General features: G+C 40.9%; 9 protein-coding genes across 15 annotated transcripts; 4 read left to right on the top strand and 5 right to left on the bottom strand.

Annotated features, from left to right (window-relative positions):
* Positions 1-3,286: 3,286 nt before the first annotated feature.
* On the bottom strand, positions 3,287-58,086 carry LOC139462562 (uncharacterized). Of its 2 annotated transcripts, XM_071244384.1 has the most exons (13): positions 32,368-32,391; positions 31,864-31,972; positions 22,705-22,805; positions 22,249-22,368; positions 19,364-19,524; positions 18,657-19,153; positions 16,848-17,023; positions 15,185-15,320; positions 10,373-10,479; positions 10,046-10,198; positions 6,242-6,343; positions 5,637-5,787; positions 3,287-5,479 (listed from the first exon to the last, which is right to left on the bottom strand). In XM_071244384.1, the coding sequence occupies exons 2-13, from the start codon at positions 31,922-31,924 to the stop codon at positions 5,208-5,210; spliced, it is 2,037 nt and encodes a 678-aa protein (XP_071100485.1). In that variant the 5' UTR covers positions 31,925-31,972; positions 32,368-32,391; the 3' UTR covers positions 3,287-5,207. The 2 variants fall into 2 exon arrangements, with proteins under 2 accessions (XP_071100485.1, XP_071100486.1); XM_071244385.1 differs by lacking the exons at positions 31,864-31,972; positions 32,368-32,391 and adding an exon at positions 58,034-58,086.
* A 1,548-nt stretch (positions 58,087-59,634) lies between these two features.
* On the bottom strand, positions 59,635-71,056 carry LOC139462561 (ER degradation-enhancing alpha-mannosidase-like protein 2). Of its 2 annotated transcripts, XM_071244383.1 has the most exons (11): positions 70,968-71,056; positions 70,709-70,768; positions 69,750-69,860; positions 68,913-69,064; positions 68,634-68,759; positions 67,599-67,810; positions 66,618-66,759; positions 65,293-65,417; positions 63,728-63,872; positions 62,612-62,733; positions 59,635-61,861 (listed from the first exon to the last, which is right to left on the bottom strand). In XM_071244383.1, exons 3-11 carry the CDS (start codon positions 69,842-69,844, stop codon positions 60,962-60,964), a joined length of 2,019 nt encoding a protein of 672 aa, XP_071100484.1. In that variant the 5' UTR covers positions 69,845-69,860; positions 70,709-70,768; positions 70,968-71,056; the 3' UTR covers positions 59,635-60,961. The 2 variants fall into 2 exon arrangements, with proteins under 2 accessions (XP_071100484.1, XP_071100483.1); XM_071244382.1 differs by lacking the exon at positions 70,968-71,056 and having other exon boundaries at positions 70,709-70,862.
* A 41-nt stretch (positions 71,057-71,097) lies between these two features.
* On the top strand, positions 71,098-76,129 carry LOC139462564 (small ribosomal subunit protein eS10-like). Its single transcript, XM_071244388.1, has 4 exons — positions 71,098-71,163; positions 72,380-72,521; positions 75,011-75,185; positions 75,927-76,129. The coding sequence occupies exons 2-4, from the start codon at positions 72,381-72,383 to the stop codon at positions 76,094-76,096; spliced, it is 486 nt and encodes a 161-aa protein (XP_071100489.1). The 5' UTR covers positions 71,098-71,163; position 72,380; the 3' UTR covers positions 76,097-76,129.
* Positions 76,130-76,610: 481 nt separating this feature from the next.
* On the bottom strand, positions 76,611-134,351 carry LOC139462563 (uncharacterized). 2 transcript variants are annotated; one of them, XM_071244386.1, is made up of 15 exons: positions 134,265-134,351; positions 117,492-117,767; positions 116,160-116,329; positions 107,805-107,910; positions 100,842-100,942; positions 97,539-97,700; positions 97,043-97,136; positions 95,507-95,570; positions 94,497-94,684; positions 90,691-90,923; positions 87,222-87,279; positions 86,257-86,471; positions 85,655-85,745; positions 85,333-85,450; positions 76,611-83,014 (listed from the first exon to the last, which is right to left on the bottom strand). In XM_071244386.1, the coding sequence occupies exons 2-15, from the start codon at positions 117,673-117,675 to the stop codon at positions 82,810-82,812; spliced, it is 1,989 nt and encodes a 662-aa protein (XP_071100487.1). In that variant the 5' UTR covers positions 117,676-117,767; positions 134,265-134,351; the 3' UTR covers positions 76,611-82,809. The 2 variants fall into 2 exon arrangements, with proteins under 2 accessions (XP_071100487.1, XP_071100488.1); XM_071244387.1 differs by lacking the exon at positions 134,265-134,351 and adding an exon at positions 134,172-134,259.
* Positions 134,352-148,025: 13,674 nt separating this feature from the next.
* LOC139462130 (uncharacterized) lies at positions 148,026-150,463 on the top strand. The gene is made up of 2 exons (XM_071243634.1): positions 148,026-148,056; positions 149,925-150,463. Exons 1-2 carry the CDS (start codon positions 148,026-148,028, stop codon positions 150,461-150,463), a joined length of 570 nt encoding a protein of 189 aa, XP_071099735.1.
* Positions 150,464-159,594: 9,131 nt separating this feature from the next.
* On the top strand, positions 159,595-170,434 carry LOC139462105 (uncharacterized). The gene is made up of 2 exons (XM_071243608.1): positions 159,595-159,728; positions 169,701-170,434. The coding sequence occupies exon 2, from the start codon at positions 169,703-169,705 to the stop codon at positions 170,276-170,278; it is 576 nt and encodes a 191-aa protein (XP_071099709.1). The 5' UTR covers positions 159,595-159,728; positions 169,701-169,702; the 3' UTR covers positions 170,279-170,434.
* Positions 170,435-176,237: 5,803 nt separating this feature from the next.
* On the bottom strand, positions 176,238-200,463 carry LOC139462559 (ubiquitin carboxyl-terminal hydrolase 44-like). Its single transcript, XM_071244380.1, has 16 exons — positions 200,419-200,463; positions 197,424-197,565; positions 195,152-195,229; positions 194,806-194,846; positions 194,185-194,343; positions 193,360-193,410; positions 192,191-192,257; positions 190,558-190,745; positions 189,526-189,697; positions 188,864-189,003; positions 186,976-187,125; positions 186,379-186,614; positions 185,573-185,641; positions 184,838-184,940; positions 184,336-184,523; positions 176,238-183,758 (listed from the first exon to the last, which is right to left on the bottom strand). The coding sequence occupies exons 2-16, from the start codon at positions 197,529-197,531 to the stop codon at positions 183,466-183,468; spliced, it is 2,043 nt and encodes a 680-aa protein (XP_071100481.1). The 5' UTR covers positions 197,532-197,565; positions 200,419-200,463; the 3' UTR covers positions 176,238-183,465.
* Positions 200,464-200,720: 257 nt separating this feature from the next.
* Positions 200,721-421,449, top strand: LOC139462558 (inactive phospholipase C-like protein 2). Of its 4 annotated transcripts, none has more exons than XM_071244378.1 (27): positions 200,721-200,984; positions 284,057-284,206; positions 312,737-312,955; positions 315,541-315,582; positions 317,906-318,033; positions 328,160-328,272; positions 334,884-334,950; positions 347,856-347,949; positions 366,115-366,232; positions 378,903-378,988; positions 384,168-384,288; positions 393,832-394,000; positions 399,763-399,858; positions 400,864-400,966; positions 402,632-402,811; positions 403,701-403,879; positions 404,109-404,247; positions 405,131-405,277; positions 405,679-405,776; positions 406,047-406,145; positions 407,706-407,888; positions 408,358-408,426; positions 408,608-408,661; positions 409,477-409,569; positions 410,292-410,387; positions 412,482-412,588; positions 414,607-421,449. In XM_071244378.1, the coding sequence occupies exons 1-26, from the start codon at positions 200,726-200,728 to the stop codon at positions 412,581-412,583; spliced, it is 3,204 nt and encodes a 1,067-aa protein (XP_071100479.1). In that variant the 5' UTR covers positions 200,721-200,725; the 3' UTR covers positions 412,584-412,588; positions 414,607-421,449. The 4 variants fall into 4 exon arrangements, with proteins under 4 accessions (XP_071100479.1, XP_071100477.1, XP_071100476.1 ...); XM_071244376.1 differs by having other exon boundaries at positions 406,044-406,145; positions 414,610-421,449; XM_071244375.1 differs by having other exon boundaries at positions 406,044-406,145.
* Positions 421,450-421,762: 313 nt separating this feature from the next.
* LOC139461670 (uncharacterized) lies at positions 421,763-470,298 on the bottom strand. The gene is made up of 8 exons (XM_071243128.1): positions 470,233-470,298; positions 459,807-459,924; positions 429,218-429,400; positions 428,292-428,466; positions 426,773-427,055; positions 425,873-425,986; positions 424,916-425,158; positions 421,763-423,614 (listed from the first exon to the last, which is right to left on the bottom strand). The coding sequence occupies exons 1-8, from the start codon at positions 470,296-470,298 to the stop codon at positions 423,312-423,314; spliced, it is 1,485 nt and encodes a 494-aa protein (XP_071099229.1). The 3' UTR covers positions 421,763-423,311.
* Positions 470,299-490,360: the final 20,062 nt, after the last annotated feature.

Genomic DNA, 490,360 nt, shown 5'->3' with positions numbered 1-490,360 from the left:
CAGAGCGTCGCTTACCAGATCATGAAAGTGACAGTCGGAATGTGATTTCTAATCATGCATCCTCGTAAACTTTAACACGGGGTATTCTGAACGATAGTTGCGGGCTTAACGACTGAATCCATACAATCTAGACCATCTATTAGCCATTCCAGAATGTTCTTTTGTTTAGGTTTCACATTTTTTATCGAGAATTTGTCAGAGCGTTTCGAAGCGTACTCGCCAATTTGAAATTAGTGCCGTAAAGCACGAGAAAACTGCCTTCTGATTGGTTAATGTCGACTTCTTGTCAGTCATTCCATTGGTCGGTCAAAGTTCGCGAAAGGTTGTTCTGACGTGACCCGTAATGGGATGTCCTCAGATCTTTGCGTAGCGGTTAGCGAGAACTAAGATCTGATTTTAATGAGATTGGGAAACACCTTAACTCACACTTTCTCTAAGATGATCGAGTTGATGCAATGTGGTCTCCCAAAACCTTCCATGGTGTACGCAGCGTGATGTCGTGTGGTCTAATGATGTATCGCTGTCCAGTCATTCACGTTTTATTACTCAAGTTATATATGTGTGATATAACCCAAATAGATACCAGGAGTGTAACACGAATACATCTCTCAGACACGGTCTCGTTTTTAGGATTTTATGGACGTTTCTTTATAGACGATAGTACGTGTTATTACATTAAGTTCATTTGATATATTCTAATTTATCGATTTGCATACCTCTATGTCGCACTTAAATCACCATATCTCTCAACGTTTACCAAAAAAGTCTAAATGACAGTTCAAGCCCACCACCTCCCATGTTAATCCAATAAGAAAATATGATCAACCGGTGGTAGCCACCACGAGCGAGAATGGGTGAATATATATATTATCCCTTATCACACGTGAATATATATAAATAAGGTTTTGCATTCACCACTGTATTTGTGTATTTAATACTGATCACTGACATCATTTTCATATTGTCACTTAATATTCTCCTACCACTCTAATGTTTAATGCCACTGTAATTGTTTGCAGTAATTTGTATTGATTTGTAAACTAAGTGAAAATTTGTAATACATTTGTTGATTGTGGACCACTTGCTGGTTGTTTTTTGGTGTCACACTAAGTTCTTTTACGTACATATTTCTGGGTTAACATATTGTTTCAATATGGGAATCGACACGTAACAACAAGCTTTAAAAATATTTACCCGTATTTATATATTGATGACTCCCTGAACACAACCGACCTCGGCAATGTCGGACATGTCCAATTTATTTAACAGTGGGGAGTTTTCCGGATCCCGCATATTCTCACAATTCGCACGTCGATTTTCTGTACCTTTTCTCCTAATACCGATTGTCATATCTCTCCCACTTTTGAAACAACTCACTAGACACTGCCCTCCTACTACGTCATCAAGCGCATATTCGAATATCCAGAAATGATGTCATGATATGACAATGTTTTATCATGAAAAAAAGCACGCTTTGTTTTCGATTGTTCTTTGTGATTTATCGCGTAGCTATCTTATATTATCTTATTTCAAGCATCACCACCTCGTTTTCGTCTATCTCGGAGTCAGAATCCTAGACATATTTCACATCGATAATATACATAGTTCATTGAGTGTCTATGTGATGATCACTGGAGAGTTCTTAATTTCGCTCCAAGTCTTCAGCCTCTACGATGTCCAGTTGAGAGGATGTGTCTTTCACAACATGTTTCATCCAGTGTATGAAATGGACAAGAGTGTTTAAAAAATGTTGAAAACTCTTGTCATTTTGTACTACCCCTACTTATTTTGTGCATATCCAAATTCTTGTTTTGAGACTATCACGCTACTTAGTACTATACGTTTGTCTGACGTTCATGGTGGTTCCGAGACTTTTACACGCATCTATAATAACGCATGTATATGTACATATTTCTCATAACCATAATCAGCACACAGTAAAAACCCAGCTTAATGCATCACGTTGGTTTCCGATAAACTATAAAATTAAAACAAAACCACAACAGACTTTGACATTATATGACGCCATAACTGACTTGATGATTCGTGGAAATAAATGTGTATTGACCATAATTCTCAACGAGACCGCCAGCTATACGGAAATCTAACTAGGCCAAGTCACTGACCGGTGGGCGGGCAGCCAGTTTGAACACGGGTTTCATCCACAACTTAATCTTAGCAGATATGACATTTGGATCTGTTTCTGGGTCCATTGCGCTCACTGTTTCTAGAATAGGGTTAAACTGTGACCGGAAACTAGAATAGCTCACATACTCCCTAGCTTGTATTCATCGATCTTGGAATGTCTCCTTCTAACATTTTCGTAAGTTTCTTTCAATGCATCTCTCTCTCTGCGACCTTGATCTTCGTATTCTTCCTTCTTATCCAGTATACCTGTATGACAACTCTCCAGTGTTTTCTTCTAAAGAGATACGAGTCCCTTTAGTTCCCATTCTTTATCGTTATTACTCGCCACTCCAGGAAACACATCGCCTTTGCTTGATTCAGTAGCAGACAAGTCAAGATTAGTTTTCTTCAGGAACCATCATCATTTTCAAGACATCAAGTTTTAATGTGTCTCTGCAAATCGTGCGTGTCCAAAAACATAAATTCACAATCATCACAGGCAGACATGTCTAAAGTCATTTTGTCACACGTCTGTTCACCCTCATGGTCAATGAGATGTCTAAAAGGTTTTGCATACGTTTTCTTCATACGTTTGCATGATTTTTTTGTGTTTGTCCCAGATAAATTTGTCAAGCGAAGGTCAACACTTGTTGTTGATCTATTAGGCTGTTGAACAGGACCAGTGAGTGGCAGTTTCTGAGTGGGGTATCTACTATAATTCAAGTTGTGGTTGCTGGCAATCAGGTTACTATGATGACTGCCTTCTCTGATCAAATTATTAATACGCTAATCCTGGTTGTAGACATCAAATGATCTCAGGCAGTAAGGTTTCCCACTTTAGCATTGAGAAAATGATCACTTTCCAGCTCGGAAGGAATCCTTGTACGAAATATAAAGGAGGGAGAACGGTCCTCCTGATGATATCGTACAGATACTGCCATTGTATAAACAAACACTGCTGTGGGTAATGTTGTACTCTGTAAGTTTATGTTTCACAAAATTAAATCCTTTACCTCGGTAAATTCCTGGAGGGAGACACCATGGGTTTCATATTTAAATTTGACGAACCTTCAGGCTAACTGTGTTGTAAATCTTTCAACATATCCTGATAGATATCTTCTGTTTGGATAACAAAACAGAGAATTTGTACCTGTGAAAACGTTTAATATATTGAAAGCCATACTAGTATATGAGAATATTTTGAAGATGTCTGGAATGCTGAAGCTGACGTAGATAGGTCTGTTTAGATATAGTAATTGTTGACTGCTTGAAAAGATGGTTTGGCGATCAATTTTGTGGCTCTCTTCATACCTTGAACAAATAAGATTTCCACTCTTTTCCCTAAGTTCCCCATCATCTTCCCAAACACTGCATTATTCATCCATTTGTAAAACATCTTTCTCAATTCATTTCTCACCTGTTTCCTCTTACTAGTGTTGAAATTGATGTAGACGTTGAGCTATGGACATTGTTCAAATTTAAAAACTCTGTGGACTTTGGTTAGTCTCATGAGACAGATAGAATTTCAAATTGCGGTTGTGGAGTACATATTTCTCTGTGGAGGTTTTAGATTAGGAATTAGTTTGTCAGTCGAGGTTCCCTGCAGATTCAAATCTTTCAACAACAGCTGGACATTGGTTGAGAGGTTGCCTGTCACTTACAGCTTTTCAGGAGACAAGGGATATTCATTGTGGAGATCTTGAGGTTCTAAGGGGTAATCATTTTGGGTGCGGCTTGCGAAGCTAGGCCTGGACTGGTATGGAAATGTGCTGGGTCTAAGGTTCTAAGCGCATGTTACGGAAGTTTTCAGGAAACGTCAGCCAGGGCCAACTCATCAGTAAGGACATAAAGGTCAGGATATTGACCTTGGTCCTGAATTCTGAATGTGTTCCAGATAGTCTGCGCATTACCATAGTCGCCTTCTGATAGCTCATTTTCAGTGCTATGGAAAGCCTCTCTTGGTGGGAGGCTAGCCTCAAGAAATCTTGCCTCTAAATATGCATACGGACAGATTTGCATCCTTGATTGATTTTCTTGTCTTGGACTATCCCTATGGCCTGCATAATTAGATGACTATTGTAGCATCTCAAATTATGGAAGTCACTGGAATCCTACCTGTAAATATGAAATTTATATTGTATTCCTAAACTGTCCGGTCAGGTGACAGTGGTTTATCTGTTCCTAACTTTTGATGGCAAATATGGTAATGAGTCGCCATTTGGGGCAAATTTTGCAATCTCTACACTTTCTTCGCAGTTTTTTAAGTTTTTCTCTAAATCCTCCTGCTCCGCCACCATAGCCTTGACATCTGCAGCATTACGTTATCTGTACACTACGGATTGTCCGTAGATGTCCGTAGATGACAATGTGGGGTTCCTCAGACAGACAGAGATAGGGACCTGGATTGACTCGAAATCTTCATAAAGCATATAGAGACCTTGCGCTGTTTCTTGATGTCCCTACAGAAGAACCATTTATCTTCTTCTTAGCGGAGATATATTTGATCGGAATGAGTTTTCTTCAGAACTGAGATTAACAAAAGGTCTACATCCTTCTCAAGCTTATTTTTGTGATTTGAATGGGGAAGACTTCACCTTTTCATATCCAAAGATGTTAAAAGAAATCTTCTTTTGGAATTCAAACTTGGGGACATCCACCATCTTGACAGGATGTCTTTGAAATCCATGTCATCTACATATTGTTTGCATTTAGCATTACGTTAAGCATGCTTGTTCACTGGGTGCAACGCAGACAGGACTGTGCACTGTGCAGGAGGCGAACTCTTTAACACTTCAAGCAACAACAACAAGGACAACCGTTTTGATCAGAACTATAAATCTGCAATTCTTAACATAATCAATATTGTCTGTCAAGTTGAAGGCGGCAAGAATAAACATTGAGGATACATTAGCATGCCTTCTTCCTATTTTCTTTAGACAACAGCATTTTTCTACGAACCCATTTCTAAATTCATAAAAGGAAATTAACTAATTGGTGCTACCACTAGTAAATAACGCACATAAAGAAATAAACATTTTGGGGAAATAATAAAATAAGTTTTAGATGTTCATAATATACAGTCAGAGGTAGTTGTGAATCATGGCGCTAATACTCCTGCATGCAACCATTGCTACAGAGATGGCCGCTAGGAAACCGGCAGAGTGTTCAGTAGCTTCACTTGAGACACACGGGCGCTCCTCCTCCTTCCTCTTGGCGTTAGAGTAGCCCCACCCCCCACACTTGGGGAAGGTGGAGGGGACGGGAGGGAAGTCTTTGTATTCTCCTATCTGCACCAGCAGGGCCTTCCCCTGGGCCAGATGACTGTCAGTGTGACAATGGAAGAACCAGAAGCCTGAAAGAAGAACACGTAGTTATTGCCATACGTCAACGCCATGGTGAATAAATAGGAATAGTACCTTGAAAAGTCCCGACGAAATAGTTCTCAGTAGAACGATGTTTATAATGAAGTACAGCGTGTCAATAAAGTCACGTCATAACACGACATGTACCTGGGTTATCGGCCTGAAATCTGAGGATGACATAACCGGCGTCGCGTACGTTGACGGTGTCCCTGTAAGGGGGGTTGATATAGTTGCGGGGGATCTGCCCCTCCTGGTCAAGACGCATCACTTCAGCCCGGCTTGTTGACGTCTTGTTAAACTAGAACATGTTAATTGAAATATAACAAGATTAAGACTGGTAGCACGATGCAATAGCTCTTCTGGTACACATTGAAGAATGTGGGGTTTTTCCACGTTGAACACGTCAGTGTGCGCCGTTGTGTATGATGTGGCCGGCAGGACACAAGCAGAACCTCTTGAATAGATCTGAGAATTTCCATCGGTGTAAACACCAAAGTCTAGCTCGGTTTCATCCATCCAGCAAGGGTGGTATGTAAAGTCAGTTTGGAGAAGATTTGGTGTCATCCTTCAGTTGTGAAAAGACTTTGCTTGCCACCAGATACAACCAAGATAAAATGGTGTCACAAAGACATGTACACAGATCATCTAATATTGGCCAAACATGGTCATTTTCCCAATATAGATTCCATATATTAAAATATCAACATGCCATCATTCTTGGTAAAACAAAAGACCTGTTCTGCCTCTCTCACCTTCCCTTCTCCCATGATGTAGAAGCTATGGCCGTGAAGGTGCATGGGGTGGCCTAATTCTTGGAATGCCTTTGCTTCGTTTATGATAACCAGCTCTACGATCTGATGTCGAAAAAGAAAATAATTTATAAGTGAAAAGTTCAATGACGTGATCTCTTCACAAATCAAAAACGGCAGGCACTGTGAAATATAGATGTCCAATTCGATGTTACAAAATACAATGTTGCAGTTATCAGTACAAGTTGGGTAGAACAAACGATTGAAATCCAAGAAGATGATTTATTTAAAGATCCTGGGACAAACGATATCTTGAAATTCGACTCTTTCCTCTTTTCAATTTTGGTATAATGTATATCGCTATAGTTATAATAGTGGCGTGCTGTGTAAGTTAGTGTCTATTCATGTTCTTAAGTTATAGTGAAAAAAATAGGCAAATTGTCCAGTGTGAAAGTAAGAATGAAATATGTAATATATGTAATTGTATTTTTGCAATAAATCATCTGCCAGTGGATATTAGTTAAGTTTTCTGCTTTGAACTACAGGTAACACCCCTATTGTGTAACCCTTAATCGTGACTACTAACAATAGGTGAGGACAAAGACCCACGTCCACAGTAGCGAGCTCATCTCCCGCGCTGTTGTAAACATCACTTATACCCGTTCGTAGCGTCCTACACTCTCTCACACGCAAGACTTTCTTCAAAGAAATCCCTAAAGGCCACCGTGCAAGAACTCAAGTTAGAGTCAACTGAACGGGGTAGTCGCTGTACCTGCTGGCCAACGTTATTCACACAAAGTCCAAGAGTACTACTACTTCTACTACTACTTACTCTACATCGACTACGACAACATACTACTACTACAACAACATCTACTACCCACCAAACTAAAAATCAACAACCATGATGACCATGACAACCATGACAACTACAACTACCACTAAAACTTCACTCCCACTACCACTACCACTACCACTCAATTTTATCGGATGCCTATAGTCCCCCTAACAGTACTACCTGAACACCGCGAGCATACATGAACGACACATGTATTGACATTTAAATTCAATCGGAAAAAACCTTTCACATGACGGACTACCTAAAACAATCCAAGGATGTATGCATAAAAAGTAATTGACAAATTTATGGCCCTATTTGATAATTTTATGGGACGACCACGCCGCGTGGCGATAGAGCGAGAAAGCGATAGAGCAAGAAAGCGAGAGAGCGATAGAACGACAGAGAGAGAAAGCAAGAAAGCGAGAAGCGATATTTCCCATAATGCCGTAAACATCGTTTAGTTTGTAGACACGAATGTGTTTATTTTCCTGTGGTGTAGTAAATTAACAAGATTTATTTACACTACAACAGAAAAGTCTTTTACTTTTACTTTATTTCGCCAAACTCCACAGGAAGTTCGCGGATTGTTTGCGATTTTTGCTTAACTTAATTGCCCTTATTGAGAGTTTTTAGCCTGTCCCCATCCCCGTCGTCGACTTAAGCGTTGTGTAGGAGGAAATGAGCTATATCTCTCCATGTTTAAACACGGTCTGGGAAGGTTTTCCGCTATTCCTTATTTTCATTTTATTCCCCATTCTTTCTTCAATCTTAAAACTGAAACTTTGAAGGTACATTGAACTGGAACAAATACTTAATTACATATAGATTATTTATTAAAAATACAGATAGATTAGAGAAAAACAATTTGTTTCTTATAATTCCTTTAAAAAAACTGTCTTCGGGAATTTAATTCAATGCTAATGCGCTTGTAAAATAAAGTTTAACTTTTCCGCCAGGTGAGTCTAGACATCCGATTGTAGTAACGGCTCTTAGTTCAGGAATATTCCCAGTTATGTAACAATTCTCTACTCAGTTGGTTGATATCAATTTTGCGTTCTGATTTGAGTAATTATCTACCCGATATATACATATAAAAGTGAGTCACACACACACACACACACACACACACACACACACACACACACACACACACACACACACACACACACACACACTCACAACACACATACACACACACAACACACACACACACACACACACACGCACGCACGCGCACACACACACACTCACAACACACACACATACACACACACACACATTCACAACACACACACACGCACACTCACAACAAACACACACATACACACACACACACGCACACACATTCACAACACACACGCACGCGCGCGCGCACACACACACGCACACACACGTACATAAAGCTTGACAAAGGGAGACAGACAGACAACACAACCCACCCACCCACATACATAATTTTGACAAAACTCTACTTAAAATAAACATATAATATTAGAATGGCAGCTTATTTAACATATGTCACAGATTATCATTGTAATGTGCTTCGTATTGTAATCAACGTTAACTGTGTGGCCACACTAATTAGGATGTCTCTCCATATGTGTAGTTTACCCTTGTACACATATCAACTGTGGTAACACCATTGTCACAGCGATGGGAGCGGTGAGGTGACCTAGAGGTTAAAGCGTTCGCTCGTCACGCCGAAGGCCCAGGTTCGGTTACCCACATGGGTGCAATGGGTGCAATGGATCGTTATGTTGCAAATGCGACGCAGGAGCACGTTGCCAGGATCATGGGCTGCTTCAAGCGCACCATCGCCAGACTTGTCACACGTCACAGGCAAACTGGCAGTACTGCAGACAGGCCGAGGAGAGGAAGACCCAAGGTCACGACCCCACAGGAAGACCGCCACCCCTCACACAGCTCGAGTCACTAGCCACTTTCTGAACGCCAACAACGTGACCGTATTAAACTGGCCAGCCAGATCACCGGACCTGTCGCCCATGGAGCACCTCTGGGATCAAGTTGGACGCAGGATTCAGAAACGTCAACGGTCGCCATTGACGAGGGATGCCTTGGCAATTGCCCTTCAGGAAGAATGGCGTAGGATCCCTAATCAGGATGTCAGGAGACTCTTGTACTCAGTTCGACGTCGTGTTGGGGCCTTTCGCATCGTTAGTGGAGGGGATCAAAAAGAATATTTACGGACAACAGTATTGTGGCATTCACACTGTTAAATCATATACTACTCAAAACAAGTTAAAGAACACCCACAATTATACGATTGTGTTTTGCAATATAATGGTGCTGACAAACCTAGAAACATAATCGGGATGAACCGGGATTCAAACCCACAATCATAGGTTTCTGGCGTGGCCAAGGGAAGCAACTCTGCTCAGCGAATTGCAGCACCTTAGACGACTTGGCCACCCGTGCCCTCAAACTTCTTTTGAAATGTATATATTTAGACTTTAACCTGATTTATTTAGAGCGTATTGCCATGGCCCGCCACCAGCTTTCGGCGTGACGTTCACATAAAATTCCCAAATATGGCCATATTTAGGATTCTATTAAAATCACCTACGTCTGTACAGTTAAATTATGTTTAAGTAAACAGTGAGTAAATATCAACATTCCCTCCCAATTGAAAAAGATAACACATGCGACCCCAGTAGTGGTCAAGAGGGGATTTTGAGTTACGACAAGAAAGCGATAGAGCGAGAAAGCGAGAAAGTGAGAAAGCGTCAAAACGATAGAGCGAGAAATCGAGAGAGTGAGAAAGCGAGAAAGCGAGAAAGTGATGTCCCCTCTCGGCCACCATACTATGTAATAAAAACATCTGAATTATTTACAATTTGCATGGGAGACGACCCCTCTTAATTCGAACAAGTTACATGCATGAATGATTTCGAGAAAAAATCGCACGATGTCCCAGTATGGGATTAGTGAAATATCAACCAACTGACCTCGTTTTGCTTAAACCTGAGCGTGTGTGTACACAGACACAGATCCGTCAGACACTTGTCGGAGTCCGTCACAGTTGATCTGTTACAGAACCACGACTCATCAACGTCCTCCGGCTGAGACAGCAGTGGGATGGGCGGCAAGAAGAAGGTTATCTGCGTATGCGTTAAGATGATTTGCTGACTTTGTTTAATATTTCTTCAATGCTCGGTGTTATAATGAATACTTACATTCAATTTACCGCGGGCATCAACTGAAAAGAATTTGATTTTATTACCAGCTGGATAACTCATGCATAAGTGTGTTATTGTAATTTCTTGGAAGGATACATTATCCATCACGGGTGTAGAATGTCCTTTTCTGGGAGGAATATCTAATGTTGAATATAGCTTCTTATTGTTATATTTCTGGTTGTCGTTGTTGTTGAACTCCATTCCTGTAACAGAATAAACAGGTAGTATAGAGTCAGGGAAAGCATTGGTCGTGTCAGTGAAAGAGTGAGTAGAGTCAGTGGTCGTGTCAGTGAAAAAGTGAGTAGAGTCAGTGGTCGTGTCAGTGAAAGAGTGGGTAGAGTCAGTGGTCGTGTCAGTGAAAAAGTGAGTAGAGTCAGTGGTCGTGTCAGTGAAAGAGTGGGTGGTGTCAGTGGTTGTGTCAGTGAAAGAGTAGGTAGTATAGAGTCAGTGAAAACATTGCTCGTGTCAGTGAAAGAGTGGGTAGTATATAGTCAGTGAAAGCATTGCTCGTGTCAGTGAAAAAGTGAGTAGAGTCAGTGGTCGTGTCAGTGAAAGAGTGGGTAGAGTCAGTGGTCGTGTCAGTGAAAGAGTGGGTAGAGTCAGTGGTCGTGTCAGTGAAAGAGTGGGTAGAGTCAGTGGTCGTGTCAGTGAAAGAGTGTGTAGTATAGAGTCAGTGAAAGCATTGCTCGTGTCAGTGAAAAAGTGGGTAGAGTCAGTGGTCGTGTCAGTGAAAGAGTGTGTAGTATAGAGTCAGTGAAAGCATTGGTCGTGTCAGTGAAAGAGTGGGAACTATAGAGTCAGTGAAAGCATTGCTCGTGTCAGTGAAAGAGTGGGTAGTATATAGTCAGTGAAAGCATTGCTCGTGTCAGTGAAAAAGTGAGTAGAGTCAGTGGTCGTGTCAGTGAAAGAGTGGGTGGTGTCAGTGGTCGAGTCAGTGAAAGAGTGGGTAGAGTCAGTGGTCGTGTCAGTGAAAGAGTGGGTAGTATAGAGTCAGTGAAAGCATTGGTCGTGTCAGTGAAAGAGTGGGTGGTGTCAGTGGCCGAGTCAGTGAAAGAGTGGGTAGAGTCAGTGGTCGTGTCAGTGAAAGAGTGTGTAGTATAGAGTCAGTGAAAGCATTGGTCGTGTCAGTGAAAGAGTGGGTGGTGTCAGTGGCCGAGTCAGTGAAAGAGTGGGTGGTGTCAGTGGTCGAGTCAGTGAAAGAGTGGGTGGTGTCAGTGGTCGAGTCAGTGAAAGAGTGGGTGGTATAGAGTCAGTGAAAGCATTGGTCGTGTCAGTGAAAGAGTGGGAACTATAGAGTCAGTGAAAGCATTGGTCGTGTCAGTGAAAGAGTGGGAACTATAGAGTCAGTGAAAGCATTGGTCGTGTCAGTGAAAGAGTGGGAACTATAGAGTCAGTGAAAGCATTGGTCGTGTCAGTGAAAGAGTGGGAAGTATAGAGTCAGTGAAAGCATTGGTCGTGTCAGTGAAAGAGTGGGTAGTATAGAGTCAGTGAAAGCATTGGTCGTGTCAGTGAAAGAGTGGGTAGTATAGAGTCAGTGAAAGCATTGGTTGTGTCAGTGAAAGAGTGGGTGGTGTCAGTGGTCGAGTCAGTGAAAGAATGGGAAGTATAGAGTCAGTGAAAGAGTGGGTGGTGTCAGTGCTCGTGTAAGTGAAAGAGTAGGTAGTATAGAGTCAGTGAAAGCATTGGTTGTGTCAGTGAAAGAGTGGGTAGTATAGAGTCAGTGGTCGTGTCAGTGAAAGAGTGGGTAGTATAGAGTCAGTGAAAGCATTGGTCATGTCAGTGAAAGAGTGGGTAGTATAGAGTCAGTGAAAGCATTGGTCGTGTCAGTGAAAGAGTAGGTAGTATAGAGCCAGTGGTCGAGTCAGTGAAAGAGTAGGTAGTATAGAGTCAGTGGTCGAGTCAGTGAAAGAGTGGGTAGTATAGAGTCAGTGAAAGCATTGGTCGAGTCAGTGAAAGAGTAGGTAGTATAGAGTCAGTGGTCGAGTCAGTGAAAGAGTAGGTAGTATAGAGTCAGTGGTCGAGTCAGTGAAAGAGTAGGTAGTATAGAGTCAGTGGTCGAGTCAGTGAAAGAGTGGGTAGTATAGAGTCAGTGAAAGCATTGGTCGTGTCAGTGAAAGAGTAGGTAGTATAGAGTCAGTGGTCGAGTCAGTGAAAGAGTAGGTAGTACAGAGTCAGTGGTCGAGTCAGTGAAAGAGTGGGTAGTATAGAGTCAGTGGTCGAGTCAGTGAAAGAGTGGGTAGTATAGAGTCAGTGGTCGAGTCAGTGAAAGAGTAGGTAGTATAGAGTCAGTGGTCGAGTCAGTGAAAGAGTAGGTAGTATAGAGTCAGTGAAAGCATTGGTCGTGTCAGTGAAAGAGTAGGTAGTATAGAGTCAGTGGTCGAGTCAGTGAAAGAGTAGGTAGTATAGAGTCAGTGAAAGCATTGCTCGTGTCAGTGAAAGAGTGGGTAGTATATAGTCAGTGAAAGCATTGCTCGTGTCAGTGAAAAAGTGAGTAGAGTCAGTGGTCGTGTCAGTGAAAGAGTGGGTGGTGTCAGTGGTCGAGTCAGTGAAAGAGTGGGTAGAGTCAGTGGTCGTGTCAGTGAAAGAGTGGGTAGTATAGAGTCAGTGAAAGCATTGGTCGTGTCAGTGAAAGAGTGGGTGGTGTCAGTGGCCGAGTCAGTGAAAGAGTGGGTAGAGTCAGTGGTCGTGTCAGTGAAAGAGTGTGTAGTATAGAGTCAGTGAAAGCATTGGTCGTGTCAGTGAAAGAGTGGGTGGTGTCAGTGGCCGAGTCAGTGAAAGAGTGGGTGGTGTCAGTGGTCGAGTCAGTGAAAGAGTGGGTGGTGTCAGTGGTCGAGTCAGTGAAAGAGTGGGTGGTATAGAGTCAGTGAAAGCATTGGTCGTGTCAGTGAAAGAGTGGGAACTATAGAGTCAGTGAAAGCATTGGTCGTGTCAGTGAAAGAGTGGGAACTATAGAGTCAGTGAAAGCATTGGTCGTGTCAGTGAAAGAGTGGGAACTATAGAGTCAGTGAAAGCATTGGTCGTGTCAGTGAAAGAGTGGGAAGTATAGAGTCAGTGAAAGCATTGGTCGTGTCAGTGAAAGAGTGGGTAGTATAGAGTCAGTGAAAGCATTGGTCGTGTCAGTGAAAGAGTGGGTAGTATAGAGTCAGTGAAAGCATTGGTTGTGTCAGTGAAAGAGTGGGTGGTGTCAGTGGTCGAGTCAGTGAAAGAATGGGAAGTATAGAGTCAGTGAAAGAGTGGGTGGTGTCAGTGCTCGTGTAAGTGAAAGAGTAGGTAGTATAGAGTCAGTGAAAGCATTGGTTGTGTCAGTGAAAGAGTGGGTAGTATAGAGTCAGTGGTCGTGTCAGTGAAAGAGTGGGTAGTATAGAGTCAGTGAAAGCATTGGTCATGTCAGTGAAAGAGTGGGTAGTATAGAGTCAGTGAAAGCATTGGTCGTGTCAGTGAAAGAGTAGGTAGTATAGAGCCAGTGGTCGAGTCAGTGAAAGAGTAGGTAGTATAGAGTCAGTGGTCGAGTCAGTGAAAGAGTGGGTAGTATAGAGTCAGTGAAAGCATTGGTCGAGTCAGTGAAAGAGTAGGTAGTATAGAGTCAGTGGTCGAGTCAGTGAAAGAGTAGGTAGTATAGAGTCAGTGGTCGAGTCAATGAAAGAGTAGGTAGTATAGAGTCAGTGGTCGAGTCAGTGAAAGAGTGGGTAGTATAGAGTCAGTGAAAGCATTGGTCGTGTCAGTGAAAGAGTAGGTAGTATAGAGTCAGTGGTCGAGTCAGTGAAAGAGTAGGTAGTACAGAGTCAGTGGTCGAGTCAGTGAAAGAGTGGGTAGTATAGAGTCAGTGGTCGAGTCAGTGAAAGAGTGGGTAGTATAGAGTCAGTGGTCGAGTCAGTGAAAGAGTAGGTAGTATAGAGTCAGTGGTCGAGTCAGTGAAAGAGTAGGTAGTATAGAGTCAGTGAAAGCATTGGTCGTGTCAGTGAAAGAGTAGGTAGTATAGAGTCAGTGGTCGAGTCAGTGAAAGAGTAGGTAGTATAGAGTCAGTGGTCGAGTCAGTGAAAGAGCGGGTAGAGTAGTGGAAGGGGTGTTCGAGTACGTGAAAGAGCGGGTACAGTAGTGGAAGGGGTGTTCGAGTACGTGAAAGAGCGGGTAGAGTAGTAGAAGGGGTGTTCGAGTACGTGAAAGAGCGGGTAGAGTAGTGGAAGGGGTGTTCGAGTACGTGAAAGAGCGGGTAGAGTAGTGGAAGGGGTGTTCGAGTACGTGAAAGAGCGGGTAGAGTAGTGGAACGGGTGTTCGAGTACTTGAAAGAGCGGGTAGAGTAGTGGAAGGGGTGTTCGAGTACGTGAAAGAGCGGGTAGAGTAGTGGAAGGGGTGTTCGAGTACGTGAAAGAGCGGGTAGAGTAGTGGAACGGGTGTTCGAGTACTTGAAAGAGCGGGTAGAGTAGTGGAAGGGGTGTTCGAGTACGTGAAAGAGCGGGTAGAGTAGTGGAAGGGGTGTTCGAGTACGTGAATGAGCGGGTAGAGTAGTGGAAGGGGTGTTCGCGTCCGTGAAAGAGCAGGTAGAGTCAGCGGAAGCGGTGTTCGAGTCCGTGAAACAGTGGGTAGAGTAGTTGAAGCGGTGTTCGAGTCCGTGAAAGAGCAGGTAGAGTCAGCGGAAGCGGTGGTCGAGTCTTATATAGAGTCTTATATAGAGAGTCATAAGAGTAATTCTACCTATATACAGAGCCAGAAGAGTAATTCCTACCAATATACAGAGTCAGAAGAGTTATTTCTACCAATATACAGAGTCAGAAGAGTAATTTCTGCCTATATACAGAGTCAGAAGAGTATTTCTACCTATATACAGAGTCAGAATGGTAGTTCCTACCTATACACAGAGTCAGAAGAGTAATTTCTACCCATATACAGAGTCAGAAGGGTAATTTATACCTATATACAGCCTTGTATCCACTGTTTGTTTTGTCAGGTTGACGTCTCTGGCAGAGCGCAGATCGACAGGGCGGATCCATATGTGATTCCTCCCGTAAATATCGTTTGCTACCCTAGGGACTGGATTTAACATCACCTGCAATAGCCAGTTTTAGTCAGCGCCGCGTAATCTCAGTAACATCCGGAGGCGTTTCATCTCAGTAACAGACAGGGACAGATCACCTCAGTAACAGTCAGAGGCGTGTTATCTCAGAAACAGTCAGAGGCGTGTCACCTCAGTAACAGTCAGAGGCGTGTCATCTCAGTAACAGTCAGAGGCAGATCACCTCAGTAACAGACTGAGACTGAGCCAGAGACAGATCACCTCAGTAACAGTCAGAGGCGTGTCACCTCAATAACACTCAGAAGCGTGTCACTTCAGTAACAGCCAGAGGCAGATCACCCCAGTAACAGCCAGAGGCAGATCACCTCAGTAACAGCCAGAGGCGTGTCATCTCAGTAACAGTCAGAGGCGTGTAATCTCAGTAACAGACTGAGACGTGTCATCTCAGTAACAGACTGAGACGTGTCATCTCAGTAACAGACAGAGGCGTGTCATCTCAGTAACAGGCAGAGGCGTGTCATCTCAGTAACAGACAGAATAGTGCCATCTCAGTAACAGTCAGAGGCGACTCATTTCAGTAACAGGCAGAGGCGTGTCATCTCAGTAACAGTCAGAGTCGTGTCATCTCAGTAACAGCCAGAGGCGTGTCATCTCAGTTACAGTCAGAGGCGTGTTATCTCAGTTACAGTCAGAGGCGTGTCATCTAAGTAACAGCCAGAGGCGTGTCATCTCAGTAACAGTCAGAGTCGTATCATCTCAGTTACAGTCAGAGGCGTGTCATCTCAGTAACAGTCAGAGGCGTGTCATCTCAGTTACAGTCAGAGGCGTGTCATCTAAGTAACAGCCAGAGGCGTGTCATCTCAGTAACAGTCAGAGTCGTGTCATCTCAGTTACAGTCAGAGGCGTGTCATCTAAGTAACAGCCAGAGGCAGATCTCCTCAGTAACAGGCAGAGGCGTGTCATCTCAGTAACAGGCAGAGGCGTGTTATCTCAGGAACAGTCAGAGGCGTGTTATCTCAGGAACAATCAGAGGCGTGTCATCCCAGTAGCAGTCAGAGGCGTGTCATCTCAGTAACAGTCAAGGTCGTGTCATCTCAGTAACAGCCAGAGGCAGATCATCTCAGTAACAGTCAGAGGCGTGTCATCTCAGTAAAAGCCAGAGGCAGATCACCTCAGTAACAGTCAGAGGCGTGTTATCTCAGTAACAGTCAGAGGTGTGTCATCTCAGTAACAGCCAGAGGCAGATCACCTCAATAACAGTCAGAAGCGTGTCACTTCAGTAATTCTGGATACTAGTATACAAATTGGATGGGGGCAAGTGTAACATTTTGTATTTGATAATCACAACGCAAATCACAGATAGACGGGCGGCTCGTGGCCATTTCCCATTTGGAAACGTATCCCGGTGTATATCAGCTGTATCTTTGCTACAAATACAAAGAAATGTGACAGATAGCTCTCTAACTATTCCCCTTCTATTTTACAATTATATCACTTGATCAGGCAGAACCCTAAGGAAACTCTTTATAGTTACACTATTACCAACAACTGTCGACTCACCCCGCCTGCAGTCGAGAACATGAGTGCAGTGCTGGGGTCTTCATCTGGTGCACCCGCATATCTCAAGATGGCTGCCGCTGACACATCAGCCACTCGGCACTCGCTCAAACCGACGACCTTGACCCAATAGTTGCCCACGTCCTGGTTCGCAAACAACAGGAAGTCGTATCGCTCACCTGCAATAGAAACATCAAATAGACAAACGGAATTGAATGTGATAGTTCTAAGGTTATATCATGCTTACACGCAAGTATGACATATACCACTGATGTTCGGGAGAGAGGAGACGTTAAGCTGACGGTGAACTTTTGACTTCAGAATTTAGAGATGGTTCGTGTTCAGAGGGTATATGATGTTTCCCAGCCGTTTGTGAACAAGAGGGATGCCTTCACTCTGTGATATTGAACGTGGAAAAAGTTTGGGACGATAATTATGATGCGTAAGCAACAGGATAGTGTGTAATGACTGAAGGTGGTGCATATAATTAATGTCATAGTGTGTCGTTTAAACAGGTAAAGCTGAATCATGACAGTGAAAACCGATCAGATCACGTTAGTCCCCAGTACACATCTCATATACTCTTCGATGTCATGACGCGATTTGTATAAGCATCACAAGTCTCAATACCCATATTACAGGGGTGTGAAACCAGAGCTCTATCTCATCCCTCAGCCGTATCTGCCGGTCTTTTAGAGTGATCTCCCTTGGTAGTTCTCAATAATTGTTCAGTAATGTTAAGCATTAATTTGCTCATTGAGTAATGCTATTTGATACTGTTTGTGGAGAAGATCCGAGGTAGGCGATTGGAGTGTGTGGGAGTCCAAAATCAATGGATGTGGGATATGAATTTTATTAATTATATGTTGGAAAGGTTACTACATTACATAACTTTTTACATCATACTCCATAGTAACCCCGACCCATATCTCAGCTCTAAACGGAATTTAGTGTCAACGGCTTCTATCACATTAAGAACTGACATCCATGTAACTAATCATGATATCTAATTATGATATTGTTATAAAGTTAAAATGTATCTCATAACCATCAGAAAATTGTAACCAATTAAACCTTTGTAATGATGATTACCGCCGCGATAGCTCATGATGTGATTGCACACAGATATGGTGACAGAAAGTCTCGGTTCAAAAATGGAACAGACAGAGAAATGATTGTGAATCATCGTGATTGTTTCGATAGCTATCTGTGCTATTAAAATTGATTAACTTTCATCATGGAAAACTAAACAGGTTGTTTCAGAAAATCATTAAAGAGATGTTCAACTGTTCACGGTGAGATTTAAGTTTTAACGACTCAGATTGATGAATTAGAACATGTGACAAAGAAAGGTCAGGGTCGATCACCTTACAAACATACCCGTAACACTAACAGAGTAGTGCGGGTTTTTCAGCTGACGGAAGTCAAACGACATCAGTCGGTTTTCCGTCTCTGTGGCGAGCATATCGTGTCTTGTTTAGAAGTTGTATTTTGAGGATGGACTGTGGCGTTAGTAAAGTATGTGAGTATAAATCTTGCGTTGCGTTTATCATTGTGAGTAAGGGCCGGCACTTGAATGCTGATGGGAACAGTTCCGAGTCTGGGGCGATAGAGCAATTGCTGACTTAAATGAGCCTTGGCTGACCAGACGAGTTGTAATGTCAAGGCTTACATTCACCTTGACGGGTAACTGTCGTAGGGGCCTATACGCGTTAAGCCTAAACGCACGACAATAAAGAATCCGTTGCACTTAGTTAAAATATAACGTGTTCAGAAATAAACAACGACACTTGAGCCGAGCCTTGGTCTAACCTGGAAAGACAAGGAAGACATCGACTGGTCTTGGCTGGACGGGCATTCCATCATTAGCGATCACCTGCAGCTGATGCTTCTCCACGGCCACGTGTAGTGGGCAGTTGCCGGACGCTCCAATCACACGAAGCCTGTACCTCTGACCCCTTGTCACCTCAAACACCTCCATTGGCGTCTTGGCTGTGGTCAGGTTCGTTTTGACGATGTTGAACTTGTTGGGAACATCAACGTTGCGAGCTCTGCCATTGATGTGCAGTCCCTGTGGTAGAGACATGTCGTAGAGGTCGTGCATCAGATCTACGTATCTCGTCATTGAAGTGACTGGTATCCAGTCTCCCACCACCATGATGTGGTCATCGACGTCGTACAGAGCACCGTTGGGGTCTACGTCCTGATGCTGGCGGACAATAAAGGCGCCGAATAAGCCATCAGCAAGCTGCATGCCTGTATGACCATGGTACCAGTGGGTGCCTGCTGGCGAGGCTGTGAACTCATATCTGAAACGTATTCATACGGGTTGTACGTAAAACATAATTCTTCTGAATATAACTCTGTTACATCATTGCCATGATCCTATATTTTGTAATCACAACATAACTAGATCTTCAACTACACATGATTACTGACTTAAATGCCCCTATACATGATTAGTTTTACCCGTATCGTGGTTAATGAGATAAACAGGTTGACATGAAATGCACACTCACTTGAAAGTTTCTTTGACGCCGATGTTGCACTGTGTGATGTGGCCAACGCCGTCAGAGTATGGCGTTCCCATCTGGTGTTGTCCGTGCCAGTGTATGCTGGTCGCCTGGCCATCCTCCATATCATTGGTCACCCACACCACCACGCGGTCCCCCTCACACACCTACAACAGAGGAGTATGTGACGTCACAACACACCACCACGCGGTCCCCCTCACACACCTACAACAGAGGAGCACGTGACGTCACAACAAACCATCACGTTGTCTTCCTCCCACAAGTACAACAGAGGGGTATGTGACGTCACAACACACCACCACGTAGTCCCCCTCACACACCTACAATAGAGGAGTATGTGACGTCACAACACACCACCACGTTGTCTCCCTCACACAACTACAACAGAGGAGTATGTGACGTCACAACACACCACCACGTAGTCCCCCTCACACACCTACAACAGAGGAGTATGTGACGTCACAACACACCACCACGTAGTCCCCCTCACACACCTACAACAGAGGAGTATGTGACGTCACAACACACCACCACGTTGTCTCCCTCACACAACTACAACAGAGGAGTATGTGACGTCACAACACACCACCACGTTGTCTCCCTCACACAACTACAACAGAGGAGTATGTGACGTCATAACACACCACCACTTGGTCTCCCTCACACAACTACAACAGAGGAGTATGTGACGTCACAACACACCACCACGTAGTCCCCCTCACACACCTACAACAGAGGAGTATGTGACGTCACAACACACCACCACGTTGTCTCCCTCACACAACTACAACAGAGGAGTATGTGACGTCACAACACACCACCACGCGGTCCCCCTCACACACCTACAACAGAGGAGTATGTGACGTCACAACACACCACCACGCGGTCCCCCTCACACAACTACAACAGAGGAGCACGTGACGTCACAACACACCACCACGTAGTCCCCCTCACACACCTACAACAGAGGAGTATGTGACGTCACAACACACCACCACGTTGTCTCCCTCACACAACTACAACAGAGGAGTATGTGACGTCATAACACACCACCACTTGGTCCCCCTCACACACCTACAACAGAGGAGTATGTGACGTCACAACACACCACCACGTAGTCCCCCTCACACACCTACAACAGAGGAGTATGTGACGTCACAACACACCACCACTGGGTCCCCCTCACACACCACCCCTCGCTTTTGACAGTATTATGTCAGCTTGATGTGGAAGGAAATCCTGAAGTTGATATGCAGGTCTTATACGTTTCCACGTTTTCAATACCCACGAGCACGGGTATAGTGTCTATATACATGGAAACATTATAGGAGCGAATCTGGGATTCGAACCCACGATCATATGGTTCTGACACGCATAAGGGACGCAACTCCGCTCAGCTAATTTCGTCAACTATGACAACAGTGACACTGGGACTCCATTATTAAGGAGTTTCATCATGCGTGGCCCAGAGTCGTTTCCTTTCAAGGATATCGTTTTGACCTCAAGAGTATATAAATAATTACTCTTGTCGAGGTCAATATGCGAAAACAAGGACCCGAGGATGCGACTAATGCGGTGGCCTGACCTGACCGACGAAGGTGTCGGGTACTATACTCCATGTTTTCGTATTTTTACCTCGACAAGATTAATCATTTCTTTTGCTATACCGTAATTAATTTTAAACAGAGACCATATTTCGATATGTCGGTATATGGTATGTGCTTTTATGTTTAGGAAGTCTTTAAATCGTTTTCGTTTTTACTACAGTAACTTACCGGAAACGTTCGTACCGGACGCCATCTTGTTTTATTCTAGCAGAAGAATTAATATTCATCACGTAACAGGTAAATTCTGATCATGAGATGTGTCAATATTCAAGGTCAGTGTCAGTCACATGACTTGGGGGTCTACATTGGAATGTATTGGTTCGTCAAGTGGTGCGTATTAACAAATGGAATTGCGAGATACTTAATGGAGGTATAACAACTATTGTTGTTCTTCCTGGCATGTTCCTGGCATGTTCCCCTCGGTCACCGTAAGCTCCCTGTCATTAAATGTGTCATCAAGACACGTATATCGGCGACCTGTGTTTTACTGAGACATATACTCGACGCCATATCTGTAGATATCTGGCTTGGCTCATCACTGCATATGTAGCTCTATATCATATCGCTTCCAAGGTTTATATTATAATGTATTCATAGCTCTTCGTCATAAAATACATGACTGGTTCATAATGGTTCAAAATGATATATTGACACGATAACATATCAAGCCATTCTTTAATTATTTTCAGATATACTAATTCTGTCTTCTTCCAACCTCGCTTGATTGCGTCAGTGTCCTTTACAATTTTGTCCACACATGACATGACACTGAGTTGAGTCAATTATCGTATTTGATAATTGGTCGCAATCTCTTCCGGTCAACTTTCCGGCCAACTCAGAAAAACTAGCTTCGGAGAGAAGCTGTCTATTGTTTGGTACGCGAGGGGTCATCTCAACACGGCGACTCGCAAAAATATCTCGTCGCAGTATTGTCTTTGGCGTGGTATTCGCAATATTTTAACTGCGCAGAAATAAAGCTGTTTACAGTATTTCTTTAATGGCTCTGCTTGATATTGCATACTCAGCATACGAATATTCGTACCATTGAATGTGTGGTTCTTCATCAGAATGCATACACGGTTCTTTTTCAATATTGGAGACATATAGTGCTCTTCATCAGAAGGCATGTACGGCTCTTCAATATACTGTTCGAACCAGATTGTAAGCAACTGATACGTCGCTTGACTGTATTACACAGCAAATATCCGTCAATGCATTCGTTCATCAATCAGATCGGAGTTAAGGTTAGAAGTTCACACTGACCTCAATAGATGGGCCGGGCACCTGTCTGTTGACGGCGATCAAGGGTTTAATCCTCCCATCTCCGGACACACAGTCCGGCCGAAAACAGTCCGATTGGTTGAATGGACAATCATAGCATGCCTGAAACATTCACACTGAATGATACATAAATGTGAGGGGGACTCCAGGAAGAGGCTGCACATCTCTGTTGGACATTTGAACGACATCCATAACCTGTATGCCCAAACCCCTAGAACATTATTAGAACGTATTCTTTTGGAGAAATCATTTAAGCTACAAAAATATCAGATGATAATCTTGTCTGTAGGAGGTGTTAGAACAATTTTTCAAAATAAGTCAAAGACCATCCGATTATTTCATATATCTGTAGTTAAAATGTAATGACATGACAAATTGACTGTGGTTATATGAAAGAAGCGGGTGGTCCTTAATTTCTTTAGGATCTTGTTTTCTCACCTTAGAGAGTGTTCTGTACCACTCCACGGTGAAGTTATACACACACACCCGGGGGCGTTCGTTCTTCTGACATGTCCGCTTGCACTCGTGGGTAGACGCCACTGTAGAATACATATCGTTGCATGTTAGCATTGAGTACCTCACTGTGTAAAATAGATCATTGCATGCAGCATTAGGACATCTCAAATAACATGGACGCCAGTATGTAACACAAATTATTATTGCAGCTCTAAATAGATAGTGTGGTACTTGTAGATGGAAAGAAGTAGGGAATCATTTTGTATATCTTGGAATAACAGGAATATTCCTTTCACAAGCTGAGTAGTATTCAGACAACATATCCAGAAATTTAATAACAATCTCCCTCTTATAATATAATATATACATATGAATCGAAAGTATTGTATTGTTTGTTTACGACTGACAGGTAGACGTTTTGCGGCAGAGACAAAGCTCAATCCTCTTAACTTTGCAATATATATCAATAAATGCAGATCCAGGTATCAGAACATGTTAACCCGTGAGATTGGAAGTGACATATAGAGGTTATCACGCGAGTGTGTTTGGGGATGGTAAATATCCTGTATTAGGAATAAACATTGTATCTAGCGAGCCTTGAATGTCATTCTTTAATCCTGTGCTCGAAAATCGCTTTCCATCTCTCACAAACATTACCTAAACATTGTAATTTTTTCTGGAATGTGCGCATTAATATATATTACGTCAGAGGGTAAGTGATGTGTCAGTCGGACAGTGACAGTAGCCAATATAGTTCAAACAGAAACCTGTTTCTTATACAGTGGCGTAACTACATATATGCAAAACAATAATTGCCTACACAAATTGTTTTACTTGCCTTTCGCGGCAATCCATCGGTCTGTCCGATAGAGTAACTGCCCTTTATCAAAGAGAAGCTACTCTAACCCTAGTCTATGAAACGTCACGGCCACAGTCAGGAGGTTTGGGCAGTCAGCCTGTCCTGTCATAACGTTCCGAAGTGCAGTCAGACGTACACACAGCGATAAAACGAAACAACGTAACAATTCGAACATATTTCGGCCAAATCTAGCTGTTTTAATTTGTGGAAAAGGTTCCAAGCCGCAGAGGTCTACAAGCACATATATGGAAAGTGATCCCGCTTGGCTAGTGCCCTCGCTAAATTGTTTAGCAATTTATATCTCTAAAGTTGCCAAAACATGTAAAATGCCTTAGCTACGTCACGGTTAGACACTTCATAATGATAGCAAATATCCCAGTAGTTTCTCCAGATTCACGATTGTTAATTCTGACTCGATCGCCGAATGACAAGGGCTACCGTGGAAGCTACATATATCCAGGTATTAGAACTTGTATTCCCGTGACCTTGGAAGTGACATATACCCAGGTGTTAGAACTTGTATTCCCGTTACCTTGGCAGTGACATATATCCAGGTATTAGAACTTGTATTCCCGTTACCTTGGAAGTGAATTATATCAATGTATTAGAACTTGTATTCCCGTGACCTTGGATGTGACATATATCCAGGTATTGGAACTTGTATTCCCGTGACCTTGGAAGCTACATATATCCAGGTATTGGAACTTGTATTCCCGTGACCCTGGAAGTGACATATATCCAGGTATTGGAACTTGTATTCCCGTGACCTTGGAAGTGACATATATCCAGGTATTAAAACTTGTATTCCCGTGACCTTGGAAATGACATATATCCAGGTATTGGAACTTGTATTCCCGTGACCTTGGAAATGACATATATCCAGGTGTTAGAACTTGTATTCCCGTGACCTTGAAAGTGACATATATCCAGGTATTGGAACTTGTATTCCCATGACCTTGGATGTGACATATATCCAGGTATTAGAACTTGTATTCCCGTGACCTTGGAAGTGACATATATCCAAGTATTAGAACTTGTATTCCCATGACCTTGGATGTGACATATATCCAAGTATTAGAACTTGCATTCCCGTAACCTTGGAAGTGATATATATCAAGGTATTAGAACTTGTATTCCCGTGACCTTGGAAGTGACACATATCCAGGTATTGGAACTTGTATTCCCATGACCTTGGAAGTGACATATATCCAGGTATTGGAACTTGTATTCCCGTGACCTTGGAAGTGATATATATCAAGGTATTAGAACTTGTATTCCCGTTACCTTGGAAATGACATATATCCAGGTGTTAGAACTTGTATTCCTGTTACCTTGGATGTGACGTATATCCAGGTATTAGAACTTGTATTCCCGTGACCTTGGAAGTGACATATATCCAGGTATTAGAACTTGTATTCCCGTTATCTTGTAAGTGACATATATCCAGGTATTAGAACTTGTATTCCCGTGACCTTGGAAGTGACATATATCCAGGTATTGGAACTTGTATTCCCGTGACCTTGGAAGTGAATTATATCAATATATTAGAATATATATTCCCGTGACCTTGGAAGTGACATATATCCAGGTGTTAGAACTTGTATTCCCGTGACCTTGGAAGTGACATATATCCAGGTATTGGACCTTGCATTCCCATGACCTTGTAAGTGACATATATCCAGGTATTAGAACTTGTATTCCCGTGACCTTGGAAGTGACATATATCCAGGTATTGGAACTTGTATTCCCATGACCTTGGGAGTGACATATATCCAGGTTTTGGAACTTGTATTCCCAGGACTTTGAAGTTGAGTGTCACCTCCAATGTCATGGAAATTCATATTCTAATACCGCCATGTTATGTCCCCACCATGTCATGTTTTTTAGTGGGGCACGTTCTAATAAAACGCTGTCGTTAATGAGAAGTTTTACCAAACATTACCTTCTGTTAATTGTAATTGGTGACACAGATTGACACTTTAGCAACACTTTAGGTAAGTTTTAGGGTATGGTTTTCACAACAACACCGACGTTCTACTCTGATGTTCGGTTTAACAATTATCACCTTTATACATACTAATGCGTACACTGTAGGCTTTATCAGCAGACACAGTTGCTGTATCTTTCTTCTTTGCAATATGTGTGAAAACGAGATACAGTTGCGTTCATAAACGCACGCAGCTATCGTTGGTACCATGTGTACCACGTACCATGTGTACCACGTACCATGTGTACCACGCCTTGTTCTGTCCTTTGGCAACCGGTGGGGAACGTCTGGTTCATAGGGTAGAGCGAAGTGGTTCTAGCTAGGGTGTTTTGGGTAACATATAAGGGTACACACAGCATAAGCAAGTTAAACGCTATTTGGAGCGCGATAAATAGATGACATTTGCATGACACAGAGGGCTATACGTTATGGGTACACAGAAAGGATATACATAATAGACGTGCTAGTGTATTAAACGTGACAGCCACGAGGTGGTTGTGATGTATCACGCCAATGTTGATAGCACATGTCTCGATGTACTCGTAGATGAAATGGACGTTGCAGATATAAACCTAATTGACCGAAGTTAGATAAAATAAAAATATTATACGATAACTTCCATTCAATAAATGACCGTAATATCAAGGTATGTTGACGTTATGGTTAAAAACAATATTAAGGTGTTTCAAGTGAGTGAATGTTGTTTTCTCCACTATGTAAGAGCTGTATCGCGGAGGCATGTTCATGGGCGGTGCTAGACCAGATAGAACCATCTGAGATGCGGGGTAAAATTACATGCTTTCCGCAAGGTCATACATATGTCCAATAGCACCGGTTGGATCTCGGTTGGTAGCTCAATCGGATGATGAAAAACACAACTCAGCGGACAAGATAAAGAAGACAGCAATCACGTTTATTGTTGATGGGAGAATAACTGTCGAAAAGGTGTTTGATTATTATCACGTGGGAGCGTAAAGGTTAATCATTAAACCCAAAACAAGTTATGTTCATGATAGCGTTATAGTGCACTATTTGCTCTGGTTCCGTTAAAAAAAATTTCATATTTGATGAAAAGACTGATTCAGTTATCCTTAACATGTGTCTTTGTTTGTTTATTTGTTTTTCTGAAATGTTACACATCTGTACCCAGTTAACAATCAGTGTCTGCGTCCTCCAACTTAGGTGGTTATTACGTTACAGTCCTAATCCTTTCAGCAAACGAGCGCCTTCATAGCATGGCCGACAGTTAAAAACCCTTACACCCCATTCTTTGAACTTAATTCCCTTTCCAACAGTAATTTATTGGGTAAAGTTTATTAGCAATGTTAAATCTTGAATTATATGTCAATGTAGCCATAACTTTAAAACAATAAAGTTACAGACCAATCAGAGCAAACTGTGCGTTTCTACCTCATTAACATGTTCGCAAAACATGAGCAAGGCAATCTAAATCGTGCTGCTTCGCTAATATACGTCATCTCCATTACTCTTACTCTTATTTTATCATTCACTTATGGCTCGATTATAGTGTTGTTGATGCGGACATCAGGGAATGTTATGGGTATTAATTTAAAGAGTTAATGTCTTTGTTACCCATTCTTGTTTCAGAAACCAGTTTCGGTTACAACAAAATTGATAGGGAACGTTGGGTCTTTAATGACTATCAGTTTCGTAAGTCTTCTTTACCCGCTTTGATTTCAGAAACCAGTTTCGGTTATAATAGAATTGATAGAGACACATTGGGTCTTTACTCAGTATTAAATGCATAACTCTTCCTTGCCTATTCTGGTTGAGGAAAGCAGGAGACTGTTTAGTGGATTCCGGATTGGGAATTTATCTGTATCAGATGCCTTACAATCGGATTGGTTAATAAGTCTTGTGTCATTGTCCTAACGCGCAGATAACGATGATCAGTAGATACCATGCTTCCAACCCTCGTGCTGGATGTTGTGTTTGTTCATGAGAATAAAGGCTGCATTAAAGACTGGCGTATGAAGTGTGCGGTATATGTTTGTGCGATAATATAGTATGTTCTCCGTTTATCGGCCATGGGTATGTGTACCATTCGTGAGCATGTTTATGTCAAATCCTGGTTCGACCAAATAAAGATACGTCTAAAGGCACCATTCTGACATATAACACCATCATATTATGATACATGACGATTGTGTGACTATAATACGTCAACGAAAATTAATCGATTATCTGCCGAAAGAGATTCCATTGGGCGTAGAAGACACAGCAGTACTCCTGCCCTGCGACGGGGTAGTTATTGTTAAACAAATAATGATTGTAACTGAATTATATTGTTTCCGCTGAGATTCAGTAAAAGTGTATTGTTTTGTATTTGGACAATGATTAGTTGTCAGGAATGTAGTATTAATGTAAGCAGTGGTGAGGACGAATTATCTGTAAATTGGCGAAAAGGGTCAGCATGTCCTGCCCTACCGGTAGCACCCGCATTCAAACGGCGATCTTCGGCAGGCAGGATAACATTATTTGTTTATTAGGATGTTTCTATAATCATAAGTGAGTGAGTTAATGCTTTACGTCACATCGGCAATATTTCAGCCATATCGTGACGATATAATCATAAGACAATTCTGCTGTAAGAAGAGTCCAGTGTACGCGAAAAAGTATGAAAACACAAACACATACAAAGGCAAGTCAATTGTCCTCTTGAACACGGAACCATATGGTACAAGTCAAATTAGAGAATTTCATCGAACATCATGGCTAGTTTCTTTTATTTCTAGGTCAGGTGGGTAAATCAGTGGAAGGGAATTGGGTTGTTGACCATTAATGGGTAATATCAGATCATTGATGTACCTAAAACTTAATTTAAAGTTCCTGGTCAAATTCATTTTTTTTCGATTTTGGCAATCCGAGTAGAAATGTCCTCATATCGAAACAGTAAAGCAAGATTTAAAAAAAATATGAAATGGTAAGGTTAAGAAAAAACAAGGGAACGGTTAACGCAAGTTGTACATGTTAGAAAGAGTAACAATGTTAGCAATTGATGGTCATCAAAAGTAGAATATAATATACAACATATATGACCCAGACTTATAGTATAGGCATGTGTTTACATCCATCATAAATGTCGTTGCTTCTTTATTTACAGTTGGGAGGGGACACGATATATCTTGGCTGAGGGATGAGGTGCTCGCTCATCATACAGCCGAGACATAACAGCCCCCTACCTCCGCCCAAGTGAAAAATTGGTATGGTGCTTTTGCAAGGATAATAAATTTAAGAGTCTGTGCAGGTGCTTCTACGTCAGAGTTTAATGCTAAGATTATCGAAAATCTAAAAATGGCGCTAAACGTCATGCGAACTAAGGCACTGTGCCAAACAACAGCGCGTCATGGAGTGGAGTCTCATCTTGAACTCAAAACATCAACTGAAATATCTGGTGCAAACGCGGTTAGCGTTGTTCTGTCACGCATGCAGCTGGAATTACACGCCTCGTGTACATATGGCCTCTTTCACTCGACGAGTAGGTCTTAGGTAATCAAGAGAAGAAACCTGTATTCAATGCATGAACATATATGTAGGTCATAATCCATTGTAGACGCGCGAATCGGGTTGTTCCGCTGGCTGGTCGTGTCATCATTCCCCGGGGACTTGTGTACTTCACCAAGGTACTTCACCAAGGTGTCTACGTTTGTGTTTGCCCTTTATATTAACGATTTGGAATGCTTTCTGGGAGAATAGGAGGTCATGGATTTGGATTTTGTGAATAATTATATCGAGGGTCATCTTGGTGTTTTTATGAAGTTATTACTGCTTCTTTACGCAGATGACACCGTTTTGCTGTCGGATACTGCTGCAGACTTACAAAAAGCTTTAGATACTTTAGGAAATTATTGTGAAGCATGGAAGCTAAAAGTCAATATAAATAAAACAAAGGTTGTGATATTTTCAAAAAGATACGTGAGGAAAAGACTTAAGTTTACTCTGCAAGGTTTTGAGATTGTTAAACAGTATCTTTACTTGGATGTATTATTTTCAGGCAATGGAAGGTTTTGTAGCGCTATTAAGTCCCTTAGTGACCAGGCAAGTAGAGCCATGTTTGCAGTTTTTAAACTCATTCGACAACCAGAAATCCCAGTTGATTGTCAGCTGAAGTTGTTCGATAATTTAATCCTACCAATATTGTTGTATGGCTCTGAAGTTTGAGGCTTTGAAAGATTACATATCCTAGAGAGACTACATTTAAGATATTGTAAATCTATCCTTAACGTTCAGCAAACAACTCCAGATTATATGGTCTATGGCGAACTTGGTAGACATCCAGTTAGTATAACAGTTAAAATAAGAATAATATCGTACTGGTGTAAATTAATTACTACAAGGAAACCTCTCCCAACACTTTATATTCTATTATGCTGTCGATGACGAATAACAGTGAAACCGTCTCCTTTCCGCTAATAAATATGGCAAAGGAAATCCCTCAAGAAACCGGTTTGTATTATAGATGGTTATCACAAACTGTACCAAATATATTCTGGGTAAAAGTTAAGCTCGTTTTACTGGACCAGTTTAAACAAAATTGGGGTATGTCTTTTAGAATTTCTTCGAAAGCGGATACTTATTTACTATTTAAACATGATCTCATTTTAGAACCATATTTATTATCACTCCCCTACAATCTCCGCACTTGGGTAACGCGGTTAAGAACAACAAATCACAGGCTAGCAATTGAAACTGGAAGATAGAAAAAATGTCCATAGAAATGACAGACTGCTCACTTTGTAATACTGCAATTAGGGATGAATTTCACTTTGAATTATGTTGTAATGAATTACAGGATCTCCCGAAATCTTTATTACCCAACTGTTTTTGTCAGTATGCAACTATAGACAAATTTACCTATCTCATGAATTGTCAATATCAGCCATTACTTATAAAGTTTTGTAAATATATCAAAAGTGGATTGTCCATACAGAAATAAATGCAAGATATGTTTTAGTATGATGAATGTGTGTATATCTATTAATGATGTTGATTGTTATCTCAATGTGTTCCAGTTAAATATGTACATATTCGCTTCCTCGTGTATGTAAGTATACCGCGCACCGATGTATATATTCAGTACCATCATTATTCCACCGTGTATATATTATTGTAGTTAATTAACTGTAAAATGTATGTTCTCTGCATCACTGAGTAATTTATGAGAAATAAACATTGTTCTGTTCTGTTCTGTTCTAGTAGATTATTGGTGACCTCCGCGTATAACAACATGATCTCATTCACTGATTACGTCGCCGATGAGATAGTCAGGTCCTACTTGCCTAAGACATGTAGGGATGAGAGTGAACCCGCCACATGCTGTTTATGCCGTCATTCCAGGCCATCACTAGACAAACGATGCTTGTTTTAATATGTTTCATAAATTATTTAATCCCATATTTAGGTTGTGCATCTTCTTAAGGTGGGAGAGAGAGGACGAGTAGGATTCTATGATAAAAAAATAGGCACTTTGAGAAAGAGATGGCGAATACTAGAATTTATCATTTCAAAACTAGATCCGCGAGAATTATCGCTTGAGTGAGATCAGGCGATATCTCCTCGGATCTCAATGATTTGTAGTTCTTTGTCACATTATCAGGTTTAAACTTGTAGGTTACACACAACCAAATGTTTTCCCATAGACTTCGATAGTAACGTTATAGCTTTTTAAAAAATAACTAGGCATTCAGCAGCCATTACATTTACATATGTGCACAGTCTGGCCTTAAAGCTGCAATAAAAACACAAATTTTGGCTAGGTTGGCCAGCTCTTTTTCCGAGTACAGGAAGCTGAACAAACCAACCCCAGTTCCGCACCAAATGTCACCGACTTGAATATATCTGTGCTCACATAAAGCACAAGTCATCTTGTTCAAAAAGTCAGCACCAAACATTGAAAAATATGGGCAGTTTTAATTACTGGATGGATGTGCATTTAAAAGACATAAAAATCTTACACAATATCATCCAATCACAGCCTGAATATGTCTCTTGATCTGCTACGAAAACTGCACTGTCACAACCAGTTCTGATTTGGTTCAGTAGAACCTGTAGCTACTCACGTTGATAGATTTGAAAACACTCGGGTGAGACACGGATGAGGCTATTTAAGTAAACTTTGCGCATAGGCATTGGTAGTACAGCAATCTCATCACAGAATGATCCCAGGAGGAACAAACTACCCTACCTGTTCAACAACAACATCAAGAAAATCAATTCTGTTAATCCATGACCCTGAAAACTGGGTGTGGCTGAGTGAAGCGAAAGCATCCCTTACCTGAGGTCAGAGAAAGACGGACAGTCAGCAGTATTATCCCACACAGAAGTATCTGTTTCATGTTGCGTTACACCAGAGACAAATACCGCGACTCACACAGCTGGCCTACCTCGGACACAGAGGGGAATGAATATGGATGAACACCCTCGAATATTTACACATACACAGTACAGAATATTGACAGGGGAATGGGTAGGTACGCGCATCACGAGGCTGGTCAGGTGACTCATTAGACATGGGCATAAGAATTGCCTATATATGTACTGTACCTGGGGCTTTTAGAGATCAGCTTAAAGTTCAAATTGCATGCATACAGACAAATTGTACTTGAATACTGGTAAAAGGATAATGAGAGAGGTATACAGCAATGGTTGCCTTTGTATGTCAAGACTTCACTGTACCACACCTAGAGTTGTCAACAATCGTTTACTCTGACTAAGATTTCACAAGCCTTGTATAATGCATTACTAATATAACAGTGTATGATTCGCATACGATACATACGTCATGTGTAGAATGTTGCTTCAGTTGTACAGGTAGAGACAGTCGGACTGGCCAAGTGTGTCGGATGGCTGTGTGGGTGGTGGAGGTGGGTTGTTGTCACCGGTGGTACAAGTAGAGACAGTCAGACTGGCCAAGTGTGTCTGATGGCTGTGTGGGTGGTGGAGGTGGGTTGTTGTCACCGGTGGTACAGGTAGAGACAGTCAGACTGGCCAAGTGTGTCGGGTGGCTGTGTGGGTGGTGGAGATGGGTTGTTGTCAATGGTGGTACAAGTAGAGACAGTCGGACTGGCCAAGTGTGTTGGAAGGCTGTGTGGGTAGTGGATGTGGGTTGTTGTCACCGGTGGTACAGGTAGAGACAGTCGGACTGGCCAAGTGTGTCTGATGGCTGTGTGGGTGGTGGAGGTGGGTTGTTGTCACCGGTGGTACAGGTAGAGACAGTCAGACTGGCCAAGTGTGTCTGATGGCTGTGTGGGTGGTGGAGGTGGGTTGTTGTCACCGGTGGTACAAGTAGAGACAGTCGGACTGGCCAAGTGTGTCGGATGGCTGTGTGGGTGGTGGATGGGGGTTGTTGTCACCGGTGGTACAAGTAGAGACAGTCAGACTGGCCAAGTATGTCGGATGGCTGTGTGGGTCGTGGAGGTGTGTTGTTGTCACCGGTGGTACAAGTAGACACATGGATGATTAAATATGAATAAATATATATTCATAAGTACGCAATACAGTACAAATACAAGGGAACAGGTACGCCCATGTTGGTTCCAGGTGACACATTGGACATAGGCATAAGAATAGCCTATAAAACTACTGTACGTGGAGTTGTTTAGGGAACAACTTCCACGTTAAACTTACATGCATACAAACGAATTGTACTTGAATACAAGTTATTTGATAGTGCACGAGGTATACATTAATGACCGCATTTTACTACCACTAGAGTTATCAAAAATCGTTCATAGTACGGCAGCAAAGCCTGGTAAAATATATTTTGTTCAACACCTACTACATAAAAGGTCTGACTATGCAGCTTCATCCAGGAAAGCCTTCTGAACATTTCTAGGTACTGTGTAATCCCAATTATAGGGTAGGTTAAAATACTAGAGGCAGTCTAATGTCATGTATCTTTTGTAAAACCGGGATTCGAACCCACAATAATAGGTTTCTGGCGTGTCTAGGGGACGCAACTCTGCAAAGGGAATTGCGGCGCCTTAGACGACTGGGCCACCCGTGCCCCCAGTTGTAGAATGTACTTAAAATAAGCCAAATTCAGTCATAGCAGTCATGACTGCCATTTTTTCAAAATGACAGACATTTGGAAAAAGGACCATTCTGAAAACAATACGGTACATACCATATAATATGGCCAAGGATTGCTTTAATGTTTCGTTCACACATAAAACTGAGCATACTTAGTGTGTTAGTGTCTTGTAATAATTCCTTGAAGTAAATCCGGTCAAGCACCAATATATGTCGGCCATGATAGACATTTTGCAAAATGTACGACATCCCCAACCTGTTTTTTATGAGTCAAAACGTCGTCATCTTACAATAGGTTTTAGGTAATGCATAATAATGCACATATCAATGGCCATTTAGTAATTAAGACTTTCAGGGTAAGTAGTGAATTAGGGGTCACGTGATATCAACATATTTGGAATGACGTAACGTTTGGTAAGATATTTGCACTTGTGCTACAGCAGTATATATAAAGGAATTCTATCACATGTTGGCAAGCGTGAGTGATATTTTACTGGGTATCATGTGTAAAGCTTCTGGAGATAGACTTCAATAACATTCACCAGAATCACCAATCGCTTGTATTTAACATGGATTCCAAAATTCATCTCCATCCATGCAGAAAAAAGCAGCAGTGCATGGTACTTCATTGGGACTGCATGCGATGTTGTTGTACGGCAACGTGTCAATTCTAACAGCACTTTGGTGCCGGTCGCTTGTCCTCCAACGTTGACCATAGTTTTCAATTGCTCTTCATTGGTCTTATATTCATCTCTCATACGTTCATTGTAAATTTCTAAAAAGTATTTAAAAAATCCATTCCTGATTATCTGAGAATGACATAAGATATATTGTTAGTCTCTTCTACTAATTTATTTTTTTAATAGGACAGTTACAAAATCTCTTCTCCAACATTGAAGGTGAGGGTGTTCATTTAAGTTAAAATATGTTTAATTTTCAGAGTTTCGAATAATCATATACTCTGTGCTCCTTTCTGTGTTGTGGTACATCACGAAACTATTCTCCATCGCTAAAACATTCTTCAATTTCCTCAATAAAATTAGCATTATTTGTATTTCTACTTTTGCTATCTGGAAGATATGCATTTCCACTTGACATGGATGCATCAGAGTCTGAATCTCAACTGGACGCATCACTTTCATGTATCGGAGTGATGCATTCAGGACATTTTCCTCCATTATTGTGAGAATTCGGGCATCAGATTTACAGGCACTATACTTAGTACATGGTTTCCATCTCTTGCAGCCACGACCAGTCAGTCCACATTTGTATTCCTTTCATTTGCATGGATATTTGGAGATTGGTAAAGGACGTCTTTTAGTTGATAGTTTTCTTTTGTAGTCTATGTTTTCATTCCATTTGATATCAAAATCATTGTTATTCTGTGTCCATCCACACTGTGAACATACTTGTGTGGGGATCGCTTAACTCAACAGTGCTCTGGGTCTGTACAGCTAATGTGTCGCCCTGTGTAGGGTAAGTGATTAGTCTGATGGCTGTATTATTTGATAAAATCATGCGATCCACGATTGCTGAAACTTCTAACCAGTCATTTTCAGTGGTGAAGAAAAAGCTGAAGTTGATGCTTTGTTCTTAACTTCATATCAGAGCCATTCCAGGAGAGAAAGAATATATGGGGTCATTTTTTCCGTGCAATTTTGAAAGCTCTTAGAAGAGAAGATAAGCGTGGCAGAATCTTTTTATAAATTATCGGATATTTATATAAAACTGCACAATATGATACAGATACAACACTGGTCTCTGAGACAGTTACAAGTGGGTCACTGTGTGGACTGATGACACTGGAGTATTGAACAAAGATAGTGAATGAGTGAGTGAGTTGGGTTTAACGCCGCTTTTAACAGTATTAAACTTATATCACGGCTTGTCAGCTTAATGTCCGAGAAAAAACCTAAGTGACGCAGATCTCAGACGTTTACCACTTCGGCGAAACCCACGAGCACAGGTAAGGTGCTGACAAACCTCGAAACATAATCGGGGCGAACCGGGATTCGAGCCCACAATCATAGGTTTCTGGCGTGCCCAAAAGAGAACAAAGAGAGATGTGAAGCGATCAAACGTCATATCATAAAACTACTAATGTAATCTGATCCATTCAAAAGTAAATATTAAGAAAGTATATAACAAGCAAGTGGTTCATTCAAATTAGCAAAGTATTTCTTTATTTCTGAAAGCACATCGTTTGTCAAAGGAGATTTCTACTGCAACCAATTTATTGCATGTGTTAGGTAATCTATATTGTCCAAGTTCCAATAAGGCCAGTCCATTCATCCATATGTGTGTATCGTTCTCAACAATGACTATTTGTTCACATTCTGACTTGGAGTATGGAGCCTAACTGTACAATCCGCTTCACCTTTGTTGTTACAGCGGGTGGGTGAGGGTGTTCAACTCAGGTGGGTGAGGGTGTTCAACTCAGGTGGGTGAGGGTGTTCAACTCAGGGGGGTGAGGGTGTTCAACTCAGGTGGGTGAGGGTGTTCAACTCAGGTGGGTGAGGGTGTTCAACTCAGGTGGGTGAGGGTGTTCAACTCAGGTGGGTGAGGGTGTTCAACTCAGGTGGGTGAGGGTGTTCAACTCAGGTGGGTGAGGGTGTTCAACTCAGGTGGGTGAGGGTGTTCAACTCAGGTGGGTGAGGGTGTTCAACTCAGGTGGGTGAGGGTGTTCAACTCAGGTGGGTGAGGGTGTTCAACTCAGGTGGGTGAGGGTGTTCAACTCAGGTGGGTGAGGGTGTTCAACTCAGGTGGGTGAGGGTGTTCAACTCAGGTGGGTGAGGGTGTTCAACTCAGGTGGTCGAGGGTGTTCAACTCAGGTGGGTGAGGGTTTTAAACTCAGGTGGGTGTGGAACCTAAGGGTGGGGAGTCTAGGATGAATTAAACTTCACCTTGTAGATCTTTGGCTCAGAAAGTCAATAAGATTTTTTTCTAAAACTTTGGTCCCGTAGAGCATTTACATATTTCCGATCCATGTAAAATATCCGAGTCATTTTCAATTTCATGTTTTGCTAAGATGACACTACATCCTTTCACTTTCCATGCGCAGTTTAGATCTAATTGTGGGCAGGATCAACTGTCCTGACTAACAGCTGTTGTATCCAAGTGTTCACACAACTTGAGGCCATTAATAATTTCCAAAAGCTTTCTGTGAGGGGGTGTTGGTTCGTGCATATATTTTAAGAAATCTATGATAGTTTCAGTTTTATTTGTCAGCTATAAAGAATAAGATGTTCGATACAAACAGAATGTTATTTTCTGATAGAGCATCTTTATGCTTGCTTTCATGTCTATCTTTCATGTCACCAAATTCGTTACAAAAGCACAGAGGATACTCCATTGCTATTTATTGTAGTGTAGTGTAGTATACTGTAGTTTACTGTATTATAGTGTAGTGTAGTGTAGTGTGGTGTAGTGTGGTGTACTGTACTGTAGTGTAATGTAGTGCAGTTTAGTTTACTGTACTGTACTGTAGTGTAGTGTCGTGTAGTTTACTGTAGTATAGTGTAGTGTAGTATAGTGTAGTGTACTGTAGTGTAATGTAGTGCAGTTTAGTTTACTGTACTGTACTGTAGTGTAGTGTCGTGTAGTTTACTGTAGTTTAGTGTAGTGTACTGTAGTGTAATGTAGTGCAGTTTAGTTTACTGTACTGTACTGTAGTGTAGTGTAGTGTCGTGTAGTTCACTGTAGTATAGTGTAGTGTACTGTAGTGTAATGTAGTGCAGTTTAGTTTACTGTACTGTACTGTAGTGTAGTGTCGTGTAGTTTACTGTAGTTTAGTGTAGTGTACTGTAGTGTAATGTAGTGCAGTTTAGTTTACTGTACTGTACTGTAGTGTAGTGTAGTGTCGTGTAGTTCACTGTAGTATAGTGTAGTGTACTGTAGTGTAATGTAGTGCAGTTTAGTTTACTGTACTGTACTGTAGTGTAGTGTCGTGTAGTTTACTGTAGTATAGTGTAGTGTAGTATAGTGTAGTGTACTGTAGAGTAATGTAGTGTAGTGTCGTGTAGTTTACTGTAGTTTAGTGTAGTGTACTGTAGAGTAATGTAGTGCAGTTTAGTTTACTGTACTGTAGTGTAGTGTAGTGTCGTGTAGTTTACTGTAGTATAGTGTAGTGTAGTGTAGTATAGTGTAGTGTACTGTAGAGTAATGTAGTGCAGTTTAGTTTACTGTAGTGTAGTGTAGTGTAGTGTCGTGTAGTGTAGTGTACTGTAGTGTAATGTAGTGCAGTTTAGTTTACTGTAGTGTAGTGTAGTGTAGTGTCGTGTAGTGTAGTGTAGTGTAGTGTAGTGTAGTGTAGTGTAGTGTAGTGTAGTGTAGTGTAGTGTAGTGTAGTTTACTGTAGAGTAATGTAGTGTAGTGTAGTTTACTGTACTGTAGTGTAATGTAGTGCAGTTTAGTTTACTGTAGTGTAGTGTAGTATAGTGTAGTGTAGTATAGTGTAGTGTACTGTAGAGTAATGTAGTGTAGTGTAGTTTACTGTACTGTAGTGTACTGTAGAGTAATGCAGTGTAGTGTAGTGTAGTGTACTGTAGTGTAATGTAGTGCAGTTTAGTTTACTGTAGTGTAGTGTAGTGTAGTGTCGTGTAGTGTAGTGTAGTGTGGTGTAGTGTAGTGTAGTGTTGTTTACTGTAGAGTAATGTAGTGTAGTGTAGTTTACTGTACTGTAGTGTAATGTAGTGCAGTTTAGTTTACTGTAGTGTAGTGTAGTATAGTGTAGTGTAGTATAGTGTAGTGTACTGTAGAGTAATGTAGTGTAGTGTAGTTTACTGTAGTATAGTGTAGTGTACTGTAGAGTAATGTAGTGTAGTGTAGTTCACTGTAGTATAGTGTAGTGTACTGTAGAGTAATGTAGTGTAGTGTAGTTCACTGTAGTATAGTGTAGTGTACTGTAGAGTAATGTAGTGTAGTGTAGTTTACTGTACTGTAGTGTAGTGTAGTGTAGTGTCGTGTAGTGTAGTGTAGTTTAGTGTAATGTAGTGTAGTGTAGTGTAGTGTAGTGTAGTGTAGTGTAGTGTAGTGTAGTGTAGTGTAGTGTAGTGTAGTTTACTGTAGTGTAGTGTCGTGTAGTTTACTGTACTGTAGTGTAATGTAGTGCAGTTTAGTTTACTGTAGTGTAGTGTAGTGTAGTGTAGTGTCGTGTAGTTCACTGTAGTATAGTGTAGTGTACTGTAGTGTAATGTAGTGCAGTTTAGTTTACTGTACTGTAGTGTAGTGTAGTGTCGTGTAGTTCACTGTAGTGTGGTGTAGTGTACTGTAGTGTAATGTAGTGCAGTTTAGTTTACTGTAGTGTAGTGTAGTGTAGTGTAGTGTAGTGTAGTGTAGTGTAGTGTCGTGTAGTGTAGTGTAGTGTAGTTTACTGTACTGTAGTGTAATGTAGTGCAGTTTAGTTTACTGTACTGTAGTGTAGTGTAGTGTCGTGTAGTTTACTGTAGTGTAGTGTAGTATAGTGTAGTGTAATGTAGTGTAGTGTAGTTTACTGTACTGTAGAGTAATGTAGTGTAGTGTAGTTTACTGTACTGTAGTGTAATGTAGTGCAGTTTAGTTTACTGTAGTGTAGAGTAATGTAGTGTAGTGTAGTGTAGTGTAGTGTAGTGTAGTGTAGTGTAGTATAGTGTAGTGTACTGTAGAGTAATGTAGTGTAGTGTCGTGTAGTTTACTGTAGTTTAGTGTAGTGTACTGTAGAGTAATGTAGTGTAGTGTAGTTTACTGTACTGTAGTGTAGTGTAGTGTACTGTAGAGTAATGTAGTGTCGTGTAGTTCACTGTAGTGTAGTGTAGTGTACTGTAGATTACTGTAGTATAGTGTAGTGTAGTGTAGTGTAGTGTGGTGTGGTGTGGTGTGGTGTAGTGTACTGTAGTGTAATGTAGTATAGTGTAGTGTAGTGTAGTGTAATGTAGTGTGGTGTGGTGTACTGTACTGTACTGTAGAGTAATGTAGTGTAGTGTAGTGTACTGTAGTGTAATGTAGTGTAGTGTAGTGTACTGTACTGTAGAGTAATGTAGTGTAGTGTCGTGTAGTTTACTGCAGTGTGGTGTAGTGTACTGTAGAGTAATGTAGTGTAGTGTCGTGTAGTTTACTGTAGTTTAGTGTAGTGTACTGTAGAGTAATGTAGTGTAGTGTAGTTTACTGTACTGTAGTGTAGTGTAGTGTCGTGTAGTTCACTGTAGTGTAGTGTAGTGTACTGTAGATTACTGTAGTATAGTGTAGTGTAGTGTAGTGTAGTGTGGTGTGGTGTGGTGTGGTGTAGTGTACTGTAGTGTAATGTAGTATAGTGTAGTGTAGTGTAGTGTAATGTAGTGTGGTGTGGTGTGGTGTACTGTACTGTACTGTAGAGTAATGTAGTGTAGTGTAGTGTACTGTAGTGTAATGTAGTGTAGTGTAGTGTACTGTACTGTAGAGTAATGTAGTGTAGTGTCGTGTAGTTTACTGCAGTGTGGTGTAGTGTACTGTAGAGTAATGTAGTGTAGTGTCGTGTAGTTTACTGTAGTATAGTGTAGTGTAGTATAGTGTAGTGTACTGTAGAGTAATGTAGTGTAGTGTAGTTTACTGTATTATAGTGTAGTGTAGTGTAGTGTAGTGTAGTGTAGTGTAGTGTAGTGTAGTGTGGTGTAGTGTACTGTAGTGTAATGTAGTGTAGTGTAGTGTACTGTAGTGTAATGTAGTATGGTGTGGTGTACTGTACTGTACTGTAGAGTAATGTATAGTAGTGTGGGGTACTGTAGTGTAATGTAGTGTACTGTAGTGTAATGTAGTGTAGTGTGGTGTACTGTAGTGTAATGTAGTGTAGTGTGGTGTACTGTACTGTACTGTAGAGTAATGTAGTGGAGTGGAGTGGAGTGGAGTGGAGTGGAGTGGAGTTTGGTGTCGTGTATTGCGGTGCGGTGCGGTGCGGTGCGGTGCGGTGCGGTGCGGTGCGGTGCAGTGCAGTGTAATGTAGTTTCAAAGTGAGTTGTTCACAAAATGATTGATAGTCTTCATCTGAGTAACACTTTGTGAGCAAAATGAATCACGGGGCTAAGTTCCCAAGTGTCACTGAACAAATAAATTAATATTAAAAAATTGATTCCTGTTGATAATTTGAGTAAATTATAATTTAACGTCGCATCAGTATTATTTCAGCAAAAAATAAATATCTAACACTGGACATCCCATGCCTGAAAGTCCAATAGGTCTTTTAAGTGGCCAACGTTGTGTTGGGGGAGACTGGTCCCAAGAACAGTTGTTTGGTTAGAAGTTGGCCAATGTCACGATAAGGAGGAAAGCATCACCCAAATGCAACAATGCACAGGATGTCTGTGGATATGCTGCACACAAAGGTATGAAGGTTGACACTGCTAAATCCTGGCTATGTTCTGGTTTAACCACCATGGCACCAAGACGACCATTGAACCAAGTGGACAAATTTCACACAAGAGGGGGCGGTCGGGTAGCTTAGTGGTTAAAGCGTTCGCTCGTCACGCCGAAGACCCGGGGTTCGATTCCCGACATGGGTACAATGTGTGAGGCCCATTTTTTGGTGTCCCCCGCCGTGATAATACTGGAATATTGCTAAAGGCGGCGTAAAACCACACTCACCCACTCACAAGACAGAATCCTCACAAAGTGTTACTCGTAATGATTAAAGCCTGCCACATTTTCACTGAAACCACAACCAGAAAATAACGCAGACCGCAACAAACCGATCACCAGAATGCAATGGCCTGCCTTTTGCCTAGATTGGGCACCGATCGAACACCTGTGGGACGCACAGGGACGACGTATGAGTGCAAATCACTCTTCCTGTCAACCTGCAGCAAGCTGAGTGGCAGACAACTTTAAGGACTCTTGCCAGGTCCATGAGACGGGGGTGCAGTGACCATTCCAGTGTCCATTCCAGGGTTGGTGGTCATACACGTTATTGACACCATGTCATTCCTGTGACTTGAAATGACACTACTGGTTTTGAAGGCTATATCTGGATTACCTTCTTCACAGATGTGATCATCCGACGTCCATACATGATCGCTACTGGATCAATTCTAATGTAATCATCATTTTCTGTCGATTGTATTTTGTCTTTTTGTCCATACCAAAGCCTGGGTGTTCCCACACTTGTTTGAATGAGTATATACAACCAGCTACATTATATGATAGTGTATAGTCCATATGTGATATAGAGACAGAAAATGAAATTCATTGTGTCTGTTACTTTTACAATGATCTTCGAAAGAAATACATATAAAATTATTTGATACTTATATTAATAGCAATGTCACCAATCAACTCTTTTGTAGTTACTCTTACGACAAAGAACAAATCTAGTATATTAAATCTTTCTCTATATATTAAGTATGTATTAGCCAAAAGTACTAATCAAACAACGTGTATATCCTAATTTCAATTCTTTATTTCAGTATATAGGCCATAGGCCCACGTACAAATACTCATTGAAAAATACAGTATGAGGCAGATGACAGAGGGTATTAAGTGACAGTATTTCGGAATGCAAGTGCTTCCAGTATATACTTAACACAATTAGTTACAATACTAGTGCGGTTAAAAGATAATAGTGTATTATATTTAAATACAGTAGGATTGGAAGAGTAATAAATAGGTATATACATATTTCATAAATATCTGTAACATGGGCAGACAAGCATAAAATGAAACTCATCTTCAATTTCCTGTAAATTACAAAATCTGCACTGCCTATTACAGTACTCCATACCGCATCTTCTACCTACATTTACCATCAATGGCAACTCGCCAACTCTTAACAAACAAAACATACGTCTATAATGACAGCTTGTGATTTCACAAAGATACTTCTTTAACTGTTAACAATGACTTATATCCCTTTTACATTGATAATTCACGTATTTCACAAACTTTACAATACCAGTCCTGTTGGTTAGAGTCTTTTAACCTTTGAATAAATGCATTAATAAAGAGGGTCTCATTACCAACTTCCTGCGAAATCCACACGTGGCCAAATCCATAACTGAATAATAATCTTTTGACACAAGTTACCCATGTATTGCGATTAACTTCATCTAAAGATTTCAGCATTAAATAACATTGCTTAGGGTATCTATAACTGGGTAAAGATAACAATTTCAACCAATATTTAATACATCCCTTGTGATAATCAATAAATAAGCCATATCTACCACATTCGCCAAGGGCAGCAACATTTGTAACATGACTTCAATTCCAATAGTAAATTTAATAGGTTTAATTTGACTGTCAAATATTTTAAAAAGAATATGTACGGGTATGTTCTTCAAACAATGCTGTAATTTCTTAACAACGAACAGAGCCTTATTTGCCTTCTGAACAAGAGAGTTGATACCAGTCGTCCAACACAGCCGATTTGAAAATAACAAACCAAGATAATTATAATAGGTAGATACATTAACATTAACATCTCCAACCTCCATTTCTCAGTACTCCTAATTTTTCCACCATTTCTGAAAACTAAAATTTCAGTCTTACTAAGGTTAACTTCTAAACCCCATTTAGTACAGAAAGATTTAAGGATATTAAGTTTTCGTTGAAGACCAACTACAGTATCATCAATTATGCACAAATCATAGGCATATAATAACAAGAAAATGTCTAGAGATTCTTGACTCACAAATATTCCCCTCTCGCCGGAGGACTGCAACATTGATTCTAATTCAACAATAAGCAAAGAGAACAATATTGGGCTAAGGGTGCAGCCTTGGCGTACACCACTTAGCGTTTCAAAGTAGCAAGCTGCTGTGCTATTTGATAACTTTACAGCCGATTATACTTTTAAAGACATATCTTTAATGACATAAAATAACTTTCCATGTATACCCTTATCTAACATGACATACCACAACAATTTTCTATTTACACAATCAATATCAATTTTCTAATATCAACAAATAAACAGTAAAATCTGCCATTAGCTTTAGATAAGTATTCTGTATATCCTAATGTGTAACATTTATGGGTGTATTCACACGCGTTACTCTCTCTTGTATATAGGCTGGAGGTTTTGGGCCCATGACACTACCTGACTGTGTATAACCCGGGACACTATAAGATCGTGTTTCACCTGTGACACTACATGATAGTGTATAACCCGGGACACTACATGATAGTGTATACCTGTGACACTACATATTAGTGTATAACGCGTTACTCTCTCTTGTATATAGGCTGGAGGTTTTTGGCCCATGACACTACCTGACTGTGTATGACCCGTGACATGGCGTAAAAGTGTATAACCCGGGACACTAAATGATCGTGTTTCACCTTTGACACTACATGATAGTGTATAACCTGTGACACTACATGATGGTGTATAACCTGTGACACTACATGATAGTGTATAACCCGGGATATTACATGATAGTGTATAACCTGTGACACTACATGATGGTGTATAACCCGTGACACTACGTGATAGTGTATAACCCGTGACACTACATGATAGTGTATAACCTGTGACACTACATGATGGTGTATAACCCGTGACACTACGTGATAGTGTATAAGCCGGGACACTACATGATAGTGTATAACCTGTGACACTACATGATAGTGTATAACCCGAGACACTACATGAAAGTGTATAACCCGGGACACTACATGATAGTGTATAACCCAGGACACTTCATGAAAGTGTATAACCCGGGACACTACATGATAGTGTATAACCTGTGACACTACATGATAGTGTATAACCCAAAACACTACATGAAAGTGTATAACCCGGGACACTACATGATAGGGTAAAACCTGTGACAATACATAATAGTGTATAACCCAAGAAATATATGATAGTGTATAACCTGTGACACTACATAATGGTGTATAACCTGTGACACTACATAATGGTGTATAACCCGGGACACTACATGATAGTGTATAACCCGGGACACTACATGAAAGTGTATAACCCGGGACACTACATGATAGTGTATAACCTGTGACACTACATGATAGTGTATAACCCGGGACACTACATGAAAGTGTATAACCCGGGACACTACATGATAGTGTATAACCTGTGACAATACATAATAGTGTATAACCCAAGAAATATATGATAGTGTATAACCTGTGACACTACATAATGGTGTATAACCCGGGACACTACATGATAGTGTATAACCTGTTACACTACATATTAGTGTATAACCTGTGAAGCCCCTTTACACTACATGATAGTGTATAACCCGGGACACTACATGATAGGGTGTGTGAGTGAGTGAGTGAGTTGGGTTTAACGCCGCTTTTAACAGTATTCCAGTAATATCGCGGCGTGTCAGCTTAATGTGGGAGGAAAGCCCGAAGTGATGCAGGTCTCAGACGTTTACCACTTCGGTGAAACCCACGAGCACGGGTATGGTGCTGACAAACCTTGAAACATAATCGGGATGAACCGGGATGCGAACCCACAATCATAGGTTTCAGGCGTGTCCATGGGACGCAACTCTGCATAGCGAATCGCGGCGCCTTAGACGACTGGGCCACCCGTGACCCCACATGATAGGCTATAACCTGTGACACTACATGATAGTGTATAACCCGGGACAGTACATAATAGTATATAACCAATGACACTAGATGATGGTGTATAACCCGGGACACTACATGATAGTGTATAACCAATGACACTACATGATAGTGTATACCTGTGACACTACATAATAGTGTATAACCCGTGACACTCCATGATAGTGTATAACCTGTGACACTACATGATAGTGTCTAACCCAGAACAATACATGATAGTGTATAACCCGGGACATTACATGATAGTGTATACCTGTGACACTACATGATGGTGTATGACCAATGTCACTACATGATAGTGTATAACCAATGTCACTACATGATGGTGTATAACCTGTGACACTACATGATAGTGTATGACCAATGTCACTACATGATAGTGTATAACCAATGTCACTACATGATGGCGTATAACCTGTGACACTACATGATAGTGTATGACCAATGTCACTACATGATAGTGTATAACCAATGTCACTACATGATAGTGCATAACCCAGGACACTACATGATAGTGCATAACCCAGGACACTACATGATAGTGCATAACCCAGGGGACTGCATGATAGTGTATAACCCGGGACACTACATGATAGTGCATAACCCAGGACACTACATGATAGTGCATAACCCAGGACACTACATGATAGTGCATAACCCAGGGGACTGCATGATAGTGTATAACCCAGGACACTACATGATAGTGCATAACCCAGGACACTACATGATAGTGCATAACCCAGGGGACTGCATGATAGTGTATAACCCAGGACACTACATGATAGTGCATAACCCAGAACACTACATGATAGTGCATAACCAATGACACAACAGAATAGTGTATAACCTGCGACACTACAAGATAGTGTATAACCTGTAACACTACATAATAATGTATAACTTGTGACACTAAATGATAGTGTATAACCCAGGACACTACATTATAGTGTTTATCCCGGGACACTACATGATAGTGTATAACCCGGTACACCCAGGATCGGGTATAACCCGGTCAAGTACATATTAGTGTATAACCTGGGACACAACATGATAAGGTATAACCTGTGACACTACATGATAGTGTATAACCTGTGACACTGCATAAAAGTGTATAACCTGTGACACTGCATGATAGTGTATGACCTGTGCCACTACATGATAGTGTATAACCTGTGACACTGCATAATAGTGTATAACCCGGGATACTACATGATAGTGTATAACCCGTGACACTCCATGATAGGGTATAACCCCGGACACTGCATGATAGTGTATAACCCCGGACACTGCATGATAGTGTATAACCCGTGACACTCCATGATAGTGTATAACCCGGGATACTACATGATAGTGTATAACCTGTGACACAACATGATAACTGTACATAATAGCCATGGTCTGTTACCTCTGGGCCATGCACGTGACCACCTGTCGCACAATAATGATGACTTAGAACCTCATATTCGACCTGATTTTGACCTTTGTTTTGTCGGCACCATACTTGTGCTCGTGGATTCACGACCCGCATCACGTAGGACGTAGCCCACCCCAACTTCTTGTGCTGGTTAGGATTTATATGATGCTAACTTTTCTCTTATGGATGTTGACCAGTTATCTGCATTATTTAATTAAGTCGAACATTATTGTCATTCAGTTTTTGCGCTAGGTGTTTACACTCTGAATGATGTAGACTGGCGGATGCACACGTGTTTTTTGAAGAGAGAGGAAATGTTATTTTCCTGCACGATATCTGATAAGCCACTTAACGCCAGGTTTAGGCATGCCTTAAGTGTATGTGTGTTGATGATGGAAAGGTGGTCACACATAATTATTCTGGCAAGAACCTTTGTAGTATTTCCAAACACTGATGTAGATTATTGGTCGTGTTGCTGTTATATCACGCACATGATAAGTTGTTATCTTTCATAAATAACGTACAAAGTGGGGCACTGAAAGAAATTCGGCTTACTATCGGGTTAGATCGAAAGGTGTTCAAAATGTGTCGCTGACCGAATTTATATCAGATCGAACTTCATTAACAGTAAACTAACATTTTATATTATCCACAGACATGTGCGCGATATTATCTAGTTACAAATAACTCTCGTCACCTGACATGGTACATCTCGAAACGTGACAGCTGCAATACCATATTGTTAGATCAATTAATTGACAGGGCATACGTGGACATAGACACACTAGATTTGCCGACACCCGATAGATCACACGCTATAAATTCTAAACCTCCATCAAGACCTTACGTCCCCCACAGACACTTGGTGTAGGGTGGGGGAGGAATTGGGGGTAGGGGATGGAATAGATGGATTTCGTTAGGCCTAGTTGTGAGATCGTAAGGATGTTACTTGAATGAGTGAGTATGGTTTTAAGCCGCCTTTAGCAATATTCCAGCAATAACACGGTAGGGACACAAGAAATGCTCTTCGAAAATTGTTCCCATGTTGAGATTCGAACCCAGGAACGCATTAACCACTAGGATACCCTACGTGAACGTCAGGATCGAACTACTTTGAAGGTGAATGTTGTTTCTAAAATATTCCCTTCTGTTTCATGGAAGTCAGCGATTGTGAATCGTGTATGTGTACGATCAGGACATTGAATGATCATCATCATCATGCATTCCTGTCGCTGGAATAACATCCGAAGTCTTGATTGTATTCTTAACCTCCTTCCCACAGTACGAGTCACAGTAAGTGACTCCTACGCCCCCTAACATAATAGTAAAATATGTGTGCAGGTTTTAATGTATTATAGGGGCCAACGATCTTGTTATATCACTGCCTGTTAGCTTAATGTGAGAGGGTAGACCAAAGTGAGATCCTAGACGGTTGCCACTTAGGTGAAACCCACCAGTTCGATTGTGGTGCAGACAAACCTAGAAACAAACTCAGGGCGAAACGGGAATTCGAACCCGAGATACTGGGTTTCTGGCATGCCTACGGGGCGAAACTCTGTACATCAAATTACGACGCCGTATATGACTTGGCCACCCGTTGTTATTCTGGTGATGTAAGATGAATTTTTATATATAAGAAGGTTGTATGTACGTTCATTTATGTAATGAAGTTGTGTGCCTACGTGTCATGAAGATACGTTAAGGTAGTAACGTACCATGAGGGTACGTCTAATGAAGTTACGTACCATTATGGTACGTCTAAGGTAGTTACGTACCATAAAGGCACGTCTAATGTAGTTACGTACCATGAGGGTACGTCTAATGAAGTTATGTACCATAGGGGTACGTCTAATGAAGTTACGTACCATGATGGTACGTCTAAGGTAGTTACGTACCATAAAGGCACGTCTAAGGTAGTTACGTACCATGAGGGTACGTCTAATGAAGTTATGTACCAAAGGGGTACGTCTTATGAAGTTACGTACCATGATGGTACGTCTAAGGTAGTTACGTACCATGAAGGCACGTCTAAGGTAGTTACGTACCATGAGGGTACGTCTAATGAAGTTATGTACCATGAGGGTACGTCTAATGAAGTTACGTACCATAAGGGTACGTCTAATGAAGTTACGTACCATGATGGTACGTCTAAGGTAGTTACGTACCATGAAGGCACGTCTAAGGTAGTTACGTACCATGAGGGTACGTCTAATGAAGTTATGTACCATAAGGGGGGTGGGGGGTGGGGGGTGGGGGGGGGGGGGTGTTACCTTAGTGGTTAAAGCGTTTGCCCATCACGCCGAAAGCCCGGGTTCGATTCCCAACATGGGTACAATGTGTGAGGCCCATATCTGGTGTCCCCCGCCATGATATTGCTGGAATATTGCTAAAATCGGCGTAGGAACACACTTACTCACTCACTCCGCGTAGAGAGAATGTGGTCTGGGTAGGAAATACAATACGGAATCGTACAATATACCCTTAGAGGGCTTTGTCGCTTTTAATCCAGTGTAGAGGCAGGATACCTGTAGACCTAATCGCGCCCAATGGAACTTGAATCTAACACGCCTCGTGGTGTACTAACACATTCAACTCACTAACAGTAACACAGTACCTCGACGAACAGATCCTTATGATTGAAGAGTGTCCATTGCACCTTACAACCTGGCCCTGTTGGGTGGAGATGTGATTGTGATAAATATGCCAAGACTGGGTTATGCGAACAAGTTGTAATTCATATCGTCCCTCTGTAGACAAGAAAAATATGCTTCTGTATAAATGAATTATTCTTGTGGGATTTTAGATGTCAATTGTCATAAATCAGTAATGTAACACACACACACACACACGCACGCACACACGCACGCACGCACACACGCACGCACGCACGCACGCGCGTTTTGCTACTTGATGATGTTGTTATTAATATATCTACCGTTTTTTTCTCCGATTGAAGTCACAGCTTGCATATATGTCTACTCAGGTGCTGTTCGCTTATAGATCAGTTAGTGAGTGAGTTTTTACGCTGCTTTCAGCAATATCACAACGCGGCACTCCAAAAATGAACTTTGCACATTGCACCCATGTTGGGAATTGAATCCAGGCCTTCGTCGTGACTAGCGAACGCTTTAACCACTAGGCTACCTATTGATGAGTAAAGTGTCGTGTTACTGCTGATTACCTGACATCCGTTGAAGCATGTTGTTTGTCAGAAACAGCCAAACCTACATAGATTCTCAAGTCTCCAATTTTCGCAGTATAGGAATTTGTGATTTTAGCGACTGAGCCGTGACTTTTGAGTAGCAAATAGAGAACAACCTTTGAGCAGCTGCCAGCCCTGCCCCATAGACCCAGTCTGAACCCCAGCCGGATCTGTTTGTACAGCCCTGCCCCATAGACCCAGTCTGAACCCCAGCTGGATCTGTTTGTACAGCCCTGCCTCATAGACCCAGTCTGGACCCCAGCCTTATCTGTTTGTACAGCCCTGCCTCATAGACCCAGTCTGAACCCCAGCCGTATCTGTTTGTACAGCCCTGCCTCATAGACCCAGTCTGAACCCCAGCCGTATCTGTTTGTACAGCCCTGCCTCATAGACCCAGTCTGAATCCCAGCCGTATCTGTTTGTACAGCCCTGCTTCATAGACCCAGTCTGAACCCAAGCTGGATCTGTTTGTACAGCCCTGCCTCATAGACCCAGTCTGAACCCCAGCTGGATCTGTTTGTACAGCCCTGCCTCATAGACCCAGTCTGGGCCCCAGCTGGATCTGTTTGTACAGCCCTGCCTCATAGACCCAGTCTGGACCCCAGCCGTATCTGTTTGTACAGCCCTGCCCCATAGACCCAGTCTGGACCCCAGCTGGATCTGTTTGTACAGCCCTGCCCCATAGACCCAGTCTGAACCCCAGCTGGATCTGTTTGTACAGCCCTGCCCCATAGACCCAGTCTGAACCCCAGCTGGATCTGTTTGTACAGCCCTGTCCCATAGATCCAGTCTGAACCCCAGCTGGATCTGTTTGTACAGCCCTGCCTCATAGACCCAGTCTGAACCCGAGCTGGATCTGTTTGTACAGCCCTGCCCCATAGACCCAGTCTGAACCCAAGCCGGATCTGTTTGTACAGCCCTGCCCCATAGACCCAGTCTGAACCCAAGCTGGATCTGTTTGTACAGCCCCGCCCCATAGACCCAGTCTGGACCTCAGCCGGATCTGTTTGTACAGCCCTGCCTCATAGACCCAGTCTGGACCACAGCCGGATCTGTTTGTACAGCCCTGCCCCATAGACCCAGTCTGAACCCAAGCTGGATCTGTTTGTACAGCCCCGCCCCATAGACCCAGTCTGGACCTCAGCCGGATCTGTTTGTACAGCCCTGCCTCATAGACCCAGTCTGGACCACAGCCGGATCTGTTTGTACAGCCCTACCCCATAGAGGGTTCACAATCCCAGCCTCCCACACACTGTCTTGTTTTACGTATAGTTTGAGTTCCTCTGTCGCACAGAGCGCTACACTCACTAGCAGTCTCAGTCCATGTAGTCCAGCTTCCATACACGGCTACAATGAAGGTCAAGGTGTCATCATATAGACACAGTATAATCATAGAGTGATAGAGACACATATCACCATAGAGTGATAAAGACGCATATCATCATATAGACACGGTATCATCATAGAGTGATAGAGACACATGTCATCATAGAGTGATATAGACATATATCATCATAGAGTGATATAGACATATATCATCATATAGACACGGTATCATCATAGAGTGATAGAGACACATGTCATCATATAGACACGGTATCATCATAGAGTGATAGAGACACATATCACCATAGAGTTATATAGACATATATCATCATATAGACACGGCATCATAATAGAGTGATAGAGACACATGCCATCATATAGACACGGTATCATCATAGAGTGATAGGGACACATATCACCATAGAGTGATAAAGACGCATATCATCATATAGACACGGTATCATCATAGAGTGATATAGACATATATCATCATAAAGACACGGTATCATCATACAGTGATAGAGACACATGTCATCATAGAGTGATATAGACATGTATCATCATATAGACACGGTATCATCATAGGGTGATAGAGACACATATCATTATAGAGTGATATAGACATATATCATCATATAGACACGGTATCACCATAGAGTGATAGAGACACATGTCATCATAGAGTGATATAGACATATATCATCATATAGTGATATAGACATATATATCATCATATAGACACGGTATCATCATAGAGTGATAGAGACACATGTCATCATATAGACACAGTACCATCATAGAGTGATATAGACATATATCATCATATAGACACGGTATCATCATAGAGTGATAGAGACGCATGTCATCATAGAGTGATATAGACATATATCATCATAGAGTGATATAGACATATATATCATCATATAGACAAGGTATCATCATAGAGTGATAGAGACACATGTCATCATATAGACACAGTACCATCATAGAGTGATAGAGACACATATCACCATAGAGTGTTAAAGACGCATATCATCATATAGACACGGTATCATCATAGAGTGATAGAGACACATATCACCATAGAGTGATAAAGTCGCATATCATCATATAGACACAGTATCATCATAGAGTGACATAGACGCATATCATCATATAGACATATATCATCATAGAGTGATATAGACATATATCATCATATAGACACGGTATCATCATAGAGTGATAGAGACACATGTCATCATATAGACACAGTATCACCATAGAGTGTTAAAGACGCATATCATCATATAGACACGGTATCATCATAGAGTGATAGAGACACATATCATCATAGAGTGATATAGACATATATCATCATATAGACACGGCATCATCATAGAGTGATAGAGACACATGTCATCATATAGACACAGTACCACCATAGAGTGATAGAGACACATATCACCATAGAGTGTTAAAGACGCATATCATCATATAGACACGGTATCATCATAGAGTGATAGAGACACATATCACCATAGAGTGATAAAGTCGCATATCATCATATAGACACAGTATCATCATAGAGTGACATAGACGCATATCATCATATAGACATATATCATCATAGAGTGATATAGACATATATCATCATATAGACATATATCATCATAGAGTGATAGAGACACATGTCATCATATAGACACAGTATCATCATAGAGTGATATAGACGCATATCATCATATAGACACAGTATCATCATAGAGTGATATAGACATATATCATCATATAGACACGGTATCATCATAGAGTGATAGAGGTACCACGGGGATTCCGGGTTAGAATAGGTCCACTACAATCTCTGCTGGTCGTACCACGGGGATTCTGGGTTAGAATAGGTCCACTACAATCTATGCTGGTCGTACCACGGGGGTTCCGGGTTAGAATAGGGCCACTACAATCTATGCTGGTCGTACCGTGGGGATTCCGACTGACCACATTGGGGAAACTCACGGGAAGGGGTACTAGCAGATTATTTTGTCTAGTTTGTAAATACGTAACCAGAAAGTAATGTGACTCACTACTTTGAGATGTCAGGTTCACAGGAATCGTGATACTCGCCTTCGCCAATAAGAGAACAGGCCTTTACCTGCACAACTAGTCAGTTGCCCTAACCGTTAGATATTGGGAATTCTTCACTGTTTACGCTGAGGACAGTGAGTGAGTTTACCGCCGCTTTGAACATTATTTCAGTTATATGACGGGCGTGTCAGCTTGATGTGGGAGGAAAGTAATGCAGGTCTTAGACGTTTACCAGTTTGGTGAAATTTACGATAAATGGTGCTAACAAACCTAGAAACATGATCACGGTTATGTTTTCTTTTTAAACAAGTTCTTGTTTTGTATATGTATAAATGTTTTCTTTCATGTACATTTCCAGTCGCCCTTAACCATGTGAAGGGGTTGAGAAATGACTGCAAGACCGGGACAACAAGCTGAACCTTCATCAACTGATCGACATACGTCACCATGACAACTTATCCGCATAATATCACATCTTTAGCGTACTGCTTAATGCCCTCATACTCTTCCTATATAGTAATATGACCCTTAAACCAACATTTAAGAAATATTCAGCTCTGGTTAAAGGAAGGCCATTCTAAGGAGAAGAAAATCAAAATGCGTCGGACTGGCCTGATTGACTGTAAGTGTGTGGTTCTGAAATCGTGTAAGCTGTTGTTTCTATCATGATTCTGTTCATCAGAATCACACAACAAACACTGCAAGCAGTCTATAAAGCATACAGCTAACATATCATTATCATCAGAGGGGGTGAGCGAGTCCGGCTTTTATGCCGAATTTAGCAATATTCCAGCTATATCACAGCGCGGGACACCAGAAATGGGCTTTATACATTGTACCCATTGTGGGAGTCTTTCGTGCGAGGAGTGAAGGCTTTAACCACTCGGCGACTTCAGCGCCCCATTCTCATCAGAACACAATATTTAGTAAAATATAATCCTGCACCAAGCTTTGGCTCTTAACCACATGTAAAAAAAATATACATAACCGATCGCCCAAACGCATCACGGCAACGGCCATGGTAAACCGATGCATGTGAGTTCCGTGCAAATTGAAATGCACATGCTTTCACCCATTTCTTGCCCTAAAAAAATCCAGACTCGTGGGGTGGTCCGAGCATCATGGTGCTGGATGGAATTGGTCTGGCACAGAGGGTCGGCCCTGTGGTCTTCCAGAACATCGGTCCAGAGAGAGGCAATGGTGTCACAGTAGCTTGGTACATTGATCAAGTCTTGAGACCAAACGCCATACCATATTTGACACGTCGCCGCAACCACGAGTAGCAACATGATAACGCCCGTGCCTAAAGTACTGCGACAGAAACAAGAGACTTCCTCCAGCAGAATTGCATCAGAACCATGCAGTGGCCTGCCCTCAGTCCCGATTTAAATCCCATTGAGCACCTGTTGGGCGAGATACAAAGACGGCTGAATGACGTCCGACCAAGGCCGAAAAATGCAGCTGAACTGCGTCAGGCGTTCCACAGAGTGTGGGCTCAAGTGCCTATGACCTTCATCAACCGCCTCATCCATTCCATGTATCGACGTTGCACGGCAGTCACCAATGCACATGGCGGACACACGAGATACTGACTTGTGATGCCATTTTCTCATAGACTAGTGTTGTGTTTCACTCTAAGAATATTTGACACTTTAATTTCAACCTTGATGATCAGTTTTGCTAAGTTTCATCTTTTCAATATGTCTCAAAGTATGTTTACAGTGTTTGGAAAAATAATGGGGTAGGTAGTTCAAACCGGACACGCCTAACGTCCAACGCGTGTAGCTCACGTACGCGTGCCGCAGTAGCGAGAGCCTGAAGGTAGACTGTCTTCTTAGTGAGGCTATAGTACAACGCCGAATGGAATGGTTCAAAAGGCGCACCATCCCAAGCTTGGGGTCTAAACTTAGCCTTCTGATCCTCCAGCCGGAAGGAGTTAGGTAAGGCTTGGAGTTCCGGGATCTTCGTCATTTTTCGATCTTCCGGAACCGCCAAAACAGAGTTGAGGGCCACAAGGTATGTCACGGTAGTGCTTCCTTTCAGACAACGCTTGTGGTGCAAGAATAGAAGAAACTCGGACAAGAATTGGGGTGACCAAGAGGTGGGGTCCTGTTCTTTTCCTTGCACAGACCTTCGAAGGAGCGCCACTTATCGTCGTACAGACTTCTGGTAGACGGCCAATACGCCAATGTAATAGCTCTCCCTGCCCTAGCCGAGTAACCCTTGGAACTTTGGAACCCTTGGCTCTTTGAAGATGGACCAGACGTGCAGATATAATCTGTCTGGTGCCGGGTGTAGTCGTTTGCTGTGTGGGTGGATCAGAAGATTGGGCCAGTCTGGGGGTTGGAGAAGGTCGGCGGCGGCTATCTCTCATAGATCGACTAATCAGCCTCTCGCCGGCCACCAAGTCAGATCGAAGCTCTGCGTCGACCTTATCTTCTGAAGGACCCTGGGAAGGAGTGCATACGCTTTTAGTCCTTCCCTGGGAACGCTGAAGGTGTCAACTGCCCAAGCCTGAGGATCCGGAAATAGTGATATGAAGGTTCGGATCTGGTGGCGAATAGGTCTATGCTGGGATGGCTGAGGTGCAGACAAACAAGAACGAAGGCGTCCACTCTGTGGGTGCGACTTTTGTCTGGTCTGTGTCCTGTCCTGTTTGTCCAGGAGGCTGTCGTGTATGTACGCCTCAAACTGGACATTCCTCAGGTGGAAGAAGGTGGCTACTGGATGGATCGGTACATGTAAGTATGCCTCCTGGATGAGAGAGTCGTGAGCCAATATCCTGGACCAGAGGAGCCTGAGCTTGGTCGTCCGGAAATACGGTGGACGAGCCAGGTAGTGCTTGTTGTAGGTGGCTAGATTATGTATAATTCGGAATTGGTCGGAGTCTTTTGGGGGACAAGGAATACTGGCGGATAGAAGCCCGGTGTTATGGCTGGGGAGTGTACAATCTCTATGGCCTCCTTGGCCTGCAACATGTCGATGTCTGAGCGCTGTTGCTGCTGTTGAGTAGGGGGGTAGGCGTGTGAAGTTGGTACGACATTAGAGGCTGGTCGTTCATACCTTCGACGGAGGATGTCTACGATGTCCCCGAGGATTTCCTAATTCCGCCTGAATCATCCTAGTCTGCCACCTACTGGAGTCTCGACAACTGAAACGACTAGGGGTGGAAGGTCCCAGTCGTTTGTGTGTGTCGATTGACTCCCTTCCTGAGAGCGATCCTTGCGAGGCTGGTAGGTGCACCCTGGTTCCGGCCACAAAAGGAGGAGTCCTATCGGCATTGGTAGTTGCCCGACCTGGATGGTTTGAAGGAGGCTGAGTTTGAGACATGAGCCAGGGCCTTGAGGGCGGGCTTGTCTCTGGCGAAACTTGAGATCCGAGCATATGTGTCCGAGACTTGTTCGTTAAAGAGGTTGGTAGACGGTGCGTGGTCGTGATTTATTTTAGGTGGCACGAATATGAGTTTGTTGTTGGATGTAGGGTCTGACGAGATAGTGTCCCTCCTTTCGACGCCCAACCCCAGGGAATGTGCCACTGCCTCCAACCGGTTGGTGCTCCAGTCTGCCACCTGGTTTAGCCCCAGATGGGAGTCCGCCTCTGATACCAATCCCTAGTATGCTGGGATAAAGGAGCCTTCTGATGAGAGCCGGAGAGCGGCTCCAAGAATGGCGCCTAGACTGAGAGGACTTGCACTCACTGTGTCGTGATGTGGCGCCAGGCGAGGTGGAATCACGGGATAAGGTGGACCGTTCTGTAGAGGTGCTGCATAAGTCCCAGCCAGGCATGTGTGAGGGCATTTGTAGAGACACTGGTAGAGACGCTTGGGAAGACGCCCGGACAGACGCTGAAGGAGCCAGGGGCGCCAATATCCTTGCCCCAGCTGAAGGCACCGGATACCGTGGCAGGGACTGTTGCAGCATCTGCATGTAGTGGAACCACACTGGGTCCAAATAGATGTGTGGAATGTCATGGGAAGCGTCTGTTGATTGGCGGGAATCCTGAAGCCCGAAGTAGAACATCAGCGCCTGGGAGGAGACAATGACGGAGGTGGTAGGTGACGTGGCTGACAATGACAGAGGGGTAGCTGCAGACGTCACAACCGGGATGACAAGTGACGTGGTGGTGGGGGAAAGCGGGAGACAGTCTTTACATTTCGAAGTCCGGATGCAGATGGGCATGCAATTTAGCCACAAAAGGATGGGGGTCCCACCCAGACTTATTACGGGGACACTTGCTACAAGATGGCATGTATATCTGCAATGAAGCAGTGTAATCACAATGCGTCCCGCCCGATTATGTATACTATAATTGTTTGTCCGAGCCAGTGGGTTTATGAAAAACAAGTTTATGCAGACAACGCAAAACACCATCACTTTACTAAACAATATTATTGCAAGATGATGTCAATGATGAAGTCCCAGGCAATACAAGGAATACAGAACGCATGCCATGAAAAAGCATGACCATGGACAATATTCAAGATGGCTCCTAGAAACAACAAAACGCCCATTACTAGGGGTGACTATTGAAGAATTTTTTACTATTGCGATACTATTGCGATAGTTAAAACAACTACTGCGATACTATTGCAATAGTGGCCCTACTATTGCGATAGTTTTCACTTGCAATTATAGCAGGCTTTAGCAGCATATATTTCAGCATTTTGACTGACACCATCAAAATGATTATAACTTTTTGATACTATTTGTAAAGAAAACAAGAAATGAAAAGAAAACAAGTTCAAATTGACCTCTCAAAGCATTTTATACAAATATCTGGGTGCCGTCTTGTCAAGTGGTCGGTCAGATTAGTAGTATTTCCTGAATACTTTAGAATTATCCGACAGATTCTACAACTTACTTTTTGCTTGTCTGTCTCGTTTTGCGTTTTGACAAAGCCAAAATGGTCCCATACCCAAGATTTGCCTGCCTTATTGGCGACAATTTCAAACTGACATGTGGCGTCCGGCATCATGTCAATGTTGCCTAGCGACGAGTAACTAAGGGACGTAACTCTAAATCAAGCAAAGTAGTGCAATCCAAACGAAACCACGACAGAGGTTAGATGATCATAGGAGTTGTTTCTATGTTTTTTAAGAAAGTAAATGTACCAAACACATTGTTGCGCAGGCTCTGCTACCAATGTTTGTTGGGCAGTGGAAGGCGACGACGTTCATGTGTATACCTTCCGTCTTTTCTACTCCACTGGAATGGTACGATTAATGGGGAACTAAACGTGATTCTCTTCTTAATGAAAAAAAGGGAAACTATACAAGGTCCATGACCTAGAATGCAGGAATGAATGATTTACTATAGGAGCAAGTACACACTTTACGTTTCTAAGGGCCACGAATATTGTCCCATCTAGTTTATACCAAGACCACGAATATTGGTCCAACGATAACTAGTTCCTATAAAGACCACCAATATTGGTCAACGACCGTAAAGTGTGTCTTGCTCCAACGAACGAAAAGCCTGATCTGACGATTGCAATGCATCACGTGTCAGCATTCATTTTCTGCACGTGAAACGAATGCCACGATCTGATTTCGCCGAAGCATGTGGCGTTTGTGCTAATGTTCATGTAACATGAACCGAAACAATGTTTGTTTTGTTTTATTTATATTCTGTCCACAACACACATTAACTATCGAAACTATCGATAGGTAGACAAACTATCGCCAATAGTATCGATTGTTTCAAGTTGCAATCGATAGTGTACTATCATGAGACAAGCAATCGCAATCAATCGATAGTTTGATGTATCGTTACACCACTACCCATTACCAGGGTGAAAACCACAACAAGGAGATAATTAATCAAGCTGTGGTGTTAATCATATGAAAGATATGAAAACACAAACCGTATGCACAATATCGTTCACAAGAAAAATCACTAGAGTTATCAACACATAAAAAGAATTCAATGAAAAATGTGATAGTTCAACACATAGGTAATATGCTGATCCATGACGTAAACCCCTTTTGGGTCTCATGGGAGCTGAGTGATACGGTTTGCCATTCAGCTAGTTGAAACAACTTCTTCTTCAGCAAGACTTCACACAGCTCTTTCTCTCTGTCAAGGACAAGCAGTAGATGCATTAAGGGGTAATGCAGGATAACTTAAAAAATTAGATATATGTGATTTTCTGCAATTTCTGAGTTAACCTTTGTGTTTCTATTTGGAAATCACCTCATAACACTTACAACCATCATTAGACGGGAACCTAAGAAACGGACAACTTTATGGATAACAACCTCTGGTTTATTGAAACGTCGCTATATGCAATAAACCAGAAGTTGTTATCCATAACGTTGTATGTTTCCTTACTTACTCACTAATTTCTAGAATGCCATTCAAACAGTAAGATACGGGGACCCTATTTGGCCCCTGAATCCAAATGGGATGTCTGTACTTCCACAAATAGAAACACTGACAACAAACATAAATTCAACTGAGGCTAGTCAGCCTGTTCATTTACAAAAACATGGAGTGATCAACAAGACAAACTCACATTGCCTAAAAGGCGATACACCCAAGTACAGAAATATCTCCCCTCCCACCTCCATATTGTAAATACGAATCAAAATGGTTTAATCATACAAAGATATCAAAGTGTTGTTACGTTTTGGGTAAGTTACACATGATAACAGTAATAGAACAAATTGATTATTAAGTCTTTGAAAGGCATTTAGAATTGATACACATAAGAGAGAGAATTTATTGATGTCAACTCTATTAAGAGGAACACTATGTTATCGCTGATTAATAATTATCAATGGACAAAAAGGATAATTAACCCCTGCCTTCCATTCATCTATTACTAATCACCAATCAGCAGTAATTAACTGTAGGCTTCCCTTGTTAAGTTTCCGCCTTTGTTGTCCAACTAATTTTGTTGTTCTTACATGTAATATATATGCTCTCTGCTTCCTAGCATTCATTCACCTGGTGAAGGAGTAAGAAGACACTCTGAAACATTTGTGTTCCTCATAATACAGAAGTTGAGATGCATAAATTAAACCTCTAACAGCTGCTGCTAAGAATGACCACAATCTGTACTTCAACAAATGATGAAGTGTTCAAAATTAATCAAAGTGAGTGAGCTAAAATTTAAACATCACATCGTCAATATTTCGGCCATATCGTGACGACAAAATTAAGCATAAAAGTCTGGGCGTCCATATTCAGCATTTGAAATAAAATATATTGCCAGGCTGCCATCATGACCCACAGACTCTAGAAGCTGCAGGCCCTGACTAAACTCTTAAGGCCCTCATTTAAGAAACTGCAGCTTATTGTGACAAATACATCAACAGGTAAATTTACTGCAGGACATAAGAACCCATACAAGTCTGAAAATACAAGTTTGACACAAGATCTACCCGCCACGGGCCTGCGGGAAGGTGCTTATTTCACAGCCAGGATTCAAGCAGCATCAATGATCTAAGCAAACAACTTAACAAGTAACACTGTTTAATACACATCTATGCATTTCTCTTTTTCTTGTTAAAAAACATATCACTGCCATACAAACATTTTATCACAGTGATTCATAAGCATGATTAACCTCATCAATAACATTCATTCACTTCAAAAAAATTAGAATTCAGGTCCCATTCCGCAAATCGATCATTGCACTACAATGATTAAGTGCTGTTTACAATCAATGACCAATGCATAAACTTCTGTTGCAGGCACACCTCTCAAAATTCCCATAAATATTCGTCCCCTGTAAAAACAGTTTTTAAATTACACAAGTTTTTGTAAACATCAACAATAAATAGATCTAATTGTCATCAAACATTTCCCCCATAACTGACAAACGCATGTGGAATGGCAAAGCTTGACACTTCATCATACTAGGAACGGATGTGTAGTTCAAGTCATAGTCCTTCAACTCTCTGTACAGATGGTTAATGTTAGGATGTTCAGATATATTTTTATCATTAACTCCCGTCAAACCAGTAAATATCTCCAACAGCCTCGCAGCAAGCTGTAGAGAATGTTTCTTCCGTTCAATAGTCGTAGTCTTCTCTTCAAGTTTTAACATATTTTCCCGTTTAGGATTTTCCGACTTGGATTTGCTACTTACTTCAGGTACCCTTGGAGCATACTCTAAGCTCTCGTTGTGATTATTCTCCACTGACTTATCTGGGTGTTCCTGAGTGTCCGTAGTCTTATAAGTCACCTTAACTTTAACACGACCATCATCAGCTACTTCTGACGAAACAGTTGAAACTACCTCCTTGGTATCATCAACTTCCTCCTCTTTTGAATTATCTTCCACCACAATTTCCATGGACTCCACTTTTTCTTTAGGTGTAACTTTCACCTTTTTCTTCAACTTCTTCCCTTCAATGAGACTTTCCTTAACCTCAGTGATGTCCAGCAGTTCAAGGAGGTTGAGACTGTCGTGAAACTCCTGCAGTTCCGCATCCTCGGCCGCCTTCTGGGCGCTGCAGCAGTGGATGGCAGCAATGTCCATGGGGTGAGCCTCTGTGTTAAAGATGTACCCACCAGTGTCTATCACACACTCGCCGCTGGGTGTCTTGATGACTTTACCATGGTTGCCTTGGTTGTGGATGAAGTTGTCTGGGTCGAACAGGAGATACAGGTACTTGGTGGTCTCCGCTAGGAAGAAAGATTCCATTCTGTCTTCAAGACGATGGTTGCGGACATCTTTAACCTGGTGGTGATAGATGGTCAGTGTTATGCTTCCATGTGTGACAGCATGTAGGAAAGTGTGAAGATATATCAAATGTTTCTAAGTTTGTAGATTCATAATGTAGGATTTTGATACTGAATACCTACTGGCCAAGAAATGAATACTTGTGAAAATGATGGATCTTGTCACAGAACTACAGTTCTAGGGGGGCATACCCATAGAGATACAAGGAATGACGGATCATCTGTCCCGAGTGACAGAATGTTGACAAGCAACGGATAATCCATAATTCTGAGTTGCTTATTCTGTAATAACTCACTGTCATTTCAAGAAAGAAAATAAAGACAAATGTATGAAATGGCAACCCAACAGGGTCAAACCTGGGTCCCCTGGCTATTTTAAACACTGAATGTGCATAAAAGATATCTTACTAGGCAGAAAATACATGCAAAATTTTGCAGATATAACAGTATATTTGAGCCTTGGTAATTCTTTTGTGTAATGATTCACATACTAAACATAATAAAAGCATTTTCAAATTGAGAGGAATGTATGCTGAGGAATGTTTGCTGCCCCTTTTCTCATGCATTTTAGATTCAAGTTCAACCAAAAATAAGAATCTTTCATCAATTTCCAAATTACATTTGTTCACAATAATGTGTCTTAATAGAAAAGAAATTCTTGTGCAGTATCTGAGGATGGTGAGATCAAGCAATTTATAAGTCTAAACTTTCATGGTATAAAGAGCAACATAAATTGAGGTGAACTGACCGTAGCATATCCACATGGTGTCCTGGCACTGTGCTCTATGGCCTCCAAGATGTCGACGCCGATCTCCAGGATGTAGGGGTCCCTCGTGGCCTGATACAGGTACATCGCGCTCTCTACCAACTCTGAAACATGGCAAGTGTTTGACAGGCATTTAGAAGCTGGAAGAATATGAAGACATGTGAAAATATCACCTGATAAAGTGGCAAGAAGTAGCCCCCAAACATTGTTACAAATTAAAAGTTGTTATCCATTAAAAAGTGTCAAATATTCCTGAAATATATCATAGCTAGAATCAGCGAATGAATGTTGTTCAAAGACACTGTTCAAGAACATAGTCAAGACAACTTCTAAAGATCCAACAATTACCCAAGTCTCAGGATTGTACAAGTAAATATTTAACATTAACTTGCAATCAATATTACAATCATATTTCACATGACCTTGATCGGTTATGAACATCACACCAACATTAGATGTTTCCTGCTTGTTGGGAGGTAACCCTAGAGATAGTCATCAAGTCACACTGTAAGACTGTAAGACTGTCAGACGGTGGCACTACAGCAGTATATCTTACAGAACATATCTCACAAAACAAACAATTAATTAGGTAAACACTGGAATGCCATGCGTTATGTTCCACAGGCCACCACTCAAGCTGTTGGTGAAACAACTGCTCACTGGTTACCATGACGTCAACTCTCACTGGTGACCTATTCTATCCTGGAATCCACACAGGATAACTAAATAACACTCAGTAACACACGTCTCCCTGTCTGACACATACCTGGCCTGGGGGGGTATGCCTCCCTGCCCTGGTGGATAACTAAATAACACTCACTAACACACGTCTCCCCGTCTGACACGTACCTGGCCTGGGGGGGTATCCCTCCCTGCCCTGGTGGATAACTAAATAACACTCAGTAACACACGTCTCCCTGTCTGACACGTACCTGGCCTGGGGGGGTATCCCTCCCTGCCCTGGTGGATAACTAAATAACACTCACTAACACACGTCTCCCCGTCTGACACGTACCTGGCCTGGGGGGGTATCCCTCCCTGCCCTGGTGGATAACTAAATAACACTCAGTAAGTCGCGTCTCCCTGTCTGACACGTACCTGGCCTGAGGGGGTATCCCTCCCTGCCCTGGTGCACCTCCGACTTGGGGATGTTGTAATACTCTGGGGTGAAGCCGAACTGCTTCCAGACCTGGTGGTAGTTGTGTAGTGTCTTCATGCCCTTCTCTACACTCCCCATCATGCCCTGCAACAGTCACGTCAGCTGTATTGTTTTGTTGGTTTGTTGTTTAATGTTTCACACCATTCCAGCTATGTGGCAGGCTGGCTGTAAATAATCAAGTCTGGACCAGACAATCTAGTGATTGTTATAGTGCATAACGGTCCATGCTATCAGTACAATGACATGCAATCAACCAAGTCACCGAGCATGACCTTGAATCCCCATCCAGTCACATCCTATGACCTGCATCTGTTGCTGGGGACCTGTTCTAACCTGGAATCCCCATCTGGTCACGTCATACGACCTGCATTGGTTGCTGGGGACCTGTTCTAACCTGGAATCCCCATTCGGTCACGTCATACGACCTGCATCGGTTGTTGGGGATCTGTTCTAACCTGGAATCCCCATTCGCTCACGTCATACGACCTGCATTGGTTGCTGGGGATCTGTTTTCTAACCTGGAATCCCCACCTGGTCACGTCATACGACCTGCATCGGTTGCTGGGGCTCTGTTCTAACCTGGAATTCCCACCTGGTCACGTCATACGACCTGCATATGTTGCTGGGGACCTGTTCTAACCTGGAATCCCCATTTGCTCACGTCATACGACCTGCATTGGTTGCTGGGGACCTGTTCTAACTTGGAATCCCAACCCGGTCACGTCATATGACCTGCATCGGTTGCTGGGGATCTGTTCTAACCTGGAATCCCCATCTGGTCACGTCATACGACCTGCATCTGTTGCTGGGGACCTGTTCTAACCTGGAATCCTCATTCGGTCACGTCATACAACCTGCATCGGTTGCTGGGGACCTGTTCTAACCTGGAATCCCCATTGGGTCACGTCATACGACCTGCATCGGTTGCTGGGGACCTGTTCTAACCTGGAATTCCCACCCGGTCACGTCATACGACCTGCATCGGTTGCTGGGGACCTTTTTCTAACTTGGAATCCCAACCCGGTCACATCATACGACCTGCATCGGTTGTTGGGGATCTGTTCTAACCTGGAATCCCCATCTGGTCACGTCATACGACCTGCATTGGTTGCTGGGGACCTGTTCTAACCTGGAATCCCCACCCGGTCACGTCATATGACCTGCATCGGTTGTTGGGGACCTGTTCTAACCTGGAATCCCCATCTGGTTACGTCATACGACCTGCATGGGTTGCTTTATAGCGACATGATGAAAGGCTTATATTAAGTATTCTCAGACATACTGAAATTCTTTCGTAGGCAGACGAGATGTAATACCCTTGATCTCTGTTGATCTCAAAGGTTATCACAACATATCATATATACACCTCTCATCACTTGTAGTTGTCAGTCCTGCTTGATAACGGTGTGAGAGACTACACTGAAACACAATTCACATAGCTGGAATATTGCTGGGTGCAGTGTAAACACAAACAAATATCAAGGAGGATAATGGAACGGACTACCTGTACACCCGGCCAGTAGCAGTCCAGTGATGTGAAGACTGGTAGAGTTATTCCCCCTTTCTTCATGTTAGCCCACATGTACCAATCATCTCTTTTCACATACTTCTCCACAGTTGCTTCATACTCTGTCAGAACCAAATATCAAGAGCACATTAACACATACCAAACTAAATCAAAGAAAAAACAAAACATTTCTTGAATTCAACAACATTGCCCACAAGAAAAATCTCAACAATAGGCTAAAAAAATAATAGTCTTTCATTCTCAGGCAATGCTTGATTCATTTTGATTTTATTTTCTTTTTCAAAAAAATTAAATGTAATCAAATATAGCACACAGTCCTTTCATAGTCATAGCTACAAGACAACATTGTGTAAAGGCCCTGTCCAATCGTAGTGCTAAAGCCATCATAATTCCCCCACTCTAAAATAGTCATAGCTCCACGACCCCACTGAGAACAGGGCATTGTCCAATCATAGTGCTACAGCCATCATAACTCCCCTACTGTACAAGTCATAGCTCCAAGACTCCAATGTGTAAATGGCCCTGTCCAATTGTAGTGCAACAGTGTTCATAATTTCTACACTTTAAAACAGTCATATCTCCAAGACCCATTGTGTACAGGGCTGTTCCCAATCATAATGTTACGACCATCATAACTCCCTTATATTAACTTGACAGTCATAGCTGCAAGAACCATTATTGTTCCCTAAAAAGAGAATGACACTCTACCAGGGTTTGATTCACTGTGTTTAGAAGCCTGTGTTTCAGAGCTAGACACTGTATGCACCTGTTTGACCACAGGACCTTTAACAACCAACATTTATCATGGACATTTAGAGTTGTGATGGCAAGGACCTCTTGACTTTCATATTAAATTTCTACTACACTACTCACATAATGCTGAGAAAAACACAGCTGATACAAGTAAATAATTAGATTACAGTTACAGTTACTGATATCTCAGCAAATCTAAGGCACTGCAATCGCTGTGCAGAGTTGATTCCCTTGGTTCCCCCTGATTTTGGTTCTCGGTTTGTCAGCACCATACCAATGCTCATGGGTTTCACCAAAGCAGTATAAATCTGAGAACTGCATCACTTTCCTCCTTCATCAAGTTGACATTCCATGAAATAACTGGAATACTGTTTAACACGCGGTTCGCGATTTTTGGCTATGGTATTTGAAGCCCTTGATTTCTGCCACTGGTTATCATGACTATGATCAAAGTAATTAACAATACTGCTGATGAACTGGTCAGACAAATAAATGGCAGGTGACAAAAACTCTCCTACTAATACAAATACAAGCCCTAATAAACCAACCTTTGAACATTTCGAGAAGCTCTGGAATCTGGAACATCACAGCTCCCTTGGCCAGGTACTCGAAGTATGAGTCTATCCCTCCACCAATACCAGAGTCAATAGCTGTCCATTTACCCTCAGCAACATCAACATGGTTACCCACCTATGGCAGACAAAAATATTCATCTCTCATTGATCATATCTAATTTATAACTTACACTTAAAATGTTAATAAGTGCAATAATCTTGAATGTAACGTAAAAACCCTGTGTCACCTCAACAGAGATTGAGTGTGAGTGAGTGAGCGAGTTTGGTTTCACGCTGCTTTTAGCAATATTCCAGCAATATCACAACGGGGGACACCAGAAAGAGGCTTCACACATTAGACCCATGTGGAAATCGAATCAAGGCCTTTGGCAAGTTGAGCAACGCTTTAACCACTAGGCTACGCTACCGCCCCTCTGTAGATTGAAAACAAGTTGACCCAGCTTGTCGTAAGAGGCGAGGATCAGGTGGGCTTTAACACTGCATTGAAGATTTTGGCACGTGTGTGTGGATGCTTGTACTAATCCGGACTGATGCCCATTTCATAGAGCTAGCCCACTGAGATACCTAATACTGACTCCATGCCAGCCTTGTTTTATTCGCCTAACACCCAATGCCACACAGGGTGACAACAAGGACCATCATATAATGTCTTCTTGTCATGAGATGGCAAGGGGATTGAACCACATTCCTTCCACTCTCAGGGCAGACGCTTTATCCACTTGACCGCGCAGGCAATGCCTCATAAGACCGAGGATCAAACCACCGACCTTCCGCTCTCTGGGCAGACACTCTATCCACTACATTGCAGAGCACCAGGCATGGTAACAACAAGTACAATCTTTGGTAAGGTGTGACCAGGGGATCAAACCACATACCCTCTGCTCTCCTGGTAGATAGACTACAGAGGCAGTTAGTTACCTATGAAAGCTGCAAAATAAGTCAAATGTGGCTTACCATCCCAATTTGAGATCTGATATCCCATAATGTCCGGAGTGCACGCATAGCTACTTTCTCAAAAATAGGATCCCCTGTCAGCCGGCTAAGTGCACCAAACTCTATAAGGAATGTGCCCACACCTGCAGTACAGGTGACAGTTGTCTCCCCTTTTGGAACACCATGACGAAGGTTGACTGTGCCATATGGCATCCCAGTTGGTGTGTCAAAGGCTGAAAAATTCATGATACAGAAATGAAAGCAGAATAAACGAATTCCATACTCATAATGTAATAAGTCTCATCATGGACTATATTGCCATTTGAGGATCTTAAAATATCCCCACTTGAGGTATTTAATGATTCAAAAACAATCTTCAATTTGTTCAATACAGAATCTATAGTAGGAAAAAGGAACTGAGGAGAGCTCCAGATTATATTTTCAGCCAGTGAAATTCAGTTTCAGTTAACTACTAGTTTTCAGCTGTTCATGTGTTGCCTCAATGTGTTACATAAGGTCACAAACAGCGATACATGTTCCTGTTACTATTAGCAGTTATTTATATATCTTACCTTAACTTATAAATGTACAAAATGACATAAATATACCTCTTCCAGAAATAAATACATAAGATAAGCAGATATGGTTTTAGGACAAATGACAATGGACATTCTGACATTCAAAGTAATTCAAACTTAATATTAGATTTCACTCAATACAAGACATATCTACTGAAATACCAATCTCATTAAAACTAGACCTTGATATAACACTTCTCTGCGAGTAAAGCCCTAAACACGAAAAGGTTCCTAAATTCCTAAAGGGAGTACCCTAAAAGGTATATTTGTGTTCGTTGTAGGTTTCTTTTAGAAGAGGCAACATAATTTAGAAAGCTACCCCTTCATTTAGACTGGGTGGCTAAAGTTCCCGTAAGGTTCACCTGACACAACCTTCTATGCAGGGCTTGTCAGATCTACACAGAGAAGTATTGTTTCAGAGTAAAAGATCAGATCTTAATGTGAGTCTGTATCATGAGAACGCAGTGATGCCGCGTACCTGGCAGGAGCTTCCTGGCGATGACTTCAGCCATCCTCAGCAGCGGCCCCGAGCAGGGCCAGCCTGGCTCCAGGACCATGTCAGCTCTATGGGTCAGCAGGTGGGCTGAGATCAAGCCTCCAACAACTGTAATCATACATTGACCATGTAGTTTTACAACCGATATCATTAATATACAGCTTGGTAAAGATATGATTGGAATAATGCTGAAAGTGACTTAAAGCCCAACTCACTTTTTGCAAAGCCAAAACAGTATAACTATATTGTACCGTACTATACCTCTGATATTGGTTTCAAAGACTGAAGCATTGATGTCCATATCAAAGAAATCTTCTGATTTGTCTATAAGCATCTGTGCTATGCGCCGGAACTCAGTGTGGTTACCCATGATGATGAGGGTGTCAAGGGCGTCCACTAGGGTCAGGGAGTAGCTGTTTAAACACAAGGCACAAGTAGTTTTCAAAGTGTCATTCATGCAGGATTTACCTGAAACCTAAATGTTAAATTACTGTAAATTCCACCAACAGTTGAAACTAAAGAGAGAGAAAGGGTCCTTGATATATATTGTATTTGAATTTGGCAACCCATTATATTTTTATTTATCTTCTTAATAGTTTTACAAATTATTTTAGGCTAACAACATTTATTTTATTCTTAATCTGCTGAAAAAAAGTGACATTTGGCCATGTTGACAAGTATGAAGATGATATTTTTTCAAAATTATATATTTTCAACATTTCTCTGAAAAAGTAACGAAACACTCTAAAGCCTTGTGAAATTTCCAGTGCTATGGCAGCCACTGCAATTCACAGCAGTCCACTCGCCAAAGACTACAAAACTGTGTTGAGGAAAAATACAAATCCAATGATGATAGTCCTCATTGTGTAGAAGCATAATTCTGAACCAATTCTCAAGCTTCAGTTTTGCAACAAATTTTAGCTAAATAAAACTGACAGAAAATATTAATACAGTAAAGATTTTTGTTTGTTGAATCAGGATCAGGCACAAATTCTGAGTACTAGTGAATTTAATATACACTTGTCCTCTGGACAAAGTCTTAAAAAATCAAATTTCTAAGGCTGTTGGGTTAAAACATTTATTAGAGTAATGATCTACCTTCCCCATGTATCCTGTCCATCACAAGAAAGTGGGCGGAGCTCATCATATGGATAAGCATACTTCAAGTAGCTGTCATAGGCATGCTGGAACATCTGTATGACCCTCTCTCTGAAACACACATGCAAACTCAATAACCACCATCAACTCTCAACAGGCACTCTCTTTGTGTTCTGTTTTATCATCTCTTGTCTCTTTTTTAACAAACACAGCAAACTCAGAAGCTTTCTAGCCAAGAAGCCCAATGCTGTTAGAGTCATTGTCAGCCCAGGAACTATACACATGTACCCTATCTTGGCAGAAAATATACAGCACTGTCAGTTTTCACAATGCACGAAACTATTTTCAGTTTGTTAGTTAAAAAGATTCAGTAGCATGTGCAATATGCTGCAAGTGTTCCTTAATACAGATAATAAGAGGTACATCTACGTATTGTGGCGTATCTTCACTAAATTCAATTGCCTGTGCTTCATTCTTTGTTATTTAACGCCACAATCAGCACTATATACCAGGTATATGACGGCGGTCTGTAAGTTTATATCGAGTCTGGACCAACATTCCAGTGACTGACATCATGAGCATCGATCCCAAAAATTGGAATATGATGACATGTATCAACCAAGTCAGCAAGTCTGACCACCCGATCCCGTTAGTTGCCTCCTACGACAGGCATAGTCGCCTTTTACGGCAAGAATGGGTTGCAGAAGACCTATTCTACCCCAGATTTTCACGGGTCAGTTACCTGTGAGATGACATGAAAGTGTGATTGACAGGCACATACATGTTCAATAAACAGTAAACAATAAGGGGAGAAATCATTTAGCATGAGTATCATCAAACAAAGGTAATAAATATTTTTTTGTTTTCTCAAGGTCTACACTATACACATCAAGCTCATATCACGAAAACTGAGGACACTGTTTTGACTATCTGACGTGTCCCAAGCAAAGGAAATTCACCTATATTTTCCAATATCAATATTCCGTGGCTTTGTGCCTTCATCTGCTCGTAGATGTGAGCTAAAAAATATAAGAATCAGATATAACGACCGCCCAAATATAATCTTCTTATAAGAAAATAAACTTTTCATTATTTCTCCGCTTCCGTCGTCTGCCAACGAGCACCAGTTTTCGTGCTCCGGAGTGATATTTACCGGGTCACTTGTATTTGTTTCATCGGTGCTAAGTTATTAGATCTATCGGGTGAAAATACAGTTACTTTTGTGCAATGCTTGCTCGCTTATAAGTGACATTCAACGATCACTTTGAATGAACGCTAGGTAAATTTGTTATGGTTTTATGTCCTACTCTCGTCTTTTATTGTGTTTTTGTCCGGATTTTAAACGTCTCGCAAACTCTCGCTCACCTAACGCGAAAAGTTCCTCTTCCGGTTTGAGGCCATCACTACCCGTCAAGTATGTTTTACTTGGAAAATAAATCTGGCAAAATCTGCTTTTTAAGAGTACCATCATGTTCCATAATCCTTCTATGTGTTAATGAAACATTAAACTCTTAGTAAAAATAGTCTTACCTTTAAAAGTATTCAAATTATTGGTCAACTGGCTGTATGAAAACACATGTCTATATAGATTTATCAGTGAAAGACACACGAAGACATGTTTACACGATGAAATTAACGTTGTATTGGACAAGACAGCGTATTATTATTAGGTGTTTGTATAATGTACGCTCTTTCCTTGCAGGTTGTTTCTTTTGGGAATTGTAGGGAATAGATTTGACTAATCGTGGTGAAATCAGTAGACCACAATTTTCAAAGATAAATTCTCCATTGAATATCACAACCACATTTTCCAGCTTTTATGAACTTTGATCATCACGATCATGCTCTGAAACTTAGACAAGCGACTTTGTGTATGCAGGCAAACTATAAATACGCTAAAGAAATGTATCAACAAGATCGTCCGTAGTTCACATGGGCTTGTAAAATTTCTGACATTATACATTTGTCTTGGTCTGCATTATTGGTGTGTTGCAAACAAAGTACTTACCCAAAGGAAAAGATAGTGAACTAGGTTACTAAGACATACACTTGTGATTTCAGTTTTTGAAACACTAGCATACTGATCAGTGCAGATGTTTATGATCATTTTTTTTCTGTTCATTGATCATTAATGTAGTCTTTAAAATTGTAGCTGTCTAGAGCTCCGCTATCTGACATTAACTGGTTGAAACTTGTACAAGAACTCGTTCTGACAGTAACAGTCTTATAGAGCCTGATGCTGACTTTGCTGAGCTTCTGTTTGTCAAAGTGGACATTGAAAAATACTGTAGTAACACATATATATTCCTCATGTTACCATGCATGGTTACCAAGAAGTGTTCCTCAAAGTTCACTTAGATATTTCATCCATAATCTTATCTTCACTTAAATATTTCAGTTGAAAATGTATTTTGTCATGAACTGGAAATTATTATAGCTATTTTATTCCATTCCTGTATCAGTGCTTGTGTTTTACTACTTTAAGCAATATTAATCAAAATATTAAAAATGTTTGATGAATCTTGGCTTTTCCTGAGACATATGAAATGATAATTGCAGAAAAAGGTGTTACGTTGTACATAAACCTAATGATTAACAATCCATTAATAATATACTTTCTTGTCTTTCAGAATGTTGATGCCCAAAAAGAACCGTGTGGCTATCTATGAATACCTTTTCAAGGAGGGGGTTATGGTTGCAAAGAAAGATTTCTTTGCTCCTAAACACCCTGATGTTGATGTGCCCAACCTCCATGTCATCAAAGCTTGCACAGTAAGTTTGGTTACATCTTCAGTGTTTGTTATGTTTGTGTGTGTCATTGTGCCCCACATGATTATGTAGCAGGAGTTGAGTCATCTACCGGTGTCGATATGTTTTAACTGTTGATAATAATACTTTTATCATCCAAAACTGGCTCCCAAAGGAGATATTGTTTGGGTGAGATCAAGCGATATCTATATTGTAGATATCGCTGCAATGAAATGTGCAGATCATTGTGATATCATTGGTTAATGGTTATCATGACGTCACAATCAAATGACATCACTAATGGCTCTCCTACTGAAGCTGTTAGCAGTACTTTTTCACGCTATGATATGAGTGTATTCCCTTTGTTTTAGTAAACCTAGACATGTAAACACTCACTTTTGACATATACACTGTGCAAGATAACAGTGATTAATCAATCACTGTATTTTCTGTTAATCCTTTAATGACTAGGAACGATCTGTTGATATACAAAAATGTAAATCAACTGATTATTCATCTCTTGCTGGGCTGTCACGTGCATATTACATAACACACATTTCACCTCACTTCAAACCTTGATTTAGATTGAATAATTACCCCAGACACAATAAATGCCAAATGGGAACCTTTGTCATGTATTCTGAGTGGTGCTACCGCTAATTGTACCTGTAATAAATTCATTAACTGAGCATCAAGTGAATGACGACAAATACACAAGTGGAGAGTTATACCAGAAAACGTGGATGACAACAAGGGAGTAGTAATTGTATTATCGATGCAATCCAAAATCCGAAAATGCTTTCACTGCATGGTATTAAACTTTAACAATCAGGGGTATTTCCAAATGACGACATCCAATAAGCTCTGCCGTTCTTTTTGTCTGTTTGTTTAGGCTGAAGAAATTAATAAACATCCACCCTTTGTTGAAATCTTTCTAGATCATGGTTAACCAATCCAGGTTCAAAAATTAGTAAAACAAATATTGTCCCAAGTTTATTTTGCTGTCCTTGCAGACGGTAGCCCAGTCTCTTGTCACGCTCAGTTGCGTTGCGTATCATCCGGGTACTCACTGGGAAAAAACAATAACAAAGGCAACAATCAGTCCCGGGGAATTACTTTAGATCAGTGCCCCTTTAAGACACTGCTTATTACTGTCTACAAACTGAAAAAGATACGATAAATCAAATTTCACCCTTGTCTCCTGATATCAAATATATCATCACTCGTATATATATTTGATATCAAAAGACACTCGGGTGAGATTCTCTATGTATTGATACTAGATTTATAATTCACCCTCACAGAAACATCAACATTTATTAATATTACCATGCTAAAGATGGACAGTGAGAAGGCCAGTGTTCAGAAGGCAGAGAATCACTTTATATTTTTTGATGGTTAATCTTAGTTCATAAGATAGCATTAAATTGGTTAAATGCAGGTGTACAAAGTTAATTTTTATCAGTACACATACAGAATATGAATTGTATGTTGTACTTTTTGAGTCGATACCGATGCTAAAGTTGCCTAGCAATGACACCCCTAGGCCATGTAGACATGCAAGACTCATCCCATGGATGACATCCTTATCTTGTCAGCCTTTATGGTCATGTGGAGAAGGCATTCAACCTCAGATGAGAAGGTCCAGGGTTCGAATCCCAACACTGGACTCAAACATCTCATCACTTATTACCACTACCAGCCTTCAAAATTCCTGCTAGTCTGCCTGTCAGAGCCTACGAAATTGTGCTGTGCACAAGTAAAAATTCAGTTACATCGTAAACATTTCTGTCTTGTTCAAGCACAACTAGCTACGAACTCTAGAGGACCAGTGAAATAAGGTTTACAGCATGTACACTAGTCTCAAAATTCAACATCAAAGGCTAAAATACAACAACTTGTTAGCCTGGTGCAGTCTTGATCATGTACAGACCACTGATCATCCTGATATTCCAAGAATATTGCTGACTGTGGCAGTAAATACTCACTCTCTCACTCTGCCATAACACAGAAAGTAAAACAGCCATGATGAATTGTAGTGGAGACATTACATTGCTAGTATTAGTAACATCTATTTTTAGTAGTGTCAAATTGTTTCAGCTAGAGACAAATGGAGTTGGGCCATTTCCCGTTAATTTAGCAAATGTTTATGGGACATTCTTCTATATCATTACCAAATTTGGCCAAAAATGTTCGAGGACTTGAGTGATATTTGAATGAGAACCAATGTCCTTGAAAAAGAAATCTGTGAAGCGCTGCAGAATCATGTTCCGTAAACCTTTCCTTACCAGCCTGATTGTGCTTCTTCTTTTTTTATCTTTGAACAAGCTTCACACCATTGTGATACAAATATATTATGCAGCTAATGTATCATTAAATTAATATGATATTTGATACGCCAATGCACTGGTGAGTCTTTCAAAAGTATAGTTTGCAAGAAACATTACCTACCAATGTCTCAAGTACAGTAATTATTTCATTGTGTTTTACCGTAATTCATGTTACCTTTCCAGAGTTTGAAATCAAAGGGCTTTGTGCGAGAACAGTTTGCATGGCGTCACTTCTACTGGTACTTGACTAATGAAGGTATCCAGTATCTGAGGGATTTCCTCCACCTGCCAGCTGAGATCGTCCCTGCCACACTGAAACGCCAGACCCGACCAGAGACGGCAAGACCTAGGCCAAAGGGTATGTTATTTAGTTACAAATGCTTGTTCATGCTTAGTATGCTCAGTAGACATGGTAGACTGCCTCTGTGATCTAGTGGTTAGAGCGTCTGCCTGGAGAGCGTAAGGTCGGTGGTTTGTTCACTGGCTGTCATACCAAGACAGTAAAAGATGGTACTTGTTGTTACCCTGCCTGGTGCTCGGCATTTAGGGAATAATACAAGAACAGATTGACGCAGTCAGTATATTTTCTATCCAACACAAAATGTTGTAACAAAGATATAGCTAGTTGAAGGTGTATGATTATGAATTCTTAGACCCAGAAGGATCCTGTGTTGTGAATCCACTCAGCCTCCATCTTCCAGTGTATCAGGTCTCCCTTTCTATTTTGATGAATACCACGGACCCCTTTGCTACCATAGTTTTGTTTTGAGTCTATTTTTATGCTATATTTACCGTCAGCACATTTATCACTTGTGGACAAAGTTATTGATGATATAGATGGAAGTTGTGACATCACTTCCCAAAGAAAGGTATATGAGCAATTATGATTTATTGCACTTGATCACCAAGGATTTTTTTTGTCAGCTTTTATATCTGGTTAGTAATTTTGCTTGAACATGTTGAACAGAAAATTAAGGTTTATTGCCTAAACAGGTTTTTGGTAAGATTTGCCTCAGTGTTAGTAATAGTAGCAGTAGTTATATCTTGGTGTCAGCTCTGTTTCTTCCTGGTATCATCATTGAATGAATTTGTGTTTCAGCTGCTGAGCCAGGCGGCCGACCCGGGATGGACCGCGACAGGCAGGAGTACAGAAAGGCAGGCCCACCCGGCGCCGGAGACAAGAAGTCAGATGTTGGCGCCGGTGCAACGCAGGAGTTCCAGTTCAGAGGTGGCTTCGGTCGCGGTCGGGGTGGTCCACCAAGGGAATAGACACTTGTACATGTAATAAACTTCTGGTGGGAATTTTCTTGTCAGTTGTGATTTGACCTACAGCAGGGAAGCTGACAATGTTGTTTGGAGAAAACCGTCTTCTTCTGGTGTTGCACATTGGTCATGATTTCCAGATTTATCATCTGTTCCCTGCAGTGATTTCAAATTTCTGGAATATTTTGTAGTCCGTCAGTTTAACTTTAATTATCCTCAAATTCATGTAATCACATTTACACACATCAAAATGTTTGCCTGTGCCTTAACAGAAACCAATTTTTAGGACATTCTTGGACTATACAACATCTGATTTGAGAGGGACTTTGCATGCCAGGATCTGCCCAGTTTATGATCCTTGGTCCGTCAGCTCCACAACCATGGGTTTCACCATAGTGATAAAGGTGTATGACCCATTAACTTCGGGTTCCCCCTCACATTATGCTGACGTGCACGGCTATAACTGAACTGTAGCTGTAGCTGAACAAAATATCTAATCTTGAATACAAACAATGAGTGGTTGTAAAACTTTCCTTTTATTAAATAAAAGCTGCTCTTCAGCACATGACCAAGGCTAGATCTTGGCGACTCGTACATTAATTCACAACATTACTGATAGAATTCAAGAGTTAATGAACTTAAAACAATTCTAACATTAACTCGGCTACGCAACCTTGAAGTAAAGCACCATGGCCCCAATCCACCAACCAATCTTAGCACAAAGGTGATCGGAACTCAAGTTCTTTAACATAGGCTTATCATCATCAGCGCTAAGATTGCTTGTGGAACAGACCCATGTGATTAGGGATTAATAAGTAGTTTAGTTCATGCATTTTTGAAAGCAGGGGCTTGATTTGGTTATTTGAATTTTCTAGAGCTTTATATAATGCCCAGTACAAAATTAGTGAGTTGCCTTTATATTTATGTCATAAATAGTTTACATGGAAGTTTAACATGAAACAAACAGAAAATGCCTTAAATCAGTTGGTCAAAATCAATGTATTCTGACCGATGTTCATTAACATGGCTTAACAAATTCATTATTTCCTCTGACTTCATAATCACTGTCTTTAAGTTTGATAATTATCTTCTGTGTGTAGTATGTTCCAATTCCATGCCATACATTGTCTACATTATACATAAATAACATATGAACATACTATTTTCTTCACAACATCCATACAAGAATAAATATAATTGTTTTTACCCACAGGATTTAAACATCTGGAAATCTCCTTCATTGCATATATAAAGAGAATACAATTATAACACTTATCCACACATTGGTGTAAAATAATTTAAAAAGTTCAATGAAACCAATGGCGTGCCATAATAACCCTTTTCATATTAACAGAAAAATATTTTACAATCTTTTTCATGTAAACAAGATAAAAAAGTTCCGATGATATAATGGAAACATCCTCCAAGGCCTATTTGTATCGCTGTATTGAGATCAGATCTACATGCAACAACATTCTCGTGCACATGAATTAGAGTATATATCAGATCTGTGGTTGCACCACATACGACTAATGTCAACAAACAGTTTGATCATAGTCTTTTCCTATGCAGATGTACACGTAAGTAACAGTTAAGCACCATCAAAGCTTCACAGGCCCCTGTCAACCATGACCAGGGTTGTTCAGAAATTCATACAGCCACACACTGACAGCCACACAATTGCCAGCATGTACGTTGACATCCCAGTAACAGAGGACAAGTATCAGTACTTTGTCGGGTTGTAAAGGTGGGTACTGAGAACGAAGGGCCAGGCAAAGGCAAGCCCTATACTCTCACCTGTTCCCTTATGAGGGCAGACTTCCTTTTTTAGGTTTACAGATGTGGGGCCCACAAATTAAGGTAGGTAGGTTGAAGAAATATAAAACTCAATTCCATTTCTTTTTGGTGTTTTCCTAAATTGTAAAGTAGGTAGGGGCAAAACAGTGGGGGAGGGAGGAAAAGGACAAAAACAACATGTCCTGGCTGGATGCTGTTGTCAGTACATGGTTTTTATCACATAGCTGTTTTTGGGTCAACGAATTCGTAGACCAAGGTTTTAAAAAAGTCTGGTCTCAGATATCATTGTACTTTTGTCAAACACCCATAGGACCAGAGCTTTTAGCTGCACAAAGAGTCCATAGAATAGTTGTATCATTCAGTTCACAATCCTGTAATGCCAAACACCATTCTATACCTAATGCCGGACAGTCCCATTCCTTGTGTAATAAATACTCCTCATAGCACCAAATATCAACATAAAATTGGTGGTTCCTGACACTGTTTATATTTTATTTTTTAAGATCACACATTTGTCTGAAAATAAAATAGGTAGAATTGGACCATGGCCATCCACATGAATAGACCAGATGCATGAGCAGAGAAATATGAACACCCAGAGTCTCCATGTAATCTCACACCACTACGACCATGCATAAGACATGTGCTGCCATAAGTACACATTCCTTGTGTAACAGTTGCTTTGAATCACAGATAGAGTAATAAACTTAAAGAAATGAAAATAAAGATCACTCTGAGCAATTTGAACACACGACATCGGGTTCATGCAGGCATGGAACATGTTTCATTAATGTAGTACAAAACAAATCTGTAATTAGAAGTCTTGCATTGTGATGAACAAATAATATTTTCATAAACAATTAGAAACTAAATATTTGCTTTGAAAATTTGTTTCTTCCTTTTCATACACTGACACTCTGAAAAAGGAAGAGCTTCTTACAACAGTGTCACGTCCATCCTTTTGGACGATGGGATTTCCCTTGAGACTAGTTTCAGAACAATGATGTATTTGAATTAAATTCAGTTGTTAAGATTAAAATTTTGTCATAGTAAAAGCATCAATTCTGATAGCCAACCATATGTGTCTATTATGATCAAATGTAAAGAGAGGCTGCAATTTCTTTTAACGGTATAACTTTCACAAATACTGATGGACTTATACTGATTCAGTGCATTTCATTAAACATTATTTCCACAGTAATGATATCCAAGAAACATTACATCCAGCACTTAACAATATATAAATAAATTTCATTTACACCAATGAATATCACTCAAACATTAATAAATGCATTCAGAATGGTTATCTGAACCACGGTCAAGCTGTTCTAAATGTAGACCTTTTTCTTTGAAAATTCTACTTGTTTTCATGGATGCCTGCATGGACCATGTGACAGTATGCCTGGAATGAAAGAAGTGATAAAGACGGGAAGGTATAAAAATCTGCAAAGCCATCCCCTGCCTGCAACAATTTCTTCAAATACACTGTTGGAACATTATTAGAAATAAAATCAGCCAACAATGAAATACATCAACATAAACTAAAACATATACAAAATGCTTCTCTCAATGTCTAGTTTAAACTGTGCTTATGTGATATTTACATAGCATAACAGGAACAGTGAAATACATTTTTCCATCGCTCAAAATATATAGAAATATACATTTAAGATCAGTTATTGAAATATACATATGCATGTACTTGAGATTACCCCAGAGTATCAATCAGGGTCACCAATGTGCTCCTGTAAACGTTCAGCTCGGAGAGTGTATACAGCATAGCACCTATATATGGACATTGAACAGAAGCACCCGAGTTTAATATACCTATGTAGTAGGTAGCTGTATACAGACAAGTAGCTGTCAGTGCTTAGGCAAGCAGGTATATACTTTTGAAAATACTGTACAATTTGTTTCGGTAGATATATACTGCAAAACAAAATCATTAAAAATACAAGTATCTTAAACTTTGACTCGTGATTTATAACGTGGAGACTTTAAACATAAGGCTGAAAGGCACAGAAAGCCACACATAGAATATTATAGAATCTCAGATTAGATCTTGGCTGCAAACAGATCTTGTGGTGAACATTTTGAGATTATATTTTCATATACACCAGTAAGTGAACATGAGTTGTGGAGGGAAGTTGATATGTCAAGATAATACACTACATTCCTCAATCACCTGTCAATACATACAGGCACTTTGCAGTGTAGTCACTAATTTTAGTCTTCAGCAACCCATGCTTGCCGCAAGAGGCGACGACTAGGCTTATCATAAGAGGCAACTAACAGGATCAGGTGGTCAGGCCCGCTGACCTGATGGATGCATGTCATCGTATACCGAGTCTGGCGTTAAACAACAAACAAACAATATTTTTAACCAACCAATCAAGCCTCAGCCTGGTTCAAGCAAGAAAGTATACGAGTGCTCTGACCAGTGAGTGCTCAGATTACATCTGCGATATCTCCTGTACCATGGTCTTGTTGCCTCCACAATTGGCTTCAATATCAGGCAACAGTAGGTTCCCACAATATTCACGCACAAAGTTGGGCTCATTTCACTTCCATGAGTGAAAGACCGCCTCCGTGGTCGAGGGATAGAGCCTCCGCCCAGAGAGCGGAAGGTCCTAGGTTCGACCCCCAGCCGCATCATACCAAAAGAGGTTAAAAGAAGGTACTTATTGTTACCCTGCCTGGCACTCGGCATTAAGGGACTAAAACAAGGACTGGTCAGAGTGGGGTATTCATGTTAAACTGCGGCATGGTATCTCAGTGGTCTAGCACCATAAAATCAGCATTATTCCGGACTGGTACACAAGACATGCACACGCACACATCACTGTGTAAGTGCTATAATCTTGGGCACGACTTTTCACCTAACCTCACTTCCATGAGTTATACACTGCCCCCTCTTGCAGCTGAATGAACATAACGTGGTGGCCGTATGTATTCAGGGGTGATGGAGGAATAGGGGTGAAGTATTGAATAGGACAAAAATTGTGATATCAGTATTAAGTCAGTAAGAAGTATACGATATAGACACAAAGTGAGTGGTTTTGACACCAAGCTCAGAAACAACACAGGTTCCAACAAAACAATATTTGTAAAGAATCAATAAAAAATAAAACAAGATTTTAAAAGTTTAAAATAAGAAACTCAATTTAAGACAAAATGGGTGATTTCGCAACAAAGTAAATCCTTTATGGAAAGCAGTATATAACCTGGCAGCATCAATATGAAATAATAAACACATGAACACAAGGAAATTGTTTTAACAAATATGAGAACATAAAATACACAACCAATGACTATGGAATCAACACTGGGAACAGGACAAAATAATTATAAACCTACAAAACCGACGTTCACATAATGAGTGTGTATCAAACACTCAACTTTTACTTTTCAGGATTTCATAGCAATTCCTGAGTACCGGTATGCCGTTAAGACAAAGTAACAATTAATCATCAAATTTACATCATAATGACTTCGAAATATTGAAAAAGAGCAATCCAGCAATCACTGAGTTGAACATCTGACTACATGAAAGACAAAGTGTTTCCTTAAGTCTTCACTAATACAATCTTGTACATATATTTCAGGAAGAAAATGGATCATAAAGATATAAATATTTTCACAAGTCATAATTTGACTTAGAGTATTCAAAATTTAAAAGCTACCATTATTTTGGTATGAGAAGATCGGAAGGCTATTCCTGATTATTTTTCATAACGTACAGTTTAGGGTACAAGTTATTCAAGTAGGAAATGCCAATGTCATTGCGTGCAGGCACACCCCATAGCCCTAGGCTCAGTGCCATCAAACCTTGAGGCACTGGGGAGTGGCCATGAAGGGTCTTGTGGTTATCCTAAGGCCTTATATTATTTTAGTTGGTTTACGAGATTGACCAAAGAAACAAACCTGAAATTAGTATAAAAGGACACTTTTGACCATTTGAAACTTTTGTTTTACAATTAGGTGGAAAGAAAATACACACAAGATTTTTTCACCGTTGTTCATAAGAAAGGTCGCGTAATACGTATTTAAAAATTAAAACTTTATAATGGTGTCTTGCCATGTTAAAATTTGTTTGTTGATCAGTTGGTTGCAGTATTGATACAGAAGTTGAAATGAAACAAAACCACACATTTCGCCCCATACAATGAACTTTAGGCCAATTGTTTTGTTACCCAACTAAACCACCTAACCCTCTGTATTACACTGTTCATATTCTGACAACTGTACCATGTAGCAGCTTATTGCAATAATCATAATGCCCCTGCACTTCTCACCATTCACTCTCCCTGATATCATTGTTAGAATATATTGCCACCAGGTAACTCACTCACTCACTCCCCTATAAACTTCCCTCTGATGAACACAGTGTATTAAAGATAGTTTTGTTCATCTATGCATTGCTCAGATCTTCTACCTCTTCATAACATGACAGATCTATGGTTACAATAACTTCATTAAAAAAACGATGCATAACAGTACAAAAGATAAAAGAAGCTATATGTAGATGACAAAAAATCTGTTTGCGATTGTGATGAAGGTTACTGCTGCAATTATTACCTACCTTGGGGTGCTTCGTAAGAAGCTTGTTCTATATACAGTCTTTCGATACAATAACTTGTCTTGGCAGCCTGATGAACAGAAAGACTAAGAGACCCACACAGTATGAAGGCAACAGCTATTGTTTTCAATAAGGAAGGGAGACTACTCTTGCGGGCAAGATAGCAATGTTAATACTCAACATGCACACATATTTAGCAATGTTTTCACTGAGAAAACATAGGGCAACAATTGATTTACAAGTTATGTTAGTGAAGCATGGTGCACACAATCCTGTCAGAGTATGGGTAAGTAAATCTCAGTGTAGAGCTTCCACTCCAAGCAGTCTCCTGTGAGTTGCTGGTTCAGACAGAGCTGGGTTTGTGGACGAATCTTAGGACGAGGTAACCCAGCAGCCGGAACAAGCAGATGAAGAAAATGATCGGAAAGACATAGGCCCAGTAGGACGGCTGCACATCATAGAAGGACAAGACTTGGTAGTTGGTGATGGACGTTTCGTTAGTAGTCAGGCATGTTCTGAACTGGGAGGCCTCGCTGCTGGCTGCACATCTGGAACAGAACAGTCCCCGCTGTATTCTGTGATTCCATGGTCTTGGAATATTTTGCAGAAATGCCCACTCTGTCCAGAAATTTACCTATCTTGCAGAAAATCTTATTTTATGCAGAACTCATGCAGAATTTTGCATTTACCCGCTGCAGAATTCGTCAAATGCAGACGTTTTATTCCCAGAGAACTCCAGCACCAGGACACTTACTCTACAGTTCTATCCCCAGAGAACTCCAGCACCACGACACTTACTCTACAGCTTTATCCCTGGGGAACTCCAGCACCATGACACTTACTCTACAGTTCTATCCCCAGAGATCTCCAGCACCATGACACTTACTCTACAGCTTTATCCCCAGAGAACTCCAGCACCACGACACTTACTCTACAGTTTTATCCCTGGGGAACTCCAGCACCATGACACTTACTCTACAGTTTTATCCCCAGAGAACTCCAGCACAACGACACTTACTCTACAGTTTTATCCCCGGAGATCTCCAGCACCATGACACTTACTCTACAGCTTTATCCCCAGAGAACTCCAGCACCATGACACTTACTCTACAGTTTTATCCCTGGGGAACTCCAGCACCACGACACTTACTCTACAGTTTTATCCCCAGAGAACTCCAGCACCATGACACTTACTGTACAGTTTTATCCCCGGAGAACTCCAGCACCACGACACTTACTCTACAGTTCTATCCCCAGAGAACTCCAGCACAACGACACTTACTCTACAGTTTTATCCCCGGAGATCTCCAGCACCATGACACTTACTCTACAGTTTTATCCCTGGGGAACTCCAGCACAACAACACTTACTCTACAGTTTTATCCCCGGAGAACTCCAGCACCACAACACTTACTGTACAGTTTTATCCCCAGAGAACTCAAGCACCACAACACTTACTCTACAGTTTTATCCCCGGAGAACTCCAGCACCATGACACTTACTGTACAGTTTTATCCCCTGAGAACTCCAGCACCATGACACTTACTGTACAGTTTTATCCCCGGAGAACTCCAGCACCATGACACTTACTGTACAGTTTTATCCCCGGAGAACTCCAGCACCATGACACTTACTGTACAGTTTTATCCCCGGAGAACTCCAGCACCATGACACTTACTCTACAGTTTTATCCCCGGAGAACTCCAGTACCATGACACTTACTGTACAGTTTTATCCCCGGAGAACTCCAGCACCATGACACTTACTCTACAGTTTTATCCCCAGAGAACTCCAGCACAACGACACTTACTCTACAGTTTTATCCCCGGAGATCTCCAGCACCATGACACTTACTCTACAGCTTTATCCCCAGAGAACTCCAGCACCATGACACTTACTCTACAGTTTTATCCCTGGGGAACTCCAGCACCACGACACTTACTCTACAGTTTTATCCCCAGAGAACTCCAGCACCATGACACTTACTGTACAGTTTTATCCCCGGAGAACTCCAGCACCACGACACTTACTCTACAGTTCTATCCCCAGAGAACTCCAGCACAACGACACTTACTCTACAGTTTTATCCCCGGAGATCTCCAGCACCATGACACTTACTCTACAGTTTTATCCCTGGGGAACTCCAGCACAACAACACTTACTCTACAGTTTTATCCCCGGAGAACTCCAGCACCACAACACTTACTGTACAGTTTTATCCCCAGAGAACTCAAGCACCACAACACTTACTCTACAGTTTTATCCCCGGAGAACTCCAGCACCATGACACTTACTGTACAGTTTTATCCCCTGAGAACTCCAGCACCATGACACTTACTGTACAGTTTTATCCCCGGAGAACTCCAGCACCATGACACTTACTGTACAGTTTTATCCCCGGAGAACTCCAGCACCATGACACTTACTGTACAGTTTTATCCCCGGAGAACTCCAGCACCATGACACTTACTCTACAGTTTTATCCCCGGAGAACTCCAGTACCATGACACTTACTGTACAGTTTTATCCCCGGAGAACTCCAGCACCATGACACTTACTCTACAGTTTTATCCCCGGAGAACCTCAGCACCACGACACTTACTCTACAGTTTTATCCCCAGAGAACTCCAGCACCATGACACTTACTCTACAGTTTTATCCCCAGAGAACTCCAGCACCATGACACTTACTCTACAGTTTTATCCCCGGAGAACTCCAGCACCATGACACTTACTCTACAGTTTTATCCCCGGAGAACTCCAGCACCATGACACTTACTCTACAGTTTTATCCCCGGAGAACTCCAGCACCATGACACTTACTGTACAGTTTTATCCCCGGAGAACTCCAGCACCATGACACTTACTGTACAGTTTTATCCCCGGAGAACTCCAGCACCATGAGGCAGTGGAAGGTGTAGTGCAGGAAGGAGAAGTACTTGATCCAGTCCAACCAGAAGGGAAGATGGCGGGTATAGAAGCCACCTGGGGAGATTCAAGAAAAGACAAGGTATTATTGTGTCCATTTGAAATAGAAAAATTGTTTAGTCATGGAAAACTTATAACTATTGTTAGGAAAGTCATATTCAGCTAACTGACACGTTGTAAGATCTTAATCGAGATTGTATCAGGGTAAAAGATCTGATTGGCCTTCAAAGCCAGGTAAGAAGAGGAAGAGTCTACACCTACCAAGCAGCATAATGGCCATCATCACAAGGGTCGCGATGGACATAGCCTTCTGAAAGTCCATGAACACAATCCCCAGGAACAAACCAATACTCTGCAAAACAAACAATTAAAGCATCATATAATTCAAGTCATATAAAACACAGTGACAAAACGTGTGCATATTTTACACCAGAATTCTGCGTTTGCTTGGGTATTTTATAAAAGATAATACAAATTGAGGGAAGATTAGTTACCATGGTGACAGTGTGTCACTTGTCTGATTGCGTGTCATCATGCCATACAGATAATACAGGTTTTCCTTCAATCTGCCCTATGATTACAGCCCTCAATGAATGGTCAAACCATTTCTCATCCTATTCTGCTACATCCACTGGACACACTCAAACATGTCACCTTAAAGTGGGATAAAGCTGTAAGTGATGCAGGTCTTAATTTATTACCACTTTGGACTTACCCATGACCATGTGTAAGGTGCTGACAAAAGAACAAACATAATCAGGGGAAACAAGATTCATACCCATGATCACAGGATTCTGATATACCAAAGGGGCTTAACTCTGTGCTCTTATGACAGCACCATTCTTGCCATATGGTAGACCTACCTGGCCACAGATGGCACCCAGCATGACGGTGAAGATCGTCCCAAAGAAAGGCCCAGCACCATTGAGTCCAATGCACCAGTACGATATGATGATGAAGGCTGTGGGCAGGAGAAGGATGAGAGGCAGCTCGCTGGTCATCTTGGCAAAATAGTACGCTGACAGCCGGTACCAGCCTGCAGAACGCTCCTTCTGGATTACAACCCTCTCAGTTGGGACTGTAAGACAAACAACACGAGATATATCTTCACACCCTTTCAGTGGGGACTGTCGGACAAACATCATGAGATATACCTTCACACACTCTCAGTGGGGGCTGTCAGACAAACAACATGAGATATACCTTCACACCCTCTCAGTGGGGACTGTCAGACAAACAACACGAGATATACCTTCACACCCTCTCAGTCGGGACTGTCAGACAAACAACACGAGATATACCTTCACACCCTCTCAGTGGGGACTGTCAGACAAACAACACGAGATATACCTTCACACCCTCTCAGTGGGGACTGTCAGACAAACAACACGAGATATACCTTCACACCCTCTCAGTGGGGACTGTCAGACAAACAACACGAGATATACCTTCACACCCTCTCAGTGGGGACTGTCAGACAAACAACACGAGATATACCTTCACACCCTCTCAGTGGGGACTGTCAGACAAACAACACGAGATATACCTTCACTCTCTCAGTGGGGGCTGTCAGACAAAGAACACGAGATAAACCTTAACACCCTCTCAGTGGGGACTGTCAGACAAACAACACGAGATAAACCTTCACACCCTCTCACTGGGGACTGTCAGACAAACAACACGAGATATACTCACACAATCATCAACATGATCAGACACAACATACATCAAATATGCTCACAAATCTCCTTGTGGAGGGACAAAGAACACGAGAAATATCTTTACCACTGTCCAACTGGTCAGGCAAACAACATAAAAAACAACTCACATGAAGATACAGCATCAAACAGCGGTGTGAAGCTCCAGTGAATTGCGATGAAAAATATCTGTAAAAAATATTTTTTTCTCATTATGAAGTATATGAAACATATATGTTGCAACTGATCATAGTCTTCCTGCAAAATGGAATAAGAGGACATGGATTTCCAATCATGCTGCTCATATCTTGATCAGACATCCTTCTGCTCCTAACACTCACTGCTGACACCCTTCTACCACTTACAGCTGCATCCTCCTAACACTCACTGCTGACACCCTTCTACCACTTACAGCTGCATCCTCCTAACACTCACTGCTGACACCCTTCTACCACTTACAGCTGCATCCTCCTAACACTCACTGCTGACATCCTCCTAACACACTCTGCTGACACCCTTCTACCACTTACAGCTGCATCCTCCTAACACTCACTGCTGACACCCTTCTACCACTTACAGCTGCATCCTCCTAACACTCACTGCTGACATCCTCCTAACACTCACTGCTGACACCCTTCTACCACTTACAGCTGCATCCTCCTAACACTCACTGCTGACATCCTCCTAACACTCACTGCTGACACCCTTCTACCACTTACAGCTGCATCCTCCTAACACTCACTGCTGACACCCTTCTACCACTTACAGCTGCATCCTCCTAACACTCACTGCTGACATCCTTCTAACACTCACTGCTGACACCCTTCTACCACTTACAGCTGCATCCTCCTAACACTCACTGCTGACATCCTCCTAACACTCACTGCTGACACCCTTCTACCACTTACAGCTGCATCCTCCTAACACTCACTGCTGACACCCTTCTACCACTTACAGCTGCATCCTCCTAACACTCACTGCTGACATCCTCCTAACACTCACTGCTGACACCCTTCTACCACTTACAGCTGCATCCTCCTAACACTCACTGCTGACACCCTTCTACCACTTACAGCTGCATCCTCCTAACACTCACTGCTGACACCCTTCTACCACTTACAGCTGCATCCTCCTAACACTCACTGCTGACATCCTCCTAACACACTCTGCTGACACCCTTCTACCACTTACAGCTGCATCCTCCTAACACTCAATGCTGACACCCTTCTACCACTTACAGCTGCATCCTCCTAACACTCACTGCTGACATCCTCCTAACACTCACTGCTGACACCCTTCTACCACTTACAGCTGCATCCTCCTAACACTCACTGCTGACATCCTCCTAACACTCACTGCTGACACCCTTCTACCACTTACAGCTGCATCCTCCTAACACTCACTGCTGACACCCTTCTACCACTTACAGCTGCATCCTCCTAACACTCACTGCTGACATCCTTCTAACACTCACTGCTGACATCCTTCTAACACTCACTGCTGACACCCTTCTACCACTTACAGCTGCATCCTCCTAACACTCACTGCTGACACCCTTCTACCACTTACAGCTGCATCCTCCTAACACTCACTGCTGACATCCTCCTTACACTCACTGCTGACATCCTTCTAACACTCACTGCTGACACCCTTCTACCACTTACAGCTGCATCCTCCTAACACTCACTGCTGACACCCTTCTACCACTTACAGCTGCATCCTTCTAACACTCACTGCTGACACCTTTCTAACACTCACTGCTGACACCCTTCTAACACTCACTGCTGACACCCTTCTAACACTCACTGCTGACATCCTCCTAACACTCACTGCTGACACCCTTCTACCACTTACAGCTGCATCCTCCTAACACTCACTGCTGACATCCTTCTACCACTTACAGCTGCATCCTCTTAACACTCACTGCTGACACCCTTCTACCACTTACAGCTGCATCCTTCTAACACTCACTGCTGACACCCTTCTACCACTTACAGCTGCATCCTCCTAACACTCACTGCTGACACCCTTCTACCACTTACAGCTGCATCCTCCTAACACTCACTGCTGACATCCTTCTACCACTTACAGCTGCATCCTCCTAACACTCACTGCTGCCACCCTTCTACCACTTACAGCTGCATCCTTCTAACACTCACTGCTGACACCCTTCTAACACTCACTGCTGACACCCTTCTACCACTTACAGCTGCATCCTCCTAACACTCACTGCTGACACCCTTCTACCACTTACAGCTGCATCCTCCTAACACTCACTGCTGACATCCTCCTAACACTCACTGCTGACATCCTCCTAACACTCACTGCTGACACCCTTCTACCACTTACAGCTGCATCCTCCTAACACTCACTGCTGACATCCTCCTTACACTCACTGCTGACATCCTTCTAACACTCACTGCTGACACCCTTCTACCACTTACAGCTGCATCCTCCTAACACTCACTGCTGACACCCTTCTACCACTTACAGCTGCATCCTTCTAACACTCACTGCTGACACCTTTCTAACACTCACTGCTGACACCCTTCTAACACTCACTGCTGACACCCTTCTAACACTCACTGCTGACATCCTCCTAACACTCACTGCTGACACCCTTCTACCACTTACAGCTGCATCCTCCTAACACTCACTGCTGACATCCTTCTACCACTTACAGCTGCATCCTCTTAACACTCACTGCTGACACCCTTCTACCACTTACAGCTGCATCCTTCTAACACTCACTGCTGACACCCTTCTACCACTTACAGCTGCATCCTCCTAACACTCACTGCTGACACCCTTCTACCACTTACAGCTGCATCCTCCTAACACTCACTGCTGACATCCTTCTAACACTCACTGCTGACATCCTTCTAACACTCACTGCTGACACCCTTCCACCACTTACAGCTGCATCCTCCTAACACTCACTGCTGACATCCTTCTAACACTCACTGCTGACACCCTTCTACCACTTACAGCTGCATCCTCCTAACACTCACTGCTGACACCCTTCTACCACTTACAGCTGCATCCTCCTAACACTCACTGCTGACACCCTTCTACCACTTACAGCTGCATCCTCTTAACACTCACTGCTGACACCCTTCTACCACTTACAGCTGCATCCTCCTAACACTCACTGCTGACACCCTTCTACCACTTACAGCTGCATCCTCCTAACACTCACTGCTGACACCCTTCTACCACTTACAGCTGCTTCCTCCTAACACTCACTGCTGACATCCTCCTAACACTCACTGCTGACACCCTTCTACCACTTACAGCTGCATCCTCCTAACACTCACTGCTGACACCCTTCTACCACTTACAGCTGCATCCTCTTAACACTCACTGCTGACACCCTTCTACCACTTACAGCTGCATCCTCCTAACACTCACTGCTGACACCCTTCTACCACTTACAGCTGCATCCTCCTAACACTCACTGCTGACACCCTTCTACCACTTACAGCTGCTTCCTCCTAACACTCACTGCTGACATCCTCCTAACACTCACTGCTGACACCCTTCTACCACTTACAGCTGCATCCTCCTAACACTCACTGCTTACATCTTTCTAAGACTCACCGCTCCCATTCGATCTCTCAGCGTCTCTTCATTGCGAGGCAGCTGGAACCACAAGAGACTGACTAACACACACAGAAGCAATGCCTCCAGCAGACGCAGTTTGTTGAGGATCCGTGACTTGGAGTTCTTGAACGTGCGCACAGTGAGCTGTTTGAACTGCGTGAAGAACCCTGTTGGCCACTTGTCCTTATCCTCCTTGAGGTTGAGCATGTCCACACTGCCAGTCTCAGTAGCTGCACAACAGAGTGAGTGAGTGAGTTGGGTTTAATGATGCTTGAGACAGTATTTCAGTTATATCACAGCATGTCAGCTTTGCAGGATATCTTTAAAAGTCTCGGTGTCAATTAGAAAGAAAACATTTTCTGTATTCATGACTATTCTTAAAATCAAATAGTTTTTCATAATTTAAGATTGAACGAGTGAGCATGCCGACGGCAGTACTGTATTTTTGTATTTTGAGTATAGTGCCCACTTTTTAAAAAAAACAACACAGCTGTGTAGAAGGGGTTGCGCATTATACACACAATAATGAGTTTTGATGGTTTTTTCCCCCCAACAGAAAAACATTACAGTGAGCACGTAACACCGGAAATACCATGTCAACAAATCCATACTGAAGTTCACAAATTAATCATGTAATTACACTGTCTGGCTATAAAAATGAGTTCTATGTATATCTGGACTTATGTTTGTAACTTATTTCATCAATTTTATTCAAAATTCCTTTTAATATTGTTGTAATTAATTTTGGTGAAATCGTGTGTGAAGCGATCAGAAGATCGCACACCGTTATTAACAGCAACCACGGTCAGATTACCGCTATTGACGATCTTGAAACGAACTTTAGTTGACAGAGAATGGATACATATATCATAAATGCCATACTTTGACTCCTTAAAAGTCATATATGTTATAGTTTGACGATTCTATGTCAACACATAGTTCTTGCAATCACGGGCACAGGAAAAATAATAACCGGCAATAGCGATCAGTTGCTTCGCTTAGGGTCATAATTATTTTAAATATATTTAGTAAAAGCTGCAAATAGAATAATAAGATATTGGAATATATTATTCCTGATAAAAAAATAGTTTCAGATACAATTTTTGCCGATCCTTGCATTAAAATCCTGTTAAGTTATATCATTGGTCGTGTCTTGACCGAATCACAGGTAGATTCCAAGAAAATGTGTGTACAGCTGATTGCTGTGTCCGGCTTACCATATTTTCTTGAGTATAATGCGCACCCATGAATAATGCGCACCCCCCTCTAGCGGATTCAGTATTTTGGAAAAAATATAACTGAATATCAAACGCAGAAAAAAATTACACCATACCCCTTCAACGAAGTACGGTAAACGAATGGGTGATGAGAAACTTGGTCAGTACAAATTCAAAATTTGAGATAAAAAATCACCAGACATGTTGATTTAAATTGTATTTTGTGTTCTGCTAGGCATTGCTTTACATCCATGGATTAAGATTACCTTGTGTATTTTCTGATTAACTAAGCTGGAAACAGCAATCAGCTGTACACACGTTTTCTTGGAATCTACCGGTGATTCGGTCAAAACACACAATGAGATACAGGAAACTTTACAGGATTTTAATGCAAGGATCGGCAAAAATGGTATCTGAAACTATTTTTTTATCAGAAATAATATATTCCAATATCTTGTTAATTTAGATGCAGTTTTATCTAAACATATTTAAAATAATAATAACCCTAAGTGAAGCAGCTGATCGCTATTGCCGGTTATTATTTTTCACATGGAACCAGTCTGACCAGTCACCGTCAAGGCTCCCTCGCACGTGCTCGTGTGATTGCGAGAACTACGTGTTGATATAGAATCATCAAACTTCAACAAATATGACTTTTAAAGGGCAAGTTCACACGGAAATGAACCATTTTTTCTTGTACCTTTTCCACATTAAAAGTGTTAACATAGAAGTATCATAGACAAAAATATAAAAACATCATATTTAATTAACATATTTATTGCACTAAAACGATTTATATTTTTCACATTTACCAAGTGTTCTATTTCCATAACAAAAACACCATGGCTTATGCCCCTTGCAATATGACGTCATTGGTGCCAATTGATAAACATTATGACGTCATCATGCTTTGTTAGAGCTGCTTCACGTGGTGTAGGTACAGTTTTGTGATTCTAGCACTCTCAGATGCCAGCCAGAATTGTGTTATGCTGAGTCATCACTGCGCCGGAGTGTGTCGTAGACCATGTTGTTTTACCGCAAACTGGTCCTTGATGTCTTTTGCGTTGAGAATAGACAGGGACCCAGTTGAATTGGCACCAATTACGTCATAATCTAAGGGGGATAACTCAGGCCTATTTCGCTCGTAAAACGAAGGCCTCATAACGGCATATCACTTTCACACTATTGTGAGCTTCCTACTTTCACAGTGAAAAAAAATGAGTGTATATTTTCAAACACAGATACTAACTAATTCTAAAATTGCGTTTTGTTTAGAAAAAGAAAGAAAGTGATTTTTGCGTGTACACTTCCCCTTTAAGGAGTCTAAGTATGGCATTTATGATATATGTATCCATTCTCTGTCAACTAAAGTTCGTTTCAAGGCATCAATAGCGGTAATCTGACCGTGGTTGCTGTTAATAACGGAGAGTTGTGCGATCTTCCGATCGCTTAACACACGATTTCGCCGAAATTAATTAAAACATTATTAAAAGGAATTTTGAATAAAATTGATGAAATAAGTTACAAACATAAGTCCAGATATACAAAGAACACTTTTTATAGCCAGACAGTGTAATTACATGATTAATTTGCATACTTTAGTATGGATTTGTTGACATGGTATTTCCGGTGTTACGTGCTCACGGTAATGTCTTTCCATGGGGAAAAAAACATCAAAACTCATTATTTTGTGTTTAATGCGCAACCCCTTCTGCACAGATGTGTTTTTTGGAAAAAAAGTGGGCACTATACTCAAGAAAATACGGTAGTTTAGGAGAAAATACACAAGGTAATCTTCATACCTGGATGTAAAACAATGCCTAGCACAACAACAAAAAACAATTTAAACGGTAAATCAACATGTCTGGTGATTTTTTATCTCAAATTTCAAATTTGTACTGACCAAGTTTCTCATCATCCGTTCGTTTACCGGAGTTTGCTGAAGAGGTACGGTGTAATTGATTCTGTGCAAAATATTCGATTTATTTTTTTCCAAAATACTGAATCCACTAGAGGGGGGTGCACATTATACTTGGGTGCGCACTATACTCAAGAAAATACGGTAATATTCCATTCATATCGCTGTAGCCCGCACACCAAGGATAGGATGAGAGATCCACATCATCAAGGTACGTTTACACATCATCAATCATCTAACCTGATCCTCATTTATGTCAGCTCTACTAGCTAGCAATACGTGGGATTTATTGTGCCCTAGAAACCAAACAGGGTTTGTTCATTTGTTGTTTAAGCAATATGGCAGCCATGTGATGGCTGACAATCCAGTGATTGTTGCACTGAGCAACACTCCACACAGTCAGGCTACAATGACATCGAGCCTGACAACCTGATACACTAGGTGCCACTGACAACTAGCATATGTACCTGTGGACCAATTCTAATTCTAATCCAGAATCCAACAGAGGACCCTAAAAGGCTGATGATAAGAGAGAGTGATAACACAAGAGCCAGTTGTTATACATAAACACCCATCCAAGATCTCCAACTGGTCCCAGTAGAGCAACTCTGCTCATCATCTAGCATGAACACTATCAATTTCACCTCTCAGGCAATTAGATCCTTTACCTTCAATATCAGGCTGAAATTTGGCATCAGTTTTTCGCAATCGCTTGCTGACCCTCTTGTAGATGGGGCTGTGTGTGAGATACTTGAGGCTAGGTTTGAATGATCGCCGGATGGTCAGAGGGGTGCGATCGTCAGCCATACCAGGATCAGTGTTCCCTCTCAGAACTAACGGCCAGTTGTCTGTTCCTCTGAAAACGTAATATTATCAAAGTAACATTTAAAATTACTCTAGGCACAGTCTTGGGTGTGAAGGAGGAATCAGCAGTGAGCAGTAATACTGACAGGTTGTAAATAATACAATGAACCATGCAAACCAATCATGGACTAAGTAAGTAGTGGTCAACCATGTCTCCTATCACTGCAAGCAGTCAGGAGGTGGCTGGAGCTGACCAGTCCTTGTTTTAGAAACTTAATGCTGAGCCCCAGACAGGGTAACAACAAGTACCATCCATCTTTTAACGTCTTTAGATATGATGCGGCAGGGGATAGAACCCCAAACCTTTCCGCTCTCCTGGCAGACACTCTATCCACTTGACCTAGTCCTATTCAAGTACTGGTCAACCTAGGTTCCTATCAATGCATGCAGGCAGGACATGGCTGGAACTGCCTCTAGTATATCATGGAATATTCAAGTAGTGGTCAACCTAGTCTATCACTGCATGCAGGCAGGGATTGGCTGGAACTGCCTCTACAGGTATATCATGGAATATTCAAGTAGTGGTCAACCCAGACACATATTATGAAGATCCCGGTTAGAATAGGTCTTCGGAAATCCATGCTTGCCACAAAAGGCGACAATGCTTGTCGTAAGAGGCGACTAACGGGATCGGGTGGTCAAGCTCGCTGACTTGGTTGAGGCATGTCATCGTATCCCAATTGATTATTTACAGACCGCTGTCATATAGCTGGAATATTGCTGAGTGCGGCTTTAAACAAGAAATAAAAAAACATCCTATCACTGCATGCAGGCAGGAGGTGGCTGGAACAGCTTCTACACATAAAACATGTACCTGATGGCATCAGCTGCATCTACTATCTTCCTCCGAGTCTTCTCATCTTCTCGCAGCTTCTCCACTGCAAGTCAGATAAGCTCCATGTTAATTATGATGGGACACAATACATGTTTAATGATTACCTCAACAAAATGTACTTGGGGTGTCACAATTCATATATAAATTTATTACCCATACGGTTAGAAATATCCGTGTTCATAAAAATGGTATGTGCACTAGGGCAAATATCGATTCATTTTCACCAACATATTATTTACATCATCAGCATGGTATTGTTGATCTTATTTCTGCATGTGGCGTGGCTAATAAGAGGTTGCTACATCAATACATCAGTGAATCGTGACATCCCTGTTGTATCCACATCATCATCTATCCCTTCATCACTTGGGAGAGTACAACAGAGTACAACAGAGTACAACAGTGTTACTACCCTGGAACACTCACTGCAGGACAAGTTACATTCATCAGTAGCAGGATGTACAGGACTACACAAGATGAGTGGACGTGCCCATCACGACACACAGTTAAAGTTGGTGTACACTAACAATCAGCTTGTAAAATCTTGCACATCCATGCACTGGCATATGTATTGTTTATAACCTATATCAACAACCTATACCTAGACATATTTTCAGGGAACTACTTGTGTGATAACATTCTATACAGTTTGTGAATGCCAGTGATGTTAACTGAAAATCCAAGGGTCAGCTGTGATAGCAGAAACAAGCAACATCACATCAAACTCTTGACCTCATCACGACCTCTTGATTCCTGTACAATCTGGCCACAAGACTTGCGTTGGTTTATATGAGATAGTGACTAACCAATAAGAATGTATTTGTTTGTTTGTTGCTTAATGCCTCATTCAGCAATAATCCAGCTATATGACGGCGGTCTGTAAATAATCGGGTTTGGACCAGACAATCCAGTGATTGGTGTCATGAGCATCAATCAATGTATTTGGGATTGATGACATGCATCAACCAAGTCAGCGAGCCTGACCACCCTGATCCCGTTAGTCGCCTCTTACGACAATTATAGTCGCCTCTTACTGCAAGAATGGGTTGCTGTAGACCTATTCTCACCCAGATCTTCACATGTCAATAAGACTGTAATGATAATCATCCATCTATATTCATCCTCCTCATGGATCAACTATTTCAAACACTCTCACAGCCATTAAGATTGTATTGATTATCCAACTGTACTACCCCTCCACATGGACCTACAAACAGTTTCACATAAGTATGAGACCCGTGAAGATCCGGGGTAGAATAGGTCTTCAGCAACCCATGCTAGTCGTAAGAGGCGACTAACGGGATCGGGTGGTCAGGCTCGCTGACTTGATGAATATTATCGATCCCAATTGCGTGGATCGAAGCTCATGATGTCAATCCCTAGATTGTCTAGTCCAGACTTCATTATTTACAGACCGCCATCATATCACTGGATTACTTTTGAGTGCGACGTTAAACAACAAACCAACCAACATAAGTAAGACATGGAAGTGTTACTTCTTCTGCCCCATCTCACCTATAAAGTCTGCTGGGTTGTAGTGCTCTGCCATGGGCATACTGATGTCCTTGAAGAAGGTCAGCACATTTTCAGAGTCTCCAAAGTAGGCCAGCTACAAAACATAAGACAATTGATTGTGACACCCACATAACAAAAACAAAAATTTTAAATTTACATTAATCAAAAGTTAATCTATAATCACACGTTTTGGCATTTACATTTTAATGACCAGAGGAGAAATACAAAACAGAAATTACAATGATCTTGACAAACTATGGTTTCACATATTACTGGAAGAGGTGATGGTGATGTCAGTCTGGCAATCAATGGGTCCAGGGATCTGTTCCACAAAGTCATCTTAGTGCTAAGACAAACATAACTCCCATACTTTAACACAGACTTACGACAGTAGTAGCGCTAAGATCACTTTGTGGGACAGGGCCCTGGGTATTGGTCATAGCATGGAGAGAGGACAATACACTGGGTAATCGAGGAAGCAGTAACATGAAATCACCTCTCCCTCCGACATGAGCAGCAGCTTGTCAAACTGGTAGAACATCTGGCTGGAGGGCTGGTGCAGAGTGGTGATGACCATCTTGTTGCGCTCTGTTGTGTACTGCTTCAAGGTCTTCACCAGGCTCAGGGCGATGCTGTAGTCCAACCCCGAGGTGGGCTCCTGCCACAAACAAGTGGAGGTTCACAAAGGTACTGAGACTGGATTAAACATGTGTTCTCTTGCCTAACTATTACAACAGCATTACAGGTGGATATTTATTGCACTACACTCAAAGGACTCATCCTGAAGACAATTCACTAGCCATGCTAACCCTGAAAAATGATTTAATGATTTCAATGTCAAAGATTTTCAATGCGTGGTCAGGTGGGATACAGCCACAAAAAAAAATTCAAAAAAATTCTATTGCTAATTGCAATCCGCGCATATGATACAAATCTTGAGAACATGGGCCAACACTAAACATCTAGCAGCAACAGTCAACGTAACAACACCTTATGGTCTACATGGTTTACATGGTCAACATTCCGAACATGGGCCAACACTAAACATCTAGCAGCAACAGTCAACGTAACAACACCTTATGGTCTACATGGTGTACATTCCGAACATGGGCCAACACTAAACATCTAGCAGCAACAGTCAACGTAACAACACCTTATGGTCTACATGGTGTACATTCTGAACATGGACCAACACTAAACATCTAGCAGCAACAGTCAACGTAACAACACCTTATGGTCTACATGGTGTACATTCCGAACATGGACCAACACTAAACATCTAGCAGCAACAGTCACCTAACAACACCTTATGGTCTACATGGTCTACATGGTGTACATTCCGAACATGGACCAACACTAAACATCTAGCAGCAACAGTCAACGTAACAACACCTTATGGTCTACATGGTGTACATTCCGAACATGGGCCAACACTAAACATCTAGCAGCAACAGTCACCTAACAACACCTTATGGTCTACATGGTGTACATTCCGAACATGGACCAACACTAAACATCTAGCAGCAACAGTCACCTAACAACACCTTATGGTCTACATGGTGTACATTCCGAACATGGACCAACACTAAACATCTAGCAGCAACAGTCAACGTAACAACACCTTATGGTCTACATGGTGTACATTCCGAACATGGGCCAACACTAAACATCTAGCAGCAACAGTCAATGTAACAACACCTTATGGTCTACATGGTGTACATTCCGAACATGGACCAACACTAAACATCTAGCAGCAACAGTCACCTAACAACACCTTATGGTCTACATGGTGTACATTCCGAACATGGACCAACACTAAACATCTAGCAGCAACAGTCAACGTAACAACACCTTATGGTCTACATGGTGTACATTCCGAACATGGGCCAACACTAAACATCTAGCAGCAACAGTCAACGTAACAACACCCTATGGTCTACATGGTGTACATTCCGAACATGGACCAACACTAAACATCTAGCAGCAACAGTCAACGTAACAACACCTTATGGTCTACATGGTGTACATTCTGAACATGGACCAACACTAAACATCTAGCAGCAACAGTCAACGTAACAACACCTTATGGTCTACATGGTGTACATTCCGAACATGGGCCAACACTAAACATCTAGCAGCAACAGTCAACGTAACAACACCCTATGGTCTACATGGTGTACATTCCGAACATGGACCAACACTAAACATCTAGCAGCAACAGTCAACGTAACAACACCTTATGGTCTACATGGTGTACATTCTGAACATGGACCAACACTAAACATCTAGCAGCAACAGTCAACGTAACAACACCTTATGGTCTACATGGTGTACATTCCGAACATGGACCAACACTAAACATCTAGCAGCAACAGTCAACGTAACAACACCTTATGGTCTACATGGTGTACATGGTGTACATTCCGAACATGGACCAACACTAAACATCTAGCAGCAACAGACAATGTAACAACACCTTATGGTCTACATGGTGTACATTCCGAACATGGACCAACACTAAACATCTAGCAGCAACAGTCAATGTAACAACACCTTATGGTCTACATGGTGTACATTCCGAACATGGGCCAACACTAAACATCTAGCAGCAACAGTCAACGTAACAACACCTTATGGTCTACATGGTGTACATTCCGAACATGGACCAACACTAAACATCTAGCAGCAACAGTCAATGTAACAACACCTTATGGTCTACATGGTGTACATTCCGAACATGGGCCAACACTAAACATCTAGCAGCAACAGTCACCTAACAACACCTTATGGTCTACATGGTGTACATTCCGAACATGGGCCAACACTAAACATCTAGCAGCAACAGTCAATGTAACAACACCTTATGGTCTACATGGTGTACATTCCGAACATGGGCCAACACTAAACATCTAGCAGCAACAGTCAACGTAACAACACCTTATGGTCTACATGGTGTACATTCCGAACATGGGGCAACACTAAACATCTAGCAGCAACAGTCAACGTAACAACACCTTATGGTCTACATGGTCTACATGGTGTACATTCCGAACATGGACCAACACTAAACATCTAGCAGCAACAGTCAACGTAACAACACCTTATGGTCTACATGGTGTACATTCCGAACATGGGCCAACACTAAACATCTAGCAGCAACAGTCAACGTAACAACACCTTATGGTCTACATGGTGTACATTCCGAACATGGGCCAACACTAAACATCTAGCAGCAACAGTCAATGTAACAATACTGTATGGCATAAGACTAAAATGATGCCATCTTATGGTTCTGATTGCAGACAAAACTAGAGTCACAAGGCTCAGTAGCTCACCTGCCTTGAGGGGAAAACTTGTTGCCATGTTTAATTTCAGTTTGGAAATCTGTGAGCAGTGTTTACAGACACCTAAGTTGGGATTATTAAACACAGTTGAAGCTTCAACAGTATTATAAGAAAAACAGGGGTATACGAAGGTGACATGGTCACAGCTTCATCAAAATATGCCAAAAGTTGTATTATGTTATTCCACATACCATACAGTTGCTATGTATCAAATTGGCAATGGGAAGAAATGACATTTAATATTGGATCCGAATTCTCCATACACTTTTTATAGACATCATGGCTAGGATTATAAAAATAAAGTTTCAGATCCAGAATAAATTTCGAAAACATACAAGTTAACGATGGATAGGCAACCAGACCGACAAGTGGATGGACAACTAGACGACGAAAATGTGCAACGACATAAGTTTGCTTGACTTCCAGTCAGGTGACTGAAGGGTCCATATACTCACATCTAGAAGGATTATAGCTGGATCTGTAATAAGTTCACAGGCAATGTTCGCTCTTTTCTTCTCTCCCCCTGACAAGCCACGCACCAGAGCATCACCAATAACTGCAATGAATGAAGTTTTTCCCATGTAATGTCATTATTTAGTCACGTTTATTGTTGTCTGTTTGTTGTTTCATGCCACAGTGTTGTTTCATACCATTGTAACTTTGTATTCAGGCTTTCCAGATGAATACAGATGACAGATGAAAGCGGGCGGTAAATGTATAATTATTCTAATGTTCAGACTTCCCCAAGGATTGACAACTATATAGATATGTCTTTTTTAGTAATGAAATGGGGGCGGCGGGGTAGCCTTTGCCCATCACGCCGATGGGCCTTGTTCGATGGGTACAATGTATCAAACCCATGTCTGGTGTCCCTGCCATGATATTGCTGGACTACTGCTAAAGGCGTCATAAAACCATATTCACTCACTCACTCACTCACTCAATCACTCACTCACTCACTCACTCACTCATGAAATGGTCTGAATCTAAGCAAAGTCCTTGCATTGATTGTGAAGTTAACAGCTCTAGACTACAGTTAGTATCTAAAAGCAAAACATCTGATTCTTCTGAATTTGAATTGATTTTGAAAAAATTGTCCATTCAGCTAGTGAATAGTTTAGCAATTTATAGTTTAATGTTTACAAGCTGTCAGGAATGGCCAGACTTAAATCCACCTTTGTCATATCTAAGGATGGATAGCCAGCAATGAACCGGAAGACTGAAGTCATCCATGTTGTGTTTTTTTAGCTTCAAATGTTTTCATGTTTGTTTATTCTTTAACGCTGCGGTCACCAATATTCCAGCAGTCTGTAAATAATCGAGTCTGGACTAGACAATCCTGTGAGTGATATCATGAGCACCGACCCACGCAAGGGGTATACCATGACATGCATCAACCAAGTCAGCAAGCCTGACCACCCAATCCTGTTAGTTGCTTCTTATTACTAGCATTGGTTGCTGAAGACCAATTCTAACCTGGATCTTCACGGGTCTCTTCCATGTTTGTGTATGTATGTGAGTGAAAGGTGTCCCAGAATGTATTCTGACATTTTACATGAAAGAACTGGTTATAATTCTTTATGCAAGCCACCTATCTCCAAATACGTACTCTGTGCTCAATGGATGACATCACTATATGTACTGTCAAGAGTAGAGGCCTAAATGATTACAATAAAAGAAAAGATGTCTTCAATTTTCTGAGGTCTGAGATATATTACATTTACTTCTTGTAAGATACATTTTTTTAAAAACCCGAACAGAATGACTACTTTATCTGAAGTGAATGGGGATCTGAAGTACTATTCCACAGAACAATAGCCAGTCAAAAAGTACACAACATTCTTTTTTCTGACAAGAAAACAGCATTATCACTATCCCCTGCTGTGGGGAACATTAGAATTTTGTAGTGAACATAAACTATAAAAAAGTGTCTTATAAAGACTTATGAATAGATAGGCACAAGGGTAGCTTTATGTTATAAGAAAAAAATATAAAGTGTGAAATAAATACACACAAAAGGCCCCTTCCCTGGAAAAATAACTGAGTCTTGATAAGTATCTCTTAGATAAGCTAACTTAAGTAGTTTCTGCCACAACGCACTTTGTTAAATAGCATGGATCAAACATCAGAACTGTATATGCTCAAAATCTTAAAACATGTAGCAAGGAAAGTAATCTTGTGGAAAAATATAATGTACAGCACCAATTTTCGAACTGTCTTGACAAGTATCTCTTTGATAAGCATGCAAATTTCATTAATGTACCTTCAGTTGTTTCCATTTCACACAGTATGCACTAAGTTGAAAAGCACAGAGAAAGGGACAGAACTCTACAAAAAATGAACTTAAGACACCAGTTTCGAACCAAATTAAGATCATAACCAGTAATATCATTGTGTAAAATTTCACTTCTCTAATTTAAATAGTTTATGAGAACATGTGTCCCCTGTGAGAAGCAGACAGACTGACGACACCATTCCTATGTCCCCAGATCCACTTCGTGGCAGGAGATAATAATATTGACTATAAGACACATAATAGTTTCACAGATGATAATGTCAATCTCAGATCTTGGGCATAACAGCTTCTGAAAAAAAAATCTCTCTTGTTAATTTGTATGGCCCAAAACAAATATGAACAAGAATTTTATGCAATGATCATCAATAAAATAAAAATGTTTGGTAAAATACACATGTTTTAGCAGGGGATTTTAATCTTTCTTTACACCAATCTAGGGATACTTTTAATTATCAGCATGTTAACAATCCCAAGGCCAGAAAGCAAATGACTGATATGAAAGGGGAACTTGATCATTAAAAGAACTTATCTTCCACCATGTTTACAACAAAGACGTCAACATTGGTACCGGTAATGAGAATATCTTTTTGAGGTTTAGCCACGTAGAGGCATCGGCCAAGTACGGGACTTTATTAACCCTGAAGGAAACTATCTAAGGCTGGAGCAATTCCTATACACTTTTGAACTTGATGTCAACTTCCTTCCTTTATCACAATCTAATCAACGCTATAAACAAATACCATGATAATAATCAAGAAGAATGATAGGGTCCCCATGCACCTGAATGATTCAATTTTTAACTTACATTTTTGTCATTTTTGTCTGTCTACTAAATGAATTTTGATGTTCCCTAGGTGAAGTATTGTATCATGGTACACATATTGAATTTCTAATAAATTCTATAATCAACATCACTTTCAAACTTTTGAACAATGCATACAAACATATGATATCATTTTTGGGTGTAATTTGAGCACAAGAAAGCAGTTCAAAGCGTCAAAATATTATTTAAACAAGATGGGTATTAAAACCCAACAAACTTGAAAAAGTCAGTATTCATTGTATTTTACTTGCAAATTACTACATACATACAAAACAAATGTGTATGATTTCCATGGAGATTAATAGCTATTCACACAAATAGCAAACTCTGAGTTTCAATAAGTCACAAAATAACACTAAATTGCTTGTGTGAAAGGACGAGCTACACAAGTTGTATCCAGTTTTGCACTCATAAGAGTTTATGTGATGGGTTCATTCTCAGTCAGAACTTTAAATTTGTTTCCACAGATAGTCATGACATTTTTCAGTGACTGCCCACTTCAATCAAAAGAACTCTAGCTTGTGTGTAGCATATCATTGCACTGATTCTGTAAGCCTGTGACTTGCATAACTAACTGATCACACACTTCTCTCCACCTTGTTTAGTCAAACGTGCTCTTCAACCCTTCCAGGTAACTTGTACATGTAATTCAAAAGGAAGAGAAGAATCACAGAAACCAAGAACAGGTGGTGAAAGTAGTCTAGTACTTAACTCACAAAAAGACTGTTCCCGCTCTGGGCCCCATTCCCATTCCGAGTCTTACTTGTCCGTTTTCTCTTTCATTGGGGATTAAGTAGAAGTTTATTCCAAGACATTTTGTGTTCAACTAGCAACAAAATGTCAATAGCAACCAGCAAGCCTAAACATTGCCTTACTGTTTTTTATTTTGACTTTTCTGAAACTATATGCCCTACATAGCAGACTTCCCTTTGGAAGACATTACACTTATGCAGTGTTAACTTGAGATTATAGTCCCTAAGATGTTGGAAAAAATCTATGTGCTACCCAGGCTGTTGAATTTCACTGATCCATGTTCCATCATGACCTAGATGGGACTGTCCTCTTTCTTGTAATAACATTGTTCTATTCATAATCAATGTTTGTGCAATTGTACATGCTTACTGAATCTTTGCAGCATTTACCTTTCAATATACAGACTATACTTATGTTGTCCATGGAAATTTCAGAGTCCACGAGCCCAAACTGTTCATTTAGCTTCATTTTAAGTATATATTTTCCTTCATATCTTGATAATGACCACAGTGTACCTAGATGTCAGGTGTTCGTGTGACCCTACCCCCTGCTCCTGTCAGGTGTTCGTGTGACCCTACCCCCTGCTCCTGTCAGGTGTTCATGTGACCCTACCCCCTGCTCCTGTCAGGTGTTCGTGTGACCCTACCCTGATTCTCTGGCCCACTCTATGACAAACAACTATTTGTTCAAGCATGTCACCTCATTCTAAAACGAAAGTACAAAATCTGTCAGTGTCAGGTTCCTTTCACATACCATCACCGACTGATTGCATTTTCCTGGAAAAATTCAGATGACATGAAACATGCTCTTCCAAGAAACTATGAGTCAGCATTGTGTGTGCAGAACTTACCCTAATAATGACCTGTAATAAACTGACGCATAATAACACAGCAGGTTGGAGGAGTATTTCTCACGACTTTTACTGAAGTACGTGATAGACCAACAACTACATTCTGACCTCTCTCATCCCATCATACGATTGTAATTAACACTGAGACACATGTGTACAATAAACAGAAAAGGGACAAATGTGTGTTTGAAAGGTGACTACATTTAATGTGTCTGACAGATTTTGTACTTGATACAGTCAATCAATATGCCAGAAAAGAATTTCTTGAACCACCATTGTGTCATCTTTTACATTTGCGTCATATGCAAAATATTTTCCAACACAGAAAACAACTGACTGCTGAACAAGCTGAAACCAAAACTTTCTAAAAAAAAAAACCTGGTACATTATCAATTGTTTGATAGGCATTACTTAGAGGTTGACGGATGACAGAGTAGACACAATTTATGGATAACAACTTCTTTTATACTGTAAAGGCAACGTATCGGTATAGATCCTTATACCATTGTCAAGCAAGGTACATTTGTACATTGTGGTACAGAATCATACACTCCCAGTCCCAGTTATCAAGCTCAAACTTGCAGCGCTGATGTAATTTTTCGTTATTGTCAACTTCCTCTTCCCACAAGACCTCTGATATCCGGGATCACATCATATTTGCAACAGCCAATCAAAAGATGCCACATTTCATACCTCTGCAATGTGGTACATTTCTATTGGCTGCCCTTCCCACCGTGTGCAAAAAGGGTGATATATAGGTCAGCTGCACTCTGGAACATTCTCTCAACACGTCCAGCAACAATAAGCCTTACTGGGGAAAGTTTTGACGTAAACATTATTGTTTGTGGCAATGACGAAGGCAGGTGCAACTGAAAACTACTTAGAAGTCCTTAGAGCAAGGTATGGCAGGTGTCTGGGAACACCACTTATATGTACATACATTGACAAAAGAAAACTTGACGCAACTCAAACTCAATATGAAGTGTTTGAAGTGAATAAGGATGGAGGGACTGCAGAAACATACCAATTTCTTTTGGACATTCAAGCCTCAATTGATGTGTCCAACGAGATCAAAGTTTGGAAGGGAATAACATATGATGCACATCCAGGTAAAGAAGGCGATCTACGACTTAGGGTGTGGTTAAGAACAGTCACACCGAGCACGCCAGATGTAAATAATCCTCTGTCGCCAAATGATATCTGTACAGTAACTTTAAAAAATGTTACTATTCACAAAATGGATCGTCTTCAAACAGGGTACACTCATAGAAGTGTAATTGACGGTGAATACATGGGCTAAATGGATGTGATATCTCTGTGAAATACAGTAAATGTTCAGACTGTCCATGTCTGATTTCCTTCACTCACAAATTAACTTTACAGCTTTACAACTTCACAGCTTCACTGGACATTGACAGCCAACACCAAGGTACAACTGTTGGACGGAAGCCATAGATGCTCAAGATACTGTGATAGAGTTACTTCCCCTAGACCATACTGGGACTGTTGCAGCCACTTCCAGATTTCAGTAGTTTACTCCCGTCATAGTTCAGAAATTACCAAGGGAGAACATTATCATATCAAGTTGTGGGAACACTATCAAGTTGGGAGAACACTATTATACTAAGTTGTAAGAACATTATTAATCTCAAATACCAGTCACAACAGGTGCATGACAGTACTTCCCAACTCTGGGATTTTTTGTCTGGCTGGTGAAGGGAGTATAAATTTATGTACTTTTCCATTGACTACATACATATACATATAGCCTATAAGACAGTGATGTACCCTATGTAATGGTGTATTGCCTATTCCAGTGTCTTCACACAAATGTACAGGAAGTGTGACACTTGTACAATATGTGATTGATGACATTGATTAATGTGACATAATTATTTACTCTTATCATGAGATCATAGCTCTTCAGGACTGAGTACTTTACTTTCCCTACATCCCACCTTGATTGTTAGTTCCGTTATGAACAAGTAGATATGTCTTTTTAGTCATGAAATGGTCAAAATCTATGTACAGTACTTGCACTGATTCGGCATGCCTGACACATCTGGGAAGTTAACAGCTCGCAACAAGACTTAGGTAGTTAGTATCTAAAGTCAAACATCTCAATTTTCTGAATTTTAATGATTTAATTCTCTTTTTTTTTGCCAATATTATTGTGTTTTGGTTTAATTTTGATAAACTGTCAGAAATGGCCAGACTTAAATCCAGCTTTGTTATTTTTAAGGATGGATAGCCCTGAGCCAGATGACAAAATTAATCTATGCTTTTCGATAGGATTTTGTTTGTGAGCAATATGTCAGTGTGGTTGCAGGTTTGTGTGTAAATTCTTATTGTGCATGTATATGTGTGGAATGTGTGCCAGAATGTATGCTCTGTCGTTTGACATGAATGTACTAGTTATATTCTTTATGCAAGCCACCTATCTCCAAATACATACTCTGTGCTCAATGGATGACGTCACTATATGTACTGTCAAGTGTAGAGGCCTAAATTATTACACAAAAAGAGAATAGATGTTTTTAATTTTCTAAGGTCTAAAAAATATCCCATTTACTTCTTGATGCATGATCCCCACATTGAGAAACACAGGAGGACTCTTTCATGCACAGCGAATGGGATCTGAAGTACCATCAGTGTCATTTCACATGACATGAGTTTCATAGAGCTGAGATACTCACTTGTGTCCAGACAACCGCGTAGATCCAGCACATCGATGATGTCATCCATCCTCTCCATCTTGTCCTCATGTGGCATGTAGTCTGGCAGTCGCATCAGGGTTGTAAACTGAAACATTATTACCGTGAATGGTGTTTAAATCCAGTCTGAATATTCCAGTGATACCACAGTAGCCTGTAAATAATCAAACTAGGCCAGGCTGCCTGTGGTTAATAGTGATGATCCATGCTGTTGTGTTACGACACACAATCAGTCAGATCGCATATTGTTGCCACACAATCCACAGTAGTGTCCTCAAACAAAAATGGGGCATTGGGGGCCTATTCTGCAAAGGAATCAGACGATGCCTCGGGTGACAAGAACATATCGGCCATTATGCCACGAGGGTGTGTCATGTCCATTGTTTCAGCAGGTAGTTATTTTTTGTAACCAGTAACCCTGTATGTGCAGAGGAGAGGGTGGTAAGCCTGATTGTGTAGGTGTATCATGTTGGTAGCCCACATGGAATACATAGGTTAGCACTAAAATTATCTATAACTCCATTGTTACCCTACAAGTCACTAATGTTCGCATTTTTTTCTGACATTCACACATTCCTTCATCTTCCCAAGGCAAGAGAGTTAACTGACTATAAAAGTCCAGTTTCCACCCTTGCCGAACTAGGCTGGTATTATGGAGTTACATTTTGCCTGGACTAATGAGTCTATGCATACTCCAATCAAAATTGCGCACTGAAATCAAAATCCTGTTCGTAAACTGTCGTGCAGATTTCGGTCGATTGCAGGATTTGCAAAACATGAGCACTGCCAACTCGTTGTCAGCAGATATTTTCTAAATCTTTTCATGTTTTTAATCAAGGATATCACTTGATCTGATGCATTTCACGATGTAAGACCCGTTTTATCACAATATAGATCTTGATTATTGATCAGATCGGCGCCACCATTTTGTGTGAAGCAAACGCAAGCGATACGAGAGGTGGAATCTGACTGGTCCATAGGCGAGGCGTAGAATTGACATAACTGGTAATAGACACTGGTGGCGCTACGCTCGAGCCAAGTAATACCAGCCTAGTTTGGCAAGGGTGGAAACTGGACTTTTAAAGTCCGTTAACTCTCTTGCCTCGGGAAGATGACATTCCTTCTGACTTTTTAATGTTTGAATAGAGATAAAACTTACGTCAACTTCAGTGTATACATGACCAGATATTTTAATTTATATCTGTATAATTTATATTTTTCCAGGGCTATGGTCAAACTAATCCCAATCTGACATTCCAACTCTAGAGACCTACGTTGGGTACCCGGGTAGGGTCGGGTAATAGGGGGTCGGGTGCCCGGGTAGTAAATTTTGACTCTCCCAGCCCTAGCTGCCAACATATACTACCGCTACATTGCTTCATAGAATATAATCAGTGCACTATTGCAAGTATGCTAGAAGGGTTTTGTGAAATGATTATTTATTTATTTATTTCATTGGAAGAGAAGCTTTTAATTCACATTTGTTAAAAGAAGACTCACATGATTTTGTTTCATGTGATCTATTGATCTTTTGTTGATCTATTTTAGTGTTTTTTCTTATAATTTCTATATTTAACTTTCACTTTAATCTAAAAAGTAGGAAAAAAAGGTGAAAACACATTTGTATCTTGTTCCGTGTCTATGATTTTTATTCTGGAGAATATTAAACAATATATTAATTTGTATAAAAAAAGAAACTTCACATTTCATAAACACATATGTAGGGAATCGAAACCAAGGCCTTCAGTGTAAAAATACCCCAGGATAATGTTGGCAGATGATTTACAGAATAAACTTTTCAATTGTTTACAACAAACAATTACATTTCTCTCATATTTTACAGTATACATACTGGCAATATCATGACTATATGTTTCTTTTTTATTCTAATTTGTCATTTAACATGTATATTTGTTTTGTTATATGAAAAACAAACTAAAGAGGAACATTCATTGCAAGGCCCATTTAAGTAATCACACCTGACTGTTTATTACAACCAGCAACAAAAAATGTTTTTCTGATACAAATGTTGATTTTAATCATAAGGCCTCATATCCTTTTTAGCTGGTTTACAAGACTGGTCGACAAAAAAACACTGACACTAGAAAAAAAAAAGACTTTTGAAAAGTTTGTTTGACCAGCTTTGTTTTACAATTAGGTAAAATGAAAAATACATAAGATCTTATCGCCACTGAATAATATGTATAGTGGAAAAATATGTATAACAATTTCTAAAATATATTTTTGTTCAACCGCCTACATTGAATTTTTGGCTAAAAATTTGATAAAGCAGCTTGTACACAAAAAAAAGTCCAAATAAGCCAAAAACTATTAAATGAATGTTGTTTTCACACCACATGTTGTTTTGTCTTTTTTGTTCAATTGCCTACAGATGCCAGATTGAGTGAGTTTGGTTTTAACACAACTTTGAACAGCGACAACTCATATTATGGTATCTCAGCTTGATGTGGGAGAAAAGCCTGAGGTGATGCAGGTCTCAGACATTTACCACACTGGTGAAATCCATTAGCACAGGTATAGTGCTGACAAACCGAGAAACAATCAGGGCGAACCATGATTCTTGCATGTCAAAGGGACGTAGCCCTGTACAGTGAATTGGAGCACCTCAGCTCAAATAAATTTTAATCAGACAAACAGTTTGGTAGGTTGACACACATCCTGATCAGAACTGAGTCTTGAAGATACATCCTAACCTAATTGCATCTTTCAACGAGCGCTGGATTATGAGGACCTGATCAGAAATCACCATCGTAACAGCAGTGGGGTATTCCAGAGGGTGGTTCTGGGGTTGGCCACCTCTACTTTTTTTAAATATAAAAAACAAAATATTGGACTGAATGGCGCATACCTTTTGACATTCCCAAAATAAGTGTGAAATAGTTTCTTTATCCTTTGAGCAAGAGCTACACAAGTCACCATGGTCACTGTCCACATATCCCATTTTATAAAGTAGTGAAGTTGTAGGTACAATATGATGTAATATTTGATATTGAAATCACTGGAAGGTACATGACTTTGTAACCTAAATGAAAACAGATTGTTATGTTTACGATCTGCTTCGGAGATTTCCCATTTTTGAAAGTGTTGATTCTTGGTCATTTGTTTATCCAAAAGTGTTTTATAGAAATATTGAGGACCTTTCCTGGTTTTTAACAAGTGAAATAAAGCAAATGGTAAAATTGGGTAACTAAGTTTCTTCAGCTTCTGAATGCCGACAGTATTGCTTAATAGATTAGATCAATCTCAGATAGTTAATACAAGATAATTAATTGTAATGTTGCATTTCTCCATGAATTGTACAATTGGGAGAAAAGGTGCCTTTCATCAATTAACTAATTAATATACATGATGTTGGCAGACAATTGTTCCCTTCCCCACGTGTATATTATCATTTAACCAGACATTTTGTGACAGAATGTCAGCGGCAGGAATATCATTATTTTCTAGACGGTCCACATAAGCTCACCAAGACAAGAGTAATCTTCATAGAACTTACGACCGCCTCAGTGGTCTAGAGGTAGAGCATGCTCTCGGAGAGCAGAAGGTGGGGGTTCAATCCCTGGCCGCGTCATACCAAAAGATGGTATTTGTTGTTACCATGCCTGACGCTCGGCATTAAGGGGATAAAACAAGGACTGGTCGGCTCAGATTCCGTATACTGTGTCTGAGTGGGGTATTCATGTTAAACTGTGGCATGGTATCTCAGTGGGCTGGCACTATAAGACCAGCATTAGTCCGGACAAGTACAAGCAGACAGACACAAGAGCATGCACGTCGATTTAAAAGCGCAATAATCTTGGACGCGACATTAAACTCCATTTCATCTCATCTCAGAGAACTTATTGTTTACTCTTGATAATATTTATGGCCTATGCTTCCAGCTATTGGTCTCGTACACATTTTGACAGTTTATTATAGGGGTATTTAAAAAAAATATAAAACACAATTTAGAATGGGTCGTAAAGGCTCATGTTATCATCGAAATGTTTTGAGGTTGTATGGCTTCTTTAATCTTAGGGCATTTAATCCCACCATCTTTAGTTACACATATTATTTGTGATCTCTCTATTTTGTCCGGTTTATTTCCCCACAAGAATTTGAAATGTTTTGTTTGAATTTTATCAATTTTTGTTTGTGGTGGATATGGATAAGATAAGATTAGGTGGTAAAGTTCTGTCAGAACTAGTAATTTAAGTAAAGTATTCCTACCAAACGGTGTTCGGTGTCTTATTGATCATATTGACATTAGCGTTTCACGTTACTTGAACCTGTTTTCGAAGTTAGAGCCACCGTGTCATCCAGACCCAGACAGAATGTTATGCCCAATAATTCGAAACGTTCCTCTGTCCAGCCTAAATTCCATTTCAGGCAGAGTTTCATTTTTTATCTTTTCTTTGACTCTATTCACATTAATTTTGTCTTATCTGTGTTTACTTTAAACATGAAAAGCTTAAAAAGAATGTCAATTCATGCAAAACAGCATAGAGGCATCATTCAGAACCATCAAGTGAGCAGGTTGTTAGTGCCAGGAGATGTCACCAGTTTGTATCCCCTTTATATCCTGGTTATTTCTTTAGTATTACTAGTATTTTTACGCATAGGATGAATATATAAAGTAATAAGGGATCTCCTTGACGACATCCTCTTCGTTTGTCAAAGAATGAGGAACCAAAACCATTGACAAGAACTTGTGATTGTATTCCATTGTAGAAAGTATGTATCCATTGTTTGATTGATTCTCCAAAACCAAAGTAAGTCAAAGTTACGTTTATGAAATTCAAATCGACAGTATGGAATGCTTTTTGAAATCCGATCAACAGTAGTAGGCCTAGTTTTAGTTAAAGCTCAATTAGCGAAGTACATTCTTGATGTTAAGGTTGGGGATAATGCAGTAACCGTGTTGTTTGACAAGGACATATAAGTTGTGACTTAAATGTCTTATGTGTTTTTAGTTATTTTCAGCCAGAAGGCTCATCATGACAAAGACATGACAAAGTCAGTCACACTTACTTTTGAACTTATTACTTAGTATATTGGAAAAGTATCCAGATGTTTCCATTTTATTGTTCGGGGATTTAAACAGCAGAACTGGCACAGAACAAGACTAGGTTGGAGATGATATCATTCACTATGTGGAGGGGGATGAACATTATACCAACCTGTTAACCAAGTTCGACATGCCACGAATATCTAGCGACCAGAAGGAGAATACGTTCAGTAGATCTCTCCTGGAAATGTGCTCACTTCTGGACATCCATATTATCAATGGAAGGGTTGGGGCAGACTCCAGAGACTTCACTTTCATTTGGGATGCAGCGTCATAGACTATGCGTTGGCATCAACGAATATATTTCAACATATCGCAGACTTTGACATTATGTCCCGCTCAGAAAGTGACCATTTACCAATCCGTGTGAGCATTCGTCATAAGGGAGATGCATTCGAACCTGAGGATAGTCAGGTATACTATAAGTACATATGGACTAATAAACTTCGTGAGACATTCATGATAAATATATCATCACCATGTATCACTGGTATGCTCTCAGATGCATCTACTGCAGTGACTCTACTGACAGATGCTATTCTGTCTGCTGCTTGTGTGTTCAAAAGGGAGCATAGACGTAAAAGGCATAGTGATTCCCCATGGTATGACAATGAATGTCGTATTAAAAAACACGAACGCTGTCATGCACTAAACACTTTTCGGGTTACTCAGAGCACTGGACATCTAGCCAAGTACAACAAGGTACGCAATGAGTACAGGGCCTTGTGTAGGACAAAGGGGGACCAGTATCGACAGTGTAATAGAGTAGAACTGATAAACTCAACTGGTGACTCCAAACATTTTTGGGACATTGTCAAACGTGTGTCCGGGCGTCTACGTCATCACAATCCTATCTCTGAGGGAGAGCGGGCTGAATATTTCTCAAGATTATACACAAATATTGATCCTCTTGACAGTGACGATAAAAGTCTGTACCTTTGTGAATCTCATGACTTGACAGAAGACATTTTTGACTGCCCTATAACCATTAGAAATCACAGACAGTATTCGAGCCTTAAAGAACAATAAATTAGCTGGAGTTGACCATATCACAAGCGAATATCTAAAACACTCATCAGATGTTATTTCTTCTTACTTGGAGATTATATTTAATAGTATGTACGAATATGGTGTTTTTCCTGAGAATTGGTCATTAGGAATTATCATTCCATTACATAAAAAAGATGATGCAATCGTTCCAGATAACTATCGAGCCATAAGCCTTCCGAGTGTCCTTAGCAAAGTATTCACTTCATCATGTGTGTTTATTGCATACTTTATTCATTTTATGCAAGAAATTAGTTTTCTGGGCAGACACACTTTGTGTTATTTCTGAATGTCAGTCAGGCTTTCGGAAGGTCTATTCCACTGTAGATAACTGTCCTTAATGCTCTTGTACAACAATTCCTTTCACGTAAAGGGGGTAAGTTTTACGTGGCTTTTTTTGACTTCTCTAAGGCGTTCGATTCCATACACCGTCACCTTCTTTGGAGTTTGCTTCATAAACGGGGATTAAGTACAAAAATGGGTAGAATATTGCGGTCAATCTACAAGGACATTAAGGCAAGTGTAAGGTCTAACAATCATATGTCCGAGGCATTTCGACTGCCCTTTGGGTGTCAGGCAAGGCTGTGTACTTAGCCCGTTCTTGTTCCATTTTTTTATAAATGAAATAGTTCTTGACATGGAAGAGGAGTGTCCGTTTGGTGTACAGATCCATCCAGACATTATCCACATCCTGTTACTTCTAATTGCAGATGATCTGATACTTGTTGGTGATAGTGTTTCTAACCTCCAGAAGAAATTAAGCGTCTTGGAGAATATTTGTAACACTCGAAAAATGTCAGTTAATATGTCCAAAGCCAAAGTTGTTGCATTTAAAAATGGTGGTTGTTTGTCACATTTCGAAAAGTGGTTTTTCAAAGGGAAAAGGGTTGAAAACAATGCTGTATTGGGCGAGTATGGCAGATACCCTGTTCGTGTATATGCTTTGACCAGATGTGTGAAATATTGGCTGAACATACTTAAGATGCCAGACTTCCGTTTACCAAGAAAGTGCTACAATATGTTGTACCTGTATGATGAACATGGTCTTGTCAACTGAGTAACTAAATTAAGGAATTGTCTTTGTAAACTTGGGTTCGGAGATGTATGGAGGTTCCAAATGCATGGAAACCGAAGGGTTTTTCATAATATGCTTCAACAACGTTTGAAAGACAATTTTCAGCAGATCTGGCATAGCGAAAACAACCCTCACAAGATTCAGACTAAGTTGTCATACTTTGGAAATTGAGAATGGACGTCATAATCAAATCCCAAGAAATTTAAGAAAATGCAAACTTTGTAAATTAGACCGTGTTGAAACCGAGTACCACTTCCTGCTTATTTGTCCATCGTATGTCAAGTTATGGCAATTGTATCTGAAAGCAAAGTTCTATTGTCATACCAATGTTCATAAATTTGATATGCTTCTGCCATCACCAGATACATATATTATTACAAATCTAGCAAAATATCTGTATTATGCAAATCAAGTAAGAAATGCGAAACTGAATGTTTGAAACTTGTCTGTACTCAACTTTTGTACACAAAGGGTTGTGGCCTATATGTATTAAAAATAAAATGATTGGTTGAGTAGGCCTGGAACTTGATAATATTCAGTATACTGCATTAGATCATATATCTGTCTTGTTATTTCCCCAATGTATTGCCCAGACATGAAACCCTTCTGATCTTCGTTAAACATTACCGGTAATTGTTTTCATTCCTATCTTTGGGCACGTAATTAGTCCCCAGACTCCCGTAGAGTTTTCCTCTCTATTGGGCAAAACCTGCTCACATCCCTGTTACATACAGAAGTTGATTGAGCAGCACACTACATCAGGCTGCATAATGCTTGAGATGAACCAGCACATAGACACTGTCTCCTCCTCATTATTGTGGTAAGATTTCCAATAATGTCATGCATTTGAAGGTTTAAATAAAACTAAAACTGAACAACTAAAATGAAATAACAAGTGAAATAGACCACAGCAGCATGGACGCCATAGAATGAGTCATGAATACTCATAAATGTGAAAAACTATGTGGAACTCTGTAAGAGTTTAGGTATTTGGGGTGAAAATCATTCACTATAGCCGGTTATATATACGTCAAACAGAATTTGTTACTTGCGTCACTTTAGTGATGCAGCCGGCACTTTTCATATAAACTATTAGTACAAGATGCCTGCTTTGTTTAAATCATGAACTGCAGCATCCCATCCTCACCATCAAGGTTTCTCTGAGAGTGAGTCCAGCAAAGAAGATGTCCTCCTGGAGAACATAGCACACCTTCCTCTTCAGCTGCTTATCCAGGGGATGCTTGTTGAGAGTTATATCCCCTGAGTGAAGGCTATTTCGTCCAGCAAGGGCATTCAACAATGATGTCTTTCCACTGCCTTAAACAAACAGTTGTAACAAAATAGACAAACTTAACAAAATATTTATCAACAATGAAACTCAGGTAAATCTTTGATAGAAAGAAAAATGATAGTGATAGGGTCCAGAAATTTATCCAAGGATTTATCTAGGAATCCAAACAAAGTGGCAGGTAAATGGGGATGCATCATTTTGTTCACAGTTTGGTGCTTTTTCCCCAAATTCAGTGGTATTTTAAACTTGAATTTTAATATTGCATTCAAAACAATAATGTTAAACTAAGTATCAAAGGCTTTCCCTCTATGTTGATCCAGTTATCAGAGAAGTTATTGTCACCTCTACAAAACCGTAACATTAATTGTATCTATAACAGCATAAATTAGGTAATGTTTGGTAATGTTTACAGCCATTTGCTTCAGACTTGGGGCCGAATATCGGTCTAGAAAAATCCCTGTTTTCATACAAGAAAGGAGGCATAATGCACTGGGCCATCAAGGAAGGGCAAGATGAGGATGAATGACTGACTTCTACATGTTCTACACTCTACATGTGAAAGTCAGCCTGCCACCTTCCTCAGGCAAGGGAGTTAACTCACTACAAAAGTCTAGTTTCCACCCTTGCCTGAAAAGGCTGGAATTATGGAGTTATATTTTGGCTGGACTGAAGAGTCTATGCATTTTCCAATCAAAATCTCATAATGAGATCAACATCCGGTTGGAAACTGCAGTACAGATTTCGGTCAATTGCAGGATTTGCAACATGTGACAAAAGCTGTATACAGTCAACTTAGCGTCAACAGACTTTTTTCAAATCTCTTCATGTTTTTAATTTGGGTGTTTACATGATCTGATGCACTTCACAAAGTAAGACCCATTTTATTACACTATAGATCCTGATTATCAAACATAACTTGGGTGGCACTACGACCAAGTCTAAAATCCAGCCTAGTTCAGCAAGGGTTGAAATTGAGCTTTTAACATGTTTAAGTCAGTTAACTCCCATGCCTCAGGAAGATGTCAGCCTGCTTGCCACTAAAAACAATACCAGCATGACCGTCCACATGTGTAGAATGAACAACACTTACCATGTTTACATGACATAACCATACATTCATACTGATGGTATTCTTATGTGATTAGTACACAGGTATAGAAACACATGCATTCATGGAGTCTATCTTACCACTGGGCCCCATCACAGCCAATAGCTGTCCAGCCTGAGCGATGCCACTGACATCTTGGAGGATGTGCTTGTCTCCAACTTGATAGTTGATGTTTTTGAACACCAGCTCTAACCTCCTATCCTTGGTCTCCTCATCATCTGAATTGGCAAGGCCATTCTCCAACATGGGAGCCAGGTCAGCCATCTTGGATTGCAGTAAGATTATTTGTGTTCACAAATTTGCAGTGTGATGTTGATTGATCAGTGGTAGAATACTTGCATTCCTGGCTGATGAAACTGAAACAATGGATGGAATATGCACGATATAGAAGAAGTGTGTCATTCTCACATCGAAGAAAAAAGTATTGCAATGAATATTGATCAGTGGAGGTATCAAAATATGAAGAACACTGTAAGAGTCTGGTTTGTTCACAGGCTCTTACAAACATTGAGTATTGAGGACCTGTTCTACCAAACTATTTGAAGATAAGCTGAAAATATATGGGTTCAATGGCAAAATCAAACACTTGGTGTTTGAGTTATTGTTCATAATATACTTCACTGGTTTGTCTGGCCTGATTTGATTATTTACAGACCTGGAATATTGCTGACTGTGGCTGTTTACAACAAATTAACAGATAGGAGACTAGAACTGCACGATGGTCGTAAGAAACTCGTAAAATGAGGATCTAGTAGTTAACTATGTACAACATGTGACCGGGCTGGATCATGGGTTGTGCTGTCAACCACGGCCATAACTGGTTTGCCCGACCTTGACTCTTGACAGCCTGCTGAGACTGCTGATTCTCAGTGACAGCAACGTGACTTAACATGCACTGTTTTCACTCAGGCTCCATGTAATGTGCCATCTCCCAAACCGAACCCAACATGTGCAAGTTCATAACATGTCACTAAACAGCTACAAACTAATTTTTATTTTCACTGGTCCTGATCTGCTGTGGAGTTGTCATCTACCTAACATGCCCAAGGGTGAGGCAGTCCACAAGGAAATGTCACTGGTCCTTCCTGTCAGAATTTAACTAGTCTCAGACTAGCAGACATTATAATTTTGGACCATGCATTAAGTTTACAATCCATATAAGTTGGTAATACTAATAAAGCTTTCAGGCAACATCATACACAATCTATGAAATGATATTTTACATATTCAATTCAATGGCATAATCTATTACTAGTCTAGACTAGGGCTGCAATGAATACACTATGAGGCGAATACGATTTGTATCACGAATATAGTGTAACGATTTTATGAATATTTATTCACAAATACAATAACAAGTCAGCAGTTGATGGATTATTTGTTATATTCAATGAAACAAAAGCAACACAAATTATTTGACATGGTTTGTTAATTATTAACATATTATACATTTATATACTTCCCTTATCCAGGTACTAGTATCTGCTCAAATGACAATGACCAGTGACCACATAACCATGATTACTGTCAAATTAAATATGATAAAAGTATTGTCTTTGAAGAAATCTAGGCATATTATATGTTTTTAGGGATATTTTTAGATACAGGGTATGTAGATAAACATGACTGCATATTCATAAATATTCGATTCTATCGGTCACGAATTGGTCAGAATGGATATGGTTCGATTCACCCAATACAAAAGTGACTTGTAACAGCTCTAGTCTAGACATGCATTTATTTTAAATTAAAAAAACAATATTTTGCAAATTGAAATACCATGTTGATATCAATTAATATATTCAGTATACGCTACAGTACATACGCTACACATGATATATACCCAGACAAAACAATAACAATAACATTCAAAATGATAATCACATATCAGAAGGTTATTAAAATGGTATTGGTGTTATCAACCAGTTCATAGTATCCATTGTTCTCATGTCTATATTGTCCAATCTACAGAAAACAAATGTCAAATTTATTTCAAACGATAAATCACCCCGTACCATAGCCTTTAATGTCAAAATCTAAATGATGCTTCATATAGTTACTTGCCACTAAACCCTGTCAGAACTCCGGGTTAGAATTGGTCTGCATACATCTATGCTGGTTGCAACAAGCAACCATATGGATCTGGTGGTCAGACTCACTGACTTGGATGACATAGTGCATCATACCCCAACCCTGCAGATCTTTGCTCACATCAATCTCGGGATTGTCTGGTCCAGGCTCAATTACTTACAGGCCATAGTCTTATAGCTAGAATATTGCTGAGTGGGCGTTACACAACAAACAAACAAACAAACAAACAAACAAACAAACTTTGATAAAAAGAAAAATATTTACATAGATCATTAATATGTAACTATAAGCATGGTCAGATGCCACATTGAGGTCAAGTATCCGGATCTGTTTGTTGTACAGTGTAGCAGTTGATGTCAATAATAGATAACTGGTCAGCCTTCGATCCCGATGGCTTCATTGATCCTATATCATGTATGCATGACAACTGCTGCAATTTATTGATGTATCCCGGAACAACTGACAACTCGTGTTGTTCTAAATAAACAATGATCAATCGGTTTCACTTTCCAACTACGGAATCCATCCTAAATTCTAGAGGTTACATGATACGTATGTATTGATAAATATCACGAAAGCAAGTCACAATACGACATGTATCATGATACTTAATTAGGCATTTTTTAAAGTGAAATTCTCCATGTTCCATGTGGTCTGGCTAAAAAGAGGATGTTGCCATGAACCAATTAGTGTCTAACTAGCATGACTGGTTAAAATACACTTTTCTGATTGTCTCATGAAACTAGGATTAATGTTGTTTTGTGACAGATTATCAGACCAAGCTACTGCATCATATATCAAATAATCATACCGTCTGAAACCCAACACAGAATGAACCTGATGAAACTAAATCAAAACATGGGCAGGCACGTCAATCTGCAATACATTGGTGAAATCATGACGCTCCTCTTGAGTTCGGTAATCAATTATTTTCAAGTAGTATCTGTTGATATTTGAGTCTTGTGGCAATAATGAGCATAACTTGCATAAGGGGTAAACACAGAAGTCTGATACTGAGTCCTGTTGATACATGATATGGTAATAACAAGTGTTTGTTGTATAGTTGGACTTCATGTCTATTACATTAATTTGGATGAAATCATTCGTGAACTGAACGGCAGATTGCACTGTTGTTAACAGCTGCCATGATCTGATCACCGCTATTGATCATGATGACACTTGAAACAAAACTTAGTTGTCACTAAAGTCAGAGATCTGATACATATATCATACATGTCATACTTTGTCTCACTAAATGTCAAATAAGTTATAGTTTGACTATGATATATATGTCAACATATTGTTTTCACGATCTAAATATGAAAACCATGGGAAGCTCAACAATGATTCGTCAAACTGTTCCAAATGTAATAAGTATCAAGCAATATACCAAAGTGCAACACTTATGACTAATCTTACCGTATTCGACGTAATAAGCGCCCAGGGCGCTCTTAAAATTAGAAATAGGGGGCTCTTATTAGAATATTATTTTGGTGAAAAAAAAAACAGAGTTGAAAGATAAATTTCATGGTTTATGCTGACAGCCTGAAATGTTTATATACGACAGATATATTTGTCCAGAAGTTAATTGCCCATAATTGAGGGTGCTTATTGCACACGAGTGCGTATTATACACGAATAAATAGGTCGTGTGTTCATTGATCAATCGGAAGGGGTGCTAACTGGGATTGTTCACTAGCCAATATATTAGCAAATATCGCCGTGGCCGCTTATTACAGCGAGGCAAATGCAAGATATACCCAGTTCAAAATCATATGTAATCATTACATTTCAGGAAGAATGAAAAACCCAACTAGTTCATATGATTTGGTTGGTAGGTTGTTTTACACCTCACTCAGCAATATTCCAGCTATATGACCGCGGTCTGTAAATTATCGAATCTGAACCAGACAATCCAGTGATTGACCTTATGAGCATCATTCTATGCAATTGGGATACAATGTATACAAGTCTGCGAGCCTGACCACCCGATCCCATTAGTCGCCCCTTATGACAAGCATAGTTGCCTTTTACAGCAAGCATGGGTTGCTGAAGACCTATTCTAACCTGGTTCTTCACGGGTCTGATTTCATATGAACATGATGAATGAGTTCTGTAGTGTAAACGAAGAACGCAGCGAATCGGTCGTGATATTGAAATTAAATTGTGATAAGTCAGTCAACATAAACTTGGTGGCACAGGTAAGATAACTAATGCGCATGCAGGCTCCTTCTGCATGGCGCATGACTTTTGCATGGCGCATGACTTTCCCAATCACTGTTTATTGTTATCTACATGAAGCATACAGATACATGTACAAAGCTGCCCTAAAGTTAGGATTTGGTTGTTATCACTCATGAGTCATGACTGACTATTAATCTATCATCAGGGGGCACGGGTGGCCCAGTCGTGTAGGGCGCCGCGATTCGCTGTGCAGAGTTGCGTCCCCTGGATACGCAAGAAACCTATGATTGTGGGTTCGAATCCCGGTTCGGCCCGATTATGTTTCTAGGTTTGTCAGCACCATACCCGTGCTCGTGGGTTTCACCGAAGTGGTAAACGTCTGAGACCTGCATCACTTCGGGCTTTCCTCCCACATTAAGCTGACACGCTGTGATATAACTGGAATAATGTTAAAAGCGGCGTTAAACACAACTCACTCACTCACTAATCTATCATCATGGCCGCCACAGTCATATATCAGTTTCGTTTCAGTGACACAATTATTCTTTCCATTTTAACTGAATTACCAGACTGTACGATAACAGAAAATAAGGTATATATACAGGCATTAGTAATCCAGACTGTGAATTTTAACGATCACACTGACTGCAGGTGCAGAATCACCCATTTTGCCTATAAATGCAATAGGACACTTTCAAAGTGATTATTACTTAATCATGTTAATCATCAATTATTACCTTTTAAACCAATTATCAATATTGTAATTGTAAAAAAACACTACTGATCACACTACAAAAAACATTTAAATTGTGAAAACATGTAGTGACAAGAAATGAGTTTCCAATCTTATCAAAATGGAAAGTTAATTATGAAACATGGCCGACTAGATTTGCAGATGAGACTTGCAGAGGTTAAAGAATATGTATGTCAGAAGACACACAGTGACTCACCGCCAGAAAACCATCATGAGTCGCCTGGACTTGCTCAAATATGTCCAGCCTGACACCCTGTCTCAAACATGGACCTGTCTCGGAGCATGACACCAGATTATGCAGATATGGCTCATTTATAAGGTACCAGAGTTATTGCTGTATTCAAATGAAATACAGTTACTATTTGTTAATATCCAAATAAATGTGAGCTTTGTGTGAAAAATAAAAATTTCAAAGTTGAACATGCTGAAGCGTGAGATTATATTTCAAGTACTGATGACGATGAACAACACAATTTGCAGTCCAAAAGGCAATCATCTGTTGCCCATCTACATCATAGGTCTCAGTGTTGTTAGTGCTGCAGTGTGTGACACTGAATCATTCCCTCTGTGCTATATGCCTGGGATTTAGCTAGGCCTGCTCAGACCACAGTATTCAATATTCAGACCAGTGTCTGCAGCAAACATCATGAAACATTCTAAAACTTGGAATGAGAAACTTCTGAATTCATGTTAATCATGCTAATATATGCAACTCATAGCAAATTGTATGGCTTTGAAGATAGAGCCCCTATTTCATTGATAACTGGACCAATAGATAGAAAGGTGAGGTGAAATGGGGTTTAACATCGCGTCCAAGATTATTATACTTATACAGCATTGTGCATGCATGTGTGTCTGTGTGTGGCTGCTTATACTAGTCCGGACTGTTGCCAATTATATAGTGCTAGCCCATTGAGATATCAAGCCGCAGTTTAACATGAATACCCCACACAGACACAGTAGACTGACTCCTAGGCGAGAGCCATACAGGGTAACAAGGGCATCTTTTGGTATGATATGGCTAGGGATCAAACGCTTCAAACACTATATCATGTTGGGGGCACAAGGAAACATGCTTCAGACCTGCCACCCATGTGGAAGCTGAAACTAGGTCTACTGGTAAACATACTCTCCACTTGGCCACCTTGTCATCCCTTCAAACTTTTCTCGAACATTTGAACACAAAGTGAGTGTGAGTGAGTTTGGTTTAACGCCGCTTTTAACAGTATTCCAGTCATATCAGGGCGTGTCAGCTTAATGTGGGAGGAAAGCCCGAAGTGATGCAGGTCTCAGATTGAACACAAAGATACTCTTCAGCCTTCAAAATTTTATTTTAAATACCAGTCGTGAGGATCAGGCCCGTTTTCTACTACTTCTCAACACGTGTACCTAGTCAACCCAGACTGATCTAGTTAACAACGCGTGTCGGTCTGACGTTGATTAATGAATAATTTGCATACTCGTCTATGCAAGGGGCCGACGTATGGTTCTCAGTTGGAAGTGACAACTTGGAGACGATGTCTTGCGGTATATACAGTTTTACTTTATACATGTAGATATATACATACCAAAGACACTAAGTGCCAGGTCAGCACATAGTGGTTGTGGTTGTTGTCTAGGTGCCCCAGAGCACCCAGCCTAACCCTAGCTAGGCTAAGTGTAAGACCTTTCTTTTTTTTTCAATCTCTCTGGACCAAGGCTTATATAGCCAAGGTCACCTGACATTTTGTAAGTAATAAATATAAATGTAAACAGTAATTCATCAGCAGGATGGCAGACGGTCGATGTACACAAAAATGGGGATTAACAATTAGGATTAGCATCTTATAAATAACAGCAATTATGTGTTTCAAGGCATATAGATGTCATGGCTCCAGGGTAATGAGCCTTTGAAATTAAATGTTCTTCAGACAATGGGTGTCGTAAATCAGTCGCTATGACATAGTAATCAACAAAATGAATGACAATGAGAGAAAGATAACTGTCAGTAAATTAATTCAGCTCAACTGACACAGTAACCATGGTAACATCATGAAAACTGTAACACGGTCATGACTATACACTTACAGTCACCACATTTAACGACATCTTAAGGTTTTGTAACATGTTTAGAGGCTCTATTATAGTTTTATAGTGACTGGGGCTAGAACAGTCCAAGTATGCTTTTCCAAGTCCCTCTCCTTCGCAGTTGTATCGAAGACAGAGACACAATAGGGGTCAAGAAAACTGTTTTAGCCACTGAGCATGTACACACGTTATCATACACATTGGGTTTTCTCTGGGTATTCAATATATTTTTTTCTCCTTTGGGTCCAGTCTATTGGGTATTTTTAAACTAATGAGTAGACATTTTTTTCAAATAATTATGCTTGAAATGCTGTTTCAGTTGACTTCTAATTTTTGTCTGTTCATGTGTTGCCCTAAGTGTGTGACATGTCGCCTAAACTCACAAGAGCAGCACACCTCAAACTGATAATAAGCGAGACATGGCGCCCTTTTACTGCTTTATTAACAGCAGGAGTGTTCATGAATGTGTGAGGCCTGCACTCAACATGAGAAATACAAATACAAAAGTATAAAAGGATGCATTGGGTAATTGCACCAAGTGTTGTTATATTAATTGTTTTTAAAATTTTTCACGCATATTTGTACAGAAGAAACTCAAATTTAGTTGGGTAATAGTGATATATTTGGTGTATTTTGTGCAAATAAGCCACTTGGGGAGTTCTGACAGAATCATTGTTCTCATTTTAACTGCAGTACTAGACCGCATGGCAACAGGAAGTGAGAACGACACAGGCATTCCACATCGTCGTTCCCGCAAACCGCACTGGATGTGCAACTTTAGTGCTGATTCACCCATTTTGCTAAGTAACAGTTTTTTTCTCATCATAAACATGTTGTAACCAGCATGCCATATTTTTATCGTATTTTACCTCCCTCACCAATTCCTATTTCTCCCCCACTGCGTGTAGGAGATTGTTTTCCCCATTTCCCATCTCACATGCATTTGACATCTGCTGCCTGTTGCATGGTAACGTAGTGTGTTGCCATCCACACTACACCATTAATGTCTGTAAGTGCTGGAAGAGTAAGGGGGGGTAACTCACATACTTCTGACTACTGTTTACTGACCATGTTGACCATGATAAACACTGCTTACTTTGTTGCTGAAAGAAAGATGGTTTTCACCACATGTTTATTTTTTCAAACTATGCACACATCAAATTATTCCATGCCTACCTTCACATAATCAATTTGGAAAATTGCAGGCCTTTTCAAACCATATCAGCATTTCAAGCCTTTTCAAGGCAAACGCTTGTCCAGGCCTTTTCAAGGCAAACGCTTGTCCAGGCCTTTTCAAGGCAAACGCTTGTCCAGGCCTTTTCAAGGCAAACGCTTGTCCAGGCCTTTTCAAGGTGTGTGCAAACGTTGTGTAAACAACAAATCTTTACATATGGTTTGGAGAATTAATCTAGCCCAACTATGCAGCAGCTTCTGCTGTTTGTTCTAAGGGTCTTGGTCCCAATATGCAAGGCAAATGTAGTGCCATGATTACCGTAAGTCCACCTTAAGCTATACAGTTATGAAAGCCATAGCACAATGATCTCTTATAGGTTTAAAACTAATCTGCATGGAGATCTCAAGCTCTGAATATTAACTAGAATAATTATCACCTTTTGATGTTGTACAAAAATAGGGATTTTTTAAAATTATTTTTTACATAATTTCAGAGGTATTTTAATATTGTACTTTCCAAATTGAGTGCCCCTGGCCATGCTGGCAGGCAACTGGGGATTTATTTTCTTTGGTTCAAAATTGGGGTTTTCTTATGAAGTTCTTATTACATATATCCTAAATTCCTAGCTATTTTAACATTGTACTTTTTCTTTTTTCTAAATATCTCTGAATTTATGAGAGAAAAAAAGAAATCCCAAATTGCACGCAAGGGGCACATTGTTTAAAAAAGTACAATGTTAAAATACCTCTGAATTTAAGAAAATAAGAACTTAAAGAAAATCCCAAATTGAACCAAAAGAAATTAAAATCCCAAATTGCCAGCCAGGGGCACTAACTTTGGAAAGCACAATATTAATACCTCTGAATTTATGGAGAAAAAACAGAACTTTAAAAAATCCCAATTTTGAAGATGTGGAACAAAAAAAATCAGAAATCCAACCATATCTGCCTGGGGCACTTAGTTTAGAATCCTGAATCAATGTGAACATGGCACACTGTCCTCAACAGAAACTCTAACAATCCCTTGTTATTGTGGTGGGAAGGTGCCAAATGATAAAATCTCGTAGAGCTAGCAGTAACAGTAGTCACATGGAAGTAGTTAGTCACTTTCAAGGATGTTGTAGATCGGAACAACACACACACCCTGACGGAGCATGCTAAGCAAATATATGCAGTTGTACGCCCCCAAGAAAAACATTGTAATTATTTCACTAAAACAAGGAGACACCTGCAAACCTGTCACCCACATTTATAAACTGTCAAGATTCCAATGTGATAGTATTGCTCCATATACACATGATATAAGTGGCACATCTGTGTAAAATATACAAAACAATTCACCACAACCAATTAGTTTTGAGTTGCTTGTGCAAAAACATGAATACAAACATTCAAAAACCCAATAGTGTAACAACAAGAGTGTGCATTGAATTTTTTTCTAAGATATTTAATGTTTTTTCTCTCACTGATCTCTATTTTACTGATCAAATGATCATAACAAGGAGATGACAATTAGAAAAGAATTTATCTGGGAATTAATATGGTCATCTGAAAGGAGATTGGACAACAACAACTAGAGAATAAACTTTATCATCCTCAACCCACTGTCAGGTCATAGCAGTTGGGCCACACTTCTTATTTTCTCTTTGTTTACCGATTTGGATTAAAAAAAACTTTAAATGTATTGTGCAGGATTCTTTTTGATTATCTTACAGCTTGAGTTGAATTTGCACACCTGTTGTAGGTGATAAAGAAAGAAGATCTTGGCCTGGTTTGGATCCTCATAAATACTGTAGTATAAATCTGAAATCTCACTTGTAATGACAACTCATTGTTTGGAACATTTCTGTTTTAGTCATATATAACTCCCCTGGATTATTTTTATAGTCAACATGATCTTTGCTCATGTTGCTATCAGTGATAAAAAGAAATCTTGTCTTTCTGATTTTTTCACTTCTGAATTTTTTATTGTTAAGGTTGGCAAATCTGCAAACCAAGCAAAAAATGATGTCACTATTGTAAGGCCTACTCAGCCTATATGAAAAGTTGAGTTTGCACGAGTAATCAGTTTACAATTATTCCTTCTCTAACACAATATTTATGATGAAGTTGATTAAAAAAAAGAGAGAGAATAATAGAATGGTAATAGTAGTGGGGTTATCACAAACCTCACTGTCAGATATATGTATCTCAATCATCATCAATAGGAAGAATTTGACACATGTACCTCAAAAGCACTGATGCGATATGCACATCAAGTAAGGATGTGATACAATGCATATAACTCAACAACAAGGATGTTATATGATGATACAAATTTCAAAAGTAAGGATGTGATATAACACATATCCCAGTATTTAGGATGTGACACGATACATACCCCGGTATTTCAATCATCAGGAAATGATAAAACAAGTATCTCAATAGCAAGCAAGTTATAAGAGACACACCCCAATAGTAAGGATTTGACATGGTCCATAGCTCTTAAACATTCTGCCAGAAAAGGCTTTTCTACAATTCTGATTCCTATAATTGTACATGTATGGTATTAGATAGCTAGAGAACTTCACAATGCCATTATCCTTTTCCAAAGACTGTGATGCACCTGTGAATCCAACACTCCTAATCTCTGGTCAATATTCCCATCAATTGCAAGTACCATATTAAAAACTGATTGTATGCATTGTATATAGCACATGGCGACTATTGACTTATTCCTACACACGACACAGTGGCAGCTTGTAAAGTCATCAGCTGTCCGTGAGATCCCCGCTTCTCAGTATTCTGAAACACTGAAGTTTCATTGTCTCAACCCCTACAGACTCGCCAATAGACTAACATCTAGTCTCTGAAGAGAATGTTTTTTACAGAAAAAACAGTTGTTGAATTATCTTAATAAAATACAATAAAAAGGAGCCCAAAACTTACTTCATTTTCACAGACCCTGAAACAGCAGTAAGCTAGACTTGCTAATTACTATAAAAAAGAATGGGCTGTATTGACAATATTTGTTTAAGAGTCAGTCTGACAGGTTAACCCGCCAACAAAAGTCATTAAAGTTTGCTATCTGGTGTCAATACAACCAGTTCCCCAGTGCTGTTAAGTGAAGATCAGTATCATCACCATTATCACCAGGATCACCCCAGTACAAATTAGGGTGTTTCCCCTACACCAGACACAAGGCTGGAGGACTTCGCACCCAGTACAAATACAACACAAAACGTGACAAGTGGGTAGTAAATCTCAAGTATCAAATAAAAATACAGGTAACACAAATTGTAGTCTCTGTGAATCAGGTACGAGATAAATGTACACGACACTTTGAATACAATACTTACAAGCCTACCGTGAAAAGTAGCGTTTAAAGCACAATACCTGGGACAAGAATCTGTCAACTGCCCTCACACATTCCCGGCATTGTTACTGCCTAGGTTGTGATGTTTCAGTTTACAAGCCTTTGACCGGGCCCTGAACTTGATGACATGACGAGATCCCACCCCCTGTTCCCTGCCCCACATGAAATACATTGTAAGTTTCAGGTTTCAGCTTAAACAAATTCCAAATTGAAAACTTGCTGACTATGACTGTCATTATACAGATTGTTGCATTACATATCTGGTAGAAAGGTCCCAGTAAGATAAATAAGCTGAAAAGCTGTTATCCATCATCGGAGGAAATAAACAGTTATAAGTCCCAACTAAAACATACTCCAGGGACAGAAACATATTTCTTCAAGTGGGACATGGAGCACTTTTAAACATGTTAAAGATGGTTAGGTGTGCCTTTTGGAACTGAAGTGTGCCATCTAGAAGATCCATCATCGACCTCGTGGCTGTTCTCTCACCAAGGCAAGATGAAAAGCAGTGGTAATTGTAAAAGTTAGACCCTTTTTCACTGAAGTTGGTAATACAGTTTATAATTTCTGAATATCTTCTTTTATTTTGTGAATCACACCGTGCATTAAGCATGTTAAATGTGCTGACATCATTTTCCATTTGCTTGTCCCATACATTTTTGTATTTTCATAATTAACATTTTCACAAGGGATTTGTTAGAAAATAAGATTTCTGAGTGAGTCCAAAAGCACCAGGAACTTATTTTAAAAGTACCATTATAAGTCTAACCAAGCCATCGAAATTAAAATACAAGTATTTTTTAACCCTGTATTTAGATTTGAGTCTATTCAGAAACCTGTGACTTGACTCTTCTGTACATGCAAGTATCTTTCATTATACCATGTACACATTTACCATTTACAAGGCACCCAGAGATATATCATGTGTGTATCATTACCTATTGATACAAGACTTGTATCCTGGCACAACAGAGTATGGCGTATATATACACAATGCAACAAATGTTTGTTGAATCAGGGCACCAGATACTCCCCACTAATGGCCACCACGTGGTCCGTCCTTTCAAAGTCTTCTCTAAGAGCAGAACAGAAAGATACTCTTCAGCCTTCAAAATTAAACTTTTAATACCAGTCGTGAGGATAAAGGAAAACTGATTTTAATAACTTTTCAGAATGTGTAGTTGGTCAACCCCGATTGAGCTTGTTATCAACAGCAAGAATGACAATGAGATTAAGATAACTGTCACTGAATTAATTCAGCCTTGCTGATGGAGTAACCATGGTAACACCATGAATACACACTCTCAGTCACCACCTCTAAGGATATATCAGGGCGTATTAACATGTTTAGAGGCTCTATTATAGTTTTTAAGGGGCCCATGAACCCAAGTGAAATGTTGCCACTGACAGGGGCTAGAACAGTCGAAGTATGTTTTTCCAAGTCCCTCTCCATCGCAGTAGTGTCAAAGACAGAGACACAAAAAGATACTCTTCAGCCTTCAAAGTCTGATTTTAAACACCAGTCGTGAGGATAAGACACAATGATTTCTACTACTTCTCATAATGTGTACCCAGTCAACCCAGACTGATCTAGTAATCAACAAAATGAATGACAATGAGAGAAAGATAACTGTCACTGAATTAATTCAGCTTAACTGACACAGTAACCATGGTAACATCATGAAAACTGTAACACGGTCATGACTATACACTTACAGTCACCACATTTAACGCAATCTTAAGGTTTTGTAACATGTTTAGAGGCTCTATTATAGTTTTATAGTGAAATGTTGCCACTGACTGGGGCTAGAACAGTCCAAGTATGCTTTTCCAAGTCCCTCTCCATCGCAGTTGTATCGAAGACAGAGACACAAAAGGGATCCAGATAACTCTTTTAGCCACTGAGCATGTACACACGTTATCATTCACATTGGGTATTGATAGTTTTCTCTCGGTATTCAATATATTTTTTCTCCTTTGTCAATTGATTAACTTTAAACTAATGAGTAGACATTTTTTTCAAATAATTCTGCTTGATGCTGTTTCGGGTGATTTCTATTTTGCATCTGTTCATGTGCTGCACCAAGTGTCTCACAAGTCATCTAATCTCACAAAAGCAACACATGTCTAACTGACAATAAGCGAGACATGGCGCCCTTTTACTGCTTTATTCACAGTAGAAGTGTTCATGAATGTGTGATGCCTGCATCAATCTGTAAATATAAATCTGTAAATTGGGTAACTATACAGTGTTGTTATTATTGGGTTTTTGAAACTTTTATCAGTATTTGTATGCAAGCAACTCAAAATTATTTGGGTTATTGTGACTTATTGTGACTTATTTTGCACATTTTAATCAAATGCACAGCTTATCTGGACCTTTGGTGAATTGTTACACCCATATCAGAGACCCAACCTAATATTAGCTGGCCCTACATCCACCAACAACATATTTGTTGTAGTGGGAGTGAGCCTACTGGTGCCGATGTGGCTGGGGGCTGGCACTCCACAACACTTCATTAACTGGTCAGTCAGGACACAGATGACCCATCTCTCACTCAGTGATGGAGAGCTGTGTAGTTGTGTTTCATCTGGAATACCTACCAGGCAAAAATCACCTTCTGCCGACTAAAACATGTTAAAGAAATACATTATCAATGATATTCTGGTTTTGTATTACTGATTTTGAACACACAAAGAAAACTCATACAGTACTACAGACAAACATATCTTATCACAAACCGTATTAGAGGAATTTGTCAGTTTAATTGAACATGGTGCATATGTGGATATTTCTGTTTTTATAAAAACAAAAAGGTGCTAGAGTTAGTGTCTTGATGTTTCCCATTGTTAAAATATCAACATGTTCACATATAAGATGATCTTTTAGAATATTTTATGACAATTTAAATATTCTCTTTTGCCATCGAACAATTTGGGTACATGTATATACAAATGTGTATAGATATATAATTATATTGTAGTAACTTGATTATTAACAAGACTAGCAACAATTAGCATGATTAGCAACAATTAGCAAGACTAGCAACAATTAGCATGATTAGCAAAAATGATAGTCATAACTCTAGGGCTGGGATGGTTAAATTGGGTACTCGGGTCCGGTGGGTACTCGGGTCCGGTGGGTACTCGGGTCCCGTGGGTACTCGAGTCCGGTGGGTACTCGGGTCCGGTGGGTACTCGGGTCCGGTGGGTACTCGGGTCCCGTGGGTACTCGGGTGCCGTGGGTACTCGGGTCCGGTGGGTACTCGGGTCCGGTGGGTACTCGGGTCCGGTGGGTACTCGAGTCCGGTGGGTACTCGAGTCCGGTGGGTACTCGGGTCCCGTGGGTACTCGGGTCCCGTAGGTAATCGAGTCCGGTGGGTACTCGGGTCCCGTGGGTACTCGGGTCCGGTGGGTACTCGGGTCCGGTGGGTACTCGGGTCCCGTGGGTACTCGGGTCCGGTGGGTACTCGAGTCCGGTGGGTACTCAGGTCCCGTGGGTACTCGGGTCCGGTGGGTACTCGGGTCCGGTGGGTACTCGGGTCCGGTGGGTACTCGGGTCCCGTGGGTACTGAGAAGGATCTGGGTATTGGCAGGACTATTCAGACCCGTGGTTAGTCATGTGATATCTTGTTTAATGATAAAAATCATCTTATAACTCCACAGTGACACCAGAAGTCACTGATGTTCGCATTTCTTTGCACACATTCCTCCTGACTTTTATAGGTTTGAATAAGTTTGATGTTTCAATCAACGTCTGTGTAAGCATGACCAGATCATTTTATAAACATATCTAAACACTTTCTGCCAGGGCTCCGGTAAAATAATTCCCTATCAGACATTTTGTACCCATTTCTTGAGACCTACTGTCTATACCTGGGTAGGGTCGGGTAATAGGGTGTTGGGTACCCAGGTAGTATATTTGGACTCGTCCCAGCCCTACCCAATGTAAAGGTCATATTGAAGATGTTGATTAGTTACACAAAGTTTTTTTACAAACTGACAATAAAACATATTATGAGCTTGAAATATGAGTTGTATCCACTACAACATGTATAAAGGTGGAAATCTGACAAAAATATAATTATCCAATCCAGTTACAATTATACATTTTTCTCTTACATAACAGAGCCTTAATCATTGTTAATTACTGTTACATAACAAGACATAATAAGCATGTTTAATTTCCATCATAATGTTGAACATTTTCAAAGTTTTGTAAGAAGCACAAATTTTTAACACAAGTTAATAACATTGTATAATCTTATTCTGAATTCTCACTTATGAATTAACACCTGGAAATCAATTAATCATATCATCAACTGTTTAATTAGATGTTTTCTGTGAAAATAAGATTTTTTTACTTTGCTAGTTTCGTCAACATTTGTTAACTACTGCTCGATGTCTGAACACAAACTGAACTTGTGCATGGTTTTAATAAATACTCCCTTCAATTTTCTATGTTCCAGGGTGTATATTACAGCAAATACGGTAGGAATGATTGGAAAATGAATTCATGAGCATGATGAGTGAATAGTGTTTCCACCTGCATCCGTCCTGTTCAACTTTTCATGGACAGACTGCGCTCAATACCGATGAGGACAGTATTAGGTCTACTGTAATATGATTACATGGAGTCTGGCCTAAAAGTACAATGCAAATATTGTACACTGCAATAGTCTAGCAGAATATTTCTAGTCATGAGGACAGATGTGAACATATTCTTTATTTTCCTTCTTACTGAATAACAGTGAATGTGGGCCCGGAGCCCTGATCATCAATATTACCTATAATTGATCATACCACAATCACTGATGCATTATTTTACCTCGATGCACTTAACCTGATCGTTAAGTCCTACATAGTAGCAGAGATCACTCTGACCTCGTCTCATTCTGTGGGACCACCTGAACTCTATACTGCTAAACCACAATACAACAAGCACCTGTTGCATTATCAAAAACATGCAGTTGTAATCTTAAAATAACATCTTGAAAAAATTATCTTTGAGAATCAACCATAAGCGGAAGCATATCATATTACAACGATCGGCAGTCGGTCCGAGATTGACTAAACCCTGCAACACATTCTCTGAGAGACACTTTCTAACTGGGCCCCAGTAAGTGGCAATCTCACCTGCCACTTCCAGTTTCAGCTCTGCTCGTATGTGGCCGATTTTGGTGCTTACATCCACTGGACAGCACTATGAAAGTGTAATAGGGACATTACCTGCAGAAATGCACTCCTCCTGAAGTTCTGTTATCAGCGTTTCACGATTTTACGCTCAGGTGCATTAGGTTCGATTGGCAAGTCTTGATGACAAGGGCGGATAACTCTGTCAACTCTATTGGACAGTGTCACCATGACATGAGCGCGGTCGCGATTGTGACATAGTGGTTCGAATCGGAACTTGGCAATGAAAACATTTTTTTCCTGCACTCACATTTTCCTGTGTAATAAACTGTTCCGGATAGATATTACAGTTAGATAAAACGAACGGAAGACATCAACTATTGTTAGATCATTATTTAATGTGCACCAGCTCCATGCCAACAAACTATTGATGTTTTCAGGTTTATTTTGTTCTTAATATATTAGGGAGTGATTTATATACTTACAAATATACTTAGAACATTTGGGGAACAACTCCAGACATAAGTACCGACTGAATGTGGTTACAATTTATGACACGGACGACTGAGTTAGGTTTGTTAAACTAGAGAACGGGAAACGATAAGAGCCTTTTATTACAGAGAACAATGAAATATTGGTATGAAAATATATCAGACACGATCAAAATTCTGACACCTACTTCTTTTAATTTCTTACACTTGTATAAGAATGTCTAAAATACGTGAAAATAGCATGTTTTTGTTTGTGTTTCAGATCAAAGTGTAAAAGTGTTTAGCTGGTTATCGTTGCGGGACCGTTGCTCACGCTGTCAACCACTTGTCAAACTTGAATATCTCCCCAGGCTATCATTTACAGATAGGCGCCATATTGCTGGAATGTTTCTCAATGTGAATTAAAACAATATTCACCCACTCAGCTAGGTCTAACACATCCACCAACCCCGCTTTTAACAATATTCCAGTTATATCACGGCGTGTCAGCTTAATGTGGGAGGAAAGACCGAAGTGACGCAAGTCTCTGACGTTTACCACTTCGGTGAAACCTACGAGCACGGGTATGGTGCTGACAAACCTAGAAACATAATCGGGCCGGCGAACCGGTATTCGAACCCACAATCATAGGTTTCTGGCGTGCCCAAGGGACGCAACTCTGCCCAGCAAATCGCGGCGCCTGAGACGACTGGGCCACCCGTGACCCCAATAATACAAGATGACTGGAACATTAATGTGGTTACACTGTTTCATCTGTCTGTCTGTCTGTCTGTCTATCTTAATCTCGGTACTCTCGGCACTCAGCACTGATATTCCAGCTATATGACGGTGGTCTGTAAATAATCGTGTTTGGACCAGACAATCCAGTGATTGACATCATGAGCATCGGTCCACACAATTGGGATCGATGACATGCATCAACCAAGTCAGCGAGCCTGACCAAACGATCCCGTTAGTCGCCTCTAACGACACCCATGGGTTGCTGAAGACCTATTCTACCCCGGATCTAACCCGGTTAGTTCATATTGACCTGGATCAGTCGAGACATGCAGATATTATTTACTTGAAACCCACAACGTTTGAGTGCGTAGTTGTTATACAACCATAAATCATACGTCTCTATGAGAGTTACCTCCCTAATGTTTAGCATACAGTATGTTTACATCTGTAGTCTGACACGTCAATATTCATGCTGTACACAAGAGTTCATATACCTCGCTACACGGAAACTGTGTTTCCCACCTGTCCGCATGAAATAGCTTACCTCCCTTTGATCATTGAGCCCGATTATCACAAGCGTGTTTAATTTAATAATTTACGTTTGGGAATGTTTACAAAAAAGAATTTCATAATGATTTATACATTTCGTATGTACACATATCAAATATATATATGTGTGAGACACAGATAAGGTTTATTTTTTTAAAATACTTGTTTAGTGTAATAATTTACTGCTAGGAATGTTTTGAAAGATATTTTCATTATGACTCATGTATTTCGCATGTACGGATATCATATACATGTGAGAGATAATGTTTCTAAATAATAAAGCACGCGGTGCATGTCGCCGTGCAATAATGGAATTCAGGTGCAATAGAAAAAGATGTACATAAATTACAACGTCTTTTATCTCAAGGTGAATTGAACCAACGACCATTTTCAATAGGGAGATTATGGTTCGATGTTCGAAACTTAAGAACTGGTAAATGAATATATTTTGGTAGATAAAGATAACTTTCAAATTATAAAATATCAAAAAGTGATCCCTTCGGACTTATTAGTGCGTCATAATTATAGCTGGAATATAGCTGAGTGCGGCGTTAAACAACAAACAAACCAAAGTATTTGTGCGTCTTCTCTCGACTGTTGTAAATATTGATCTCTGAGAATTTCTTTCATTACTTCCGGTTACAGTTTAAAATCAACAAAGACCAAGGGATATCAATTTTTTAAGAGTTCATCTCAATCCCCTTATTCATTGTGCTTGTGCGAAACCATTCCCGCTGTAACCAGCCAGAACATTATTGCCATTTCTAGTGTTAAAATGTTATGCCATCTTTTACGTTTGTACTTGGACGTCGAATACAACCAGCGGGTGTTTATGTTAAGAAATCCAGCGTCAAGTACCAGCACGTGAGGCTACCCACTGTGTCGGATGGAGCGGGAGGGTAGCTAAGTGGTAGAGCTGGGTCAGTCATATATAGTTTGTATAGCCACGTGGTACAATACAATTTGTATCGTAGAAATCCGGGGCTACCTTGTTAAATATATTCTAGCATGTGTTATCGTTAGCTTAATCAATTTTATTTTTTTAACTACGATGTACCTGTTTTAAAAGTATCTCCTAAGCCAACTTGGCTGAGTGCTCACATTTCATGAAAATGTAAAATTACTTTTGATTTACATGTATGTAGCACGTGACACTATAATAAACTTTTGTTCTTGTTCTTGTTCGTGCTGTGATGTTTGTGTTTGAAATCGGCGTTAAATCACTCACTCACTCACATCAATTTCAGTGTTGTCCCCACACCACACCGCACCACACCACACCACACCACTCCATACCACTCCATACCACACCACACCGCACCACACCACACCACACCACACCACACCACACCACACCACCACCCCCACCGCACCGCACCGCACCGCACCGCACCGCACCACACCACCACACCACACACGCGCCACACACATCACATCACGTCACGTCACGTCACGTTCCGTTCTGTTCCGTCCCGTCACACCACACCACACCACACCACACCACACCACACTACACCACACCACGCCACACTACACCACACACGCCCACACGCCACACCACGCCACACACACGCCGCACACACGCCACACACATCACATCACGTCACGTCACGTCACACCACACTACACCACACAACACCACAACACACCACACCACCTCACATCACACCACACCACCTCACATCACACCACACCACATCACACCACACCACATCACACCACACCACCTCACCTCACCTCACATCACACCACACCACTTCACAACACACCACACCAAACCACACCACCTCACAACACACCACACCACCTCACATCACACCACACCACCTCACATCACACCACACCACACCACAACACAACACACCACACCACCTCACATCACACCACACCACCTCACAACACACCACACCACCTCACATCACATCACACCACACCACACCACAACACACCACACCACATCACCTCACACCACACCACACCACACCTCACCACACCACACCACCTCACACCACACCACCTCACATCACAACACACCACACCACACCACCTCACACCACACCACACCACAACACACCACACCACCTCACACCACACCACCTCACATCACACCACACCACCTCACATCACACCACACCACATCACATCACATCACACCACACCACACCACACCACACCACACCACCTCACATCACACCACACCACACCACATCACATCACATCACACCACACCACACCACACCACACCACCTCACATCACACCACACCACACCACACCACACCACACTACACCACACCACGCCACACACGCCCACACGCCACACCACGCCACACACACGCCGCACACACGCCACACACATCACATCACGTCACGTCACGTCACGTCACGTCACGTCACGTCACACCACACTACACCACACAACACCACAACACACCACACCACCTCACATCACACCACACCACCTCACATCACACCACACCACATCACACCACACCACATCACACCACACCACCTCACCTCACCTCACATCACACCACACCACCTCACAACACACCACACCACACCACACCACCTCACAACACACCACACCACCTCACATCACACCACACCACCTCACATCACACCACACCACACCACAACACAACACACCACACCACCTCACATCACACCACACCACCTCACAACACACCACACCACCTCACATCACATCACACCACACCACACCACACCACAACACACCACACCACACCACACCACCTCACACCACACCACACCACACCACACCTCACCACACCACACCACCTCACACCACACCACCTCACCTCACACCACACCACACCACACCACCTCACATCACACCACACCACCTCACAACACACCACACCACCTCACATCACATCACACCACCTCACATCACACCACACCACCTCACACCACACCACCTCACCTCACAACACAACACACCACACCACCTCACATCACACCACACCACCTCACAACACACCACACCACCTCACATCACATCACACCACACCACACCACAACACACCACACCACACCACCTCACACCACACCACCTCACCTCACACCACACCACACCACCTCACACCACACCACACCACACCACACCACCTCACACCACACCACACCACACCTCACCACACCACACCACCTCACATCACAACACACCACACCACACCACCTCACACCACACCACACCACAACACACCACACCACCTCACACCACACCACACCACCTCACATCACATCACACCACACCACAACACACCACACCACACCACCTCACACCACACCACCTCACCTCACACCACACCACACCACCTCACACCACACCACACCACACCACACCACCTCACACCACACCACACCACACCTCACCACACCACACCACCTCACATCACAACACACCACACCACACCACCTCACACCACACCACACCACAACACACCACACCACCTCACACCACACCACCTCACATCACACCACACCACCTCACATCACACCACACCACATCACACCACACCACACCACACCACACCACACCACACCACACCACACCACACCACACCACCTCACATCACACCACACCACACCACATCACATCACATCACATCACATCACATCACACCACACCACACCACACCACCTCACATCACACCACACCACAACACACCACACCACCTCACACCACACCACAACACACCACACCACCTCACATCACACCACACCACCTCACAACACACCACACCACAACACACCACACCACCTCACATCACACCACACCACCTCACAACACACCACACCACAACACACCACACCACCTCACATCACACCACACCACACCACCTCACAACACACCACACCACAACACACCACACCACCTCACATCACACCACACCACCTCACAACACACCACACCACACCACCTCACCTCACATCACACCACACCACACCACACCACATCACACCACACCACCTCACATCACACCACCTCACATCACACCACAACACACCACACCACCTCACATCACACCACATCACACCACACCACACCACACCACACCACACCACACCACACCACACCACACCACACCACACCACCACACCACACCAAACCACACCACACCACAACACACCACACCACCTCACATCACACCACCTCACATCACACCACAACACACCACACCACCTCACATCACATCACACCACAACACACCACACCACCTCACACCACACCACACCACACCACACCACACCACACCACATCACATCACATCACACCACACCACACCACACCACACCACACCACACCACACCACACCACACCACACCACACCACACCACATCACACCACACCACACCACAACACACCACACCACACCACCTCACATCACATCACATCACACCACACCACACCACACCACACCACACCACACCACACGTACCAGGAAATCACATGACAGTAAGATAAGCAAAGACAAATATTTGGAGCAGAAAAATACCGATTTAAAAGAACCCTGTATTATTAGCAGAGATCCCCCCAGGAAGGCCGTTGTTATATTATCACGCCAGCCTGTAAATGTTCGAATCAGAACCATACTATCGAGTAATTGATATCATGAACATCGATCTACGCAACTGGGGTACGATGACATGCATATAGATGCTATATTATCACGCCACCCTGTAAATGTTCGAATCAGAACCATACTATCGAGTGATTGATATCATGAACATCTATCTACGCAACTGGGGTACGATGACATGCATATAGATGCTATATTATCACGCCACCCTGTAAATGTTCGAATCAGAACCATACTATCGAGTGATTGATATCATGAACATCGATCTACGCAACTGGGGTACGATGACATGCATATAGATGCTATATTATCACGCCACCCTGTAAATGTCGAGTCTCAGCCTGTCAATCCAGTGGTTGATATCATGTTCATGATGTCCACTGACATTAGCAGCATACAGACGGTTTGTAATATTCTGGTCAGTACCTTGAACTCCACTGGCCTGGCGCAGGTGAACAGTGATCTGATTGGCTGTTTGGGCACGATTTCTTAAAGCCTGGTTTCGGATTAATCGATCCTGGACTTATGTTATTAACCGAATGCACCTGACGCGGGACCGATCATTGGCATTTTGTGTCTGCAGAAACCTGTTCCAAAGTCTGCACATCACAGACATATTGGCTACCTCTCGCTGAATGTTACCAGTTTGAAGCATGCCAATAGCCTTTTGGCGTTCATCACGAAGTAGACGACGCAATTCCCAATCTGATCCCAAATACTGCATTAAAGCCAGAGTAGAGAGTTTAATGAAAATGAACAATACTAATGCCTCAGGGCTATCTGACGACCTCACACTGAAGTGCCAAATCAAAAGTCAGTCTTACTGCACATAACATATTTCCTACCCTTTAGATATAACATTTAAAAACTATTTTATTGTTCAGGTTATCATTGGCGTGACTAACCTGGTTGGACTTCCGATAACTGTCTCGGATATAACTAATTATCCATGGCGAATATCCAGCCACTTGGCTATCCTCATCAGATGCCTGTGTTGGCAAGGTAGATACACGTACGCTGCCCTTGGTTCGCAGATTTATGCGTTACTTGTATTCTCCGAGCACATATTATATAAGTTTACAATAATGAATAAAAGGTTATTGATAAAATCATTGTCTATAACATTAGTATATACCTGGGGTTAATTATACGGCGATTTTAATGTCGCAGGAAAAATATAGGTTTTCTTTGAAACTTTAATTAAACAACACTTAACTATATTTCCAAAGTGCACTGACATTCCACCCAGTTTGTCGGTTTATGTGTATATGGGTTTTCAGCTGCTCTAACCTGATACTCCTTGAAAATGTGACCGCCTCCGTGGTTTAGTAGTAGAGCGTCCGCCCGTAGAGCATCTTACCGAGGCAAGGGCGTTAACTGACTATAAAAGTCCTGTTTCCACCCTTGCCGAATTCAGATGTTACCTTTTGGCTGGACAAACGAGTCTATGCATGGACCAATCAAAATCGCGCAATGAACTAGACATCCGGTTCGTAAACAGCATGAAATTCAATGTGGTGATTTCGGCTATTTGCATCGCATGTGTACCGCCAACTGTGCGTCGACAAATATTTTGCAAATCTTTTCATGTTTTAATCAAGGCGCACAAGTGATTTCATGCACTTCGCGCGATAAGACTCGTTTTATTACAATATATAGATCTTGATTATCGATTAGATCATTTCCGTAAAAGGTGACTATGCTTGTCGTAAAAGGCGACTGACGGGATCGGGTGGTCGGGCTCGCTGACTTGGTTGATGCATGTCATCGATCCCAATTGCGTGGATCGATGCTCATGTTGTCAATCACTGGATTGTCTGGTCCAGACTCGATTATTTACAGACCGCCGCCATATAGCTGGAATACTGCTGAATGTGGTGTTAAACAACAAACCAACCAACCAAACAAAGATCATCTGGACTTGGCGCCGCCATTTCGTTTGAAGATAATGCAAGTGAGATGTAATCTGATAGGTCAATAGGAGGTCAATAGGAGGGACATAGAAGGGACATAACTCGTAATAGACACTGGTGGCGCTACGACCGCGTCTGGAATTCCCTGCCTTGTTCGGCAAGGGTGTAACTGGACTTTCATAGTCAGTTAACTCCCTTGCCTCGAAAACATGCCCGTAGAGCCAAAGGTCCGAGGTTCGATTTCCTGTCATACTAAAATATGTTAAAAAATGGCACTTGTTGTTACCCTGCCTGGCGCTCGGCATTAAGGGGCTAAAACAAGGACTGGTCGGCTCTGAGTCAGTATACTGAGTGGGGTATTCATGTTAAACTGCAGCATGGTATCTCAGTGGGATAGCAATCTAAAATCGGCATTTGTCAGGGCTAGTACAAGCAGCCATCTTTGACGCGACGTTGAACCCCATTTCACCTTACCTACTTGAAAATGTACAAGCTAGATTCCTCAGAAATTTTATCTTGCCAAAATAGTCACCCGTTAGTAATGTTACTTGGTGAAACTGGTATCTTGTCATTCTGGTTAGCAGTGCATACAAATATGCTTGCTTCTGGTCTACAAAAAAAACCAAAAGATATCTTCAATATATTATTTTATGAATATGAAAGTTATATCTATAAAACGAATGGATTAACTTTGTTAAGAATACCATTAATAACATGGGGTATAATCATATATGGTTTTGATACTAATTGTCAAATCTGATCTAAAAAACAAGCCACCATTTGGGTATTTACAATGTCTGTGTGACGCCACACCCCCTGTTATAGCGCGAATAATCGCGATAAAACGTATTGTGTCCGAACACCAATGATCCGACGTTATATCAAATGATCGTCTCCCTAGAGAAGGGTAGTTTACATATTATGCCCGCTATGTCCGCCAATCTTCATTACATTTTCAAGAGCCTTTTCTTTTGTCAGCCATTGCGCTTCAGAAATCACACACTTGTCCATTCATTCTCTTCTTTGTCTTCATCTTCAGAATGTCATCAAGAAGATGACTAAATCAACTGTGTATAATAATAATAATAATAATAGAAGAATTTAGATTGCATTTTAAGGTCTTGATTTTAAAAAATAGAAACTTATCTTTCTTTGATAAAATTGGTAAAATGTTATTTTTACTGTTATATTAGTTCGTAATATATGCCTACATAATAAATGCCTGCCCTCTGACCGCCACCTTGTACATATAGATTTTATTTCAATGATAAAAAATTACGTTCTTGTTAAGCCATGGGACAAGGCCTGAAGTGCTGTTCTGTCAGACACGGAGACCTAGCCAGAGTACCAACAGGAACGCAAGGCCTGCACGACACGGCGTGGCATCGATTACGGCAGCCACACCAGCAACGACCACGCTGTGAGTGAGTGAGTGAGTGAGTGAGTGAGCGAGCGAGTAAGTGGACACATTTGATAACCACAATTTAGTCACATATATCTTCCACACATAAGGCAAAAGTAATACAAAGTAGCCAAACATGAAGTCACATTAGAAGCGATGAAAAGTGTTGTGACGGAACTCATCTGGGTTCGTCGTATCAAGTGAATGAGTGAGTAGTATTACACAGCGTTTAGCAATATTCCAGCACAACTAGGCCGGTGACACCAGAAATGGGTTTCACAAATTTTACCCATGTGGGGAATCGAACCCGGGGTTTTGGCGTGACGAGCGAATGCGTTAACCACGAGGCTACCCGCCGTCCCACTACCCCTAGGGTATACTAGGCATGATTATAAGAACGTTTTCGTTCTTGGTTTTCTGATTACGTTAATTCTAACAGAATCAAAGAAAAACATAAGTTTCTAAAAGCAAATTTTGAATTACGCTTAAAAACGAAACGTCATATGAGAGTGAACAGATTACATAAGGTATATGCATTCATATTCAGCATCTGTTGAATGAGTATCTGTTAAGTGATCACATCCATATGAGGTTATGTCGCACAATATATACTAATAAAAGATAATGTTGTACAGGGTTTTATCAGCGTGCAATCATGAGGTAATAGATATGCTATAACAAAAATATCAATGTTAGGAAGTCAAAAGTGTAAATTTAATTCCCTTTAGTTCAAACCTATTTTGTTTTGTCAATAAAATATGTTTAAACTTTAAAAAAACAAACATAGGTCGCATAAACAAATAGAAACGCTCCCATACGTATTCCATTTTCAGATTAACAAATACCATGCCCCTTGAATATTAACAATCTCCGATTTAAATTATTTCTTATATGTGGAAAAGGTTAAAAAACGAAAATAAAAAATCCTTTTGAAATTAAACAAGGTTCGGATTTATTATAACAGAATTGTGCAATAGTATACCATAGTCTTTCATAATTCATAACTACACAGAACGTCCGGATGTGACACCGGTAGTACATCGCACCTTGACCTCCAGACGTCTATTGTGAGGTTTACAATACCCAACACTTTGAGTCATAATTCAGTTGAACGGAAGAAATAAAACTTCAAAATGTGTTTTCAGCAAAACTAAATGATTCAAGTTTAGACATGTGCATCATATCCCAGTCTCACTGACCCATGACATCAGCAATAACTAGTCAACCGATATGGGCACTGGTAGCCCTGCCGTGATCAACACAAAACATGGACATAAGATCTAACATAGACCATCTGCACCTAGACATGAACGCAAGACCCAATACAGACCATCTACACCTACAAAAGAGCGCGAGACCCAAATACAGACCATCTACACCTACATATTAACTCAAGACCTAACATAGACCATCTACACCTAGACATGAACATAAGATCTAACACAGACCATCTACACCTACACATGAGCGCAAGACCCAATACAGACCATCTACACCTACATATTAATGCAAGACCTAACATAGACCAGCTTCACAGAGATATGAACATAAGACCTAACATAGACCATCTTCACCAAGATATGAACATAAGACCTAACATCAGACCATCTGCACCTAGAAATGAACGCAAGACCTAACATAGACCATCTTCACCAAGATATGAACATAAGACCTAACACAGACCATCTGCACCTAGAAATGAACGCAAGACCTAACATAGACCATCTTCACCAAGATATGAACATAAGACCTAACACGGACCATCTGCACCTAGAAATGAACGCAAGACCTAACATAGACCATCTTCACCAAGATATGAACACAACCTCACCCACACCACCGTCCAACCCCACCAGACACACCCGGCCCGACCCACGTCACACCCTCACCCACACCACCACCCAACCCCACCACCCAACCCCACCACCCAACCCCACCAGACACACCCCGTCACACCCTCACCCACACCACCACCAAACCCCAGCAGACACACCCCGCCCCCTCCACCCACGTCACACCCTCTCCCACACCACCGCCAAACCCCACCAGACACACCCCGCCCCCTCCATCCACGTCACACCCTCTCCCACACCACCGCCAAACCCCATCAGACACACCCCGCCACCTCCATCCTCTCCCACACCACCACCCAACCCCATCAGACACACCCCGCCCCCTCCACCCTCTCCCACACAACCATCCTTCCCCACCAGACACACCCCGCCACACCCTCTCCCACACAACCATCCTTCCTCACTAGACACACCCCGCCACACCCTTACCCACACCACCATCCCCCCCCCACCAGACACACCGCACCACCACCACGCGATACCCTTTCCCGCCCCGCCCCATCCCACCCACACCCCGTCCTCACCCACCCCACCATCCTCCCTCACCAGACACACTCCGCCACACCCTAACCCACACCACCACCCAACCCCAGCAGACACACCCCGCCCCCTCCACCCATGACACACCAGACACACGTCACACCCTCACATCCACCCCTGCGCCGATTTAAACAGAACCAACACCACAGTGACCTTTTTTAACACAACAAGGTAGGACGTGCAGTAGTGATTGGGTGACTTTTGTTTTACACCGCTTTTAACAATATTCCGCCAATATAACGGCGGGGGACACTAGAAATGAGCTTCTCACATTTTACCCATGTGGGAAATCGAAACCTGGTCTTCGGCGTGACGAGCGAACGCTATAACCGCTAGGCCACCCAATCGACACCTGATTAGGTTTCTAGGTTTAGCAGCACCATGCCCGTGCTCGTGGGTTTCACCAAGCTGATAAACGTCTTAGACCTGCATCACTTCGGGCTTTCCCCCCACATCGGGTTACACATCGTGATGTAACTGGAGTATTACGTATCCCAAATGGGCAGATCGATGCTCATGGTGTAAATCACTGGATTGATTGTCTGACCCAGACTCGATTATTTCCAGACCGACCTGACCGAGTCAGGTGTTACACAACAAACAAATAAATCAGTGTATTTTGATTATTGCCAAAGTCGTGCAATATGTCAGCCTTATCATGGCGGCCTGTGGCCAATCTGATAAAACCAGCTTCGAAAGTCACTGGACAATGATCAACGACCCACTTAATAAACACCCGTGAAGATCCGGGGTAGAATAGGTCTTCAGCAACACATGCTTGTCGTAACAGGCGACTATGCTTCTCGTTAGAGGCGACTAACGGGATCGGCTGGTCAGGCTCTCTGACTTAGTTGATGCATGCCATCGTATCCCAATTTCGTAGACCGATGCCCATGATATCAATCACTGGATCGTCTGGTCCAGGCTCGATTATTTACAGACCGCCGTCATAGAGCTGGTATATTTCTGAGTGCGGCGTAGTCCGTCACAAACATAAGAACATAACCAATACAACATTCTGGAAGCAAAGGAGTTTTGTTTGTTTGTCGTGAACGCTGCACACAGCAATATTCCAGCAATATGACAGCGGTCTGTTTATAATCGTACCAGACAATCCAGTGACTGACATCAGAATCAGACATCAGTTACTCGCCACGGCATAGTCTCCTCTTACGGCAAGCATGGGTTGCTGAAGACCTATTATATCACGCATTTATAGGGTAAAAGTTGCATTGTATGATTTCATTGTAAACCACATATAGTTCCTTTCCCTCTACATATAGTTTGTAGAACACGAGGGCCGATAATGAGAACATACTTAATATATAATATCTAATACAACGTAGGAAAACAATTTGATGCAGAGAGACATTTTTTAAAGGGTCACAGGTACTATCAGATTGCGTCGTGTAATGAGTTAGTCACGTGAACAAGCGGAACTAGGAAATCCAGCTGCAATAAAACCTGCAAACGCTGTCCTGTTGGACTCGTGTGCCTTCATGTAAGCAATGACAATACCTTTTACAATTTACTCTGAAAACCCCAAAGAGTTTCCCTGGAACTAATTCAGGGAGTTGAACCATCTCCTGTACAAAATACATTGTCAATCAGAACTGATAAGTACCACTAAAATATCCACAACCACACCATAATAACACTGTTCCTACCTTCGCCCCCTCACTTGGGTACGAAGCTAAAATATAGCCATGGGGAAAACCCGGAAGTGCTATGAACTCTAGGCATGCTATTAGATATATAAGCCAAATATTCGTGCGAATGAGCTTATGTCAAACACCAGCCTTGAAAGAAATACAGGTATGTCTTGCGCTTGTAATATGTGAAAATACGTGTATTTTATTTATTTAGTATGTTCATATTGTTAGACACATGATACATCACTGATTAGAAGGAACCCGTGAAGATCCGGGTTAGAATTGGTCTTCAACAACCCATGCGTGTCGTAAGAGGCGAATCACGGGATCGGGTGGTCAGGCTCGCTGACTTGGTTGATGCAGGCCATCGTATCCGAATTGCATAGATGTCAATTGTCTGGTCGACATACAGCTGGAATACTGCTGAGTGCGGCGTTAAACAACAAACAAACTGATTAGGCGAGATTCCTCGGAGTTTGTTATAAGAGTCTTGAAATGATAAGTGTTAGCAACATAAATTCAGCGTCTGTTGACTGACAGTGAGGACAATAATGGGTATTTGCTGAGTGTTTCTCCTTTCGGATTTTGAGACAATTATTGATATAATTCCGTGATGTTCACATACGCATCATCTTCGATTATCTAAGGTATTCAACTGAGGGCAAAAGAAACCATACCTTTCAGTTGATTTTATCAGGTTTGATTTTCATTTGAAAATATCTTAAGTTAACTATATTAATTATTAATTATACTCGTGCTTTGTCAGCACTCAAAGAATACATCCACATGGTTTTATTTTGTAAAATATAATTTGATTTAAACTTTTCAAAAATAATTCTTTCGCCTAATACACAACTGTCAGTGGGAATCTTATACATCTTATCAGTAGATTTGCTTTTTACGGCACATATTTAAAACATATAAAACATGGTAGGAGTCGTGTGGTTGCATTTTTATTTCTTACCCCCTTTTCATTGAACCAGTTTGTTTTTACACAAATTACCCAGCCACAGATTGATTTTACAAACTGTTGAGACCCGTGAAGATTCCGGGATAGAATAGGTCTTCAGCAACCCATGCTTGCCGTAAAAGGCGACTAACGGGATCGGGTGGTCAGGCTCGCTGACTTGGTTGATACATGTCATCGATCCCATTTGCGTGGATCGATGCTCATGATATCAATCACTGGATTGTCTGGTACAGATTCGATTATTTACAGACCGCCGTCATATAGCTGGAATATTGCTGAGTGCGGCGTGAAACAACAAACCAACCAACAAACAAACAAACTGTTGCAGGAATGAGTGACCGATCAACTGATAACCAAACTGATCATCAGCTCTTTTAATCTTCAGTTACATAACAAACTCGGTACACTTTCTTTTGCCCCTTAGTTTATGTCTCCATACATCCGTTAAGATAAATGCCCTGGACCCATTCTGGACCACCTGGACCCCCATATATTCGTTTCTGAAGTGACGTCACTGCCTCTATTGCATCTATGTCTAACTCAGCAATGAATATTTCTCGCTCATGAGATTAATTTGATTGGACGCCAACTTTTAGCGTCGTGCTATTCCAATCGGGTTCAAAATGAAGCAATTGCAACTAATGGGTTCCGGGTATTTAAAGTCAGATGACTCCCTTGCCTCGGGAAGATGCGATGTTGTCGATGTCTAGCTGAAACTGTTTCATATACTAATAAAAGAAAAGTGTTAAGGGACACCGTATTCTTTCATTTAGTACTATGAAAGAATCGCGTGGTCCTCAACTTTGTTTTAGTGCGGGTCACCCACTAGCCTCAGACAACATAATTCACTTCAAGAGTTGCGCCCCTTACCCGTGCCAGGTTCAGCTGATCGTAGGTGACTCCAAGAATCGAATTAGTTATGATCCTTTGTCTTCATTATTCTTGAGCTCGTGGGTTTCACCAAAATGGTGACTGCCTGGGGCTCTACGGCTTCCCTCCCACGAAGTTTTGTTCAAAGCGGCGTTAAACTCAACTCACTCACTCACTCTCTCACCCGACAGGCATGGACTCGCTGGCTCTGCTTGTGAGCTTGCTCCTCATGAACTACATAGGATGTGACAGCAAAGACACCAGGCCGAAAACGGGTGACTCTGAGGACGAGATGCTGGCAGCCATGTCAAGTCAGCACTGGAGTATCTATAATCGACCTGCTTTCCGATCCGCATTCGCCAAGTATATAGAAATATACAATGGAACAGGGGGAAACATGATGGATGTAGACACGAGACCAACTTGCAAAGATGCAAGACGCAACTTCACCCGAGAAGCAGGAAACCTCTGCCCTGCTTTCTACAAGCTCCAGGTGGATGAAACTCGATGGCCCAAGAGCATGTACCAAGCCGAATGTGTCTGCAGGAAATGCATGTACGGTGGTCGTCTAAATGGAAAGAAACGCCGCTCCAAAAGAAAGTTCCGATGCGAGAAGGTGTATTCCCACGCCATTGTTATTCGACGAAAATGCAAGGAGAATGATTGCGCTTACCGACTCTTCCTCGAGGCCGTAGCAGTTGCTTGCAGCTGCAATATGATAACACCGTAACAACGCCCCCTACTTCCATGTGATGTCGGGGCAGTAGAATGAACACTGCTAGGAAATCAAAGAGATAATTCAACCTTGTTAGAGTTTTAAGACCTTTTTCTTTTTCTTATGTTTCACGAAATGTTTTGGTTTCGACAGGGTATATGATTATGTTTCATTTCATGGGACAATAAATGTAGGATAACAATATGGAGGAAATGTACCTCATAAACGGTCGCCAATGTGTAGTTTCTTTGTGGGTGGAATTGACTGGAGTTGACAAACTATAACGGCAGCAGCCAGATGATTTTACATAAAGGTCTCTTAATGCAACATACGCAGTACTACAGGCCTCAATTGTTATTTTCTTGAGGGTTCCATTAAACAAAGCGATCTCAGTGTTAGGATAATCGTAACATAGATCTACGAAACTACAGTTAGTCATAACTGGATGTATTCCTGGATGTATTCCTGGCAGGTTGATCTTTTGTCCGTCGCTGACGCATATCACATGCACCCAGACGACTCCAGACTGTCCGCGGCCCCGTGAGACCGACCAACTTGCGATCACACGGCTCGGGTGAATACCCAAGTTAGAGAACAGACCTTCTTTTCCTGTGTGTTCTTTCCATGTACTTTTATAATTATCTGTTTGCAGTATATCGTTTGCTGTTTCAACAAAATCAGTAAACGTGTTATCGTGTCACTGGATTGTTTGGTTCATCACTTGAATGTCTGGTCAAAAGTCGAAAAGTATTTTTAACATGATCTCAATCATAGTTTGGAAATTGTGGGTCGAAGAATCCAAATAAGTGACAAAATGTCTTACACCAAAGCACTGAAGTCAACGAGGGACAGTATATGTTCACAGACTAGTAATTTATCTGATTCTCGTTGTGGTATATGCTTACCTTGTTACCTGCAGAATGCTACCGGTCTCGTGTGTAGCCAGGGCCTCGCCCGTATGCACGGCCTTCCACTCCCTGCTTGTAATCGTTGTGTTTAACACCTAGCGTATTTGTGAATATTCACATTTTGATAATAAATTGAGCGTTTTCGTGAATGACAATGACATGCTGGTTTGCAGAATGTGCAGATTGTTTTTATCCGGTTATCTTTCTTTACACATAACTGTTAAACGTAAAATATAATAACAAATTCTCGCTGAATTTCTTATGACTACTTTGAAATCAAATGGTACAGAGAAAATTTAGTCAAAATAATTCTGGAAAAACACGACACGGAATTTCTACTCTATAACAGGTATATCATTGTCATTCATATGAATAGATTGTATACGTTGTTCGTTTCGTCACAATCCTGTTTACCTATGAGGCTAAAAGTAAACTTTGTCTAAAAATGGATTTAAGAAATTCCGAAACTTTCATCACAGTATTCTATAATGGGCATCCCATCACGGTAGATATATGTTTCCCCATTGTGCTATTTGTTACACTGTACTGTATTCTTACATATGTAATATGTCCCTGTTTGTGCAATGTTTGTGTGTCTTCTCCAATAAACAAAATGCTTGAACGAACGTCCGTGATCATGTTCATATATGACTGCAGGCAGTTGGAACGAGAGGCGCATACACTCGCCCATTACGGACATTGGATAACTGATTGGCTGAAACATTGCTGACTGTGGCTGAAACATTGCTGACTGTGGCTGAAACATTGCTGACTGTGGCTGAAACATTGCTGACTGTGGCTGAAGGATTGCTGACTGTGGCTGAAACATTGCTGACTGTGGCTGAAGCATTGCTGACTGTGGCTGAAACATTGCTGACTTTGGCTGAAACATTGCTGACTGTGGCTGAAGCATTGCTGACTGTGGATGAAGTATTGCTGACTGTGGCTGAAATATTGCTGACTGTGGCTGAAACATTGCTGACTGTGACTGAAACATAGCTGACTGTGACTGAAGCATTGCTGACTGTGACTGAAGGATTGCTGACTATGGCTGAAGCATTGCCGACTGTGACTGAAACATTGCTGACTGTGGCTGAAACATTGCTGACGTTGACTGAAACATTGCTGACTGTGGCGGAAGCATTGCTGACTGTGGCTGAAATATTGCTGACTGTGGCTGAAACATTGCTGACTGTGGCTGAAACATTGCTGACTGTGGCTGAAGCATTGCTGACTGTGACTGAAGGATTGCTGACTGTGGCTGAAACATTGCTGACTGTGGCTGAAGCATTGCTGACTGTGACTGAAGGATTGCTGACTGTGGCTGAAACATTGCTGACTGTGGCTGAAGCATTGCTGACTGTGACTGAAGGGTTGCTGACTGTGGCTGAAGCATTGCTGACTGTGGCTGAAGCATTGCTGACTGTGGCTGAAACATTGCTGACAGAGACTGAAGGATTGCTGACTGTGGCGGAAGCATTGCAGACTGTCGCTGAAGCATTGCTGACTGTGACTGAAGGATTGCTGACTGTGGCTGAAGGATTGCTGACTGTGACTGAAACATTGCTGACAGTGGCTGAAATATTGCTGACTGTGACTGAAACATTGCTGTCTGTGGCTGAAGCATTGCTGATTGTGACTGAAACATTGCTGACTGTGGCTGAAACATTGCTGATTGTGGCTGAAATATTGCTGACTGTGACTGAAACATTGCTGACTGTGGCTAAAACATTGCTGACAGTGGCTGAAGCATTGCTGACTGTGACTGAAGGATTGCTGACTGTGGCTGAAGCATTGCTGACTGTGGCTGAAACATTGCTGACTGTGGCTTAAACATTGCTGACAGAGACTGAAGGATTGCTGACTGTGGCGGAAGGATTGCTGACTGTGACTGAAACATTGCTGACAGTGGCTGAAATATTGCTGACTGTGACTGAAACATTGCTGTCTGTGGCTGAAGCATTGCTGATTGTGACTGAAACATTGCTGACTGTGGCTGAAACATTGCTGATTGTGGCTGAAATATTGCTGACTGTGACTGAAACATTGCTGACTTGCTGAAACATTGCTGACTGTGGCTGTAGCATTGCTGACTGTGACTGAAGGATTGCTGACTGTGGCTGAAGGATTGCTGTCAGTGGCTGAAACATTGCTGTCAGTGGCTGAAATATTGCTGACTGTGACTGAAACATTGCTGACTGTGGCTGAAGCATTGCCCACTGTGACTGAAACATTGCTGACTGTGGCTGAAACATTGCTGACTGTGGCTGAAATATTGCTGACTGTGGCTGAAACATTGCTGACTGTGGCTGAAGCATTGCTGACTGTGACTGAAGGATTGCTGACTGTGGCTGAAGGATTGCTGACTGTGGCTGAAACATTGCTGACAGTGGCTGAAATATTACTGACAGAGACTGAAACATTGCTGACTGTGGCTGAAGGATTGCTGACTGTGGCTGAAACATTGCTGACTGTTGCTGAAGGATTGCTGACTGTGATTGAAGCATTGCTGACCGTGACTAAAGGATTGCTGACTGTGACTGAAATATTTCTGACTGTGACTAAAGGATTGCTGAAAGTGATTGAAGCATTGCTGACTGTGACTAAAGGATTGCTGACTGTGACTGAAATATTTCTGACTGTGACTAAAGGATTGCTGACTGTGATTGAAGCATTGCTGACTGTGACTAAAGGATTGCTGACTGTGACTGAAATATTTCTGACTGTGACTAAAGGATTGCTGACTGTGATTGAAGCATTGCTGACTGTGACTAAAGGATTGCTGACTGGGGCTGACATATTTCTGACTGTGACTTAAGGATTGCTGGTTGTGATTGAAGCATTGTTGTCTGTGACTGAAGCATGCTGCCTTAAGCACCTTCTTCCTGTGAGTGGGTATAATCTACCTCATGTAATGCAATATTCAAACAATGTCGTGGTATGTAACACCAAGACTGGACTTGACTCAACCATGTGAGTAATCGGGTAGCGGGGAAAAGAACCACATTGACCACGAGGATATCCCACGCCTCCTCCAGGTTGAGTGAAATGTGGATGCTGATCAAAGAAAGTTGCGAGTTGAGTGTTGCAATGGGGTTGGTTGGTTGATTTGTTTCTTGTTGAACGCCGCACTCAACAATAGTCCCGCTATATGACGGCGGTCTGTAAATAATCGAGTCTGGACCAGACAATCCAGTGATCGATATCATGAGCATCGATGACATGCATCAACCAAGTCAGCCTGCCTGACCACCCGATCCCGTAAGTCACCTTTTACGACAAGAATAGTCGCCTTTTACGGCAAGCATGGGTTGCTGAATAGCTATTCTACCCCTGCTCTTCACGGAGGGCTTGCAATGGGGGTTTCTTTAGGTGTAATCGTGGTGAAAAACATTTTTTGGGGTGTCCTTGTGCTTTTATTAAGAATGACATTTATTTGTATTTTCTAAGAATGGTTATATTTCCGTCATCCCCCCGAAGATGCTGGTTAGGATAGGTCTTCAACAACCCATGTTTGTCATAAGAGGCGACTAACGGGGTCGCCTACTTGGTTGGTTGATGAATGTCATCGTAGATCGATGCTTATGATGTCAGTCACTGGACTGTCTGGTTCAGACTCGATTATTTGCAGATCGCTGCCGTCATATATCTTGAATGTTGCTGAGTGCAGCGTTAAACAACAAACAAACAACACAAGTTTATTTCCGTCCTAATAAAATGGCCACGTCATTGTTCATCACCATCCTCCAGTACAAACACCCTTGAACCAAATACAACTACACACAAACATACACCAAATACGACTTTTTCCGGAGAAACTCATCTTGTTTTAGGGCGTCTAATAAGCCCTGATTAACATGGGTTGAACGTACACCACTGCGTCACGTTTACACATAGTGCTATATCTGAACTCCTGATCTAGGCAGCGTCAAATCCAACTCACTCATTCACTATCAAGTAACACGTTGCACGTCTCCCATTATCTGCCTCAAGAAGGCACGTACTTAGCCACAATTAAAACTTTATATAAAAAAACGCCGTTTGCCCTTGTGTGGATTTTAATGTGGATGCTATATTTGTTTTGTTTTGAATGATATATCTATATTCATCCTCCTCACGTGAATGATATATCTATATTCATCCTCCTCACGTGAATGATATATCTGTATTCCTCCTACTCACGTGAATGATATATCTGTATTCATCCTCCTCACGTGAATGATATATCCATATTCATCCTCCTCACGTGAATGATATATCCATATTCATCCTACTCACGTGAATGATATATCTCTATTCATCCTACTCACGTGAATGCATATCCATACTGATCCAATTCACGTGAATGATAAATCAGTATTCATCCTACTCACGTAAATGATATATCCATATTCACCCTAACCACGTGAAAGATATATCTGTATTCATCCTACTCATGTAAATGATATATATATATATATATATATATATATATATATATATATATATATATATATATATATATATATATATATATTCACCCTATCCACGTGAATGATATATATATTTCACCCTATCCACGTGAATGATATATCTATATTCATCCTATCCACGCGAATGCATATCAATATTTTCCCTACTCACGTGAGTGCATATCCATATTCTCCCTACTCACGTGAATGCATATTCATCCTACTCACGTGAATGCATATCCATATTCACCCTATCCACGCGAATGCACCACCCACTCAATGCGACTGCACCGTTTTAGTTCGTTTCGTGAACATACAATAAGCCCTAATGGTGGTTTACACATATATTTTGTGAGTTGCTTTTTCTTTTCAGGTAAACAACTGACTTGCTTTTGCACGTGTTTGTGATGGGTGACACCAGTGGGCAACTAATACTTCTTTTGTCAAGGATGAAGAATAAAGGGTTTTTTATCATATTTTTATTTATATCACAACACAATTCTGTTTAAAGATATACAATACCAGTAAATATTCTTTCCTCTTTCCCTTTGCATGTTGTCCTCTACTACCTGCTGAATGAATATGGTGTATCATGGCAATATGTGAAAGAAAAGTTTGTATTCCATTAAAGGGTGGTACCTTTATTAAATGTTTTGAATTTTGAATTCTGATCAGTCAATTTAACAACAGACGTTTCATCTACAGCCCAAAATGATGTAGTCAGACCAACCATTTTTTGAGAATTACCCTTTTACTGAAATGTGAAAAAAAAAATATAAAAGAAATAAATCATGAGAACTTAAAATTGCAATACTAAATCACCATCCGTTTTTCAAATTTAACGGTTTCAACGGTAAATGATTTCTACCAAGCATTATTTTATGATTTTGTTCTTTAGAGACAGCAACTGTCGTTCATCAGATGATGTAAATACTCGTTGTCGTCTCCCTCGAAATGCATTGGTTGAGCCTTCGTGTTACAAAGGAGTCACACTTCATCTAAATATTTGTATCTGTGTGAGATTTGTGATATTTTATTGAAGAAATAATTTAAACAAATTTACAAATGCATGCAATATATACATGCAGTACGCTGCAGATCATGGTTTTCATTTGTCACTTTTGACAGGTTTCAACAAATTGAATGTTTCTAAAAATACCTGAAAGAAACGACGTCTAATCTCCAATGTAACTAAAGCTGTACGACTCACGTAACGACAGTATACTCTGTGCGACAGCTGTACGACTCACGTAACGACAGTATACTCTGTGCGACAGCTGTACGACTCACGTAACGACATTATACTCTGTGCGACAGCTGTACGACTCACGTAACGACAGTATACTCTGTACGACAGCTCTACGTCTCACGTAACGACAGTATACTCTGTGCGACAGCTGTACGACTCACGTAACGACAGTATACTCTGTGCGACAGCTGTACGACTCACGTAACGACATTATACTCTGTGCGACAGCTGTACGACTCACGTAACGACAGTATACTCTGTGCGACAGCTGTACGACTCACGTAACGACAGTATACTCTGTGCGACAGCTGTACGACTCACGTAACGACAGTATACTCTGTGCGACTCACGTAACGACAGTATACTCTGTGCGACTCACGTAACGACAGTATACTCTGTGCGACAGCTGTACGACTCACGTGACGACAGTATACTCTGTGCGACAGCTGTACGACTTATGTGACGACAGTATACTCTGTGCGACAGCTGTACGACTCACGTGACGACAGTATACTCTGTGCGACAGCTGTACGACTCACGTGACGACAGTATACTCTGTGCGACAGCTGTGGACACACGGACGACCAACATTTACCGGATATACGGATCTGGCTGTTCGTGGGTTTCCCGTTGCTTTCTGTCTTGTTGCAGTGTGACAAAAATAACGTCTAGTTCCTGGTGTAAAGTAACGTCTAGTTCCTGGTGTAAAGTAACGTCTAGTTCCTGGTGTAAAATAACGTCTAGTTCCTGGTGTAAAGTAACGTCTAGTTCCTGGTGTAAAATAACGTCTAGTTCCTGGTGTAAAGTAACGTCTAGTTCCTGGTGTAAAGTAACGTATAGTTCCTGGTGTAAAATAACGTCTAGTTCCTGGTGTAAAGTAACGTCTAGTTCCTGGTGTAAAATAACGTCTAGTTCCTGGTGTAAAATAACGTCTAGTTCCTGGTGTAAAATAACGTTTAGTTCCTGGTGTAAAATAACGTCTAGTTCCTGGTGTAAAATAACGTTTAGTTCCTGGTGTAAAATAACGTTTAGTTCCTGGTGTAAAATAACGTCTAGTTCCTGATGTAAAATAACGTCTAGTTCCTGATGTAAAATAACGTCTAGTTCCTGGTGTAAAGTAACGTCTAGTTCCTGGTGTAAAATAACATCAGGGCAGCAACAAACACATGCTAAATGAGCGAGTGAATGTTGCGTAACGCCGCAATCTTCAGTATTCCTTCTATGTTTTGTTCGTTTGTTGTTTAACGCCGCACTTAGCAATACTTCAGCTATATGACGGCAGTCCGTAAATAATCGAGTCGGGACCAGGCAATCCAGTGATTGACATCAAGTGCTTCTATCCACGCATTTGGGATACGATGACATGCATCAACCAAGTCAGCGAGCCAGACCACCCGATATCCCGTTAGTCGCCTCTTACGACAAGCATAGTCGATTTTTACGGCAAGCATGGGTTGCTGAAGACCTATTTTACCCCGGATCTTCATGGGTCTCCTTCTATGTCAGAGTCGCCGTTATATAACTAAACATGGATCAGGGAAACTGGTGATTTAAGACTTGATCAACGATCCACACCATCAGAGAACGCTCACAAAGTAGTGACTGATAAGACTGGAACGTGTATGTCAGCGTCTCGAAGACAATCTGGTCCTTCGGTTGGCAGCTCTGCAAGAGGACTGGCTCCGGGTCCAATCGGCTGCAAGTAGGACGCTCAGTAAGACGACGTCAGACTGTTGTCGGGATCCATCGGGGCACCATCGTTGTCAACATTCACTGGTCATCCCTGACGCTCCATGGCTGTTTGCCATAAAAGTCATGACCAATGGTTTGCATTCAATTCATGCGATTTTGTTCACAAGCAAATTTTATGTTTGGATTATGTGTGTGTGTGCGTGCTAGCGTGCTAGCGTGCGTGCGTATGTGCGTGCGTATATGTGTGTGACGGTGATTTGATATTCACGATGAGTTACGTCCCTTAGTCTTATCAGGATCTGGAGGAGGATCCGAGCTATTTTCACCGCAGTTATTTTCCACAATCTGTCAGCACTGTGCCCATTCTCGAGGGTTACACCTTTCTGTCGTACATCTTCCACTGCCCGCCCGGAAAGAAAACGTCGGGTTTTACGCTGTTTTAGCAACACTCCAGCTATCTCACAGCGGAGGTCTCCAGAAATCGGCTTCAACCATATCAGGAATCGAACCCAGGTCTACGGCGTGTTGAGTGGGCGCGGTGTCAGAGCGCCAGGCAGTCCTAATCACCACAGACTGTCTTTCACCACACACTGAGAGATTGAAGTGAAAAACTGGACCAACCAGCGTTAAACCCAACTCACTCACTCACTCACTGTTGTTTGCTTCTACACCTATCAAACACAAAGGGGTTTCTATAACGATCGCATTTTGAGGGTACAATTACCAGACACGGCAAAGATACGCCCACCTGCTCATCACATGACTATGATCAATGTAGGGGGTACCAAAGAAACTGCGTTGTCACCTAAGAAAATGCATCACTGTTTATAGTCTGGTTATGAAAAGACATGTTAAAGTATTGTCAGTTCAATGCACTTTGTGAAGCATTGATAGGCACACGTTGAGTTGGCCTTCGAAGGTATTTTTAGACCAGGAAGTTGTGACTGTTGCCCAATTATTTCGGTGGGAAACGAATACAGGTACGTGGAATATTTTTCAATTTCAGTAGCTCATGTAGTTGAAAGGAGACGTGTGTTTTCCATCTTGTTTGACAGAATGACACCTCTGATAACACTGTGTACAAACTTGGACAGGCCATCAAGGCGACAAATAGCTGGCCCATAACACAATGCCGCGTCTTTGAAACAGAAAAAAGTAGATTATAGCCGTATCATCCGGGGCATTTGTGGTTTTATGGGGCCCGCGTAAGGTTTAATATCACCACATATCCTGTTGTCGATTGAACTGAGGTTAACTTGTGGTGTGGTAGAACGCCCAGAGTTGTCCTAGCTTGGTCTCTTGGATACAGGAAAGGATGGGCAAACACAGTGATTACTCTGCTTCAAAGACTGAACTTGAATATTCAGGATATACACAACATGAACGAATTGGAATTCAACTGTGTCAAATCAGAGCTGTTACAACTTGACAAAGAAAAGTGGCTTACAAGTCTCCATGGTGATAGTGGACAGAGTAATGGAAACAAGTTACGGACGTATAGGATTTTCAAGACATACCTGACAACCGAAACCTATGTAAACAAGATAATGCCAAGATCACACAGAAGGATACATCCTGGCTAAGTTTCGCTGTGGAACTCTCCCTCTAGAAATAGAGACCGGTAGAATATGTAGGCCATCTGTACCGCTGCAAAATGGAGTCTGTAAACTCTGTCACCATTCATGTGTCGAAGACGAAATGCACTTCCTTTTAAAATGCCCCTTTTATTCTGATTTTAGAATCTTACTGCTCGAAAAAGCAAATCTGGCCAACGCGACCGTACATGATGTAGATAAACTTAAGTTCTTGATATGAATAACCCGCATATACAAAGTGTTTTAGCTACAACAATTGTAAAAATGTTTCGCAGGAGGACGCAGACTAAAGCAAGCTTGTCTGAGATGTAAAGTCACTTTCCCTGAAAAGTAACGGTCTTCATATTATTAGATCAATAATTTCATTGGAAAATAGTATAAAGATGTAAAGGTTGGAGTTATCACTTGTTATATTTGCTCACACTATTTTCTAAATTGAGAATTTAAAGACTAATAAGGTTACACAATGGCAACAGTCTAAACAATGTCTGCTGAAAGTATGATTTGTTATGCTTAATAGAAGATACTCTCTAATATTAACAGCTTGCAAGTATGTGCTAATCAAAGGGTTAAACAATGTCGGTGTTAACTTGCAGGTAAAGAAGTATTTGTCGGTTACACTACTTGTTATATTGTATCACAAAATCTGGTCAACTGTGATCCCACAGGAAATAGTTTGAAGAGGTATTTGGAGGAGTTATCACTTTTATTCTTGCTTACAGTATTTTCTCAGATGAGAAATTAAAGACTAATGAGGTTACACATCGACAACAGTCTGATACTATGTCTTTTGAAATTATCATTTGGTATTCTTACAAGAAGATCTTCCCTAACATTTAAAACTTGCATGTATGTACTAATCAAGTGGTTTAATCATACTGGTGTTAACATACACATAAATAGGTGTTTTGATGGTTATTTTTCTTATTATTTTGTACTAATAATAGTCAGCCATTTGGTAACTTGCGATCTCAATAAGGCAGATTTGTAAATTCGCTCAAGTCCTGCTATGATGTTGACGTCGCCCCGATGCTCCCTGACTCGATGGTTGACGTGGTTGAGAACATTTGGTGGTCCAGGTTATGTACTGGATATTTATACAGTGTAGTTGTTATATTGGCGATCGGGTTTATAGATAAACGTGTAACAACCCAATAACTAATTCATTAAGTGACAAACTTGTCACAATGCACCCCATTAACCTAAAATCTGCACTTGTGCCACAGCAATCGAATATCAAAGATTAATAAACATGCTTTCATCACTACAGTGATCTACAGTACTAAATTGACCTTACAATCACAGTCCAGGGTCCGTTCGTCAAAGCTGCCGTAGCGCTAAGACGATCGTAACTCCCATTCTTTAACATTGACGACAGTCTCAGCGCTTCGACCGCTTGAGGAATGTCCAGGTTTTTTTCGGCCTCTGTGGGCCACGTAGTTGTCATGTCGTACAACTATACAGTACAAAACAATGCATCGTAGCTGTGGTCGATGCTGTGGACAATTATGTTTTGACTTTATCCGCAAATTTCGTATTTTCTCGAAAAAAGTCTACATAATACATGAACGATGTTGAAATGTGCAGTGAACTATCTTTTAACTAGTCTGGGATATATTTGATTGTATTGCAAGTAGCCGAGTTGCGAAAGGATAAGAATGAGGTCATGTTAAGTTTTTCATTGCAAACAAACAACAAGAATCTAGATATCCTGGTGAGGCTCTCAGATAACTGTGTATAGAGTTCTTTTATTCGGTACGCGCGTTTCTGTAACCAACAGCTTGCAACACAAAAGGTAGGACAGCAGTCAAGGCCGACTTGAACGCGACTCCACGACCATATGAACCGACACCATTATCAACGTATACAATAGAATATCCTGCCTAACAATTCGTCCTTATGTATGAAAAAAATCGTTTTATTTATGACAACTCAAATTCCACCGCCTAGATAATATAAACACCCATTTGGGGAGTTCAAAACGACACAGTCAACTCGTAACCTGGAACTATGCATGAAAACACAACGTTTTTATCTAACGTCAGCTGTACTGCACGATAGAGGGCGGACTGTTTTGAATTCTTATGGGCAAAGTGGAGAGGGGTGGAGTGGAGAGGGGTGAAGTATAGAGGAGTGAAGTGGAGAGGGGTGGAGTGGAGAGGGGTGAAGTATAGACGGGTGAAGTGGAGCGGATTGGAGTAGAGCGGAGAGGAGTGGGAACCACATCACATTTGTAATGAGCACATGCAGGAGGATCGGTGAGGGAGTTTAGAGTGTGCAAGACTGAGGACAAATTGTGTTTACAGCATTTTCGGGGACATTTTCTATTAAAATATCACCCTCGCACCGAATTTCTATGATGCCCATATCCTAGGACACGCGGTGTTTAGTCAGTAATAACTAAGATAACGACATCTTCTGGTGCTTCTTAAACTTAGAAATGGAATAAAATTTTGACATGATAGAAAATACCACTATTCAACAGTGTATTTTAACGTCCAAGGTCAGATCTATGTATCTTTTTAAATGAAAAGCATTCTAGAGCGTTATGCAACAGAGCTAAAACATGATTCATTGGGCGTTCTTAAAGAATACTCGCATCATAAACGTGACCCAGTGCATATACAGCATGGAACCAGTCTGTGTATAAGGTTTTATTTCAGTATTAGCTATGCCCTCGGTAGGTCCGTAACATCGATGTGCGGAGTATGGGAAGTGTTTAGTAGTTGCGGTACGTTCGGTGGCGTGCCTGAGAACCGAACTGAGGAGCAAACCACTCTACCCATCACTTGATTTAATCATATGTTTGATTTTCAAATGAAATATCTTACGTAAGAGATATTATATCAACAAAATGAACCGTGCCGGCCCTTAGTCAGCACACAAAGCATACTTTCACGTGGTTTTATTTTCTAAAATACAATTTGGTTTAAAACTTTCAAAGAAACGTTTAAATAATTCGCATAATACACAACTGCTAATAGGTGGCTTAGACATGTTATCCTTGAAAATAAATAAATTGGCAATTTTCGGCATAAATTTACATTTCAAACCTGGTAGGGATCCATCTTCCCGAGGCAAGAGAGTTAACTGACTATAAAAGTCCAGTTTCTACCCTTGCCGAACTAGGCTGGAATTACTGGGCTCGATCGTAGCGTCACTAGTCGCTATTACCAGTTTTGTCCCTTCTAAGCCTCTCCTATGGACCAATCAGATTCCACCTCTTGTATTACTTGCGTTTGCATCACACAAAATGGTGGCGCCCAGTCAAAACGATCTGATAGATAATCAAGATCTATATTGTGATAAAACGGATCTTACATCGCGAAATGCATCAAATCACGTGAGCACCTTGATTAAAAACATGATAAGATTTGGGAAAATATCTGCTGACAACGAGTTGGCGGTGCACATGCTTTGCAAATCCTGCAATCGACCGACATTTGCACGAGAGTTTACGAACCGGATTTTGATTTCGGTGCGCGAATTTGATTGGACTATGCATAGACTCGTTAGTCCAGCCAAAATGTAACTCCATAATTCCAGCCTAGTTCAGCAAGGGTGGAAACTGGACTTTTATAGTCAGTTAACCTCTTTGCCTTGGGAAGATGGGTAGGGATCATTCGGTTGCAAATTCATTTCTATGAGAAACAGACTCCACTAAATCAGACAAACACCGCATGTTCTTGAAACTGAAATTTTCTAAGAAGAAGTGTACATAAGCCATTCCTTTCTCGAGCTTTACGGCGCTTGTTTCAAACTGGCGACTTCCATTCCGGGAAACCTTTTGAAAATTATAATTTGAAAACTGAACAAAACAAATTGTTGAATGTCTCGTATATTGTATGTCGATATTGTATGGCAGTACTTCCAACGGGCTGTAGAAAGTCTCTTCCGTTTCAAATATGTACCCTATTGAAGCGAGAGATAGACATATAGCCCATAACTGTCGTTCGGAACACCCCGTGTGAATTTTTTCGAGGTTGCATGATAAGAAAACACATTCTAATTATTACATTCCCTATGTAACGCTCACTTTTTCGCGAACACCAGATCTCATCCCTTTTTGAGAGTGGTTCATAAACACGTGCTCATGATATAGTTGAATTCGCAGAGATTTCTTATGAATATGGAAACGGTTTTGTCACTTTTATCTACCCCAGTTTTCAGAATATTCTTTAACACAAAATGACCCAGCCACGGATTAATCAAATTTATCAACAGTTATTCAATTTTCAATTACATAAAAAACAAAGTCGGTGTTCTTTCTTTTACGCTCAGTTTGAGTCTAAATAATTTTATATTAAGTTGTTACCATATGAACATACTCGTTTGAACAAACCAACTTCTTGTTAACATGAGTGCACCCTTCTCAGCTGTAATCTCCCTCAGATTGCTCATCTGCATCTAATCCCTACTCCTGGACCAGTCAACTGCACCGTTGGGCAATTTGCTTTTGTTGTTTTAACTAAGTGTAGTGATTTTGGCATGTTTGTTTGTTGTTTAACGCCGCACTCAGCAATATTCCATCTATATGACTATTTTTGGGCATGTAGTGGTAATGGCGTGTAGTGGTTGAGGAGACAACCTGCTTGGTAAGTATACACCCTGCGTGACACCGGCACTGGCTGCAAAATATGGAGTTTTGCCAGATACTGTTTCTACACACGCCTTAACATCGGTGCATATACGCAATTTACCATGACGGCCTTTCCTTAGAAGAAGAAAGAATATATTTTTCTTATCAACATAATCAGAGACTTTTTTAAAGTCAATGAATGCGCAGAAGAAACGACCTCCCGGTTTGCATAAATATTTAGTGCATAGAGATTGCGAGCAAAGAATTTATAAAGGGCTGGGACGGGTAACTTGGGGTCGGATAGATCACGAGAAGGACCCGGATATCCACAGGACTAATGTTTAAGTATAATAACAATAACCATCGCTTATGTTTGCAGTTAGTTTTGATTATGCATGCATTGTTTCATTGGAGTAAATTTGGACCCGTCCCTGCCCTTGTAAACATGGTATCAATTGTGGAGCAATTTGGCCGAAAACGAGCCTGTGTTTCAGAGATAAGTAAAGTAGACTCATATGCGTAATCATTTCTTATTATATACACTACACACACAAATTATGGGAACACCCCTAAATTTCATAGAAATGTATAAAACTTAACGTGGCTTGGTCATTTATGAACTTAAGTAAATGCAACTTTTTGTGTGCACAGAGGGCACTTTAAATGACGTGTTGAGTCGTGCATTTTTGCAAGTGCCTCATTTTTTGGTCAAATTGATTAAATGCTAAAACAGGAAAAAACTTGGGTGCAGAAAGACTCCCTCGCCAGGTCAGATTCAAACGCCAAAACACAACAAAATAGTGCACGTCATAATTCCCATGCAGTTGGTGGCAACCTTTCTTTATAAAGAAGCTTCAGACACTGTGAAGTTATACATTTCCTTAAACATGCCCCAGCGAAGACCGTTAAGCATTCACGACAGGAGTAGGGCCATAGCGTGGCTACAAGATGGTGCATCCATAAGGAATGTTGCCTGTCGTCTTCAAGTGTCACCGCCTGTCATTCACAGACTGAGGGAACGGTTCCAGACAACAGGGAGAGTGCAGGACAGACCGCGTTCTGGTAGACCCAGTGTAACATCTAGGGCAGATGACCGATACGTTGTGCTGCAAGCCCTTCGGAACCGGTTCCCAACAGCCAGTGCTTTGAGACTGCAACTCCGACAAGCAACACACACCAACGTAAGCGTATCGACCATCAGGAACCGCCTCAGAGCTGCTCATTTAAGGTCACGTCGTCCAGCTGTACGTCCTCATCACCGAGCTGCAAGACTTGCCTGGCCAGGGCACATTTGAGATGGGATAATCAACAATGGTCCAGAGTTCTCTTCACTGACGAGTCCCGTTTCTGCCTTGAGCATAATGATGGAAGGGTAAGGGTTATGAGACGTCCTGGAGAACGTTATGATGATGCCACAGTACGAGAAAAAAACAGGTTTGGTGGTGGCTGTGTGGTGGTATGGGGAGGCTTCAGTTTGCATCACCGAACACCTCTCTATCTTGTTCAAGGCAATTTGAATGGAGTGAGGTATTGTGATGAGATTTTGCGCCCTCTTGTCCTACCACAGTTGCACAACATTGGTCCAGGAGCAATCCTGCAAGATGACAATCCCAGACCACATCGGGCTAGAGTCGTTAGAGACTTCCTGCAACAGAACAATGTGACTGTGATGCAGTGGCCAGTATATTCACCGGATTTGGCTCCAATTGAGCATCTTTGGGATGTTCTGGGACGACGTGTCGGGGACAATCATGGAGTTGCACCAGCTCTTCAGGTTCTGGTTCAGTGGCCCCAAATGGAATGGCAGGCGATTCCGCAGGCTACCCTTCGCACCCTTGCAAGATCCATGAGGCGAAGATGCACCGAATGCATCAATCAACGTGGAGGACACACTCGCTATTGACGATCACATGTCATTAACTGTTCCTTTTTATAACAGAATATTTTGGTGTTCCCATAATTTTTGTGTGTAGTATACTTCAGTGTGAAAGACTGAAGTTTTCTAACACTTTGACGGAACTATTGTCACACAAGAGTTACCTACCTCCCCCTAAATTGTCTCCCTTTATCGTAAGTGTCTAGCCCGTACACAAGCTGTTGACGTCATTTTTACGTCAGTTCCACATTGACAAGGCAAAATAATGAGTAGTGTGACAAATTCATGAAGGCTAAAGTATTTTGTCAACGATAAAACCTGTTGTAAATATTCAAATTTTCATTAACTGATGAGTTTATACTTTTGTACATGTACAAGAGGCACGTGATGGTTCGACTTGCTTACAAGTACACACGTCACTGATCGAACACATACGTGGCATATCATACGATCCTGCCCGAGAGAGTACTGCCATATCAACAAGGATAAAGGAGAATTCACACGATACAATAAAACAGTCGACGATGCTGCAACCATATGGCGAGATAAACGTAAAGTTCCTCGGAATGTCAGATGTAAATTTCTCATTGACTATGTGAATTTCAAATATCTTGCAGATGTCAATTGTATATATTCCATAAGTATTATCGCGTGGATCACATCAATCGCGAGGACGGTCAAAAACAGGTGATGCAAAGTCAGGGTCGACAGGCAGATAGTCCGAGCTATCATCTAAAATGTATATAGGTATACTCAAAGTTCTTGCGTTTAAGTCGCCGGGGAGAATACATTTACAGTTTAGTCCCTAACCTTGTAAAAATTGCATCCGTTTTTATTTTGTTCAAAAAAGATCGATTATTCCATGATAGCCTAGTGGTTAAAGCGTTCGCTCGTCACCCGGGTTCGATTCCCCACATGGGTAAAATGTGTGAAGCCCAATTCTCGAGTCCCTCGCCGTGATATTGCCCAAATCGGCTTAAACCCGTACTCACTCACTGTGCCGTGTATTCATTGGGGGTGTCAAACGCCTATGGTGGCTTGGAAACCCATAATCGCCCTCATTATTAGTTTAAGTTTCTCAGCGCAACACCGTCGTTATATTGCTGGAGGCAGCGTATAACCTTACTCACTCACGCCGTCTTCATCTAGAACCCTTACATTCAGAAACCAAAAACAATACCACGTGAAGACACCCGGGCTTTGAAACTGTAAAAGGAGAGTCGAGTTTAGTATCTACAATATATACAATAGTTTGTTATGACGTGAACGTCCTGCGTTAGCGAGGGTGTTTTAACTGGACAACATTTGGTATCATTTTGGCTTTTTCCTGAAATGTGGGACTTTGGCTGTTTTTCTTTGAAGCCCTGTCAGCAACAGAGCCATGACTCGCAAATTAAGTTTCGCCGCAGTCACCTAACGTGTGCACTGGAGCCTTGGCCAGGAAAAACAGGCAGATGACGCCGTCGGGCTACGATGGCACGCAGTCAGCCAGGTAACACGCTGTCATCACTGAAATAGCGCCAATTTCGTCTCCTAAGACCTGCTTTTGCGGCAGACAGAGAGTCGTGTCCCAGCGTCACTACTGGGGGTGAGAGTCGTGCCCCAGCGTCACTACTGGGGGTGAGAGTCGTGTCCAAGCGTCACTACTGGGGGTGAGAGTCGTGCCCCAGCGTCACTACTGGGGGTGAGAGTCGTGCCCCAGCGTCACTACTGGGGTTGAGAGTCGTGTCCCAGCGTCAATACTGGGGGTGAGAGTCGTGTCCCAGCGTCACTACTGAGGGTGAGAGTCGTGTCCCAGCGTCACTACTGGGGGTGAGAGTCGTGTCCCAGCGTCACTACTGGGGTTGAGAGTCGTGTCCCAGCGTCACTACTGGGGGTGAGATACGTATCCCAGCGTCACTACTGGGGGTGACAGTCGTGTCCCAGCGTCACTACTGGGGGTGAGTCGTGTCCCAGCGTCACTACTGGGGGTGAGAGTCGTGTCCCAGCGTCACTACTGGGGATAAGAGTCGTGTCCCAGCGTCACTACTGGGGGTGAGAGTCGTGTCCCAGCGTCACTACTGGGGGTGAGAGTCGTGTCCCAGCGTCACTACTGGGGATGAGATACGTGTCCTAGCGTCACTACTGGGGGTGAGAGTCGTGTCCCAGCGTCACTACTGGGGGTGAGATACGTATCCCAGCGTCACTACTGGGGGTGAGAGTCGTGTCCCAGCGTCACTACTGGGGGTGAGAGTCGTGTCCCAGCGTCACTACTGGGGGTGAGAGTCGTGTCCCAGCGTCACTACTGGGGATAAGAGTCGTGTCCCAGCATCTCTACTGGGGGTGAGAGTCGTGCCCCAGCGTCACTACTGGGGGTGAGAGTCGTGTCCCAGCGTCACTACTGGGGATGAGATACGTGTCCTAGCGTCACTACTGGGGGTGAGAGTCGTGTCCCAGCGTCACTACTGGGGGTGAGATACGTGTCCCAGCGTCACTACTGGGGGTGAGAGTCGTGTCCCAGCGTCACTACTGGGGGTGAGAGTCGTGTCCCAGCGTCACTACTGGGGGTGAGATACGTGTCCCAGCGTCACTACTGGGGGTGAGAGTCGTGCCCCAGCGTCATTACTGGGGGTGAGAGTCGTGTCCCAGCGTCACTACTGGGGGTGAGAGTCGTGTCCCAGTGTCACTACTGGGGGTGAGAGTAGTGTCCCAGGGTCACTACTGGGGGTGAGAGTCGTGTCCCAGCGTCACTAATGGGGGTGAGAGTCGTGTCCCACCGTCACTACTGAGGGTGAGAGTCGTTACAGCTGACGCAAACGGTTCTGTTTCAACTTTAAGGCTATTAAAGATTACTTTAAATCTAAAGACTGCCATTCTTACATTAGTACCAAGTATTAGCAACCAGACCTTTGTTTTTCAACAGGTATGTACATCCTAGTAGTGACCCTCATCATCAGCTCCTGTTTCGTCACCTGCGACGTCCTGAACGGCCATTCCGGCACCGGGTACTGCACCGAACCAGACATCGAGAAGCTCCGCCAGGACATACCGAACCTGTACGCTGAGTACCTCCATCCCACTTTCCTCAACCTCCCACGAATGCAAACCATCATGAAAAGAAAGAACGGCTACATCTACCCATTCAGCAAAAAGTTCATATCCTTCTTCGGCGGTTACCGGAAGTGCTCCGACGCCCGGAAGGCGATTCGAAAACATGGCGGCAATCTGTGCCCATCGTACTATATTCTGGAATATGACCCGGATCGTATTCCACGAGAACTTGTTCAGGCAGATTGCGCGTGCGACAGGTGCTTTCTACGACGTCGTCCACGTGCGCGTGAAGAGGTCGTGGCTCACCTCGGGTGTCGCAGATTGTTCACGCACACCCAAGTACTGAGACGAGCCGGGTGTATCCAGGGTGTGTGGACATATCGGCTCTACTGGGAGAGGGTGTCCGTGGCGTGCAGCTGCAACCTATTGTTCAGTCGACCGCTGCCATGACAACACCAGGACACAAATAAACATCATAGATCTGTTTGAAGGGTTAATGTAGCGATTTTTATAGTAGTACCATCAACTATAGAATATAAAAGGAAATCTTGGTTAACTTGTAGCACTTACCACTGTCACTTGTAACAAATAAACGACGGACGCCAATATGACCCTTTCAAGCATTTGTTGCAAAGGGACCAATCATTTGATATTGGGGTTGGTTGGGGTGTGTGGGTGTTGGGGTGGGGTGTGGGTGTTGGGGTGTGGGGGTGGGGGTGGGGGTGGGGGTGGGGGTGGGGTGTGATTTTGACACTTCAGTGAAAGGTTGTCAATCGCTCTCAGCCATTGGTATTGTTTGTTTTCTTTGTACTCAGTAACACGAAGCCCATCTACTCTTGATTTAATGCAGTATTTTTTATCAGATTAGGAATACGTCGTTTACAACGTGATCACGTCTGAGCGCTATGTGTCTCAGTCTGTGATTTGCAGACTTTGAAACAGGTTTCTGCAGACACAAACTGTTAATGTTCGGCCCCGTTAATAACAGTCCATCTTCGATTAATCCGAAACCAGGTTTTATTAAGTCGATCCCAACCTGCTATTCAAATCGTTGCGCACTTGAGCCAACCCACTAGGTTTAAGCTATTGGCAAGCTAATAGGCATGGTCGGTGACCACGTGTTGTATCACCGTTACCAAGTCGACAAATACCAGCCTGACGCCAAGGTGTTTAGAGCTAGATGGTATGTGTAATGTTTTCAGATGAGTCCAGGTTTCTGGACAGGCGTGAAGTTTTTTGGAGGCGTTGTCACGAACGTCATGCAAACGCCGACGTATGACAACATGACAGATTGGGTATGGGTTTGTAATGATGATAAGGGGCGGGATCACCATGACTGACAGAACGCCACTGCATAGTGCGTCATGCGTCTTTCAAGACGATAACGCTTGTGTCCACCGTGCACGTTTCACAACTGACTACCCCCAGCAGCAAAACCTCATCAGAATGCGATGGCCAGCCACGAGGTCTGATCGTTCCCCCATAGAGCCCGTCTGGGACGTGATCGGAAGACGTGCACGCCGACGACAACACTACCCACTACATCCGTGAAGATTCGGGTTAGAATTGGTCTTCAGCAACCGATGCGTGTCTTAAGAGGCGACTGACGGGATCAGGTCAATCTCATTAAAATCAGATCCAAGGCACAGTTAAATGTGTTCAATTATAATGTATATTTCCGCATGTCCAGATATGCTTTAAATTGCATCTGAAATATATATGGCGATATATATGTGAACCATTACGCAACGAGTTGACAATTGTTTTAGGTATGCCCCTTAGCGCTAAGACGGAACCCGGTCGCAAAAATGGCCATGGGTGGGGCACGAGTCGCTATTCGGCTTGTCCCTGAATAACACGAGTTGGTCACGAATGAGACGATTATTTTGACGGAATCAGTCGTAAGAGACGTAACTATCGTTCGGAATACCCCGTGTTAACGTTTTCGAGGTTGCATGATTAGAAAACACATTCCGACTGTCACTTTCATGATCTGGTAAGCGACGCCTTGATTGGTCAGATGAAAGGTCGTTCTGACGTGACCCGTAATGGGATGTCCTCAGATCAATGTTTAGCGACAGCGAGAACTAAGATCTGATTTTTATGAGATTGGGATCGAGTGGTCATACTAGCTGACTTGGTTGATACATGTCATCGTGTCCCAATTGCTTGGATCGATGCACTTGATATCAATCACTGGATTGTCTGGCCCAGACTCGATTATTGACAGACCGCCGTTATAACTTGAATATTGCTGAGTGCGGCGGTAACCAACAAAGGAAGAAAGAAATTACATTAGCCGAACTCGACCAGAAGACTTCCTCAAAATGTCATTGGGGGTTTGATTCGGACCATGTCGCGACGTATATTCGAATGGGGGTATGATCTAATATTGATGGTTTCCTTTGCGACAACTGGCGATCGTTGAGACCGGGGCAACTACTTCTGCACATATTTGGAATTAGCGTATGATCGCCAATCAATCAGCGATAGGTATTGCAACTTGTCAGTGATTGATCTGCAACTGTTCACCGCAGATACAGCGAAATGTTTGCAACCGGTTGAGACCGATCGGAGGCCAGTTGTCGATTTATCACCGATCAAAATAGAATGCGTATAAAAAGGGTGTTTTTTTCTGAATCAAATAATTTCTTTGCAAGTTGTCCAGATGTTAACAGCAGAACAGTTGCAGTTGCTCCGTCTGCAAAGAATACATAAAAATGCTGCAGTTGCTGATCATGATGTACAGAAGAATGAGAAGGAAAAGGCGAAATCAGTATTGGCTGAGACTATGAGAATCTGATGGCAGAGTTGGACAGAGAAAGTCGTGGTGATTTCGTGGGCTACCTCAGAATGTCCTGTCAACATCGGGCATATCTGGCTCAATCTCCTCATCAGATATCTGCCTCTTCTTTTGTTGAGATGCTGTTGGCTCTGGCTCCATTGTGGCAGACCTGTGCACCACAGCAGTTGTCTCTATTGTATCTTCTACAATTTCTGGTTCTTTTATTTTCCTGCCTTTTCGGATCATAGTGAGGAAATAACTGATGTGAACTCTCTGAGTACTTATGACAAAACGGTGACATGTTGCAAACCCAACGGTCGACGCATGCTTGGAAACCACTTTGCAACCGATCGACAACCAGTCACCGATGAAGCGCCGGTGGATCACCGGTGGATCACAGCCTCATCACTGATCAATCACCGATAGGTTGCCACTAGGTTGCAAAGAGTCAACACCCTTGTGTAGACGAAACCGATCGCCGCACAGTAGAAACCAATCTGCGATTAGAATAACACCACTTGGGGAACTCTAGGGAGACCAATGAAACCTCCGAGCGACCAAATCGGTCGCAGCTAGTCTTTTATGCATGTTCAAAAGCCTGGTTGCGACCGATGGGTTTTGCAACCGCTCTGAAACCTTGTGGCGACCTCAGTGAAACCTTTCAGAGACCCTTGAAACCTCATTGCGATTGTCAAATAGTTTGGTCGCCAGGAGGTTGCATCGCAGTCGCATTGTCTGTGTGACTGAGGCTTAAGGATGATCGAAAGATGTTTTGTTGTCGAGCTAGACTGGGAACATTCACACCTCACATAACGAGCTCTGTCATCTTTCGAGCATCAGCAAAGATGTCCACAAGGAAAGCTGACAGTGGGGAGGTATGGTCTTGACAAACCAAGAAGCATTGTCAGTTCAAATTTGGGTTTCGAATACATGATTATGGGATCTTATAACCGATCCTGTTAGTCGACTCTCACAATGAGCATGGGTTTCTTCTAACCCAGAATCTGACAAACATCTTATTCGACCATCATGTCACCAGCAAAGTCACACAGTAAACATTTGAACAAATATTTACCTGCTTTCCTGCAAGCATCACACAAGTCATATCTAGTATGACTGAATCAATTAAGTCAGACTCTGACCACCTGTTTCCATCATTGCCAGCACTTTCAAGAAACATGTACTGGTGACCTAACTTCTTAAACAAGGATATTTGGTTTGTTTGTTGTTTAACACTGCCCTCAGCAATATTCCAGCGGTATGATGGGGGTCTGTAGATAATCGAGTCTGGACCAGACAATCCAGTGCTTGACATCATTGCATGATCTACACAATTGGGATATGATGACATTCATCAACCAAGTTAATGAGCCTGACCACCCGATCCCGTTAGTGGCCTCTTACAACAAGCATAATGGAACACAGTTCTAACAAACATTTTTTTTTGAAATCTTACAAACTAGTTGGGTAAAATATAAATGGAAATAGGAATCAGGATCAAGCAGGGATTTGAACCTATCATAAGCAGATCCTGCTCACACCACTGGGTACCCTTCGGTAGATGTTGACATCTCCAGTAAATGACTCCGTCTCATTTACAAAGTTTTATTTACATGGGTAGATGGTACAGCAACATACACATTTCAGGTAGATTTGGCTTTTAGCAATAAGAATTTTCTAGTATTCATCTGTTTAAAAATGTACATATGTAACAAAACTAAAACATGTAAGTAGATTGGCCCGAGAGACATGTTCCACACTAAGTAACATCCCAGAGGATATACACGGATATACACACACATACACACTACAACAAAGACACTACCTAAGCCACACCTTATTTATTTCAGTTTATGGACGACTGACAAGGATGAACATTTTGAAAAATCCCCCAAATCTATCTTTATTCCCAAACTGCTCTAGTCCTAAACCCAAACCTGATATACCATGACTGTTAACTTAAATAGTTTGTTATCAAATACATAGAATAGTACAAGGCTTCTTGCGAAAGCATTGCAAAAAAACAGTCTCCACTGACTGTAGGAAATACATGTATTGTCCGATTATATGTTTCAGGATGGCCATGTTTATTTTGATGATCACAAAATTATGATTGTTTCTTAAGCATCGGAAAACCCATAACAGGTGGATACTTGTAAAATTATTTAACATCCTACAATAAAATACAATGTAGGTGGTCGGGGAAAAACACAAATAAAATTCAACTTCTATATTTGATTAGTACTGCTATGAATGAATCAAAAACAAACAGGTTTTAACATCAAGATACTGACAAACATTTGATAGGGTTTTTGTTGTTGTATAAAGTTTTTCACATAAATTCTTCACCGTTTCTTGTGAACAGTGGTAATAAAATCTTGTGTTTTTTGTTTGTTTTACCTCATTGTTAAACAGAGTTTGCCCAATTATTTTGGGGAAACAGTCATTTTCAGCTTTTGTCTAATTTCAGGTGTTAATTATAGGTTGCTTCCATAAACCAATGAAAATATAAATATAATTCCTTGAGCACTTATTGTCCCTCATTCACCTGTCCAACAACAAAAGCATCCCCCTACTCCAAAATAAAATAAAAACAAATCTCTCCCCCCCCCCCCCCCCCCCCCCCCCTAAAAACCCATCAAAAGACCAGGCTGTAACATGTTAGGTCTCAGAATCTAATTTGAAGCAGTTTTTAAATATTTTGCTAATCCATTTATTTTTTTCAACAAATGAAGCAAAAATATTTTTCAACTGTTAGACCAGTTCCATTTTCTGAAACAATATATACATATTATATCTCTGGTTCACATTTCAGGTTTTTTCTCTCTAAATTTCAAATGAAATAGATAATGGGTGATTGCAGTTTCTTGAAGTGGCAATAACAAGATCTTTAATGAAATGTTACCCTGAAGGAATAATAAACAGTTGAAATCCAGAAGGCAAACATTTTTTGATGGAGTTCAGTTTACCAACAAAGCACTAGTCCTCTCGGAGATGCATACTGTAGTTGTCTCCCTTGGTGGCGACTTCTTTATTCCAACTCGTTCATCATTCAGTTCAGGGCACCGTTTCAGGTGAAGACCTCATCACAACAGATCCAGATTCATAGATAAAATACATTCATATTTGTCAAATTTTTTAAATATTGTGGATTACACAACATGCAAAAATAAACCTTGGCTCTCAATAGATGTAACAGCTCCTTCTATTTACACATCAGAATACTGCAGGGCGGCTTTGTGGTGGGACACAGTACAACACAGACACAATACAGGACATAGGACACTGATGGGATTTCTAGTACAAAGTAATAATCAGTTAATTTCACCTGGGTAAGACACCAGTTTGAGAAAAATCAAACGGGAAGAGACGTCTCCCCCCCTAACCCATTGTAACATGTTATGATAGATAGATTATCCAATTAATGATAATCTTTGTGGGGAGGGGGGAAAGAAAGAGATACCTGTCATGGATGGTCACCGCAATAATGTGAGCATGTGATAAAAATCAGTACTATGTTTTTTATTTGAAAATTGAAAAATGTTATTCCAGAAATGAAAATTCCAACACAAACTACATCTAAGACTTCATGTGAATTCTTCATACGATATACGATATATGTAATAAAACTTTCAGACACATTGCATAATGGGAACATTGTGTTGTAAGTACAAGATAAGAGGTTCATCAAGGCAACACTTAGTGCATCCTTCAATTTGCATGTTACTGTTTTCATATTCTGGATTTTATCCCCGTCTAACTGCATCTAAACGACATCCTCCAGTAGAATGGTGTCTAACACTCCAGCAGAATGAACCCGCATTCCTGAAATTGCACATTTACTAAAGATTCCGGATACTGAAATGGGTGTGGAATGACAATGCTGCACTCAAACACCTAGGATACGTCACCTACGTCACACATGTGGCTTCACACATTAAAATGACAATAATGGTGATGACTCCTGGTTTGTTGACAGTCAACAGACTTGAAAAATATGTGAATTGGTTGAAGATGCACACATGAAAAGTTTAAGTACATGTGTCGAGATCAGTAATGTGGTCTTTCCTTAATACACCCTACAAGGCAAATAACATGTTTACTCTATACAAAATATGCTTACAACCATATTACCGTAGGAAACCTGTATTCTATGAATGCAAGAGGGTCAACAAGTTTTACCATGATATTGAACGAGTAATGCTGCAGAACACAACAACCAATCAGTTTCCTATCTTGGTGGAACCATCGTTTCCTGGACCTGACTACAACTATATGCATATGGACAGGGCATGAGAACAGAGTGGCACTCAATCTGTCAAACAACTGTAAGAAAAGTACTCACCACTCCTAGAACATGTGACCAGCTAGGTGTGACCATGGAAGTCACAGTGACCTGACTTACTTAAATTGTGTGGGCTTGTTGTTCAACGCCCCACTCAGTAACTCTCCTATTAAATAAATAATCAAGTCTGGACCAGACAATCCAGACAATCATTAGCATTGATACATACTTAAAACTGGAGTACTGCAAGAGCACTGTAAGTGTCCTATAATCTCGGCTGCTGCTCTGTAATTACACCTGGAACTACAGGTTGATTTCGAGTAACCATGGAAAAATAGGAGTCAGCAATAGAAACTAAGGCCAGAATTTTTGTATTTTTAGGATTACGGATTATTCAGCCTAAAGTCCAGGGTTGGAGGAGGAAAAAAAAAGAAAAACCATATGCATTTTTTTAAAATGCAGAATGCCTCTGGCATACTTTATGAACATATTCTGTGCTCCAAAGACCGCCATTTGTGATGATAACACGGACAATTGACAAGGGAGGCTATTCATGTTCGGCTTTGAGATCAACAAAGATCAATTATGTACCCTATTCAACGTAATAAGCGCCCCGCTCTAATAAGCGCCCACGGTGATATTTGCTAATATATTGGCTAGTGAACAATCCCAATCATCACCCCTTCCGATTGATCAATGTACACAAGACTTATTTATTCGTGTATAATACTCACTTGTGTTATATGCACCTTAATTATGGGCAATTAAATTCTGCAAAAATATATGTCGTATGTCAACATTTCAGGCTGTCAGCATAAACCACAAAATTTCAATCTTTCAGCTCAATTTTTCACCAAAATAATATTCTAATATGAAATCCCTATTTCTTATTTTGAGAGCGCCCTGGGCGCTTATTACGTCAAATAGGGTATCTCTTTACTAGTGTACAACGGTAAGTTCATGTTTGTTATGAAAAGGTGATGATAACAAATAAAATTACTGACTACATGGCTATCGTTGTAGTGAAAAAAATATATGGAAATCTCATTTTTTTTTCTTCTTCACATTTTCTCAAAAATTAGAGTCGGCTGGTCCGTTATCCGAAAAATATAACACGCCTGGCCTAACTCTTTCTGTAAACTAGTCCCCATAATGATAACATATAGCAAAACCATTGTTAATGGCAAATTTCTACTAGTCCTTATAATACATTAACTATTGGGCAGTTTGGCAAGGACCATGGGACTACTGTCAATTTCTAAAGCTGGGAGTGAGTGAGATGAGGAGGAACAGAACCCATGTTTCTGATGGAACAGCTAAGCACTTTAACCACTGGGCTACCCAAGGTATATATTTGGACAGCATGGAAAAACAAGACAGAGAGAGCTCAGCAATACAGGAATAATTAAAGTATCACAGAAAGATCAACATGATTGAGTGACACAAAATGTTTTCCTAAGGGAATAGAACCCATGTCTTTGTTGGAACAAATGTGCACTTCACCACTTGCCTATCCCAGATATAAATTTGAACACAGCACAGAAATAGGGAGAATGATTTTTTTTTAGGATCTGAGCATGAAAGATAAAAGTTAAGTAACAGAATGGACAAGAAGATTAAGTGGTTTTTTTTTCATAAATTGTTCTCCCAAAGGAATAAAACTGAGGTCGTCGGCAGAACAAATGAACACATTACCACTTGGCTACCCCAGGTATATTGAAATGAGAATCAGAGTGAAAGTGTGTGAGCGATATTTCACAGGTATCATGGTGCAGTCTCATTAAAATCAGATCACTCTGATCCCTCTCTGCATGAAGATCTGATGGCACATCGATAAGTCACATCTAGCACACCCTGAACAAACTTTAACTGCCTGGTCAAACTGAAGGTTCTTGAACCAATCAGATGTCAGCTTTCTTAAACTGATCCAGAAATTTTGATCTCAGGAAAAGAAAACTGCCACACACGTTTCCTCCTTAACAATGGGTACACTCTTTAGGGTGCAGATGCCATGGTGATAATAAATGACATGATTATCAAATACCCACAACCACATAATATCGCAGCAGCAGCAGCTTCTTGTTGCATTCGGATCTCCCCAAAAATATTTGCTTTGGAGATACAGAAATCAGATATGCTTCTCTGAATGCTTCATTCAATCATACCGAGAATTTAGAAGCCTCAACACTGGCTGATTAGAAAGTTCACCTGATGTGACCTCAGATCTCAATGCTGGTATCGAAATGGAGTAAAATATCTGATTTTAATGAGACTGATCAAGGTGGGGAAAACCTAGAATGGGCTTCGCATTGTCCCATCCTTTGGCATGATGAGCTAACACCAGAACCGCTGTCCTACCCAAGAGCCCCACTTGTGAAAAGTTCCTCTGTTAAGAAATGAAATCATGCTAATCAAGGAATCTATATAAAAGCAATGATGATGATTGATCAGGGGACATTATATGGATTCATGGGGACCACCCAGCCTGCTACTAATTCCACACATGCAACCTGCGAAATTCACGCTAGTACACTTGCAGAGGACAAATAAAAATCCAATTATGGGAGTCCTCATTGAGCGCTGTAATTCTGAGCCAGTTCTCAATGCTGCAATTTGCTACAAACTGGAACTGAATAAAACTGACAAAATGTAAACATAGTAAACATTTGATCTTATTCAAGATTAGATTAGCTGCAAAATCAGAGGGCTAGTGAAATAATATTTCCACGAGTCCTTTCGACCAGTCTTAAAAAAACCCTGAATTTCGAAGGCTACAGATGTCTGCACAACACTAACATCCCAGGCATCATCCCATATGAGTGAGTGAGTGAGTGAGTGAGTTTAACACTATGCAGCATTTAAGTGAATGAGTGAGTGAATGAGTTTGATTTAACGTTGCTGTGAACAGTATTTAAGCTATACCTCGGTGTCAGCTTGATGGAGGAAAGCTCGAAGTGATGCATTTGTTTACCACTTTGGTGAAACCAATGAGCATGGGTATGGTGCTGACAAATCTAGTAACATAATTGTGGCTAACCGTTATGATGAAAGGTTTCTGGTGAGCCTATGGGACTTGGCACAGTGAGTTGTGCCTTCATCTGAAATGAAATAAGGCATGTCGAGGTGGGCTGATCAAAAAGGGAGCGGATTTTGTTCTGAACACTGAACAAAACTGACACAAAAATATGTGGGTGTGAAAATATAGAAAATCCTGAGAAAACACCATTCATTTGTTACATAAACCTTCTAAAAAATGTGAAACTGACACTATAATGGTCATCGGATAAAGCCCATGGGTAGCACTGATGATCATCAACAAAACAATGGGACAATATACCTTGGTGACTTGTGACAAGTCTACACTGCCACTTTACAATCATCTTCCCGAGTCAAGAGAGTTAACTGACCATAAAAGTCCATTTTTCACCCTTGCTGAACTAGGCTGGAATTGTGGAGTTATGTTTTGGCTGGACAAACAAGTCTATGCATAGTCCAATCAAAATCGGGTAACAAGATGGACATCTGGTTCGTGACATGTAGAATGCAGGATTTGCAAAGCATGTGTACTTTCCAAATCTTTTCATGTTTTAAGTCTAGGTGTTTATGTGATTTGATGCACTTCTCGAAGTAACTTTTATCACAATATAGATCTTGATTATCCATCAGATCATCTTCACTGGATGCCACCATTTTATTTGAAGCATGTGCAAGTGATATGAGAGATGCAATCTGATTGGTCAATAGGAGGGACATAACTCGCAATAGCAACAGGTGGCACTACGATCGAGCCAAGAGATTATAGCCTAGTTTGACCAGGGTGGAATCTGGATTTTTACAGTCGGTTAACTCCCTTGCCTCAAGAAGATGGTTTACAATCTATGAAAATCAATAGTCACGACACGAGAACACAACATCTGAAGTACAAAACAAGCTGCCTATTGGAATACAAAATATTCATGCCATGCCCATTTTACAGTTCCAGCCAGTTTCCCAACATATGCTGCCATACTGTGACATCATCTCATTCACAACCTTATCATTCACGATGGAAGCACATCAAGTTCACATAACCGGTATCATATGATACAATTTATCATTTTAGCCAGATCTGGTCAGCCCACAAGCTTTTAACATGCTAGATGTTCACATCACATCACATCATCTGATTACATTTGTCACAAATTATATTGGTTCACAATCTTAGCCATATATACTGATAGAAACAAATTAGGGAACACACAGAAGAGAAACTATGTTTGATTCGACACTGAACTTGAAGAGAGCTTCAGTTGACACTGACTCTTGTTGATATGAACCATATATAATCACATGTTGACAAAGTTGAAGTCTTTGATAGGCATTTGGAAGTTGGAAAAACATGGACATGTGAACTTTTTATGGATAGCAACTTCGTTATTTCCCAACTGTATAATAACAAAGCTGTATACCGTTTCATTTGGATATCCCCAATTATATTTGTTTTCGAGATACAGAAATCAGATACTCTTCATTGCATTCCTCCCTCACGCATACCGAGAATTTAGAAGCCTCAACACTGATTGGCAGATTAGAAAGTTCACCTGACACAACCACAAATGAAGGTGTCCTTAGGATGATTCACCTGACACAACCACAAATGAAGGTGTCCTTAGGATGATTCACCTGACACAACCACAAATGAAGGTGTCCTTAGGATGATTCACCTGACACAACCACAAATGAAGGTGTCCTTAGGATGATTCACCTGACACAACCACAAATGAAGGTGTCCTTAGAATGATTCACCTGACACAACCACAAATGAAGGTGTCCTTAGGATGATTCACCTGACACAACCACAAATGAAGGTGTCCTTAGAATGATTCACCTGACACAACCACAAATGAAGGTGTCCTTAGGATGATTCACCTGACACAACCACAAATGAAGGTGTCCTTAGGATAATTCACCTGACACAACCACAAATGAAAGTGTCCTTAGAATGATTCACCTGATGATGGGGCAAGACGTCTTAAAACCTTGTTACAAAGAATGATAAGTTGTTATCCATCAAGAGTGTCACATCTTGCATCTCCATATGACTGTGCTTCCTGCCTATTTCACCAGTGTGATGGTAATACAACCAGGATTCAGAACAACATTTTCTGACTGGTTTGTACGCTATGTCCTAATTACGATTTAGTTGCTTCAGAGAGAGTCAGAGTGTCATCTTGGAATCAAAACTACATGCTCTTGGTAGGCAAATTGGAAAAAAATTGTTATTTTGTTCAAAACGAAGATTATCTTAAAAGTTCTTAATTTCCTAAATTCAGAGGTATTTTAATATTGAATATTAACATTGCATTCAAAGCAAAAATGTTATACTAAACATTAAAGCCTTCTTCTCTACATTCACATGATATTGGTCCTGTTGTAAGTGAAATACAAGACACTTCTACAAATGAATTGCGAAATTCATAATACCACTTTTGGATTTTTTGCTGCAGACTGTCCCGCCCAAATCAGCCCCTAATCAGGACCAGATAAATCCCTGGCAGTGCTCTCAGCACAATACTTATCTTATCTCTTAAGAACATAAGGAGTCTCATACTCACTGTTTTCAAAAGCCTAAAACAATATATATATATAAAATACTGGCTCTTGAAAGAATCATGTTTGAACTGTGAACATGGAGAAAGTATATGTAAAGTGTCCTGAATCTGTCCTGAATCTAACATACATTCATCTATATCACTTCTGCTCAATTAAGGGACCAGTCATTTATCACAGGGGCATTCAGGAGGGTCATAAAGAATTATGACAGACTCGAAGGGAGGGGCACAAAAAAACCAAAAAACAATTTTGCATCTTTCCTCTTGAAAAAAAGTGTAAAAGGACATGGAAAGTTTCATCCACAAGCATTAAGAGGAAGAGGAAGAGGAAGAGTGAGTGGAAAGTTTCATCCTCAAGCATTAGGAGGAAGAGTGAGTGAGTGAGTGAGTGAGTGAGTGAGTGCCTGCGTGCGAGAGATTATTTTCAGTACAGAAGTGCATCAAAATCCTCTGCCTGAGCACCCCCCACCCTAAGTGACCGGTCCCCAATTTATGATGATCAGATCTAAATTCATTGTCATTTTCTGGCGTTCCCTAATTAATCAAATAAAGAAATTCAATGCTTATATTTCTTGCTTATGTCTAAGCTTAAAACACTATTTAAGTTAACAAGATCTTCACTATTCATACAACATAGAAATATTTACATCAGAACTGTCACATTACAAATCAGATATTTTAAAAATAACACTGATGAGTATCTTGACAAATTTGTTTTTGAGCATGTTTTGCTAAAGATAAAATATTGAAAAAGAAACGTCATTTCCAACATCAGTCTGTGACCTGAGCCACTATTCCAAAGCACGAGTCTAGTCACATTTCCTTCGGTCTGGTACAGACTGCTACACTTGTTTTTATTCCACTTTGACATTACAGCTGCTGGGAGACATATTGGCACCAAATCCCATCATGTATAATCATGCTGTCTGTATCATACAAGGCTGCTTGAAGTTCCAACACAACTTCAAACACAATTTCACCACAAAGTTGAGCGCCTGCGCTTCAACCCACAACTGGAGGAATCTCTCCATTTTGAATTTGTCAGTGAACTTGACAGCGAAGGCTGTTTGAAGTTAAATGTGATTTCCTCATCCACCACTTGAGAGCAGGAGAGTGACATGTCAGCACAACTGGAGTCTAAAGGCACAGCAAGGTCCTCAAATGGCACATCGTAGTCCTGAGTATAGAACAAGATATAGGCCTGGGAGGCCAGCACTTCTTTCAAGGGACATAACTCCACCTTAGAGTCGTTGCAATGAATCCAGGATTCTGAAATGGTAATAAAGCTGGATGATCACATTGATACAGATGCTGGCTGGTACAGGTAGGTGGGAAGGTGGGTGGGTGGGTGGGCTGGTGAACTTATCTGTTTGTTGTTTAACGCCGCACTCAAATATGACGGCGGTCTGCAAATAATCGAGTCTGGACAAGACAATCCAGTAATTGACATCATGAGCACAGATCCACTCAATTGGGATATGATGATATGCCTGAACCAAGTCAGCGAGCCGATCACGTAAGTAGTCGCCTCTTACTACAAGCATAGTTGCCTTTTATGGCAAGCATAAGTTTAACACAGCTTTGAATATCATTTCATGATGATATTGTAGCACAATGTCTTGAAGATGATTGTTACCCTGTCTGGTGCTCGGCACTAAGTGGCTAGGACTAGTTGGCTCTGAGTCTGTATACTGTGTCGCAGTTGAACACACACACACACACACACACACACACACACACACACACACACACACACACACACACACACACACACACACACACACACACACACACACACACACACACAGTCATATATCCTTGCCAAAACACTAGTGTACTGACTTACCTGCTTCACTGTTATAGCAATAGGAAGTGTAGTGACCTGACCCAAAACCCCTGCCATGATGGATGACGACTGAGGTGAGTCTGTACTGGCATATATCGGGGATGTTGGTACAGTAGGGGGTCATATTCAGCTCTTCTTCAAAGGCCACATGAGTGCTGATCTTTTCGCGATGATTCCGACCTGACCATCTGAAAAAGGAGCAAGATGTGAAGTTTTCATGTGGAAAACTTTCATCCACAGCCAAGCAGGCAAACAAGCAGGGTAGTCCACCTTACTGAGAGCCCAAAGTGATGCAGGTCTCGGGCGTTTACTACTTCAGTGAAACCAACGAGCATGGGTATGGTGCTGACAAACCTAGAAACATAATCGGGTTGAACCAGGATTTGATCCCACAATCATAGGTTTCTGGCGTCCACCCCCCCCCCACCCCCCCTCAGAGATGAAAGCTCCATGTATTCGATTCTGAAGCACTGGGTGAGATAGTTTTCATGTTGGCACTCACCTGAATCTCTTCAGATGAAGTCGTAGCACAGGGGGAAGTTTGTTCACCACAAACCGCTTCTGGGCATCAGTGTAGATCTTTGACTTTGGCAATCGCCGTCTACCTGCATCACAAACATTGCTGTCATTGCTTGTTGAAGTATTATACATCCAGATGTGAAGGGTGCAAAAAGGACAAAAATATATATTTATGACACATACTGAGAATACATCTCTGACAACATGGACAAAGAAAATATCTTCACATTACATCTTTTTATAAGCATTTACCTGTAGACTACACTAAAAATCCAATTTTGGACATGTTTAATCTAATATATTTCCCTCAATAATATCAAGAGACTCAAATAAGTAATTATTTCCTCAACATACAATGATCTCATGAAAGGAGAGAGCTGACTTTCTTCAATGACGTAATACAGCAACTGTGTGGGAACAGCATTTGAGCTATATCACAGCATGTCAGTATAATGAGGGGGGAAAGCCTGAAGTGATGCACGTTTATCACAGTGAAGGTCACAAGCAGGAGTTCTGGTGCTTCAGCGTGATGAGCGAACGCTTTAACCACTAGGCTACCCAATCACCCTAGCCCACTGAGAAACCATGTCACAGTTCACATGGATACCCCTATCACACACAGTATATGAACACCAAGCCCACCAGTTATGGTTTCAACCTGTTAATGCCGAGTACCAGGCAGGGCAACAAGGAGTACCATGTCTTTTGGTAAACTTACTATTACACCTGTCACAGCTGTACGTCTGACTTTCCAGGGTTTCAGTTTCCGTGAACTTGTCCAACATTTCTGAAACAAACATATTTATAACATCACTGAATAAAAAAATAAACCCAAACCCCCTTCAGTTACAAAAGCCAGACAAAGCGCTGCAAAACAAATCTGTACATGTTATCTGATGGTCCTATTTTGTTTTTACAAGCCACTTACATAATATTCTGGTCTGATCAGGTGCATTAGCCAATGTAGAGGCCAATTCAGTCTCATTTATCTGAACAAAGTACAACCTGAATTTTTACATATTGAAGTCACATGGATACTTTTTTCTTGTGACATTCTTCAATCTAGAGACATATTTCAAATTTCAGGAAGTTTTCATAGTATCTCCAAGTTACATGAAGAATCACAGATCATCGGCTATGGAAATGAAAAAGTGTTAAGCGTGGAACGTCATTCTTTTCCATTTATTGTAAGAGCAAGCAAAATTTGCGAAACTTATTTCTCTTGTTTTCTTTTCCATGCATCATCAGCATAACAATAGGATTATCATTCCTACACATGGTTCCCAAAAGCTGGACCCTGTGGGGAGTCATAGTTAGAACAGGTCCCCAGAGACCTATGCTGGTCATACAAGGAGACTTGATGGACTGGTGACATTGGTTGATAGAGTGTCACTGTACCACAGTGCCGTGATCACTGCTTCTATCAATAACTGATTTGTGTGGTTGAAACTCAATTATTTACAGGCTGTCATTATTATAGCTGGAGTACTCTTGAAAACAGAGAAAAACAACAAGCAAACAAACCGGTAAGCTGGCAGACATCATTGGCAACCTTCTTGTTGGTTGAGGTGAACTGATACCTCTCAGGAAACTCGAGTGACAGATCCATGAAGGGTTCATGGCGGGAGGAGACATTCCTGCAGGCTAGACACTTGACCTGACTGGTCAGCTCCCCCTGGAACAGTTCCGCCATCATGTTGGGCTTCTCCTCGCACTGAGGCACCGTGGATGCCTCACTCTCCACCTTCTCCACAAGCTCACTGCGGCAGCGAATCAACATGACATAATTATATCACATGCTCCATACTCATATCAAGCTATTGGTACAGTTTGATATGCAAGTGTTAGAAATTCAGTGGAGTGTCGGGGTCCTTGAGATTTTCTGCTACGGTATTTGAATCCCGAGATCACCTAAATCTTGAATTTGATAGGGATACGACAAGGATGCATTGACTTTCATGCTTAAGTGCAAACAATGCATGCAAATCAAGTGGTTATTCCATTATAAATTTATTCTGATGGCAAATATTTGAGAGTATTCTAAACTTGATCACTAAACTTAAAACATGTCTCCCAAAGAAGTATCATAACTAAATAAAGAAGCATAGGGTGACATCTTACCAGAGAAACTCCTGTGCATCATGCTGTGAGTGTCCCTTGAAGGCGGGGATCTTGCTCCACACAGCCTGCAGGAAGGCATGGGGACTGACCTGGGCCCATTTCCCTGACCACAGCACCCTTAGCAGGCCATGCAACTCCTGGCTGAGGGATCTGGAAACAGGGAACAGACAGTGAGACACTGGGGAACAGACAGTGAGACACAGGGGAACAGACAGTTAGACACAGGGAAACAGACAGTGAGACACATGGAACAGACAGTGAGACACATGGAACAGACAGTGAGACACAGGGGGAACAGACAGTGAGACACAGGGAACAGACAGTGAGACACAGAGGAACAGACAGCGAGACACATGGAACAGACAGCGAGACATAGGGGAACAGACAGCGAGACACAGGGGAACAGACAGTGAGACACAGGGGAACAGACAGTGAGACACAGGGGAACAGACAGTGAGACAGGGAAACAGACAGTGAGACACAGGGGGAACAGACAGTGAGACACAGGGGGAACAGACAGTGAAACACAGGGGAACAGACAGTGAGAGTCAGGGGAACAGACAGCAAGACACAGGGGGACAGACAGTGAGACAGTGGAACTGACAGCGAGACACAGGGGGACAGACAGAGAGACAGGGGAACAGACGGTGAGACACAGGGGAACAGACAGTGAGACACGGGGGAACAGACAGTGAGACATAGGGGAACAGACAGTGAGACACGGGGGAACAGACAGTGAGACACAGGGAAACAGACAGTGAAACACAGGGGAACAGACAGTGAGACACAGGGGAACAGACAGTGAGAGTCAGGGGAACAGACAGCAAGACACAGGGGGACAGACAGTGAGACAGGGGAACAGACAGCGAGACACAGGGGGACAGACAGTGAGACACATGGGGAACAGACAGACACATGGGGAACAGACAGACACATGGGGAACAGATAGTGAAACACAAGGGGAACAGACAGTGAGACAGGGGAACAGAGAGACACATGGGGAACAGACAGTGAGACAGGGGAACAGACAGTGAGACACAGGGGAACAGACAGTGAGACACAGGGGAACAGACAGTGAGACAGAGGAACAGAGAGACACATGGGGAACAGACAGTGAGACACATGGGAACAGACAGTGAGACACAGGGGAACAGACAGTGAGACACAGGGAAACAGACAGTGTGACACAGGGAAACAGACAGCGTGACACAGGGAAACAGACAGTGAGACACAGGGGAACAGACAGTGAGACACAGGGGAACAGACAGTGTTCGTTGTTTAATGCCACACTCAGCAAAATTCCAGCTGTCTGTAATTAATCAAGTCTGGACCAGACAATCCAGTGATTGACATCATGAACATCGATCCACATTTGGGATACTATGATATGCATCAACTATGTCAGCAAGCTTGACCACCTGATCTCGTTAGTCGCCTCTTACAACAAGCATAGTCGCCTTTTACGGCAAGCATGGTTTACTAAAGACCTATTCTACCTGGATCTTCACAGGTAGAACAGACAGTGAGACACTTTGGGAGAGACAGTGAGATGTGGTGAAATTGAGCTTAATTTATGGGTTCATGATTATTCCACTTCTACAGAAACATGTTGCAGTTTAGAGCGCTAGCCCACTGAGATACCATGCAGCAGATTAACAAGTATACCTTACTCAGGCACAGCATACCAACTCCGACCCAACTAGTCATTGTTTTATCCCCTAAATGCTGAGCACCAGGAAGGGAAACAACAACTTCCATCTTACAATGTCTTTTTCTATGACACAGCCAGGGATGGAACCCTTAACCCTCACTATGCAGAAGTTGCTGAGGACTAATTCTAATCCCAAAGGAAACTACGACATTGAACCAGAGAATGCAAAGTCCTCACATGTGTTCCTCATCCTCCTCCAGGGGCAGGGCGCCAGCAGGCTGAACCTCCACGGACGAGACGTGTGTCCCCCCTCCACTCAGACCCCCCTCTTTGTGACGAAACTTGGGGGTTGACACGGCCGAGGGGGTGTTCAGGTGCTGCAAGGATACATAAAGATAACTTGCTTATAATGACTTAACTAAAATATCAAAATACATAGAATGGAAGTCATACAACATACATTTACCAAACAAAATTCTGATAGAGAAAAAGAGCCATTGGGTTTGGGATTTTCATACTTAAAGGTTAATTCTCCAATAATCCCACGGTAACGCACATGAGACATCAGTAATTTTGGAGACATATTTCTACGTGTACAGACAGCTGTGAAAAGATCTGACATCACCACACTATGAATAACATAGTCTGCTCCCACAACAACCAAACTGGATGTCTTGGAAGACTGTATGGGACAATAAATGAAGGTGTAATTTGATATCATATTCATGTTGCGCAGAAAGCTACAACAATATTTGATTGTGCGATTAAAATAGAATTTTCCTTAAAAAAATAAATATAATCACCTGTCTCACGAATTATGCTAATATCAGTGTCCCCCATCCCCCTTTGACCCCAGGTGGTCGGTCATTGACCTTGAATCCAGATGGTTGATCCCTTACCTTGAAACATTCCAGGGTGTCCAGCCTCTTCAGTACCCTGTTTGATGAGCGGACAGGGGTGGTGGACGGTATCATTCTGACAGGGGACATGTCTCGCTGGGGGGTGACAGGGGGGCTGAAGCCATTGTGGAAGCTGAGGTGCAGGAAGAACCGACGCAGGTCTTCTATATGCCTGTAACATCATGGTGCTTTATACTGACTGGGGTATGTGTAGTATTGGAGCAAGTGAGTGACTATTTAGGTCTAAAACTGCTTTGAACAGTATTACAGTTATGTCATGGCGTGTCAGCTTGGTGTGTGAGGAAACCCTAAAGTGATGCCTCTTTGGTGAAAACCAAAAATATGGGTATGATGCTGACAAACCTGGAAACATACTTGGGGTAAACCATCGGTTTATGGTGTGCAACTCTGCAGAGTGAAATGCGGCATCTGAGACAACTTGGCCATCCGTGCTTCCATGTGGTATGTAGTTTGCTTCAGATGGTTTATAGAGTGGCGTAAAGAGTTGTAGGTGGTTAATCATACCAACTGTAGCAGGGTAGCAGAAATGTGGGTCCAGTACACACAAATGTATGGAACGGCCACAGAAGAAATATATGTGCATCCCAAGGGATGCATAATAACATTCATTTTACTAAATTCTTGACAAGACACAAAGATCCCATAATTGATGTAATTATCAAATCTTACAGAACAGTATACTACACCATTTCATTACAGGACCCTCATATTTCCTGTGGGACCCTCAAAACTTATTATTGGGGGTCCCTGTACCCCTGGTTTTTGAGGTCACGATAACACCAAGCTGTAGTCTATGTAGTATGGAGTTGTAGGAAGTTTGTACTCCTGTAGTATGGTGGATTGTACTGACCCCAGAGCCTGTAGCATGGAGTTACAGTAGATGGTTTATATTGACTATAGTATGTGTAGTGTGGTGTTGTTGAGGGTGGTTTGAACTGACTTCAGTATGGAGTTCTTGTAGATGGTTTATACTGACCGAGTACGGTGGTGTTGAAGGTGGATTGTACTGACCCAAGAGCCTGTAGTATGGAGTTCATGTAGCAGGTGTTGCCAAGGTTTCGGAGTCCGGTCACCCCTGGGATGAGGGTCCGCTTCCTGAGGCTGGGTGAGGTGGGTGAGACGGGGGAGGCGGTGGTACTTGTGGAGGAGGAGGGGGAGGTGCCATCAGTTCTCGCCTTCTTGGCAGGAGTCTCTACACCCTGGAAGAAACAGGTCACATGCATGGACTTGGCTGGACTCACATAAGGAAAGATATTCAGGGATTGTATTTCAGTAATATATTTATGAAGTTAATATAGCAGCAGTGTCTGAAGTAAGTGCCTGTCTGCCCGCCTGCCCGACTGGCAGATAATGTTAAGACTGCTTACATATTCAGTTTTATCATAACTTCTTGTATATTCTGAAGTAATTGTTTGCATTATTTCAACTTAATCACGATGCGATTTGTCTCTTATTTTTCGTGACTTCCCATATTCATATTGCACTGAATGCAAGGCAGGCAACATTGATGGGTCACTTGCCTGACAGTCTTGTTGGGTTTCAAAATTCAAACACTGTACAGCAGGAAAGAACAAGATATGGCTCATTAGATTCTTGTTTGTTCATATAGTAGAGAATATAAACTATAAAAAAAGTCCTATAAAGCCTTAAAAAGAGATAGGCTCTTGGGCCGCTTTATGTCATCAGATAAAAAATGATTAAACGGGAAATGAATAAACACAAAAGCTGCCTTCTCTGGAGAAAATATGTCAGTCTTGATAAGTGTCTCTAATATAAGCTAACTTCAGTAGTTTCTGAGAAAACGTGTCCCCACTGCAGACACTGTGCACCAAGTAAAATTAACATGGATCAAGGGCTGTAACTCTGTAAAAGAAATAATTGACAGGACCAATTTTCGAACTCAGTCTTGACAAGTATCTTTCAGATAAACATGCAAAGTTTAATTCATGTAACTTCAAAAGTTTCTGAGAATATTTGTCCCCATTTCACGCAGTATGCACTAAGTTGAAAAGCACGGAGCAAGGGCCATAACTCTGTAAAAATGAATTTGCAACACCAATTTTCGAATTCATTTGAGGTCATGACCAATAAAATCAGTGTGTAAAATTTGATTTCTCTGACTTAAATAGTTTTTGAGAAAATGTATCCCCTTTGAGAAGCCGATGGATGGAGGAATGATCTCCATTCCTATATCCCCGTCCACTTTGTGGCGGGGAATAATAAAGTGACAAAGATAGTTTAGGACCCAGGAGCATGGGTATGCAAGCTGTTGAAGGACCAAGAATCCTAAACAGGGCGTTACTCAGCCACTTTGTTTCAAAAGGTCATCAGTGTTCATTTCAGACACTGGAATAGTGGAGCCCAATGACCCCTGCCTTTCTACGAATTGGGTACATCTGATGAAACCCAGGGGACACACAAATATTCAAAACAATTAAAAAAACTTGGCCCCCTTGTCTAAAAGCTTATAGACAATTGGGGTGAGGGGGTGAGTGAGTGAGTGAGTGAGTTTCACGGCGAGGGACACCAGAAAAGAGCTTCACACATTGTACCCAAACAGGGATCTTTGGTGTGACGAGCGAATGCTTTAACCTCTAGGCTACCCCACAAGGCTACTCATGCACATATTGAAGTCAATACTTACTGCTGCCATGTGTTTCTGCCATATCAACATGTGCCATTTCACAAATACTGTTCTCATCAACGTTTTCCTGTAAATAGAACATAGACAACATTTATAGTAGGTTAGCCAAACCCCTTACAGTTCAAGGCATAGCGATGCACAAATGTGCATCCAGTACGCACATATAGAGAATGGACACAGACAAAGTACAGCATCCTGAGGGATGCACCATAATATTCAATGTAGCTACAGTGCATCAACAGCAGTTATGGGTGTCTGTTATTTCATCCATCAATAATGACCACTGTCCACATCATCACCGATCTATTCCAATCTCTTAAGTAATTATTTACATGTACAGTACACTACACCATTTCATTACTTCATAGGATCCTCATATTGCCTGCAAGGACCCTTAATATTAATTATTGGGAGTCTCTTGGAGCCAACTGTTGAAACAATACATTGGTGCATGGTGCATCATGAATTTTCATGAGATGATACAATACACGATACATATTTTTTCAGTATCAATATAGGGCAATGCTAAAATAAGTTACTTACTACTCGTTTTAATGACCCCGAACCCCACCCTTGCCTTTTTGTCTGTCAAATATTGCAAAATCTGTTGCATCTAGCTTTTCAAGTACACTTCTAACCTGCTCTGAACTATTTATAGTCAAGACGTTTCTACGTGATTTGACGTAAATATATGTATCGCGATACATATCATATTATGACCTATGTATCATATTGTAACCTTGCAGTATCATTTCACTCCTAGCAGTTTACCCAAGCAGTATACAATGATTACGTGATTTGATGTAAATATGTGTATCGCAATATGTACTGTATTATGACCTATGTATCGTGATACATATCGCATTGTGATCGTGCTGTATCGTTTCTCCCCTAGCAGTTTACCCTAGCAGTATACAAAGATTAATTTTACATAGCGAGTGGGCAAATGAGGTTTAACAGCTATTTTGAATTTTTCAAAAATGAAAACCTTTCTTCAGATATCAAGACAACATGTTATGTGAAAATGACGTTCTTATGTTCAGTAGATCTTTTCAAGAGATTTTACGTTCAGTGGCCACCAAGATTTGGGACGGACAACAAAGACTTATGTTCACATGGATGATAATTTTGATGTGAGCCAATCACTGTAATTACCATGAAAGGCTTACCTGTAATGGCAATCTGCTGTCGCTAGTTTATCATTTTCATCCGCATGTGTTCTGCAAAAGAATGACATGAATATCAGCGTCTCAAAGATTCCACAATTGAAAAGTAAATGGCAGAAATCTGTGTGAAACTGCAAAACATTTCATAAGGAAAATAGTATTTAACAATTATGGCAGTACTGATTTGCAGCTGCAGAACTGTAGGTATTCAGGAAAACTGAGGTTGTTTGGGTGAAAGTTTCTAAGTTGACGGTAGCAGTCCGTGCTGATTAATGCCCTGACCCATGTTTCTGGCAATCAAGCATGACTGTCTTTCATGAAGGAACAATGCACACCTGTGAATTTGATGCAGTCTGTGTTGAAAGTAAGCAACTAAATTTCCAAACCTTGGCCAGTGATGATGCATGTAATTTAGTCTGTCATAAATAATTTACACAAATTGTCAGGAAATAATTTTATCACCAAACAAAAAAAGAAACAAATCCTTTTAAAAGTGAATATGATAGGTTTCTGGGGACATATTTCTTGCCTAGAATCCACAAAGGGATAAGTTATGTGTAAATTAATCCGATCTCTGTCAAAACAATGGGCTTAGTTCTGGTTGTGAGAACACCCACTTAGTAATGGTGGGTTACCATAGTTTCCCCAGGACATATATATATATATACATTTTTTTTTATTATACTTCAATGATCCAACCAAATTGATGACACAGTTTGGGGGGGTATTGGATTTAATACAATTTCTGCGAAACAACAAACCTGACTCCAAACATGCTAACATCTGAAAGAGATTTTCATCCCTGTGGCAAAAATGTCCTTAACTCACCTTGATTCAATTCCGGAGTAAGAATAAGATCGCAGCAGTCTCTGCCCTTGTGTTTCGATGTTGTCAAATGACTGTGTTTCAATGGCACTGAGCGCTGACCGGAGCAGAGTGATGATCCCGCCTGAGTTGTCATTCATTACATACTCGTCACAGGCATAGCTGAAATGTTTGTGACAGGTGAGAAACTTTTCTAAACTAAATCAAAAAAGGCTGTATGCTTCTCAAGAGAAGTTTAAGAACACCCGATTCTTTAATATTACTACAGTAAATCTGTCGTGGCATGACAAATAATTCATCCCTAGTTTAACATGACAGATTAACTGGAGAAACATAATATAACCAAGAATTATTTATCTTCTTCTGTTTAGTATATATGGTGCTAGGGTCAAACTCCAATAGCTTATAATGCATGTAAAGGCTAATATTACTTCTATTTTCTTTTCATATCTTCTTAAAACCTGTCTTCAGTGAGACGAGCCAATGCTGACTTTAAAATCAGCTCTACGGGAAGTGCTTGTAAAAACACCAACATAATCATCTACAAAGCCAGTGTTTGAAACACTAGGCAACACTGAGAAAGGCTGCCTTACTTAACCAATGCTTCAAGGTACAAGTACTCACCAGTAGACATATCTGTCATTCACTTCCATAGCAATGGGGTGCTGAAACGTTCATAATTTAAGTTTCAATATTTTCAAGTTTTTACAATCACATCTTAGAAACAGTAGACTGACTATATAGAAATTTGTTTTAAGAAACTTATCCTGTAACATGATTAAATGGAGTAATGCACTGTTCTGTTAGATTTAATAATTACAGGAACTTTATATTTGTTGAAAAAGTTGGTACAATGATGCAATAAAAAAAAATCTTCTTCCATTCTATATACATGTGTGCGCACTGAAAGCCCACATATCTGTGTCATGTAAAACCCTGACATGAAGTCCATGTTTCACACTTGACTCACATTTGTGTCCTTGAAGTGGGTGAGGGCATGTTCCTCGTTGAAGCGTCCGCAGGCCACATTGGAGCAACTCAGGCATGCCTGGAGGAGAGATGTTATCATATAAAACATATTGCTAAAGTACTCACGGAAATGAAAAAAAAACTGTTTTCTCAATCTCAGATTTTAAATAAATGCAGTTAATATACAAAATATATAAATATTCAAACAACTCAATTAGTACTAATTGGGCCTTGGCACAAATACAGCGTATCAAAGGTTTTTATGTCTTTTTACATGTAAAAGTGTGTAAAAATATGAACAAAACAAGATTATTTTGAAACTGAGCATAACCAGGTGTCAGTAGATCAAGGTGAATGTCCATGACCTATGACACCTTGACGACAGGTGAAAACAGGTGCTTGAAACCCACGTGCTTGTGATTTGTCAGTGGTTAGAGATTTGTGAGTGGCATTGTGGGATAGTGAATCATCGTCAAAATATACTACTCAAAAGAAGTTAAGGATCACCCGATTCTTTCATATTGGTAATGTTAATCTGTCATTTTATTAACTATTGTAATATGAAAGAATCAGGTGATCCTTAACTTCTTTTGAGTAGTACATCAGAACGTAAAAGTAACATATTCCACCCTCAAACAACAACTTACATGTCATTATTATTATGTACATAAACATAGCTGTTATTTTTATTGTTGTTTTGATAACTTTTTCCAGGCTAATTTGCATAATGGCTATAGCCTGTTTCTGCCATGTCAATTTGGACTTAGTTTTATTTTTGAATGTTGAAAGTGCCTACAAATTACCTCCTGTAAAGTACATTTTGTATTGAGCACTGAGATAAAACTAGCAAAACTAGCACTTTTCCAGTTGTTTTGTTATTTCATATTTACATCTACGTAATGCTTTGTGTCGATTATTAAATCCAGCAAAACAGGTTTTTTTCATTCCATGAGTTCTTTAAGACCCAGGTATCCTTTATACAGTCAGACCCTGGTCCCCAATACACAGACCCAGGTACCTATAAATACCGTCAGTCCCAGGTACCCAATATCACACAGTCAGACCCAGGAACCGTATTTCATACAGTCACACCCAGGTACCCAATATCATACAGTCAGACCCAGGTACCCAATATCATACAGTCACACCGAGGTACTCTCTATTATGACCCAGGTACCCTATATCATACAGTCACACCGAGGTACTCTCTATTATGACCCAGGTACCCTACAATCACAGTCAGACACAGGTACCTTATATCATACAGTCAGTCCCAGGTACCCTAAATCACACAGTCAGACCCAGGTACCCTATATCATACAGTCAGACCCAGGTACCTTATATCACACAGTCAGACACAGGTACCCTATATCACACAGTCACACCCAGGTACACTATATCATACAGTCAGACCTGGGTACCCTATATCATACAGCCAGACCCAGGTACCATATATCATACTGTCAGACCCAGGTACACTATATAATACAGTCAGACCCAGGTTCCCTGTATCATACAGTCAGACCCAGGTACTCTCTATTATGACCCAGGTACACACACTACATCATACAGTCAGACCCAGGTACACTATATCATACACTCAGACCCAGGTACACTATATCATACAGTCAGACCCAGGTACACTATATCATACAGTCAGACCCAGGTACCCTATATCATACAGTCAGACCCAGGTACACTATATCATACAGTCAGACACAGGTACCCTATATCATACAGTCAGACCGAGGTACCATATTTCATACAGTCACACCCAGGTACACTATATCATACAGTCAGACCCAGTTCCACTATATCATACAGTCACACCCAGGTACACTATATCATACAGTCAGACCCAGGTACACTATATCATACAGTCAGACCCAGGTACCCTATATCATACAGTCAGACCCAGGTACACTATATCAAACAGTCAGACCCAGGTACCCTATATCATACAGTCAGACCCAGGTACCCTATATCATACAGTCAGACCCAGGTACACTTTATCACACAGTCACACCAAGGTACACTTTATCATACAGTCACACCCAGGTACGTTTTTCATACAGTCACAACCCAGGTACCCTATATCCTAAAGTCAGACAAAGGTACCCTATATCCTACAGTCAGACCCAGGTACCCTATATCTTACAGTCACGACCAGGTAAGCTATATCACACAGTCAGACAAAGGTACCCTATATCATACAGTCAGACCCAGGTATGATATGTCATACACTTACACCCAGGTATACACTATAAACTTACCCAGACTGACTCTGTGGTTCCACACATGGCACAGAGCCACTTCTCGGGGTTGAGAATGGAGTGGTTGAGTGCCAAGCGGACGGAATTCAGATGTCTGCAAACATCCATACTTGCAGAGTTTCACTCAGCAGTTGGCTCATGTCTACAAGAAAGACAACAGCATACATATCAGTCCCTACTGAATTCCATGGCCAAAACTCCAACATTCCGCAGTCATTTCTGATAGCTTCTGCAACCAATGTTCATGAATTCTGCACAAAGTTATGCTATCTCTTGAGCTATTTTAATGAATTAAACTTGAAGCTAGGAGAACTTTATCCATGATTCTTAAACTGACAGTCACAGAATGAAAGTTGAAAGTTGAAAGTTCTTTAATTATTCTAAAATAACACAAATACTTCAAATAATTATTTTTGGTCCTTCTAACATGGGATTACAAAAACAATTAAATCATATATTTAACTGTAACTTGTATATATCAAGGACTAGCTTCTGATTCGCATCGTAAATTCTGCCACAGGTGACAGATTCCGCGGCAGAAAATTGCAAAATTCTGCATCAGTGGGGGTGGTGAGGGAGATGGGTGTCTTGGATGTTTGAGGTTCCTCCTATATCCTATGAGAAATGGTAGTATCTAAATAATCTAGGTATTATATCTCAATTAGGAAAGATGGAAATGAACCCACTATGTAATACTAAACAGAGCTCCAGATAACTTTCTGAGCAATTGAGCTTTTACACTAGGGTTTCTATCTTAATTGGGTTATTATATTTTTCATTGGGTAACCAATATTTTTTCACTCATCTATTCATCACTATTGTTTGTTTTGTGCAAAATTAGTAAACATTTTAAGATTTAGAAAAAAAAGAAATAATGTTTTAGATGTATATAACTTTCCTAAATAAATAGCCTTGACTCGGAAAGTAAATTAGCTCATAATTGTGTTTAGGAAATGAGTTCCTTTGTACGCATGCTGAAAATTTTTCATTGGGTATTTACGCATGCTGTTTTCAAACATTTGAGTTTTTCATTTAATGCATGCGTTTCTGTATGCAAATTCATTGAAAGTACTTGGGTTTTGAATATTTTGGGGGGTATTTTACGCAAATATGCTTCTTATCTGTAGCTCTGTCTAAACATAGAAGACAGTGAATAATAAAGCAAGAAAGTCAAGGGGTCCTTGTCCCAACCCTGAGGTAAAGCTTGAGAGGGTCCCTGATTGAAATACCATAGGCAAAGACTTCAAGGACCTCAAGTGCCCCATTAACTTAAAAAAATGCAAGATAATCACAAAATACCACTGACCATACTGATTTTCAAATATCACATGCAACAAAATTCTAAATTCTATCAGTGAATAGTGAGTAAATAGTATTTATATGTCGAGTTAAAAATCTAGTACTGAAAATGATACGGAAAGTTTAGCTCAGGCCGGCTGGCTAAATATTATTTGGTAAGGTATCATGATCATTCTTCAGCTGTGATGGCCACCTACCTCTGACATGCTGGAAAACAGGGTATTTCCTATACAACACATTAAATTGAATACTAAACTACAATTCTGTATGAATCAGACCAGGCTTTTTGTAGTGGTTAAAGCATTTGCTCGTTATGACAAAGACCCGGGTTCGATTCCCCACATGGATACAATGTGTGAAGCTCACTTCTGGTGTCCCTGTTGTGATATTGCGGGTACATTGCTGAAAGCAGTGTAAAACCATACTTACTCACTATAAATAATATGAAACCTAGTGCCCTTGATTGGCAAACTTCGGCTAAAATTAAAAATACTTTGGAAGGTCCTTCTTTTACCAAATTTAACGGTATTTTAACATTGCATGCACTTTAAATCAATCATGTAAATGTAAAACTAGGCCTACATGGTTTGATATATCTCTGCAAAAGTGGGGAAATACCATGTCTGTTCCAGGATGTTCAACTGCTAGACAAAGGAACATCTGCATTAATTTGCCCATGGACTTGCAATGCAGTCACTACAAATTTGTAATAACAATTTGAAAGTCACATTATTTTTTATACATCTGTATCTTATCAGGTCATAATTTCCAGAATTGGAGAACACAATCACCTACTGGTCATGAACATTCATGGATATGGCGAGCAAAATGTAAATGATATTTCACAAAAGTGCAAATTCCTGATGAGATATACCAGTGTTTATCTATTTCAAGTCAAATTACAACCCATGTTTCAACTAGGCCTGCCTATCATGTCACAGAACCCACCATGTAAAACATTGTTTAAAGTCCCATAAAGTGAAGATGGCTTGTCAAAACTTGCATCATCATATGATAAGCATAAAGTTATGACATTATTGAGCAATCATATAATTGTAGTTTTCGATTTATAATTTCATACATGGATGGTAGAACTAGGCCAAAGTGATAGAAAGTTTTTGATATTGCAATATTATCGGTGAACCTGACCATGAAAAACTACGTATTTCTGCATTGCTGTGGGTGCTTGATCTATTCATAGATGCAAGAAAATGTCTTTAAAAATTACGCATCATTTCAGAGTATTAATTGAACTGTCATTGTTTGATTTTCCATCATCGACATTTCATGGAAGGCCACGAACTGTGTTTGTCTTTGTTTTAAAATCTTACACTTTCGTCATGTGTTCCGATTCTTTTCTGCTAGACGATATTTTCAACAAAGCGAAATTAATTTCCCCTTCAATGAAAATTACCGCCCACACGCGAACATACATGTGACTGATTATTTGTCGAATTCATCGATACAAAGGCAGAAGTCAGTGCGGTGAAAGTGACATGACAGCTTGTCAACTTCTCGTGCTCGTCTTTTAACTCAAGAAAACACGAGCGACATGTCAATGATTTGACGTCTGCCTCGTGCACATCACGTGACATAAACACAGGCCATAATTCAACTCTGTACTTAATTCATAATCATACAAACATATAAAATGAACATTGCAGCACGACTGTTGTCTTTGGTCTATAATACTAACACAAGTTGCCTCCCCGGAGCCATCATCGTGAGACGTAAGGCGGCCATATTCAAAACAGCTAGCTATCCCATAATGCGGCCCTGTCGGCGAGGTCCATTATTCAAATAGGGGTGCCGATTTGGCTGGAGCTGTCACCACCGATTCCACACCTCGCAGCACGGCGTAAACGCCAAGGTTAGAATCAGGGTGTGTTACACTAATAATAATCACATCAACTGATTGGAATCAACCAGATTTTAAAGTCATGTGTATTTTGACATTTCTACCCTAATTAATACAATTGGAATGGTCCAAGAAAGCACGAAAGATGGCGGACGATGTGCAAGAGTCTACGGAACCGGTGGAAATACCAACTGAGAAACCAGAAGATGTGTTTTTGAATGGCGATTCAAACGACAAATTGGAAGAATGTGAGGATCAAAATACCGACTGTGACTCTGAATTACCGGAGAACGTGTTGCCGAGGAGAAGCAGCCTCATGAACAAGGATGCAGGCAACAGGCGACCTCAGCGAAAGAAAACAGTATCATTCAGTAGTATGCCTACGGAACGGAAAATTGCAACTGGTAAGTTATATGCATGCAATATCTTAATTTCAGAAATGTCTGGCATCCATGTGCAACCTGCATCGTACCTCTCCTCAATTTCGAGGCGCGTCATGAATGTTACAATCGAATCGAAGCTGGCGATCAAATTGGCAAAGAGTCAATCACGCTGAGAGGAATGTATCTCATGCTGTGCACTTTTACATAACATGAAATTGACAAGCTATCCAACTGTTTATTCCCTCTAATATGAAATGTTTTGATGGACGATATTGACAATACAAAAGTGTGTTGGCATGAAATCGACACGTTAACGACTGTGTTAAAAGCTGACACATGGGTAAACAAACGTGTATGTAAATAACCGAGCAGTATGTATCACTTCCAAGGGGGAAATGACCAGTGTAAAGTGGGCTGGTCGCCACATCCTTGATGTATATTCCTACCTTGCATTGTATATTCATTATCCTATATAGTATATATCATAAATATCATATAAGTGATGCGCTTAAGACCATAGTGGAAACAGAAATGTTTGCACATAAAAGCAATTTTGTGGTGTTTGTTTAGCAATCTATTACAGGCAATTAATCAATGTTTGCTTTGAAGATAGCATCTTTCAAGCCTATTTGCTTCTTAATATTTAATTGGGCTGTTAGTTTCAATGACCTCACTGACTTTATGCTACAGAAATACACCAGCATCCTTCCATAATATCCTGTCCCATGCATGCTGTGTGTACTTCAAGCTCGAGTACACAGTGGCTTGATTGAAGTAGAAACTGTTATATACAAGATATATTGCAATATATTTGACGTAACACAAAACTGGTTAAGTTTTCTTATAAGTTTCTTTTCAGAATTTGGTCATAAAATATAACTTATTGGTTGTTCTACTTATGGTTATATTCAAAAGAAATAAATTTTGAAAACATAAATCTAGTTAATCTATTGGCTTTGTTAAAATATATATGCAGTTTGTCTGAAAAATGTTTGAGTCTACTAGTGAAGACTTTTCAGCAGTCCTGACTGTGGAATATATGTATTTTATGAAAACAAAACCAATCCAGATTTATATAAAAGCAACTCTAGCCAGCTCTATTTCATCAGTATCAGAATTATTGTTCAGGACTACAGTGGCTTAAGTATGTTAAGACGCAGACTGATAGGAAACAGAATAACTTTTCTGAGCACACATTTGAATAGAAAGTTGTAAACTATTGAAGATTAGAATTTCTGCTTGACAGAATTGTAACTTTTGTGTAGGCAGATTGCTTTGAGCATGTTGAGTGAGAGGTAGACTTCTCCGGAGAGTAAACTTGGGCATTCATGGATGTTGAAACCTTTGAATTAGCTCTACTATTTTACAAAAGAATATAATTCATCATTTCCGATTTGACATGCATTGAAAGCAGAATTAACAGATGTTTTTTTCTTGTGAAAGACTAACAATCTTGCTTTGACCCAGACTTGGTTTGTAAAATTACGTGCATATCAGTCCTTCAGCACCGTCAGCAGAAATATGATAAAGATGACATTTCTGTACTCATGCATCTGATAATGTACCATGGTAAACACATTTCTTAATGGTGTTAATATTTAAAATAAAATTCAAGCAGTCTTATCTGAAAGGCATACCGTATCTAAAATATTCTAAGCATGCTAAGCAATTGTAAACATTTCTGTTCAGGAATCTTATAATAGACCATTAGAAGCATGATATTCTATCTCAGTTCTGTAGGCTATAAGAATCATTATTCTCTGGATGTGATGAACATTCTTCATCACTGTTCAACAAATGTTAACAAGTGATCACCCTGTTGGCTGCAGAATTGCCTGGTGTATCTCTGTATGATTGTCTTGCTTTAAATTACAAACATTTTTTTTTATATATTTACAATATAAGGTTACATGTCTTGTTGATGGGTGAGGTTTAATATTTATTAATCTATATTATCAAACACCTTTTACAAAGACAAATTCATGGTTCAGGTAGAATATAGTACCTGGCCACAACGGTGTTCAGGCTAAACATGGACTTTTGACTATAAAATATCATGATTATTAATGTTTCATTTTGTTTTATCACATGTCTCAGGAAGAAATATGGACTGATATGAGCCTGAGGATGAGGAATCTCTGTGGGTTTTTAATTGTTATTTATTAATCAGATTAAAAAGAGCCAGCACATGGTATCTTGTGTTTAAAAAGACAATAATTTTGTTATGAAGTGCACATTCAGTTGTTCAGGCTTAGGGAATGCATGTCATTGTATCCCAAAATTGTGTTGATCGATGCTCATGATGTCAATCACTGAATTTTCTGATCCAGGCATGATTGTTTACAGACAGATGTCATGTAGCTGGAATATTGATGAGAGTGGCATTGAACAACAAACAAATAACAAGTCGTCCTGCATATGATTACAGTGATTGAGTGAATAATTATGAAAGTTGATATCCAATCTTGAATATCCATGATGACTTTCAAGGAAGTGTGAATGTGTGACCGGCTGGTTTGTGTGTGGGATGGATTGTTAATAAAGATACCAAGCACAGGTTTGCTTCTATGTCATACAGTCCACCATGATATAGTTGTCGTGGTTCTGGCTGGCGTCATTGAACTTCATTATGAATATCACTCACTCCAAACTTAATGCATCGGTCCAGTAGCCTATATCTGTGGATGAAATGTACATGGACACATATTGCAGGAAATCAACATCCAAGAAATGTAACCTATATTAACGAGTCTCGTCCTCTCTGGGGGCATGACAATAGAGGACTTGGATGAAAGGAGGGTGTTGCTATCAAAGAGCTATTGACATAAGGCAGGCCCATTATCAAAAAGACTCGTTAGGTTTACATGTTTCTATGTATAATTAAATATTCTTTTGGGTGATGGCAAAGATTGTTCATTAAAAGAAACATTGATATTGATCAGGTTAAAAATTCTTTGCTGTGTACATGTGTGATGAATGTTCTTGCTTTATCATAGTGAAGAAATACCATGTGTAGTTTGTGTACCGTGTTTGCCTAGGAGTTCCATCATACAGATTATTGGGTCTGTGTAATTGTATTAGACTACACTAAAATATTTGACAGGAAAGTATGAGGAGAGTGTGGGAGTTGTTTGGAGAAGTAGGTGGTTTATCATGTGTATTGTGTGAAATGAAACAGGTTGAAATTAAGCATGAAAGCCAAGGGGTCCATGTCATAAGCATGATAAGGTAATGTTCCAAGGTAAAACTAAGGGGGCCCTTTTCAAAAACAATTTAAAACTCTGAAACTGGTCGGGGCGGGACCAATATTTCACATGATGGATTTTTATTCAAAACCTATTTTTCACTCCGTATGCTTTTAACAAGTGCATTTGAGTACTTCTTATTTTGGTGTGGGGGTGGGGGGTTGTGGGATGGTCAACAAACATGAAAAAAGATATTATCAGAATAATTTCCTTTGCATAACTTTTTTTTTCATAATAATCCCACTGCAGAAGATATTTATAGTGAGGTTTGTTTTGTGTAACTTGCATGATTTTACATGAAGGTTATGATTTATTTGAATATAAATGTACTTGTGTATTCATTGACTTCTTTAGAATGGGATTGATGTAAATGACTCAGTGTTTAATTGACTCAGCGTTTTCCATGCAGAATGTCACACATCACATGACGTTGATCATGTTGAAATATCATGATACCTATTGACATACATGTATCACACTCACCGCCAGGGATCCGGAAACCGTCATATGCGCCGGACATGTCCGAATGGGAATCTCAAATGTCCGGTCTAAAATATTGCTTACCGGACATTTAAATTTTTCTGTCCGGACATTCTTAAATTTTGACCGGACATGATCAACAGTTAGGACTGAGCAATTTCTGTCTGCAGTTGTAACACAATGAAGATTATCTACACTGACAAGCTTTGTTTATTTTGATTGCTGTAAATACATCGTACCTAGAATGATAGTCCAATCGGTCAATCACTGTAATAGGCAATAAACTGAGTTGACACTGATTAATCGAGGATTTATTACTGAGAACTTCTTGTTGATTTGAGTAAAATGTGTTTACAACTGTACATAAATACCTTGCATCATCGATGTACCTCATTATCCTCACAATGCTACGATACGTAACCTCAGTCAAGAAGCGGTGAGTCACCGCTGATAAAAGAATATGACACCAAACCTCTCATTTAATCATTAATGCAGATATTCCATAAAATCTGCTATTTACAATATCAGCAATCAATTATACATTTTGATGTTTGTTGCTCATGTACCACGAAAAATGTCGGTAAATAAACTGAATCCAATATGTCCTATGCAGATGTCACTCCAACCAGTGCCCAGCTTGTGCTTTTCTGGTGACATACATCCCTTGTATCAGTCACAGATGCTTTCTGGATACAGTAGCCCTGATGAATGTCAATTTCAGATGAGTTTTTTATTTCGTAAATCATGTAATAGTGAAAGGTCATGACACTGCCAGTCAGCTGTCAGAGACGTGATGTTTGCACCAACCGCAACCACAGACTGTTAGGTTCATATGCCTCTGTGGCGTGTGATGCATGTTTTACCATCAGGAGGCCAATGAATAGGGATTTCTCCAGATCTGATCAGAGGCTGATATTCATCCCAGGTATGCAGCAAATAACAGGTCAAATTCCCAATTTAAGTTAAAAAAACCCCAGTTTTTCAGAATTGACAAAGATAAGTACATAATGATAATCTGATTTTGAACAATATCATGATATTTTCCCAATTTGCCTGCCAAGTGGACTTTTTTTGGAATCCCTGACATGTCCCTGATTTGTGAAATTAGAGCTTTCTAATCAGAGTCCCTGGAACATGATAAAAGGCACATCATGTCGATGACCAGTATAATGAATATATCTTCCAAACATTGTGAAATCATCTAGTTTGTTGTTAGGGGAATAGGTATGGCTTCATGGTTGTTTTTGTTGATGTTTAATACCTCGCTCAGCAATATTCCAACTACATGCCGATGGACCGAGATTGATTGAAATTAGGAGTGACAATCAGGGCTAACATGACACACTATCAACCTAGTCACTGAGCTGTCATTGTCCATTAAGTTGCCTCTTAGGGCCAGCATAGGTTGCTGGTTACCTGTCTATACTCCCTTGGACTCCTCGCAGGACTTTTATTAGTGTGGAGTACAGATGATATTTCAGTGTGTTAGAAATGAGGGGTACTTGGTGAAATATATGTCAAGGAACTCAATTAAGTATATCTGATGTACATTAAGGAAGTAATATTTGTCCTATGGAACAGTAATGTTTGTGTAGTCATTTGAATGGCTTATGAATCCTTGCTATGCCTGTACAATTAATATTCTTGACAGTTCAGGAATGCCAAACATGTCTGTGTCAAGTTATGTCTGGGAAGCACCTATAATTCTTGCAAATATGCTACCTCTATTACATCATTGCCAAATTCCTGTATTTTGGCCTCAATCACACCAAAACTAATCTTCAGATTTTTCAGCAGAAGTTCTCTTCACAGTCACCTATACACAAATAGTTGTCACCATAATAGTACCAGCAATCAGCATCCAGCTCTTTAACTGATACTTGGACACAACAGCACCCATATCTATCAGCCTCCCTAGCACGAGTAGGTACTGATGTGATTGTGATATATCTGAATTAGTATGAGGCCTCTCAGTCTCAAACCTTGCTCTTGTACATAAAAGACCCTCTGAACGTCAATTATTTATAAACCAACAAGCTGTTCATAATTGTTTTTAGATGTATCTAATAATTGTGGGAAACTTTCAAAATTGGTTTTATCTAATCCTTTGCGCATTATTCTGCCTCCACACTGATACACCGTGAACACAACTCTCTTGATTTACTACCCCTACCTGAAAGCACTGTTCTCACATCAAACTGATACACAACTTGTTGACTATCCCCACCCCACAATGTTAATCTCACCCCACACTGATACACAACTATTTTCAACACCCCCACCCTACAGCGAGAGAAAATAATCCAGTGCTCACTGTGCCATGTTGTAATCTATTTCATAAGTCATGGGAACTTGCTGTCAGAGAAAGTTTTTTTTGTTGCATGCTGCATGGAGAATCTGTGAAAGAGGCGTGCTAAGTGTGTTAAAGACAGCCAGTACTTTCTCAAGCAACAATCAATTAATAATGCCATTGTCTGGCTTGCCACAGTAGGAAGCTTAAGAATGCCCGAGCACCCTCGTCCTATGCAACCTGTATTGACATTTGACGTCCCATAAGACATTATGACCCAGCGCTGCAATAGACGCCCATTTTAGGTGATACATTTCACAATTTGAGTTAATCAAGAGCAGGGTGTATACATGTGTCACTATCAACAATTCTTTAATGTGATGTCAGTGATGAAGCTGGCTAAATGTTAGAATCGTGTACTTTTTTCAAGGGAATTTTTCTGCAACTGTTATGCAAATGTTAAGTGCCTTAATGATGCAAGTATTACCCTTTGTTAAGTGCGGTGTGGAGATGAAGTTCAACCATCACTTTTTGCTTGAGTCAGCATGGGAGTAATAGTAGTTTTGTAATAAACAACATTGAACAAGGTCACTGAGCATGCTGAGACACTTTGTAACCCTTAGTTTAACAGAGGACAGAGTCATTTTTCGTTCTTTTTGCAGTAATTTGGGAGATCTAGCTGATCTTTGGTTTGTGGGAAATGTGGCATATCAATGTCCTCATTTAATTTTTCTTTAACAGAGAAAAAAGAGAGGAATTTGCAAAATATCTCCTCTTTAAAGGTGTGAAAAATAAGTGAAATGTGTGTTTGAAAGTGTTCGAGCAAATCCTTTGTTGGACCAGTGATTTTTCTATGAACCAGTCCGTATTATTGCTTTCTTTATAGGTTTGAACACTGTTGAAGTATGTTGAAATTAGCTCCCTCTTCTTGCATTTCATATCTCATCCCAAACCAGATGAAACAGTACTGCTTAGCAATCTAATGTATATTGTGATAATACTTTATGTGGAAGCGCAATCTCAGGAGAAATGTAAGCTAATTTCAGTGTTTGAAGTTAAGCATGAAAGTCCACTGGGGGTCCTTGTTATAACCAAATGTTACAAGTCAAACGATTATTGGGGTCTATAGATTTTAATACTATTTGACAAGCCCACAAGGGTAACCCTTAGTCATGTTAATTAACCTTTAATTTTGAATACTGAATTTGTTTTCAATTATTCAACTTCATTGTGTCAAAGTGATCCAACTAGCATCAGCTAAAGTAGGGTGCAGTTAAACCAAGGATAAAACTTGGATGAATCTTGGATTTTAACAGACTATCTGCAAATTGTTGCAGTCAAGTTTGTTTGTTACTTGTTTAACACCTCACTCAGCAGTATGCCAGCTATATGACGTCAGTCAGTGAATGATCAAGTCTGGACCAGACAATCCGATGATTAACATCATGAGCATCGATCTATGTAATTGGGTTACAATGACATGCATCAACCAAGTCAGTGAGTCTGACCAACCAATCCCATTAGTTGCCTCTTAGGATAAGCACAGTCGCCTCTTACGGCAAAATGGGTTGCTAAAGGACTATTCTAATCTATCCTGGGTCTTCACGGGTCGTGCAGTCAAGTGATGAAAGGCAACAGAGATTGAAATAATATCATGTCATGTTTACTTCAGATTCAGCTCCCAACACTGCAGTATTGGGTTGCCTGCACTGCCGTCCATTCTCGTAGTCTTTCACATTATCAGTCAGTCGTCAGCTGCAAGTCCAGACCCAGTGTCTAGCAAAATTCTGTTTGGTCAAGTAAGCTCAGCATATAATCGTCAACATGATAACAGAGTACATTAAGCATGTTAAGGTCGACACAAACCACATTCATTCACTGATAAGGGGCGGTGGGGTAGCCTAGTGGGTACAATTTGGGTACAATTTGTGAAGCCTATTCTGGTGTTCCCCCGTGATATTGCTGGAATCTTGTTAAAAGCTGTGTAAAACCATACTCACTCACTCACACACTCATTCACTGATCATGCATGTCTCTAACTGTGAGAGACCATGCTTGTCGTGATGCATGTCATCATATCCCAATTGCGTGGATCGATGCTCCTGACATCAATCACTGGATTGTCTGGTCCAGACTTGATTATTCACAGACCATTGTCATATACATGTAGCTGGAATATTGCAGAGTGCGACGTAGAACAACAAACAAACATATCTAACTGTGATGTGACTGCATGCCTGCCAGATTTGACTTTGGTGTTCGGGTTTATCAATTATCTTGTAGCTTCAGTTGTCTCCCTGCATGATAATTAGCCTGCTTACCAGACTGGTTCACAACATGGTCATGCAGTTCAGTTAACAAGGTCTTGAAGCTCATATAATAGGTTATATAAGGATGGGCTTATGTAATGTAACTGGTTGAACTCTAATGAAGGGACTCCAAGAAGCAAAGTTAATGATGATATCCTACAGTCTGCAACTTCAGCCAGTTGTCAGAAGCACGGATCTAGGATAATTTTGTTTGTTCAAGTGAACATAGCTCATAATAGTCCATATGATAACATTACAATGTACTCAACACAGACTGATCCTATAGCTGAGTTGTATATCAGCCACTAGTCTGAAGTCAGAGTAAACTTCAGTTTAAGCTCAACCAATAATATTCCATGTGATCAGACTAAAATGTTCTAAAAATGGTGCTTAGAGCCAAGATCAGACTGGTAGAGTCAAAAGTTTTTGTCAGAAATTGATATGTTCTTGAGATCCCTGTCATGATCTGATGTCCCCGGTTTCAGAATAGTGACCCGAAATGTGAGGTGCTGCAGTTCACTAGCAGATGCCCAAAACTTTTGATCATGGTATCGTATCCTGGTTTATCCTGATTAATTTGCTAGGTTTGTCAACACTGGTACCCAACAACTGATTTAAGATCACATTATTGAGTACTAAGTTAATTGAAATTCGTGAAGTAGATTGATGCTCTCTCTCTCTCTCTCTTTCTCTCTCTCTCTCTTTCTCTCTCTCTCTCTCTCTCTCTCTCTCTGTGTTATATGTGTTATCGTCCTTCTGCCTCAAGATCTCTTCATTAAGCAAGAGTTTGCTGTCATGCAATGGAAGGGCGGTCAGGTCAAGCTCTAAATAGCTGTACAATCCCACTGTTAATGAGCTCACACCTAGCCAGTTTTGACACATGTGGAGAGAGTATTAACAAGCAAGTTATCACAGGTGTACATAAGTTTGTGCTATGCACTCACAGCACAGCAGGTCTCTGGTCTCCCAGCAGACAATACAGGAGCTTTGTGCTGGCATTTTTTGTTACCATTCATAAGTCACCAGACACGATTTCCTGAATGGATTATTCCTGTTTGAATGAATTCTTTTTCCTGCACCTTGTCTTAGCTACGATAATGTAGCTAGGTTTGTCAGCACTTAATGCCTGTGCTTGTGTGTTTCTGCAGAGTGGTAAATGCCTGAATCCTGCATTACTTCTGGCTAAAATAATCCTCCCACGCCATGATATAACTGGAATACTGTTCAAAGCAGATTTCAACCCAAGTCACTCACTCACTGACTGCATCTTACCTCTTGAATGGTTCAGATTTGCTTTCAACCTATGTGTGAAGAAAAGTGATGATACATTTTAGGAAATTAGTACTCAATTATTACTCAGTGGGTCAGTCAGAAATTCATAAAAAACAAAGCAATTACTTTAATCCATAGATCCAGATTCCATGTATAAGTCCTTTTCAGATTTTCTTTGGGGATAAATAATTATTGTTTTTGTTTGCTTATGCATTAAAGTTGTGCCTGTGTACAAATAATTTTTTTGTTTACCTTTAATTGTAAATGACAGCTTGATAAGAAATAAGGAGGAACAGACACAAAGGGAGGTAACTCTAAATTATATTTCTTTGTCTTGCTTGGCATTATATATCTGAGCATGGACGGGTAGTAATTCAAGATGCGAGAACAAAAATGTTTTTATTATCCATGACATGACTTTTTAAGTAAATGCCCAGATAGCAATTATCATTATCTCACTTGTCTGAAAATTAAACACGCTGCAGTGGCACATACATGCTAGGAAACTGTACATGAATCAGGTAACAGGCTGGCTTGAGTGACGGTGCTACAGCTTGGTAGATACATGCAGTGGCACATACATGCTAGGAAACTGTACATGAGTCAGGTTACAGGCTGGCTTGAGTGACGGTGCTACAGCTTGGTAGATACATGCAGTGGCACATACATGCTAGGAAACTGTACCTGAATCAGGTAACAGGCTGGCTTGAGTGACGGTGCTACAGCTTGGTAGATACATGCAGTGGCACATACATGCTAGGAAACTGTACATGAGTCAGGTTACAGGCTGGCTTGAGTGACGGTGCTACAGCTTGGTAGATACATGCAGTGGCACATACATGCTAGGAAACTGTACATGAATCAGGTAACAGGCTGGCTTGAGTGACGGTGCTACAGCTTGGTAGATACATGCAGTGGCACATACATGCTAGGAAACTGTACATGAGTCAGGTTACAGGCTGGCTTGAGTGACGGTGCTACAGCTTGGTAGATACATGCAGTGGCACATACATGCTAGGAAACTGTACATGAATCAGGTAACAGGCTGGCTTGAGTGACGGTGCTACAGCTTGGTAGATACATGCAGTGGCACATACATGCTAGGAAACTGTACATGAATCAGGTAACAGGCTGGCTTGAGTGACGGTGCTACAGCTTGGTAGATACATGCAGTGGCACATACATGCTAGGAAACAGTACATGAGTCAGGTAACAGGCTGGCTTGAGTGACGGTGCTACAGCTTGGTAGATACCTGAGGCACAGGTGGCCCAGTCGTCTAAAGTGCTGCAATTTATAGTTGCATCCCTTGGAAACCTATGATGGTTCGAATCCTGGTTCGCCTCAGTTATGTTTCTAGGTTTGTCAGCTGTGCTCGTTGGTTTCATCAAAGTGGTAACTGTGTGAGACGTACATCACTTCTGGCTTTCCTCCCTCATCAAGCTGACACGCCACGATATTAAAGGAATACTGTTCAAAGCAGAGTTCAACCATGCTCACTCACGAACTTGTAGATACCTATTTTGATATTGCTGCAACATTGATTGCTTCTGTTGATATGAAAAAGATAATTGAGTCGGGTGATAATTAAATATGACCGAAGTAGTGAAAATCAATGAAAAGTCAATTCTTCTCAGGGGTTGAAAATTTATTGAATTGATGTGGTATGGTGAGACTACTCTCTGTGCACTATGAGCTTAACTGTGGTACTTGTTATGATGTTTCTTATAATATTACATGTTTTCTGAACTTCCTCATATTTCTTATATATTTCTTATATATTTCTTATGTGTCCTTGACTGTACTCTCTCTCTATACTGTCTGTTCCAAAGACCTTTCAGTCTACTAGCCCTAACTTGTATTTTGACATTATTTTCAACAATTCAATGATCTTACTAGACCATAAGAAAATTTACTTGAAATACATGCATAATGAGTTGGCAGGCTACTATCATTCCTTGGCCTTAGTTCAGGGTTGGTTTGGTTAGGGCTATCTGATACTGTTGACTTGGTGTGGCCCATCATGTTGCTGGTGTATGCTGCGTGAAGAAGTTTATCTCACATGGCAACAGGTTGGACATTTTTGAGAGGTGCTGCAGTGTTAATGGAGACTGTGTAAAATAGGTTGATGGAGATAAGGCTGTGAAGGTGGTGGAGCACCTGACTATCCCGGAAACATGCTTTATGAGAATTTGTACATTTACTGACTTGTAAAGGGAAATAACATTTCAATTATGTAACCAGTTTAGCTTTGATGATATGGTAAGATTATGAATTGATGGTAAGGAAATTGATTGATGATAAGAAAGCTGACTGATGTATCTGAAATAAGTAAAGTCATATCTCTCTGTGATCAGGATAACTTGCATCCTATTGGAATGCAAATTGGGAGGGGCATGGGTGGTCCAGTCGTCTAAGGTGCCAAATTCGCTGTGGATAGTTGCCTCCCTTATGCACACCTAATAACTATGGCCGTTGGTTATAATCCTGGTTTGTTCTGATTATATTTCCATTTTTGTCAGTGCTCATGGGTTTTACCAAAGTGGTAAACGTCTGAAACCTGCATCACTTCGGACTTCCCACACACATTAAGCTCACTCACTCACTCACTCACTCACTCACTCACTCACTCACTCACTCACTGCACCGTGACTCTTGCTTGAGAGTTGACTTGTGGTCTTGAACTTCTTGATTCCCTCGGGGCGCGGGTGGCCCAGTCATCTAAGGTGCCGCGATTCGCTGTGCAGAGTTGCGTCCCTTGGGCACGCCAGAAACCTATGATTGTGGGTTCGAATCCCGGTTCGTCCTGATTATGTTTCTAGGTTTGTCAGCACCATACCCATGCTCATGGGTTTCACCGAAGTGGTAAACGTCTGAGACCTGCATCACTTCAGGCTTTCCTCCCACATTAAGCTGACATGCCGTTATATAACTGGAATACTGTTAAAAGCGGCGTTAAACCCCAACTCACTCACTCACTCACTCTTGATTCCCTCACTACACAGGCCTGTGTACTGACATACCATGGAACCCTGTCTAGGATACCAGAATCTGACAGGAATGAATGTCCCACCAATAATAAGGAAGTCAGTCCAGACCTTCCTTGGTCAGATTAAGCCTTGAGACACCTCCCTTCAGAGAGCTTGGAGAAATCACCATTTCATGGTAGTTGCCAAGGTTTCACCCGAACATTGTCATAATGTTTTACTCCTTTGTTGTTCAATGCCGCACTCAACAATGTTCCAGCAAGATGATGGTGATCAAATCTGAGTTTAAATTCAGGGTTTATCCACTGTTGGGCAGAAAATTGATATACATAGAGATGCTGGGATTTCATATCTTGGTACCACTTAGAATTAATTTCCATACATAATCATTTTATAATATATAAGTACAATACACAGGGACTCTTATTTTGTAGCTTGGAACCCCCATTTTTTGCCTGGCACACCAACATTTTAAGGTTCTCTCTGCCACCCTCCAAACAAAATGAAATAATAAAAATTAAATTAAATAAAAACAAAATGGAAAAAACCCAAAACAACCGAGGTGAATCCAGTGATATGACTGAGATAAATGGTCAATTCAATATGTTGGAAAGGTTTTTCATATGGTCAGGATAACAGATTTCTGGATAGTTGAGGTGTCACTGGGTATGTCACAAATTCTGACCCAGTCTTCCACTCTTGCACACGGATTCTTAACATAACACTAAAACAAAAAAACGTTTTCATTCCTAATCCTACATGCCCAATGCAGAGAATTTTTACATCCTTTCAAATGTCTGCATGTTAAAGCTAAGAAAAAAACTTTAATGTAAGGAAGAAAAACTTGGAAAAAATATAATCCCAACAAATCTGCGTTTATTCCTAAGGATTTAGACAACAAGAATGTTGTTTCATCAAGCAAATGTCCAAGACGGCTGATAAAAATGAAACTTTAAAACCAACAGGGTGTTTGAGTTTAAACCACTTTATGTTAGCTGTCACATTTCCAGTTTACAGATTTCGATGTAGATAGTCGGGTTGTCAAAGTGATGGGAGATTATCCCCTGATCCACCTGATAGCTTGATAAGTCAGTGCACACTCAGAAGGAAACAGGCAACTCGGGTCACAGCAACCTGGCTTCTATTTTCTCACATTCTTTATGGGTAGAGTTATTGAGTGATATTGATTAAGTTGAAACAAGACCGAAAATTCCACTTTTAGTGAACAAGAACTTGAAAAGATGTGAAATTAGAATGGAAAATAATGGTGTTTCTTTTTTATCTTTGTTATAAATTTTGATGCTTGTAAGCTTAGATTTTGGCTGTAAAGGTATTGATTTATCCTTTTTCATTGTGTATATCAACAGTGATGGAATATTGAGGGAATATTTTCAGAACATCAGTTCTGTAACGATTTGGGTTGGTGTAGGATTGTGAGATGATATTGCTGTTTGTTTGAAAGGATGGCCAGGAACCAGTGTTGGTGTCAGAAAAACAAATGTCTTGATACAAATGGAAAGTACACGTACCAAGTATTTTATAGCAACATGTTCAACACATTCCAGTGGATGCTTGTCTTTGTTCATCACTTCTTCCGATCAATGTATCAAAATCTTCAAAATTATATTATTGGGTACTTTTAAACCAAATCACTGTAGATTCCAAGAAACGTGTGCACAGCTGATTGCTGCTTCCGGCTTAGTTTACGAGACAATACACATGGTAATCTTAATCTCTGCCTGTGAAACAATGCCTAGCAGAACAGGAAATACAGTTTAATCAGTAAATCATCATGTCTAGTGATGTTTTGTCTCAAATCTCATATTTGGATACACCAAGTTTAATTGTTATGATCTGTTTGTTTCCCTAAATTTGGTGAAGGGATCTGATGTAATTTTTTTTTTCTGCAGAAGACAAACATGTTTTTATTGCCAATGTAGGGATTGTCTATGCACTGGTGACTTGCTTCATTCCGATTCATCTTATAGACGGAACATATAAATTAACATCATTTTTGAAGGCTTGTACAGGGGGTCCATATACGATATACTCCTTTTTTACTTGGTTTACGAAACTGCTGACCTTTAAAGAATATCGAAAAATCAGAAAAAATATTAAATCAGAATGTCAAGGTTTTTTTTAAACCACCGACGGTAAAGATCATTTCGACAATAAGAATTACAGTAAAAGGCCTTGGAGTTTAAATTTAAAAGATCTATAAAGACCCAAGCAAGGCCATGTTGTTGTTTTATCACCCACCCATCCAAATCAAACAGCCTGTACAGTGCATCTAAGTAATTTATTTTGGCCCATCGACCAAATTCATCACTTTCAAAATCTGAAAATTGAAAGAAAGAAAGTCTGGCTTTAATCTCCTATTAAGGTCTTCATTCCACAGTGACAGTCTGTACTGGTCTGTATACAGTATTACACTGAACCCTTGTTAGTCCAGACACCCCAGGTCTGGTGTTGCTGTGTTAAACCCCATTTCGCATGTATAGATAGTACAATGAGATAGTAAAGCCTCCTTTGCACGTTTGGCTATACTATTTGAGTCCTCAAAGTCTCTTCTTTTTAACATCAGGACCATGATAAGGTTCCCTGGACATATGCCTTCAAATTGAACACTGAAATATTGTTACTAGTTGGCCTGAAAAACAGTAAAGCATACAACGGAAGGTGCAGGCTGCTACTTGGCTTCTAGTCTGAAGTCTTAGTTCAGTAAAATTTCTTCTGGTACAGTAAGATCACATTATTCTAGTCAATAAGCTTAGAGTAACATATACTGACAATTATTCCAAAATACCTAATGTTTTAGCACAGATTGAAGTTGTGTGTTTAAAATTGTGTTCATTAATTTACTGATGAGACAACTTCTGTTGTGTCTGAAAAGATCTGGAATGTTTATATCAGTAGGTAATACTGGGTATTAATAAACATGATATTTGATATTTCATCATGTTCATAGGGGAGATGATGAGAATGCTTGGTGTCAGTATAGTCATGGTGCATGAATGTGGGAGTGGCCATTTTACTGTCTTTCCGTTTTATTAATTGTTTAAAAATGACAAAAATTTACAAATGGAAAAAAGATCTGATGTTTATTAGGCTTTTGAAACTTAAGCTTAATTCAAAAGTATAATTTTCAAAATGTCACTGTTTAGCTCAATGTGTGTTTGTGTACTCACACCATAAAGTAATGTCAGCACCCCACTATTATCACTAACTGTGACGTCATAGGCTTTATGATGTTAAAAACATAACGTTGGATTGTGTCCAGGACTACGTTTTACTCCTCCCTCTATTGTCACTGTTACATCATAGGCATTATGAAGCCACAAATACTACTGTTATGCGTCGCTTAAAACTACAATGTAAGTTAAAGTTTTCATTACCCCTAAAGAGCCGTTGAACGGCGAAAGATCTTGTGTGGATAAAGGAGTATTGACAAGCACGAATATCTGGACTCTGTATTTTGCTAGTCTTGGACTAGTGGACTTGCGTTAATTTCAAACCCTTGCGTGGTATGGAAATGTTCATCTGTAACGACAAAACACTGTCATATTTAGCCCTGTCCTTCAAAAGGTGAAGAGCAGTGGAACGTATTGGTGAGATTTTATCACACAAACAATACCTAGGGGCCTGATCCTATCGTCAGAAGAAACACAGTCAGCTTTCTCTGCCTGAGAGATGCCCATCAACTCCATTGATTAATCACATTCACCCCTCAGAAAAACTTTCAAGTTAAACATCTTGATCTGCTTCTAATGGTTTGTGTCAGATTTTGAGGAAACGAGTGGAGTATTTTTTGATGACGTTAGATAGCTGATGAAATGCCTGAGGATAAGTGGATCAGAATTTGATATGAAGGGACAATATTTGCCATTGCCATGTAAATAATATCAAGGTGCTGTCTGTCATTAGAAGGTGGAGCTCACAGATTAATTAACATGTTCGATTAGACTCGGGCGAGGGATAGCCTTGTAGTGAAATCTTTGGAGTGTCACGCTGAAGGCCTGGGTTCGATTCCCCATTTGGGTATGTTATGTGAATTTCAATTCTGGGGTTTGCTGTCATGTGGCTGGGTTATTGCTGAAAGTGGCATAAAACACAACTCACTCACTGATGGTTCCTCGTTTATAAGAAGACATGGCTCAATGGATAGTTTGTCATTTGCTTAAAGTCTGGGTTTCTGTCTCAGATAGATGCCATTCTTTGCTGTTCTAGGTGAATTTTGGTTAGCAGTGACCGAAATTTTTACGTTCGCACTAAATCATTGCTTGTGTATGCTATGGAAATTATTTAAAGATTGAAGTTGTATTTATTCATCAGCTGATGAAGACAGTGCCTCCCTCATTGAGCAGTGAGTAAATTTAAAAGTTACATCCAGTAAAGCTGGAAATGGAGAGAAATCCAGACCCGGTTGATTGTGAACATGGATTAATATGAACGTTCTGGGAACTTTGGGTGTGTGTTCGAGTTATACTCAGGCTAGATGAGCTGTTGATGACGGGAATTGCCCCTGGAAGCGGCACGGTTTGAATTCCTGATGCATATTGGCCTACTCGACATTGTGGAGCTTAGTGATTTCTTTTGGTAAAAAGAGCATTCTCTGTTGTAACTTCAAATGGTTGCTTAATTTCGGTGACCTGTGATATAATGGTCTGTCTGGCTTCAAATCTTGCATCATTCATAGCCTGAGTTGCGTGATGATACGTCCCTATTTGATGTTATGTTTAGACATTGAGGACTTCCCCTAAAGTAGTTCTGTATGTCTCTGCTCGATTGACAATGTAATCACACAACATGCTTACGTTCATCGGGAAATGAATGCCACTTTCCTTGGTAGTGTTCATCTAGGCGAGGTCACTTGCCACCGTCAATAGTAAGCTATATTGTCAATGCATAAATATTACATTCTTATTTTCAATATTATATTTTGCCTTTTGCATAGGAAACAATTTTGCCCTCAACACCAGTGTGAAATAGGTTCAAATGAACAACTTTGTAAATTAACAAAAAATAAGAAATTTTTCTTGCCCAAACAATACCTTTAACATTGTGCTTGTTTATGGTGAGCAGAAGTTTGATTGATAATTTCCTTGCTCTTGAATGTTTGTTTGTTGTTTACAAACACTCAGCAATAGTCCTACTATATGATGGCGGTCTGTAAATAATCGAGTCAGGACCAGACAGTCCAGTGATTGAGTTCATGAGCATCAATCTATACAGTTGGGAGACATTGACATGCTTAAAACAAGCCTGCATGACTGACATCCGGATCCTATCAGTTGCCTCATACAAGAAGCAAGGGTTGCTGAAGACCAATTCTAACCTAGATTTTCATGGAGTGTTCTTGAATGGATAAGTTATTGTACAAATATGATCATATATACGCATGATACACTTGTTGTCTTTATTTAAAACAACATTTATCATATAAACCCTTTCAAATAATTAATATTGTTCAAAATATATTTTTGACAATTAAATTTTCACAGTAAATATGCTTGAAATAGTCCATTTCAAATTGACCATACTTTCCAGGTAAAGATAAGACCTCTGCCATGTTTATTTCCTTCGTGTGAGTGTCTACTTGAGTGTGTTGCACCAGCTCACTGTACTGGGCAGGTAAAAACAGGGGCTGACACTGACAATGGTGCGGTGTTTAGACAACCAAATCCCGGTAAGACGTGCACTCATCACCAGGCTGTGGATGCTAGGCTTAAATTGCGTTGGCGATATTAAATATTTGTGAGTTCAGTTTGTCTAAGCCAGTTCCCGGTTTGAAGGGTTAATTTTATCTTGAAATTTCCCTTGAAATTTCGCATCATTGATGCCGAGTTAAGACTGTTTGTTCTAATCCAGTGAATGTCATGTTTTGCAGTTTGAGGATTTGTAGAATGAACAAACTTTAGTATATTCCAAACACTGTTCATCAAGAATATTAATGAAGTTGTTTTGTGAAAAAGTAAAATAAATATCCACCCTCCAGGTGTCATGGCTTCATTCACAAAGCTGAGAGTGAAAATATAGCAAGTTCTTTTAATAATTTTGGAAACATATATTTTTTCAAAGCACAGCTCTTCTTAAGCAATGTTAAGATGTCTGAACTAATAGGAATGCCATGTTCATAGATTTGATAAATCCATGAAAGGATAGAATTAATCTGACAAGTTAACAATGTTAGCAATGGCTGCAGCATGCCTTGACTAGAATAGGTCAGTGATGTGTGTATGTACATATGACTTGAGGGAGGGTTATATTGGAACAGGTGACCGGGAAATTGCCTTGTCTTTAACAGTGCTCTGTCTGATTTATAGAGCTCTTCGTTCCTGAAGATGTTTACCTTGTAGATCAAATATAATAAAACAGCCATGATGGTATCCTGGCCGAGATGGTAGAGGGTGGTCTGAGAATGGCACGGATGGTCTCGGTGTGTGCAGTGTCACTAATAAAGAATGATAGTCTCAGGGGACTTGTCCTGACCCTCATGTTAAGAGTTGAGTTTTGTTATGTTAACAAAAACCTTAACTCCCCAGAACCTCCCTTCAGTTAGGACACTGTCTGTGTATTGACTGAATTAACTTTTTTGCCAGTTATTATTTTTGTCCACTGAAAAGGGTACTGTTTTTGTCTTAATTTCAGTTTATTTTTAAGTCTTAGAGAATGAGGCAGACTTTTAACATTTCTTTTGACCCAGTTTTATTTGGTTTTGATGAGGAATACTCACTAAATGCTGATGCAAATATAGGTATAGTAGGTATACTGTATTTTCTTGAGTGCAGTGCGCATACCTCTCAAGAAGATGCAGTGTTTTGGAAAAAAAGATTTTTTGAGAATTATGTGCTGTCAGAAACTAGAATGTTTTGCTTCAGGAGAATGAACAAACTTGGTCAATGAAAATATAAAATTAGCAAATAAGTAACACTAAATATGCTGATTTACTCTTTCAATTTTGATTAATAGGCTGTTGGCACCTTTAAGGCATGCCGACCTTCTGAAATATAATATATTGAAATTTTACGAGTTTAAATCCAATACGTTTGTGACATATGCCTGGCATCATTCAGAAAGCATCCACATAATGTTCAAGTTTTATATAAATGATGTTCTATAGCTGCCAGACAAGCTGAGCTATAAAGTGTCTGTTGAAATCTAATGTATCACTAAATGAAAGTTATCAGGACATATCTTCCTTCATGTCATGCACTGGGAAGGTTTTCAAAAATAGCTCAACTTCTATTATTACACATTCTCCCCATATGCAATGCATGGATTTCTGTGATAGCTGGATATTGGACACATGCCAGATATTAATGTCAAATGGTTGTGCTTATCATGTAATGAGGAAGAAACAGCGAGGTGGCGGTGGGAGTCATTGCTTGGGGAGTAGGGGGTATGGAGGATAGAGACACCCACTGATTTACCTGACCACTTACAAACGATAAATGATGCCTGGCTTGTATTCAGTCATTAGAAGATATTGCTCTACCTGGGAATGTTCTAGAAATGACATCTGCCGCTTGCATTGTTCCTTGATTAATACCCCGCTGTAGTTGTGGTCACCTGGATACTTATGTTAGGGGGTTAGTTTTGTTCATCTTCTCGAGGAAAGGGAGTTAACTGACTCCAGTTTCCACCCTTGCCGAACGAGATTGGAATTTCCAGGCTTGATCGTAGCAGTGGCTATTACGAGTTAAGTCCCTTCTATATCCCTGCTATTGACCAATCAGATTCCACCTTTCATGTCACTCAAACAAAATGGTGCCACCCAGTGAAGATGATCTGATCGATAATCAAGATCTGTATTGAAATAAAACAGGTCTTATTTCGTGAAGTGCATCTAGTCACTCGAGCACCTTGATTAAACCCCCTCAGTGTTAGCTTATGTTCCCTGTGACCAAAGACTGACGGACTGATTATCAACAAAATGTATCTTATTATACATCTAAATATATTGTAGGTATGTCTAATGAATGCATGCTTTCATCCAAATCAATAAGCATGGTTAGAATACCACAGTTAGGCATATATAAATTTTGATCATTTTTCACATTCATGAAAAAAAGGCAGATGACAGAAGTAAAACTATTGAAGAGTTATTCAGCCGAGCTCTATTTCATTAATAGCTTCCATAAGAGCAACCTGGTTTAGTATGGTACAAGGTTGGGACATCAACATGCATCATGTACTATATCTAGTTCCTTCAAGTGTGCCCTGGCTTGGTATGTTGCAAATGTAATGCCAACTGTTTGGGGACTATGCTTGCCGTCATAGGCAACTAACAGGATCAGGTGGTCAGGCTCGCTGACTTGGTTGGTGCATGATGCTCATGATGTCATTCACTGGATTGTCTGGTCCAGACTTGATTATTTAGAGACCGCTGTCATATAGCTGGAATATTGCTGACTGCAGCATTAAACAACAAACAAAACAAAGTTGTGTCTGAGAAAGAAACTGAAAAGAAATCCCCACAGATATGCCAATGTTCAAAGCCAGAGTGATTTATACAACGAACATGGGTGTTTTCCTTGCATATTTAATGTATCAATTTGCCATAATTATTGCATGTAAAATATACCACTCAAAAGAAGTTTAAGAAAACCTCGAAGTTTTTCATATGTCAGGACAAATGAAGTATTCATGAAAAAAATCGGATGGTCCTTAACTTCTTTTGAGTAATATAGAACAAGTGAATTTGAATCCAGAAGTGTGGTTTTCTATGGTAATTGCAAGTGTCCATCCCAGACACAGCTAATGGATGTAACAGCTCAGCCCGGCCATACAGAACAGCTGTGTGACGTGTATTGATTATAGTATGCTGAGTTGCTGAAGCTTCATAGAATTCTATGTGCATGTAATTATTTAGATAAATATTTACCAGTGACATTTCAAAGTGATATGGCCACATTTTCTCTCACTAGAAATGAGAGTGTAGTAAAACTTATGGGAATATCTAAAAAAAATTAATCTTAGAAGATCTCTGCAGACAAAAAGCCCATCAGTCATGCTGAAAAGTGCTCAAATTAATTCATTCTGAAAGAGTTCTTTAATTGAGATTCTAAGAATTGCCTCAATAAAAGATCAAAGGCGCTGACTGTACTTATAATGTACACTTTTGACATCATGATGCTGTTCAAGGGTCGTTGCACTTAAAACAGTAACAATTCAGAGCCAAAACTATACTTAGTAAACAACTTATTTCTTAAATAGTGAATTGATGATTCTTGAATTGCCTACCTGTCTTAAGACATTATTTTGCAAAGATTTTGATAAACATGTTATTTGACTGGTTTTTGTCTTGTTAGAAACTAGCTGTTTCATATCTGTGATGCTACAGAGGATGAGCTAAATGGTACAGTATCTCATATTTTACTTGGAGGATGCCAAAATTGAGGAAAAAATGCTGATTGTGTGTCTTATAGTCATCGAAATCAGGTACTCATGTCTGTGTCAGGTGTTTTGAAAAGGGTACTTGAGTAATATAATTCCTGCATGTCAGAGCCCTAAAATACTGGTTTAGCCCTTTCAACACCACCGGCCAGCTCACTGGCCAAAAGTTCGCCAGACACCACTGCCAGCACACCAGCCAAGCTGGAGCCACTTCAAAATAGTAGATAAGCTTATGAACCTACATGTCATATCATTCATTCATTAAATCTATCACTTTTCACAATGTCTGAAATACATAGTTCATTTCAAATTATCATATTTTAACGATAGATTAAAAATTTATTCACTTTTCCTGCAATGTAATAGAAAACAAAAATTCTCAGACACATGCTTTTACCAGTCCCTGTTGGACACGCCAAAGAGCAAAATAATGACATTGCAAGCAAATGTTTATATCAATTATATGAAGTACCGTATTCAACGGAATAAGCGCCCAGGGCGCTCTCAAAATTAGAATATTATTTTGGTGAAAAAAAAGTTCAGTTGATAGATTAATTTCATGGTTTATGCTGACAGTCTGAAATGTTTATGTACGACAGATATTTTTTTACCGAATTTAATTGCCCATAATTATGTGTGCATATAACAAGTGCGTATTATACGCGAATAAATAAATCTTGTGTACATTAATCAATCTGAAGGGGTGCTAATTGGGATTGTTCACTAGCCAATATATTAGCAAATAACGCCGTGGGTGTTTATTAGAACGGGGCGCTTATTACATCGAATACGGTAATAAATACAATCAACAAAAATTCAATTAGTAATTATTTCCATATTTTCATGTGATCTCATGTAATGTAAGTCAAATGACGTCTCAGCTTTTATTGCCTCGATTTCTAGGCTTGGACACGATATTTAATGCCAAACTATGTGCATGACAAATCTTTTTGACAGATCTTACCTTGCATGATAGGTCCATGAAGTTCCATATTTTTTATATAGGTCATGATTTCCTGCTTGATATGTTTAGAATAACATTATTGAACCAAAAGCTTTTTTCGTCTAAATCTGAAATTTATCATGCACGAGGACAATATTCTGGGCTGCTTTAGGTCACATGCTTGAATTTGACCGATCATGATCCTTGTAGCAGATTTCGGCAAGAAAACGTCAGTAGAAACCTATTCCTATCCAATAAAATGTCACAGCTATGCAAATACTACAGGGGAGGTTACTGTCACATTAATGAAGGCATAAGTTTCCTAATGATGCCAAACATTAAGAGACGGAATCTGACATGTAAAGGGCCCATCACACCTAGCCGATTTTGGTTGCCAGAGCTATGACCAGAGCACAAATTTGGCAATTTTCAGGGATCGGAAGTTGTATGGCAGTGCAAAGGTATCACATCACTATGAACAGTAGTACATCGTCAGGACATCGGCAAAAAGTTTAGCAGCAGTAGGCGGCAGTAGAAATTTTTAAACATGCTAAGAAATTTCCACCACTGCGTTGCCGGAGTGAGCAACAGGGCTACAACGAATTGGTACATCAGTGTGACATCGGCAGCAAAAAGTGGTATTTGGTAGCACATCGGCTCTTACGTGGGTAGGAAATCCAGAACTACATTGGTATTGCTTCGGTCAGTTTTTATTTTTCAAGTGCTTTCTCGTCTGAGCTGTGCAGATTTTCTCGCCGCTGTTAATTTTTTACTCCGGTTTAGTCCCGGTGAGGTACATCAGTATTTTTTGACAGGCCCTTTAATCATACAAAGCATTGAAAACAGATGTATTTCCCTGTATTTTCTCTTGTTACTGAGCTGAAAGCCACTGTTATCAGGAAATGGGTAAGATTATATTTGCAGTTCTTTTAATATAATTTTCTATTACGTATGAACAATGAAAATAAAAAGGAAAAAGTGGGTATTATGAAATCTTTTTTTTGCCAAAATTTGTCAAACCTTCACTTCCTTGGTTATTAATGTGGATGTTATGAATGTTTTAGCTTACATTTTATATTTAAAACAAACTTGATTAAGTTGTAAATGCATTATTTAAATAATGTGATAAACCTAAACATATTCATAAGCAGTAGGAGTGAACCTTCCAAATGGTGTATAAAGATGGTTTTCAAGCAGATATGTTCCTTGATAACAATGTTGGCTTTATCTTTCACTCCAGAGTTTCTGGGAACTCGGTGTCACAGCAGTACAAGCTTCTGGTTGACTGGTGTTGAAAGGGTTAATATGGGGAAACAGCCTCCAAAATTATTACTAGTCAGCTGGCCCGAGACTATCAAATTTTGCTGAGGACAAGTGATAAACCAATTATGGTAGCCCTCATTGACTAGTAGCATCAGAGGGCTATAATTCAATGCTTCCATTTTGTTACAAATTGGAACTGAATAAAACTGATAAAAAATGTCGACATTTCTTTCTCGTTCAAGTAGGACTAGTCCTGGACAATTTTTGAAAAAACAACAACTAATTTCTAAGGCTGGGAATCCAATTCGATTAATGTGCACAATAGCTGGGCTTGTTAATTGGATATCAGGGAACTGTGACTTGTCTGCGGTTTTGTTTCTTTATTGACCAGAATATGTTTATTGTTAGAATATATACTGGTATATGAATGCTGCAGTTGTCATGGATATTGATTTATTTCAAGTAAACTTTCAAATGAGCACAAACCATTACAGCTGGTGTTGTAGAGTTGGGATGTGAGAAACTTTAGTAACAGACTCTTCTTGTTATGGCACTGGCACGTCTGTGTTTGGGTTCCGGGCCAGAATAGGTCCGCAGTTTCCAATGCTTGTAAGAGTCGACTAATGTCTCAGGATTGGGTGGTTACAGCGTGTAGCCTAACAGACTGTGGTTCATCGTACCCAAACGGAATGCATTATGCTCGTACTGTCAACCACTGGATTGCCTGGCTCAGACTGCATTATTTACAATTACTATAAACAAAATGGCAGTATCTTATAAAGCGGCCTTTGTGGTGTATGATATCCTCCATTGCTGCTTGAGGTATTATGGAGGAAGTGGAATAGGCCGAGTGGACCTGAGCGATATCGCATCACATCATGCCCTCACTGTCACGTTATCCTACGGGGATTCTGGGCTAGAATGGCCCCTAGCAAATACGAGTGAAACGATATAGCAAACTACCAAAATTGTTTGCCGTACGATACTATATCGATAGTAATTTAAAGATGCCAATAATATTGTCAATAGTATGCATAACAATTGATAATTTCAATAGTTGCAATTAGGTATACATGAAACATAAATTATGAGAGTTTCAAAACTGCCTGTGAGCTGGTTAGCAAGGATTTATCTCAGGTTAGAGTTACTTCCCTTTGGGTTGAGTAGCGACATGGAGGAAAATGGCCATCTTTGATATTGTCAGCAATACTTTATTCATTTCTATTACCATGATTAATATAATGATCAAGCCTTTCAATCGGTTTACTGCTATCGCAATACTATTGCAGTAGTGTGGATTACTATTGCAGTAGTGTGGGCTACTATTGCAGTAGTGTGGCTACTATTGCAGGAGTGTGGCTACTATTGCAGTAGTGTGGGCTACTATTGCAGGAGTGTGGGCTACTGTTACAGTAGTGTGGCTACTATTGCAGGAGTGTGGCTACTATTGCAGTAGTGTGGGCTACTATTGCAGGAGTGTGGCTACTATTGCAGTAGTGTGGGCACATACTACCATGATTAGTATTGTACAGCAACAAAGTGTGTCATGTTAAGTGTCGTACTGGAACAAAGTGTGTCATGTTAAGTGTCGTATTGAAACAAAGTGTGTCATGTTAAGTGTCGTATTGCAACAAAGTGTGTCATGTTAAGTGTTGTATTGCAACAAAGTGTATCATGTAAAGTGTCGTATTGTAGTGTATCATGGTAGTATATCATTGGTTAATTGGATGGTAGGAGATGGCACCTGAGTAGATGGAACTCAATAATGTTGGCCTATTGTCTTGCTGTGAGGAAATAGATATATCCTTCCTAGGGAGTGAATACAACACATTTATTGGGAGATGTAATACGAGTTGGTGCTGTATGGTGGTGTACGTGATGAAAGAACTAACATTTAGTACCTGATTAAGAACTATTGTAATGAATGTAGACACGCATATGGTCCCCAAAATAAAAATAAGGTCAGACACAAATAATTCTTGAAAGGAACCCGTGAGTGTTAGGAACCCCCAATTCAGGAGCTGAAAGGGGGGTGGGTATGGGCAGCTGAGGTATGAGTGGAGATGGAGGAATGTTTATCATATATGTTCGGGGATCTGTAAGAGAGACTAATAAATGTTAATTGGGCAGTGGTTGAGTTATTTCTGCAGCTGTCTTTTTCATGTGCATATTTAGATTTTCACTGGTAATGCAGTGGTTAGTTCATGATGATCAGGGATCAGGGATTGTGTAATATGTTCATCTGGAATATAGTTCATGATCCTCTGTGATAGTTCATGATCCAGGGTTAGTACATGATTCTCTGTGATAGTTCATGATCCCAGGGCTAGTTCATGATCGTCTATGATAGTTCATGATCCTCTGGTGAAAGTTCATGATCATCTCTGATCATTCATGATCCTCTAGTGAAAGTTCATGATCATCTGTGATAGTTAATGATCATCAGGGCTAGTTCATGATCAGTCATCATAGTTCATGATCAGTCGTCATAGTTCATGATCCTCTGATATTTTATGATCATCAGGGCTAGTTCATGATCCCGGGCTAGTTCATGATCAGTCGTGATTGTTCATGATGATCCTCTGTGATACTTCATGATTTTCAAGGTTAGTTCATGATCTTGACAGAGCTAGTTCATTATCCTTAGGGCTGGTTTATGATCATTGGGGCTAGATTTGGGCTGGTTTAGTGAATAATCATCAGGGCTAGATCAGGGCTTTGTTGATGATCATCAGGGTTACTTCGTGGTCATCTGGACTAGTAGACAGTGGCTTATGAAGCTTTCCATTTCAAATGCTGGCTATATATATATGTGTCATTGTGACTGGCTGTATGACAATGCAGCAGTACTGAAATACACCTTCCCAGATTAAACCTACTCTCGACATCTACATGAAAAACAGTTTTATTAACCCCAAAAGTAATACTATACATACAAAACATATTATTTTCTGCGACCAAACAGGCAAGTGATATGTTTCCTTCAGACAAGGTGATATCACATGTGCTGTAGGCCTTTGTAGGCGAACAGGAAGTTATTTGATGTCCAATCGTTAGTAGACTTCAGAGTCTACTGTGAAAATCCACGAATCCGAAGACTTTCACACCAGGTAGCTGTATCAGCCATTTAATACAGATCTGATTGACATTCTTATCTTGCTGTCATAAAACTGTCGCAGTGTTTTTTTGGCAGTAGACTTAGCAATGCTTAGTGCAGGTTGAATGAGGACATTCAAGCCTCTGAGTCAGTGTGTGCTTGAATAATGAAATGTTGAAAGGTATCACAAATCAGATTTCTTTTTCTTTTATCACAAGATTTCTTGTCCGAAATGACTAAGGCGGCAGTTAGAGATGTTTTAAAAACTTTTAAGCATCTCCTGAAAAAATTCAAATAATTTTTTCAAATGCCGGTCATTTTTTATGGTGTGCTTGTCAAAAAACATTATTTCTAGACTTTATCTGCTGTCTTGATGCATTTTCTAACATTTAACAATCCTGTAGAATGTGGAGATTTATGCAAGGGAATGGTAGATGACGGTGTGAACTAGTACTGCAGATAGTCACTGGCCTGAGCAAGTTACAGGTGAGCAGGTTGGATGAATAACAAATTCACCTGTCAGTTTGTAGTACCTGTGAATATGTGTGGCACAGGTGAAAGTACATGGAAATACAGTCAAGTCCCGTTAATCTGACATTGTTGGTTGTACTTGATTATGTTGGATTAATGAGTATGTCTGATAAATGAAATTAAGTAATATCAACGTTCATGATCGAAAATCGGACATCTACACGATATGTAACGATACAAACATTCATATTATATTATATTGTAAGCAGAATATGTTTTCTAATCATGCAACCTCTAAAGCTCAACACAAAACATCTGTTACGGAATGTATGACTGATTCAAAATACTTTTGAAAAGATAGTCTGGAATAGAAGTCGCCAGTTTGAAACTGGTACCGCAAAGCTTAAGAAAGCTGCTTTCAAAGTGGTTAACATTGACTTCCTGTTAGTCATTTAATTGGTCGGTCATAGTTCGCGAAAGGTTGTTCTGACGTGACCTGTAATGGGATGTCCTCAGTGGTAGCGAGAACTTGTATCTGATTTTAATGAGATTGAGGTAATCTAAGCATGTGATAAATCCTGTTTTCTTTATTTAAAGCATTAATTGTTTATTGTAAAGCAAGTTTATCTCTGCAGCCGTTGTAATATGCAGCTACCAGCCGATTCGTCTCGCATCAAAACACGGGCTGTGTACTCGTGGGCAAATGACCACGGAGTACGCTGATCACTGTCGGATTAATGAGACTTGACTGTAAGTGGTAAACATTCACCTGATATGGGTAAATCAGTGGTTGTTGTTCACCTTCAATAAACAAGCTTAGGTACAGCATGGTACAGTACAGGTACAGCATAGGCACAGAATAGGCACAGCATGGTAACTGTACAGGTACATTACAGGTACAATATGGGAACAGCTTAGGTACAGCACAGGTACAGCATAGGCACAGCATGGTAACAGTACAGGTACAGCATGGTAACAGTACAGGTACAGTACAGGTACAGCATGGTACAGTACAGGTACAGCATGGTACAGTACAGATACAGCATAGGCACAGCATGGTAACAGTTCAGGTACATTACAGGTACAGCATAGGAACAGCTTAGGTACAGTACAGGTACAGCATAGGAACAGCATGGTAACAGTACAGGTACAGCATGGGAACAGCATGGTAACAGTACAGGTACAGCATAGGAACAGCATGGTAACAGTACAGGTACAGCATAGGAACAGCATGGTAACAGTACAGGTACAGCATGGGAACAGCATGGTAACAGTACAGGTACAGCATAGGCACAGCATGGTAACAGTACAGGTACAGCATAGCCACAGCATGGTAACAGTACAGTTACAGCATGGGAACAGCTTAGGTACAGTACAGATCATCATAGGCACAGCATGGTACAGTACAGCTAAAGCATAGGCACAGCATGGTAACAGTTCAGGTACATTACAGGTACAGCATAGGAACAGCTTAGGTACAGTACAGGTACAGCATAGGAACAGCATGGTAACAGTACAGGTACATTACAGGTACAGCATAGGAACAGCTTAGGTACAGTACAGGTACAGCATGGGAACAGCATGGTAACAGTTCAGGTACATTACAGGTACAGCATAGGAACAGCATGGTAACAGTACAGGTACAGCATAGGCACAGCATGGTAACAGTACAGGTACATTACAGGTACAGCATGGGAACAGCATGGTAACAGTACAGGTACAGCATGGGAACAGCATGGTAACAGTGGAGGTACATTTCAGGTACAGCATGGGAACAGCATGGTAACAGTACAGGTACAGCATAGGCACAGCATGGTAACAGTACAGGTACAGCATAGCCACAGCATGGTAACAGTACAGTTACAGCATGGGAACAGCTTAGGTACAGTACAGATCATCATAGGCACAGCATGGTACAGTACAGCTAAAGCATAGGCACAGCATGGTAACAGTTCAGGTACATTACAGGTACAGCATAGGAACAGCTTAGGTACAGTACAGGTACAGCATGGGAACAGCATGGTAACAGTTCAGGTACATTACAGGTACAGCATAGGAACAGCATGGTAACAGTACAGGTACATTACAGGTACAGCATAGGAACAGCTTAGGTACAGTACAGGTACAGCATGGGAACAGCATGGTAACAGTTCAGGTACATTACAGGTACAGCATAGGAACAGCATGGTAACAGTACAGGTACAGCATAGGCACAGCATGGTAACAGTACAGGTACATTACAGGTACAGCATGGGAACAGCATGGTAACAGTACAGGTACAGCATAGGCACAGCATGGCAACAGTACAGGTACATTACAGGTACAGCATGGGAACAGCATGGTAACAGTACAGGTACATTACAGGTACAGCATAGGCACAGCATGGTAACAGTACAGGTACAGCATGGGAACAGCATGGTAACAGTACAGGTACAGCATAGGCACAGCATGGTAACAGTACAGGTACAGCATAGGCACAGCATGGTAACAGTACAGGTACAGTACAGGTACAGCATGGGAACAGCTTGGTAACAGTACAGTTACAGCATGGGAACAGCATGGTAACAGTGGAGGTACATTACAGGTACAGCATGGGAACAGCTTAGGTACAACTTTGGTAGAGCATAGGCATAACATAGGCACAACATGGGCACAACATGGGCACATGCAATCTTGGTCACAAGATCCTTCAATTCTGGCTCTGAGTGAGCATCTTAGGTCAGGTGAAAGTGTCCTCTGGCAATTTTGGAGAAATCTTAAATTTAACCCTTTAATTCTTTTTGAAACAGCTTCTTGTGTTGTGGCTTGAGAGACATGGTTTCTCAACTGAAGATAAGTTCACTCACAAACCTGTGTCTACAGAAAAAAACCTCCCTGCATTGGTGACCAATTTATTTGATAAGCTTCGAAACTAATCTACATTATGGGAACAGGCTTACCTGCCCATGAACCTTACTTTGTAAGTGTGCAATGTTAACCACTAGTCATTTGCATGGGTTAGGTATGAACAACTTATGCTAGTCAACATACTATTACTATAATATAGTGAAAAATAATGCAGAATATAATTACTGGCAAGTCGACTCAGAAGCCTTTGGCACAGATAGCATGTTTGGCATTATGTGGAAGGAGAAGCATATTGAATGAGTGAGTTGGGCTTAGACTGCTTTCAGCAGTATGTCAGTTATATCCCAGTATGTGAGCTGAGTGAGAGAAAAGCGCTAAGTCACACAGGCTGACACACCTTGCTGAATGTCCAGCCGATGAAGTGGCATTTGTGAGCAGACACAACCATTGATTCTGTCAACTGTTCTTCATTACCTCCCCCCCTCCCCCTTGTATGGCTCTATTGTCCCCCTCCCCCATCTTTGATCGCCAATCTCTGACAAAACTTTCACAAACAAGTGTAAAAAAACTCTCTTTTGTTGCATTGTTGTCTATGAGACAAAAATCAAGTAGCCCTCAGCTATGCAAATATTTGTCATGCATGAAGATCCTCGTCCGAAGCTGATGCAAAGCCCTTCTGCAGCCCTTTTATCCGACACAATTATTCTGTGGAGAGTTAAGGCACTGCAATCACTCCACGTACGCGGAATGAATGAAGAATCTTACCGTTTTTAGCCTTTGCTATCGACTTTTTTGTCATATTTTACATCTAATGTTTGCAAAAAACATGCAGTCATGTTTGAAAGGAAAGATGCATGAATAGATTTGAACTTAATTTAGGAGAAAATGGGTGTGTGTTTTTTTTGTGTGTGACTATTTAGTGTTCACTAAAGCAATTGAGAAGTGTCCGGACAAGAAGAGGAAGGCTAATTTCAAGGTATGAAAAACTATTGAGTCATATAATGGTAGTCTGTCACTTGAGCCACTGGTCCAAAGCCAAAGTCAAGTAAAATTCTGTTCAGTCCAGTAAACGCAGCTAGTTGGAGTCTGCTAGTAACATCAAGATGTACAGAAAATGATGGTTATTGTCAGGTTGGGGCTAGTTAGACACAACGCATTGGCAGAGACTGCTTATCCTTATCATGCTCATTGGAGGTCCTGCAAACATCTTGTTGATAAATACTACTATCGAGAAGATGAATTTCAATTTCAGAAGAATGAGCCCCAATGACTGATTGATGGCAGAGAGTGAGTGTGTGTTTGTGAGAGAGCTCACGTTCACATAACTTGTGTTTTGGGTTTACCCATCTCCGCTAGGTATGTCATGTGTATCATGTCTGTCACTTGCGTATCAAAAGAAAGAGTAGGGAAGAATAATTTATCAAAATAGTTTATGAAAAGTAGTTTGAAGCAGGTGATACTGTAAGTACTGTGACCTCAAAGTTTGGTGGCATTGAAGCTTTGGAGATTTGAAGACATTGAAGCTTGGTTGCAAAAGCGTTTGTGGCTTTATGGATTGGTGGCACTGAAATTTGGTAAAATTGAAGTTTGTGGCATTGAAGCTTTGAAGATTTGAAGTCCATGACATTGAAGCTTGGTTGCAAAAGAGTTTGTGGCTTTATGGATTGGTGGCACTGAAATTTGGTAAAATTGAAGTTTGTGGCATTGAAGCTTTGGAGATTTGAAGTCCATGACATTGAAGCTTGGTGAAATTGAAGTAATGGCATTGAAGCTTGTTGGATTGAAGTTGGTTTAAAAAGAAAATATGTCACACCTTTAGCACTTCCTAAGAATTACATTATTCCTTTCCTGAATGTGATTTGTGAGGATTGTAGACAGTCTGCATTGGGATATGGTCAGTGTTTGCTGGTGTGGTCTGTTGGCAGAATGACACCTGGATACCTGTATGCATGTGTCCCTCTACTCAGGGCCTGCAGTCAATGAGGACATTATATGGGGGACAGGAAAACAGACAACTGTGAATTTATCTTGTAACCTTGAATTATGAAACTTGTAGCAAATGCTTGTAATGTCCTTGAACCTATTTTTAGAGGGTTACAAATTTGAATTGTTTTACTTCCTGTAAAAGAGGGAAAAGGCTTGAGCAAATAGACAGCTCCAGCAAATTTCAGTTCAGTTATAAATTTTCGAGTTCACTGGACAGTCAACACTTAGAAATACCAGTACATTCAATATTTTGGACCGATAAAGCAGATCATATCTGAAATATTTTTGAATTGGTTGACGGGCAAAATAAAACACAATAATGATTCACACATGTATTATTCCAAAACGATAGCCATGAATATGTTTCAAATGAAAATGAAAGTGTTGAAACTTTAAACATGGAATGTGTATGAAATTAAGTGCACTGGATGTGTTCCAAAACTAAAGCCCTGAATGTTTCCCAAACAAAACCCCTGAATATGTCCCAAAGGGAAAGCCCTGAATTTGTTCCCAAACCAAAGTCCAAAATACATCCCTAAAGGAAATCCCTGAATGTGCTGATAACAGTGTATTAAAGTGAGATAGTTACACAAATATTGTCTGCTATTTTTGCTGCAACTATATACCCAGATGCAGCAGCAGTGTATGTAGTACACCAGCCCTCGGTTACTTCAGTTGGTTTATATATCTGTTTGTCAGGTTTCTAGAGCAGGATTGATTTTCGAACATACACCCACAACTCCAGTTTCGTGATGACAGAGTTTTGACCTTTCAGTTCTTCGTCAATCCTCACTGCTCAATCCCATCACTGTGTCTTCTGAGTTGTACACGCCAATGAAAGCAGATCCGCTCATCACAGTCCATTGGGAGACGTCACGCTGTTACTAACGTGCAACCACAACTCGCTTGTCGTCTGTCGTTGCTGGAGAATTGAGAATAATGTTGAATCAATGCAATGGTGCTTGAAGAATCTTTCATAACAATTTGTTCATATTTGTTCACTATTGAAATTTATGCAGATTTCAGATTTCAAAGTCTGACCACCAGTTATGGTAATGTTGGGTCTTCCTGAAATGAACTTGTTAAATTTGTTTTTGTTTCAGTTAGCGTACATTTTGTTTGTGAGATTTGATAAAATCAGGATATTCATTATTCAAGTCATGTAGTTAGGGCAGGCACTTCAGAATTTTTAAATATATTTTCTGAAATTCAGTAGAACTTGAAATTAAGTTGCAAGTCAAAGAATCCTTGTCATAAATTTATTTAAAAAAGGAATACTTAGAATGGAACAAACTCCTCAATGTATATTTGTCCTATTGTTTCGTATTGTAATACACAGAAGTGAAGAATGTACCGTGTGTCCTGTATCACAATATACTCATGTGTTGTTGGCCGGTCCACGATGCACACACTAGTCATTACTGTCTAGTCTAGATGTAGGACTGTCATGAATAGCCTCCAAATTGCTGATGCAGGTAACATGGTGGTGTAACCTCATTCAGTAATCCCTCTTATGGTGTGTAAGGGCGGGCGGGTTGCCTAGTGGTTAAAGCGTTCGCTCGTCACGCCGAAGACCCGGGTTCAATTCCCCACATGTGTACAATGTGTGAAGCCCATTTCTGGTGTCCCCCGCCCTGATATTGCTGGAATATTGCTAAAAGCAGCATAAAACCATGCTCGCTCACTCACTCACTCACTCACTCACTCACTCACTCACTCACTCACTCACTCACTCACTCACTCACTCACTCTAATGGTGTGGTTATGTGATTCCTGTGCCATCATTGTCATCTTCAAGCAGATATATCTTCAACAGTTTCCGGGCAATTGCTGGAGTGATAGGGAATGGTCACTTGATTTACAAAGTCAATCAAAATGATCGCTTATACTGGTTATTTTCCTAACAAATAAGATTTATCAAATGGTCTGTGTCTATATTTAACAAAACACCTGTGAGCTTTGTTCCACTGCATTGCATGATGGATTGTGGTTGGTGCCTGCAAGTAGATATTGATAATTGCGCTGGCTAAAGTAGGTCACAGCAGCTTTGTGACCCGAATAATATCTTTTATTGAATACTTAGCATGCAGATAAGCATTGCGAAATGGAATGGATGGGCAGGCTTGCATGTTAGCCTGTGATGCTCTGAGGATGGTGGATGGTCAAGGATGCTGCAGTTCATCAGAAAATCATTAAAATATGGTTGTCTCCATGACCTGCATCCCTTCAGACTTTCATCCATGACCTTCATCCCTTCAGACTTCCATCCATGACCTTCATCCCTTGAGACTTCCATCCATGACCTGCATCCCTTCAGACTTCCATCCATGACCTGCATCCCTTGAGACTTCCATCCATGCCCTGCATCCCTTCAGGCTTCCATCCATGACCTGCGTCCCTTCAGGCTTCCTTCCATGACCTGCATCCCTTCAGACTTCCATCCATGACCTGCGTCCCTTCAGGCTTCCTTCCATGACCTGCGCCCCTTCAGGCTTCCATCCATGACCTGCATCCCTTCAGGCTTCCATCCATGACCTGCGTCCCTTCAGGCTTCCTTCCATGACCTGCGTCCCTTCAGGCTTCCATCCATGACCTGCATCCCTTCAGGCTTCCATCCATGACCTGCGTCCCTTCAGGCTTCCTTCCATGACCTGCGCCCCTTCAGGCTTCCATCCATGACCTGCATCCCTTCAGGCTTCCATCCATGACCTGCGTCCCTTCAGGCTTCCTTCCATGACCTGCGTCCCTTCAGACTTCCATCCATGACCTGCATCCCTTCAGGCTTCCATCCATGACCTGCGTCCCTTCAGGCTTCCTTCCATGACCTGCGTCCCTTCAGACTTCCATCCATGACCTGCGTCCCTTCAGGCTTCCTTCCATGACCTGCGCCCCTTCAGGCTTCCATCCATGACCTGCATCCCTTCAGGCTTCCTTCCATGACCTGCGTCCCTTCAGGCCTCCTTCCATGACCTGCATCCCTTCAGGCTTCCTTCTATGACCTGCATCCCTTCAGACTTCAATCCATGACCTGCATCCCTTCAGGCTTCCTTCTATGACCTGCGTCCCTTCAGACTTCCATCCATGACCTGCATCCCTTCAGGCTTCCTTCCATGACCTGCATCCCTTCAGACTTCAATCCATGACCTGCATCCCTTCAGGCTTCCTTCTATGACCTGCGTCCCTTCAGACTTCCATCCATGACCTGCATCCCTTCAGGCTTCCTTCCATGACCTGCATCCCTTCAGGCTTCAATCCATGACCTGCATCCCTTGAGACTTCCATCCATGACCTGCATCCCTTCAGACTTCCTTCTATGACCTGCGTCCCTTCAGACTTCCTTCTATGACCTGCGTCCCTTCAGACTTCCGTCCATGACCTGCATCCCTTGAGACTTCCATCCATGACCTGCGTCCCTTCAGACTTCCTTCTATGACCTGCGTCCCTTCAGACTTCCATCCATGACCTGCATCCCTTCAGGCTTCCATCCATGACCTGCGTCCCTTCAGACTTCCATCCATGACCTGCGTCCCTTCAGGCTTCCATCCATGACCTGCATCCCTTCAGACTTCCATCCATGACCTGCGTCCCTTCAGGCTTCCATCCATGACCTGCATCCCTTCAGGCTTCCATCCATGACCTGCATCCCTTCAGACTTCCATCCATGACCTGCGTCCCTTCAGACTTCCATCCATGACCTGCGTCCCTTCACACTTCCATCCATGACCTGCGTCCCTTCAGGCTTCCATCCATGACCTGCATCCCTTCAGACTTCCATCCATGACCTGCATCCCTTCAGACTTCCATCCATGACCTGCATCCCTTCAGGCTTAAATATGATTGAGTCACTCACTCACTGCTGAATCTCTGGAAACTTTTCTTCACGATCAAGTGCCACGACTAAGTTTTGCCTGTACAATGGGGGTGCATGAATCTATACTGTTTATAAAGGTATCTGAGAGCACCAGATCGTCTTGGTGATGGCAGTGCACTCAGTGCTCCTATCACTCAACCATAGTTGACCAGTCATGCAGCTCACCTTTACTGTGTTGATGGGTTCAGTCAGCCTTCTGTAATACATGGAGTAGATGTAGTAGCAGTAGTTGTTGTTGTTGTTGTTGAGGGTGAGGAGGAATTGATTCAGGAAATATTGAAGAAACGTTCTTGATGCTTGCACTGCTGGTGCTGCTGATGTAGCTGTTGATGATGAAGAGGGAGGTGGAATAAATAGTCAATATATTTTCCAGAATTATATTGATGAAAACTTATGATTACATATGTATTTTTGCTGATTAGGATCAGATGAATCTGTTATTTTGTTCATAAAGATTATTTTTGATTCTGTGTTAGGCTGTTCGATTATTCTTCATAAAATATACCCTTTCATTTACACTCTATATTATGGCGTAATTCTCCGTGGAAGAATAGGCGATATTTTATTATAGGAAGAGATGAGATCAGCATGACAATGTCTAGGGAAGTCACTGAAAGCATGGCTGAGGAAAGAGCAGAGTATTTGAGACTGGAATTCTGAAGGATATCGAAAAGGCAATATGGAAGAGCTTGCATGAGTAGGCATGTTTCAGAGATGATAATGTCAGCAATTTTGAAAATGGGCATTAATCAGTTTGGTGGGAAATATGAGTATCAAAAATGAATTTTCCTGCCATGAATACAGTGATGAAGTGTTTTGAACTGCTGGTTAGATACACTTGGGCTATCGTGAAATAAAATCAGATTGACAATTGATTGCGGCCTACAAAGAAGCTTCGATCGTGCATTCGTGATCAATATTGTTGATTATTTTGAAGGATTTCTCTTGTCTGAAATTTGTTTTATTGTTGACATGCTGTCGTCATAAATTGAATTTTGCTGTTTTCAGTATTCAGTATATTGATTAGTTACAATTGATTTTAATGTCTGTTCAAAGAAGGTTAAGCTCAATGTTGTTATTTCACTTGATGAGAAATTGATGTCTTCTACAGAATCTGGTTATACATCTTAACATCATTTTCTCTTTTCATGTCAAGACATTCATGGACAACCCAAGGACTTGGTTATTTATGAACTTAGTGCACTTCAATTATTGAAGTATCTTTTCATGGACATTGTAATGCATCTTAAGCGGTTTCAAGTATCTGTTGCCATTGTCATTTCTGTTAAGGGGTTTTACCAGATAATCTTTATCACAGCCTAATAATATTATTCCCATAGTGTACAAATGTTGGTTGAGCTGAGACAAGGTGAATGTTTGCTGAAATGACTTTCAGTTTATTTTACTGAGTCCGAAGTGTTAGCCATCATTATGGGCTATTGGATCACTTAGTGTATTCACCATAGTGAACTAGATTGCCAAAATGGAATAAGCCGGGCAGACAACTGTGGGGTTAACAGAAATATTCCTGTTATATGATAGCAGTCTGTAAATCAAGGAGTCTGGACCAGACAATCCACTGATTGACATTGTGAGCGTCAATCCATGAAATTGGGGTACAATGACGTGCAATCAACCAGGTCACTGAGTCTGACCACTCTATCCATTAAGTTGCCTCTTACATCAGCGCTGTGGACCTATATCCAAAGGACAACCCAGGGTTACAAACAATAGTTTGGGAATTGGGGTCGTATTGGAAGTACCCAGATGAATCCCTTAGAGTAGGTCAAATTACTAGTATCTAGTATGCAGGCACAGAGGTAATTGGGACCCAAAGGATCTCAAAATACATTTAAAACTTAAGGAAACGTTCTGCGTACACTTTGGCCGGCTTAAATGTATGCTCCTAATGTTTAATGGTCGGAAATTACACTTGAACCGGGTCCAGATGTGCAGAGGATATTCTTACCTGGAGTTCCCTTTAGTCCAGATACAATAGGAGAAAACCTCACATTCCTTGCACCCCCTTAATTTCAAACAACAGTATTTTATGCACGTGATGAAATATTGTGTTTTCATTAGTTGTACATGAAACATTTGGAACATGAACAATGAGGTTTGTTCATGATAATGATATTTAGTTTAAAAAACAAAGCCGAATGCAAACAAGATATCTGAAAAAATGAAGTAATTCAAATATAATTCAAACTGGTCTGACATTAAAATTTTGGTTTTTCTATAATTCACCTCTCTGACTCACATGAAGCAGCTTGGTATTAATATATTTCAGTTATTCTGTTTCCACGTATTGATACATTATGAGGACCAATGTATTATGATATTAATGTACCTAGGGCGCAGGGAATACTAAAACTTGGCCCAGTGTTTCCGATGTTACAGGAAATTAACAGGAAGTTTTGAATAGCATGAAATATTTGACCTCATTTAGATGTTCTGTATGGGTTGTTCCAAGTTATCGGTTTGTGTGGGTCATGGGTTCAGTCTTAATGATCTGTTGTTTTACGTAAAGACAATATGATCTTTGATTCCATTTTGATGTCATGTGTTTTCAAGTTATCTGGAGTTCTCATGCTGTTCCATTACATGGATTACATTGGACTGGAATATTAAACATGTGATCAATTCTCTTTCTCTTTCACTGACATGCCTGGTTTCTGAAAACGATTAAACTGTTATGTTAGGAATCATTAATGTCCTCAACAAATAACCCACTATTCCAGTCATCCGGAAGTCAGATCATAAGACAGGTGTTCCTTGAGCTCCTCTGTCAAGGGAACTGACGCCATCACTGCTTTCAATAAACTCAATTTTTCATTGGCATTTCTTGTTGACAATTGAGCTAAACAAGGGGATTGACGAGCCAAAGGAAGCGAAGAGATTGACTTGGTAATTATACAACCGTCAGTGTATATACTCAGCAAGGAGGGAACATGATCCGTACAGAGAAGTCTATGTTTAGGCCAATTCCTGAAGGAAATGGTTCAGGATTTTTGCCTATTAGGACCCAATTGTGTTGGTCTCTCTTGGGGTCCTCAGAAACGTTGTTGACCTTTGGCCTACTGAATAATAGGACCTGATTAATTCTGATAATGGATTGTGAATAGGATGATGGTATTGGGTGTTTGTGAATCTTGCTTTGAAATGCTGTAATCTGTGTGTTTATTTAGTTATATTGGTTTAGGTTATCACAATCTGAGTGAGATTTTGTTGAAGTTAAAACACATTAGCCTAGTTGGGGCAGACAAAAATTATTTATTAATTGCTTCAAAACTTGGATTCAGGATGTATGTCATTATACTTTTTGTATTTGATAGGGCTTGCTAGAAAGGTGATAACTGGAATTATCGTCGATGGGAAGAAATATTACCGATGATCCATATGACATTGTTGTCATCAATAATAACTTACATAAACTATTCTGATGAAGTAAAGTTTAGATTTCCTTAAACAGACTTGCTATTTTCAATTATGTCAATTGTCGAAGATGGAAAGCAACTTTCTTGCTTACTTTGCTTAAAATAACTTATATTTATTGATAATTGATTTGATATTTAGTTAGTGATTATTGATCTCTATGATCTATATCGATAGCCAGCCCTAGTTTTTGACCATGCTGATCCAAATGAGCTGGAGGTTTTAAGTTCTTAAAGTTGCAGTTTAGTGATATGTATTGTAATCTGATTACAGCAAACAAAGTCAAGTCTCGTTAATCCGACACTCGTTAATCCAACAATAGGCTTTGTCCGACACTAATGATGGGAACCGATTAAATCAGTGCTATTTAGACCTGTTAATCCAACAGTCTCACATTACCGAAATCACTCATTAATCAGTCTCGTTAATCCGACACATTGATCAGCGTACTCCTTTGTCAACTACCTGCGAGTACACAGCCCGTGTTTTGATGCGAGACGAATCGGCTGGTAGCTGCATATTACGGCTGCAGAGATAAACTTGCTTTACAATAAACAATTAATGCTTTAAATAAAGAAAACAGGATTAATCACATGCTTAGACTACCTCAGTCTTATTAAAATCAGATACAAGTTCTTGCTATCGCCGAGGACATCCCATTACAGGTCACGTCGGAACAACCTTTCGCGAACTATGACCGACCAATTAAATGACTAACAGGAAGTCAACGTTAATCACTTAGACAGCAGCTTTCTAAAGCTTTGCTGTACACGTTTCACACTTGTGACTTCAATTCCAGACTATGCATTTTAAAGTATTTTGAATAAGCCATGCAGTTCGTAACAGATTTTTTGTGTTGAGCTTTAGAGATTGCATGATTAGAAAACATATTCCGCAAACAATGTAACATAACAATATGAATATTTCATATTTATTTTTTTATTACATGTGTGTATCGTTATCTATCGTGTAGTTGTCCGATTTTTGGTAACAAACGTTGATACTACTTAATTTCGTTTATCTGACATACTCATTACTCAGACATAATCATGTGCAACCAACGGATCGGGTTTAAGGGACTTAACTATACGTTTATTACAAACACGAACTGACAGTTATAACAAACTTATGTTTGTGTTCCGGGGATTTGCTGTATATATGCTGTATGGTTATAATGAACTAATATTTGTGGTCCCTTTGAGTTTGTTATACTGTAAATTTCACATCATCAATTTTAATGTGGATTCAGCGACTTGTAGCTTTTGTGCTATCTCTTGAATTTGATGAATAATTTCAGCAATTTATTTTGTGTGTGTGTCATTTTCCTACTTTTTGTCAGCAGTTTAAGTTAACTAAATGTTAACTTTCAGAATCAGGTCTTAAGAACTGTTGAAATATGTTGCTCTTTGTTGATATACAAGAAGGTTTGATGAACTGAAGCTTTGTAACAACTCGCTCGCTCGCTCATTCACTCACTCACTCACACACACACACACACACACACACACACACACACACACACACACACACACACACACACACACACACACACACACACACACACACACACACACACACACACACACTCAGGCCGCCAGCATGATGTGCAATACCCAACACAAGACTGCCTTCAGTCTCACCAAGAAGCACCAGGCCACCATGGAAGAATGAAGCATGTCTGTAACAACACTCCCTCCATCAAGAGACAATGATGAGGTGAAGTTCGACAACACTACAATGTAATTACATGCTGTTATCCTAGCTGCTAGTCAAAGAAACACAGGCCACTGTGTGTCAACACACAACGAGGGAAGGATGTGCATGTACAGGAGCAGGTTTACAGCTGAATATCCCATCACCTCTCCCCATGCTGTGCCCGAGGCTGAAGAGCTCAGCCAGCTTTTGACGTATTTCTCTCCCTGTCATGCAATATGAACAAAGTACATGAGCGACAATCCAATTTGTGGTAAGGGTGGATGTACTAAGTTAGTTCCAGCCCGACTTTCGTGTTTGTTAAATTATTCCGCCGGCTGACTCTTTCTCAGCAAGGGGAATCCACTTACGGGGATCTGTTCATCAGTCTGTGAAACTGACGGGAGTCTGTGTGAGTCCAGCTGAAGATGTGCTTACAGGTATTCATGCTCATATCGGCTGGACATGGATTTTGGAATTTGACTAGAAGGATAACAAGACATTTGCTGTTGGTGGATGGTTAGCCATGGCGCTGGGGGCAGTCGAGGGAGGTATTCTCATTGCAGCAAGGGAAGATCAACATTTAGCCTCTAAAATGAAAATATTTTGAAGATTGGTTCAGTGTTAAGGTCTTTTTAATGTATTATTGAAAGGCGCCCAGAGGATTTCTTGATTTTCTGAAACTGAAGAAACATAGACTTTAAGAAATTCTTGTTCAGGGACAGATACGACCACAAGTCCCTAAGTCCAAGACTAGTGAAAAGCCACAAGGATTATTTGTTTTCCACCCAAATCCAGCTGTTTTACATTAACCACTTGTCCAAAATGAGCTTTGGACAAATGCGATTTGACCAACAGTGTCTACCAATTGTTTAAGGTTCTGTGTGAGAATATGACTGCAGGGGGGTGAATCTGCTGTTTTCAAAATATGTTGTTTGATTTTAAAAGTGGTAATATGAGGCACAAGAAGGTTGTCAGCCACAATGCCATCTCGTTTTTAACTTTGAATGTTTATATGCATATGTGGAACAATTTCTCACTGAGAGTGTTCTTTTGTCTTGTTTCAGTTCTTGTCTCCAGGACTTTTGAATATAATCTTTTGGACTTGTTAATGGTGTAAAATTATGTAATTGTATGGTACTGATGATGTAATCCCTCACAGCCCCAGCTGGCATTCCATGTTTTTGGAGAGAAAAACATTCTCATCTCTAAATTTAACTCAGAAGTGTTTAGTTTGAAAGAATGGTAGTATTAATTTGTTGCACAATATTACAGACACTTTTTGTATTGAAGCAAAAATGCATTCCATCTTAAATCACTCACTACATACACCTTGAATTTGTTTGTTTGTTGTTTGACGTCACACTCAGCAATATTCCAGCTATATAGCGGTGGTCTGTAAATGATCGAGTCTGGACCAGACAATCCAGTGATTGACATCATCAGAATCGATCCACACAATTGGGATACGATGACATGTATCAACCAAGTCAGCGAGTCTGACCACCCGACGTACACCTTGAAAATCCAGGTGAGACCCATGCATTTCATAAGAGGCAACTAAGTGGATCGGGAGGTCAGGCTCGCTGCCTTGGTTGATGCATGTCGTTATATCCCAATAGCGTAGATCGATGCTTATGATGTCAATCACTTGATTGTCAGGTCCAGACTTTATTATTTACAGACCCATCATATAGCTGGAATATTGCTGAGTGGCGTCAAACAAAAATGAAAAAACTACAACTAATTTCACATCTTTGGGATAAGGATGATTTTGGTATCTTGACCTTGACCTTGACCTCTGTTGATATGTATCGCCTTCCTGGGTTGAGAATATATGTTGTGTCTGCTTGAGGAGGCAGCTTATGTCACTGCTCCCACAGCTCCACTGCTGGCTCTAAATGCCTTACGTGTTTCCCCCTAACAGAATTACACTGGAAAGGTTGGAGGTAGTTTCAAGGGAAGCAGTGTTGCTGGGTGATATAATAAGGAAGAAGTCAGTAATTGTATTTTATAGTCTCTGGTAAGGGGAACACCGACACGTCTGTCTGGTGTTGATGATGCAGGCAGTTACATATGAGATGAAGCCTGATTGAATTTAGAAGTGTTAGTAAGTGATGGAGGTAATATCACATGGAAGTGCATGTCAAAACAACATTAGTTATACATGGGTTTGGGGTTGGTGCCAGGTCATACTTATTAAACGAACCATTGTGAATATGGAATAAGAATCGGTGGTTTCATTCCTTTCAGTAAGAGGTGATGGAGGGATTGAACTGGTATTCCAAAGTATTGGAATAAGGATTGGGAAGCATATATGAGGAAACAATTGTTATTTTGTTCCAAATTAGGATAAGGTTCTTAAATTTCTTAATTTCATAAGATTTTTAACGTTGTATATTAACATTACTTTCAATGCAGCCATGTTAAACTAAGCATTATAGATACTTCTTTATTCACCTTTTATCAGCGAAATACATATGACCTTCACATTAGTTATACATTGCGTGTAGATATATATGACAAGAGGTGGGTAGCCTTGTGGTTAATGCGTTTGCGCATCACGTCGAAAATCCAGGTTTGATTCCCCACATGGGTACAGTATGTGAAGCCCATTTCTGATGTCCCCCACCGTATTATTGCTTGAACTGTTATGATATTTACACCAACAAAACTGGTCAAGGTGAAAACAAAAAAGTGTTTCAACGTTGTGCAATGATGCTCAAAGCAACACCATTATTACCTTGGTCAATTCTGATCTCCCTGGGGAGTATACAACCCTGGTTGCTGCCTGTGAGGCACTAGAAGGCTAACAGCCACATTGCCATCTCATCCTACCGGGTACCCATTCACTGATGGGTGCACAGAGGCATATTTTGAATAGTGTCACTTCCTCGTGGAAACACCACAGACGCTACTTGTGGGGCAAGTACTAGCAACTCTCTGGTGTCAAGCTGCTGAATACACTATCCAACTTAGTGACACTTCGCAACTAATGTTGGGTAGCTTTGCCTGATTTGTGACCTGCATGCTGCGCACAGGACCAACCATATGTCAATATCATCCAGGCCAAACATAATGATTCACTAATCAGCAGTGGCCTGTTGCCACAATAATGGCATACTCTGCCCCAGAATTTCGACAGAGATGCACAATTGTGATTCAGAATCTTTATAAGAGGGGCTACTATTCTTGAATGAGTGAGTGGTTGAGTGTTTAATGCTGCTTTTATCAATATTTAAGCCAAGTCGCAATGAGAATGAGAGACTGTCAAATTTTGCTCTACTCATTTTCCAATACCATATATCAAACGTGACCTTTCAGGATCTGACAAACTTTAGGACGTGATTTGTCGCGTGGTGGGTAGTGGAACCTGAGGACTTAAACATTCGTGTCGATAATACTCATGTTTGCATGGAGAAATCAGAAAATTGCTGATTCAGGGAGTTTCAATAATTCCCAATTACTGCATAAAGTACATCGGGAACATGCCTTCAAGCCTTGTATTTATTGCACTGCTTCCTCTAACAAGATAAGTCGACGACCATTGATTGACCAGTTGCCCACGGTAGCCCCACCCTGATTGGCTATATGATCCAGGCCATGTACATAGTCCTATACAACCGATCTTTTCATCTGTAATCATAATAAACTGACTTATTAACATGATCCCAAGCCTGACCCTGGGCATACGCCCAGAGGAAAGTCCTGTGTTAAGATCCATGTGTTAGGAGGTTTGTCGTCTTCGGTGCAGAGTTGTTGAAGATGGCCTGAAGGAAGTGATGAGTGTTTGGTAGTTGCTGAAGATGGTGTGTGGTTGCCAAGATGTTGAGAGTTGCTCTAGGAAGTTGTGCATAGGTATTTCTGTGTTATGCTACTTCGGGAAGATGTTTCATGTACTTGCTGTTTCTGTGGTAGTATTATAGGCAGGAGTGGAAATTAACCCAGAAAGTCTACTTCCTTGAATAGTGATAACATAGCACTACTCCCATTCTGTTTGAAATTCTACTTGATCCCTTAGGATATCTTTGACATTAACAAAACTGGTTTAGGCTAGCGGGCTAGTGCTAATTTTTCCATCCTTGTTGGTAAGTATGGAGCAAGTATTTGATTGGGTTCACATATTCGGATTAAAACATTTACTGACAATTTTGGCAGATCAGGGGATGAGTGAATGAATGTTGTTTTACACACTAGCAAATCAGTATTTTACGTTTATCATGCTGGCTGTAAATAGTCAAAATAGGCCATGAAAACCAGTGGTTGATAGCATGAGGCAGTTCACACTGATTGTCGTTATATATATTGGAATATTGTTGAGTGTGGATTTATGCAACGAGAATACAAACAAACATCAGAATCTGTGAGAAGACATAACTGACCCCTGAGATGACAGCTTAAACATTTTTTCACACCACTGGTGAGTGGTGACACATTTCTGCAGGGATGACTGTGGACTTTTGAGATATAACAAAACCAGTTACTTTCCATCTTTGACAATCGACATTATTGATAATAAGACGTCTGTTTTGGTAATCTGAACTTTATTTCATCGAAATAGTTTATGGAAGTTATTATTGATGGCACAATTTTCATATCGATAATCGTTAATATTTCTTCCCATCCATGATAATTCAAATTCTCAGTGGACTTTGTTGGTTCTTCTTCCAGAATGGAATTCTTTCTCATATATTTGTTTTGATGTGTAAAAAACGTTTGTTTGACATATTCAGTTATAGCTGGCCTCTGGTATTGTTTTTTTAGGCATTTTGAGATCAAGATGTGGTTTGCCCATACGTTATAAAAGCAAGGCAAATTACAATTTCAATATATTGTTAAATAGTGGTATAAAACTCCACTCTCATATTTCTTGTTTTGACAGATATTAAACATTGATGATAGAATCGAATTGTCACGCAACTGTAGGAACAGAAGCTCCAGATGGATAGTTGAACCTGCTCAATGCAGACCCTGTGTCTATCATTTCAAGCCTGCTGCAGAACGTTACAGCATCTGCCGTGAAATTTGAAGACATTTACTCTGGAATCCTTCAGGGACGCATAATAGTGTGAACCACCATTCACACTCACTCTTCAGTTCAACAACACAGTTAGATTTAACCAGTCTTGAGTAACACGGGGCATGCATTTTGTGGCAACAAGAAAACACATGTTGCAGCTGTGGGGAAACACCTGATGGACAAGACTGAGGAAATGCTGCTGGAGCGTCGCTGTTTCTGCTGGCGGCTGCACCCACCTCATCTGTTTGTATGTCGGACACTCTAACCCAAATACATTTGTACACATTATATATACACAAACTTCATCATCATCATCATCCTCATCATCATCATCATCATCATCATCATCATCATGGATAGCCAAGTGGTTAGGGCTTTTGCTTATTTGTCATCATGAAGGCACGGGTTTGAATCCCCAACTGGGTACAGTCGTGTAGCCCTTTCAGGTGTCCCCCATGGTATTGTGGCTGGAATATTGCTAAAGGCATCGTTAAGCTGTACTCACTCATCACTGTTGTCATGGCAAACAGCTGCCATTATATGGTGTTCTCATGCTTTCAATTACTGGTTTTGTCTGACTCATAAAGTTAGGGATCACATGATTCTTTTATGTGACTAGAGTTCATGATGGCATGACAGGCTGACTGTAGTAACATGAAAGAATCAGGTGATCCTTAACGTTTGAGGAGTAGTATATGAAATATGTTAGATTGTGGCACCCATCGCCACTGTTTGTTATCATCAGTTCAATAATCAGCTCGATTCCTGAATAGTCATTATTGCTATTAACTACATAATTGATGATGTGTCACTAACGAGCATTGCTGTTGTCGTCACCATGTCATTTTCTTGATGGTCATAGATCCAAGCCATGTAATGAGATCATATGTTCCATTTATCGCTCATATTCAGGTATCAACTATCACCCTGCATCATCCAATCCATTGCAGATTTATTGCGTGCGACTCTTAAAATGTTGACATGATTGTCAGATGCACTCCGATATTGCGTGTACAAGTAGAATAAATGGATCTATGATGCCTCTGATATTTATCTATTTCTGAGAGATGATTAACAATACTATGATTCGCGAAAATATATAAATCTTAATAGCGTGTTGACACACAGGGTTTGAGTCAAGAAACATGAGATTATCCACAAACATCTCTCAAGACAGCAAGTGTGTGCAGAACTCAAGTAGTGTTCTTGTAGAGTTAGAATCACAATGTAACTTCTGCTGGTTCTGGGATGCTTTGGTGTCTCACTTAACAATATTCTAGCCATAATGACATCGACCTGTTTATAATCAAGTCTGGACCAGACAAACCAGTGATTGATATTGTGAGCAATGATTCCTGTCTGTGGTTTAAATTGACATGTAATCAACAAAGTGCCCCCCCCCTTGTCTGACTATCCGATCCATTTGGTTGCCTTACAAACAGCATAGGTTGCTGGGGACCTATTCTAACCGGACTGTGAAGACATGGCAGTGTTTGTTCATCACAGTGAGGACCAGGTATGATTCAAACATCACTATGAGGCCCATGCCAGGTGTAAAAGTGTTACTATTTGTGTAAAACCACACTCACTTTTCTACAGACTAGGTATCGGTATAACTGTCAACAGGAATGGATTATCATGATAAGATATTAAATAATGTGACATATAGGATCAAGGGGTCTATGGGTTGATTGCATGTCATTGTACCCCAAAGGCATGAATGTTCACAATATCAGTCACTGGATTGTCTGGTCCATACTCAATTGTATACAGGCTGCTGTCATATAGCTGGGCTATTGCTGTGTGCAGCATGCAGTATTGCACTGGAGTGCAATCGTCATGCCTACTTCAGCCACAAAAAGCTAACATGTGTGTTTTCTATTATGGCCAATCACAGACCTGGGTAGATAGGTCAGGTTTCTTTAAATTACTCATTTATCTAAAGTGTAGCACACAAAAATTACAAGCGGCATAAAATACAGAGAATATAGGATGCTGAAAATAACCAGTGAGCAGCTCAGGAAATGTTTAGGGTCGGGATAAGAATCCATTTAAGGGTTGGTCGGGAAAACAGAAACGTGTTTGGGGTCCTTAACTAGCTGCGATCCTATAAGTATGTTCTCCAGACTGCAACCCACAGGAGCATAGCCACTTACAGTGCATTGAATTCCACATCAGTTCCCTGTGTCTAGAAAGCAGCTGCTATATTCTCAAGGACGCCAGTCTTGAAATCTCTGCTGCAATATTAACGTTGATGACAGCACAAATGAGATGTGGTCCAGATCTGTAGGCCTCTGGGTAAAGTGTCATATATTGAAGAACTACATTGAAATCTTGGCTGTATTGCTTGAAGGCAAAGTGGTCAGTACATTTCCTAGGTTCTATTCTTTAAATGGTTACAATAGGTATTTGAATGTTTGGTGTCACATGTCATACTGCTACATTGTTTCTATGACCTGTGAAGATCCTGGGTAGAATTGGTCTTCTGATTTGGTTGATGCATGTCATTTCATCCCAACTGCGTAGATTGCTGCTCATGATGTCAATCACTGGATTGACTGGTCCAGATTTGATGATTTACAGACCTCAGCCATATAGCTGTAATATTGCTGAGTGTGGCGTTAAAGACCAAACAAACAAAACAAAATATTGTTTCGGTAAAAGGGGCCCAGGTGGCCCAGTCATGTAAGACGTGGCAGAAACCTATGGTCATGGTTTCGAATCCCCATTCCCCTGGAATGTTTCTCGGTTTGTCAGCACCATACCATTTGTTCTTGTGGGTTTCCTGAAAACGGTAAACGTCTTAGACCTGCATCATTTGGGGCTTTCCTCCAAAATCAAGCTGACATGCTGTGATATGATTGGAATACTGTTCAAAGCTTTGTTGCACCAAATTGACTAGTAGTCTAGCTGTCATGATAGTCAAGCGTCAACACAAAACCTGGTATATCTAATGTAACATGTGAACTTGATGTGTCACAGTGGAATCCCTTTCTGCACACATCACCAGTACAACATCTTGATTGAACATCTTGTTAAACAGAATCTGTTCTTCTGTTACTCTCAACCTACACCCAAGCTATTTGTGAAATGACCACTCAATGGCCACTTTTAAGTAGCTTAAATTAAAATGAAAAATGATTCCACTCACTGTCAACAAGCATTGATCCATATAATTGGGATACGATGACATGCATCAACCAAGTAACCGAGCCTGACTACCCGATCCTGTTAGTCGACGCTTACAACAAGCATTGTTGCCTTTTATGGCAAGCATGGGTTGCTGAAGACCAATCTTCAAGGGTATGATGTAATTACAGGTTGCTTTAACTACCTTGCTCTGCTATTCTTTGATCCCCTGGTCCTTTTTTCACTGCCTCTATTGTGCAGGAGAGAGGAAGGTCAGGGTTCGAACCCCAGGCCACGTCATACCAAAAGACGTTAAGAGATGGAACGTGTTACCCTGCTTGGCGCTCGACATTTAGGGGCTAAGACAAAGACTTATCGCTCTGAGTAGGGTAGTGGTGGAAGGATACACCGATGCATCGGTGGATCACAATCTTTTACTTCTCGATATATTAGTATAAGTAAAAAATATCAATTCTGACCTTAGATGTTTGCTTTAATTACTGTTCCACTAATAACTAATCTGTTGTGCAAGTTAATAGTGAGAACATACACATTTTCACTTGTCCCATACTTGACACTGCCAACTGTAAATCAGTTTGCCAGGTATTTGGCCATCCTCTCTAAGAAAAAAAATGGCTTACACACCACAGATAAGAGCACATGCGAGTATCGTGATACATATCAGATCGTGAGTAAGGTATCGTGATACATATCGGATAGCACAGTTGGTGTATTGTCCCAGCCCTAGAGTAGGGTATCCATGTTAAACTTTGGCATTGTATCTCAGTGAGCTAGGGCTATAAAGTCAGCATCAGTCAGGACCAGTACAAGCTTCCACACACCCACGTGCATGCACATAACTATGTAACTTCAATAGTCTTAGATAATTTCAAACATACCAGTTATCAAGTTGAGATAGAAACACAGAAGAGGCCTGCATTTTCAGGCTGGGCTGTCTTGACATGCATGTATATAATATCTTTAGACTTGTTGCTGCAATGCCAGGAATAGTAGAAGAATCTATATTGATTTTCTGTGTGTGACAATTCAGATGGGGAAACAAACCATCAGGGAGGACTGCAAATAGACAAGACATTATCGCTTGCATGGGATGTTCTATCATGTCTATACAGAAGACTGATGCAGGCTATTTTTAAGCACTTGAGATTAATGTTTCATATACTTTCCCAACAGTCTGGTGACAGGGTTATTGGGATAAGTTTTGCTACAGCTGGGAAAATAGTATGTTGTTATATTTAGATGTGTTCCAGTTTAAATCTTTTTCGGTCAATTGTAAATGATGAGTTGAATACAGTTTGTTTCTATTAATTTTGTATGATGGGTTTAGAAAGTTTGTTTGATATTTGAATTCTGTTTTTAAGTGTGTATGGTAGGAAATTGTTCTTTAGTTTTAAAATGGTTGTGATTTTATTAAGGAAGAACTGAACTGAACTGAGATGGAGTGGTATTATGTTTTTATTTACCTCAATTGGTTCTTTTATATTTGCAATATTTGATTGGTTTGGGATGATCTATGATTTACATAATTACAAAATGTCATTTTTTTGCACTTCAAAGTTATATATTCTTGGGAGTTTGTTTATGTATGCCATGAAACACATGTAGTGTCTCATTTGGCAAGTGACTTTGTTTGAAATATGCCTCTTTCACCCAGCAGTGAATGGGTACCCGGTAGGATTTTGTGACTTAATCTGCTAGTGCCTTACAGGAGTTGTAAACTCTCCAGGGGGCTGAGAAAGAAATTTGCGTGCCCACTGACCAGGGTAATAATGTCACACTTTCAGCATGATTTAAGGTGTGGAATTGGACCATTATTATCTCAGCAATTTTGGAAGGTTTTCCAAGATACAGTTCCAATAACTAAGGAACACTATGTCATGATGTTTTGGCTTGAGAAGTAAAACATTGTTCAACCAAAAATGAATTTATACAACTGTAATCTTGTTTGTATTCACTTCTTGCATTATTTTTGAAACGAGAAATACATTTTATGTGCAAACATATGAGAACATGAATAATTCTATTCTCTACTAGAACTAACTCGTTGTAACTGTATGGATGAAAACATCCTACGAGGCAGTGTCTTAAACAAAACGAGTGTGGAACTATTTCCTGTTGAAGTTGATGCCCAGAAAGATGTCAAGCAATGTAGAAAAATTAAGAATCAGTTACATATTTATCCTTTCTGATTTTCAACCTCTCAAGCTACTCTTTTGGTCAAAGATATAAAATGAAAATGTGAGGCCTTGAAGAGTTTCTGTCATCTGTGTTTTCCTTTGTCATGCTTGCATTGAACAGATTGCACGTGTGTTGAAACATATAGCCGGTCCATGTTGCTATGGGTTGCTGGAGTTACCCAGTCAGTTAAGTCACTGAAATTGCTGTGCAGAGTTGCCTCCCTTGGCTGTGCCAGAAGCCTTGGTTTGAAATCCCAGTTTCAACCATCTTCCCGAGGCAAGAGAGATAACTAACTTTAAAAGTCCAGTTTCCACCCTTACCGAACTTGGCTGGAATTCCTGGGCTCAATCGTAGCGCCACCAGTGGCTATTAAGAGCTCTATGCCTCTCCTATTGACCAATCAGATTCAACTTCTCGTATCACTTGCATTTGCTTCAAACAAAACGGTGGCGCCCAGTCAAGACGATCTGATCAATAATCAAGATCTATATTGTGATAAAACGAGTCTTACATCGCGAAGTGCATCAAATCACGTGAGCACCTTGATTAAAAACATGAAAAGATTTAGAAAATATCTGTTGACAACGAGTTAGCGGTGCACATGCTTTGCAAATCCTGCAGTCGACTGAAATCTGCATGGCACTTTACGAACCGGATTTTGATTTCGGTGCGCGATTTTGATTGGACTATGTAGAGACTTGTTAGTCCAGCCAAAATGTAACTCCATAATACCAGCCTAGTTCGGCAAGGGTGGAAACTGGACTTTTATAGTCAGTTAACTCACTTGCCTTGGGAAGATGAGTTTCAACCTGTTTGTCATGTTTGGTTTGTAAGCTTCAAGCAGTACTCGTTATGATCATTGGTAATTTGGAGGCAAAGATGGCTCTTTGCTGCCAGGATCCTCTGAATATGGGTTCAAATCCCAACTATGGTGCCAGGTGTCCCCCACCATTACTATGCTAATGGTTTCATGTACGTGGTATGAAGCATTATAACACCTACCATCTGCCTCACATGAAGCTGAAGTGCTGTGATATGACTTAGTTACTGTAGAGAATTTATGGATGTCAACTTCTGTATAATGAGGACCACAACGTTTCCTTATGTGTAACATTTCTAAATGCCTTTCAAAGACTTGACTTAGTAACTGTTCAAGTTCAGGGGGCCCAGTCACCTGAAGTGCTGCAATTCACTGTGAAGAGTTGCATCCTTTTGGCACTCCAGAAATCATGATTGTGGGCTCGAATCCCGGTTCGTCCCAATTTTGTTTCTAGGTTTGTCAGCACCATACCCGTGCCATACCTGTCCTCGAGGGTTTCACTAGAAGGGTAAACGTCTGGGCTTTCTTCCGACATTAAGCTGACGTGCTGTGATATAAGCTGACACACTGTGATATAACCAAATACTGTTTAAAGCAGTTTTATACCCAACTCACTCACTCACAGATTCCTTTGTGCAGAACGAATCACCACAGGATTACCAGTCCACACTTTGTGAATTAATTTAGTTGCATTTGAAAAAGTCTCATTTCCTGTGAGAGAACATCTCTCTATTCTGCATCTTATAATACCTTGAATTGATGCCAGGAACTTCAGAATGTTCAATATTTTCTGTCAGTATTTCAACATTAAGAGGGAGTTACTGTGTCAGTGCAATTTGCAGCCATGTTATCAAATCACTTACGCATTAATATTGTGACTGTTAAAAATCTCCCTGTCCCCCGTTCTGCCCTGTTCCATAAAATCTATCCATCAATCAATAGTCATAATTTTTCTACAAACAGCCTCCTGGATAAAGCACTTGTATGAATGGAACCAGGGTTTGATTTGTTGGCGAAACGTCATATCACTCAGAACGGACCACATCCATTAATGGAGTCTTGCAGCTTGTTAGACTTGTTTTTCAGTCAATCAGCAAGTTGAGAAAACACTTGCAATGCTCCAATATCTTGCTGATTTCCTTGTGAGCCAGCATGCGTGACCTTCTGTCAGTAACACCAGCGTGTTTGACTTGCCATTGACTTGCCCCAAGAGACGCAAATCCTCCAGTAAATGGCATATGTGTTACAAGCTAAACATATTGCTATAGTAATTAGCCCTATTAACATCGCTTCAGTTTAATGAAATCTCTCTCAACATGTTTTATGGCCTCTTTGTCATAAATAACGGGCAGATGCTGGTGGAGATATTGACGTGTTATGTACGACATGACAACTTGTCTGGTGGTATAATGGTCATTGTTCATTGGCTCGTTTATGCCATCAAGTTCATGGAGAAATGTTCCTATGAAGTGATGAAGATCACATAATGGTCACCATTTAGAAAATCATGGCTTGGAATTCATTGTTTCAAAGGTCAGCTGCTTGAAGAGGTTTGGCATCAAAGAATTTAATAGCGATGTTTAAATATGATGGTCACTCAAGATAAAAAGAATATCTTTCATTTTGTTGTTTTGATATTGTTGGTAATTCTATTCTAATAAACACCTTCGTGTCAACCCCCTTAGTATAACAAGATAATAGTATGGTTATTTTCCTGTTAGCATGGAGTATATTTTCCCATATGCATGGAATATTTTTCATGAATGTGCAATTGTGCAGATAGACGTCCTGTATAAATCACAGTTGTAATTAGTTTGGCCTTCAACAGCTTATCAATACTACTGTATCTGCCATGGAGGGAAGAACTGTCCTTTAGTGGCAGGCATGGAGAGGCAGCACCTTGGCTGATGAGGAAATTATTCTTGTAGCAGTCTAGTGAGTTGCTAGACACACTCTTCTACTAAAAACTGTCATTAAATATCTGAGGTTCCTGTCTAAGAACAACTTCCTAATGGGTGTGGTACAGAATAAGCCATTTGTGCTGCAGGCTAGACTAACATTTAGTCTATGAAATCTTATATTAAACAGTATCCTTCTTGGCTCTAAAAATGATAAGAGAGAAATTCCCTATGCTGATTTCATATGTGGAATAGAGCTAGCTAGAGCTGGCTAGACTTTTTATTGTATGTGTTTCTAGATTATTATTTTTTCATAAAATAAATATATTCCACAGTCATGGTGCAGGACTAGCTGCAGGCCTGACAGAAGAGTTGTGCAATGGGAAGCCATGGTCACTGTGGCTGCTCAGTATGGATATAGTACTAGAGTAGTTGATCACTATGGCAACAGTGTCAGATAGTACTAGGGTAGGTGATCACTATGGCAACAGTGGCTGCTCAGTGTGGATAGTATTAGGGTGGGTGATCACAACGGGAACATTGCCTGCTCAGTGTGGATAGTATTAGGTGGTTGATCACTATGGCAACAGTGGCTGCTCAGTATGGATAGTATTAGGTGGTTGATCACTATAGCATTGTGAGCTTCAAATGTCAACACTGCTTTCCTTTTCATTGCTACTTTTGACCACAGAGGATCCAAAACCATTCAGTTTCAGCCAATATTAAAGGTTCTCATCAAGCACAACCAAAAGGTTTCAGACTTCATGTATCATGTAACATGTGGGAAGTGTTGCAATATTATTTTCTTCTTGCACACAACAAAAGTGTTAAAACTACAAAATGTTTGAAATAGCAGGTTGAAAAACTGAACAGGTCAGTGAAACAGGCCGGGGTCCGTGACCTTTGGAAAACGGACAAACTTGGGGAACATGCAGTGATGAAGTATATAATTTGTTTAGAAATATCCATTGTTTTACACATCTTTGCATAGTCACTTAGTGAGTGGTACAGTCAGGTGTATGGTGGTCAGTCTATTTTCTTGACCAGTGACTCTTGATCAGTATGACAAATTGTGGGTCAATGCAAAAATCTTAAAACAAAGGATTAAGGCCTCTTCTTGTCCGGTTCAAAAGCCTCAACTTCACTTATAACTCTGATAAAATGAATAAGGATTTTTTTAATTCCAATTTTGGAATTTGTACTGACATTTTTGCAGACTTAAGTCGCAAAATTGGCTTCCGAAGGGGTCCACCTAATCCCTGTTGCATCTGGTAAATCTGGTGGTATGAGGCATACTGCCCTGTCATATAGACCCTGAAACAAATATCCAATAAAGACCATGCAAGTCGATTAAAGTGGGCAAGTCTCGATTACTGCAGTCTGAAAATGAACAGAGTCTCCGGGCTCCTTTTTATTATTTTGTTCTTAAGATAATTTAACAACTGCTTTTTTCTGTAAGACATGTTCATTTCCGAGACTAGATGTTCGTCTAGACGCTTACCTGTAGAGCCCTCATCAGGAATAGACTTATCATCTGTGACTTTATGGAGTGCCTGTCACTTTGAATTTGTACAATAAGACTGCTGATAGCCACACTCAAGGCAAACAAGGGCCCTTAATTAGGATATGTACCATGAGCTATGTTGGAATTTAGTGTCTGTCACTACAAGGCTTGAGCCAACTGGTGAAGTGTTCCATCTTGTCTTGAAGACATGGCAGCAGCCTGTCTTCCATGAATGTTATGTTTACGATGTAAGCAACATTAGCAGTTGATAATGACTGCAGCAGGACTTTCCAGCATCACCATCTTTAACATTAGTATCCACAACCTTTTTGTTTTCATAGCTAGGTTATTTGAACCTCATTTTGTATGGGAACATCGTGTTCGACAGGAATACTCATTTGGGACATGAATACTTTGAATGAGTAGCCCTGCAAAAAGGATTTGCTCTGGAACGTGAAGTCCCATGGTGCTATTTACCTTTTTATGAGGGTTATTTGTGTCCCCCTGTACATCCTACGCCTCCAAAACATTGTCATTCAGGTCACCTTAACCTTTGACTTCATTGTCTGTTCAATACATGAAAATAATGTGTAGGCTATACACCTGCTAGTTTTGGTCAGATGAATGACAACTGTTGGCTGCTTTCTGTGCCCTGTCAAACGAAATTCTGGAAATGTTTGACAGATGTGTGCATTGTTTTATTGTCAATGATTTCTTTGTTTGGATTTCTCCTCTTTACAGCAATAAGCAGTAATAACTTTAAGGTTATAGATTTTCTTTGAAACTGCAGAAATAGAGACATCATCGACATTTTAACATTTATCAAGATTGATTTGTGTCATTCTGACTATTCATGTCAAATATGGATGAGAAATAGAGGTTTTGTAAATTGTAGACACTGCCTCGTCACTGTCTCCTCCAGGAGATATTCAAGATGTTCTGGACAGTTCTGTGACAAGACAGAACAGCAAAGTACACATTTGTATTCATCAGATTCCAAATCATTATAAGCTAGACATGATGGCAATCAGCTCGTGGTTTTTTTGAGGAGGTTACATAGGCGCTACATTAGAAGCGTAGTGATACAAACACAATTACAAATATATCATTTGCTAAATGTTATATCTGTTAATTGGTAATTATGGAATGTATTCTATGGGAAAGATTTTGTTAGTATTTGCATTTCAAGTTTCATTCATATCTTGTAAAAGACACGGCATCTTGGGGGATACCTACAGTTAGAATATTCATTGCCACATGATAACAAGCATTACTCCTGTTTTTCACAATAGTTCAGCAGACTTCTGACCCAATCAGTTTGCACAGCTCAAAGCCTGTGAGTAATAAAATTTTGTTTGCAAAAGTTAATATATGTATGATTCAAAGTTATTACAGGGGCGGTCGGGTAGCCTAGTGGTTAAAGCGTCCGCTCGTACCGCCGAAGACCCAGGTTCAATTCCTGACATGGGTACAATGTGTGAAGCCCATTTCTGGTGTCCCCCACCGTGATATTGCTGGAATATTGCTAAAAGCGGCGTAAAACCATACTCACTCACGCAAAGTTATTACAAATCAGTTGAAAAGTTGGGATTGTTATCCCACAGTAACAGTGATATTCAATCTTTCAATGTTTGTTTGTCAGCACCATACCCGTGCTTGTGGGTTTCACCAAAGTGGTAAACGTCCGAGACCTGCATCACCTCAGGCTTTCCTTCCATATTAAGCTGACATGCAGTGATATGACTATAATTGTAATACTGTTCAAAGCGGCGTTAAACCAAACTCACTCACTCATTCTTTCAATGTTTCTTCTGCAAACACTGGTGTCATGTCCTATACTTTATCGAAAATTGCTTTGTGGGTCTGAACTGAATAAAGAGTATTCTTTAACATTGTGGGGGGATTCCTAATGGCCAAGTCATGCTTCTGTCTGCCTGTTGTACAGCTCAAGCCTGTGCCTGACTTACAGCTCATGGCCAGCTGTCTCCTCCTGCTCGTCCAGTCTTTGCATGGGGGTTATACTTACTGTCACCTATCTGTGCCCACACATGTACAGACCTTCTTAACCAGCGGGTTTCACGAGCAGTTTGAAACCATTCCCCAATACCAGACTGCCATTGATCGGGGCAATGCAGAAGCTTAATAGGAGACTAAAGACTGCTCCCTATCCCCCAGTGTTTAGTGATCAACGGGAGTCCTGCAGGAGCACCAACACCAGGACTGGAATAGAAGTTTTTATGAAACCCAAACCAGTCTAGCTTATATAAATCAGGCCTTGCCAGCTCTGTTCCACAAATCAGCATCAGGAAAATAAAATTGGAGGAGAGATTTGTTTTGTGTAATAAAACATTTCACAGACTATTTGTTAGTCGGGGATGATGATGCCCTGGTTTCTTTCTGCTGTGCTAGTCTTAAAGGTAGGTTTTACACTGACTGCTTCCAGCAATACATGAATAACTGGTTTGTGGGACAGGTGCCACCCAGAGACTTACTGTAGATTGGTGCCATTTGTTGTGATTTATGTAAAGGATTACTTTAAGAGAGGAGTCCAAGCAAACACAGCTTCAGTCTTCATAATTTACATAGAACCTAATGAAGTTGGGCTTGGCAAAGACAAGCTATGGGTTGTGGATTTGGGATAATTGGCCAGTTAAAGTTCAGCCTCAGCATAGACAGTGGCTCCTGTCCAATGTGAGTGCACTTTATTTGAACACATTGTGTACATTTGTATCCTGACAGCTGTCTTGCAGATATTATTTTAAATAGACTTCTGTGTGTGCAATTCCTGCATTTTTGTGTTTTTTGCCTGCAATTTGAGAAAGATTGTAGCAGTACACAGGATCCAGGATTTTGAGTGAATGAGTTGGGGTTTACACAGCTTTTACAAGTTATCAGCATGTCAGCTTTATGTGGGAGGGAACCCCGAAGTGAAGCAGATCAGGCGTTTACCACTTTGGTTAAACCCTTGGGCACAGGTATGGCTGACAAACCTAGGAACACAGGATTTTGTAATGGAGTGGTGAACATGATCCATGTGTGAACAAAAACATGACAGAAAAACTGAAATAAGGCTGACGTGTTCGAAAACTTAGCTGTGTGCGCACCACCTGCAGCCCTCAGCCATGGAGGACATGATCAGGAGATACTGGTACTGCTGTGCAAAGTGTATTACTCCGCTTCACTTAGTAATATGTTTGAAAGCAATACATTTGTATCCCTATCATGTGCTGTCACCCTTCCTCTGTCTGTTATAAGAGGTGGTTGGGTAGCCAAGTGGTTAAAGCGTTCGCTTGTCACACCCAAGACCTAGGTTTGATTCCTGACAAGGGTACAATGTGTGATGCCCATTTCTGGTGTCCCCTGCCATGATATTGCTGGAATATTGCTATATATTCATTTACTCACTCACTCTATCTTGTATAAAGAGTTACGTGTTTGCTACTTTGTCCCATTACAAGACCAGCAATGAAACTTGAGCTCATTTGAGGTGAGGTGAAATGGAGTTTAACAGTGTGTCCAATATTATTGCACTTATATTGCGATGTGAATGCACATGTGTGTGTGGCTGCTTTTACTAGTCCGGACTAAAACTGATTTATAGTGCCAGCCCACTGAGACACCATTTAACATGAATACCTCTCTCAGACACAGTATACTGACTCTGAGCCGACCAGTCCTTGTTTTGGCCCCTTTAACACCGAGCGCCAGGTAGGCTAACAACAAGTTCCTTCTTTTAACTTCTTTTGGTATGACGAGGCCGGGGATCGAACCCCGGACCTCCACTCTCTGGGTGGACGCTCTCCTACTAGATCACGGAGGAGGTCACTGGCTCATTTGAACAGACAATGTCCAAAGTGTTGGAATTTCTAGAGTAGCCCTTGCTTGTTGTCAGTGGTTGCCCCCCTATAGGGATTCCCAGAGAGTTTGTCCATCATACATCATGTCATATCACGAGTGAGTCAGTGAGTGAGCTGGGTCTTATACCTCTTTTAAGAGTATTCCAGTTATACCAAGGCGTGTATTTAATGTTGGAGGAAATTCTGAAGTGATGCAGTTCTTCAGTGAAACCCTCGAGCACGGGTATGAAACCTAGAAACACAATAGGGGCGAACCAGGATTCGAACCCACAACTCTGCATAGCGAATTACGTCGCCTTAGACGACTGGGCCTCTAGTGCCCCCCATATCACCAGTGCTTACAATGTGTGACCTGGCTGATTATCTTCTTCCCTGAACAATGAATTGTCATGCTATCAACCTCAGTCAGTCAGTCTTTGACTATTTAAAGGTTGCTGTGGTATGACTTGAAAATTGATGACTGACCACATTCTCTGATGTGCCATTGCAGTCGAATGTGTAAGATCTGATAAATCTGTTTATATCCATCACAGCTTATATAAACAGCATTTCAAACACCATGCTGATTCCTAAATTGGTTTTATATCCGTTTTCATTTCTTACTGGACAGAATGCTGTAGTATGTTAAATGTCTGACAACATAAATCTCTATTGGAGTGACCTGGCTGGCTGTGCTGAGGTATGACCCTTTCTTTGCCCAGTGTTACTATGCTGTCTTGTGTACAATCAATGTCTGTCTGATGGACTCTGCTTCCATCTTGGCATGAAGATTTACACCTCCCACCAGAGACTCAGTTTTGATGGCTTAATGTGGTGCTTGGATTGGGCGAGGGTCACCACGGAAGCTGACACTGGTCACCCAGATATCATCGCATTTGTATTCATGACTTGCGGCTACGTTAGTGACTGATGTGCACTGGGAGTTTACAGTTGTTATAAGCCAATTTCGGCATTTTCACAGGCATTACGTTTTGTGGATGGTTAAGGCATGGTTGAGTGGATGTTCTTCAGAATATTAACCTCATAAACTTTGATTACTGAGAAGTTAGTTTAGATGTGATGCTATCAATGTAACCAAACTGATGCCTGGGATGATGGCCGTTGTCACTGAGGTCAGATACATCAAAGTAACCAGAGGTGCTTGCTCGGCAAGCCATCAATCTAAAGGGTAATCATCCTCAATTGTTTAGTGCGGTTTATTTTCAAGTGTTCCGGCTCACATCTAATATCCAGTGAACATGATATGTTATCCTCTACATACTTTCTTGTCTGTTGCTAGTGAAGGTATGGTTGGCAAGTAATGGTGTGAGGAGAGAGTTAATTGGCTTGAGAGAGTGATTTAAGAGTGTTATGTTCAGAATATTTGTCAGTAGGAATTGTGATGATGAACTTTTTTTACTTCATTTTTATGATCATGAAAAGGGTCAACAAATTTGTGATTCGTCTACTTTGAGAGAGATTAAGCTGGACCGAAGGACCAGATAGGACTAGAAGTATGGCCGATAATGCATTGTAGCCATAAATGTCCTTACACATTCAAACATTTAGACTTTGTTCATCTTCATGATTAGACAACATCTATTTATTTATCCAGCTATGTACATATATATGTCTGAAAACTGAAAAAAATTCTTTAATTCCTACTCTAAATTGCTCTCGTTTGCACCTTCTGCAGTCCAGATGTTTAATTTTTGCAGGAAGCCAAATCTCTACGGTGGTCAACCTTCCAAAATTCTGGGTTACCAGAATATATATCTTGATAGCCCAATGGGCTAATGGTGATATTCTTGGTGTCATACACTGCATACCAGCGGTTGATAGCGTTAGAACCTCACTCACTCACTCACTCACTCACTCACTCACTCACTCACTCATTGAAGATAGAGGAAATCTGTGTCATCCAAACATCAGTCACCACAAACATGACACACCGTCTTTGACAGTACAAGTAATCTTTCTGTGATTGCATGAAAGGTCAACAGTCTTGCACTATCCGAGAGTTCTGCTTGCCACAGGTGCAGTATGAAGTCACTAACATCTGGTGTTTCCAGGGCTGTGGGGCCTACATGCAAACACATATTGACTTCAGCTTCTGCACCTGGACATGTAACCTGTTGGAACAGACTCCAAAAGGGTGTGAGTGAGTGAGTGAGTGAGTGAGTGAGTGAGCTCTATGTTTATGCCACTTTGGGCAGCAATGTTAAGCAATGAACACCAGAGATTGGCTTCACACATTGTATCCATGTGAAGCATCGAACCCAGACCTTTGGTGTTACAAGTGAACTATTCTATAGATACAATACAGGAACTTGGTATTTCTTTCACTCAAGGCATAGAATGTGTCCTCAGTTCATCATTGACAGCGGCGTAGGAGTACCCTACTGGTTAAAGTGTTCGCTTGTCATGCCGAAGACCATACTCACTCATCAACAGCATGACATTTGAGGTTGGGATATGGAAGTGCTTTAAATGGGCTGGTGTGACAGCCTGGCTCTTGTGTCCAGCAGGGTTGAGACTTGATGATTACAGACTACTCCACTGGCAAGACCTGTCACTGCTGAATTGACAGAAGCTAATGATATAGGCTGACAGTCAGGCAGGCCTGGTTTAATACACTCAGGAGAAACATCTTGGGAAGTTTGCTCTGCAGAATTGGCATGTAGGAGTAAGGGCCTAACAGAGCATGGTATCACATCATCTTTGAAAAAAATCATGAACAGGAATATTTGGAATCTCATTGGTGCTTAACATGTCAAAACTCAGTTTGTTGAGGTTGACACGAAGCCTGGTGTCAACTGGTGACATATGTGGAATCAGAATTTGACTGGAGTTGATGAACAATATTGCGGAATGGTACCACATTATTATCATTTATAACACTTCCTGTTATGTAATAACTCATTGTAGGGAGAGATTACAGGAAACGCCATTTATTATTCTTGATAACTAAGGGGGCTGGGTTTTTGTTAGAGACAATGTTTTTCTCTGATAGCATTTTTTTTCCACAACACATCCAGTGATTATTTCTGATTGTCTTGTTTTATGTTTTTTAGGGCCTTGTAGCTTAGGCTTTAATATGTTTTTCAGAAAAATCCCAGCTTGCAGAATATAAAATAGTCAGTCCCTGAGCAGATATATTGATGTTTCATTGTAAAACCAGGCATCAGTTTCATAAAGAGAATCTCTTTCACAGGATTCAGTAGATTGGATAATGGTAAAGTTATGGCAGCATCGGTGATTATTGAAGGTTTTCTATGACATTTGGGAACAGTGTTAATTAGCTTCATTATGATGAGCACAGCTTAGTTCATGGTGAAATAAGTCCTTCTTCAGGATTCCTTCTTCAAGAAATACATATCCTCACATTCATGTTGGCATTTAGTGTCCAGACATTCATCCAAGTTCATGGCAGGTTCTTGGAATCTGTTGCCATTGTTGAATTCCTCACTTTCTCTTCGAATCATGTGGAACGATGAAATGGCTGGTTTTGCTTGAATGGCTGAATTAAGGCTTTTAATCCCAGTGTGTTTGTGTATTAAAGTGAGCATTCTGCATGTCTTCCTTCTTGAAGAAGGTGGATCTGGTTTGTGCAGTGGAAGATCTGGGAGGCTTAGATGTTGACTTCGTTCTCAAAGATTGACAGTTTTTGTTGAAGTGTTCATCTTTGAACCGGCTGTACATTGAAGGCTTTGATGTGTCAGTATGTGTCAGCTGTTGTTGTACTTTGGATGTGGGTATCTTATACCATCGATTCTTTCTCAGAAAGGTATTGGTTTCTGGAGACACCGCAATTCATGGCCATGAGCTTATACATGTACTTGGTAAAATATCTAAGATTGTATCTTTGATGCCGATGGTTTCTTAGTGCTTGATCATGGATTGTTCTGGTGATACCATTGGTAGCAGCCATCGTCTGACAGTTAATCCATGGGTGTGGTGGAAGGGTTGAGGAGGTCATGTTGGGGTATTGCTGATTTCATCTGAGCAGCCAATAATGTGTACATCCACATCCAGATTTTGTTTCTCTGAACTTGACCTTTCTCTACCATCTGAGTAGCCAGTTCATCCTCACTCAAATTAAGTTTTTCCATACTTGATCTTGCTTTAATGAAAGGTCAAGGTCACCTGTATTTGACCTTGATAATGGGAAGGAAGTCTCAAGGTCAACGGGTTGGTAGGACAGTTAGGAAAAGAAGTTGTTCATCAGTGGTCATTAAATAATGTCGAACATCTGTAATATAAGAAGTCTCTGTGGTTGGTAGGAAATGATACTGTGTCAGTAAATTCAACCTGTTTATTAACTATTAGAAGAGAAGTTTGTTTGGTCTTGCAAATGTTTTCTTTATTTTGAGTCAAAAACAGAAACACTTTGTTTGTTGTTTAATGCCACACTCAGCAATATCATGGCAGTCTGTCAATATCTGGACCATATAATGCAGTGATTGACATTGTGATCATCGATCCATGCATTTGGGACAGCATGATGTTCAAACAACCAAGTCTCTGGGTCTGACCACCCGATCCGCTTAAACACCTCTAACAACGAGTACAGCCATTTTTTAGCATGGTTAGAACTTAATACCAGCTTACTATCCCGGGTCTAGTACAAATTCCTGCAGATATTACAATTTTACCAATGTTGCCATTGTTTTACATTACAAAGGCATTTTATCTTGGGTTACTTAAGCTTTTGTGTTCAGTTACAACCCTGAATAATTATATTTCTGTGGACCTATGGATTTGGGAAGATGGATATGTCAATACTAATCCGTGTGGACATCATCCGACCCATCCTTCCCAGTCTGCATCTCCATCCACCAGTCCACAACCTGAGTCTACAAATGTTTTGTTTTGTCTAATACACGTTGCTAATAATAGTCCATACATCAACACTACACTCACTGGAAATGATGCCAAGAGACAAGCTTGTGCCTATATACTCAAACGTTTTTGATGAAGACTGATATACTGCAGATCTATTGGGTTTCCATGCAAGCAGTGATGTTTATTTGCATACCCATGCCGGGTTAGAATTGCTCCCTGTCGACCTATGCTGGTCATAAGAGGAAGGACTAATTGATCGGATGGTCAGGTTCGGTGACCAAGTTGACTGGGTGTCACCTTGCCCCGACTGGGGATTGTTATTCAACTCATTATTAGTCTGCCATCATATAGCGTCAGCGCAGCATTAAACAAACAAGCCAATATCTGCATGCCTGTGACTACAGCATGAGATCCTGGCATGTTTCTTGCACATGTCAGTTAGATTTAATAGCAAGTGATTTTGCACCAGTGCGTGCAGGGTTTTCAGGGTTAATTACGACTTCTTCGAAGTTCCATGAAACAGATGCACTTTGCTGTCTTGTAGGTAATAGAAGTGTTGTAAGCATCACTTGCGATTCAGAAGGACAAGTCCTGTTTTTGTGGTCTATGGCCAATCCCAATGACTTTGGTGAAATTGTTGTTGCAAATTCAATGTATCCATCGGCCAGCTTACAGTCAGTGAGTGAATGTTTTAGCCCACTTTATTGTAGCTGTTATATCATAGTGACCAGTAAATAATTAAATTTTGTTTTACGCTTATCTTATTCACAATAGTGTAACTGATTGGGTACAAGTTGAGCAACTCCTAAAGTTCCGACCAGAAAACAACAGTGGCAGTGATACCATCAGCAGACATTATGATCATCCAGGTCTAACCTTTATGACAAACATGGGGCACTGAAGACCAGTTCATCCGAAGTGATCAGATAGTTTCCAAACCGATTTTGTATGTTTTTACTGTATATGATCCTCTAACCATTTGATGATATTCCAGGTTGAGGATTGTTTACACTGAGAATATATATTTGTGTTGTTGTAAATAATAAGACTTTATAATCATTCACCCGATAGAGGCGCCTCATTCACCTGACAAAGGGGCCTCATTCATCGGATTAAGGCGCATCATTCATCCAATTAAGGGACCTCATTCATCTGATAAAGTGGCCTCATTCACCTGATAAAGGGGCCTCATTCATCGCATTATGGGGCCTCATTCATCAGATTAAGGGACCTCATTCATCTGATAAAGGGGCCTCATTCATTGGATTAAGGGACCACATTCAAATAATAAAAAAGGGGCCTCATTCATCGGATTAAGGGACCTCATTGATCTGACAAAGGGGGCTCAGTTACCTATTAAAGGGACCTCATTCATCGGATTAAGGGACCTCATTCATCTGATAAAGGGGCCTCATTCACCTGATAAAAGGGGCCTCATTCATCGGAGTAAGGGACCTCATTCATCTAATAATGGCGCCTCATTCACCTGATAAAAGGGGCCTCATTCATCGGATTAAGGGACCTCATTCATCTGATAAAGGCACCTCATTCACCTGATAAAAGGGGCCTCATTCATCGGAGTAAAGGACCTCATTCATCTGATAAAGGCGCCTCATTCATCGGATTAAGGGACCTCATTCATCGGATTAAGGGACCTCATTCATCTAATAAAGGCGCATCATTCATCGGATTAAGGGACCTCATTCATCGGATTAAGGGACCTCATTCATCGGATTAAGGGACCTTAGACATTCATCTGATAAAGGCGCCTCATTCATCTGATTAAGGTGCCTCATACATCGGATTAAGGGCTTCATTCATTGGATTATGGGACCTCATTCATCTGATCAAGGGGCCTCATTCACCGGATTAAGGAACATCATTCACCTGATGAAGGGGCACAATTTTGTGCCAAAAAATGTCATGACAGATTACAGAAATTGAAATCAATATATCTTGTGTCTCTCTGAACTACCAACTTCTTAATGCCTATATAAGATTAAAAAATATTGATTCTGACAAATCTGGAAGAAGATAATCTTAATAAGCTGGAGGCATGTGGAATGAAATAGAAAACAGGAATATAGATTATCACCAGCCTACTTGCCTGACATTAATATCCAAGTACTTCCCAGAAGGCCAGGCAATGTGAGTTGCTTTCTGTTAGTTTCACCAATGTTATCATTTCAAGGTTCTGGGTATCAGTAAATTCTCAACAGGACCAAATAGGAAGTAATTTGCACTACTTTCTAAAACTGTTTCAAAACTATCTTCATGAATTCATCGCCAGGCATTGTGAAAACAAGTTTTAAACCTAACATACAGCTTGAAATGAGCTAAATGATGTCACTGGTTGACTTGAGTGTGGTGTTGTCATTAAGGTATTAGTGTTAGATGACAATGTTAGGGTATAGAACAGACCATGAGCTTAATGATGTCACAGTGCTTGGTTGACTTGAGTGTGGTGTTGTCATTAAGGTATTAGTGTTAGATGACGATGTTAGGGTATAGAACAGACCATGAGCTTAATGATGTCACTGTGTTTGGTAGACTTGGTTTCTGTCTAGTGATTACTGTATTAGTTGAAGATATTGTTGTATGGCAATGTCTAAGATAACCATGGTCTTCCATGTTAAAATCTTCAATGATCATGGGAAGCCGTGGTGTGCATTTCAGCAGGGGAGGAATAGAAAATCTAACCTGTTGCAAGTATTTTCGCTGTTTTGGTATACAAGAAGTTCCAACCTGACCTTTCAATGTTCACAAATAAACACAAAATAAACATAAGCCAACCTTTCCTGACAGAGGAACTACACTTCTGTCAAGGATAAATAAGCAAACTGATCAGACTTGAGAAGAAATGAAAGCATTGGTGTCATTAACACAAATTGTTACTGTTTTCCTGGATCTGGGGGAAGTGGAATATGAATGTGATTGTCTGCCAAAGATAGCAAGCTTGTTGATAACAAATGTTCTTCTTGTTGATTTTTATGCGTGTGTGTTTGCTAGACTCACAGAGCCAGTCGATAGGATGACTTCAACATATAATTTTATGCCCAGAATAAAACTTCTTAACATTATTTGATGTTTCCAAGCATTTGAATGTTTATTGTTACAACAGCTGGGAAAATCTGATTAAGAGAACATACCAAAGATATAAAATTCAATGGATTTGTCAAATTCCTGAAAAAATGGAATCCTCTTGTTAAATATTTCATTCTCTTGGCCGTAGCTTGTAAATGCATGCTTTTAGGTGTTGCTAGGTCAGTGTGTCTTCACATTGAATATCATCTCAGAAATGTTTAACTTTGTCATCTTGCAGCTGTCTGCTGATGAAATAGCCGTCTATACACAAATACAGGCTAACAATCCTGTTGAATATTCACAAAGGCTTTGTAATTCTTAAGGATAGTTCCATGTTTATTAGGACGAGATTTTTTCCTTATCTATGCATTTAGTGTTGTCGTAAATCTTAAACATGCATGTGCTGAGATGAACAAAGCCTTGTTCTCAATCATAGCAACACGTGCTAATTTTCATAGCAAATTCTAGAAATTTGCTTATTTCTTAAAGAATGCCCATCCTGTGAACAAAAAAAGACCACTGTCCTGCCTTGTCGTTTTCCATCAAGATGAACAGCCACATCACAGAAACATGTGGCGAGCCACCGACATTTACCCAATAAGGGTACCAGAATTAGAAATGGCACTAGTCCTTTAGTCCTTGCCAAGCAGTCCAATAGTTCAGGTGTCAATAGGACTAGTGGACTGAAAATGTTAGATTCTACTGCTGCAGTACCCAACCAATATCTATATAACTCATCATTTTATGTCATCATCCTATTACATGGCAGTGGAATACATACCTGGTGTATGATGAAGCATCAATGTACATTTGTAATTGTATTGCTTCCTGATGGGATTCTGGGTAGAATTGGTCCTGAGCAACCGATGCTGGTAGTGAGAGGTGACTTGTTGGATCAGTCGGTCAGGCTCTGACTTGGTTGATTGCAGGATACTCCGATGAATGGTGTGGAGTGCTGTTCCTGTATCAATCACATGATCGTCCGGTCCAGATTTGCTTATTTATAGGTTTCCATCTCATAACAGGAATACAGGTGTGTGGGGTTAAACAACAAAGGAGAAACACATTTTAATGAATTGTTCCACTGTGATACTTTACCGGGCCTTTGATTCAATATGGAACAGATGGACCAGATAGAATTTGGTTAAATTCAGGCAGTAAAATATAGCATCATCAGACCACTATCCTACAGTATTTGTGTCAGGTATAACTGATGCGATGATTGCCACACAGCAAGGCCGGCACAGTGATGAAAAACAAGTTAATTGCAGACATCGTTTACATGAGGAATCTTGTCTTGTGTGTCATCATTTTTTCCCCAAGAAAAATCCAACCACAGCCTGGAAAAAGACCGATAGTCTGCCTACTTGAAGCTCAACTTGCTTTCTCAATAACAGATACATATCTATGTGTGTCTGCAGTTTCATGGCAAACTTGATCCGAAAATAAGCTCCTGTATGCTTATGAGTAGTTCACAGTACAAAGTCTAGTTCTTCCCTAGAACCTAAACCTGATTTGATTATTTTATGTTAAGTGGTGTAGCCAAGAGGTTAAAGTGTTCACTTGTCATGCCGAAGACCTGGGTTCAATTCCCCACATGGGTCCAATTTGAAGCCCATTTTTCTGGTGTCCCCCACCGTGATATTGCTGGAATATTGTTAATATCAGCGATGAGCCAACACTGTAACCACTCAACTACCCCACCATGCGAGGTGTCTTGGAGATGTAGTTGTCAGAAGTGTTTTTGAGTGAAACTAAAGTATAGCTTGGACAAATACAGAATGTAAAGTTCTTTCTAGAGTTGACAATAATTAGCATTTATAAGGCTGTTAAATATTGATAGTGTCCATCTGCAACTAATGATGTTGTAACATGCCATCCATGTATTGCTGTCAAGACATTCCAGGGGAGGCAACTCATATGCCGTGGCACCAGCTCCCAAAGGATATCTTCACAGTGTTGCTTCAGGCAGTACCTAATGTGTTCCTAGGAGCATAGACAATTGCATGACAAAGGCCAATGATCGCAGTCATATATATCACCTGATGACCAGGTTAAGAGGTACAAAATGGGTTAGGTGGTCAAGCTCAGTCATCATATCCAAATTGGGTGCATTGTTGCTCATGATGTCAATCACAACATTGTCTGATCCAGACTTGATTGTTTACAGACCGCAGTCATATAGGTGAAATGTTCCAGAGTGCAGCCTCAGACAACAATGAATCCCCGAGATCGCCCTTCCCCATGGTACTAGAACTGCCATACTCCCATTCTTGTGAATATGATCGATGAGTATAAAGTCTTATAGGGGAATATACAGAGCAGGAAAACGATTTAACAGCTCCACATGTTACTATGACAATAAATGCTGGTATTTGATGTGAGGATGCTAGTATCTGTTTCGTATCCAACTTCTATAAAACAGGATAACATTTATGTGCAGATATTCCTCTCAACTCGCTACACTGTGATTGTTACCGAGCGAGGTAGCCAGAACAACTGTCGACCAGATCACTGGTATATTGGAGGATGATTTCATTGTATTATGTCCATAATGTTCATTGTGGAAGTAATTGGATAGAATGGTGTGTATATGGTACCTGGCTTCAGGAGCACTTGCAAGTGTTGTAGAAGGGAGTTTGTATGCACCCTGGTGGAGGTCAAGTCACTAAACTAAATGACATTCGGTGTTCTAGGTTGTTTAACAGCTACAAATCTTGATGGAAATCTGTTCGTTTTTGCTGGGATGATCAGGATGGGTATTTGGCTTGGTAGTAAATCAGATTGGTTTCATTTTGTGCTCAATTTGTGAGATGATTGTGACTGTAGGATTTGTGAGGGATGTTTTTTTCATTGGCCCTTAAAATGATGTTTTCAACTGATAAATGGCTTGTCGGCAATTGGACCTGCATCTCTAATGTGTTTTTCTCTAGTTTAGTTTTACCTTGGATGGAGGTATCTCAGTGAGATTTTTCGATATCTCTCCTAATTTAAATGAAGTTCATTTAAATATTTCGTATTTTCTTAATGCTTGAAAAATAAAACTTCATTTAAAATAACACATCTTTTCAATTTGAATTCAGTTACAGATTTTATTTTGTATTTTATGAGAATAACGACTCACAGTTCCTTAAGATCTTAAAGAAAAGAAGAAAAAAAATGTTTCATGAATTTCAATTTAATGAAAAAAGTTGTTGTGAAATGTTATGATGAGAATATGAAGCTGTAGTCATGTTTCAGTATAAGTGAAACACATGGGATTGAAACATGCAAGTCAACATCACAGGAACTTTGAACAATAGAGATTTATTCAAGGGATTTCCTTATTCTCCTCATGATGCTGTTATTTGAGATCGACACAATGCATAAATATTTGATGTCTTCAGAGTTGATCACTTCAGCGAGATGACAAATTTGCTGCATAGTGTCATACGAAAAGCTTATTCACAAGAAAATATTAAGGTGTTTATTATTTCCTACCTTCAAAGGAGCCAATATTACGTCGTGTTTACCCTGGACATATTGGACATGTGTGCAAATATTTTCTGTAAATACAGGTCTCGACACATCATCACAAATTTTGTATTGAGCAGAAGCCATGATCTGCTCTTGGTTCCATTACAGCCAATATATTATGGATGACAGCATCAGGAGTTTTAGGGGGAACAGGAGCCCCATAGTTGCGTCCCTTGGGCACTCCAGGAACCTATGATTGTGGGTTTGAATCCCGGTTTTGTCTCAATCATGTTTGTAAGTTTGTTAGCACCATACCTGTGCTGCCTGTTTCACCAAAGTGTTAAACGCTGTGAGACCTGCATCACTTCAGGCTTTCCTCCCATATTAGATATCTGGAATACTGTTCAAAGCGGCTTCAGTCCCAACTCACTCACTCAGATTTATTGGTTCATTGTTCCAGAATTCTGAAGGTTTTGGCACAGTGATGTTTGTGTTGACAGTGTTGGTTCTTGTTTTGGCACCTCAGTGTCAGGCAGTGTATCACTCATTCCCTCATCATTCAAAATGATTTGACCAGGGCTATAAAGTATAGCCTATTGCTAGTGACCCTGCTATTGTATAGATGAAATATTGCTAATTTTGACGTAAAACCTAACACACTCATTCACTCACTCGTTCATCAGTGGTTGTACAAGTTGACTAAAATAGTGTAAAAGAAAGTCAAGGTCTCAAGTGATATTCTATCCATGTGACCCTGTAGAGTCACCGAGGACCACTGATGCTTGCTAGGAGAGCTGCCCATTCCTTGAATGGCTGGTCACGCCAGGAGACGGACAGTGTGTCATTGTAACCAGCTTGGTGTTGAGCATTGCTCTTCTTGTCATTCGCTTGTTTCCCTTGATCAGAAATGATTATTTATAGACCACAGTTAGTATTGCTTGACAACAGTATAAGGATCTATACCGAAAAGTCGCCTTTACTGTAAATAAAGATGTTGTTATCCATAAATTATCTCTACTTTGTCACTGTAAGTAGTTGGATCTGCCTACTTTTTTTCAGATTTTGTTAACTAAAAACCTTTTAAAAATTGATTATATGCCCTACCTCATTACAGGCCTAATGCATTTTCTTGCAATGAGTTCTTTTGTTTTGTTATGCAGTCCTTCATGACCGTGTTGCTTTCTGAGAACTGATATTGAATTTGAAAACGCCATCCTTCTTTTGCCTTGTCTGTATGGAACCTGTTCAGGTAGTCTGAACTTTTTAAGTAACCAAAGCTAAATAAAGATGGCATCAAAACGGAAGGCAGACACAGATGGTTTCTCATCAGTAAATTAAAAGTTATCAATGTTGCCTACTAGTCTGCCTCCATGACCCAAGAGAATAAATTATAAAATCAATTCAACTCAAGTCTAGATTGCTTCCGATCTGACATTAATCATTGTTCTGGACTCCATGTTGATTTTATTTTTTATTTGGTAGATAGATATATATTTTTTAGATAAGATCACATTATTTCTGGCATGCCTACAACCAAAAAAACTATGAAAAGTGACCATTGTATGCATAATTTTTTTTAAATATGCAAATAAAGTAAAGCTATGACACATTGATGCAATTGTGGGTAGGCAGCTCCGAATAGTGAGTGAGTATGGTTTTATGCCGCTTTTAGCAATGTTCCAGCAATATCATGGCAGGGGACACCGGAAATGGGCCTCACACATTGTACCCACGTTGGGAATCAAACCTGGGGCTACTCTGAATAGTTGTGATTGTGACCAACTGATATCCTTGCTTGATTGTCTGGGTGTGGTGCCATCTAACGGCACCAGGAGTTATCGTCATCCACATGCTTGTCTAATTACTCCACACAGCATTACGGGCTCGGCTTCTTAGGGTGGGGTGTTGGTCAAGTATCAGTGTATGTACAAAAATCATTAAGTCTCTCACAGCATTGTAAGCAGAACGACATGGTAAAGACAGTCCTACATACAGAAGCCGCTGGCCAAAATGTCTTTGAAACATCAGAGTGTTTATTTTGAATTACCATTGTTGAAAGGCTGGCTAGGTAAGTGGTATGAGCTTATCCTTTGGAGGCTTTTTATGGAGATGGGGGGCCTGCTATGAACTGTACTCTTAAAGATCAATGGTTATGTTGTTGTGAAGATGGTCCATCTTGCAGGGTTGCATCCCTTATCTGTGCAAGAATCCTATGATCTGTTTGAATCCCGATTTTGATCCTTGATTTATCGGCACCATGACCATACTTGTGGGTTTCACCAAAGTAGTCATCATCTGGGACCTGCATCACAGTGGACTTTCGTCAAACATCCAGCTGACACGCCATGATGCAACTGAAATACTGAATCAAACCAAATGCACTTACTTTTATGAGTGGAAATGTGAGTGGTTTTATGCAGCTTTTAGTAATATTCCAACAATATCATGAAAGAAGACACCAGGAATTGACACGTTGTACCGTTGTGTGGAATCGAACCTGATCCTTAGTCGTGACAAGTGAACGCTTTAACCACTGGGCTACCTGACCACCTCTCACTTTTTAAGTTGTGTTTAATATAATCCTTAAGTACTGCTTCTACTACCTACTTCGAAAAACCTTTTGTGAGCGAAATCCTGGAAAGTTTTATTCCTGATGTTAAGTATGTTGGACGTCCAGCAGGACACCTGTCTGATAATCAGCAGAGATATTGTGTTGTCCAGGCTGTGGTCAGCTGTTGGATCAGGTACAGGCCTTCAGGGTGTACTCTGGTGGCTGCTGCCAGACACAGAGCAAGATTCATGTTCTGTGCAACAGAAGAGGTTGTAAAAATGTCTGACATTGTGACGGGAGGTGGTTTTGATTTCAGAAATCCTCGTTCCTACCATGGATACTGGTGATGACTTGGATTCTTGTGTTTGCTTGGTTGTTAGTTTGGTTGTTTAAGAGTGTTAGGACTGCAGGGCATACTGATATGTGGGGAAAAGAACTGTTAACATGCCATTACTGTCTGTCATGATAGCTAATAACATGTACGCCGTTGATTTGACGAGTTCTGCAGGAGTACCTGATCTGGGGATTTGTATTTGTTAAATGATGTGTTAATTAAAGAAGCTGAATAATAAATATTGGTAGCAAGATGTACAATGCTTGACAATATGAGTTTTGATGAACTTGTGCAATCTTATGTCACACATATCATTAGGTCATTTTTTAAATGAATAAGCCCATATATTTGTATCATGTTTGGAGTCTTGGTAGGAGCACCCCTCGTATCTGAGGCTGGTTAAGAGTCATCTGACCTCAGACTCATCGGCCTAGTGGATAAAGCGTCTGCCTGGAGAGCAGAAGGTTGGAGGTTTGAGCCCCTGGCCATGTCAAACCATGAGATGTTAAAAGATGATCTCTGCTCCTTTATCCTTGAAGTCTTCAGGACAAACTTGACCTGGCTGATTGGGTGTCATTGTACTCCAAGTGTCATTACAGGAAGTCATCATTTAAGAATTGACTTTCAATTCATGTGAGTTCATTGGAGCATGACTCTTCATAGAGCTTGCGACAGCATTCATACTATGTTTTGGCTTTAGCTATTAGATAAGAGTTGTCCGTCTCTCGCAAATAGATGATAAATATCTGGATAGAAGTACCTCAGTAAGTCCATGAAGTCAGTCACAGTAAGTCAGTGATTGTACTGACAGAACTTTAAAACGGCTGACACAATGAACATGACAAGGGAGATTTCCAAGGCTGTCAATGAACCTGCGAGGTTATGTATTAGTCATCATTAATCAATTGGCTGATTATTCAAAGGTGATTATGATGATATGTCAAATAGATACTGAAGAGAATTCATAGATTTATGTAGAATGTTGTTGACAGTCGCTGTCATCCTCGGCACAGATTGGGTCAATAGTTTGGGTGTGCATTTCTTTTTCTGTCACTAGGATGGTGATGTTCAGCCAAGGACATGCAGTCAAACAGGCTCACTTGTAAATCACAAGTTCAAGACCATATATTCTAAATGATCCGGAACAGCACTTCTCAATTCAATCATGCATGGACATTCCTGGGTGTCCTCCAGGAATGTGGAAGTACTCCGTCAGGGTTAGCATGATTTCTAGTGAAGTGTGTCATTTATACGCTTGTCATTTAATTGCAGTCATATATGGCTTGCCTCTCATCCGAAGGAAAAACATGTATTGTGTAAACTACTCATTAAAAAATTCAAAAGCAATATTGTTGCTGTTCTAGTGCTGGAATATCTGTCAGTCCTGGCGTTTCCGCAGCTAAAAAATAATCAACATTCTGCAGCCAATTTTGATGATTCTGCACACGAAACTTTTAAGTTTAATTTTTGTGAATTTTGTACTTTTGCACTGTTTAACATGTGGCAGGCATTTTTTTTAAAAACTTATCCACGGCTAGAATACCTTATTGAAGTGAATCTGGAGATCACTTGCACTTTAGGGAAGCAATTGTACAAAAGTGATCATCACTTCAAAACAGCATGAATATCTGTTTATGTGTTTAAAACCAGCTTTTGACTCAAGTGAATTCTGCGGCAGATAAAAGCAAATTCTGCACAAAAGGGGATTTTCTGCTGTATAGGTACAGTTCTGCACCGAGTAGGCATTTCTGCAAAATATTCCGTGACCGCTGAGTCTTTGTTGACAGCAGGGACTGATCTGTTGTGTAAACACATGACAAACTGATTCCATTCAAACTTTACTTTCATAATGGAGACTTTCAGGAAACTGGTTGCTTTTGTTTTATTGTTGGATTGATGATGTACTTCTATTTATCTATACAGGAAAATCTTGCCTGTCAGATTTCACAAATGCCATTCAAACAGTCTGCACCAGGAAGCTATTATTTTGGGAAAAAATATCTCGCAATGAAATCACGCTTTAATATTGTGTTTATTGGACTGATAACACTAGGCATATTTACTTCCCTACAATGCAGAATGTTGTGGATATCCAGGCAGGTTGAGTTATATTGTTTGCTTCTATACAACCTGGCCAGGTAGGCACACTGACGAGGCCCAGTGTTTATCTGTGTTGTAGAAACTAGAATGTTGACACTGACCCTTCTCCGTCTGGGATTAATGTAGGTGGGCACTTCTGTCTGGTGGGAGCTGGGACATTGCAATGTGGAAATGGGACAGAGGTATGACAGCAACTTCACTTTGTCTTCGGTCATGGTCATTGATTCTGAGGGGAGTTTTTTGTTTGTTTGTTTGTGTAATGCTGCAATATTCCTGCTCTGTAACGACCATGGTCATTTAACACTTGTTGACTTTGTTTGTTTGACTGCATTCTTGGGAGTTGTACACAGGCATATAAGTCAATGTGTGAGAAAAGAGCTTAAACTGTATTTGTTTGGCCTTATACTACTCTATGATTTCTGAAAAAGGCTGCAAACATCATCCATTCAAACTTTCATTCATGTCTCCGTTCATGTCTCTCCATTCATGTCTCTAGTCGTGGATCCGTTCATTTCTCCGTTCATATCTCTGTTCATTTCTCCGTTCATATCTCCATTCATGTCTCTACATTCAAGTCTCTGTGCGTAGATCCGCTCACGTCTCCATTCATTTCTCCTTTCATGTCTCTATTCGTGGATCCATTCATTTCTCCGTTTGTGGATCCGCTCATTTCTTTGCTTATTTTTCTGTTCATATCTCCATTCATGGATCCGCTCATTTCTCCGTTCATATCTATGTTCATGTCGCTCATTTAAGTCTCTGTGCATGGATCCGTTCATTTCTCTGTTCATGTCTCCATTCATGACTCTGTTAGCGGATCCGTTCATGTCTCCATTCGCAGATCCATTTATGTCTCTGTTCATTTCTCCATTCATTTCTCCATTCATTTCTCATTTAATGTCTCCGTTCATGTCTCCATTCATGTCTCCGTTCGTGGATCCGTTTATGTTTCTATTCATTTCTCCATTCATTTCTCCATTCATTTCTCATCTAATGTCTCCATTCATGTGTCTCCATTCATGTTTCCGTTCATGTCTCTCCATTCATGTTTCCGTTCATGTCTATCCATTCATGTTTCCGTTCATGTCTCTCCATTCATGTTTCCGTTCATGTCTCTCCGTTCATGTCTCTCCATTCATGTGTCTCCATTCATGTTTCCGTTCATGTCTCTCCATTCATGTTTCCGTTCATGTCTCTCCGTTCATGTCTCTCCATTCATGTTTCCGTTCATGTGTCTCCATTCATGTTTCCGTTCATGTCTCTCCGTTCATGTCTCTCCATTCATGTGTCTCCATTCATGTTTCCGTTCATGTCTCTCCATTTATGTTTCCGTTCATGTCTCTCCATTCATGTTTCCGTTCATGTGTCTCCATTCATGTTTCCGTTCATGTGTCTCCATTCATGTTTCCGTTCATGTCTCTCCATTCATGTTTCCGTTCAGGTCTCTCCGTTCATGTTTCCGTTCAGGTCTCTCCATTCATGTTTCCGTTCATGTCTCTCCGTTCATGTTTCCATTCATGTCTCTCCATTCATGTTTCCGTTCATGTCTCTCCATTCATGTTTCCGTTCAGGTCTCTCCGTTCATGTTTCCGTTCATGTCTCTCCATTCATGTTTCCGTTCATGTCTCTCCGTTCATGTTTCCGTTCATGTCTCTCCGTTCATGTTTCCGTTCATGTCTCTCCATTCATGTTTCCGTTCATGTCTCTCCATTCATGTTTCCGTTCATGTGTCTCCGTTCATGTCTCTCCGTTCATGTCTCTCCGTTCATGTTTCCGTTCATGTCTCTCCATTCATGTTTCCGTTCATGTCTCTCCATTCATGTTTCCGTTCATGTCTCTCCATTCATGTTTCCGTTCATGTCTCTCCATTCATGTTTCCGTTCATGTCTCTCCATTCATGTTTCCATTCAGGTCTCTCCATTCATGTTTCCGTTCAGGTCTCTCCGTTCATGTCTCTCCATTCATGTTTCCGTTCATGTCTCTCCATTCATGTTTCCGTTCATGTCTCTCCATTCATGTTTCCGTTCATGTCTCTCCGTTCATGTTTCCGTTCAGGTCTCTCCGTTCATGTCTCTCCATTCATGTTTCTGTTCAGGTCTCTCCGTTCATGTTTCCGTTCAGGTCTCTCCATTCATGTTTCCGTTCATGTCTCTCCGTTCATGTCTCTCCATTCATGTCTCTCCGTTCATATCTCCGTTCATGTCTCTCCATTCATTTGTTTCTCTTAAGATTTTATGCTCTGAAACTTCTGAAAGTGATGCCAGTTTTTAATCAATTTGGTAAATGTGTTCCTTGCATTTCCTTGACCTACATATAGTGAAATGTACAATGTTTGTATGACTTTTGTGCATATCTTGGTCACAAATAGTGTGTTCAATGTGTTTCTGTGTTCAAAGTAACAGATTTAGATGTATGAGTGATAGCTTGTCAAATAATGTCTGAGAGATTTGTCAAAAGAAATATTGAAAAGGAATTGGTTCCTTCAATTATCACAAATCAATTTATCTTTTTGACTGAGTGATGTCGGTTGTCTAAGATCTGATGTGAGGATTTCAAACGTTGATGAATTCAGTTGCTGTTACTTATGCGTCAGCTGTGATTTTTAATACATTAGTTAGGTCCCCCCTACTCCTTATCCCCCCCAAACGCTCGGATCTGTTATATTGCAAGACAGAAAATGAAAACTGTGCTTTTTATCATTCTCAGCTGGCTTCCACAGCAGATATTGCTTGCTTGATTTGAGGGATATCTTTGAGTGAGTTGAGGGATATCTTTGAGTGAGTTGAGGGATATCTTTGCGTGAGTTGAGGGATATCTTTGAGTTAGTTGAGGGATGAGTTGAGGGATATCTTTGAGTGAGTTGAGGGACATCTTTGTGTGAGTTGAGGGATATCTTTGAGTTAGTTGAGGGATATCTTTGTGTGAGTTGAGGGATATCTTTGAGTTAGTTGAGGGATGAGTTGAGGGATATCTTTGAGTGAGTTGAGGGATATCTTTGCGTGAGTTGAGGGATATCTTTGAGTGAGTTGAGGGATGAGTTGAGGGATATCTTTGAGTGAGTTGAGGGATATCTTTGAGTAAGTTGAGGGATATCTTTGAGTGAGTTGAGGGATATCTTTGAGTGAGTTGAGGGATATCTTTGAGTTAGTTGAGGGATGAGTTGAGGGATATCTTTGAGTGAGTTGAGGGATATCTTTGAGTTAGTTGAGGGATGAGTTGAGGGATATCTTTGTGTAAGTTGAGGGATATCTTTGAGTGAGTTGAGGGATATCTTTGAGTGAGTTGAGGGATATCTTTGAGTGAGTTGAGGGATATCTTTGCGTGAGTTGAGGGATATCTTTGAGTGAGTTGAGGGATATCTGTACGTGCTGCTGAGGCTGGAGTCAGTCATACAGACCCTGAAACAGATATGGCCAATACTGCCCATGCAAGCCTATAATAGTGGGCAAGTCAAATAATTTAGTAATTGTTACTTTCTGTGAACAATGGTAATTTCAGAATGGATGTTAGTCTACTGCAGCTGGAGCTGTACTTTTTACACTCAAGAGACTGGTTATTACTGTTTACAAATTTAAAACGTAGACTGATTTTGGATGATAATTAGAATCCCACAAATTTCTCAAATAGAGTGCCTCTGGACATCAAATATATCCAAACTTTAATGATTGGCAAGCCTTAAAGTTGTTTTCAACTTGTGTTGATATGAAATGAAAATCAGATGAGATTCTCTATGCCATGCTTATTTTCTTATGTTGGGGCCACTGGTTGCTGTGAATGACCTTCCTTGGGTAGTGAGGGGTGGAGTTGTATTCCCCTGGAACTAAAATAGCCAGAGCACACTGAGAATGCCTCTGAACATTATATAGATACTAGCCTTGCTCTAAGGCTTTACTGAAAGATAAGTCCATGGATATGTAGTAATTCTATCCTCCTAATAAGCAAGTCTAGATATGTGAACAATCTCTCTTGGGACTAGTTGTTCTTACTTACATAATCTAGAAATTATGATTGAAACTAATAATTACTGCTTCAGAGACTTGTGCAAGTCTAAGTAGATACTGTCACAGACCATTCCAAACAATGTGATGTGTAGTGGCTCCGAATAAAAAATCATTAACTCAAATTCTCTAAATCATGAAATTAATGTGAATGAACTTTATGTGAAAAATGCAAGTGTCGCTTATTCGCATTAATAAAGTGACATGTTTTTATCTGGACATAATGGAGTTTATTGTCATGTCAGGTTCACTGCACATGGGCGGAAACAGTGACACATATAACAAGGCTAGCAATAAACAATGTGATTGAGGGCTAAGATTGGACAGTACTCCTTACCAGGCCCATGTCAAGTGTGGCCAGTTTGCTTACACAAGGTGAGGTGAGGTGAAATGGGATTTAACATCGCGTCCAAGATTTTTGCACTTATACAGTGACGTGCATGTTTTTGTGGCTACTTGTACTAGTCCGAACTGATGCCGATTCATACTGCTAGCTAGCGAGATACCATGCTGCAGTTTAACATGAATATCCCACACAGACACAGTATACTGACTCTGAGCCGACCAATCCTTGTTTTAGCCCCTTAATGCCGAGCGCCAGACAGGGTTACAACAAGTACCATCTTTTAACATCTTTTGGTATGATGCGGCCGGGGATCGAACCCTGGACCTTCCGCTCTCCAGGCGGATGCTGACTACCACCAGACCACGGAGGCGGTCTTGCTTACACAAGTTGATCCAATTGTTATGACAGTCGTCCAGCCATGTATGAAGGTGTCTTTGTTCTTGATAAACTAGTAATGACTTACAATTACAAGCAAAGCACTGCTCACCAACACAGTGGACGTGTCCGCTAAAGAAGAAGCAGTTGTGGTGAATACATAACACCCTCCTTTACGTTAAAGGGATTGTGCTAACTGTGGTGTAGTGACACTTGGCACCTGTACAATCTTCATCAGTGACCACACTTGTGATGAATAGGTCTTCAGCAATCCATGCTTGCCGTAAAAGGCGACTATGCTTGTCGTAAGAGGTGACAAATGGGATGGGGTGGTCAGGCTTGCTGACTTGGTTGATGCATGTCATCGTATCCCAACTGGGTGCATTGTTGCTCATGATGTCAATCACTTGATTGTCTGGTACAGAGTTGATTATTTACATACAGCTGTCATATAGCTGGAGTGCGGCGTTAAACAACAAACAAATCATCAGTGACCTGACCTGTCTCATTTGAAAATGTGCAGCTGGAATCTCCTACTTTTGATTTCATGTCAAACAATTGAAGTTTAGTTTGTGAAGAGGAAGGGCTTCTCGCATTTGACTATCAAAGTGTCAACACTCGCATTATTTTAGTGATGCAATTGATTTCTTGCCTATTTATAAACAATGTAACCGAGTTTTTCACACCAAAACTTTGGTCACCATTTGCACTGTTTAGTTCGAGGGTATCAATGAAACGTCACCATTTGCACTGTTCCGTTCGAGGGTAACGATGAAACGTCACTATTTGCACTGTTTAGTTTGAGGGTAACGATGAAACGTCACTATTTGCACTGTTTAGTTAGAGGGTTATGATGAAACGTCACTATTTGCACTGTTTAGTTAGAGGGTTATGATGAAACGTCACTATTTGCACTGTTTAGTTAGAGAGTTATGATGAAACGTCACTATTTGCACTGTTTAGTTTGAGGGTTACGATGAAACGTCACTATTTGCACTGTTTAGTTAGAGGGTTATGATGAAATGTCACTATTGTTTAGTAAGAAGGTAGTGATGGTTGCTTCCTGTTGAACACCGCAGTCAGCAGTAATATGGGAGTTAGCTGAACGTGACATAGCCTGGACCACACATACCAGTGATTAATGTTTTGTTCTACATCCTGTCAGGAATAGATGACAGTGACCAGTGACCACGCAAGCTATGTGGTTGGCCTCTCATGACCAGCCTCTAGCCTGGAATGCCCACTCACCAATTGAATCATACTTGATATGGTAAATCTTGTCACCCGTTGAGTGCTGTAAGGACATGCAATTAACAAAGTCACCAGGCTTGACCTCTGAATCCATTAAGTTGCCTCCAGGGATAATTCTAGGAAGGGCCCTTGGGCTTTTGGCCCATAAATCTGAAAAAAAGCCCACATTTTCAAAAGCAGTGGGGCTTTATTACAGAGTATTATATAGGCATCACATGAATTGTTCCAAATGTCACTTATCAGTGCTAAATGGGCCGGCCCACATCAGAAAATTCACAGAATGATCCTTGTTCATTGTATGACAAGAATAGAGGTAAAGGTGTCATGCTTTGGATAGCAATTGTTTTGCAACAGGCAGTACACACTCTGCTCGCTTCAACATACAAGCTAGATATAGAAACTTTACGCCCTTGTGACACACATTGCTGATATTTTCAGTGTCATAACTGAAATATCTCATTCATATCCGAATTATAATTGGTCCCCTGCCACCTGAGAATGTCATAAAGAGGTGACTAAATGGATTGTCTGGTCAGGCTCACTGCCTTGATTGATGTATGTCATTGTATCCCAGTTGTTTAGATCGATGCTCATGATATCAATCACTGGTTTGTCTGGTTAGACTGGACTATTTACAGACTAACATCATGTAGCTGGAATATTGATTAGGGTGGCGTTAAACAACAAACAAACAAACTAACAATTGCTATGCTCTGGAGTGAACGCTGGATAATTATTTATCTAATGCATGTTTTGTGTTTTCAGCCCAGGACTGCCTGGCGTACATGCAGAATGGCAGTGAGTTGATAAAGGTGCGATCCAACAGTCGGCAGTACCACCGCTTCTTCTCGCTCAGCAATGACATGACAGAGATACGATGGCAGCCCACGTCAAAGAAAGCGCACAAAGCAAGAAGTAAGTTACACTTGTCTTGTCGATTCCCATTCTTATCCTCATCATTTGTCGTGCTTATCTACATCCATGACTTACCGATTTCATTCACTCACCCTCTTTCACTCATCTTTGATTGGGTGGTTATGTTTCCTGCTTCTGAGCAAAACAAGAAACGGGCATGCTGAAGAACATCTGATTCACTGTGGCAGACTTCCACTTGCCGACCATGGACCTGTGTGCTTATCTTTCATCATGTCTGTTTCCCGTGGCACTGGCCAGTCTCTCAGTGCTGATAGACTGGTTACTTTGCAGTAATATTGTTTGATAGTCAACAATAATGTTGGTTGATTTTCAAGGAAGCACGCAGGAAGTGTTTGGTTTACTCTGTTATTTATTTATGGACCTTGCTATGAAGTGTTGACAATGTCACAAATATTCTGTCTGAAGATGGACAGTACCCACAGGGCTTTTGTTCACTGAGATCAGAATATGTAACACTGTGTAGAAAAAAATTAAGGTTCGGGGGTCCTTGAGGTCTTCTTTGTTATTTGTATCAAGCAACACTATTTTTGTAACTGTTAACATTAGGGTTCTGACAAGGGCTTGACGCTGTCTCATCATTCAGCATTTTATCCTTGTTGAAAGATGTGACTTACTAAATCAGATGACAGTGATAGAAACTAACATATTTAGTCCTCTAGTACTTGTGATGATTACATGTAGCAAAACCTTCAAAATGTCAAATATGTACTTGTCCTCATGATACTTTAACTGTTGGGCAGTTTGGCAAGGACTACAGGATGAGGGCCAATTTCTTTCACTGGATGGCCGGATTCAGTGATTTGGTTGAATCTGACATACTCTGATGACATGGGTCATTCCTCATAAAATCAGTCATTGGTTTGCCTGTGTCAGAATCAGTTGTTTACCGTCAGCTGTCATATAGCTAGAATGCAGTGTTCAACAGTAAACAAGCAAATACAGGGGCTTTTCTAAGTGTTGTGTGTGTCAGAACTAAAAAGTATCGGGAACAATTACTTGCCCTTTAAGTGAAAAGATTGGACTACCCATAAAAACCTGAAAGACTGCGGTCATAAAGCTGGAATATTGCTGGGTGCTGCGTTCAACAACAAACAAACAAACAAAACAAACAAACTAACGTCAAATGAACTCAGGCTCGGTGTGTTATTGCTGTAAAGTCAAAATCAGAAAATCTGTTTGTCCAGTTTTTACCTAAATATGTTAATTAGGTCATATTTTCACTGGAAATGATTGTCAAATGTAGTTACAATTTTCAAACGGATATAGTGTTGTGTTATATCTGAAAATGCATTCTTCCTATCTCATCAGTCACTACAACTTCAAATGAGATGATCGTTTAACTTGGCAACATGCTCAGGATTAGCATTACTAAGCCTTGGAGATGACCAGTAATTAATATAACACAGCCAGGCACATGGTCCAGGCATCTCTAAATCCCTGGCAAGAGGATTACCTTCATTATGGGGATAAAGACCAGTCTGTGTTTGATAATACATGCTTGCAAGGAAATGGGAAACTTTATCCGGTCAGTTTAGCCGTGTTATTGATGTTGACAGTAAGCCAAAGGTTTACTGCTGGAATGGCGCCATACCGAGAGTGTGTGCAGCCATGTATTATTGTCATCCTGTATGTTCCTGGAATTGATGACCATGTTATAAGAGGATATGTTCGAATTTCACAGGCCTGTATCATGATAAAAGTTCAATGAATATGTAACTGTTAGATGATTTGGTATTATGGTTGCTGAGTTGGACAAATGAAGAAGAGTGAATACTTCTTGGATGAATGATGCTGATGGACGCTGAATCTAGGAGACATTGTGGAAAGATGATGTTATTCCAACCAATGATTTGGTTTGTAGGATGTCGATGAGTGAATAAAAGCCATGGTTGCTGCGACCATGAAATCCTTAGAACATTCAAGTCAGCAGACATGGGAATAGCTGGTCAATGCAATTTGATGCGATGTTAACCACTGACCTCATTTGTACCATTAAGTAAGGGCACCAGCAATGTCAGGATGATCATGTGAGTCATTGATCCTTTAAGGTGGCAGATGTCTGACCGCACTGATATAGTGGCCACTTCCTGTAGAGTGAAGACTCCACACTGACATAGTGGCCACTTCCTGTAGAGTGAAGACTCCACACTGACATAGTGGCCACTTCCTGTAGAGTGAAGACTCCACACTGACATAGTGGCCACTTCCTTTAGTGTGAAGACTCCACACTGACAAAGTGGCCACTTCCTGTACAGTGGAGACTCCACACTGGCATAGTGGCCACTTCCTGTACAGCGGAGACTCCACACTGGCATAGTGGCCACTTCCTGTAGTGTGAAGACTCCACACTAACATAGTGGCTACTTCCTGTAGAGTGAAGACTCCACACTGATATAGTGGCCACTTCCTTTAGTGTGAAGACCCCACACAAACATAATGGTCACTTCCTGTAGAGTGAAGACTCCACACTGATATAGTGGCCACTTCCTGTAGAGTGAAGACTCCACACACTGACATAGTGGCCACTTCCTGTAGAGTGAAGACTCCACACTGACATAGTGGCCACTTCCTGTAGAGTGAAGACTCCACACTGACAGAGTGGCCACTTCCTGTAGAGTGAAGACTCCACACTGACAAAGTGAACACTTCCTGTAGTGTGAAGACTCCACACTGATATTGTGGCCACTTCCTGTAGAGTGAGGACTCCACACTGACAGAGTGGCCACTTCCTGTAGAGTGAAGACTCCACACTGACAGAGTGGCCACTTCCTGTAGAGTGAAGACTCCACACTGACAAAGTGGCCACTTCCTGTACAGTGGAGACTCCACACTGGCATAGTGGCCACTTCCTGTAGTGTGAAGACTCCACACTAACATAGTGGCTACTTCCTGTAGAGTGAAGACTCCACACTGATATAGTGGCCACTTCCTTTAGTGTGAAGACCCCACACAAACATAATGGTCACTTCCTGTAGAGTGAAGACTCCACACTGATATAGTGGCCACTTCCTGTAGAGTGAAGACTCCACACACTGACATAGTGGCCACTTCCTGTAGAGTGAAGACTCCACACTGACATAGTGGCCACTTCCTGTAGAGTGAAGACTCCACACTGACAGAGTGTCCACTTCCTGTAGAGTGAAGACTCCACACTGACAAAGTGAACACTTCCTGTAGTGTGAAGACTCCACACTGATATTGTGGCCACTTCCTGTAGAGTGAAGACTCCACACTGACAGAGTGGCCACTTCCTGTAGTGTGAAGACCCCACACTGACATAGTGGCCACTTCCTGTAGTGTGAAGACCCCACACTGACATAGTGGCCACTTCCTTTAGTGTGAAGACTCCACACTGACAAAGTGGCCACTTCCTGTAGTAAGAAGACTCTACACTGACATAGTGGCCACTTCCTTTAGTGTGAAGACTCCACACTGACATAGTGGCCACTTCCTGTAGTAAGAAGACTCCACACTGACATAGTGGCCACTTCCTTTAGTGTGAAGACTCCACACTGACATAGTGGCCACTTCCTGTAGTAAGAAGACTCTACACTGACATAGTGGCCACTTCCTTTAGTGTGAAGACTCCACACTGACATAGTGAACACTTCCTGTAGTAAGAAGACTCTACACTGACATAGTGGCCACTTCCTACAGTACTAGAATCAAGAATCAAGATTTTTTATAGTATAAAAATGCCCACAAGTTTTAAAGTGTAAATCTGGGAGATGACTTATCCAATTGGGCTCTTATGTTGGTCTTAGTTCCTGCAGTACAAGATGACCACACTGTCAGTGGACCACTTCCTTCAGTACAAGATGACCGCACTGACAGTGGACCACTTTCTGCAGTACAAGATGACCACACTGACAGTGGACCACTTCCTGCAGTACAAGATGACCACACTGACAGTGGACCACTTCCTGCAGTACAAGATGGCCACACTTACAGTGGACCACTTCCTGGAGTACAAGATGAAGCCACTGACAGTGGACCACTTCCTTGAGTACAAGATGACCATACTGACAGTGGACCACTTCCTTGAGTACAAGATGACCACACTGACAGTGGACCACTTCCTTCAGTACAAGATGACCACACTGTCAGTGGACCACTTCCTGCAGTACAAGATGACCACACCGTCAGTGGACCACTTCTTGCAGTACAAGATGGCCACACTGTCAGTGGACCACTTCCTTCAGTACAAGATGACCACACTGTCAGTGGACCACTTCCTTCAGTACAAGATGACCACACTGACAGTGGACCACTTCCTTCAGTACAAGATGACCACACTGACAGTGGACCACTTCCTGCAGTACAAGATGGCCACACTGACAGTGGACCACTTCCTGCAGTTTAGATAATCATTAAGAGCTTAAATATTGTAGCATTAACATCTTAGACCAATGGAACAGACAGTCCATCCTATGGCCGTCAGCCTCCTCTCCGAGATCTTCAGTCAGATGACCAATGGGACAGACTGTCCTTCCTATGGAAAGACAGCCTCCTCTCTGAGATCTTCAATCAGATGACCAATGGAACAGACTGTCCTTCCTATGGAAAGACAGCCCGAGATCTTCAATCAGATGACCAATGGGACAGACTGTCCTTCCTATGGCCAGACAGCCTCCTCTCCGAGATCTTCAATCAGATGACCAATGGGACAGACTGTCCTTCCTATGGCCAGACAGCCTCCTCTCCGAGATCTTCAATCAGATGACCAATGGGACAGACTGTCCTTCCTATGGCCAGACAGCCTCCTCTCCGAGATCTTCAATCAGATGACCAATGGGACAGACTGTCCTTCCTATGGAAAGACAGCCTCCTCTCCGAGATCTTCAATCAGATGACCAATGGGACAGACTGTCCTTCCTATGGCCAGACAGCTTCCTCTCCGAGATCTTCAATCAGATGACCAATGGGACAGACTGTCCTTCCTATGGAAAGACAGCCTCCTTTCCGAGATCTTCAGTCAGATGACCAATGGGACAGACTGTCCTTCCTATGGCCAGACAGCCAGCCTCCTCTCCGAGATCTTCTTCAATCAGCTCTGTTTACATACCTGTCATCAGACAACAGCCCAGGGAATTGTCTTCATACTCTGACACTTATCCTCATCAGCCCAAAGGTCAGGCCTAGCTTGGAGACAGGTCAGGAGCTTTTAATAAGATAAAACCCAAACGGAAACTATCTGAAAGGGTGTTAAGTGGCAAAATCACATTACTGCTATTGGTAGAGCTTCTCCTGTTAGCTGACTGGGACGGTAATTGGATTACTCATGGTCAGTGTGTGTCTAATCAGGGACAAGATATGCAGTGTAACAGTCTGGCTTTACCTTATATGAATCAACAACTTTCGTAGCTAGAGTCATGTATTCTAGAAGGCTTATTAGGTCATTGGCAGAAATATAACTGGTCTTTCCTGTCCCGTGGGTACTCTAGAACAGAAAAGACCCAAGCAACTGATGGTCATGAAACCTTGACATGTTAGTACACATAAGTTGGCATGGGTGGCTCATTCATAGAAGATGCTTCAATTCGCTGTGCAGAGTTTCATCCCTTGGAGACCCAGGAAACTTTGATCATGGATTTGAATAACAGTTTCTCGCTGTTTCCAGGTCTGTCATTAGCATGCCTGTGCTCATAGTTCCACTAAAGTGATAAACATGACAAGTCCTGCATCACTGTGGTCTTTCCTCCCACACCAAGCTGACATACAGTGGTGTAACTGAAGTACTAACATAGTTCTTTAACCAAACTCAGGGTTGGTGGGGTAGCCTGGTGGTTAATGCATTTCCCGGTCATGCTTTAGACCTGGGTTTGATTCCCTACATGGGTACATGTGAAGCCCATTTCTGGTGTCCCCTGCCGTGATATTGCTGGAATATTGCTAAAAGCGGTGTAAAACCATACTGACTCACTCATTTTACCAAAATAATTATAAGGGTGATAATGCAGACATGAAGAAGTTCTGTCAAATTGATATTGCCCTGATGTGAAGTGTTAGTTTTCTCTGTATTGCAGTGAAGCATCCACTTGTCTCAGATATCCTCATCCCTTGTGCTAAGTATGTATACATGTATAATAAATCACACACTTTCAGTATTACACTGAAGGTTGAATTTGTTATTTGTTGAAGCTTCCAAGAGGTTTTTTACTTTATATCTGTGGACCAGTGGAGCCTATAACAAAACCAGTAGATTCTGAAGGATACCTGGAGTAGAGCTGTCACTTTTATCTTTTCTTGAGGCATGTTCTGGACAATATGTAATGGTTTGCTGGAAGCTTTGTTATGTATCAGCCCTGCTGCAGACTCCCTATCAAAGGTCTTGTGGAGACTGTAGGAGATAAGGAGTCAGTTCTTGCATATGGAAATGCCACGTGAACACACTTGGCGAAATGCTGATGCAGAGTTTTTACATTGCTAATTGGTTTTTATTCTACGTTAATTGTTTGAGGATGAGAAACTTGGTAAAGGAGGATCGAGATGCCCAATGTGATTCAATCACTTCTCTCTTTCATCGTCATATACACTACTAGTGTTCCACACCAACACTGGCCCGCTGGCACACCTCTAGTATATTTCCTAAAGGAGCAGTAAAATTAAATAGATGCTGGTCCGCTTGTTACATTTGCTACGAAACAAGGTAATCTTAAATAAGTTTAAACAACTTTTGAAATTGGCAATAGATTGACTCTAAACACTGAGCAAGACCTGCAACCGAGACAACTGCGTGTGCAGTGGCTTCCTTCTAATTATGCATGCTCACTTGTTGTATGAACATGATAAAGTATCTGCAATTTAAGACCTGTTTTGGTCAGCACCTTTGTGTCCAGTAGAGATCCAACAGGACCAGTAGATTTTTCTGTGTGCTGGTCCTTTGGACCACTGACATTTTGGTCAGTGCCAAACACTGACTACTCAAAAGAAGTTAAAGAACACCTGATTCTTTCACCGTCCTGTAGTTACTCTGACATGCCACAATGTCTTTAGAGTAGTTAATGGCAGGATTATTGCCCTTGACTCACATTTCCTATCACGATAATCTTGTTGACCACCTCCATGGTCCAGTGGATATGGTGTCTGGCCTGAAAAGAGAAGATCAGTTGTTCAATCTCAATACGTGCAATACCAAGAGATGTTAAAAGATAGTATTTGTTGTTACCCTTACCTAAACTGTGGCATGGCACTATAAAACTGGCATTTCAGTCCAGATTTGTACAAGCAGACATTTGTGTACGCACGCACACGCGCACACACACACACATGCACAGGCAACATTGTACGTACCCCGACAGCAGGGATCGTTGCTCAATGCCTGACAACTATGGCCAAAAATGCTGTGTTTCACAATATTCATATTTCATTCTCATCTCTGATCATTAATGCAGCATTTAAATTCATCTTTCTGGAACAGTGTCTGAAATCAATGTTTATACAAAACAGATTGCATATTTATATTTTTGAGGGAGTTACAATTTCATTGAAAGTGTTAATGTTATGAAAATAATTCAAGCATGATGCTGGTACTGTCGTCCTTGCAGTTATGACGCCATGACAACATGTAACTTGAGCAACGGTCAAGGGTGCGGATTTCTTGCATGAAGACCATTGCATGTCGAACGCTTGATGAATAACAACCGCCTGATGGAGGAGACAAGGATTGCGTGGTCACAAATTTCCTATCATGCTCTTGAAAATCTGTCCATAACTGACGACACATAATCATCTGAATTTGAAAATAACAAGCCAAGACTGGTCACTGATGCAAAAGAGAAATCCAGATGATTTGTTTGAGGATGGCTTTGGATTAGAATCGGATGCATCATGCAAGCAAGGGACGGAACAAGGATATGACTTTTCGTGTCCTTTAAACGCACAAGAAAATTGACTGGTAACCCATGAATCAATAGCAGACTGAGGTCGTTAATGCCCAGTGAAATCAGGATTCTTTTCCGCATGAAGCACCAATCATTATATCTGCTAGCTCTGAATATGTAAGACCGCTTGAGAATGGAACACTGTTGATTGATGGGACAATGAGGAAATTGACTAGATTGTGCTCGTGATTGAACGCGACCGGTTGTTGGATGAACAGGTGCCTGGCACATCTGGGAAGCTTGTTGTTAAAGATCATGTCAGGAGCTGTTGAGCTTCGCAGCTCCTACATAATTTTCTACAGGTGTATGGTTGTTTTACCTTTGGGATTTTTGTTTGTGAGTGAATTAATTTTTCTTGTGACTTTTCTTCTGATACAGTGATTGTTCTTTATGCCACAGTCAGCAACATTCAATGTATACCATAATGGCATGTCAGTTACCAAGTCTGAAAGAGACAAACTAGTATTTGAAGTGATGGAACCATGGAAACGACTGGGCAGTTAGTGGGACCACCGGATCCAATTTGGTCAACTCTCTTGGTCTGAGATATGGGTTGCTGTGGGCCCATGGGTGTATAGGATGTATAGTAAATGCAGATACTACCGGTACAGCATATAGGTCAATGACACATTAGGAGATAGCAGTGACAAATTCAAACATTCTGATTATTGTCACAGGACACAATTCCTTGTTCATTTCTTGGACTGCTGGTTCCGAATTTTGTATAGTGCCTCATAGCATAGTGGCTGTGTTTGGATGTAAACAAAGCCTTTCATCATAGTATGGTGCTATCTCTGCTCAAATACTGTATTTGTACATCAGTTTAGTATCAGATGTGACAGGCATCTTTGGAAGCCAACATGAAGTGGGGGGACCCTGAGGACAATTTAGCAAGCCTTGCAAGGTGTAGCTCTGCACTGTGCGTCACTATTACGATGTCATACTGATTGTGATGACACAGTTGGTATGAAGTCACTGTCAGATGAAGAAAAACACCAAATTTCAAAGTCTCTGTTGTCCCTTATATTCAAGATACACATTATCAGACACATTCTATCATGTTTTTTGCACAGAAAGTATTGGAGTAACAATAATTTTGTAATCTATATGTGTACATTTTATTATTTGAAAATGCCTGCTGACAAACCTTTCTGTAAATATAAGCATCTTCAGTGGCACAGCCATGAAATCAACTGTTTCCATCAGAGATGGTTAATGTGATTTGAAATCTGAGTCCATACTTGAGTATTGAATGACAGACTTTTGATGATGAGGGACGGCGGGGTAGCTCAGTGGTTAAAGCTTTCTTTTGTCACATCAAAGACCCAGGTTCGATTCCCCACATGCAATGTGTGAAGCCATTTTTTGTTATCCTTGCCATTGCTTGAATACTGCTCACTTTTGATGATGATAGATAACAGGTTTGCAGAGTTAAAGATTTAAAGAAATGCTAATAATGCTAATTTTGCTGTTCCGTTCAACCATGTTTGCACTGTAGATGCAATACATCGAAGGTACAGTGAGTTGTGCCTAGTGCAGTTACTGGAGTATGGGACGAAGGTTGAAGATGTCTGGGTGAGCCCACAACCTCCAGGCTAGGCTAGGGCTGCTCTGTGATATATACCCTGTGTAAGAAGCTCTCTGGCTAGCTAGCCTGTTTGAACAGCGTCTACAGCCAAATTGTGTTAGAATCACATATGTGTTTAACCTCCAGGATAATAGTCTGGTGTGCGTAGTGATGAGGTCTGCCCTGTCTTTAGGTGGGGTGTTGGGTGTGTTGTATTTGTCCCTGATTACATTTGTCTTGACTGGAATGTCTAGGTCTGGTGTGGGAAGACTCACATCTAGTCTCTGGAATAAAATATTTGACTGAAAAAACAGGGCTAAATTATCTTATTATGAAATAAATAGGAGCAGAGGTTCACCTCATTTTCTGCAGTAATCTAGACTTGCCAATTATTATAGAATTGCATGGGCTTATTTGGATGTATTTGTTTCAGGGTCTGTATGGCAGACTAATGAGTAGAAGGTGTGTCCTGGTACTCAGTGATATGTCTGTGTGTGGAAGGTGTGTCCTGGTACCCAGTGATATGTCTGTGCGTGGAAGGTGTGTCCTGGTACTCAGTGATATGTCTGTGTGTGGAAGGTGTGTCCTGGTGCCCAGTGATATGTCTGTGTGTGGAAGGTGTGTCCTGGTGCCCAGTGATATGTCTGTGTGTGGAAGGTGTGTCCTGGTACTCAGTGATATGTCTGTGTGTGGAAGGTGTGTCCTGGTACTCAGTGATATGTCTGTGCGTGGAAGGTGTGTCCTGGTACTCAGTGATATGTCTGTGTATGGAAGGTGTGTCCTGGTACTCAGTGATATGTCTGTGTGTGGAAGGTGTGTCCTGGTATCCAGTAATATGTCTGTGTGTGGAAGGTGTGTCCTGGTACTCAGTAATATGTCTGTGTGTGGAAGGTGTGTCCTGGTACCCAGTGATATGTTTGTGTGTGGAAGGTGTGTCCTGGTACCCAGTGATATGTCTGTGTGTGGAAGGTGTGTCCTGGTACCCAGTGATATGTCTGTGTATGGAAGGTGTGTCCTGGTACCCAGTGATATGTCTGTGTGTGGAAGGTGTGTCCTGGTACCCAGTGATATGTCTGTGTGTGGAAGGTGTGTCCTGGTACTCAGTGATATGTCTGTGTGTGGAAGGTGTGTCCTGGTGCCCAGTGATATATCTGTGTGTGGAAGGTGTGTCCTGGTATCCAGTGATATGTCTGTGTGTGGAAGGTGTGTCCTGGTACCCAGTGATATGTCTGTGTGTGGAAGGTGTGTCCTGGTACTCAGTGATATGTCTGTGTGTGGAAGGTGTGTCCTGGTATCCAGTAATATGTCTGTGTGTGGAAGGTGTGTCCTGGTGCCCAGTGATATGTCTGTGTGTGGAAGGTGTGTCCTGGTATCCAGTGATATGTCTGTGCGTGGAAGGTGTGTCCTGGTACTCAGTGATATGTCTGTGTGTGGAAGGTGTGTCCTGGTACCCAGTGATATGTCTGTGTGTGGAAGGTGTGTCCTGGTACTCAGTGATATGTCTGTGTGTGGAAGGTGTGTCCTGGTACCCAGTGATATGTCTGTGTAGTGGGTGATAGCAATAGTGATGGGTAGTGTCATCATACCTTCTTGATGTGATGATACATAACCATGCAGCTGTGTCACATACTGCCCCTGTGAACATGTCCCCAGCATCACGTCCCCAGCACCACATGTCCCCAGCACCACATTGAAAGTCATAAGAGGTGTCTAAATAGAGAACTTGTAGATATTCCGAGTTAGAATTGGTCCCCAGCAACCTATGCTGGTCTTAATGGATTGGGTGTCAGACTCAGTGCCTTGGTTGACAGCATGTCATCATAACCCGACTGTGTGGATCATAATGCTTGTCAATAACTGGATTGTCTGCTCCTGACTATTTATTTGCTGGTTGCATTCATATTGCAAGAATATATTGAGTTAAGCTGGGAAGCAAACCAACAAATCTTACAACAAACATGGGCTGCTTAAAGTGTAATCTGCCCCACAATCCAGGGGCCTTCGTATCTACTCAAGAGTCTATATCCACAGGAATGATTGCTGTCTGTGTGTCTGCAGACTGGTGGAAGAGTTTAGCATTGGAAGTGTGTTCTTTGTTCATTCCTCTGCTACTTCAAGTATGGACATGCACGCTTGTCCATGAGTCGCAGACAAGTGAAAATCTAGAGCATCCAGTTGTTTTATCCCCAAATCTAGCTAATTTACATAACCCAAACCAGTTCTAAATGAGCTGGGGACTAGTTGGGTATGACCAATGGTGTCCATCCCAGTATTAGATGCAGAATCATTTAGACATTTTTATTTTACAGATTCCAAATAAGGTCTTCATCACCACTCTTGATTTGGCAGTAATAAAACCTGGCTCAACTGTAAACATCTTTCAGAATATGGTCATTTATCACATGAATGATTCCGGCATTTTGATGAGTAAATCTGTCACCTATCAGGATCCTGCAGCCTCTAACCACTGATGGAGTGTTGATGACGGAGATGTCTGAACCAAGCTGTCACCATGAAACAAATTGAAGTGTTTTGTTGCTAAACTGGGAGTGTTAATGGCCAATATTTATGCATTAACAAACTTCATTTTTGAATGTAGTTTGTTGAATCATTAGACATGATCGAGGAGAAGTGTATGGTCTTTAACAAATAGCCTGCTAAAGGAACTGTGATATTCTGTTTTAGCAATTTGTTTAAAAGTGCATCAAAAGTTTTTTTGGGCAATAATACGCTTTTACAAAATGACTCATAGCCTTATAAATTGAATATTCATTTTGGTAAATTATCATTCATAGTTTGAAAGAAATCAAATAATTTGAATGGAAATCCCACTCCACATGAATTTTGAAATCTAATTTTGTAATTTGGTTTTGAACATTTTTGTTGTTTGATAAGTGTTTTTCAGAGTGAGTTTGTATTGATTCTGCTTGTCGACACAGAGACTGATGTAAACATTTCCAAAAACAGGCTACATTAATCCTAAAACATTGCAGTTTGTCTTGTAGATTACAGAATATAAAAAAAATTGTATTCATGTGAAGTTCAAATGACCTTTGCACAAATAAATGTAATATGTATTGAATTTGGAAGTATTGTAGGTTTTATCTCATTAAACATTAAGTTCAGAAAATTGGTGCCAATCCTAATTGGCAGTCTTGAATCATGCAGTAAAATGTGCTTGACATCCATAAACGAAGTGTACACGGAAATTGTTGCCATTAAATATTTTAGTGTGACCATGCATTCAAATCTTTGAAAGAAATTCATTCAAATAAGTTCCAACGAACTTTAATCTCAAGCCGAGAATTTTACAACTTTTCACAAATCCCTCCTTTTCTGCAATGCTGCTAATATAACCTCCATCCTACTCACAATGTTGATGCCGCTATTTACAACCTTTCTCCCACTGAAGATTGCTGGCTGTTGCTATCAGCTGTGAAATGAACATCACTCTCTTTCATCCCAAGTGGGGGGCTTGACATTTTCTGCTGCAAAATGCAAGGTATTGATTTATCCAACTATGTTTTCTCGCACCTTCTCTCCATTACACGTGTTGAGTTGTGATGTAGATGTTCTTGAAGCCACCAGAAAGCTGGGAAAGTACGCATCATAGGGAATTAGTTGTAGCTTTTGACCGGACTAAGTCTCACCTTAGACTCAATTATGGTGCGTTGGATTGCATGCTAACAGACTTTGCAAAGGGTTCATTTTGTTTTGTGTGAGACCCAACTGAATATGAATGATTTATCACGATCAGTTAAAAGTAGTTTTCTTTAAAACAACTTGCTTATAGGCGTCTCATGTTTCAAAATATAAAATAAAGTGTTCAAGATCATTTTTGTGTCATTTCAGTGGTATGTATGAATGTATGACTGAATGTTTTGCTATTCTATTTAAAAATGAGTTTCCAAGAATATATGTAATTTAACTTAAATTCATGAACTGACATGTTCCATATTTTCTTTTGAATAGTGTGCACTTTAAAACATAAAATGCAGCTGTGTAGAGGAGTGTGTGCATGATACACTGACATTGAGTTCTGAATGTTTTTCCCAATGCAAAGACATTACCATGAACACGCAACACCGGAAATAGCATGTCATGAAGTCCTAACAGACCCCGTCATTACACTATATGGTTACAAACAGTGTTCATTATATACACTATCTATTTGTGGACTATGATATCAACCGTTACCATTACTACTAATGATGCCTTGAAAGAAACTTTAATTGTCAGAGAATGTATATATATATAAGTATCTCAAATGCCATACATAGTCTTGTAAAAAGATGTTTGTTGTTGTACGACTATAACATGTCATCATACTGTTTTTGCTTGTTTGTTTTTTATTTTTGAATGTATATAGTAAAAGCTACAACTAGAAAAACAAAATATTAGAATATATTATTCCTGGCAAAAGAATAAATTCAGAAACATCGTCTTCCGATCATTGCATTAAAATTCTTTTTAGGTTTTAATATTGGGTATTTTTGAGATGAGTCACCAGCAGAATATGTAAGAGAATGTGTGTACATCTTATTTCACATGGTAATCTTGATATCTGCATATCAACAATGCCAAGCAAAACAGGAAATACAAATGAAATGGTAAATCATCATGTCTAGTGATGTTTCATCACAAATTTCACATTTTTATGGACTAAGTTAGTTATCGCCTGTTTGTGCACCTAAACTGATACAGTATAGTTTTTGACTACACACAAAACATGAAACAGCTCAAGACTTGGGGATGTACTTTATACTCAGGTGCCACTATACAAGACATTATGGTAATAAGTGAAGGATATGTCTTTTTGTTTTGTCCAAGTTGTCAGGGTTCAATTCCATGCTTGGTGGTGTTGTAGACTTTGGCAGCTCTAGAAGGTACTGTGTTCCAACTCTGTCCAATGCCTGGCCGGCCGGTGGGGAAACAACAAATCACTGTGCAGGGTTATGGATGCCAGGAATATATGTTCATGGGTGCATATCACGATTCACACTTATGATTAGGGTTGGTACGGTACACCAACTGTGCGATCCGATTCGTATCACTGTACCTTGCTCACGATCTGATACGTATCACGATACTTGCATGTGCTCTTTTCTGTGGTGCGTGAGCCCTGTTTTTCATAGACAAGATGGCCAAATACCTGGCACACTGACGATTTACAGTTGGCAGTGTCAAGTATGGCGCAATGAATGAAAGTATCTATGTTTTCACTACTAATTAGTGTTTGGTGTAACCGTTAATAAACCGATCATGAGCATCAATCCACGCAATTGGGATACGATGACATGCATCAACCAAGTCAGCGAGTCTGACCACCTGATCCCGTTGGTTGCCTCTTATGACAAGCATGGGTTGCTGAAGACCTATTCTAACCCAGATGTTCACAGGTCATGGTAAAATCTTAGATCTTGCATCACAGTCATGCTGACATGCTATGACATTACTGAACCATGATTTAAAGCAGCAGTAAGCCAAACTCACTCACTCACTCATTCACTCTGTGACAAAATGATCCCACTGGAATTTAAGGGCAGAAGAGGTCCCCACTATATGTTGCATCCAGTTATGTGGAACATGAGTTGTTGACTACCTGCGGAGACATCAGCAGAAGTTGAAGTCTTTGTTTTGTCTTGGCTGTGTCTTGGCTGTGTCATGGCTGTGTCATGGCTGTGTCACGGCTGTGTCTTGGCTGTGTCATGGCTGTGTCATGGCTGTGTCTTGGTTGTGTCTTGGCTGTGTCTTGGCAGTGTCTTGGCAGTGTCATGGCTGTGTCTTGGCTGTGTCTTGGCTGTGTCTTGGCAGTGTCATGGCTGTGTCATGGCTGTGTCATGGCTGTGTCTTGGTTGTGTCTTGGCTGTGTCTTGGCAGTGTCATGGCTGTGTCTTGGCTGTGTCTTGGCAGTGTCATGGCTGTGTCTTGGCTGTGTCATGGCTGTGTCATGGCTGTGTCTTGGCTGTGTCTTGGCTGTGTCATGGCTGTGTCATGGCTGTGTCTTGGTTGTGTCTCGGCTGTGTCTTGGCAGTGTCATGGCTGTGTCATGGCTGTGTCTTGGCTGTGTCTTGGCTGTGTCATGGCTGTGTCATGGCTGTGTCATGGCTGTGTCACGGCTGTGTCTTGGCTGTGTCATGGCTGTGTCATGGCTGTGTCATGGTTGTGTCATGGCTGTGTCATGGCTGTGTCACGGCTGTGTCTTGGCTGTGTCTTGGCTGTGTCTTGGCAGTGTCATGGCTGTGTCACGGCTGTGTCACGGCTGTGTCATGGCTGTGTCATGGCTGTGTCATGGTTGTGTCATGGCTGTGTCATGGTTGTGTCATGGCTGTGTCATGGCTGTGTCACGGCTGTGTCATGGCTGTGTTATGGCTGTGTCTTGGCTGTGTCTGGGCTGTGTCACGGCTGTGTCTTGGCTGTGTCTTGGCTGTGTCATGGCTGTGTCACGGCTGTGTCTTGGCTGTGTCGTGGCTGCGTCTTGGCTGTGTCATGGTTGTGTCTGCTTTATGATGTGGAAACAAACTCGGCTAATACTCTGTTTATCATATGATGTCATTTATAGAATAATCAATGTTTAATGCATATATATATTTCACTCACAGGAGTAACTTTAGACACCGAGTATGAATACATGAGTGAACCACTCTATCTTATAGTGCCAAATGATTTGAAGCCATGTTTGTGTACAGAAACATCCACACATCAAAAGACCTATATCTGAGCTTATTGGGAGCCTTTGACAACACTTGACTCATGAGCAAGTAGACATTGCATCGATCCATGGACCTTATTGAAAGTTCCTCATTTGCATATTTATAGGATTGTGATACAAATTTCAAAGTTGCAATACTGTCCAAAGCAGCAACTCCCTCACTCACTTTTCAGGCTGCTTAGGAGGCTTGGGTGTCTGAATCGACTGTGTTTTTCTTATTTGACATGAATTATGTCCCTTTTCAGGACCAGGATTCACTGTTTTGAATACACCTGATTCAATCTGGTTATGCCCCATGGACTGTCAGCATTTGTTTTGTGCCTGCCAGCTTCAGTATTTCCTGTAGAAAGGTTTCAGTAGATCTTATTCTGAACATATTGGCATTGATAAGCATCCTTTTTAATCAATTCTATTTTACAAGACCATGTAAATCCAGAATGAAGTCATGGTGTACTTTCTACATTGCCGTGAATAAATTGTTGAGGCAGTGCAAAACAATTGTCACTCATGTACTCAATATTGCCACAACTCTTAAAAGAAACCATGGCATTATGATGAGAGTGGAAAAGAAAGATAAAACGTCAACGCCAGTGAATAACGAGTCTCCATTATCTGCAGAGACTGATTTGATTGGGCATAAAAGGCAAAATATCAGTGAAAATTACATGAATGGATCACTGAAAATCAGTGATGACACCAGGTGTTCACCAAAAGGATAAGCATGTCCTGCCTTAATGGTAGCACACACCACTCTAACTTTTAATAGTCATGTAGTAATCTTCTCTTCCTATAGCTATTTTCTCTCCTAATATATCCGGTTGCCATTATAACCAAAGAAGATAAAGGTTTCACAGCAAATCATTTCATTTGATAGAGTACCTTCCCTAAGAGATTAAATTATGAGTTTGATGCAGATTCCTGCTGATGCTGACAAGGATCATGTGTGATGGAATCAGCAATTAATTACCAATGTGCTTGACACAGTGTCCTCCCCACCATGCTAACATCTTTGGCCTCCAGTAATTTCCTTATCGGCTTTCAGATGTCCCAAGCTGTTGCTGTTGACCCTGGTAGAACCTGGGCAGTTATGTCGTTCCATGATAATCGGGATGTGGTAATTAGATGACAGTTGCTGTTTGAGTACAGTGATCTGCTTAATGTTGCCGTGTTTGTGCAACGTGTTGGGAGGGAGCCAGTACGAAGGGCGGAGGCCTGATGGTTAGTGAGAGGCTGATTTGTGTCAGTTGGAGTAGTCTCAAATAGGTGTGGCTATCAACAGTGAGAGGGAACAAGATGATTTAATGCTTCAGTCTGTAATCTGACAGCTTATTCAGTATAAGTGGCAGTGGGCTAGTCTATTGTTCCCTTACTAGTATCCCCTTACCATGATTGGAATATTGCCAAAAACTGCAAAAAATCTCACGCACGCACGCACGCACGCACCCATCCACCCACCCACCCACTCACTCACTCACTCACTCACTCACTCACTCACCAGTATAGGATCCTTGGGCTGTTCAAAGACGTATATATACGTCCGTGGCCTGTTTAACACTGTTGTGATTCTGGGCAGAATAGTGTTTCCAGTAGTCAGACCTCAGCTATATGGTGGCAGATAATGGATCATTTCTCAAGGAATTAAAGTCTGCAACTTCATCCACTTGTCTGTCTGAAGCTTGTCTTTAATCAATTTTGGGGGTCTCGGATTATCTGAAAAAAGCCCATATGTTTAGACTACAAGCTTCTGAAAACAATTCCATTGGACCTAATCTTCCTTGTAAACTCAAGAATGTTTTTAGCTCAGACTAGTATAAACTTGGAAGAGGAATTCTGTGAACAGTATAAGTGAATATTATGTCAGACATCTTGGCTGTCTAATGACAGAACAGGAATGCCAGACTGTAACAAAACCAGACCAGTTGACCAGAGCACTGCAAGTATTTGATAAGTGGGGGCTGGCTGTGTTGGTGTCCTATCACACCCTTACTGGATGGAGAGTACTGGCACTAGTTACCCAGGGTTTGTCATATCACACACCTACTGGTTGGAGAGTACTGGCACTAGTTACCAAGGGTAAGTCATATCACACACCTACTGGTTTGAGAGTACTGGCACTAGATACCCAGGTTTAGTCATATCACACAACTACTGGTTGGAGAGTATTGGCACTAGATACCCAGGGTAAGTCATATCACACACCTACTGGTTGGAGAGTACTGGCACTAGATACCCAGGGTTAGTCATATCACACACCTACTGGTTGGAGAGTACTGGCACTAGTTACTCAGGGTAAGTCATATCACACACCTACTGGTTGGAGAGTACTGGCACTAGATACCCAGGGTAAGTCATATCACACACCTACTGGTTGGAGAGTACTGGCACTAGATACCCAGGGTAAGTCATATCACACACCTACTGGTTGGAGAGTACTGGCACTAGTTACTCAGGGTAAGTCATATCACACACCTACTGGTTGGAGAGTACTGGCACTAGATACCCAGGGTAAGTCATATCACACACCTACTGGTTGGAGAGTACTGGCACTAGATACCCAGGGTAAGTCATATCACACACCTACTGGTTGGAGAGTACTGGCACTAGTTACTCAGGGTAAGTCATATCACACACCTACTGGTTGGAGAGTACTGGCACTAGATACCCAGGGTAAGTCATATCACACACCTACTGGTTGGAGAGTACTGGCACTAGATACCCAGGGTAAGTCATATCACACACCTACTGGTTGGAGAGTACTGGCACTAGTTAGGCAGGGTAAGTCATATCACACACCTACTGGTTGGAGAGTACTGGCACTAGATACCCAGGGTAAGTCATATCACACACCTACTGGTTGGAGAGTACTGGCACTAGTTAGGCAGGGTTAGTCATATCACACATCTACTGGTTGGAGAGTACTGGCACTAGATACCCAGGGTAAGTCATATCACACACCTACTGGTTGGAGAGTACTGGCACTAGTTAGGCAGGGTTAGTCATATCACACATCTACTGGTTGGAGAGTACTGGCACTAGATACCCAGGGTAAGTCATATCACACACCTACTGGTTGGAGAGTACTGGCACTAGTTAGGCAGGGTTAGTCATATCACACATCTACTGGTTGGAGAGTACTGGCACTAGATACCCAGGGTAAGTCATATCACACACCTACTGGTTGGAGAGTACTGGCACTAGTTAGGCAGGGTTAGTCATATCACACATCTACTGGTTGGAGAGTACTGGCACTAGATACCCAGGGTAAGTCATATCACACACCTACTGGTTGGAGAGTACTGGCACTAGTTAGGCAGGGTTAGTCATATCACACATCTACTGGTTGGAGAGTACTGGCACTAGATACCAAGGGTTAGCCTTCCTGGTGTTTTTTATTGCTGTTCTCACTGCTGCCAGCAGCTTTGTCTGATCCAGGCTCAAGTACTGGTCTATAGCTGATGGGCATAATCCTTACTTGCTCCTAAACACAACCTTTCAAAATGTCTCTAGTGTAATGGACCACAAACTGTGCTTAGCCCTGTAATAGCAGACTCTAAAAAACTTGAAGAAAAAATACATATAAAGTTATTATATCATATCATGAATTTGTATAGTGCACTATCCAGTCAATACCTGCTCAAATGCCCTTAGGCCATGATACATCTTATTATTACCCCAGTCACAGTGGATCTGTGTCCACTAAATAATTATTCCCAGCACCCTGAGATGCTAGAAGGTTAACAGTCACATTACAATCTCCTCCGACCAGGTACCCATTCACTGCTCTGTGAATAGAGGCATATTTCGAACAAAGTCACTTGCCGAAGGAAAGTGTTACATGTGTTTGAGTGTGAGCAGGACTGATGACTTGGAAACTCTCAGGAGGTGGTCACTGACTTGGTTGATGCATGTCGTGACATCGGTTGGTCACTGACTTGGTAGGTGCATGTCATCACATTGGGTGGTCACAGACTTGGTAGATGCATTTCATCGATCCCCAGCTCATGATATCAATCACTGGATTGTCTGGTTCAGACTCCATTATTTACAGACCGACTTCATATAGCTGGAATATTGCTGAGTGCAGTGTTAAACAATAAACAACCTCTGTGAGCGGTAGCTATAACAAGCTGTATACATAGAGCTGATGTAAGCAATTGTGAGAATATTATGATGAAACATGTGATGCACTGATGAAGAAGGCTGAGTTTATCAACTGACTAGGTCTCACCCACTGCAACATCTGGGCTTGGTGAACTGCAGTCAGGACTAGACTGCCGGAACTATTGATAAATGTACGTGTTTATTGTCAGAAGCTAATTCCGTCGACAGCAAGTACTGATGAATAGAAGACCCTTGGTTAATGATGAGTCAAACTCATTGGCTGTTGCTAAGGAGATCTGGATAAATAAGTTTAAAGTTATTTGTATTGATTAAATGGATGGAAACCATCACGTTAACCAGGGTTCAAATCCCCACATGGACACAATGTGGAAAGCCATTATTAGAGTCATCGAATACCATGGAGTATCATGGAATAGTACCCAAATAGGTGTAACATCATGTCCATTCACTCACTCACTCACTCACCCACGCAGGCACTCACTCACTCACTCACTCACTCACTCACTCACTCACTCACATATTAACCCCACACACAAACACCCCCCACACCCCACACCCTCCACATACCCCACATACCCCTTGTCCGATAGCCACTGATGGCTGTATGTAAGGTCATGTGGCCTGACGACCTGTCAGATTGCCACTGATGGCTGTATGTAAGGTCATGTGGCCTGACAACCTGTCAGATTGCCACTGATCGCTGGATGTAAGGTCATGTGGCTTGACCACCTGTCAGATTGCCAATGATAGCTGTATGTAAGGTCATGTCGCCTGACGACCTGTCAGATTGCCACTGATGGCTGGATGTAAGGTCATGTGGCCTGACGACCTGTCAGATTGCCACTGATGGCTGTATGTAAGGTCATGTGGCTTGACCACCTGTCAGAAAGCCACTGATGGCATCTTAAAGGACCAGAATAAGCTGTTATAAGCAATCCTTTTGTATTAACAACATCATATCAAGCTAATGGCTTTCACCGAAGTGGTAAACATCTGAGGCCTGCGCTACTTTGGGTTATAACTGAAATACTCTTTAGAGCGATATTATACTGTTCACCTCAAAGGATTCTCCTAGGCAGAAGGTTTGTGCAATGGTTAAAGCATATGGTTGTCACTCCACAGACTCATCTTCAAGTTTAACATGAACACAATGTAAGAAACCCAGTCTTCTCTTGCCTGCCATGACACTGCTGGAAAATTGCTAAAGTAAATCCAGTGACATAAAACTCACACTCACTCACTCACATTATTCCAAACATACTGATGATAAATTGTACAAGTGGGACAGACAACTCTGCAGGAGGAGGCTGGTCTTGTTAAACATTAGATATACTTTGTTCCCCCTCAGTTGGAAACATACGACCACTTCATGCTGCCAAGAATCAGTAATTAGAACAACATACACGGAATGGTAAACTGGGATTTGAAGATAATGAAAACATGACCTTTCAAGCAATTTTCTGTTCTCTAACATCTGAATGCACATAATTGCGTTGCTTTTGTGTGGGACACGTTTCCTCAAGAGGCCATTTGGAACAGGGTCGCCATACACCCATCGAGTCGTCCTTTCTGTGTAAAGTAGACATGCTTCTTGTAACATAGGGGCGGTCGGGTAGCCTAGTGGTTAAAGCGTTGGATCGTCACACCGAAGACCCAGGTTCGATTCCCGACATGGGTACAATGTGTGAAGCCCATTTCTGGTGTCCCCTGCTGTGATATTGCTGGAATATTGCTCAAAGCGGCATAAAACCATACTCACTCTCACTCACTCACTCTTGTAACATATGCCAGATCAGTCGAACATCACTGGTCAGGACAGAGTGTTATTGAGAGGTATGGAACTGAGGTATTCTCAGTCTTCTATTTGGCAACTAAATTGTGTTACCACTGCTGCTCATGGCCAGTCATTAGTATATTACTTTAGAAGATTATCTTCACCATCCATCATGAATTGAACATTATTGATCTCATCTATTTGTAGCAGCTATTTTCTTTCTGCACTAGTGAGACTGTCAGTACCTCAGCTTGCTAGGTCAATTCATAATGCCAGTCTTACCTCACAGGGTACATTCGTTTTTCAGGTTTATGGATTTCGGTCTAAAAATTCATGTCAGTATGTCGAAAAAAAGTAAATGTCAGAAAATAAGTGGGTCTTTATACAGTGTACTTTTTCCTGTCCGGCAGAATACAAAAACTCTGTTTTCTCACATGTCAATTTTTTGGAGTCATAAACCAAGTTTAAAAAGAAAATCAATGATATACAGGATAGCTAAACTGCATGTTAAACCATCATCTAAATTGTCCTGCAGCCAGTTCCAAACCAAAGATACATGTTTTCATTCATCAATCGATGAACTGCCGCTTCTTGTAAACCCATGATTAAGAGTCCTATACCTTCAACAACTATCCCACATTGACAAAGAAAGACGCACAATGCAATCAATTTTATAACCAACAAACATGTCAAAGATCATTGCTGCTTTAACGTCAAGGTAACTCTAACCAATCTCAAGGATTAACCCTCCGACAAATCAACAAATTCAGCTTATAACCTCAAATATCCAACCACCCAACCTAGATCCATCATTTCAAATATCCAACCACCCAACCAGTATTCATCAACCACTAGTGGTGTAACGATACACGATACAGTATTGTATCGCAATGCACAGCCCACGATACGATGCATCGATTTGGAAAGCATGTATCAAGATACATACAATATTTTTATAACACAGTTTTACATACCGTATTTTCTTGAGTATAGTGCGCACTTTTTTTCCAAAAAAAACAGCTGTGTTTTTCCCCCCATGGAAAGACATTACCGTGAGCACGTAACACCGGAACACCTTGTCGATCCTTGCATTAAAATCCTGTAAAGTTATATCATTGGGAGTATCTTAATCGAATCACCGGTAGATTCCAAGAAAACGTGTGTACAGCTGATTGCTGTGTCCGGCTTAGTTTACAAGAAAATACTCAAGGTAATCTTAATCCCTGGATATAAAACAATGCCTAGCTGAACAAAAAATACAATTTAAACTGTAAATCAACATGTCTGGTGATTTTTTATCTCAAATTTCGAATTTGTACTGAAAAGGTTTCTCATCACCCGTTCGTTTGCCGGACTTCGCTGAAGGGGTACAGTGTAATCTTTTTGGGCGCATAATATTCAAATTTCTTTTTTCCCAAAATATTGAACCCACTAGAGGGGGGTACTTTTGAACATGAAATACGTTTAACAGTTTCAAAGCCAGTTTGTTGTTTCAGTAAAACATACTGTATTGCTGACAATTTGCTATAACAGTAAATAAACACCTTATATCTTCTTCAACTGTACTTGTCACATCTTTTAGAGAGCAGAAAGACATCAACTTGGCTTAGCTTGTACCAGTAAACACTGTATCGTGATACGTATCGTATCGCGACCCCAGTATCGTGATATGTATCGTATCGCGACCCTCCCGTATCGTTACACCTCTACCAACCACCCAACCAATATTCATCATTTCAAATATCCAACCACCCAACCAGTATTCATCATTTCAAATATCCAACCACCCCAACCAGTAGTCATCTTTTCAAATATCTAACCTCACAAACCAAGATTCATCATTTCACAGTCCAATCAGTCAAACTAAGATCCATCTTCTTACAAAACTTTCCTGCTCCATCAACCAAAGTCCTCTCACAAGCTGAATCCCTCTGCACCAACTGACCTGGATTTTGACAGAAAATGGAGTGTCATTTCCAATCCCCAGCCCCATCACTTGAAAGGTGTCACACCCACACCAGACCTTTTCCCCCAGATTTCTCCCAGATCTGGTCCTCATGACTACCATGAAGTCAGACTTGCTGCCCTCCCTCAACTCCCAGCCCCAGAGAGTTACAGAGAGGAGGTCTGCAGCTGATTAATAATGCTGTCCAGCGGTTCCTCTGGGCTCAGATACCAGGTCATCCATCTAATAGATCTGTTAATACTCAACTTGTATTTTTGTCACCATCGTAGCCTGTTCTATGAATATTGGAAGGCGAGAGTCACTGGGGCAGCTGTCATGGTGCTGAATGTGGAAGAGGCTTACGAATTGAGCCAGTCCAGAATTTCATTTTGGATGTAATTGATAGGTCTGCCATTTATAGATGGATGAATATTGGTTGACTTCGTAATGTTATTGACTTGAGTGTGTATGTAATCATGTAGAAAACGGCCTCCATCGTGATGGTATTCAGCACAATGTCATCATGTTGCCATTGATCTATAGTGACAACCGCTTGTCTCTTTATAACATTCTGCAGACACTAATACACTAATAAAGGGCAGGATGGTAATGACCTGTGATCGGCTGAACAGAGTGACAATGAGGAATTGAATCATGTCAGGGCTGACAATCCAAATATTTACTATATTTCATGTCTCACTTGAAACGGGGGCAGTTTTGGTTCTTCCAAGAAGGGAAATTGTGTTAACTACGCTTGAGCTCCCTGGTTCTAGTCGCCATGGTAATGAAGTTAGTTTCTGTTTTACATACCTGCATTTGTGCTGGTGACGTGAATTGTGATTCTGCACTGATGGTTGCTAAGGTATCTTGTGCTAGATTGGGATACATGTTAGCAAATAAATTGTGGGCCTCTATGCTGAATCGATGGTCAATGCTCTGGCCATGCTTGCTCTAAGAGGTGACCATAGTGGGAATTATACGGTCAATACAGAGTGGCTTGGTATTTTCATGGGCCATCACTATTGGAAGACCGACTGTCATTAGGGACATGGTGGTGTGATCTTTCCCTGATGGTGTTGTGCCCTATGACTTGTACCCTGATGTGGAGGGTCTCAGTGCCCTGGTGATCTGAGTACTCACAAGATGTAGTGCTTTGTGGCTTTTGTTACTGAGTTGGCTACCCTTATGATCTAGTGCTCATTGGGAATCCTGATAGTGTAGTGCTTAATGATTTCGGTACAGTGTTGGATAACAAGATGGTGCAGCTCTCTATGACTTCGGGTGCTGAGTCGGGTACCTGATGGTGTGGTCAGTTAAGACTTCAGTCACCCTGATATGTGCTGCATGGCTAGGTCCAGCTTTGATAACAAAATATACTGTTGACACGTTCACTGTGTTCCTGCCCCCTCTCTCTTCTTTTTTCCCTCACTCACTCCATTGTGTCCTACTGCCCTCACTCACGCCGTGGTTCCGTCACTCATTCACAGTTATTCACATACTATTCCTGAATAAAATCAATGGAGGTGACCCACCAGACTGTCTTTGAAATAAGCACCTGTTCGTGGCAGGCAGATTTTGTGGCAGACCCATAATTTCAAATTTGTATGGGTCCTTATCACCTGCAGTAAATTTACATGTCAAATGAGGGCCCGAAGAGTTTGGTCAAGGCCTGCAGCTTCTAAAGTATGCATGTCCTGAAGGCAATCAGACAATTTTTTATATTTCAAACACTGCCACCTTACATCCTTGATGTTTCAGCTTTTCTTACTGATAACTGTTCAGCAAATACTCAAAGCCTCCATGCTGAGTGTTTGACCTTTCCTTGCCATTAGATCCAGGAAGTGTGCATCTCTTTTGGTGGGAAGTACACAAGTGCTGTGTCCATCAAGGCCAGTGAAATTTGTGCAAGACTCTCCCAGAACACTGATTACCCAAGGGTCCAGAAGTTGTCACATGTTAGCAGCAACTGTGTTGAAACTTGGAGTGTCTCGGTGTGGCAGTGTGTTGAACTTGAGGACAGATCACTGTCTTTGAAAATTACACCTGAAAGTGACAAGAAAAGGGTTGCTTCATTGAAGATGCTCACCACTGATTGGTTGCTGTGCCATAGGATATATGTGATGAAGATTATGATTGGCTAATATTTTAGTTATTATTGTGGATTGTAATAAAGTATGTTAGGTTTTCATATGAATAGAGGTATTGAAGTCAGACAGTTTTTTAGTTGCTGTATTTTTATCAGAGGTATGAGTGATTAGGTTGTGGAATGAACGTGTATGGGCAGTAATTTAATTTAGGTTAATATTAGTGGGAGGATAACAGTTTGTGTTACAATCTGATGAGGAATCAGTAATTATTTGCTTGGTGACAAGTATAGCTGAAGGCAGGGGTTAAAGGAGTTATTGAGAATGTCCTTGAAGTTGTACGATACAATTTTAACTGAGTCACCCCTTGTAGCTTTAAACACTCAGTTTATGTCAATGACAAGGGCTGCAATGATACAGGAAGGTCATGATATGATACGTTGCTCGATAGTTTGGTCACATTACGATACATATCACGTTACGCAACAATACATAAAAGACAGATAACAGTGCTCCAGCTTTTAATAAGTTTCAAGGCTTCAAGCATGTCACGATTGGACCTTTCATGATTTTGGTACAGTCAAAATTCTTTTATAATAACAAGACTACTAAAGTTGTTTTGCTTCAAAATGGAACTTTCTCTAACTTTCCTTCAAATGCTGTAAATTTCAAAACAACAGAAAACTTCAAAGTTCAAACACCAGAAAATAATCAATGTACTTCACAGTCTGAATAGTTCAAGTTCAGGGTTCTTTTTCAGAAAAATTAAAATGTCTACATTGTCAAGGGACAATGATGCCCTTCGGCACTGACAGTGTCTCTTGCTGTTGTATCTTAAAGGGGAAGTGTACACGCAAAAATCGCTTTCTTTCTTTTTCTAAACAAAACGCAATTTTAGAATTAGTTAGTATCTGTGTTTGAAAATATACACTCATTTTTTTTCACAGTGAAAGTAGGAAGCTCACAATAGTGTGAAAGTGATATGCCGTTATGAGGCCTTCGTTTTACGAGCGAAATAGGCCTGAGTTATCCCCCTTAGATTATGACGTAATTGGTGCCAATTCAACTGGGTCCCTGTCTATTCTCAACGCAAAAGATATCAAGGACCAGTTTGCGGTAAAACAACATGGTCTACGACACACTCCGGCGCAGTGGTGTCTCAGCATAACACAATTCTGGCTGGCATCTGAGATGCTAGAATCACAAAACTGTACCTACCCCACGTGAAGCGGCTCTAACAAAGCATGATGACGTCATAATGTTTATCAATTGGCACCAATGACGTCATATTGCAAGGGGCATAAGCCATGGTGTTTTTGTTATGGAAATAGAACACTTGGTAAATGTGAAAAATATGAATCGTTTTAGTGCCAAAAATATGTTAATTAAATATGATGTTTTTATATTTTTGTCTATGACACTTCTATGTTAACACTTTTAATGTGGAAAAAGTACAAGAAAAAATGGTTCATTTCCGTGTGAACTTGCCCTTTAACCAAGTTCTCCAAGGTATTGTTTAATGTGCAGAGATTACGATTACTTTGCATATTTTCTCATTCACTTAGCAGGAAACTAAGCCTTATTAAAAATGTAAGTAAGTTTTGGGAGCCATGCGTTACCTCATGCTATAACTGGGTTAACAATATATTGAGGGGTGCAATAGTGAGTGAACACTGTTCTTAAGATTCCGTATTGATATATAGGCCCATGTGTATCGTATGGTCGGTTAAATATCGCGATGCATTGGAATATTGGTGTATCGTTACTCACTTGTCGATGACCCCTTGACAATCATGTTAAATTTCAAGCACTGAAGACGATGAACAGATTTATAGGGATTGAGTTGTTTTGAACAGATTATCTGTTTGTGTCATGGAAAACATCCAACATCTGAACATCCTCCCTTGATTCAATCTGATTCCCTCTGACCTTGACCCTCCACCCCAACACCCCCAAAACCCCCACCCCCTCTATAATAAATGACCGGCCCCTTGTCTTATGCAATTTGAATATAGGCAGCCCACAAGGACCTGGGGACTTTCATGAACTGCTCAATAACACACCATGACCAAGTAAAATATCAATCAATATCTTGCTCATAAAACTTCCCCAAAACTGTTATTGTCCTGGCAAGATTCTAATAACATTCTCCAACATTCTTGTCAGCATTGTATGGTGACATGGAATAATTACATTACCACCTGCATCCATGTTTATCAGTGAATCCTTTTGTGATGTTTCTTTGACACAGATCTGCAACAGATACCTGTCAGACAATTCAATAAGATTGATTAAACCACAATCTTGGACATAACCATTGTGACATAATTTCCCTCCAGGTGGCTCTCTGACAACCTGTTGCTGTCATTTGACACCATCCCATGTAATTACTCTAACCAATCTCAACCATTTGTCGTTACAGTTGCGGTTCGATCAGTCAAAGAGGTCCGGCAAGGAAAAACCACAGATGCTCTTCGGAACAAGGAAATTGCAGGGATTTACCCCGACGAATGCGCTTTTTCCATAATCTTTGGAGAGGAGTTCGAGTCGATGGATCTGATCGCCAATACGCCGGATGAGGCGAATATATGGGTTACTGGTCTTACCTGTCTCATTAATGCCAGTTCCAAATCTCAGACCTGTAAGTTTGTGTCATGGTACAGCCACCATTAAGCTTAGTTAACTTGAAGTCTTGCAGAAAATGAGTTTGCCAAGTGCTCTTCAGCAACTTATAGACTTAAGTTTGTGGAACCCTGTCGGGGAAAATTGGAAAGTGGTTGATTGGAATTACATCAATACCAATATTGGTTCTGCATAAAAATAGGACACTCTAGTATTCATGATGGCGGTGAGGGATGGCATACACTGCATTCGTTTAATTATTGGCCAGGGATGTAATAAAGATTTTCAATAGCAAGTATTTGGAGCTGAACATGTCTTCATGAATACACTTAAAAGATTTGATGTGCCCCAGACAAATGATGGGTTAGTTGGTTGTGGTGGAAATTTCATTTTGCTGTGGAATTTATTGGTTGTGAAGGGATAGTGGCAGATTTTGACTGGTCTGTCGGGCTTGGCCTTGTGATTTGGCAGTATTCCGGTGTGGGAAAGCCAGGAATGGGTTTCCCACATTGTACACATGAAAAGAATCAAACCAAGAGCAGTTTGCTTCACCTCTGTTCTTGGTCCACACATGTTCACTTGTGATTCAGAGTAGGGGTGCAGGGTGTGCATATGTAACCTGTTCACTTGCAGATCCAGAGTAGGGGTGCAGGGTGTGCACATGTAACCTGTTCATTTGTGATTCAGAGTAGGGGTGCAGGGCGTGCACATGTAACCTGTTCATTTGTGATCCAGAGTAGGGGTGCAGGGTGTGCACATGTAACCTGTTCACTTGTGATCCAGAGCAGGGGTGCAGGGTGTGCACATGTAACCTGTTCACTGGCGGATCCAGAGTAGGGGTGCAGGGTGTGTGCACATGTAACCTGTTCACTTGTGATTCAGAGTAGGGGTGCAGGGTGTGCACATGTAACCTGTTCATTTGTGATTCAGAGTAGGGGTGCAGGGTGTGCACATGTAACCTGTTCATTTGTGATTCAGAGTAGGGGTGCAGGGTGTGCACATGTAACCTGTTCACTTGTGATCCAGAGTAGGGGTGCAGGGTGTGCACATGTAACCTGTTCATTTGTGATTCAGAGTAGGGGTGCAGGGTGTGCACATGTAACCTGTTCACTTGTGATCCAGAGCAGGGGTGCAGGGTGTGCACATGTAACCTGTTCACTTGCAGATCCAGAGTAGGGGTGCAGGGTGTGCACATGTAACCTGTTCACTTGTGATTCAGAGTAGGGGTGCAGGCTTTTTTTTCATGTTAGCTGCGTCTAACCATGCAACTTTCTGACTTGGGTATAATTCGTGCATAAATTTAAGATACTCATTCAATTGGATCTGATGTTTGTCCTATGCAGTAATTTCTTTTAGAGGTAAATAAACTCATGATGTTTGGAAAGCTGAATGTTTATACATATCATACATAATTTACATGATGCATGAAACCTAGTTAGTGAACAGTTATTGCAAGTTTTATTTGGGGTGTCCTTATGCTATGTGCCTATAGAATGGGTTCGACTGATGATGCAGGGCTAGTGACACACTTTGTCGAATTGGTCTGACAGTAGCATTGAGAGCTTTCAACAACAAGCAAACACACCAACAAATGGCCAAATGTTCAAAGGAGCCAGAATTCCCCATGCAGAGTTGCCTCCCTTTGTCAATAGATGTTTTTTGAAAGAAGTACAACCCACATTGTTACAGATGATGTTGGATGTATAGTATAGTTTGTCTTAATCTTGGAAAACGCAAAATAGATGCCATCTGAAGAAAAATAGTCTTTATGGTGTTGTCAATTTTTTCCCCTCTGTTTCATGTACTTTTCAAACTCGATTGAGGTGATCCCGGGAGGATTTAGGTTGAACTTTATAGTTGTGCCTTACCTTGAAATAGGCATGATAAATGTGATGTCGTGGCAGGTGAATGAGCTTTTCCTTTCTGGTGCTCATTAGTCCATGAGCTGAGCTACACACTGTTTACACGACTCGTTATAATGGTTTCCAAACTCTGGCATTAGCCATTTGGCCTCCAAGGAAGGACATTCTGGAAATAGAATGATTTGTTGTCACCATTAGAAAATCCTCATCCTGGTTTGAATCCCATCTATCTTCTTCTGTGTCGGAAACAGTGAGCTCTCTTTGGAGATGCTCGTCTGGAAACACTGAGAGCACAATCTTAGCACAGGGGAAATGGAAGATTGTTTGTGTGTGTTCCCTTATTTTTCACCAATTTTTGTGATGTAAGCAAATTTGAAATTTGACAAGGACACATTTTCTCATTCTTGTTTCTGCTGTTAAATTTTGGAATATAGGTGTAACAAGCTTAGGAGATGTACTGTGTTTACTATGTAGAGCTAGGTTACCTGAAGATTAACTGTTTTAAATTGAATTTGTAACCAAACATGCAGTGTACAGGGTGTGGGTGAACCAATATCCACTGGCAACAGTCTTGGGTACTTATACTGTCAACCACTGGTTTGCTTGTGTATAGGTCAGTGTGGTATAGCTGGAATATAGCCGACTGTAGCATGAAACACTGTTGATAACATTTGTATTGGTTTAGAGGTTTGTACCAGTATTGTACAGAATGTTTATGTCAGTATTCTGCTTTGTGTTGCAGCTCCCAATGCTATCGAAGACCTCCAACAGATGAGAGATACATATCCTTTTTAAGCTGCAGACTCTTCTATGGCTGTTGACACACAGGTTTGTCTCATGTCAGAAGGTATTTCCAGTGTATCGGGGTACAGTAGACAGCTGTTAACATGTCTGTATTGTGAACTGCAACAATATTTTTCTGGCTTCGAGATTCATATTTTCTAAGACTAGTCCAGAGTACTAAATATAACTGTACACCTGATTTCACTAGTTCTTAGTGTTTGTAGCTTGTCAAGACAAAATGTTTACGACGTTTTTGTCAGTTATATTGAGTTCCAATTTGTAGCCAAATTGAACTAAAGAGAACTTGTTCAGAATTACTGCAATCAAATGTTACATTATCAGAATCTACCCCATTACCAGAATCTACCAATTACCATAACCTACCCATTATCAGAATCTAGCCATTACCAGAACCTTCCTCATTATCAGAATCTAGCCATTACCAGAACCTACCCCATTAATAGAATCTAGGCATTACCATAACCTGACCCCTTTGCAGAATCTACCCACTGACAGAACCTTCCCCCCATTTGTGAGAATCTCTTACCACTTCACCCTGAAACCTATCAGCAACACAACCCACAGTATGTCCAGACAAGTTATGTCTTTTTGATTATAGCCTCTTGGCATCATTAAGTTGCTGATGGGACATGACCCCGATTTTATGCAGACATGCACTGGTAGTGCAGTTGGCCATCAAACAAGGGGCACAACTCTGTTTGTCACTTCCTGTTGAGGGCAGCATCATTCCACCGGCCTCTAGTGACTCCCATCCTTATTCTATACAGGAGAGATTTGCCCTACTTCATCACAGCTGTTATTGCAGTATTGACTCCCTTAGATTAGGGCCTCTACCAGCTGAAGGAAAAATAGATTTGGCAGTCACAATATATTTCATCATGGCTTGATAACATTGGGCAAAGACGAAGCTGCGCTTATTGAGCGCCAGGTCTTAAGTATCCAAAGAAAACAGGCATTGATGCCATGTCAAAATAGCCACAACGGTTTGGACTTTAAATTCTTGATTAGATTTGACAAGCTGCTAGTATTATCATGAACAAAGGTATATTTACGTCTGCCAGGATTCCGTTAGGGACACCATTGTTAGCTTGAGGATGTAATGCGAGTATATTAACAATACTTCTTTATTGTTTGATCCTGGGTCATGATCAAGGCCTCAAGATGACAAAAAGATTTCCATTGAAGGATGTGATGTTATTTTGATATGGCAGGCTTGATGTTTTGAGACGTAATCTATACTCCATCAGTGTAGAATAGAAGGGCTACCAAAATACGCCTATCACCAAGATAATTCAGTGCTGGTCTCGGGCAGAATCACTGGAAAGATATTTGTACATATCGGTTAGTTTCAGGTGGCGCTGAACAAACAAGATAGATCTGAGCATATACTTCAAGGACTGGAAATAGCACTTCGTGATCAGACGGGCGATTTGGAAGGGACAAAAATGATTAAAAGAGAATGAATCTGCAGACAGGTCACAGCTGTAGGATTTTCTTTCAAATGAAGCCATGTTTCAAAAAAGCAGTTAGGTGATAAATTATCTGAGAAATCCATGTCCAAATGAAAAAAAGCTGAGAAACAGGTATTGAATGATATGACTTTTTCGACTGCTAAATAAGCTCGAATTTTGATTTAGCCCCACTGATTGTAGAAGCAAGTTTGGAAATTTGATAGGACCGTTAATTGCCATTACAATGTATGAGTTGATTTAGCGGGTTGTCTAAGATGACACATGAGTTGCATCCCTTATGCTAGCCTGAAACCTAGGCCAGTCATCATGTGCCCGGATCCCTGTTCACCCTGATTATGGTTCTGGGTTTGTCAGCACCATATACATGCTCATGGGTTTCATCAAGTGGGAAAATTCTAAGACCTGCCTCCCTTCAAGTTTTTCTCCCACATTCAGCTGACCTATTGTTCAAAGTGGCATTAAACAGAACTTACTCACTGATGTATGCGTTTTGTCACACTTTCAACTATAGTTCTATGTCCGGTCCTTGAGTTGGATTGAAGTAGTTGTGCAAGCCTCTTTCTGAATTATCGTCCGTTGGTCCATCAATATTTCTTCATGAAACTTTGTATACATATCAGTATGCACTGAACTGGTGCCTCCTGCTATTCAGGATTGTTTTTCTTAAGTTTACAGGGCAATGAGTTGAGATGTTTAGATGTCACAGCACTTGTGTATCCTCATGCAGGTGTTGAATGGTGCCTTTTGCTGTTCTGATGTCACATGCAGCAGCCATGATGCCGGTGAAGTTGTTGTTTTGAAAGTGTGTACATTTCCTTAACATGTGTACATGGTTGCTGGAGCTGTTTGAGACAGCGGACTCGGGTCAGTCAGGGCTGCTGGAGGAGACGGAGGTGGTGAAGCTGATGAGGAGGATCAACTCCACCATCACTACATCTGTCATCTATCAGAAACTCAAGGTGAGACAACTCTCCATTTATAATGCTAAATACCATGTTCTGCACAGGGCTGATGACATCATATGGTGGACAGTGTCATTGTAGGTCAGTCTACTGGACTACTTGAGGTGAGGTGAGGCGAAATGGGGTTTAATCAGCGGTTGAAACTAACAGTTTTCGTCCACTAACCCTAAAATGATAACATATAGCAAATCCCTTAAAAAGGGCAAATTTCTACTAGTCTACTATCATACCTTAACCATTGGGCAGTTTGGCAAGGACTACAGGACCAGTGCCAATTTCTAACGCTGGTTTAATGTCAATCCAAGATTATTGCACTTATACAGTGACATGCATGCACATGTATGTATTTGGGGCTGCTTGTACTAGTTTGAACTGATGCCGATTTTATAGTGCTAGCCCACTGAGATACTATGCCACAGTTTAACATGACTACCTCACTGGAGCACCTGGCAGGGTAACAACAAATACCATCTTTTAAAATCTTTTGGTTTGATGCAGCCGGGGATCAAACCCCAGACCTTACGCTTTCCGGGTGGACACTCTGCCACTACACCACCGAGGCGGTTGATTACTGGAGAGTTAGAGATTACTGATAAAGATTACAAGATAAAGTATACTTCTATCTGTCAAACTCACTTAGATGACCAGGTTAGAATTTGTCTTCAGGAACCTATGCTTGCACTAAGATACGACTTATGGACTACCAGTGGTCAGACTTGCTGACTTGGTGGAAGTCATCGTGTCCCAATTGAGTAGATCAATGCTCATGATGTCAATCACTGGATTGACTGGTCCAGACACGATTACATACAGCCTTCTTCCAGCTGGAATATTGCAAAGTGTGGAAGTAACCAACATCAGCAGGAGAAACTAACATTTTTAGTCTATATAGTCCTTATAATGATAACATAAAGCAAAAACCCTTAAAAAAGGCAAATTCCTACTGGTCCTTATGATACCTTAACTATTGGCCAGTTTGGCAAGGACTACGGGACTAGTGCCAATTTCTAATGCTGAACAATCAAACTATTTACAAAAAGTATCTCATTTGGAGCCCAACAGATAAACCATTCCGTGATAGATCAAGTGGACCATCGATCTCCCATCCCAGTGTTTTGTTGGTGAGCCCCATCTTAAGTTCTCTTATCCTGTGTACAGTTTAGTGCTCAGCATCTCATACTTATTGTGAGCCTTGAAGATCTGGGGTAGAATACGTCTTCAGCAATCCATTCTTGACTTAAAAGTCGACCATCATTGCGTGGATTGATGCTCATGATGTCAATCACTGGATTGTCTGGTCCAGACTTGATTATTTGCAGACCACCGTCATATAGGTGGAATATTGCTGAGTGCGCCGTTAAACAACAAACACATGAACAAAATCATGCATATTGTAAGAGCTGACTGATGACTAACAAGGGGTTACAATATAGGACCTGTCTCACCACATCTTGTCTTACCCTGGCAGCAAGAACTGAAGCTCATGTTTTTAACCATTGGTTTGCCAAGCTCAGATTCTGTTGTTTACAGGGTTACTGAAATATTAGTGTAACACTGCAAAATTCACTCTTTTACTTGTTGAAGTGTTGAAGAAGTGTACCTTAACATGAGCCATGAGTCCAAAGTCCGAGTCTAGTTAAATTGTCTTCGGAGCTCAGCTCAGCCAAGAGCACTGAAAGCTGCTGAAAATGATGCTGAGTTCGTTCAAGTAGACACAAATGTTGTTTTTTTGGCACGAACTCGGATTGCCAATTGGAACTAAATGGTAAAGATGGTCTTTTACAGGTTCTAGTTATCCCAGTAATAAGGATTATTCTTTTGCCTCAAAATCTTCTCAGCCGGGTTAAAGAATGAAAAGTGTTGAATCAGCAACAGATCGGTTTCTGGCAGATTTTGATGGACATTGATATAAGCTGTGTCTGCAACTAGACATGCGTTTTGTGTGATAAGAGCACATTTATTACCCTTTAAACAGCGCAACATTCCTCCTTGAAACTCAAACCCCAAAATGTCTTCACACAATCCACAATCCCAAATAGCTCTGACCTTTTCCCAAATATATGCTTTTACGGCAGCACAGTCTGACAAACCCTTCCATATTAAAACCTTTTCTGGCAGACAATGTACAAAATTACTTTCCAAGAGATTCCTCTAACCCTCTTTACTTAATATTTTTCCATGTGGCCTATTTGCCCTTTATCACAAATGACCTTGACTACACATAAGTCAAACCCACTGAAAGTGCAGAAAATGTTGTTTAAAAAAAACAAAAAAGGACATCAGATGACGCAGAAGCTGAAAGTGGTAATGAAATCATCTTGCATGGATAACAGTGATCAGTAGGTAATTTACAAGACACTCCAAGTCAGGAAAAGATCTTTTGGGGGTCTGCGGAGGTTATATGGCAGTGGAGGCTTCTGGGATTATAAAAGGTCTAAGCCTAGCCTCCCTATGGCAAGGTTCTTGGGGCCAAAGGTTTGCCCAGCTAGTGGGATGCCATTTGGTTGATCATGATAGCAAATCCTACAATAACCTGCCTCTCTGTCAAAGGAAATGGTCAATTTTGTTCTGAGAATTTCCAGAGGATCAATATCACCAACTTCTCGGGTCTGATATGTATGGATTTGTATGAGGGAATGAAATGGAAGGGAAGGTTTATGGCATTTAAAATCCATCATTGTTAGTCTTGGAGGTGTTCTGCTCCCTGTTGATGTAATAAATGTTCCCATATAGTGAAAGGACGATTTATCTGGTTTGTATTTGGAACATGTTTTTTCATGATAAAAAAATGTTATGAGGAATTTTTAGCCATGCTACTTTCAGCCATATTGTAATGTCATAATTCAAAGCTCGCTTCTTCCAAACTGCTGGACAAGTGAATTGGTTTTTGATATGCTGTGGACGCCCTGAGTTCATTGCGAGAGATTGTCTTAGATGAACCCCATGGGGGTTCCTGGTTATAATAGGTTCCTAGCAACCTGTGCTGGTCGTATGAGACAGCCAAATGGATCGGGTAGTCGGGATCAGCGACTTGGTTAATTGCGTGCCACTGTACCCAACGATGCGGATTGTTGCTCACAATGTAAATCATTGGATTGTCTGGTGCAGACTCAATTGTTTACAGGCTGTTGTCATACTGCTGGAATATTGTTCAGTGCGGTGTTAAACAACAAACAAACAAATCAGCTGCCTAGGACTGAGCTTGACAATGTGATGTTGCAGTATCAGGACACAGACTAGAACGCTGATTAAGTACATTTGATGGATTGACCATGAGAACTAAAAACAAAGAAATTAATTAAATTACATTGAAACAGTAAATCAGATCTGCCATGCGCTGCATATCTAAAGAATCCTCTTTGAAGGAGACGGATTTACAGATTATATGTCTCGAGTGAATTAAGTTTGTTCCGAGCCTTGGCGATGAAATGTGTACAAGTTGGAACTAAATGGTAAAGGTGATCTTTACACAGGTTCCAATTATCCCAGTAATAAGGATTATTCTTTTGTCTCTAAATCCTCTCAGCCGGGATAAAGAATGAAAAGTGTTGAATCAGCAACAAATCGGGTTCAGGCAGCTTGTGATGGACTTATGACATTAATTCAAGAAGGACATATAATCTGCAATTCAAAGCTGCGAGTAGGTTGTTCTACATAATACCCATAGTCTTTCTTTCTGAGAGAACTTCCTGATCTCAAGTAGAGAGAGCAGGTCAGATAGTCATTGTCTGAATGACGTCTTTTGTGATGTCATGAACAATGGATGATGTCGTTGTCAGTTATTTATGACAATGCATTCATGTGACGTCACATTGCTTTGATTGTCTTACAGAAATGAAAACAATAGAACAATCTAAACGAACTATGCGATCGGAATGATGCGAACATTTAATGCTCTGTGAGAATTACTTGAAATAATTTCATCTCTATCTGTGCCCTTATGGTAATATAACTACTATTGATATCCAGTTTTCCTCCTACCAGTAATTTTGATAATTTATTTTCGCCAAATATATCTGTTTGCTATATATCGAGTAATGAGCTGTGGACAAGTTGATGCACGCAGCTCATGGTGTTTTATACCCGTGGAGCTGCAGTCATGCATGCAATGTTATGGACCTTGCTGTTGGTCCTTGTCCTGAAACAGATGTTGGACTATCCTATCTGAAAGTGCCCAAATGGCCTTACTCTTATTATCCCTTGCCACAAAGTGGGAGGATATAGGGAGGGATGCTGTCCGTCCTTCATGATTTGTTTCCAGAGCATAACCCAAACACCATTCAATATTTCCTGATCACATTTTGCACAGATATCAGTCTAACCAAGTACTTTTGCGTCTTGATATTTAGGAAGTTTGGAGATATTAAATTGTCCAGTTTTCCTGACAACAAATTCCTGTCGGTGAATCATTGATGAACCATTTAAATGATCAACTACTTACTTCTATGTATTTGGAATTTCTTTTATGTTTTATGTTTGATTTAGTGTCATTGACTCTTTGAGACAAGTCCTAGCCAGCTTTTGTATCTTACACTCAGTATAACATTCTGTTGGCAGGGGATGTATGAAGGCCATTTTCGTGTCATGATATAACTGCAATTTTCCTTAAAGTGTTGTAAAACCCAACTCACTCACGTTACAATGTTGGTATTAGGAGTGCAATATTAACCTATTTTAGTCTGTAAGAGTTAACTAAAACACAAAGTATTTATCATATTTATGAGAAAAACTAGCACTTCTTTTTGTGGAATATTGCATTAAACAACGAACACTCATATTTTAGTTGATGAAAATTAACATTAAATCACCTTATTTCTGAACCAATTTAAACAAAGGAAATTGAATGACACAAAAGGGAATGGTCAGTATTTGATCAAGTGACGTTCTTCCCCCAGAGGCTTGTCAATAGATGCCAAGTGTGGGAGTTTCATTACATTCTCATCATTTCAAGCAGCTAAAGGCCCTCTCTGCTTTATGACATTTTAATGAAAAAACTATGTCTGCAATACCTACCTGCAATTTACTTTGAGTATACTTGAACCAAATACATCTCCATTTCCAAGATCACTTTGTAAAATCTATTAAAAACCATGAGTGGTACACACGTAATGTTCCGGTGATGTTTTGACTTCAAGGTGGTATTCAATCACAAGCATAGTTTGTGAGGGTCTTCACATAATAAGTCTCAGCAAGCAGCTCTCATTAAGTCCCTTGGTGATTCCTACATTCAAGTGGAGTTAATTCACTTACAGTGGTCCAGCCTGAGCTGGCTACAAGGCCCTGTAGGACACACCTTACAGCATGTACCGCTAGGTGGAGCTACACAATCACAACACACCGCCACAAGTAAACAGATTGTTTGGGAAACACCTTAGATGTTGTTTCTAATTAAAACAAAAAGAATTCTGAAGAGTGTGATGCTTTGATGGTACACAGGTTGTATGTGTGGAAGGGTTGGGAGGTCATGCCTGGAATATGTGGATGGGGTCAGCTTGAATGGGGTTGGTTACAGACAGCTCTCTCTGCTTGTCAGGATGCTTTCCTGAAAGGATGAGGTGTGGGTCCTTATGGCTGAAGTAACAATTTTAAAACTTTTAAAAGTTCATCTGAATGAATGCAAAAATGCAACTTCCAGATAAGTACAGCAACTAATGAATGACAAACTCGTAGGACACGCCATCTTGGAAGTATGATTGCAAAACAATAAAGAAAGATAATTGATTGTTATATTAGGTTAGAGTAAAGATATTTATATGTATTAGTTGCCATTTTTTACGAACAGCAGTGATAAAATCTTTTCTTTTCTTATTTCACTTCACCTAATTCTTAAACAGAGCAAGTGTGACTGTATTACACATGGGGAAAGAGCAAACGTTAGTTCTTAAAGAGTGAACACTAATATTTCTCCCACTACTACTGCTGGTGATATAACAATAATATTGAACACTAGCCTTGTATTTCTCCCACTACTACTGCTGGTGATATAACGATAATATTGAACACTAGGCTTTTATTCCTCCCACTACTACTGCTGGTGATATAACGATAATACTGAACACTAGGCTTTTATTCCTCCCACTACTACTGCTGGTGATATAACAATAATACTGAACACTAGGCTTGTATTCCTCCCACTACTACTGCTGGTGATATAACAATAATATTGAACAGTAGGCTTGTATTCCTCCCACTACTACTGCTGGTGATATAATAATAATATTGAACACTAGGCTTGTATTCCTCCCACTACTACTGCTGGTGATATAATAATAATACTGAACACTAGGCTTGTATTCCTCCCACTACTACTGCTGGTGATATAACAATAATATTGAACACTAGGCTTGTATTCCGCCCACTACTACTGCTGGTGATATAACAATAATATTGAACACTAGGCTTTTATTCCTCCCACTACTACTGCTGGTGATATAACAATAATACTGAACACTAGGCTTGTATTCCACCCACTACTACTGCTGGTGATATAACAATAATATTGAACACTAGGCTTGTATTCCGCCCACTACTACTGCTGGTGATATAACAATAATACTGAACACTAGGCTTGTATTCCACCCACTACTACTGCTGGTGATATAACAATAATATTGAACAGTAGGCTTGTATTCCTCCCACTACTACTGCTACTACCTCACTGCCATCACCAGAACAGCAGACAGTAGAATAGCCACATCGATACACATCATCTTCAACTGAACACTGTCCTTCTGAGCACCCAAAAATACTTGGCATTAATTTCTTCTCTTAATGAATGCTATAGATAGCTTCATGGTATGCCTGTATGATTTACACCAGCTAAATGGAAGGCAAGTCGAGGTTATGGCGTCTCCCTCCATATTGGTGGGTTGTCTCAGGAGATTGTCTACATCCATACTTGACTGATGCAGTCAAATGTTGTGGAGAGCCAGCTCCGTTAATGACAGCAATATTTGTTTAATCCAGAGCCTTCCTTCAGATTAATATGGGCTGATTAAGGATTCCCAAGTGCAGGGCTAGTCTCGTATTACAGAGTATTGTGTTTGTGATGGGGCCAAGCTGTCAGTAATGTCTGTATATGGTTATTAATAAGCATGGCTGTTGCTGATTTGACCAAATTTGGTGCAGATATTGATGGTATGCTATAATGAGTAATTCCCCATGGCAAGAGTTTCAACTTTTGCCATGTGTAAATTGAGTTTTTTCTCAAACTGTTGGATTGATCCTAGTCAAACTTCATATGTGTCTCACTCACTCACTCACTCCACTCACTCACTCACTCACTCACTCACTCACTCTCACACACTCATTTTGGCAGCTCTCTTGAAGATTATGAAGTAAAATTTGGTGAATGTTTGTATGTGTGTGTGTGTGTCTGTATGTGTGTGTGTGTCTGTCTGTCTGTCTGTCTGTCTGTGAAGAACTGGAGCTTGAAGACAGAGGCGATGTTTCTGTCTGACCCCCAGTTTTATTTGTACAAGGATCTTCAACTCCTAACACAATCTGTACTACTAATATCCAATACTGATTATCAAACCTTTCTTTTAAGACAACAATTAGTTTATTTACAAATTTGGAACTACATGCTGACATTTACAATAACAAGAATTTTGTTTATCTTAATATTGATGTATTAGCAATTTTTAAAGATCAAAATGTTACTTATTGTTTTATAATGAATGTAAATCAAGGGAAGTAACTCAAACTTAAGATCTTAAATGAATATTGAAAGAAACATGGTAAAATTCCTGATGAGGGCCCTGTTCCACAGAGTGATGTTAGGGCAATTACATGACTGTCCTAAGGGAAGTCTATGTTGAAGTATGGGAGTTATGAACGCTAACATCACTTACAGGAACGGGACCACAATACCTCCGGTTGGCATAGTGGCACATAAATCGCATTGTAGTATATCAAATATGGGGAGCCAGGACCCAAATTATATATATTTGTACTGTCCAAATGGTACTTCTTCATTCAATAATCCAGACTTCAGATTGCGAGATTGGTAGTTTGGATAAATGACAAATGAGTGACAGGCAAGTACCATTGTGCAGCAGTAGAAACTAACATTTTTAGTCCACTAGTCCCTCTAATGACAACATATAGCAAAACCCTTAAAAATGGCTACTTTCTACTAGTTCTTAGGGTACAGGACTAGTGCCACTTTCTAACGCTTGTTTTGTCGAACTTTGACATGATGAACTTGATATGATGGGTGTCTCAAAGTAAAAGTTTGGTCCCTGAGTATTCCTTCTTTATTCATTATTATTCAACGTGCGATGTGTAATATCGGATGTGTTGAAGTTACGGTTGTCTCGAAGTTATTTTTCAGTCGAAACATGTACTCCAGCACAAATTTACTCTGATAAGGCGATCTCCCCATGACTCATCGGTCATTTTGGTTGGCCATCATAAAGATGGAATATTGCTGAGTGCAGCGTTAAACAACAGACAAACAAATATAATTAACAAGTCGGAAATCTCCACTGCATTGAGTTCAGTGTGTCAAAGTCTTACTGTCTTGTTAGTTACTCAGTCACACCTAACATCAAAGAAACATTTAATTCATGTGTCTATCAGGGATTAACAAGCCATTTCATCAACACCACACGCAGAAGTGAATGGTGTCATGTGATTGTCACGTGTTTATCTTTTGATTACAAATTGTGGAATGTGTCACGGATTAGGATTTGTGTTGAGTCTTTTTGTTCACTAGTGTTATAAAATGACGGAAAGATACTGAAACGAATCAGTACAGTTAGCAAGATGATTGAGCAATCAAGTGAAGGGCCTGGTTTTAACGGGATGATATCCAAATTAGATGTTCCTACACCTAAAAAACGGAAATTAACAGTAAAATCAATTTAGACTATTATTATTCGTCAAACGTAGTCAGAGTTTGCTCAGATATGATTCCTATTTCGTGTGATCTTGTGTTTAGTTATATATACGCTTTTGATGCAGAATCTGTGACCTGTTATGTTTTTTAAACATGTATGAATTTTATACTTTTAACCTTACATAAATGTATACATATTTTATATGTGAATTAATTCAATTGCTACGCCATTATTACAAATAATGATGAATAATAAAAGTAATGCAGTTATTTATTTCGTTTTCTCATTGTTTGTTTAACGCATATGTTTCGATTTATTCTTTCTTGGGGTCGATGATGACGGTAGATGTATGCCAAGTTATTTTTTGGTTGTGTCAAACCTCGGAAAAGTCAAGGTATTTATGCAGGTCCTTACAACTTTGACACAACAGTGTTTGGCTGTATATTGCCCACCCCTAACAATACCAATGTGAAAATGGACAGTGTCCTGTTTGTGAAGTACGATCAAATACTCAAGTATGTGTAACATTGATAAATCCTTCTCCTCTTTTCATAAGAGTCATGGATAGCTCTCTAAAGCCACATTATTTTTGTGCAGATTTGCCTCCCTTTGTTGTGAAGGATCCAATGATTGTGGGTTCATATTTTAGATTTATGCTGATTATGATCCTTGGTTTTTCTGTACCACATCCTTGCTTGTGGGTATTGCCAGTGTAGTTACTTGGGTCTTTCCTCCAACATTAATGATGGTGACGATGATGTTTATGCTAGGCATCAACTAGACAGATCCATTCAATGTTAAGATTTGTTTATTCTGCCTTCTTATCGTCTATCTTAACCGTGGTAATATTTACAAATGCAGGCATTGATCTGGCAGTGAATTATTAATTTAAGTATTCATATTTGTATCAATACAGTATTGACATTAAGAATTTTTAATCAATACATCCATGCTGCGATATATGTGTGTATATATGATGACTTCCCTATTTCTAGGTATGTCAGCTCCATGCCTGTACTGTTCAAAGAGATTTTAAAAGCAGCTCACTTACTCACTCACTCACTCACTCACTCACTCACTCACTCACTCACTCACTCACTCACTCACTCTGGTTTGTCCTTCCTGTCATCATTTGGGTATTTGAATCATTCTGTGTACCTGATGTGATGAACTTTACACACAAGGGATGTTCATTTCCCACGATGTGTATTAAATGTAATGTAATTATTGTCCCTAATACTAATTGGTTTATTTGACAGCTTATCATTTTTATTTTTCAGGAACTTGAGATGAAAAGACAAGAAGGGAAAAGAGGACGGTTAAACAGTGATGAGTTTATCTCCCTCTTTAAAGAAATCTCAACACGCCCAGAAATATATTTTCTCCTCGTTCGGTGAGCATGTTTCTTATCTCAGCAGTCAGATTCTTGCTGTATTGACTTATTTTTCACTTAGCTACACAGGAATTCTAAACATCTACAAAAATAGATGTTGATGACATTTAATAATAGTTGTAAGGCGAATCTAATCGTAGGCGTTTGATGTTATCGTCCTTCACCAGGAATGATACACTTTACAAATTAAATCTTTAATGCTCAGCGAGTCGAAGAGTTTTGATGACAGGTTTCTGTTTTTGACCTTATACCAATTTGTCTGGTGACGGAAAAATCAGATTAATCAGGAATGGATTTTATGGGATAGATATGGGAAATAAGGTGTTTTTTTACTGGGAAATGAATTGGTTTAGTAAACTAGACTCGGATCATAACATCGATAGTATGATGTCAGTAGTAAGTCAGATGTTAGAAGGTGATAATATTGTGTAGAGACAATATTGGGGTCGATATGTAGTTGTTGTTATACCTATGCTAAGAATCTTGCAATTCATTTGGTTAAACCGTACCTCATGACGAAAAAATACATTTCAATGTTGACCCAGAAATCATGTGACTGACACTGACCTCAAATATTGACCTGTGATGATCTTTATCAGTATTGACCTGTCATGTGATGAATATTGACTTGTCTTTTGGAAACAAGATGGTGCCTGCTACAAACATGTTACAGTTCGCAGCTAAGTGATTGTAGTGAAACAGAAGATGGTTTAAGACTTGATAAACTTTAAAGTGAATTTTCAAATGAATGATTTAACTCTTGATAAGGTAATTATGCGAAAACAACGACCCCTGAGCCGACCCCTTTGGCGGTTTGGCCAGACAACCTCAGAGGTTGGGTCCTGGGTCCTTGATTTCACATTTTGACCTTGTCTAGAGTAATTATTTGTATAATATTGAGGTCAGTATCTTGTTGATAGTGGGGTCAATTTGCTGTTGACCATATGAAGGGACTCCGGGTACAATAGGGTCTCACCATTCTGGTGCTTGTTGTAGCTACATTGTATCTGTTGATCAGACTCTGTGGCTTGGTTGATAGGGTGTGAATTGTAACCTGATGGCCTGGGACGTTGCTCACGACATCAACCCCTAGTTTGTTTGGCCCAGACTCAAATGTTTACAGGTCATGACATTCATGGAATGTTGCTGACTGTGGACATGCTGGTATTGAAAAATATTTGAACATTTTTCTATATCATTACCACATATGAACAATATCTTTAGGACATTTTGGATGACATATCCTGAAAATTGTACTCTGATGCTTGTCAGAATAGCCGACTAAACTAAGGATTGAGTTACTCATGTGTACCTGATGCCATGGATTGATGCTCATGCTATCAACCTCTGGTTTGCCTGACTAAGAATGGAATATATACTCTTCAACATTTGATAAGAGATATTCAGATAGTCGTTCAACTGACCACTTTTGAAAAATACTTTTGTATATGATGTATCCTAAACATATCCCTATCAAAATTATAGTTTATATGGCGGCCATTCCACTGGTGGAATATTGCTTCTGGGACATGGTGTTAAACATGACTCACTCTTATTTCGATATGCATCTGCCAAGTTTGGAAGGAACTGCAAGAAACTCTTATTGCATTTTGTTTGGATTCTCTGTTGAGTTTATGTGTTTTCGATCAGACAAGTTGTAAATATCTCCTTGTAATGATCGGCAAAGAAAGCAATTGTTCCTAAACACATCAGTCAACTGATTGAAGTCAAATCAGAAACAATTTGCCCAAATAATTGGTTGATTGAGGCCATGGGTCGTAGAATCCCAATCCCTCCTTGTGGTCAGATTTCCTGTGGGACCTATTTCAGTAAGAACTTAATTTGATCGGATGCACGTTGCTAGTTGGAGAGAGTCATTTGAACTGAACCTGCGCGTGAACACAAATGAATCCTTTTGATTACGAAAGATATTTCATAACATCCTCAGTAGTTTGATCTTATTTCCTGGCGGATATCCGCAATTATGATCCCCGATGTTGAAGGTGATTTGTGTGAGGCGGCTGATCATGGGATTGCTGTAAGGTGCTGGTGGGCTTCTGGCAGGCTTCTCATTAGTGTTCAAGTCAGACTGGTTCTACCTCTGCCCTAGTCTCCGTCATACCTGGAGAGCCAGGTTAGAACAGGTCTTCCTCAACTCCCATTATGCTTGTCATAGAGGCGACTGTCGGGATCAGGTGATCAGGTTCACAGACTTGTGCTTGGTGCACGTCATCATATCTCAATTATGTAGATCAATGCTCATGATTTCAATCACTGGATTGTCTCACACTGTAAACCTCATCTCAGAGGTCACCAGACCAATGAAGCTGAATATTTGCTTCTTCCCACCAAATATGACGTCCCAATTTGTCATTCCATTCAAGTGTCTGTCTTGATTGACATATTGAGTTGACTACATATCCAGGCAATCTACAGAGCTGTGGAACTATGTTTTCAATATTGTATTGGACTTATGAAACCCACCACTGAAAAGCACCTCCCGCTGGCAAATTTGACAAATCCCAGTCCCGAGCATCTGCCAAAAGGAAGTGCACATGGAATTTCCAAACCTCTGGCAACTTGAGATTGCTGGTAATAAGTCGTCTGTAACTCACACGTCTCTAACTAACACGTCTCTAACTCACGTATCTCTAACGCACACGTCTCTAACTCACACGTCTCTAACTAACACGTCTCTAACTCACAAGTTTCTAACTCACACGTCTCTAACTCACACATCTCTAACTCACACGTCTCTAACTCACACATCTCTAACTCACACGTCTCTAACTCACACATCTCTTACTCACACATCTCTAACTCACACGTCTCTAACTAACAAGTTTCTAACTCACACGTCTCTAACTCACACGTCTCTAACTCACACATCTCTAACTCACACGTCTCTAACTCACGTATCTCTAACTCACACGTCTCTAACTCACACATCTCTAACTCACACATCTCTAACTCACACATCACTTACTCACACATCTCTAACTCACATGTCTCTAACTCACACATCTCTAACTCACACGTCTTTAACTCACACATCTCTAACTCACACATCTCTAACTCACACGTCTCTAACTCACATCTCTAACTCACACATCTCTAACTCACACATCTCTAACTCACATGTCTCTAACTCACACATCTCTAACTCAAACGTCTCTAACTAACACATCTCTAACTCACACATCTCTAACTCACACATCTCTAACTCACATGTCTCTAACTCACACATCTCTAACTCAAACGTCTCTAACTAACACATCTCTAACTCACACATCTCTAACTCACACGTCTCTAACTAACACATCTCTAACTCACACATCTCTAACTAACACGTCTCTAACTCACGTATCTCTAACGCACACGTCTCTAACTCACACGTCTCTAACTAACACGTTTCTAACTCACACGTCTCTAACTCACACATCTCTAACTCACACATCTCTTACTCACACATCTCTTACTCACACATCTCTAACTCACATGTCTCTAACTCACACATCTCTAACTCAAACATCTCTAACTAACACATCTCTAACTAACACGTCTCTAACTCACGTATCTCTAACGCACACGTCTCTAACTCACACGTCTCTAACTAACACGTTTCTAACTCACACGTCTCTAACTCACACATCTCTAACTCACACATCTCTAACTCACACGTCTCTAACTCACATCTCTAACTCACACATCTCTAACTCACACATCTCTAACTCAAACGTCTCTAACTAACACATCTCTAACTCACACATCTCTAACTAACACGTCTCTAACTCACGTATCTCTAACGCACACGTCTCTAACTCACACGTCTCTAACTAACACGTTTCTAACTCACACGTCTCTAACTCACACATCTCTAACTCACACATCTCTAACTCACACATCTCTTACTCACACATCTCTAACTCACATGTCTCTAACTCACACATCTCTAACTCACACGTCTTTAACTCACACATCTCTAACTCACACATCTCTAACTCACACGTCTCTAACTCACATCTCTAACTCACACATCTCTAACTCACACATCTCTAACTCACATGTCTCTAACTCACACATCTCTAACTCAAACGTCTCTAACTAACACATCTCTAACTCACACATCTCTAACTCACACGTCTCTAACTAACACATCTCTAACTCACACATCTCTAACTAACACATCTCTAACTCACACATCTCTAACTCACACATCTCTTACTCACACATCTCTAACTCACACGTCTCTAACTAACACGTCTCTAACTCACGTATCTCTAACGCACACATCTCTAACTCACACGTTTCTAACTCACACGTCTCTAACTAACACGTCTCTAACTCACGTATCTCTAACGCACACGTCTCTAACTCACACGTCTCTAACTAACACGTCTCTAACTAACACGTTTCTAACTCACATGTCTCTAACTCACACATCTCTAACTCACACATCTCTAACTCACACATCTCTAACTCACACATCTCTTACTCACACATCTCTAACTCACATGTCTCTAACTCACACATCTCTAACTCACACGTCTCTAACTCACACATCTCTAACTCACACATCTCTAACTCACACATCTCTAACTCACACGTCTCTAACTCACATCTCTAACTCACACATCTCTAACTCACACATCTCTTACTCACACATCTCTAACTCACATGTCTCTAACTCACACGTCTCTAACTCACACATCTCTCACTCACACGTCTCTAACTCACATCTCTAACTCACACATCTCTAACTCACACATCTCTATCTCACATGTCTCTAACTCACATGTCTCTAACTCACACATCTCTAACTCACACATCTCTAACTAACACGTCTCTAACTCACGTATCTCTAACGCACACGTCTCTAACTCACACGTCTCTAACTAACACGTTTCTAACTCACACGTCTCTAACTCACACATCTCTAACTCACACATCTCTATCTCACATGTCTCTAACTCACATGTCTCTAACTCACACATCTCTAACTCACACATCTCTAACTCACACATCTCTAACTCACACATCTTTAACTCACCCGTATCTAACTCACATGTAATCTTGCCACTGAAGAACCAGGCATTATTTGCTGGGGACAGTGTGAGAGACTACTCACCTGATATGTTTGCTGATTGTCTTGTTGATGATTATGTGAGAAGAAAGTAAACTTTAAGTAGTTGTAGAAGTATATTGTCAGTATTGGATCCCCTATTTCTCTGTGTGATTGGCATGGGAGCATGCCAAAAGTCTTCACTGTGTTCACGATAAAAGATTTAATGGCATAGTACCAATGAAAAGATTTACCTTTCTCAAAGACAAATAGTATGATGCAGACTTCCCACCTTATTCCTGTTGCCAGCATGTGCTTTCAGTTAAAGAATAGATTTACCTTAGACAGGTGGCATGTGCAGTCACACAAGTTCATACCCATATATAACCACACTCAGCTGTCTGACCTATAACACCAACAACAACAACAACAACAACAACAATAATAATGATAATTACAAGTTCACTCATAATGTGTCCGTTTCCATTCACCAAATTAATGGTCTTGGTGCTACATTATTTTTACCGCGATCTTTGGATCAGTGTTAGACTAACATCTAGTCTCTGAAATGAACATATCGTACAGAAAAAACAGTTGTTCAATTATCTTAATAAAGATATAATAAAAGGGAGCCCATTGGGTCTCTTCATTTTCAGATACTGCAGAAATCTAGACTTGCCAAACATTATAGACTTGCATGGGCTGTATTTGATATATATTTGTATCAGGGTCTGTAAGACAGACTAGATCAGTGTATGACAAATCTTTTTACAAATCGGACCTATGGGCATATTTGTTTAAAATAGTCAACAGAAATATATACTTATTTGAACCAGATTTCCCGAAGGAAGGAGAAATGGAAACATAGTGTGTGGTTTTAACATTTATTCTTACAGAGTATATCCTAATAAACGATCATTTTGGAATATGGCTCCGGTTCATAAGGAGGTCTGATTCAGCACTGGGTGGCCTGGTGGTACAAGCATATTCTCATGATGATTGACCTGGGTTCAATTCCCTACAGGTGTACAATGTGTGAAACAAACGTTTGGTATCCTTGTGTATTGCTGACTTATTGCCCAAGGCAGCTTAAAACCTCCCCCACCTAGACTTGAAATATAATAGGGAATTATTAGTTGATAATCCGTTTTGATCACTGAAATTCTCATCATGTTGTTGGAAGGAAGGGTGAGTTGGTGTTTATAAGGTATGAGTAAGATGTGTCATTTTGGGGCAGTATTGACATTCTACGGGAATTTATCAAGGATTCCATACAAAATGCCTTGTCAAGACAAATTAGGAAAATATTGTGATAGTGTACAAAATGGAATATTTTAGATGTACATATTTTTGTAAATTCTGGGGAAATGATAATTATGAATGTAAATTGGCATATTGTGGTGTTAAACAACAAACAAACAAACAAAGTCTGACTGGAGGACTGGTTGTTTTATGATCCTGTTATTGGAGCAACTGTGAAAATGTCTCAAGACATTTATGATGTAATTTCACCTGATGTTGAGGTAATCAAAGTTTGCTTTGTTTTCAGGTATGCAAGCAATGCAGATTACATGTCCACGGATGACCTGTTGCTATTTTTAGAAGCCGAACAAGGGGTAAGTGTTGTCTTGTTATCGTAATGAAGGCCCGAAGGTAGAGTGGGGAGTCATGTTTTGCCTTTTATAAACCTATCACTGTGTTACCCTATATTGCATTAGGTTCCTGACAACCTTTGGTAAGCTGAGTAACCAGCTCATCTTCCAAGCCCAGGTTTGGAAGCAGTTCCCTTCTAAACCTGGGTTTTGAAATAGATCACCTCTATACCTGTTTAGAGGTTTTACATTTCAATTGTAATACCTAGGTTTTACATTTAATGTTTTATAAATTGTAAAACCTAGTTGTGAAAATAATTCTGTTTCATGATTGGTTAAATGTCACAAACTTTCTTTTAAATGAAAATTCCATGACCAAGACAGGTGATGAGCAGTTGTTAAATTTATCATGTCATGACTCCAGTTAGTCCATGCTGCACGTTGTTTTTCTCTCGCACGCTTTGAGCCAATTCCTTTTATTCCCCGATACACTGTATTGATTCACTATAATGGTATTTCATGGATTTAGACAGTTCAGAAATTGGATAAAACACGCCTCCCTAAGTTTGGTTGAAAATGTAAAACCTTGGGCTCAGGAAAAAGCCCACGCCCTTTTTACAATTTCAACCAAAACCTCGGAGGCGTGTTTTATCACAAGGTCATTGGAGCTATTCCTGAGTGACCATTTGAAATGTTAATGCTATTTAAATAGCAGCATGCAGTGTTCAAAATAGTCGCCTGTTGTTCCCATGGACAGTTCCATTCATTCCGACGAGTAATGTTTCATGCACTGACTAAGTGATATATGGCATGGGCATCTTTGTGAACCTCTGTGAGGCAGATGTTGTGGAAGGCATACAGTTTTGGTGAATTCTCTTATTTGTGATCTACATGTTGTCTTAACTGTGTTTTGACGATGTCTAGTGATGGTTAACTCAGCTGAATTTTGTGATGGTGGCAGCGCCATTTGCCCGAAGTCTCTGCTTGCCTGAAATGTTTTTGTGGCTAACCATAGTGATATGTTTGGACCTCCAAATTAGATTACATTCATGATTCTTGTATCGCTGTGTGTAAACATCGGACATGCATTTGTCTTTTTGTGGAGTATATACAGGTTTTGAACAAGCAGTTTGTGGACACAAAAGCAGTTTGATGAAGTGAAAAATGGAAGTACATTAATATTATGACATTTTTTTCTTCTCTGGTGTAGTAAAACATGTAGGAGCTGTAAGATGATAATACCCATAGCCAATCAATACTTCTTGAGACTTCCTCCCATTTAACCCCAAACTTGCTGTAGGCATGCAGAGCTGACACTAGTTAGCCATCATTTGTGTCCAACACGCTACTTTTTGTGAGAAAGAAGGCCCCATTTGGTCATATAGTGCTGCCCTGAGCTGAGGGGCAAAATGGGAAACTGGGAAATGTGTTGGGCAGCAGTTACTGGATTATAAAAATGAGAAGCTACTTTTTTCTATGTTGGTGAGAGAAAAACTGCAGTGTTGAAAGCTTGAGAAACATTCAGCAATTTTTAGAGATGTTAGCAGTTGCTGATATGACAGTATGGAAATGGATTTGCCGTAGAAAGTGTTCATGTTTATCGTCAGAGTTTTGTTGTTAGCTCTTTGATGTACAGATTTAATTATTTGGAGGTATTCAGTCACTACTTTTATATTTTCATTCATAAGAATCAGCCATTTATTTTTGTTTCAAGGTATATTGCTTCCCATTGACAAGTCAGTTTCCACCATGGCTGTAGATAGCTCTTCCTTAGATCCATATGTTGAAGTATGTAGCTCAAGGTTTCCACCATGCCCGTAGATAGCTCTTCCTTAGATCCATATGTTGAAGTATGCAGCTCAAGGTTTCCACCATGCCTGTAGATAGCTCTTCCTTAGATCCATATGTCGAAGTATGCAGCTCAATGTTTCCACCATGGCTGTAGATAGCTCTTCCTTAGATCCATATGTCGAAGTATGCAGCTCAATGTTTCCACCATGCCTGTAGATAGCTCTTCCTTAGATGCATATGTTGAAGTATGCAGCTCAATGTTTCCACCATGCCTGTAGATAGCTCTTCCTTAGATCCATATGTTGAAGTATGCAGCTCAATGTTTCCACCATGCCTGTAGACAGCTCTTCCTTAGATCCATATGTTGAAGTATGCAGCTAAAGGTTTCCACCATGCCTGTAGATAGCTCTTCCTTAGATCCATATGTTGAAGTATGCAGCTCAAGGTTTCCACCATGCCCGTAGATAGCTCTTCCTTAGATCCATATGTTGAAGTATGCAGCTCAGTGTTTCCACCATGCCTGTAGATAGCTCTTCCTTAGATCCATATGTTGAAGTATGCAGCTCAATGTTTCCACCATGCCTGTAGATAGCTCTTCCTTAGATCCAGATGTTGAAGTATGCAGCTCAATGTTTCCACCATGCCTGTAGATAGCTCTTCCTTAGATCCAGATGTTGAAGTATGCAGCTCATTGTTTCCACCATGCCTGTAGACAGCTCTTCCTTAGATCCATATGTTGAAGTATGCAGCTCAATGTTTCCACCATGCCTGTAGATAGCTCTTCCTTAGATCCAGATGTTGAAGTATGCAGCTCAAGGTTTCCGACATGGCAGTAAATAGCTCTTCCTTAGATCCATATGTTGAAGTATGCAGCTCAATGTTTCCACCATGCCTGTAGATAGCTCTTCCTTAGATCCATATGTTGAAGTATGCAGCTCAATGTTTCCACCATGGCTGTAAATAGCTCTTCCTTAGATCCATATGTTGAAGCATGCAGCTCAATGTTTCCACCATGGCAGTAAATAGCTCTTCCCTTAGATCCATATGTTGACGTGTAGAGCTCAATGTTTCACACTGGTGCTAGGATCATCTTCCTGAAGCTTCATGGTGTTTCAATACTAAAGAATGTAAAGGGAATGAAACGAGCTATAATTTCAAATTTGTCATGAAACATGATTCCATGTGGCTATTGTATGAAAGTTTTTCTGTTTTTTCTCCATCAGTAATCATATCAGGTGTATTTTTTTAAATTAACTCAAGTTTGACTTCAAGCTTTTGCTTAATATCCTCTCCTGTCAGATCAGTGGGACCTAGTGTATCAGAACTGTTGTCAGGCGGAGCCTATAATTCATCCTGTTGTGCAAGCCAGACTTTCTGACTGGAGCTGTATTGGTTCTTCGGATCAAAGTCTGGCATGTCCTGCAGTCTCCTGTAACACACTTGAGCTGGATAGCTTTAGGAAATATTTTAATCAAAGATTGGCATTGCCAGGTTGGGAAGAATAACTCCCATCAAATTGGTGACAATCTGCTGGTCTCGAGGGCATGTCAGTTGTACTGTGGGCTTTCATCATCACGCATCTCGTCATACTGAATACTTCTTTCAAGGGTGGAATCTGGAAATTCAAGTTCTTAAATATGTCAAGAATTGTTGACCTTTGGAAATGAAGAAGAAATACTTAGAATATGTGATGATTTGTCGCATGTCAATCTTCTGAATAATTATTTGGAGTTTTTTGGGGTTGTCATTATTTATTTTTTTCTGTCCACAGTAATGTTGTGAGTGCACTAGCACTGTGAATCTGGGATGACCGAAAGTTGTTGAGATGCCAGGACTGAAAATAGATTCAGGAATCACGGATGCTTATAGAATATGATTCATGCAAAAATCCTGGCCCTACTGTTAATGTCAACGTAGAATATTGTCTACACATGGCTATTATGCACTGTTTTGATTTTGCCAGATGACTCACCCACAATGTCATGAAAGTATTGAAGCTAGCTTTTTTTACCATTTTTTCAAAAGAATTAAAGACTATAGACATACTGTGTTTCCAATCCAGAGCTGTGTTACCTGTAGACTTAACTGCGTTAGATTTAACATTTAGAACCAACCGCTAGAGTGAGGTTTCAAATGTTAAATTTAGCATGGTTACAGGTATCTACAGGTATCTACAGGGCCCTACACTGAAAACACAGTGTGCTTATCTCCATTCTACCATGTCAAAGTAAATGTGAAGTGTTTGGTGTTTGTGAAGATAGTTAGTGAAGTGGCGTGGGTTGGGTGTATTGTTAAGAGTGGTTTGTTCTCATTGATGGAGAGGTTGAATATGGCTTGCTCCCAAAGTATGGTCCTGGACAAGCTCAAACATGTTGGTTTTTTTACGTCTATCCTTATCCTACACATGCTACTCAAAAGAAGTTAAGGAACAACAGATTCTTTGATACCACTATAGTTATCATGCTGTAACAGATTAACTATAGTTATATGAATGAAAGGGGTGCTCTTTAACTTTTTTTGAGTAGTATATAAGACTGTCCATAACAGTGCGTAGTATAGTTACTTTATCATGCATCATGAAGATTGTGCACCTTTACTGATATGTAAGCAAGCCATGCAAGGTTGGTTCTGCAGACCGCCCCTGCGGTACTTGTTGTTACCCTGCCTGGCACACAGCATTAAGGCGCTAAAACAAGGAATGGTTGGATCGGAGTCAGTATAATGTATCTGAGTGGGGTATTCATGTTAAGGCGGCATGGGTGGCCCAGTCATTTAAGGCGCCGTGATTCACTGTGCAGAGTTGCATCCCTTGGGCATGCCAGAAACCTGTGATTGTGGGTTCTAATCCTTGTTCACCCAGATTATGTTTCTAGGTTTGTCCGCACCATGCTTGTGGGTTTCACCAAAGTGGTAAATGTCTGAGACTTGCATCACTTTGGGCTCTCCTCCCACATTAAGCTGACACGCCGTGATAAAACTCAATACTGTTAAAAGCAGCGTTAAACCCAACTCACTCACTTGGACGCGATGTTAAACCCCATTTCACCTCACCTCCAGTGTCTGAAATAACTGCCTGCCCACCTGCCGGTGGCTGTTAACTTTTCTGTCAGGTTGCATGAAATATTCCTCAGCCTGTCCGACTGTCTATCAGATAATTTTTAGACTACTTTCATAGTCAGTTTTATTTTAACTCCTCACAGATTCTCCAGTAATTGTTTGCAATATTTCAACTGAATCAAGACGTGATTTGTTGCTTATTGTCACAATTTTTCAATATTCATAATGTCTGAATGCAAACAGGTGATTTTGAATATAACACAATGTAATAAGCTGACAGACTGAATCACAGGCATATGCTGGCTGTTAGCTGATAATTGTAGGTCACAATTTATGAGCACATTGCTATCTCCATGCACTGCAAGATGATTAGAAACTTCATCAGGCACTGTGTGACCAGAAGAGCCAAGCAACAGCATTGACACGTGAAGATCCGGGGTAGAATAGGTCTTCAGCAACCCATGCTTGCCGTAAAAGGCGACTATGCTTGTCGTAAGAGGCGACTATACTTGTCGTAAGAGGCAACTAACAGGACTTTGTTGAAGCATATCATCGATCCCAATTGCGTGGAAAGATGCTCATGACATCACTCACTGGATTGTCTGGTCCAGCCTCAATTATTTATAGAACGCCGTCACATAGCTGGAATATTGCTGAGTGCGGCGTAAAACAACAAACCAAACCAAAAAAAAAAAGCAACAGCATCCAGCACTATGAGAGAGCAAGGTATTCAAGCTCCATGGAACAGTTTTGCACTTTGTGTAGAATCTATATTTAGCCAATACATGTGCTGGGTGTGCCCTATCATTCAACACACATTCAATCTTGCACAGTAGCAGTAGAGCTACATTTGGTATTTATTTTCCCATCTCAATCACGCTGTGTGGACACTGTGATAGTTAGCTTGCAAGTCGGCCATGTTATTGTGAGAGGCAGTGAAACTGAAGATTGGGTGGGCACAGAATCACATGTGGTTAATTGTGTGCCCTTGTACCCTAGCAGTGTGAATTGTTGCTCATGGCAACAACTACCGGTCTTTGCCCCAGTATTGATTACAGGATGCCATGATGTGGCTGGAATATCACTGACTGCAAAGGGGCGGTGGGGTTAAAGCGTTTGCTCATCACGCAGAAGACCCAGGTTCGATTCCCCATGTGGGTACAATGTGTGAAGCTCAGTTCTGGTATCCCCCGCCATGATATTGCTTGAATATTGCTGTAATATTGCTAAATGTGGCGTAAAACCATACTCATTCACTCAGAACTCAAAAAAAGAATTCAACTTTTTTTATTGCATGGAAGACAATATTTACATTGAAACAGGTCTCTCTCAAGTCTGCCTTTTCTTCCTCTTTTCTCGAAAACACAAATTCAGTATCCCGTTCTTATCAGAGCGTATTGGATTGAGGACTCGTGTATGTGTAAATCCCCATTAATAGACCCACTGGAAGAGTTGGCTGTGTTGACCCTACACTCCAAGGTGGGGCTGTCTGCCCACAATAACACACAGCTTCACACTGCTCGCCAGTCTTGCCAATTATCATGGAGAGTGCAGTGGAAAGGGATGTTATTAAAGCCTTCTGCAGACATCACTCGTCATCGTTTGATGTCTGTTTTAACTTAATGTTTTAGCAGCAAATATTATTGCAGGAAAACTCTGCCGCATTGTAGGGCCAGAAAATACATTGAGGATATTTTGGGAAAATCAATTATGTTTTAATGTAAATCAGCTTCTGTGTGGAAATCATTTTCATCTCGTCACAGATGTGGTATGTTTAATAATAGAAATGATGATCCGTTGAGTGTCAGGTCATGGAATTGAGACTCATTATATGTTTAAATGTCGTTGCCTTGGCCACAATAAATCAGTTATTAGATTTTCATCCAATTTGTTTAGGAGCCATTTTGTTGTTTATGTTTATTATTTATAAACGTACTATTCACCCTATCTGTGGACATGAACTGTGGAAAGATGTGACTCAAGCTAAATCAGGAATATTTGTCCTGTTTTGTCAGCAGGTACTTGGGGTCAATAAATTTATGTTAGGTGGACTGTTTCAGGGATACAAATTAAGGAAGGAATTCGACTTAGCCCGAATAGTGATAACATATATAGCAATACCCCCGAAATGTTTGAAATTCTCCTGGCCCTAACGAGACCTTAACATTAACAAAACTGACCCGGGTAGAAGGTCAGGGTAGAATAGGTCTTCAGCAACCCATGCTTGCTGTAAAATGCGACTATGCTTGTCATAAAAGACGACTAACGGGATTGGGTGGTCAGGCTCGCTGACTCGGTTGATGGATCTCATCATATCCCATTTGCATGGATTGATGATCATGATGTCAATCACTGGATTGTCTGGTCCCGACTTGATAATCTACAGACCTTGAGTGCGGCTTTAAAGAACAAACAAACAAAACATAAACAAAACTGGCTTGGGCTTGCCGGCTTGTGCTATTTTCTATCCCTGGTGTTTTGTAGTAAGGCAGGCAGGGAAACCAACTGTGCCCCGTATCTTCGATAGCAGACCTGTGAAGATCCGGGGTAGAATAGTCTTCAGCAACTCATGATTGCCGTAAAAGGCAACCATGCTAGTGGTAAGAGGCGACTAACAGGATCGGGTTGTCAGGCTCGCTGACTTGGTTGATGCATGTCATCGATTCCAATTGCGTGGATCGATGCTTATGATATCAGTCACTGGATTGTCTGGTTCAGACTCAATTATTTACAGACCGCCGTAATATAGCTGAAATATTGCGGCGTTAAACACAAACCAAACCAAACTTTGATAGCTGAAAATATGCAAAACCTACATCTCCCAACTTGAAAACATTCTTGTTATTAGAATCAAGAGAAAAGAAGATTGATTGGTCACAATGTAGGACAAGACTGATTGTGTGCGGGTTGTTCCTTCAAGGTGCTGTCAAGTACTGGTGTGCCTGGATCAGAGTTGGTCATTATTGCTTATGTCATTTTGAGTAAAACAATACCCACTCACTCAATGAAATAATATTGCTCTTAGTAACCATGAATGGGTCCCCTGTGGGTCAAGCTTCTCCAAAGAAACTCACACCTTTACAATCTGTATTAGTCTATCTCACAGTCCCTGAACCATATCATTTTCCCTTCCGCCCAGCCCTTACTGTAATGCTGTAGCTCTGAATGAAGCAAGTCCAGATTTTCCAAAGGTTCAGCTTCTGAATCTACCATCTCAACTTCCAATTAAAATGTAGCTGCTTGTTTCTGTCAAAGTTATATTTGTTCAGAGACTATGTGTTAGTCTAAAGTCTGTATGTTTGCCAGGAATTTGCTGATGCTTGTAGTTACAATAACTGGGATCGGTTTTAGGTTATGTGACTTTAAGAAGAGACCCATTTTGGTTACTTTATGTGATAAACAGACCTTGTTAGTGTCTGTGGTAAAGACGGAGACATGATGGTAGTGCCCTGGTGCTCTTGTTTAAAGACCCATGAAGATCTGAGTCCGAATGTGTATCAGTAACCCATGCTTGTCATAAGAGGCGACTAACAGGATCGGGTGGTCAGACTCGCTGATTATCTTACAAATCAGTAGACTGATGCTCATGATGTCAATCACTGGATTGTCTGGTCCATTATATCCAGACTGCTGTCATATGGCTGGACTGTGGCAGAGTGCATCGTTAAACAACAAACAAAATTTGTTTTGAGATAAGTTATGTGGTAGGGGTCAAGGTAACAACAGTCGGGGTTTACTTAGGATAGTGTGACTTTAAGTAGAGCCTTTTTGAAGATGTTAGTCTCTTCGGTTCGAAATAGATTGGATGTTAGAGCAGGGATGGTCTTGTTTTGAAATAGAAGTAGGTTCTGTGGTAGGGGAGAACAACAGGTGGTATATTATAGTTCCTAACCCAGACTGAGAGGTTCTAGAGCATGAACACTCAAGTAGGGGTAGACTTGTACACCGAGGTCACACTGTGGCTGTACAATGCATATACTCAGGTTGTCATCAACTTGAACCTCAAGGTCAAGTTGGTAACTCCTTACACACTGGCAGGGAAGAGTAAACGTTCCTGTTCATCTGTACCTCAATGAATACATGGGCGCGTGCGACGTCCATTGTGGGCCTGGGAACACCTGGGAGAACAATAGTGCTTGTGTGTAAATACTCCTACAAAAGGAATGGACTCTGAAGAGTGCAGCAATGAGGAAAGTTCTAGTTTTAATTCTAGAGGAATGTTCAGCTGACATGGTGTGACATGGGGCTGACTATGCCATGAACCAGCATCTATTTTACCTTGTGATGATTCCTGGCAGACAGGGTCCTCAGTACACTTTGTAATTATCTTGACTGTTCAAGTGACCAAGAAGTCTCTTTCACCATGGATATGTGTATATTGTGATATTGCTAGAATGGAGTACCGTATTCGACCCATTAAGCGCCCCTCTGCCAATAAGCGCCCCCCCCTTCCCGGTTCCGAAAATTTATATAGTAATTATTTCGTTTTAAATGAAAATCGTCTGGGAACTGTAGTTTCCGGATATTTGAAGTCTGTATAAGCGGGGCATGACTGTATACTGTTTATTTTAGATATTTGTGACTTTGAATATTATGCGTAGAAAAAAATTACACCGTACCCTTTCAGCAAAGTCCGGCAAACGAACGGGTGCTGAGAAACTTCGTCAGTATACAAATTCGATATTTGAGATAAAAAAATCACCAGACATGTTGATTTACCGTTTAAATTGTATTTTTTGTTCAGTTAGGCATCGTTTTATATCCAGGGATTAAGATTACCTTGTGCATTTTCTCGTAAACTAAGCCGGACACAGCAATCAGCTGTACACACGTTTTCTTGGAATCTACCGGTGAGTCGGTCAAGACACACCCAATGATATAACTTTACAGGATTTTAAATGCAAGGATCGGCAAAAGTTGTATCTGAAACTATTTTTTTATCAGGAATAATATATTCCAATATCTTGTTAATTTAGATGCAGCTTTTACTAAACATATTTAAAATGATAATAACCCTAAGCGACGCAGCTGAGCGCTATTGCTGGGTATTATTTTTCACATGGAACCAGTCTGACCAGTCACCATCAAGGCTCTCGTGCATGTGATCACGTGATCGCGAGAATTTCATGTTGACATAAATTTGTCCAACAAAAACAAATATGACTTTTAACGATTCAAAGTATGGCATTTATGATATATGTATCCATTCTCAGTCAACTTAAGTTTGTTTCAAGCGTCAATAGCGGTAATCTGACCGTGGTTGCTGTTAATAATGGTGAGTTGTGCGATCTTCCGATCGCTTCACACACGATTTCGCCGAAATTAATTAAAACAATATTAAAAGGAATTTTGAATAAAATTAATGAAATAAGTTACAAACTAAAGTCCAGATATACAAAGAACAATTTTTATAGCCAGACAGTGTAATAACATGAATAATTTGCGAACTTCAGTATGGATTTGTTGACATGGTATTTCTGGTGTTACGTGCTCACGGTAATGTTTTTCCATGGGGGAAAAAATATCAAAACTCATTAATTCGTGTATAATGAGCACCCCATTCTACACAGCTGTGTTTTTTGGAAAAAAAGTGAGCACTATTCTCAAGAAAATACGGTAAGGCTTACTGATGAATTTACACCAATTTGACCTGAATTGTCCCCAATAAGCGCCAACCCTTTCTGTCTTTTTTTAAGAACCCTGGGCGCTTAATGGGTTGAATACGGTATTTAAAATGAAGTCGGATTGTCGGATTTGTAAAATTCTGAAAATACTCATGGACAACCACTTTTACCTTGAGGTGCATTGCATCTCTGAAGCAGCTCATTTTTGAGAACTGGTGAAAAAACAACCTTAATTTCTAATCCTGCTTATGAGCTTGTGAGTGTCAGCTCTTTATTCTCAAGAGTCATTGATGTCAGGCTTATGTAGGTTGTTACTAAGTCAGTTTTAAAAAGTAAATTAATATTCAGTGTTTGAAATTGATGATTCTCCTGGGGTTCTCGAGATTTTATGGTATTGTATTTGAATCTAGGGACCCCCTAAATCTTTCTCTTTAAGTTTGGGTTCTGACAAGGACCCATGACGTAAGTGCTAAATTTAGACCAATGATGTTATTCTGGAAATGTTTGGAACCTCTGACCATATAAAATGTTTTCTAGTCAGGTGAATTTTTCCTATCAAACTAAGTGACCATTTGAAATTCATTCAATTTGTTGAAACTTAATAAATGGAAACATCATGCCAAATCTGCAACATTTATCAATTTTGTGACTGGGGTGTAATTTGTATTTCAATTCTTGAAAAAAATCCACAGTACAATCAGCTTCAGTGGATAATGGTCTGTGCTCGATGCGTCAATGCTTTGTATTTATATCTGGAATCTATGTGCGCCTTACCGTTGATATTATGTAAATCAAGAATTTAATGAATTGTGGTGAGTCTTTATTGCAGCCAAACCCTATCGTGATAAATAATGCATACAATTAATTTTCTGAGACTGAAATCCAGAAGGTCACTGCCATAAGGTGATAAATGTGCTAGAGAGAATATTTGCATTAACGTCAGAATTGATAAACAGGGGAAATTATTCAGTTTAGTAGAGGTTAATCTCATGTACTGGTCTCCAAAACTTTTCAGTCACTGAAGAGTTAATTAAGGTTATATAAGAAGCATTAAATCAGTTGATTGTTCAAGGTTCAAGCTTAATCATTGTAATTATGATCTGTATAAGGTCTTTTCCATACATTATGATGTATATTAGTCCTAATCTAGGTATGTTCACGTCAGTGAATCACACTTTTCATTGACCATGACCCTAATTCATCCTGGCGGTCTGGGGTTGAATCACAGAATGGCCTTGTTTATGATCCTCTGGTTGTCTGGTTGTGGTGGTTGTGTCCCGGGATGATGATGATAATTCTGTAGATGATGATGATGATGATGAGGATGATGATGATGATTTCTTTATGACCTTGCTGATTCTGTGTCATATTCTGATGGGATGGATGGCTGCTCATGCCATTGCTTACTATTGGCCAGATTCTGATAGAATTCACAAGCTCTGCTCTTTTATAAGTCACCTGTAACTTGTTGCCTGTGCCATATATGTCAACACTCATTTCTTGTGATTTTTCTAACAAATAGAATCTAAGAGGCCTTATCTAGTCAAATATTTCGTCAACTAATTTAGCCAACAGGATAAGTTGAGAGGGATGATATTTCTTTTGTTGTCATGGAACATAACTGAGTTCTTCACTAAGCAATTTCATGACGATGTGCCTGACCTTTTTTCATGCACACATCTCCCTTCAGTAAACTCCCTTCAGTAAAATACCTTAAGTAAACTCCCTTCAGTAATCTCCCTTCGGTAATCTCCCTTCAGTAAACCCCCTTCAGTAATCTCCCTTCAGTAATCTCCCTTCAGTAAACTTCCTTAGTAATCTCCCTTCAGTAAACTCCCTTCAGTAATCTCCCTTCAGTAATCTCCCTTCAGTAAACCCCCTTCAGTAATCTCCCTTCAGTAATCTCCCTTCAGTAAACCCCCTTCAGTAATCTCCCTTCAGTAATCTCCCTTCAGTAAACTCCCTTAGTAATCTCCCTTCAGTAAACTCCCTTCAGTAATCTCCCATCAGTAAACTCCCTTCAGTAATCTCCCTTCAGTAAACTCCCTTCAGTAAACTTCCTTCGGTAAACTCCCTTTAGAAATCTCCCTTCAGTAAACTTTCTTCAGTAAACTCCCTTCAGTAATCTCCCTTCAGTAATCTCCCTTCAGTAAACCCCCTTCAGTAATCTCCCTTCAGTAAACTCCCTTAGTAATCTCCCTTCAGTAAACTCCCTTCAGTAATCTCCCTTCAGTAAACTCCCTTTAGTAATCTCCCTTCACTAAACTTCCTTCAGTAAACTCCCTTTAGTAATCTCCCTTCAGTAAACTTTCTTCAGTAATCTCCCTTCAGTAATCTCCCTTCAGTAAACTCCCTTCAGTAATCTCCCTTCAGCTACAACAAGGCGTCAAGCAGCTTTTAATTCACAATTATCAGAGTTCTGCAATGTATAACCAATTTGTTTTTTTCTTATTGCAGATGCAAAGAGTTACCAAAGATAAGTGTCTGGATATTATCAACAAATTTGAACCTTCAAAGGAGGGACGAAGGAAAGGACAACTTGGCATTGATGGTAAGGCCATTTTGTGATCTGGGTGCCATCGTGCAAAACAACCTTAGCACTACCACTGTCGTTAGTCTATGTAAAGGTATGGGAGTTACCTTAGCGCTTATAAGATTTGGTACTTGGTGTATAAGGCATTGTCAAACACTGTACAAGTACATCACCACATACAGACACCCTTTCCTCCTCCGCCTCAAATCCCTCCCCTCTCCACACAGAACCCTCATTTCCCTATCCTCCTAATCTGAAGGTCTTCATCATGCTCATCCATGACCCACCCACACCACTCCAATCTACGCCAATAGTCCCGGTAATTTCTTTCTTAGTCCTATTTTTTGTCCCACCCTTTGTTAATAATCGTACACAATAAAACATAGTGGCCAACCACCTCGATGCTTTACCAGCATGTTTTCCTGCCAATTATCGGAAACCATCTCCTCTTTGACGTCAGAACCTAGATCCTGCATGTTGAAGGTAAAGCTTGCTATGACACTGCATCTTCAATCTTTCACTTTCAATGTGGACTAAGACACAGCAAGAGTGACCTTCGCATTACCCAACCAGTGACATTTCTCCATCCAGCTTATTACTTCAACCTTTATGCTGCCTTTATGCATCATTCATAACCGGATCACAATTCAGTATTTCCTGCAAATTTTAAATTGGTTGTCATTTACTTGCACAAGTCACTTGCAAAAAAGAAAATGTAAAATATTTCTACTTGATTCCATGACGTGGATGAAGAGGAAAAATTCCATCACCAATTTTTTGGTGTTACATGACCGAAACTCGATCAGCTTGAGTCCTGTCGGGTTTTGTTACTTATATAATGACATTCTGTATGTCTTTTGAGTGATGATCAGTGAGGAGTTTAAGCTATTGATGGTGACAAATGATCTCCTTGTGACAGGGTTGCCTCAGTTGGCCATGTCGACGTTGTCACCTTGAGGATGGAGACTGACATGGCCATGGTGTTGCAAGTGGATGTTGATGGCACTGAATGACAGGTTGAGGTGTTTTTACAAGCCCTTGGTGCCAGAGCTAATTTTAATGACATGGTGGTGGTATTCTATTGATTCTCTCAGCTAATTTCAGATGTTGAATGATGGAGTTGAGTAGCGTAAGCGTTCAGATGGCGAGTATGAAGATGATGGTTTTGGAGATGTAGCCGTCAGGGTTGCTGATGCTAGTCCCCTCCTTTCTACCATATGTGGGGTATCCTGTGGGTGCTCTCATGTATGCTTGAATCAGTTATGTTCATTTGACGAGAAAGCTTCATCAGACATGTGACAGAAATGGAATGTTTAACTTGGGACATTTCTCTAATGGTTGGGAGAGAGTGGTTTGTTTCCCAAGTTTCCATGGTCTTTTATGTTGAGTTTAATTGTGTGCATCCCAAGTGCATCCTGGGTGCTTACCGGTAGGGCAGGACATGCTTACCCTTTTCACATGCACCTGACCCAGCGACCCATTCGAATAATTTTCATCACTGTTTTGCCTTTTCCACCCAATGGAATCTGTTGCACAAGACAATAATGTTTGTACTTATATTGCGCTAAACTCCTCACACAGGTATATATGGGCAAAGCCAGCTTATCTGCCTCCTCCATACTGTCAGTCATACAGCCTTTGCTCCCAGAGCTGTAAAGCTTAATTATGTTGTGTAAATGGGGTTGATGCGATATCGTATTGTTGTCACAGCTCCCAGAAAGTTTGCATCATACATCTTCAGGTTCAATATCAGCTTTTCAAAACAGAATGTAATATGTTTATGATATGCTAATATTTCATTTGGTAATGTTTGCACTGGTTTGTTACCTTGTAGATTTTTGGAAAGACATATTCATAAAAAAATGGAACTTTAAAAAGTGTCATAAAAGTACCTTGAATAGTAGAACCATATTAACGAAACCTGGTACGTGTTCTAAGAACTGACTTTAATATTTGTTTGTGTTTATGCAGGTACAAATGTGAAAAAAAGGTGTCCTTGCTGTGCCAAGTGTGCACACAGGTTTTTACGTTAATGACTCCATAAAGGCAAAATTCTTTCAATTCTTATAGATAAATACCTCAACAATAATATCTTCACCGACTGTTTATTTAATCATTAACACACACAAAAGTGTAGACAGCAATACGGAGTAAGTGACATGATCAGCGCTATAATCCAACTGCCCTTTACTTTAACAACCAATCAAAACACAGTAGCCCATTAGTGGGCGTATCCTATTTATTTTCGTTTTTTTTTAAACCATTAATGCAAATCAAATTGCATGGTTCGCCCACCATATGCCACGGGATCACTTGCGATTTATTAATACCAGAATAACAGTCATTTTCAGCAATTGATATTGATATTTTCCCATTCACACACAATCAACACATCAACATGTACTGTGTACATTAGTTCCACAAAATACATCAAATGTTTGAGAAAATTTGTTCCAAATGATGGCCCTAATCATCTTTAGAAAGCCGATGCAGCCTGAGGTATGGGGACTCTACCTCCTTCACGGGGAAGATGCAGAGAATGCATCCTCCAATGGATGTCTGATTTCTATGCCGACAGTGCAAACAGCCCGAGCACCACACATTTGTACCGTGCCAGCTCAGTGGTAGTCGCAGGCAGTTGTAGACCCATTGAGCTGTCATGATTAGTTCTGTGATGGGATATTGCCATAGGTTCCACATAGTTGTGATAAAATGTGTGCTGATAGGGGAGCGTGGGTAAATACATCCCAAATAAGTCCTAACGGTTGTTGAATTGATTTGATGTTCTGATGTTGTCAGATGTAAGCTTGATGTGGTGTAGGAGATCTCCGACTTTTGGTTGAAACCTGGTCAGATTCCCAAATCTTGGTGTGGAGAGATGGACAGTAGGAGAAGAGGAATCATTGACTGCCTTTCTAATAATGCAGTAGTTATAATGAAGGGAAGAAACTTAAATGTGTTTGACATTTATCGGAAGCTGATGTGCATAAATACGGCAAGTACGGTATACTTTATATCAGTTTGATAAAAGGAAATTGTAGAATTTAAGGTTGTGGTATTGGTGTTTGTATCCACCACAAACAATACTGTCCACAGGTGATTGAACAAACAAGATAACAGGCTAGTACAGAGGTGGTTTGGAAAGGCTATGTCATGGCAGTGTAGCTGAAATGGCTGAAAACATCAATAGCTTCTCTCTCACAGGACCCAATCAACATCAGTTGACTGGCACAAGTAAGGTCACAGGGACCAACCATTGTGTGCAGTGAGCCAGCCAGACTTCCGGGTGCTGACCAGAATTTTCAAGAAGCCGGTTTTGGTATTGCACTCTGTAGTCTGTCTGTTATTGAGGTGAAGGGTCCATGTCTGGGATCTTTGTACTAATCGTTTATTGAAGATTGGTCAGATGTGAAGTATGTTGACGATTTCCGTGTTGGTATGGCCTTGTTGAAAGCGAGACAGCGTGAAAGCTTCTGTTGTCCAACACTGGTTCTAATTTGTGAACATTAATAAAGCTCTGGTCCTGTCAGATCCGTGAGAGGTTTAATCGGCGAGTGAGAAGAAGGCTGAATGTAGGAATATTATATACAGACACATGTCTGCTTGATGATCCTGAAGGGTTTATGGCAGTGCTGGAGATGTCACATGTCTCAGACTTCATTTGTCTGGACAGACGACCAGACAGGTCAGTCTTGGAGTGGCAGCGCCTGGATATTGATATCCTATATTTGTGGACGTCAGTGTGTCCTCTTGACCTTCATAGATAATTGCTACTGACCCCCCCCCCCCCCCCCGCAAGTTCTCCTGCCACAGCTTTCTGTTCTAGCATTTAAAACTTGAATTTCTATTTATCATTATGAGAGAGGGCAAGACATGTCTACCCCTTTCACAAACACCTGGTGTCATCACGGATTTTAAGCGTCCAATTCAAATAATTTTCATCACTATTTTGCCTTTTACACCCAATGGAATCTGGTGCGCAAGATAATAATATTTGCACGTATTTTGCACTAAACTCCTTACACAGGTGTATGCTCAAGCACTAACATTATTACCCTGGTCAATGGATCAGATGCACTTGATTTTTTCGTTTTCAGCACACCTGGGGTTATGGGAGATTTGTAAACTTCTAAACTCTCCAGTGAAAGATACAAGATTTTAAAACTAAAATTTACAGCAATTAGGATGTGGGATTTATGAACATTCGAAACTTGACACAACTATGCCAAGATGAAGTCAAATAACATAATCTTCTACGACTCAATAGTCACAGAAAATGATCTGTGAAAACCACTTCAATGAAGTTGCTTATTTTCTTAGTGAAAGCATCAAGATTAACAGAATCTTCAGAATTAGCGAGTAATGTGTATGGAGCTTGTGGACAGTAATCATGGATGAAGGTCAGGTTTCCAGATAAACAGGGTTTAGTTTTACATGTTTCAGGTCTGCTGCTTGATTTTGACAATGCCGCTTTGGTCCACATCTCTCTCACAGACACCAGAGCATATATTTAATAAAACATTCATTCCCCCATTCCACCTAGGTACCTGCACTCATCTCTTCCTCAGCAGCAGGAATGAAGACACTTGAGGATTCCTTAATACTCAGGGCTTCTTTATACAATTATATAATTTCTATTTGACCTTTATACATAAGTTTATTTTGGAGACTGTTTGTCTACTGGAGTGCAAGCTAAGCCAGACTGCAACTTGATCACTCTATATGACTTTGGGATGACCAGAAATTATCATCAATGGCCTTGCTCCTCCAGACATAATGTTGCCGACTAGATATAGTCACGCGTCTGCTTATCCAGAGACTACTGAACATGATTGTTTTCTGCACAAAATTAATAAAAGCAACAACACTCTTTACATAATCATAAGAAATCTGTTAGTTATGTTAGGTAAACGTGCACTTGTCCAAAATTAACCTTCGAATTATATATAAGTTGGATTGAACTCCGGCCCTGTTTCTCAAAGCAACTGTAGTGAGTTTAAATTTAACGTAACATCAGCAGTATTTGAGCCATCTGGCAACGAGAACAAGTTGATATATATTCAATTGAGTTGTGAATACAAAGTTATATTTGAAAATAGAAAAAGTAAACTTAAGTGAAATTATGTATAATTACAACACCAGCACAAATGGAACCGATAATGAAATGATTTTTCAGTGATCATTATTAGTTGGCATGTTTATTCAGGTTACAGCATTGTGTCAAGTGTGCCACACTATCAGCACCAGCCAGCCAGCCCTCAAAGAGACCCAGTGTGATCAATATGGGATAATTTACTGGACCACTGTAACAAGATGGGTCACTATATCTGTATCTTTTCTACCCAGTGTTCTCTCTCTCTCTCTCTTTCTCTCTCTCTCTCTCTCTCTCTCTCTCTCTCTCTCTCTCTCTCCTCTCTCTCTCTCTCTCTCTCTCTCTCACTCTTTTCTACCCAGTGTTCTCCTCTCCTCTCTCTCTCTCTCCCTCTCTCTCTCTCTCTCTCTCTCTCTCTCTCTCCTCTCTCCTCTCTCTCTCCTCTCTCTCTCTCTCTCTCTCTCTCTCCTCTCTCTCTCTCTCTCTCTCTCTCTCTCTCTCTCCCACCCGCCCCAAACTGCATATAGCATCCCCTTATTGAGTCAACCACAAACCCAGTTTGCTAGAGGGTTCAGACAAAGATAGGGGAGATCAATATCAATAGACCATTAGTTTTGAGCCAAGTCAAAAAGACGATTGAAATCATCAGGTCCTGCAGTATGGTTTGATGAGGCTGAAAAGGGTGAAAACTGAAATAGACTTGCCTGCTTTCAAAGTCAGGTCCTTTGGTAATGTGGTGAATCTGCATTGCGTGACAGCACCAAATTGATGCTCTTGGAGAGATTGGCAGGAAGATTTAATGGACAAGTTGATGCATGCTTGAGTAGATGAATGAACAAATGAATGGATGGAAATATGAGTGAATAATTGAATAGATAATGAATTGGTGAATGAATGAATAAACTCTGCCAAAGCAAGATTACATTACCTAGTGGACATTGCTAGTTTTCTTTGTTAGATACACAAATTTCAGAGTATTTATTGAGAAGGCTTACTATAATAACTTCCTAGTATTGAACACTGGATTAGGATAAATACTCACCATACTTACGTTTAGTAAACAGCTGAGCCAAGGATGTCAGGTGCAGGATAGATCCCCTGGTGCATCCATGACTGCTGTACAAGACAAGTATAAGGGGGATGTGGTAATCACGGAATGAAGGTTGCAGCAATAATTTGCAATTACGTGATGCAGGTCCATAGCTGGTTGTGATGGATGAATGTTGGATTATGTTTTTGTTATCCAAATAGGGATTCTGAGTGCGGACAAAGGAGGATCGGTTGGTTTGGGTTTGTGACCTTGCAGCCTGTGTGTCATCGAACCCTGATGGCGTGATGGTGTGGATTGCTGATGGTTTGCCTGGATCAGACTTCATTCTTTTGTTGTAACTGTACTCCTGTATTCCTGATTGGGTTGCCCTGGAGGTTGTGGAACTACAACTGTTCTCCTGTATTCCTGATTGGGGTACCTTGGAGGTTGTGGTACTACAACTGTACTCCTCCTGTATTCCTGATTGGGTTGCCCACGGAGGTTGTGGAACTACAACTGTTCTCCTGTATTCCTGATTGGGGTACCCTGGAGGTTGTGGTACTACAACTGTACTCCTCCTGTATTCCTGATTGGGTTGCCCACGGAGGTTGTGGAACTACAACTGTTCTCCTGTATTCCTGATTGGGGTACTCTGGAGGTTGTGGTACTACAACTGTACTCCTCCTGTATTCCTGATTGGGTTGCCCACGGAGGTTGTGGTACTACAACTGTACTCCTCCTGTATTCCTGATTGGGTTGCCCACGGAGGTTGTGGAACTACAACTGTTCTCCTGTATTCCTGATTGGGGTACTCTGGAGGTTGTGGTACTACAACTGTACTCCTCCTGTATTCCTGATTGGGTTGCCCTCAGAGGTTGTGGAACTACAACTGTTCTCCTGTATTCCTGATTTGGTTGGCCTGGAGGTTGTGGTACTACAACTGTACTCCTCCTGTATTCCTGATTGGGTTGGCCTGGAGGTTGTAGAACTGCAACTGTTCTCCTGTATTCCTGATAGGGTTGCCCACAGAGGTTATGGAACTACAACTGTTCTCCTCCTGTATTCCTGATTGGGTTGGCCAGGAGGTTGTGGAACTACAACTGTTCTCCTCCTGTATTCCTGATTGGGTTGGCCAGGAGGTTGTGGAACTACAACTGTTCTCCTCCTGTATTCCTGATTGGGTTGCCCTCGGAGGTTGTGGAACTACAACTGTTCTCCTGTATTCCTGATTTGGTTGCCCTGGAGGTGGTGCTACTACAACTGTACTCCTGTATTCCTGATTGGGTTGCCCACAGAGGTTGTGGAACTACAACTGTACTCCTCCTGTATTCCTGATTGGGTTGGCCAGGAGGTTGTGGAACTACAACTGTTCTCCTGTATTCCTGATTTGGTTGCCCTGGAGGTTGTGGTACTACAACTGTATTCCTCCTGTATTCCTGATTGGGTTGGCCAGGAGGTTGTGGAACTACAACTGTTCTCCTCCTGTATTCCTGATTGGGTTGGCCAGGAGGTTGTGGAACTACAACTGTTCTCCTCCTGTATTCCTGATTGGGTTGGCCAGGAGGTTGTGGAACTACAACTGTTCTCCTCCTGTATTCCTGATTGGGTTGCCCGGAAGCCTGTGGAACTACAAAGAAGTATTTTAAAAAGCATAGTGTTTCTCTCAAAGAATGTTTATTTCAAACTGTCAGTTTGAGTTGAGTGAAATTCAGTTCAGCCAAGTAAAGCTTAGCTAATGTAGTCCTTCTAATAATTCTTAACTCTACAGAAAATGATGCCTAGAGCCCTGTTCATGCTGGTAGACTCCAAAGTTTTGAGCTCCAACTGCTCTGCATCATGTTAAGTTGTTATTTCTGTATTTTTTTCCTCTAATTTTCAGTTTATCAAGTTGGCTTTCTTGTGTGTAATTGTCCCAGTCAGTCAAACCATATTTTCTAACTTCGTCATTTTGGCATATTTGCCTAAAAATTCCATAAAATAAAAAAACAGAATTGATCAATTGTTTCATGAGAAGACATTCCAATCGTGACCAAATGTGCAGACATTATCCCAAGAGGCAAGGAGGGGGACCTATCTAGCTGTCTCCTGCCCTTGAGCTTGTGGATCTGCAGTCACACATCTACATATTCATGTGGAGTGTTATGAGGGGCTTCTATCATGGGATCAAGCGCTTTGCCTCCTAATGGTTCTCGAAAGATCCAATTAACAACACACATGAATCTTCATCAAATGAGATAGCTGTTATGAGTAATTATCAAAGACAGTTAGGCATAAACTACTATGTGGTAGGTAGAGTTTACACAAGGCCATGGTGACCTGGTCAAAGTATTGTAACTTGTCGAATGTGTAAGGCTTAGCTCGACTTTGAGGCCCCAGCTATTATAAACACTAAAAATATTGCTTTCCAAATATTATAAGGCCCGAATTAATCTATTTTCATTCTTGAGGCTTTGCTGTTAATGGCTTCAAAATGTTAAGAAAATTGGTACCGTGTCTTGGCCCTACAGAGAAATCAGTAAGCTGTGCATATTGGCTCACCAGTGATTGATGAGGATGTTTTGTGCAGGACTATGAACTAAATGGTCAAGAATGTACTGATAGAGAGCAAACTAGACAGGGCATTACTTCAACTGGGCTTTTGTGGCAAGAATGGTTAATGAACATCAGTGAAGTATATGGTTGGACTGCACTGTCCAAGGTCAGGAACACTCTATAAATCTTTGGCTTGCCATTGGAGCCTCTGTGATTCTGGGCTATTTCGGTGAAAACTTTGTGAGGGAGTCTATTTGTGTTGTATATATTGACCTGCTTCGGTCTAATTTGGCAGTAATTACAGAGGTCTGAGGGAGCTGCATCTGTGTAGTGTTTGATGGTCCAGTGTTCGGTGGACCAATGTTTGATGGACCTGTGTTGGTGGACCAGTGTTTGATGGACCAATGTTTGATGGACCTGTGTTTAGTGGACCAGTGTTTGATGGAGCGATGTTTGATGTTCCATTGTTTGGTGGACCAATGTCTGGTGGACCAATGTTTGGTGGACCAATGTCTGGTGTACCTGTGAAGATTCCAGGTTAGAATAGGTCTTCAGCAACCCATGCTTGCTGTTAAAGGTGACCATGCTTGTTGTAAAAGGTGACTAATGGGATCGGGTGGTCAGACTCGCTGACTTTGTTGATGCATGTCATCGATCCCAATTGTGTGGATAGATGCTCATGACATTAATCACTGGATTGTCTGGTCCAGACTTGATTGTTCACAGACCGCCGTCATATGGCTGCAATATTGCTGAGTGCGGCGTTAAACAACAAACAAACCTAACCAACCAATGTCCGGTGGACCAGTGTTTGATGGACCACTGTTTGGTGGACTTGTTATCATAAGGTACAGGCTTAAAAACAGGTGTCCCTTTTTGTACATTACAAGGCAAAACAAAACTGTGGCACATTACTCCTATAACATGTTGCGTTAGAAATATAATCCAACCAATACAAGAACCAACTGGTTGCTATGGATGTGGCGGTTGACCTTTATTGATATTTGAATTTGCAGTGCAGACAGGAAAGACTTCAGTCTAACATAGGCAAGGTGAAAAATGTCATACTGAAGATAGATTGTTGGTCGTCTTGAACAGACCAGCTCATATGACCAATGTCCACTTGAAGGCTAGGTCAGAGATGATTTTGCAGCAGTCCAACATCTTGAGCAATGAGAACCTAATTATTAAAGTATAGAATCTTAAAATGAAGCCTGAATTATATAGAATGCTATTGAATGAGTTGCAAAACATATGAATGAAAATACATCATGATGACAACAGTAACGAGACAGCTGGTAATGAGGCAGCAACGGACGGATCGGCCACTCTTTATATTTAGGAACCAATGGGAATTTATGTTCATAGATAAATTGATGTATGATAGATTCCTGGCATTCTGAGGGGAGGAAGGCAGCCCATGATGCTAGGGTTCTTGTGTTAGCCTGAAGCTATTTCAGTCGGCCTCAGACCACATCGTTATCACTATTAATGTACACCCTTCTCCATCTTGATGAAGTGCTGTCTGATCAGCCATGTTGGAGGACTGACCAGGATTGGAGGAACAATCTGTCTGGACGAAGGGTATCGCTACTCCATCCCCGAATGATGTCACATCAATGACAGGACCACATCTCAGACATCTTGCAAATTGTGAATCTAAAGAGTTGAATGATGCGATTATGCACTTAAATCAAGTTTATGATCACCAGAATGTAGTGCAGTTAGGTCCACAATTTTCATATTCTTGTCTGTTAAATGTTGATAATTTACAACTGCCCTATTTGCCTTGACATTGATTTTCGCAAGTGATGGGAATTCTATCAATCATTTTCAGCTGTGTAAGAAGGTAACACTAAAGAAAGAGGCTTAATAAGAAGTCTTTTGAGTTAAACTTTCTAGTGTAAGAGTTTGGAGGTAATTTGTCTGTCATCCTTAACTGAGTCTCTTGTTGTCTTCCTGTTAGGTGAGACCAAAGGATGATATCATCGGTCTGTTTCATCTTGTCTATCAATATCTGCAAAAGAATTTGAAGATAACACATATGCTTTCAGAGCAACTTACACCTTGTTAATATGCTGTAAATGAAGTGTTTGAAGCTTTATTTATAAAATTCAATCAAGTTGTACAAATTGTTTGATAGGCAGTCCTTAGAAGTTGACAGATGATGAAGTAGACAAAAGTTTAATGAAAACAGCATCTTTGTGAGATTGTAATAGGGATATTTCTGTATAGATCCTTTAACCGTTGTCAAACCCAGCAATGAACATGGAACAGAAATATATATGGTTTATGAAGGATTAACAGTTACAACAATTATCAAACATCAGAGGGATTAACATGAGGAGGTTAACTGAAACAACAGAGGGATAACATTGTGAGAAGAGGCCACAGTGGGTGTCCCAGGTCAGAGAAGATCCCCAGTGTTCCAGGTCAGAGTAGGTCCCCAGTGTCCCAAGCTTGTTAGAAGAGACTGGGTTCTGGGTTAGAATAAGTCAACAAAAGGTCATAGGAGGCACTTTAATAGATTGGTTGATTGAGAGTCATTTTACCCTGTCATACAGCTGGAATGTTACTGAGTGCAGTGTTAAACAAAAACAAACAAACAAACAAACATTTTACCCCAACAGTATAGATCATGCTCAACATATCAACCATTGGATGTCTTGTTCAGATTGGATTATTTACAGGCTGGACTCTTGCTGAGTGCAGTGTTGAACAGAAAAAAACAAACGTCCGGAGGTTTCAATGTGTGACCTAAGTAATTATCATTGTACCTTGCTCGTTATATCAACGGCGACTATGCTTGTCGGCTTGTCGTAAGAAGCGACTAACGGGATTGGGTGGTCAGGCTTGCTGACTTGGTTGATGCATGTCATCGATCCCAATTGTGTGGATCGATGCTCATGATATTGACCACTGGGTTGTCGAGTCTAGACTTGATTATTTACAGACCGCATACAGACCGCATACAGACAGTCATATAGTTGGAATATTGCTGAGTGCGGCGTTAAACAACAAACAAACCAAATCATCATATCAACCTGTGACATCAGTCATCATTGCCCATGCAGTAAGTCTCTCATTTGTGGGGCAACATTCAAACACTACAGGCCTCTGTGATAGAGCTGGAAATAACATGCACTCATGTTTGGATAGAATTGGTCAGTTAGGGTGAACAAATTGGGTGCATGATTCCTTTTGTAAATATTGCTGTCAGGATGTATTTGACAAATGTATTGAATGCTTTTGTATGAAATGTTAGCTCTGCTGACCACTTGGATAATGGATGAGGTTCCCTCTGCCCAGCATCCAACATTGATCAGGGCTTGATGAAGTAATGTGCTGGTGGCAGCTTTCTGCCAATATTGTACTTGGTGTCTTGTCTAATCGAAATGTGGCATAGGTTCATTTACTGCAGCTTCCCTGTTCTATGTAAAACATGTATTGACATTTCCTCACAGCTGACGGAGGGAAGTTAGTACATGCATGAAAGATTTACACTGGAACAACAACTAGTGCTATATTAGAGCTGAGACAGTCGAACACTGTTGTGTCGAACTTTGATATGTCAAACTTACGGTTGTCTTGAAGGAAAAGCTTGATTCTTGCATATTCCTTCTTTATTCATTATTTTTGGTTGTGTTGAACCTCAGATATTTCGATGTATTTACTTAGGTCCCTCCAACTTCGACACAACAGTGTTTGACTGTTGTGTTGCAAAACAAACTTTACTTGTAAGCTGGAGTTAAATTGCTGTGGTGTTAGGCGACCAACACTGACTTTGTTATGCAAACTAAGGTGCATGGGCAGATCCGAGATCTAACCGTCACTGAGAGAGGATTTTGATATTTTGGACCCCTCCCTTTTAAAACTTCTGGATGCGCCCTTGGTGTGAATGTTGCTTCCTGCAGGGCAGGACATACTTACCCTTTTCATGAACACCTGGTGTCTTCACAGACTTTCAGCGATCATTTCACCTACTTTTCACCACTACTTTGCCGTTTAATGGAATCTGTTCCAGCAGATAATTGAGACCTATTATTTTCTGGCATTGACGTTTTATATTCCTTCAGAGCAGACATAAGGCAGTCTAAGACACTGTCATTTCCTGTGCACAGTTGCCTCCCCCAGGCATGCAAGAGACCTGTGATCATGGAGTGAGTTCCAGATCATCCTCACAGCCTGATTATTTTTCTAGGTTTGTCAGCACCATATCCATGCTCATGGGTTTCACCAAAGTGGTAAACATTTGAGACCTGCATCACTTCAGGTGTTCCTCCCACAGCAGCTGACACACCACGATATACTTGGCATAATTTTTCAAAGCGGTGTTATGGGTGGCCCGATGGGAAGGCACTTTACTGTGCAGAGTTGCCTCCCTTTGTGATACATCAATCAGCTGGTTGTGAGTTTGAATCCAAAATTAGCACTGCTCTCTCCACCTGCTGACTGGTTTCTGTTTCAGTTTCACTGGGAAATGTTTACGACATGCATCACTTTGGGTTTCTTCCACACTATGAGAACTCAGAGATGTAACTAAAATATTGTTCAAAGTCGTGTAAAACTCTTTCTCTGTCACCTTCCTCTTTTATCAACTCCCACACACTAACTTTCTCAACACACTTCTGTCCAAACATTAGTGATCCCCCATGGAGATTTCGGGTTAGGATGTAGTTTCCCAGAAGGCCATGTTGGCTATATTGAAGGCAACCAAATGGATCGGGTAGTCAGTCTCCATGAATGAGTATGATTGTACCCCAACAGTGTGGATCATTGCTCACAATATCAATCACTGAATTGTCCAGTCCTAACTATTTACAGGCCATCATTACGTGGTTGGAATAGTGCTGAATGCAGCATTGAAGAACAAGAAATTAGTCTGTTCTGTCTGTCTGGTCCTTTTGTCAGGCCTGATTGTTTGAAGAGATTTACAGTGTTGGGGGCCACTAGGTGAGCCTGTCACACCATCAGGGTAAGTTGACCAATGGTTTTGTTCATCAGTGACTGTCTGGATTGGATTGGTCATGAATGTATTGCCCTCCCAGGACACTTGGTCCTGCATTGTGCAGTCAGCCTGGGTTAGAGGCATCCATGTGCCCTACAGACCAGTGTGGCATCATAGTCATCCCTTCATCAATCTGACAGACTGATGTAATGCATCTACTCATGCTATTTGAGGACATGTATGGCAAATTGACAATCAGTTTTCTGTCGGAGGGTAGAAGTGGGGTGTAGGTGAAGCCATGATTCACCGTCATGACATTGTGTTTCCTTCCTGCTTGAAGATGATATGAAGCCAGTTCATGTATAGGGAGTGTGAATGTGTTGTCGAGTGAGAGTGATTTGGTAACCAGTCTCAAATGGTAATTTAAGCAGAATATTCTCATTACATTCAAACTGTAATATGCACGTACCTCATGTCAACACATTGAAATATTGGCATCAGTCAGAAAATTATATTCATTTCTGCCTGCAAATAACCATGCTGGTTCGTGATTAGTATTCTTTCCAAATGTTAATTCAATCTTACAATTCTCTTTATTCCAGGTTATGAATATTAACAATGATCTTTGAGAAAACTATGTTGATCATAGTAGATTGGTGTGATGTTGTGTGTGAGATTACAGGGGCCTGACACAAGTGCTTTGATAATGCATGGGCATCAGTCTTCCTTAAAAGGGCCTCAGCAGGTTGACATTTGCAGCTAGGATCTGAAATTTCAAAATAGTCTGATATGGCTTCTCTCTTTGGTTGAAAACATCTTTCTTTTTCTCATATCCAAAATGTCATATGCTGTTTGCTGCTTGATGCCCGACATGAACTACTCAACATTTACAACAAAGCTGCAGTCCAAGAGAGTTTCAGGACTGTCATCAGTCAATGTAGATAATCTATACACAGCATACAGCCACATCTTTAACTAACCATGCACACTACTCAACATTTACAACAAAGCTGCAGTCCAAGAGAGTTTCAGGACTGTCATCAGTCAATGTAGATAATCTATACACAGCATACAGCCACATCTTTAACTAACCATGCACACTACTCAACATTTACAACAAAGCTGCAGTCCAAGAGAGTTTCAGGACTGTCATCAGTCAATGTAGATAATCTATACACAGCATACAGCCACATCTTTAACTAACCATGCACACTACTCAACATTTACAACAAAGCTGCAGTCCAAGAGAGTTTCAGGACTGTCATCAGTCAATGTAGATAATCTACACAGCATACAGCCACATCTTTAACTAACCATGCACACTACTCAACATTTACAACAAAGCTGCAGTCCAAGGGAGTTTCAGGACTGTCATCAGTCAATGTAGATAATCTACACAGCATACAGCCACATCTTTAACTAACCATGTACACTACTCAACATTTGCTGAGGACCAAAATAGTCATGTTTAGTATTGTATTGTTGTTTATTCCTTAATGAGGCCACCGGCCGATTATACAGTCTTGCTTGACCATGGTATAAGATCTATACCAAAACATCGCCTTTACAGTACCGTATTTAGGAAGTTGTTATCCATAAATTGTGTTTACTTTGTCATCCTTCAACTTCTAAGTAACAAATTCAAACAATTCAAGTATATACTCACACATACATATACATCTTTGAAAGAGAGCACCAAGATGTTTGCCTTATGACGTACAGTAGTGGACAGTACAACTACTTAGGATAATTAATGACATCTTTAAAAAATTTATTGCATTTCTCAAGTCCTAAGAAAATATATTTGACTAGACTGTAAAGTGAAGGCGGATTCGAGCTTGAGAACAGCATCTAAGTTTGTGCTGGTTTGGATGGACACAATAATATTTTGGTAAAATGCTATCTCTTTGATCTGCTTAGAATGGACTTTGGAGGCAGAAATGGTATTCTGATTCTGCTGTTAATACTATGCAAAATGGACATAATTTTAAATTTCTGTTAATATTGTACTGTTGACCTATTCCTATCATTAAAGTACTGTATGACTAGAGCATCTAATTTTGGCTAAAGATCATATTGTGAATTCAAAAATATAATCTTCCAAACCATTCTATTTTCTATTTTAACATGATTGTTAAAGTCTAACTGTGAGGAAGCTGTGATATTATCTTTCCATATCTGTACATAAATATCTTTACAGCGTTTTACAAATTGGTCAATAAATAAATCAATGTAGCCAACACCTTGATGGAGCCAAACTTCTCCAAAACCATGCTTATAAAACAAGTTTTTTATATCATAAGCTTAGCATGAATGAACTCAAAGTGGTACGCATGCTTAAGAATAATATTTGATTTTTGGCTCAGCAATCACAACCAATAAGATTTTAATATCAAAGATATGAAGCTGTATACTTATAGGAAGTTTTTGAAACATAAAAGATTTACATTGTAAATTTAGTCCAAGGTGTGGTCCTTAACCAAGCATGCGCACAACTCAACACATCTGTGGTACATGAAGCAATGAACGGTTGTGGTGTTTTCTTCAGAAACGAAAAGACGTCTCAGCTTTACACTGCAGAAATATAACCTACTGCATGGTCAAACCTCACTGTTTCTTGGGACGGGCTTAACCAGACCTGTTCCCCGTTTCACAAAGTGACCATTATAAGTGCTGTGACTAGCATAACTCCATCACTTTAACATGACATGTGACAGACATATAGCTACTATTGTTTTGTGGAAGGGGAACCGCCTCCGTGGTCTAGTGGTAGAACGGAAGGTCTGGGGTTCGATCCCCGGCTGCGTCATACCAAAAGACGTTAAAAGATGGTACTTGTTGTTACCCTGTCTGGCGCTCGGCATTAAGGGGCTGAAATAAGGACTGGTCGGCTCGGAGTCAGTATACTGTGTCTGAGTGGGTAATCATGTTTAACTGCGGAATGGTATCTCAGTGAGCTAGCACTATAAATCGGCATCAGTCCGGACTAGTACAAGCAGCCAAACAAACACACACACGTACATGCACGTCGCTATATAAGTGCAATAATCTTGGACGCGATGTTAAACCCCATTTCACCTGACTTGTGGAATGGGCTCCTCAGCTCAGAGGCCACTCGGGTCCCAGATCTGCAGCAGATGTAAGTAAAATTGGAATTAAAATTTCCAGTTCATGCTATCCTAGTTCTAACTAGTGTAATGACTTTGTAGAAGCGACTTGTTTTGCACTGGTAAAATGATGAATATAAAGGAAGCACTTTTATCCTTGGTTTTACTTTATTGAATTGTTAAACTACAGTTTTAAGACTCCAATGAATTTAGGAAAACAGGAATTTTAGAAAAAGTCATATTGGAACAAAATAGTGATTTATTCCTAATTTGCCTGCCAAGGGGTCTTAGTTTAGAATCCTAAATAAGTCCCTGTACTCTATATATGCACTGTCTACAGATGGGAGTTACGTTCACACAGGAATACTGCCTGTACGCTAAGACTTAGTATGATGAGACATATCTTAGATGATGATGATGATGGTCTGTCTCCCTGGATCTCCCAGCCATCAATGTTGGAATCTCTGGTCGTTGACCCTAATGAGGCTAATAGTGTGTCAATGGATATGTTGGTGTCTGCATCTGTATTATCATTGATAAGATTGAAGACGTTTACTTGCAGTATATTACCCAAGAAACCTGAAGATGCTGCAGCGCATATCTATTAATTGGCTGTATCTTGGAGACACTACAGTGGTATATATAGAGATTATTATAAAGCATGTGTGTCATACTGGTTTTGCAATACGAATGTCAGAATTCTTGTATTTCACAAGCGAGAGCAAGGTAAAACATGAATTCTGACACTCTGTAAAACAAAGATGACACACATGTGAGTGTAATAATTTCTTTATTACCCTTTATTTCTTATTCCTTTTGAGCTGCCTTTTACAAAACATGCACTGATCACCACAATGTCCTAGAAAACTAGAATTGGTCGAATGACGTCAACAATCTCAGTCATTCTGACCTCGCGTCACAATGAGATTCAAATGACGTCAACAATGACATCCAGATGATAGACACAATGCACTGGTACGGAAGAAGTGATATTTGCACTAGTGCACATACAATTTTTATGAACTTGATTATTTCTAACCCTGTGGGTAATAAATGGTGTTATGTACTGGTTAGAAGGACTTTCTGGGAGGAAATGGGTAGTCCAGGGTCCAGGGGTTAAGGTGTTTTCAAAGACTTCTTATATTTTCTATGCCAATGAAGCATCCTTTTTTGCTGACCGTCAACATGGTCACTGCTATGACAATTCTTGTAAATCATCATCACCTTGATGAACTGCAATATTGCTGATGCAGTGTTATGCAATACTCACTAGCTCACTCTTCCTCAGTGCTGATAACATCATGCAGGCAGCCGTGATGGTGAAAAGCCTGATATATAACTTCACTCACTCACTCACTCACGGAAGAAGAATATCATTATAAGAATCGGGTATGTCAACCTGACTTTTTAGGTAATTGAATGTCAGTATTATATCACTGTAGTCTTTACTTATGTCTCTTTTTTTGTCTTTCAGGTTTCACAGAATACCTCCTGTCTGACGAATGTGATATTTTTGACCCAATGCATAAAAAAGTCTGCCATGACATGACACAGCCTCTAAGTCATTATTTTATTGCCAGTTCGCATAACACGTAAGTATTTGTGTCGTGTTGACCAAGACAAACCGTACTGTCCGTCATCTCCATGATTCAGTTATATGTCAGGTGGCGTTTCACCCGCCAGCTTGGTCTCAAGATGATTTACTTAATAACTTGTTGTGTAAACATAGATAGGCAGGCCCTGTAGTCAGGGGTGGTGGGGTAGCCTAGTGGTTCGTCACGCTGAAGACCCTGGGTGATTCCCCACATGGGTACTATGTGTGAAGCCCTTTTCCAGTGTCCCCTGCCGGGAATTTGCTGGAATATTGCTAAAAGCGGTGTAAAACAATACTCTCTCACTCACTCATATTGGCATGCTTATTGGAAGTGGCGACTAATGGGATCAGGTGGTCAGGCTCGCTGACTTGGTTGATACATGTCATCGTATCGCAATTGCATGGATTGATGCTCATGATGTCATCGATTATTTACAGACTGCCATCATATAGCTGGAATATTGCTGAGTACACCAATAAACAACAAACAAACAAACTCATATAGGCAGGTCATACAGGCTTGTCACTTTGTCTTCACTGATGTTTGTGTGGACTGACCTAGAACACCATGACCTCCTTGTCCAGCACCTGCTCCAGCTGCCCACCTCGTCATGCAGTAAAAACATGTACACCTGACACAGTATCATCAAAAATGTTGTTTGTTGTTGTTTAACTGCACTCAGCAATATTCGAGCTACATGACAGTGCTCTGTAAATAATCGGGTCCGGATCAGTAAATCCGGTGACTGATGTTGTGAACAATGATCCTCTACATCGGGGTACAATGAAACGTAAAGTACCAGGTCATCGAATCTGACCACCGATCCAATTGGTGGCCTCTTATGACCAGCATAGCTTGCTGGGGACCAGTTCTAAACCATAATCCCTACAGGGGTACATTGAAATAATGGTCATGCTTGTAATTTGTTGGAGAGTTGCGTGTATGCTAGTATCTATGACACACAAGCTGCCTTTCACCCAGGATTCGGTCACACTGATCTGTCGTCTGTTGCCATTGATAATGTTATGTTTTGTGTGGTAGTAGCTGTGTTTCACAGAACTATATGTGGTTGGGTAGCTCAGTGGTTAATGTGTTTACTTGTCTTGCTGAAGAGCACAGATTAATTCCATCTTGTGTGCAGTGTGTGACGTCCATTGTTGGTGTTTCATGTCCGTATGTTGCTGGAATATTTCTACATGCGGCGTGAAACTAACTCACTCCTCCATCAAAGAGCAGCCATGTGCTCAGTAGAATGGAACACACACAATGCATACTTTCTGCACTTCTCCCAGCAGATATGACGGAAATACACCATGCCTGTGTTCATGGGTTTCATTCCCCACATGGGTACAATGTGTTAAGCCCATTTCTGGTGTCCTCCGCCGTGATATTACTGGAATATTGCTAAAAGTGGCATAAAACAAGACTCATGGGTTTCACAAAAGTGGTAAACGTAAGAGACCTGAATCACTTCACACTTTCCTCCCACATTAAGCTGACATGTCCGGGACCCCCATTGTTATGTTTGGGACCCCCAATTGTCATGTCTGGGACCCCCACTGTTATGTCTTTGACACCCATTGTTATGTTTGGGACCCCCATTGTTATGTCTTTGACACCCATTGTTATGTCTATTGGACCTCCATTGTTATGTCTTTGACACACATTGTTATGTCTATTGGACCTCCATTGTTATGTCTTTGACACCCATTGTTATGTTTGGGACCCCCATTGTTATGTCTTTGACACCCATTGTTATGTCTATTGGACCCCCATTGTTATGTCTTTGACACACATTGTTATGTCTATTGGACCTCCATTGTTATGTCTTTGACACACATTGTTATGTCTATTGGACCTCCATTGTTATGTCAGTTGGACCCCCATTGTTATGTCTTTGACCCCCATTGTTATGTCTAGGACCCCCAGAATATTACTTTGAGTCCCCAGGTCTCACAAGCAGACCGACCCAGGTACATCACTCTGTGGAGATCATTGAGTATGCAATTAATCCTGTTATACATCTGAAGAAAAGCCAATCTGAAGATGAGGCAATATTCTGTGAGCATAATTATACATTATTGATAATTTATCAGTTTTTAAATCATTGAATGATAAGAAAAGCAAGAAAGTAGATTATGATAAACTGTGATAAAGAATTAGTGTACAAAACTTGCCCTATGTTACCCTCCTCGCGAATACAGTGTTTGTGCAGAAGGACGCTGTGCTGATGTTCCGATGTGGAGTCTGTGTGAGGACCAAGTTTGCCCAAGATAATGGAATCACCAGGCCCTCTATATATTTTATGTTGGGTAAATTCAATCAGACTGCTTGATATTGACTGGTGACTGAAAGGACACCATTGTGTCAAGAAGAATCAATTTTAAAATGTCAACAGTGTTTGGAGATGAAAGGCCTGTCAAATCTGATCTGATTTATCTCTTAGTAGGAATAACAGCGTGAGATCGTGTCCTCTTACCCACCCTTGATCAGGCAGCCTTCATAATGCCTTCAATTATGAAGGCTTAGTGCAGACAAAGTATTGAATAGATCACTGGGCCTTCATCAGATGGTGCAGTCATTTAAGGAATGGGTTTGGTACATCTGAGTCCTTCAGGATCTGTTGGTTATGAGTTGGAATGACACATTTTTACCATTATGATAATCTGATTCGATTTATATCTTGGTTTGACTACCCCCTCTTAATCAGGCAGCCTCCATTAACCTGAGTTAGAACTGGTCTCCAGCTACCAGTACTTGTACTAGAGAGGCAACTAATGGATGGTGGTCAGGTTCCCTGACTTGGTTGATGCATGTCATGGTATCCACTTTGTGTAGATCGATGCACATGATGTCAATCACCTGATTTTCTGGTCCAGACTATATTATTTACAGACCACCGTCATATTGATGGAACTGAGTGCCGTGTTAAACAATAAATAAACAAACAAACCAAAGCAGGTTGATACTTGATGTACACTGACCGCCTCCATGGCCTGCCTGGAAAACTGAAGGTTGGGATCAGGTCATTCCAAAAGACTTTAAAAGATGGTACTCAGTGGGCTAGCACTATAAAACCGGCGTTAATCCAGACTTGTAAGCACAGGCAGCTACATATACACACATACACAAAAGTGCATGCATGTCGCTATGTAAGTGCAATAATCTTAAACATGATGTAAAACTGCATATCAGCTCACCTGATCAGCACCTAGGGGCTTTCCTCCCACAATGAGCCGTGATGTAACTGCAATATTGTTCAATGTGACACTTATCCCAATTTACATACTGCAATCCAAACAGGATAATGGGGAATTAGATCCAGCAAACTTACTTGTTAGCTGTGAATGCAGGTGAAGGAGACACTTATAATGAGGAAACGAGGTGTGATGCCCAAGGGTATATCCAACCTTTCATCGCGTGCAAACCACTCACTTCCAAAAGAATGTTGACAGAACTTTGACATGTCCTCGAGTGAGGATAAGGTGTGTAGTTGATGCCTACATGCTCCGCCTCCACAAGTGGTTGTAGGTATTGACTCCTCATCCCATATGTGAGAAAAATTATGCTTTGCTGTTAGTAAAGTGTAATTTATCTCAATATTTGATGCATTTTCAAAAAGCCTTTTATACTTTGGGTTGAAGTGTACTTTAGCTGATCCAGGTCTGATTCAGTCCTTGGAAATGGGGTTCAACCTATGTAAAAAAATGTCTATTGCACAGATCAGCCTACATGTTGTGAAGAGGGGATTATACATCCTTGGTGTCTGCTATCACTATACAGGGATACTTTGATGGTGTGTTACTTAAATGCCATCATCAATGTTTTCTTACTCATTCACTCAGTTGCCTGACCCAGACTTGATTGTTTCCAAGCTCACCTGACATAGCTGTTACATTGATAAATGCTGAACAAAAAATGATGCTAAAAAACAAATTATGGTTTTTACCTTTGCTCTTTCAATGTGTCATTTCGGTACAGCTGCTAATATCTTCATCAAGCACTTGTTTCGATACAGATGCTGGTACCTTTATCAAGCACTTGTTTCAGTACAGGTGCTGGTACCTTTATCAAGCACTTGTTTCAGTGTAGATGCTGGTACCTTCATCAAGCACTTGTTTCGGTACAGATGCTGGTACCTTTATCAAACACTTGTTTCAGTGCAGATGCTGGTACCTTTATCAAGCACTTGTTTCGGTACAGATGCTGGTACCTTTATCAAGCCCTTGTTTCAGTACAGATGCTGGTACCTTCATCAAGCACTTGTTTGGGTTCAGGTGCTGGTACCTTCATCAAGCACTTGTTTCAGTACAGATGCTGGTACCTTTATCAAGCACTTGTTTCAGTGCAGGTGCTGGTACCTTTATCAAGCACTTGTTTCAGTACAGGTGCTGGTACCTTTATCAAGCACTTGTTTCAGTGCAGATGCTGGTACCTTCATCAAGCACTTGTTTCGGTACAGGTGCTGGTACCTTCATCAAGCACTTGTTTCAGTGCAGATGCTGGTACCTTTATCAAACACTTGTTTCAGTACAGATGCTGTTACCTTTATCAAGCACTTGTTTCAGTGCAGATGCTGGTACCTTTATCAAACACTTGTTTCAGTGCAGATGCTGTTACCTTCATCAAGCACTTGTTTCAGTACAGATGCTGGTACCTTCATCAAGCACTTGTTTCAGTGCAGATGCTGGTACCTTCATCAAGCACTTGTTTCGGTACAGATGCTGTTACCTTTATCAAACACTTGTTTCGGTACAGGTGCTGGTACCTTCATCAAGCACTTGTTTCAGTGCAGATGCTGGTACCTTCATCAAGCACTTGTTTCAGTACAGGTGCTGGTACCTTCATCAAGCACTTGTTTCAGTGCAGATGCTGGTACCTTTATCAAACACTTGTTTCGGTACAGATGCTGGTACCTTTATCAAACACTTGTTTCAGTGCAGATGCTGTTACCTTTATCAAGCACTTGTTTCAGTACAGATGCTGGTACCTTTATCAAGCACTTGTTTCAGTACAGGTGCTGGTACCTTTATCAAGCACTTGTTTCAGTACAGATGCTGGTACCTTTATCAAGCACTTGTTTCGGTACAGGTGCTGGTACCTTTATCAAGCACTTGTTTCAGTACAGATGCTGGTACCTTAATCAAGCACTTGTTTCAGTGCAGATGCTGGTACCTTCATCAAGCACTTGTTTCAGTACAGATGCTGGTACCTTTATCAAGCACTTGTTTCAGTACAGATGCTGGTACCTTTATCAAGCACTTGTTTCAGTACAGATGCTGGTACCTTCATCAAGCACTTGTTTTAGTACAGATGCTGTTACCTTTATCAAACACTTGTTTCAGTGCAGATGCTGGTACCTTTATCAAGCACTTGTTTCGGTACAGATGCTGGTACCTTCATCAAGCACTTGTTTGGGTTCAGGTGCTTGAATCTTTAACAAGCATTTGTCTTGCCTTGTCTGTCGTCATTGATACTAAAGCTTCTAAAATGCAACGGATGGATATTATTGCCGTAAACAACATTCCCTCACCCGGGTTATTCAGAAACCTGATGCCCCACATATGTCGCAACTGTTAGCTGATGCCTAGTGTCCCCTGTCATGCTGCAGTTGATGATCTGATGCACACTTTAGTGATATTGGACACTGCAACAATGCATATGTCAGAAGTAAAACCTTTCAAGCTGACATTTGTACAATAGGATATGGTTTAACTTGGTGTGGGTAATTTGCTGTGCTTGGAAACTAAACATGTGTCAGAAACTGTTTTTGAATAGCATTTAAATATTCTTTTCCCTTTCTGCTTCTTCGAGTTCCGTTGAAGAAGACTCTCCCTGAGCCTCTCTGCATGTGACTATCGACTAGAGATAATGGACCATGAAAAAACGGAATTGATTTGTGCAATTGCCTTGGGCATTGCGCAAACACTGGCAACAAATCTACCAATCTCATTTCTAATTCATTGAAGCACAATTTCATGTAATGAAGCATTTGTAACAGCAGACCATGCTACCAGTTTAATGGCAACATCCAAGATTGTCTTTTTCCCCTGTGAAAACTGAGGTATTTCTCAAGAGCACATCACTGCCTCGTTCAGCAAATTGTTTAAACATTCTTGATTTAAAGTATAGAAAGAATATCTGTATTTCCTATGGATTTCTTCCATTCAAGAACATCTATGTTTGTTGCTAATACTTCAAGACTTCTAATATTTTCTATGTCAATGAAGCATCCTATTCGGCCGACCGTCACCATGGTCACTACTACGACCATCATCACCGTGATGAACTGCAATCAATTACTGATGCAGCGTTATGCAATACTCACTGGCTCACTATTCCTCAGAGCTGATAACTTCATGCAGGCGGTCATGATGGTGAAAAACTCACTCACTCACTCATAATCTACATTTTCTGTACTTGAAGTTCAACAGCAAGCATTTTCAAGAAGATAAATAGTTTGTTATTGAGCAAAGTTTTCTATTTTTCACCAGAAATGACCTGCTACAGATTTGCCATCTAACTAATGATAAAAAAAACAGGTGTTTTCTGCAGGGCAGGGGCATGTGTGAGTAATGGCACCGTTTTCACAGTTTAGCTTTTCACCCATCTGAAGTTTTTAGCTATCAGACTTAAAATCAATGAATGAAGCTGTGGGTTTGGAAGCACTGCAAGGTTTACTCCATGTTCCATGTGACCTGGGCTGCTTGATACATCAGTTCTGCAGAAGAGTCCTCCAAGGCGTAAATACACAGGGAAGTTGTCTCGTCACATATCTCTATGTCATAGACTGATACCCTAACCAAGGACAAATCCTTCATGTTAGGATTTTCGTTTTTGTAGAATTAAATTCAAATTTGTGTAGTTTAATGTTTTATGTATTATTTTATGTAATATTATTTGGGAGGGTTTTGTAAAAAGGGAAGAAACAAGTTCTGAAAAGGTTTAAACTGTTGGATGGTTTCTGTTTTCAAGTAACATGTAAACATGCAGCGCTAGAAATTGGCACTCGTCTTACAGTCCTGACCAAACTGCCCAATAGTAAAGGTATCCTGACAAGAAACAATTTGCCTTTTTCAAGGGTTTAGTATTGTTATCATTATAGGGACGAGTGGACTAAAACGGTTAGTTTCTATCGCTGGACATGTACACCAGTCTACTTCTGTGGGTGGTCTACGGTGCTGCAATTTGTTGCCTGCTAAGTTGTCAGCTGATTGTCATCCTTGATCTGTCAGCACGGTTTCAACAAGGGGATAAATGTCACTTACCTCCCACATAGGCTGACATGCTGTGATATAACTGAAATACAGTTCAAAGTAGTGCTCTACCCAACTCTCCAGCTCTGTTGGCAATTGTAGGGATGTCTAAGAGAATGTATTAAATTACAGAGTTTGAGACCCTGTTTCTTTTATAGAACATGATGGATGATCTGTTTGCTTGTGAAGATAATGTTCATGCCAGCTTGCATCTGGTCTTGTTTTTCGACTTGTTTGTGGTCCCATCGGGACCCAGGTGAGAACAGGTCCCAAGCACTGCAGGGTATGGATCGTTGCTCATGTTGTCAGTCACTGGTTTGCCTGATCCATACTTAACACTTTCAACACTGCAGGATGGTACACTGGCCAAGAAGTCACGAGTCCCCGGACACTGTAGGGTATGGATCGGTGCTCATGTTGTCAGTCACTGGTTTGCCTGATCCATACTTAACACTTTCAACACTGCAGGATGGTACACCGGCCAAGAAGTCACGAGTCCCCGGACACTGCAGGGTATGGATCGGTGCTCATGTTGTCAGTCACTGGTTTGCCTGATCCATACTTATGTATGTTGATGGAGATTTATAGATATGATTTTTGTTGGGTTTTTTCCAAAGTCGGAAAAAATCAGTTTGGTGGCATAATATAAGACAAAATATAGCGCATAATTAGTCTGGCTTTATTGTCATTTCAAATAGTCATCATAATGAAGGACTTACTAATTGCAAGGCCTATCAATCTTTGTCGGGTACAAAAAGTCTGAGATGCGTTTATGCTTGTCATAATGGGGACAATATCTCATGGAAAACTTCAGTTAAACAAACACTTGAGCATTAATACACCCAGCATGGACACAGACCATTCTATGATAGGCCATAGCCATTTGCGGAAACACTGAAATAAATATACTAAATTAGATTTTCCTGTGGATGGGTCCTTTGTATGAGGAACCCTAATCTGATTAGTTTCCTTCAATGGTCGGTGTTCAGCGATGAATAGGTCCTCATTTTCTCGTAATCGCCTATAAATGATGACTTTTTCCAGATGGTCCATGATTGTCTGTATCACTAATTGTGAATTGTGTTGGATGATGTTCATGATGTCAGTCCCTGGATTTTCTGGGCCATACATGATTAATTATACTATAGACTGCTGTCATACAGCTGAAAATATTGCTGAGTGCGGCATTAAACAAACAAACAAAACTTTGTGTTATGTAAACAACTTGGCAAATAGGGTGCCTGGTGTCAGTAAGAGGTGGGCCCTTACTGACTGCTTGTGCTAGACAGCTTGGTGAATAGGGTGCCTGGTGTCAGTAAGAGGTGGGCCCTTACTGTCTGCTTGTGCTAGACAGCTTGTTGAATAGGGTGCCAGGTGTCAGTAAGAGGTGGGTCCTTACTGACTGCTTGTGCTAGACAGCTTGTTGAATAGGGTGCCTGGTGTCAGTAAGAGGTGGGCCCTTACTGTCTGCTTGTGCTAGACAGCTTGTTGAATAGGGTGCCTGGTGTCAGTAAGAGGTGGGCCCTTACTGACTGCTTGTGCTAGACAGCTTGTTGAATAGGGTGCCTGGTGTCAGTAAGAGGTGGGCCCTTACTGACTGCTTGTGCTAGACAGCTTGTTGAATAGGGTGCCAGGTGTCAGTAAGAGGTGGGCCCTTACTGACTGCTTGTGTTAGACAGCTTGTTGAATAGGGTGCCTGGTGTCAGTAAGAGGTGGGCCCTTACTGACTGCTTGTGCTAGACAGCTTGTTGAATAGGGTGCCTGGTGTCAGTAAGAGGTGGGTCCTTACTGACTGCTTGTGCTAGACAGCTTGTTGAATAGGGTGCCTGGTGTCAGTAAGAGGTGGGTCCTTACTGTCTGCTTGTGCTAGACAGCTTGTTGAATAGGGTGCCAGGTGTCAGTAAGAGGTGGGTCCTTACTGACTGCTTGTGCTAGACAGCTTGTTGAATAGGGTGCCAGGTGTCAGTGAGAGGTGGGTCCTTACTGTCTGCTTGTGCTAGACAGCTTGGTGAATAGGGTGCCAGGTGTCAGTAAGAGGTGGGCCCTTACTGTCTGCTTGTGCTAGACAGCTTGTTGAATAGGGTACCTGGTGTCAGTAAGAGGTGGGCCCTTACTGACTGCTTGTGCTAGACAGCTTGTTGAATAGGGTGCCAGGTGTCAGTAAGAGGTGGGCCCTTACTGACTGCTTGTGCTAGACAGCTTGTTGAATAGGGTGCCAGGTGTCAGTAAGAGGTGGGCCCTTACTGACTGCTTGTGTTAGACAGCTTGTTGAATAGGGTGCCTGGTGTCAGTAAGAGGTGGGCCCTTACTGACTGCTTGTGCTAGACAGCTTGTTGAATAGGGTGCCTGGTGTCAGTAAGAGGTGGGTCCTTACTGACTGCTTGTGCTAGACAGCTTGTTGAATAGGGTGCCTGGTGTCAGTAAGAGGTGGGCCCTTACTGACTGCTTGTGCTAGACAGCTTGTTGAATAGGGTGCCTGGTGTCAGTAAGAGGTGGGCCCTTACTGACTGCTTGTGCTAGACAGCTTGTTGAATAGGGTGCCAGGTGTCAGTAAGAGGTGGGCCCTTACTGACTGCTTGTGCTAGACAGCTTGTTGAATAGGGTACCTGGTGTCAGTAAGAGGTGGGCCCTTACTGACTGCTTGTGCTAGACAGCTTGTTGAATAGGGTGCCTGGTGTCAGTAAGAGGTGGGCCCTTACTGTCTGCTTGTGCTAGACAGCTTGTTGAATAGGGTGCCTGGTGTCAGTAAGAGGTGGGCCCTTACTGACTGCTTGTGCTAGACAGCTTGTTGAATAGGGTACCTGGTGTCAGTAAGAGGTGGGCCCTTACTGACTGCTTGTGCTAGACAGCTTGTTGAATAGGGTGCCTGGTGTCAGTAAGAGGTGGGCCCTTACTGTCTGCTTGTGCTAGACAGCTTGTTGAATAGGGTGCCTGGTGTCAGTAAGAGGTGGGCCCTTACTGACTGCTTGTGCTAGACAGCTTGTTGAATAGGGTACCTGGTGTCAGTAAGAGGTGGGCCCTTACTGACTGCTTGTGCTAGACAGCTTGTTGAATAGGGTGCCTGGTGTCAGTAAGAGGTGGGCCCTTACTGTCTGCTTGTGCTAGACAGCTTGTTGAATAGGGTACCTGGTGTCAGTAAGAGGTGGGCCCTTACTGACTGCTTGTGCTAGACAGCTTGTTGAATAGGGTGCCTGGTGTCAGTAAGAGGTGGGCCCTTACTGTCTGCTTGTGCTAGACAGCTTGTTGAATAGGGTACCTGGTGTCAGTAAGAGGTGGGCCCTTACTGACTGCTTGTGCTAGACAGCTTGTTGAATAGGGTGCCTGGTGTCAGTAAGAGGTGGGCCCTTACTGACTGCTTGTGCTAGACAGCTTGTTGAATAGGGTGCCTGGTGTCAGTAAGAGGTGGGCCCTTACTGACTGCTTGTGCTAGACAGCTTGTTGAATAGGGTGCCTGGTGTCAGTAAGAGGTGGGTCCTTACTGTCTGCTTGTGCTAGACAGCTTGTTGAATAGGGTGCCTGGTGTCAGTAAGAGGTGGTATCTTACTGACTGCTTGTGCTAGACAGCTTGTTGAATAGGGTGCCTGGTGTCAGTAAGAGGTGGATCCTTACTGACTGCTTGTGCTAGACAGCTTGTTGAATAGGGTGCCTGGTGTCAGTAAGAGGTGGGCCCTTACTGACTGCTTGTGCTAGACAGCTTGTTGAATAGGGTGCCTGGTGTCAGTAAGAGGTGGGCCCTTACTGACTGCTTGTGCTAGACAGCTTGTTGAATAGGGTGCCTGGTGTCAGTAAGAGGTTGGCCCTTACTAACTGCTTGTGCTAGACAGCTTGTTGAATAGGGTGCCAGGTGTCAGTAAGAGGTGGGCCCTTACTGACTGCTTGTGCTAGACAGCTTGGTGAATAGGGTACCTGGTGTCAGTAAGAGGTGGGCCCTTACTGACTGCTTGTGCTAGACAGCTTGTTGAATAGGGTGCCTGGTGTCAGTAAGAGGTGGGCCCTTACTGTCTGCTTGTGCTAGACAGCTTGTTGAATAGGGTGCCAGGTGTCAGTAAGAGGTGGGCCCTTACTGACTGCTTGTGCTAGACAGCTTGGTGAATAGGGTACCTGGTGTCAGTAAGAGGTGGGCCCTTACTGACTGCTTGTGCTAGACAGCTTGTTGAATAGGGTGCCTGGTGTCAGTAAGAGGTGGGCCCTTACTGTCTGCTTGTGCTAGACAGCTTGTTGAATAAGGTGCCTGGTGTCAGTAAGAGGTGGGTCCTTACTGACTGCTTGTGCTAGACAGCTTGTTGAATAGGGTGCCTGGTGTCAGTAAGAGGTGGGCCCTTACTAACTGCTTGTGGTAGACAGCTTGTTGAATAGGGTGCCTGGTGTCAGTAAGAGGTGGGCCCTTACTGACTGCTTGTGCTAGACAGCTTGTTGAATAGGGTGCCTGGTGTCAGTAAGAGGTGGGCCCTTACTAACTGCTTGTGCTAGACAGCTTGTTGAATAGGGTGCCAGGTGTCAGTAAGAGGTGGGCCCTTACTGTCTGCTTGTGCTAGACAGCTTGTTGAATAGGGTGCCTGGTGTCAGTAAGAGATGGGCCCTTACTGTCTGCTTGTGCTAGACAGCTTGTTGAATAGGGTGCCTGGTGTCAGTAAGAGGTGGGCCCTTACTGACTGCTTGTGCTAGACAGCTTGGTGAATAGGGTACCTGGTGTCAGTAAGAGGTGGGCCCTTACTGACTGCTTGTGCTAGACAGCTTGGTGAATAGGGTACCTGGTGTCAGTAAGAGGTGGGCCCTTACTGACTGCTTGTGCTAGACAGCTTGTTGAATAGGGTGCCTGGTGTCAGTAAGAGGTGGGCCCTTACTGTCTGCTTGTGCTAGACAGCTTGTTGAATAGGGTGCCTGGTGTCAGTAAGAGGTGGGTCCTTACTGACTGCTTGTGGTAGACAGCTTGTTGAATAGGGTGCCTGGTGTCAGTAAGAGGTGGGCCCTTACTGACTGCTTGTGCTAGACAGCTTGTTGAATAGGGTGCCTGGTGTCAGTAAGAGGTGGGCCCTTACTGACTGCTTGTGCTAGACAGCTTGGTGAATAGCTAGGGTACCTGGTGTCAGTAAGAGGTGGGCCCTTACTGACTGCTTGTGCTAGACATCTGTACATTGCTTACTCTGTATAGATCATGAACACTTCAGACATGTAGTATAATCCTTCACAAAACCAATCCTAGTGAGAGCTGTTGTTCAATCTCCTTCATTTCAATTGCCTCTTTGTGGCAGACTTTTTAAGCATGAAGAGGAACTGCAACAAACCTGGCTTGCAGAAAGTGCAGACAATCACATCGACTGTTCAATAAGAACTTTTTGACCCAAATGAAAGGAAAGTGAAGAGGATAATGAATTGGTAGCTTGATACTGATGCTATGCTTTGTGTTGTAGGTACCTATTAGAAGATCAGCTGAAGGGGCCGTCGAGTGTGGAGGGATATGTCCGAGCTCTGGAGAAAGGCTGTCGATGTATTGAACGTAAGTACAAAAACCTGATACATGTAAACAGAAGTTTGTCCAAACCAAAGTTTCTCCTTCAAGACACCTGTTGGGATCCTGGGGCTGAGTAAGTAGAATTGCCTGAGGTCAAAACTGAAATCTGAGGATCAGGCGAGATCTGGGCCCTCTTCCTCAAAGTGATCTCAGACGATTGTCACTCTCTTACTTTAACATTGGCTTATGATGGTTGCAGCACTAAATCGCTTTGTGGAACAAGGCCCTGTGATTGTGTAGCATTGAGCCCTAATTGTGCTGATCGATGCTCAAGCCGTCGGCCACTGGTTTGCCTGGTCCAAACATGATTTTTTACAGACTGGAATGTTATAGCAACATATAACTGTCTGTACACTCTCACTCAACCACACCAGCCACAGTAAGCATATGTTTAAGTATACATGAATAGGTTTGTATTCACTCAAAATAGCAGGTGCATTCCACGGTGGATCTCTTTATGAAAACAAAAATCCAGTCATATGCCAAGAGTACAGAAGCTACACCAGCTGCACTACATCATATACTGAAACAAGGCTCCGGGTTCAGCTGCATCCAGCACCATCAGAGTGTATGACAGGAGCAACATAGGGTTAGCCTGTGTGGGATGCATCCAGCACCATCAGAGTGTATGACAGGAGCAACATAGGGTTAGCCTGTGTGGGATGCATCCAGCACCATCAGAGTGTATGACAGGAGCAACATAGGGTTAGCCTGTGTGGGATGCATCCAGCACCATCAGAGTGTATGACAGGACAACCTAGGGTTAGCCAGTGTGGGATGCATCCAGCACCATCAGAGTGTATGACAGGAGCCACCTGGGTTAGTCTGTGTGGGATGCATCCAGCACCATCAGAGTGTATGACAGGAGCAACATAGGGTTAGCCTGTGTGGGATGCATCCAACACCATCAGAGTGTATGACAGGAGCAACATAGGGTTAGCCTGTGTGGGATGCATCCAGCACCATCAAAGTGTATGACAGGAGCAGCACAGGGTTAGCCTGTGTGGGATGCATCCAGCACCATCAGAGTGTATGACAGGAGCAACATAGGGTTAGCCTGTGTGAGATGCATCCAGCACCATCAGAGTTTATGACAGGAGCAACATAGGGTTAGCCTGTGTGGGATGCATCCAACACCATCAGAGTGTATGACAGGAGCAACATAGGGTTAGCCTGTGTGAGATATATCCAGCACCATCAGAGTGTATGACAGGAGCCACCTGGGTTAGTCTGTGTGGGATGCAGATGCATAGTCTGCAGCCTGTGCCATCAATGAGTGAGTGAGTTGGGTTTAACGCTACCTTGTACAGTATTCCAGTTATATCACGGCGTGTCGGCTTGATGTGAAAGGAAAGCCCAGGTTTTAGATTTTTACCACTAAGGTGAAACCCGCAAGCACGGGTATGGTGCTGACAAACCAAGAAACATAATCGTGGGGAAGCGGGATTCAAACCCACAATCATAGGTTTCTGGACTGCTCAAGGGATGTAATTCTGCTCAGTAAATAGTGGCACCTTATACGACTGGGACACTCATGCTCCTCGAAGTTTGAGGTCTATCTGATCTATAGGAGGAGGTGGTTGTCACATTCCTGATGTTTTCTCACTGTGCAGAGGTGACAAACCACAGTCTTTACACAGACAACCACCGGCTTCATGCAGCTGGGAAATTCTAGAGACCCACATCTTGGAGTTAACTCACACTGTTACACTTCCATTGAGACATTTAATCCCAGAAATATTTTGCCATAGATAGTTGTATATAAAGTAATATTTGCTCAGTCACCAGGCTCAGTTTTAACGATATGCAGGATGGTCTAAAGGGGATGCTTTGTCACGAACAATGTTAATAGTACCAGTTACTTGAAAACTGATGCCCCAAGTGGATAGACGTTATCAACTCATTCAGTGTAGGAATATGTCTACATTTAACCCAGAGAATGTTTCACATGAAGTAATTGATTTGTGATGATCTTTGTGTTGTCTGTTTTAATAAATATCGAACTCATGACTTTATCACATGACAAGATCTGTCCCACATTCAGGTGGGTAAATTTTCTGGAAAATCCTCTTGTAAACATGACCCCAAAATAACAGTGTAATTTTGAAGCTGATGGAATATATGTTCAATGACAGTAAGTGTTTAAACAGTATACAGACTTGAACAGCTATGACCAATAAAAGGATCAATGGATGGTTAGTAACCAAAATGACAATAGGTCCAGTAGAAGAAAAAAAATAAGAAATACTTTAGTCCCTGCAGTTTCATTGATGGTTCATCATCATAAACAGTGCTGGAAAATGAAGGTCCCTGGGACTGTCTGTGAGGTTTATTGCTAGTTATTTCTAGCTTTGGATTCCGTAGATGTTTAACCTTTGTGTACACGTTATGACAAGGAACTCATGACTTGAATTCATGATCTTGTATTCCGCGGGGACTCCATGGTAACTGATCTCCAGCAACTTGTACTGCTGGTGAGGGCTGTATGACCAGGGTAGTTTGATATACAGTTTTATACAAACATTTTATAAAATGGGGGACTTGGATGATGGTGTGACGGCATACTCCACTGGTGTGGATCACTGCTTGTCATATCACCAGTGTGAATGATCCAGACACGATTATCTCCATGCTGCCGTCATACAGCTTGAATTTCACACTGTGTGTTCAGTGTTAAACGACAAACACATCATCATCTTGGGTGCTGATAAAGGATGTCAGAAATTATTATGAAAATTTCTGACACAAATTGGGGTTTATGGTGTTAAAGTGGGATTGTCCATCAGACTTTAGCAGAGGTCAGCAACAATTAGATACATGACAAGGGTGGACCCATCATTTTTAAAAGGGAGGGGTCCAAAATATCAAAATCCTTTCTCTAGATAATTTTACTGCCTACAGCATACTACATTGGGTTTTGAAAAGGGGGTGTCTGGACTCCCTGGACCCCCCGGGGGATCCACCTATGCATGAGGGGTGAGTAGCCTTTCCCCCAGTTGCTACTGTGTGTGTTACAGTTGGTACAGAGCTATGAAGCAGTGACGTGCCAGCCACAGATAACGATGGGACTCGCAGCTTCTATGTACAGAGCAAGAGAGGGAAATGTGCTGCTTTGTCCAATGCTGTGGAATCACAATTCAGATTAAATTCGAAGGATGTAAATATCAGCTGTCTGAATGCGGCAATTTTTAACACAAAGTCCCATGAATGTATCCCTGGTATTGAGCTAAATACAATTCTGGTCTTTGTGTCATTGTCTGGTGATATTTACTTAGGCAGGACTTGAGAAATTTCATGTCTTGGCAAGGGAGGTTGTAATATCAGGGATGGATTAAATTCGAGAGGTAGAGGGTGAACATGGACAGAGCAATGTTCATTTATTGGGTCAAGGAAAGCATAACTTATGAGACCTTCTTAACGTTGTGCAAAGTTTACAGGATAATATTATATGTATTTTGACCATGAGAATGATTTAAAGAAAGGATTATTTGAGAAAACTGTCTAGACTGAAGCATTGCCTTTTATGTAATTGCTGTGTGGATGTAATACGTTCCAGAATAAGATTTGAAAATGCCTTTAGCATATGCATAGTATTTTAAAAAATAAGACATAAATGGATGAAAAACAGTGTTTTCAATCGATTTGAGACAGTGATTTTCTTGGTAGCTTTAATCCTCAGGCCTGTTGTGAAATGACATGAATGTAACACAGTTTTTTTGCACCAGTTTGTAAACCATATTGGAAATTGTCTTTGCTAATAATATATTTGAAATACATTCCACATCTATCATTGAAATACTTAACTCACTCACTTTGTACATTTTGATTTATCACTTGATTTATTTCTCATGACAAACTTATAGACAAAATAAATACTTTTAAAACATTAAATGACATCTTCCAGTTTGGGCTGTTATTATTAAATTATTAAAGGTACAATACTCTATTTGGAATGGGCCATTACTGTGCAGACATTGAAACTTGAACTGCATATATATGTGCAAATTAACTTCAGTAATAATCAGTGGTGCAGCAATGCCTCTCAGCATTCTACAAACAGAAATGTTTTGCCCTGTTAAACAGGTGGAAAGGCAGACTGAGAGACATGAATTACTTGTGCGTAAAAAGCCATTGAACTCCTCAAAGAACTGAGGAGCTTGAAGTAGACATTGGCATGTGCCACTGATATACCTGTACCAACACTTTGTAAGCTCAGTGGTCAGCCCTTGTGGTCAGTTTCTAGAGGGTTTAATCCATTGTGTAACAGTGCTTCAAATTTTAGGGTCAATTTTATGGATGGTTGGGTCATAAGAAACAAATGTTGAATTAAACCTTTGAAATACATGTATGTACAATTGAGAACCAAGGGGATACAATCTAGGATGGGAAACATGCATTGCTGTTATGTTTTACATTCTTAGTGATGTTTTGAAGTCAGATTAGTTGGACATGTTGGAAATCATTAGTTGATATGCATATAACTGCCTTGGTTAAGTTGTATTTGTGTGTAAGAGGGAAACCTAACTGTTTGATTGAGTAGTGAGTAAGTAGGAAAACGTGCAACTTTATGGATAACAACTTCTAGTTCCTCCAGCTTGATAACAGTGTAAAAATCTACATGGAAACGTCACTATATGCATTAAACCAGAAGTTGTTTCCATAAAGTCGTATGCTAGAATTTGTTAACAGTCAACAGTCAAACTGTTGTTTGTTTTGTTTAATGCAGCATTTAGCAATATTCCAGCTCTGTGACAGCAACCTGTAAATAACCAAACCTGGACTAGACAATCTTGCAATCAGCCTGGCCCAGGTACACAAAGTCACAGATGTTAGTGCTACAATTGTCGGAAGCCTTGAAAGCCTATGTTAGAGTATGGGAGTTACAATCATCTTTGTGCTACTATAGCTGTATGGCAGGGGATCATGGTCATCAAATCTGAGAGCTGATCCATGTAGTCCCTGCCTTCCACTAGCATACGTTACCGGGGGACCTGTTCTAACCCAGAATGCCATAGCTCCCATTTCTATCCCTGTCTTGATGTTGGTTCCATGTCTCATGTCTCATACGTTACCGGGGACCTGTTCTAACCTAGAATCCCATAGCTCCCATTTCTATCCCTGTCTTGATGTTGGTTCCATGTCTCATGTTGTCCGTTGGTTCCAGTTGACTGCTGGGACGGTCCAAGCGACGAGCCTGTCATCTACCATGGACACACTCTCACCTCCAAGATCTCCTTCAAGGCTGTCATAGAGGCAATACGAGACTACGCATTTATAAAGTCTGAGTGAGTATTGTGTTCATGCTCATTACACTACTTCTTCTCCGAACTCTGACAGTAAAACACACATGACATTCTATGCTAGGACTAAAACATGATGTGCTGATAGAACAAGATCCTGATTGCTATATCACTTTACAATTCTGTATTAGAAATGAGAGCACCTGTGTATCTTCTGAACCATGTTTTCTTGTGCTTTGTGCATGAAGCTTATGGGGCTCTGAGCCCTTTCCCTAAAACTGGAGGTCTTGTTTTGGTTATGTTGGTTTAATTGTGTCATTCAGTTAAGAGATAAACTTACTGTGAATGCTCCAACTTAGGTCATATGTCTTTCAGAATTAGATCTTTATATAAATATACTTAGTCTCAAGCTTTCTCCCCTGGCCTTCATCAGGGGTTTAGCACTACATTATTTGAGATCTTATTTAGATCTTTATGTGGTAATAAGTCATTCATTGTAAGTTCCCAATGTCAGTGTAATGCCACCACACTTTGATGCTCCAATGATATTGCATACAGTTTTATAGCACCTTGACACTGCTTTGCTTTAGCATTTTCTTGGAATTTCAGCAGAGGCCGACTACACAAAGATTATTGACAATAAATGTCCAAATGATCCTGGGGGATTCTTTTGGCACCTGTAATGAAAAGATCAAAGGTCAAGGTCACAATTTTTAAGACAGATAAATCTCACTGAAGAGTTTGTGGTTACATTTTCTCAAAAAGGATTGATGCATTTGTCATGAAACTTGGTATATACCTTCTGAAGGGTGGGGCCCTATTTTCAAAGGTTTTGGTTACGATTCGTCAAAGGTCAAGGTCAGTGTTCAGTTATTTGTAAAACATTGCCATAACATTTTCTGTGTCTGAGGCTTACCTCCACTGGCAGGACACTTAAGGTTTACTATTTTACATCTATTTTTTTAACAAATTTCACCAATTGCATTCATGTCAATGGTCAAGGTAACCTTTGAGGTAATTGTGCAATGTAGTTTTTTTATTGCAATATTATAGATATTAGATTATATCCTACGATCCTACGATCCGACGATCCTACAAGTTATTTCACATGGACCTTAGAAATTCTCGGGTCACATACTTTAAAAAGGTCAAAGCCCAAGGTCAGGAGATAAAAATATATCACTAATATGTTTATGGTTTGAAGTATAAATGTATTTATCATTACACTTAATATAGGTCTTCTTTTGGATGAGTCCCTGCTTTGTCAGGTCCAAATAAGTCAGGTCAAGGTCAGTGAAACTATTTGGTGAGTTCTCAAAAAATGGCAGTGAGGGAGCTGCTCCTAGTTCGTAATGCAGTGCTATTTTCTGTGGCTCCAAGATTGTCATTTTTGGCTGGTGACCCCAATATTTTGCAGTTGTTTATGGCATGAAGGGTCTTGGCTATGTCAGTGTTTGAGTTAAAAAAAAAAAGAAAGAAAAATTATATATTAATGTTTGTATACTATACCAACTACCAAGATTACATTGTAATATGATAATTATTTAAATATAAACCTGCTAATAAAATCAAGATTTTATGATTACATTTGTGGTAAAAATATATCTTATGTTTCATGTTGATTAATGTGAAGTAAGCATTGTGTCTCTAGTTATAGATTAGATGGTAACTTCATCTCTTTAATTGCCAATAATTATACTTTGGTTAAATCTTGTGTTAAATACGCCATTTTAAGGCCGAATCAGATTATTGAAATATTCTCAGAATTGTAGGGTCATGTTTCTCCTCCTTCATCTTTCATTGAAAAGAAGGAAGATTTAGAAATATTGATGTGAATTATCGGGATAAAAACATCCAGTGTTGATAATTCCTATCACTATTGATCTCCGGAATTTCCACTCCAGGAGAATCCTGTCCGACTTTGAACACCCAGCTGATCTGAAGAATTTGCTAATGGTCAGATAATGTTGCTTCCCTCCATGGCTTGCCCTGGTAGAGAGCAATGTCAATTTTCTTATTTTTCACACCAAAATGAGCAAATTAGTCCTTTTGATGTGACACGGGTGCTATGTCATAGCTGCCATATTGGTTTGATGCCTCTGTTGCAACTCAATTCTATAAAGATTTTGTTGAAGATTCCCAACTCCTAAATGGAATTTGTACCTCTCTTGGCAGAGCTGGAGCAGACTATCCACTCCTTGTACGATATTGAAGGCTCATTGGGCTGGGATTTTCACATGCTGAATCTTTTATTAAAAAAGTGTAAGAAAAGAAAGAAATTATTGAACAAATTCCAACGTTACTGATTTGAAAAAAGGGTTTAATCATTCAAACTTGGTTTGGACTCTGAGGATGATTAAGTGGTTTTTTTTCCCCTTAATATTCAATAATTACGTTTGTGAAGCAGGAAGCTTATTGTTGAAGAGAGAAGGGGATGAACATGTCTCCAGCTCTTTTACCATTGCAACAATACGTCTTCATTAAAACATCTCTGGGTTGGAATTTGATCATGCTAGGTAAAGAGGACGAAGGATGAGGTATAATATTAGTAGTGTCATAATGAATCTTCTCTGAAATGAAATGGAAAGAGTTGGGTTTATTTCTGCTTGGAATAATATTGCAGTGATATAACAGCGTGTCAGCTTGATGTGACAGGAAAGCTTGAAGTGAGGCAGATCCCAGATGTTTACCACTTCGCTGAAACCCACGAGCATGGGTATGATGCTGACAAACTTACAAACATAATTGGGGTGAACCAGGGTTCAAACCCACAATCATAGGTTTCTGGTATGCCCAAGGGACACAACTCTACACAGTGAATTGCAGCGGCGTAAATGACTAGGTCTGTGGTGCCCCCTCTGAAATTAAGTTATGACAGTGGTTTGAAGTAGTAGAACTTTTTCACTGAATATATGAACACTGCATATTTGAGGAAGCTCTTTGTGCACTTCCTGACAGTTTGCTTGAAGGAGTAAGTCATGAGGTCACGCTACACTATTGGAACCATGCGCTCGTCATCTCAAATTGAATATGTCCCCTTTTGAAGTCACACATCTTTCTTCGGAGTATATAAGTGTTCTCACCAGCTTTCAAAGTGTAAAAGGATATGTTTTTTTAGGAGTATTTTTTATTTGAGTTCAGTTTGAAATGTGGGACAAAAAATCCCCAAATCTGGCATCTGTTTTTTCAGCACTGTTACTACAAAACTAATATCACCATGTTACAAAAAGGAGCTTTCAGACTTATCTCAATATTGTGTTCAGACAGGCTGTTCAAACATTCTGCAATGGAGCGTTCAGACTTATCTCAATATTGTGTTCAGACAGGCTGTTCAAACATATCGCAATGTACTGTTCAGACTTATCTCAATATTGTGTTCGGACAGGCTGTTCAAACTTATCGCAATGGAGCGTTCAGACTTATCTCAATATTGTGTTCGGACAGGCTGTTCAAACTTATTGCAATGGAGCGTTCAGACTTATCTCAATATAGTGTTCAGGTTTATCCCAATAAGACTTGATCAGCAGAGCCAACAAGAATGCCAAGGCAGGATAGATGACCATGAGAAATATTGATCCTTGCCAATAGAATGAGAAAAGAAAACAGAGGCTGCAGGAATGTGTGTTATTTGTTGGTTATACCAAATATGTTGATGAAATATTCATTGAATGGTCAGAAAAAAGAAAACATTGTCTGATAATAAAATATGAAAAGTTGAAGAAAAACGTCAGTTAGGATGTTATTTAGATTATTCATAAAAATCAGAGAGGGAATATTATATGTCATCCACATTCCAGATATGATTTATTCATGTCTTCATGAAAAACAGTATGTTGAAGTAACATCAGTATGAAACATACTAGTTGCTATCTTGATCAACCTACTCAAGCACAGTAAGCAGAGATCAGATGTTACGTCTTATTATACCCTGTCAGTGATTACAAACTGTATTGCTATTTGATATTGGTGGCATCATAATGGCTGCCTCAGAAATGAGCCCTCCAGACACCCCTATTATGTACTCTATCAGACTTACCGCCAGTCAAAATACGTTCTTGTCTTTTATGTGGCCACATGGTGTTCTGTAGGATCGGATCAGGCACCTAGATTGCTTTTGGGTCCAAATCATTCCCTATTAATCATCCTATCAGCACCTTTGGCTTTTAGGACGATAATTTAACAGGGTCAATAAGATCAATGTAATGATGCTGTGGTAACAGGTCTCGGGTTGATGTGCAACGCATGTGCAGCATAACATGTGTCTGGAATAATGAGTGTTGGTGATGGTCTGTGAAGAGGCGTGGCCTTTACGAAACAGGCTGACCTGATGGTGCCTGTGTCTGTAGTATTCCTTAACCTTTGTAGGGAGTTGGGAGAAGAGTGGAGGGTGCCTTCTTTACTCAGTGTAACCTCTTTCATATTAGAAGTATTCTTCAGTCTTTGTAGGCTGGTGTATAAATAGCTGACCTATGAGCAGGCATGTGAGTGAACAACTCATGTATGCATCACCTTTTAACCAGGGGGCACGGGTGGCCCAGTCGTCTAAGGTGCTACGATTTGCTGTGCAGAGATGCACCCCTTAAGCATGCCAGAAACCTATGATTGTGGGTTCGAATCCCGGTTCGCCCTGATTATGTTTCTAGGTTTGTCAGCACCATACCCGTGCTCGTGGGTTTCACCAAAGTAGTAAACGGCCAAAACCGGCATCACTTCGGGCTTTCCTTCCAGATAAAGCTGACATGCCGTGATATAACTGGAATAATGTTAAAAGCGGCGTTAAACCCAACTCACTCACCTATCAGTTAAGACTTGTGTTGTCAGAGTCATCTAGACTAATCTAGTCTCTGAGGTGAACTATTTTACAGAAATAAACCAGTTGTTAAATTACAGTTATAAAATATAGTAAATTGGAGCCCGGAGACTGTCTTCATTTTCATTACTGCAGTAATTGATTTGCCAAATATTATAGACATGTATGGCTGTATTGGATATATTTGTTTCAGGGGCTGTATGAAGGACTAAGAGTCATCATAACATGCAACATATGTTTGTTGTCTATTTAACTTGACGTTAACACGAATGTACTGATATCTAAAACCTAGTATTTGGTCTCAACTTACAGCCTCACTAAATGAATACATATAAAAAATGTATGCATTAACAGTTTTGATGAACTCAAATAGGAATTTCATATAGCGCTGAGCTATAATATATATATAAATGGTAATCTTTATAGAAAAATAAAACAATGTGTGTAGACATGAGTATAAACATAGCACTTCCTGGTTACATCAAAGGGTACTTTTCAAAGTCGGATTTATGGAATTAAACCTGTGTGACATTGCTCACAATATCAAAGCAGTGAATTAACAAGATAGTGGCAGAGTGACACTTTGTTTTTATCGAGTAGACAGAATGTATAAAAATGAACTTCAGATGTAATATTAACCCACTTTGTTGGAGATCACTGGATCTAGTTATCTACTCTGACATGCAAATAAAGTTGAAAGTATGTACAATGCAGACAAAATAGGATGTGATGCAGGCTGTGGAATCCGCTTTGAAGTAGAAAGACAGCTGTCAATGGATCTAAGTATCGCTCTAAATATGGTGTCTACATTGCCAAAATCTAGTGATAAATCTAGGAGTCGATTTCTTGTATTTCTTTTTTATCGAGTATGCAATCGTATTGCTGTGGATCTTAATATACTCAATCTGTTTGGCTGTCCATGCCTCGCTGTCTCAAATGTCTGGATATCTCGCAGTGTTGTACTCGAAGTTACAAAACGGTCCTGCTAGGTTTGACATACCGGGGTCCAACTGTATTTGTATCATTTCATGAAACAGCCAACTAATTTGAGAGCGGAAGGTCGATGGTTTGATCCCCAGCCACATCCTACCCAAAGACATCAAATGATGGTACTTGTTGTTACCCTGCCTGGCACTCGGCATTAAGGGGCTAAAACAAGGACTGGTTGACTCTGAGTCAGTTTACTGTGTCTGTGTGGGAATTTCTTTAAAACTGCAGCATGGTATGTCATTGGGCTGGTGCTATGAAACCGTCATTAATCCAGACTAGTACAAAGCAGGCAGACACACACACACACACACACACACACACACACACACACACACACATGTATCTTCATTGCTATGTAAGTGAAATAATCTTGAATGTGACATTAAACCCCATTTCACCTCACCTCACCACAACTAAATACTTCTAATATGAATATGTAATGGTATATTTTTATTTTAGTTTTTCAGTTTGTATTTGAGTATTTAGCTTGCTTACACAGAAGATCATATACTAAAGAAATTTTACCAAGAACAAACTTGAAACATCACTTCTTGGGCAGTTTACATTCAAATGTGATGTGTATATAATTTGTGATAAACAGAACAAAACATAAGTTATTTTATGGCATTTGCCTTGAAGACGACCTAAACCAAGAACAGAATGGACCCTTAAAAGTGACTGACAAGTGTCCGACGGTCTGGAAATTAAGGGGTGTCCTTGGGTCCTTGGTGTTGCTCCTATACAAATTGATTATAGGTTTTGATTACTTTTGATTTGAATGCCATAACAAGGACCCCTTGTTTTTCTTGGTTAGTTTGGAATACTCTGACAATGTGACACGAGGATCGTGTGGTTTTGTTTGACTGTACTTAAAGTGTGTAGTACCTCCATGGGTTGGATCAGTGCTTATGTCATCTACTGGCCTGCCACACCTGTCAACATGTCTCTGTCTGTCTGTTGTTTTGTAACACTGCACTCAGCTGGTACGACACACTACCAACCATGTCATGGAGTCCGCTCACCGGTACCATTAGGGCACCTCTTACAACAAGCATAAGTTAGACATTGTTTCATGGAACCAGCCTTCTTCATAATGACCATCCTTGTGATCTTGGCAACAGATAGCGTAAATTATTTTTATCTTGTAAGGAAAAATGATGACACATCATTTTGATCTTTTCTTGTGGTAATGCAAGATTTTTACAGGTTAGGTGGTATCTTTAAATATGATGTCTAATTATCTAGGAAGATGAAGAATCTATCATTCTCTTTGTCAGTCGTAGAGCTCCACATAATGAATACTTGGAGGATGTAATGAGGACTTCGTGGCAGCAGTTTTAGAGTTTCTCCTTCACTTTTCATCTAAAGGGAACCAGATTAGCGACCTTGCTTTTTCATCGCCTCCTGTCTTTACAAGAAAAGAGAGACATTTTCAAGGAGTATCGACATCAAGAATAGTATCCCAGTCTACACAGCAACATTTTGATTGATATTTGCTAAGCAGGAATGAATTCATTGTAAAACTGGTGGTAATACATGCTTCAATGTTTTTTCGTGCTTCAGAGGGAAAACATAGGACCGCATTTTCCACTTTTCCTCAAAGAAACAGCTTTACATTGTAGAAAGAAAGTAAGGGCTGTATTCAAGAGGGGCTGTGATGGTGGTACACTGGAGGGGTTATTGGTAGTGTTAGGGAGGGATGTTTGTGACATGGGGCTGTGATGGGGGTACACTGTGATGGTGGTATTGGTATATTGGTAGTGTTAGGGAGGAATGTTTGTGACATGGGGCTGTGTTGGGGGTACACTGGAGGGGTTATTGGTAGTGTTAGGGAGGGATGTTTGTGGCATGGGGCTGTGATGGTGGTATTGGTATATTGGTAGTGTTAGGGAGGAATGTTTGTGACATGGAGCTGTGTTTGGGGTACACTGGAGGGGTTATTGGTAGTGTTAGGAAGGGATGTTTGTGACATGGGGCTGTGTTGGGGGTACACTGGAGGGGTTATTGGTAGTGTTAGGGAGGGATGTTTGTGGCATGGGGCTGTGATGGTGGTATTGGTATATTGGTAGTGTTAGGGAGGGATGTTTGTGACATGGGGCTGTGTTGGGGGTACACTGGAGGGGTTATTGGTAGTGTTAGGGAGGGATGTTTGTGACAAGGGGCTGGGTGTTTCAGCATGGTCATCACATGGACTTGTCATCCATGGACATCAGTATGTTGTTATGGGGACATTTTGTATGTATTATATAACTAAACTATGTTAAGGACCACCCGATTCTTTCACATTACCATTGTCAATCTGTCAGGGCGTTGGAGTTTACACATGTAGGCTGTGTGAATGGTGTGGAGTGGGCTTGCTGCTGTGTGGTGTTTAGCAACAAATAGACACTTGATTTGGTCTGCAGATGGTGATTGACGGGGGCACCTGTAGAGCAGGACATGCTTACTCTTTCCGCTAACACCTGGTGTCATCTCTGATTTTCAGTCATCCATTGATGATTTTCACCACTATTTCATCTTTATCCCCAATGGAATCTGTTTCTGCAGATAATCACGGTTGATCCTTTTCTGGCATTTATGTTACATATACCGTATTTGACATAGTAAGCGCTCAGGGCACTCTCAAAATTAGAAATTGGGGGCTCTTATTAGAATATTATTTTGGCGGGAAAAAACGACAGAGTTGAAAGATAAATTTCTTGGTTTATGGTGACAGTTTATATGACATATACAGAGCTCCAGATAAGCATTTGGTGTTGTGGGTATTTTACCGATGCATTTTAAAATAATTGATTATCAGTAATTCTATCTGGGTATTCAAATTTCTGTTACCCACTTGTTTTTACACATGTGGGTATTTAAGTTAAATACTGTTAAATGTCATGTAGGTTCGAGAGCTTTGTAGGACTCAAAAATATGATACTTGCACAAGAAAGTGTGATGGTAAATGATCATAATGTAACTGTCATCGTGGAGTTTGGAAAGGTTTACGGAATGCCCGTTCATAATTTCAAAATAAGTTGCTGATTTGCTAATCGAATACGCATGGTTACTTCACAATATTTTGATGATACACACAAGTTTTATTTTTGTAGCGTATCTGTAATGTTGGTTGCGTATTTGATACGCTTTGATTTTATTTTACTGCATACTTCTGCATTTTTGATGCGTATTTTACGCAGATACGCAGCTTATTTGGAGCTCTGCATATATTTTTTCCAAAATTGAATTGCCTATAAATAAGGGTGCATATAACACACGAGTGCTTATTATATGTGAAACAATAAGTCTTTTTATACATTGATCAATCGGAAGGGGTGCTAATTGGGATTGTTCGCTAGCCAATATATTAGCAAATATCGCCCTGAGTGCTTATTAGAGAGGGGCGCTTATTATGTTGAATACAGTACTTGAAATAGGTTCATGTTTCTGCAGGTGAACGAAAGTCCCCGAGTCTCACCATTAGCTCAGTTGGTGTTTACCATGCTGAGCCAACTGCAATAGAAATTTTTGTTTGGGCCAAGACATAAAAATGGCATAGTCTGGCCCAGCCTTGACCCCACCCCAGTGTGTTGCAAAAAACATGGTACTTCAGTGTTTGTCTTAAGTGAATTTCTGACGTCATGAATAATGTCATATCGTAGTTTTCACAACGATAAAGCACTGTGACGTCAAATGGCTTCAATTGACCAATGGGCATTGGGAATCGCTATATTGAGCAACTATCGGGGAGTTTTTATACACAGTCATTCTACACACTTATTGGTGATATATAACTTGTATTTCAGGTACCCTGTGATATTATCAATAGAAAACCACTGCAGTATCAAACAACAGCAGGCCATTGCCCACTACATGACCACCATACTTGGGGACAAGTTGTACACGGAATCTGCCGACGAAAATGTCGAACACTTACCTTCTCCAGAATTCTTCAAAGGCAGAGTCCTTATCAAAGTAAGTGTTTTTATTATCACCTGGTGGATGAAGATAAATGTGTCAGTGGATTTCCTTGAAATATGTCTTGGAAAAATATACTATTATCCTTTATGTTATGTGTTGTAAAAAAATACTCTTGGGAAAATCAATGTTTGATGTGTCTAATATCCATATATGTTGTACAACAAACTCTGGAAAAAAACATTTGAAAGTAACAAAGAGAATTGTTTTTGTATAAATCTGATATGCACACAGTATGAAGTGGTATACATAGTAGTATATACAGCGGGCGTAAGGGTCTGTTCACGTTTCAGGGTAAAAGAGTACCTATATGCAGCAATACACTTGACCTTTAAGTATACAATATCGAGGATTTTTTTTAGAAAGAGATGCAATTTTAGGATATCCACTGTCTATCTGCTTTGGTGTGGGAAAACAATGCCTTGCCTTTAACAGTACTAGCTTCAGTTGCATCAGCTTCCACTATAGGGCCTTACTCTACAGGGCCTTACACTGCAGGGCCTTACACTACAGGGCCTTACACTACAGGGTCTTTCATTACAGGGCCTTTCACTATTGGGCCTTTCATTACAGGGCCTCTCATTACAGGGCCTTTCACTATTGGGCCTTCCATTACAGGGTTTTTTCATTACAGGGCCTTTCAATACAGGGCCTTACACTACAGGGACTTTCATTAGAGGGTCTTTCACTACAGGGCCTTACACTACAGGGACTTTCATTAGAGGGTCTTTCACTACAGGGCCTTTCACTACAGGGTCTTTCACTATTTGGCCTTCCATTACAGGGTTTTTTCATTACAGGGCCTTTCATTACAGGGCCTTACACATATCATGGTTAACATTTATACTAAGTTATCTTATGATAATTAGATCTACATCAAGTGCTTTTATGAGTTATCATGATGTATAAATATTACACCATGATAACTCATAAAAGCACTTGATGTAGATCTAATTATTATAAGATAACTTAGTATAAATGTTAACCATGATACACATACCATATCTAGGTGGAAACCATGGATAGGTTTTTTGTCAGATATTTCTAATGTACCAAATTCCCATGTACAATGTTGACATTAATTACCCTCTATTTAAGTTTGTTTTATTGAGAAATTGAAATTTTAGTGTTCATCAACATGTTTTTTTAGTTTTGACACTTCCAGAACTACTGAATAGATGATTGAGCTGGTACTTGATGCAGGTGTTACGCACCAGAAAAGGGTGTAGTTTGTTTAAACATTTAAATTCAATGCCAAGTGGTTTTAGTCTTCATGGATGAAATAACTAACATACAATATTCCTTATTTGATTGGTCAACAATAAGCTTTGAATAACAAGTTAAAAAGCTGACTTAAAAAAGTACAATTGAACTCAACTTTGAGATGTTCGTGCTTGATACTTTCAAATTTGCGTAAGAAAATGTTCAACTTTATGGATAACGACTTATTGCATACAGTAACTTTTCAATGTAGATTCTTACACCGTCATCAAGCTGGAGTGACAACCAGCAAAAATTCCCTTGCCATCCAATTCTGTTTTGACTCCATATCCTCTCAACCAAACATCAGGACTAAACCAAAAGAAAAGCTATAAATCTGCCATCACAAACCTCTGATCAACAGAGATCAAGGGTATTACATCTCTTCTGTCCATGAAGATCTTATCAAGCAGTAGACTATTTTAATAACAGTACTCCAGATAAGCTGCGAATCTGCGTAAAATATGCATCAGAAATGCAGAAATATGCAGTAAAATAAATCCAAGCGTATCAAATACGCAATGAACATTACAGATACGCTACAAAAATAAAACTTGTGCATATCATCAAAATATTGTGAAGTAACCCTGCATGTTCAATTAGCAAATCAGATACTTATTTTGAAATTATAAACAGGCATTTCTTCAACCTTGCCAAACTCCAGGATGACAGTTACATCATGATCATTTGCTATCACACTTTCTTGTGGAAGTATCGTGGTATCGTCCTATAAAGCTCTCGAAGCCCACATGACACCACTTTGCAGGGACTAGATGAATAGTGTTTTTAAATATTTAACTTAAATACCCACATTTTAAAATGCATGGGTAAAATACCAACAACACCGAAAGCTTATCTGGAGCTCTGTAATAAGGACCCAATCAGCGTGTCACAAATGTTAAATCCTTTTAATCCTTATCTTTGCTGTACATCTGGCTTCATTACCCGTGTGGTTCATTACCTGTGTGCTATTTGTTATTCTTACTGTACATCTGGCTTAGTCGAATTATCTGTATTACCGTATCTATTACCGTTGTTGTCAGTGTTAATCTGCTGCTTATCACAACGTGTCATGTATCTATACCTCTCATCACTTGGTTGATGTCACTCCAGCTTGATAACAGTGTGAGAATCTACATGGAAACGTCACTATATGCAATAAACCTGAAGTTGGTATCCATAAAGTTGTATGTTTTCTTACTTACCCACCAACTTCTAGAATGCCAATCAAACAATCAGTTTCAAATTCGGTAAGAATTAGGCTTGTATCGTAGCGTGAGAATTGTCTATGGATGCATCGGTACAATAGGTGAATCGTGACATCCCTAATAGATGTTCATGAAGTATTACTTCAAGTGAGCCATGTGAGGTGGTTTGTCTCCCAGACCATTGAGAATACATGGAGTCTAACTGAAGTTTAGAATTCTTGAACAATTCTAGATTGGCACAGCTCTGACATTAAGCATTGTTTCTTGGCTCTATTTGGATATCATTGTTATATTTTGTACAGATATAGTTTTGAATAACATAGCTATATTTTTTGGACTAAATGTCAGTCTACACGTTAGGATGTCAGAACAGTTTGGATACCTGAGCAGGTTAGGATACCAGGCCCTATGCTTGTCATTAGAGCAAGCTAAATGAAGAATCGGCGACATGACAGCGTGGTCTTGCTGATGCCGTCATCCACAGAGTTACTTGGCCCACATGTTAATAATTCTTACGAATACAAAACCTCTATTACATTATTGCCAGAAATCCTGTATTTCAGCTGTCATCACACTATAAAATCTTCAGATTCGACAGAAGTCCTTTTCACTGCAAACTATACATGATAAGTTGTGCAAGTGTAGTATCTTGCTACCCACGTCTCATGTCCATTCAGGAGGTTGAACAAACTTTTCTTCCCTCTGTGTGCTAGTGTCAACAACAAAAACATTATCTGAGTTTTGTCATTGCAGAGCAGTTTGATAGTGGTCACACTGTTATTGAAATCACTAAAAACATAGACCAAGTAAATGTTGCTAGTTATTTTAATCCTGCGCTCCAACTGAAGACTTCTTTTTTAACAGCATCCATGACATTCACACCCTAATGTCAGCATACAGGCTAGTGTTTTTATTGCTGTGGTTTGCTACCCACAGAGTAAACTTGATTTAGCTGCCACTGTTCAAAGTGACCTGCGATCACAATCAGTCGGAATCCTCACATTGTGTACATCCTCACAGATATTTCTCGGTGTAATACAAGTCTGTAACAGAGTGTTTGAGTATCATCTCATCTATGAGAACACTCAGGATCAATATTAAGTGTCAAAAATTACATTACGACAAAAGTCAGTTTGTTAGTTGTATGTTTTATATGTGGATGATAATTACATGTGTGTCATCTAGGAGAAATTGGCACATTAATTTACCATCTATTTTAGGCAAGTGCATTTTCGTCTTATCAGTAGTGAGTGATCAGCTTGTACGGCCATGTCTTACACATGAATGTTTGATCAGTGTTGGAGGATAAGTGATAGACACTTCAATCTTGTTAAGAAAATTTATTCGTTTCTTTGAATGTTGATCAAACATAGTGAGTGTAATTTTCTCATCAGCCTCTATATTTCGGCCCCTAAAATTGAATTTGAGGGAGATGAAATGTGTTCATGTCATGTCAAGATGTCAAGTAAATGTGTAATTTTAAACTTCAAAGAATTTTTGTTTCCATTTTGTGAGATCCTGGTCTTAATTTTTGGACATGATGAGAACACTTGTACAGTCTGAGCAGACTAAAAATCCCTGAACGTATTTAACCATGATGTTTCAAACAAGTTTGTGTAAGAAAGGGGCTTCTTGTGAGTTCTGGATATGTCTCCATGTTCTTTGCACATCTGCCTACTGTCCTGAATGTCTGAATTTGAAACTAGAATATGAAAATATGAATTCTTCCTTAATTGATAGAAATAATATGCAAATCTACAAAAGGACAAAGGACGAAAGGACTAAATTTTTATAGACACTGGTAAAGAGCGGGTCATTATTTAACTTACACCATCTGATGTGAACACGAGCGCGTCTTATTTGTCAACTGGTGTGAAGTCTGTCTATGGTGTTGCATCTGTCTAATCGAGACACTGCACATGTATAATCGCAAGTTTCTGTAGACGAAATAGAAACTAATCAAAAAAGTTATCAATTGTGTCAGGCTTTGGTGTCCCGACCAGAAGATCGTAACAAAATAATAATTGTAAATTGGGAAAGTTGGCAGCTATGTCTTTGGAATTGAGCTAGGAATATCTGTAACAATGCTTATGCAGCATTAAGCAATATTCACTAACTCACTCACTCTGTTGGTCGAATAATCTGTTCCATTCAGATTCAACCTAAGTGAGGCCGAATTATTTTTTTGATTTTGATGCCATGCTGATGGATTTCCCCAGGTAGAAAAAGGTCAATGACCAGATTCACTGTGTGCTTTCTTATCACAAATAACTGGCGTGTAGTGTAATAACAAAGATCTGTTCAATAAGGTGCTATACCAATCTCATAACCAGAACACCCCCTTGATCAGATCCTGTTTCGCCTGCCCCCAAACTGACAACTCACAATACAGTAGCTAGACATGATAGTACTGAGACTGTGTCATAAACGTTTGTACATCCGTCAAGAACTGATATGTGTCTGACTTTCTTGGTCAAGGTACTGTGATTATAGGACTGTATGTGCCGGTCAAGGTGTATATTAGTGCTTATAGCCTGGTCAGGGGGTCAATACAACACCAGCGCCAACATTTGGGTGGGATGTACATATCTTGATACTTGCAACTGAAGGATTTGGTTCAACATGAACAGATTGAAATTTCTTGTGGTTTTACACAATAAGGTTAACTGTACATTCTGATCACACTATACTTAATTATCAACATGTGAGGACATGGATGGCCTGCTCATCTAATGCACCAAACTTCGAAATCTATCATCATGTGTCGTGAATCCTGGTTCGTCCCAATTATGTTTCTAGGTTTATCAGCACCATACCCGTGCTCGTGGGTTTCACCAAAGTGGTAAACGTCTGAGACCTGCATTACTTCGGGCTTTCCGCCACATTAAGCTGACATATAACTGGAATACTGTTCAAAGCGACATCAAACTCAACTCACTCACTCACTATCGTCATGAATGATTAAATGGCTTGGAAATGAAATAAAGTAACTATTATACACAGGATTTAATTGAAATATGATTGAGTTTGAACTGTTGTAGTATTTGACCTACTATGGCATCACTGTGTTGTGCCTGTTATTCCCAAATGAATCTATTGCTGGGGGAAATCAAGACTGTTTATTCTCTGACATTTACATTTGTATTCTATGCTGTGTGTGTATTGACCTCCATGACCAGCCTGGCTTGACATAGTCCCCCATCTGGACACCCTTTAGTGGATTAACCTCACCTTGCTGGTGTCAGTAGATCTAGTTGCCTTGTTCACATGCTTAACTCATGCATATTGCAGGGTAAAAAACTGCCAATCGCAACCAGCTCAGTCGAGGGCTATGTCACTGATGAGGACGAGGGGGCAGAACCTGACAAGAAGAAAAATAGTAAACGGGTAAGGTCAAGGTTAAAGATCGGTGTCAAGGTCACAGGTTTAATCCTAGGTCAATTCTGAAGATAACAGGCATCAAAGGACTAGTCTGTGATAAGTCAAGTAAAATTAGTTCAGTCCAGTAGGATCAGCTAATAAAACTATAATATATGATAACTCTAAAATGTTCTGAAAATGAGCCAAGTTGGGGCTGATGGACTAGACAGTTTTGAGCAAAGACCGATGTTATGAGAAAAATGGTTTAATGCCAATTTGATTTTAGTAAAAGGTTTGGACTTGATTTCATTCCATTAAAAGTGCTAATGATCATTGTGATAAATCTGGTTTGAATCCAAATTATGATGCTTTATGTCATTGACGTTACAATGGAATTAATTGTGTAATGTAACATCATTAAATTGCACAACTTTATAAGGAATTCTGGATACAACGGTTGGTAAGATACTTCTTTCAGTAAATAAGTAAACAGAGCATGTGGAGACGAGACTATTATTAAAGTTAATTATGCTGTTTTGGATCCCCCAGTCTGCTCCTTGGATTTAGTATTTAACAAAAAAACAAATATTTAAAATGACTAAACAATTTCAATAGCCATTCCGGGCATTATTCACATAAGTACTTTACAGAAATCACTTGCAGAACTAGCTGAAGTTAAATGGTTTTTGCCTAGCTTTGTATACTGTATGATTTCAGTCAGTGAAACATGCAGAGGGACCTGCCTACTGCCAAGTTGCATGCTTCTTATGCTATCTCATGGAGACCCCAAGGAAAAGGAACTGCACTGCTTCTGCCAAACTATGCAACCAACTGGCTGTAAACTGCCATGGCTATCTGTTGTGCATGCATTTGTTTACCCTGATGGCCTTCAGCACATGGCCTGTTGGTAGAGAAATGCATCTGTTCATGGCTATTTCCATTTTCAGAACTATTTTGTGGTCTAGTTTTCTATGTCATGTGTGTGGTTGGTATGGATGTTGTCCTGGATGCTACTGGATGCTGGTGTTTCAGGAGGGGTCGGTCAAGAAGCACAAGCTGGTCAAAGAATTGTCTGACATGGTTGTCTACTGTGTGTCCAAGAGATTTGAAGACTTTCAGGTTTCCCAGCAGAACCGTGAGTCCTTAATAAAAAAGATTATACCCTTTCCATTTTTAGAAGAAATCTCTTCTAAGAGTCGATTGTACGATTTCAATTATATCATTATCAGATAGTGTCAGGTGTTCTTGAAAACGTATTCTGTCCCATCAGTAGCACACATCACAAACAGATGCAAGATCAAGTCAATTGCTCAAATGCCTTGGGTGGGGATTCCGGGGTAGAATTGGTCCCCAGTTACCTGTGCTGGTCGTAAGAGGCAGCCAATGCATCAGGTGGTCAATCTTGGTGATTTGGTTGTTTGTGTGGTCTCGTACCTTGATTGTGTGGATTGTTGCTCACAATAGCAATCACTGGTTCAGACTTGATTATTTGCAGGCTGCCATCATATAGCTGGAAACTGCATTTAAACATTAAACAAAAAACAAGAGACCATGGATACCTGTTCTACTTACACAAGAAGAAACAGCTATATTAAACTTAGTTCACTCATCTACCTCAAGTCCCTGAACCATATTATTTTCCCTTCCTCACAACCCTTACTGTAATGCTACGACCATACATGGAGCAAGTCTAGATTTCCCACAGGTTCTGAATCTTCCATCTCACTGGCCCAGGCTTCTTTTCAATTTAAATGGAGTTATCTGTTTCTTTCAAAATTATATATTTTCAGTAACTAAGCATAAGTCTAATAATTCCCTTGCTAAGACATATATGACATTAAGACTCCATGCCCTTCTTCCTGTGTAAACTGTAATGTCCTCTGAACATATCACAGTAGTCATCAGGGCCCCTTTCCACAAAGCGATCATAGCGCTAAGAGACCGTGAAGATCTTCAAAGGTCTTCAACAACCCATGCTTGCTGTAAATGGTGACTATGCTTGTCGTTAGAGGCGATTAAAGGGATCTGGTGGTCAGGCTCATTGACTTGTATACATTGTATCCCAATTGCATAGATCGATACTCATGATATCAGTCACTGGATTGTCTGGTCCAGACTCGATAATTTACAGAATTTTATAATTTTAGAAATTACATAGAGCTGGAATGTTGCTGAGTGCGGTGTTAACCAACAAACAAACGTAGCTAAAACGATCTTAACTCCCATACTTTAACATAGACTTACGGCAGTCTTAGCCCTTAATAAGATCGCTTTGTGGAACGGGAGTAAGGTCATGAAAATGTACACAATCTGATACATTAAGACATTAATGGTAAGATATAACATGATTTTCTTTGTAATGTCAGGGCTGCTTATTGCACAAACAATGAAGCAGTTGTTTCCCCTAAACATGTCATTTCTATTTCTATTTCTAAATTCATGACATGATACATGAAATCTTGACAATTGTGTTTAAGGAAGGTATTTCATTACAATTGAATCTATGGTATTGTATTGATATAATCACTCATGATACAAAAATCTTATCATTGCAATAATTGACCTGTGAAATGTGGGTTAGAAGTGATCTTCAGCAACCCATGTGAGAGGTGATTAACAGGATTGGGTGGTCAGACTCGCTGACTTGGTTGATGCATTTCATCGTATTCCAATTGCGTAGAGCGATGCTCAGGATGTCGATCACTAGATTGTCTAAAATAGACCAATTCTCAATCATACTGCTGCTTTGAACAGCTTGATTCTTTGGAAATGTCTTCATATAGGGTTGTTTGCTTTTCAGAAAAATGTTGGGAGATTTGCTCGTACAGTGAGTCCCAGGCTCTGAAGTTGGCGATGTCCTCGCCAGAGGAATATGTCAACCACAACAAGCGATTCCTGTCTCGCATCTACCCCAATGGTATGCGCATCGACTCCAGCAACTACAACCCCCAGGATCTCTGGAACTGCGGCTGTCAGATGGGTGAGGACCCATACATAGAAGCTTTGCACGTGTAGATGTGTTATGTGTAGTTTAGGGGTAAAGATAGGCAAGTTGCTGGGACAACTTGCAACTGTTACTTTTTGTCCTAATGTGTACTGTCCACCATTAATCTTCAGAACAAACAAATAATCAAGTTCCTTAAGTACGTAGCACAACTGTGTATAAAAAGATGTGTTTCATTCAAGCTGTATGTGCAACTGTTGTATGAAGATTATTGGTTGGCATACATTATCAGGATATAATAGCACTACATGGGACTCACTTGCCTTAGCTATTCTCTAACACAGAGATACAGTACAGTACTCTCTTTGCCTCCATTTTGTTTGGTGACCATGATTTATTTTGAGATTTACAAGTGGCTACTTCTTGCTAAGAACTTTGATAACTACAATTATTGAGGTGTCAATTTGATAATAATATCACTTTTCTTTTACACTTTTGAAATTAACTATTAAATGATTATTATCATTTCATTTTGAATTTGTTTACATGTGAAATTGTGGAGTCTCCAAGAAAAATGGAATTAAGGGCAATATGGCTTGATTCCCAAATAAAATCTGATGTAACTTTTGATGACACAGGTGTTTAATGGTAAATTAACACATCTACACTGTACCAGGACCCACTTGCACAAAGCGATCTTAGCTCTAAGATGATCATAACTCCCATACTTTAACCTAGGCTCACAAGATCGCTTTGTGCAAGTGTGTCTTGGGGGTTACACACATGCACGTCACTACGTCGGTGCAGTTACCTTGAAGGTGATGTAACCCCAGCTCAACCTCCCCTCTTCCTACCCCACCTGGGGGTGTCAGTGTTTGGAATTGTAGCATGTGTCATGTCCTCCACTTGATGTCTTCTTCCTCAGTGGCCCTGAACTACCAGACAGCAGGACTCATGATGGACCTCTACAATGGCTGGTTCCACAAGAATGGAGGCTGTGGCTTTGTGTTGAAACCTGCCATCATGAGGGAGGAGATCTCATACTTCAGTGCAAACACCAGGGAGGTCATTCCAGGGGTGTCCCCCCAAATACTTCATATAAAGGTGAATAGGATGTCTCTCCCAAATACTTCATATAAAGGTGAATAGGATGTCTCCCACAAATACTTCATATAAAGGTGAATAGGATACACACCCCCACCCCACCCCTGTACTTCATATTAAGGAGAATGTCAAGTTATTTCGAAAGTATTTTGTAAAAGTTCTTTAGCACATCATCATAATTGGTTTCCAGGTACATAAACATGAAGTCTGTGATTTGTATTTGTTGCAGATTATCAGTGGCCAGAACTTCCCGAAGCCCAAGGGTTCCGCAGCTAAAGGGGAGGTGACGGACCCCTATGTCACCATTGAAGTGTTCGGCATTCCCTCGGACTGTGCCGAGGAAAGGACCAAAACTATGCCGCATAATGGCAAGTGTGAACTCTGTGTCTGTACTGCTGGTGACATGGCATGCGGTGTATGGCCGTCTAGTATTTTCACCCACCTGCCTTACTACCAAACATCCTGCTCACATCAATTTATTTCACCCCAAGTACTGACAGACAAAGAAAATCACAATGTGTTTTCATTTACTTGGTGAAATACACCATATAAAAAGTCCTATCTAACCTTCATACTTGGTGTGAGTGACACTCATCGACAGGTTCTGTACACAGGTAACCTGAACACTAGTACTTGGTTTGAACAAAATAATATCAAATATTTAAGATGAACATTTTTGCAAAATTTGGATGTAATTCTAATGATTAATTTATTGTGCCAGTCTTTCACCGTTATTCCAGGTGATTACTAGGACTGAAGGTCTATGATCAAAATTAACTATATTTTCAACAGGGAGTGAACAGTATTTTATGTTGTCAGCAATATGAGTGCCAAAGTGCAACAGATAAGGTCAGTTTGGGACACAATAGATACATGCTGAAAACCTGACTGCATTGAATAGGATTGACTGTTTACAAGCTAGTGTACAGTCTCACTTCCTCTACACTGAATAATGATTGAATTGAAGTAGATGAATAATACAATGAATGATAAATTCCTCCCTTGTTCAGGAATTTGATCTTTAGTTTACATTTTCAAAATTCTAGTAGGTTTTGATTTCAATACACCTGTTGCTGTACATGGGTTGTGAGAGCAGACGTCACAGTATGCTGCTGTCTGCAGTGAATATTTACTGCAGAATAGTTATTGTTGGAATAAATCATTAAAACTCACGTCAATCTTGTCAAAGTTGAAAGGTAACATTAAATTGTTTTCAACCTCAAAATATAAGGGTTTTTTGTTTGTTTGCAGGATACAATCCAATCTTTGATGAAAGCTTCGAGTTCCAGATCAACTTGCCAGAGCTGGCTCTGGTGAGGTTCACTGTTCTGGATGACGACTATATTGGGGATGAATTTATTGGACAGTTCACAATACCATTTGAGTGCATGCAAACAGGTAAAGATGTTATGTTGAAACATTGATTGTGTAGGGATTTATGATGTGCTACAGTAACTTGGTGAAAAATTATTTGAGAAATTATTGTGTAGTTCTTTTTGTTTTGATGATGATGTTATGACTGTAGTATTGCAATAAATAAAGAGACAGGTCAGAGACATGTACAATTATGGCTAAAAGATGCTCAGTTAACTTCCAACAAAGTGATTTTCATTCTCAATCTAAGGGGAACAACTCTTCCCAAGTTGTTCTGGATCACAGCTTGGTGCAAGCTTTCCTGTATGGTCATAGGTTCTAGTTTTGCACATATATTGCAACTTTCTGTTAAAATATTTAAAGTTTCAATTAAAGTTATGATTATCAGTTTCTTATTTATGATTATCCTCCATCCACTTTTGCAGGTTACCGACACATCCAGCTATTATCAAACACCGGGAACCCCATTGAAAACTGTACATTGTTTGTACATATAGCAATAACCAACAAGAGAGGGGGTGGGGTGAGTTTGTTTGTTGTAGTATACTGGCGGTTTTCAAATTTACCCAAATACAAATCTTAATGTCTCAGTATGATTAGTGCCTAGATGTATGCTCATGATGTCAGTCACTGGATTGTGTGGCCCAGATTTGATTATTTACCAAGTGCCATTCTATAGCAGGAATTTTGCCGAGAGCAGTGATAAACAACAAATAAATAAACACTCACACATCTGACAGAACTTTGACTGTGTAGAGACTTGTGAGTACTATCTGGTTCTTGTCCCCAGCAGGCGTACAAACGAGGCTTGTCTGTGAAGAAAACGAAGAGGTATCGGGACTACACCAGCATGAAGTCAATCGGAGTGAAAAATATAGATGAAACATTCAAGGTAGGTTGTTGAACATGATGATATATAGTAAAGGGTTATCAAGGTGGGATGGACAACATGTCATGAACTGCCTCATGATGGTGTGCTTGGCTCACTTACTCCCGCCCGCGTGAGGGGCCAGGTTACAATCTGTCGTCAGCAACCCATGCTTGTTCTCAGCAACCCATGCTTGTCGGCAGTAACCCATGCTTGTTGTCAGCAACCCTTGCTTGTTGTCAGCAACCCATGCTTGATGTCAGCAACCCATGCTTGTCGTCAGCAACCCATGCTTGTTGTCAGCAACCCATGCTTGTCGGCAGCAACCCATGCTTGTCGTCAGCAACCCATGCTTGACGTCAGCAACCCATGCTTGTTGTCAGCAACCCATGCTTGTCGGCAGCAACCCATGCTTGTCGTCAGCAACCCATGCTTGACGTCAGCAACCCATGCTTGTTGTCAGCAACCCATGCTTGACGTCAGCAACCCATGCTTGTTGGCAGCAACCCATGCTTGTTGTCAGCAACCCATGCTTGATGTCAGCAACCCATGCTTGTCGGCAGCAACCCATGCTTGACGTCAGCAACCCATGCTTGACGTCAGCAACCCATGCTTGTCGTCACCAACCCATGCTTGATGTCAGCAACCCATGCTTGTCGGCAGCAACCCATGCTTGTCGTAAGAGGCCAGCAATGGAATCGGGTGGTCAGGTTCGCTGACTTGGTTGATGCATATCATTTTATCCTAATTGTGTAGATTGATGCTCTTGATGTCACTAGATTGTATGGTCCAGGCTCGATTATTTGCAGACTGCCATCTTATAGTTGGAATATTGCTGAGTGCAGCGTGGACAACAAACAAACTTAATATCCACCAAGTCCGTCTGTAGGGAACAATAAAAAAAATCATAGGTATCACAATCCATATTTCGAACTTGAGAAAAGTTTGTTGTCTTCTCGTGGCATTTAGAAGCTGTTGACTTATGACTTGCAACTTCCGACTTCTATCAATGCAACTTTTTGGTACAGATGCTTGTACCCTATATCAATAGTAGTCAACAACTGGGTGGGACTTGGTGACAGATCTGAGATTACATAGACACAACATGAAAAACAGAAACAGATTAACTAAGAACACTGAATGAAGGCAGTATATTTTAAGAGTTTTTAAATCAGTAAGTATTTATTTATAAATGCACTCAAGGCAATGATTTATTATCAGATGAAGTTCACCATCCTAGTAATTGTTCTCTTGAACTCCTAAGAGATTATAAGTGTATTACTATGCCAAGTGCCAGTAAAATCTATCTGAATGTACTGTAACAAACTGTAGGAAGTGTCTGTAAAATATCTTAACTTTTTACTGTGACATATCATACACATACTGTGACACAGTATGTGTATGATATTTTTCGTTGATCTCAGTACCGTCACGATTTTGTAATTGCCAAATAAATATTTCCCGATATTACATTTTGCAATACTCAGTCAAGTAACACACAAAGTGGAGCATCAGTGAACCGCTTTGTCCTAATGACTGCAACACATTGACTGTCTGCCAAACAAACATTGTTCATCTCTCCAGGTTGCGATCCAGCCTTTGCGGGACGGCACCGACCTGCGAGACAACGTGCAACTGGCCCTGAGCGGCTTCAAGGAGACGTGTGGTCTGCCCCCCATCGCCAACATCAAGCAGTGCATCCGACTCCTGTCCACCAGAATCACCAACTCAGGAGAACAGAGTCTCACATACGTCATGAGAGGCGAGGTGAGTCTGACATACGTCATGAGAGGCGAGGTGAGTCTGACATACGTCATGAGAGGCGAGGTGAGTCTGACATACGTCATGAGAGGCGAGGTGAGTCTGACATACGTCATGAGAGGCGAGGTGAGTCTGACATACGTCAGGAGAGGCGAGGTGAGTCTGACATACGTCATGAGAGGCGAGGTGAGTCTGACATACGTCATGAGAGGCGTGGTGAGTCTGACATACGTCATGAGAGGCAACACCTTGTCAGTGTGTTGGTGAAGGAGTACCGAGTCTCTGGGTAACAACAGGATCAAATGAACATCATTGTATTTGACTCCTTCTTTTTCTTTATAAATATTTGAGTCTTACCAATTTGTTCTATTAAATCATATTTTGTATGACATCATGATTTGGAGAAACTAATATAAATTTTTCGGCTTGAGAGTTTTAGTATTAGATAAAACATATTGTTTTACCTTCTTTGCAGTACCCATCTCTTGAAGCACAAGGGAACCTGCCAGATATACTGAAGAAAGCTCTGATGTCCTTTGATGATGTGAGTAGTAACAGCTGGAGATGAACCAATAGCTCACCTGGCAAATGCATATATGTATACACCTCACCTGGTTAAACTGAGATTGTGCTAAAAGTTCAGAGGTTTTGTTTTAAAAAATCAAAGAAATTGTTGTTGAAATCATAACTGAATAACCAATTAATAGATATTCTTTGTGTTTCAGTTGATCACAGAGTGCAGAAACCTTATAGAATGTGCAGATAGTGTTTATGAGAAGGTGAGCTACTGAACATAAATTATTTACTGACCTGCCTGAGAGATGTTGGTATCACCCTGAGATAGAGACTTACTTAGTGGATACTTTAACTTGACTTGGGATTTAGCTGACCTTGTCTTAATGATGGTTAGGGTCCTGTGAAAGAGAGGCTGTTCAAAGGTTTGTGAAAATGCTGGCAAAATACATTGAATTGCTGATTGACCAGCAGTTAAGCACATGTCTGTTTCTAGTTAGGACCTTGAAAGATTCTAAAAAGATAAACCCCATGGGGCCCGGGCGTACAATGTCCCCAGCAACCTGTGCTGATTGTAAGAGGTGACTGGATGATTGGGTCATCAGGCTTGGTGACTTGGTTGATAGTGTCAACATAGCAGTGTGGATTGCTGCTCATTATATCGTTCCCTGGATTGTCTGGTCAGTCTTGGATTTTTTACAGGCCACCGTCATGTAGCTGGAATATTGCTGAGTGTGGCGTTACACAACAAGCCAAACAAACAAACCTAAAAGAGAGATGAAAGTGGTGCTGAGTACCTGTAGTATGAGCTGACTAATGTGGATTGGGTGGTTCGGACTGATTGTGTGTCACATACCCCAGCAGTGTTGGTCGTTGCTCATGGTATCAACACCTGGTTTGTCTTCGGAAACTCTGTACTTTTCAGGGCTGACATGTCGTGGTATCACTAGAATACTGTTCAAAGCGTCAGTAAAACCCGATTCACTCACTCACTCTGCCACCTACTTCAGACTGTCCTAGAACATGCCCTAGGGAGCATGAAGTGCCTGCCTCTGAGATGAAGTTGGCGTTGTTGTTGTAGTTGCTGCACTGTCAGAGAGCGGGGATGGAGTGGCATGAGGACCTGGAGAATGTGTGTGTACAAGCAGGCCTCAAGAGCAAGAAGCTAACCAAGGTTAGTCCATCTGTGTGCTAGTTTTCTGTCTGTCACGGCAAGGGTTGCCTCTCTTTCTTGTTGCAATTTGCTGAACAGAGTTGCATCCCTTGGGCATGCCAGAATCTGATGATCATGGGTTTGAATCCCAGGTTCACCCTGATTATGAATCTTGGTTTGTCAGCACATATCTGTTTGCGTGGGTTTCACTAAGGGTTGGATCTGCATACCTTCCAGTTTTCTTCCTGACTCACCTTCATATAACTTGCAGAGCTCTCAAAATCACAGAGGAAGGATTGCAAATCATAACATACCTCTATACCTTCTGTGACGGATGCCTTTATCTAAAGTAATGAACTTAAATTTCATGTAAATAGTTTTATTAGCATCAAATATTCATAATTCATGACGGAAATATGAACATTGCATTATCAATATTAGTTTTTCGGAAAATATGACTTTAGCTGCAGTAGGACATTTTCCCTATTAATGTCCAGGGATTTATCTATGATTCAAAAGGTGGCACGCAAATTGGGTACAAAGTGCAACATTGTTCATAACTTCATATTACTTTTTAATGTTTTTATTTTCGTATTCTGAGTAAATGGACATTTTTAAATCCAGTTTTGGAATATTTAGTGTCTTTTGCTGCAGACTTGGCATCAAATGTCAGCCCCCAGAGCAGGTTTAGATAAGTTCCAGATATCTGTATCTTTTATATATCTGACTTTTTTCCAATGCAGGCAACAGAGAACTTTGCTTGGAACATCCGAGTGTTGAAAGGTCAGGCTGACCTAGTGATGCAGGCTAAGAAGGACTGCCAGGAGTACATCAGACAGGTAGGTGCCGGACCTGCTGCCTCCCATCTTGTGTTAGAGGGGGAGGGGGTGGCTCAGGTAGAAGCCGGGGTCCTGAGTCAGCTTATACAGCAGGACACACTACCTCCCATCTTGTGTTAGAAGGGGAGGGGGTGGCTCAGGTAGGTGGGGCTCCTGAGTCAGCTTATACAGCAGGACATGCTGCCTCCCATCTTGTGTTAGAAGTGGAGGGGGTGGCTCAGGTAGGTGCCGGGGTCCTGAGTCAGCTTATACAGCAGGACATGCTGCCTCCCATCTTGTGTTAGAGGGGGAGGGGGTGGCTCAGGTAGGTGCCGGGTTCCTGAGTCAGCTTATACAGCAGGACATGCTGCCTCCCATCTTGTGTTAGAGGGGGAGGGGGTGGCTCAGGTAGGTGGGGGTCCTGAGTCAGCTTATACAGCAGGACACACTACCTCCCATCTTGTGTTAGAAGGGGAGGGGGTGGCTCAGGTAGGTGGGGGTCCTGAGTCAGCTTATACAGCAGGACATGCTGCCTCCCATCTTGTGTTAGAAGTGGAGGGGGTGGCTCAGGTAGGTGCCGGGGTCCTGAGTCAGCTTATACAGCAGGACATGCTGCCTCCCATCTTGTGTTAGAGGGGGAGGGGGTGGCTCAGGTAGGTGCCGGGGTCCTGAGTCAGCTTATACAGCAGGACACACTACCTCCCATCTTGTGTTAGAAGGGGAGGGGGTGGCTCAGGTAGGTGGGGGTCCTGAGTCAGCTTATACAGCAGGACATGCTGCCTCCCATCTTGTGTTAGAAGGGGAGGGGGTGGCTCAGGTAGGTGGGGCTCCTGAGTCAGCTTATACAGCAGGACATGCTGCCTCCCATCTTGTGTTAGAAGTGAAGGGGGTGGCTCAGGTAGGTGGGGGTCCTGAGTCAGCTTATAAAGCAGGGCATGCTGCCTCCCATCTTGTGTTAGAGGGGGAGGGGGTGGCTCAGGTAGGTGCCGGACCTGCTGCCTCCCATCTTGTGTTAGAGGGGGAGGGGGTGGCTCAGGTAGGTGCCGGGTTCCTGAGTCAGCTTATACAGCAGGACATGCTGCCTCCCATCTTGTGTTAGAGGGGGAGGGGGTGGCTCAGGTAGGTGCCGGGTTCCTGAGTCAGCTTATACAGCAGGACATGCTGCCTCCCATCTTGTGTTAGAGGGGGAGGGGGTGGCTAAGGTAGGTGCCGGGTTCCTGAGTCAGCTTATACAGCAGGACATGCTGCCTCCCATCTTGTGTTAGAGGGGGAGGGGGTGGCTCAGGTAGGTGCCGGGGTCCTGAGTCAGCTTATACAGCAGGACATGCTGCCTCCCATCTTGTGTTAGAGGGAGAGGGGTATGGCTCAGACAGGTAGGTGCCGGGGTCCTGAGTCAGCATATACAGCAGGACATGCTGCCTCCCATCTTGTGTTAGAAGGGGAGGGGGTGGCTCAGGTGGGTGCCGGGGTCCTGAGTCAGCTTATACAGCAGGACATGCTGCCTCCCATCTTGTGTTAGAGGGGCAGGGGGTGGCTCAGACATCTAAGGCACTGCAATTCACTGTGCAGAGTTAATTTAGTTGAAACATATTCTATTCTCATGAAAAGGATTAGGCACAAGTTATCAGAACCTTGAACATACTCTCTGTAAAGTTGCATCCCTTTGGCGTACCAGAATCCTATGTTAGGGGTTAGAATCCCCAATTTGCCCTGAGAATATCGTAGCACGATTCATGACAGAAACCTATGATCATGGATTCAAATCCTGTTTTCCCTGATTATGTTTCTAGGTTTGTAAGCACCATACCCGTACTCATGGGTTCTACCAAAGTGGTGAACATCTAAAACACTTGAGGTGTCGTGACTCAGTTTACCTTGGGTGTGTCCCAATGTGAAGCTGCTCATAATATTGACCACTGGTTTGTCTGGTCAGATGTGATTATGTTGAGGTCGCAGTGATATGGCTGGAATACTGCTGACAACAGCATTCCAATGAACCAGGGTTTGTTTCATCTCTGGGTACGTGGACAGTGTACAGATCCCCCACTGTCATATGGAGGGACACCATGACACTGCCAAGGTTGCAGGGGTTCTAGGTTTTCGTGTCTTCTTCAGATCAAGGAAGCTGCAGTGTCAACAGGTCTGTCGAAGGAGTCAGGGAGGGCCGACGTCTGTAACAACCATCAGTCGGAGAAAGCAGTCATCACAGATGAATGAATCAGGTGACTATGACCTGAGTGTGTTACAGAAGGTGCTGGAGGCAGATCTGGTGCCCAGCGATTCATTGAATAATCTGTTAATCGTTTGAACTTGACATTAAAAAAACTCCCTGAAGCTCCCGAGTTGAAAGAACAAAATTTGTTAATATCCAATCATCAGTAATGCAGTGAGCTGTTACTGTCATGTAGGTCTCTGTTGAATCCAACGTCCAAGTGTCAGTTGTCAAAGAAACAAACTGACCCTTAATGTTTCATCAACCTGTTTTTTGGTCAATACATAAACAGAATAACCTTTTTCTTTGAAGTAGTATCAGCTTGGGACAGAATATTGACATTTTGTTGTATCAGCTTGGGACAGAATATTGACATTCCGTTGTATTGCTTGGGACAGAATATTGACATTCCGTTGCAGCATCTGATATATGCCTGAGTGACTCTGATTCGACAATCGATACTGGTTTCATGTCTTTGTCGATGAATTTGGCAATTGATCATTATATTTTCTTTGCTTTGGGGGTCATTGATTGATAAGTTTTGTTGTTAGGATTTACACCAAATGAAGTAGAAATCCTAGCTTGTGTTGAAGATTTTGGAGGGTTTTTAGTGTGGATCTTATCAACATGAATTTTCAAATGCATAGTGTTGCTGCAATATTTGATCACTGCATTGCAATTCAACATAGTCTACATCAGGGGTTTGACTGTAAAAACCAAGTTGTTTCCCGACCTCAATCTTTGCCCAACCAAGGAAATAAAAAATCTTATTCAGTTCAGTCATTGCACTTACAGTGCGCAACTTTTTTTACGCATGTTACGTCACCACTAGATGTGTAGGCACACCCACATGGAAAACATCCTCCTATATTTAGACCTATTCAGTTGTTCCCTCAGTTTGGATGACATGGGCATTCCTGCACTTCTATGCTTTACCACTTCCTGTTTGTGGCGCGAGTATCTCTGTTGTTAACATTGCAGTTTACGAACCAGAAAATTATTTCAGCTGTTTTTGTCTTGATTTAAAAACATAACAATTAAAAAAATGATTTTTAATGTTTATTTTTATGTTTCACATGGTCATTTTTATGAACATCGATTAGTCCCTCGAGACCATCCATAATCGCTGACATTCTCCAGATCGATCAATTGACCGATTATTTAATCAATTACTCCACCACTAGTTGTAGGCTAAGCCGGCTGTCAAGCAAGTAGCATATACAGTGGTCATATGTAAAACAACAGTAGTTTTTATAATAAATTTGAGAGCTCTGATTATTGATGTGAATATTCAAGGTGATAACCAGCCCCAGTAAGCTGTACATCAGTGGGATGCAGGTTTGACAGCCAGTAGCTAGGGATGAGGTCGTGAGGGTCCGTGCTAACGTACTACATTCTGGTGGTGGATCATACGCCTCCCACAGTTGAGAAAATACCATGCACAACAAGTGAAAGATTCTCTGAAAATAAAATATCTGCAAAATGATTTTTAGACCAGACCATTTTTTAGATCTTGTAATCAACTCTTGCATCTCATTGTTGTGTTCTTGATTTGAAGAAAAATGCTATTCTTGAAATATCACCCCTATAAGATTCCAGCCAAGTTGTCTTTACCTTTAGGACATGTAGATATTGGTCACATTACTTTCTAGAAGGGCCTGTGAAGATCCAGGGTAGAATAGGTCTTCAGCAACCCATGCTATCCGTAAAAGGCGACTATGCTTGTCATAAGAGGCAACTAACTGGATCGGGTGGTCAGGCTCCCTGACTTGGTTGATGTATGTCATCGATCCCAATTGCGTGGATCGATGCTTATGATGTCAATCACTGGATTCTCTGGTCCAGACTCAATTATTTACAGACCGCCATCATATAGCTGGAATATTGCTGAGTGCGGCGTTAAACAACAAACAAACGTTCTAGAAGATGGGTGGAACTGATGACCAAAAACTCATTCACTCGAGATAAAAATATTGTCATGTATAACCAATGATATTCCTTAAAGACAAATATTTGTGTCTATTTCAGCAGCCATCAGTCAACTGTCAGGAGTTTACACCAAATAAGCTGCCTTACTCTCTTTGTTTGACAAGCATGGAGGGAAACAGACACCAACAGTCCCGACCAGAAAGAAATGGAATACCTCAGCTAAACAAGACAAAGACAGAATCAGCCGAGCAGGGCCATGGAATCTGTGATTAGAAAGTATATGTACATTTATTTAATCAACTGTGATGCAGGTTCATGTGTATGTCAGGTTTGAATAGAGGTGTGTTATTGCCATGTTACTGATATGGAATATATATCATAATGACATGGGTTATATATGATGTTGGTGTGGAATATGCATGCATTTTCATGCACTATACATGAATTTGATGTGATCAACATTTTGTATACATGATATCGGTGTGTAATATACAAGTATTCACATGATGATGTGTGATATTGGCATGTATTATATCTGGACAATGCATTGGGTTATAAATAAGATATTGACATGTTATGTACATGACCGTGAATCATGAACAGTTAGGACACAGGTGTGTATAACCAAGTCTTTGATCATCCATCTACATTGTATTAATGTACAATACAAACATGTAATAAACATGCTATTGACGTGTTATACATAGTCATGACATACACATTTCTACATTGTATTAATGTACAATACAAACATGTAATATACATGCTATTGACGTGTTATACATAGTCATGACATACACATTTCTACATTGTATTAATGTACAATACAAACATGTAATAAACATGCTATTGACGTGTTATTGACATCTATACATAGTCATGACATGCACTTGTCTGTCCCAACAGGAACCTTGACTTTGTATCCATACCCTCAATATGCTCTTTTTCCAGATTTGTTGACAATGTGCCCTTGTCAGATGATGGGGTAATTGTCTGACATGATGTTGCTGTTTCCTGACTGACAGTGACATGAATGATGTAAATATATTTTTTCTCTGCCACGTGGCATCAGTGATCAATTTTGATTATAGAAAATGATATTTGTTTTTGATGTGAAAATGCAATTGATTTAGACAATTGTTGTATAGCTAAATGTTATCACTATTGAAATAGGATAAGCTATGTTATGTCTACTTATTTTCTGTGATTACTTAATCGTCTCAAGACTGAAGTCATCTGAAAATTGTGATTTGGAATGAAATCTTTTGAGACACATTATTTTTTTAAATTCAATTACCTTGTCCACCAACTTGCTGCAATTAATGTTATATTTAGTTCAGGTTTAAAGGAACTGCTGTTCCACTGATGCAAATAAGCACTAAATATCCTTGGTCCTGTTACACAAAGCGATCCTAGTGCTACCATAATCACAAGTCTATGTTAAAGGCCATGTAATGTCAACATAGCAACTGTAGATTTTAAAACTTATGTCACCTTATTAACAACATTGAAGATGCCTTGGGTTGTTTACTGAGGGAATTAATCCCTTACAGGCATTTATTGTGTGGAACAGGGCCGAGGGAAACAGTTGTCATCGCTGCACCGCCAGCTTTAGGCCACGCCCCCAAACAGGTTTGTTTTGGAAGCCAGTTACAGAGCGTGTGAAATATTATGACTTTTTATCTCCCTGACGTTGACTTATGTATTCAGTTGCCCTATAAAGCAATGGAGTTAAGATTGACTTAGCACTAAGATCTCTTTGTGGAACGGGGCCCAGTAATGTAAATTATACATATGTTTCAGTTAAAGTTGTATGTAAATATAGACTTCTAATTTCAGTATGAGTAATTTTAAGTTCAAAAAAAATATTTACACTTCTTTAACTTGTCTTATTTCCTTCTAATGCAGAGTTACTGCATACCAGAGAACATATTACACTGTTAGACATTATGGAAAATGTGCAACCTTTATTTGTCACTGTTGTTGTATTTTGTGAACAGTACAGGGGATTAGTTTACATGCAGTGCATCGATTCGCTGCAAGATGTAAATAGCCATGAAGCAAGGTTGAAATTGAACAGTTCATCATTTTGCAATTTCTAGAGTACCAATGTGTTCATTCATTGTACATAGTCATTGGAGTTGTGTATATACTGAACCCCAGTCTGGGGTTGTTAGGAAATCAGTACTTTTGTAGCATGTTACATTACCTGCTTGATATCGGGCTGTGCAATCAACTGGATGCCATATGAAGTCTTTGTTTTTGTTTCCAATAGAATAAGTTGTTAGGGATTTATGAGAATGATTATGTCAAAGTTGTTGGTAGGAAACTAGTTTTGTCAGTTCAGTTGTCATGAAAGGGTTATTGGTCATAATTAAATTTGATTGGTGAGTCCACGTAGAAAAAGTGTTCTTTGAGTTCATATATGAGAGGAGGTGCAAGTCTGTTTATTCAACTTCTGGGATGGTTTTTGTTTTAATTATGTCTTTAACAAAAGTAACAAGCTTTATTTAGATCTTAAACATGCATGCAAATAACTAAACAGACCAATTTCAACTTTTTGTTATATTGTTACAAAGTTACAATACAGTTATTGTTAAAGGCTACATATACTTGTACCGTATTCAGCCAAGCAGTATCAGAAACGTTTCATCAAATTATCACAATAAAACAAGAAGTTGAAGTCTTCAGGCCAATTCTGTCTTCTTTGATATTTCAGCTTCAAAATGCCACATGAAAAGAGACTCTTTTTTACAGATAGGACTATGAAATACTTCAATGAGCTATTGGTAAATATGAAAAGTCAACACCAGACAATAATCAGTCTTGATTATGTGCTGAAACAGATTCCATGGGGTGTATTTGAATGGAAATTGAATATGAATGGGTATGTGTACTGTCATTGTTTTGCTAATTGATCTGCAAACATTTGTTGACTATGATGGGCCATTTTTTTTCTTTAATATTAATTTGAGGTTAGAGGGAAATATTTCAAAACTATTTATTTTAGTTTTGTTTAAAATTTGATTATATATATGCTCCTCACAACAAAATAAGCATCAACAATTATTTTTTGCATAAGTCTTACATAAGTGCAAAATGTGTATACCCAAATACCCTAAAGAGGCAGAAAAAGTCACTGTACAATAAACAAAAGGGTGAACCATCCATGGAAACATATACTACTCAAAAGAAGTTAAGGGCCACCAGATTATTTCATATAACTAGTAATATGAAAGAGTCCTTAACTTCTTTTGAGTTGTATATATACCTCAACATTCTACAATTGCTGCATTTCCAGTGGCAACTGAGGGTGGTAGCCATTCCGGGTTTTCTCTAACAGATTAGAAAGACTTCATTTGTATGCCCAAACGAAAGCAGTAAATTGAAATAGTTACTTTTCTTTGTAATTAGCTTGGTATTTAGTTGCTCTGTTTCATGTTGGCTAGACTTGGCTGTACGTTGATATTTCTGTATGTTAAATGCCAACCATGACAACTTTGATATCAAGTTACAATAGGCACCGGTTATTTGTTTTACTTAAATAAACCAATTATGTAATGTTCATGATTGTTAGCTACTTTGGAACTTCAGGTCAAGGAATCGAAAACCAGACAAGACGATTATGGACATTCAGAATATCTGGCCCTCCCTCTTTTATTATGATTGCCCATTTCCTTACAGTCATTACACCCAGGAGACCTAGACTAACATTTAGTCTCTGAAATGAACATGTTGTAAACTGTTGTTAGATTATAGCTATGAAATGAAATAAAGAGAGGCCCAGAGGCTCGCTTCATTTGCTGAAACTGCAGTAATGTAGACTTGCCCACTATTATAGACTTGCATGGGCTGTATTGGATATGTTTGTTTCAGGGTCTGTAGGACAGACTACATGGAGATCTTCAAGATCTTTGTACAGAATTTTATGTACTGCCCAAGACGACCTTCCTGCAATTAAACAGGAAACTCCTTGTTTGCAAATAAATTGTTAAATTTCATTTGTCCGTCCTCACAACTTAACAAATTTGCAGAAGTTCAGTTTGAGCAGTTGTTGTTAAGAAATGAACATTGATAGAAGTTTTGTTTCTGATTCTTGAGGTGAATACTTGGACATAATATTCTCCAGGAAAGTAGTATAAGTTGTTGCCTAAATCTACTGTATATTGTGCTTATCTCATTTAAATATGGTATTTTCCTGTAACTTACTTTGTATATGAAAGCTTCAGATGGTTATTGTGTCTTTCTATTATAATTGTCACAAGAGGCACCATGTAGTATGTCAAGTAAGCAACATGTTGATGTTTTGGTTCATGCAAACTATTGTTTCAAGAAAGCTTCACTGGTTGTCATTGGTTTGACCAAGCAGTCAATAGTCATTTGTCAAAAAAAGGGGGACAGAAGAATAAACTTCAATAAATTCTTTTAATGTACTCACCTACAGATTACAAGGAAGGATTGCTGTAACATGTGATCGTTTGTTTTCCTAACATTAGTATCCTTAAAGTGACTTTTTTATTTGAAAACCTGGTTCATGGACCTTTACTGGTTTCCCAAAGAGTTGTTTTTTTCCAGCAACTATATATTGGTTCATTGCTATTTCATTTAGTCAACATAATATTTAATCTCAAATGTCAGAGTTCAAAGCTTTGAGACACAGGTCAACATGCAGTCAACTTTTGCGTACATGTATAAGAAAGTACAATTACCGTGAATGTTGTGCTGAAATGTTAACAAATGGTTACCAGGCAATGTGGAGGTAGTAAACTATTTTATTGCCTATTTGTTTGACACTGTTCTCATCCTGAGGAAGAAAAGCTGCCCTGAATGCTTGTAATAATGTCATCAATTATGAACACTGTTTGTAATAGTTTAGGCCTTTGGTTTGGAGAAAACTGATACTTTCATGTAGAATAATACTAAAGAGAATTAATTTATAGTTGTATGTTTTCAGTGAAAAACTTCATGTGACCAAACTCTACATAGAACATGATGTCTCGACATTTGAACATTCTGTAATGAACATGTGAAGTTTAATTTAGAAGTGGTATAATGTTTTCAGTTATACTGGTAGTACTTTCTTTTCATCATGATATGCAGTGATATATAGTTCAAGAAACCAATGTAGTGCACTTTGAGTATGCAAGCTATGTTTTCTGCCTTTCTTAATCATTGTCTTATTTTGTTGCCTTTATGTAGCATCTTTTATTCTATCATTCGTCACTTGCAGTTTTTGAAAGTTCTCCCTGGTTCATCTGCATATGAACAGAAGCTGTTTTCTTGACAAGTTTCTTGTATTTTTTTAGAAAAAAAAACTGTTGGCAAGAAGCCAGAATGTTGACATGAAGGTCCACCATCTATATTCCCATTATTTCTAACCAAGCTCTAAGTATTAATCCAGATACCCAGTATGTACAATTATGCTCATTGTTTGTTTCTTGTATGAAAGAAATATCTATTTATATTTACTTGTTATTGTGTCAGAACCTATCGGAACAGAGGTGACTTCGTCATGATCCAAGAACATTTGGTCATGTATCTTTTCCATTCATCTTACCAAGGCTAATGCTATTGTTTTATTGGCCTTGGTTATATATAGAAATAGCCTGTGTAAAGGACATGCAGTGGACATCAGTTCTAAGTCAACATGGAACACAATTCATTGATCTCTCTACTCAATGCTTCCAACCCTCCAGTGTTGCTCAATTTATGAACATTCATGACCTGTAGTTTCAGAGAAATGATTGATGTGTAACGAGTATGTACATGTGCCAGTCTGAATTCTGTAGAAGCAATGGGATAGTTCCTCAGTGTCAGATGAATTTGGAGAACTGTTGACATTCAGCTCCCTAACCTCATCATCTGAAAACATCTTATAATAACAAATGAAGCTACCAATATCATTGTAACACTTTACATAGTCAGTGCTTATGTAAGTTGCAAGAAGTCAGCGCCTGCTTTTAATATGTATTTCACACAAGCAAGTCAAGTTTATTCTGTAGCTGCATTTTCTTTCTGAGCAGGTCCTGTCCACAACTGATGCCACATCATCAACATCTTCTGTCACATCTTTGCAATATTATGTTTGGTCTGATAAGTGTATCTATGGTGTTGAACGCATGCACACTTAGAGATTACAGAATAGGAGCTGCTTGGAGGAAAGAATGGGTAGTCCTGCTTGTATTCGAAATCTTTGACTATCTGAAAAATTATAATTTTCTTGATTGTGTCATTGTTGATGAAAAGACTTTTGACAGAGGAAGAATATGCATCTGAAGGCAAAGAGAAAGGTTGTCATGAAAACCAAATTAGCACAGTCCCTGATAAAAATGTTGATTACTTCTAATGAGTTAATTTCTTACAAATTGACACTTTCTGGGCTGTTGGTTTTGCAACTGCAGTTCAGTTGGTAGAAACTAGGACTTATGTAGATTTGAATTTTGCTATGGGCATTATCACAACAATAGCCTCAGAATGTAAGAAATGATGTTCATTTAATGTACTTTCTTTATTGCGCCCAACAGGGTGTCTTTGGTCAGATCTGCACAAAACTGTAACCATACAAGAAATCTTAGAAGACCTTTGATGTTGGAAAATAATCTACCAGGTCAACATTGCCTTGATATGTAAATGCTTGACATTAGTCGATTCCTATTCGCTGCAAGTCTTTAGCTATTACGTTGCTGTATGTGTTTTGACCCACATTACATTGAGGTTTCAAGGCACAAGACAACATTGACTGTGACATGATTTGTTTTATCCTAGGTTTTGATGTTGAGCATGACATGAGCATCTTGCCTCTACTGATACTTGGTCCTGTCAGGAACTTGAACTGTGACCTGATGCTGCTCTGCGAGAGCCTTGACATGTCACCTGTGTTACACTATCATGGCACTGTTATGGATCTGTCTTACAATCACTTGTTAGACAGAATATAAAGCAGTTTATAAGCAAATAAATCACTGTGGTGTTTGTTGTTTTTACAAAGAGTCACAGCTGCTGATGACTACTAGTATCATTGTAACCATCCCATGGGACTAAGTCTCAATGTTGCACTGATCTACATCCAACAGGAACACCATGGTTTTGCTACTTCCCCCAATAAAGTGTTCACAAGTCTTGTTCTCGTGGTTGTTGGTAATTGGTTTAACTCAAGACATGCCAACTCAGTTCTTGCTTTTGATTAATGTTTCTGGAGTAACAGATGACTGACGAGCAAAGAAAAAAAATCTGATTTATTATGAAAGTGCTTCAACATTTTAATAGAATTCTACTCAATTCTCTACATAATCTTACAATTTTGTTCAGCTATAACATGTATGGATTCATTTGTTAAAAAACGACAACAAGCAATAAATAAAATGCTTTTTAATGCATCATAAAAAGTGTATGGCACTTGATTTGATGAAATATATTCTTCTAAAGTCAGGTACTGAAGAGTGATTTAAAGAGGGACAAAGTACTTTATAACACTGATAAGATGCATCAGTAGGTCACTCATTACAGAATGATGAGGTAAACAAATGTAGACATCCTCAGTCAAATCTGGAGGATTTGATTATGTCAAGGATGGGTGATGTATAACAAATAGAACCTTCTAATTTTCTAAAACGATGTCTCTAGAGAATTGTACATCACATGCTGAATTTCATGAAAACAATGCTTGTTTTTCATGCCAATGTTTCTTTGTTATTGAACAATAGAAGTTTGATAAAATCTGTGGGTGTTAATCCAGTCTGTTCGTGGATATTGGAACTAAGGTATCTGTGTCAAAGGTCAAGTTGTAACAGCAAGGAACAGTTGTCCAGGCTGAAAAGATTTGCCTTTTGTATGGACAATGTTCATTCAATGAAGCATTAAAACATTGCTAGGTCATAGGACAAGAGCATGCAGAATCCAGAGAGAATATGAGGAAACCAGAAAGAGCATGCAGAATCCAGAAAGAGCATTCAGAATCCAGGAAAAACATGCAGAATCCAGAAAGAATATGCAGAATCCTAAAAGAGAATGCAGAATCCAGAAAGAATATGTAGAATCCAGAAAGAATATGCAGAATCCAGAAAGAATATGTAGAATCCAGATAGAATATGTAGAATCCGGAAAGCATGCTGAATCCAGAAAGAATATGCAGAATCCAGAAAGAGCACGCAGAATCCAGAAAGAATAAGCAATAAAGAAATAAACACATCCTCTCCATGACTGTAAAGATCGATCTAAAATATGTCATATTGCCGCAAGACTATGGTGATCGAGTAGACTGAGTATGACTTAAATGTGACCTTCCATCAAAGCGGAACCAAGAAGGATCACAAACTGTACCCATTTGGAGAATAGAACCCTGATCGTGGGCACGGCGAACTACTACACTACACCCTCATTGACCTGTCCAAGATGACAACGTATTCTTTCTACCCAGAATTCAATACACATAACAAACTCTGACATTGTGAACACCAAACTCCAGCAGGTGAAATGCTGAGGGATTTATAAGAAAGGTATAAATAATGTTTATGTTCATTTGAGCAGATAAAAAACGCAGTATCTTATAAAAGTAAAATATCTTTTAAATGCTGTTTGGAATGAGGTATATTATACAGTCCAACCCTACGCGTTCTTGCCCTGAACTTGTTCACTCTCATCACCAGATACTGTCCAAACTTCACCGTTTCCTCTTCTACATTTTACATGTTCGTCTGGGTACATACACCGATAAGTACACCCTTTTAGAACACGTTTCGGAAGCTGTTCCCAGAATCGTCGCTCGAACACATCCATGGTCAACTCTGAACGCTTCACAAGGAACTTCAGGACGGCATATTTAATCTCAGTGAATCCACATAAATCCATTCTATAGCTCTGTCGGGAGGAAGTATTTTGCAGTAATATAAACCTGCTCTTTCTCCAAGAGTATCTAAATTTGGCGTCATGTACGAGATCGCCGTCACGTGAAGCTCGTGCTCCTTGACTTCAACCAATAGCTGGGTGAGTTTCCAGGCTAGGTCACTTTGAACCAACATATCCGTGTGGAAAATAATGCCCTTGTGGCTGTTGTCAAAACGTCTGCGGGCAGTTTCTGACGCCTTGTTGTACGCGGTCAGGTAGGATCCCTGCAAATAGGAAGGTAGTATTTGCATAACGTTCATTCGAGAAGAGGAAAAAGGAATGGCGCTTAGCTTATTACCAGGCGTACACTGCATCAAGGTGACCCTTTTCATGCTTTGGTCACTTATTTTACAGGGAAAGGTACTTAGTTAACCGAATCAATAATACTTGTGGACTGAAAAACCCCTCGAAAACAAACTGAGACAGACGCAAAGATTAAAGCACGGTCAAGTAGTTTCGGTGAAGTGGAACATTTCGAAAAATGGCCTCATGACAGATTAGCTTATAAAATGGTATTGAAACAGAGAAACTAATACACTGCTGGGCAAAAGAAAATATACACCTATTGTGTGAAGACAGTGAAGCTAATACACTGCCGGGCAAAGGAAAGTATACTCATGTTTGATGGTGGCTAAAAATGAAACAAACAAGAAATGGATATTTGATGGTGAAGTATTTGATATGGGACTCATATTGGTGTTAAGTTTGCAGTGGTTCTGCGACTGTTTTCCGCCACTTAACGTTATGAAAACGATGTAATTTTTGTTATTAAATTCAGTTGAATACATTCTTTTGGTAAGCAGTTTATCCAATCTCATTAAAATCAGATCGACGTTCTCACTGCCAGTAAACAAAGATCTGAGGACATCCCATTTCGGGTCAAGTCAGAACGACCTCTCGCGAACTTTGACCGATCACTGAAATGACTATCAAGAAGTCGACATCAGCCAATTAGAAAGCAGCTTTCTCGAGCTTTACGGCACTCGTTTCAACCTGGCGACTTCCATTTCAGACTACGCTTGAAAAATATGTTGACACAGTTCGCGATTAAAATTTTGAAAACTGAACGAACGAAAAATCCGGAATATCAAATATATGGCAGTGAATCCCACGTACTCAGCAACGCCTCCTCCGTTCACGGAAGCGAGAAATAGACGATAATTTTGACGGAATCAGTCGCACGGGCCGTAACTGTCGTTTGGAATACACCGTGTTTACGTTTTCGAGGTTGCATGATAAGAAAACACATTCCGACTGTTACCTTCATGATCTGGTAAGCGACGCTTTGATTGGTCGGATGAAAGGTCGTTCTGACGTGACCCGTAATGGGATGTCCCCAGATCTTTGTTCAGCGATAGCGAGAACTAAGATCTGATTTTACTGAGATTGGCAGTTTATCGTGAATGTTTATTAACGAGTTTATTTCAACACCGTCAAAGAAGATAGTTTCTTAATTAATTTGTCAACTGCATTTTGTTTCCTGTTATTCGTATGATTTCCACTACGCAATACGTCTATTGCTTACGTAGTTGAGATCCCTGCATGTGTACAACTTTGTGATGTTTGTGTCTCCCAACTCTTTCTTTATCCTCTGAGGGCTCAACATCCGGGCTGCTATCTCAACGGGCGCTTCCGGTTTCTCATCGTCATCAGTTTCCTGTGTCTGCGCGCGCAACACGTCAGAGAACGTTATGACTACTGACTGGTGCCCCTCCGCTAGCACCGAGGGCGGGATTTCAGTGGCTTCCCCTACAATGTAACTCTCCACCTAAAGAGGTAAAAAAATGAAACGTATAAACAAAAATCAGTATCTGATTTCACCAAAATTTCAGTGATAACTGTTCAGTTATTAATTAAGAGTATATCCCGAATGTCATAGTTAAAACATTTTAATATACATGGTTTATTATGTCGGCACCTAAGGGCCATAATTCAAAGTTTCATATAATAGTGGGTTTTTTCGCGTATTTTTCATCTAAACTGTCCACATTAAATAGAGAATCTCACCCGAGTGTCTTTTGATATCAAATATATCAACAGGAGTTGATAAAAGTGGAAAAATTCCGAGGCTTGCCGAGGATTTTTGCCACTTTTATCAACGAGTGTTGATATATTTGATATCAAAAGAAACTCGGGTGAGATTTTATTTATCATCCAACATCATTCTTCCAGCTTTTTCAATTTGTAGACAGTAATTGGCAGTGTCTTCAGTGTAAAAAGTACTGCTAACAGCTTCAGTAGCAGAGCAATTAGTGATGTCATTTGATTGTGACGTCACTGGTTACCAATGACATCACAATGCTTCACCATGGTCTGCAAAGCATTGTGATGTAATTTCATTGCAGCGATATCTACAGTGTAGATATCGCTTGATCTAATCCAAGCGATAGCTCCTGTGGGGGCCAGTTTTGGATGATAAATGACAATATCTTCATGACATTGTATGATAAGATAGATTAAAGCATGGTCCGGGGGTACTGACTGTGAGCCTCGTGGACTGGTCTCCCTGGAGGCCGGACAACCACTTCTGCGCCACCCTGACGAAGTAGGATTCACCATGGGGGTTCTGCGTCATCTCCTTCACCTCTAGGATCGGCTGTCAATGGATTGAACAGGTTACAGATATTTGTGTTGGTTGATATGTATTCCAGCTATATGACGGCAACCAATATATGATCGAATCTAGAGCGGACAATCCAGTGATTAATATTACGAGCAACGATCCACGCCGCCCGGCTACGATTCCATGGATGAACAAATCCATCGAGGCTGACCACCCGATCCATTAAGCCTCCTCGTAGACCAAGCCTCCTGGGCCCACTTGCACAAAGCGATCTTAGCCGTACGACTATTGTAAGCCTATGTTGAAGTATGGGAGTTACGATCATCTTATCGCTAAGATCGCTTTGTGCAAGTGGGCCCTGGAGTCCCGGAGATATTTGTGAATAACACGCACAAGTACTTCCCTTATGTTAATGTCGTGTACCTCGATCAATATTTATTTTCAAATAAAAGATAAAGGCTCCTAGTTATGAGAGAGAAATGTTACAAATAGCGTCACAATGAGTGAAAGAAAAACATCATCTATTTTGCGACCTTGAAACACATGTAATGTACACAAAATCTTTCATGATATACAAAACTGTTCCTCATAATATGTGTAGTATATACATAAATATATCTGACATATCTGATTATCAAAGGAAGAGTAGTATAGTCTGTTATTAAAGACACAACGTCTGCGCTTCAACACATATCCATATCAGACGAGGTATATTGTGATGTTAAACCCCATTAAAAATAGTCATTAAATACAATGTCTTGTTAAGAACGTGTCAAAAGTACATTGCAATCAATTACAAATATTTTCCATTCATCCAACCTTTGTTATGAATACCGCTTTTTCGTATGCTTCTCTAAACTGTATTTTGGCCACCTTTACGAAAGCGGCAGGCGCGTTCATTGTGTGGGCAATAAACAACGCCGTACAGTTGGTGACCAATCGCTGGCCGTCTTCTATGGAGCCTTCGGGCCTAATATCCAGAGTCTGCATGTTTCCAGGGAGTTCACCGGACGAGAAGACGCCGTGATTGAAGCCGTCCATAATTACCAGCGGGCTGTGGTATATGAGGTCCGAGTCAAAGGCCACGTCATCTCTCATTGACCTGGGAAGTGGCCGATTACAACAAAAGAAACAGACAAATCAATGACAAGCATCAAATACACACAAACTCAGTTGTGATCATTCTCGTATTCCTCATATTGTGAAAGTTTAGAAGCAAAAAAGTCAAAACAGTTCTATTTGCCTTGAAGGTATATATACTGTATTGGGTTCAATTGCAACAATCGTAGAGTTACAATAAGTGTACATACACTGACGGCCAAAACAAAGTATACACTTGAAAATTGGATTTGACAAATATAATGCAAACGTTTCAAATCGTGAGTAGGCTCAAAACAGTCTTCAAATCGTGAGTAGGCTCAAAACAGTCGCCGAAACACTGCAAAGTTAACGTCCAAAGTGTGTCTATCATTCCCGAATGAAATACATAACCATCGAGTAATATTTTTTGATTGTGTCTTTTTTAGCCCCCATCATGGTTGTATACTATTCTTTGCCCCTCAGTTTACTTAAGGTCGCTATCTGCAATCTCAAAGTATAGATCACTTGTAGACGAAGGTCGTTAAAGTTATGCGTGGAGTGGCGAGGAGATGGACTGCGTTGACGGATTTGGATTTTCATAAACTAAGTTACCAGGACATCCTGCTTGTCTAGCTGACGCAAATGAGGATTGTGTGGTTACAATGTCTGGTCTGGTCTGGCTATCCCGACTGTTACTCCTACTCACGACTACTCGCTATCCCCACATAGCTCAGACCGCCAGATATAGCCGTATTAGTGCTGTGTACAGCGTAAAACAACTTTCACACACTCACTGACTTATTACTGCATTTCAGAGTGAGTGAGTTGGGTTTTACGCATCTCTGAGTAATATTCTAGCAATATTCCCGGGGACACCGGGCTTCCTACATTCTACCCTCGTAGGGAATAGAACCGGACCTACGGTACCCGACGTATGGAATCTTATGTTTTACAGTCGCAATGGATATTCTTTCCATGATGTGGTAAACGTTTAATTCTGTTTCTCCGTGACAGCGTTAACGTCATAATCAGCACATATGAGATCATGGGTTCGCCCTGGTTATATTTCTAGGTTTGTCAGCAGCGCTCGTGGGTTTCACCGAAGTGGTAAACGTTTGAGACCTGTGTCACATCGGGCTTTCCTCCCACAGTAAGCTGGCACCCCGTGATATAACTGGAATACTGTTAAATCGGCAGTGAACCCAACTCACCCACTCCTATGAGATCACACTTCCCGAATCACGTCAGCGACACTCACCTAAACGCTTCGGCCACGCTCGTTATCCGGGATATCCCGTCCAGGTCTCCAGTGATCGTCATGATAGGGACTGGAAATGCGGATGCCTTCATCTGTGGTTTTAGATATGTACCCATCAATATAATCCCACTAAAAAAATCCGGTACCTCAGCTACATATGTTGCAAGCATGGCCCCTGAAAAGTGAAAAGTTAGAACAAGGTTTGAGGGCGGCTCCATAAATGTAAGAAGAAGGTTTGAGGGCGGTTCCGTACAAGTATGAACAATGTTTAAGGGCGGTTCCGTAAAAGTAAGAACACGTTTAAGGGCGGTTCCGTAAAAGTAAGAACACGTTTTAGGGCGGTTCCGTAAAAGTAAGAACAAGGTTTGAGGGCGATTCAATAAAAGTAAAAAAAAACAAGTTTTGAGAGCGGTTCCTTAAAAGGAAAAACAAGATTTGAGTGCGGTTTCCTCAAAAGTTAAAAAAAAACAAGGTTTGAGAGCGGTTTCCTTAAAAGTAAAAAAAACAAGGTTTGAGAGAGGTTTCCTTAAAAGTAAAAAAAACAAGGTTTGAGAGCGGTTCCTTTGTAAAGTGTAAACACGGTTTGAATGTTTTGCGTCCAAAAAGCGAAGATATAATTCTACCATCAGAGAATTACATAATGGTAGGCAATGCAAATATGTGGGAACAAAGAATTCAGTGGTCCGATTTCTTCTAATGTCTGCCGACCTACGACTATTGTCTCCTAAGACTACTTTGTGGAACAGGTTACAGACACCGTGAGGCCAACGACAATGAGACTGCCTGTGTTGTAGCCAACAGTAATCTTAATTTGATACTAATTCACCATACAGATTTTTCTGGCTATGGGGAAGTAAAACAACATGCACTCGTTCAGCAACAGTGTCTTCTGGGCAGACATTAACACGTATTCATCATTCTCTCACCGCCTCGGCCATGGCCGGCAACAAAGATGGCGGCGTCCTCTGCGTTCATCCCCTTGACCGTCAGCTCCTCCAGACCCATGATGACCGTCTCCCCTAGACTGTCCGGGGTCAGGGGTCCGTCTGTCTTCGTGTCCAGCAGACACACCCACAGAGTGATCCCGCTCTCGAACTGCAAAACAGCCGCTGAAACAAGCAGATGCGGATTGTTGTGATAAAATCCACCCGATACAGAATCAGTAACGACATCTGTACCAACAGTATGACACACAGTTTCAGCCTGGCTTGCCTAACAGTGACGTACTGATACCTGTATACACAAACACGAGCGCACGCTGACACGCAGCACGTACACACACCACACCAAATGAGGACATATTATATACTTATATATATATATTGGCTAGTTGTAGCATTGTGTTCATTGTTTGCAAAGATGCCCTTCGCAACGCGACATCATCACGAATAATTGACGTTACAAACTATTTATGTGACGTCGTTCTAACGATACGCCATGTGAGGTGACGTCTCCACTTGAGACCAGGAGACCCATGTTTCCTACTTTATCTCAGTAGACAGGGACTATGGGAAATATAAGCAACAAACAACTCGCCACTCGAAAATACGGATTATCTGTCCGTCGTGAATTAATGTTGAAAGTTCCGCGACAAGACTCGTAACAGGCGTCTATGCTTGCCGTAAGAGGCGACTGACGGGATCGGCTGGTCAGACTTGTGAGTTGGTCGATGCATGTCATTGTATCCCAATTAATTAAATCGATGCTCATGATGTCAGTTTTATTCAGACCGCCATCATATAGCTGGAATCTTGATGAGTGCGTCGTTGAACAACAAACAAACAAACAAGCAAACAATAATATAGCTGGTACATTGCTCAGTGTGGCGCCAAACAACAAACTCTAAGTCTTAAAAAAATGTTTAAAGCGTCTGTAAAATATTATCTTACATTTGGTTCCTCTTTCACGAGAGCGCCACTCACCGAACATCTCGTTACGACTTGGATAGGTCTACGGTAGTATATATGTCACTGAGATCTAAGAGCTAAGATCGCTTGGTGGAACGAGGTCAAGGTCAGGCTACAGAGCGGCGAGTGCTTAACAACAGACACATCATTTTGTTTACGTGGTAGTTGTTATCAACGTGGGAAAGTAATAAATGGATTACAAAGATTGTGTCGATCGTAGACGTAGCTTTGTTCTATATTTGCAGCCATAAGTGTTGTTCCTAAAGAATGTGACGGGAACATGGTCAAAATCTGACGTTCCTATAAGCCATTGTCTAAGGGTGAACTAATATACAGTATTCTTCTTGTAGTGTCAAGGTATTAAAGGGCGGTTTATTATTGCATTGCTAGTTGATATTTGAGGGCTTCCTGTTCATTATGGGACGATCGGGTAGCCTAGTGGTTAAAGCATTCGCTCGTCACGCCGAAGACCCGGGTTCGATTCCCGACATGGGTACAATGTGTGAAGCCCATTCTGGTGTCCCCCGCCGTGATATTGCTTGAATATTGCTAAAAGCGGCGTAAATCCATACTCACTCTCTCACTCACTCTCTCACTCACTCACTCCTATTCATTATGTACGTGCCTCCTTTGCAATGTACGGATATTTTAAAATCAACTAAAGCACTACTCAAAAGAAGTTAAGGACAGGACCGATTCTTTCACGTTACTATCAGTAATCTGTCCTGAACTTAAAAGTATATTACTCTTTTGAGTAGTGGGATATTAGTGGTTAAGGCATTTAAGTGTTGTTAATTGCATTAAAAAAGTCTTTTTATCAATACATTCGAGCTTTGTGAACACCAGAAGTACCAGTGCTATCCTTTCCTACATGAGTATGTTAATTATGGTCGTTTCGGTTCCTAATGACATCAGACTATGACCGTTAGGTCGTCTTGTTTCAGGCAATAGCATAACACTATTCCACATTGCCTCAGTCGTATTAAATTCATTTGCTAAAGCAATGTCTGAGAAAACGAGTGACTGTCATTTTCAATCGCCGCCGCAATCAGAAATATCCCATTGGAAGCCAGTAACTACTGGACTCTTGGTCATATGTACCAGTAGCTGACAGCATTAATTGGCAACTCTCCACACCGACACACAATCAGCCAGTCACACATTGTAACCATCTGATTCTCAGTTTGGTCGGCTCTTCTGACAAGCATCCCATGAGAAACAAACTGGAGGTATTGGTGATCTATTCGGACCCGGATTTCCAACAAAGAGACATGGTTGACACTAGAACCGCCACATTCTTCACGCGGTAAAGGAGAAAAAGATACTGTCAATTTTATTTATGTCTGCATCGTGTCATCCTTTCCTTGTCCAGCCTCATCAGCTAAATGAACTATTCTATACTATTTTCTTTTGTCCCCATTACACAACACCATCGGATTTAATTGTATATTTATCAATCATCACTCTCTCTGGGTGTACCCAACTCAACCTTAACAACTCAGCTTTCGTTGCGCGCCGCAGGAAAACCAGTCACTTGATGTTTATGTCTGACGGCGTTCCGTCTATAAAAACAGACACAAGATACCATTTCTGTAAGCAGAACTGAGGTGGTCCATTGTCCATTGTTTGGCATCTGTTGCGGGTGGTCATCTACAGACGGATCAAGATAAACAGACATTACTTCTCAAGTATTTCTGGCATTCGGAAGAATGGTCAACGTGAAACTAGCACTGCAAGGTCTGATGTCTTCTTTAAATTTGACCATACCATGCCGGGGAAGGGGAGAGGGGTTGGGGCGGGGTTTACATCAAATTGTTGGTCTCTTAGCCGAATGGAATGTATTTCATACTAGGATCATCGACAGTGGTCATTCTCTGGCGTTGACTTTTATATTCACACAATCTTCCGGTCTGATCCTCAACAGTCTTCTCGGGAGAATGATATGTCTGATGCCATACAAACACACAAATGTGATCGTAAGGAGCTTTTCCTTCCGAAACCTAACACACATGCCGTTCAGTGGTTATCCTGTTTCCTATGTTCAAGTTGACATGTTCCTTACTACATCTCGACCTGGCTTACTTCTCATGCTTCACGTGGCCAGCATTGAGACATCACACACAGACCCCACTTCATAGCTTCAAGGGGCGGTCAGGTAGCCTCGTGGACAAAGCGTTCGCTCGTCACGACGAAGATCCGGGTTCGATTCCCAACATGGGTGGAAGATGTGAAGCCCACTTCTGGCATCTTCCCGAGGCAAGTTATTCCATAATACCAGCCTAGTTCGGCAAGCGTGGAAACTGGACTTTTAAAGTCAGTTAACTCTTTTGCCTCGGGAAGATGACGCGATATTGCTAAAATATTGCCGAAGGCGGCTTAAAACCATACTCACTCACTCATTACTTGAAGACATTGGGTTGGGTTATCACCAGTATCTACGTCATATCACGACGTGGCAGGAGACTCAGGGCGAACCGGGATTCGAACCTACGATCATAGGTTTCTGGCGTGACCATGAATGCAAAGAATCGACCCAAGATCAGCAGGCTCTGACCCGCATAACGGACTCAAGTCTTCACATCGAAACTGTCCCTGATTATGACCTCAAACATTAAGTTTATGCAATTTATTTATAGACTTATTCATGTATATTTAAATAATAAACCTTCATATTCCACACTTCAAAAGCATTTATCATATTCAACTCACAAGGTGTTTAAATAAAAAAGAATATTCTTTTCCACACTGACAAGACACCGGAAGTTTCAAATCCCACTACAATTAGATGTATAAATTGTTTCATTTTATCGCCTTCTGTGACGTTTTCAACTGTGTTGAAATACATTACAGCAACCCCAGAACAATACAGTGGCTATTTATTACCTTAGTCTTTCATTACGATAACAAGGCATTGTGACAGCTGTACCCCAAGTGTCAAGTGCGGCCTTTATAAAGGTCAACTATTTATGAGTAGCGTTATTTCATGTTATTAAACACGAGCTGATACATGTACTGTCAAACAACGGATATTTATACTGTCAAACACGAAGTGGCGTTTGCACTGTCAAACACGAGCTGCTATGTTTGTTTGTCGTTTAATGCCGAACTCAGTATTCCAGCTGTTTGACGGCGGTTTGTAAATAATCAAATCTGGACCAGACAATCCAGTGATTGACATCACGATCATGGATCTAAGCAACTGTAGAAATATGTATTGTTATACTTGATTGTGTTGTGTTTTCATGTATTAATTATCATTGATTTTCGGTTGTATAGCAATGGTTCATTTCCATTTACCCCATGTTTTTTTTCTGATTGCGATGTCTCAGATTCGTCCAGATAATTGAGTCAGCGAGAGCGTATACGTCAACGCTCTTTTTAGCAATATTCCAGCAATAATACGACGGGTTTGATGGGTTTGACATCTTATTAATATAGGGAACTGAACCCGTTTCTTTCGGCGTTACGAGCGAACACCTTAACTGCTAGGCTACCCCTACCCCCCTTTACCGCCACAGGAGATATTGTATATCGTGGCTACTACACTACCGAGCAAAAGAATGTATCCCCTCGTGTATGATGGCGGCTAAATATGAAACCAACAAGACATGGTTATTTGATGGTGATGTATTTCGGATACGGGTATCATAGTTGTGTTTTGGAGCATAAGTTTGCAGTGTTTCGGCGACTGGTTTGTAATTTTATGGTAAACTCCCGTTTTCATGTGTTTTATGCTTTTTTCTTTGAAATAGTGAGTGAGTAAGTGAGTGAGTTAGGTTTAACGCCGCTTTATCAGTATTCCAGTTACGTCACGGCGTGTCAGCTTAATGTGTGAGGAAAGCCCGAAGTGATGCAGGTCTCAGACGTTTACCACTTCGGTGAAACACACGAGCACGGGTATGGGGCTGACAAACCTAGAAACATAATCGGGGCGAACCGGGATTCGAGCCTACAATCCCAAGGGACGCAACTCTGCACAGCAAATCGCGGTCACCCGTGCCCCCTTCTTTGTAATAAAGAACAATCTTAAAAAGGAACATATCTGTCCATATTGGGCTCTGCTTTATTTAACATGTTCACATAGCTGACGGAGGAGTCACATAATTGAACAGTCATATATATCTGGATAGCATTTGTGAACGGTGATCAACTGCATGATAATCCTAATTATGTCACAAGAACGACATTTGAAAACTAATTTTAAGTGATATCAATTACCTAATGGTTGAGACTGTCGGCACTGCTTGGTTACCCATAATGCATCACCAACATGACATGTTACAATGTATTATTTACCTCAGGACATTTAATGTCACGTGCAGCAGGCATGCTAATTTACCCGTCAATCAACCGAGAGTTATGATAAACTTCCCACGACTTGTTGTCCAGAGGAGCTGGTTGACCTTTGACCTTTACAGCAATCTAATCCTGATTACTTGTACCGGACAATGTGAGACAACATTTCAATCGCCCTTGTCAGCATTGATTGTAATAAATACCCCACGTCAGACAGAATGTCTGTGACAATCTCGTGGGTTATGACTGTAAGGATCAAAGTTGGATACGAGTACCTAACAGTAGATCTATACTAAACATAACTAATTATGTATTCAACGGGAATAGGAAATTAGCGATTTATGTAAGAAGGTTCTTTGATGTTTCTATGGTTAGCGTTTCTTTTGGCGGTGAGTATATATCATCACGTGTCAGCCCGATGTGGAAGGAAAACCCTTAGACGTTTACCACTTTGAGTGAAACCCACGACAATGGGTATGGTGCTGACAAACCTAGAAACATAATCGGGTTGACCGTGACTCAAACCCGCAATCATAGATTCCTGATGTGCCCAAGGGACACAGCTCTCTGCTGCGAAATTACGGCGCCTTAGCCGACTTGGACAGCCGTACATCTTTTCGTGAAAAAATGGGATACAAGGACATTAGATTAGATTCAGCAGGGCAAAAGAAAGGATAAACTTGAAAAGGATTTTGGAAAAAAAAACCTTCAAAAGTTCCGGGGGAAAACTTAAGGTCCAAAACACAACTACATCAAAGGTGGATAAATCCTTCTTTTGCCCCGTTCAGTAATGGTCTAGTGGCAGAGCGTCCGCCCGGAGAGCTGAAAGTCCGGGGTTCGATCCCCTGTCGCGTCATACCAAAAAACGTTAAAAGATGGTACTTGTTGTTACCCTGTCTGGCGCCCGGCATTAAGGGCCTAAAACAAGGACTGATCCGCGCGGAGTAAGTATACAGCTGTGTCTGAGTGGGGTATTCATGTTAAACTGCAGCATGATATCTCAGTGGGCTAGCACTATAAATCGGCATCAGTCCGGACAAGTACACACACACACACACGTACGCACGTCGTTATATATGTGCAATAATCTTGGACGCGACGCTGAACTCCATTTCACCTCACCTCACCTCACCTCACCTCACCCACCAGCTTTCGGCAATGTTCTGGATTTATCTTTCACGGTATGTATCGATTCCTCGAACTATCGGTAACTGCATTGCAATACAGCGATCACAGAATATAATAATAACAGAAATTAAAATAAAAGGTGAAGCAATAGACGCAGAGGGTTGTGTTAATTCTAAACCGAACCAGGGTTTTTCGGGTTTCTACTGACTACGCTGAGACACGTAACAGATGGAATGGGTCACTTTGGGAGTGTGATGTTTTGAGCATGGGTGGGTGAGTGAGTAAGTGAGTGAGTGGGTGCGTGCGTGAGTGAGTGAGTTAGTGAGTGAGTGAGGTTTCACGTGGCTTTAGCAATATGGCAGCCATATCACGGGGAGGGCAAAAGGAATTGTTCACGTTGCAATCATACCGAGAATCGTACCAGTGTCTTCGGCGAGAGAACTGAAAAATTAACCACTTGGCTACTGAACCTTATACCCCACCCCCATAACATATATAAAAAAGCAAAAGATAAATAGGAAGATAGTCTGAGAGATACCTGTGTGTTTTAATGTGTTCGTCATCCATATACTATTACATTCTGAGAGTGAGTGAGTGAACATTTTTTTATAAACACAGAAATAACCTTGTTCAATACATATCAAGTTTTATCAACAGCTTCACGGAGGCATGTAAACATACTGCCTCTATATTTCCTATAAGTAAAAGATATTATGTGACATCGTTCAGGGGACCCGCTTATTTCTACTTTTTCTCAGTGGACAAAGACGATGGGATATATAAAGGATAACCTCCTCGCGAATCTTATTTATCAAACTTACGGTACAGGAATTTTCGTAACATCATTATTCGTTTTAGACTTGGCCTGAGTGATCTAAAAATTAAAACAGGGAGATTTTCATCTATTGAGAAATCCCTAAGGTTATGCCCATTCTGTGACAGTGTTGTCGAAGTTGAATACCATTTTATGTTTATTTGCCCTATGTATATACGAAAATCTAGGAAACAAGTACATTGTCTTCAGTACTGTCCTGCAAGGATCTTCTAACACAAGATCAACTGGCTTTGTATATACATCATGCGTTTTTGTTACGAAGTGAATTGTTACCTTGACTTTGTATCTTATATAATATGTTATGTAACTCCGTTGTATATGGGGACCGCCTCCGAGGTTTAATGGTAGAGCGTCAGCCCGGAGAGCTGAAAGTCCAGGGTTCGATCCCCAGCCGCGTCATACCAAAAGACGTTAATTGACGGTAATTGTTGTTACCCTGTCTGGCGCTCGACATTAAGGGGCTAAAACAAGGACTGGTCGGCTCGGAGTCAGTATACTGTGTCTGAGTGGGGTATTCATGTTAAACTGCGGTATGGTATCTCAGTGTGCTAGCAGTGTAAATCGGCATCAGTCCGGACTAGTACAAGCAGCCACACACACATGCACGTCGCTATATAAGTGCAATAATCTTGGACGCGACGTTAAACCCCATTTCACCTCACCTCACACCGTTGTATATGGGCCTGTGGCCTTTCATACAATAAAGAATTGAATTGACTCGGAAACACTCATAAAAGAAAGTCCCATGTGTTATACAAGTGTGAGTTTTATCCACAGCTTCCCGCCTAGATAGCTAACGTACACGCTATTACCCGTATCTGTAATCTGTGGTTTCAGGGAAATAACAACCATGTGGTAATCAACCAACCAGCACATCATCTACTCTTAAATTTTAATGAAAATGCGCTTAATGTTATGATAGCAAATTAACATTTAAAATACTCTCAGAAAGATATATAAGCTCGTTATCACATCTGACAGTTGCATGTACAGATTTCAGGTCTCAGTAGAGGTAACAGTAAAGCCTTTACATCATCCACGTGCTTACCTTGTAAAGAGCAAATCAAAATATTTTCATAATCAACAATTTACCTGTCTCTCACGATATCAGCACCACAGCGCGACTGTCTACCACAGGCGTCAGGTGTGCAGTAAAGCGCATAATAGCATTTTAGATAAACATACGGTTTTGTGCTCAGTGTGCCGGATGAAGTCGTTAAGGATGAAAAGCGAGATTTATTAACATGAGTTTGTATAAATGGGTTTCTGTAGCGCTTATGTCTATGTATCTGTTTCATGCATGTAATACTGAAAACGTCTGGGCGAGATGAGAAAATTATATGTTTCGCTTATTTTATTTCATACTGAGCTATAAGCAGATTTGTAAAAGATTTGTTAATCTTTTTGATTGCTTCTGGTATATCAATGAGTTCATCCTTTTTTAAGAAACTCAAGGTCAGAATTGATGGAATCGATGTCAGCTTTCTGTTCTTCATAACATTCATGATTAAAAAAACCCAACAAATATTGCGAAAACACCAAAAACCTCGTTTTCTTATGAATAGTTTACATGTACTTGCTTCTGTTACTGTTTTCATGTGGAAGCCGCATTGATCTATAGACAGGTTCCTATGAGCAGTGGCTCCGTTTCTAATGTGTTTTGTTATACTACTACTACTACTACTACTACTACTATTAATAATAATAATGTGGAGTTCCAAATCTACCAATAAGCATGCTCTAACGCTGGCATTATTAGTCAATGGATCAGTGTGCACATAATGTCCATTCTCAGCTCCCTTGGGAATATGATACACAACAACAAAAAACTTACTAGCAGAACCTTCGCCTGATGAGCAAACGTAAGTGTCAAAAAGACGTATTTTGTCTGCAGTGAGTGAGTGCCGGCCGGGGGCACCGCGAGAGGGTTTCACACATTGTACCCATGTGGGATATGTGGGATAGGGAACCTGGGCAGACACCTTTGTATCTAAAACAGCAAGCTTTACTATGTGTACATACGTGCTCGTCAGCTACTATACGTACGCCTGAAAACCAAACACAGGCCACTGTGATTCATGTTTTAACTATCGTTTGGTATCCCGCTGACAATGTGGCTAATTTTCTACACAGAAAAATATTTAAAGAAGGGGCATCAAAGAAATGTCAGCTATTGTGGCTAAAGACAATTATATGTCCATGTTCCGCCGCATGGTGATATGCACAACAGGCGGAGAACATCAAAGGGATTGATAAAACACGGAAGTGAGTCTGGGTGTCTTCTCCGAGGTCCGCGCGGGAGTACGTTGGCGGAATATGTATTGCAACTGCCTGTGGTTTATCTACAACAGCTGTCGGGTAACGAAACGGAGGCACGGGAGAGGCCCCTAGCATATCTCGTGCTGGCATGGAACGATTTTAAAACAAGAGGGGTGGTTACTATGTGTGAACTGGCTGACAATGGCGCGAAATGCCCTTGAAGTCAACCACTGGTTGTCCATTTTCAGATTGATTTTTTATAAGCCGTCGCCGCAGTCGTCAAACTCCTAAAATATTGCTGACGGTGGCATACAACACTCATTTAGCTGAAGACGTCAGAAAAGTAAAATAATGTTGCGCTTGGCAATATTTCAGTATAGTTCGTGAGAATCAACATTGCACAGTAGAGTTTCGACGTTCAGGCAATGAACGAATGAAACCGTTCACATCGAGCAGGATCTCGCCTCGATTCTTTTCTGCTTGATAATGTCAGTAATAATATTTGATATTTAACACGCAAAGAAATGTATTGAAAAAAACATGGATGTTATTTCCAGATTCAGAAAGCTGCATTTTAGAAGTATCAGATTTGGGTTGAACATATAAGTACTTATCGTGCGCGTGCGTGTGCGTTTGTGTGTGCTCTATATGAAAGAGATAAATAATGTGTTTGAAGTATTCGGAATCTGACCTCACACCTTTAAGTCTGAGTCACCGGTCATGCCGCTTAGACAGCTTTGTGGAACAAGAGCCACGGAATGATAGCACTCTGTAATAATCCACCAGGACTAGCGTCACAACAGACCCATAGGAGCTGAGAGGGGAACCTTTTTCGCCTCATTTACCAAAAATACGCATCAGCTGAACTTATGTCGTTTAGAGGTCAGGTGGGTTATTCGCAATGATAAGCGGAATCCAATTGTTATGTGTGTCAAATTTCATAATGGGACCGTCTATCTCCATGGCCTTTCAGAATCGGGCCCCACCCTCAAATATTAGCCCCTGGGCCATAATTGGCCGTGTGTGTGTGCTGGTCGTGACGTTCGGTGTTCTGCTGTTCAGGTTTGTCGTTTCTCGGACGGACGGATCAATTTCATAATTGACAGGTCTTAATATCTGTCAATAATGGTCAGTTTCAAACACGGCGCCGATTTTAGCATGGTGGCTGAAGATGTGTCCTACACTGTGACCGGCGTGTCGAAGTTAGTTGTAAAAACACTAGTGTCTGATCAGCAAGGATCTCTTAGCGTTGGACTAAATTGAAAAATATGCCTTCATACATCTAAATAGGCCGATGTCACAAAGCGAGAGTAGTAGTAGTAGTAGTAGTAGTAGTAGTAGAAGCGCCACGACAGCTAGTCCTCATACTTTAATAGTTGCGATACGATTGTGTAAGAGGGCCTAGTGAGTGAGTGAGTGAGTGAGGTTTTACGCCGCTTTTAGCAATATTACATCAATATCACGGCGGGGGACACCAGAAAAACTGGCTTCACACATTTTACCCATGTCGGGAATCGAACCCGGGTCTTCGGCGTGACGAGCGAACGCTTTAACCACTAGGCTACCCGACCGCCCCTCAAGAGGGCCTAGAAATCCATGCATCCTTACACGTCATGTTATTGTTCTTGTAGTGATTTCTTCGTGTTGCTTTTGTTTGCAATAACAGTTCAGTTGTATTACGCTAGTATGCAGTTCTTGAACGCATTCAGTCATGGGGCGTGTTAAAGCTTCTATTAATCATCAGATAATTTGACATATCTGGAAACATAATCGGGGCGAATCTTGGATTCGAACCACGACCACTGGTTTATGGCACGTTAAGGGACGCAACTCGGTGAATTGGATTGGCTGCCACACTACCCCCCCCCCCCCCCCCCCCCCACACACCCCCAAACACACACACCTGTGGATTTTATTTTACGCCGCTGTAATCACCATTACACTTATATGACTTCTCCGTTTCATAAGGTTATTGTTAAACATGTAAATATTCTCTTCTTTCATATTTTCTTTCTGTTCTACGACGTAATATTTATGTAACGAAACGTGTATATTAGAGACGACCATGTACGTTAACAACTTGTGTCTGAACCATTCGTCTTCTGACAATAAACTATGTTAAAAATAACCACATCTGCACCATACAGGATAACCAGCAGTTAAGAAATAGAAATGGTCTTCAGCAACCCACGCTTGTCGTAAGGGACGACTAACGGGATCGGGTGGTCAGGCTCGCTGACTTGGTTGATGCATGTCATCGTATCCAAGTGGCGCAGGTCCAGGATCATAACGTCATCAGTGGATTGTCTGGTCCGTACTCGAATATTCACAGACCGGCGTTCATACAGATGGAATATTGCTTAGTTTGGCGTTAAATAACAAACAAACACAATTAAGAACTTGTATCGACGCCGAGTTGGTGCCACCATAGGAGGACCTACAATCAGCTATATCTCACATTGTAACCACTCATTCCTCATATTGCGACAAGCATAGTGTACTGGAGACCTATATCTGCCCCCGGAATCCCAACAGGGTAGTACACCAAACATATACCGAGCGAACCACCCACCCTCCCTGTCGCACCTTCTCCCGTCAAGTGGCGTCGATGGCCGGAGTTCACGGGGTTCAAAGGTCTAATGGGGTCACGTTAACGCCGTTTATGGAACGTGCACGGTACAAAAGCGAACCACGCTATAACACACGACTCTGTAAACACTATGGCCACCCGGCGTACCCGTATCAGATGTTCAATAAATTGGGATTGTTTGAAGACAAGGAACTAAAAGTCTCTTTCTCGATTATCCAGTGTTATATATCGTCATTCTACTCTGATAAATATTAGTCAGGAGCAATCAGTTCCACAAAGTGACACCAGCGCTAAGAGTGTTGAAAGTCTGTGTTAGGGTATGGACTGCGACAGTCTTAGCATCAATATCGCCTTGATGAACGGGGTCAGGCCATTCAAACAAGCATATATTCCTCTGAAAACTGAATGTTTATTATCTAAATCAAAATCGCAACGAATGGATGGTAATGGTTTTTTAACGGGGATGTATTTGATACGGGGATCATAGTTGTGTTTTGGACCGCACGTTTGCAGTGTTTCGGCGACTGTTTTCAGCCTTGTAACGTTTTGATAACTTTTTTAATGTTTTGTTCAAAATCCAATTTTTAAGTGTATACTTTCTTTTGCCCGGCTTTTTATATCTAGGCCCACTCTGATTGGTACCAGGTCGTGCAAACGACGTAACTATTATACCAAACACTGATAACACAGAATACAATCATGTTTTTTCTACAACTGTTCATAATTTCAGACTTCATACATAAGGAATAGAACCCAGGTCTACGACGGAACGAGCAAACACTTGCACGTCTGGACTACCCACAACACTCCTTAGCTATGACTTTAAGGTAAACGTTTCCAAAGGTTGAAGTTACAGATTAAGTCAACCTACCACGAACTCCAGCCCTTCCATGAAATACATATCACGGCTCTTAAGGATATATTTTTCACTCAGTCCCGATCGATTACAGCAAAGCAATTGTGGAGGGGATTCATTCGACAGTAAAGGTTGCAAAGAAAGCACCTGCAGTGCATACAGTGGTACCTTTGTGCGTGTGTGCAGGTATACATGGTGCACCGACACAGCTGGGGGAGCGGAGCCTGACCCACGGCACTGGATGCTCCAGCTCCCCATGGGACAAGTGCTGACTGTAGCAGATGGCGATGGGAAATGAACTGAATATAACCGATGGTGGGGCAGTTCTCGAGAAGAAAAGTGCTGACTGTAGTCGATGGTGCTGCAGGTCACGAGGGGAAAAGCGCTGACTATAGTCGATGGTGCTGCAGGTCACGATGGGGAAAGCGCTGACTGTAGTCAATGGTGCTGCAGGTCACGAGGGGAAAAGTGCTGACTATAGTCGATGGTGCTGCAGGTCACTAGGGGAAAAGTGCTGACTATAGTCGATGGTGCTGCAGGTCACGATGGGGAAAGTGCTGACTATAGTCGATGGTGCTGCAGGTCACGATGGGGAAAGCGCTGACTATAGTCAATGGTGCTGCAGGTCACGAGGGGGAAAGTGCTGACTATAGTCGATGGTGCTGCAGGTCACGAGGGGGAAAGCGCTGACTATAGTCGATGGTGCTGCAGGTCACAAGGGGGAAAGTGCTGACTGTAGTCGATGGTGCTGCAGGTCACAAGGGTGAAAGTGCTGACTGTAGTCGATGGTGCTGCAGGTCACAAGGGGGAAAGCGCTGACTATAGTTGATGGTGCTGCAGGTCACGAGGGGAGAAGTGCTGACTGTAGTCGATGATGCTGCAGGTCACGAGGGGGAAAGTGCTGACTGTAGTCGATGGTGCTGCAGGTCACAAGGGGAAAAGTGCTAACTATAGTCGATAGTGCTGCAGGTCACAAGGGGAAAAGTGCTGACTATAGTCGATGGTGCTGCAGGTCACAAGGGGGAAAGCGCTGACTATAGTCGATGATGCTGCAGGTCACTAAGGGAGAAGTGCTGACTGTAGTCGATGGTGCTGCAGGTAACTAGGGGGAAAGTGCTGACTATAGTCGATGGTGCTGCAGGTCACGAGGGGGAAAGTGCTGACTATAGTCGATGGTGCTGCAGGTCACTAGGGGGAAAGTGCTGACTATAGTCGATGGTGCTGCAGGTAACTAGGGGGAAGTGCTGACTATAGTCGATGGTGCTGCAGGTCACTAGGGGGAAAGTGCTGACTATAGTCGATGATGCTGCAGGTCACTAGGGGAAAAGTGCTGACTATAGTCGATGGTGCTGCAGCTAACTAGGGGGAAAGTGCTGACTATAGTCGATGGTGCTGCAGGTCACTAGGGGGAAAGTGCTGACTATAGTCGTTGGTGCTGCAGGTCACTAGGGGAAAAGCGATGACTATAGTCGATGGTGCTGCAGTTCTCCATGGGAAAAGCGATGACTACAGTCGATAGTGCTGCAGGTCAGTGGGGGAAAAGCGATGACTATAGTCGATGGTGATGCAGGTCACTAGAGGGTAAGCGATGACTATAGTCGATGGTGATGCAGGTCACTAGAGGGTAAGTGCTGTCTATAGTCGATGGGGCTGCAGTTCTTCTTGGGAAAAGTGCTGACTATAGTCGATAGTGCTGCAGGTCACTAGGGGGAAAGTGCTGACTGTAGTCAATGGTGCTGCAGTACTCCATGGGAAAAGTGCTAACTATAGCCGATGGTGCTGCAGGTCACAAGGGGAGAAGTGCTGACTGTAGTCGATGGCGTGGGAGTTCCCTTGGGGAAATAAGCTGAATATAACCTAAAAGCAGCTTTAGGCTCCGCAGTATTTTTATACCCTATGATCACATTCCTGGAACAACCACAGTTCCTTTGGGAGCAGCCCTATCTGTTTACCGTTTGAACTATGGTACTGAAATAAACATGCCTGCCATAACGGTACTTTTCCCTCTGACCTCCATGACCTGAGCATGCACGACGTCCTTTGAAGATTGCAGATGAATCTGCACGCAGCACGTCAAGTCAACGGGTTATATAGGATGCAATACGTGTTTATGTGAATGATTGGTGATGTCTGTCTTCGTCAGCATCTGTTAATTACACGACATACTGCTGGAATCTATGGCGGGTAGTTGTATCATGTGAGCGCCAGTCTGAGTTAGTGAAAGCACTTGTGTGACTTCACCCGCAGTGACTGGAACGCAGGCAATTGTAGGGAGACGTGTGTCATACTGACAGTCTAAGACCATGCGACACGTCAGCCTAGTTAGGCTTTGCTCTCTTTTTAGTATTCATGCTTTACATATGTACGTTGTCTTCGGATTAATGTATTGTGCGATTAATGTCGATTATACTGGCACATTGTGAGACTATTTGTCTGATACTGGCACATTGTGTGACCATTTGCCTGATACTGGCACATTACGTGACCGTTTGTCTGATACCGGCACATTACGTGACCGTTTGTCTGATACTGGCACATTACGAGACCGTTTGTCTGATACCGGCACATTGTGTGACAAATGTTGGTGATACTGTCCCAATGGGTGAATAACATTTTTCGTGTCACATCACCTTTCTGAGAACACCTGGTATCGTCACTAATTGATCGTGATTCACAAAGACACGATAATGATATAGCATTTACCAGAGAATTCTTTTGCATGTGGAAAGGGTTTCGTCGCTTTTAGTGTGTGTTGTTCATGGATAGGGTTGTGCACGTTGTCTTCGGATCAAGATTTGGTGTGTGATGAGTGTTGGGAAATTGGCACATCGTATGAAGTATGTATGCTATATGATGTGACTTGGCGTGTCATGGAGTAGCATCAGTAACAAATGCAGATACAGGATATAGCTATGTTATCATGATGTGTCATGACGAGTGAGTAAGTGAGTGAGTGAGTCACCTTGTTTCAGCCATATAGCGACACATTTGAAAACAAAGATCCGGATACTGCAACCACAGACCATATGGTCTCTGCTGCAACTACTGAAGATGGCGACAACTGTGAAAAGGAACCACACGAGATAAACCTACGTTTACAAAATGGGGACTCCCACCAACTTTGTTCAAGTCCTTCAAACACCACTTTGTTTGTCTTCTATGTTGTAGATTCGTCAACAGTATATGATTACCCTAAAAAGATACAAGGTCTAGGTTCAAGTGGGACAGTCTCAACACGTCTCCACTGGGATGGGGCCCAGACGGGGCTGTAACCTACCTGTTGAACTGTCCGTTAAGATACATCTACCAGCGTCCCAAACAGCCTATTAACAAACACCCAAATACACCAATCACCAAAGAACACAAATTATCTCCACCTTTCAAAGAACTTGCAAAGCCTCTAAGGCAACGGTTTTTAATTTAAATCATAATTCCTAGATTATATAAATACAATGAACAAGCTGTCCCTTTATAAGACCAGCATCCTATACTGTCCGCTAATCTGAACTTGCCACTTATAAGGATAGAATTACTGTACATCCATGGACTTATCAATCAGTACAAGGCTACCACCCTTTTTTAAATCCTACTTCGTACTTATAAGATAAGTAAGAACACGCCTATAAAATACTTGAATTTCCAATTGCAATGGAGGTTGGTCCGTGTGTTTGACAGCTATCAGCAGTGTTACTATCTGCCCGTACAGACCCACGGGGACGTGGAACCCCCACGAGCTCTGGGCAGGGCATGCGTACATTCTTTGAAGTAGTCTAAATATTATTGATCCACGGGTACTGATTGCTCCGTTTATTTACATTGTGTTTATACATTTTGATTACGCGATGTGCGTAATTGAAATAAGATGTAATCTACATCACATTTATAGTTGAGACAGCTAGCAGTGAGGTTAAAGTGCTGGTTCTTCATGCCGAAGATCCGGTTCGATTCTCATCATGGGTATAAGCTGTTGCTATGTTGATAGCCAAAGGTCCGCTTGAGATATCCCTTAATACAGTACTGATCCACGCCACCGAAAACCTAAGTGTTTTGAACACTCATTTCCTAGCTCCGAACACTGATACTTAGTTAATTACAGAGACGTCTGGTCCGTCCTTGACCCTGGAGTATACATTTAAAATGGAATCCAACGCAAGTCTAGAATGATTTGGCAAAATTAAGTTCTGGGCTTCATTTGGATATAATTTTGGATTTTGTAGGTGTATATAGTTTAAAATAATATTACTTCATTTCTGTACCAAAAGCTAAGTCTAAAAGACGTCACAATTTCTAGAGTAGCGACCGCCTCCGTGGTCTAGTGGATAGAACGTCTGCTTAGAGAGCGGAAGGTCGTGGGTTCGATCCCCGGCCGCGTCATACCAAAAGACGTTAAAAGATGGTTCTTGTTGTTACCCTACCGAGCACTCGGTATTAAGGTGTTTAAACAAGGACTGGTCGGCTCGGAGTCAGTATACTGTGTCTGAGTGGGGTATTCATCTTAAACTGCGGCATGGTATCTCAGTTGGCAGTGTTTCGGCGACTGTTTTCATCCTAGTCTAGTTTTGATAACGTTTGTAATTGTTAAATGTAATCCAAGTTTAAAGTGCACACTTTCTTTTGTCCGGCAGTGTATTCACCATATCATCAAATAAGTACAAAAGTAACTCACAAACCTGGGCTTCAATTTGAAACGCCGCTTTTTCCTTCTTGCAACTTTTTTTTATGGATATCATTAAACTTGTGAAATAAACAACGCACTCAACCCACACACACAAAAAAACAGAGTCGTGTTTTGCTATGTCTATTAAAACCGCTCCTTCAGGGACAAACAGACTTAAAGTTTACTGAAATGTGTAAAAACAAAGATAAATGTTTTAAGATGAAAGGTCCTTTCACATTCAGTTAGACATCGTTTAATACAAGTTCTTCAAAAGCTCCTTTATATGTTTTGCAAATACAAACTAGATGTTTATACACTTTGATACGACATAAGTCAGGTTTTTTATCCAGTAACGTGATGGGGATGGAGAACTGCGGCCATGTGTGTGCAGCGCTGCTTCATGCAGGAATAAATATTGCCCCGTCGGAGTGAGTTTACGTTGAGAGGATTCAACCGCTGCAGCGTGGTGCACACCTTCTCCATGTTTGTTGTCGTTTCACCCGCAGCAGTCCATCTGACACACCACATCCGGGAACTAAGCATCCTGCTTGCTGCTGCAGAGGGAGGGGGTAGTGGTGATGGACCAGACTTCATCTCCAGGGCAGTACTTGGTGTTTACTTCAAGATTCACTATTTTATCTCTCGCCCAACAGAAGGTTGTTTCCTAAAGCACATGTAGTGACATTTCACTCTCTATGGTTGATTATTTTTTTTACTATCACATCTCCATAGTTTTTGTCACAAACACTAAACAAAATAAATTCCCAGGCAAGTTAGTGTTCGTGAGACGCCTATACATTAAAATAGTGCCCCGGCACTGTAGCTCACCTGGATATGTAGCCAACAGATTTGAATGTCAACAAAGACAGCCGCTTGACAAAAGCTGGTGTTGGCAATGATAGTCAAATAGTTTTTGCATCAATACTGAGGTCTATGGACTGACACTAGAATTCACAAGGTGAAACACAAACCAAAGTTCAGCTCCCTCAGACTGGTACTTGCAGAAGATAAAATGTTTACAGGGCCAAATATGCTTTGTCAAAACAATGTCAAGATTTTACATTTTGTAAATAAAAACGGAACATACGTGTTTAATCCTACACCAGTCAGCATCATTAGATTTTTTTATGGTTGAATAACGACCACAAAAAGACCATAAAATTCTGGATAAAAATCGCAAAAAAACCTGGAACATACATGTATGTTGAGATCCACTACAGCACGGGTACCAACTATGATAACATTGGAACTTTTTCAATATGGAACAAGTTTTAGTTTCATTGATCTACCGTGTTGCAGGCCTCTGACCAGTTAAGCTTTTATATTTTTGTATTTGCAAAAAGTCGCTGATGGATATAACTGGCGGCCATATCGTAATTCAGTTTGGATTCCTTAAACAGTCTTGAGCCCCCTTAAAGTAACAAACATTCATACACCATTCATACACCATTGCAGCTGAATCCATTCAGGACAAGGTGTAAAAAATCAAAAAGTGTTTGGATAACATTCTCGGGCCGCTACCCCGTGACAGTAATGACTGATCACCATATACAAAGCTGTCTACTGTGGGTTTTTAAAAAATTCTTTCTGAAAACCTCTCTGGTTAAAAAAAGCATATGCTGGTGAAAATACGATCAAAGTCGTGAATGAATGTCGTTGAATGGCGTTCTGCTAATAGTTGATGTGGCAATAATATGTAACGATTCATCAGCTACTTAAGTTTTTCGTTTTTGTTTGTTTGTTGTTTAACAATATTCATCTATATGACGTCTGTAAATAGACGAGCCTAGATCAGACAATCCAGTGATTGACATCTTGAGCAGCGATCTACGCTTTTGGGATACGAAGACTTGCATCAACCATCGACCTTGCCTTGACAACCCGATTCCGTTATAGTCATCTCTTTCGACAAGCAGGGGCTGCTGAAGACCATTTCTACCCGGATCGCAATGATTCGGGCTGCTATGTGCGTGGACATATATTCAGCAGGGTCTCGTCAGTGGGTGGCCGCCTCTGGGGCCTAGTGGTCGAGTGTCCGCCCGGAGAGCGGAAGGCCCGGGGTTCGATCCCCGGCCGCGTCATACGAAGAAAACAAAAAGGTTCTCCTCACCTCACCTCACCTCACCTCACCTCACCTCACCTCACCTCACCTGTGTTCTTACCACACCTACGCGATCTTTTCTAAATCGACATACCTAAGGGGCGTCATTAGTGGCAATCCCTCATCAATTCCCACAATGAGAAAGATCATTTAGTGATACATAATCACGATAAGGGCCATACCTTTCAACCCAACAGCCCTCATTGAGCATTATATCTGATTAACATTCACAGGTTAACAATACGGATGCAAAAAAGGCAATTGCCAGTGACATAACAGTACAGTGACGGGTCGGCTTATACCGAGGTGTCGCAATCCAACCTAATTTGCATGACAATTTGCATAATTTGAGGAGCAGTTTGACGTATGATATTTTGCGTGTACCGGAAATATATAAATCAAAAGTGAAATACATGGGGCACAAAAATAATAATCAGCATAAGTGCATTACAGTGTCACACCATGCAACAAACTTTGAAAAAAATTATCTATGGCAGGGATGTAGACGCTAAGCCTATTGGGTCTCACACCAGCTGCCAACGCAAAGAATATTTGTTTGTTTGCTGTTTAACGCCGCACTCAGCAATATTCAAGCTATATGACGGCGGATTGTAAATAATCGAATCTGGACCAGACAACCCAGTGATTAATATCATGAGCATCGATCTACGCAATTGGGATACGATGACATGCATGAACCGAGTTTGTGACAAAGATACGAAATGTTTGATGGATGTTGATGTGTAAGTATGGTTTTACGCCCCTTCCAGCAATATTCCAACAATATCACGGCGCGGGACACCAGAAATAGACTTCACACTTTGTACACCAGAAACATATTACGTTAATTGACACATTATGTTAATGTGCGGAATCGAACCCTGATCTTTTAATCTATGGGATAAGATTGTCGTTTTTCACTTAAAACACTATATTTTACGCGTTCAGTTTCGGGTTCTCTCCCGTCCTTGATTAACGGGGGCACGGGTGGCCCAGTCGTCTAAGGCGCCGCGATTCGCTGTGCAGAGTTGCGTCCTTGGGCTTGCCAGAAACCTGTGATTGCGGGTTCGAATCCCGGTTCGCTTCGATTCTGTTTCTAAGTTTGTCAGCACCATACCCGTGCTCGTGGGTTTCACGTCTGAGACCTGCATCACTTCGGGCTTCCCTCCCACATTAAGCAAACTTGCCATAGGTTGCCTTGTACCCAGGTATCCCCCGTCACAACTCATCCTAAAATATGACGTGGTTCCAATACTGAGTCAATGATTCAGGTTTTACGACGTTTTTAGCAATATTCCAGCAATATCACAACAGGGGGCACTAGCAATGGATTAGTCCAATAATAAGTGTTCTCATGACTGTGAACATTCGTAACTTTCAAAGATTGAACACACGAATACACGTTATCGGCAACCTACATCATGACATAATTAACGCCTTAACAGCCTTGAACTACAAACGAGAGAGGAGGCTTATGACCCTTGTTGCGAAACGGAACCTTGGAGGCTTACGTTTCATCACAATGTGTTCATTCAACAGATGCCATGCTCGTGTTCCACGTGCTTCCCGTGCGAGACATCTGCACGAGGTGTCACGTGCTTGAATGTCTGCTGAACCAATAACAGTGACACTTGTATTTTTAAACTTCAAAGATGCGAAGCCGCCGGTTGGCTAGTGTTTATTACTTAACGAATGTGTTTAGTCTCGTAATGTTCTGTAGCTCACGGTCATCATATTTCTCCACGGAATGTGTTTCAACTGAATCTTAGATAATGAGATTAAGCTTATTTTCCGGATGATGGAATCTAGTCATAAATTTTAAAAGAATATTTACATTGTCACAGTGCAAGGCTGAAGATTTCGTAAAATTAATACGAAGCGCTAAAATTATCATTCGACCTGAACAAAGTGTCATCTGATAAACGTTATTGCCGCGACTAAAAGGAATAATTGAAGAAACACAAACTTAATCAAAAAATTTGAACAAATAAGATTAAATAACGAAACCTTATTATGAATACACAATGTCATTTAGAAAGTGGTCAATTTTGTTTGTTTGTTTGTTGTTTGTTGTTTAACGCCGCACTCAGCAATATTATAGCTATATGAAGGCGGTCTCTAAACAATCGAGTTTGGACCAGACAATCCAGTGATTCGCATCATGATCATCGATCCTCGCAATTGGATACGATGACATGCATCAACCAAGTCAGCGAGCCAGCCTACTCGATCCCGTTAGTCGCCTGTTACGACAAGCAGGGCCTGAGTATGGTTTTACGCCATACACACGTTGTACCCTTGTATGGAATCGAACCCGGGTCTTAGGCGTTACGAGCAAAAGCTTTAACCACTAGGCTAACCCGGATCTTCACAATTCAATTCATCTGGTGTTCGACATGTTTGTCAGTAATATAAAAAAGTAAAAATGTCCCCGAGAAGTCTTGAAAAAAATATCTATGCTCCAGACTGTTGAAAAAAATATATATTGCCTTCCACAGAAAGGCAAATTCAAAGATTAAAAAAAAGGTATCTGGTTTTGTTTTTAGCACCCGTAGCTGAGAAAAATATCTGATCTCGATACAAAATGTCATGTTGTACACATGGTCGATTTATCCATCTGGAAAGCCGTATAACCCATGGCCGTCAGTATTACAGCGCTAACTTTCCTTTATTAAAATATAAATTAGATAAAAGTAATTTTTATTTTTGAGTAGAGACAATTGCCTTTTTTCGACGCGCATTATGTCTTCAACACGTGCTGTGCACGTCGGAATCTCGTGCCATATGGAATACATCTACACTCTCTGGGACAAGTTTCGCAATAATATCAAAGTAAATATGTTCTTTCGTTACAGTGACACAAACTGAGTTAAACTTGGAACCTTGAATTCGCAAGAACACGCACAAATTTGACCGACAAATAGCAACTTTTTTTTGACCCGGACTGTACCGGTCACAAGGCATCCTGGAATCATCTGTTCTGGCAGCTGTGACGACAGCTGCAGATGGGTACAGTCTAGATACCACTGTCCGCGTATCTCTGTGTGAACAGCTCTCACATAATATCCCCAAGTGTGAAAAGGTGGCACATATCTTTCAGTGTCTTGTGTTGTTTTTAGCAGAAGAAAATGTGACGGCAAAGATGAGACTTCGATAGTTGAATGTATGGATGCCATGATAGGCCTAAACTACGCAGAACGCCAACATCCTTTCAACACTTTTCATTTAGTGTCAGGCTGCATTTGTGGATCTATAAATACTTCAAGTTGGTAATTCTTGCGAATACATGAACAGACCTTTTGGACAAGTATTGTGAAAACATTGATTGCGATTTGTTGCGAATACCAATTTTCCTAGATATGAAGTCAATTTCCGAGAGAGAGAAAATCATGACATTCGTAGAAAGTATTTAAATGTCGAAGTAGAAGTGTTGAAATCACACCCACTGTAATCGGCTTCCAAAGCAAACATTTGGGGGCGTGACCAAAAGCTACCAGTGCTGCGGTGCGTGACATAGAATCTAGGGGTGTTCAGCAGCTGTGCATCCGTTATGTTTAACGCGGATTGTTGATTTTGTACGATTCTCTTGCTGAAATGGTGAACACATGTGTTGCTGGAAATGGTACAAAATCTACAACTACCAGATCCTGTGATGTTTGCTTTCAGAGTTTTCCCTCTGATCTGTCTGTGGTTGTCTGAGCTCGTTCAGAGTCAGTGAGTGACTGAGCATAGTTTTACGCCGCTTTTAGCAATATTCCCGCAATATCATGGCGGGGAACACCAAAATGGGCTTCACACATTGTACCCACGTGGGGAACCACTAGGCCAGCCCACCGGTACATTCAGAACCTTTCTCTGAAGAAGACCGTTTAGCAAGAATATGTCATCTGTTTCCGCCGTGTCGACAATTCAAGCGTAGATGAAGCTGAAACGTTGGCCCATCACAGACCAAACAACAACATTGCATACATTGTTGAGTGTGTTAAACGACCTATGATCTTGACATTGTGAATAATTATAATAACATTTTGTTTCGTCGATAACTAGCTTTTTTATTACTGACATTTTGTTTGGGTACCATAAACCACCTGCTGCCCCCGAAGATCTGCCAGGGATCAATCCCCGGAATACACAACTGAAGACATAGTCTATGTTACTACTAATTCACGGCACATGTTGCGGACAGTGTAACTGGATGAGCAGATAGAAAAGGCCCGTAACGCCATTTAAAAAAACGAGGCGAAACGTACTGACTTAAAAACTGCCAAATAAAACCGGGGAGCCCATTAAACCCCAGTGGCCGATTTTTCGTTTTGGTGAATAGGTCTTCAGCAACCCATGCTTGTCTTAAAAGGCGACTATGCTTGTCGCAAACAAACAAACAAACAACAAACCAAAGAGCCGTTACAGTCCAAAGCACTTGTGTAGTCGGCTCTCACACGTTACCACACGGCACTGAAACTCATTCCGCCCCGAGATCACCATAGAGATGCTCATGAACGCAGCTTCAATCCTCACTCACCCTAGCGTGAGTACGACAGTTCTAACCAAACATTGTTCACGAAATAACACACGTTTCAGCGTTTACTCTCTCCATTTAAACTGCATTGCATGCAAGTGTCCATATTTCTAGCCCTTTTCCGAGATATCAACAAACACGCAATCTCACCTAAACTGTTGTGAAAAAGTAAGCGGTTATGAAAACAGTCTAAGACATCGTGTTGTTCTATCGTAATGATGTTGTCACAACTGTCTTTAGTTGCACTCATACTTTTTCCCACTAGGCGGCGCTGTTTCATCTTTTCACTCGACACCAGATCCTCCTGTGCATGTCCTACCATACCGGAAGTGCTAAGCAACCATCTCCTGATTCGGAGACGTGCCGGTAGATACGATATCAACATCTTTGTCCTGTTTATCGAAATGACATAAGCGGTTTGGCTGTGGGACAAATATTTAGGGAGTTGCCGAGACGGTTTGTGCACATTATCATATTATGCAACAATTTCCCGACTCCACAGGTCCTGAACTATGTAGGTAAACATCTACATTCTTTGTAAACAGTATCACGTTACGTTGCACGAAGACATGGTGATCGTCACATGTGAAACTGTTTCTCCTGATGACTGCACATACTGATTATTTTTGTTATCCTATTTATTTATGGATTCGGCGGCCGTTTCCTTGACACCGGTTTCTCATTTCTACAATAAGTACATCATAGCAGCTAAAAAAATCAAAATGCTGAATCGAAAACATGAATACTTTTGTTATTTTTATCTGTTGTTTTAACGCCGCACTCAGCAATATTCCAGCTATTTGACGGCGGTCTGCAATTATTCGAGTCTGGAACACACAATCCGGTGATTGACATCGTGGCCACGATCTACGCAATTGGGTTTTCTGTTGTTGTAATTAATGGTAATTTACTTAAAATAATATTGTGATTCGACAACTCAGGACCCGTGAAGATCCGGGTTAGAATAAGTCTTCAGCAACCCATGCTTGCCGTAAAAGGCAACTATGCTTGTCGTAAGAGGCGACTCACGGGATCGGGTGGTCAGTCTCGCTGACTTGGTTGATGCATGTCATCGTATCCCAATTGTGATCGATGCTCATGATGTCAATCACTATTGTCTGGTCCAGACTCGATTTTTTACTGACCGCCGTCATATAGCTCGAATATTGTTGAGTGCGGCGTTAAACAACAAACAAACGACATTTCAGTTAACGCATAACAAGAAATAAGTTTAAGCAAGACTATATTACATTAATTTCTTTTAGTGGTCATGAACGTCATGTTGAAATATCTCAAATTACCCTGGATGGGTGAAATGGACTGTTTCGGGGGTAACTTGATATGAGACAAAGCAACGCCTTTAGCAACATAATATTCCAACCATATCGCGACGGCGAGAATCTAGAACTGCCTTCACACATTGTACAACATTACGTCAAAGGATATTGGTACCCAATTTAGCAACGGAATTAAATACAAGACAAGGGCTGTGCTTCAAACTTCTCTAAATGTGAGTTAATGAGGTTTAAACTGAACTTCAAAAGACGAACATGTTACACAGGATCATAAAGAAATGTTAGGATGATACTGGATACCTTTACTTTTTTTCGTAAGTATGTATTTTTTCTAGAGTGTTTTTATGAATCTCTAAAGTGAAACATTGATTCAGGATTTTAATCTTTGTAAGTTCAGGGTTGCACATTCCCTATGAAAACAGCTTCGGTATCTTCAATAAAACATAAAAGGACCGGTCCTAGTTTATTGTGCTGACGCTAATTCAGCATTCTCTGTGACAAAAGACAAAACACACACAAAAAAACATTATGCCCCAAACTGCAATCTCATTAAAATCGGATCTTAGTTCTCGCTGCCGCTAAACAAAGATCTGAGGACATCCCATTAGGGGTCACGTCAGAACGACCTTTCATCCGACCAATCAGAGCATCGCTTACCAGATTATGAAAGTGACCGTCGGAATGTGATTTCTCATCATGCAACCTCGAAAACTTTAACTCCGAACGATAGTTACAGGTTTAACGACTGAATCCATACAATCTAGACCATCTATTACCCATTCCAGAATGTTTTTTTCAGGTTTCGAATTTGTAATCGAGAATTTGTCAAAATATGTTTCGAAGCGTAGTCGCCAATTTGAAATTAGTGCCGTAAGGCACGAGAAAGCTGCCTTCTCATTGGTCGTTCCATTGGTCGGTCAAAGTTCGCGCAAGGTCGGTCTGACGTGACCCATAATGGGATGTCTTCAGATCTTTGTTTAGCGGTAGATCTGATTTTAATGAGATTGCCCCAAAGTGCTTACTTTCTTTACAGTTTTCCCCTTATTTTGAAATTAAGTGTAATCAGAGCCAAAACATAACCTTTATTAGGCCTAAAATTGGTGTTGGTGTCTGTCTTTGACAACGTTTACACAATCATGACTAGCAAGTCATGCAACACACATTTATGGGGATACAAAACAGTTAGGTTGTGCACACTGTCTACACCAGTAACACGCCCAACTCAAATGCATTTGTCTGTTCTAGCTACTAGTCAGTTTTCACAATTATCTATTCAAAGTTGCCAAGGATTAGATCCGGAGTGTCCGCGGATTCGAACCTTTTCAAAATCCCGAGACAAAGAGGCAAAGTAATGTTTAAGCCATAGGCTTCAACAGGTGGTTATATATTCCCGTTAGTATCACTTTAAAGTGAGTGAGTGAGTTGTGTTTAACGCTGCCTTTAACATTATTCCAGTTATATCGTGGCGTGTCAGCTTAATGTGGGAGGAAAGCCCGAAGTGATGCAGGTCTCAGACGTTTACCACTTCGGTGAAACCCACGAGCACGGGTATGATAATGACAAACCTAGAAACATAATCGGGGCGAACCGGGATTCGAACCCAAGGGACGAATTGCGGGTCCGTATGCAACTGTGCCACCCACGCCCTCATCTTGTTTAAAACTGAGAGAATGTTCTTTTACGCAGGGGTCAACAATATTCCGGCTACGTGGCAGCATCTTGTAAATAATCGAGAATGGACCAGGAAGTGGTTAATAGCATGAGCAACGACCCAAGCTCATGCACTATGACATCATCCAAGTCTCCCATTATGACCCCTTGATTTTACTTAGTCTGCTACTGACACCTATTCTGACCGGTATGTAACCAACTGGTGTCTATATCCTCTCCGCCAATAGAGCAACATTTAACGCATAACTTGAAGGTTAATAAGCACAAAGTATGACGTCACCAGTGTTGTCTTTACAACAGAAACAACAAAAAGGGAGAGCGCATGTTGTTAAGATGCGATTTCTTTCTCTCCTGGAACACTATTCTGTTGCCAGCTGATCCACTGAGATGTTGCGCGGCTATATTAGGAACCCTCGATAATAAATCTTTTCTTGTTTATTTTCACTAACACTGATCAGTGTCAAAAGAGAACCACTTAAACAGTGTTATGCCGTCGACATTCTTCAAGTACACCGTCAGCACGACATTCCCTGTGAGGTTATTCCAACCCATGTAGACCGCCTCGGTGGTGGAAGGTCCGGGGTTCGCGTCATACCAAAATAATTTAAAAGATGGTACTTGTTGTTACCCTGCGCTCGGCATTAGGGGCTAAAACAACGCCTGGTCGTCTAGGAGTCAGTATACTGTGTCTGAGTGGGGTATTCATGTTACACTGCGGCATGGTCTCTCAGTGGGCTAGCACTATATAATCGACATTAGTCCAGACCAGTACCAGCAGTCACAAACTCACACACACGCGTGCATGCACGTCTCTATATAAGTGCCTTAATCGTAAACCGCATTTCACCTCACCTCTCTAAAGTAGCAAGAGCATTTCTCAGACTTGTTTCAGGCTGTATTTGAGCTGCGATTATTTTATCATCGGCATCAGTCCGGACGAGTACAAGCAGCCACACACACACGTGCATGCACGTCGCTATATAAGTGCAATATATACGCGACGTTAAACCCCATTTCACCCCACCTCACCAACCCATGTAGACGCGCACTGACGCGAACGTGCAAATCGTACATGTATGATACAGTTTGATCATAGCGTAGGACAAAAAATGATACCTGCTTTGTGGTGCTGAAGAGAGACACTCATTACTTCATCTCGAGGATAAGCCAAGAAAAGGATCAGTTTCAATCAAGCAAAGTCACACGTGCATGAACCGTTTGTGACGTAATAAAACTAGATACCAGGGTCCTTGTCACGGACATTTTAAGAGAAACAAAATCGGTTTGCATTTCGGGTTTCATGAGTTATGTTGTTGTATTGTCTTAAGCCGCAGTTAGAAATACTCCCGCTAAACTGTCTGACAAATGATAATATACACATGTTTGAGTCGGATAAAAATAAAACATACAAACATGGTTATTCGATGGTGATGTATTTGTTACAGGTGTCATAGTTATGTTTTTGCAGTGTTTCGACAGCTGTTTTCAGCCTAGTAACGTTCTAATAACGTTTGTAATCTTTTAGCATATCCTTCCTTCCGCCCGGTAGTTTATATCATAACGGTTTGTAAATAACTGAGTGTGTGTCAGATAAACCAGGGGTTGACCAACGCCCCCACGTGAGACTGTGTTAATTAACACTAATTACGTGAGCTTTGTCAATACAAAGGATACAATAAATATAGTAATTCCTACACCTTTAGACTATCTGACATAATATTGGACCCGTTAAGATCCGGGTTAGAATAGATGTTCAGCAACCCATGCCTGCCGTAACTTTGCTCGTTGAGAGGCGACTGACGGGATCGGGTGGTCAGGCATGTCATCGTATCCCAATTGCGTGGATCGATCGAGTGCTGAGTGCGGCGTTAAACAACAAACAAACAAACAAACAAACATAATACTGATCTGGCGAACCAGTGGTTGGCGGCAAGAGCAACCACCCACCATGACAATGAATCGGTCAGGTCATACAATGTAACTACCCAGTCTATATGAGACAGCTCTTAGACCACGACTGCGTAATATATGTATTTTATGAAAACAAATCACCAGATAATATGAAAAGAAGTATTTCCTGCTCTATTCCATAGGCCACACGGGTAGTTCGTCACGCCGAAGACCCGGGTTCGATTGGGTACAGTGTGTGAAGCCCATTTCTGGTGTCCCCTGTCGTGATATTGCTGAAACATTGCTAAAAGCGGCGTAAAACCATACTCTCTCACTCAATGGGCAACACATGAAATCAGCACCGGGAAAAAACAATTTAGAGTAGAGATATGTTTTGTGTAATAAACGATTTCATGGACTATATGTTAGTCTACCGTCTCAAAGGATCTTGTTGCTTGTCCAAAGATACACTCGTTTACATCTATGCGAACAATAATGTAACACGAATTTCCTTTCCTGAATCCTAAATGTTTAGTCTAAACACGTGCCCACCCAAATATTGACTCTAAATAGTTTGGTAATGTGAATAATTGCATTGTTTTCCGTCCGGAGTTTTGCACACGTGTACCATATTGAGACCTCGGCATTCTCAGATTGGATTACAGCACGCGTCTTGTAGCAATAAATTCACAGGCACGTGCTCGTAGGCATGGGAGATTGGAGAGGTTGTTGGAAATATGCCGGTTGGAAAAGTAAAGTTATGTAAGCCGACGACTAATATGATGTCTATTTTTACTAATTGTCAGAAAACGTGTGTTGATCTTTTTCTCTGTTAAGGCTCGTGGAAGTGTATGTGTTTGTAAAATCAATTGTAATCATAAACTTGGGTAACACAGCAGCTTTTATAGCTGCCTCAAGTGGAAATGATGGGTTTCTACAAACTATTTCTTTTCATGAAACACATATGACATTGTCAGGGACTTTGAAACCAGTTGGTTGTATCCAAAATTCACTTTTCTAGGGCATCGGGAGACTAGGGTTGCATCATAGTTCATCGATCGGTATATTAGACTTCGTTCAAACAGATACTGATTAATGTAGAGTTTCATTGTCTTCCATATCATGATTTTAACTCGTCAAATATCCTATATTCAATGTGATCGCGCGGGGATTCCGGTTAAGAATGGCAATCTCTGCTTGTCCAGGCAACTAAACGAATCGGGTGGTCAGACTCGGTGACTTGGTTGATAACATCGAAACGTGGATCGATGCTCATGACGTCAATCACTGGATTGTCTGGTCAAGACTATATTTTTCACAGACCGCCGTCACATAGCTTGAATATTGATGAATGCGGCATTTAACTAAAACAAATTATTCAAAGTGAATATACATTGACGACAGAGAATTAAATTTATCGCAATGTTGGATAAAGAATTAACGTTTTCTCCGCATCAAGCGTGATTGTGGTAAAACTAGTATGTCATGTCGGAATGATGTCAAACTCTTACCTAATTCTTCATACGCCGTGTTCTCTAATCCAACTTCAGGTACAATGAGCAGGGCCACCTCCTTCCCTCCCCTCCCGAGGGGGGTCAGAACGATGTGGTTAGCGTTCTGGGCCCCACCCTGGGGTATACCCACATATAACACAACGACGCACAATACATATTTCCATTTTCCAAATCCCAGGGGATGGGAATTCCTGCTCCTGTCGCGTACATCCACAAATTCACCCTGCGGTTTTCCCCGGGGGTGGGGATTGTTTGTATCCACCCTGAACACCATGTTGAAATAATTCCCTGGGGTAGATCACGATTCTTGCGGGTACATGTATTCCGTGCCTCCTTCCAGCATATCCCCACGAGTTCAGCCCGGGGGTGGGTCTGTGTCCCTGCCCTTCAGATAGAGTGAAAGGTGTGGCCGTCACATGTCAGCGCCCGTGGCATTCTGTCAGAACAGATGGATGAAACGTATGTCAAGTATTCAAGTATTTACACATTAATTTGTCGCCATGATCAACAGATCACCCCGGCTGCTCCCCTCCCTGCTTATCTGCCGGTCGAGAGACAGACTGCTGTACCGTCGCGAAAACCACTCGCCGCAAAAGTACTACTTAGGGCGCCGTTCATTTACAACTGGGGTTGATGACGTATGAATGAATCTATGGCCTTGTCCTAAATAGAAAGCACCTATTCTAGGTATTCAAAACTCACAAAAATACAGAGCTGTATATTTCTGTCAATAAAGACATCTGGTTTGGTGAGAATATTTCAAAAAGTTATTTATATGAGTTACCGATGCCTATTCTACACTAATTAATATTCTATATTTTTCTTAATTGTGTTGTGTCAGCTTTTATGCACGGGGACTGACGAACATCTGCATGTCATTTAGTCAAAGCCAGATGATAAAACTACGAAATCATAACTAAAACATTTTTTTAACTGACATATTTATTGTTAGCATAAAATTTCACAGACTGGAAGCTAGTTCATGTCGGCGGTTATTGCTATAGCTAGTTCAGACAGCCGTGATACAGCTGGAATATTGCCGCCAGTGACACTTACTTCGTCTAGGTGAGTTAACGTCAAATCCACACTTGTCAGTCATACAGCATGTATAGGGTCCTTTTATTAGTGAGTAAGTGAGAGACTATGGTTTTAAGCCGCTTTTAGCAGTATTACAGCAATATCACGGCAGGGGACACCAGAAATGGGCTTAACACATTGTATCCACGGGGGAATCGAACCCGGGTCTTCGGCGTAAGGAGCAAACGCTTTAACCACCAGGCTATCCCACCGCTCCAGTGGTGTCAGTAGGTATGCAGTGATATCACATCAGTAGAATGCTTGGAATTCACGTGAAGCGTGTCACGTGTTGCCGGCCCTGGACCCCCATGTTCATGCCGCACCCCCAAATCATTACTCAAGACTCCCCTGGACACGAAAATGAAAAGACTCGTGTATATGTCATGTAATTTCATGATTTACTGATTTCTCGCTTGTGCAGGTCGAAAAATAATTAAACTTTGTTTAACTTAGTTAATTATTATATTTTAATTGGCATTAACTTGGTTGGAGCAGTCTCTTAGTTTTTAGCGTTTTTTTAATTTGAGATTGTTTTTGGCTTGCTTTTCATATTTTATTACAATGGGGTTTTTGAGTGAGTGTGTGGTCGTAAATTCTAACTCTGTTTAAAGTGGAGGAAGTATTTAGTTCTGTCATAGAAAGCTTTGTGTTTTTTTGTAAGATGTTTGTGGCTAGAGTCCTGGTCCATCACTGATTGACCTTCGGTTCAATAAAAATACATTAGAACCATCCTTCTTCTTCTGATTGTTTCTCTCTATATGAAACGATCCTTGGTCTCCCTGTTGCCAGGAAGAGGGCGAGTAAAAACCCCTGCTGGCAAATCGGGATAACATAAACTAGCATTGACATAGACAACAGACCGAACTTTCTGGTATTACTACAAGTTCCTGTGAATGCACAGTTGCAGATAAGTTTGTTAGTTTGTTTGATGTTTTACGCCTCACTCAGCAATAGTCCAGCTATATAACGGTGGTCTGTAGATAATCGAGTCAGACAATCCAGTGATTGATATCATGAGCAGCCATCCACGCAATTGGGATACAATGCCATGCATCAACCAAGTCAGCGAGCCTGACCACCCCATCCCGTTAGCTGCTTCTAACGACAAGCATAGTGGCTTTTCACGCCAAGCATGGGTTGCTGATGACCTATTCTACCCCGGATCGATCTTCACGGGTCTGCAAATAAGTAATGATGCAAGTCTTATAGATAACGTCAACGCATAACGAGTATAATAAGCCTCGGTTATCCACCGAAACAGATTCCAATTTGCCTTAAAAGACAAAATTGAGGTGAAATTATATTAATGAAAATCAGTGATGACACCATGTGTTCTCGAAAGTCAAGGAGAAAAAGTGACAATCTGTTATTTGGGAACGACGGTTTGGGTGTAAGGCACGGTCATTAACAGCTCCAAATAAAGCGGAAATTAAAAAAGGGTATTTTGCCAAACCACGATGACCTTATTTTTTAACAAACAGTCATATGTTAAACAGGAACCGAAATCAAACTATTTGGCCCAGAATCCGTATACTCGACTTTTACCAAAATTGAGTCCTTGCAAAAACATCAACCAGCTGTTCAATACTATTACTCAAAGTCGGGTGGGACACTTTCTGCCTACTCGAGTAGGGGATAAAATAAAAGTTCCCTTGGGTGGCATACGTCGCCTGCAGCAGGGCCAGGGTTAATACACTTGTCTGCTACATGTGGGTCTTGGGTTTCAGGGTCGACCTGTATATAGATATATACATCACAACCATAACAGTACGGGTCTCCGTGCATGCGTTGTCGCCCTGGTCGAGGATCGTCGGGGTATACTTACATCATCATTCATGGTATGTTGAATGCGTGCAGCAGCTCAGACGAACACCAGTCATTCATACTAATCTTTTATATGTTTTTTTTCACAATGTGTGCGATGTGTGACGTACGCGAATGAACGAAAACAGGACGCGTGGCGCCTGTTGTCACAGAAATGTTTTCATTCCATTAACGGAGAATAGTTTCAGGTACAGAAGCGATCATGCATTTAGTAGGAATATGAAATTGCGAGTACAAAACAACACTATAAGATATACTACTAAAAAATGTTAAGAGCAACCCGATTCTTTTCCATAACTACAGTTAATCTGTCATAAGAATAGGGAATAATCTCGTGATCCTTAACTTATTTTGAGTAGTATATGGGCACGCAAATTGTATCGTGTACAACGTCTCTGCTGTCATCACGTTAGGCTTGTAAATTCGTGTATCGCGGCTGTTAACGGTATTCATCACTGATGCCAGGGACAGTGAGTGAGTGAGTTGGGTTCAGCGCCGCTTTTTCGAACCCGCGATTCCCCGCACACAGAGTGACACACTATTGCAAATGGTCACCTGTAAATAAAAGAGACAAAACCCTTTCCATATCCATAAGAAATCACTGCCAAAAGCAGTCGACCGCACAGCTCCGACTGTATCATGAGTATGTGTTTATATAGAGAATACTACACTCATTCTCGTTAGATACCATTTTTACGAAACGAGTGGACTTTCTATGGTATCTGACCGAGCGAAAGCGAGGTCAGATACCATAGAAAGTTCACGAGTTTCGTAAAAATGGTATCTAACGAGAATGAGTGTGGTATTTTATTTATTACCCACGTTAAATATATATTTAAGTGTAAATACATAACAACTTTCGTTCGTTGACAGACCAAACTGAAACCGGTTGCAAAATCTGGTTGCGCATTAATATTGATATATGACCAAATATGGGCATTGTTGACATGTTTATGCATACGCATTTACAACACGCGCCTGCTGTTCTGTTTGCAAACAAACCAGCACCGACGCTAAAGATCCTTTTGGAAGAAAGTCTTCAACTTATGGTAATTCAAGCGCCATTTTGTTAGTACGCAGGACACCGATAAGAAAATTTGAAATGTCACATTAGCGCCGCGTTTTGAATATCGGACCAACAGTCGGTCACACTGCCGGGGTCCCGTCTGTGCAATCAAAATGGTTCGGTTTCCTTGATCTATCAGCTGAATTTATATCATGCCCGTTCCATTTTGGAAGAGGGAAATCAGACTGTTCGCCAAAGACATTCATGTTAACTGTACCACCCTATATATTGAAGACGTGAAAATCAACAAACTCAAATCTGCTTGCATGTCAGTGACAGCTTCGAACGATCGAAGGGCAAGGTCGCCACCGGAATAAGAAAAGACAACCGCGATCCACTCACAGCGTTTTACGCTAGAGATAGGGAATGTTATTGTTCACATTTGGGATGTTTGGGGCCACAAAATCAGAAGTCAGGCACACTTCCACGGAGTTTTCGAATGATTTGTATCGGAACTGTGAACTTTAAGTGATCTGGTCGTGCTGTCGTGTTCGTTCATCCATGAACAACACCTCCCGAAACAGCGCCACAAGATACGCTTCAAAGGGGACACCGATGGCACAACCGGATCATCCCAAGTAAGTCTCGATATCTGTCCAGATAGTTTAAACAGACTTCATTTCACCACGCTTATCCTTTTACGTTAAATCAAATTGAAAGTTGCGAAAGTGGTCGGGTGCGTCACGCTCAAGGGACGCGCTCGATCGGCAGTCGTACATTGTAAATCGATTTATAGATCTAGCTCGATTATATGTCTGTAGAAGCTCTATGCATAACTTATATAGAATGCAAACCGAATTTGATGCGTGTGACTATCTTGTTTGGTTTAATAAGGTGTTTGTAAATATCTCTCGTTCTCATGAATTTCTTCAGTTCTGCCTTGTAATCGCAAAATGAATGACGTCTCGCGATTTTTTATGAATGAAAAAAGTAGTCCCGGTGTGACAGAGGTCACGGTTATCCAATCAAAACGAATAAAACAAGGTCAACCTTGTACGATACACGTGTGACGTACGGATTTAGTATCTTACCACCTGTATCTTCACCACGTGGGTAATAAAAATCATTATCAACTAGTGAGTATACCAGGTGTTCGCGAAGCATATCCTGCCCCACCGGTGGTAGGGACCTCGTTTCACAAAACGATCTTACTAATACGACTGACGTACGTTCATGTTGAAGGATGGGAGCTACGATTTTTAATTCAGTTCTTGCCAGTACAGTTCAATCTTTTAGACATAATGTTCTAACGAAAGACATTTTCAACTGAAAATCAAAGATTATGATAAAATCAACTGATATGCATATTAGTTTCCTTTGCTTCACAGCTTATTATAAGGTATGTACCCACACAGTGAGACGAAACCTGCCGTTTACGGATGAGCATCGGGATACCATCTTCCCGAGGCAAGAGAGTTAACTGACTATAAAAGTCCAGTTTCCACCCTTGCCGAACTAGGCTGGTATTATGGAGTTACATTTTGGCTGGACTAACGAGTCTATGCATAGTCCAAACAAAATCGCGCACAGAAATCGAAATCCGGTTCGTCAACTGTCGTGCAGATTTTCAGTCGATTGCAGGATTTGCAAAGCATGTGCACCGCCAACTCGTTGTCACCAGATATTTTCCAAATCTTTTCATGTTTCTAATCAAGGTGGTCACGTGATTTGATGCATTTCGCTATGTAAATCCCGTCTTATCACAATATAGATCTTGATTATCGATCAGATCGTCCTGACCGGGCGCCACCATTTTGTGTGAAGCAAACGCAAGTGATACGAGAGGTGAAATCTGATTGGTCCATTAGAACAGACATAACTCGTAATAGCCACGGGTGGCGCTACGATTGAGCCCAGTAATTCCAGCCTAGTTAGGCAAGGGTGGAAACTGGACTTTTAAAGTCAGTTTACACCTCTTGCCTCGGGAAGATGCGAGATACAAGGACATAAGAAACCGTTTGAATTAAGGCCAAATAACAAAATGTTGTTTCTCATAGCATCAAAGAAAGACGTTAAAAACCGGCCCGACCTTCAAGTCGAAATTTGTCATGCCAAAATCCGTTTCCGCATTTTCCATTCGAAAGTTCCACCTTTTTACGTAACCCGACCTGACATCAGAAATCATTGTTGCATTGAAAGAAGGTTGAGAAATCGAAAGAAACTAAAAAACTAAATCGACCTACTTTCAAATCTATTTTTTAAAGTGATGAGAAACTGTGTTTTATGTGACTTTGTGCTGAGTTGACCGTGCTGCCTACATCTCACTGACTGCCCTACACAGGCCTACTTGAGGTTAAGTGGGAGGTCGTGGTTAGGTGTAATATGTCGCCTGATGACTTGCCGATTGATGCAGAGTTTAACTTGCACGGAATATTAAAGTATGTTACAGTGTGTCTGGTGTTCGATTCCCCACCTGGATACAATGTGTGGGGCCCATTACCTTTGTCCCCCGTCGTGATATGGCTGGAATATTGCTAAAAGCGGCGTAAAACTATAGTCACTCACTAACAAACTAACGACATTTAAAACATAGTAGGGGCCATGTGGTTGCAAGTTCAATTCTTACCCAAGCCTTCATTGAACAAATTTATTTTTCTACAAAATTCCCAAGACACGGGTTATTTTTTGACGCAAAGATTCAGAGTGACATTAAAGTATAGACAAGGCTGTATGGCCAGAGGGATGACTTCAACTTTCAATAGTCAATAGTCAACTTTCCCTTCATGTCGAGCGATATCCCTGCACCCCCAGTCGGTACGTACAATGGTGTATGCCCTTTCTACGAAATAATATTTTTATAGTGAAATTAAATCGATCATAAAACGACAGCAGTGAAACTTTGAATGTTTCCCAAATGAAATATCGCACATTACTTGCACTTCGTCGACCGCGGTATTGGATATCCTCTACCGGGCAAAAGAAGTATACACCCATGTTTGATGGCGACTAAAATGGAACCAACAAGAAATGGTTATTCGATGGGGATGTTTTTGATACGGGTAGCGTAGCTATGTTTTGGATCTTACGTTTGCGGTGTTTCGGCGTCTGTTTTCGGCCTTATAACGTTTTGATAACGTTTGTATTTTTGGGTCAATCCAATATTTATGTGTCAGGCAGTTTACTCCGATGGAGTTATAACACATGTATTCGATTATTGTATTATACCCAGAGCTGTGGTATCCTCTATCTGTTAACATAATATATACATTAATCATATTGTAAATACCCAGTTAGTGTATCATGTAATAAAAGGACTATCCCTATCAAAGATTGAGTAGCATATAGTAAAGATTACGTAACACCGGTAACTCCAGTTCGCGAACATAATTGTGCATGGCAATTAGTTTCTGTTTAATCAAGTTTCAACTTTAAAGGATTAAAATCCAATAAAATGTGCCTACACGGACAATTAGAAACTAATTAATCTTTATTTTGATAATTTACAGTTTAACCTCACTTTTTGCTTTTACGCAGCGAGGTATACCATCACGGTATGTTATCACAGTGAGCAGTTAGTTGCCGTTCTGTTGGCAGACAAACACAAGCAGGTGCTCCTCGTGTAGACTCTTAACTTTAAGCACATTTTAACAGACCGGGCGGTTGCGACACACTTAACAATATTTAGTTACTTCACAGACGAACAAGAAATGTTAATTTGAGGAAATCGGCTCCCTGCTTCAGCGCCAGAGGAAAATACGAAACATATGCGCTTCTTGCAGAACACTGAGTTCTTAAAGAGTTTCATCGGGAGAGGTTACGAGAAACATGCCTTAATCTTTTTAATTTGAATTAAATTTATATTTACTGCTATTGCCTTTATACGGAAGCCTTTTAGGGCCGTTTTTTTTATTTTTTAGAAAGTCCAAGACACTAAGTTGAAATTTACGCAGATAAAATTTCAAGATACAGAATAAGTTGAAATTTAAAGATAATGATCTTAAAAATAAAATAAGTTAGTATCTTGAAATTTCAACTTAGCATCGTGAATCACAAAATAAGTATCTTGAAATTTCAACTTGGTATCTTGAAATATCAAGAAAAAAAGCAAATGGCCCTAAAAGGCTTCCGTATCATTCTGCCCGTTCAGTAAAGAAATTACGTAAGAATTTTTCAACTATAATATCCATTAAAACAATAGCAGTAGCAGATTACACTTGCTGTTTTTTCTGCAAACATACAGAGGTGAGTGAGTGAGTGAGTGAGTATGGTTTTACGCCGCTTTTAGCAATATTCCAGCAATATCACGGCGGGGGACACCAGAAATGGGCTTCACACATTGTACCCATGTCGGGAATCGAACTCGGGTCTTCGGCGTGACGAGCGAACGCTTTAACCACTAGGCTACCCGACCGCCCCCATACAGAGGTGAAAAATGATGAACACAAATATCCCAATGATGTGAACAAAATATTATCATGTCATCATTGAGCTGCCTCGTTTTTGTCAGTTTCAGAGTAGGCGTTTACGGAGCCAAATATGCATTGTGAGAGAATTTACGAGCATGGTCGAAACACAAAAGTCAACAAAAGATCGAAATTTTAAATATTGCACAAAAAACGGAACACGCATGTTTTGTACCACTAACTAAATATGAATAAAGTCTAATTCCTAACAAATGGCCGCCACTCAGCCATATTGAAAATCGATTGAAGAGATGGTTGTTTCATCAGTGGTGGGATCTAGCATGTTAAGTTTCAGCTTCATTGGCCCAGCGGCCTCAGAGGAGAAGGTCCTTTCGGCCATCCATTGCATGAGTTCACTTTCAGTCAGGTGCGCTAAGAAAGTCACAGACCCACTCAAAGTTTCAAATACCACCAAGTACCAAGTTCAAAGTTTTTTTCGAATCCAGCTAGAATAGATTCTAATTCCAGCGCTCATGAAACCATACCGTCACATCCAATTCCTGTCATCTTGTTTACTTAGCTCGTGGTAATTCCTGGCCATCTTTTTTGGTTTCAACTAATTGAAAGTCTTGCCACGATAGTGATACAACGCATGTGTGCACATGTGCACGTGCGTCAGATCGTGTGTGTTGGCATACCCCTGCGTCTTCTGGGACCTGTGCCTCTCCGTGAGTTGAATCCACATGGTGTAGATGCAGCTGCTTTCAAGAAGTTTTAAACCTACGTTTTCTCACAGATAAACTTTGATAATGTCTTCCACATCGTGGTCGTCTGAAAACAAAATTGAACGTTTTGAAACGTCGTACTTATAACAGGGAATTAGCCGCCAGAAAGACATTTTCCCCGGATGAGGTTTAAGTGAGAGGTAACATTTCACCTCACTCCTCGCCACGTGACTGATAATCGAGTCTTCATTTGACTTGATTCACGTGGCTATTGTTATAATGACACAGATACACGCTTCTCTGCTGTGTCTTTTCTTGTCTTTGCAAAAAGCTCTGAAGTGCCATGTCGGAATTAAATTCTTAAGTTTTGAGACATACCCCAACGCACATCAGAACATGTAATTGTGGAAATGTTGACATGCTCAAAGATATTTGCAGAAGGAAAAATAGAAATCCTAAGGTTTATGATTTGTTTCTTTGTTTTTAACGCCGCACTCTTCCCGTGATTGACATCATGAGCATCAATCCATGCAATTGGGATACGATGGCATGCATCAACCAAGTCAGCGAGCCTGACCACCCGATCCCGTTAGTCGCTTCTTACAACAAGCAAAGTCGCCTTTTACAGTAAGCACGAACTACTGAAGACTTATTCTAACCCTGATCTTCACGGGTCTAAGGTTTATAAATGCCCAACAGAAATTGTGGAATGTTTTTGGTTTATCTAACACAGTATTTTGTTTGTAATCTTGTTTTATCTACGATAGACATGCCGTTCATTTTCGCAAAAATATGCAGATAAATGTAGTTTTTTATTGAATTGCACCGTGTGAAAAGCTCATGTTATCCGACGGTATCCTTACACGTCTATGTATCTACTCCCCATCCTTAAAAAATAAAACAAAATGTTTTTTAAATGTTCTAGTACTACAAACTTATAGTTTTGTGTGTCCCTTTCTTCATCAGTTCATTAAACTCGTAAGTCTTTAAAGCCAGACAGAGTGAAATCGTCATCGTTTTGAAAATATTTCTCGTATGTTGAGCATGTACTAAAGGTCAGCCCTGCCATCTGGGCAATGTTAAGGCAGCAATAAAGCGCCATGCAGGCAGCTGGCCTGATAGTACTGATACCACGATGGAGGCATTGCTTGTTTAAACCCTACCCAACTCCATCACCCACATCCAGTACAACATAGATATCGAGGGGCTTCACGGTCAGGGCGATGATTGTGATGATGGTGATGATGATGACGGTTATGAGTGACTTGGTATAGTTTTACGCCGCTTTTAGCAATATTCCAGCAATATCACGGCGGGGGACTTCACACATTGCACCGGGTCTTCGGCGTGACGCGCGAACGCTTGAACCACTAGGCTTCCCCACCGACGGTTATGATCTTGATGATGATGATGATGATGGTGATGATGCCAATGACGACGACGATCTTTATCATGATTATCTTGTTGCTGGTATGTATGATACAGAATGAGAAATAACGGATGATTCAGGCGATGTTGAAGATGCAGACTAGTGTAACTCAGGGCAGTGATCGTTGTTTTTGTGATAGTTCGGATGATGCGGCCCCGTGGGGACTCCGGGTTAAACTAGGTCCTCAGCAACCTACGCTGCCTGTAAAGGGCTACCACATGGATCAGTTTCAGTGACTTGGTTGATTATGGACGTTGTGCCCCCAATGATTGGGACGTTGCTCATTGTATCAATCACCAGTCTCTCGGGTCGAAACTCGATTGTTTACAGACTCCCGTCATATAGATGGAACAGCGCGGCGTTTAACAACAAAGCATATAAAACATGGGCGGATACAGAGGAGGGGGGGGGGGGGGGGGGGGGGGGGGGTGCGGGGGGTGCGGTGTGTGTGTTTTATTTCGAAAAAAATCTTTATTTCTGTATAAATTACCACCAAAGACAATAAATAGATCTTAATTGTGCGCCCCCCATTTAAAAAAAGCTGTATCCGCCAATGTAAAACGTATGATGATGATGATGATGGTGATAGTGATTATCTTATTTGATGATGCATTAAGATCTGAAATATACCATTAGCCACTTGACGTCAGAGAGATACATTCTGCAAGCAACAATAACATTTAACGTTAGCCTCTAACGTGGTCTGTTCTGTTAACTATACCACTCCAGCATGTATGGCCCATCCGCCTGCAATAACGGAAACCTACTCACGTACATGTGTTATGTAACGACACCTTCAAGGAAGACACACGGCACCCCCATCACCTTCACGAAGGAAACGCGACACCCCAAACGAAGAAACAATTATCCTGAAGTGTCAAAATTGTGAAAGGAAAAGCTATACATCAATCATGCAAGAGAAGCAAACACGAGTATATTCGTCAGTATAGCAGCGTGTGTACCCAGTGACCTCTACAGGTGAAATAAAACACCGACATGTATGTCATCTTCAACGGACATACTTCACCTTGAGAACTCTGGTACCGATAGGGGGCGCTGTGGTTGATGGACGAAGACGAACGGTGTGTTGAGAGTAATCAGTAGTGGTAAAGATAGGGTTGTGTTGCGAAATGCACCATGATATCGGTGTACGCTTTATAAAGTGTACGTCAGTACGGTGGCCCATAAGGGACATGGAGCCTGTTTTTTTCAATATTGTATAAAGAAGATATTGAATCGCTGAAAATTGAAGCGAAAATGTCAAAAACTAAAATGAAAATGTCAAAAAACAAAAACGAAAATGTCAAAAACGAAAATGCAAATACAGAAAACTATTTCCACCGCGGTGGAAATAGTTTTCTGTATTTTCATTTTAGTTTTCAATATTGTATAAAGAAGATATTGAATCGCTGAAAATTGAAGCGAAAATGTCAAAAACTAAAATGAAAATGTCAAAAAACAAAAACGAAAATGTCAAAAACGAAAATGCAAATAAAGAAAAATATTTCCACCGCGGTGGAAATAGTTTTTTGTATTTTCATTTTAGTTTTTGACATTTTCGCTTTTGTTTTTGACCTTTTCGTTTTTGTTATTGACATTTCCTTTTTATTTTTTGACATTTTCGCTTCACATTTCAGCGATTCAATAGCTACTTGAAAGTACATTTTCCATGTTTTCGGTTGTTTTTATACATGATTTATCACATATTTGTATGACAAATTGTGTTAATTTGCAAAAGGTTACGATAAAAGTAGGTGAAATATCAAAATATTGAAAAACAGACTCCATGTCCCTTATGGGCCACCGTACGAGTACATCAGCGAGTGAATGAGTGGGTACTTCACCCTAGTGAGTAGTATTTAGTACTAATTGCTCCTGCATCCTCTCTCCATCCCGTCGGGGGACAGTGAGGTAGCCTAGTGGTTTAAGCGTTCGCTAACCGGGTTCGATTTCTCCACATGGGTACAATGTGTGAAGCCAATTTCTGGTGTCCCCCGCTGTACGCGTGCTGTTGCAGGAATATGGCTAAAAGTGTCGTAAAACCATATTCACTCACGCACTCACTCCATCCCGTCCGGATGCGATAAATCACAGTCGGCCACACACACACACACACACACACACACACACACACACACACACACACAGAGAGAGACAGATATATATATATTAAAGAAGGCCTATAATTTGGCTTTAAAGAACAGTTAGACATTTTTTTCATTGATCATTTTCACGAAAGGAGACAAATACCCCAAATCGGGCATCAATTACCCTACACCATATGAAGACAGGGTGTTACTTAATGCGGCAATCCCTGCAAAGTCACTGGCTAAAAATAGATAATCTGAAGTATCGAGAAACGAAACTGCTTCTGATCATCATACTGATGTCACGGCTGTATGCAGGAACCAGTCTGTACTGGAAGGAAATCTGTCACATGTATCTACAGACAGCCACGGTGAAATGAGGTGAGGTGGAATTTGGTTTAACGTCAAGTTCAAGATTATTGCACTTATACAAAGAAGTGCGTAAGTGCGTGCGTGTGTGGCTGATTGTACTAGTCCGTCTGGACTAATGCCGGTTTTACCGTGTTCGCCCACTGAGATACCATGCCGCAGTTTAACATGAATACCCCACTCAGACAATATACTGACTCTGAGCCGACCAGTCCTTGTTTTATCCCCTAAATGCCAGAGCGCCAGGCAGCGTAACAACAAGTACCATCTTCAAACAGCTTTTGGTATGACGCGGCTGGGGATCGAACCACTGACCTTTCACCCTCTGGGCAGACGCTATACCGCTAGACCACGAGGAACGAGGGAAACACGTAAACCACGTGCATTAGCTCTGAAATTAAGGAATGTTCTGGGCTTCATTTGGATTTTTATTTGTTATATTTTTTAGATACAGATTTTAAAATGAGATAATTTTATGATCATCATACTGATGTCACGGCTGTATGCAGGAACCAGTCTGTACTGGAAGGAAATCTGTCACATGTATCTACAGACAGCCACGGTGAAATGAGGTGAGGTGGAATTTGGTTTAACGTCAAGTTCAAGATTATTGCACTTATACAAAGAAGTGCGTAAGTGCGTGCGTGTGTGGCTGATTGTACTAGTCCGTCTGGACTAATGCCGGTTTTACCGTGTTCGCCCACTGAGATACCATGCCGCAGGTTAACATGAATACCCCACTCAGACAATATACTGACTCTGAGCAGACCAGTCCTTTGTTTATCCCCTAAATGCCAGAGCGCCAGGCAGCGTAACAACAAGTACCATCTTCAAACAGCTTTTGGTATGACGCGGCTGGGGATCGAACCACTGACCTTTCACCCTCTGGGCAGACGCTATACCGCTAGACCACGAGGAACGAGGGAAACACGTAAACCACGTGCATCAGCTCTGAAATTAAGGAATGTTCTGGGCTTCATTTGGATTTTTATTTGTTATATTTTTTAGATACAGATTTTAAAATGAGATAACTTTATTTCTGGGACTAAATGTCAGTCTAAGTTAAGACTTACAGTACGAGTTGGGGGAAGTACCCTAACACCCCTTTCACGTGTACCAGCGTCCAGTGGGAGTTGGGACCCCTAACGGGCAGGGATCAAGTAGGGTTCCACCTGTCCAACCAGCCCCTTCCTCGTGTAGGGTTACAAAGTATACACCAGCTGCAGTGGCCCCCGGGACAAAGGGAAACAACAATGGACGGCAGTGGATAGAGAGTGTCTCGAGATAGTGACCGCTAGGTAGTGGAGGGACAATGTGTTTGTGTGGATAATGGTTGTTTGGGCATTCATACGATGATAATGTCAGTCAATCCGCTTCTTTGTGACAGTAGAGGGGGTTATTGTAAAAAGCGACTCTACGTTCAGCTGTACTTACAGATCTTAAAACAGTTGTAGATCTACATATTACAAACATATTTAACCCGCGAAGAACGGGGTTGGAATAGGTCTTCAGCAACCCATGCATGCCGTAAAAGGCGACTATGCTTGTCGTAAGAGGGGACAAACGGGATCGGGTGGACGTGGTCAAGGCTCGCATACTTGGTTGATGCATGTCATCGCATCCCAAATGCGTGGATTGATGCTCTTGATGTCAATCACTGGATTGTCTGGTCCAGACTCGATTATGTAGGGACAGCCGTCAATGGCTGGAACATTGCTTCGTGCGGCATTAAACAACAAATAAACTAACAACATATTTATCAGATTCTGTTTATCACGACCGGTTGTTTGAAACAACATTTGACAACGTATCCCGAACTAATGTAGAAAAAAACTTTGTCTTCGATACTTTTTTGTCAAGACATTATACTGCCACACATATTGATATTTTCTAATTAAATGTTCAAGTTATCAAGCTGTACAAGAATATATATACCATTACACAAGTGTGAGTGAGTGCGTGGGTCAGTGAGTGAGGGACTTTTGTATAGCTCCGTTTAGATCAAGGTTTCTGTTATATCATGGTATATCATGTTAATAATATATTATATATTCTTAAATCAGATAACTATATCTCAGTGACTAAATGTTAGTCTAACTGAGTACCTACACATCGTTATACTGTTTCTATATTCAGCTCATCAAAGACATAGCCGACAGTAACAGTTGACCTAGACTCCATTAAGCTGTGACCTTGTACTGATAATTATAAAACGTGGCGTCCGCTTGGCGCCACATAGAACCGATCTTTGTACTGATAGTTAGCATTTTTGTCACATTTTTGTGGTTTTTATTCAGTTTCGTAATGAGGTAGCCAATTAGTTGTATCCTAAATAGTGCGCCAAAACGCGTGTCCTTCACACCACGAAAATCAACAAATTTAGTTACGTCACTCATATTTGTGCACAAATATTGATGACATGACACGCAATTATCCCACGTTGCTTAGAGGTTGTCGTCCACTTAGCAAGGGGGCGCTATACGTTTGACAAACTGGAATAAATAGGGAGCTGTCGTTGAATGTATTTGTTCAGGCACACAATGATATGAAGTGAATGGGGAGACCGGGTTTTTTGTTTGACTCCGGTAATTGGCGAAATAAGAAGGAAATTTGCGTGTCAACAAAAGGGGTGCAGTGAGCTAACGTGACGTGATTCGCCACGGTGCGGAAATGTCATCAAGGGGACGTCATTTGATTCCCAGTGTGCGGCCATGACACTTTTTTTGAAGTGATTGATTAATAACAAAATATGTTTGTTTGTTTGCTTGTTGTTTAACGCCGCACTCAGCAATATTCCAGCAATATGACGGCGGTCTGTAAATAATCGAGTCTGGACCAGACAATCCAGTGAAAGACTTCATGAGCATAGATCCACGCAATTGGGATACGATGACATGCATCAACCAAGTCAGCGAGTCAGACCACCCGATTCCGTTAGTCGCCTCTTACGACAAGCATAGTCGCCTTTTACGGCAAGCAAAGGTTGCTGAAGACCAAGATCGCATCCAAAGTGGAAAAGATATGACAGTCGGTATTGAGAGAAAAGTTAATCAACGTGAAAATTGATATATCCGTATATTTTATTATCAGCCTGATAGGGGTTGCTCATAATGTTGATACCTCATATAACCATTAATGTCCAAATCAAATATATGTTTATATTATAGAATCATGAAAAGTAATATTGAAATAGAGGCGTGCCTCTGTAAACTTGAGTTTAAAAAAATTAGAATTGCACTAGTACGATTTAGATGTTCCTCTCACAACCTGTATATAGAGACTGGTAGATATAATCACACTGATAGAAGAGACAGAATATGCAACCTTGTGTAACACAAATTCAATTGAAGATGAGTTTCACTTTCTCCTGGTATGTCAAGCTTACAAACATTTACATAATAAATATTTGCCATCTTTCTACTCTGTACACCCGAATGTCCATAAGTTTGTAGATCTTTTAACTTCATCTAATGATACTATGTTATGTAACCTGTCAACATAATTATGTTTATCACGCGATGTCACATAGAAGCGGAATTGTTAGTTAACAACCACGTCACCTACATGTAAATACGCATTGTACTGTAGGCCTGTGGCCTTTTAAGTACTGAATAAAACTGATTGACTGCATATAAACACTCGGGGCTGCGCCTCTCATGGTGTATTCTCCCTGTACTGTTTTATTGAACGATAAACAATTCTCACGAGTCGTAGCTTTCTTATATACGATGGCTTAGAGACTAGTGATGTCATTTGGTTATGACGCCATGGTAACCGATGACGGTAGAATGATATGCAAAGCTTTGTGATGCAATTTCATAGCAGCGATATATCCAAGGAGCAATCTCTTGATCTCACTTAATCGATCTTTCAGTAAACCACTTCGGTAACCGCGAGTAGAGGCCAGTATTGGATGATAAATTGAACAATCGAGCATGTTCTTTTAACGTAGAGTTCAAAGAAAGTCATACCACTCCTGCTCAAAAGATCACGGTTACAGCAAGGCCTCAGCAAAGTTTCCAAAAGGTTTTATTGCAGACGTTTGAAGAACGTTTCAAAATTTGACGCATCAGTGACAAATATGATGTCCGACGCAATGCCGTATATTGACTGTCTTGTACCATATGTTCCCGTGTTCTTTCAGGTGAACAGTTGACTTGCCTCTGCATGTGTTTGTGACGGGTGCCACTCTTTTGCGAACACTGTTTGACAGTGATTCATAAGCATGTGATATTGTCCGAATCGTACAATGGACTCGGCTTTTAGCAGAGATTTCTTATGATTATGGAAATGTTGGGTTTTTTTTTGGTCGTTTCTATTTACAACTGGTAAAAACAACATACCACGGCGTCACGACAGCAGGCATTTTCCCGATGTCGGTAATCTCTGCAATTCAAGCTCTTTACAGCGAAACGGCGTCGAGAAATGTATACTAGTATTAACAATGACATTAGAGGTACGTGATGCACAGAGCCTAAGCATAAACAAATTGGAGCTCACCTGGCATTTCAGTCTGCGGTTGTTTTCAAATTGTGGTAAAAGATAAATTCGTTGCAGGAAAGGACTACGGTTTGATATTTACATGAGTGGTCGAGTACAAGGCCACATCAAACTGTATTTCACGAGCGATATTCTTATAAACTCACCAGGTTCCCCTGAGAGAGGAAGGCCCAACGTGGTGCAGGTCTGAGACATTTACTACTCTGACACTCGTGGAGACACACGTGCTTATAACACACACTCCTCCGTCTCGTCCAAAATACCAAAGTTATTAATGTTATCATCTCAGCGTAGATACCTAATCCTAAGTAGATATGATAGAACTGCGTAACTGTCTACTGACTTTGGCGGCTGCCCTTGAGAAGAACCAGAATGGGTACAAGATAGCGGTCATGTTATGTGGAAAATGGAAGCGGAATGGTCGGGAACCGACTAATAGGACATTGCCTTGGAATCCGCCATGCATTTAGTTTGATACATGTTGTCAGTCGGAAAGACATTTAAGTTTTGGTTGCTTTGTCTAAACGTTGTCATCATGAGTATTTTTTTATGCCGCTTTTAGTAACATTAATGTTCCAGCGATAGCATGGCGTTGGCAACCAGGAACGGGTTTTACACACTGTACTCGTATGGTGAATCGAACCCGGGTCTTCGGCGTGACGAGCGAACGCTTCAACCACTAGGCTACCTCACCGCCCCTGAATACAAGTGTGAGGTATTACTAAGGCGGGCAAGGCAGGGGATGGAGGTGATGTGACATGTATGTACGTGGTGTGCGTGTTTAGTGTGTGTATGTGTGTAGTGTGTGTGTTTGTGTGTAGTGTGTGTGTTTGATGCGATGTGTACATGAATAATTCAGCGTGGAAAGAAAAAAATAAGTAAAAGAAGAAACACAAATATTTTCTTATGCCGTTTATTATGACGATAAAGTAAAGTGACGTGCTAATTCCCATACACGCAGGGTCGCTGTTTATATCTCAACACGTTCAGGAAAGGGCGAGCATAAAAAAACGTGTGCGATAAATCAGTAAACCCTAACACGAGTTCGAACCATATCGGAGAGATTGTGTACACAGTGAAAGCGTTTTAACAGATTTGCTCGTCCAGTCTACTCTGAAGTCAGCCTTCTACTAGCCTCCCAAGCGAGGTTGGGTCCGCGGAGAACAAAGAGCCCCGAGATCCCTTTATGTGCACATGTTTTAAGAGTAACCTGAAAATGCATTATGGGATTGCGTGGATGGATTTCGGCATGGTTTATTTAAACATATCAACTTACACAAATTGTGAATAAAACGTTTTAATGGTTGGACTGTTTGCGTAGTGCTGTGAAGGACAGTGGAGGTTATGTACGTTGTTTTTGTTGTTTGTTTTTTTGTTGTTGTTGTTGGGTTGTTGTTGGTTTTGTTTTTGTTTTGTTTTTTTGTTTGTTTTTTTTTTGGGGGGGGGGGGGGGGGTTGGGGGGGTATCTTTTAATCGTTACAGTAAGTGTTCCTATATCTATGCATTAGATACACTTTGTCATTACATGTTACAGTGCCCCAATGACGTGGACCGTTGCTCATTGCATCAGTCACCGGTTTGTCTGGTCGAGACTCGAATATTTACGCCGTCATATAGCTGGAATATTGCTGAGTGTGGTATAGTCCCGTCATACAGCTGGAATATTGCTGAGTGTGGTATAGTCCTGTCATATAGCTGGAATATTGCCGAGTGTGGTATAGCCCCGTCATGCATCTGGAATATTGCTGAGTGTGGTATAGTCCTGTCATACAGATGGAATATTGCTGAGTGCTGTATAGTCCTGTCATACAGCTGGAATATTGCTGAGTGTGGTATAGTTCCGTCATACAGCTGGAATATTGATGAGTGCTGTATAGTCCTGTCATACAGCTGGAATATTGCTGAGTGTGGTATAGTCCTGTCATACAGCTGGAATATTGCTGAGTGTGGTATAGTCCTGTCATACAGCTGGAATATTGCTGAGTGTGGTATAGTCCTGTCATACAGATGGAATATTGATGAGTGCTGTATAGTCCTGTCATACAGCTGGAATATTGCTGAGTGTGGTATAGTTCCGTCATACAGCTGGAATATTGATGAGTGTTGTATAGTCCTGTCATACAGCTGGAATATTGCTGAGTGTGGTATAGTCCTGTCATACAGCTGGAATATTGATGAGTGCTGTATAGTCCTGTCATACAGCTGGAATATTGCTGAGTGTGGTATAGTTCCGTCATACAGCTGGAATATTGATGAGTGTTGTATAGTCCTGTCATACAGCTGGAATATTGCTGAGTGTGGTATAGTCCTGTCATACAGCTGGAATATTGATGAGTGTTGTATAGTCCTGTCATACAGCTGGAATATTGCTGAGTGTGGTATAGTTCCGTCATACAGCTGGAATATTGATGAGTGCTGTATAGTCCTGTCATACAGCTGGAATATTGCTGAATGTGGTATAGTCCTGTCATACAGCTGGAATATTGCTGAGTGTGGTATAGTCCTGTCATACAGCTGGAATATTGATGAGTGTGATATAGTCCTGTCATACAGCTGGAATATTGATGAGTGCTGTATAGTCCTGTCATACAGCTGGAATATTGATGAGTGTTGTATAGTCCTGTCATACAGCTGGAATATTGATGAGTGCTGTATAGTCCTGTCATACAGCTGGAATATTGCTGAATGTGGTATAGTCCTGTCATACAGCTGGAATATTGATGAGTGTGGTATAGTCCTGTCATACAGCTGGAATATTGATGAGTGTGATATAGTCCTGTCATACAGCTGGAATATTGCTGAGTGTGGTATAGTCCTGTCATACAGCTGGAATATTGATGAGTGTGATATAGTCCTGTCATACAGCTGGAATATTGATGAGTGTGGTATAGTCCTGTCATACAGCTGGAATATTGATGAGTGTGGTATAGTCCTGTCATACAGCTGGAATATTGCTGAGTGTGGTATAGTCCTGTCATACAGCTGGAATATTGATGAGTGTGATATAGTCCTGTCATACAGCTGGAATATTGCTGAGTGTGGTATAGTCCTGTCATACAGCTGGAATATTGCTGAGTGCTGTATAGTCCTGTCATACAGCTGGAATATTGCTGAGTGTGGTATAGTCCTGTCATACAGCTGGAATATTGCTGAGTGCTGTATAGTCCTGTCATACAGCTGGAATATTGCTGAGTGTGGTATAGTCCTGTCATACAGCTGGAATATTGATGAGTGTGGTATAGTCCTGTCATACAGCTGGAATATTGATGAGTGTGATATAGTCCTGTCATACAGCTGGAATATTGATGAGTGTGGTATAGTCCTGTCATACAGCTGGAATATTGATGAGTGTGGTATAGTCCTGTCATACAGCTGGAATATTGATGAGTGTGATATAGTCCTGTCATACAGCTGGAATATTGCTGAGTGTGGTATAGTCCTGTCATACAGCTGGAATATTGATGAGTGTTGTATAGTCCTGTCATACAGCTGGAATATTGATGAGTGTGGTATAGTCCTGTCATACAGCTGGAATATTGATGAGTGTGATATAGTCCTGTCATACAGCTGGAATATTGATGAGTGTGGTATAGTCCTGTCATACAGCTGGAATATTGATGAGTGTGATATAGTCCTGTCATACAGCTGGAATATTGATGAGTGTGATATAGTCCTGTCATACAGCTGGAATATTGATGAGTGTGGTATAGTCCTGTCATACAGCTGGAATATTGATGAGTGTGGTCTTGTCCCACATTGTGCCCACCCAATATTCACAGTTGTGTCTGAGAGGCGCGGGTTTGGGGGACCTGCTGTTTCTGGGGACGGCTACAGGGTCCCTGCACATGGACAGATAACTCGTGTTTCTTAAACCAGTGATTATATCGTGAAATGAGAGCTGCAAATCACAAAGTGCAAGTTCATTGAAATAGGCTATCATATGTTGATGTCTGCACCATTTCCTCTGTGTATTCTGATTACAGATCGGCTTATCACGCAAAATAAACGAAACTTTTAGGTAAATATTTTCATGACATAATTTTAGATTTTGATTAGTTTTCCTTAATATTTTTTAATTGTTGTGATATGTGTTATTTCTTGCAGGAAATAGTTTGACCCGAGTTCTGAAATCGTGACATAGTGGATTGTGGGCAGGAAGAGACGGGTCCAGGATTTCTAAAGGGTTTCCTTCAAGTAAACTTGTCATTGTGGCTATGCTATGTAGGTTACAATTCATTATATATAGACTACTTGCCTCTCAGATCAGTTTAAAATCTTTTTCAAATTTTCTAAATACACATTGAGGTGGGTGGGGTGAAATGGGGTTTTACTTACACGACGACGTGCATGCACGTGCGTGCGTGCGTGTGTGCGTGTGTGCGCGTGTGTGGCTGTTTGTGCGTGTACGGACGGGTTTTATAGTTCTAACACACAGAGATACCATGCCACAGTTAAACATGTATACCCCACTCAGACACAGTATACTGACCCTCAGGCGACCATCCTTTGTTTTAGCCCCTTAATGCCGATAGACAGGCAGAGTAACAACAAGTACCGTTTTTCAACGTCTTTCGTATAACGCGGCCGGGGATCGAACCACAGACGTTCCGCTCTCTGGACAGAGGCTCTCTCCATACCCAGGCCGTAGATACCTAACGTTAACAACAGGGTACTCACGTAATGACTTCGGCTTCTTCTAACTTGCTAAGAAACTATCAGAAAAATATGAAGCAAAGCTAAGAGATATCAAACATCCTGATTTTAGAGACATTCGGGAAGCGTTTTTTTCTAATATTTTGAGCGTAACCCAATCTTTGACAGAGACTTCGGAGATGTGGATAAAGATTCATCTTGTGTCACTGACTTCCTTATTCACTGATTAAAGGTTTAGTGAATTCTACTAACTTCATTTGTAACATCGGCCAGAAGGTTAGTAAACACCGTATTTACTACCCTGCCGGGTAGATTGCTCACGGCAGTGATGGAGAGGGGTGTCAGTTTCGGTGTCAAAACCACGTCAATTAGCACTCTTCCACCTTGCTGACTTCACTGTAAAAATGTGGTTTAGAGTGTAAACACATTAAGAACATCCCTATAATCTAAAGATTGTTTTGAATTAAAAAATATTTATGACAGAGTGCATAACATTGAGCATATTCCTAATAATCTAAACATATCTGAATAAATGCATATCATTGGGCATTAAGTCAAATATGGATAATGTGTATAATATATATTGACATGGTATGTGCAATCAGATTCACATGCACTTGCATAACACATACACAAACAGGACGTACAACGAACTTGGTACAATATTAACGTGACAATGTACAAATAAACCAAGCTAATGGCGACTAGGAAAATTGACACTTGTGACGTCAACAATCTCCGCAGCACAGGTGGTAGCGTGAAGGACTAGTGAGTGAGTGAGTGAGTTGTGTTTAACGCCGCTTTTAACAGTATTCCAGTTATATCACGGCGTGTCAGCTTAATGTGGGAGGAAAGCCCGAAGTGATGCAGGTCTAAGACGGCGTGAAGGACTACAACTTAAGAGGTGGCAGGGGATACGAGTCTGTCCCAAATTTAGTCCCTAAACACGTTTAGCTGTCAAACACAATACCAAACATGTTTAGACCCTTAGCGTGTCAATGTTATGGGACAAGGGCAAGCTTAGGTTTGTGTTTAGATCTCTACACACATTTTACAGTGCGGAACACCGGTCACTGTATTTTCCAAAAGTAAATAATTTTGATGTAGTTAACTGTTTCAACGGTGCGCGTTACCTATGCACAAACCTCATTTTGAAAAATCGTGTGTTTTTTCAGAACATTTTGATTTATTCATACATGAGTTGTAAGTATGAACATGAGGATCCCATCCAAAGTGAAGCCCTGGGTGACAAGATCTTTCTGAAATACTGGAAATCGGATGCTGCTACTTGAAATTCGTAGGGGCAAATGTAGGTCAGAATCTTTGTAGAAATGTTCTTTGAGAACTGACGTTCATCACTTCTTTGGAGTCGGTGAAACGTCGGAATATTGATATACGCGGAACCCCAAGTACCCCATTTTTCTTCTTTTCTTTACAAACAGTTTCTCTAATCTGTCCATCTCCGATGTGAATCTACAGACACCAATCATTAGGTGGAGCTATCTGTGTCCAGCGTGTCATTCACACCTCACCTGTTACTGATGAGATCTACACCTGACCTAGCGACCAGTCCACGCATAGGCGAGGGGAGGTGAAATGGGGCTTAACGCCGCGTTCAAGACTGTTGCACTTATATAGTGACGTGTGTGTGTGTGTGTGTGTGTGTGTGTGTGTGTGTGTGTGTGGCTGCTTATACTAGTCCGGACTGATGCCCATTTCATAGTGCTAGCCCACTGAGATACCACGCCGTAGTTTAACATGGATACCCAACTCAGACACAGTATACGGACTCCGAGCCAAGTAGTCCTTGTTTTAGCCCCCTTGTTTTAACGTCTTTTGGTATGACGAGACCCGTGGTCGAACCACCGACTCTCCACTCAGACTCAGGTACTCAGATACTGAGTTGAAGATCAACAGCAACGTGTTATCATCAACTGGGTGAGTTGAGTGTAACGTCGGTCAGTATTTCAGTTCTAACACAGCGTTGGAGGATGCAGGTCTCAGACATTCACCATATTGTTAAAATCCACAACAGACCAAGATCTTAATCATTGCCAGTCTGTTTCTCGCACCCTCGATCATAGTTTCCTGACACGCTCAAGGGACGAAACTCCGCACAGCGAGTTGACAAATGGGTCACCAGCATCACCTCAACACTGATGATATTTAGGTAACCACCAACTGGATCGTGTTGACAGGTGCGAGACTCCGGAGAATTGACTGGGAGAATGGACCCAGCGGCCCTCAGAGGAAATTATGATGTGACATCAGCACTGTCAGTACTGGAGGCGAAACTCCTTTGCAAACACCCCGCAGTCACATACCATTAGTGAGTGAGTTGGGTGTAACCGCTTTGAACAGTATATCTGTGTCAGCTTGAGGTATGGGGAAACACAAGCATAAGTGCTCGGGTCTGGTGCTGACAGGCCATGGGTCATAATCAGAGTTAATTGTAGATTCAAACCCACAATAAGCGGATTCTTGGACCAATCGTGTCTTACGTTGTGTATGAAGTGACTTCATTTCAGAGATTTGTAAATACGTGTATGTCCTTGGGGGAGAGCAGGGCGTGTCTAATTATACGAATGAGTGAGCGAGTATGGTTATACGCCGCTTTTAGCAATATTCCAGCAATATCACGGCGGGGGACACCAGGAATGGGCTTCACATATTGTACCTATGTCAGGAATCGAACCCGGGTCTAAGGCGTGACGAGCGAACGCTTAAACCACTAGGCTACCCGACCGCCCCTATACGAATGACGTAAACAAGTTTACATGTACATTCAATGTATAGAATCCAACACTGGCTAAACACATATACCTTATTCATAAACAGACTATCAGACTAAGTGCTTGAAATTTTATAAATATTAATATGTGTTATACCACAATCTTTACTTATTGGAATGGGCGCACCCAGGCAACATAACACTATCTTACCATCTATCACGATGTATGTAACAAACAATGAACAAGAATACGTTCTGCCATTACCTAGCGTTGTCTAATTATAACAAACACATGGGTAAATGCATGGCTAAGTCACATCCAATCTGTTTTGATAAATACCCTGGATCCATTCGGTACCACAGCTTCGTTTAAGAAGTGTCCCCATCAATGAAGTGCTGGGGGCCACTTCGAAGACGGATCCCAACGAGGCGTAATAGATACAGACTCACTACTGTAGCTCCTATGAGGGGATTCCACTGTATCCCACACCCCATACTTGTAGGATGCGGGAGCGGTCGGGTAGCCGTGTGGTTAAAGCGTTCGCTCGTCACGCAGAAGACCCGGGTTCGATTCCCGACATGGGTACAATGTGTGAAGCCCATTTGTGGTGTCACCCGCCGTGATATTGCTGGAATCTTTCTAAAAGCGGCGTAAAACCATACTCACTCACTGACTGTAGGATCCACGATCCTGGCACGGCTAAGGGACGCAACTCTGCGCAGCGAAATGCGGCGGACGGTGACTCGACCCCCCAGAAACGATAGAACATGTTATTACAGGATATCACTCAAATCTGCCACCTCAGCATGAAAATAGCTCGAGGACATTAAAGACATCGCGGTAAGTGTACACTGCATGAAGAATTCACACCACCAGCCCAGATCTGTCGGCCATGTTTACCCTAGGGTAATTCATACGTAATTCGTGGATTGTAAACAATCTGATTGTTTATAGAAACAGGTCTGAGAATCTTGGGCTCTACTAATGTCAGGAAGTCAGGAATCTGTAACTATAGGAAACGGTGTAAGCAGTAGGTATCTGGCAGCCAGGGCAAGCCATGCCGCAATTGACACGTGTAGGTTATGCTATGTAAATGTCTTCAGTAATTCACTACACGCGACCCCTCGCCTAAGCTTGCTAAAGTCTTTTAGGAAATAATCATTCGCTTAAATCATAATTTTCTAGATTGTATAAATAATAAGAACATGTGTAATAAGCGTCTGTCTTCTAATCTAGTATTGCATATTATAAGGCTAGGATAGAATTATTACGCATCCATGGACTTTCAGTAGAGCCTTGGAGCAAGGCTACCCCTCGCCCTACAGCGAGGATTGACGATAGCCAGTATGTACATGTAGCATGTCGGGCGGCCAGTGTTGGGTGGTGAGGTTGGAACTGTGTGACAACCCAGGGGGCGGGGCTTTATTTTTTGAGGCGATTCAGCAGTAATCAGCACTTTATACTAGTGATGCTCGTGTTTCGTACCTTGGATATCATAGCTTGATAACCTTTGATGATACTGTAGTTTTAGAAGCATAGACAGTTAACTCATGGTGATAACTGTGAGTATATTTGCACGTAAACAGATATTCGGAGGACATAATGGGGTTAATGTTCTGTTATTCAATCGGTCTGACTATAACTATTCTCATACATCTTAGACCGGGGAGCAGTTGTCGATGTACTGTACGCGTGAGGGCACATAGCGGCTTGACGTTGTGTAAGGGTAGAAGCCTTGAAAGGAAGCCACAACGGAAGACTCGTGATATGAACACTATATGGTCTTGTACGTGATACAGAGAGAGCGGAGGAGATTTAGAAAAAGAAACAGAGAGAAAGAGAGAGCGAGAGACAGGGCAAGAGAGAGCGATACAGAGAGGAAATGAGAGACAGCTAGTGAGAGAGAGCGAGAGAGACACTAACAGAGACAGGGCAAGAGAGAGCGAGACACTAACAGAGACAGAGACAGGGCAAGAGAGAGCGATACAGAGAGGAAATGAGAGACAGCTAGTGAGAGAGAGCGAGAGAGACACTAACAGAGACAGAGACAGGGGCGATAGAAAGAGAGACTGTGAGAGAGAGAGTTTATCCAAATAATAATGTATAATAAGAATGATCCAAGGCAAGAGTGAGTGAGTGAGTTGGGTTTAACGCCGCTTTTAACAGTATTCCAGTGTCGGCGTAATGTAGGAGTGAGGGGTGAGTTGGGTTTAACGCCGCTTTTAACAATATTCCAGTTATATCGCGGCGTGTCAGCTTAATGCGGGAGGAAAGCCCGAAGTGATGCAGGTATCAGACGTTTAGCACTTCGGTGAAACCCACGAGCACGGGTATGGTGCTGACAAACTTAGATACATAATCGGGGCGAACCGGGATTCAATCATAGGTTTCTGGTGTGCCCAAGGGACGGAACTCTGCACAGCGAATCGCGGCGCCTTAGACGACTGGGCCACCCGTGCCCCCTCTTTTAATGTAGGAAGAAAGCCCAAGTGATGCTGGTGTCACACGTTTACCACTTCGGTGAAACCCACAAACCTGACAAACCTAGAAACATCATCAGGGCGAACCGAGATTCGAGGTGTCTCCTTCAGTTGTTGTTTTTTCTATTGGTTCCCAGAACAGACTGTGACATTGTCATCTTGAAGCTCTTTCTATTTTACAATCAGTGCATCATAGAAGAACCGTCAGTCTGGATCTTGCTATTCTGCAAACTTAATATTTAGGACAATCAAAGTTGGCAACATAGTCATGTTACATGTTCGTTAGCGTTGGTCGGAGGATGACGATAGTGTTAATACAGCACCTTTAATTATAAATGAACGAGATTAATGCTGCAAGTTCACAAACCATCGCACCAAATCTTTAACTTTTGAGATTCTACTGTTGTGTTTGTTTGTTTGTTGTCTAAATCCGCACACACCAATATTCGAGCAAATGACAGTAGCATTTCAATAATCAAAACTGGACCTGACAATCTAGTGATTGGCGTCATAAGCATTAATCCACGTAGGGATATGATGACTGCAGTCAACCAAGACAGCGAGCCTGACCACCCGATCCCGTTAGTTGACCTATGTTTCTCCCCGGAATCCCTCCAGGTTGAGATTCTCATGAAGACTGTGCCCCCCAACGCAGCCCAGCCCTTCCCAGGCTAGAAACACACATGCACATACATGAACAAATGCTGTAACGCGTGTTCAAGTACACCTCACGCCTCTTCTCTATTTACACATATTTCCACCACTTTCAAGCACTTCATAGTTCCTACTGGTCCCGCAACGCCCGATGTTGCAGTGACTAATTACCTCGCTATGCTTGATGGGTTTGTTAGTGGGACTTAACACCTGAGACTTGGGGGTGGGGGTGGGTGTGGAGGTGGGGGGTGAGAGAGCATCAAAGTAGGAAACAACTCAGAACATCTGTGCAGCATGTAAAGAACACTCCTCTCAACGTTCGACATCTTTACTAGTTATTTGGGGGAGAAATGCACGGTATTTACAGTTAACAGGTTCGGGGCATGTTGGATGCTTTCCTTGTGTACTTCATCTGTCGGAGGAAGAATAGGATAAAGGCGAAGAGAGACAGTTATCTGAAACCACTAAACCTGGCCTGGTTTAGGCAAATCGCAGCTGATCGTGATCGGGTTGATCGATGTATTATGGGTTCAGTCTTATACAAAGGCAACCAGCTCACCGCAGAGACATACCAAGGATGCGATTATAGACAGAATCAGCAGTGCACTAGACGTCCCTCCAGTAACCAAGAAGTACAGATGATCAGTTAACCATCTCGTGTCTCAATGTTGCACGTTTCCCTGCCGGTTATGTTCTTTGTGATGAAGTGATGCACTGGGCGACATATACTGGTTTCCAATATAAACTCTTGGAATCTAGTTTAAGATTTTTTGTTCGTTTGTTGTTTAACGCCGCACTCAGCAGTATTCCAGCTATATGACGGCGGTCTGTAAATAATCGAGTCTGGACCAGACAATCCAGTGATTTACATCATGAGCATCGATCCACGCAGATGGGAATTAATGACATGCATCAACCAAGTCAGCGAGCGTGACCACCCGATCCCGTTAGTCAACTCTTACGACAAGCATAGTCGCCTTTTACGGCAAGCATGGGTTGCTGAAGACCTATTCTAACTCGGATTCTATTTTTAGAAATTATTATACTTTGCAAATTGGAACGTTTGGTAGCTATTATAGTTTACAAATTGGAAACGTCTGGAAAGAATTATAGTGTACTGGTGGTTTCCAAGTGTGGGAACTATACGTATTGCCTGTGGAGGCTTCCGCCTTAGATGTACTTTATGCCTAGGACATCGCTTTTCTCGGCACATTTGAGTAGATATCATGATACAATCGATAAATGAGTGATCACCAAGTCGTACCGCTGACACATTTAGCCGTGTGTGAATGAATATTCAACGACAAATATACAATACAGATATTTAGTCAAAGAGCCACGTTTATGCATGTGCCTGAGGCCAAAGGTTTGAAAGGTGCGCCTTGACTAACATAAAGTCGAGAGCCTGAACACCCATTTCTTCGCGAACACCTGGTGTTATCACTATTTGATAGTGATTCATGATTCTGCAATAGACGGAATCGTACACAATGGACGCTACTTTTGGGAGAGATTACTCCTGAGTATCGTAAAGTGTTTGTCCTTGAAATTTACAGCTGCTCCATTAGGCATGGACATTCCGTCGTTTGATGCCATTTTTAGTTAAAACAACAATTATTCACAACTGGAGTAATTATTCTTGGACCAAATGACCTACATGTCTGCGTGGACGTGTTCCAGCCGCCAGTGATGAATGGGCGTGGTCAGATGAAGGACATGATGGAGTGACCACGCCCCGCAATCAACCTGGAACAATGTCTTCACGTCACTGTACACGTCCCCACTGACACATGGGGTCACAGCCTGAACCCAACAAACTGATTCATGTACAGATATAAAGTGGGACACATGCCAGGTAGCTCATGATCACCTGGGTCGTAGAAACGGCTGAATTAAGAACAGATCTAGAGTGGTATTATCTACTATCCCTACCCCAGGGAATTTTCAATAGACCTGTAAGAGTGTAACTTAAATTTGAAGAATTGGTGAATAATAATAACAACAACAACAACAATAATAATAATAACAAGCCTCACTGTGCCAGGATCCTCTAAACCCTCTTTGCTGCATTTTTTATTTTAATCTTTAAATAATAATGATAATAATAATAATAGAGGGAGACTTGTGGTTCCCTTGTCGTTTTCCTTTTCGTGAACACCTGGTGTCATCACTATTTGATGGCAATTCATAAACACATGTTAGTCGGAATCGTACAATCGACTTTTTGCAGAGATTTTCTGTGAATATGGAAAGGTTTTTGTCGAATTTATTTTTATTAACAAGCGAGGGTTTCTTTATAAGAATTATTATTTTTTATTTAACCCAATACATGACTATTCTAGGACTATGTGTTTGTGGGCTGTTGTTGCTTGTCGGTAGGCCGTTTCGAGGAAGCAGAGGCAGGGGGCATAACTTCCACCCACCCACTCAATCAAGTCAAATAATGATCACATAGTTTGACAGTTTGACCAGTAAGAAAGCATGTGATAGGACAAACCCCTCGTTCATGGGCATCGTGGGGTATATCTAGGGTGTCGGTGTCGGTGACTGATGATTTCAGATAACAGAGTCACATTTAGAATTTACGAGCAGATCCTTTTACTGTTTGGTCA

The sequence above is a fragment of the Haliotis cracherodii genome, unplaced genomic scaffold, assembly GCF_022045235.1.
Source record: "Haliotis cracherodii isolate W230 unplaced genomic scaffold, xgHalCrac1.p SCAF_15, whole genome shotgun sequence".
NCBI classification, from domain to species: Eukaryota; Metazoa; Mollusca; class Gastropoda; order Lepetellida; family Haliotidae; genus Haliotis; species Haliotis cracherodii.
This window is presented reverse-complemented; position numbering and strand designations above follow the sequence as displayed.

What these genes read in the sequence shown, in the direction of transcription:
- LOC139462562 (XM_071244384.1), bottom strand. Translation starts at nt 31,924, where the DNA reads ATGAAACAGATACTTCTGTGTGGGATAATACTGCTGACTGTCCGTCTT. An exon ending in TCAGGTTTAAGCAAAACGAG is followed by an intron (nt 6,344 to 10,045) that starts GTCAGTTGGTTG and finishes TTTCGACATCAG; the next exon opens with ATCGTAGAGCTGGTTATCAT. An exon ending in ATTTCAGGCCGATAACCCAG is followed by an intron (nt 5,480 to 5,636) that starts GTACATGTCGTG and finishes TTCTTCTTTCAG; the next exon opens with GCTTCTGGTTCTTCCATTGT.
- LOC139462561 (XM_071244382.1), bottom strand. Translation starts at nt 70,839, where the DNA reads ATGAAAAGTTTATTTTCTTATAAGAAGATTATATTTGGGCGGTCGTTA. An exon ending in CTTTGAAACCAATATCAGAG is followed by an intron (nt 68,760 to 68,912) that starts GTATAGTACGGT and finishes GTATGATTACAG; the next exon opens with TTGTTGGAGGCTTGATCTCA. An exon ending in TCAGATCTCAAATTGGGATG is followed by an intron (nt 66,760 to 67,598) that starts GTAAGCCACATT and finishes TGTCTGCCATAG; the next exon opens with GTGGGTAACCATGTTGATGT.
- LOC139462564 (XM_071244388.1), top strand. Translation starts at nt 72,381, where the DNA reads ATGTTGATGCCCAAAAAGAACCGTGTGGCTATCTATGAATACCTTTTC. An exon ending in ATGTCATCAAAGCTTGCACA is followed by an intron (nt 72,522 to 75,010) that starts GTAAGTTTGGTT and finishes TTACCTTTCCAG; the next exon opens with AGTTTGAAATCAAAGGGCTT. An exon ending in GGCAAGACCTAGGCCAAAGG is followed by an intron (nt 75,186 to 75,926) that starts GTATGTTATTTA and finishes TTTGTGTTTCAG; the next exon opens with CTGCTGAGCCAGGCGGCCGA.
- LOC139462563 (XM_071244386.1), bottom strand. Translation starts at nt 117,675, where the DNA reads ATGGCTGACCTGGCTCCCATGTTGGAGAATGGCCTTGCCAATTCAGAT. An exon ending in GGCTGTGATGGGGCCCAGTG is followed by an intron (nt 116,330 to 117,491) that starts GTAAGATAGACT and finishes TGTTTGTTTAAG; the next exon opens with GCAGTGGAAAGACATCATTG. An exon ending in GATGCAGCTGATGCCATCAG is followed by an intron (nt 94,685 to 95,506) that starts GTACATGTTTTA and finishes TTACGTTTTCAG; the next exon opens with AGGAACAGACAACTGGCCGT.
- LOC139462130 (XM_071243634.1), top strand. Translation starts at nt 148,026, where the DNA reads ATGTCAAACACCAGCCTTGAAAGAAATACAG. An exon ending in CAGCCTTGAAAGAAATACAG is followed by an intron (nt 148,057 to 149,924) that starts GTATGTCTTGCG and finishes CTCACCCGACAG; the next exon opens with GCATGGACTCGCTGGCTCTG.
- LOC139462105 (XM_071243608.1), top strand. Translation starts at nt 169,703, where the DNA reads ATGTACATCCTAGTAGTGACCCTCATCATCAGCTCCTGTTTCGTCACC.
- LOC139462559 (XM_071244380.1), bottom strand. Translation starts at nt 197,531, where the DNA reads ATGGATGTTTGCAGACATCTGAATTCCGTCCGCTTGGCACTCAACCAC. An exon ending in TCCATACTACAGGCTCTTGG is followed by an intron (nt 189,698 to 190,557) that starts GTCAGTACAATC and finishes ATGATGTTACAG; the next exon opens with GCATATAGAAGACCTGCGTC. An exon ending in TGATGTCTGCCAGCTTACCG is followed by an intron (nt 185,642 to 186,378) that starts GTTTGTTTGCTT and finishes TGTTTGTTTCAG; the next exon opens with AAATGTTGGACAAGTTCACG.
- LOC139462558 (XM_071244376.1), top strand. Translation starts at nt 200,726, where the DNA reads ATGGCGGACGATGTGCAAGAGTCTACGGAACCGGTGGAAATACCAACT. An exon ending in CAGATAGTGTTTATGAGAAG is followed by an intron (nt 408,662 to 409,476) that starts GTGAGCTACTGA and finishes TTGTTGTTGTAG; the next exon opens with TTGCTGCACTGTCAGAGAGC. An exon ending in AGAGCAAGAAGCTAACCAAG is followed by an intron (nt 409,570 to 410,291) that starts GTTAGTCCATCT and finishes TTTCCAATGCAG; the next exon opens with GCAACAGAGAACTTTGCTTG.
- LOC139461670 (XM_071243128.1), bottom strand. Translation starts at nt 470,298, where the DNA reads ATGATAAAGATCGTCGTCGTCATTGGCATCATCACCATCATCATCATC. An exon ending in TCATCATCAAGATCATAACC is followed by an intron (nt 459,925 to 470,232) that starts GTCGGTGGGGAA and finishes GGTATACCCCAG; the next exon opens with GGTGGGGCCCAGAACGCTAA. An exon ending in CACGGCGTATGAAGAATTAG is followed by an intron (nt 429,401 to 459,806) that starts GTAAGAGTTTGA and finishes TGCTTGTTTCAG; the next exon opens with CGGCTGTTTTGCAGTTCGAG.